At 44.3% G+C, this 571847-nt stretch overlaps 15 protein-coding genes, 1 long non-coding RNA gene, 1 other non-coding gene and 1 pseudogene across 45 annotated transcripts; 9 read left to right on the plus strand and 9 right to left on the minus strand.

The window, feature by feature from the left end:
* Nucleotides 1–344: 344 nt before the first annotated feature.
* SMIM4 (small integral membrane protein 4) lies at nt 345–9554 on the minus strand. 6 transcript variants are annotated; one of them, XM_031957871.1, is made up of 4 exons: nt 9430–9554; nt 6020–6076; nt 4294–4488; nt 345–565 (listed from the first exon to the last, which is right to left on the minus strand). In XM_031957871.1, exons 3-4 carry the CDS (start codon nt 4442–4444, stop codon nt 501–503), a joined length of 216 nt encoding a protein of 71 aa, XP_031813731.1. In that variant the 5' UTR covers nt 4445–4488; nt 6020–6076; nt 9430–9554; the 3' UTR covers nt 345–500. The 6 variants fall into 6 exon arrangements, with proteins under 6 accessions (XP_031813731.1, XP_031813748.1, XP_031813722.1 ...); XM_031957888.1 differs by lacking the exon at nt 9430–9554 and adding an exon at nt 7270–7287; XM_031957862.1 differs by lacking the exon at nt 6020–6076.
* LOC116422218 lies at nt 9255–11313 on the plus strand. Its single transcript, XR_004232781.1, has 2 exons — nt 9255–9324; nt 10043–11313. It is a non-coding gene; the product is annotated as an uncharacterized LOC116422218 (long non-coding RNA).
* A 1127-nt stretch (nt 11314–12440) lies between these two features.
* Nucleotides 12441–38519, plus strand: NT5DC2 (5'-nucleotidase domain containing 2). Its single transcript, XM_031957852.1, is given in 15 exon segments — nt 12441–13172; nt 17559–17743; nt 18082–18156; nt 21197–21252; nt 22099–22192; nt 25441–25569; nt 26054–26114; nt 26585–26687; nt 27322–27423; nt 28433–28514; nt 36402–36488; nt 36729–36869; nt 37233–37297; nt 38034–38053; nt 38056–38519. Coding segments are annotated over 15 exon segments (1884 nt in total). The 5' UTR covers nt 12441–12868; the 3' UTR covers nt 38436–38519.
* Nucleotides 38520–39119: 600 nt separating this feature from the next.
* Nucleotides 39120–92902, minus strand: STAB1 (stabilin 1). Its single transcript, XM_031965781.1, has 69 exons — nt 92689–92902; nt 87362–87495; nt 86855–86970; nt 86428–86513; nt 86201–86270; nt 85645–85740; nt 85197–85316; nt 84328–84518; nt 83930–84069; nt 80226–80353; nt 79893–79975; nt 79008–79151; nt 78214–78363; nt 77784–77846; nt 75966–76079; nt 75586–75639; nt 75075–75155; nt 74334–74492; nt 74147–74209; nt 73504–73599; nt 70446–70532; nt 69858–69969; nt 68235–68421; nt 68059–68152; nt 67759–67917; nt 66972–67070; nt 66035–66133; nt 65798–65845; nt 65432–65562; nt 64894–65005; nt 64512–64589; nt 64271–64372; nt 63407–63514; nt 62896–63030; nt 62481–62609; nt 62254–62310; nt 58476–58559; nt 57852–58047; nt 56937–57032; nt 56760–56805; nt 56582–56643; nt 56252–56377; nt 55924–55997; nt 55595–55669; nt 55211–55330; nt 54713–54760; nt 54147–54224; nt 53814–53960; nt 53238–53378; nt 52927–52986; nt 52163–52339; nt 51895–51981; nt 51166–51312; nt 50138–50203; nt 49842–50007; nt 47412–47561; nt 46767–46871; nt 44280–44387; nt 43856–44049; nt 43347–43491; nt 43095–43257; nt 42566–42792; nt 42378–42487; nt 42139–42258; nt 41822–41968; nt 40519–40626; nt 39853–39993; nt 39551–39664; nt 39120–39389 (listed from the first exon to the last, which is right to left on the minus strand). The coding sequence occupies exons 1-69, from the start codon at nt 92767–92769 to the stop codon at nt 39333–39335; spliced, it is 7791 nt and encodes a 2596-aa protein (XP_031821641.1). The 5' UTR covers nt 92770–92902; the 3' UTR covers nt 39120–39332.
* A 9787-nt stretch (nt 92903–102689) lies between these two features.
* NISCH (nischarin) lies at nt 102690–152725 on the minus strand. 7 transcript variants are annotated; one of them, XM_023498312.2, is made up of 21 exons: nt 152285–152383; nt 146953–147036; nt 146140–146322; nt 133418–133466; nt 129469–129632; nt 128859–128954; nt 127216–127311; nt 125048–125200; nt 123375–123443; nt 122566–122751; nt 122235–122363; nt 120005–120118; nt 119387–119495; nt 115488–115609; nt 114505–114557; nt 112390–113667; nt 108062–108236; nt 107100–107253; nt 106152–106280; nt 105406–105567; nt 102690–104048 (listed from the first exon to the last, which is right to left on the minus strand). In XM_023498312.2, exons 1-21 carry the CDS (start codon nt 152381–152383, stop codon nt 103417–103419), a joined length of 4236 nt encoding a protein of 1411 aa, XP_023354080.1. In that variant the 3' UTR covers nt 102690–103416. The 7 variants fall into 7 exon arrangements, with proteins under 7 accessions (XP_023354080.1, XP_023354082.1, XP_023354081.1 ...); XM_023498314.2 differs by lacking the exons at nt 102690–104048; nt 105406–105567; nt 106152–106280; nt 107100–107253; nt 108062–108236 and having other exon boundaries at nt 113386–113549; nt 113639–113667; nt 152285–152725; XM_023498313.2 differs by lacking the exons at nt 102690–104048; nt 105406–105567; nt 106152–106280; nt 107100–107253; nt 108062–108236 and having other exon boundaries at nt 113386–113605; nt 152285–152725.
* On the plus strand, nt 143665–167249 carry TNNC1 (troponin C1, slow skeletal and cardiac type). 2 transcript variants are annotated; one of them, XM_031957982.1, is made up of 6 exons: nt 143665–143721; nt 164549–164579; nt 165534–165680; nt 166287–166401; nt 166516–166652; nt 166810–167249. In XM_031957982.1, exons 1-6 carry the CDS (start codon nt 143701–143703, stop codon nt 166839–166841), a joined length of 483 nt encoding a protein of 160 aa, XP_031813842.1. In that variant the 5' UTR covers nt 143665–143700; the 3' UTR covers nt 166842–167249. The 2 variants fall into 2 exon arrangements, with proteins under 2 accessions (XP_031813842.1, XP_031813832.1); XM_031957972.1 differs by lacking the exon at nt 143665–143721 and adding an exon at nt 161595–161698.
* Nucleotides 167250–172313: 5064 nt separating this feature from the next.
* Nucleotides 172314–194393, plus strand: SEMA3G (semaphorin 3G). Of its 2 annotated transcripts, none has more exons than XM_031957995.1 (16): nt 172314–173014; nt 178706–178866; nt 179213–179275; nt 180506–180625; nt 181046–181136; nt 181746–181862; nt 182061–182206; nt 182393–182507; nt 182605–182674; nt 182908–183052; nt 183490–183721; nt 184267–184358; nt 187284–187325; nt 188285–188519; nt 188899–189038; nt 190565–194393. In XM_031957995.1, exons 1-16 carry the CDS (start codon nt 172915–172917, stop codon nt 190997–190999), a joined length of 2304 nt encoding a protein of 767 aa, XP_031813855.1. In that variant the 5' UTR covers nt 172314–172914; the 3' UTR covers nt 191000–194393. The 2 variants fall into 2 exon arrangements, with proteins under 2 accessions (XP_031813855.1, XP_031813861.1); XM_031958001.1 differs by having other exon boundaries at nt 172316–173014; nt 188285–188513.
* A 12773-nt stretch (nt 194394–207166) lies between these two features.
* Nucleotides 207167–238271, minus strand: PHF7 (PHD finger protein 7). 6 transcript variants are annotated; one of them, XM_031958053.1, is made up of 13 exons: nt 237693–237771; nt 232020–232229; nt 231550–231602; nt 229890–229927; nt 215947–216038; nt 215404–215529; nt 214970–215094; nt 211439–211598; nt 210684–210790; nt 208980–209096; nt 208358–208470; nt 207829–208110; nt 207167–207309 (listed from the first exon to the last, which is right to left on the minus strand). In XM_031958053.1, exons 5-12 carry the CDS (start codon nt 216028–216030, stop codon nt 207863–207865), a joined length of 1080 nt encoding a protein of 359 aa, XP_031813913.1. In that variant the 5' UTR covers nt 216031–216038; nt 229890–229927; nt 231550–231602; nt 232020–232229; nt 237693–237771; the 3' UTR covers nt 207167–207309; nt 207829–207862. The 6 variants fall into 6 exon arrangements, with proteins under 6 accessions (XP_031813913.1, XP_031813893.1, XP_031813906.1 ...); XM_031958033.1 differs by lacking the exons at nt 229890–229927; nt 237693–237771 and adding an exon at nt 238207–238271; XM_031958046.1 differs by lacking the exon at nt 229890–229927 and having other exon boundaries at nt 215404–215505.
* A 4-nt stretch (nt 238272–238275) lies between these two features.
* On the plus strand, nt 238276–252464 carry BAP1 (BRCA1 associated protein 1). Of its 2 annotated transcripts, none has more exons than XM_031958018.1 (17): nt 238276–238477; nt 239640–239669; nt 240491–240545; nt 241357–241489; nt 241839–241958; nt 242387–242448; nt 242533–242675; nt 243150–243228; nt 243574–243697; nt 244230–244377; nt 247041–247225; nt 247744–247877; nt 248395–248873; nt 248991–249145; nt 249325–249417; nt 249523–249595; nt 250103–252464. In XM_031958018.1, exons 1-17 carry the CDS (start codon nt 238441–238443, stop codon nt 250234–250236), a joined length of 2184 nt encoding a protein of 727 aa, XP_031813878.1. In that variant the 5' UTR covers nt 238276–238440; the 3' UTR covers nt 250237–252464. The 2 variants fall into 2 exon arrangements, with proteins under 2 accessions (XP_031813878.1, XP_031813873.1); XM_031958013.1 differs by having other exon boundaries at nt 238280–238477; nt 248988–249145.
* A 396-nt stretch (nt 252465–252860) lies between these two features.
* Nucleotides 252861–391354, minus strand: DNAH1 (dynein axonemal heavy chain 1). The gene is made up of 78 exons (XM_031958068.1): nt 391121–391354; nt 380684–380874; nt 378957–379029; nt 378049–378223; nt 376366–376522; nt 373850–373982; nt 368944–369105; nt 368076–368328; nt 367418–367575; nt 366624–366835; nt 363948–364246; nt 360255–360405; nt 359281–359474; nt 356371–356596; nt 352707–352826; nt 349211–349293; nt 348791–348932; nt 347792–347947; nt 345382–345580; nt 344911–345164; nt 344284–344496; nt 339615–339779; nt 333494–333615; nt 332894–332999; nt 332160–332339; nt 329577–329717; nt 328647–328810; nt 325528–325641; nt 324068–324256; nt 321395–321500; nt 320712–320825; nt 318735–318884; nt 315885–315971; nt 315540–315726; nt 314972–315063; nt 313778–313932; nt 313352–313529; nt 312309–312503; nt 311648–311767; nt 304438–304596; nt 303702–303809; nt 302167–302307; nt 301887–302047; nt 300378–300535; nt 300072–300245; nt 299515–299553; nt 297649–297827; nt 294392–294622; nt 291867–292063; nt 290607–290742; nt 289865–290073; nt 288018–288189; nt 287197–287388; nt 280077–280187; nt 279809–279994; nt 276866–277057; nt 268513–268680; nt 267959–268150; nt 267097–267228; nt 266232–266357; nt 265872–265991; nt 264611–264760; nt 263937–264097; nt 262743–262968; nt 262455–262650; nt 262039–262190; nt 261413–261609; nt 260997–261141; nt 260052–260210; nt 259823–259954; nt 259549–259719; nt 259071–259250; nt 258462–258638; nt 257335–257505; nt 256624–256754; nt 255513–255864; nt 253894–254128; nt 252861–253195 (listed from the first exon to the last, which is right to left on the minus strand). The coding sequence occupies exons 2-78, from the start codon at nt 380840–380842 to the stop codon at nt 253074–253076; spliced, it is 12624 nt and encodes a 4207-aa protein (XP_031813928.1). The 5' UTR covers nt 380843–380874; nt 391121–391354; the 3' UTR covers nt 252861–253073.
* A 38573-nt stretch (nt 391355–429927) lies between these two features.
* GLYCTK (glycerate kinase) lies at nt 429928–443804 on the minus strand. Of its 10 annotated transcripts, none has more exons than XM_031958111.1 (6): nt 442693–443804; nt 440206–440345; nt 438580–438990; nt 437943–438094; nt 431770–431945; nt 429928–431294 (listed from the first exon to the last, which is right to left on the minus strand). In XM_031958111.1, the coding sequence occupies exons 3-6, from the start codon at nt 438948–438950 to the stop codon at nt 430431–430433; spliced, it is 1563 nt and encodes a 520-aa protein (XP_031813971.1). In that variant the 5' UTR covers nt 438951–438990; nt 440206–440345; nt 442693–443804; the 3' UTR covers nt 429928–430430. The 10 variants fall into 10 exon arrangements, with proteins under 10 accessions (XP_031813971.1, XP_023354552.1, XP_023354556.1 ...); XM_023498784.2 differs by having other exon boundaries at nt 437943–438169; XM_023498788.2 differs by lacking the exon at nt 440206–440345.
* Nucleotides 443805–473587: 29783 nt separating this feature from the next.
* WDR82 (WD repeat domain 82) lies at nt 473588–492642 on the plus strand. Its single transcript, XM_031958177.1, has 9 exons — nt 473588–474165; nt 479706–479803; nt 482973–483039; nt 483941–484040; nt 485867–485983; nt 486501–486656; nt 486972–487041; nt 488712–488854; nt 490498–492642. The coding sequence occupies exons 1-9, from the start codon at nt 474005–474007 to the stop codon at nt 490525–490527; spliced, it is 942 nt and encodes a 313-aa protein (XP_031814037.1). The 5' UTR covers nt 473588–474004; the 3' UTR covers nt 490528–492642.
* MIRLET7G (microRNA let-7g) lies at nt 481033–481182 on the plus strand. Its single transcript, NR_105701.1, has one exon. It is a non-coding gene; the product is annotated as a microRNA let-7g (primary transcript).
* Nucleotides 492643–494341: 1699 nt separating the features above from the next.
* Nucleotides 494342–502842, minus strand: PPM1M (protein phosphatase, Mg2+/Mn2+ dependent 1M). The gene is made up of 10 exons (XM_031958146.1): nt 501947–502842; nt 499204–499327; nt 498818–499072; nt 498496–498608; nt 497481–497565; nt 497222–497340; nt 497056–497119; nt 496604–496711; nt 495648–495796; nt 494342–495157 (listed from the first exon to the last, which is right to left on the minus strand). Exons 1-10 carry the CDS (start codon nt 502234–502236, stop codon nt 495007–495009), a joined length of 1458 nt encoding a protein of 485 aa, XP_031814006.1. The 5' UTR covers nt 502237–502842; the 3' UTR covers nt 494342–495006.
* A 5663-nt stretch (nt 502843–508505) lies between these two features.
* Nucleotides 508506–530049, plus strand: TWF2 (twinfilin actin binding protein 2). The gene is made up of 9 exons (XM_031958162.1): nt 508506–508688; nt 515156–515233; nt 521941–522119; nt 522428–522523; nt 526295–526399; nt 527435–527560; nt 528272–528422; nt 528505–528626; nt 529192–530049. Exons 1-9 carry the CDS (start codon nt 508664–508666, stop codon nt 529357–529359), a joined length of 1050 nt encoding a protein of 349 aa, XP_031814022.1. The 5' UTR covers nt 508506–508663; the 3' UTR covers nt 529360–530049.
* A 536-nt stretch (nt 530050–530585) lies between these two features.
* On the minus strand, nt 530586–534746 carry LOC116422236 (hyaluronidase-2-like). The gene is made up of 4 exons (XM_031958193.1): nt 534108–534746; nt 533542–533692; nt 531730–531819; nt 530586–531209 (listed from the first exon to the last, which is right to left on the minus strand). The coding sequence occupies exons 1-4, from the start codon at nt 534185–534187 to the stop codon at nt 530817–530819; spliced, it is 714 nt and encodes a 237-aa protein (XP_031814053.1). The 5' UTR covers nt 534188–534746; the 3' UTR covers nt 530586–530816.
* LOC116422235 lies at nt 532259–533562 on the minus strand (annotated as a pseudogene).
* A 16491-nt stretch (nt 534747–551237) lies between the features above and the next one.
* Nucleotides 551238–558352, plus strand: TLR9 (toll like receptor 9). The gene is made up of 3 exons (XM_031958203.1): nt 551238–551448; nt 551786–552140; nt 554511–558352. The coding sequence occupies exons 2-3, from the start codon at nt 552054–552056 to the stop codon at nt 557604–557606; spliced, it is 3183 nt and encodes a 1060-aa protein (XP_031814063.1). The 5' UTR covers nt 551238–551448; nt 551786–552053; the 3' UTR covers nt 557607–558352.
* The last annotated feature ends 13495 nt before the right edge of the window (nt 558353–571847 follow it).

The following is a 571847-nucleotide window of genomic DNA, read 5'->3' on the forward strand; positions in this document are numbered from 1 at the left end:
TAAGATAAAGAAAGCCCAAAAGTTTCCGGTAAGATGAAACGTTTAAAGATCAATAGGTAGTAGAATTTTAATATACAATATCTGGCTCAGTTAACCTTGGGACAGTCATGCTTTATTTTTCCTCTTAAAAAAGAATGCTGGTATCACAGTTGTTCATGATTTAATTTATTTAAAATTTCATCACAAAGCAGTACTTTAAAATTATTATTAATGATCTAAAACATATTCATTTAATTCAATCTGCTCTGAAAGCCCTCCTAAAGAAATCATTATACTCCTTTTCAAACATTAAAGTATGAAAATACTGAGACAGAAAACCCTTCTTCACACAGATGTTTTGGACGGGGTGAAGATCCATGATCTGGCCACAAGAGGGCACTAACTAATAGGTTTCTTACATGATAGAGAAACCCAAAGTGAAAACAGTTCACATTCACATTTGACTTAAAAGTTATGGCTACTTATTTTGTTGAAAAGTAAGGCTCCACCATTCATGCTTCTCAAGATTCTTCTTCCAGCCTTCTTTGGTACTGTCTCTCTGATTCTTTTCTTCGATAAACATCATCTAGTAAAAATAAAAACTGATTATTCTTTTGAAAAAAAAATGAAAAGTTAAAATTCTTGAAGCTCACAAGAGCTCAAAATTAATATTTACAGGGCAACTGATTATTTCCAAACTACTAAAGACTGATCTTTATTCTATATAAAAATAAATTTAATTTTAATACGGGTTCTGCATTGTACCTTAAATATTCAAAATGTCAGGGGTGAAAGAAAAAAATAAAATAACTGGGAGAGCGGGGAATAGCAATAATAAATGTGAAAAGAATTTTGAAGCAAGCTTCTCTGATTAAAAAGCCTCATTTCTCAAGTGTAGAGGGAACTGAGTCAAATTTATTAAAAAAAAAAGTCATTCTCTACTTGATAAATGAACAAAAGATATGGACTATAAAATCATGCATATCCTTTGACCTAACAATATCACTACGAGGCAAGAATCCTAAGATATTTTTTAAAAAGAACATATATGTATAAAAACATTTATAGCAGCTCTTTTCCCAGGGCAAAGAATTAGAAATTGAGGGAATACCCATCAATTCCAAAAGGAATAAATTGTAGTATGTGATTATGATGAAATAATATTGTTACATAACAAATAATGAGCAGGATGCTGTCAGAAAAACTTGGAAAGTTTTCTATGAACTCGAGCAAAGTGAAATGTACTATGTAGATAGTAATAGCAATATTGTGGGATGATCAACTGGGAAAGACTTCTCTATGCTCAGCAAGTGTTCTGAAAGAATTTAAGATGAAAAATACTATCCATACCCACAGAAAGAACTGATCGTGTCTAAATACAGATTGAAGCATACTTTTTTTTAAAATTCTTTTTTCTTGAGGATTTTTTTTGGGGGGAAGATCTATGTTTTCTTTCACAACATGACTTTTATAGAAATGTTTTGCATAACTTGACATGTGTCTTCTCAATGAGGGGAGGGATAAGGAAAGGAGAGAATCTGGAACTCAAAGTTTAAAAAAAAATGTAAAAATGCTTTACATAGAATGTGGGAAAATAAAAATATTAAAATAAAGAATGTCATTTAATCAACAAGTACTTGTTGGGTAGCTACTTCTGTGTTATGGGACAGAAAAGTTACAATGACTAATTTTCTAATCTAGCTGAATACATAAGACTAACACAAAATAGAATAATACAACACATAAAGTGCTAAATTATGACACCAAATATAGGTTTCATTATGGTAAAAAGGAAAGAAAAGTGAATGAGGACTAAAGGAATTAGGAATGGGGGACCCTGAAGGATGAACAGGATTTGCACAAGTTTCAAGAAATGAGAGGGATTTTAAGGGAATCAAATAACTTATGCTAGATCACTACCCCTAACTGACGATGTTCCCCAATGAATGTTCTTTTTTCCTTTCTTTCACTCTGAACCCGGCCTCTTGGTGTTCTCAATTCCCATGGGTTCAAATGTTATCTCTAAGCAGATGACTTACAGAGATACAGAGATATAAACATAGTTATAGAGTCCCAGAACTTTAGTCTTAAATCACTACCTGACTTAAAACATCTCCATCTAAAATATACAATAAGCATCTTAAATTCAATGCACGCAAACTGGAACACATTATTCTACCACCTCCAACTCTCAAAAAAAAACCCAAAACTACCCCAGCTCAAAATTTCTGTTTTTGATAAGGACATCCCGGTTCACAACTTCAGAATCATCAATTCTGCCCTTTCTCTCATTTCTACATCTAATCACTTGCTTTTGTTGATTCGACCTCAACAGCATCTCTTGCCTTTGTTTCCTTCTTCATTCACATGGCTATCCCCTAACTCAAGCCTGTCTCCTTTTTGATCTGGACATTGCACTAGTTTTCTAACTACACTCCCAATTTACAGGATCTTCTCTCTCCAATCTATATTTCACATAGCTGCCAAAATAACCTCCTGAATAAGTTATGGCACATAAAAGTAATGGAATATTATTTTTCTATTCAAAAAATGAATAAGCTGATTTTAGAAAGGCCTGGAAAGATTTACACCAACTGACGCTGAGCAAAACAAGCAGAACCATGAATACATTAAACACAGTAAAATTTTTACCTTCTGAATCCAATTCTTCTTGTGAACCGTATGGTTATGCACACATATATTATATCTAGGATATACTATAACATATTTAACATAAGACTGCCATCTAGAGGAGGAGGTGGAGGGAAAAAAAGGAAAAGTCAGAACAGAAGTGAGTGCAAGGGATAATGTTGTAAAAAATTACCCAGGAATATATTCTGTCAACAAAAAGTTATAATAAAAATAAATAAATATCTTTTTTAAAAGATGCAAATGAGGGGGAAAAAAAACACAGTAACAAGAAGATTGTGTGATGATCAAGTATGAAAGACTTGGTTCTTCTCAGCAGTTCAGTGATCTAAGGCAATCCCAATAAACTTTGCATGGAAAACACTATTTGCATCCAGGGAAAGAACTATGGAAAATGTAAATCAACACAAGCTATGTTCACATTTTTTTTTCTTCTCATTGTTTTTCCCTTTTGTTCTGATTTTTTTTCTCCCAACGTAATTCATATTTTTTAAAAAGAATGTATATGTATAACCAGAAAAAAAAAAATTAAAAAAAAAAACTTCTGAAAGCACAAGTGTGAGCAAGTCACTCACGTGATCAAGCTATTATTTCTAGAATAAAAATTTAAGCCAGCCTTTTTTTCTAAGTTTAATAAATATTACTCCTCTTCTTACATTCCAGGCAAACTGGCCTATCTGTGGTTGCCCAAATTTGGCAATCTACTTCCTACCTCCATGGTTTTGCTCTGGTTGTCCCCATTCCTGAGAAGTAATCCCACCTCAACTTCCATCTTTTAGAATCCTCAGCTTCCTCCAAAACACAGCTCCATGCCATCTCTCTTGATTGCCTTGTTATTGAAGACTCCTCCAATTATCATGTATATACATGTTGGTTTACATGTTGTATTCCCCCCAGTGCAATTTAAGTTTCTGAGGGAAAAGTTTGCTTCATTCTTGTCTAGTATTTATAGCACCTGGCATAATATCATAAATCCAAAAGACATTTAATGAATATTGACTGGATTGGTGAGACAGTATACAGCGGGAGCAAAGAGCATGCTTAATAAGTCATGACTTATTAAGTGAGCAGGGAGACACAGACCTGATTAACTGGATCATGTGAACTACACAGTTGAAATGCAAAACTGTAACTACACAACATGGAAGGATGTTAATATTAATCTATTTATAAGGTGGACCATCAGTATGGATATGGACACATATGTCATATACTATTTAAAAATCATTTGTCTAAGCTCATGCAAACACTTCTGTAGCCAAGAAATCAAAAAAATCAGTAGAATAGAAGACAAGTCTGGATTACACAATCCAGGCAAGTTTAAAACCAGCTTTGAGCTGAGACTGAACTTTAGAATGACTAAAATTCTAGAAAATTTCATTTTTAAAACACAATTTTCTCTACCAGAGAACTGCTGCACAGGCCTAGTGCTCTGAATTTTAAAAGGCAGGCCAAGGTTCCACAAGACATCTGTGCTGTCTCAAAGGAACACTTTGTTTCTCTTTGGTCTGACTGACCACCATGCATACAACTAGGTCTGTTATCATGGCCTGTTAAATGACAAATTATGAGCCAAATATAGAAAATACTTCATAAATGCAATGGATCTGAATGGGAATGCTCAAACTCATGTCCCCATCTTTACGCATCTTTATGTCCACTTACAGAAGGTCTCCTGGCCAACTCGGACTTTGATCATAAACCACTCCATTGCTCCTCCCAGAACAAAGAAGAAAGGAAGAAACCTATAGACACCAAAGCGCTGTTTTCCAGGTATCCTCCGCAGAAGTTGCTTCACTTGTTTCCTTGTGAACATCTCCAAGGTGACAGCCAGCAGACTTCATGGGAAATAAACTGAAACTACAGATGGAAAGCAAGATATTGTGCAGCTCCTACAACAACCTCAGTTTCTTTTTTTTTTTTTTTTTTCAGCTTTTAATTTACAAGAAAGCTCACTGATGCTGCCTTATGGCTTTTAAATGGTAACTCCCTAGCGCTCTAGAGCTTTCATGTTTACAAAACACAAGTCCCAGAAGGTTCCCAGGGGTTGCCCGTCTCACAGCTCCTCAATTTCAAAGACAAAGGTCAAAGACAGGCCATTTCTCCTGACTATAAGTCTATCCATCCTATTGCTCTTTCTACACCCAAAAGCCAATCTCTAAAACGAAAAGATCTACTTTGGATTGTTTTTGTTTTTTTTTTTTTTAAATCAGCTACTAAACATATCTATTTTCACTTAAGAAATAGCAGGGTATTATAAAAAAGAGTGTTACTGTTTTCTGAGACACTTCTGTCACATTTGGCATCATATTTTACAAAGGATATAGGATTATATGGAGCCAAAAGACAATACTAAAACTGTAATTAACTTTTCAACTAAGTAACAATATGACCATGGCAAAGTTACAATCTCTTGGGGCTACAAAGTCTCTTCAATTACAATTTGCATTCCATGATTTATAGCAACATATCATTGAAGACAATGGATGTAACAATACTAGAGGTTAAAACAGAAGAAATAAGCAAATTGAAAGCAAAAGCCAATGAATGAAAAATAAAATCAGAAGATTGTTGAGAGAGATGTAAACCCAGAAATGTGGGTAGGCTATTCACATGCAGGAGCAAAGGATAACTAATACTCCAGTGGTGTCCATGAAATGGCAAAAGATTTGAAGGGCAGCTCTCAATATGTTGAGATTTAGGAAAGAATAAGGACAAAGGAAGTCAGAGAATGATGGCAGAGGTTGTGATGTACCCCTTAAAGGGAGAATCCATAATGATGAGATTCCAGGTTGGGAAAAAAAAATCTAAGCATATTAACTATTAATTAACTAACCATTAATAACATGTAAATCAACAATAACCATTGCCTTCTAGGTCACCTATATTGATTATTTTTCAGTTGAACATTCCATGATTTACAGCAACGTTCATTAAAAAAGAGAATGTGTTTTTAAAAAATAGATTTTATTGCAGAAATAACTAAATTGAAAACAAAAACCATGAAATTGAAAAATGAAACTAGTTTTTTTTGAAGAAAAAACACAACAAACTGTTAGCTAATTTGATAGCAGTAAAAAGAGAATTAAATTGCCAAATCAAAAAGGGAAAAGGAAAATGTATGATAAATTAGGAGAAATTATATAAAGCTCAATCATATGGCAGCAAAACTATTAGTTAATAAAATATCTACAAAAATATAAAACATACAGATTAACAAGATACAGAATTGACAGAAACCAAAGCCAAAAAAAGACACTGAACAAGCCATTTAAAAAACAAAAAACTAGAACTAGTTGGATTTACAAGTGAATTATATTAAACATTAAAAGAACAATTATTAATTTGAGTAATAAATTAGCTGTTTTGCAAAATAGAGAAAACATCCTACCATGCTCCTTCTATAAGACAAATATGATCCTGATGCCTAATCAGGGAGAGAGAAAGCCTAGAAAGAAGAATACAGACCAATATCTCTAATGAATAACTACACTAAAATATAGGCAAGAAGTTACAACAGATTAAAAAGATCATACATTATAACTGGAATGGATTCATACTACAAATTCAGGGTTGATGATAAACATAATCAACCATATGAAAAATGGAAAACAGTAAAAATTCCATTTATATTATAAAACATTAAGAAAAGGAATAAATAAATCTCTCCTTAATATGGTAAACTGTATCTGAAACTGAGAACAATAATTATGTATAATGGAGAACCACAAATGGCCTCTCAAATTACAATATCAGTTGCTACCATTATTATTTGATATAGTTCTAAAAATGCTTACTAAAGAAAAAAAATTAAACATGACCAAAACCCCCAAATTATTATTTTTGTAGATACTATGATGGCTTACTCAGGGCACCCAAGAGATTCACCTAAAAAACAACTGAAATAAAAACTTCAGTAAAATGGAAGTTTGCAGAATAAACACATAAATATCAATTTTTTTTGCAGAATAACAAGAAAATCCAACAGGAAGAGATAGAAAAATAAAAATCCATTCTAAATAATGGGAAGGTATAAAATATAAGTCTATCTAGCCAAAAAATATGGTGAACATGTTCTGAACACCTGAACATCTACACATAGATCTACAAAATAGAAATAGAGTTAAATAATGTTGGACTGTGCCAATATAATAAAAATGACAACAGTACCCAAATTCAGTGCCATACCAAATGAATTGTCAAAGAGTTAGTTTGTATAGAGGTACAAAAAAAGAGTAACAAAATTCATCTGGAGGAAGAAGTCTTAGTCAAGGATCTCAAAAGAAAGCACTAAAAAAGAGAAGTGAAAATTAAAATATCTCTGTGGTTCCTTCAAACACATATTAAACACAAACACATATCAAACACAAACATATCATATCAAATACATCAAACAAAAAAGAAAAAATAGCCATTGGAGGACTTTCAGAGGACAGGCTTATTAATGTACTATTAGAGGAACTATAAATTGATTCAACCATTCTGGAAAGCAATTTGGAATTATAGCTCAAAAATCATGATCTTGCATACCCTTTAACCCAAAGATACCACTAATAGATGGGCAGCAAGGTGGCACAGTGGATAGACCATTAGGTCTACAGTGAATGAGAATTGAGTTCAAATCTAGCATCAGATACTTACTATTTATTACTAGATAACAATGTTTGTTCTTCATTTCTTATAAAAATGAACTGAAGAAAAGGGCAAAACACTCCAGTATCTTTGCCAAGAAAAAGGGATCCCATAACTCAACAACTACCTCTGGATATGTACCCTAAAAAGTTCAAAGAAAAAGAAAATAGCATATATATATATATATATATTTGTGGTAAAAGATCATAGAAAATAGTGGGTATACATCAACAGGGCAATGTTATCTGAATGTTAACAGAATATTATTGTGCCATTAGAAAACATGAAAGGGATAGATTGAGACACTCTGGAGATACTTGTATGAATTGATACAAAGTGATCAGAAAAGAAAAACAATTTTGAAAGACTTAAAAATTCTGATCTAATAACCAATCACAACTCTAGAAAACATGTGACAAATGATTCCTATCTCTTAGCAAAGAGACAGTCAATAGGAAAGAATGACATATATTTTCAGACACAACTGATGTGTGAATTTGTTTTGCTTAACTAGTTTGAAATTATGAAGAGTGAGAATTAGAGATAGGGGGGTAATCAGGCAGGAAAGAAATGACAGATTAAAAAAAGAACATCAATGAAATATTTTTAAAATACACATACGAAAACAGAAGTTCGGAAGTGAGCACAGATAAACAGGATAATATAGGTACTACCTTGTTAAATTTCATGTGTGTTTTTTGGAAAGAAAAAATCTACACCTAATATTCAGATTTACATAGTTCTCTTTTTCTACACTTCATATAAAAATGGTTATTTGTATTGATGTTTTTCAAGTTCCATTTTTAAAGAAATTTTTATTTTGGGAAGAAGCTTGGGATTACTGAGAAAGTGTAGTATGCTTTTCCTGCAGCAATCCAAAGACTTTCCCTATTTAGGAAGGCAGCTTGGTATTGAGCTCAGTATCAAGAAGATCCCAGTTTAAATTCTATTTCAAATATATACTGGCTCTTTGACCCTGGACAAATCACTTACTCTCTCAGCTTCAGCTCTCATCTGTAAAAAGGAGCAAACAGCATCTAACTCACAGTTATGTCACTTAACCCCGTTTGCCTTAGTTCATGTGTAAAATGAATTGGAGAATGAAATGGCAAACCACTCCAGAATTATTTGCCAAGAAAACCCAAAATGGGATCATGAAGACTCAGAGGGCATAGGGCTGGATCAAATGAAATAAGCACTTTTCAAACCCTCAGATAAATATTAGTTTAATACTGTATCACTTACTATTGTTCAGCTCAATGTATCCACATATATGTATATATTACTAAACAACATACAATTTGGTTCTGATTATTGGCAATAAATAATTCCTAGGAAGCGCTCTCATTACTCTCATTAGAATTGCATATTTACATTAGACTGGAGCCAATTACTATCTGCCCATTCTAGGGGGATCATCAATCGCCCTAGCACTAGTACCAGGTCCTAAAAAATTACTTTAAAATTTACTAATTTTTTAGTTTAAAAAATTGCTTTTGCTGGAACGTGAATGAGGACGAAAACGGTCTGGCCAAGGTTGAGAGGGAAGGCAGAAGAGAAGAGCTGCACAGGATGGATGGTTATTTCAGTGACCTCACAAATCCACTAGAACACTGAAGGTCCTTTTCAGTTGGGGGCATCCAAGATGGCTTCATGGGGGGGGGACGGGGAGGGAGAGGCGCCGTCTGACCTAGGGCTTGACGTTGGGGAGAGACGGACGGAGCACGCCAGGCAGCGAGGGCACGCACCGGGCGGAAAGGGAACGAACGAGGCCGGGGCCCAGCGGACTAGCGGCTCCCGGGCTGGGCGGACACGGCCGCGCCTGCGAATCCGGACGCCCGACTCTGACGGGGGCGACCTCGTCCAGGACGCCAAGGATCCCGGCACTGGTGCGGGGAGATCAAGGGCCTTCCGGATGAGGGGCCATCGTCTGGCTGTCACTTCCCACCTGAGCGACCCCGAGAGTCCCTGCTGACCTCTCAGCCCGAGTCTTCCCGAAATCTGTGCCATGAGGCCGTTGGGCGCTGCCCCGGCACAGGAAACGGTGCCGGCCGGGCACGAAAGGTAGCACCGAGCCCCGGAAGCGACAGAAGGGCCGGGCTCCGCATTACCGGCCAGCCGGGGGTCGGCGCGCGAATTTAGGGTCGGCCCCCCTCCGCAAGCCCTCACCTGAGCAGGCCGGGCGCACAGTCCGCGGCGGCGGCGGCCCGAGGTCTGCGGGAAAGGTCGAGGCCGCGCGGGGGGTGCCGGGAAACCGGACGGGCCCAGCCCCCCCGAGGATAGAACGGAAGTTGGAGGCGGAGGGGCGGGGATTGGGAGGGCCCGAGTGAGATAGGGGGCGGGGGCGAGGAGAGAGACGGAAAACAACTGAGCAAAAGGGGAGGGACTGAGCTAGCAAAGAGTTGGGGCTGAGTCTGAAGGAAGGAACAGATAGAGCAGAAAGGAGGAGCCAGGGTAGGTGAGGGGCGGGGCTTTGTAAAAATGAAGGCGTGGTTATAGCAGAGGGGGCGGGGTTTGGTTAGGATAGGGGTGGGGCTGAGAAGGGAGAGGAGATAACACTTCCTAGGAGCTGTCCCAGGCACTGTGCTAATTGCTGAGGATCTAGAGAAAGAAAGAGACAGTCCCTGCCCTTAAAAAGCTGCTAGTCTAATGGGAAGGACCACATATAAATATCTATGTACATGCAAGATCTACACAATGTAAATGGAAAGTAGTCTGGAGGCGGAGCTAAAGAAGGGGGTGGGGCTGAGCGGGGGTCTGAGCGGATTCCGTTTTGCTTCAGTTCTGGACAGAGTTTAGGTCCCTTGGGCTTCATAAGGGAAGAAAAAGGAATCGAAGGAATTAGAATAAGCAGTGAGGAAACAAAACTATCACTATTTGCAAATGAAGATGATATAACTTAAAAAACCCTCAAGTATCAACTAAAATATTCCTAGAAATAATTAACTTTAGCAAAGTTGCAGGATGTAATATGAACCCACATAAATCATCGGCGTTCCTTCATACGGTCAACAAAGCTCAGCAAGAAATAAAAAGGATCCTTGGGCTTCATATAGTAAAGAATCATCTATGCACCCATCTTCGGCCAGCAATCAAGTATTTGCTAAATGCCTATTCTACATAGGCTACTACGTAGTAGCTGGAGATACAAAGACTGCCCTCAAGAAGCTTTTACTCTCTTAGGAGAGAGAGAGGTTTTACTTTGGGGTAACCCTGTACAAGGATATACACGGCAAATAAAAGATGGGGAAGCACAAATCGTTGAGAGGGTCAAGAATGTCTTCGTGAAAACATACTATTTTACTTTTTTTTAATTTTTTTTCTTTCTCAAAATTCTTCTTTCACAACATGATTCATGTGGAAATATGTTTAGCATGATTGTAAATGTATCATCTAAATTAGACTTACTGTCGTGGGGAGAAGGGAAGAACAATCTGGAACTCAAAATCTTAAAAAAATGAATGTTGAAAAATATCGTTATATATAATAGGTGGGGGAAACTTCTATTAGATGCAAAAAAAAAAAAAAAAAGTCTTCTTGTAAATAGTATTTGAGCTAAGATTTGAAGGAAATCAGAGATGCTAACCAGCAGAGATAGTGAGAGAATATATTCCAGAATGGAGGTCATCCAGTGTAAAAGTCCAAAGTCAGGAAATGGAGACATGAAGAGTAAGAAAGTCAGTTTGGCAGAGTAAGAAGCAGTGCAAGGTGGTAAAGAGAACCATGTCACAATCAGAAGACTTGGGTTTAGTACCCAGGGTACTACACTTACCTACATGTGTGATTTTTGGCTTAATATCTTGCCACTGCTCCTTTGATTGGAAAATGATGAGTATACCAAATACCTAAAGCGAAGTTTTGCAGGGAAAAACACCTTTGTAAATTTTAAAGCCAAAGGAGAAGTAATCCTGTAGGAATATTGAGGAGGCGACAAATTGTAAGCAGCTTTGGAGTATTGGAAAGAGCAGTAGAACTGCAAATTAGGATATCTAAGTTCTGGTCTCCAATATGTCATTAATTTTCTGAGTCATCTGAGCTTTTCCCTGTCTGGGTCTCAATTTCCCAACCAATTGATTTAATCCCAAAGTGATTAAATCGCCTGAATTGCTGGTGGAGTACAGAAGAAAAGTGAGCCTCAGAGACATTCTTTCTCCAGCTTTTTCTCCCACCCTTTCCCCAAGGTCAGAGATCTATAGAAAGAACATTCTGTGGGTGGCAAACTTCAGAGATGACGTTTGAGAACAAGAAACCAGATGCTAATCCCTGTGTCTTTCAGGGCCTCAAGAACTCCCACAACAAACAATACTCTCACCCTTCACCAAGTAAGCAGCATACTCCTTATTTCTGTGTGTTTGTTTACTTAGTGCTCTCATTCCTCTGCTTGTGTGCCTTTCCCCAGTGCACAGTGTTTGGTGTACACCCAAGGGCACATACTCCCTGCAGCCAGGATTCAGGGATCTAAATCCCATTGTATTGCCAGGCATCCGGTGCAGCATCACAGATGCTTTTTGATGGAAATGTTTTGCATGAAAGGTCCAGCAGAGAGAGCGCAAAATAAAGGCACATCAAAGTGATTTTGAGAATGCTTTAAAAGAACGTAAATAAATGCAGACTAATATAAAAAAATTTGTCTAGCGCCAGTCAGAGGAGTCAATAGGTTCCATGCTAGAAAGGAGATGATTGATGGAGACGGGATTTATCATTACATAGGAAGCCCTATATAAATATTAGAAATCAATACTAACGAACCAAATTCTGGACCTTCTAACAGAGAAATTGTGAAGCAGCAGACCAAAGAAAGCTAGAACCGGCACCTCCTCCAAAAGAGGATAATTCTGAAGTCCCTTCCAGGGGTCCTCAAACTTTTTAAATAGGGGGCCAGTTCACTGTCCCTCAGACTGTTGGAGGGCCGGACTATAGTAAAAACAAAAACTTTGTTTTGTGGGCCTTTAAATAAAGAAACTTCATAGCCCTGGGTGAGGGGGATAAACATCCTCAGCTGCCGCATCTGGCCCACGGGGCCGCAGTTTGAGGACCCCTCTTAGACTGTCATTTGAAGGCCGGGACCGTCAGCATCGTCTGTGTTCTTGGGCACCGAGCCTTACGCATGGGAGGCGCTTCTCGGCTGCTAGCAGCTGGAACAGACCTGAATTGAATTCCGCCCCTCGGAGACTGTGACTTTGTTGTTGTGCAGTCACACTGGTCGCGCTGGGGTCGAAGTGAGCTGTTAGAATCTGCTCACTTCTGTTCAGCAAGTTTCCTGGACACCCATTGTGTCCCACGCCCGGGGGGAGAGCTCTGGGCGGTGCGGGAACCCGCTCCTGATCTGGCTGCCGGTATCCGGTCCTGTGGTCCTTGGGGTCCACTCGCTCTTTCCTGTTTTAAATGGGCGGAGGCCTCGGGAAGAGCAGGAGCGCAGCCCCGCCCAGCACTCCACACCTGGCCAGGGCCCCGGCCATTGGCCGGCTGCGAGGCCGGCACTGCAGCCATTGGCTGGCCGCGCGAAGGAGACACGCGGCCGCTCCGGAGGAGAACACAGCGGGCGCAGCCCGAGCAGAAGCCGGAGCGGACGCTGCCTAGCCTGGAAGCGGGTCACTGGGCAGAGGGAATGGCCGGCGCGGGACTGCGAGCGGCGGCGGGGTGCCGCTGGTTACGGCTCCGGGGAGACGACGTCCCTGGCTGGCAGCGAGCGACTGCCGCCTCCTCCTGCCAGGGCTGCGGTCCCTCGGTCCCCAACCCCACCTGTGCGGGCTCCTCCTGCCCCGGAGCCCACTGTCCCGGCGCCAGCGTCGCCTACTCTTCCCCTGACCCAGCTGCCCAGCAGAGTGCTGCCCCAGGCCCTGCCGCCCAGTCTCCCGAACCCAGCGCCTACCTGTGGTCTAGGTACCGGGAGATGAGGAAGCTGGTTCACGGTAAGAGTAGGGATAGGTAGAGTTCTGGAGGGCAGAGGGACAGATGGTACTGACCGAGAGGCGGGAGACGTGCTGCATTCTCGTCTCGGCGCTGCCAGCATTCGCCGGGCGGTCTTGGGCGAATCTCCTTGTGCCTCAATTTCCTCATCTGCAAAATGAGAGGGTTGGGTTGGTATGGCTTTCACGGGCTTCTTTTAAAGATGACATAGGTCTCACAGCATCCTTAGGGGAAGAAGCTTTGGCAGCTGGCTCTGAGGAAAAGTGCCCCAGGTGCCTTGGAGCACTCCCTGTCTCTAGTAGGATTGGGGGCGATTTAGAGAAGAATGCTTCCCCCAGACTGTGCCCAATATAGTCGGGGTAGGCTTGGTTGGGCACAGGACTTCCAAAATAGCTACTTTCTCCTCCGTGCCCCTCCCAATCTTCAAGTTGTCATAAATCCCTCTATCACCTCTCCGCAGAAAACTTCCTTAGCACAGAGGCACAAGGCCATATAGAGTGGTTTCCTTTCTTTCCCCCCTACTCCCCCCCACTTCACTTACAAGAAGAAAAAAAAGCCTATCCCTGGTTCCATCTGGAGCTCTCTGGTCCCCTGCCTAGGGTCACTGAGGAAACCCTGGACTGCACACAAATGGTCCCTTGTAGATCTTAATGCGATAAACTAAAGCTAGAGGATTAGAGGTGAAAATACTCGGCAGGTAGCACAGTCAGGCTGCTCTTAGAGGCAGATCCAGACGTGGCCTTGATTTTGGTTTAGCTCTTGAATTTTTGCAAGCCTTCTCTTTCTAAACGTCTTTTGTAAGGGGAAAGGGTCATATATTTGTGTACTTAATCTCTTTCTGGAACTTCTTGGACATTTTTAGGTAGAAATAGGGTGATGATGAAGGTCTGATCCAAGATCCTAGAATAAACATAGCCAGATTTCATTTTGTTTGAAGGAAAGAATTGTCTTGTCAACATGAATTTGAAGTTTGCTCCTGATTGTCTGATACTTTGTTTAGCATAATGTCATTCTGAGATTAAGCTGGTGATGAGAATCCTGACTTTAAACATGGTTTGGAATTTTTTTAAATCCAGAATTGTACTCCTAATCTGGAGAATCTCATTTTCAGTCACTCAACTCAAGTCAACCAACTATTCTTCCTCCCAACCTATATTTTCTCACCAAATTATCTAATAGCCATATGGAATATGTCTGAGCATAAAAAGAATTGATAGATCTCTGTAAGACATTTGGGAAAACTGTTGGCAAGCAGAAGACTAGAGGTTGACACTTGCTGCCAGCTAAACATATGGAGAAGCTGCTTCTGGAATCAGAAAGGAAGCTGACCCTAACTATGGACTTGAGATAATTTGATATGATGACCTAGAAGTGAAGCTGAGGCTGATTCAGTGTTATTATTGGTCCAAGGCATTCAGAGATACAAATGTCGCACCTTTCTTATTAATGTCTGATTCTTCCTCGAGTACAACCCTTCTACCATCCCCTTTGGGTTTAAGCAGAATCAGATTCAGAACCAAGTCTGTCTTGGGAAAGACAATTTATGTGACCTTGGACAGTCTCTGGGACAATTTCTTTCTCCCGATCTTGCCTATTTCCTTGTAGGATTCAATTCATCATTTAAGTGCCTATTTTATACAAGAAGTAGCTCTAGGGCTGAGATTACAGACAAGAAACGTGAAACGGTCTGACTTCTACTGGGGATAGTGTATGTATCCAAATAAGCAAGAATAAAAGAGTTTGAGGAAGGAGAATGAGAGAGCTTTAATACCTGGTGGATCAGGAAAGGCTTTGAAGAGGACGTCATTCTTGAACTTCCTTGAAGGAAGATAAGATTCTGAGGAGCAGAGATAGAGATAGAATAGTGACCTTGTTTCCCTCACAGGGGTAAGATTCAACTGATATGTGAAAGTTCTCTGAAAAGTATAGACTCTTACAAATAAGAGAGGATTTCAATTGTTTTAACAGCTAAAGTTTGGAGTTCTGGGGGAAAGGATGACAGTGTTCCCAGGTCAGATGCTAGCATAACACCAACCAAGATTGGCATCCCATGCCTCCATCTTGGACTAATTAAGGCATTTCACACCATACCATATGGGACACAACCAGATAGTTTTTTGTTTGTTTGTTTATAAAGCTTCATGGACCTGTTAGAGGAGCCCAATAAAAGAAATGGACTGGAGAGGGAGATGGTATATGCCTCCCCAAGTTTGTCCCCTTCAATATTGCTTAACATGTGTCCTAATTGAACCTCAAATCCCCAAACTCTGTAACATTGCTTAGGCAACTGCCTATATTAAATGCCTTATAACATTGTTTTGGTGAATATTGTTTTGGAAGACCCAATGCTGATGGGACATGAAATGGAGGGCCTGGTATGCCTGCTCTGAGTTCCTCATCTCCATATTTTCCTATGGTAGGTCAGATGATCTGAAGCTTCCTTGGGCTAGAAAAAGTATTGAAAAGAAAATTAAGGTTTTTCTGAGGAAAGGATGCTACCACCAAGCACAGAGGGACTCAGGAGCAGTCCTATTTCCTCCCTTTTCCTTCTTTCTATAGGGTCTTCCAAAGACATATAAATGTGTTGCAAATGAAATGTGTCTATTTTTGATTGTTTAATTGCAAGATTTGGTGAATTGGGAGGCAAAAAAGACTTAAAAAATCTTCTCCACTTCTTAATGCCCTCAAGTGTATGGTGTTAAATACTGCCAGCCCTTTCTTCTTAGAAGTACAGATATAGTGGAAATGTTTGTGCCCTAAGCCCTAAAAGCCACGATTTGATTTATTGACAATGAAGGGAACAGATACTTCAATTCTGGAATATATGTAGGTGACATAAACTTCTCAACCAGGCTTGGAAAAGACCCCCATCCCAAGTCAAACTTTTGGACTTACACTTAAGCTACTATAGGTCTTATTTAGAACAAGTTTACAAATATAAATATAAATGCTATATAAGATCCACAGCTGGGTTATTTGGGGAATAGAAAAGAATTTTTCTATTCCAAAATTCCCCAAATAGAATAGAAAAGCTATCTACCTTTAGGACTTTACCTTGTTACATTTTAGTGTCTGTCTTACCAAATGAGCCTATAAGCCACAATTTCTGTCTTTTTTCTTCTTCACCTCTTAGGGATGTTTGAATGACAAATGAATGTATGAATTAATGATATTTTAATACTTACTGTGTGCCAGGCACTGTGCTGAGTAAGCACTGGAAATTTGACTTTACAAACAGCTCTGCGACTGGGCACAGACAACAGATAACAAAATACCCAGTGCCCAAGTAGCTTACAAATCGGGCTTTATATAAACCAAACCTTTGGCTATATCCCTGTGTGCTTTTGGACCCTGGGGACATAAACTTCCTATAGTGCCTAACTGGGGACCGGGAAAGGGGCCCGATTGCCATCACTTAGACTCAGGGAGAGATGGGCGGGAGGGTCTGTGTAATAGTCCAGCGAAGCCAGGGATCTCTCACACACGCCCCCACACCTACTGACTTAATTAGCAATGTTCTTGGCCAGGCTAGATACAGGAAAATGTGATCAGCAAGGGGTCTGGCGGGGAGGCTCTTAGAAGAAAATCGAATTAGGGGAGGTGCTCTTGCCAGTCACTCACCTCCATCCATACTCTGGAAGTCCTACCTGTTAAACACCACTTCGGCCTTGTGTCTATTCTCCAGGGAATTAGGGAAGCCAGATGGGAGAGAAATAAGGACACACACACACACAAAAAAAAACAAACTCAAGCTGCAGAGTAATGGCAAATGGTTTCAGCTCTCCACCTGCATTTGTAATGTTTCTTAGACAATTTTAAATCTTGGCTTTTTGGAGGTGGAGGGACGGGATGGAAAGTGGAAGAAAATCTGTGTGGAGCCAGAGCCTGTTCAAATAATGGCAGCAAAGCTAAGCCAAGCTGGGAAAGTGCTTTAGCCAGAAAACTCTAAAGACCTGAGTTTGGTCCCAAATTAGGAGAAAATCAGAACCACCTACTTAATCCTGATTAGGGGAGGGAGAAATCAAATGATGGCAAATATTTGGGAGGATTAGGGAAACCAATGACCCATTAAGTCTGTGGCCACTCAGCATGTTTCTGTATGAATGCCAGAAAACAAGGAAGTCTGACTATCCTTTAAACAGTCTGTTAAACCTCAGCATCCATCCCAGACACAGAAAGAAAACCTATCATGTTCCTTCAGGGTGAGTAGAAGTTGAATACTGAGACAGGATCAAGAAGGAAATGAATAGGTATTGTTGTCAGATTTATAAATACATCTTCCTGGAAGAGACAGGAGAAACTGGGGGATGGAGTGAAGTAGGAATTAAATAGTCCTAAACCCCAGTCTTTTCAAAGGTTCAAACACCCCATCTCCTCGTTTCTTACAGATCTCCTTCCTCCTGAAGTCTGTAATCTCCTTAACCCTGCTGCGATCTATGCCAACAATGAGATCAGCTTAGGGGATGTGGAAGTCTATGGGTTTGACTATGATTATACCTTAGCTCAATATTCTGATTCTTTGCACTCCATGATTTTCAACACAGCCAGAGAGATCCTAATACAGCAATATAAGGTAAAACACAGATTTCTCTCTCCTCTTTTTCTCTCTTGGTCTTTCTTCTGTCTCTCATGCTTGAGTTAGTGCCCAGCTCCATGTTTCCCATCTCCCTAAAGATCCATAGTGTCTCCCTTATGTGCCCAAATATGGTAATCAGTTTTACAAAATAGTACCCGGATTCTGCCTCCCTGCTGGAATGCAGCACCCTTCTTACCCTTTGCTTTTGTCTTCCATCTCTTCCCCTATGGATTCAGTGGAAGGGCACAGAGCTCTATCCCACCAATTTGTATTTAGACTGTTGAAGTTGTTGCCTCAGACTCATGCTGCATCTGCTAACCCCTTTCCTCACACAGTACCCAGGAGAGATCAGAAAATATGATTACATCCCAGATTTTGCCATTCGAGGGCTGCACTACGACGTGCAAAAGGTGAGTAAGAGGCAGTTGTGCCTTTCCTATGAGCTTCTAGAGAACAAAGCTTGCACCCTGGATTCATAAGGTAACTGAGCTCAGATCCCATCTCTGAAACTTGCTAGATATATGACTATGGGGAAAATATTTATGCTCTTTGGGTCTCAGTCTTTTCATCTGTATGCTGAGAATAATATCCATAGTATCTACCTACTAAAGTGGTTCTGTAGATCAAACGAGATAATATATGGAAAGCATTTTGAAAAACTTAAAATTAGATATACAGATATGTGTGTTTCAGGTTATTATTATTATCATTTTTATTATTATCCTCCCTACCCTTATTGATACCTTGCCAATTCAGGAAACTGTCTGATGTGATAAGAGTGGTCTTGTGGTGTTTTTCCTATTGGGAATTTCCCACACTCTCCTGAATGTGTGTGTATGTAATAGGGAGTGTTTTTGGTAAGTGTCTCCATAGCCACTGTTCCGTGGTCAGTGGCAGCTTCCCTAGGGGAGTTGCCCTTGTAACCTGTCCCTTGTTGGGCTAGAATGAGTAAGGATATTTTGGGGTTTGTTTTCAATTACACTTAGAGGTTGAACATCAGCCTCAAGGACTTCTCTGAAAATCAAGCCAAAGAAATGCCAGGATAGCATAGAGTTCAAGCTCCTGTTGTTTCTGCCACAGACCCTCGCTCCCCCAAGACACTAGGAAGAAGTCCTTCTTACTTTCTTAGTGCTACCTTGTGATCCTCCCTTTGAGGACCACAACCTCAGGCTCTTTCTGTGTGTCTGTGGGCATATATTTTTTGGGGGTGGGGGTGTAGGAAACAGGTCCTCAGAGATGTGTCCAATCCATGGATCTTTCCAAAGCTAGACAGAGCAGGAAAGCAATTGGTGATGGGAATGTGTTAATCTCAGGTTTAGCCTGGAGAATAGCAGAAGATAGAAAGAAGTGTGTGAGAAGGTGAGCATATTAGCATTTCAAGTCATTAATCAAATATAGGGAGGTGACTTGGACATTCTGGGGACTGACTTTCATAGGAAAAACACCATCCTCCTTACATGGACATCTAGAGCCTGGATTTTATAGGGATAGACACTCCTATCAATGAAACAAATCACCTCTGTGCTTTCTTTTCCTGAATAATTCTGACTCAGGTTTTTCTATCACTAAGGATGCATCAAATATGCTGGTAGTCTTCTTCTTATTCTCTTGATTTAAAATATAGAGACTCTAATGCACCATGTAGATTTTCTAGTCTTTGTTTGAGAGGTCCACCTCACAGAGCAGTTAAGTGGTTACTCTGTCTGGATAGAAGGAGACCAAGGATCAAGGCACTGGAATATGAAGCTTCAAACCTAGGTACTTCACTTGCTTCTTGCCCCTATAGTTCTTTGTTCAATTGATCAATAAGCATTTATTATATATAATATTTATTTTTTATTTATACATATAATAAATATGTTTATATATTACCACATATTTATATATATGTTACATATATAACATATGTGTTATATATGTAACATATATATGATTATACATATATAAGTACCTACTATATATCAGGCCTTGGGAATAGAAAGACAAAAATTAGAGCATCTCTACCCTCAACAAACTAACATGTACAATTATAAGTATATTTAAATTTTTTCAAAGTAATTTAGAGATGGGAGAAAGGAGTTTTTGGAATCTGAAGAAATTAGGAAAGACTCCATGAAAAAGGTATCACCTGGGGCCAATTTTAAATGCAGTGTACTGGGCCTGGGGAGAAAGTGAGTCCAAAGACATAAAAATAGGAGGAGGAGCCTCATTTGTTTAAAATAGCCAAATGGTCAGTTTGCTCATCCATCTTTGGTGTCTCATCTATGGCTCCAAGAAACTGTAGCGAGGGCAGTGGCTATACTCCAGTAAAAAAAAAATTGGTTTCAGCCAGTGGTTACTGAGGGTTACTAAGAGGTCTCAAGCCCATCAATGAATTAGGGGAACATCAACCCCAAGTGTGTAAAAACCTCCCCCCGCAGAATGGGCAGAGGAGAACAATTTGTTCCCAAGGTCATAGAGGCAACTGAAGTGGGCACTGTGGAGCACTCAGGGTTGGTCAGACATGAAAGAAGGTAAGGTCATTCACTTCATCCCTGACTACAGCCGGCAATCCTGACCGGACTTCAGTGGCTTTGGAAGAGAGGGATTCTGGTAACTTTGTGCAACTCCCCAATCCAGTTCATCACAAATTAAGACATCACCTGTAATGTCATTGGTCTTCAAAAAGCAAAGGACAAACGTGGGAAGAAAAATAATGTAGAATAATGCTAGCGCCAGATAATGCTTTAAATGTCCTTGGTGGACATGGAGGAACAGCCAAGTAGGCTGTAGCAATGTCCTTGGCAGGGTGGCTGGTCTGCCCCGTATCCTCAGTGCTATGACCTCTAGCTCTGTCCCAGCCTTACCAGGATGGCTACTCTGGCCTAAGGGTTCTCTGTTGCTTTATAACCTTCCCCCCACCCTTTTTTTTTTAACTGAGACAATTGAGATTAAATGACTTGCCCAGGATCACACAGCTAGGAAGCGTTAAGTATCTGAGGTCAGATGTGAACTCAGGTCCTCCTGACTTCAGAGCTGGTGCTCTACCCACTGTGTCGCCCAGCTGCCCCTTTACAACCCTTTTTAGCTCCCCTAAGGGATCCTTCTCCAGCTGTTCCACTTGGGCTGTTCTTTGTGGGAATCTGCTTTTCCTGTCTGACTGACTTACACAAGAACACTGACTGACTTTCAAAAGTCAGTCCCAAGAAATGACAGACCTACTGGGGCTTCCCTCTCTGTTCCTCTCCTTTCCCCAGAGAACCATGTCCTTTCTTTTGAGAATCCTCTACCTCCCAGAGTAGGAGAGATTCTTAACAGGGATGTGAATGGGCCTGTGACGATGATGGAAAAGTGAACTGGAAAGGGAATTGTTAGCAATTTTAATGAAGAGCTTGACTTTTAAAAATAAACTCTCCAGTAAAAACTATGATAGATAATTAAAATTTGTGCCTGCTTCTCTTTCTTGGCTAGAGTCTTCTGATGAAGATTGACGCTTTCCATTACGTTCAATTGGGAACAGCCTACAGGTCAGTCTGAAAGGTCTTGTTCTCACGCCTGGGATTTGGATTAGGTTTTACACATTCTCCTTAGGGGTTTATCATGGTTGCTGGAGGAGTGATCTTTCTTGCCTTTGGGGAAATCCTTGGCCAGAAACTGAACAGTCACAGGAATACAGGACTCAGGGTTGGAAGGGACCTTGGAGATCAACTGGTCCTACCCCACAGAGAAGGAAATTCTTCTGGACTTCCTGAAAGCGATTCTCCTAAGTACAGGATAGTAGAACTGGAAATCAAACCTAGCTCTGACTCCAAAGCCAGTGCTATTTTACAACATTTAGATGTCCAATACTCAGTTTTCCTGGCAGTTACACCTGGGCTCAGGGTCTTCTACCATTATAAGACTACTTCTATGTATGGTTAATGTTCTGTCTTCAAGGTATGTGCACACACACACACACACACACACACACGTTTAGCTGGGTTCATTTTTCTATCATAGCCCAGTTTGTGCATGGGTTTACATGCTGACCTCCTCTGCTGGAAGATTTCCTATACAAAGCTTCCTTCTTTTGGCTAAAGAAAGGCCTGAGGAAAGGAAGCTCTGAGCGCTGGGTGGCCTTCCTGTTCAGGAGCCAACCCACCCTTACTCATGTTATCTGAGGTGGGAACAAAACACTTTGTTCCTATCACATATTGTCAGAGTTTCCCCCCCACATATCAATTGATTTTGCTGGGGGGGGGATTTCCTTCATTTTCTTAAAAAAAAGTTCTCTGAGAAGAAGAGAGGGAAGGATACAGGGGGAGATTTCAGCAATATAAAAGCAAAAGATATAATAAAAATTTGTTTTAAAAATAGAAAACTTTTTTCCTCAGGGGTCTCCGGCCTGTTCCTGATGAAGAGGTGATTGATTTGTATGGGGGCACCCAGCACATCCCACTCTACCAGATGAGTGACTTCTATGGCAAGGTACTAGCCTGGAGGGTCCCAGAAATAGAATAACCCACATGACCTAAGATTCAAAATTCCTCAGGCTCAGAAAATTGCTTATGCCTTGTATGTACCCATGTTGGACCAGAAAACTAGCTCTGGGAGTGGAATGATTTTTCTTTCTCATGTGCATGCCTAAAACCATACTGGAAGCTTAAATGTCACTTCCAACTTCCACTCACCCTGAAAAACGGTTCTACTTTGGTTTGGGAGACAGAAAGGCAAACCAGGAGTTACTTATATTTATAATACTAATCTCTAGACCCCTGGGAGGTGTGGGGGGTGGCAAATTACTGCTCCCCAGGCCCTTTGATCCTGCTGGTTTCATGTGAGGGCCAAGTACACTGAAGGAGAACAAAGTCCTTATAGGGCCTGGGGTTGGGGGGGAACCAAACTATGGCTTTTCCCACATCTGAAGAACAGTCCTTACCTTTGACCTTAAGGAGCTAAAGTATTATCATTTCCTCCCAAGAATGTGATTTATATAATACATGGCAGTGGTTCAATCAGATTGGAAAACTTTGAGAATTTGCTCTGACAAATTGCAATGATAGAGTCTCTGGACGCTTATTAGAGGGACCAGGCTCAACTTTTTTTTGCCTTCTGTTGGGGAGCAAGGTGTTATGGGTAAATACCCATATGTGGATGAGGTCAAATACTGTCAGAGGCTTAGCTTTTCCCAAGCTTTTTGAGGAACACACATCCCTAGATTGTTCTGGTGACCTTAACTGGGGAACCAAACTGGAAATCTTGTAAACTGGGATGAACTGCTGTGTTCCAGAGCTGCTCTCAGCCCTTAACCCAAGCAGCCTGGGAAGTCGGTAACGGTTCTATACCCATCCACCTGCCTTCCATCTTGTATCCCTGAAAATCTCTAAGGACTAGAAACAGAAATGTTTCTAATTGTATTATTACCTCTTCATTTCCCCAGTCCAGAGGAAGCCCTGAAAAGTTTCCTGGACTGATATCCCCTGCTCTGTTTCTATAGAAGAAGAAGCTGCTTCCTGCTAAAACTTTAGTCCTTAGTTCTGTACCACCCGTCACCAATGCTAAGCTAATTCAGAATGGAACAAAATGCCAAATAGTTGGCAGCATTAGCCTGCCCTTTTGTTTCATGGCAAATGCCCCCTCCCTTCGCCTTGACCCTGCCCCTGAGTTATTGCCCAAGGCTCCATCTCAGGGCCAGTGTTCCCTCGGCCTGACCTGAAAAATGTCCCTGAAGTCACGGATCCTGGTCTTGTCCTTGAGAGCAGGACCTGGGGCCAATATGATAAGGCTTTCCCAGTTGGCTCAGCCAGTTCTTTATTCGTCATTCTGCCCTATTGGGCAAACCCTGTGTTTGCCCTCTTGAGAATGGATACCACCCGGCTTCTGGGCTCATTGAGAAGTCTCATTCAGTTGTACTGGGAAGAGAAGTGGCGTATGATAAGCAGGGAGGGTGTTCAAGTGCACACACACACACACACACACACACGCACGCACGCACTCCTGGACCGCCTGTTAAAGCATTTCCCAACCTGGTCCCATCCTCTCCTGCTGCCTCTGGAACACAGCAGCTCATCCTAGTTTACAAGATTTGCAGTTTGGTTCCCCAAATGTTCTAAGGTCACCAGAACAATCTGGAGATGCATGTTCCTCAAAAAGCTTAGTCAAGCTTGGGAAAAGCTAACGAAGGGCCACATTTTCTGCTTTGGGTTTCACATTGTACCAGCAGCTAGTAGACTGTGGACACTCTGTTTAAGCCTGATAAGAGTCTGTGAACCTACAATTTTCCTGGGAGTAAGAGAAAGGGGCCATTCCTGCCTTGGGGTCAGCAGAGCTTGTGTTTTGGCCACAAGTGGAGCTCGGAACAATTGTCTCACTTCATTCCCTTCTGACAGAGCTTTCCTTGTCCCTGGGGCTTTTTCCACTGTCTGGCTTCTCCCCAACCCAGTCTTTGTGGGATGGTTCTCTAGATCAAATAGTAAGTCTTTATTGAATACCAGTGACATGCTAGATACTGTGCTGGGAACTGAGCATCCAGGGACAAAGATGGAACCAATTCTACTCCCATGAGCTTACGTTCTAATGGGAGAGATAAGTGCGTTTCTAAGTACAGACAAGATACATATGTAGTCAATAAATATAAATATAAAAAATAAATAAAAATAAATAGGCAATGTCGTTAAATAGAGGTGGTTTGGGAGGGAGGGTCCGGTGGCTGCAGGGATCAGGAAAGTCATCATGCTACATTGTAAAGGAGGAGAAGGACTTTCATGAGACAGAGGTAAGGAAGGTGAGCATGGCAAGTATAGGGGGATGAGCAGAGCAAAAGCACCAGAGATGGGGGACAGGGAATTCTAGATGAGGAACAGGGAGAAGTCTGTTAGGGTTCCAGAGTGCCGGAAGGAGAATGTCCAGTGAGGCAGGAAGGAGAGGATGGGACCGGGCTGGGAAATGCTTTAACAGGAGGTCCAGGATGCATGTGTGTGTGTGTACTTGTACACCCTCCCTGCTTATCATATGCCACTTCTCAGTGAGCCCAGAAGCCATTCTCTTGTCTCAGTTCTCCACCCTGAGGTTTGTCTGGACAACGTCCCTTGAACAACGTGTGTAACACTAGCATAGACCTCCCAGCTGAGCGGCTCCAAACATGCACATGTACACACATACTTTTTTAAGTTTTTATTTTGAAAACATATGCATAGGTAGTTTGCAGCATCCTCCCTTGCGAAACCTTTTGTTCCAATTATTTTTCTTCCTCCTTTCCCCCCATCTCCTCCCCTAGACAGTAATCCAATATATGTTAAAAATGTGTTCCCATACTCTTAGTCCACAGATTTGCAGGAGAGCAGCAGGACAGATGCCCTGAGCTTGGGAGCTGTCCAGGGGCAGGAAGTAACTGGAAATAAGGATGACGGGGTGCTGCAGTGAGGGGTGATGATGTGCTGAGGTGGGGGGACAAGGTGAAGCATTTAATAAATGCTGTTTAGATCTGTGCTTCCCTTCCCATTTGGAGACGGGGCTAGAATTCCATATTGGGATTGGTAAAAGATCAGATGGTTCTCATAAGTGCAGAGGAGCTAGGAGGCTTCCTCTTGTAGATTTGGGAGAAGAGGCAGATGTGGCTGCTGTTGCATCCAGCCAGAACTCTTCATGGAACGCTTCCTTCCTGTAGGTGGATGTTGCTTTCTCTCACCTCCAGGCAAGGTCCTGAGCCCCCCTTTGCCTCTCCTTCCCTTCCTCAGGGCCCCTCTCTCAAGCAGTTCATGGACATCTTCTCGCTTCCTGAAATGGCTCTTCTCTCCTCCGTGGTTGACCACTTCCTTGCCCACAGACTGGAGTTTGACCAGACTCACCTCTACAAGGATGTCTCGGTGAGGAGCAAGTCCTGGATGTGGCCTTGCTGCTGCTCCCTGCCAAAAGCCCTTACATAGCTATTTCTGCAGGGGGTGCTTTAGGCTGGGCCAAGGGCTGGAGACTGGGCCAGGCTGGCTGTCGGAACCCTCTCTGGAAGTAGCAGTCCTGAGAAAGCTGATCCAGGAGCAAGCAGAGCCTACTGTGGCCCCAACCAAAAAGACTGCCCCCATCGCCCCCATTCCTCTTCTTGGCGCTTTTGGGATAAGGAGGATAAAAACTTAGATCCTGCTCTTAGAGAGCTCACAGGCTGCAAAACACCATCAATGGCCCACATTTTTTCCCGTCAAAATCTGGGTCCTTTTATGGTCTGGGCCTAAGGGTCCCAAGAGCCACTTGTAAGGCTAGTTAGTGAGAAAACAGGAGACAATCCTGCCCCTCGGTACAGAGACAGGTAAGTCCCCAAACCCTGGCAGCTTCGAAGCCGATGTTTGTACCCTCTAGGATGCCATCAGAGACGTCCACGTCAAGGGCCTCATGTACCAGTGGATCGAGAAGGACATGGGTAAGCAGACCCTTTAGTGTGGGGGGTCTCCGGGACTCTCCATTAGGTTCCAGGTGTCCTGGGCCCTTCCCTTAGACCCACGGAGGGGACATGATGTCACAGCCAGCTTCTCCTGTGCCAGGTCCCTTTGAGTCTCTTCCAGCTGTGCAGGGCTCTCTTCCCCCGACTGTCCCAGTGCACCAGGAGAGGGAAGTTTCTCTGAGCTCTCTCAGGCCATTCACACGCCTCCCCGAGAAGCCCAAAGGATGCTTTTAGAACCAGCGGGAGCCCTGGAGTCCGACCTGAGAAAGAGGGCCAGTCCAATGCAGCTAACCAAAGAAGCTCACTTAGGTCACGTGTTAGGGAAAGCACGGGCCAGGATCAGGACAAAGAGAAGGCTGCCCCAGTGCAGGAAAGCTGCTTGGACGATTGACATCCATGCAGGGTACAGGGTATCGTCCAGCCCACCCTGGCCCTCCCTTCTCTTCCAGAGAAGTACATCCTCCGAGGAGACGAGACACATGCTGTCCTGACCCGCCTTGTCAACCATGGCAAGAAGCTTTTCCTCATCACCAACAGCCCCTTCAGCTTTGTGTGAGTCTCCTCAGTGTCTGGCTCAAGGGAAGCCTGGTAACTGAATAAAACTTTGTCAAGTGATAAGGACTTGGTTTAAAAAAAAAAAAAGTCCTTCAAATATGAAGGAAGTTGGATTCAGAATCCAGAAACCTGGATTATTTTTCCCTGTCCAAAGAGAATCAATCAGGTCCACTTGGTGACCCCTCCTCTCCCTTAGAACTGGGGAAGCACCGGGCTTTCTGGGCTGCATCTGCTGACCATGGTGAGACAGAGGCCCAGCCTCCCTAGGAGAACCCTCACTCTTCTGCCCCTCACTCCTGAAGTCACACAACTTGACTCCAGTGACCTCTTCTCTGTAGGAGGTCTGTGCTCCAGCTCCCATCCCCCCCCCACCATAGTTGGGGAAGGGGAGGGACCAGCTCTGACATAAGGAGTCAGAAGGCAAGAACAGACTCTCCAGAACATGCCCAAACCCCAGCCTCCCTCAGGGATTCCAGGACCAGGCTGCATTGAGTGCAGCTCAGTGGGATGGGTGGGAGTGCTGGAGGGGAAGGTTGTGTACCCTGAGTCACTAAGTCTTTGTCCCCTGATTTCTCTCCTAAAACACTTTTTTTTTCTTTCCCTTTCCTTCTCTGACAACTGGCATCCTTAGGGACAAGGGGATGAAGCACATGGTTGGCAAGGATTGGCGCGATCTTTTTGATGTCGTCATTGTCCGAGCTGACAAGCCAAACTTTTTCACAGACAGACGCAAGTAAGCTGGGCACTATCGGGGGTCCCCGATCTTTCTCTCCTCCCAATGTCTTCTGCTGGAGAACTGGAGAGTGGGAAGTGGGGGACAGAGAGGAGCGAGCCACAGAATGAGTCCCATGGGGCTGGCCCTGCCATCTTGGGGACTTTGGGTCACTGAACTCTTGGCAGAGGGCTCAGGTCCCAGCTCTGCCCTCTTTCCCTCCCCCTCAGAAAAAGCCCCTTGTCCCCTCCAGGAAGAGCATTCATGAATATTGGTTTATGAACCTAAGTTTCTTATCCAATCTGAGAGCTAAGTGATGGCTCTGACCCTTTTATCCCTAACAATTCTGTGCTTTAAGTTCTACACTCAAAGGGTGGAGATTAGCATGTTGCTCAATCTCCTGGAATAAATAGGAAAGGGCACAAATCCTGCTCCAAGCAACCTAGTCCCCAGAGAGAAACTCGACCCTGCTGGCCCCTGGGAACTGTGCCCATTTCCCTTCATGCACTTTCCATGTGAGCCCCTTTCACCCTATGGGTACAGGCAGATCAGCTCTTCTGGTTCTAACACGAATCCCAAAGAATCTGGGAAATGTGTCTTCCATCCCAGCTTCCCGTCAGCCTCAGCTAGGGCTGCTTTCCTCTTCCCTTTTGGCCCTGGGAGGAAAGAGGAACTGGGGGCTGGGACTCTATGGCACAGCTGGGCAGGGAAGTTTCTGACAGCCCTGCTGTCTGTGGGCTACTTGACCTTTGGCCAGGGCTCAGATGGGCCCATCGGCTTCATCCTGTTTACACTGGGGAGGAAAGGCTTCCCAGGCTCTTGGTGTTTGTCTTTGGGACTGTCTGTCTGTAGGGTCACACAGCCGACCTCTCTGGGCTGCTTTCCCAAGGTAATGGTACCACTGCCATTCTCCTTGCTGAATTTCAGAATTGCTCATTGGGGCTCCATATCTGGTGGGTTCCCTCATCCATCGTGACTGAACCAATTTGTCCTTTTTCTTCTCCCCATCTGCTCCCTTCTTCTCCCCCAGACCTTTTAGGAAACTGGATGAAAGTGGTGTGCTTCAGTGGGACAAAATCAACCACTTGGAAAAGGGAAAGATCTATCGTCAGGTAAGATGGTCTCTAAGGTCAGCAGAGATGAGTAAAGAAGAAGCGTTCTTGTATCCAGAGTGGCAGGTTTGTGAAAGAAAGGATGGAAATCAGGGCCACTGGGGTGGGGAGAAATCTCAATGGGTCCCTTCTTCCTTCCTTTTAGGGAAAAGTCATAAGTATAAGTATAGAAGTACTTCCTGAATCTGGGGACTTTCTGGAAAGGCTGATGGGGACCACTGGGATTGAATCCTTAAGGAACATACCACCAGTCCTGGCTACTCCTTCTCCCTAGAAGACTGGCCAATCAACCAAGCAATAAGCATTTATTAAGCACCTTCTATAGACTATGCACTGTGTTAGGTAATGGGGATATAAGACAAAACTGAAATATTCCTTCTCAAGGAGCTTATGGTCTATTAGGTTAATGACAAACAGCCACAAGTCATCTTAATGGAGAAAGCACCAGCAACTAGTGGAACCAAGAAAGTTCTCTTAGAGAAAATGCCATTTGAGAAGAAGTGACTTCCAGGCATGAGAACCACAAATGCATAGGAGTGTTATATGTTAAGAACAAGAAGGCCAGTCTGACTGAACCCATAGCCATGTTTATTCCCTTAGACAGAGTGAATGACCAGAGACTGACGTCAAGAATACAAAATTGGGGGCAGAGGAGGCAAGAGAGACCAGGAGGTAGCACAGTTAACAAAAGGTTGCCTTCAGGAGGGTGTTGGGGAGGAGGGCTGACTTTCAGTTGTGCTCTGCTAAGGCAGTCTCCAAATAAAATGAGGATGCTGTCCCAGCCTGACCTGCGGATCCCCCCACTCAAAGGATCAGCCTTCTCTCAGTCACACTGACCCAGCCTCTAATCAGCAGAGTCTAGGGCCTGACCTCAGTGTTAATAGGCTGTCTGAAAACAGAACGTGGAAAATAAATAAGAAAGCCAACTCTCCTTCCTTAGGGTCAGGTGGATAGGTTGGGTTGCTCGCTGGGAAGAAAGGACAGTTGGCAAACAGAAGTAGGATTGATGCCCAGAGTGGACTGAGGTTTCATAATGGGTTTAGCTGGACCTGAGTGCCTCTCCACAAAGGGGATTAATGAGGTTAGCCTAGGTCAGGAATTCAGAAATCCCAGCACCCAAGACCAGCTTCCAACAGTCCCAAGGAGCCTCCAGTCTTGGAGAAATCTGAGGAGAAAGGAGGTTGAAAGGAAGGGGTTACTGAATTAGTACATGAGCCTGATGTGACCTCTTGAGACCAGAAACTTATAGCCTTCCTGTCATAGGAAACAGGCACCTGGATCCTCTAGGCTTCCCCTGCCCTGAGGTGAAGGGAGGATATCTGTTACAAAGACCTTTTAATGGCAGGGTGAGAAGGCTTGAGACTGGGCCTTTGGTTCTGTCCCACCCTTAAGTGGATCCCAGGTAGAAATCAGTCCTTGGAAAAGTTGTTGGAAAAGAGAACGGCTCTCTATGGTGTTTGAAGGTTTGTAGTTTACAAAGGTCTTTTCATACAGGGACAGCTCTCAGCAACAGTTCAGCAGGTCCTAGGGAGACATTCCTAGGTTGAGGACAAACCTGTAGTCTGAGTTCCACCTCAATAGCTCTTAAAATCCAACAGAAAATTCATGTCCCATCCCTTTGTAAACTGTAAAAGTCCTTGGTCTTAAATCTTGTCCCTGCTCCAATTCCTTGGACCATTTCCCCCCAAAATTGTATTCCAGAGAATCCTGATCTTTTGGACAATGTGTACTGGAATTCTGTTAGAACACTTCAGTGCTGATAATATTTGTCTTACTATTTTAGCTTAAGTGAGAGGTCTACCAAATGATGTAGTAGGGAGAAGGCTAACCCTTGCCTGTGCTAAGATATGGCCAATGAAAGGAAAGCAGGGTTCAAGTCTTGCCTCTGACACATACTAGTTGTGCAGCCATGGACAAATTTAGTTTCTCGGTGCCTTAGGCTATAAATTACAGACAAGTTGACAGTGTACATCAGTAGAAGAAGAAATTTTCATACCTAGGAATTCCCTATATTAGTTAAAGATTACGTCTATTAAAAATAATAAATTACACAATTATGTGCTTACTATTTACAGCAGCCTTTGCCATGAAAATGTCCTCTAGTGCCTCTAATATCTTCACTATTCCTCCAACTTCCCTTTATCCCAGGAGAGTCTAACTGCATAGAATGCTCCAGATCAACACTTATAGAATCTATCAATATATTTCAGGACCAAAACTGACCCCTCTTCCAAACTTCCCTATTTCCACATGGAGCAAAAATGATCCCAGGGACCCAGTCTCCCAACCTCACTATCGTCCCCATCTCGCTCACACTCGATCTACACATTTAATCTGTTGCCACGTATGTCATTTCGATCTTATCTTCACTCATGCAGCCATCACGCTCATTCAGGCCCCTATCACCTATTGCAATAGCCTCCTGCTTTGGTCTACTTCAAATCTCTTCCCACTGCTCAATAAAGCCATCAGAGGGATTGGAGGGCACTCCCTGCCCCCATATAACAAATTCTAGTGGCTCCCCATGACCACTCAAACTCCTCAGTCTAGCATTTAAAGACCTTCCCATTCAGAGCCCTTCTTACCTTTCCAGTCTTTCCACATTGGTTCTTTTCTCATATTCTAAGACCAAGCCATAGGGACCCATTTGCTGTGTTCTCCTCTACAGTACTGAACCACCCAGCTCCCTGCCTTTCTACTAATTGTTCACAAAGCTTGTAACGATTCCCTCTTCATCTGTACCTCTTGGAAAACCCAATTTTCCTTTACTCAACTCGAGCCACCTTCTGCCTAAAATCTTTCCCAGTTCCCCCAGTGGCTAATGCCCTCCCTCTCCATACTTTCTTACATTCACTTTGTATATATCCTATATATGCCTTTATAATATAATTCTCTCAACTTGTCTTCTTATACTGACTTCATGGATCTCTAGACTCAGGCTTAACCCCAAGTTCTACAAGTTTTCACGTTTCATCAGCTCTTCTCTTAGGATCCCTTTCTCCTCCTCACTTCCTCAGCTCTGACCTCCCACCATCCCATCATCCCTAAGGAACCCCTATTATTCTAAAGCTCCCCTAAAGCTCAATGCCAGGGAGACCAAGGTTCAAGGCCAACTTCTGCTCCATGGTGTCTGGGTGACCCTGGGCTCCCGCTGCCCTAAAAATTTCCCTAAGAACTTAAGTGTACAGAGAAGGTGACAGTCTGCATGGCTGGGGGAAGTTTTTCACGTGGCTGTTCCCTATGTCAGTGAAATCACAAGTCCAGTTCCTCTTCCTAAGCCTATCCCCAACCCTGCTCCCAAGATGCTGAATGTCTCCAGAAAACTTGCAGTTCAATTCAACATTTATTAAATGCCTGCTGTGTGTAAGAAAGACCCCCATCCTGGCTTCAGGAAAAACAGAAACAAAACAATCCTTGCCCTCAAGGAGCTCAGATTGCACTGTGAAAAGGGGAAAGGAACAAGTCCACAAATGAGCAAATACAAGATAATTGGAAGAAGAAGATGGCATTGGTCTCCGCGGGGCCAGGGGAGTGGGCAGGATGACGCCAAGTGGATTTCAGCCTCCACAGTTGGGTGGCAATGCTCCCCATTGCTTTTCTTGGCCATTTCCATTTCCTACCCCACAGCTATCCTGATCCCACACCCACTAGCAGGTGACCCATCACCGAAAAGCCAGGGGTTTTCACAAGAGAGCCCCCTCCATTCTCCATTTTCCCTTCCTCAGCTTTCTTATACCTTCCCTCTTTCCTTATTCTCATCAAAGAGGAATCCCAATTCTTCTCGAAGGAGAATCCTCCCTGTGCTATTGATATCAACTATTCTTTGTTGCTGGGGACAAGAGCTATTGTTTGAGGGAGAAGACAGTTGGGATTAAGTGACTTGTCCAAGATCATGTGGTTAGTTAAGTATCTGTGACTGCATTTGACTGCTCTATCCATGGTGCCACCTAGCTGTCATTTAGCTGCCACTTAGTAATTATTTTTATTATTTCCTCCTGCCTCCTGATAGAACCTTGCTCTAGCAATTAGTCCCTCTCTTGCACTTTTCTTATGTCTCCCTCTGCTATCTCCTTCCTACCTCCCTGTGAACATATTCAAGTCCCTCCAATCCTAAAAAAGTTCTTCTGTGATCCTCCTATCTCTTCTCCTTCATGGCCAAATTTCTGACTATTCATTTTTGTAAGATTTTGAGTTTCAATTTTTTCTCCCTTCTTCTCTTATCTCTCCCCTCTCCAAGACAGCAAGCAATGTGGTATAGGTTAAACATGTATAATCACTTCTAATATATTTCAATAATAGTCATGTTGGAAAAGAAAAATCAGAACAAAAGGGAAAAATAATGAGAAAGAAAAAACAAACAAAAAAAGGTGAAAATAGGATGCTTCGATCCATTTTTAGTCTCCAGTTCTGTCTCTGGATGCAGATAGCATTTTCCATCCAAGTTTATGGAATCTTCTTGGATCACTGTATTGCTGAAAGAGCCAAGTCTATCATAGTTGCTCATTGCACAACCTTGCTGTTACTGTATACAATGTTCTCCTTGTCCTGCTCAGCATAAGTTCATGTAAATCTTTCCAAGTTTTTCTGAAATCTGTCTACTCATCATTTCATATAGAACAATGATATTCCATTACACTTTGTTATTCAATGATCCAAAACTGTTCTGAAAGATTTATGATGAAAAATGCTATTCATACCCAGAGAGAGAACTGATTTTGTCTGAATAAAGCCAATTTCACTTATTTATTTATTTTCTTCCTTGAAGGTTTTTTTTTTGGGGGGGTGGGGGGGCGGACAGGAATCTATGTTTTCTTACACAACATGACTTTTATGGAAATGTTTTGCATAATTTCACATGTGCCTTCTCAATGTAGAGGGGATGGAAAGGAAGGGAAAGCTGCTATAAATATTTTTGTATATTTAGGCCCTTTTCCCTTTTTATGATCTCTTTGAGATACAGAACTAGTAGAGGTATTGCTGGGTCAAAGGATATGTAGTTTTATAATTATTTTAGAGTTATAGTTCCAAATTGCTCTCCAGAAAGGCTGAATCATTTCACAGTTCCACCAACAATGTATCAGTGTCCCCTTCAACAATCATCATTATCTTTTCCTGTCATCTTACCCAATCTGAGAGGTGTAAGGTGATACATCAGAGTTGTCTGAATTTACATTTCCCTAATCAATAGTGATTTAGAGCATTTTTCCATGTGACTATAGATGGCTTTAATTTCTTCATCTGAAAATTGTTCCTATCCTTTGACCATTTATCAATTGGGGAATTTGACTCAGTTCTCTATAAATTTCAGAAATGATTTGCCCAATATTGCTAAGCAACCCAGGGGATAGGGTCCTGGACTGGAAGATCTGAATCTGAATATGAATCTTCACTTACTCTACTTACACTTATTAGCTGTATGACTTAGTTACCTCATAACGCCACTTCTCTCACAAAATTATTGTGAGGATCAAGTGAAATAATATAAAAAGTGCTTTGCAAACCTTAAAGTACTATTTACTAATATTATTTATCATCCATTCTCTCCTTATCTGATCTCTCCCGCTGAAGCTCATTGCAAGACCACCATTGATCTAAAAACTGCCAAATCAAATCACTTTTTTTCCCCCTTTCATCTTTACCTGGCTGCAGCACTTGACAAGGTCTCTTATCTTCTTCCATGAATTCTTTCTTCTCGCTTGTCTTCAGCAAGAACTCTCACCCCCTAAAGCTCTTGTCCTCTAGTTCCCTTCTCTGTCTCTTCCATGGGATTGTCTTCTTTCCAACAGGGATCCTTTAAGGGGCACTAGAGTTCCCTAAATTTCTGTTCTTGGGCCTTCTCTTATTACATTCTCTTCTCATCACCTCGATCCACTCCTGTGTGGCTTCCACTTCCTTTTCTCTGCAGATGCCCCTTGATTTTCTGAGCCCATCTGAGTCCGGCTGGCATTTCTAGCCTCCTTCAGGGTATCTCTACCTCCAAGGACCGGGCTTGGCTTCCCTCCTCATTTCCCTATTTTTGTGGCCGTCATTGCCCATTTACCTAGTAAATTGTCTCTCGGATTGTCCCTGAGATCTCCTTCTCCTCCCCCTCCCCTCTTCATTAGGCCCATTTTGAGTCTATTTCTGAAATACCTAGCACAACCATTTCCGTCCCTTTCACCATTCTCAGACAAGTCCCCATTTCCACCTGCCTTAAATAAAGTCTTAAATAAAGGTCTTACTGCCCCACTGCTACCTGTCCAGACCCGCCTGTCACAATCTATCCCAAACGTCACTGCTAGAATCACTCTCTTATGTCTACACCTGTTCCGAAATCTTCAGCAGCTCCCTATTGTCCACCGAATTCAGTTCAGACCCGCTGGCCAGGCCTTCAAGGCCCTCCCTAGTGTTTCACTGCCAATCTTTCCATTCCCCCCCAATGCCAGGTGTCCCACAAATCCGCACAGATTTCAGCTGTGGAAGTTTAAGATGGCACAAGGACTTTTGGGACAGGAACCTCCTGTGACTCTTTGCCTTACTCCAGTCCCTGGCACACAGCAGACACTTAACACAGGCTTTTCTTACTCTCAGACCAAACTGGACTCCTCTGCTTCAAAGCAGACCCTAGTCCTGCTCTTTATTCCTCGCAGCCTTCCCTCTTCCATGAAGCCCCCCTTACTTTTCCCTGGCCAGTCATGGGCTTCCCTTTCAGCGCTCCCGCTAAATGCTTTCTTTTATGCTTCTCCCGGGGATTCACATCAGCGGGATTATATTTGCCTGGAGTTTGTCCCCCCTTCAAGGGGAAGCTCCCTGAGGGTGAGGAGCGGGACTTCGGGAAGCTCTGTATGTGTCCGGCACCGAGCTGGGCCTTCAGGGATTCAGGAGGTGCCCGAGAGGGTGTGTCTGTGTGATTGCACGTGCCAGGTGCGCACACACACTCACAGGATAAATGGATGGGGCCCGGTTTCTGTCAGGGTGGGAGCTGGCTTTGCCCTGGGGGAAGCTGGGGTGAGAACCTCTGGCCACATTTCTCTGCCGGGAGGAGGCCTTGGCAAGCTGAGGGAGGGGAGCCAGCCCCCGTTTCTACCTGCCGCTGTTCCAGAAGGAGGAGGGAATGGACTGGATGCCCAGAGAGCAGTCAGGGGTCCAGCGGCCCGAAGGGCTGCCCATGGCCGCCGCCGCCCTCCCCCATGTTAGCCCACGCCGGGTGCCGGGCCGGCCGAGCGCTCCCTGAGGCGCCGTGGGAGCGGCCGGGTCACTCACGGCCCCGGTCCTGCCGCTCCCGCCTGACGCTTTGGAATGTAGCATTTGGCCCAGAGGCGGGTCTGTGTGAAGTCGGGGCTCGCCTCGTTCCCACGGGCTTCTTGTAGCTTATTCTGGGACAGAAACTGAGTGTGAGGGGGAGCTTTGTTCTGGCCCGTCAGCCTGCTCCGAGCTCTGTGGGACAGCAGGGAGGTCCTCGGCTCTCAGGAGCACTTCCTCCCCAGGACCACCTTCCCTGGGAGTTACAAGCCGGCTTTCTACCCGCGGACACTTCCTCGCGGCCTCCTGGTGGGGGGCAGTCCCCCGGAGTGCGGGATAGGCTGGGACGGGGGCCTCGCAGCTGCCAGGTTCGGTCCTAGATCAGCCCGAGGTGACCTGCCCCAGGACTGAGGGGGGCTTGGGAAAAATCATTTTGGTTCCCCGGGGTAGCGACCTCAGGGATTGGGAGATATCAGGCTTATTGTGGAGCCTGAGGGACGAGCTCACAGAGGCTGGAACAGCACGTTCTGGGCCCTAAAACTCTCCAGTCCTGAGGGTCACGGCCCGAAACGAGAGAAAATGAGCCCGGGAGGGGCCCGGGGATTGATGAGGGAGGGTCCGAGGGCTGTCCCGCACTGTTAACTCTGCGCTTGCCTTTGCTTCCAGGGAAACCTGTTTGACTTCCTCTACCTGACCGGGTGGCGGGGGTCCCGGGTGCTCTATTTTGGTGACCACCTCTACAGTGACCTTGCAGTGAGTAGACCCTTGGCCCCTCCCCCAAGCTGTCCCTCCAAATGGCCCCTGGGCCAGCGGGCACCACCATTTCAGTAGCTCCTGCCCTGCGGGCAGAGCCGGCGGCAGAAGAGGCGGCTAAGGACCTGTGGGAAAGGGGCGGAAGGGAACAGAGCCCCGGCCTGGCGGCCTCCGGAGCTCCTGGCGTGGCCGCCCCAGCTTTGGCTCTCTCTGCCCCTTCCCTCCGCCGCCACTGCCCAGGACCTCATGCTGCGCCACGGTTGGAGGACGGGAGCCATCATTCCCGAACTGGAGAAGGAGATCAGCATCATCAACACGGAGCAGTACATGCACTCCCTGACCTGGCAGCAGGCCCTGACCGGGCTCCTGGAGAGGATGCAGGTGCGGGTAGGGGCTCGGGCTGGGGGCCCCTCCTCCCCGCGTTCAGCCCGACCCGGGGAGCCTCGTCTTCCCCGAGGGCGGGGCAGACCCCCGGGCGTCCTGGCGGGCCCCAAACCCCCCTGCTCCTGTCTCGCCGAGTGCCTTCGAGCAGGGGATCCTCGCCTTTCCCGTCTCCTCCCAGGGCTTTGCCCTGAGCCCGGCAGGGCTTGGTGATGACCCAAGGCGCCGAGCCCGTTCCCGGAGGGCGCTGGGCCCCACGAGGCTGCGGTCCCGCTCTCCGCGACAGGCCGCCTCAGGCTTTGCCTTAGGGTCTCCAGGGCTGGGCCCTGAGCCGGCACTAACCCCCAGCATCGTTTTTCCCAGACCTACCAAGACGAGGAGTCGAGGCAGGTGCTGGCGGCCTGGATGAGGGAACGGCAGGAGATCAGGTGAGGAGCCCGTGGGCAGTCTGTGGCTCAGCCCCGTCCCATCGTCGGGCAGTGAGGGACCCCCACCCCGTCGTTCACACGGGAGAGCAACATCACGTTAAACTGTTCGGGGGCCGGGAAGAACTCTCAGTGCAAGCTTCGGGCCGAGGGCTGGAGCCGCTAAACCATAGGCTTTATGCAACAGACCCGTTTCACAGGATGCACGGTGCCTGTGGACTCCTCGGAACAACGTAGTTTAAATGCATGAAACATGTAGCATTCTAAAAGAAAATCAACTCTATTAGATTTTAATAGTTAAATTAAAATTTTTTTCTTGGCTGAGGCGATTGGGGTTAAGTGACTTGCCCAGGATCCCGCGGCCAGGACGCGTTAAGCTTCACATTTGAACTGGGGCCTCCTGACCCCTAGCGGCCCCTCAATTTTAAATTTTTTAAATTAAATTTATTAAAAAAATTTTTTTTAAGTTTCAGAACTCCAGGTTAAAAAACCCTGGCGATAAACCAGATTCTTTTATTGTACTGAGGAAACGGAGGCTCAAAGCCCCCCAGTCGGTGGCTGGGCCAGCGGCAGGTCAGGAGTCCTGGGGCGAGTCGGGATTCTTCACCCTGCCGCGGGACGGAGGCCAGGCCAGCTGCCCAGGGCCAGAGGCAGGGCTTGGCGGGGGAGGGGGGCTGGGCCCGGAGGAGGCGGGAGGGGGCGGCCGGTGACCGCCGCTGCCGCCCGGCCCCTCCCGCAGGTCCATCACCAAGAACCTCTTCAACCCCCGGTTCGGAAGCATCTTCCGCACCTTCCACAACCCCACGTACTTCTCGCGGAGGCTCGTGCGCTTCTCGGACCTGTACATGGCCTCCCTGAGCTGCTTGCTCAACTACAGCGTCAACTTCACGTTCTACCCGCGGCGCACGCCCCTGCAGCACGAGGCCCCGCTCTGGATGGACCAGCTGTGCACGGGCTGCATGAAGACGCCCTTCCTGGAGGAGATGGTGCACATCCGCTGAGGGCCCGAGGCCTGGCCTCCGGGCTGCAAGGGCGGCCCACCCATCCCCCGGGACCTTCTCTGTGTTTCCCAGGTGGGCCGCCGCCACAGTCCTGGGAGGGGGAGAGACCCACAGAGAACGACCGCCGGGGGGGTTTCTGAGAGTGACATTCCCCCCCACTCCCCGACTCCCCCCACCCCCCCACCCCGCCCCGTGAAGAACTGGACGGAAACCAGGCTGGACGCAAGAACTTTATTTTTGAGTGAGGGGAGTTTTGGAAGGCCCCACCCCCATCTGAGGTACATCAGCCGCCGAGAGCTGAATCGTGCAATGGGCCCCTCCCCTGTGGGGCAGAGAGACCCAGGAGTGGCCCTGTCTGCCCGGAGGAGGACTGGGGGTGGGGGAGGGGTGTAAGGGCATGGACACTTCCTGCAGGATGGGGCCGGAGGAGGGGGAAGCCGCCGCCAGTCTCTACGGGTCCTGGGGAGGCCGCTGCTTCCCTCCACTACTAGAGGGTCACAGGAGCTGCTCGGGCCTGGGCCTGGGCCCGGGCCTGGGCTGGGGAGGCCGGGCAGTGGGGGACATCGAGGGGAAAGCATCCATATTGTGTAGCCAAGAGTCCTCACAGAAGACAAATAAAACGTCAAATGACTGTTGTACGGGTCGGGAGCTCCAGGGACAGCTGCTTCTGCTTCTCCTGCCTCAGTGCCCCTTATGACCGACCTGGGGCTAGGCCAGGGCTGGGCCCCAGAGGAGTAACCCTTCACTCCCCCCCCCCCCCCATCCAAGGCAATGTCCGGCCAAAAATCCTGAGGAAAGTCTGGGTCAGAGCCGGACCTTACATCCCAGGAGGTGGCGAAGGATGATAGAGGGACGGGGAGTAGGCTGGAGGTGCCTACGTGTCTCCCACAGGCTCATACTGCCCCAGCCCTGCAGGAGGAGGCTGTGCAAATAAGGGTGGGCACCCCCTTCTGGGCTCACTCAGACCCATGTAAACATTTCTGGGGTTGGGGGTGGGGCGGGGCTGGGGGTGGTGAAGAGGCTCCTCCCAGGCCCCCTCAGTCCTCTTCAAGGATTCTGTGGGTGTCGGAGAACTCCTTCTCAAGTAATGAGTCCTAGGAAGGAAATTGGAGCAGCTCAGGTTTTGTCGGGGGCTCCCCTTCTCTCTGGGCTCCAGCCCTGGGCAGAGGCGCAGGGTCTGACTGGGAGGCTACAGGCAGCAGCCACACACATCCCCCATCGCCTGATAAAGGGGCCAGCCACTGTGGCTACTCACGTCAAAGGGCTCGTAGAAGCTGTCACAGCCATCAAAAGTGGGGTTGGGTACAGAGATCAGGGGCGGGCTGGGTCCTTCTTGCCAGGGTGAGAAATCATCTTCATCGTCTTCAGCCTACAAGTACAGGTAGGTGGCAGACCAGAGTGGGATGGGAAGAAGGGATGAGATGAAGGGTGTGGGAACCCCCTTGAGGAAGAGGGTAAGCTAAAAGCAGGACAGGGTGAGGAAGGAGGAGTGAGGAGGCTTGAAGGGGGACCAGGGGTGGGGGCTTTCCTCCCTCAACCCACTCCTTTCCCATATACCTTGAAATAATGGAACTGGAATCCTTGGCCCTTGACTTTGTGGTGGAAATATAGGGCCACCAGTCCCAAAACCAGCCCCGTTCCCAAGGCAGTGGACAAGCCAACTGCTACAGAAGTGGTGCTCCTGGCCATGGGAGCCTCCTGCAAACAGGAGAGCAGCCTGGGTGTGAATACTCAGGGCAGCGCCGCTGTCTGAGCCGCCCCGCCAGCCCAGGGTCCCCCCTGTACCTCCCCCCCAGGCTGCTAGACTCACCCAGAGGAATCCCAGAAGGTTAGACATGGAAGGGACCCCGGCTGACAACTGGTGCAACCAGTGGCCACCTAACATCTCAAAAACCCACTAACTGCTGGGGAATTTCCCCTTAAATTAAGCTTAATTTTTCCTCCAAGCGTTTCTTTTGATTCTTCCATCTGAGATAAATAACACTATGTCTAGTCTCTCCTCCATCTGAAAGCCCTTAAAACGCCCGCCCTCCCCCCAAGTCTTGTCCAGGCTAAGCCAGGTTTCATCAGTCAGTCCCCATGTTATGGACTCAAGGCTCCTTTGCTAGTCTGACTGCTCTTGAGCTCCCTTCCCAGGTTCCTTCCTAAGCACCAGCTGAAACCATTCTCCAGATTGTATAGCAGCCCCATCCCAGACCTCTGCTCTCCCAAAGGAGCACTCACCGGCTCGGGGGGCACGGTGAGAGGGCTCTGGATGGCATGGATGATGCCATTGAAGGCGATGATATCCCACTCCACAATAGCACTGACTCTCACCATATCGAAGCCCCCCTGAATGGGAAAAGGAGAACTTACAGCAAAAGGCCCGGGGTTGTGGCCAGGGATGGCTCTGGACTTGGAGCCACTCCCCTCAGTCACCAGTGAATAGTAAATGAAAATAGCAAAGCCAGTCCCTCGAGGAAAAAGCATTTCCCAAGTGTCCCGGGCCTAAACTGAGTGCCTGAGCCAGCACTTCCATGAGCAGGGGTGAGAGGCTGGCCCACGTCCGCTGTGGATCAGCTGCTGTAAGCCTGCAGGATGGCTTTGTTCTGCCCTGGCCCGGGGACTGCAGCTGGGCAGGGGAGTTTGGGGGAAGGGGGCAGAGCCAAGCAAAGGGTTTGATGCTGCCCAATCTCTGGAAGTGGGTTTTAAAAAAGCTGAATAAATGGGCATGTATGGGAGGTGGGTCGGTGTGCTGCTTCTGGGAAGAAGTTCCTGAAGCAATGTGGGAAGGTCCAGCAGGGAAGCCAGACCAGACGCCAGCAAGGCGGAGAGGACTCATTTATGCCCATTGTGGCCAGCTGACAGACAACTTAGAGTAGGGTGTCTAACTTTTTTTGGTCCCTGTACCTCTTGGCTTTATAGCAAACCTTTCCCCAGCCCCTACTGAAAGGAAATAGATTCTAGAGTATGTATATTGGGTAAATCGTATAAGAAAATAAGCAGATTTATTTCAACAGTTATTTATCATATCTCATCAGCTTCTCTTATCCCCAAGGGGGGTAGTAGTGGTGTACACACCCTAGATCGGGAACCCCAGACTTAAGGATAATCATTTTTTAGGTGAGAATAAAATCTAAAATACAATTTCAGGGGCAGCTTGGCTGCGCAGTGGGTAGACCCCCCAGCTCTGAAGTCAGGAGGACCTGAGTTCAAATCTGGTCTCAGACACTTAACACTTCCTAGCTGTGTGACCCTGGGCAAGTCACTTAACCCCAACTGCCTCAGCAAAATAAATAAAATATAAGGCAGTTTCAGTCTACAAAGGCATTAAGACAGAGGTTCTTAGCCTGAGGCCCACAAGCCCCACTATTCTGGAGGTTCAAGGATGAATTTCAGCTCTGAGGTAAAGGGCTTGGCTGGTCCCTTGGGGCTTCTCGGGGTGCTGCTGCCCTGAGCCTCCTGCAGATCAGTAAGGAAAGGCCGGGGGCTGCGGGGGCGGGTGGGGGAGGGGCCGAGGAGACCCGTGGTTCCCTCGGGCCCTTACCTTGAAGCCGGTCCTGTTGCCAGCAGAGTCGTTGCTGATGAAAAGCTGGTGGCCTGAGTGGGCAGGGAGGACGGCGCTCTGGCTGAGGTTCAGGCTCAGAAAGGTGACGTTGGACGCGTGGAGCTCCAGGTCCTTCCAGCTCAGCGTCTGGGGGGAGAAGCTCATCACCCTTCTCCCGGGGCCTGCTCCAGGGCTGCCTCCCTGGCCCAGTCCGGCCCTCTAGAACCATTGCGCCCGCTTCTGGCTGGGAAATGTCCCGCACCCAGGACGCTGATCCTCCTCCCCGTGCTGGGAGAAGGAAGGCAGCCCCGACTCACCACGTTGTCCCCAAAGCCAGAGTTGAGGGGCACGAAGAGAGTCTTGGAGGTGAGCTCGTCAGAGAGGAAGCCGAGGAACTCCAGGCCCGGCTGCGAGGTGTTGGCGTAATCCAGCAGTAGCTGGGGGAAGGGAGGCGGCTAGGTCAGCGCCCCCCCTCCTCCTGCCGGCCTTGCAGAGGGAGCCCGCCTCCACCCAGAGACCCCCCCCCCCATCCGGCGCGACGGCCTGTCCCACAGACCCCATAGAAGGTGGAGAAGTTGGCGTTGGCGGCCAGCACGTCCAGCAGCTTCCCGTTACAGACCGCGCTCCCGTCCCCCACAAAGCCGGCCCGGCACTGGCACCTCACGTCTGCAGGGGGATGCCAGAGTTAAACCCTGAAAAGGAAAGCCCGCCCCGGCGCTCCGGCCCCCGGCCCGCCGCCCTCACCCTGCACGCGGTAGCAGTAGGCGTCCCAGCGCGCGCCGGGGCTGCTCGGGGCTCCCTGCGAGACGATGCCCACGCGGCTGCTCTCGCAGCCCGCGCCGGGGTACACGCTGGGGTAGGCGGCCGTGCCGTTGGAGAGCCAGCCCGTCAAGCACAGGTGGAAGCCGAGCTGTGAATGTGCGAGGGAGAAAGGAAGGCGAGGCTGTGGGCTAAAAGCGGCCCTCCCCAGCCTTCACACCGCAGCCCCGCCGCCCCCGACCCCGAGATTCCCCGCCGGGCTCCTCGCTCCCCCCGACCCCGAGATTCCCTGCCGGGCTCCTCGCTCCCCCCGACCCCGAGATTCCCTGCCGGGCTCCTCGCTCCCCCCGACCCCGAGATTCCCTGCCGGGCCCTCCCCCCGACCCCGAGACCCTGCCGGCCCCCGCCCCCCGAGATTCCCCGGGCTCCTCGCCCCCGACCCCGAGATTCCCTGCCGGGCTCCTCGCTCCCCCCGACCCCGAGATTCCCTGCCGGGCTCCTCGCTCCCCCCGACCCCGAGATTCCCCCCCGACCCCCCCGCCGCCCCCGCCGGGCTCCTCGACCCCGAGATCTGCCGGGCCGAGACGGCGCCTGCGCCGCGACGCCCTGGCCTCCCCTGAAGCTCAACCTGTACTTGCCCTCCCGGGACTGCAGGTGGAACACCCCGGCCCGCTTCTCTGTGGACGGAAGGCCACGGGTCAGGCCACGGGGACAGGAAGGGGGCTCGAGGAAGAGTGTGGGGAGGGGCAGGAGAGGAGGCTGGGACCTTGGAAGTGCAGGTCGGTGCAGATGGCCTCTGGGTGGCAGGGTCCCGGGCTCTCCAGGCATCGGTCCTCAGGGGGCACAGCCTCTACCAGGCACTGGACTCCACTCCCCACATAGCCAGCTCGGCACTCACAGCGTCGAGTGTTCTGGGGGGCACCAAAGGCCTCAATATCCCATCAGTCCCCAGACCCCCCAAGACCCCTCTTATGGCCCCTCTGCTCCCCAAAGCCCAGAGAGAGCAGCAAAAGGCAGAAGCCTGCGCCAGCTTGGCTAAGGAAGGGAGCGAAACAGGGATGAGAACTTTGTAGGAAGGTGGGGCAGAAGCCACTGATGAGCACTGGAACCCACCAGGTGTTCTCTGCCCTTCCTCTCAACTGCCCATGGGAAAAATGGGCTGGGACAGGAGGCAGGACCCAGGAGCAGGACTACAGGAGGGAGGACTACAGATTAGGGCTGAGGCCCAGGGAGTAGCCAGAGCCAGACCCAGAATCAGAACAGGGAGCCACTCACAGGGCCCGTGCTAATGCATTCAGCATGCTCACTACAGCCTCCGTTCTGGCCATCTGCACAGCGGTCCCGGGCCCGACAGAACACTCCATCCCCTTCATAGTCAGGGTGGCAAGTACAGGTCACAAGGACACCCTGCTGGCTGCAGTTGGCATGCTGGCTGCAGCCGCCATGTCCATTCTGGCAGTGGTCAATCACTGGAAAAGGCAGGGGGACCATCCCCGGGTAAACAAATATGACATCACCCCAACCTTGAGCTCCCCACAGACAGGGCCTCGATTGATCCTGCCTCTGTCTTACCCAAACTGTGAACTCCCTGTGGGAAGGACCAGGGTCTGTTCTTCCTCTGGGCCTCCAGGCTTGGGACCTCCCCATGACAGGGCCCCTCCCCCATCCCTGGACACAAGTGGGGAGGGGTCCCACCTACGTGTGCATTTGTGGCCATCCCCCTCATAATCCAGGTTGCATTCACAGACATTGTCCTCACGGCACACAGCGTGACGATCGCAGGGTGGGGAGCACACAGGCTGCACATCTGCCCCCCCCATTAAAAGTAGCATCAGTGACTTGGGTTCCAGTTTTCCCTCCCTGCTCCCCCCCCCAGACACTTCAGTCACATCCCTGTATCTTCATCATGTCCTCTGCCCCCAAACCCTCCAGATCTGCCCCCTCCTAGAAGGAAGTGTCTAATGCAGAAGCTTTGAGAATAGAATGCTTGCTAGACTGACTCCTCTCTGGGTAGAACCTAGTTCTCACAAGGACAAATCCAGCTCAGTAGCTGTACAACTCTTTTCTTTTGTGAATAAATCACATTTTTTAATAATAAATAAAATAATAAAATAAAACAAGGGCATCTGCAGCATGAAGAAGAGCTAGAAAGGACCGAGGAGATGGAACCTGGAACCAGGACAATCAGGTAAGGTTAACAGTGGCTGATGGAGCTTTAGACCAGAAACCTTGAAGGTCGTTGGGGTGAGAAAAGGCCTCAAAGTCAGGCCAGAGGAGGGTGAAATTCAGCCCCAAGGAAACCAAACTGGACAGACCTTGCCTGGTGCAGTCCCTGGTACTTCTCATTTATCTTCATTCCAGCTAATGCCTGCTCTTGATTTTACATAGATGCCACTTATCATTATTCCTGTGCTTTTAGTGTTTTTAAGTGCAATGAGCACTATATTTTACCAAAAGTGTTTTCTGCATCTATTGAGATAATCATGTGATTTTTGTTGTTAGTGATCTGGTGGTCATGTATGCAATCTTTATGAAATGTTACTGTATTCTCCTTGCTAGTATTTTATTTAAGTTTTTGCATTAATATTGAGAAATTGCTCTAAAATTTTCTCTCTGATTTTGCTCTCCCTGGGTTAGTTATCAACATCCTATTTGTATCCTAGAAAGAATTTAGTAGCAATTCCTTTTTTACATATTTTATTCAAATCATTTATCATTGGAATTAGTTCTTTAAATGTTTGGTAGAATTTTCTTGAAAATTCATCTGGTCTTGAGGATTTTTTTTTTGCATTAATATTAGAAAATTGGTCTAAATTTTTCTTTCTCTGTTTTTGCCCTCCCTGGTTTAGATAACAAAATCCTATCTGTGTCATAGAAAGAATTTAGTAGTGATTCCTTTTTTACCTATCTTATTCAAATCTATATATCATTGGAGTTAGTTCTTTAAATATTTGGTAGAATTTTCTTGAAAATCCATTTGATTTGGGGGATTTTTTTCTTAAGGAGTTCATTTATGGCTTGTTCAATTTCTTTTTCTAAGATAAGGTTAATAAATATTCTATTTCCTCTTTTGTTAATTTAGGTAAGTTATATTTTTGTAAATATTCATCCATTTCATTTAGATTGTCAGTTTCCTTGACACATAATTAGGCAAAATAGCTCTTTAAATTACTTTAATTTCATTTTCATTGGTGGTACATTCACCCTCTGCATTTGTGATTCTGGTAATTTGGTTTTCTTCTAAATCAAATATATCAATAACTTATCTATTTTATTTTCATAAAAACAGTTCCTGTACTAGTTCCATTTTATTGACCCCTATTTAAATTTTCAGGATTTCTATTTGGGTGTTTAATTGGGAACTTCAGATTTGCTTCTGTATGTTTCCCACTCTCCCTTCTGCCACAGCTGCCTATCTGTGTCTATTTCCTTTCCTTATTAAAGTTCACATTCCCTAAGAGAGTATCTATATCCTATTTATCTCTGTAGACCAGGTGCAAAGTCTTATCTGAACTAAGCACTTAATAAAGGCCAGTTGAAAGAATGGATGCAGGGTCTGGGGAATCAGTACCAAGGAACTATGGCCACTGCCGAGGGCAAAGCTAGGACCACAGCTGCAGCCCGAAGGGGCCACTAAGGGCCTGAGCTCTCCTCCTCCTAATGTATTCCTCACTCCCCCCCCCCATTCACCAGGAAGTCTGGGGGGAGGGCATTGAAGAGCACCATGCCATTCCTAAGGGAAGACAGAAAGTAGATTCCCAAGCTTTGGCCAAAATCCCTTATGTGTAAATGTGCTAAGGGTCTGAAAACATGCTCAGGTGTACAATTAAGAACATGTGGGTGTATGTAGGTGTTCTGGGAGACGTGTAAGAATGTGTATCCATGTGCCTGTGAATACCCTAGAAGGGAAGAGGGAGATCAGCATCTGCTAGCCATGTGCCAGGCGCTGGGAGAAGTTACAAGCTCTCGAGCTTCACGACAACCCTGTGGGGTAAGTGCTATTACTATAACTATTTTACAGTGGAAGCAACTGAAGCCAACTGAAGCAAGGGGTCACTCAGCTAGAGTCTGAGGCTGGATTTGGGCTCGGGTCTTCCTGAGTCAAAGCCCAGGACTCGGTCACCGTCCCTCCGTGAGGAACAAAAGCTTGTAAGCACATAAGACACCCATGTGTGGGGATACTCACCCAGCTTTGTCTCACAGTGCTGTCCCGTCCAACCCTCACCGCAGAAACAAAAGCCAGAGCCTGAGATACCATCGTCACATTGGCCATGCTCTGTGCACTGACACGCTGGGGGAACAGAGGGAGAGAGAGTCACAGAAGGGGCTGGACTAAGGAGAGAAGTTGGTGTTCAGGAAACCCATCTGCATACTGTTTAAATCTGGGTAACTAGGGATAATTTGAACACAGAATGTTGCCCTACCTTTGGTAATTTTCAAGGAATGCTGGAGAGGGCCACAAAGAATTTTGGGTTCTCCAACATCCTGGACCTATTCAAAACCTTTATGCTTTGAGTTCTCTCACTTGTTTTGGGTCCCCTTTGTGTTTTGGCTTTGCCCACATTTTAATAAATGTTTATATATACTGATAGCCATCTCAACCTACTTTGCTTTCAAGCAGTTCATGTGGAGGTATCCTTGTCTAAATCCTATATAAGTAAATTTTTGAGGACCCAGAAGGAAATCACACCTTTCCAACTCACTCTTCTTTAGCAAATGACTTGATAAATTTCTTTCTAAAGTTAACTCAGATTTAGGGACTTGTTTTTGCGAACAACAGGTTCTTCAGAGGAACTGAGTGAAAGGAGATATGAACTGGAGAGGGGCTCACCTTGACAGTGAGGGCCAAAAGCCCCTGCAGCACAGAGCTCACAGGCTGTCCCATTGAAACCCGGGTTGCACCTACAGGCCCCAGTCCCTATCAGTCCATCATCGCACACGCCATTGCCATTACATGGGTTTTCTGCCCCCCCTGGGCACACTGCAAACAAAGAGATGTCAGTCCTAGAACTCCCGAGGCCCTGCAATCCCTCCCCCAGGACTGCCCAGGAAGCTGGGGGTCCTGAGTTACCGATAAGGTGGTTGGACTGTGATACAAGGAAAGATGAATTTGAACGAGTTGAAGGTATCGTATATGGTGGAAAGCGGCTTGGATATAGATGCTTTCAGTCTGCCTCTCATTAACTGTTCCAGCCTGAGCCCCTTATTCACCTCCCTGGAGATCCCTGTCTGCCAAGCGGGGGTCCCACTGGTTGTGCTTTCTGCCCCACAGTTCTTGTCACTAAGCCAAGTTCTCCTCGGCTCCAGACTCCTGCCTCCTCCCCCTATACACCCCCAAGCTCAGCTCCCCTCTCTCCTAAAGATGCCACTCTCCTTCCCACACCCTGATCCTAGTCACCCTGACTCCTCCTCCCTCCTTCCTGACCTGTTCGTCAAGGTTGGAGCTTGCCAGCCCAGCCTCTTTCAAAGGACAGACTTGGAGCTGCCTTTTACAGATTAGGAAACTGAGCCACAGAGAGAAATGACTCAGCTGGAACCTGAAATCCAAATCCAGGAAACTTCTCACTAAGCCCAGCTGCCCCCCAATTTCCTTTTGCTCCATTCATACCAACGCCACTCTCCTCAGGGAAACAGGGCATCACTCTCAAGGCTGAATGTCCCCCCCAAAAAAAGGCCAGGAACTGGGGGCAGCTGGGTGGCGCAGTGGCTAGAGCACTGCCCTGAACTCAGGAGGACCCAACTTCAAATATGACTCAGACACAACACTTTCTGGCTGTATGACTCCCGGCAAGTCACTTAACCCCAATTGCCTCAGCAAAAAAAAGAAAAGCAGCAGCTAGGAACTTCATTTCCAGTTTAGAACCAGAAAGTGGAATCAGCCTAGAGGTCATAGGAAAGGGTCCCTGACATTTATTTGCTGTGTGACCTTCACCTGTTTGCCTCAGGTTCCCCATCTGTAAAACAGGTAATAATAGCACTACCTCCCAAAGCTGTGAGAATAAAATGCGATTTGCAAAGCTCCTGATACAGTGGCTAGCATGTAGGAGGTGCTAGCTATGATAAATGATGCACAGATATCAGAATGGAGTTTGGAGAGAGGAACCCTATGTAGCTAGTGAGAACTAGGATTTTAATCTAGATCTCTTAATTGCAAATCTAGGACTCATTTTCACAACTAACTTAGTGGGAACATTATTCTGAAAAATGGAGTGGGACAGAAACTTAGTGGATGTGGGGAGACTCTGGGACCCGTGGGCCACACCCAGAAAGTGGGAGGAAAAAGCCTGATCTGGGCAGGACCCTGGCTTCAACCAGAGTCACCCTAACTTTGAATCATCCAGTCTTTATTCTTGGCTTTGGATAGTGCCAAGGAACCCAGTCTGGAATAAATAGGAACACGGTGGAGAGGCAGAGGCTGCAAGAGGCAGTAGGGCATTCCTTTCTCCCAGACTCTGCTCACTGGGATCTTTATCCAGGAAGCCTCCACTCACCCCTGACCCCCAGTGTTTCCCCTCTCTGAGATGCTTTCTCTTCTCCATATCCAAACGAGTTTCTCATTTCCTGGACATTTAACACATGGAGAGTTCTTCCTCTTCCTCAAACACATACAAACACACACTCACTCTCTATGTGTCTATCTGTCTCTCTCCCTTCCTGCTCTCCCTCCCTTCCTCTCTCTTCTTCTCTCCCTCCCTCTCTCTGTTTCTCTGCATCTCTGTGTGTATATGTCTCTCTCTTATTGTCTTTGCCTCCGTGTCTCTGCCTGTCTTTGTCTCTCTTGTCCCTCTGTCTGTCTTTTTCTGTCTGTCTCTTCATCTATCCTCCCTCTCTCCTCTTTCTTTCTTTCTCCTGTCTTTCTCCCTTCCTACTCCCTCCTTACTTCCCTCCTTCTCTCTCTCTCAGCTCTGTCTCTCACTCTCTCTCCCTTCCTTCTCTCCCTCCCTTCTCTCTTTCTTTCCCTCCCTCTCTCCCCTATCTCTGTCTCTCTGTGTATATCTCCTGATTCTGTCTCTTGTCCCTCTGTCTATCTCTTTCTGTGTCTGTCTCCATCTATCTTCCCTCTCTTCTCTCTCTCTCTCTCTCTCTCTCTTCCTACTCCCTCCTTACTTCCCTCCTTCCCTCTCTCTCTCAGTTCTGTCTCTCTCGACCCTGATTAAGGGTTTGGGAAGGTTGAGGGAGAGCCCAGTGTGGGTCTGAGGCGGAGGAGCTGAAGATTTCGGGGCAGAGGACTCTCATGAAAGGTGTGCTGCAGGTGTCCAACCTTGGCAATCGATGCCATAGTGCCCCCGGCAACAAGCTGGCTTCCAGGTGACTGCAAAGCAACGGCGACGACAGCCGAATTTCGGAGACTTTCGGGAGAATGAGAGCGAGTCGTAGTAGGTGTATCGCAGAAATAAAGGCCTCCTCAAGCAATGCTCGACCTCCCCCTAGAAACGAGCCAGGAGACGGTCACACCAGAGGGGCCGGAGGGGCGGGGCCTGCCCTCGGGATGCCCAGTCCATTCCACACACACTAGACACCGACCGGCCGCTCCCCCCCACGTCCCTTCTTCTTCACCTCATCTTTGTATCCTACGGGACAAAGGGGCAGCACGACACACGAGCCACAGTACTGTCGGAAAGTCTGAAAAAGAGAGATGGACACATCTCAGTGACCCTTTCCTGGCTTCCTGTTTCCCTTCTCCACCCGACATAGCAACCTGCCCCCAACCGCTCAGGTACCCTCATGTATCTGTGGGATTATTATAATTTACAGGGACCTCAGGGATCATCTAGCCCAACTTGCTCAATTAACCAAGAGGGAAAGTCTCTTTCCCTGAGTCTCAGAAATGTTTGGTCATGCAGATAATGAGAAGCAGAATGAGGATCTGGATGCAAGTCTGCAGAATACAAATTCCGGGCTCTTTTCACTACATTCTCCCCTAAGAAGGAAGTTGTGAGGGACATAGCCAAAACCCCCATAACCCAAAGAACACTCAGCTCACTGCCTTATGGGCCCCTTTGGTACCCTTCCCCTTGCTCCCCCCTTCATTCCCTTTTGCTCCTTTTAATCTGCATGACGCAGACCCAGCCTGCCCAGGCCTCCTTCACTGCCCCCCACCTTTCAGGGCTCAGGGGAAAGGGTTTCACAAGAGGCTTTTTACAAGGAAAACAAAATTTACAGCGCACCTACAAGCCCCATAAAGGGCCTGGTCAGAGGTAACTAATTCCACAGCATCCTCCTCCAATCCCCAGCTCTGTCCTCAAGGGCCTGGTCCTCCCTCCCACCCACTTCTGACCCTGAGAGGAGTCTCCTTTGCTGCTTCTCTGATCTCAACGTCTCAGAGAACGCCCCTTCCTGCCACATCCCACCTTACCAGTGTCGCACACACACTTCGGGGGGATCCCAGCCCTCCTGGTTATTACCTGTGTGGCTTTAGGAAAGTCCTTTTGGGGCCACAACTGTAAGCTGACTACAGACCTCAGATAGTTCTAAAGCTGGGGTCCCTCCAGAGGGCCTCTTCCAATCAGCAAAAATAATCCGTCCTTCCCCATCTCCAACTCCCACCCCCACCCCCACCCCCACCAGCTCCCGGCTCTTCTGACCGACAACTGTTCCTTGACATAGTGGTCACAGCGGGAGCCCAGCCCCACTGGCTCCAGGAGCTGGTCGATGCCATAGGCAATGCCCCCCAGGAACTCCATGTGTCGCTGCACGATCCGAGCTTCACCCTCGCCAACCAAGAGGTCACCCTGGAGGGGGAAGGATGGGGAGGAAGTACAGCCACTTTTCCCACCAGGTGCTTCCTGCCCTCCTTATCCTGCCCATGCTTTAAGAACCTGTGTCCACAGCTCCTTAAATGTCCCTGGGAGTTTGAGGGGCCTTTTGAATGATGGCACTGCTTTCATGCTATTCCAAAGACCATTATAAGGAAATTTCATTAGAGAAATCTGCTGCGAGGCGACAGGCTCATTCCACCCCCAGCAGGAAGCGCCTCTGTCCTGCGCCAGCCCTCAGGGACCCTCCCTCCCACATCATCGGCCCCTTCTCCAGGCACAATCCAGCTCGGCTTTCTGCCTCATCCGGTTCTCTCTGATTCCTGGGTGGAAAGCCATCTTCTCCAGGTAGTAAGCTCCCAGAGGACAGGCTTGGTCTTTCCCCAAGGTCTCCTGTCCTCCTCCCTTTTCGATTCTTTTTGTCCTTTTTCCCCTCCTTGCCCCATGGGTGCCCCATGGCTTAGGCAGCCAGGCCTAAGGAACCCTGCTGGAGCCCCGGGCTCTCTGGGGCCTCCTGGCCAGGCTCTGTCCCCCTCCCCCTCTAGCTTCCTGACGTACAGGCAGGGTCTTGCTGCAGGAGAAGGAAATGGGGGAGCCGTGCATCGTTCGGAGCTCGCCCAGGTTGGGTATGTCAGAAGCCAGGGCCTGAGGGAGAAGAGGGAAAAGGCCGCCAGTCACAAGGGATGGGAGGTGGCCCCCTGAGGGCAGTGGCCTGAGGCTTCCTGGCACAGAGGCCCCATTCCAGGACTGGACCCTGGGGGTCTCCAAGAGCAAGGCCTTGCCAGGCTCAAAGAAGAAAGGGGGCATCCAGCCTTCCCTATCTCACCTTGACGTTGCGGATCACATGGCCCTTCAAGATGGCTGCCAACTTATCCCGGTGGTCCTCGTGGAAGAGCCAGGCCTGACGCTCGGGGGGGAGGGCTCTCAAGGCTTCATCCGAGGGCCACAGGACGGTGAAGGGCTGGTGAGCCTTGTCGTGGAACATTGGGAGCAGCCTGGCCGTCTGAAAAAGGCCCCAACTCTGGTCACCACGGCAGGAGAAGGCCCCGGGCCGGACACCCCCTACACCTGCCCAGGACGGACAGGAGGAGGAAGTTCTGGGCAAGGGGGGGTGCCCAAGGAGGCTCAGGGCCTCCCTTCCTCCACAGAGTGGTAGCCGGGGGGGGGGGCTGGGCAAAAGGCGGGCAGCGTGGCATCTCTGGGGCCCAGGGAGGAGAAGCGGCCACTCTCTGGGCTCAGGCGCTGACCCCTCGCCCACCATAAGCCCGCCTGGATCAGACGGCACTCACCTTCACACATACACTCACTCACACACTAACACTCACACACCCACACACACTCACACTCAGACACACTCACAGACACTCACACACCCAGTCTTGCCAGAGCCCGCTCCTCCAGGGCTCGGAACCACCGTGTGCCTCCTACACATCCCAAGCGTCCGGAGAGAGGCTTCATCAGTGCCTGAGTGACTGAGGCGCAGAGGCCTCCCTGTGCCCCCCGGTACCTATGTCCGCCATTCCCAGACATGCAGACTGACGCCCAGGGCCTGGCTCAGACGGACGGACAGACCGACGCCTGTGAGCTCACCGTCAGAAGTTTGCTGAAGATCGTGTAGCCCCAGCTCTGAGCTGCTTCTGTGATATTTTGCTGGAAATGGGGAAGCCCCCAAAGCCGTGAAAAAGAACAAAACAAAGCAAACAGACGTGAACACGAGGGCCCAGCCGCCCCTCCCGCTTGTGCAGACCCCACCAGTTGCAGCGCTTTTCCCAGCCAGACCGGGGGCGGGAGGCAGGAAGCTGTGGGCCGCAACGTTGCCGTGGGAGCTGAAGTCTCGCCACCCGGCTCGGGCTGGCTCCCTGCCCGCCACTGCTGCCGGCCCCTCTGCCCACGCTCTGCACCTTGGGAGGTGGCGAGGAGTCATTGGTCCAGTGCACCAGCTCTGGGGGCAGCAGCAGTTTGTCGATGAAATGGAGGACGCCGTTCACTCCCAGCTGGTCTTCCGTCACCACCTGGGCATACTCATTGATGTAGACGCTTCCCTGGGAGGAATAAGAGCCATGGGCCGGGGGCTCTGGGTGGCCCCCGTCCCTGCCCCAGGGCTGCCCCCAAGAAGGAGGGTGGGGGGGGCTGTAAAAGACGAGAGGGGTCGAAGCTGTGTGAGACCTCCAGCGTCGCTGAGCCGGGAGCGGTGACGCTTTACGGGGCCCCCTTGGCAGCCTGCGGAAGCCCACGGACCCTTCCAGAACCATGCTTTAAGATTACAAAGAAAACCCTATTTTTAAAAACACAGTCCCATGGGCCCCCAGTTAACCCCGGTTCTAGACCAACCCTTCATTGTGCTGATGGGGCCTCCTTCAAGGGAAGGTCACCGAGCCCGTCCCAGAACCCAGTTTCCTTCCGGCCTGGGGCTACGCCACCCCAAAGTCTCCTCCTGCTGACACCCAAGGCCCCCCCCCCCCCCCCCCGGCCCTCACCTCACGCTGGCTGAAGTGGAGCTTGTGGCCAGACAGGGTGGTCACGTAGCCGGCCTCCAGCAGGTCCTGGGCCAGCAGGCGCCTGCAGCCCACCGTGTGGTAGCGGAACAGGAGCTGCCGGTGGTCGCCGAACTTGGAGAGCTCTCTCTGGGGGCGCAGGAAGAAGCTGGCCGCGCTGGCCCGCCGTCCCCTCCCCCCAGACGCTCACTCACCCCCCCACCCCTTCCCCCTCCCCACCCATCAAGGAGAGAGGGAAAGCCGAGGGAGGCCCAAAGCCTCACCCTCCGGGCCCAGCGGGAGGGGCGGGGGGGGGGGGGAAGGAGGGGGAGTTACCCGGCTAAAGTTCCTCATCAGATCTTCTCTAGGGACAAAGACCGTGAAGGGTCCATCTCCCTTCAATTCCTGATATTCCTGTGAGGGAGGACGCAAGGGGCGGGGACGTGAGTTCTAGGACCTCTGTGCCCTGGCCCGGCCCAGGATCCAGAACCCGGAGGGGACATGGAGAGCACGGTCACCCTGGGAACATGCATCTGGGCTCGCTTTAGAGCCAGAGAGGGGAAGGGGACTCAGGGCGGGGAGGAACTAGAAGCCCAAGGCCCTCACTCTCAGCCCCGGGATCTTCTTAAGGGCCAGGAGCTGGTCAACCCCGTGGCCTGAGCTCTGGGGGGGCGGGACCCCTTCCTTGTGAGTCCCTGGGCCAAGGGAGGGTGGGAGGGTGGGCCCTGCCTCAGAAAGCCTCCGGGGGAGAGGGGGTCCCGGGGAGAAGAGAAAAAGCTTTTGCCTTCAAGGGGCGCCAGGCTTGTGGGAAGTCAGGCTGCTAACTGTGGGAAGGACCCCGTACAACAAGAGAGGACCCCTGGAGGCTGCATCACGGAGGGGAAGCTCTACCCCCCACTCACCATGAAGTAGTGGCTGAAGAAGGCGGCGTCCTTGTCCCGGAGCAGCTCCTGGGGAGCGGGGGGCATGTGGGGAGGGCAGCACAGCGACTGGCTCCCTCCCCCCCAGCCCCCCCGGGCGGCCCATACCCACAGCCCTGGTCTGTCCCGAGGCCAGGCTGACAGATCAGAAAGGGGGGCCCAGGAGTGTGGGCGGGGGCAGCGTGGGATCCAAGGCTCAATTTTCACATGAGAAAACTGAGGCCCCAAGAAACGAGGCGACTCTGCCGCTGGTCGGGGGTCGGAGGCAGACCTGAGGCTGAGCCCTCCTGATCCTAAGCCCCATCTCCTCCCTGTCTCCCCAGGATAATGTGAGGGGCGGGGACCAGCAGGGCCGGCCGGGGGCCCTTCGGGAAAGGACAGTGTCCCCAGACTGGACGGGGCACGTGGCCCAAGGCAGGGGGTCCCGAAGCTCAGAGAGGGGCCAGACTCCGGGCCCCTTGAGCCCTTCCAGGGTCTCACCAGGCTTATCCGGGTTCGGCAGGTGAAGCCATCGCCCACGGTTGTGATGCCGCACGTACAGGTCCTCTGCCCGGGCCCTGTGTTGTTACATGAAGCAAAGCGGCTGCAGCCTCCGTTGTCCTGGAGGAGAACAGAGCCCAGCGGCCCGGGAAGGGGCGGGTCAGGTGGACACCTCCAAGGCCACCTTTTCTCTGACCTGGAGCAGCTGGACCCATAGGACTCCCTGAACCCCCTCGGCCCCGAGTCCTGGGAAAGGGGCGCCTCCTCCCCTCCCTCCGAGGGCCTGGGAACCCTTGCTGCAGCGAGGAGCACCTGGCCCCCCGCTACCTGTCAGCCTCCCCTGCTACAGGACGGAAGGCTGTAGGGCTGCAGGACTGGACCCACCTGGGCGCAGGGGTTGTCGGGGTCACAGCTCTGGATTCCATCCCCAGCATAACCAGGTCCGCAGTTACAGGCCACCTGAACCCCATCCCCCCACAGTGTGAGCTGTCGGGGGCTCCCGCTGAGGGAAGCCCCTGACCCCCAGGAAGCCCTACTTTGAGAGGGAAACCCCTCCCCCCTCCCCGAGAGAGTCTGTGGTAAGGAAAGGGGGTCGGGGGCCCCAATCCTACATTCCAGAGGGAAAATGGAGACCGTGGGTGCTTGCGGAGGCAGGACCTGGGTGACTCCCGTTGTCCGCCCTGAGGGTACCCAAGGCCCACCAGGTCACTGACCTGACCATGCCCTGTAGGGGTGCACTCGGCCCTGGCATGGCAACCACCATTCTTGATCAGGCAGCTGTTGACCTCTGAGGAGAGGGAGGCGGAAGGGCAGGGGAGGGGAAGGATCACCAGAAGGCCTCCCTCTCCCACAGGAGCTGTCCAGCCTCCCACAGGCTCCCACGGGCCCTCAGCCTTTGTGTTCCTCCCTTTCTCTCCCTTGTTCTTCCAAGGAGAGGAGACACCCCAGTGCCCTCTCCAGCCTTTCCCCAGGAAGCCGCTTCTCATGCCGAGCCCCGATCCCTCCTGCTTCAGCCCGGCCCCAACTCGCCCGGCAGCTCACCCAGACACAGCTCCCCGTCGCCGGAGTAGCCCTCCTTGCAGGTGCACGTCCTCTGCCCGGGGGCTACCTTGGTGCAGTTCGCATTAAGGGAGCAGCCTCCATGATTCTGGGCACAGGGGTCCACTTCTGTGGGAGGGAGGGAGGGCGGGAGAGGGGCAGGGATAGTGGTCAGGGATGGGGAGAAAAGGGCCACTGGGGCAGGATGGGACTAGGGGCTGGGGCCAGGAGCCGTGGGGCAGCCCGGTGGGGTCTGAGGGAGTGGGGGAGAGGGGCAGCAGGGAAACGTCTCATGGGGCTCGAGGTCCCCTGCTTGGCGGGCATCCTGAGGACCTGAGCAGCTGGTGCCGTTGCCAGTGTATCCAGCAGAACAGACACAGGAGGCGTTGATGCAGCTGGAAGGAGAGAAGCAGGCCTCAGTCAGCCCCGCCCCCAACGCAGGGTGCAGGGGAGCCCTCCAGAGCTGCCCCACCAGCTCTCCCGACACCCCGAAGCCTCAGAGCTCACTCACTTGGCAAAAGGGTCACATCTTTCTGGACACAAGGAATCCTTGTTCTCTGAAGAGAAAGTAGGGCAATGTCAACTGTCAGCTCAGATGGGGGAAGGAACCCAATTGGAGCCAGGGGGCTTCCTCCCCACAGCCCAGTCATCCAGGACCTCTCCCCAAGGCCGTCCCACCATCCCTCACCTTGGTCGCAGCGGGGGCCCTTCCAGCCCACATTGCAGCTACAGCTCCCATCCCCCAGTAGCCCGTCCTGGCACATTCCATGGCCACAGTTACAAACTGGGGGTGGAAGAGAGAGAAGTAATCTGGTGGTCTCCCATGCCCCTACCCAAATGAAGTTCTAGGGATCAGGGCAGCAATCCTCCCCAATCCTCCATTCTTCCCTACCCCTGCCTGGCCTGGCAAGAACTTTCCATCAACTGAGGAGGATCGCACAGTCCTCCCTCACCATTCAAACTCTTTGGGGTAAGACTGTGAGCCCTACAGGCCTGTCCCACCCTCCTGAACAGGTAAGAACACTGAAGGATCTCTCTGTCTGTCTCTGTCTGATTGTCTGCCTCTCTCTCCCTTCCCTGCTTCTTTCCCCCTCCCTCTTCCTTCCTCCTTCCTTCCTCCTCTGTCTTTCTCTTTGACTATCTGTTCCCCCTCTCTCTTCCCCTTCCCTGCTTCTTTCCCCTTCCCTCCCTTCTTCCTTTCCTCTTTGTCTCTCTCTGTCTCTTTCCCTCCCTCCCTTTCCCTTCCCTCTCTTTCTCCCCCACCCTCTTCCCCCTCCTTCTTTTCCTTTGTCTCTGTCTTCTTTCTGTCTGTCTCTCCCTTCCCTCCTTCTCTCCCTCCTTGTCCCTCTACTTTCTCTGTCTCTGTCTCTCTGCCCTCCCCCTCCTTTCCTTTTCTTCTCTCTCCCTCCCTTCCTCCCTTCCTCCTTCCTTTTCTCCCCCTCCCTCCCTCCCTCTTCCTCCCTCCTTCCTTTCCTCTCTGTCTGTCACATACACACCCTCTGGTCATGACATGAGTCTTCTTCCCACAGGACTTAGAGGAGCAAACTGAGCTCAGGAAGGGCCTAGGCTACCCAGCGCGCCCCACCCCCCCCGTGGGCCTTACCTCCAGCACAGTCGGGCCCATAGCGCCCCAGCTCACATCCCTCACAGGCAGTGCCATGGAAGCCTTCGTGGCAGCGACACTCTCCGTTACCCAGAAGGCCATCCTGACACTGCCCATGGCCTGAGCAGTTACCACCTGGACCCCCAGGGCAGGGCTCACAAAGGGTTCCAAAGAAGCCAGGGCAGCAGTCGGGGATCTGGGGGCAAATGTAAGTGATAAGTTATAAGAGGCCTCCTTGGGGTTGGCTCCGTCACTTCATGGAAAGCTGGGGACAGAAGCTCAGAGTGGGAACCAGGACTTGCTCAAAGTTATGTGGGCAGTCAGTTAAAAACAACAAAATACAACGAAGGCTTGTAAGAGAAGCCTCATCTTCTCTCAAATCAGGGCTCATGAGAGGGCTTCCAAGTCCCAGAATAGGGCTGAGTCACCCTGTCTTCAGTCACCCCTTAACTCCTCCAGCAGTGACAAGGTTACCACCTAGAAACAAGACACTAGGAGGGTGAACACACCCGATCTGGAGTCTTCCTGAGGGTCCTTTATGCCTTTTTCCTCTCCCCAAGTCATCCCCAGCCACTACCCTCTCTTGTCCTAGATCACAGCATGGAGGAAGACCTTGGGACAAACCTCTTTTTTCTTAACACACGTATAGTAGCAGCCTATGGTCCGAATTCCATTTGACAAGTAGATACAGCTCTCTCTGGGGCCTTTCTAGAAATACCAAAAGGGGAAGGAAGGGATTTAGTCAAAGGGTGACATGCAGCTCAAATAGAAACTTTTGATATAAACGGAAGGAGGAGAGGACGTATACCAGGCTAAAGAAATCAAGACACTGAGAGACAAGAGACAGACAGTGATAGAAATAGAGATAAACAGAGACAGAGATATACAGATACAAAAAAATAGTAATGATAAATGAAGATAGAGGGAGGAAAAAGTAATAAACCCAGAGAAAGAGATACAGACAGAAATAATGGCAAGATGAACAGAAACAGTAATAAATTAAGACAAATAAACCAAGACAGAAAGACTGGGGGTAAATTGATAGAGAAAGATAAAGGGAGGAGACAGAGACAGAAAGAAAAGTAAATCAGTTTAGAGTTAAAGTGAGACAGAAAGAAACCTTTAAATCAGGTAAACATGAAAGTAACAGAAAATGACAAAAGAGACAGGCGGGTATCAAAGGAAATAGAGTATTGGTCCTTGAGTTAGAAAAATTGGGGGATCAAAAAGCTGTGCTTGCCTGTTGACCGAGCAATAATGGTCCTAGCCTACACTCCCAAAAAAGCAACAAAAAGGATCTGTGTGTACACAAAATATTTAAAGCAGCTTTTTGTGGTTACAAAGACTGGGAAACTGAAGGGCTGTTCACCGGCTGGGAGCGGCCGAGGGCTGTGTTATACGAATGTGGCGGAATGCTGCTGTTCTGTATGAGATGAAGGGGATGCTTTCAGAGGAGCCTGGGAAGACCCGTCCCGACTGAGGCAAAGAGAACCAGAACACTGCAGCAGCCCTGCTGTCAGCAGGATCAATCGCAAGGGTCTACCTGAGCAGGGCCACGGCTCACCCCAGCTCCAAAGGACCCCCGGAGAAACAGGCTGCCCCTCCCCCGGAACTGACGGACTCGGGGTGCAGACGGAGGTGCCAATGTAGACATGCACCCGAATGGCTGCCCGTGGGCACGGTTCTGCGGGTTGCGTTTAGCTTCCCGATTTCTCAGCGAGGCGAGGGAAGGAACAGAATCCGTATAAAAACGGAAGGAAAGGCCGGATGCGCGCCCTGCCTCGGACACTGTGCTGTGTGGCCTGGGCAGCCAGCCCGCCTCGGCTTCCCGCTCCCGCTCCTCACAGGGCTGTTGTAGGGCAGGCGGAGGCCCGCGCTTCCCCGGCCCTGCCCCTTACTCCTGCCCGGGCCCAGCTGAGGCGGGGAGAGCGGGCTGGGCGGCCGCCCTTTAGCGCCACCTAGGGCCAGGAGACGGGGAGCGGCTCGGGAGCTTGAGCCCTCCCGGGAGAGGAGAAACTCCTCCGGGCAGAGCCCGGGAGCTCGGGCTTGGGCGCCGGCCTCGGGCTGCGGTGGCACCGAGAGCGGCCGCGCTGCTGCTTCCGCGGGAGAGAGCGGAAGGGCCCCACCGGGCCGAGGGCGGCCGCGCCGCTCCCTCTCGGGGGGCCTGGCCTGCCGCTCAGAGCGGCGCGGCCGCAAGGAAAGGGGGCTTGCCCCTCCGCCGCCTCCGCCGGTCCCAGACCTGACAGGGGCGGCCCGCCGTGCCTCCGAGCAACACAGCAGCGGGCCGGCTCCTTTTCCTCCTCCCTCCCTTCCCCTACCCATTTTCTCTTCTCTCTCTCCCGCGTCCTTCTTGCCTCTCCTTCCGTCCCCTCCCTTCTTCTTTTTCTTCCTGTTGTTCTTCTTGTTCTCCTCCTCTCTCTGGGTGTCTGTCTCTTTCCCTCTTTTTCTCCCTCCCCCTTCCTCTCTCCCCTCTTTATCCCCCTCTCCCTCCTCCTTTTTCTCTTTCCCTCCTTCCCTCTCTCTCCCCCCTCCTCTATTTGACTCTCCAAACACTAGGAGCTATGGCTGACGACAGGAGAAAGATCAGACTAATGTTCTAAGTAAGGCCCAGACTAAGCTCCTCCACGGTGCCAGTGCCACAGTCACGCACCAAGATGGCAAAGGAGGCGGCATTGCCAGGAACTGTTTTAAATACGGAAATGTATATCTGACTATGTAACAGGCCCGCACGTGTCTTGTCTCTCCCCTCTTCAATCAGTACTTCATAGAGCTTATCTTCCTAGAATACTTTTTTTGGTTTTGTTTTGTTGGGTCATTTCAATTGTGTCCAACTCTTCATGATCCCATTTGTGGTTTTCTTGACAGATGCTGGAATGATTTGCCTTTTCCTCCTCCAGTACATTTTACAGATGAGGAAACTGAGGCAAACAGAGTTAAGTGGCTTGCTCAGGGTCACACAGCTAGGGAGTATCTAAGGCTGAATTTGAACTCAAGCCTTCCTGACTTAAGGCCCATCGCTCTACCCACTGAGTGACATGGCTGCCATACAGATCTGACTTCCTTATTCAAAAATCTTCAGTGATAATTCAAAAAATAAAAGCTGCAAATAATAGAGATTTACATTTTCATGTATCCCCTTTTTTTGTTGTACTTTGCAAATAAAAATGCCCATTTTATTTGGTGTTTGTTAAATGCAGTATAAAAAATTTTAAAAACTTGAGTGGTTCTCTAATGCATACAAAATAAAATGTTTACTTATTAGCAACATTCAAGGCCCTCCATGCATTCACTTCATAAACTACTCTTAACAGCTGTTCCCTTATGTTATCCTTTACTTTTTGTGTCCATGAGACAAAATGCTGTGGTGGACAAGACACAGAAGAGCTGGGTTCCTATCTCAGCAGTGAGATTTCCTAATCACAAAACTTTTATCATTTCTACTGGGGTGGAGGGGGAACACAACACTTGAAACTTCGCTTGATGTTGGGGGGGGGTAAATAAAAAAGATAATGTGTCAAACACTTTGTGAGCCTTAAAAATATGTTATTATAATTATTATTAGTTTCCAGGGCACCAACTGGAGAACAGAATTCTCAAAGACCATCAAGATCAACCCCCACCCCCACCCCTATTGTATAGAGGGGGAAAATAACACCCAGAGAAGGAGGGGGAAACAAGCGCACTTGGGGACTGGTGTTTGGTTCTACAAGGAAGCAGGCTGCCTTATAAAGTAATGAGTTCCCTATCATTCTGAGTGTGCAATCGGAGGCTGGGAGATCTCTTATAAGGAGGTTGCTTGCAGATTGGGGTTGGGAATGGGGGAGACTTCAGTCCAGAAGCCTGCCTTCAGATTTTCTATCCAGCCTTCTCTAACCAATTAGAATGTGCTCTCTCTCTCTGTGTGTGTGTGTGTGTGTGTGTGTGTGTGTGTGTGTGTGTGTGTGTCCTCAGCTTTGTTTAGCACAGAGCCCTGGGCATAAATAAATGTTTTTTGACAGCCTGACTCAGAAGTTACTCATTTATCTAGCATAAGTCTGAACATAGCAAATGTTCATTGGTGGTGAGAGAGGGAGAAAGGGGGAGAGGGAATGAGGAAGGAAAAGGAAGGAGAAAGGGGGAGAGAGGGAAGAGAGGAAGGGAGGGAAGAAGAGAAAGGGGGAGGAGGGAAGGAGAGAGAGGGGAGAGAGGGAAGGAAAGAGAAAAAGAGAGGATGGAAGAAGAGAGGGATGTAAGGGAGAGAGGGAGGAGAGAGAGGAGGAGAGAGAGAGAGAGTGGGGGGGGGTGGAGGGAGAGAAGTGGAAAGGACAGGGAGAAAGGGAGACAGACATACTTTAGAACACGGAATGAAGGAGTAAATGAAATGACAGAGACGTAGACCCCTTCCCACCTCCTCGACAATTACCTGAAACTTATAGCCGGAAGAACAGCGGTATCTCCGCTCACAGCTGCCACATTTCTTCTGCAGGCCCCGGAGGAAGAGGGATACGAGGGTCAGTTGGAGCGGCTGCCCCTGCCTCACAAGGCCAGTCGGAGACAGGATCTTCCGCACCTCCGGCACCACCCTCGCCTCCCAGTATGAGCGGTTACTCCCACCTCCCGGGGTCCGGCCCTCCCCCAACCTCAGTTCACCTTGACCGCCTTCTCAAGCGCGCGAAGACAGATGTTGGTCCTCTCAGCCAGGACCCCGCCCAAGCCGAGCACGACGCCCCCCTGGGGCTTCAGCGTGGGACCCACCACGGGGACCTGGTTCACCAGAGGCTGGGGGAGAGGGGACAAAAGGGAGGGGGTAGGGGCTGCAGCCTGGCATCCCATTCAGCCCTCTCCAGCCCCGTTTCCATTTGGGGGTGACATCTTGTCTGAGTCCAAAAAAAGGGGGAGGGGGTGGAGCTAACGGGAGGGGTCCCACCGCTAAGCGCACTGAGTCTGGGGGTCTCATGAAGGAGATTGGGCTCCCCAGGCCATGCGGAGAAGAGGAAGGGTTGGTGGTCGAGCAGGTGTGGTTCTGCGGGAGGGGGCGGGGCTCTGGGCAGTGGGCTGCACTCACCAGGCCCCCCTTCCCAATGTAGAAGATTAGCTCATAGGAGGAGCCCAGGAGGGAATTTCGGTGCATCCCGGGCCGCAGGGCGTCGGGGGTGAGAGCCTCTCCGAGGAGCACGTGGCGCTTCACTGTTTCCATGTCCTGGAGTGGGAGGAGTGAGAGGGGAGGGAGCTCAGCTGGTGACCCGGAGGGACACAGGGCATCCCACACTGTCCCCCACCCTCAGCTCTCCCGGGTGCCCACGAAGCAGGCCGCTTATTTACATGCGTCCTGCTGCCCCGCGTATTCTGTTCAGATACAAGCAGATAAATCCCAGGGTGACAAGGACAGCTGGAATTTATGTAGCATTTTATAACTCCCGATCCTCACAACAAGCCTGTAGGTATCATTTCCATCCCGTAGAGGAGGAGACTGAGGCGGATAGAGGTCGGGCTGGACAGCTCCCACACTTTGGCCCCGCCACCTGGAGCCTGGATCCGGTCCCTCCACCCCCGCCCGGTCCGTCGGGCTCACTCACCAGGGCACTCAGATTGGCTTTCAGGCAGTACTCCTCCACCGAGCCATTTGTGGGCACAAAGAGGGTGTACTTGGCAGCAGCCTCAATCTGGGACAGCAGCTGGTATCGCTGGGGAGAAGGAGGCAGCAGCAGCTAACCTCAGCGCGACTTGGGGGGGGACCCTCCAAAGACCCCCTGGCCCATGATGGGCTAAGAATTCCAGAGGGACCAGACCTGGAGGAGTCTTAGTGCTTGGTCAGTTTTCCCCCAGAGGAGAAACAATTTGTCTCGGGGCACACCTACAAGTCAGCTACAAAGCTGGGACTGGGATCTAGGCCTTCTGACTCCCTGGTTCGGTGCAGCCCTCGCCATAGCTTTTAACCCTCCTTGCCCTCACACCCACCCAAGTTCCTGGAAATGTCTCTCACTGCATCCCCTAGGACTAGAGAGCAGCACGAGGGCGTTGGGGGGGAGGAGGAAGCCCCTAGAAGTCAGTCTCCTGGGGATTGCTGAGGGTTAAAAGCATCCTAGACGGCATAAACCCAGGATCACAGGCTCAGAGCTGGGACAGACAGAGCCGTCCAGTCCTGACTGAAGCAAGACTCCACTTTTTTGCTTCCTGGACCGGTTTGGCAGCTTAGGGAAGGATGTCTGAATGCATAAGATGCATAGAGTTACAAAGGAAACCAACTACGCCCAAAATAGTTATAAAATCTTGTTTTTAAATTCATCAACCCCAGATTAGAAACTCCTGCTTTGGAGTTAAGCCATGATTCAGCCCCGATCCTGACCTCAGAATGAGGGCTCTTTCCCCTATTCCATGCTCATAGATATCACCTTCAGACCTTCCCTCTGTCCTCCACGCTTACCCCAGGTACAACTCACCAGTAACAACTCCTTAAAGATGCTGAAGGAAGGCACGGCATCCAGCTGCTGTCTCAGACTCAGCCTGGGAGGGGGTACGTCCGCCCGAGGTGGCAGCAGGACCTGGGGACCCAGAGCCTGAGCTAGCCCGGCTGGCTGTGGCCCCACGGGCTTAGGAGTTGCTGCTGGGGGCGGGACAGAACAGCCCTGCAGGGAGGGGCTCACGGGACCTCTCGCAGGGAGTGGGGGGAGAGGAACAGACCTTGCTGAGGATGTGCAGGACCCCATTGGTGGCAAGGATGTCGGCTACCGCCACACTCACATTCTGGATGGTGATCCCCTGAGCAAAGGCATCAGAGAGACTCAGGCACAGGAACAGAGAGGCAGAAACGCACACGGATGCCCACCCCGAGCACCAAGCAGTGCCTGAGCCAGCCCACAGGGGATGGGGCTGTTTCCCTGAGTCCCGGTCTTCCTCTTCCCTTTCTGAGGGCATACCCGACGGCCCTCCCTGTGTGGCCCCCTGTGGGGTGCTGGCCTATTTTAGCCTGTGTTCCAGGCCCACTCTGCCTCCCCACCTCAACATCCTGGTGACCTTGAAGGGGAAAAATGCTACGAATCTGCCAAAACGACCCAAGTCTTACCCCGCTGCTGTTGCTGATCTCCCAGCGGGTGGGTGGGTTCAGGGTGATCACCTCCTGCCCAAAGAGGTCAGACAGCTTCCTAGTGGTCAGAGCATCTGGGAGGAAGTGGGCCCTGGATGGGGGACAAAGGTCAAGAGAGGGAGTATCAAAAGGTTTAAAGGACTTCCTTGAAGACAGAGGGCAATGACAAGAGTGGAAGAAAAACACATCAGAGAGTTTGAGGGGTTCTGGCCGGAGGCAAAGCTCCACAAGGCGGAAGCTGAGTCAGAGATCCCTGGCCTTCCATTTTCAGTGAGGAAAGGAAACCAGGGAAGGGGAAGGGAAGGAAGAGGCTATGGTCAGAACCTGGGTCAGAGGGGGAGATGGTACCTGGGTACCATCCATCCAGGGCTCTAGCCCTGTGACCGCCTCCCTGTCCTGCATTCGGATGACAAGGCTTGGGTTCAAACCACTTGTATGGACTTTGGGAAGGTCCGACTCCCAGTTTATGGGGCTAGGATCTAGGATCCTCTGACAGGTGGGGTAGCCCCCCCCATACCTGAGCAGGTGCAACAATTGTTGTTGCTGCAGCCAAAAGGCCTTGTCTTTGGGGCTCAGGCTCCGGATGGCAGCTTCTGAGGGCACCAAGGCTGTGAAGTTGCCCCTGGCAGGGAGGGCGAAGCCAGCTCTCTAGGGCCAGAGCACACGTGGAAGTCAACAGAGGGCTCAGTGCTCCCTCCGGCTCCCTCCGAGAGCCCCGGCCAAGGCAGACATAGCTATAGGAAATTAGGGGAAGCCCCCAGGGCCTCCCCCTGCGACCCGGGTTCTGGACGAGGGAATATCTAGGCCACAAGTTCCTGGGCCTGGTACAGGAGGTTTCCTGGAGTTCACTAGAGAGTTGGGCACAAGCCTCCCCCCCTCCTACCTTAATCCATTGGTAGAACTCAGCAAAGTGGTCATTCCTCTTCAGCTCCTAGAGAGGGGGCAGGGGCGGTCTGTGGCCAGGTGGGGGTGGGGAGGGAGCCCCCCTCCCTGCACCCAGGCCCACGTGCCCGTGATGGAAGGTCCCTCCCAGGCTCCACGGCCCAGGCCGGGCCGCGGGGCCCACGCATTGTTACCCGCCCTCCCCAGGCCAGGGCCGCGGGGCTCAGGGCCCGCTCACCTCCAGGATGGTCCCGTAGCAGGTGAAGCCATCTCCGCCGTAGCCGTCCGGGCAGGAACAGAGCGGCGCGGCTCCGTCCCCTCGGGGCCGGCACGTGGCCTGGGGCGCAAAGACCCAGCGTGAGGAGAGGCAGAGACGGGGGCAGAGAGCCGCCGGACCCCCCCTCCCCTCCCCTCCGCGAGCGCCGACTCCCCTTTCTGCGCCCCTTCGAGGTTTCTCATGTGACCCCTCCGCTCCCCCGGAGCCTCGCCCTTCCCCTCCCCCAGGGCCTCGCTCCTCCCTCCCTCGGGGCCTTGCCCCGCCCTTCCCCCGGAGCCCCGCCCCATCCCGTCCCCGGAGCCCCGCCCCTCCCGCCCCCGGAGCCCCTCCCCTCCCCCGGAGCCCCTCCCCCAGAACCTCGCTCCTCCCCCCCGGAGCCTCGCTCTTCCCCTCCCCCAGGGCCTCGCTCCTCCCTCCCTCGGGGCCTTGCCCCGCCCTTCCCCCGGAGCCCCGCCCCATCCCGTCCCCGGAGCCCCGCCCCTCCCGCCCCCGGAGCCCCTCCCCTCCCCCGGAGCCCCTCCCCCAGAACCTCGCTCCTCCCTCCCCCGGAGCCTCGCTCTTCCCCTCCCCCAGGGCCTCGCTCCTCCCTCCCTCGGGGCCTTGCCCCGCCCTTCCCCCGGAGCCCCGCCCCATCCCGTCCCCGGAGCCCCGCCCCTCCCGCCCCCGGAGCCCCTCCCCTCCCCCGGAGCCCCTCCCCCAGAACCTCGCTCCTCCCTCCCCCGGAGCCTCGCTCTTCCCCTCCCCCAGGGCCTCGCTCCTCCCTCCCTCGGGGCCTTGCCCCGCCCTTCCCCCGGAGCCCCGCCCCATCCCGTCCCCGGAGCCCCGCCCCTCCCCGCCCCCAGCCCCGCCCCGCCCCGCCCCCGGAGCCGCGGAGGCGGGGTCAGGCCCTCGTGCTCACCAGCGGATGGCACCCGCCGTTGGGGGCCTGCAGACACGGGTTGATGCGGCTGCACTCGTAGCCGTCGCCGGCGAAGCCCGTCTTGCACATACAAGAGCTCTGGAGGGGGGCAGCGCTCGCCAGTCAGGGCGGACCCGCCCCCCAGCCCCCTTGCCCCTCAGGCCCCTCCCCACCGGAGCTTCTTCCTGGGCCTTTCCCAGCTCTCTCAGGCGCCGCCCTGACCCTTTGGCCCAGGTCCCAGCACGGACTTTGCCCTTGGCTGCCCTCGGGCCCTCCCCAGCGGGCTTGGGGAGGCGGCCCCCCGCAGAGCTGCCGTTGGGGGGCGGGGCGGGGGGGGGCAGAAGGCCCCTGCTCGCTCCCGACTAGAGGGAACCTGAGTCCCGGCTCTGGCCCGCTCTGTCTTCTACAGAACGAGAGGGCCGGACCAGCGCTGTCCCAATGCCCTTCTCGGCCCCAGCGCCCTAGGTCCCGTTTTCTGTTTGGGACTTGTTGTTTTCCAGAGCACGTGGGGACGGTTCTCCAGCATTAGCCCTGGCCAAGCCTTGCGCCCCACCCCCCCCCCCAGAAGCGGTCATGGCGGAGATGTGCGCAGTCCCGCGCTCTAAGCGCCCTCCCGCCCGCCGCCGGGCTCCAGGCCCCGCCAGACGCCCCCTTCTGTGCCGGAGGAGCTCCTAGGCCGGCCTCTCTCGCGCTGGCCCGCGCCCTGACTCTGGGGCCCCCGCGTTTTCTGCCGCTGGGACTTCGGGCCCTGGCCCGCGGGGGACTTCCGGGGCGGCCCCGCCCCTACCTGCCCTGGCCCAGTGAAGCTGCAGAGGGCCTCGGCGTGGCAGCCGCCCCGCGTCTCCAGCGCGCACGGGTTGATGGCCGCACAGGACCTGCCGTTCCCCGTCCAGCCCTTGTTGCACACACATGGGTGGGGCGCGGAGGCGTTCCTGACGCACTGGGCCTAGGGGGGAACCACGGGGTCCTCAGGGCGGCCGGGCCTGCCGCAGGTCGGGGAAGCCGGGGTTCTGGGGCCGGCCCTCCCCCCCACTCCCCCAGGCCCGGGCTGCATCCCCCGGGGAAAGGGGGCAGGGGGGCCACTGACGTTCTCGGAGCAGCCGCCTCGGTCGGGGCGGTCGCAGGGGTGCTTGACCTCGCAGGAGAAGCCGTCCCCCTCGAAGCCAGGGGCACAGACGCACCTGGGGGGAGCGAGACAGAGGGGGTCAGAGCCGGGGCGGCCGGGGGGGGGGCCGGGGGGCTCGGGGGCGGGGCTGCACTCACGCGGCGCGGCCCTGGAGGCTGACGCAGCGGGCTTGCGGGTGGCAGTACTGGTCCAGGCCCGCGGGGCCGCAGTCAGCCGAGGACTCGTTGCAGAAGGGGCCGCTGAAGCCCTGGGTGCACGTGTCCCTCTGACACGTCCCCCCGCTGCCGGGCCGGTTGTCACAGATGCCGTGGGCACATCCGCATTCTGCAAGGGAGAGCAGGAGAAAGGGAAGGGGGGCCGGGGCGGGAAGCAGCCCCCGCCTGCTCCCCGGGGGAGGGAGGGATTCAGGGGGAGGGGGTTTAGGGAGCCAGGCCGCAGACGCGGCCCCAGGGACAGCTAGTCCTGAGGCCTTCTCCTCCCTCTTCCCTCTCCAACTCACTCAGTGTGTGTGGAGGTGTTGTGTGCATGTATGGGGTGTCTGAGTCACCCGGACCGCTGATGTCACAGCCTGGAGATTTCAAGTCCCCTTCCATGAAGTCATCTACCCCTTACCCCATGCACTCTCTCTCTCTGTCTCTGTCTCTGTCCCTCTCTGTCTCTCTGTCTCTCTCTCTCTCTCTCTTTTTCTGTCTCTTTCTCTGAGTCTGTCTCTGTTTCTGTCTCTCTCTCTGTCTCTCTCTCTGTCTCTCTCCTCTCTCTTCTCTCTCTCTCTCTCTCTTTCTCTCTCTCTCTCTCTCTCTCTCTCTCTCTCTCTCTCTCTCTCTCTCTCTCTCTCTCTCTCTCTCTCTGTCTCTCTCTCTCTCTGTCTCTTTCTCTGAGTTTGTCTCTGTTTCTGTCTCTGTCTCTCTCTGTCTCTGTCTCTGTCTCTGTCTCTCTCTGGAAGTTAGTGTCTGGCTGAAATCCTCCCTGCTTCAGTTTAGCCAAAGTCATAAGACTCTGAATTGGAAGAGTCCTTAGTTGGCATCTGGGCCAACCTGAAACTGAACAGGAACCCCTCAACAGCAGCCCTGACAATGGCCATCCAGCCAAAAAGAGCTCCAGTGATGGGGATCTCACTACTTTCCAAGACATCTTTGGAAAGTCCTAAGTAGGGGTCAGCTTTTCTTCCTATCTACCTCTGCAACTTCCACCAGTTATTCCTACTTCTTGCCCATTGGTCAAGGCAGAAGCGATCTACTCCCATAACGATCCTTCAAATACTGGAGGACAGCCATCCTGTCTTTGCTAAATCCTCCCTTCTGCAGGCTGGACATCTTTCTCCTTTAGCAGGTGTCTCTGGGACGACAATGCTCATTTCCCACCTGGCTCCTTTCCTGAGCTCCATCATTCTGAAACAGACTCACGCCCCCAGCAGGCTTCCCCCCATCACCCCCATCTTCTTGTTTTCTTTTCTTTGGGGGGAAGGGGTGGGAGGCTGCAGCTGGGAGCTCCCTGACCCTCCACCATTCCCATTTTTGCTTTTCCTTGTAGCTCCAGCTTAATAAAGTTGATTATTGATTAATTGATCTTGTCCTGAGCAGAGTAGCTCTCCCGTGAGAGATGTTGCTTTTCAGTGTCCTTCCTACACTGTGCTGCTTCTAACCCCAGGTCCTTGGCTCTCCCTTTGAGACCCTTGTGGCCACTTTTCCTCTGACTCTGTCAGGGGTCCCTGCTCTTTGGGGGGGGGAAGGGCCCTCAGGCCCCCAGGCAGGGGCTCTGACCTTCCTCACACTGCTCTCCATGCCGGTTGGGATCCGCACAGATGTGGCAGGCGACGCCCTTGTAGGCTTTGAGGCACGTGCAGGCCCCGTTGCCCTGGATACCATCACTGCACTGTGAAGGGAAGAAGGCAGGCTCAGTCTAGGGCTGCCCGAGGGGCCCCCAGCATCTTGGGCTTCTTGCTGGATCCTCTCCCGGACCAACGTCCTCCTCCCCTCCAGTTCAATCCTTGGCCTCCTGTCCTGCTCTCCCTCCCCCCCCCCACCCCACCCCCGTCCCGAGAGGGACCTGTGGGGACAAGTGGTGAGCCGTGTGTGACAGCCTCAGGGCTAAGATCACATCCACATTCTAGGACAGGCAAAGGCGAGACAGTCTCTCAGAGAGCCAGAACAAGGAGACCCAGGAATTCCGATGCCCAAGCTTACACTCAGTAGTCGGGGGCCACAAGACCCCCGCAGAAGGCACCACTTAGCTGTGGGCTGGACAGAGCTCGGTGAGAAGAAGCGCTGCCCCCCAGATGTTGGTACCCTGAGCCAAAGCTACAGGAGCCCCCTCTAGCCACAGTTCCGTGCAAGGGGACGGAAACTCACTTTGCCTTTGCCATAGCAGGGATTAGAGAAGCCTCCGGGACACTGGGAACAGTCGGGGCCAAAGAAGCCTTTACAGCAGCCGAGTTTCTGAAAGAGAAAGATTTCCACTTTTCGGGGCTGGGCAGCAGAAGCAGCGACCAGGACCGGCCAGTCACCCGCTCCTTGGGACTGAGCGTAGGGATCTCTGCTGGCGCACCCCACTTCCAGCTCTGATGTTCACTCGCGGGTGGGCTCGGAAAAAGCCCTTTCCCTTCATGGTGCCGAGCTTCCCTCCCCACAGAGCGAGGGCGGGGGCCAGATGTTCTCCAAGATCAGTCCATTGGCCAGTAAGCTTTCATATTAAATGCCTCTTCCTCCTCGGGGACAAAGAAAGGCAGGACAAGAGACCCCCCATCGCTGTCCCCAGGGCCTGGCACAGAGCAAGCCTGGGGGTCGCACCCCTGGGGGGAGCATGTAGTCTGGAGAAGGGATCGGGCCTGGGAGAGCAGAGGGGCCCCAGCGGTTCCTGCAGTGCTCCTGGTCCACGGCGGCACCTAAGTAGCCGCTGATGAAGGGCCAAGGGGACGCACACAGGAAATATCGCCGAGGGAGAAATGCCAACGTTTGGCAAGGGGCGAGTGGGGGAACGCAAGAGAGGGGTTAGGGATGACTCCAATGTTGTGAGCATGGGGAGCTGCAAGGGTGTGGGAGGGAGAGGGAGAGAAAAGCTGTAGGGAAAGGGGGTTGAGATGCTTGCGGGACAGCACTGGGAGGGGTCCGAAAGACAGATGGATCACAAGACTGAGAGCCGAGCTCTGGAGTCTTCTGTACGGAAATGATCATTGTCCATTCTAATGGACGCGGCACTTCTCAACAATGAGCTATTCAGACCGGTTCCAGTGACCTTGTGAGGAAGAGAGCCACCTGCACCCAGGGAGAGACTGTGGGGACTGAGTGTGGACCACAGCATGGCCTTCTCACTCTTTCTGTTGTTTGCTTGCATTTTACCTTCTTTCTCATGTTTTTCCTTTTTGATTTTATTTTTCTTGTGCAGCATGGTAATTGTATAAATATGTATGCACATGTTGGACTTAACACATATTTTTACCATGTTTAACATAGATTACTTGCTATCTAGGGGAGGGGTGGGGAGAAAGGGGGAAAATTGGAACACAGGGTTTTGCAAAGGTTAATGTTGAAAAATTATCAATGCATCTTTTGAAAATTAAAAAGATTTAATTAATCTTTTTTATTGTTGCTGAGGCAATTGGGATTAAGTGACTTGCCCAGGATCACACAGCTAGGAAGTGTTAAGTGTCTGAGACCAGATTTGAACTCAGGTCCTCCTGACTTCAGGGTTAGGGCTCTATCCACTGTGCCACTGAGCTGCCCCAAAAGACTTTAATTTAAAAAAAAGAAAAAAAAAGAAAAAAGAAATGATCACTGGACCCATGGGAACTAATGAGATCACCAAGAGATTCTGGAGAAGAAGAAATTCTGGAGAGAGAGAGAGAGCCCAGGACAGAGTTTTGGGAACACCTCCGTTAGTGTGCATGGGTGCGGGTGAAGATCCTGCAAAAGGGACTGAGAAGGCCTTGTCATGGAGGAAGAGAACAGGAGACAGAGAACAGCCTGTCCTGAAAACCTGGAGAAGGCCTGTCGAGGGAAGAGTGTGATCCGCCGTTTGGAAGGCTGTAGGGAGGTCGATGAGAACTAAGTAAGGGCCATTAGGTTGTTAGTTTAAAAGAGCGCTGACAAAAGGAGACATCGCAGGTGGGTCCCGAGGAGGAGGTCAGGTTGCAGAAAGTGTAGGAGGGAGCGGTAACAAAGGAAGGAGGGATGCCAGGTGTAGTCGGGGTGATCTGCTGGAGAGGGGGGCATGGGGCGGGCTCTTTGTTGGGGAGGGAGAGGATCCTGTGAGGCAGGAATGAAGGCGGAGCAGGAGGCCGAAGACCGCAGCGGCACAGCAGAGAAGGAGAAAAGAGAGGACTCTGGGTAAGGGACCTCAACTGAGGAGGGAGAGGAAGGCTTTTCTAATAGCATCCTGTGACTCTGAGTTCCTAGCGAGAGGGCTAAATGGTTTGTTACACCACAGCCACTGCTACTGCCCCATCTTTAACCCTCAAGCTAAGGTTAGTGGGCCCTATCCCCAGGCAGCAGCCATAGGACACAGCACGCTCACGAGTTCTAATCTAGCCTCGTGATACTTCCTAACCGTAATCCTGAACTGGTTGCTTAACCCTGTCTGCCTCAGTTCCTCGTCTGTAAAATAAGGTAGGAAAGGAAATGGTAAACCACTCCCACATCTTTGCCAAGAAAAGCCCAGTTTTCCCCCTTTATTTTGGTCTGTTTCTTCTTTTACCACATGACTGATGTGGAAATCTGTTTTACACGACTGACATATATATCAAATTTTTTGCCATAATTTAGAAAGAGGAGAAGGAAAAAAATCGGAATTCAAAATTTTGTAAAAATAAATGTTAGAAATTGTCCTTACATATAATTGGGGGGGGGGGAACTGTTGAAAAAGAAAGAAAAGAAAATCCCAAATGAGGTCATAAAGAGTTGGCCATGACTGAACAGGAGAACCAGGAAAAGCAGCCCAGAGATAAGGCCAGGGAAAGTAGTTTAGGTAGAAGAAACAGAGGGCAGGTGGGCTATAAGATATTTAGCCCCATGTAGCCCCTGTCATACCATCACCCCGGAAACAGTGACCGGCAGACTGTCTAACTATCAGAGAGACAGAGGTGTCTATAAAATTGATTTCTGGACCATCTAAAACTGTTAATGAAATCCCTAGGATTATTTAATCCCCTCCATCCTATGTCTTCCAGTTCAACCTTTCAGTCCTATTCAGGATCCATCTCAAGCTCTCTCATCTGCCTCTTCTCTTCCTGAGCAAGAGAGGAGACCTTGCTCCTGATGGGCTCCCTGGCATCCTTAGTCTTGTAGGGGGCATCCCCACAAAGGGGGACCTTTGGTTCCCTCTGCAACTCCACCCACCCAGCCCCAACTCCCCTTCCCACACCCCTTCCTTTCCCAGACCCCTCCCCTCCCCTATTCCTTGTGATTCACTCACCACCACAGTCTGGTTACAGTATCGAGCACAGCCCTTCTTCATCACATTCAGGCCGTCTGGGTCATGGATGTAAACACACTCCTTGGGGAAAATGTTCTGGGAGAAGGAGGAGGAAATAAGAGGGAGGGGGAGATTCAGGAGGGAAAGCTTTGAATCACTGAGGAACAGACTTCTCCATCCTGATTCCAAACAGCTCCACTTTTCTGGGTTTGCAACTTTATACTTTGTAAATGATAAAGTGCTATGTAAGTTCTCACTATTATCATTAATATTATACAAACCCAAAGTCCCCTATATTGGACTCTGTCCCGATGGGTGTGTAATCAGTGAGAATGGAAGAGCAGAGGGAGGGAAGTTCTTCGATTTTAGTCAACTCTGCCCATGTTCCTCATGGACATGGGCGGGGGGGTCGGTCTCCACTGACCAGAGAAGAGTTCCAGACAGATATTCTTAGGGCATGGGGCTACAATCCTCGTGGCTGTCTGCTAAAGGCATCCGGGCATAGTGGATGGAAAACCGCCTTTGGAGCCCAGATCCCCGGGTGGGGGGATCCCACCTCCAGGTATCACCTTCCCCTAGGTTTCCTCCTCCCCTATGCCGCACTCCCAGAGGAGCCTTTAGGAACCCACAGCACAACACTCACCAGCATTTGGCTGTCGGGGGGACATATGCTGGTATTCTGGGCCTGGCAATCTCCACAGGTACTCTGGGAAGAGAAGAGCTAATTGTCACAGTTCTGCAGGAGCCATTTAGCGGTGGTCCTCCTCCCCGCTGAGCCTATTTTCCTAGGGGTGACTAGTAGCTGTCGGTCCCTTTTGGGAAATACTCACCAGCACAATCTTGTACTGGTTCTCATTGCAACGATGGGGCAGGATGGGCAGGATGGATGGGGGCAGCAAAATTCCATCCAGCAGGTGAATAATCCCGTTGGAAGCCACGATATCCACGGTCTTCAAAGGGATGCCAGGAGAGCCCAAGAGGATGCGGCCCTGGGACAGAAATCCCGCGCCTTTTCCTTCACTATCTTCCCCATACTGACCCCCAAGAGAAATAGTATCCTGAGACCTGTCAGCTCACTTGGGCCCAGTTCCCTTCTCTGTGCCTCATAGTCACCATATATAACATAAAGACTTAGATTACATGGGGCTCCCTCCCTGTACATTCTGTTGGTTATTGTTGAATTGTTGACCTGTAAAGTATAGTAAAAAGAGTACAAATGGAAATTGGAAGGCCTGCGTTCAGATACTGATTCTGTTACCTTGAACAACTGTCGATAGCTCCCCCCTCCCATGGACCTCAGTTTCTTTGAATTTAAAATGGGAAGGTGGGACTTGATTATCTCTAAGGTGCCTTCTAGCTTTACCAACCCAGGAGCCCATAAAACTACCTGTGTGTAACAGGGTGAACCGTCAGCCAACAAGTATCTCCTCTATGTGTGGGAAAAAACACCCCATCCCTCGAGAAGCTCACAGAAATCCCTCATCAAACAGTTTGGTGCTCGCCTTCCTGAAGGAAGGGCTTAGGGGTCCACGGACAATTATAAACAGATACAGTGTCGGCCCCACACTCACCTCATCTGTGATGTTCGTGAGCAGGACCTGGTTGGCCATAGTCTGGATTTGCCTCAAGGTGATCAGCTTGTCCACAGTCAGCTGAGGGATGAGAGGACAGGAGAGGAGGTTGGGTCTCTCAGAGTACTGGCTCACCCTCCTCTGAAGAGGGAGTCCCTCCCCCAGACTTGGACTGGGCTCAACCCTAAGGGAGCACAGAGTCGCAGCTCTCACAGATTCTCCCATCAAAGGATCCCCTGATCTGAAGTGGTGGGACAGAGGACGCCCACCTGAAGACAGCTTGAGATTACTTAGACACTTACAGAGACATAAAAAAGCATAGATGAACAGATCAGAAATTTAGCAATTAGCTGGAGAGACAAAGTAAAAAGCAGAAGTGGGTAGAGTTCATTAGAAAGGCTTCCTGGAGGAGGCAGGCCCTGAAAAAGGTTTTGGACCAAAATCTGGGAGAAACTGTGACTGTGAAGTTGGGGGTGTTGGAGGCTGAAAGCTGAGCCCGGAGGTCTCTTACCCCAGCACTGCTGTAAATGTGATGTTTCACCAATTCCTGAAGTTTGGAGATGCCCTAGGAGATAAAAAGGTGTCGTCAGCGGTTGGGTGTTTTATTTAACATGGCCCTTTGGTTTTAGAGCCAATAGGGAAGAGACCATAGAAACAGGATTTGAGGGATAAGATGGAGCAGTTTGTGGGAGGCTCCAAAACTGCATTGATGGAGAGGGAAGTTTTTGGGATGAAAATAAAACTTCTCCCAGAAAGGTGATTATAAAATCAGTCAGGAAGTGGCAGTCAGGTGGGGAGGATGGAGAAGGAGATGCTTTGGGCAATACTGGGGAAGATTTCATTGACTTTCCACCCAAAGATACCTTCTTTCCTTAGGCCCCACACACTCACCTCCGTGAACAGGTAAATGAGCCTCCCATCTCGCATGCTGTCCACCGCAGTGTTGCTGGGGGCAAATACAGTGAAGGGCCCTGGGCCTTCAAGGATGGAAGGGAGGCCACAGTTCTGGAATTAACAGGTCAGGTATTAAGCACCTGCCACGAATGCCCAAGTCCTGTGCTCCGTGTCAGTGATACAAAGGTATGGTAAGGTTCAGACCCTGCTTTCGTGCATATTACAGTCTTGAGGGCCCAAGGGAAAATCCTGAATTCAAATGAGATTGCCATTTAATAGCTCTGTAAACTTAAGTCAATTCCCAACTCTGGATCCCAGTTCCCTGATCTGTTTTGTTATAGGAAAAATATAAAGGTGGAAGAACCTTAGAAGTGTAAAGTTCAACCCTTTACATCACAGATGAGCAAACTGAGGCTCCAAAAATTTGTCCAGTTTGCTCTGTTAGTACCAGAGACAGAAATTGCAACTCGACTTCTCCTGACTCCAAAGTCCAGTTCTCTCTATCGACTAATTTTTCCCCAGGAGTTTCTTATACTAATAAAATTCCAGATCCATCAACAAAGAAACAAACATTTATTAAGCACCTACTATGTACTGAGCATTGTATTTAGAGCTTTTCTATAAATATAAAACAAAACCAGAACCTTGACAGGTGAAGAAAGCTGTAGGTGACACCCTAACATCCAAGGAAAGTTGCTTTGTTTTTGAGATAGGGGAAATTTAGACATGCTGGTGTTCCATTGGAAACAAGGCCATGGGAGAGATGGGAAAGGAAAAGATCAAGAGCTTATCTCGACGTGTTGAGATCACCGAGGTCTTTGAGAATGGACAACTGCTCCTGTAGAGCACTTGGCCATCACCTTAGTGGAGGGGAGTCGAGAGAGGAAAGGAAGGGATTTATACAGCACTGTATGGAGGGCTTTCCTTATAAACAGTCCTATGGGGTAGGTTGCACAGATGCTCCTTGTTTTACAGATGGAGAAACTAAGGCTCACGAAAGAAGTGTAGAAGCAGTGTGAGGAAAAGAGAGATTGAGACAGAGAGGGATGGGGGGAAGAGAGAGAGACAGAGACAGAGAGACAGAGAGAGACAGAGAGACAGAGAGAGACAGAGACAGAGAGAGAGAGAAAGATAGAGACAGAAAGAGATCATGAATGAAAAAAAAAGTACCTTCCCTCCTTTCCTTGCTGAGGTGAGGGGGGACCAAGAATATGAAATCTTGGGTATACTATGAAATTCAATTGACATGGGTCAGCTTTGGTTGCTTTTTTCTTTCTTGTTACAAGGAATGACTGTGTAGGAGGGAGTAACATGCTCCGAAATGAAGGTGACATATTTACAAAAGATATTACTTATTGAAGAGCTAGCTTTACCAGACTCAGTTTTGCCTGTAACTTGAGTAAATCCCTTCCCCTTTCGGTGTCACAAATGTCCTTGTCTCCAAAACCAAGGGCTGAGCAGCCACAGTGTCAGGGGCCCTTCTCCCCACCCCGACAGGTTATTCAAGGGAGGCTCAGGCAGCCCAGCTTCAGTTACACCTGAGTTAGAGAGCTCGCCCACCCTCCCTCTCTGGGATCCTGGACAAACTGCTCCCATTCTGGGCACCTCTGGTTCCTTCTCTGCATAAAGACCCCTTATCTTGCCTCCGTGCAGGGCTGATAATGAATGAAAAGAGTTCTGACAAACAGGAGCGAAGGAGGCAGGCCGGGCCAAGGAGCCTGCCCCCGAAGCCCTTGGGGGAGCAGGTAGAAGGGGGCCCTCTTGGTCCCAAATCAGACGTCAGGGTCTCTTCTGAGCCTTCTGTCGTCTGCTCACCTCCAGAATGGTTTCAAACCGGCTGAAGACATCCATAGAAGCCAGAATCTTCCCGATGGATTTCTGTGGGGACACATGGAATGGATACGTGGGTTGGGAGGACTTTGGAGTCTGGAGAAAGAAAACCTCCCCTTTTCCTGTTCTCGGCCACTCACAGAGAACCCTCCACCCTGAGGGCCTGGGTCAGCCCTTGCGGGGCTCGGGGCCTGAGAGCTCCTGGCCACAAGGTCTGGTCAACTTTGGAAAGGGCTGCCCGAGCCTCGTCCTGCTGCCCCAGCTCCAGTTTTACTTAAACAGCCCAAACCGTCCTGAGCCCCAGGCTAGAGAAGCATCACCAACCCAATGCACTTAAGCTGGATTAAAGGGGACCCTGGGACTAGATCCTGGGGACTCAGACTCTCCCCCACGAGCAGAGGCGGGCCTGGCTCACCTGCGGATCTCCGGGGATGAAGGACTGAGGGGGCAGCGTGCGGATGTTGCTGATTAAGTGGAAGACGCCGTTGGAGGCGGGCAAGTTGGTCTGCACGATGCTGTAGGTCGAGCCTAGCTGGTCGTTGTACTTCATGGTTTTCCCAGGGCTCTGCGGAAGCTTCAAGCCTCAAACTCCCTTGCCAGGGGGCAGGGCCCTGCCTGCGCTCAGCCCCCAGGGAGAGCCCCCTCCCCAGCCCGACCTGGAAGCCTCCAGGTGCCAGGAGGTAAGTGGGACTCGCTTCCCAGAGTGCCGGGTCCCCGCATCTGCCAGCCTAGCCTCAGAGACCTGGCAAAGTCATTACCAGGGGATTCCGCCCCCAGCCCGCCGCCCTGCTAACGGGCCTGTCCACGCCACCCGCTCTCCAGCACATCCGTGCTCGGCAAGTCCTCTCCGCCCCAATTGGCTGAGCCTCTCCTCCGGGTGAGCGGCCACTTCTGACCCCTCCTGTGGCCAGCGGAGGCCCCAGCAGCTGCCCCCATCTCTGTGCGATCCCCGAAGGACGCGCCCAGGCCGGACATCCCCCAGTCCCCCAACCTCTCCAGAAGGGCCTGCCGTCAAACCCCCCATTTAGTTCCTGGCTTCGGCCGCTCGGGCCGCAGAGCTCCCGGGGCCTGCTTCCCCGGTCCCCCTCACACCATGAGGTTCCCGAGAGCGGACCCAGAGCCATTCTCTGCCCCGCTTCTCCATCCCTCTCGGCCTTAAGCAAAGCGCCCAGCGCCAGAGGCAGCAGTGCGGGCCCGGGGCCTCCTTACTAGGTACTTGCTGCCACTGATGGTCACCGACTCTCCGGCCAGTGTCCACCACGTCCGGGAGTATGTGGGAGCTGTGATGCGCTCCTCCATCAAGTGCTGTCCGGGGATGATGTACAGTTTGCATATCGACTTGGACAGGGATTCCTTCACGGAGGCAAAGGGAGGGTGTTAGGGGGTTCTGGGAAGGAAGACTCGGTGCCCCAGGGAAGGGGTGGAAGATCGGGGTCGGTGGGGTATGCTAGGACCTGGCTTGGAATTCTCCTCTGACACAGACAACAAGTCTCAGTCATCTGTAAGATGAGGAAGACGGACCAGGTGGCTTCCCAGTCTTTTCTGGATCTAGGTTGGTGATCCGTGAAAAGACTGGGGATCAGAGCTCAGTGGGACAGGGAAAGAAAGAGCTTTGCTTCCTGTTCCAATTCTAGGCTTCAGGGGTGTCCTTGCAGCAATTCTTCCTGGCTTCGCCCTCGGGGGCCCCCCAGGAAAGGGGAAAGGAGTTTCTCTGAAGGCATGGGCGCCCTCTGAGGGGAAGGGGATCTCTGAGGGAGAGGCTTGCCCTTTCCAGGAGGGGCTAGGCATTGGACAGAGAGATTTAGGGCAGAATATCACCCCTACCAGCCCCCACGTTTTTCTCTGCAGGGAGAAAGCCGATGAAATCCCAAGAGGGCACCAGTCTGGGCATGTATTTCCCAGGGTTCAGTATTTTTACTCCATGGTGTCAGACACAGGAAGCCCTGGTTCCAGGCTGAGGGGTATAGGGATAAGGTGCTCTGTACTCTGGCCCCCTCTGAGAGGGAAGGGAAGGAGGGAGCAGGTGAAAGAAGGGGCCCAAAGCACTCGAAGCTCAGCAGAGAGCCCTGGGGCCAGGGGGCCAGCGGCACTCACATTCAAGGTCCGAGACACGTACAAGGATGGGACCAGCACTGTGAACGGCCCGGACTTGGATAGGATCTCCCCACAGCCATTCTCTGCCAAAGGGAGAGGATGTCAGAGTTCCCCCAACTTGGGATGGGAGGGAGCAAGCCTCTCTCCTCTTACAAGTGGTCTCCTTAGTATTTATCCCCTGCATATAACAACCCAGCTCTTGCAGTTCCCATGTTCCTCTCCCTAGGGAGCTGCCGGACCTGCTCCCCAGTCTAATGAAGTCAGAATCCTGGGCCCAGGCCCTCTCATCCCCAGGGTGTAAGGGTCCCCAGGTCAGCTCAGGAGGGGCATTACCCAGCATTCTGAGGGCTGTAGATAATTTCCTTTTGAACCGGTGTTGGCTATTGGCTCTCTCCAGCTCCCTGATAAAGTGTCCATAACAGGAACGTCCATCTCCGATTTCTCCTTCTTTGCAGGTACACCTGATGGGGGATGTTAGATCAGCTTTACAAAATCCTCCCCCCCTTCTCCAACAGCAATTTCTAAGCCCACTGACTCCGTCTCTCACTCAGGCTCTGACCCACTTTGTCCCCTGGGTCTCATATTTCTGCCTTCCTTTCTTCCTCCTTCTTCCTACTCACATTCTTCCTCTCAGCCTCCAAGGTCCAGGTCAATTCTCCCCTTCCAGGAAGCTTTCCCCAGCTTAGTCCAGAATGGTCTTCCCCTTTCTGAGTTTCTAGAGTCCCTCACCTTCGCCTTTTTTAACTGTCTAGTATTCAGGTCTTATCTCCCAGGTGAGATTCGGGTCAAGAGACCTTAACTGGGGGTTCCTTTGTGAAGAACCCTGTGCTGAGCTAAAATGAGGAAGAGAAGACCCAGACCCTGCCTTTAGTTCCAAACTTAAACACCCCAAGAGAGTTTTTTCACACACACATTCGGTGTTTCATGTCAATCATTTCTCTGTCAGATGGTCTTGTTTTATTTTTTGTAAATTCTCTCTCTTTCCATACATACATACACACATATACATATATAATGTGTGAACATATATATTATCATATTATACACATGTACATATTGTCTCCCTCAATATAATATTATATATATACATATATATATATATATATAAAAGCTTTATTTTCATCTTCTTTTATTTAGGCACTTACTAAATACTACTTTATTATCAACAATATGGAAGGCACAGTAAGGAAGAGGACCAGGTTTTTCCCTTGGGAAACTCAAAGTCTGCTCAGAACAGGAGACTTTACAAATGCTACTTGGTTCCTAATGCTCCTACAAGGCCATCTAAGAGAGCAGCTGCCCCCCAGCCCAAGTAACCCTCAGTCCATGGCTCAGTTGACCTTGAATGGGCGACATTTCCCCATCCCCATTTCCCGATCTCCTGTCTCCCTCCACAATCCCAGATCTGTAAGGACCTTCAGAGACTATCTAGTCTGACTCACAATAGAGCAAGTTACATCTCTGACAAGGAAGCATCCTAAGTCTCCGTGAAGACCTCCGGCGATGGAGAGCCCCTCTCCCTATTGAGACTCTTCATTTTTTGGATATCTCTAGTTGCTTTTCTTCTATAGTCAAAATCTGCCTTTACAACTTATATCCATTGCCCGTAATTCTGCCTTCTGGGCCCAAACCAAAAAAGTTTAGTCCTTTCGAGTGATGGTCAGTCTACAAGCATTTATTAAGCACTTGCCATGGGCCAGGCACTGCTAAGCACCAAGAAAAGCAAAACAAGAGTTTCTGTCCTAAAGCAGCTCATGATCATTTAATAAAGAAAACAGGCTCAAGCTCTCTGGTTCACCCAAGACGGATCCAGAGCTGATGGGAGGTAATCTCAGAGGGGAAGGCACTAGCAGCAGACCCCCTGAAGAAGGAAGGGTTGGCGCCCAAAACTGAGGCAGCCAGGAGAAGCTTCCTGTGAAGGAGGAAGGAGAACATGGCAAGCATGGGGCACTGCTAGTGTAAAGACTGGGAGATGGGGTATTGGGTTTGAGGAAGGACAATGGGTCTATTTGGCAAAAACACAGGTCTCAGAACTTTTGCTCTTCAATTTCATCTTTCTCTATTCCTCCATGACTTGACTTAGCCAATCCCCTCTCTCACGCATCCCTTTACTAGCCCATTCCTCTCAAACCACAAACATGCTCTGGATCTTTCCCAATCTAAAAAACTTCCTCTTGACCCTGTCAACCACCCCTCTCACATTTCGTCCTCTTTCTCTCTTCCTCTTCTAGGAAAGACCAAACTTCCAGGAAGAGTAGTCTACACTTGACACCTCTGCTTCCTCATTACTCCCTCCCTCACTCCTCAGCTCCTTTCCAATTACTTTTCATTGTGACCATTTTGCTGACATTGGTCTCTCAGAGGTCAAAAGTCTGACTTTCACTGACAACTCTCTTAGGCTTCCTTTTCTTCTCTGCTTCTGCTATCTCCTTCTTCTGAATATTTTCTCTACTCTTTAGACTGCCATAATGGTGGACACCACTGGCTCTCTCCCTATCTGCTGATCCTTCTCAATTTTCTTTCCTGGTTCATCTTACTCCTGCCTTTTAAGAGTCTTGTGTGGGGAGAGGTCCTGCCCCCTAACTCTTCTCTTTGAAGAGTTCTCCATTTATTTTATTGACATTCTCCATCTTACTATCTCATCTATTCCCTTGGTTTGCATTACCACCTCAATGAAGATGGCTCCTAAATCTATCCCTGCCCCAGTCTCTCCTTAGACCTCCTGACCCACATGAACAATGTCTCACCCAGATTTCAAACCCAACATGTTCAAAGCAGAACTCATTGATTTCCCCCTTAACCTGCCTTTTCCTATTGATGATATCATCATCTTCCCAGTCATTCAAGCTCAAAATTCCAAGGTCATCTTTGACTCTTTTCTCTCCTTTCTTCCCACTACCTAATCAGTTGGGAAGTCTTGTAACTCTACAATACCCCTCTCATCCATCCCCTTCTATTCACTAACTCTAGCTCAGATCGTTATCCCCTCTTTCTTGGACTTCCTTGGATCTCTTTTCCAGTCTATATTTTACTCAGTTAATTGTGTAACTCCCTGATAAAAAGTTGAGTGGTTCCCTACTGATACTTGGATAATGCTAGCAATTATAATAATTGCTAGCATTTACATATCTTCCTTACAAAGCTCTTTTCATATATTATCTCATTTACTATTATTATCCCCATCTTACAGAGGAGAATAATGAGGCTGAGAGAGCTTAAGGGATATATAGATCACACAACTAGTGAATAGTTGAGGCATGATTCAAAATCAAATGCTCTGGGGAAGCTAGGTGCCCTGAAGTCAGGAGGATCTGAGTTCAAATCTGGCCTCAGACACTTAACACTTCCTAGCTGGGTGACCCTGGGCAAGTCACTTAAACTCAATTGCTTCAGGGGAAAAAAGAAGGAAAGAAAAGAACAAAATCAAATGTTCTGATTCCAAGTCTGGTACTTTATCTGTCACACCATGCTGCATATTCTAAAACACCAAGTCCTTTGTTCCAGGCCCAGCACTCCATCCACTGTGGTCCCAGCTGCCTTTTATACTTATTTATGATATAATATACTGTGTCCATCCCTCACTGTTCCCTTCCCATTCACCAGTAATTTTTTTTCATTTTTTAATCTCCAAAATCAATAAACATTCAATGAAATGAAATTGATTTAGGCATCTTAGTACATACACACACCCTACCCATAGTCCTTAGAGAGGGAAGGGACCTGAGATTATATATAATCCAACTTTTCCTTCTGCTGCCTCATTTTGCATTAAAGTGAGGTTCCCTGGGTTAAGTGACTTCCACAAGACCACTGGAACCACAGACTCTGGGAAAGGTGGAACTTGAACCAAAGTTCTAAGTCTGATTGGTGTTCCTTCCCCACCCCAGGATGCTTCTCATTTATACTCACACAGAGAATAGGCCATACCTTCAGACTCTGGTCTTTAGAATCCCACCATCGTACCATTAACTAAGACATTACGGCCCACCCCTGGTACGCCCAGTCCCACGTGCTCATTCACACTGTCCTGTGCTCACCTGGGTCTGCCCTGCACATCCAGCTGGCAAGTGGCTGAACTGTCGCAGAAGAAATTACGGCAGGAGGAGATGATGGGTCTGCAACCTTCCGAGATGTTGTGGCTAATACCAGTTAGGCCTGGTTTGCAGGCACAGATGGACTGGGGAGCCAGGGGAGGAGCAGAAACCCTTGCTTAGCCGTGACTTGAAGTGAGGAGAGGGAAGGAGCCGAGGCTCCCTTAGCCCCTTCTTTCGCTCTCCCCACCCTCACCCCAGTCTGGCTCCTATACGATTCTGGAACCTGAGTCCCAGAAAAAGGGGTGTAGGCCATCCTAGAGTCTTCTCAGCAGGGAGAGCAAGGGAGAGTCCCCCCCAACCTTGCCCTCACCCAGTGTCCCTTGCTGGGAGCCCTCAGTCACCTTGCCTGGACCCAGGTATAGGCACCGGGTGGAGTTACTGGGACAGCCACCATAGTTGGAAGTGCAGGGGTCCACGGGCTGGCAGAATTTCCCATCACCGTGGTAACCAGCCTTGCACTGGCATTCAAAGTTTCCATTTTCCAGGGCTGAGCATGTAGCAAAAGGAGAACAGGAAGAACAAGGATCTTGGGCTGAAAGATTTGAGGAAGAAGAGGGGCCATGAAAATCAGGAAGGGACTTTGTGGTTAACCTATCCTATGGAAGGCAGGAGGGTAGGAAGGGGCCAGATGGGATATTAGCAACAAGTCTGTAGGAACTTGGTATCCATTCAGTGCATACATGGCATGGATGAATGAATTAAACAATCAATGAGTCCTTGGTCATCCTGTTGACTGATTAGAACCTTTGGTTGTCCCTATAGAATAAGATATGATGCCAGGGCCTTTCCTTCCCTGACCAGTTGCCCAATTCAAGAATCCCTTTAATGAAGAAAGTGCCTTTCATTTCCCATAAGGAAATCAGGCCAGTGCCTAATTGGAGATGAATTCATACTAAAGTGAATTTATATTAACGTGTACATGACTGAGTAGGGTCCTTTTTTAGTTGAAGAGGGAAACGAAAAGAGAACAGGATAAGAACAGGAGTATGAAAAAGGGAAGGGAGAGTGCCAAAAGGAAAGGCTCAGGGCACTGAAGTCAAATTTCTTCTTTTTCATCATTTGCCTCTGAGCTACTAAATGCACATGGATATTTGTGCAAGAATATCTACATAGGTGAGAGGTAGGTCTGCTTTGGGGTGTAGGGGAGTGGGCAGGGATTACTCTTTTTTTTGAACAGCAAGGGCTTCGCTTGGGTCTTAAGAGGGCTCACCTTGGCATTTGGTGCCCTGGAGCCGGTAGCCCGGGAGACACTTGCAGCTGGGTGCCCCAGTATCTGTGTTCACACACTGTGAGTTCTGTGGGCAGGCCAGGTCCTTGCAGGCCGCCACTTCTGGAAGCAGAGCAGAAAAATAGGGCAGAGAAGTAGAAGGACTCAATCAGGAGTGCCGGGTTCTAGTTCTAGCTGACTCACTCTGTCAACTTAGGCAAAATATACCCTTCCTTTGAACCTCAAGTGCCCTTTCTGTAAATGGGGCAGGGAAGATTGGACTCAGTGATCTCTAAGCTCTCTTTTAGCCCTAAGGTTCTGGTGGATCCTATAAGGCAGGAAAGACTTGACCCACAGTCCCCACTTGCCATGCTGCCCTCCTCCTCCATGCCTGCAGCCACCCTCCAGCCTGGAAATGCCTCCTGAGGCCCTGCTGGCCCAGGACACTCACCCTGGTCACACCGGGGGCCAGTGTAACCAGCAAAGCAGACACAGCTCCCATCACCTTGGGGCCCGTTCTTGCACACACCATGGACACAGGCACACACTGCGAAGAGGAAAAGAACTCCATCCCCAGAGCTCACCCAGTGCCTTGACTGGGCTTAACTCTCTAAAAACAAGACCATGGGACTCCATCCCTACCCTACTTCCATCCAAAATTCATTAGAGCCTGGAGGGGCCGTCTTTTTATATGGATCTCTGCTCCTGTCTCTCTCTTGATGTCTATGACTAGTGGTTTCTCTTGGTCTGTGTATTCTTTCTCTGTCTACCTGTCTTAGTCCCTGTCTGTCTCTCTGTCCTTCTTTTTTCATCTGTCTTCAACTCTATCTCCACATCTCTTTCTGTCTCTTTTCCCTGTGTCTCTGAGTATGTCTCTCTATGTCCAACTTCTCTCTATGACTTTGTGTCTCCCTGTATTTCTGCCCTTCTCCCCAGCCCTCACTCCCCCCAGTCTCTGTCCCTCAATATGTGACCCCTTTTGTTCTCTCTAAGCCCTGCCCCCTTACCTGACTTGCAGTCAGGACCAAATGAGTTCCCATCCTTGCAGTCCTGGCAGGCAAAGCCGCCATATGCTTCCTGGGGAAAGATGCAGCAGTTGTGCTAGTTACAAGGTCCTCCCTCTACTTCCCCAAGGTGCCAATGCTTCCTTCCACTCTTGCTTCACCATGATCCCAATATAGGGGCTGATTGCCACTCCTGACCTCCCTTCAGTACCCATCCCATAGCCTCTCACCTCACACACACAGGTCCCATTCTGACCAATTCCATCCAGGCAGGTACCATGCCCATTACAGGGTTTATTGGGTCCCCCAGGACACTCTGTAAAGAATAAGGCGGGGGATCAGTGAGGCTCAATCTCCTGATCCAGAAAATACCAAGCCCCCAGCTTGAGCCCCCTCATGCTGACAGTGCTGAGCCAGGGAAACAGACACTTTGGGGCTTCAGGATCCAGCCACCCCCTCTCCCTTCGGGGGTGAGGCTGCAGGTACCTCTTACATCTAGGGGAGATCTTCACCCATGAGACCCTGAGTCTGCTGGAAGAGGACCCAATGGTAGGATGACCTTAACCTCGGGCAATCGTGGTCCCTTTCTCATAGGGAAACGGAGCCCGCCCCCATGTTACAAAGTTTGCGATTTTCCCATTCGTCCCTGCCCCATACCATAGCACTCAGAGCCCCAGTACCCAGGACAGCAGGCCTTCTTTTCCACCTCTTTCCAGCAGACCTGGCTGCATCCAGACATCAAGATGGTATTTTCTCCCAGAGTCACAGAATAACTGAGACAAGAAGCAAGTCAGTAATGGAGCTCCTGCCCTAAGGGCTCCTTCCTTGGGGTAGCAAGCAGTGGGAAGTCTCCAGCATTCAGGACTCGTTAGAGAGGGGAAGACTGTCTGAGAATATAAGTCTATCCACTGGAGCTTTTTGATGTCTTCCCCAAACTTATCCTGTTCATCTGAAGCTTTCAGCATCGATTTCCCTCCCATCTTCCTACCTCCAGATAATTGTTCCTTTTTTTCCACCCCACCAGTGTCTTTCTCCAAGTTTTTCCTTGAGATTTTCCCAGCCAGACGCTGCCCCTAGCAATTTCCTCTGTCTGGGGTGGGACTTCCTAACCACAGGGTGTTGAGTATTTGGTGGGAAGTGGGGGTAACTAGGATAAGCCAATACCTGCAGTCTTCAGGTCCTTTCTCCCAATTCTTGGTCCAGCCTACTGGGCAAGCCTGATTCTTAAAAGCCACACAGGAGGTACATGGAGAATTTGTGAGGAACTTTGTTTTCATGTTACAGTATTTGGAATGGATCTATACAGGAGGTAGATAGTGAAGAGTGAGATGGATCTAAAACCTCAAGCCCCCTCATATTCCTACCTAGGAAATATTAGAGCTATTGGGGGCTTCAGATACCATGTACTAAAACAATCACATTTTACTGAGTGGGAACTGGGGTCATAGAATAATGTTAGGGGCAGAGGTGGGATGAGAGTCCAGGTGTTCTGATCCTCAAGTTAGTACTCTTTTCAAGATCATATTATGCTTCCCCCCTATTCCCTGTAAGAAGTTATACATTTATTTCTTTAAATTTTGCTCCAAAAAGGTTTCCTTTTTAGGCTACCTTTTCATTTAATGCTAATGATGACTAAATTTAGAATTTTAAAATAAGCTAGATGTTATTTAATGTTATTCCATGTTACTGCTTTAATATAATCCCTTTTTTGTAAATATATCTGTGATTGAGTGGAGCATCATTGAATTTTTTTTTTCAGTTAGTCACTAACTGAAGTGTGACTGAAACCATAATGTTTAGACCAGATAACCTAACCTAAATACCATTATTCATTTGTGACCTAATTATAAACAAAGACTCCAGGAAGAAGACAAAAGCCTCACAGCGGGGCAAGAGAACTGAGTTTGGAGATAGCAGATCTGAATTTGAATCCTGAATTTGCTACTTGCTGTCTGTGTAACTCTTGAACAATTCACTCAATGTCTCTAAATCTAACTTTTCCTCATTTATATATAGACTGACTGCTTCCTCTAATTCCTCCTCCTGTCTTACATGAGCCCTCATTTTATTGGACTAGATCAGAGGTGTCAAATTCACAATACTGCAGAGTACATCCTGAATTAGATTAAAACATAATTGGAAAATTTTTAACCAAAAAATTAAAATGCAACAGAACATAGATAATGTTAGTGTGTGGTTTTCTAAGTCAACATGCAGCTGGCAGGGATCTTTATGTAGTTTAATGGCTCCAATTCGATTGGAACCTGATATTACTGACCTAAGATGCTCTATGAGGTGTCTAGTTCTAAATCTATGAGCTGTTGAACCTGTGACCTAAAGTGACAATAGGAATAGGAGGGTCCTTGGAAGGCAGACTAAGTGATCCAGTGTGAGTTCAGAGGGGCTTGGTACAAGCTATGACTATGCAGGCATGTGATTCTTGGTTTTTAACTTTGTGGTGACTGATTGAGGAAGCTCCACCCTGGGAAGAGAGCTGAGTCCTCGATTTGGATAGATCTTGTGCTAGGGAAAAGATATCCAGGCCTGTTCCTAGAAGGGATGTGGCAACAGATGTCCTCCCCTTAATACTCCCCCCCCCATAACTATTGTAAAAGAAAGGCCTGTGAGCAAGGGGGTGAGTAAAAGGGATTAAAATGCTTAGGGTCAGAGCTAGTTCCTTTAACTAAAGAGGAATTACTTGGAAGGTTAGAGTGAACATAAAAAAAAAAATCCCCTGGGCCAAGAGCTTAGAGCAAGATGCCTTAAGATCAACTGTTTGGACCCCTTTGTTCCCTAAATCTATGCATTTTGCTTCCTTCAAAATATGGCCAACGATTTCAAACTCAAAAACAAACTGATCCCAGTGCTGGCCTGTTGGTGTAGAAAACCACAAATTAACATTCTCTATATTGCATAGCATCTTTGTTAATTTTGTTAAATATTTCCCAATTTGCATTATAATCTACATCAGTCTACAAGTGAAAGTTTTGGGGCTCCAGGTAGCCCTGCCAGACTGAGAGTTTGACACCTCTGGGACCCATCTCCACCTTTTTCAGGAAGCCTTTCTTTGACTAATTCCATCTGAATCCAGAATCCTAGCCAGAAAACACAGCCCTTGAAGCAAATTCAATTGAGTGGTGGTGCTAAGAGTAGACAAGGATTCTCCTAGCTCATTCTAAGACCAATGGCTATGGTGTTTGTTTGGAGTAAAATCAGTTGAATAGAGGAGGTAAGAAGTTTGTCAGTCCTAGCCATGCACAGTCTCACCAGGAGAGGGATAGCCTATCCCCAAGAGGGTTAGGCCCCAATCCCTGTAACCTACTGATGGCACCTGGCCCTTAATCCTCAACTCCTAGGGGAAAAGGGAGTAGAGGGTGGCAAACTCCAGGAGAAAGGAAAGAAACTTAGGGAGTGGGACCAGAAGATCTTAGGATGGGATTCAGAGAACTGAAGGTCCGTTAAAGGAAGAAAACACTCCCCAAATCTCTGGAACAAAATCCCAGCTGCCCAGCCCTAGTAATGGCATTTCCTAGACCACGCAAATGGTGTTCCTATAAATCTGCCAAAGCCTTCATTGTGCCTAATGATTTCTCCCCAGCCTTGTTTTGATCTCTAACAAAATTCTGTATATTTGCCTTTTCCATTCATTTCCCAAAAGATTCCCACTGCCCTCATCTCTAAGCTATAAGTTCCTTGAGGGCAGGACTTGATTCTGCTCTTCCTGGGATGCAAGAATCTGGAGATTGGGGTGCTAGCCTTGGCTCTCCCAATGACTCTCGCTGACAGCTCTTCCTCATCCCCTCTGGACCCTGGCTTCTCTTGTTAATAATGCCTCTATTACATAGAGAGGAACCCATGTGACTGGTCTGGCTATCTCACAAGGGTACCTAAGGTTTTTAGGATATAATGGATGGGAAAGGACTTTGGAGTGGAAATGCCAAGTTATTATTATTGTCCTTTGCTATTCTCTTAAGGAATCTCAAATTCCACTCCTAATTCAGCTCCACCTGGTGCCAGTTCTCATCCAGAAAGCTTTGCATCAACCCTGTACTGAGCCCAGATGGGGAAATGAGATTTGGACCTTAAATAGAGACAGAGACTCAGACATAAAGGGACAGAGATGTCCCATAGTTCAGAGAGAGAGAGAGAGACATAGAGAGACATAAGAGAGAGACAGAGAGAGAGAGAGAGACAGAGAGACAGAGACAGAGATAGAAAGAGAGACAGAGAGACAGAGAGAGAAAGAGACAGAGAGAGAGACAGAGACAGAAAGAGAGACAGAGACAGAGAGAGAGAGAGACAGAGAAACAGAGAGAGAGACAGAGACAGAGAGACAGAGAGAGAAAGAGACAGAGACAGACAGACAGACAGACAGAGACAGAGACACAGAATCAGGGACAGGGCTCCATGGATTCAGAGGGAAACAGCCACTTGACAAGCCATCCAACAACCTCGTTCACTGCTGCAGCCATTCTTTCTTTCTTTTATTCATTCATTCATTCATTCATATACTCAGCAAATATGTATTCAGCATGTGCAGAACACTGTACAAGGTATTAGTGGAGGCACAACAAGGATATTATTTGACAGGATTCATTGTCCCACATGCTGGGAAAAAAATAAACAAAAAAGATATAACATTCCAGAGTGATGGAGAGATGGAACTCAAAAGTGCCAGAAGTCAGAGGAAGAATGCTGCTGCTGATAGAGGAAGTTACTGAAGTCTTTTTGGAGGAGTTGGGTTTTAAAAGATGGGGAAGACTTCAAAAGGGGAAGAGAAAAGGTATTTCTAGGCACAGAGGAGAGGAGAGGAAAAAAAAAGAGAGGAGAGGAAAGGAGGGAGAGGGAGGGAGGAAGGGAGAGAGAGGAGAGGGAAGGGAGAGAGAGGGGAGGAAAGAGACAGAGACAGAGAAAGAGAGGGAGGAGAAGGAGGAAGAAAAGAGGAGGAAGAGGAGGAAGAGGAGGAGGAGGAGGAGGAGGAGGAGAAGAAGAAGAAGAAGAAGAAGAAGAAGAAGAAGAAGAAGAAGAAGAAGAAGAAATCTACATAGAGAGAAAGGGGAGAAAGAGAAGAAACAGATGTAAATAAAGAAGGGAAAAGAGAAGAGATAAGAGACAGATAGAAAGAGGTGGGGGGGGAGGATGTAGACATTGACACATAAATCCATTAAAGAAATGCTCAGACAAAACTGGCCAATACAAATGTCTTAGTTCAACCCCAAACATCAAACCCTTGATTGTCAGTGAAAAGCATCTTTGGGAATTGGAGGAAGGGGCAAAGGCTAAGCAGGTTCTTAGGGCTATAGAGAAACTAGAAGCTCAGTGACTTTGTATCCCCCAGGGGGGAACAAGCCCACAGTAAATGCTCTATCAATGCTAGGGATTCTAAGGGGACAGGAACAGTGTTTACTCTAGGAATAGGGGATCGTTTTCAGGTCTGGGGGGCTTCAGGAAATCTGTGGCCATACTTCCATTCAGGCTAGGTAGCACTGAGGCAGAGAGGCAAGGAGGCAGATAGGGAGAGAGACACACATACAGAGACCAGCAGAAGATGGTGAGGGAGGCAGAGATACAGCTATAGGCAGAGAAAGGAAAATAGAGTGCAGATAGAAATAGAGAAAGGGAGACAGAGGGTTAAAGACACAGAGATAAAAAGAGATAAGGAAACAGAAAAAATAATCTGTCCATCCTCAAATTTTCCTAAACCATTTTATCTGGCTATCTCCCTTGCCCCGGTTACCACAATTCATTTTAAAACTTGCTTATTTCTGGATCTGATCTCTGCTCTTGACATGTAAGCTTCATAAAGGCAGGGGATCCGTATTTTTTTTTTATCATTGTTATCCCTAATAACAAGCACATAATAAGTGCTTCATATATATTTACTGAATCTAGAGTCACATAGAAAACCGAGGTCTCAGTCATGTATTCACAGAGAGCAGCAACCAGATGAACATAGAGATCTAATCAGCCATCCAGCCAGAGATGCCCCCAAATTTATATATGGAAACAGAAAGGAGGGAGGAGAGAGACAGAGAAAGAGACAGAGACAGAAACAGAGAGAGACAGAAGTGAGACAGAGACAGAGACAGAGGTAGAGACTGAGAGAGAAATACAAAGACAGACATGGAGAGAGAAACAGAGAGAGAGGGAGGGAGGGGAGGAGAGAGAGAAATAAAGGTGGGGAGAGAATGAGAGAGAGAAAAAACAGGAAAGTAACCCAATAGTTTGTTCACAGACACAAAAATGGAGTTGACACAGGTACTGTATCCCAAACACTCCTTGCCCCCCCAATCCATCCAGCCTGTCTCTTTTGGTCTCATCCTAATTCTCCACAGTCCCAGGACAATTCCCAAAGCCTGACATTCTCTCCATTCTCTGTTCCTTTCAGGGGAATTGAATTCAACCCCAAATCCCCGAGACTCTCAATTCTACTCCCCCAGTCCTGGCCCAGCCTTTATCCCAGCCTCAAACCCAAACCGGATCCAACCCACCTTGTCTCCCTTCCCCTGGCCCACACCGGCCAGCCAGAGAGCCAGGAGCCAGAGGAGACGTGGCCTGCCAGGGCCAGACATCGCCAAGCACTGCAGGACTCAGCAGCCTCAGGATGGGGGCAGAGGACTGTGGGCAGAGGGACCTCCGGAGGCTGTCTAGGATGATCCAGAATGGGGCTGGGGGGAAGCTGCTGCCTTCCTTAAAAATCACACACACACACACACACACACACACACACACACACACACACACGCCAGCCAGTTCACCCCAAACAGGAACCCATCAGGATTTCCTCTTACATATCAGCCGCAAACAGGCGGAAGGAAAACCTCGGCCACTGACCACCAGGAACAGACTGCTCAGGCCCTTGGCAGGTCCGGAGGCTGAGCCCGTAGCAGGCAGCCCGGCCCAGCCCCGGTGATGCTGCCAGGGGGCACAGGAAGCCCACTCCCACTTCTCCCCCACCCCTCCAATGGCCACACAGTGAGGGCCTAAAGTGCCATCGTTAGAGTGAGAGTCCAGATTCATCTCCCCCGTTAGGTACAAATGTGTCTGGGAGGGGACACCTTAGAGGTTTTATTGTGCACTCTTTGTGACGCTGTTTGGGGTTTTCTTGGCAAAGACTGGAGGGGTTGGTCTTTCCTTCTCCAGCTCATTTTACAGAGGAGGAAACTGAGGCAGGCAGGGCAAAGGGACTTGTCCAGGGTCACACAGCCAGTATGTGTCCAAGGCCAAGTTTGAACTCAGTTTTTTCTGACTCCAGGCTCAGTGCTCTCCCACTGCATCACCTTATTTTAGAGGGAGGGAGTCATAGGATCTTAGCTTGGTTTTCAATGTTTGTGGCAGCCCTTTTTGTAGTGGTGACGAGCTGGAAACTGAGCGGATGCCCATCAGCTGGAGAATGGTTGGGTAAATTGTGGTATATGAATGTTATGGAATATTATTGTTCTGTAAGAAATGACCAGAAGGATGATTTCAGAAAGGCCTGGAGAGACTTACACGAACTGATGCTGAGAGAAGTGAGAAGAACCAGGAGATCATTATATACTTCAACAACAGTACTATATGATGATCAGTTCTGATGGACGTGACTTTCTTCAGCAATGAGAGGATTCAGGCCTGTTCCAATGGCCTTGTGATAGAGAGAGCCATCTGTATCCAGAGAGACTATAGGGACTGAGTGTGAATCACAGCACAGTATTTTCACCTTTTTTGTTGCTGTTGTTGCTGTTGTTTTGTTTTGTTTGCTTGTATTTTTTTTTCATTTCTTGTGTTTTTTCTCCCTTTTGATCTGATTTTTCTTGCACAGCATGGAAGATATAGAAATATGTTTAGAAGAACTGCACATCTAACCTATATCAGATTGCTTGTTGTCTTGGGAAGGGAGATAAATAGGGAGAAAAATTTGGAACACAAGGTTTTGCAAAGATACATGTTGAAGACTAACTTTGCATGTATTTGGAAAAATAAAATACTATTAAAAATAAAAATAGGTCTTTAATCTATAACTATTGTTTTTATGTCACCTAGATTTCCCAATTTTCCTTCACTTTTCCCCTCTTATGTCAGAAATCCATCCCTCATAAGAAAGACTTTAAAATATTACTATTACTATTACTACTACTACTACTATTACTACTACTGCTGCTGCTGCTGCTACCTAGAATTTATATATTGATTTAAGCCTATAAAATTCTTTACAAATATCTCATTTTATTCTCACAACCTTGAGGAGCAGATGCTATTATTATCCCCATTTTAAACTTGAGGCTAAGGGAGAATAAGTGACCTGCCCAGAAGAAGTCATACAGCTAGGAAATGTCAGATATGAGCACATTATACAGCATAGATTTTCTTTTTCTTTCCCTTTTTTTGGGGGTGGTGGTGGTTTGGAGAGGCAATCAGGGATTAAGTGATATGCTTAAGGTCACGTAGCTAGTGACAAGTGTTTAAGGCTGGATTTGAACTCGGGCCTCCTGACTCCAGGGCTGTTGCTGTATATATTTTGTCATCTACCTGTCCCTTAGCTGCATAGATTTTTGAAAGGACTCCAGAAGGTATTTGGTCCAATACCTTGATTTTATAGATGACAAACCTGAGCTACAGAGAGCATCGGCAACTTGCTCAGGTTTACATGGGATTTGCAGCCAGGACTCCGACTCCCATCTACTTATGGGGGTGGGATGGGTAGGAAGCGGGGGATTTTCCAGGTGTTGCAGCAAGGAAAGGAACAGAGGCTGGAAGTTAAGACCCCTGCGTTCCTTTTCTAGTTCTCTCTGTGAATATGATCAAGCCCCTTCCCCTCCCTATGTCTCAGTTTACAGAGGATTATCTCCCAAGGCTCTTTCTAATCCCAACCTTCGGTGTTAACACAAGATTAACAGAATCAGGATCCAAAACATCAGAGAAGTACCAGACTAAGGGGGAGGGCGAGCACGGGGCAGATATGCGGAAGTATAAGAGGGATAAATTTCTACATTTGGCTTTTTAAAAAATCAAAGATAATTGCAGAAGTATAGAAAGGGAGAAGTCTGGGGGGTTTGGTGGAATGAAATTTTGATATGAGTCAATAGTGTATGAAATCTCTATAATTTCCTCATCTCTCAAAGGAATAAGGGATATCATGGCCCCAGTCCAACTCTGAAGGATGTGATGGTCATCTTTGACTGTGTCAGTGGAGTCCAAGTTCACAGAATGAAGGGGGTGATGATAGTCCTATTTGTACTGGATGGTGTATGTTGGGAAGGTCGCTAGCAAACTGGAGTACTTCCAGAGAAAGGTAAACCGGATGAGAAGATTCAAAGTCCTTCCCTCCAGTGATCCATGGAAGGTACTGGTAGTTATCCAGGAGGAGTGGAAATTCAGAAGGGATTGAGGATTCTAAGGTTGATTTAGCCAATCCTAATTTCTCTGCTGACCTCCCATAACACATCTCTACCCACATATTGTATATCTCAGATTGGATGTCCCATCGAAAGCTTCAACACAACATATCCAAAACTGACGCCATTGTTTTTCTGTCTACTGTCTACACAAGACACCCCATCTCTAGACTCTGAGCATTTTCTTGGGTTGTCCCCCATATCCAGAATGCTCTCCTAATTTCTCTGGCTTCCTTCAAGTCCCAGCAAAAATCCTACTATCCGTGGAAGTCTTTTCAGATCCCTCTTAATTCTAGTGTTTTCCCTCTGTCGATTATTTTCAGTTTACCCTACATATGGCTTATTTGCCAGCTCTTTGCATTTTATGTTCCCATCAGAGCAGGGAATTTGTAAGAGCTGTCACTATCATTTGCCTATTTTTGTGTGTTTATTTCCCCAGCACTTAGCACACTGTCTGGTACACAGGAGACCCTTGACAAAATGCTTATTTCAAATATCTAATGAGATGTCATGGAGGGAGAGGTTGGACTTCTTGTGCGATGAAAGAGATGGCTTTTTGTGAAATTTGGGAGTTGTCTATTGATTATTCTGATTTTTGAAATGAGGGGGTATTATGGTATTTTCCTTACATGACTGGCCCACATTCCCTTCTGGTCCTATGGGACTGATGAAATCTTTCATGCCATTTTTTGTGTAATTTATCATTATAGATATAAGATATATGCATAATATGCACAAAATGCATATTATTTTAACCTTTGGGTCACCCTTGATTGGTCTTCTTATGTGATTTTGGTGTTCAATGTTCAATGATTTTAGACCATGAAGCATCACTGGGAAAATCCTGATGTTAAAAAGTTGGGTTCTTATGTGGGGATCATGGCAAGTACCATAGAATTTCCCAAATGTCATCCACCTTAATCTCCTCTTCCTTTTCCAAGGGTTCTTAACTAGGGATCCACAAACTTAAAATATTTTAATAACTGCATTTTCATAGAATTGCTTTCCTTTGTAATTTTACAACTGATTGTGAATTTTATTTTATATATTTTAAAATATGATTCTGAGAAAAGGTCTATACTGCCTAAGAGGTCCATGTCCCCCCCAAATAGATGAAGAACTGTCCTATTTCATTCTAAGTCCAGCTTCTCACCCAGCTGTAGTGACTATCCAAGATGTAAGTACAGTCTGGCTTATTGGGTGTTGACATCCACCTCTGAGCAATATGTGTTTTTATGTGTTTGATATTTTTCTGTGTAGATTGCAAGGCCATTTTTTTTTCCTTTTGAGCCAATATGAATCTCATTGAGGAGGCCCTGTGGTGCACCGGGATTTGACAATAATGAACTCATCATCCAGTCAGAAATGTCTGGAGAAGCATGATTGTACCATAGATAATGTGCCCAGGGAACACTCAGACAAGGGAGGTGGAGAAGGGACAGAGGTGGGAAGGGTCCAGGTAAAATGGCAGCAGCAGGAGGGATTGAGGACGACAGATCTCTGAGCCTAGAAAAGGAAGGGTCAAGAAGCCCAGGGGGTCTGGAGCCTCATTTCGGGGTTCAGAGGTCGAGTGAGATTGGCAGGACCCAAGACGATGATCTCTGAGAGAAGGTGCTGTCCCAGGAGGTGATGGTTTATAGTGAAGCCCAATGCCCAAGAAGAGATCCTTTACAAGTCAGCCCCACAGGATAGAGGGGCACATTTGAGTTTGATGTAAAGAAAAACCTCCTAACAATTAGAGCTATTCACTGTTGTAAGGACTGCTGTAGGGGATAGTGAGCTTTTCTTGGATGGCTCCTTTTTAAAAATATATAATAATAGCTTTTTATTTTTCAAAGTACATGCAAGTTTTCAACATTCATCTTTGCAAAATCTTGTGTTCCAAATTTTTCTCCCTCCCTCCCTTCTCCTAGACAGCAAGTAATGCAATATAAGTTAAACATGTGGAATTCTTCTAAACATATTATGGATGACTCCTTATTTTGAATAGCTTATGGGATATCAGCCCACCTAGTCAAGGATGGCCTGGGCTAGATAGCCCTTTGGGGTTCCTTCTACCTTTGGGGTCTAGTAAGCCCATGATTCAACTCCTTTCTAGCCAGGGAATACCCACATACACATGTGCACCCACAATATAGCTTCAAACTTTAACATATACTTCAGTACAATTGGTTTTCTTTTTAATCCTATGAATTTTGTCTTATACATTAAAAAATATGATCCTGAGTAGGAGTCCCTGACAGCAATATAAGCTCCGAAGCCCTGATCTAAAGAAATCTGTTTCCTTATCTTTTAAATGGGAGTAATGCTATTGGGCACCTCAGAGTTGGGAGGTTCGTTAGATTTGTTAAATGCCGTGTCAATGTCAGCTCGTTGTTGTTATTACCTTTCAATTTGGGGCAGTTCCATTTTTTTAGGAAATTTTCCCTTGGATTAGGGGATGAGCATTTCCTCACTCTGGACTCTGGCAGGACTGAGGGGAAAATAAGCCTGTTTCGTTCCTCCCTAGGAGCTGCAAAAATAGGCCCCGCCGCCAGTTTCCTCGCCAGAGAGCCCAGCGTGTTTATGGCCGCGGGGATGGGGGCAGAGAGGGTGGGGCGGCCTGTTCTTTCTTTGTCCGGGGTCAATGCCCCCTCAGAAGCATCATCCTCTGAGTCACTCTTAAGGTTCCCGGATCCCAGACCCCATTCCCTCCTCCACTTTCACTGCTCCAAGTCCCCAGAGTCAGGACACTGAGTGGTGAACTTCTCTTTGTCCCACAGGCAAGAGGGAATGGGAGAGGTCCAATCTATTTCTCACCCCGTCCTCCTATTCGCAATCCCCCAACTGGCCGCAGCTTCTGCTGGGCCTTGGGGAAAACTCTTGGTCATCTCCAACCTCCCCAGGCAGGGTCTGGGGTCATTTCCTGCCATTGAAATGGCCTGCTTGTGTGCAGAGGGAGATGAGCTTATCCCCTCCTCTTCCCCAGCAAAAGATGGATTCTGGTCCCCAGCTTAATGGCACAGCTGGGTAATAAAGCCCCGCCGGGGTCACCTCAGCAGCCAGGGTCCTGACCATGCTCTGGGTGGAATGGCTCCAGGGGTAGAATTGGCCCACTGGGCCCAGCCAGGAAGGACAAACAGAACCACAGTCTCAGCAAAGTGAGATCCTGAGTTTGTTCAGATGGTTTGCTAGAATAACTTAGTCAGAGAGCTGGATGGTAAATGTGGGAATGTTTTGAACTGCACGTTTAACCTACATTGGATCATTTGCTGTCTAGAGGGGGGTGGGGCAAAGGGAGGAAGAAAAATTTGGAACACAAGGGTTTGCAAGGGTGAAAGCTGAAAACTATTTTTGCATGAATTTTGAAAACAAAAAGCTATTAAAAAAAGAAAAGGGAAGGAGGGAGGGAGAGAGGAAGGAAGGAAGGAAGGAAGGAAGGAAGGAAGGAAGGAAGGAAGGAAGGAAGGAAGGAAGAAGGGAGGGAGGAAGGAAAGAAAAAAAATTAAGAAAGTCACAGCTGGACAGAATATTGGAGGGTATCTCATCCAACCCTGCCATTTTACAGAGGGAAAGTTGAGGATCTCCAGAAGAGACTTGTTTGAGCTCACACAGGAAGTTAGTGGTGGTACCTGAACTAGAATCCCTACCCCTGTGCTACTTCCACTGCAAAATGCTCTCTCTTGCTTAAAGCATGAGGAGCCCTCTGCTCCAGTAGTTGGTATTATCTCCATTAGTCATTCTTTTTGGGTTAAGGCTGCTATCATGCAAGTGTAGAATCAAGAAAAGTAGAGGAAGGGCTACCCTCTCCTCCCCCAGCCTACACATTATTTCCACATAGTCCCCTATGATTACAAGCCCTCTTTACTGCATCTGAATACACAGTACTGTTTTTGTTACAGGAAATAGACATTTTGTTCATTTTAAAAATAAAGCTCATTCAACAAATATTTATGGTATCTCTCACATTCAGGATCCTATCTGGGAAAAGGAGATGAGTAATGGTATCCTTTGCTCTTGGGACCCTCGGAGGCTAACAGGGAAACTAAGATTTGACCTTAGTCTAGCCTTACCCACATTACAAAGCAAAATGCAGTGAGCCTGTAGGAGAGGCACAAAGTTCTAATTTGGGAGATAGGAATAATTTCCTGCTTAGGAAGTGGGTGGAGGGTCAGGGAAGGTACAACTGAGGTAATATCAGAGTCGTGCTTAAAGAAGGATGCAACTGACCAGTGGGGAATTTTTAAAGATAATGTGCTTAAAAATCACTTTAAAAAAACCCCACCAAAACCCCAAACCTTTTCTTACATTTTTTTTTTTGCCAAATTTTTGTTTGTTGCCTACATTCCTTTTCACCTCACCTCTCAGAACACCCTCTTATTATTTCTTTCTTAAAGGGAAGAAAGAAAAAGCAAAAATAATCATATAAGAAAAGCGGATATATATATAGTGTTCCACACTTACAGTCCTAAATTTCTGCAAAGACTGCAAGGAGGGGCATCTTTCTTTTGGGGCCAAGCTTGGTAGTGACAATTTCACAGCATTTGGCTTTTATGGCTTTGTTGCTATTCTTTCCATTTCTATTGTCATTTTGTGTGTATTTTCTTGATTTTGTTTTCCTTTCATAAAAACCTTTTCATGCATCTTATTTCATTTTTTTCCTGTGGTGGGATAGGAAAGAAACAAGCATTTATGTGTCAAAAACTATTTCAGCTGCAGAAACTGAGGCAGAGGCAAATAACGTGCCAGAGTCACACAGCTAGCAAGTGTCTGGAGCTGGATTTCTAACTCCAGGCCCAGGTTTCCATCCACTGTATCAGCTGTATATTTCTCTACAACCATGTACCCCAATTGGTTTAGCCATTCCCCAAATGATGGGTTTCTACTTTGTTTCCATGTTCTTGCGACCCACAAAAACAGGCTATATTTTGGTACATATTTTTGTCCCTGACCTCAAGGTGTGCCCCCAGTAGAGTCAATGGGTAAAAGTGTATGGATGAAGGTGACTGGGTATTTTAATCATTCTCATTAACCCCAAGACGCTTTCCAGAATGACCTGTGAGTTTTAAGTTCCATCATAATGCATCAACGTGACTCCTTTCCATCTCTGGGATTAAATTACCACCAAAAGCCCAGCACAGATTGAGACAGGATAGAAACAGCCTGACAGGACCATCTTCTGCTCCACCCTTGTATTCTTCTGAGGAACCTGGGAGTTTGAAGGACTTTCTAAGTTCACATAGGCAGTGAGCATCAGCAGCAGAAGTCCAGGACTGGATTAAGTTTCTTCTTGCCCTTTGTATCCCAAAGAGATCATAAAGGAGGGAAAGGGACCCACACGTGCAAAAATGTTTGTATCAGCTCTTTGTGTAGTGGCAAGAGATTGGAAACTGAGGGGATGCCCCTCACTTAGAGAATGGCTGAATGAATCAGTTATAGTATATGAATGTTATGGAATATTATTGTACTACAAAAAATGACCAGTAGGATGATTTCAGAGAGGCCTGGAGAGACTTACATGAACTGATGAACTGATGCTGAGTGAAGTGAGTAGGACCAGGAGATCCTTATACACGGCAACAAGGCTATACTTTGATTAATTCTGATGGACGTGGCTCTCTTCAACATTGAGATGATTCAGATCAGTTCCAATGATCTTCTGATGAAGAGAGTCTTCTACACCCAGAGAGAGGACTGGGTAACTGAATATGGATGATAAATAGCATTTTCATTCTTTTGTTGTTGTTAACTTACATTTTGTTTTCTTAATTTTTTCCTTTTTGATCTGATTTTTCTGGGGCAGCAAGATAATTGTGCAAATATGTATAGAAGAATTGCACATATTCAACATATATTGGATCACTTGCCGACTAGGGGAGGGAATGGAAGGAGGAAGGGAAACATTAGAACACAGGGTTTTGTAGGGGTGAATGTCAAAAATTATCCATGTATATATTTTGAAAAAAAAAAAAGCTTTAATTAAAAAAAAGTTTCTTCTTGCTCAGAAGTGCTTCCAGTTTAGGGGAGCCATTCCTGAATCTTGAAGGAAGGCCCCAGATCAAGCCCAATCAGACTGGGAGATTGGGGGGAAGGGGGGACTCCTGGTTTTATGTCACGATTTGGCTTGTAAACCTACATGAAAGATCACCTTGTAGAGGCCTGGAGGTGACAGCCTGGACCTGCAGAGGCCCCCACAGGCCAGATGAAACAAAGATCCCTTCTAACTCTGAGGTGCTGTGGAAGGTGAGAGCGGTAAACTTGGCTGGAGAGTCCAAGCAACTTATGAAACAATCCCTTAAGGCAGGAGTCTTAACCCTTTTGTGCCATAGACCCCTCCTCCTCAGAATATTTTTCAATGAGTAAGAAGCAGAGGATTGCAAAGAAAATAAACTGTATTGAAATACAAAACCCAAAGTTGAGCCCCTGTGCTAGGGTATAGGGACAGGTAGGTCCGCCCTGATCAAGTCATAAATCCTCCAAGTACTCTTCAGAAGTTAGTTTTCACTTTGCTTTAAATATACTTTACATAATATACATAGTAATATGTATATTATGTACATAATAATGTACATAAAGAATTCTGAAAGAAATCCACATTAAAAAAATCACCATTAACTATCACACCACACTGTGCTCTTTGTGCCTGCCCCTCTCTGCTTGGAGCTCCATGGCCTCCCACTCTCCAAAAAAAAAAACAAGTTTGGAGAGACTGCTACCATTGCTGGAGCCAAGAAAAGATCTTTGTCTGTCCCCAGCCCCGCTGCGTTCCTCCTCCTGCTCTTGCTTCTGTCCTGTGTCCTTGAACTGTGTGCTAGCCCCTCCATGCTGCGCTCCCTCCCTCCCTCCCTCCCTCCTCCCTTCCTTCCTCATATCCATGGGCAAAATTCACTCTATGGCAACAATCACTTTAAGTAGAGGTCTGTGGAAAGGTCCACTTATGTAAAGTAAGAGCAGCTGTTTGGAGAAGGGAGTCTAAGGGGGTCTAATCTTTAGTTTTTGGAATCCATTCTAGCCCTCTTCCTAGACTGCTCTAGGACACGAGTCATTTCAGAGGAGCAGGGGGCTCATTCAGAGCTGCTGTTCTCCCTAATGAGATATGCTGGACTCACCCTAAAGCATAGTGACCCAAGAAAACAAGACAGTGTCAAACTCCACTTTATTGGTACTGTGAAAGGAGGCAATGGGGATTAACACTTGGTGTTTGGAGGGTGGATAGTCCAGTTCTCACCCACAGCCAGTCGTGACCCTTCTTTGTCATCCCTGTTCCCGCTGGGAGAGTGTACTGCCCTTCCACCCAAGTGACATCCCCCACTTGGGGTATCTTCAGGTGAATTTTGTTATGACATTCATGATTAGCAGCAAAATAAGAATCAATTCTGACACTTCATAAAGAGACAAAAGTAAAAGTGCCTATAAATCGTATTAACGTAAATGTTTAGCAGCACACCTAATAAAATACAGCTCACACACACAACACTGTACTTTTGGACAACACAAGCGCTTCTCTCACCATTATTTACAGTGGAATAGTTTGAACTGACTGATATATACAGGAATCTAATGTGGAAATAGAGACAGCCCTAGACAGCACTACATCATAGTGTTTTGACTCCTTTCAATTTATACAGGTTCCCAGGATACAGAGCTTGATAAAATGTTTACATATTCAGCATAAAAATCTCAAACAGGTTAACCAAAAAGAGAGAGAGAGAGAGAGAGAGAGAGAGTGCCAGCCAAGCCCCTCTGAACACCGAGAAGATGCAAATACACAGAGCTCAGTTTTCTAGGAAGGCCAAAGGCTTGACAAGCTGGGCTGGACTGGTTTCTCCCAGGCCTTGTCCTATTTGCTGCCCAATGTCTAGTGGGTTACCCTGTGAGTTCGAGCGGTAGCTCCCGTCCACACAGTGTTTCCCACTGTCTGGCGAGCATTGAAATGAGCTTCTCTCGGCTCTCAGCACTTGGGATGAAGATGTACCACTGCACTTCCCTGCCCCCGTCACGTCCCCTGGGTTTGGGGGCTCCTTGGGCAGTAAGCAAAGTGTCTCCAAAGTGATCCAGGGTCAGGTTCTGCATTAAGTCGTGGTTTTGTACATCATCAAACACGAAGGTGAGGGCCTGAGGATACATCTGATAGCCCATGAGGACTCGGTCCAGGTCCCGGATCCTCCGGCCATCAGCAAACTGGTATTTGTCTTTCTTTGGTGGCTCCTTAGCAAACTCAGGCAGTGGGTAACTGACATAGTCCTCATCAAAAAGAAATAAACCCGAACTGGTCAGAATAAGTGTCTTTGGCTGGAGTGAACTACTGGCTGAGGAAGTGCCTTCTACAGGATTCACTTGGAATGCCAAAACGTAGAGGAGGATATTGAGAGCAGGGCGATCTGCCAAGCCATCCATCTTCTCAGCCACAATGAAAGCCAAGTCTCCAATCTCCTCCTCATTAGGGTAAATAAACTTGACTCTGCTAGAATGGATCAATTCATAGTTGTCCATTTTTCCTGCAAAGACAAATGCAGGTGAATTGTACATTGCAACCCCATGATTCCTGATTGTGGCTTAGTAGAAACAACAGTGAACTTGGGAGTTAGGAGAACTGGGCTCCTGTCCTAGATACCCTACTCTACAGCTATCCTACTCCACTTAGGAGACATTACTAATGTCTGAAGCTTTTGCCATTAATTCAATCAATCTAGAACTCCTATCACATGAGAAATATTGAAGGAGAGCCCATAACTGAACCACTGAAATCTTAAGAATCTAGCAGAAAAACAAACTTGACAACCCTGAAACAGGTTCGTAACAGAAAGCAGGAGCTCAAATACTGCTGGTCAATGCTACTTAAGATTTGAGTTCAACTACTACATAGAATTCCCAGTCCCTCTATTTTTATCCGCCTGCATTTTTTATTTCCTTCACAGGTTAATTGTACATTATTTCAAAGTCCGACTCTTCTTGTGCAGCAAAAGAACTGTATGGACATGTATACATATATTATATTTAACATATATGTTAATATATTTAACATGTGTTGGTCTACCTGCCATCTGGGGGAGGGAGTAAGGGGAAGGAGGGGAAAAATTAGAACAAAAGGTTTTGCAAGGGTCAATGCTGAAAAATTACCCATGTATATATCTTGTAAATAAAAAGCTATTTAAAAAAAAGTTCAAATTCTGCCTCTTATACTTGCTATGTGACCCTGGGTGTGTAGATTTTGGACAGAACATAACTATTTTGTCCTCTCTTTTCCTTCTTCCTTTTTCAGTGATGTCTTTTTAACAGTCTTGTGTATGTGTGTCTATGAATGACAGAGAGACAGAGGCAGTGAGACAGGGAAATATTTCTGGAGCTGTCCATCTCCTACTGATGGTATATGTCCCATGCTTGAGTGGATAAATAACTTGCAGTTTACCTGTTTGTCTGTGCTGGTGTATTTGTGTGATGCCTAACAGGCTCTGAAAATTCTTGCAACCTAAGTTACAGATGGGATACGCTGATGAAATCCACATACTCTTGACACACCAAGATAGTATATGTCAAGGAGACCAAAAGCTAGAGAGAGCTGAAGTGATCAGGGAAAGCTTGTGGCATTTTGGGAATCTAATATCTAGGGGCTGACTGGAAGATTTGCAGAGTGGGAACAAAAGCCCTGGAGATCCTCATTTGGAGATGGGGAAACTGAGACTCATTGATGTGAAATAACTTCCTCCCGATCACAGAGCTTTTCAGTATCAGAGGGAGGACCTAAATCCACATCTTTACTAACTTCATGTCGGTTCTTCTTGTCCGATACATCATGCATTTGCCAAACAGGGAAATGAGGAAGACCAGCCCACAAAGCTAGGAGTTTTTCTTTACCTGTATTTTTGTTTCCAAATTCAGAGTAAAAATCCTTGTCAACTGGTTCTGGGGAAGGCGTGCGAGCCAGCAAGGAGAGGACGGCCATGAGGTGCTGAATGAAGGCGTGAGTAGAGTAGCTGTCTCGAGTCAGGCAAGTGACAATATGATCTGCAGAAGAACCTGAGGAAAAAAGCTTATGGTATGCAACCTGGAAAGGCCACCCCATCCCCTTGCCTAAAAGATCCTGAAGCTCTTCACTGTGCAGCATGATTAGGAGTGAACCTTTGGGGATCAAACAGTAGGATGAGATGTCCTGCAAAGCTCAGATATAAAGTGTTGAGACTGGCAGCAGTTTTGGAGGCAGGAAGGGCTGACACACATTCTTTGGAATGAATTAGGAAGGCCTAGAAAAAAAGCTGAGCTTTCTCTCTTTAAAATATATTTAGGAAGTGTTAGCCAGAAACATCCTGCATGCTACTGAGAGGGAACTCCAAGGTTCAATCAGTCTGTCTGTTTATTATTCTGTTTACTTGGTTCCTTGCTGACAGGTCGCTGGTGAAATTTTTGACTTTTGACTATGGTCAAAAGGGCAGATTCAGCAACCTCTGTTGTTCCAGAAGTTCATGGTCATTTCCTCCTTTCCCAGCTACTTGGCTGAGAGTATCCATATGTGCACAAATAATGCACGTGTAATAATATAAGAAATCAAAATTGAATAAGCCTATTTGTTTGTTAGAAATAAGCAGAGAAGAAATATTACTTACCAGTAACCCGAAAGTACTGATCAAAGAGTCCAACATTAACGGACTGTAGGTCATTGAGCTTTAAAACAAAGCACTGGGACAGATGGAAAGGACTATTATCATAATCAGAATTTCTCTGATTCCAGAAATCTGTGCATAAAAAAGAAAAAAATTTACCAGGATTGGTCATTCTTAGAGGAGTTCCTATTTCTCCATATACAATAATAAAGACTTTTAAAAAACCCACCTCCTTACAAGTCTATCTGCTTTAAATAACAACCCATTTTTCTTTGGGAAAGCTATGTCCAAGAGCAAAGTATGTGATCATTGCCTTACAAACTGTACTGTACAGAAGGAATATAACTCAAGCCCTTGGGAAATGGAATAAAAGAAAGTCTTTTTGCTAAAAGTCAAATGAACTCTTGCTTGATAATGGATGTTGTACCCTGGAAAATCACCCCCAAAGGACAACTAGAGGCAGCAGTCTGACTAGCTTGCCTGTGCTATATATACCATGTGACTGCTTTGCCCAAAGCTACCCTTGAGCTCTGAACTCAGCAGCAAATATGTATGACTTCAGAGGCTTAGAGACCAACTCTAAAAAGCCAGAGGCCCCAAAGATCAATCACCCAGGCAGATTAAAAGCATCAATTGATCTAACCTTTAAAAGGAAAAAAAGTTTTCAAAGTCAGAACGGCTCAATAAATTGGAAGCTGATTGGCGGCTGGAAGTCACCAATCAATCTTAAAACACAATCAACCAAGTAGTGCAATAAGTAAAAAACCTTTAGACTAAATGGTCAAGGTTTTCCAAATAGGCTCAGTTAATGATCATTATATCTGGAGAGCTAGGCTAATTCAGAACTTTTCAGATTAGAGGGTTAGATGAAAGAAAAGAAAAGCACACACTCTGGATTCTCAGTATCTCCCATCTCTGCAGGGGTGACATCCACTCTTCCTCATTCCTTACCTAACAGAGGCTCACAATGATGCCGGATAGAGTCATCTAGCAAGAAATACACTGCTTTGGTTGTTAGTAACACACAGGCAGTGACTTCCACATCAGGGGTTTTGTAGAATAAAACTGATGACCACATGAGGTGTCTTAGCTCTTCATTCTCAACCTGAAAAGAAAAAAGCCTCGTGGATTTGCACTTGCTGCGGGGTACTCCTGACTTGCCACCACTTTTCTGATGGCATTTCAGCACTGCTTCTAACCACCCAGTACCACTGAGAACCATTACCTGAAAAATGAACTAATGGGACACAATTAAGGGAGCTGAGGTTGGTGGTCTTAGTTAAACAGATTAGGTGTCCCAGACATCTTTCATGTGACGGGAAATGATGTCCTAAAATAACTTCCTACTCGCCAGTCCCACTGTCTAAAATTCAATCATTAGAAAATATTTAGGTATTTAAGGGATGGAGATGGGAGTAGGGGGTAAGAATCAGGAGGAAGTAAAGCAGTACTTTAAAAAAAAAAAAAAGCAAACATCTCCAACAGGGGCATATTAAACTATTAACAATCATCAATACCTTGGCAGAAACGAATCAATTTCTTAGATAAAAATGTTAGAAGAATGGGAGCTGGTAAGAGGAGATGGATGTGTATGGGAGTGTGAGAACCAGAGAAAGAATGTCTGGAGAATGGGAGATGTCAGAGAGTGACAGTATTGGGGGGCTTAAAGGGACTCCTGAAAGGGGGGCTGAGAAATTAACTCCACTGGTTCTATTGCAGTCTTGATTTAAAAAATCAGCTTTGATTAAAAAAAAATAAAAAAAAAAAGATAAAGTTCATCTCAGTCTTCACCAGCAACCTCTAAAATTTGATTTAAAAAAATCATTAAAGTCCAGCTTGGCCCTACCCCTTGGAAAACAAGGAAAGATACAAGCAAGATAAAAAGCCAAAGATCAATAATTGGGGCACAATACCTCAGCAACATTGTTGTGGAAAAACTCAATAATGGCACTTCCTCTTAATCCAGCCACATACTGAAGAGATGAGGAAACCGGCAGATAAAAAGGAATTTGGTTGTCTTCTGTCATTTTCTGCATCAGAAATTCACTCGGGTACAGAGAGGAGAGAGTCAAATGAGGCTTGGAAAAGCTACAAAGATTCAAAAAAGGTCTCATTAGGTGAAAGCAAATCCTCAATAATGAAGGCTATTCAAAATTTTTGGTATAAAAACCCTAGTCCAAGCTTTCCAGGGAAACCAAGGTTTAAGGCTAGCAAGAGCAGGGAAGGGCCTGCAAGGATTCTCTTCTCAAGGAAGCAAAGGCCACAACACAACAAAAGGGGATAAAAAGAAGGGAGGGGGGCTTTGGCTTCAGAAAAAAGGTTTCTAACTGGGAACCTTGGAGTTGTACAAGCCGACTTTAACCATGATGGTAAGGTAGGATCGATCTGACCTCTGGAGCACAGCCCAGGAATGGCATGTGAGGGGACCAGAAAGGTGCCTGGTCTGGGTCTCCGCAGCAGGAGCCACAAGGCTGGCTGGGAGGAAGGTCCCCTCCTCTGTCCTCAGCTGGCATCTGTGGATTAACCAGTCTCTGAAGTGCTTATAAGACTTTTCAATCTCACTTGTTGCTCTACTCTTGTTTGTTCCTGCCTGACTCTTCCTAACAATGTTTGGGGTTTTCTTGGCAAAGGCACTTGTGGGGTCGGCCCTTTCCTTCTCCAGCTTATTTTGCAGATAAGGAAACTGAAGCACAGACTGGGTGAAGTGACTCGGCCAGGGTCACCCAGCTGGTGACTGAGGTTTGTAGGTGTGGTCCTGACTTCAGATCTGGCACTTTGCCCACTCTACCACCTACCCCCAAATAAAGCACCTTATTTCACAGCAATTGTTCTCCCATTCTTTCCACTAGCTGGTAGGCAAAAATAGCTTGCAATTAGTAAAAAATAAGCTATAGCACTTATCCGCAGGCAGATGGGTCTCCCAACAAAGCCCTGGGCACTAGGGAGGGAAGAGGAGCGGGTATAAACAGTCCTGTTCTCGGGGGTCTTACAAACTGGCAAAGGAGGTGGGGCTCAGACACTAAAGAGGGAAGTGAAGGGACCAATCGATTACACGGCAAGGTGAGAGGACATAGGGAGTAGGTAGACAAGAAGTCAAAAGATAATTTCTTGGAAAAAGTAGTTCTTTAACTTCTCTGAAAGATAGATAGGATTTTTAAATGGACTTGTAGAATTTTTATGAGGGAGGAGGAGAAAAAACAATTTGAGTGGGAGAATGGGTCAGAAAAAAAGTCTAACACTGGAAATCAGTATTTTAGATAAACAGCCAGCCAGCCACAGGAAGCACAGTAGAAGCTAAGACTGAGAGGTAAGGTACAAGCAGACATTTAAGAGTGGTTTGAATGCCAGACTGAAGAAGTCTATTTATTAAAGGTCACAATCCCTTAGGGTTCCTCGAAAGAGAGGTGTATCCTTCTGGAGGATGGACCAGAAGGGGGAAGGCCAGTAAGGAAGCTGAGGCAAGACTCTAGGCAAGAGGAAAAGAGAGCTTGGACTCTGGTGCTAACAGGGCATGGAAAGAAAGAGGGAAATTCCAAAGACAGCTTTGAGGAGGAATTAAGGTATCTGATAGATAAAGTGACATGGAGGACAACAGCATTGTTGTGTGTTGTTGTGTGATTAGACCACAAAACCAGGAGAAACCGCTGTGATCTAGATTTGTGACTTTGGACAAATCCTTTCTCTACTGCTCTGGGCTGGTTTTTCTGAGAGATGCATCTCAACCTGTGTACCCATTCTCCAAGATGGGCTTTCCACCTGAGGGTTTCTCCTCCCCCCTTCAAATTACTCTAAAAGAGCCTTCTATAAGACCTCTTCCCAACTTTCCCAGAAAGATTTGAGGTTATTTGAGGGAGATTTGAGGTTATTCCATTTCAGCGAAGTACATTCACTTCTAAATTGGCTAAATTCCAATTGGATCAAGACTGGTGGATGCATGGTTCTCTTAGTCAAAGATCACCAGTTCTAAACAGATGCCTGCCTCTAAACAGTTGGCCACAGGAAATGATGCAGTTAGATTGGCCTGGGTAAAAATAAGTTATTCTGCTTCCTACAGGATCTCTGCAGTCCTCAAGTTTCCTCGTCTGTAAAATGAGGGCTGAAATTCCTTTCAGATCTTAATCTGAATCATTCTATATTACAAACTACTGGAGAGAAATTATTGGAATTTTTAGTTCCCTTGTACCCACAACAGTCAACCTAGAGCTTTGTACGGCAGGTACCTGAAAAATGGCTGTTGCTCTAACAAGCACCATCTCTAAATTTAGGTCAAGAAACTCAACCAAAGAGCCAAGCCTCTGACTAAAGAACAATCTTTCTCTCAAAAAGACTTTGCCAACTAGGTTAGGGAAAGCCTTTATTTGAAACAGGCTGGTTGTGCAATCCCACAACTTCTCCGTGCTTTCCATCATCTGACATCTCAGTCATGGATAATTAAAGCTGGAGGAACATTAAGCCCACATTGAGAACAAGTATGGTAACCATGTTTCTCTTTTTCTTTGAGAAATGGTCAATGACCAGCCCTTCACACTAGACAACTTGAAGATCCTCATAGAGGCCCTTGACACTACATACGTGTTTGGTGAGAACAATCAAGATGCTATCTTTGTACAAAGGGATCTTATTTTTCTTCTTTCTTTTTAACACACAGTGCTTTGGGAATCATGTTGGGAGAGAAAAATCAGAACAAAGGAGAAAAACTATGGGATAGGAAAAACAAAGAACAAAAAAGAAGCAAATATAGTATGTGTTGATTTACATTCAATCTCCATAAATCTTTTTCTGGATGTAGGTGGCATTTTCTATCCAAAGTCTATTGGGATTGCCTTGAAACAAAGGGATCTTTTATGTAAGTTCTAAAATAACTTGGGTCTTTCTATCATTAGTGTTATGCTAAGAGAGTTCAGAATAGAAGAAGAAATTAGAGTGAGATAGGAAAAAGAAGAATCAGCACTTTTGGATTATGAGCTCTGTGCATATTTCTGTCAATGAAACTTTCAGGTACTACCTCACATCATTAAATTGGCCAAATCATTAAAAGCAATATAACTCAATGCTATTGGCCTTTGGGAAAAACATATATACTCATTGCTAGCAGAGTTGCAAATTTGTAGTATCTTTTTGGAGTACAATCTGATAGCACCCACATAAGTATAAATTATTTTTAAAAAACCATACTCTCTGACAAAAAAAAAAAATTCCAGACTAGGAATTATATTCTGAGAATTCCATTAAGGGACAAACAAATAAAAAATGAGCTAGTTGTACCAAGATTTTTGCAGCAAGACTATTTTATTTTCACAAATTAATAAAAACAATAACAACCTTGAATCAAACTAATGGAATGAAAAGAGGGCAGTTGCTAAATCAATCATTAGACTCATTTAAAAGAACACACTGTGAGGGAGAATGACAAATTTAAGGAAGAGAGACCTGCAAAACCCACTATCTGTAGAATACTTAGAAACAAGGAATGACAGGAAAGTATAATTGAAACAAAGATGTATATGCTATAAGATTATTCAGAAAATAAGAATGAAGAGGCAAAGAAGCCTAAGGATGACTTAGAGCAGAGGTCCTCAAACTACGGCTTGCGGGCTAGATGCGGCAGCTGAGAATGTTTATCCCCCTCACCCAGGGCTATGAAGTTTCTTTATTTAAAGGCCCACAAAACAAAGTTTTTGTTTTTACTATAGTCCGGCCCTCCAACAGTCTGAGGGACAGTGAACTGGCTCCCTATTTAAAAAGTTTGAGGACTCCTGACTTAGAGAGACAGACTGAAAGAGGGGCATGATGCTTTATGAACTGAAATTAATTAACTGAAAAACGAAGCTACTGAGAAAGTTTTAGTGTTTACATTGATGATTCCTGTTATATTTCTAATAAAACATTTTAAGTAGTGCTAATGATGTTTGTTGAGCCAGAATCCTTTGAATGACTAAAATTCAGACTTGTGAAAATTTAAACACTTCTATGTTCATTTGCTAATGAACAATAATAATAACAGGGCAAGAATTGGTGAATTTTTAAACTATATTCTATTATACACATACTCTGTGACTTAAAATTGGTTTATATACTAGGAAAAAAATTAAGCAATATTAGTAAGGCCATTCTCACAAGTGGAGGGGAATGGGCTATAAAATTATAAAACAACAGAGACAAAGATCAGTAAGCCTACAGTGGGTCAGTAAGATGTAAATATGTAACTATACACCATTTATTGAATTCTGGAAGTCATTACCTTGCTGCCTGCAGATTATTGGAGTCCAAGAGATGGTTTCTTGCCATTTCCAAATTTTTGGAAGCTTTGAAGATAACTATAGTCTTCACATCCTGTAGGAAAGTCCTCAAGAGGTTGTAGATTCTCAAAAAATGGAATTTTTCATGAGGTAGGACAAATACTGCAGTGACAAATCTGTATCCAACCAACAATTCAAGCACATGGCCATCAGAGAAAGAACCTTGAGGCTGAGTGGAATGGCGGGTTGGGTGCAAGAGAACTGAGGCCAGTGGAATCCGGCTCAATTTGAAAATCTGTCTGGTGTCATTGCAGTATTTCCCTTTTTCTAGCAAAGTACTGAAATCTGCCTTTACTATGTTCAAGTGTTGAGGTGTCAGGAAAACCCAGCAGGGATGAACTACAGATTGCCCTGGATTGGATGACTCACAAAATGGAGGCTGCAGGCCTTGTTTGGCCCATTCTGTCTTTCCCTCTGAGGGAGGTTGAACCGAGGTTGGCCAAATGTCACTTTTATCACCATACACGAGATATGCAGGAAAACAACCCTTTATCTCACCATCATCTGAGGAAATGTGGTAAAATCCCATCATCTGGTAAACAAATTCCTGCAGGCTGGCTTTGCCCCCATATAGCACGGAGCCACCTACCACAGGCACATGCTGGGGAGAACAGCAGGTGTGTAAACAGGAGTGGAACTCCTGGAGATGGGAGGCGTCTGCAATGAGACACAAGCAGTGTCCTCCAGGTCTCGCCCTCAGCACTAAGCACACTTCAGGCAGGAGGAAGCCAAACTCCATAAGATCCCCATGCGGAAAGCACAGCACGAGCTTCAGGGCAGAAAGGACGTCCTGACTGCTTCCTCTGGAGGCCTCCCGAGGAATCTCGAACACGGCGACTACACTGTCGGTCAGAACCAAACAGGCCGCAAACTGCCGTGTGCCTTTGTGCAGGAGGATGGAGAAGCTCCAGAGGACGTGGAGGATGTGGGGAGGTTCGGGCGCCGGGTCTCCCTCAGGAGCAGCGCTCCACTCCAGAGCTGGCTCTCCCTTAGGAAGTCCCATTTCAAAATAGCCACCCTCTGTCTCAGTGTCTCTGCAGTCACTCCCAGGGCCCCTTCTGCTGGCTGCTTCAGTCCAGGAGAGCGGCTGTCTCTGCGCTACCTGCCTTAGCACAGCAGAAAGGTGCTGGGTGAAATCCTGGTTGGTGGTTGTGTAGGCTATGCAAGTGAATGGCAAAATGATGAGGTTACCTGGGTGATCATCCTCTGAGTGGCCCAAACTTTAAAAGGAAAAAACTCAGTTAAGCGCAGCATGTTTGAGAATGGAGACCTTCCCGCACAGCTGGGGGGCCCCGTCAAACCCATGATCCCAGTATCTCAGTTTTCCCCAACAGCCCAAACTATCCAACGCGTTTTCTCATGGCAATGAAGGAACCATTCCTCTGAAGAAGCAGTGCTGATAAGTTAAAGGCTGTGGCCTTCAACTAAGTTTGCTACCCCAAAAAGACTCTAACCAATAAAGCTATCATCTTAGCCAGCCCTAGGATGCCTGCCTCCATTCGAGATTTCTTAACATAAGCTTTTAAGAAAATGTATCATAATCTATTAAAATGAACAGTCCAAAGATTGAAAGATAAAGCATTAAAAACTATAAACAAATTAAGCAAGTGGGAACTAGCATTTCGATGACCACTGTTCAAAAGAATGGAGACTTCTAGAAAAAAATGAGCTCATGACAGATTAAAGAACCAACATAAACTCTCCATACATTTGGGATCTACTATGGTTCTAGTCTGGCAAACATCCCACAAAATGTTTTAGAAAATTCATTGTAAGGATCTTTAATCTTTAAATAGCACGGCCATAGAGGGGGCACTGGCTTATGGTTTTCCACACTCTGACATACCACTTTAAGCATTACAAATCAGATTTCAGCTGGCAAACTTCAAAGTCATTTTTAATTGGGCTTATTTAAAGGGAAAATAAAAATTCCCTGGGAAAACTGTCTTTTTTTTTTGTTAAAAAATAAATGCAACTGGTTATTGGTGCTTAAGTACCCAGTGGTACCGAATCAAAGCCACCCAAATCTAAGCCAGAGTTTATTAGCCACCCCTCACCATGTGGGATTGTCAGCCTCAGAGCTTTTCCTTGAGTCCATTATAGAAGCTGCCTGAAAAGAGAAGGAAGGCATGTGTCAACAGCATATGAAAAGCAATCCTTTTTCACTCAATTCTTCCGCCTTGGGGTCCAAGGCTCCAGCATTTCTCAAGATTCTCTCTGAATCAGTTACTCTGACTGCATGCATCCATCTGTCCTTCTCAGTATCCCCATCTTATCTTTCTTTTGTTTGAGACCTTTCAGAAAGTAAGGTCCGGTCTAGAAATTTGGCATAGCTCCAGCCTACAGTGGTCAAAGAAATATCTGGTGACAAGGATGGCACACGTATATCCCATAGGACTGCTTTTGATAAATCTTAAGCAAAGGAAGGATGGATCACAGAGGTAAATGATATGTAAAGAATGTCAAGGACACGGACAGAAAAGGACAGCATTTTGCAACCATCTCTTTTCCTGAACTCAGGAACTCATGTCAGCAGCAAAGTAGTAGAAGTGTAAAGTAACACAATAATTATGCCATGCTACGACTCTGAGACGTGACACAACATTGTCAGAGGTAGAAACACTGCTGTGTGTCCAACTGTAAGCAAAGAGAGATCTTATTTCTGGTCCTGGCTGACTACACTTTGGAAACCTTCCACAAAGGATACTTTGGAGACATTTCCCCATGAAATGATTCCATTAGTGATCATTTCTAAGCTAAGTAAATGGAAGCTTCACCCAATATTAACTCTTAAGGATAGAAGTTAAGAGTAAATTCCTAGTGAGATCCTTATACTAAAACTAAAACACCAACAGTTTCTTAGTGTTTACTTGAAACCCGAATAGGTAAGAATGTCAGCCTCAAATAGACAATGGAAATGCTTAAGAGGTTACTTGGAGATCAGCTGGGAGGTGAGCCAGTTTCTGCTTCCAAAATTATCTCATATTTTCAAAATGAGTTTATTCACACAAATAACAAACATCACAAAAGACACAATTACCTGTTCTTCATGTGTAGACACTGAAGGTTCTGAGTAGCTCTGGGTAAGCAAAAGATCATTAGGAGTCACACTAGCAGGTGGTGAGAAGTTGCTGGCTAGGGCTGCTTTTCTATGTATTATTTCTAAAGTAAACACAAAAGGCGATTAATTATCATTAGAGTAAAATTAAAAACCACTATTCAGTTTTTATCTAGTAATACAGAAGACATAATCCTAACACCAAAGGAAACATCTGGTAGTAACAAGTCATTAAAATCCATTAAAAGAGATTTTGTACCATTAACAGATTTAATTATTTTCATACCTAATCAGCCCTGTCTTCATATTTAAGATGAATTTAATAACATTTTTCAAACAGGATAAATGTTGCCTTTCAAAATAGGTAAGTTAATCAATGATCGATGTATGCTGTTTCATTTTATGGACATCTATTCTAGTTTCAATACTAAGAAGACAATTGTATTGAATTTGTAGTTCACAAATTAGTCAATACAAACAATTCAGTCATCAAAACTTTGGGAACTCAAGCTCCATTGTGTAAATTCCTGGCCCTAGAGTACACTCTCCCCTTCCCCCCCCGCCCTACCCCAACTTTTTTCAGGAAATGCAGAGCAGGGCTCATCGAAAGAAGGAACAAGACTGACTGTCAGAGTCCTAAAAGACTGGGAGAGCTCCAGAGTCTCAAAGGGATCCTGCCACTAGTGGGTCTGCTTTCTTGACAATATTTCATACAAGCCTTTCCAGGAGCTGCAGCAGCAACTTCCTAGTGACATTTACTTTTGATTTATGTATCATGGAAACAGATGTTGTTTTCAAAAACCACAGAGACTCATTTATAAAAGCAGCACAACCGGAAATTTTATTTTATTCCTGGCATTTTCTAGATTGGCTGAGAGTGAAATAAAGATACCTAGCATGCTTCTAAGTATATGTAGCAAGTTATAATAAAGAACTTGACAAAAATGAATGGTCAATTTGAATTACCCCATCACTTAAACACCAGAATGCTTATGTCTTCTTAGAAAGAGCCCCTGGAAAGTAAAAGAACCACCTTTCAGAGTTTTCCCATGAGCCTCCTGGTACTTAATATTTGATCTTCATAGCCACATTACCTATAAAAAATCCTACATTAATCAAGTTACACATTAAGATAAATCACTTGGAATGTGTTATCCCCCTGCTTTGCTATGGTATCAAGGCATATTTTTCTTAACCAAATGAGGTCTGAGCTAGTTGTGAACTTTTTCTTACCTGGTTCCATGTCCTGAAACAAAAGATAATAGAGCAAAAAGAAAAGCCATAAGGTTCCACTTATAGAATGCCCCTATAATACTGCCATTTTAAAAATATTTTTCATTATTTTGATTACTTTGTATAGCCACAGAGCAGGAGAATAGCTTCCCAAGAATGCATGTCAAAAGAACTATACAAATTTTCACTACCTCCATCAATAGGCCTATTCAACAGTTTGCAATATTTTAGAAATAATGGCAGGTCCAAACTCCAAAGCCACTATTATGGCTTATTCAAAATGGACTCATTATTAAGAATTATCAGGAGCATGCACAGAAAGATGTGATTATATATAATACATGCATGAGTGGATTGCAATAAATAATTTTTACAGCTACTGCAGAATGTTGAGATTAAGCATTAGATACCACTAGACTCAAGGGAAAAGTTTGAAAGTAAGTTCTAGCTAGCTCGACTTAAAAAAAAGAAAAATAACCTTTCTGGTGTCAAGTATTTTGCTTATTAGTTTAAATCAGCAACTCATTTTTGTAAAATTCTTGCAACTTGTTGTTTTTAGGTGCTATTAATAAATGAGAAAAAACTGGCTTTTAATGCAGGGTCAGCTAAAAGCAATGATGGGTTGGAACTATGCCCTGAACATACGCAAATTTAGATCCTCATACTTCAGTTAAAAAAAAAAAAAAAGAGGTCAGCATTTTCTTGGGACTGAAGCACAGTTCAAAGATTGGGTAAAGCAGATAAGGATAACTAACTTTTTGTTATTTATATAAATAACATATTGGGAATGACAACTCAAGAAAAAAAACTTCAGCTGGGAAAATCTTGATCTAGATTTTTATGATCTAGAGATCATTAAAAAAAAAAGAATGAGAGACGGTTAAAGCTAACAGTCAACTTTCTCCCAGGGCTGAGAGTGGTCTAGGTCCCAGTTCCAGGGTAGGGAGATGGGGATAAGTATTCCTGACCTCCAAGTCAGCAAGCTGTCAACCATTGACTGAACAAGCTTGGCTATGAGATCATTCTTGTTCAACATCTGGTTCTGTTCCATAACAAGTCAAGTTCTGACCCATCCATAGTGATCAACGATGACATAAGGAGAAATGGATGGCTTTCTTTCCTGTTTATAAGAAAGCTTCTCTCTGGAACTAATTTCCCTCATGGTTTTTTTCCACTGGAATCTTCCCACTGTTGTGTTATTGATGCAGCAAAAATTCTCACATAATCTGCTTAATTTACTCAACTCTAGAATATAATTCAAGTCTGAAGGGATCTACCTAACTGGTCATGATAGGCTGCAGAGAAGGTGCTTATATGTAAAGTTAGGAAAAGTTCATTACTGAAAGCACCCTAAAAAAATAAATCCCCAAGTTCAGTTAAAAGGAAAAAAAAAAACACACACAACTACCACCACTATCTTTTTCATTCACCATCTCAATTCATTCTCAGAAGGTACCAGTCCATAATTTCCATTTTTCTAAGTCTCAAAGAAAGGAAATAATTTGTCCAGGATTATACAGGGAGGTCAGTGTTTTCTCCCCTATACCACACTCTTTTAACCGAACTAAAGGATTATGATGCTAGTTTAAAGTTATTTTTGGCCTTACAAATGCAGAAGTTTAAAACTGGATGTCTGAATGGAGGTAAGCATATATATGGCAAAGGAAAGTTTATCTCTGTCATCCATCACATGGTCAGAATTCTCAACCATATAAACCAAAGAACAAATGGTTAGTGTTCCAGTTGATTCTTAATTATTATTATAGATTAATTTATAGTTCTATAAAGTAGAGGTGTCAAACTCTCAGCTTAAACAAAACTCCTAAATTATATTAAACTAATTTTTATTATTAAAACTATATTAAAATGCAATTGGTGAAATGTTTAACAAAATCAATAAAAATACAACATGCCACAGATGATGTTAATTTATGGTTTTTTAAATCAGTGTGTGGCCACCCGGGATCTGTCTCTGTTTGAATTTGACATTTTCAGTTTTCTAGGTGATGTTTCTCAATGTTTCAGAGAGAGCTGTTGCTAGGTGATCAGAGCTCCTCCACTGAGCAGGTCTCTAGGGTCCCAGATAGATGGGAGAATAGATCTGAGGACATAAAGGCTTTCTATTTTGTCCCGCTGTGCTCATTACCCTCCTGGAAGGGGTTTTGAAATGACTGTGGAATGACAAGTACCAATTAGGACATTTAGTTCACTTAGGCTTTCTTCATCTTACTGGCTCTCATTCACTTCCATTAGACCAGAACTTTCACAGACACTAATACAACAACTTTTGGCCATCTCATGAAGCTTCCTATCCACTAACCCTTATTCCCTGTGCTTATCCCACTCCTTCCAGCAACCTTGGCTCTGGCCCCTGGGTCACCTGGGCAAGTAAATCTCCTCTACCTTACCTTGCAAGAAATCATACCTCCCAGTCACCTCCACATCATGCTCCCATCCTGGTTTTGCCCATTAGAAAGTTAGTTGCAGCGGGTAGAGGCTGCTTTGTGGGCTTCTATTTCTAGCCTCCGGGCTGAGCACAGGGCCTGACCCTACAGCAAGTGCTACACAAATGCTCTATCTCTCCTCTAGCCCAGAGAAGCGGTCCCCAGAAGCCGCCCTGCTCATTAGCACGATACATACATGTTTACCTTGGCTGGGGCCGAGAGGCCGAGGCAGAGAGGGAGAAGAGGGACGAACAGGGAGAGAAGAACAGTTTGGTTTGGAGCTGGCAGCAGTGAGCCGGGAATCCTCACTGATCTAATAAAGAAAGCAGGCGGGGATTAAAGACAAGGAGAAGCCGCCGAGCGCCACCAGGACTGCAAGCACAGCTGGAACCCTCCAACCGAGGGCTCTTATTCACGCTCCTGATTCCCTCGCTCCGCAGGCCAAACAGCCCTTCCAGGTTGGCTGTGCACATCGACCCCAAAGCCTTTTTTCCCACCTGGTAATTTCCAGAGGGAAGGAGGGAAAACAAAGATCGTGAAGGACAGACATAAAATGAGCAAAGGGAATGGGGAGGTAACTGCACAAAACATCAAGCCATCTTCTACTCCTTCCTGAGCAGGTTAAGAGGAATGGGACAGACATGAGCGCTCAGAAACAGTCATTTAATTTTTTACAAAACGAATTTCTTGTCCTCGGCCACATGAGCAGCACTAAGGTAAGACAGCAACCAGACCAGGTCCATGAATACTCTCGGCTCCCCTTCTTGGGCCCATATATCCCCACCCACCCACCCACCAGAATGCCACCAATGTAAAACCCACCTTTTTATCAGAATTATTCAGTTTGTACTTAGCTTCCTTTGCTTTCTGAATTGCTTTCAACACCTCTACAGTATCAAGTTCCTTTTCTGTAGTAATGATATTATCCAAACAAACCTAAACAAAATTCACAGAAAAAAATATTTTTATGAAAATCCTCAAGACTGCTTGGCTCCAAGAAGAATATATACCAAAGAAGGAGACCCTCTCTAACCCTTTAACTACCTAACTATATGGTCACACTTTAAACACAAAAACAAGATAGTACAAAAATATCGTTAACAGATTATAACCCCCCCAAAACTTCAGTGAAATGGTTTTGCTGATCTCATAAGACCAACTATTCCATGTAAACTTGCTTCACCTCAGGTCATGTTTTCTCCACCTGAAAAGGGCCCTGGTCAGCCTCATGATGGCTCCTTTTTTTTTTTTTTTTTTTTTTTTAACTTAATAGTATTTTGTTTTTCCAATCACATGTAAAGATAGTTTTCAACCTTCATTTCTGCAAGATTCTGAATTTTTTTCCTCCCTTCTACTCTTACCTCCCCCCTTCCCTTTTCTTTTCCCTCTCCAAGACAGCAAGAAACCTGCTATATGTTATACATGTACAATTATTTAAAATATATTTCCACATTAGTCATGTTGTGAAAAAAAAAAAATCAGAACAAAAAGAAAAAAACCATGAGAAAGAAAAACGAAAAAGAAAAATGTGAGAACAGTATGCTTCAATCCACATTTAGTATCCATAGTTCCCTTTCTGGATGCGGATGGCTTTTTCCCTCCCAACTCTGTCGGGATTGTCTCGCATCCCTGTATTGCCGAATCACAGGTGACCATCATACAATCTTGCTGTTACTGTATACAGAATGCCATGCAATCCTAATGACCCAAGTAAGCCCCAAAGGATAGGAGAGAAGGCACTATCCTCTGCTTTTTGGCAGATGTTAGAGGTATGGAGGTGTGCGTGGGAAGTCAGATTTTTTTTTTGTATGTTGGCTAGAGTTTGCTGAATTTCATCCCCCCTCCCTTTTTTATCTTTGATATATAAAAGATTACACTCTGGAAGGGATAAAATTGTAGGTGATATAGAAACAAAGGCATTAATACTGATAATTTTTTAAAGGCACAGAGATGGGAAAAAGAAGAGTGAGTGCAGAGAATGGTGAGAACCCTAGTTTGGCTGAGACGCAGAAAACAAAACAAAACAAAAAAAAAAAACAAACCCTAACTCGGCAAACAATAGGTAGAACAGTTTTCTATAACATGACCACACCCATGCAGAAAGACAGGTGCATAAAACATTTAGAAAGAAGAATCAGAAAGGTCTGATGACAGACTAGCTGGGATGTGTCCACAAACTCTCATTCCTAAGAGAATGGGGGTGGCACTGATGACAACAGGGAAAGTTGAAAAGGGATTAGAGTAAAAATAGAAGTTGGGTTTTGGATACATTGAGTTTGAGGTGACAGGATACCCAAATGGAAATGTCTTATAGGTATAAAAATAGAAATACAAACATGTATTTCTAAACTTAAGGACAAAAAATTCATTTGGAATTTTTAAAAAATGGTAAAAAGAGCTCATCAAATTACACTTAATATTTGTCATCACAATTAGCTAGGATTCTTTATCATTATTTTAAGCATTTGTTTTTTTCCAACCCTGTCAATTATAAGTCATTAATCGAAAAGTTAGTCTCAAAATTGTCTGTTTTGATCCTTACCTTAAGGCCTCATATGTGAGCCCAGAGGTCCCTTTCAATTTTAGTATTGCTGGCAAAAAGTAGGCTGAAGAATGCTTCTCAAAGACACATTTCTACTGTTTTCCTGACACAGTTATGAGCGTAGGCAAATAGAAAACATCAGAAAACCTTCCCAAAACCCAATCAGGTACTCTCTTTGAAGTGGGAAAGACCACCCAAAAGTCAAAAAGAATTTTTGGATTTCCCAAATATAGGAACTATGTATTTTTCATTAGCCCTATGCTCTACCCTTATACAATTATATTCTATCTTCCTTATTAGTTGCAAGCTCAGGGAGGGCAGGGTTAACACATTTGAATCCTTATTTTTCCTAGTTCAGAGTATTTGGGGGAGATACTAAAACAGCTATTAAATGAAAACATGAACATGTAACAAAATATGACCCAGCAATTCCTCTGCATCCTAAAAATCCAAGAACTCGTAGCAGCTCATCACTTATATATGATTTGGTGTTTTCCAAGTGTGGCTTACCTCAGAGGCCCTTTCCCCAAACTGAGCTAGTACTTTGGTCCTGTAATCAGGGATGATGCTCAGAGGATTGCTGGATAATACAACTTCTTCTAAGCAAGGGAGGCTTCCTATGTTTTTGATCTCCTCAATCTGAAAGGGGAAAGCAATGTTTTTTAATGCTTTAAAAATCATTTGGTTCCCAAATTTAAAATGGTAAATGCCACTTCAGGAGACTTGAAGACAATTAAATTGTCTTTTCTGAAACAAAAGGAAACCTTTTAAAATTCCCCACCACTACCCACCAATGTAGGTATCACATGAATATAGCAATTCCTTTAAAAGAAGTTATCACCTGTTCAATTTTATTGTTACTGAGATCCAAGTTGACTAGAGAATACAGTTTGTTTAATCCACTCAGACTTTCCAGAAGGTTCCCTGCTAAATTCAGAGTCTTGATGTTTCCTAGTTTGGTATGAACGCCTTCTAACGATGTGAGTTTGTTGTATGATAGATCCAAATGAATGAGATTGTACAGGTGCTACAGGCCATGAGAATAGAACAGAGGAATGAATAAGAGCTACACCAGTTCAACATGAGTGAAAGTTACATTAAAATAAAACAAAATAAACTCATCTTCATAGTTAAAGATATCTATTTTTATTAAAAGCTTGTGATATAGTAATCCTTTTGATTGGTGGGAATTTAAATGAATATTTAAATTAGGCTTTCTCTGTAAAACAGATTCTAGTCTTCTGATGTTTTACATTAATTACAACAGAATTCATGCTATAGAAAATATTTATTCAGAAGTGTATTCTCCTCTCAATTTCTAGAAATAAGTAACTGGCCCAGCCCAGAGGTCTGTGGCTCAGACTAGGAACCACTGCTCCAGACTACCTTGAGTTCCTAGCTAAGAGCTCTGAGCTCTTGCCATGTCAGAGAAAACAATTACTACAAATGTTAGATTATTTTTAATACAGGACTCCCATAAAGCATTTTCATATTCATTATTTCATTTGATCTTAATCCTTGATTCTTACATCCTAGAAGAAAGAAGATTTAAAGAACCATGATAAATCTTAATTATCCTTGAATGCCTTTTTTGAAACATAAATTGAAATGGATCTCCTATAAAAGGAATTATTTCTTCACATAAATTACCTGGAGATTTTCTACTACCATCACTCCATTGTGACTCAGATCTAAGTATTCAATCTTTGGAATAAGTTTCTGAGGAAGAAAAAAAAAAGGTCACTAGTAATAATCTCATGATAATTGCTCATAATTGCATAGTGATTTACAAGTTGTAAAAAGCACTTTCACATAAATTATCTTTTATTGATCTTGATCTTTGAACTGCCTATGATCCTTAGGAATTCTAAAGAAAATAAAGACTTTTGAGAACTTCTGTACACTGTAAGAATTCTTGGGCCTGAGGATTTTGAGAACAAACCCTCTGCTTTTCTTTTGAATTTTGCATGATTGGTACTTCTGCAATAAATAGTATAATACTATTTATAATTGCTTCTTTATCGTTCCAACCTATTATCAGATTGAGCAAGGGGAAGATACAGATGAAGACTAGTCATTTCAAGGCTCCAACAGAATTCCTTAAGGATAAGCATGACAACCAAGTTTCAGATCATGGTTAACATGTCCCCACATGCTATATAGGAAGGGACTTTTATTATAGATACTATAGACTTATCACAGATACTATTAGGTTCTATAGACTTGAGATTTATAATCTATTGAATACCAAATGAACTTCTCTACCCTCAAGGACTTGTCCTTGGAATATTAATATAGAACTTTGCTTTGGGCTACTCTTACAGTGAAAAGTACAGGGCTCTATATAGAGGAACTATTCTACTGATTCTTTCAATGAAAACTGAAACACCTCCTGAGATTTCACCTTACATCATGCAAACTGACATGGGTAACAAAAAATTGGGAAGAGCCATTTTTAGAAGGACTATAGGAAGATGGACAGTGATTCTCTATTGGTAGAAATGCCCCCAAATGTTCTGATTTTCAACTTGTAATCATGTCAAATGATTGAATTGTCCATTTTCTTTGACCTAGTGGACACTGCTACTGGGCAAATACCCAAGAAGGTTCAAGAAAGAAGCAATAGTCCAGTATATACCAAAGAACTCTTTGTTCTTTGCAAAAAAATGTGAAAACAAAGTGAGTACCTATTGACTGAGGATCTGCTGAGGGAAAAAAGCCTCAAAATATGTATATGAATGTAACTGATGATATACAGTAGAAAGTGATAAATAAGGAACTTAAAAGAAAAACTTGTATAAAATGATGCAGAATAAAAAAATTTGAAAACAGAACCAAGTTAACAACATATATGACTATAACAGCAAATGAAAAAATCACTAAAGAGAAATTAAACCATGCATAAATAAAAAGCCAATGAAGGTCCTAGAGAACAGGTAATAGAACATAACTTCCCCTTTATGGCAGAGATATGGGGGCCTACTGAAACTATTATAAACACTGTCACCTATGGTCACTGTCATTGGAAAGGCTCTATCTGAAAGGACATATGTGAAATGACTGAAAAGTAAGGGCAATGGCACAAACATAGTTTTAGACATCAGTTCACTTCATCCTAAAATACATCCTCATTTATACAAACATACATATAGTGTCTCAAGTTCTGGTTAGCCTACATCTTTATAATTTTGGCAAACCAGAGAAATTTCCAAAAACCCAATCTTTTAAAAATTCATCCATTTTCTTAACAAATATTCATTGATTACCTAACTCTGTGCAAGGCCCACTCTAGAGAACTTAAATGGAGATTTCAAAATTCTTACCACAGAATCATCAATTTGTGAAATGCTATTGTGACTCATATCTAGAGTGGTTAATGCTCTCCATGTTGGAATAACTGCAGTTACGGGGCAATCTGGATGTGCACCCTCTGGTTCCCACTCATCAAATTCTGATGCTTCAGGAACAATGATTTCCTGTATAAAAAGTTTAAAATACCTATGAATGTATATTGAATGTTTTTCTTTAAAATTCATCATTTTGACAATCATTTAAAAGTTTTAAAGACTTCTACAAATTTTAACAGACACAGGAGCTCTCATAAAACAAAGCATCACATTATTTGCATTAATGCCATATTGATAAATTGAAAAGTTTTTTTTTTTTTTAAATACCTGTGAAGTTAACAAGTTTGGTATTTTAAAAAACATGACTATTACACTGTCCCATCTTGCTTTATTTTGCATTTTTCCTTCTCTATCTCAAACTTTAAATCACTATCATTAGCCTTACTGCTGTATATCAACAGTTTCCTCTGGCTCAAAGTGACTAAAGTTTACTTAATTTGTGACTGGTGGCATCATGACTCTTCATAGAGTATCATGGACTTTTAGCAACTAAAGAGGACTTCTCTTTTGCAAAAATCCTTTATCACCATTATAGGATAAAAGTTTTTGTTTACATTTCATCAATTCTGTGCCTCGCCCTCCTCCCCTAGGCTTCCCAAATCATACAAATAATAAGAGGACTGATTTTTATTCAGATTCTAAAACCAATGGAACAAAAGAATAAAATCTTTATAATGTACAAAAGCAAGGTTATTAAATTTTTTCAAATGCCTACCAAAAATAAAAAAAAACCCTCAAAAACCCCCAAGATTTCTTTAGTACTCATTTGAGACAGAAAAGGAAAAAAACAACATAAAGCAAGATGGGACAGTCTAATAATTTCCCTAACTTAGACTCAATGCTTTCTAGCTAGAAGGGATCTTTGAAACTTATCCAATCTAAGGATTCTTAACCTGAGATCTCTAACTTTGGTTGTTGGGTTGTTTAATACTTTAGAAACTGTATTTTTTGATCCTACGTGTATACATTTAAAAAACATGATTCTGAGAAAGGGTCTTTAGATTTCACCAGACTGCCATACAGTCCATGACACAAAAGGTTCAGAACCTCTTATCTAGTTTAATGAGGCTTCCCTGAGTCACATAGAACAAGCTTGGTTAGAACCTCAGTCTCCTTACAACATGTAAGGATGAAAGGTTTTTCACACAAGCCCCAAATTTGTACATCAAAGACCCCACTTTTTTTAATACCTAGATAGGGATAATAAGTAAGTTAATAAGCTAATTCAAAGTTTAAAAATATGGAAACCTTTTAAATTCACTTAAAATACCTCTTCTGCTAAGCCATAACAGGGCTCCCTTAATAGCTGACACCCTCTGCATTTTTCTAAAACATGATCCTTTTTCAAAAGTTTCTATATCTATGACCTCATTTATTCCATCTTCAGCCTCCCTTAAAATACACCAAGAATGAGAAACAAACAGTTCAATTTAAGTCAGTATTTAATCTAATGACAACATTCGTAAACCAATTTGTTTAAAGACATATCATTATGTTAGATAATATCCCATGAGTATTTACTTTTAATAATCTGGTTCAAGCTAAAGTTACATGATTACCAAATGCTAACATATATTTTTTACTTTAAAAAGAAAAGCTACCTAAGTTCAATAAGTGCCTTATTAATATCACTCGCTGATTTAAATTAATATCCATGATGAAGTAGTTCTGGGGAGAAATAATTTAAAAGTTGGACTGACCAATATGATCAATTATAACCTAGAACTGGGAGCCAAGGAAGACCTTTAATAATTATCAAGATGAAGCTGGTTGTGATTTGCCTGAAGTTATATTACTAATTATTAGCAGGACTGGACTCTAGGATTCAAGCCTTGAAATTCACATTGTAATGCTCTTTACACTCTATATTAAATGCTCTGACAGAGAATTCACAGATCAGAGACAGGGAAAGGGCACTTATTTCAATCACTAATTTTAAAAAGAGAGAAAGAGAGAGCTGTAAACAACTGTCTAGACCATGACCTGAAACTTTCTCATTGGAGCACAAGCCGAATTTAATTTTGAATAAATAGACCAGAGAATCCTTTGGTGATTTTTCAGGACAGGAAAAGGTATAAACTTACTTTCATTGAGGTTGCTGAGTAACGGACACTCAATGTGGCTAAGGTGTGTTTGGATGAAATCAGCCCTTTGATATGCTTTGCATCACAGTGACTTATCTGTTTAAAAAGACAACATAATTCATAAATTCAATTCCTCTTATAATAAACAGTGCTAGGAATTGGAAAACAGGAAGCCAAATGAAGACCTAAGTCACCCTTGCAGAGACTTAAGAACCAAGTGATTGTTTTCTAAAAACAATGGCGTCCTTCTTATTATCATGTTTAACAGAAAGGTAAGGGCCACCTGTGCCACAGGGGTTAAAGAAGTACCACGAACCATCAGAAACATGACTTGAGTGCAAAAACCCTTTTAATCACATCAATGAATGAAAGAACACTTGCATCATTTAGTAGACCCCTGAGTGATGAGAGAAGAGGGAGAGAACTTTACAGCTTGAGCCACACCTCTGTTCAAACTTGCCTAACACTCATAACAACCTTCATTTTTGCAAACCTTTTTCCACCTAAATATGAGCTCCTGGAAGGGAGCATATGCAGAGCTGGAAGAATTATGTCTCAACAGATAAATCATTCTTATAGGTCTCTGAAACAAACACAATTTTGGGCCCGTGGTTAGTTTGTTATTTCTTTGTAAATATCACTTTCAAAATTTCTAAACATTTTTTTCTCTTTTAATAGTATTTTTTTCAACATTCATTTTTATAAGATTTAGCTTTCTAAACTTTCTCTCTCCCTCCCTTACCACTCCCCTCCCCAAGACAGCAAGCAATCTGATATAAATTATATATGTACAATCATTTTAAATATATTTTTATGTAAATATTTTTAAAAATTAGAATATAAAGGAGCTCAAATACTTATATGGTTTTTACAAAGGATTTTTCTTAGACAAATAAGTATTTAAAACTATGTAATTCAATAGTGACATGATGGGTTTCTATTAAGCGTCACTTCTCAAATCATAAATGTGAACAATTCAAAATGGTAGAGGATCCCAAATCCATTGAAAATTTCACACTAAACAATTAGGATAAGCTGTGAAAACCTTTTTTTCCTCAGTTAACAAGCATTTTCTCTCTTCTACACCACCTAACTGAAGGGGGAGGAAAAACCCAAAAAACAAAACACTTTTAACAAATATGCATAGTTCATCAAAATAAATCCCTACATCGGCTGCATCCTAAAAATGTACTGGTCACTAAGCATTCTGAGTCTATATAAGACTGCTCCAACATCTGTCCTCAGGAATCATAGCTGCTTATCCCTTCAGTTTTTCAATTTTCATGCTCAAGGTATAAGCATATGTATATAAATGACCTCTTAGACAAAGGACCAGCATGAGCTAAGTTTTTGTCTTTTAAACTTGCTGAATTTCAGGTTCACTTATCCTGTGTTAATTAAGGTAAACATTCTATTTTCAAAAACCTCTCTGCTAGGGTAAAGGGAAGAGTAAAAAAGATGCTAAATACCTAACAAAATTTATGTGCCACCTGAAAGGAAAAAATACTTTTTTGTTAAGGCTTTCTACTTGAGGTAAAATACTAGGATGTCTCAAAGACAATCAAAATAAAGATAATTTCTTCATAATCTTAGAACCTTATAAACGATACACTTATAAAGCCTATAAACTACCGAAACCTTACCTCTATCTGATGAAGAGACTTAAATATTGATAAATCAAAAGGCAGGAGATGCTCCTGAATGTTGCTGGTCCCAAAAGGTCCTCCTGTACCAGATACCTTCAAAAAGAGAATTTCATTAGGCATGATCCTTCACGGGATCCCCCACAAATATTCATGTCATTAGTATTTATGTTAGCTGCCAAATAGCACAATGCTGAACCATGCTTTTCCAAACAATGTCAATGTGAGCTTTACATGTGCTCTGCTCTGAGGCATCCATTTTACAAGGAAGAACTTGACAATTTTGTATGTTTAATAAAAGTAAAACAAATCAGCTGAGCTAAGTAAGCTGGAGGTCAATTTTGAGCTTCAGCTGCCACCTGGTGCCAAGCAGTGGCAGTACACAAGCATCTTAGTACATCCTGTTTTTTAAAATCTGATAAGAAGTTTATCAACTTGGACAAAAAGTAAGCAGACATTCAAGGATGCTGCAAAGCTCTTCTTCCACAATCTCCACCCCACCATCAAATAACAACAGTAAATTCTTACCTATTTAAATAGTCAAAGCATTAAGACTTTCTTACAAACAGGCCACAGGGAGATGGGCCATGAGAGGGGCTTAAAGAGGTACCTTCAGGTATCGGAGTCTGCAGGTAAAGTCCAGAATGTGACCCAGGTCGGTCTGGGCATCCCCATTAGCACAGGTGGGCTTCCCTTGCCGAAGCTGCTGAGTGATCGCATATAGCTGCAATGGTCTAATGGCAAAAACTTCTCCAGCCACTAAGAGCTGTTCCCCTGAAAACCAACCACAAGAAGTCAGCTCCTATGAGAAAAAGCCTTTTTACCAGCCTGCAGCACCTAAGTCACCTGGCTGCTCAGTTCCCTTGCAGAGGCTCAATAAGCTGCTGCCAAAAAAATGTCTTCTAAGCAGTTACAACATCCCCCCCCCACCCCCTCCAGCCCCCGACTGAGACCCAGAAGTCCTACAATCCATGGAGGATTCTGCTCTGTTGCTCGTCCCCCAAGAGGAGGCAGGCAGCTAGGTGGTGCAGTGGGTAGAGCTCTGGCCCTTCAGTTGGAAAGATGCGAGTTCTAATCTGCCCCCGGACACTTATCAGCTGGGCGACCCGGTTTGCCTCCAAGCTGGAGAAGGAAACTGCGAACACTCCAGCATCTCCGCCAAGAAACCATCCAAGGGCTCAACTGAAACGACTGCATAGCGCCCCCAGCAGGATACATACTCCAAGAGCCCAAATTGAAGTTGGAAGTGCACATGAGACTCTGGTAAAAGATGCTCAGACAGCAATGGATGCTGGACTTTTGACTTCACTAACAGGGCAATCCCAGGACAAGCAAATTCCCAGGCAAGCCAGCTCTTTCTCTGCCTTCTGCAGTCTTGGACTGCTAATCCCCTTAACCCACAGTCTCAGAGAGCCAACAGCCAGGTTCTGTGTTGGTCAGGATTTGAACTTGGGTCCCTTTGACTCCAAACCCAGCTCTTCATTCACTCTACTAGGTTCTCTCTCAAAGAAGGGGTAATAATAACTCATAAAAGGTAAAAATTCAGGGGCAGCTAGGGGCTGCAGTGGATAGAGCACCAGCCCTGAAGTCAGGAGGACCCGAGTTCAAATCTGGCCTCAGATATGTATCAGTTGTGTGACCCTGAGAAAGTCACTTGACCCCAATTGCTATAATAAAAAAAAAAATCAGAACTTAACAAATAGAAATGAATGATTCGTTGAGACATCAAGAATCAGTCAAGCAAAACCAAAAAAATGAAAAATTAGAAAAAAAATATTTAAGTATCTACTTGGAAAAACAACAGACCTGGAAAATAAATCTAGGAGAGATAATCTGAGGATTATTGGACTTCCTGAAAATTATGATGAAAAAAGAGCCTAGACACTATTTTACAGGAAATCATGAAAGAGAACTACCCAGATGTAATAGAATCAGAAGGTAAAATAGGCATTGAAAGAATTAATCAAACACCTTCTGAAAGAGACCCTAAAATAAAAACCTCAAGGAATATTGTGGCTAAATTTCAGAACTATCAGACTAAGGAAAAAAATTTAAGCAGCCAGAAAAAAACAATTCAAATACTGAGGAGCCACAATAAGGATCACTCAGGATCTAGCTGCTTCCACATAAAAGGCTTGAAGGGCCTGGAATCTGATATTCAGAAAGGCAAAAGAACTTAGATTGCGCCAAGAATAAACTATCCAGCTAAGCCAAGCATTTTCTTCCAGGGAAGAAGATGGACATTCAATGAAACAGGTGAGTTCCATTTATTCCTAATGAAAAAAACAGAACTAAACAAAAAATATGATCCTCCAACTATAGGACTCAAGAGAAGCAGAAAAAGGTAAATAGAACTCTTGAGAACTGTATTTCTGTTATGGGCATACATAAAGAGCACATGTATAATTTTATTATAATATAAAAAAAAAAGGGAAGTAAAAGTAGAAAGGGAATAGCATCAGAAAAAGGGAAAAGGAGAAATAAAAAGAGGGAAATTGCATCCCACGAAGAGGCAAAGAAAACCTATCATATCTGAGGAAATTTAGGGAGGGGGAGGAACATTGTGTGAATCCTACTCTCATCAGATTTGGCTCAAAGAGAAAATAACTGACATATTTGGTTTACAGAGAAATTTCTCTCATCTCATTAAAAAGTAGGAGAGGAAAAGGGAAAAGGAAAAGAGTAATAAGGGAAAGGTATAAGAAAGAGGGAGGGACTCAAAGGGGGTGGAAGGGATTCTAAAGAGGGAGAGCTGTGTGAGGCAAGTGGTGCCCATAAGTTTAATACTGGGGAGGGGAGTTCAGGGGGAAAGAAAAAGAAAAGTATAACCTGAGAATAATAATTTGGCAGGAAATAAAGAATTAGTAGTTTTAACTGTAAATGTGAATGGGATGAACTCTCCCATAAGGTGGAGGCAGATAGCAGACAGATCAAAAGCCAGAATACTACAATATGTTGTTTACAGGAAACACATTTAAAGCAGGGAGATACATACAGAATAAAGGTAAAAGGTTGGAGCAGAACAAAAAAGCAGGGGTAGCCATCCTTATCTCAGACCAAGCAAAAGCAAAAAATTGATCTAATTAAAAGAGATAAGGAAGGAAAGTATATCTTACTAAAGGGTAGCATAGACAATGAAGCAATATCAATACTAAACATATATGACCAAATGGTATAGCATCTAACTTCTAAAGGAGAAGTTAAGAGAGTTGCAAGAAGAAATAAGACAGCAATACTATAATAGTGGGAAATCTCAATCTTGCACTCTCAGAATTAGATGAATCAAACCACAAGACAAATAAGAAAAAAATTAAAGAGATAAATAGAATATTAGAAAAGTTAGGTATGATAGATCTTTGGAGAAAACTGAATGGAGATGGAAAGGAGTACACTTTCTTCTCAGCAGTTCATGGAACCTATACAAAAACTGACCATATATTAGGACATAAAGACCTCAAAACTAAATGCAGAAAGGCAGAAATAGTAAATGCATTCTTTTCAGATCACCATGCAATAAAAACTACATTCAACAAAAAGCTAGGGGTAAATAAACCAAAAAGGAATTGGAAACTACATAATCTCATCCTAACCAATGAATGGGTGAAACAGCAAATCATAGACATAATTAATAATTTCACCCAAGAAAATGACAACAATGAGACAACACACCAAAATTTATGGGATGCAACCAAAGTGGTAATAAGGGGAAATTTTATATCTTTAGAGGCTTACTTGAATAAAATAGAGAAAGAGAAGATCAATAAATTGGGCTTGCAACTTGAAAAGCTAGAAAAAGAGCAAATTAAAAACCCCCAATCAAATACTAAACTTGAAATTCTAAATTTAAAAGGAGAAATTGATAAAATTGAAAGTAAAAAAAACTATTGAATTAATAAGTAAAACTAAGAGTTGGTTTTATGGGAAAAAAACAACAAAACAGATAAACCTTTGATAAATTTGATTAGAAAAAGGAAAGAGGAAAATCAAATTGTTAGTCTTAAAAATGAAAAAGGAGAACTTTCCACCAATGAAGAGGAAATTAGAGCAATAATTAAGAGTTACTTTGCCCAACTTTATGCCAATAAATTTGATAAGTTATCAAGTGAAATGCATGACTACCTTCAAAAATATAGGCTTCCCAGATTGACAAAGGAGGAAGTAAATTGCTTAAATAGTCCCATTTTTAGAAAAATAGAACAAGCTATTAATCAACTCCCTAAGAAAAAATCCCCAGGACCAGATGGATTTACATGTGAATTCTACGAAACATTTAAAGAACAATTAACTCCAATACTATATAAACTATTTGAAAGAATAGGGAATGAAGGACTCCTACCAAATTCCTTAAAAATCCCTTTCAGTTGTCAAATTCTTTACCCAAAACCAAAACAAACCAAAACAAAAAACCCAATAATAATAACAAAGAAAGAAAGAGAAAAAAAAAAGAAAAGAAAAAAGGAAAAGAAACTTGTCTGAGGTAAAAGAAAAAGCAAACCAGAGAAAAGTAACCAATACACTAACTAGGAGTGTCAGTTAAAGTACTCTCAGTTTTCCCTTACCTTTGTGAAAGAGCTCCTCAGCCAGGGCAGCAGTGATGCCATTTATTTCCTGAGGAAAAAAAGGGAGATGGTAAGGAAAGGACCCTATCATATTTAAAACAGATTTAGTTGGGCAGCTAGGTGGCGCAGTGGGTAGAGCACCAGCTCTGAAATCGGGAATACCCGAGTTCAAATCTGGTCTCAGACACTTAGCACTTCCTAGCTATGTGACCCTGGGCAAGTCATTTAACCCCAGATGCCTCAGAAAAAAAATAAAATAAATATGGATAATAAAACAGATTTAGTTAACTTAATATTAACTCAACTTGAGATATTCCCAAATAGGCAGATGAATACTTGCAGATGTCCTATATAGTAGAAATCCTGACACTTTAGAAAATTAAGCAAAATTAAGGCAAAGGTAAATAGTTGCAAATGTTTATGACGGTTAAGACAGACTATGGCATGTAAACCTGCAAAATTTGCTTAAAAGACAAAGGGTGCAAATGAAATCCTCTAATGGCAAAAATTCAGAAACCAAAGCATTCAAAAAACTATAGGGGCTACCTTCCCTCTAAGAAAGCAGGTCTCTGAAGGAAACTGTAACTTGCCATTGAAAAATAATACAATGCTCCTGAGGGTTAGGGGACAGGGCTGAGAAGCAGGGGCTTCCAGAGGGGAGATTTTTAATTCCTTTTGTAAGGAAAAATACATGTTTCTCCAATACTAACAGCATAACACTTTAAAGATTATATATATTCTCATTTAATCCTCCTATAAGGTAACTACAGATGGTATTATCACTGTTTTACAAATGAGGTTCTGAGAAGTCTAACCAACTAGCTCATTGCAATAGTCATTATCAGAACCTTTCCTGCCTTTAATTAAGCCCAGCACTTCCCCATTCTTTTACCCATGCAGCACTAGATTAAGAACCATTGTTCCCCATGCACTTTCTTGAAGTTTCCACCCTGTCAGCATTCCTGATGTTCATTTTCCCCCAATTTGGAAACCATTGTTAGTAATGTTTCTAAAAGAGTAAAAAAAAGCAAAATAAATTTCCTTCTAGAGCTGGGATTTTAGAAATTGTCAAACAACACATCAGGCTTCAGCCTGCCTAAATGTTTCAACTTTAGAATCTCTGGGTTGTCAAGGCTCCCTTAGGGGTCACTAAAGAGAATGTCCAATCGTTCAAAGACATGATTATGAGTCTATTTCCACATATTTCCAAAAACAGAATGGTTACCTATAACTTGTACTTTTTCAATCATTTGCTTTTGTTTGAATATTTTTTGTTGTCTCACAAAAATCACTGCTTTCATTTGATTCATTCCAATTTTCATGAACACTATCTTACATAAGGCTTCCCACTTTCCCATTCTTTCCTCTAGAGGTCTTATTTAACATTACTTTTTGTATCTTCTTTTTCCAAGGTGCTCCTGAATTTTTGTGGCCAAGTCATTCTTCTGAGGCTCTATTTGGATTTCAATTGTGGCCCTGGAGTCAGGAGGACTTGAGTTTAAATCTGGACTTTCCTGCTGAATTTCTCTTGGAATCCTCTCAATTTCTCAATCCACTCTTTCTTCATTATTTCTGGTGCATTCTTTTGTTCCTAGCTTCAGAATCAGCTTCTTGACTAACTCTTTGTTCCCTCTTATTCCTGCAGAAGAGGTGGGCCCTACTTTGTAGGTTCTTCTATGCAGTGGCTAAGACTAGGCCAGACCCTCTGCAGAAATTCCTGGGGTTTGGCTCAATCTCCTGGGGATTCAATTCGGGTTTTGTAGCCTCCATCTTCTCTGCCTTATCTTCCCTCAGAGCCCCTGAAAGTTTCTGGCAGTGTTCTTGTGCAGTCAGGGACTGGATAAGAGCTTATTGCTATTTCTCTCTGTTTTCTTCATCACTGTTACTTCTAGTACATTTTTATAACTTTACTTGGGTGTTGGTAGAGGAATCTACAAATGTCATCTTAGCCAGTAATCTGATTTCTACAACCCATAGATTTTTGTTAAAATCTTCACTATTTGTAAGTTCACCCTAAAGTTTAATGTATTAAAATTTCTTAAAACAACTAATCATTCTTACTTTCCACGGGAAAAGCAGAGTTGCTAGCCATATGACAGGACTTTAGAAGTGAAAGTGTTGAGGTCAGGAACCAAATGTTGAGGTGTAGACCACATGTTGAGGTCTACATTTGGGGTACCTAAATGAAATTAGGGTTTAGTTAAGGTCTAGTGGCAGGTTTGGGGTACAGGGAATCAAACAGAGTCCCCCTGCAACCCCCTTGGATTCGGCGCAAGGATACAGTGGTATATGAGGTCTAGTAGCTGCGCAGAATTCCCAATAAAAGCATTTATTGGCCCACAGAACTAGATTGATAAAAGAGGTTTATTATTGAGTTTAGGAGCAGGAGATAGGTGAAGGTAGAGATAAGGAGGGCACTGGACAGAGGGTCCTCACATGGCGACCATGTTTGGAATCTCTGCAAAGAGGGGTTCCCAGTGTGGCCCTTTTAAGTCGGAGATTTGGGGTGTAGCCCCAAAGTTGGCTCAGATCCGGGTGGGGCTGGGACAGGTCCGGATCTTCTATTGGAATTCAAAGGGACCAGGATTTGTGAGTCAAAGAGTAATTTACATTAGCTAGGAGGGGGTGGGAATCAAAGATTGGAATCTTTCCCGCATCAAAAGGGATCTCAGACATCTTATTATACTGCCTTCATTTCACATGGTCCAGAGAGGCCACTGTAACTTGTCGAAGGCCCCACAAGCAGTTTAGAGAATTACTACATTTAGAGCTTTAAGGGAGGTTGTCTAGTTTTTTACTTCCGTTTACAAATGGGGAAGCTGGGGTTCAACAAGCTGAAGTGAATTGCCTAAAGTCTCACAGGTGGCAGAATGGATTTCAGCACAGGTCCTCTAATTCCAAGATATGTGGCTTTTTCCTGATGACTCAAGTATAACAGAACCATCACTTTCCTTAAAATAATTTTGCATATGAAGAGAAGCAGAAACAGAAAAACTTCCAGTGAGAAGCTGTCAGGACATTTGCTACACTAAAAATTCTTTCCAAGATAGTTATTTCTGAAGAATCTCATGACTAACAAACTGCTGTAGTCCTCAAAAATGCAGGAGTCAAAAGGGAAATGCAAAGGGGAAAAATATAAGCATTCTAATCATACATTGAGAACACTTAAGAAAAAAATTGTAAAGATAAAAGACTATTATGTCTGAACAAAGAATTTTTGCTTCTGATAAGACAAGGTGGATATGAACATCTTTTCACAGAGCTCTCTACAAGGAATAAATAATGAAGTCCTTTTTCCCAGAAAAGCTTGTATGAACCCAAAGATACAATAATATTTTACTTCAAATAACTTGAGTTTTGTGTTTAAACTTAGTAATCATAACGAAGATCATACTGATGAGATATAGAGAGTGGTCTAGATTCCTGGTGGTCTAGAGGTTAGTGACTATGAGAGAGTTATTAAGAATCCCCTTTAAATCGGCCGCAGGTTCTAGGAGTGAAAGAATTCACTCATTCCCGAATATTAGTTGCAAAATGAAAGATTATTGTTAGATAGAAATCAGTTTATCCAGAGACTGACTTCTATTGTGGCAGATCTATGGAAAATGGAGTTTTGCACTGAGAATGCAGTTCTCAATGGATAGAAAGTCCTGGCACTTGAGTGAACCACTGAGGTCCATCTGCAAAAGACCTTAAGTTGATAGAAGCTATTTTATTGAGTGTCTTGGTTGGGGTTGGGAAGCCCAAGCAAATCAGAACCAGTGGGGGCTGAGCAGCCCAAGCAAGTCAGAATGGAGGCTGGGACAAGCCTGGATCTCCTATTGGAATTTAAAAGGATGCTTTTGACCAGTATTTGTAATTGAATCAAAAGGCTCTGGCATCCTGGAAAGACAACTTGTCGGGGGAGGATATGCCTTAGCCAGGAGGGCTTGGGAATATGTAAGAAATCACAGATCAATAGGAAATACATTTTCTTAAAGGGACCCCAACCCACTTCAAGACTTTGGTCCTTCACTACTCCCCTCTCACCTCTTCTCATCAAACTCATATCTGCCGAACAGTTACATTATAGAATAATAACGATGAGAAAGAGGATAAATTTATATTACCCAACTTCAACTGGGCTTTCACTGAAGCAAGAAATCCTAACCCATCTCACTCCCTACAAACTTTTCCAAACCTATTCCCTCAAGCCTCTCACTCCTTCCACCTTTCTTCCCCATTAGCTGAGGGCTTTATGGAGAAAATCAATGCCATTTGACTAAGATTTTCTCTCCTCTGACCTTTCCCCCAGGTCTGACAATCAAATGGACCTCCTTACCAAAGCCAGCTCTGAACCTGTACCCCTGTACCTATACCTCCTGCCTTTTCCAGCAGATGGCAATCTCAAGCACCCCTTTTATATAAGCTTCAATTTCTTCCTAGCTATTGTTTTTTCTATTACCTTCTCCCTTACTCATCTCCACCCAAAACTCTCCCCTCCACCAGACCACTATCCATTCAGGCTGTGTTCTATATTCTGGCTCAACAAAATTTCTAGGAGTCTGTGCTTACTGTCTCCATTTCTTCCAGCTCCTGACTATCACTTGACTCAAACTGCTCTCTCCAGTTACCAATGACCCTTGATGACCAAATATCATTTTTTTCAGTTGTCATTCCTCCTACAGCCTCTCTCTGCTGCAAACTTGCTTTCCTCTCCAAATGTTCATCTCACTACTCCTTTGTAGTTCTTTTTTCATACGTATGACTGCTCCTCCATAACCTCAATTACTGGCTTTTCTTTCCAATTATACTATACAGATGGAACTGGTCCTTTTTTCTCTATATACAACTTCCTCATCAGATTCCACAATTTCCCCCACTAAATCTGAGATTTATTACTTCACTATGATGTATAATTGGCTAAATACATTGAATAAGCTGGATGAGGACATTCCGAATTGTTCCCAGTCTTCTGTCACACAGGTGCATATGGGAGGCTAACAATTAGTGGCTAACAACTATGCAGTTGCAGCCTCATTATAGATCTTATAAAGCTTCCCTTGTTAGGAATGAAATTGTGCTGGATTCCTTTGAACAATGGACAACTGTTTAATGAATATCTCAGAATGAAATCAGCATCAGGAATCAGAAAGACATGAGTTCAAATCTAACTCAGATGCTTACTAGCCATACAAATCTGTGCAAAGGAACTAACTCTAAGCCCCAATTTCCTCATCTATAATATGGTGATCAAAATACTTGTATCTAACTGATAACAGCACTACAAATAATCAAAGAATGACAGAGCTGAGGGAAACCAAGAAGTCATCTGGTTCAAACTGTATTATGTTATTTAATCTATCTGGGCCTGTGTTTACTTTCCTGTAAAATGAGGGGGTTTTCTATATGGTTTCTGAAGTTCTATTTAATGCCAGATCTATGAATGAGAATTCCCTAGATAACATACCTGACAAGTGGCATTCAGAAACAGATTCTCGACACTTCTCAGCATGGGGAAGCATTTCCTTACATCAAACTTTTTTTTCAACTTTCCTCATGGATCAAACAATTCAAATCCTGCCACCCTCATTATGATATCCTATCATTTTTTGTCTTTCTTTGTATCCCAAGCAGTTAGGATATTTGCTCAGGACATAATAGGTGTCTAATAAATGCTAAAGCATTTATTTATCAAAATTATTTATCAATAATATATAACATAACAGAATCTTATTTGCAAGTTAACAGAAACATATGAAAAGGAGCAAATATCATTAGTGTTGTATAATAAGGAAAGAGTGTAATCAGCATTTTTAAGGTTAACCCTTTCAGGGCCAGTAAATCATTTAGCTGCATGACTTTTTAACATCAGGGAACATCAAACTTGCTGGATCAAGTTTTCTCCTTGCAACTATGTAGCTCTATCAACAAGAAGATAATATTCTAATTAATTTCTATGCTGGCACTCATTGGCCAGATTAAAGTAAATTTCTCCAAAGAATTGTCTTAATACAAAATACAGAACAAGTATTTAATAATAAATATTAAAAACAAGGTTGAGGTTCTAATTTTAAAATGTTTATACTCCCAAAGAAATCAAACTAAAGAAAATTATCCATTTTTTTTCTCCCCCAATAAAGAAAGCAGAATAAAATGAAAGGGCAAAGTGGGTTAAAGAAAACTTAAAAAGAAGGTCACTAAGGCATTTTATGAGGTCATTCTATAGCTTGATAGCATAATGGATAGAGTACTCAACTTGGGAGGCCGGAAATCCTGAACTCAGATCTGCCTCAGCCACTTACTTCTCTATGATCTTGGGCAAATCATTTAAAATTTTAAACTCAGTTTCTTCATTTGCAAACTCAGAATAATAGCACCTAAAGTTGTTCTGAAGCTCAAATGAAAGAAAATGTAAAGTGCTTTGAAAACTTTAAAAGCACTATGTAAATGTTCTTTTAAAGAAATAAAATACAAAAGAATAGAAGGAAGGACAGAAAGATGGTTAGTCAAGCAAGATGGTTCTGAAAGCAGCAAGGATGCCTTAGTGTATAACTTTAAAAAAACAAGAAGCCACATAAAGAGATTTCAGTTTCACAATTTTTTTGGTCCTATATTCATACACACACACACACACACACACACACACACACACAGACAGTTATTCAATTTAAAGTTCAGAAGTTTTTAAAAAAACAATTTTTTAAAATGTGTTAGGAATATAGTCAAATCTCTCTTTGAGTCCCATTCCAGTGCCTCACTGTGGCATGGAAGGGAATGTGGACTCTCAAAGGTGGTGTTAGCACAGCATAGTGGAAAAAATCCCCATCAATCTGTGGGAAAGAGACATTTTACAACAATTAGGATTACAAATGATACTTTGGTTTTTTAGGCAGAGCTGCTGTTGAAGGCTTGCCAACATTTTCACCTGTTCCTATCCAATGGAAAACTGATACACCAGTGTGAATAGAACAGTGGTCCTTAGCTAGAGATAAAATTCAGGCCTTATTAGGTATAGTACAGGAGCAACTTGACCAAGGACACTTACAACCTTCTTTAAGTCCCTGGAATTCCCCAGTATTTGTTGTAAGAAAGAAATCTGGAAAATGGAGGATATTGACTGATTTAAGAAAGGTAAATGAACAGATGAAAACTATGGGAACTCTTGAGCCTGAACTTCCATCTCCTACTCAATTGCCTAGAGAATGTCCTCTCTGGGTTATAGATATTAAGGATTGTTTCTATTCTATCCCTCTAGATAAGGAGAATATGAAAAGATTTGCCTTTCCAGTGCCCAGCGTTAACTTAGCTAGGCGTATAAAAGATATGAATGGACAGTTTTGCATAGGGAATGAAAAATAACCCTACTATGTGCCAAATGTATGTTGCTGCTGCTCTTAACTTTAGTAAAAAAAAGCATTTCCAAAACTTATGTTGTTACATTACATGGATGATATATTGGGGTGTGCACCTGAGGAACAAATGTTGAAAAGACCATAGAAACACTAAGGAATTACAAATTGCACATAGCTCCAGAAAAAATTCAAAGACATGCTCCTTTTCAATATTTAGGATATGAAGTATACCCTAAGATGCTTACAATACAAAAACTTTCCTTAAGAACAGAGAAGCTAAACACCTTAGACTTTCAGAAATTGACAGGGGATATCCAATGGATGTGACCAGTGTTAGGCTTGACTACCTATCAATTGCAATCATTATATGACATTTTAAGGAGAGACACTGTTTTAAACTCACCATGTACAAAAGAAGCTCAAGAGGCTTTGAGAGAAGTTGAACTGGTTTTATCCAATGTGTTGAAAGAGTCATTCAGAAACACTTGGAAATATCAGTTTTTGCTATAAAAGAGGCACCCACAGCAGTCCTTCATCAAGGAGACAGTGTGATAGAGTGGGTGAACCTCCCAGCACAACCAGAACAAAGCCTTACTCTTTACTCAGTGCTTGAGTAGCTAGAATTTTATTAAAGGCCATTAAGCGAGCAATACAATTATCTGGGATAAGACCTGACAAGATATATACCTTTAATACTAATGCACAAATTAATGTATGCTGTGAAACCATCCCAGAGTGGCAAATTTTATTGGCTACAGTTCCAAATCTTATATACGGGTCTCCATTAAAGATAACCAGACTATTACATAATTGGTGATGGATTCTTGAAGAAAAGGTTTCTAAAGTTGCTCTTAAAGGACGAACTATCTTTACAGATGCATCTAAACATAATATTTGTGCTGTATACTCTTGTGACTTAACTATAAAGAGAGTAGTCAGAACTCCTTTTCAGTCCACTCAGCAGAATGAATTGTATGCAATCATTCTAGCTCTTACTTATTATCTAGGAGATATAAATATAATATCTGATTCGGCCTATTCAGTAGGTGTGGTACAAAGAACTGCCACAGCCCAAATAAAATTTGTAGCCTCTAATATATATCAGCTCTTTAAGGAACTTCAAGAACAAGTGAGAAAGTATCCAGGTAAGATTTATATCTTGCATGTCCACTCTCATAGTGGGCTTCCAGGTCCTATTTTTGATGGAAATTCAAAGGCAGATAGCCTTCTAACCATGTTGGCCAATTTATTTCAGGAAGTCATTCTAAACATCAGGCTGCTCAAGCTTTACGTTTGCAATTTGGGATAACAAAAGAGGAAGCTAGGAGCATAGTAAAAACCTGTACAGTTTGCCTTCCTTTCCATGCTCCTACATTCCCTCCAGGGAAAAATCCTCGTGGTGTGAGACCCAATGAAATTTGGCAAATGGATAAGAGCCATTATAAATCTTTTGGTCATCTGTCTTTTATCCATGTTGTAGTAGACATCTTTTCAGAATTTACTTTTGCAATATCAGCAGCAAAAGAGACAGCCCAAGTGGTCACTGAATTCCTTATATAAGCTTTTGCAATTATGGATGTGCCACAAGCAATAAAAACAGATAATGAACCTGCATATACTTCTAAACATTTTGCACACAGTATCAGATTTTACATACCACTGGCATACCCTTTAATCCTTAAGGACAGGCAATAGTAGAGAGGAGAAACAGAGACATTAAGACGCTCCTCCAAAAACAAAAGAGAGGGGGAGCCATAGGTAATCCTAGAAAACTTCTAAATCTAGCTCTTTATACAATTAACTTCTTGATTTTTGACAAAGATGCACTGGCTCCAGCAGACAGGTTTTATAACCTACCGGAAGGGCAGTGTCCAGTGTGAGCAGCTCCACTATCTGTAGATAATCTCCAGGTGATGTGGAGAGACCTAGAAAGTGGTGAATTTCGGAAGGGACCAGATAGGTTAACTGCTTGGGAGAGAGGGTTTGCTTGTATCTTCACAGATGGAGAAGGAATCAAATGGGTGCCAATGAGCCGTATTTACCTTGTCCATTTGAGAGAGATGAAGCAGACCCTTGAAACAAAGGAGAAGACCCAAGAAACATTGAGTTGGTTCCATCTCTGAATATATATGCCACTGAAAGAGCATGACTCTAACCCTATGAATATGGCAATTGACTCATGAACATCAAACACTGTTAATGAGATTGATGAAGGACTTCAAAACCTGCAGGAATCATTGGAATCCCTGACATGTGAAGTAATAGACTATTAATAGATTGGTTTTGGATTATCTCTTGGCTAACCTTCTAGGACTCATGGACATGTATAATTCCTCATGTTGATTCATGTTGTTTGTTATATCACTACTAGCCTGTGTTATATTACTATGTACTTGTGTAATATCTCCCATGCTGATGGAGTTATGTATACCTGTTTCAAGTAAAATAAAAGTGAGAGACGTAGAAGGCCGCAGATAGTGGGGAAACTCTGAGTGAAGTATAAGACCCTTCAGCTCAGAGGAAACCTGCTAAAAATATCTGGTTTGACTCCCCATTTTCCCTTTGGAATTTCTCATCTCCTCCCCTGAGAAGTCAGGGAGGGCGTGACCACCTATATTCTACTTGAAGCAAGAATACAGCAGGGTGCTTATAGTTAAGCACTTACTCAGTGTGATAATATTGGTATATTGCTTCTCTAGTTGTCACATACTTAAGAGTGATGTAATGATGTAATCAGACTGAGGTATTTAAGGGCTGAGAGGACTGGAGAGGAGAAGTCAAGATTTCAAACTCTTAGACAAAGAGAGGAGACACTCAGACGCAGAGGAGACATAGAAGTTGGAGACAGAAACAGAGATCCTCCTGATGGCTCTCCAACCTTCATCACTCCTCCACCTAAGACCAAGGCTCACTCAGAGATCCTTCAGAGAGCTAATCCAGAACATTACAATGGATCTTGCAGTGATAAAAGTAAGTGAAGGGGAAATCTCAAGAGATTAAATAGTAGTAGTACTACTACTAAACATGTTATCCAATATTACCAAGTTACAGGCTTTTCTAAGTTTTGTTCCTCAGCTTTGTTCCATCCATTGTTATAATATAGCCTTAAATCAACATTTATTTTATTGCTTACTATGTACTAGGCACATGCTAAGTACCAGAGTTAAAATGAAAAATCAACTAATTTGTGTTTATTTATTATATTGATTTTTAATTATCCTCTCTATAACTTTTAAGTTTGTCCTCTAAAGTATCAGATCAATTTTTATACTGCACTAACCAAAGAATGTCAAGAACTTTAATAAGGGAATTATAATCTTCACCCTCCTTCAAACAAAGAAGAAGTCTGAAAATTTCACAACAGGAAATTAGTTAACCACAAGCTCTGAGTAATAAGAAAGTATGCTGTCCTGGTCCTAAGTTATACATATGTATATTTCAACTGCTGACTGATGCCATCTTTAAAATATGACTAAGTTGAGTTTTGTCAGCAAAAGGATATTAGCAAAGTTCCTTCTGTTTCCAAGTACAATAGTCTTTATTTATAACTGAGGGAGTGTACAGCTAAATTACTTTTAAAATAATTCTTTATTTTAAATCACTATTGATTGAAGAAATACAAATTAAAACAACTCTGAGCTATCACCTCAAATTGGTTAACATTATAGAAAAGGAAAATGACAAATGCTAGAAAGAATGTGGAAAAACTGTGACTAATAATAAACGCTGGTAGAGCTGTGAACTAGTTCACCTGTTCTGGAGAACAATTTGAAACTATATCCAAAGGCTGTCAAATTCTGCACACTTTGTAGCCCAGCAATACCACTATTTGAGTTATATCTCAAAGAGATCAAAGAAAAACAAAAAGGATCTATTTATACAAAAAAAGTTTATAGAATATTTCTGAAGTAGCAAAGAACTGGAAATTAAGGGGATGCCCATCTATTGGGGAATGGTTAAATAAAGTTAAATAACATTTACAATTGTGATGTTATATTCTTGTGCTGTAAGAGATGAGGAGCAGAATAGTTTCAGAAAAACTTGGAAAGACATAAGAAGTGATGCAAAGTCAAGTAAGGAGAGTGAGAACATTGTACATAGTAACAGTATTATTGCAGCAATGATCAACTGTGAATGACTTAGTTATTCTCAGCAATATGATGATTTAAGACAATATTGAAGAACTCATGATGCAAAATATCATCTACCTCCAAAGAAAGAAATAATGGAAGATGAATGCAGATCCAACTTTACTTTTTTATTTTTTAATAATTCTAATTTTTCTCATTTTAATTTTTTTATTTTTAACTCATTTTTTTCTTGGGATTTTTTTGCTCTGAGTTTTCTTTCCCAACAGGAACAATATAGAAATGTTTTACTTGACTGCACATGTATAATATTTATCAACTGCTTACCTTCTCAAGGAAGGGGGAGGGAAGGAAAAGAATTTGAAACTCAGAAAATTTTAAAAATGAATATGAAAAATTACTTTTAACATGTAATTGGAAAATTTTGTTAAAATTTAAAACAAAACAAATCTCATAAGGTTGAAAGGTGTGGAGTAATTGCTTAAGATTCTGAAACACCCGATTCACTGAAATGATAACTGGCTTTTTTTCCCCAAATAGTGAATCAGGAGAGGCAATGGTTATTGTTTCTTAATATAAAGTGTTTGTAACTCTAGAAGACTATAGATTTGTGGAAGTTCTAAGAAAACCACTCCATAAAAATACAGAAAATATTCTTTTCTCATTATTTCTGAATTTCTCACAGTTCTGAGTCTGACAATGATCCCTTAATTTTAAAGCGTAAAGTTAACAACTGAATTATTACATAGCAAGGCCATCTGGGAGCTCTCTGACCTTCAGAGTCTGGCAATAAATGCCACAACAATGAATCATTAATATTTTAAATCAGGCCCATCAGTCTTAAGATCACTAAAATTTTTCAGTTAATAACCAAGGGAGCTATTTAAAAGAAGTTTCAAAAATACCTCTCTGCTCCTTTCAGCAATGCTCTTGGCTTGGATATCTGCATTTATCTTCAATTACACAGAATGCTTTGGGGTGGGGGAAGTCCTAAGGATAGTTTTCATAAATCAGTTTAATTTAAAACAAATATGATAAAACAAACTTCTGCCTTCACTCAAAAATCAGACTTAGCTAATATGACTCAATAACCCTCACCCAGACAGTTTAAGCCAGCATATCTTTCTATGAGATTTGGCAGAAACCTCTTTGCTAATCTGAATAATGCCAAGGTAACTAGATCACAGAACTAAAGAATATAAAAGTTGGAAGAGACCTCAAAGATTACCTAATCCAACCTACAATGTTCACACGTAATGCTTTTCTCCTTCACCCATAAGCCCATAGGAAAGAAACTTACATATAAGTGAAAATGTAAGAAGTGTGACAACACTTTAGGTGCAGCAACAGGGAATTTTGTCAGAAGCGTTTGCAGGTAGACTTCCAAATCTTTTTGTCTTTTTTCCACCAAACTTTTGGAATTTTTTCCAATTATCTTTTTAGGAGGAAGTAGGTTCTTGTCAATCTTCTTTTCAGCAATAAGCTATAAGAAAACACACCCAGATTAACATCAAATCGTTTGAGGTCTCTCAAAAAGAAGGCCAAAAGCATGAACTCCAACAAGACCTTCTTGAACTCAAATTGGTGTTTCTTAAAACATTTAGACAGAAAGTAACCCAGTACTAAGAGACTTCTCTAAAAGAAAACTAGAGCAAAATCCAGTGACTTCTACCATTGGGCTGGGCAAAAACAAATAAAGAGGTATAAAGGATAAAATCTGAGTAGTGAAGATACATAAATCAGGAAAAAAAAGTTCAAATATCCCAAATTATTTCTGTTCAGCCCATTTTACTGACATAGATCAGGTGTGTCAGGTATCTAGGGCAGAAATCAGAGTCAATATACATTCTAGATGGACTACATAAAATTTCAAAGCACTAAAGGATTTTTTAAATTCTGGGATCAACATTCAGGGACCCCTTAACAATAGCTTTTCTTTGTAATATTAACACACATTGCTTTCTTCAGCTAAAAAAAAAAAAAAAGAGATTAAGGAAAAACGACTCTAAACTTTTTAAGACACTTTCTTTTCTCACAAAACAGTACAATGAAAAATTTGCTCAAATACTGTACAATCCAGGAAAACAAAGCCACCACTTTCTAGAAGTGTTACCTTTTCATGTAGATCATGGAAGTCACTGTAACGATGTTTGACTGTCCACTGATGGCTGCCAACAGTAACTTGGATAATATAGACCTAAAAAGGAAATCAATAGCAATATGATGGCGAGATCCCTGTCCAAATCCAAATCAGGTATAACATTTAACAATTCCTCTAAGAGATGACAATTCTACAGAAAAGACATAACTATCAAGACAAAGCCAGGACTAAGTGACTTATGTCCTAGTACATCTACCTAGTCCTCTGGATTGTTATATGGCTTCTGAAAAGTCTACTTTTCTACCTTTTTCCATTACTGAATTTCAAATACACACACACACACACACACACACATATATGTATATACATAAGCACATAAATGCATACATACACACATATATAAAATCATAAAAACACTTATATTTTATTCTATTTTTCTCAAACACTAATAACACTCATGAAAACCAGACCTATGTTATAGGAAAAGAGAGGGAGGTTTAGTCAGGGAAAACTAGAGAGTTGGCTGTCTCTGTAAAGTCAGATTGGGTCTGAGGAAAGCAAGAGTATTCTTCTGGAGTTGAACAATACATCATTCTCCATTGTGAGGAAGCACAGTGGAGATCAACGAAACTATATTCTTCACATTTCATTATGGAGCTCTCGAAGTGACTCTCTCTCCATTCCTTTTCTGCTCCTCGAGGGAAGACTGCTTGTTTTGCTCTAGCTCTTAACAGTGCCTGACATAGTGCTTAATATTTGTTGGCTATTTTCCACACCCTACAACTGAATATGGTACATGTTTGCTGGGCAGTTCTCTAGCCCCTGAAAACAAGTATCAAATCTGATGGCTTTCTTGCCTATTAGACCTCTAAGGAGCCACTCTGCCTCAAACCAATTCACCTAACACACAAGAAGTATAACCTTTCTAAAGCCCAGTTCTGATCATGTCATATCACTATCCCAGCTAGAATACTTTCAATGGTCCTCTTCTATTTGCCCTCTAAAGTCCAGGCTCTGAATCTGGCATTAAAGCCTCCTCCTTCACCTTCTCCATTTAATCTTATCATTTATCTCTTTAAAGAGTACCAATTATGCATTTTAACTTTACACCTATCACTGGCCTTTCATAGAATTTCAAAGTGCAATTCTGATTTCATTATGTTTTTTAAGGCTGTCTCCTTGATGGCACAGTGGACAGAGCACCGACTCTGCAGTCAGAAGGTCCAGAGTCTGACCTCAGCCACTTAACATTTCCTGGTTGTGTGACCCTGGGCAAGTCACTTAACCCCCAATTATCTTGCTCATCTCCTTTCCCCCCCCCCCAAGACTATTTGCTCAGTATCATCTTACACCTAAAACTAGCTAACATGACAAAAAAAAAAAAATGACAAATGTGGAACGGGATGTGGAAAAATTGGACACTAACATGCTGTTGATAAGAGTTGTGATCCAACCATTCTGGAGAATAATTTGAAATTATGCCCAGAAGGGTATCAAACTTTGCCTAACCTTTGACCCATCCATACTACTATTAGGTCTGTATCCAAAGAGAATAAAGAAAAAGGAAAATATCTTATCTGTACAAAAACATAAGTCTTTCTGAGGTGGCAAAGAAGTAGCAGTTCAGGAAATGGCCATCTAATGGGGAATGGCTAAACAAGTTGTGATGTAATATTACTGTGCTATAAGAAATGAGGAGCAGGACAGTTCCAGAAAAATCTGGAAAGATTTATAAGAACTGATATAAAATCAAGTAAGCAGAACGAGAATAATGCACATGGTAACAGCAATACTGCAATAGTGACCAACTGTAAGACTTAGCTATTCTCAGCAATACAATGATCCAAGACAATTTTGAAGGACTAATGATGAAATATGCCATATACCTCCAGAGAAAGAACTGATGAATTCTGAGGGCAAGCTCAAGTTTACTTATTTCCCTCTACTTTCTCTATTTTTCTTGCTTTTATTTTTAAAACATGTTTAATATGGAAATGTTCTACATGATTTCACATGTATAATTGATATCGTATTGCTTGCTTTCTCAAAGGGTAGAGAAAGGTAAAAGAATTCAGAACTCATAACAAAACAAATGCTAAGTATAAATAAATTTTAAAAAATAAACCCTTCTTGTCAAAAGAAAGTAGGCCTTTTCAATATTCTTATCCCAACTATAATTCCTTCATGTTGGCTTTGCTTCTTGAGGTAACTAGGTCTCTTACACAACTTTAAGGCAGGAAAACCGCTTGGCAAAAACACTAGACTCCAAAGTTAGGTGGGATTTAAACTCAGATTCTGTCTCTAACACTATGTGATCATGGCGGGGAAAATCCTTTAAATCTGAGTCCCAGGTTCCTCTCATTTGTGAAAGAAAATCATAATACCTACAGTATTTTTTAAACTATTTTTCAAAGGCCACTGTTGGGCCCCAGTGAGAATTTTGCAAAGTGCTTTGTAAGCCTTAAAGTTCTGTGTAAATATTAGCTATTATGTTGTTAAAGGTCAATGTGGTACAATCTAAGACATCTAATCCAAACCTAGTCTGTAGAAGCAGCCAGTGACACAAGAGATAGAGTAGGATCTGCAGTTGAAAACTGATCTCAAATTCAGTCTCAGATACTGCCTAGTTTAAGTGTGATGCTGAGCAAGTCACTTAAATTCTATTTGCCTCAGCATTCTGTAAAATGGGAGCAACAACAGCATCTACTGCTTGGGATTGTTGGGAAGACCAAATGAGATATCTTCACAGATGTTTAGCACTGTGCCTGGTGCATTTCCTTCCTTCTTGCTATACAGGGTTGGAAGGATCAGGTAAGATAACATAGGCAATGTATTTTAAAATCTGATCCATGAAGAAACTGAAATATAGAAGCAAGTGACACAGCCAGTTTATTTTCGCATCACAGCAAATCTGGAAAAAACAGAATTTTTCCTTTAATGGTGAGACTGGAGTCCAAGATATAATAAAGTCTGCCTTGCTAAGTAGAACTGACAGTGTTATGTTAACTATGATTATCAAACATCAATATTTGTAACTTTTACTGCTATAAGAACATATTAGATAAAATAATATTTAAAGGATCTTCTACAGACAGGATGGAGCTCACTACAAGATTTTGGCAGGTGAAGTACAGTGGCAAAGGCATGCAATTAGTTAATATTTTCTTTCCTGAGAGGACCAAGGTCTAATATTCTGCTTTCAGGAACAACGTAGCAAGCTTAATATGTAAACTCAACTCAAATGCCAACACTCTGGTTTAAGTGTCAGGCCTCTTCAACTGTATTAAGTGAGGCAAAAGCTATTTTATATGGCTCAATCCATACCTACTCTAAGCATCACACTTACCAGTATTTGCACCACATTCTCTGGCACATAGGCAAGAAGCTTGATCTATATTGATGTCTAAGGCCTTTACTATGGAAGTTTAATTGGTGTTGATCAAATAATACTGGATAAAACCAAGACTACTTGGGAAGTTATTCTAAATAAAACTGAGTCATAGACCTTCAAAGTGACTTAGAAAGAGATCTATCAAGCATGAGAAATTATTCTTTAAGTACAACTAGGTCAAATTTCTAGCACTGGCTCTGAAATAAGAAGACTAAGTTCAAATCCTGCTTCCTCAACTGTAAAATGAGTTTGGTTTGGATAGGTCTAGGGTGTTCTGGGGCCCAAACAATGATCCTCAGGAATAGCAAGTTAAACATCTTAAGAGATTACTTTAGAATATGTTCCTTGAGAGAAGAGGCAGTTTTTGCCTTTCTTAGCATTCCTCACCCATTATAGTACAGTAGATAGATGCTTGTTGATTGCTCTTTCATGACTCATCTAAGAGGCCAGTAAAGAAAATGAACATCTCATCCACTGGCTGATTAACTCAAAATCTTTAAGCTCTGATAACACTACAGGCCCTTCCAGACAGTTTCACTAATCAGTTCAGATGAATTAAGTATTCTTGCATCTGTGAAAATGAGCTACTAAGTAAAATGCTATTAATTTTTTTAAACCTAAACCCTAACAAAAAAGAAAAAGAAAAAAAGAAAGAAAATGAGTTGCTACCACAAACAAAAATCACGTTAGAGTCTTCCAGATCTTTTCCTCAATTTATAGGACAGAAAACCAGTTTATAGCAATCTGGGAGGGAGGAGCAGCCAAGAATCACTGTCCCTGCGGGTAAAACGCTGCCAAAAATTTGGAACTGGAAACCAGGAGGAAAAATCTGTTTGTAGCCCAAGTTCCATTTGGAACCAGTGATTTCAAGGATATGGAGGATGCTGGCTCTAAGCGTTTCTATCACAAGGGGTGGCTTGAGGAGGGGACTTCTCAGACCCAGAATTTCCCCTTAAAACCTAAATGCCTTTTCCCAGTTAATGTCTGTCCTTCCTTCTGGAAGAGGACCACGACATCAGGGAGGAGATGCCACGGCATTCGAGTGAATTGGATCCAAGTGAGGGAGGGCTGTGCAAGGTCTCCTGTCTCACTTTTCCCTCCAGTCATCGAGATCCAGTGACCCAATAGAGACCAGGACGACTGGAGATGGCCTAAGGTCTTCAACAGGTCTCGGCCACACAGTGATTAAGGCAGGGGCAGCAATTGAGGAAAAGAATCTCCTCATTTACCTATTCCAGAAAAAGAGAAAAACGTAAATAAATGAATCTGGGGGAAAGGCCTCAAAACGTAAATAAATGAATCTGGGGGAAAAAGGCCTCGAAACGTAAATAAATGAATCTGGGGGGAAAAGGCCTCCAGGTTTCTGGCCACAGCAGAAAAGACTTCTGCCCCCCAAAAGAATTTCCCCTTACACCTAAGTGCCTTCCCTGCGGAGAGATCCCCACCCAGATCCGGCCAGGGCCTACTGGCTCTCGTCAGGTCTCTCCAACTGACAGCGAGCAGCAGGAAAAGAAGCCTCATCTTTGGCTTCACTTGCATCCTGCAGGACTCAGCCTGGTACACAGGAGGCACTTAATAAATGCGTGACAACTCGAGGATTCAGACCATTTCCCAACCTCCTCCCCAGGCCCTCTACCACAGCTTTTGGAGACTCCGCAGGCCTGAGTCTTTCATCAATTTCCCCAGAGCACCAAGGAAATCAACACGCTCACCCCCCTCCCCCAGCCCCCCCAGCCGCGCATGCGCGTCCTAGGGGCGGCTCGCAGATCAACGGCCCACCCGTGGGGTCCTTCAGTGTCCGCCGCCCGCCCCGGCGGCGAAGGCCTTCAGAACGATTGGCTCTTAAGAGGAAGCCCCCGGAGGCTAGGTCCCCGTTTTGCCTTTCCCGACGCCGCCCCTGCTTCTAGCCGATGGGGTGTCCGGCCCTCCGCCCCCTCATCCGCGGGCCCTCACCGTGTAGTTCTCCACCAGCTCGGAGCCCGGGATCCGCGCCTCCTTGGCTGGCTCGGCCTCCTCCTCCTCGGGCACGAAGCCCCTGGCGGCCGCCGCCATGGCCCGCGGAGCCCGCCCGCGAAGGGGTCACTGACGCTGCCCTCTCCCGGCCGGCCTGCCGCAGCCCCCGGTCTGGCCCCCGCCGCAGCTCCGGAGTCTGCGGAGGCCGCCGCCGCCAGCCCGGGCCCACAACCCGGCTCCAGCCGCGGCTTCCGCCGCCATTTTTGTTTGTATCCGGCTCGCGGAGCAGGCCCCGCCCAACTTTCCTGACAGCTACTGGAAGCTTACACGAGGGGGGGCGGGGCCGTGCTGCCGCTCTTCCGCTCCCCCTCCCCCGCATGCGCAGGCTGGCTCTGCCTGTAATTTGAAAGTGCATTGTCCGAAGCTGAAACTGTAGCGAGTTAAAAGGTTTTCAAGTTACCTTCTGAACTGTTTCTTTGTTTCTCCCGCTGCCCACTTATTTATTTCAGGTTTTAATTCATGCTTTGCAAACCAGAGCCGGGCGAGGGACATTTCAGCTCCTTTTACAGTTAGGGAAACTGAGGCATGATGACAGGAAGGGTTTTAGAATCTCAGCAAACCGGGCAGGGGCTGAGAAGCCCGAGGGCCGGGTCTCCCAGAGCACACTGGGGGGAGTTTTTCAGGCGGAATAAAACTGACCCCTAAAAAGCCTTTCTTTAGCACTTTCAGCCTTTAAAGGCTTTTTCACCTTCAACAACCCTGTGAGGGAGACAAGGCAGGTAGATTTGTTTCCAGAGGCAAAGAGAACGTTTGTGACCCGTCTGGCTAACGAATTTGGTGTCAGACTTGGGAACTCTCCCGATTCCCAAGGCTGCCATTATTCCCACTATAAGAGACCGCTGCCTTATTTGCATGTTGTTTTTTTCAGCACCTAGTATCACAGAATCTGGGAGGCAGAAAGGGTCTTTTGGGGCATGTTGTCTCACCCACAACTGTCTCCTCACACAACATCCCTGGACCAGGGACCATCCGGTCTCCACTCATTAGACTGTAAGCTTCTGGAAGGCAGTGGCTGACTTCCACCTCTCTCAGTGTCCTACGGGCCAGGGCCCGGCACATTTTGTTGCTCGGTCATTTTGTTGAGGTGAGAACCTGAGCTTGGAGAAGAGGGAAAAGCAAGAAAGAGTGGAAAGAGTCCAAGTGACAAGAATTCATAAACCCAAGTTATTTGTGGCAAAAGAGTTTATTTCTGAACATCACTAAGAAAGAGACTCTCTTAGTGGACAAAAGCCCCTAGTACAATCAGGAGATCTTGAGTTTTATGGGCAGATCCTAGAGCTTGGGACAATTGAAATTGGGCCTAAATATTCGATTGAATAGAGAATTTTAGAATTGAATGTGTCTGTATCTCTATACAGAACTTAATCAATGGGGGAAGTGCCCATCTCTCAGGATAACAGAATGAAGCTGTTTATCTTGTTTCCCTTGGATGGGCTCCCACAGATGTAGGGTTCAAGGAGAATCTCTCCTTCAAAGAGTTTCAGAGTCCCTTCGTCATTACATCAATTTTCCCATCTGTAAAATGGGCTGGAGAAGGAAAGAGCAAACTACTCCAGTATCCTTGCCAAGAAAACCCTGGATGGGTTCACAAAGAATTGACATAACAGAAAAACATCTGAATTTCTAGTTAGTGATAATATTGTAGAATATTGTGGAAAGAAAAGACACTGAGTCCAAATATTTTTTCTGATGTTTGTGCTTACCTGTATGACCTTGGGTATAATTGCTTTCTAGGTGTCAGTTTGCTCCCCTATAAAATGGGGGAGTTGGACTAGATTAGCCAGCCTGTGAAATCCCTTCCAGTGCTGGGCCTGTGATACTGGGTTCTCTATATGGCCCTTCCTAAAGTGAGTAAGTGGCAGAGGGGAGACGCCTACCTGGGTCTCCTGACTCCAGGAGTCAGGGTGCTCCCCACTCCTCAGATCCTACCACAAATGTTTGCATACTAGGTGTGAGCTCAGACCAGCCATTTAATGTCCCAAAGCTTCAGCTTCCTCCTTTGTAAAGGAGTATGTATATTTATCTAATCTTAAAGCACTATAGAAATGTGAGTTATTGTAACATGTTAATGTTCTACTCTTCAGGCCTTTTAGGGGAAGATTAAGTAGAGGCCCTAGTATTGCCCCTTTGAAATGCAAACCTTTGCAAAGGTGTTTAACTCCACTAAAGACATCCTCTTGCCTGAATTCAGGGTTTGAGGTGGGGGTCTGAACCGCAAACACTGTTTCCTCAGAACTGAGTCAGAATTAACTCGTTGATTCCCTTTGTGATTACCTCCTGTTTACACCACATATATCTTGAATGCCTGCACTGAGGACAGTTAGCATTGATTGGTAACTTTATTATTGTTTTTTTTTTAATGATAATAGCTTTTTATTTTTCAAAATACATGCAAAAATAGTTTTCAACATTCACCTTTGCAAAACCTCAAAATTTTTCTCCCTCCCTCTCCATCTCCCCACTCCTCTAGACAGCAAATAATCCAATATAGATTAATCACGCACAATTCTTCTAAATATATTTCTACATTTACCATTCTGCATAAGAAAAATGAAATCAAAAAGGAAAAGAGAAAGAAAGAAGCAAGCATCAAAAAGAAGGTGAAAATGCTATGTTGTGATCCACATTTAGTCTCTAGTCCTCCCTCTGGATGCAGATGGCTCTCTCCATCACAAGTCTATTGGAATTGCCCAAATCACCTCTCTGTTGAAAAGCGCTACATCCATCAGACAAAATCTTGTTGTTTATGTATGCAATGATCTCCTGGTTCTACTCACCACATCAGTTCAGCATCAGTTCATGTGAGTCTCTTCAGGCCTTTCTGCAATCGTCCTGCTGGTCGTTTCTTATAGAACAGTGATATTCTATGACGTTCATATGATCAGTAACTTTATTGCCAACGTGCGATTCTGGGTCACAGTTCTGGGGTGGAACACTAGTGGTTTTTCATAAGGGAGCCCTGGATCTTAGGTATAGAGGAACACTCGGGCAAGCAGTGAGGGACCTGGTCCCAGTTCCAGGGCCAAGAGGAGCACTTGTGCTTCAGCTGCAGGGGGAGCCCGAGCCCTTCCTGGGCAAAGACCAGGAGAGCAGTGGCCAGACCTTTCCCTGGATCACACTTGGAAGCACTCAGAACTTGCAGAGCCATTGAACCAGCTCTGAGAAGAACACAAAAGAGCCTGTGGCTTGGCGCAGCGCCTCCACACCCCAACAGGAGCAGAATCTGAGTTTAACCAAGTTCTAAGAAATGGGCTGGGAAGATGAGCAAATAACAAAAAACAAGAACTTGATTGTGGTGGCAGACACAAATTCAGAAGGCAAAAACTGTGACGAGGAAGCCTCAGAGAAAAATGCTCATTGCACGCAAGTTCAACAAAAATTCTTGAAAGAATTAAAAATGGAAGAAGAAAAATGGGAAAAGAAATGAGAGCAAAGCAAGAAAATTATAAAAAAAAAAATACAGCTTGATAATAAGCAAAAAAAATGCTGAAGAAAATAACACTTTTAAATATATATATATATATATATATATATATATATATATATAAATTTGTTATATATATATATATATATATATAATTGGCATAATGGTAAAAGAGGCACAAAAATTCATTGAAGAAATGAACTCCTTAAAAAGCAGAATTGTTCAAGTAGAAAAAGGGCTACAAAAAATCACTATTGAAAATGATTCCTTAAAAATTGTAATTGAGCAATTGGAATCTTAACAACTAAGAGACATCAAGAAGCAATAAAGCAAGGTCAAAAGAATGAAAATTATAGAAAATATGAAATATCTCACTAGAAAAACAACCAACCTAGAAAATAGATTGAGGAGAGATTAAGAATTATTGGACAACTAAAAAGCTGTTTTTTTTTTTAAAGAGACTATATTTTTTAAAAATCATAAAAAATGTATAGTTAATATTTCAGTATTGATCCTGCCCTGATAGCTTAAATCCAATGAGTAAAATACAAATGGAAAGAATCCATTGATCACCTTCTGAAAGAAATCCCAAAATGAAAATTCCCAGTAATATAACCAAATTCTAGATCTCCCAAGTGAAGAAGAAAATATTGTAAACAACCATAATTCAAATATCATGAGCCATATTCAGAATCATACAAGATTTAGTAGCTTCCATGTTAATGAAGTGTAGAATTTAGATTATAATATTCTAGAAGGCATAGGAATTAAGATTGTAACTAAGAATAACCTACCCAGCAAAATCTAATTCTTTAGAGGAAGATTGGGTATTTAATGAAACAGAACTTTCAAACATTTTGAATGAAAAGAACAGAGCTGAATAGAAAACTGGACATTCAAACATGAAACTTATGAGAAACAAACATGAAAGAGTATGACAAAGGCAAACTGTTTATATTCTTTTGTGGGAAGATGACATATGTAATTTTTTTATAGTTTTTATTTACAGAACATATGCGTGGGTAATTTTTCAGCATTGACCATTGCTCAATATTGGAAAAATTACCCATGCATATGCTTTGTAAATAAAAAGTTTTTTTTAAAAAAAGAAAAAAAATTGACCCTTGCAAAACCTTCTGTTCCAAATTTTCCTCTCCTTCCCCCCCACCATTTTCCCTAGATGGCAGGTAGTCCAATACATGTTAAATATGTTGAATCCAATATATGTATACATATTTATACAGTTATCTTGCTGCACAAGAAAAATCTGATCTAGAAAGAAAGAAAAGAAAACTGAGAAGGAAAAAAATTCAAGCAAATAATAACAGAAAGAGTGAAAATGCTTATGTTGTGGTCCACACTTATTTCCCATAGTCCTCTCTCTGGGTATAGATGATTCTCTTCATTACTGAACAATTGGAATAGGCCTGAATCATCTCATTGTTGAAGAGAGCCATGTCCATCAGAATTGATCATTATATAGTTGTCATATATAATGATCTCCTGGAATATATATGTAATTTCTAAGAATTTTATCATTATTGGGACATTTAGATGGAGTCTATGAACAGAGGGCATATGTGTCAGTTGATTATATTTGGGCTGATTTCTAAAAAAGGGGGGAGGGAAAGAGTGATGCACTGGGAGTAGGAAGGGAGAAGTGAAATGGGGAAATTTTTTTCACATAAAAAACATTTTCCATTCTCCATTCTGGAGAAAAATATGTAATTATGCCCAAAAAGCTATAAAACTATATACTCTTTGAACCAGAAATATCATTATTAGATCAAAAAAGAAAAGAAAAGAAAAAGTTTATATGTACAAAAATATTTATAGCAGCTCTTTTTGTGGGTACAATTTGAAATTGAGGGAATGCTCATCAGGGAATGACCAAACAAATTGATTGTGATAAAGCACTATTTGCTCTAAGAAATGATGAGTTGGGTGGTTTTAGAAAAACTTAGCAAGACCTATATGCAAACAAAAGTGAAAACAACAAAAAGATAATTGTGCATAGTAACAGCCATGTTGTAATAATAGTCAATTGTGAAAGACCTGGTTGTTCTGATCAATACAGTGATCCAAGAGAATTCCAAAGGAGTCATAATAAGAAAATTCTATCCATCTGTAGAGAACTGATGAATTCTGAATTCAAACTAAAGTAAAATTTCTTCACATTTTTTTGCAATATAGCTAATATGAAAATTGTTTTGCATGATTTCACTTCATATCTTCTAAGTGGGAAAAGGAATATAAGGAAGAGAATTTGGAATTAATTTTTTTGTTTTTGTTGAGGCAATTGGGGTTAAGTGACTTACCCAGGATCACACAGTTTGCAATTTAAAATTTAAAGAAAAATGTTTAAAAATAAATTTTTAAAATTATGTACATTAAATTTAAAAGCGTATCTTGCATATGTCCCATCCTCCCTCTCCATAGTTTTTAAACATTTACCAGCACTCTGTTGTATATATTGAATATCAGTTCTTTTCTATTTTTTTAAATTTCTTTTTTTAATTACAGCTTTTTATTTTCAAAACATATGCATAGATAATATTTCAGCATTGATCCTTGCAAAACTTTGTGTTCCAAATTTTCCTCTCTCTTCCCCCCACCCCCTCTCCTAGATGGCAAGCAATACTATACATGTTAAACATGTTAAAAATAATTAAATCCAATATATGTATACATGTTTATATAATTACCATGCTGCACAAGAAAAATCACATCAAAAAAGGGGAAAAAATGAGAAAGAAAACAAAATGCAAGCAAACAACAAAAAGAGTGAAAATTCCATGTTGTAGTCCACTCAGTTCCCACAGTTCTCTCTCTGGGTGTAGATGGCTCTCTTCATCACAAGATCATTAAAACTGGTCTGAATCATCTCATTGTTGAGAATTACGTCCAGCAGAATTGATCATCATATTGTTTTGTTGTTGGTATGTACAATGATCTTCTGGTTCTGCTGATTTCATTCAGTGGCAGTTCATGTAAGTCTCTCCAGGCCTCTCTGAAATCTTACTGATCATTTTTTACAGAACAATAATATCCCATAACATTCATTTACCAGAACTTATTCAGCCATTCTCCAATTGGGCATCCACTCAGTTTCCAGTTTCTGGCCACTACAAACAGGGCTGCCACAAACATTTGTGCACATGTGGGTCCCTTTCCTTCTTTAGTGTTTCTTTGGGATATAAGCCCAGTAGAAACACTGCTGAATCAAAGGGTATGAACATTTTTAGCCTTTGGGGCACAGTTCCAAATTGCTCTCCAGAATGATTGGATCAGTTCACAACTTCACCAACAATGTATCAGTGCCCCTATCAGTTCTTTTCTTTAACTTCCTTGAAGATAGCCTATCTATATAGCATACAGATGCCTACCAGTGTCTCAAAGATATATATAGTTCAGGTCCTTTTGTTGCAAATAAAAATTAAAATACATTAAAATAAAAATAAAAAAGAATGTCATCACACAACTTTTCCAACAGCGATACTGAGTCTCCCCAATCTTTGTCATATCTGCCAAGTGAAATCTCATGTAAGACCTGAGTCAAAATCAGACCTCAGGCACAGGCTAGTTGTGTGATACTGGGGAAGTCACTTAATCCTGTTTACCTCAGTTTCCCCACCTGTAAATGAGCTACAAAGGGAAATATCAAACTGATATCTCTACCAGGAAAACCTCAAAAAGTCAGACTTGACTTTTTGGAAATGACTAAAGAACAAGTCAAATCTTAGTTACTGACTCGGAATGTATTTTCATATGGTCATTTCCTCCATTCCAAGCACTGTCCTGGATTTGAGTATAAAAAGATAAAAATGAAATAGGAACTTATGTGCTCCCGAAGGGGATGCCCAAATGCATGCCCAAAGGTAGCATAAAATAAGGAGGAACACTATTAAGTTGTGGTGGAGAGGCAGGAGATCTCCGGAGTCATCCTGGAGAGAGTGACGCCCAGCCTTGGAATTTGAGAAGCAGAGACAGGGAGTGCAGAGCCAGAGCTGGTAAGCCCTGAGTCGTTACGTGATTTACCCAAGGAAGTGCATTCCAAGCTGCGAGTGTGACTTGTGGGAATACACAGAGGCAGGTGGGCTGGAGCATTGGATTTCAGGGGGAGTGGGAACCAGATTGAAGATGGTTTTAAATGCCAGGCTAAGGAATTTATACCCTCTAGGCAATCAGGAGTCATCGAAGGTTTTTGTCTAGAGAATAACAACAGATCTGTGCTTTAGGAAAATTATCCTGGCGGCTGTGGAGAGGAAGGGGAGGGTTTGGAAGCAGCAGAGGCGCAGAAGGCTCTGAAGCAGGGCGGTGATTGTGGGAATGGAGAAAGGAAAGCACTTGACAACTGATGGGCAGGGAGAGGGCGAGAAAGGAGTCCTGGGTGATGAGTTTGGACCTTGGCCAGGGTGACTCAGAGGGCTTCAGCAGGACTGCAGCCCCTTTGGAGCCTCCCCTCCCCTCCTCTCCCAGCCCTGGGGGAGCCCTAAGTTTGGCCATGCTGGGGGGGGGCAGGAGGGGGTGGCAGCTGTAGAAATCCCAGCTCCCAGCCCCACCAACTCGGGGAGTCGGGCACCCTTCCTCCAAATACTCTGTTTTTACTTCTCAGGGTGCAGATTGTCTGCCCCCTGGCCCAGTACAGCATGTGCTCCTTGCGGGCAGGGACCCTTGTTTTTGGTTCTGTCCTCATATCTGGTGGTCAGCTTCCCATACTTAATAGATACGTTTCAAATGTATTGATAAGAATTGAAGAAACAGAAGCGTCTTGTGGGAATGAACCCAGGAGGTCTTTTTAAGCATTTATTTAATTTAAGCATTTATTAATTGCCTCCTGAGAGCTTAGCACTGAGCTAAGCTAGGAGCACAAGGAAAGGCAAACAATCCTTGATATCAGAAAACTCACGGTCTAAGTAGGGAAACAACAGGTAAATAATTATAAGATACAGAGATATTAATAATCAAATAAGATATAGAGAGGTTAAAGTGGGGATAACCTCAGATGGGAAAGGGGAAGGAATGAGCATTTTGTAGCGCCTACTATGTTCCAGTCACTGTACTAAGCACTTTAACAAAAGAGGAACTAGGAAAAGCTTTTTGCAGAAAGTGGGATTTTAAGCAGGATGACAAAGCCAGAGAAGCTAAGAGATGATGATAATGGGGAGAGGAGTCCAGGTGCAGGAGACAGCCAGAGAAAATGCTGGGAGTTGGGAGAGGGGGAGCAGCAAGGAGGTGACAGTTATCACAGACACGGGGAGAGATAAGGCTGAAAGGCAGGAAGGAACCAGATTATGAAGGGCTCTAAAATTTTATATTTGATTCTGGAAGTAAGGGAGTTTCTGTATGGGAGGGGAAGGGTCAGACCTATTAACCAAGAATGAGCGTGGCCGGGGTGAGGAGAGGGGAAGGCAACCCTAACGCCTTTGCATCTCGATCCAACAACTAGGAATTGGAGGACGAGGCAGATCTAGAGCTGGACAGGGCCCCAAAGCCAATCTCCAGAGCCCTGGAAGTGGGAGGGGGCTTGGCCAAGTCCCACCAGCCCTAACTAGCCACGGGGAGATGCAAAGCTAGCTCTTTCCATATTTTAGGCCCACCACTCCTCTGCCTTCCCTCTCCCCAGCCTTGCCTTATATCTAGACACAGGATGGCTCTGGGGCAGGGCCCAGATAAACATCCCAGTGACTCATAAGCCCCTAAAGGGACAGAGGGGACAGTCCCATGCACCCCACCCCCAGGGCCAGAAGCATCTCCCCACCCCTTTTCTAACTGGAGAGAGAGGAATGCTGATTGACAGACCGGGTGCTATATAACAAGGCAGGATCCTCAGCCCCAGACCAGTCCCCTGCTGGGTGAGCCGCCCCTGCCCTTCTCCCACCACCGGCCACACTCATCCTCTCACCATGGATGACATCTATAAAGCAGCGGTGAGTGATTGCCAGGCTCTTCAAAGCCCCCTCAGCCCAGCCCAGCCCCAAGGCTGTGCCGATTTAACCCAGAAAGCCACTTGTGCAGGAGTCCCAGACAGGGAGCATCCTCCGTGCTCCTGGACAAGGGGCTCTAGGGCTGATTTTCCCAGAAAAAGGTTCTGCTGCTTGGGGAGACTTTGTGTTTAGTGCCCAGAGGAAGCCCTTCCCCGGGACCACTCCCATAGGTCGGATGGGGGTGGGGGCTTAGTTCTAACATCAGTGTCTAGAAATAAGCAAGCATGAACTTAGGGGTGCCCACCCCCAGGACAATGGGGGCCCAGGTGTCCTGGAGGCCCCCGCAGAACGGGGCTAGAGCCAGAAGTCCTGCGCTTGAATTTGGATTCTGCTACCTCTTAGTTGTATGGCTGGGCAAATCATTTCACTTTTCTGGATCCCTTCAGTTTTCTCTTCTGTACAATGGGGAGAGATGAGTCAGATGGCCTCAAAGGATCCCTTCTGACTCTAGAATTGTGATCCTGCCAGCGTAGCCTTCGGTCGGGAGCTCTCCATAGGAGGCTTTCAGGGCATCCTGTTACCTCTTCCTTCGGCTGGACCGAGCCCTGGCCCCTGTAGCCCAAACTCCTTAGGAACCTCCCTGTATTCTGGAGGGGAACCCACTGATGCCATGGGCTCCTTCCTGTGGTGGGGTAAGATGTCCCCGGCGTTGGTAGGGACTGTGGGCTGAGGAAGAGATGAGAAGGCGGTGGTGGGAAAGTGGGGATGAGGGGACGGGGTGAACGAGACTAAAGAAGGGAGGCAAGAAATCGGGGCAGGGAGAAAAAAGAAGGGGCAGGAAAGATACTTAAAATCCCACATATTCCCTGACTTTGGGCAGGTTTGTCATTTAACTTTCTGAGTTGCAGATTTTTCACCTGAGGGGTGTTAGACTGGATAGCCTGAGGGGTCTCTTCCACTTCTAAATCTTAAGGTCCCAGAAGCATGGAGGTGAAGGGGCTAGAAAGGTGAGGAGGGGACAGGGGGAGAAGGAATCTGGAAGCTGATGAGCAGAGCTTAGAATCTGAGCAGCCACAGTCTGAGGAGGGATAAGTGTATGTGGGGGGAAGGGGGGAACTCCGGGGCAGAAGCAAGGTGTCAAAGGTTCTAAGCAGATGTCGGGTCCTGGTGTCTGTCTGTTTCTCACTTTGTTTCCTATATGTTTTTCCTCTCTAACAGCCTGTTTCTCTCCCTCTTCCTCTCTGTCTGTCTCCATCTCTTTCTCTGACTGTTTCTGTCTTTCTGTCTCTCTCTTTATGCCTCTTTGTCTCTGAGTTTGTCTCTTACCCTCTTTCCCCTCTCATCCCTTTATTTCCCCTTAACTCTATTTACCCCTCAATTTTTCTATCCCTGCCTCTTTCTCTCTTCTCTCTCTTTTTTTTCTCTCTCCTTTCTTTTCCCTTGACTATCTCTTTATTTCTGTTTCTCGGTTTCCTTCTTTGTCTCTTACACATATTCCTTTTCCTTCTCACCCTGGCTGGCTCCCTCCCACATAAACATGAAGAGGAGGATGGTCGAGGGGATGGTAAAAGGGAGACCGGAGACCTATGGGTTGTGCTGCAGAAGGGAGCCTTGAGCTGGTACATAGGGCTTTCCTCTATGGCTCTTTGCTTGTAGGTGAGCAGAAGGAGTGGGAGAGTCTAGTTCCTGAGTTGGTCATTAAGACTGGAGTTCCAGATTCGGGGGAACAGGGGGTACCCCATAAAGATGAGGACTGAGGGCAGCAGGGAAAGAATTAAGAAAACTGGAGTTTCCCTGCCTTGATTAGGATGGCCTGAGGGAGCCAAAGTGTTCTAGATTTAGCAATAGGGAGGGACCAAGGACACAGGAGGTCCTTTAGACCTTAAATGCCATTCCCAGCTCTAGCAATGACTTCCCTGGGCCTGGGGAACCGAACCAGCCTTCTGGCCCTGCTTCCCATTCATCCCTCTCTTGGAGAAGCAGCATCTCCCCCCTAATTGTCTCCCCTAACCGTCTCCCTCCCTCTCCTTTGGGGGTACAATAAGGGCCCCTCACCCATTTACCTGCCCCAGGACAGGCTGCTGCTAGGGTCCCTCCAGCCAGGGTAGGAGATACTCAGAGGGGCTGCAGGAGGGAGGGAAGTGGGGTGGAGAGCTTGCTGCCCAGGCCCTATTAAAGGCCTTCCTGCTGTCCACAGCCACCCTCCCTGCCAAGACACAGCTCTAGAGCAAACTCCTGGGGTCACACCGGGCTGGAGAGAAGGGTCTTTAGGGTTCATGGAAAGGGGGGCCAGGTCCTTCCACCCCATGCCCATAAAAGGCTCCAGGGGCCTCCGAGCTAATTTTGGCTCTGTAGGCGCCACTGGGACAAGTGCACAGATAACAGCCCTCCCTACATGCCAGAGCCCCTCGCTTCAGGAAACAATCGCCAGGTTTAGCTTTGTCCACTGTTAAAAATAGTCTCCCTCACTCTAGGGGAGTCTGGTTTCAGGATGGGGGATGGGGAACGTGGGGGAGGGGAGCCAGAGCCAGTCACCTCCCCCTCTCCGTGGTCCCTGACCAGGCTGGCCGGGGCTTCTGGGGAGGATCTGGTTTTATTGTCCCCACAATGAAAGGTCGGGCAGCTGCCTGGCCGGGTGAGGAGGCAGGTGGGGGTGGGGGTGGGAGGAGTGGGGCTTGGATTTCACCAGGACATGGCCTGGCTGGGAGAGCAGGGGGCCATTGTTGCTCATCCACTGTCTGGGCCCGGCCGGAGGGTGACCTTGGCTGAAGGACCTTCCCTCAACGAGACCCGATGACCCCACGGGTGGGGGTGTAAGGTCTGGGTTCATTCCCTGCTCCCTTCTCTCCCCAGGTGGAGCAACTGACTGAAGAGCAGAAAAATGGTGAGTGGCCCCTTCCCTGCCCCCTGCACCTGCTAGAGTAGTTGGACCCCAGGCCCTACTAAGTGAGAAAATCCAGGAGTGACAAAAGCTCCTGCAGGCCCCAGAACACTTTTAAATGAACTTGAACTTCATTCATCCCAACGGCAAATGGAGACATTTCATAAATAATAACACAGAGACTTGGTAAGAACTTGGGGAGCCTTCATAATAACTCCAAACTGCTCCAATCCATCACCCAATCAGCAGGCACTTACCAGGACCATTTGTTGGGTACCCAGGGGGCACTTAGTATAACAAGCTTAAGGTATTCTCTTGGGGGAGCCCCGGACATTTTGCTGTTGCTCAGTTGTGTCCCGCTCTCTGCGACCCCCTTGGACACTGAGAGATTTGCCATCTCCTTCTCCAGCTCACTCTATAGGTGGGGAGACCGAGGCAGGCAGGGTTCAGTTTTCTGCCCTGGTCACACAGCCGCTAAGTGTCCCAGGCTGGGCCTGCACCCGGCCTTCCTTACCTGCCGTATACATAATAATTATGGGGTGACTGGGGGGCAGGAACAGTGGGCAGGGACCGGGAGCGGCTCCTGGGGAAAGACCTCGGATAGCATCTGAGCTGAGCTTTGAGGTGAGGAGCCTGTGCTACAGCATGGAGATGGAAGAAGGAAGACCACGTGTGAGAAACAGCAAAAAAAGTCAGCTTGAGGGGACCATAGAGGAGTGAAGGGGATCAATAAATGATAAACCCAAAAAGATAGCTTGGGTTCATAGTCCATCCGCCCATGGGGGACCAATGAGCTCTAACGGGTGCTCTAAGTCCCCCCGAGTCGCAGGCTGAATGACCGTAGGCCAGTCCTTCTCTCTCTGGGCTTTGCCCCCTTCTATGTGAGGAGTGAGGGGGGGTCTTTCCCTGAGGGCTCTTCTCTGGGCTGCTCCCCGACCCTGCCATCTCCCCCTGCAGAGTTCAAGGCTGCCTTTGACATCTTCGTTCTGGGCGCTGAGGATGGCTGCATCAGCACCAAGGAGCTGGGCAAGGTGATGCGAATGCTGGGCCAGAACCCCACTCCCGAGGAGCTGCAGGAGATGATCGACGAGGTGGATGAGGATGGTAAGACCCCCCCCTCCCCTTCCCCCAGGGCCTCACTCTGAAGCCAGGGGCTTATCTGAGCCCCCAGCCTTCCCTTGCAGCATGCTCAGCTGGGTGAGGGGGAGGTGGAAGTGTGAGAGCGTCTTCTCCCTCATTCTCCCTTCCCCGTGGGTACCTGGCCCCTTCCCCTCCTGGAACCCTCACCTGAAGCTGCTGGAATATGTGGAGTCAGGGAAGGCAAGACACCCTTGGTGTGAATTAAGCAGTAATCCCAGTAGTCCAAGGGCGGGTCTCTGCCCTGACAGAGTAAGGATGAGCCGTCCCTCATTCTTTGGAGTTACTCTGTAGGAAGAAAGTTATAGCGGACTTGGGTACAAAGCCGGACATTTTCCTTTACGAAGTGATTGTGGGCAATATCATTCCCTTTTCTGGGACTCCGTTTCCCCGCTAAGTGGCCGGAAGGACCTGCCTGGTAGAGCTCTGAGCCCTTGCAGCTGAGGATTCAAGCACTCGGGCCTCTCTTCCCCCCCCCCTCACTAAAAGCCATTTCCGGGGACCCCTCTGGTTCCCATGTCCCCGGGGAGGGAGGCCCTCCCAGGGTGACCGCAGCCTTCCCCCACTCTCCAGGCAGCGGTACAGTGGATTTTGACGAGTTCCTGGTCATGATGGTTCGATGTATGAAGGACGACAGCAAAGGGAAGTCTGAGGAGGAGTTGTCTGACCTCTTCCGAATGTTCGACAAGTGAGTGGCTAGTGCAGCTGGGGCCGGCCGGGGCTCCCGTCTCTGGGGCCAGGTGGGCACTGTGAGGGGGCGGGGAGCACTGGGGGGGGTCCTCACGTCGCCCTTCTGATGCAGGAATGGCGACGGTTACATTGACTTGGAGGAGCTGAAGACGATGCTTCAGGCCACAGGGGAGACCATCACGGAGGATGACATCGAGGAACTCATGAAGGACGGGGACAAGAACAACGATGGCCGGATCGACTATGATGGTGAGCAGGGGCACGCCCAGGCTTCCATCCCACCCACGAGTCCCAGGGCGTTTCCAGACCAGGACTTCCTCCGACCCCAAACTCCCCGTTCCCCAGCCCCCTCCCCACCCCTGACTGGCCCTCTCTAACCCAGTCTCCTTTTTCCTCTCCCTGGCAGAGTTCTTGGAGTTCATGAAGGGCGTGGAATAGACAAGACCCTGCCGAAGCCGTGAACATGCGCCCTTCCCTCGCTTTTCTCCCCTCCCCTTCTGGCCGGGCCCCTGGCACACCTGTGGACACAGTCAGTGGCCGGGCCAGCCAGAGGACTGTGGGATGGTGGGCTCTCCGTGGCGCTGCCCAGAAACAACAGTGTCGGCCACGCCCAGAGCCTCCTCCCCGCGCCTGTGCCCTTTGGGGCCTGCTGCCCGCCCCTCTGAACTCTACAATGGCGGGACCCACTGAGCCACAGGGCACCAAGCTAGTCCTTCGGCTACCCCTGCACCGAGATCGCTTCCTTCCCCTTCCCCATCCCTGCGCTTCGCCTCCCCCAGGCCTGGAGAATGTCGGGCCTTGGATGAGTGAGATCTGGAATAATGCAAATAAAGTGGTTGTGGAGGAGGCCTTGAGGGAGTCTTTGTTGTCAAGAAGACAAAAGATGGAGATGTTGGCCCTAGAAGGGACCCATTCCTGGTGTCCTGGAAAGCCAGGATTTAGCACACCCAAGCCCACGAGTGGGTCCAGCCTCTGCCATTTCTTTCCTCTTTAACCTTGGGCAAATTCAGTGTGATTTCTCCTGGCCTCTACTTCCTTGTCTCCAAAATGAGGGGCCTGGAGGAAATGGTGAGAATCCCCTGACTCTGTGCTTCAGTTATCCGGGGGAAACTTTATTCTCCTCCCTCCCCAGTCCTGGGCTCACTATTTCCATCCCCCTCCAGCATCCAGGAGAGGAGGGATATTTTCCCTCTGGGTTTCCACGGTGGGATCCCTGCCAACCTGCCTGCACTCCTGGGCCATCCTTGGCACTTGGGCACTTGCACATGGGAGGCAGGGGGGCCCTGGTTAGGACCCCAGTTCTGTGACTTCCTACTCATGTGACCTCAAACTCCCTGAGCCCCAGTTATCTCATCTGTGTGTCAGGAGTGGGACTCAATGGCCTCTCAGGTCCCTCCCTGCTCTAAATCTGGGCTTATCTTGCATGTCCAGGTAACTGGTTCAGGAGCAAAATTGGGATGGATTCTGACGGATTTCAGGACATGTTCCCATTTTTGTTGCTGTTATTCATCTGTCCGAGTCATGTCCAACTCTTTTTGACCCCATTGGGGGTTTTCTTGTCAAAGATACTGGAACGGTTTGCATTTCCTTCTCCTGTTCTTCTCACATGCATGTCACGCCATCACCTCCCTGATGTCACGGTCCTTTTGGAGAACAAAGGACAAACAATAATAAGGAAGCTGAGACTCAGTCACACAGCCAGGAAGTGTCAGAGGCTGAATTGGATCTCAAGTCCTCCTGCCTCCAGTCCCTGACTACCATGGCTTTATAGCGACAGATCCCCTACTTCTGACACACCCAGTGACTAGTGCACTGTGAGCATTGGAAACCTTGAAGTGCCCCAAAAATAAGTGCAGTCGTGAGTGGGGGGGAGGTTCAGAAGGGCTCTGAGGTATCAAGAGGCCCCCACAGAAGCCAGAATTGCGCTGATCAGGGAAAGAAGCCGGGAGATTTGGGTCTAGCCCCGACTGGGCCCGTGGCAAATCCTCCTCTTCCCCTTGCCCACTCAGAACAAGGATGCTCGGGCTCCCGTGAGGAGCACTGAGGGGCCCTGGCAGGAGAATCCTCGCTGGACACTGGCGGGGGCCAGGGACCGGGAAGGAGTCTGAGGTTGTTTGAGACACCTGCTCCCCAGCTCCTCCCTAGACCCCCAGCCAGATGCCGTCGCTAAGATTGTTTCCCAAGACCCCAGGAATGCCAGCTGTCGCTGGCCCTCCCCTCCTTGCCCTGTGTCTTCAGTGTTGGCATTCCTGAGCTGGAGGGGGGTGGTGAACGCCAAGGAACTGGAAGACAGCTGGGCCCAAGCATCTTGGGCTGGACGGGGAGGCTTCCCACCCACCCCTCTCATCTCTGAATTCCTCCCCCCAATCTCAGGGCTGAAAATTATCATGGAACCCTTCTTCTAGCCCCTCTCCCTGCTTAAAAGGTGAAGTCCTGCCTGACTATTCCCAGTGATTGAGAGCTTGCTCTCTACCAAGGAAGCCCATTCCATGATTACTAGACAGCTGTGATTCTTGAATTTCTAGGCTCATTCCCTCCCCCCCAATCAGTTCTACTTCATGGTTTATAAGAACTCACAGAAACTTAGAATCCTAAAATCTCAGTGCTGAAGATTATCATGGAACCCTTCTTCTAGCCCAGCTCCCCATTAAAAAGATGAGATCCTTCTGCCTGAATATTCCCAGTGATTGAGAGCTCGCTCTCTACCAAGGAAGTCCATTCCATCATTACTAGACAGCTGTGATACTTAAGAAAGTCTTTAATTATGAACGCCCCATAGTTCCAGCCCCTGGTCCCAGTTCTGGACTCTGGGACAAAACAGCCCCCTCCGATTCGAGTCCTGCGGTGTGTTCTGAGTCCCCCGTGGACCTTGGCTTAGGTTTGCAGATGCTGCCGGAAGGCCCGAGAGGACTGACTCAGGGAAGTGGGCAGGGACTCGGGAAGCCGGCTTTGGGGTGCCCAGGCCCCCAGGTGGGGATTTCTGATGTCCGTCCCAAACTCTGGGCTTAGCGGCCGCCGGCCAGAGCACTCACACACGCAGGGCCCACGCCGCTGGGCGGGAGAGGATCCCTCTGAGCGGAACACAGTGCACTCCGATGGATCCACATGCATCAGCTGCAAACACACCTGCCTGTGCCCCCTGTGTCGTCCGTGTCCCGGCCAGCCAGAGGAAAAACCAGGGGCTGGAGTAAACTCCAGAGTGACCACTTGGTGGAGCCAGAGCCCCGCGCCTACCGCCCACCTCGAGCCCACGGGTCAAGCGTCTGATATGTGGGTTTTTGTGGGGGAGACCGCGTAGGTTTGGGTACCGGAGGTGGGGGAACTAGGTAGTGTTACTAAGATTACGAGACCTCTGGAAGGCAAGGGAGGTTCTAGAGCTAGAATTTTAGAGCGAGGAGGAGCCGTAGAGACCGTCCTCTCATTTTACAGACAGAAAAACTGAGGTCCCCAGATTCAGGACAAGAAATCCAATTTCCTGACTCCCAGGTTTCCCTTCTCAGTACCAACATGAACTGGACCTCTCACTGCCCCAGCCCCTCATTCCTGTTCTGAATACCCCTGACCAGAAGGATAAAAAGCAACTCTACTGTGGAGGAATTGGGGAGTAGAAGGGAAGGGAAATGACAGCTTGGACACTGCCCTGAGCAAAGAGAGCAGTAGATCCTTCCCATTTTCTGGGAAGGGGATGGATTTTTAGAGCTTGAAGGGACCTCAATGAGCCTTTCGTAACTCTTGGGGTTAAAAAAGGATTACTCTGACGAGTGGTCCTACGAGCTTCTGTTCGAAGAACCTGAGGAATAAGAAATCCACTCCCCTTAGAGGAGGTCCCCATTTCACTTTGGGGGAACACGAATGCTGGGAAATTTAGAGCTAGGAAGATTGCAATCTCTCTTTCCTAACATGGGCATTCACAGGAAAGGCTGATCCTACAGGCCAAGGGCTAGAGACACCAAGAAAGAAAGATGGAGATTCATCTTCTAGCTTCTTCTTTCTGAACTCCAGAAGCTACTGAGGGCTGGGGCCCACTACTTTCTGTAGAGACTGGGATGGGGGAGATGGAAATGGGAAGTGGGAGAGTGGAGCGTCAAGACATAGAAGAGAAAGCCCAGAAATCTGGGGCCTGGTTCTGACTCAGTGGTTGGTTTCGGAAACATTTCTTCTCCTTTCTAGGCCTCAGTTTCCCCATTTGTAGAATGACCTCTGTTTCTTCCCTCCCTACCCCTCTCGGATACTCTAGGATTCCAGAACTTGGACCTACTCTGTGTGTGGGAGTGGGTGGAGAAGAACTTCACCAAACTGAGAGACCCATCATTTCCCATCTCCTTGGGCAACCAGGCTGCTAGAAATCCAGGATAGGAGTGGGGGAGAAAATGGGAGGAGAAAATGAAAATCAAGAGTGGAAAGTGTTTGGAAAAGGGAGTGCCATAGATTCTTTTCCAACCTCTACAAAACTCTAGCTTCCAATTTTTCAAAAGTATCCTGAGGGTTGAGGAGGCTGAGAGTTGCTAGTGTGGGAGGTTCAAGTTCTGGAACAGGCTGGCGGCTGGGCTTGGGGGTGGAGGGTGGAGGAGAGGAGCTCGCTTTTTAGGGGAATGGTAAGAAATGATGTTCCTTGGGAGCTGGGACTCTGGGGTAGGCTGAGGGAGACTTGGGGGGTCCTCTCTCTGGTGTGGAAGGTTCTGGGTAGTGGGTCTCTTGGACTGATAATCTCTGCGGGGAGGGTCTCTCAGAATAAGGTAGGGCTGTGTCTCTCTAGCGTCCAGCCTTGTTTTCCCTGTTCTTTGATCAAAGTCAGGACAGACTTTTGTTGGGAGCATGGAGAAGATGCTGCCCCACTTCTTTCCCCCCCTTCTTAGCGATTATTGTTCCAGAGTTCAAAGAGCTTTAGTCATTATTTCCATCCCCTAATTGTCCAGATAGGGAAACTGAGGTCAAGAGGCAGAAAGGGGATTGTTTATGAATCGCATTGCAATGGCCAGGCTGGGTATAGATGAAGTCCAGTGTCCTGATTTCGAAACCCAGGATTCCATGCCCCCTGACATCCTCCTTGTAGTCCTTCTGGACCCCCTCTCATCTTTCTCTACCTTACTGCCTGCCCTTGATTCTTCATCCTTCCTGAAGAAGTAAGATAATGAGCTGTTGGGTTCCCTGAGTGGCTAAGTGGGAACCTGGGATCCTTCTGGGTGCTGGGTTGGGCAATAGGCTCTCAGTCACCTGGCCTGGAGCCTCCGGCTTTGGACCCCTTCTGGGGAATTGTCAGGATAAAGGAGTGCAGGAAAGGTGGGAGTCAGGCCCAGAGGCTCTCTCAGAGTAGCCATGTCCTGGCCTTCCACCTCTCTGGAGTCAGTCTGTCTGCTCCTTTTTATTCCAAGGACAGCCAAGTGACCTGTGCAGGATCCCAGTCTCTCTCACCTCCTCCTCCTTGCTGAAGGAAAGCAGGAAAGAGGCAGGTTCCAGGTCCCATGCCTGAGGAGCTTGGGGGTGGGGAGGGGGTGCAAAGCTCAAAGTATGATTTTCACAAGGAACAACTAGAAAATTCAGGAAAAAAAATAATCTTCTAAATGTGAGAACTGGAAGGAACTTTATTTTTTTAATTAAAAAAAATTTTTTAACACACATTGCTTTATGAATCATGTTGAGAGAGGAAAATCAGAGCAAAAAGGGAAAAACCACGGGAAAGAGTTAAAAAAAGCAGAAAAACAGAAAAATAAGTGAATTCAGCATGCGTTGATTTATGTTCAGTCTCCCTTGTTCTTTTTCTGGATGGCATTTTCTGCCCAAAGCCTCTCGGGATTGCTTTGATCGCTGAACCACTGAGAAGAACCAAACCCTTCATAGCTGATCATCGCACATTCCTGCTGTTATTGTGTGCAGGGTATTCCTGGTTCTGCTTATTGGAAGGGACTTTGGATGTATCTAGTGCAACCCTCTCATTACACAGATGAGAAACTGAGATCCAGCCAGGCAGATGAGGAGACCAAAGGCGCGCAGATTCCACGGCAGAGTCCGGCTTTGAGCTGGGGTCCTCTGCGTCCAAATTCGGCGCTCTTTCTGCTGCCCAATCAAACCCAGCTCGTTTCAGAAGCAGGGAAACTGAGTCGGGCCAGGGGGAAGGGGCTTATTCAAGGCTGCACTTCCAGGGGAGTCAGGACTGGCACCCAGCACTTCTGCCTGCCAGCCACGGCTCTTCCCATTGCGCCGCACTGCCCCGACCCCGCGCGATCTAAAACAATAGTCGGGACTGCTCTGGCTTCCAAGGCGCGCGGGCTGCGGGAGCGGTCAGCGCCAAGCCGGTCTGTGTCCGGGCCCCCTTCCCCGTCCGTCAGTCCCCTCCCCACAGGCTCCTGGAGGAGCTGGGTGGGGCCAAGAGCGCTTTATAAAGGGGCTGCCGGGCCGCCGAAGCAGCTCCTCCCGAGCAGAAGCAGAGCCCGGCTCACGCCGCTGCAGACTCAGCCCGGGGCAAGTTCTGGAGGAGGGCGCGGGCAGCATCCGGACAGCTCCTCGGCGCGCCATGGGCCTCGGCGGGCTGCTGGGCACCCTGCTGGTCACTCTGCTGGGCACCCTGGGAGCTGGCAAGAGCAGCGTGCCCCGCTTACAGCTCTCCTTCAGAGGTAAGCCCCTCACCGGGCCCGGCACTCACCGGGCCCGCCACGCTCCCGGCCCGCCACGCTCCCGCCCGCTTGACCAGCCCCATCCCCGCGGGACTGCGCCCCGCGGCCCCCCGACCCCCAGAAGGCGCCCACATCCCCCACGGCCTCCCGAACGCGCCCCGGCAGGCACCCAAAACCCCTCTGGCCAGCAGAAAAATGCGGAGAGCGCGAACTCAGAGGCCGCCAGTTCTAAACCAGACTGCCGGGTAACTTGTGTGACTTTGGACCGGTCACTTCCCTGGTTCCTCCTCCGCAAAACGAGAGGGCCGACGATTTCTAAAGTCCCTTCTAGCTCGGCTATATTATTCCCTGCCCAGGGATAAGTTGGGGAACTTATCAAAATGCCACTTGGGTTTTTTAAATTGTGAGTCGTTAACAGCAAAGCCTTTTATTTGTGGGTCATTTCAAAAAACTCTCCCACAAAATCACTGGAGTCAATAAGCTGCACCACGGACAACTCAAAGTCCCCAGGAACAGGGCCCTACCATTTCTCCAAACACTGGAAGCTTTACAAAAGTTTCCTGACAACAGGTGGCAGGTTGTCTAGTGATCAGGGTCCCCGTTTTACAGATGAGGGAAATAAGATTCAGTTGGAACTGAAGGTCACACAGAAAGAAGAGATGGAGTTTGAACCCAGGTTATTTGGCAAAAGAAATGGGCTTTCGGGTTTTACCAGCCAGCCAAGTTCTTGGGGACTGTCCCCTGGGACTGCTGCCCTTGCTGACTGCTTATCAGCTTGGGCTGTTCACAAGCCCCAGGAGTTGGGGGGCTGTAGCTCGGGCTTTCAGACATGAGGAGGGAGCAGGAATCCAGCTGTTGCAAAACACAATATTCTGTTCTCGCATCCAATGGTGTCCAGAGGCCATTTGTGCTTGTGGAAGAGGGGAGCCATCTGAAAGGGGCTTTCAGCTGAGGCAGGGATGGGAATTGGGAATTAATTCTGGAGCACACTCTCCCACAGCCCTCTGGAGAGAAAACTAGTGATCCCTTCCTGCCACACCTTCTCCTCCAAACCATATGGAGAGACCCCTCCCCCAGCTGCCATCTGAGCACCCCCTTCCCCCTGCTCCCTCCTAGGCCAGATTCTCTGGGGAGGGGCTCCCCCAACCTCCTTCAGAGCCCCTTCGGCCTAGGATGCTCTGTAATCAAGCCAACCCCAAATCTCTCATGGAGCAGCCAAATGAGATTCTGGATTCTCTTGATGTACAAATAAGGAAATGACTGATTTCCCACAAAAATTTCCTGGAAGGTCTGGATGAAAGTGCCGGTTTCCTAGACTCTTAGCATGTCAGAGAGAAGGGGGAAAATATTCTAAGTTGAATTTCATTTTACAGGAGAAGAAGGCCCTGAGATGGGAGGGGGCTTGCCCACAGAAGCCGGGTCTAAAATTCTGTGCCAGGAAAGCCAGACTTGAAGTCAGAGAACCAGCGGCGAGAGCCAAGAATAACGCCAATCTCTGGCCTCCTTGAGGGCCCAAAGTCCTCGCCACCACTAGCGCCTTATCTGGGGCCCAGGGCCCCTGGAGACTCTGAGATAAGCCCAAACCATATGCTCCTTTCTTCTCCTGAGAGCAGACAGGCTGGCACAGAGCCCAGACCCAGGCAGGGTCCCATGATTTAAGTGTAGTTGACCTTGATAGAGCTTTCTCAGCGTACCACTTGGGGAGCGATGGAGGAACAAGGAAAGGAGATCCAGAGGCTCCTTTGGACTCTATATTGCCTCTAGTAATGTGACCGAGCCCAGAATTTAGGATTAGGGGCTGGGCTTAAATCCTGAATCTGTCACTCAGATTCAGATGTCACTCAAAGCCAATTGTGTGACTTTGGCCAAGTCATGTAGTCAAAAAGCACTTATCAAGCACTTACTGTATACCAAATCCTGGGAATACAAAAAAAAAAAAAAAAAGCAAAACTAAGCTATGTGCAAAGAGCTGTGTTTTTCCAGATGTTCAGAGGGACAAGTTGCTGGATGGAAGGAAAAGAAGTAAAGAACTGAGAAGGGACTCTCTTGCCAAGAGGGCATACAAAGTACATAAGAAAGGCAATCTCTGGATAGATACTAGGAGTAATGGGAAAGGCCTCTTTGAGAAGGAGGTGTTTGAGTTAGTCTTAAAGGAAAACCAAGATGTCATTGCACAGGGGACAGCCAGGGAAAAGTCACACAGGTGGAGGACAGAGCAAAATGGGTGAGAAAGAATTCAAGGAGGGGAATGATAAGGCGGCAGATTGCCAAACAAAGGATGTTATGTTGGAGATAATAGAGAGTTTATTGAAGGGGAAGTGACAGGGTCTGCTTCCTGAGGGCCCATGAAGGGTTCTTCTAAGCTCTATAAAGCACTGAGTACTTGTTCCCTACTCTCAGTGAGGCTGAAGGCAACACTGATGGCAGAAAGATAACAAATAGTCATTTATTGTTTTCCTCAGTGAGGAGGGGAAAGGAGATGTAAGAAGTGTGGATTGTATGAGTTTAGTCAGGGAAAGAAGGGGTTTGACTTGGGGGGAGGCTCTGGGTTGTGCAAGGAGGTCCTAAGTCCCAGCTTCTTCAACTATGGTTTGTGACTTTATATGGTGGCCTCAAAATTATGATTTACTATCAGTAAATGTTTGATTTGTATACCTACTTTATATACCCTTTATAAGCAGGGTCCTGTGAAAATTTCTCAAGCAAAAAAGGGCATGAGCGGAAACGGTTTAAGAAACAGCGGTCTAAATGACCAGGTGTGCTGGGGCCCTGTCTGTGGCTGCAGCTGGCCAGGCCATCGGGGCTCCTTCTGTGACCATGTGCCGTCCAGCTGTTCTCTCCCCTGAACCTTTCATCAGCTGCCAGCCCCCATCCGGACTCCAGCCTTGGCTCAGTCGCTCTGGCCTCCCCCAGGACTCATATTATTGACTCTGACGCTTTCTGGAACTTGGTCCTGGCTTTCTAAGATACTTTCTTTTCTGAGGAGAGACAAAATTTAGGGAAGTGATATAGGGGAGAGGTCAGGAATTTGAGGAGGACTACAGATTGGGATGTGATAGAGCCTAGTATAAACTGCAGAGGAGGCAGGCGGAGTGAGATAGAGAGTGGGATGGACAGAAGGGCAGAATTTGAGGGGGAAACTGGGGTGAGATATGGAGGTGAGGCTGACCTATGACCTGGGGAAGAGGCTGGGGTATTGTATAGGGAGAGGCTGGGTCCCTAATGGGAGGGCTGATGTTTGTGGCTGAGGGATAAGGAAGGGAGGGGAAGTGCCCAGAGGGGATGATATAAGGGTGGGGAGGAAGGGCGAGGGTGGGATTGGGACTTTGGGGAGCTACTCTCTGGAACTGCAGATGATGTGCAAAATTGCTGCTCCCAAGCTAGAGCAGGCAGGGGAGTTTTTCCAGATGTTCAGTGGGACAAGTTGCTGCATGGAAGGTATGGGGGAAATGAAGAATGAAGAGAGCTGGAGTCCCTATTGCCAATGCCTAACCCCAGCCTCTGGAGGAAGATGAAGCCAGAGAGAGGAGCCAAAGGGGGGAGAGGGAGGAGGAGAGGAGGAGGAGGAGGGGAGAAAGGAGGAGGAAGAAGAGGAGGAGAAGGAAGAGGAGGAGGAGGAGGAGGAAGAAGAGGAGGAGGAAGGAAGAGACAGAGAGAGAAAAACAGAGAGGATAAGACAAAGATAGACACACAGAGACAGAAAGAGAGAGACAGAGAGACAGACAGAGAGAGAGACAGACAGACAGAAAAATGGAAAGGACAAGACAAAGACAGAGAAACAGAGACACTCATACGGACACACACACACACACACACACACACACACACACACACAAACAGAAAGAGACAGAGACAGAGTATGGTCAGACATGATCCTGTTGGAGGACCCACACAGTGCAGTCTCCAGGTCCTCTTGACCCATGAGGAACAGGGACTACATCTAACTGAAACGGTTTACCTTCCTCAGCACTTAGCAAGTGCTCTGCATGCAGAGGATATTTAATCAGTGTTTATGGCCTGGATGTACCACGGAGCAGGGTTAGTGAGCAGGTCTGAGCCGAGTCCTGGCTCAGTCCCTAGAGACTGAATTTCTGGGAACACCTAGACAGATCTGAGGACCCTTTGCCTTGTGGGGGAGAAGCACAAGCACCCACAGGCTGCAGCCCTGGACGTTTACCTTCTGACCCGTCCCTGCTCTTTGGGCTCCAGCTCCTCAAGGCCCTGCTGCTCTCCCAGGATGGGGCGCACCTCTCCCCTCCTCTCGCTGCCCCCACCACAACTACCTGGCCTTATTTTTGCCATCCGGCCCCTCTGTCTGTTTGCCCCTCTATCTCCACAGCTGCTGGACCTCACAAAAAGTGGTTTGTTTTTCTTATGGCTCATTCAGTAGGCAAAAGAAATAAATGCAAAGACGTCTCCCTTGGGAAGGAAATTAGATCTCTGGAAAAATAAAGTTACTTAGTACCAGGACAGGGGACAGGGAGTGAGAAAATGGACCCCAGAAAAGGGACTACGGCTTGTCTTTCTTGGCTAATTATAAATCTTCCCTCTCCTCTCAGTCAGAAATGACAAATACTTAACGCATACAATAGTTTTCTCATTGAATAAAAACTGAACATAGAAATGCCCCATCTCTCCAAAGTCACAGGACCAGAGGAACCGCATTGTGCAGAGGGAACAGCACTGGCTCTGGAGTCAGGGGCTTGGATTCAAATTCTGCCTCTGCCATTACCTATAGACCATGGGACCCTCTCCAGACCTCAGTTTCCTCCTCTGTTAAATGGGAGGAAGGGTCTCTGAGACCCAGTCCTGCCCTCTGTACACCCGGACTTGGTGCTCTCTGAAGGCCCTTCCATCATGAGTGTTTTGGGGCAGCGGGGAGAGAAGGCGCCGGACCGGGAGGGACCCAGAGCGGAGTTGACTAAAGGTGGAGAGAGATGCAGCTTGTGTGAATGTGTGTGTGAGAGTGTGAGTGTGACTGTGTGCCCAAATGTGTGAGTGTGAGTGCACAACCAGGAGCGCGGTGACCATTACCAATTCCTCAGTTGCCTCAGGCCCGTCAGGAAACCAGCTCTGGTAGTGAGTGTGTGGGGGGAGCAGATGGGGTGTGAAGGTGTCATGGCCGGGGCCAAACGGCAGGAATTGTGTATTTTTCCATTATTATTTTGCCTGGAGGTGAGCGCTGTGAGTGCAGATCCCTATGCGCTGGCAAGGTCCCCTGCTGTGTTTGGGGGGGACACGTGGTCTTGGGGGCTCACGCCCACACCCACATTCTGCAGAAGCCAGCCTGGAACCGTGGTGGGGGGGGGTCGTCCATCATCTTCCAAATGAGCCTTGTTCCTTTCTCGTTCCCAGGGCAGGGTGGGAGCCAGGGGACAAGGAGGGACAGCCAGCACTTCCCCCCAGGAGGTCGCTGTAGGGAGCCGCTGCTTTACTGGAGCACTCCACCCCGAAGCCCCCCTGGGTGTAGGAAGGGGGGGCCCTAAAGGAGTCCGAGGGGCGGGCCGTGGGCTGGTGGGTGGGGTGGGGGGCTCTGACTGGGCTTGGTGACTCTGGGTGAGAAGGCGCCCTGCTATAGCTCCGTCAGGAGGAGGGGAGGGGGTGAGGACCCAGACAATGATACTGGGGGGCAAAGCTGGGCAGAGGGTTGGGAATTCTGCGTAATGTCCCCTTGCTGGTGTCCATCCCCAGACCTCCTGGCCACAAACCGCTCCACCCTCTTCCTGGGCCCTCGGGGGAGATTGGATCTGAGGGCTCTGTACCTGGATGAATATCGGGATCGGCTGTTTCTGGGCGGCCGGGACACCCTCTACTCCCTGAGACTGGACCATGCAGGGCCTGACCCCAAGGAGGTGAGTCGGAAGGCTCCGGGCTGGGCCCAAAGTGCCTCCTCCCCTGGGACTCGAGAATCCAGAGAATCAGAATATAAGTGTCTGGTACATAATAGGTGTTTAATAAGTGCTCGTTGGTTTATTGAGAAGCACCTTAGGGACGTCTAGTACTGCCCTTTTATTTTACAAATGAGGAAAATGAGGTCCAAAGAGGGGACAGAATATTTTTGAGTTCATATGATGCTTTAGTATGGCCACCCCATCCCCCAAGCAGCTACAAGCTCCCACTATTCCTTTCCCAAACGTGAGAGAGAGTTTCCCCTGGTTCCTCCCTTGCTTCCCACAGCCCCATATTGTGTGTTCACAGATCTTATGGCCTCCCCGACCGGGCCAGAAGGAGGAATGTATCCTGAAGGGCAGAGACCCCCAGGTAAGCGATGGTGAGACATTGTGGGGACCTCTCATGTCAGTTCCCTTCGGGCTTGGGCCCAGCTGGTTCTCAGGTCACTGGGGACTTAATTTCCCTTCCTGAAAGGGGATGCAGGGGAGATTTACATGCCTTGGTGTCCCAGACCTTGGGACAGGGCGGAGGAGACAGCATGCATTAAAAAAAAAAAATTCACCCAAATGAGACGGATTGGCTCTGGGCCAACTCCAGCACAGGTGTGTGTGTGTATGTGTGTGTGTGTGGGGGGGGTCCTCCGGGTCACACTGTCCCTCCCTGGGCAGGCCTCCATGAGGGGTGAGGAAGGACCCAAGCCCCTGTTCCTTTATTTCTTGGCCAATTCAGGAACCAGCAGCTCAGAGCAATAAGAAACCTAATTTCCTTCCTGTCCTGGCAGGGCAGACAATGGGCCAGAGAGGTGGGGAGAGAGCTGTGTAGGAGGGAAGGACAATTGTAAGGGATGGAGCCAGCCCGTCTCAGGCCAGGGAAAGACCACCTGGCAGGGACCACCCTAGGACAGGGGCCGTTTGCAGGGCCCGAGTCCGGCCGGAGCCAGCACACACAGCCATACACCTGCCCCCATTCATAAAGTCCTCTTCGTGGAGCCTGGGCGAGGGCCCGGCTTGAGACAAAAATAAATAAAACCCAATCTTTGTTTTCGTGGAGTTCCCAGTCTGCGGGTGGGGCGGGAGTGCAGCAGACATAAGGCAGGGTGTGATAAGGGCCATGAGGGACAAAGGAGCCTAGAGTTTCAGAGAGAATTCAGCAGGGCCTGGGAGAGTGGGGAAAGGAGGGGAGGCTGAGCTGCAAGGTAGGATGTGCCCACAATGGAAGGAGAGAATTGCAGGCCAAGGGAAAGTGCCAGGAAAGGCACAGGGTCAGTTCTAGATCCGAAAGGGCTCCAGTGCCCCATGGCCCGTATGTAGTAATGGAGGACCTATGCAGGTGGGGGGGAGGATCCAGTTTGGGTGCACGGGAGTTAAGGGATGGAAAAGAAGGCTGGGAAGAGAGAATTGGAGGCCAGACGGAGGGCCGGACTAAAGACTGTGGGAAATGGAGAACCAGAGAAAATCCTTCCATCGGGCCATCCCACAGTGGTGACCGCCGGGGGTGGGGTGGGGTGACTGAGCTGAGTCTGAGCCTTGGGACACTGGGCCCCCTGCTGGGCTGGGGGGGGGCCCTGGGGTCTCATCCTTTCACTGGTCTCCCTTCCAGAGCGAATGCGCTAACTACGTCCGAGTGCTGCACCCCTACAACAGAACCCACCTGCTGGCCTGCGGCACGGGCGCCTTCCAGCCCCTGTGCGCCCTCATCGCCGTGGGCCATCGGGGGGAGGTGAGCGGCCGGCTCCGGCCCGGGGCTGGGACCCCGGGTGACCCTCCCCGGGAACTCTGCCCGACAATGGGCCGGGAAAGGGCAGGGGTGTCGGGGATCCCGGGCCTCAGGGCTTGACCCGCCTTGAAGGCTGCCCATTGAGTGGAAGATGAAGGGGGGCCGCAGCCCGGGGCACGAGGGAGGGCCATGGGGGCCCTGAAGGGAAGGCTTTGTGCTGGGAGAGGGGGTGGTGGGTGAGCGGGAAGAGATCTGAGAGATTCCCCCCCCTCGGCTTCCGCTATCAGCCCGAGCCCCCGGGCCCTTGGCGGATGATGGCAGGGCCGGAGCCGGCTGGAGTCCCGCAAGGCTCTTGTCCCGCGAGGGGGGCGGGAGGGGGCGGCCTGGGGTTCTCCCCGGTAACCCCCTGCTCTGCGCCCCCAGCACGCGTTCTCCCTGGAGCGGGCCAGCGTGGAAGGCGGGCGGGGCCGCTGCCCCCACGAGCCCGACAGCCCCTTCTCCAGCGCCTTTGTGGGTGCGTGACGGCGCCCGGGGAGAGCTGGGCAGGGGCGGGCATCTGGGGGGGGGGGCTGCTGGGAAAGGGCCCCGGGGGGGGGGTCTGCCGGCTCATCTGCCCCCCTCCGTCCCCAGCGCAGAAACGGGGGGCGGGGGGTGGGGCATCTGGGCGGGGGGCGGCTGCTGGGAAAGGGCCCCGGGGGCTCCTGCCTGTTTATCTGGCCTCCGTCCCCAGCGCAGAAACGGGGGGGGGGGGAGGGGCGGGGCAGGTGGGGGAGGGGAGCGCTCAGCGGAGCCAGCCCTGAGGCCCGGGCCCCAGCTCCCCCAGGAGCGGCAGGGGGAGTCACCGGCGGGAGGGGCGCGCCGGCCGGGCCCCAGGAGCTAGATTGGATCTAACAGCACGAATTAGGCTACCGCCATCTGGAGGAGGGGGCGGGAGAAGCGGGGTGGGGGAGGAGCTGGAACACAGGGTTCTTCGAGGGCTGATGGTGCAGAATTTTCTAGGCGCGGGTTTTGAAAGACAGAAAGCTGTAATTAACAAAAAAAGAAGCCGCTGTGGGCTGGGGGGAGGGGCGCACCTGAGAGCCCCTCCCCCCGGGCCCGGGCCTGACGCCCCCTGCCCCCCCAGGCGGAGAGCTGTACACGGGTCTCACCGCCGACTTCCTGGGCCGCGAGGCCGTGCTCTTCCGCAGCGGCGGCGCCCGGCCTGCCCTGCGCTCGGACACGGACCAGAGCCTCCTGCACGGTGCGCCCTGGGGGGGGCGGGGCGGGGAGCCCTGACGGGACGGGCAGCCCTGACGGGACGGGCAGCTCCGGGCCGGCCCGGGGAGGGAGGGAGGGGGAGCAAGGGCCCAGGGGCGCCTCCAGGCCTTGGGCTCCGGCTCCCGCTGACGACGTCAGAGCGAGGCGCTGCTCCCCCACGACGCTGCCCTCTCCCCCGCAGACCCCAGGTTTGTGGGCGCCGCCCTCATCCCCGACAGTGGCGACCGGGACAACGACAAGGTCTACTTCTTCTTCTCGGAGGCGGCCGCCCTTCCCGACGGGGGCTCGGGCCAGGCCGTGGTCAGCCGCGTGGGCCGCGTCTGCGTGGTGAGGGCAGGGCCGGGGGGCGGGGGCGGGGGGCGCAGTCGGGCCTGACCGCCTCCCTCCCCCTCCCTCCCTCTCCCTCCCTCCCTCCCCCCTCCCCCTCCCCCCCCTCGGATCCGGGCGTCAGGGCTGGCACCGGGGGCGGGGTCCCGAGGCCCCCCGCCGGGAGTAACCCGCCTCCCCTTCCAGAACGATGCCGGCGGGCAGAGGGTGCTGGTGAACAAGTGGAGCACCTTTCTGAAGGCCAGGCTGGTCTGCTCCGTGCCCGCCCCCGGGGGCGCCGACACCCACTTTGACCAGCTGGGTAAGCTGGGGGGGGGGGGGCGGGCGGGGGGGGAGGGGCGGCCCGCCCGGAGGGTCCGGAGGCTTGCAGCCCCTTTCCCTCCCTCCCTCCCTCCCAGAGGACGTGTTCCTGCTGCGGACCAAGGACGGCAAGAGCCCCGAGGTGTACGCCCTGTTCAGCGCTGTCAGGTAGGAGGCGGCTCCCCCCCCAGCTCTCAGCGCCACAGCCTTGGTCCCTCCGGGCCCCAGGGAGACCGGGCCCAGCCTTTCCCGGGCCTCCTCTGGCTCCCTCGGGAGCGCCTCCCGCTTGTGACCGGGCTCTCCCTCCTCTGTGAGCCCCAGGGCTTCTCCTGGGGCCTCCCCCAGCTGCCCCCCTTGAGCCTGAGGAAGGACCCCCGCCTGACCGGGCCTTTCTTTGCCAGCGCCGTGTTCCAAGGCTTTGCTGTCTGCGCCTACCGCATGGCCGACATCTGGGAGGTCTTCCACGGGCCCTTTGCGCACAGGGACGGCCCCCGGCATCAGTGGGGTCCCTACGGGGGCAAGGTGCCCTTCCCTCGGCCAGGGGTGGTGAGTCGGGGTCTGCGGACCACCAGGGAGAGGGGGCTGAGAAAGAGACGGAGAGAGAAGGCAGGCCCAGGGGCCACGGCGTCCCGCTCCGACGGTGGCCTCCAGGGGTGGCGGGTTGCCCCTGTGCCAGCAGTGCAGGCTAAGTCCTAGGCTCCTACTTTCTGGCCCTTGCCTTGATCCGCAGCCCTCCCAACGTGGGCCCGAGCCTTACATCCTCGGGAGCAGTCCCAGGCCCCGAACCCTGGGGCCCCACAGCTCCCTCCCCTTGGGGGACATGGGGGAGACTGAAGGAGAAAGCTCTCGCAACGCCCAACTCAAGGAGAGGGAGGGAAAGGTTGGGGGGATGAGCAGGGGAGGGCAGAAGCCCCCTTGGCTTCCTCTCCTGCTCTCTCTGCCCCCCGGCCTCAAGTCCCGTCGCTCCCTCCTCGGCCCCACAGTGTCCCAGCAAGACCACAACTCAGCCTGGCCGGCCCTTCGGCAGCACCAAGGACTACCCGGACGACGTGCTGCAGTTCACCCGGGCCCACCCCCTCATGTTCCACCCGGTGCTGCCCCGGCACGGGCGCCCCCTCCTTGTCAAGACTCACCTGCCCTACCGACTTCTCCAGATTGTGGTGGACCGAGTGGAGGCTGAGGACGGGGCCTACGACGTCATCTTCCTGGGCACAGGTGGGTGGGCTGAGACCCCCACCCCTCGCTCCATGGGCTTTCCCTTTCCCCAGAGCTGGCTGGTCACATCCCGAACATGTCTTATTGCCTACAATCTCCCCATTAGCAAGTGACCCAAGAGTCCCCAGTGACTCGCTATGAATGAATCTGTCAGTCAGTCCTGGAGAGGACTTTATCTGCTAGGGCTCAGAGAGGGAATGAGCCGCACAGAGCAAGTCAGTGATGGAACGGGGACCCCGGGACCCCACACGCTCAGACCCCTTCTTTCCCTCCGAGATGAGCCTGGGAACATCAGCCCCTGTTGGAAGGACGGTCAGAGGGGGCCGAAGGTGAGGGGCAGGGGGACAGACTTTGGGCCAGAGGTCTATCCCTGCACCCCCTCCCCAAAGATTGCTCCAAAGCCCCCCATGTGAGCCCCGCGTTGACCACAGCCTTGCCTGGGTGGTGAGGTCCCAGCTGGGACTCCTAGAAGCTTTGAACCTTTTTCTCTCCTGTCAACTTCCTCATCCAGTTTCTCTTTCCCCCCTCACCCTTGTGCTTCTCAGATGCGGGCTCTGTACTCAAAGTCATAGCTTTCCAGACTGGAAAGTCTGGGGAGCCCGAGGAGGTGATCCTGGAAGAACTGCAGGTGTTTAAGGTGAGCCTTTTGAAATAGGGTGATAACAACAGCTGGTATACATACAGTGCTGAGAGGCTTGCAGAGCGCTTTACACCCATCATCCCAACACCCTGGGAGTGAGGCATGTGTATATATATTTATACAATTATCTTGCTGCACAAGAAAAATCAGAGAAAAAGGCAAAAAATGAGAAAGAAAATAAAATTCAAGCAAACAACAACAAAAAGAATAAAAATGCTATGTTGTGGTGCACACTCGGTTCTCCCAGGCCTCTGTGGGTACAGACGGCACAAAGAGTAGAGTTTGAAGCTAGATTTGAACTCCTGTTCTTGTACACCAGACCGGGAATTCTGTCCACCGTGCCACCCAATGTGTGGCTAGGTGGAGGCTTATCTGGAAAGGTCAGGAGGATTTTAGCGAACTAGGAGCTCCGTGTGAGTCAACAGGATGTGAAAGCAGCCAAGAGAATGAATGTGGTCTTAGGCACGGTGCCCAGGGCTAGGCCCACTGTATCCTTCCCTCCTCAGCCATATCTAGGGCTTTGTCTCTAGCTCCAGGTGGTATGGTCTAGGAAAGATTTTGATAAGCTGCGGGCAGTTAGATGGTGCAGTAGAATCAGGAATACCTGGATTCAAATCTGGCCTCGCACATTTATCAGCTGCAAGACCCTGGGCAAGTCACGTCCCCCATTTGCCTCCATTTCCTCATCTGTCAAATGAGTTGGAGAAAGACATGGCAATTTACTTCAGTAATTCTGTCAAGAAAACCTGAAATTTAAAAAAAAAAAAAATCCAAATAAATAAATAATGAATGAAAACAACCAAACAACAATAAAATGTGAGGAGTTATATTAGACCCTAGGGATTAAAAAAAAGAGGGGCGGGGGAATCTAGCTCTTGCCCTCTCATAGTTTCTACTTTACTGAGGGTTCAACATGTAAATAGACTAAGTAAATAGAAGCTAATTTAAGGTGGGTGAGAGCACTAAGGACGGAGGCAGCCAGGAAAGGTGGGCAGAAGGTAGCATCTGAGCCAAGGATCAGAGAGATGGCCCAAAGGGGACAGCCGAGGGAAGGGAAGAGGGGATATCTAGCTCCAGGCAGGGAAGCAGACCTGCCTCCCTGGAACACGCATGAAAGGATGTGGAATGAAATAAGTTGAGAAAGACAGCGGAAACCAGATTAGGGACAGCTCTAAATGCCAGAGGGTAAATTTGTATTTATCCTAGCAGCACTAGGGAGCATCTAAGGTTTTGGGAAGAGGGGAGTGCTAAGGTCTGGCTTTGTTTTAGGGAGTTTATTTTGGCAGCTGTGTGGAAGGAGACTGAACTGGAAGCAGAAAGACCAATCAGGAGGGTGTTTCAATAGTCCAGGACAAAAGAGATGAGGGTCTGAACTAAGATGGTGGCCTGGGGGGGGTGCCCATGTGTCCCCCACATGCCCACAAGCTCAGAGGGCATGTGTAAGGGATGTTGCAGAGCTAGGATTGGCAACTGATTTGTTTTTAGCAAGTGAGGGAGAGAATTGCATGTGACTCTAACATGTGAGCCCAGATGGCTAGAAGGAGGAGCACTCAGCAAAAACAGGGATTTTCAGGGGCAGCTGGGTGGTGCAGTGGATAGAGCCCCAGCCCTGAAGTCAGGAGGCCCCGAGTACAAATTCAGTCTCGAGACACTTAACACTTTGTAGCTGTGTGACAAGTCACTTAACCCCACTTGTCTCAGCAAAAAAAAAAAAAAAACAAAACCCAGGGATTTTCCAGAGGGACAGATGGGGGAGGAAGGTACTGAGCTCCACTGTGGAAGTATTGAGTTTGTATACTCAAGGGATATCCAGGTAGAGACATCAGGAAAGTCTGGTATGTATGATTAGGGAACATCTTGAAAGAAATGACGACTGCATTCATGGCTGTTAATGAGAGAAAGCAGAGAGAGAAGGGGCCAGGACAAAGCCTAGGGGAACAGTCATAGTTAGGGAGTGGACACAAAGGTAATTCAGGGAAAGAGATGAGCAGCAGAAAGGTATTATACCACCATGATATCCTTGAGCACTCTGTATTGGGAGGGGCTGAATGTGGGCTTATAGGAAGATGGGGTAAACATTCAGGGCAGAGTGGGAGGGTAATTAAGCTATTTAATAAGTTAATTTATTAAATTATTATAATTGTTAATGAGTTAATTAAGAACTGAGGAGTTGGAACTCAAGGAGATGACCAACCTCCAAGTTTTGTAGCTAAATTAGCCTATCCTTGAGCACTCTGTATTGGGAGGGGCTGGATGTGGGCTTATAGGAAGATGGGGTAAACATTCAGGGCAGAGTGGGAGGGTAATTAAGCTATTTAATAAGTTAATTTATTAAATTATTATAATTGTTAATGAGTTAATTAAGAACTGAGGAGTTGGAACTCAAGGAGATGACCAACCTCCAAGTTTTGTAGCTAAATTAGCCTATCCTTGAGCACTCTGTATTGGGAGGGGCTGGATGTGGGCTTATAGGAAGATGGGGTAAACATTCAGGGCAGAGTGGGAGGGTAATTAAGCTATTTAATAAGTTAATTTATTAAATTATTATAATTGTTAATGAGTTAATTAAGAACTGAGGAGTTGGAACTCAAGGAGATGACCAACCTCCAAGTTTTGTAGCTAAATTAGCCTAAGCCTTCAACAGAGTCCAGTAAGGAGGAGGTTGGCTGGCAGTGGAGACTTTTCTCCTAAATACAACAGCTGGAGCAGGCTGCTTGGCCTTCACTTCAAGAGCTTGGCTCTTGGAGGAGGAAGGGTTCTTACAAAAAGCCAGAAGTGCTCATTTGAATCCAGGCAGGGAGCCAGCTTTTGAAGAAGAGCCCTCTGGGATAGCTTGCTCGGTTGGGTTAGGGGCCTAGAGAAATGGAGTAAAGGGGAGGGTGGAGATTCAGTCCCAATGATGAACTCCCATTCTGTCCCTAGGTACCCACGCCCATCATCGAGATGGAGATTTCTGTCAAAAGGGTAAGAGAAAAACACTTTTTCTTCTCTCTCTCTTCATTTCACTTCTCCTTTTTCTCCCTCTTCTTGCTTCCTCCTTTTCCTTCTTTGTGGCTCTTTCCTCTTCTCCCTTGGTTTAGCCTTCCCCCCTTCTCTTGAATTCTTCTATCTTTTCTTTCTTCCTTCCAAATTCTTATCATGTTGAGCTTTTGAGCTGCCCTCTTGGACCCTCATTGGGAAGAAAAGGCTCATACAGGAAACCATCAAAGATCAGAAATATGTGTGTCCAAGTGCTGGGTTGTGTGGTCCAGACCCGTTGGAGTTGGGGGAGTGAGGGTAGAGATCCTTCAGAGTTTTTGAAGGCTTCAGAGAGGAAGCAGGTCCTTAAAATTTACATTTATCAAACCTTATTTTAAGGACATTAGGGGGCCTCACTTACAGAGCCATATCACAAATCACCCTCGTGGGATTTAGGATAAGAAGGAAGCCAAGAAATGCACAGGCCAAATGTTTATATTTATAGATGCAGAAACTGAGGTAAGAACAGGGATCTGAAGAATACAGCCTCGGACTCCCAGTCTGGTGCACCTTCCCTTCCTCAGGGCTGTCTCACATGAAGAATTCCCTTTCTTTCCTCCTTCAGTCTGTAATTTTTGTAAAAGTGGATTTCCCTTTGTCAGGTTGCCTTGGAATGGGCTTGCCTACATGTGTATGGCTTGGTGCATTAGACAAGGGCCTGTGTCTTGAGTTGGGAGAGAGCAGAAGTCAGAAGCCTCAGAGAGGAGATGGGAGAGCCGCTGGTCTCCAGGATGGGAAGAGCTCCCGAGAAGCCCAGACGGCCCCGAGCTCTGCGGCTCCTCCTGCCTCCCTGAACCGATGGCTCTGAGCCTTTCCTAGTTCCCTTTGAGGTCAGGCGCTCTGATAGGAGGCCCTGGCTCAGGGGCCCATCCTGACTCTGCTCCCTTGGTCTGGTCCCCATCTAGCAAACGCTGTACGTGGGCTCCCCGCTGGGTGTGGCCCGGCTCCGGCTGCACCAGTGTGAGACGTACGGCAGCGCCTGCGCCGAGTGCTGCCTGGCCCGGGACCCCTACTGCGCCTGGGACGGCCACACCTGCGCCCACTACCAGCCCAGCTCTGGCAAACGGCGCTTCCGCCGGCAGGACATCCGGCACGGCAACCCGGCGCTGCAGTGCCTGGGCCAGAGCCTCGGCGGTGAGCGTGAGTGGGGGGCCGGTGGGGGGGGGGGCGCGGACAGAATCATTGAGAGGTCCTGTCATGCTCTGGGGCCATGGAGACAAGGCTGAGCTGACCCTGCCCTCGGGGGCGAGCAGATGGAGATTGGGTCCGGGCCCAGCCCTCTGACTCAGCCCAGCCCAGGCCAGAGCCCCTTACCGCTGCACCGGGAGCCAGCGTGCAGAAGGTGCTGCGGGGGCCCAGGAAGAATGAACGGCCGGATCTGGAAAGTAGAATGGCTTCCTAACTTCCAGGCCTATCTCTGGGGAGCGCAGGATGGACATCCTGAGTCAGGTCGTAGGCCGGGGCCAAGGCTTTAGGTTGGGAATCGAGAGGGGGCCGAGCCGAGTCTGCTTCTTTCCAGGGGAGGCCCCGGGGGACGTGAAGGCCACAGTGGTGTACGGCACGGAGCACAACAGCACCTTCCTGGAGTGCCGGCCCAAGTCCCCGCAGGCCGCCGTGCACTGGTTTGTGCAGAGGCCCAAGGACCAGCAGCCCGACCAGGTGAGCCTGGCTCCCCAGCCCCTCCTTTTCTGTCTCTCCTTCGTTGTCTCTGTGTCTCCATCTTGTCTCTCCCCTTTCTTTCCCATTCCCAGTTTTACTTTTCTGATTCAATTTACCATTCAAGGTTTGTTATCCGTCAGCCGGGCAGTGCAGGCCAGCAGCCAGAATAGTTTACTCGGGGTCCCCGTCCTGAACCGCCCTCTCCATGCCCTTGTGCAGGCTGTGCTTCCTGCCTTCCTCCACCCCTTAGAAACCCTGATTACCTTTAAAATTCAGCTTCAGCGCTGTTTTCCACACGAGGCATTTTCTGTGTCTGTCCATCTGTCAAGGGGGAGGAATGGGCCAGCAAGGTCTGTCTTCTGGGGACAAATTTACCCTGATTAAGGAGTTTTTAACCTTTTTTTGAACCACTTTGGCAGTCTGTGAACACCTCAGAATGATGTGTTTAAATGCATACAGTAAGAAACACAGGATTTAGATATAAACTGATTACACTGAAACACAGCTGTTAAATAAAACCAAGCTCCCAGCTGCCCAGGTCAGGAAACCCTTTCCTGGATCCTCAAGCTGGGTACGGGTTCATTATCCTTCGCCACACGGGCAAGTTTCCCTTCTCTCGGTCCCAGGCGTGGAGGACCTCTGAAAGGCTCCGGCTCATCCCTGCCAGGCCCCCTACCCACCAGGTGCCCCCCACACTGGGCTCGGGCCCCTGACTTCCAGGTCCTGGCCTTTTTCCACTGCCTGGTCCTGATGCTTCCTGCCAGGAGCCCAGCTGTCTGCCCTAACCCCCTCTTCCCTCCTTGCAGATCCGGAAGAGCCCGCCGGCTCCTGGGAAGGCTTCAGTCTGGTGCTCCGAGGGGCTGGCGTGGGTGGGACGAAGGAGCAATTCCAGGGCGAGCTAGCCCTGCTCTCACAGGGTCTGGGGGAGGAAGAGGGGAGGAGAGGACAGACTGATCATAGAAAAGGGAACCTCTGGGCTTGGGAACTGGGGGAGGGGTGGTGACAGGCCAGCCAGCAAATGGGGCACTCTGAGGAATTCGTGGGGAGTGGAGATCAGAAAGCTGAGCCTTGGGAAGAGAACGAGAAGTGGAACTGGGGGAGAAAGCTGGGAAGTACCCCATGCCATACGTGTAGATGGGTTTGTCATGGGGAAGCCAAGAGTACGAAAATCTGCAGGGGATTAGCTCTATGCTAGGCCATGAGTTGAAGAACGAAGCCTAAAATATCTACAATAATTTGGAACTTAATATGAATTAACTAAATAGTTAATTTAAATAATAAATAAAAGCTAAAAATTTAAATAATTTAATTTAACTAAATAAATAATTAAAATTTTTTAATAATGAATTAGCTAAATTAATCTATGACTTCAAATGCTATGGGAATTTGGATGAGGAGAAGCAGTAGGTCTGAAGTAGTCGGGGAGGGTTTCCTGGAGTTAGAAGCTGACTTTAGAAGGACACCTGGCAGTGGTTTAGGCAAAAATCATGCTTTTCCACCCTTCTCAGCAATCCCGTTCCCAACAGGTGAAGACAGATGAACGTATCCTACAAACGGAGCACGGGCTGCTCTTCCGGAGGCTCAATCGCCTTGACGTGGGCACCTACTCGTGTAAGACCCTGGAGCACGGGTTTGCCCAGACGGTGGCCAAACTGGCCCTGGAGGTGATCGGGGCTGAGCAGCTGGAGGGCCTGTTTCCCCGGGAGCCGGCAGAGGGGGAGGCCACCCCCAGGAGCGCCCCGACCCGGGCCTGGTACAAAGACATCCTCCAGCTCATCGGCTACGCCAACCTGCCCCGGGTGGAGGAGTACTGCGAGCGCGTGTGGTGCGGTGACCGGTACCGACGCAAGGGCAAGCACAGCAAGGGCAAGAGCTGGCTGGGGACCGAGCTGGGAAAGAAGGCGAAGAGCCGAGCCCAGGGGGAGCGCAATCGGACCCCCCGGGAAGTGGAGGCTACATAGGAGAGGGGCAGGTAGCTGGGACGGGGAGCGCATTGCCCAGCTCTCTCGGAGGAAAGCCTCACTGGCCGCCCCGCTTTCCCCCTTCCCCCACAAGTAGCTGGGGCAGGGGTGTCCGGGGCCCAGACTGACCATCTGGCCTAGCGCCTTCCTTTTGCAGGGAACTAAAATCTCTGCCCCCCAGAACCAACAGGCAGGAACCCCGGGGCTGGAGATTCCCCAAGCATCTGGTGTGGCCTGGGGGGCCCTTTCCCTAAGCCTCTGTGCCACAGCCCGCACCCCTTCCTGCCAGCGTCGCCAGGGACTACCCGAGTCCCAGGAGGCCTGCTCATGTTCCGCTGCCTTTGTTCTCCTTGGGAGGTGGGGTCTGCTTTTGCAAACGCATTTCCAGCTGTGCCCAAAGAGGAGGCAGTTTTATTTTTCTTTCTCAGCCTGTGAAACAATAGCCATTCCCGACAACTTTTAGGGTACCTGGGCCAGAGGGACCAGTCTCACATTGAAGCGGTAGCAGGTGGGACGTGAGATACTTTCCCTCAGGGTCTGGGGGAAGAGCAATGAGGCTCAGAGCCAACTATTTCCCTTCTTGTTCAGGATAGGAAAACTGCCAGCAGAGTTTCTGCTAACTGAACTAAATCTTCCTCAAGGTGGGTGGTGGGAGTGTTTGTAGGGGAAGGAGTAGAGACGAGGAATTTGTTTTGACTCCAGACCAGACATATTGATTTAGAGCCAAAGGACCTCAACGACCACCTCATTCAGTCCCTCATTTTAAGTATGAGGTCCACAGAGATTAAGTGAATTACTCAAAATTATAAAGGTAGGAAGTGACAGGTTTGAACCAAGGCCCTTTGATTCCAGAGCCAGCCATTTTTTTTTCTATTGTGCCACATTGTCCCTGATGTTCTAGCACTGCCTTTTTATCCATCTTTCCCCGTAACTGAGGCCGTAGGACACCTTTCAGTCCTAGCATTCTGTTTTAAAACTGAGAGTCCCGGGACCCATACTGCTCTCCACATCCCCCATCTTTGCCCCTTGCGGAGTCCCATTAGAATGAAGCAACTGGTTTATCTGAGGTCCTATTTCCCTCTGATGATTGGGGAACCATTTGGCTGCCAACAAGAGACAAGTTTTAGGGAGCAGAAGAAAGAACCAGTTCTGTTCTCACAGTTCAATATGAACTTAATATGAATTAACTAAATATTTAATTTCTGAATAATGAATTAACTAAATTAACCTGCAACTTCAAAGGCTATGGAAATTCTGAGGAGGAGCAGCAGCAGGTCAGTATTAAAAAAAAGAGCTAATGCAATATGGGGTTGCGTTAATAGAGTTCTCAAGTGCCTAGAAGAAAGGAAATCAAGGAATATAATAGTCCTGCTGCCCTTTGCCCTGGTTAGTCAGCCTCTGGAATACTGTGTTATATTTTAGAAAAGACATGGACAAGGGGGAGCATGTGCAGAGGAAGAATATTGTTGCACAAAGAATAGTTAAAGGAACTGGAGATGTTTAACCTGGAGACTTGGGGGCAGGGATCTGGGACAAGGAAGAGAAGAAACATGGTCATTGTCTTTAAATATTTGAAGAGCTGTCATATGGAAAAAGAATTAGATCTATTTTGTGCAGCTCCAGAGGATGAAAATAGGATCAATGGGTGGAAGCGCCAGGGAGATGGATTTCAGATTTTTAATTTGATAATAGACTGACCCACAAGAGAGTGGGCTGCCTTTTGAAGTAGCAAGCAGAAGATCGTGTCAAAACTGTTGTCTGCAGGATAGGAACGATGAATTGAAAAATCTCCAAACTGCCCAGAGCTTCCCCCTCCTATTATTGACATTTCCTGGTTTTCTGAAAACAATTTCCTTCTTTCTTCTTCAACTCCACCTCCCATTCCCCCACTTAGAATTTTTCTAGGTCCTGGCATTGTTCTCTGTAATAATGACTGGTGTGAACTCAGAAAATTCAGGTTCTCCATTTCCTACCCCACATGGTCAGAAATTCTTGGAAGATCTGGAGGGTGTGGGGGTAGGGATAGAGTAGAGGGAAGTAGGCCCTGGAATCTAGGGGAAGAGTGGTGGGGGGTGGATAATGATAGAGAATCTCTCTCTGAGTGTCAGAATCCCTTCAGCTAGTCCAGAGTCTCCTCAGGAGCTTTGGGAGAAGCGAGGAAACTATGCTGAGTCTCCCACTTTCTGCTGGGCAGGGTTCCGGAGGGGATTTGGGTGTGAGAACCAGCTTACATAGGGTTTTTTCCAGAAGATGTTAATTTAGAGAAAAAATTAGGAATTCTAAATCTTGGAACAAGATGTCTGTGTCTGGGACAAATGCTACATAGAGTCATCCAGGGAATAATTCAGGGCTAGGATTGGGGAATGGGGGAGGATTAAATTGAAAAGACTTCCTATTCCGAGGATGAACAATTTAAGAGATGCAGGAAAAGGGCAAAATAGGGTGAGGGGAGAGAAGTGCCATGAGTCTGACATTTCCTCCTCTTTGGGGGAAATAACATAGTGGGGTGGAGGGGAGTTTGCTCCTTTCTCTCAAACCCGTGTGTAGACTTCATCCATGTCTTCTGACATAGAATCAATCTGAAAGCATGAGATGAGAGCAGAGTTGATTTTCTCTCCTTCCTGGGACTGTTATGAATGTGGGAGAGAGGGCAAGGAGAAAGAGAAGGGATGAAAGGGGAAAGAAGAAGTCTAAGATAGGAAATGGTGTTATCCCAAGGCCTTCCTTGGGATAATGAGAATGAGAGAGTGGGGCTATAGCAATCAATGAATAATCCAGGTATGAGCAGGGCCCCAGCTTAGCCCCAGTAAGTGTTCATCACATCCGTTAACTGGGTCAAGCCAAGAAGCATTTATTAAGTGTCTGTTCTAATTGGGCAAGAGGATGGTAGACAGGTCTTAGACACTGAACACATTTCTATGTGATAAAATATCAGCCTTTTCTACCAGATCTTGGTTTGGAAGCCTTTACTTTAAATATACCATATTGTTTCACTTGTGAATAAGCCCTGTAAATATACCATATATTTGAATTTTATTTTTCTATGCTAGGTTCGATCTTACATATAGAATATGCTCTTTGCCATTGGAGTGTTTCCTATTTTTTTACGATATAACTGTTATTTAGTTCTCCAGAAGGATGCCTACAGAAAACTGTCATGTTAAACCTCTGGGGATGGGGAGGAGGTTAGTAGTATTTATATTTTTGGTTTTGTGCATTTACTGTTCTACCAGAGCTGACTCTTCCTGCTTCGGTGGCCCATGGATGGAGAGCCGTATTCTCCAGCCTAGGACAGGGGAAGCTAACAAGAATTGGCTCGAAGTTTGCAAGGAGAAAGGAGCCGAGTGCATTGTTTGTGGGAAACTAAGATTGTTTATTAAACTGGGAAAACTCATCGTGTGTGAGACTGATCTTGGAACTTCAGGAAGAAATGCTGGTAGGGGTGGAAGAGCTGGGTTTTGGGTCCTGGGAGCGGAGATCTTTTCACAATAATCGCAGACATCTGCAGTAGCACCGCCTGGCCCAGCTCCCCACTTTTCACCTCAACCAACAAAGCATCTTCCTCCTTGCCAGGGGCACTCACCTGCATCAACAGGGACTGAACAACAGTAACTTCTTGGCTCCTGGAACTCCCACGGAATTACACACATTTCCTACCAAAGTAGGTTAGCTGGTTTGGGGTGAGGAGGGAGGAGATGAAGAATTTCTAGGAACTGAGAGAAACCCCTTACCCACTAATATGGCAAAGCCTGGGACTCTTATCTAAGATGGGGCTCCATCACTGAAGATAGGCGCCTCAGGGCTCATCTCTGTAGAAGAGACTTAGGCAACTCTTCATTCTATTAGCAGGTCAGTTGAATGGCAGGTCAGTTATCCTGATGGGGCCTGGGGTCTTCTCTCTGCTGGAGCCCAAGTAGGATTTATGTCCAAATGGATGATGACTCTGGCTCCCCTGGCACGGCAGGAATAAGCATGGGGCTCCTGATTCAGAGGGGAAGGAGGGTCCAACCATGGCAAGAAAGTGACCTTGGAGGTGACTCAAGGCTTCTACTACTGGTCATTCTTTGTGTCCCTCCAACAGCTGTTTAGTCGGCCAGAGCCAAGGCCTAGGATTCCTGCTCTCCTTTTCTGCTCTCTCTTTTTTCACTCCTTAATTCCAACTTGGTGTCATTTCCCTACCTGGCTGCCCTACATGGGAACTTTCTGACATCTCCATTGACGTGATAGGCAGTGCAGTGTTACTTAAAGAATACTGGATCTGAGCCGCCAGGCGTTGCTCCTGTAGGGACCAGGATAGGACCTGGGCCTGGGGTGGAGCTCAGGGTGAGGAAATTCTCCTTATCCATGCAAAATCGGCCCCTTCTCCGTGGCCTAGGACAAGGGACTCACCCAGGGTCCCACGGCCAGTGTTACCTCTGGCACTAGCTCCTCTCTGGGGCTGGAACGCACCCCAAACCTACAGGCTTCTCTTCCCTGTAGCCCATAAGTTTCTGGGATCAGGGAGTAGAGTTAGAGAAGGAATTCTTCACCTCCTTTGGCTTTTCCCAGATCCCTGTCTCCTCCCTTTCATCATTTTAACCCTGGGGCATATGAGGCAGTTTCCTAAATCGGTCTGAAGTAGCAGCAGGTGGGAAGGATCATTCCAGTGGTTAGAGATTTTTCCGTGGGACTGAGGACTCATCCCACAGAGGCGTTCCTTCTTGGAAACAGAGACAGCTGCACCCATCTGCGCTGCCAGAGGAAGTGCTGAGACTCCCGTCTGACTCAGGCACCCAGTCTTCTCTTGCCTCCTTGGGCCTCTTTTCCTGACCCAATTGCAATACCTAAGACTCCAAGGCTCCTGCAGGAAGCAGATAAAATGTCAATCCATTAAGGGTCCTCAGTCTCCTTCTGGCTCCTATGGCCACAAATTTGGTTTTGAAGTTGCCGGGAGGACTGGGAACAAATGGGGGGGAAATTGTTCTTGAACCTGGCCTAACGGCTCCATCCATTTGCCCTTTTCCAGGCCATATCCCTAACCAGGACACAGTGTAACTGATAAGTGGTACCCTCTTCCCATGTGTCCTGCTTCCCACTGACCAAATTATAATTTATTTTACCTTCTTATTACCTTGGAAGACCCTTAAGGAGTACTATACAATTGAAGTCATTCACTTTTCCTTTTGGACTTTGTTAATGAAGGAAAACCATATGGTTCCTCTGCACAGGTTCATTTATTTATTTATTTATTTTTTATCACATTACTGATTAAAAAATCTCTACTGAGAACAGGAAATGCAACTGTCTCCAGAGGGATATCACACTCATACTGACCTTTTTGACCTCGCACTGGGACCTGTGTTACTTTTCTGCTGTCCTTCAACTCCATTGTACCACCTATGTAGGGAACTCATTTAATCTTGCCTACTTTGTGCACTCGAGATAAATTTTAGGAGTCTGATTCCCTGTGCTGCTCTAATTGTCCATATTTTGGGCTAAAAGAGATGGCTCTATTCTTTATACATTTAATTAAATATTCCAGTACTTAGCGACATTAATATACTCATTTTATAGGGGGATAAACCAGGGAAGGAGGAGGAGTTGCTAAGAAATCACTCTGGGAATCAGTGGGATGGAAGTCTCAAATCCAGATGTGTGACCACACAACTGGATTAATTTTTTTTTCTTTTGGGAGCACATCAGATCTGAGGCACCTTTGCTAGGAGTTTTACTAGGAAGTCCATTCCCTTTGGGGCTAAATGTCTCTGAGCTAACTGGCTAATTGGAGAGAAAAAATTGGAGAATGATAGAGAAATAATTGACATTATGGATGTGATCTCATTTGTTGACTCTAAAGCTCCCTCCCTTGCCGATAAGAATCTGGTTCTGCTTCCTGTAGCCTAGAGGCTCCAGACAATAGTGTGAACTGCAGACTAGGCTGGGAAGGACATTGTTATGGAAAGAAAAAATAACATACAAACACAAAGCCCAGGCAGAACCGGTGGAAGTTATTTACAAACTTTCTGGGTTTTCAGAGAGATCCCTGCCATGGAGGGCAGGGAGAGCACAATGGGGAATTGTTTCCCTGGGTCTGGTATCTCTCCTGTCACCTCCTCTGAGGACAGGAGATGGCTTTGATGGCAGAAGATGTCTCAGACACTGTGCTCCAAGGGATGTTCCCTGTATATCATGGCTCCTTTCCTGTTTATCAAGGATGCTTTCAGGGCGGAGACCAGAAGCCAGTCTGGGCCAGAGACAAGTTGGCAGAGACTACTAAGTCTCATTTTTTCCACCCACACCACACATGCTGTTCTGGGACCCCTGGGCTGAAGGGAATGTCTGTTTTTTATCTTTTTCCCCTTGAAAACTTTACATTCTATAGCTGTGGTTAGAATGAACAGAAAATCTTCCAACTAGAATGTTGCCTCTGGGCAAAATATACTCAACTCTGAGGCGGTTAGAAACAATGAGGGTCTTACCAAGGTCATTAAGGCTGCCAGCATCCCAAATTTGGACCTGAATATCCAAGGGTGCATTTCCATTTCTTCAGAACTTAGTATTCTGCCCTAAATATGGTGGGACTCATCTGGGTACTGTTCCCAGCTCCTAAATTCAGCATAATGCAATGGGAATAATTGATGGAACACTCCTCAAGATCAACAGCAAGAAAATTGTGTCTGTAATGGCAGATGTCCCAGCCGCCTTCCTTAGGTGACATGGAGTGCCCTTGCGATGTTATCCAGGTGACGGTGGGCACCGGGGCAGAGGCTTTAGGAGAAATGTCAGATGTGAAGGACTCACAGTGGCCGTTCTCTTTGGAAATGGCAGATTTATTTAGAACAGGAGGTTACAGACAAAACAAAGGGATATGATAGATACCAGGAACAGTAAATATGAAATAGGAGTTGGTAGAGCATAGCAAGGGGTTTTAATAATGATGGAAATGATTTACCCGGGGAAAGGAAACACCCCATGAGGTTGGGGCACGCCCATAGCTGGCAGGCTAAATCCTGACAGGGACTCTGCACCCCGAAAGAGCCCAGTTGGCTAGAAAGAGGCACCCATGGCATGGGGAAGGACCGCCAGGCAGAGTGCTGTGGCAGAGGAGAGCCCCAAGTATGAGACCAAGTGAATGCAGAGAGGAAACATAACCCCAGGGTGTGACTGGGATTTCTGACAGGCTGTGGCCGTCAGCCTCAGGGGTCCTGGATTTCTGACTGGGTGACCCTCACAGAGCTCTCAGGCAGAGCCTTCTCCCTGCTTGCCAGAGATCAGCGTTATCAGTTTTTTGGTTTCTTTCTGCCAACCACATCCACCGTTCAGGACCTCACCACCCACACAGAGCAGGCTCTTAATAAGTCTCTGTTGACCTGTGAGAGAGAGGGCCTGAGGTAGAATGATAACAGCAAACCCAGCAGAGATGGAGGGGTCCGGGCTCAGCCAATGCCCTCCACAGATCTACCAATAAATAGCTGTGTGTGCGAGACCTCTCAGTGAGATCCTTACCCTTTTTCTAAAACTCTTGCTTCCTCATCCATTAAGCAGTAATAGTTTTCCTGACTCCTTTGGGCTGTTGTGTCCACTGAAATCATGTAGAGCACAGAGCCTTGAAAACGACTAATTGCTGTGTAAATCTGAGGTATGATTGTTCCTGATTTAAGTTGCTATGATTCCGCTGATCTGCCTCCTGAGGACAGATATTTTCCAGGTGACTGACAAGGGGAAGAGGCTGGTCCATGGTGATGAAAGGGGTTTGCATCTTGTGCCGCTCCAATCTGCTCCTCATGTCCCTCTAACCTCTTGCTTTTTAAGACAATAATAGACATGCAATTCTCTCCAATAAATCAAGCAGCAATGAAAACATAACGGTGCCGAGGGGGCATGAACTTTTTCCAAGGCAGGAGATGAACTTTCAGGGATTGTAGCCGATTCGCCCATCCCACAGCACGTACAATTTGTGACCCCTCCGCCTCCTCAGGAGGATTTAAAGGAGAACATGAACCAAAGGTGCATAAAATAAGGAGGGACCAGATTCAGGACAAAATACCTACATCTGTCCAGATCACAGATTCATTGAAGTTTAACAAGGGTGCAACATGACACCGCCCTCTAGTGTCCAGCATCAGAACCCGATGCTGAGTATTTATACCCAGAGTTCTAAGTGCTTCAGAACTTTTTTCAAACAGGCCATGGGATCACCCAATTTCTGCTGAAACACAGCAGCCTATCCTAGCTAATTGTTTAAAAAATTCTTTCTTATACAAAATTAATCCAATTCAGCTGATTAGATATGTATTTATAAGGAAGACTTTCCCATCGGTGACTGTGTGGTACTATATCCATCAGACCACCTTTAGTAGAGTTGTAAAGGCCTTCTGAGGCCAATCTGGTTGGACCCACTTCCTATACTGGCAGAGTATTCCTGAATTTCTAGGAAGCCCTCTCAGTGTTTGAGTTACAAAACTGGGATTAGCCAAAACACAAAAGACAAAGAGTTTCCAAAACTCCCAGCACCTAACCCTAACTTCTATTATTCACCTTCTAAGGTTCACTATCAACATGGAAAATTATGAAAAGTTAAGACAGCTGACAAGGACTCATGTCCTGGAATGGGTCATTTGTGTTGCCTCATGGAAAATACTGCCCCTCATGGAAGATTTTCCATTTTCTTATACTCTTGCAATCATTTAATTAAGGTAAATTTGTTGGACTGGACCTCTGATTTTATTGGGAATCCCCAGGTGAATAAATTCCCTCTACCTAATATAGCTTGACACCTTTTTGGCAATTTTGGTGGCAGAATTTTGTCTAGTGCACTGGGAGTTTGGGGATATTAAGACAGAAAACAAAATTCCTGTCCTGAAGAATCTTATGTTTTAATATGAGAAACAACCTGTACACATATAGAAACTACATACAAAACAGATAAAAGATGATCTCTAATAGAGGAAGGTATTGGCAGCCAGAAGGAACCAAGAGAGGCTTCATGAAGAAGCTGGTACTTGAGCTGAATCTTGAGATAACCAGAGATTTCAGGAGATGGAAGAGAGAAGGGGTGCAGGGGATAACTATTATAAAAGCACAGAACTGAGGGCCGGAGTGGATGTGTATGCTACCATCCCATCTGAATTGTGAGCAGCCCAGAAGCCACAACTACGGAAGGAAGACCAGATAAAACTGTAAACTGTTTCTAAGTCATTGGATGATATATAAATGGAATAGTTATTCTGGCAAATTCTGGCAAGCACCCAAAGGTTGACGGGCCCCCATGAATAGGACCTTTCCATCTTTGCCTGCCTTAGTATTTGTTCTTCCATTCTAGGTAAACAAAATTGGAAACTATGACCTTTTTGAGTTTAAAAGGTCAGAAGAGTGAGCCATCCATGTGGGACTTTAGGAGCCTGGGGGTTTAAGAGTTAAGTCCATGCTGAGTTTTAACATCAGAGTTATAAAGAATGATCTTCAGGACCTAGTCCAGCAGTAGCTGAAGTAAGGATTCATCTGGTAGCAATAGTGAAATTCATTCTTCCTTATACCTTAACATGTCATTTTTTTTTTTTTTGAGTTCTCAGTTTTCTTCCTCCCACCAGTCTATCTCTGACCAGAAGGCAACCAATGTGAAATCAATTATACATATGGAGTCATGTATAACATATTTCCTAAAAAAGCATGAAAATTTAAGTGAAAAAAGCATGCTTCAATCTGCATTCAGAGTTCATCAATTCTTTCTCTGGATATAGACAGTTTTTTTCCCAGCATGGATTCTCTGGAATTGTCTTGGACATTGTATTGACTAGAGTAGCAGAGTCTTTCACAATCCACCATTGTTACAATATTGCTGTTGCTATGTCCAATATTTTCTGCTTCTGCTCAGTTCACTTTGCATCAATTCATATATTCTCATCTTTTTCTGAAACCATCCCCCTCATCATCTCATTGACAATTATATTCCACCACAACTAAAGAAATATAACTTTAGTCATTCCCCAATTGATGAGTATCTCTTCAATTTCTAATTCTTTGCCAACCAACACACATGCATACACACACAATCATAGACAATAAATATTGTACATATGTCTTTTTTCTTTTTGTTTGATCTCTGTGGTGTAGACCTACTAGTGGTATTGCTAGGTATAGCTCTTTTGTTCCAAATTGTTCTCCAGAATGATTGGACCAATTCAAACTCGACAAATAATGCATTATTGTTTCCAGATGAGGTAGTACTTTAGAGTTATTTTAATTTTCCCTTCTCCAATCAATATTGACTTAGAGTATTTTTCAGGTGACTATTGGTAGATTTGATTTCCTTTCCTGAAAATTGCCTGTTCCTATCCTTTAGTAATTTATCAATTCAAGAATAGCATTTTTGTTACAAATTTGGCTCAGTTCCCTATATATCTTAAGAAATGGGGCCTTCCTTAGAAAAAAAATTATGGTAAATCCCTGCTCCCTTTCCTTTTTCCTTCTTTCTAATCATAGTTGCATTGATTTTTTTGAATTTAATTTTTTAATTTAATGAAATCTAAATTATCCATTTTACTTCCCATGACCCCTTCTTTTCCTTCTTTGGTCATAAATTCTTCTTATATCTTTGCATGCTCCCCTAATTTGCTTATATTATCACCCTTTAGGTCTAAACCATATACCCATTTTAGTATATTTTATATATACACTTTCTAGTTCCACAAAGTAATTCTTTTCTGGCATATCACAAAATAAATTAAAAACCTCATCTTTTGGTTTATCAAATACTAGGTTCTTATGGTCATTTATCCCTGTAAATATAAACAATCTATTCCATTCTTCCACTGATCTACCATTCTATTTCTTGCCAGTATCAGACTACTTTGATAATTATCACTTTGTAATATAGTTTGAAATAGGATACTATTAAGCCACCTTTGCTCACTTTTTATTGATTTCCTTGATATTGAACTTTTATTCCTCCAAATGAATTTCATTTTTTTCTAGCTCTATCAAATATTTTTTGGTACTCTGATTGGTATGGCACTGAACTAAAAGTTAGTTAACTTAGGTAGCATTGTCATCTTTTACTAGCTCAGCATTAAATAAATAGGTTAGCTAAGTTGTCATTTTAAAGTTATATAGGCTTTATCTACCCATGAACAATATTAGTTCAATTTAAAAATTTTGAATTACTGGTATAAAAAGTATTTTATGTTTATGTTCATATACATTCCTGTGTGTTTTGGCTGGTAAATGCTCAGATATTTTATGCTCTCTAGGAATTTTAAGTGATCTAAAACAATATTAGATAATATTGCTGATACAATGCAATTTCTGTTCTTTTTGATTAAATTTTAACTTTTAACTCTGTCTGAAGATCATGATGGTAATCCCTTTTTTGCATAATAAATTCTACTCCTGCTCTTTATCTTTGTATCTCTCATTTTTATGTTTCCTGAAAGTACCATATAGTTGAATTCACATTAATCTGCTATCCATGTACATTTTATAGGTAAATTCATCCCATTCACATCCATAAACAATTACTTGTGTATTTTCCTTCTATTTTTCTTCAATATCCTTCTCACCTATTCTATTTCTCTGCTTTAATTCAACCCACTACCTTGCCTTCTTATTCCTTTACCTATCCATCCTACCTTACCCGGTCCCCTCACCCTATCTTCTTGCCCTCTTATTTTTCTCAATTTAAAAGATTTCTATATACCTATCTACTTATCTACCTATCCCATTTGCAATTAAAGTTCTCTATATTCTATGCCCCCTTTCTTCTACTAGCTTCTCCTGTATCAATTTTTCCTTTTATGCATCATTTGTATGAGATACTCTTTTTAATTTTTCCCTCCAGTTGTGTTTACACACAATTGTATATCTAAATGGCTGTGTGTATATTAGAATGATCCTATCATAATCAGTTTAGCCCATGCCTTTCTTTCAAACTACTTAAATATAATGGCAATCATAACAGCATTAATATTTTCAAATAAATGAAATAAACAATCTGACCTTACTGAGTCCCTTATAATTGGTCTTTAATGTTTACCTTATTTCTCCTGAATGTTATATGTTGAATTTCCCTTAAGTTTGGGGGGGGGGGGGGAAGGGAAGGGGAAAGGTGTATGACACAAAAACTTGAAAAGTCTTTCAGCTTGTTAAATGTCCATTTTTTTTCCATTCAGGATTATAATTAACTATGCTGGGTAAGTTACCCTTGGTTGCAACCCCAGTTCTTTTGCCCTTTGGAATATAATATTCTAAGATTTATGGTTCTTCAATGTAGTATCTGCTAGGTCTTTTTATAATCATTGTTTTTTCCTTGTTTCCAGTATTTTCTCCTTAACCTGGGAGTTTTTACATTTGAGTCATGATAGTGAAATTTTTTTTCCTCCTGGGATCTCTTTCAAGGTGATGATTAGTGGATTGTTTTTTCTATTTCTGCTTTACCTTCTTGTTCTAGAACTCCAGGGCAATTTTCCTTGATAATTTCTTGTAATATTGTATCAATATTCCTTAAATCACATTTTTCAGGTAATCTGACTTCTTATATACGATTCCTCTATCTAATCTCTAGACCAATTGTTTTCCTTATGAGTTTTTCATTTTCCATTTTTTTCATTCTTTTGATTTTGTTTTGATTCCTTGGCATCTTAGAATCAGTTTTCCCTTGCCCAGTTCTAATTTTTGAGGAATCATTTTCTTCCTTAAGTTTTTGATTTTATATTTCAAGTTGTTTTACTTTCCAATTTTTATGGTTTTCTAGGATTACTCTTTACTTAATCTCTTATTTGATTTTAAAGTCTTTTTAAAGTTCTTCCAAGAACTCTTATTTTTGTGTGTGCTGAAGAACATTGGACATTTCTGTTACCTTCTTTTGAATATGAACCTAGATCTTTTCTATCCTCAAAGTAAACTATCAATGGTTGGATTCTTCTTTGCTTACTCATTTTTATTTTTTGTTTTGCTTTTAGTAACTATTAGTGTAATCAAGTTGTACTCCCGAAGTGTGAGGAATGATCCCTGAAGTAAGATCTTCTTACTGTTGTTTTCTGAGATCTGTCTCAGAATGCAATCTTAGGCTCATCTCTTCACTTCTAAGTTATAGCCAGAAATTCCACACTACCCCACAAATGATCTTCCCTTGGTGGTACAAACTACAGCTGTCCTCTCTGCACTGGAACTGAAACCAGGGATCTCCTACAAGTGTCTGTGTCAACAGGGTTCCCCATCTGTCGCTCACCCAGGGGTGTGCTAGCCTATTCTCCCCCAAGCCACAGCTTGGGTCGAATCTGGTCAAAACAGCTATGCTTGGTATCCCTTGACAGTGGAAGGTTCTTCTATTCAGCTCAGCTGCCAGACTCTCATAGGATCTGTAAAATGGTTTCTAAGGCTGAGCTACTTCTCAACCCAACTGCTCCCAGGCTTGTTTGTTGATTCTGCAGAGTCAACCTGGAGGTATTTGCTCTTCGCTCAGGCCAAATCTCCCATTGGAGGTTAGGTCTTTCTTGGAGTCTTTTCTCAAATTGTTTTAGGAGGATTTCTCAAATTGTTTTACCCCGAGTTTATTTCGGCTGCTATAAGGTGATGTGGAGGAAATTTGGAGAGCTGAAAGTTTCCTGATGGTGTTCCATCTGGCCCTGGGGATTTTTTTTTTTTTTTAAGAGAAATCATTGCCCTGAAGTCGGGAGGTCCTGAGTTCAAATCTGACCTCAGACACTTAACACTTCCTAGCTGTGTGACCCTGGGCAAATCACTTAACTCCAATTGCCTCAGCCAAAAGAAAGAGAGAGAGAGAGAGAGAGAGAGAGAGAGAGAGAGAGAGAAATTGATGACTAGTCCAATTTCTTTTCCTAAAATGGGGTTATATATGTATTCAATTTTCTCTTCTGTTAATTTGGACAATTTTTATTTTTGTAAATATTCATCCATTTCACTCAAGATAGTCAGTTTTACTGGTATATAATTGGGCAAATTGTTCCTGATAACTTGTTTTGATTTTTATCTTCATCAATGGTGTATTAATAATTTTCATTTTTGATAAGGATCAATCAATGGTTTATCTTTTGTATTTAAAAGAAAACACAACCAGCACAATGATTTTTAACTTTTAATTTTATTAACATCTTTGACTTTCAGGATTTTTATTGTGGTATATAATTGGGGATTCTGAATTTGCTGTTCTTTTGATTTTGTTTTGTTTTTTTTTTGGTTGCATGTACAATTCATTGATCTGGGGTTTTTTTGTTGTTGATGTAAACATTTTCCCTCTTAAGTACTATTTTGGCTGGAACCCCCAAATTTTGGCCATGTGGTCATTGCAATTATCTTTAAATTGTTTACTCTTGAACCCACTCTTATTTAGTTTTCAATTAATTTTTTAGTTTTATTTCTTATTTAGTTTTCAACTGCTTTTAATCTATAGTTCCAAGGTCTTTTATGAAAGTAATTTTTATTACATTATGGCTTGAAAAATATGTATAATATTTTTATCTTTCTGAGTTTGGTTGTGAAGTGTTTATACCCTAACAAATATTCAGTTTTTGAAAAAATGTCTCATACAACTAAGAAAAAGGATCTGGAGTCAGGAAGACCCAAACTCAAGTTCAAATCTGGCCTCAGATATTTGCTAGCTGTATGTGGACAAGTCACTCAACCTTGGTTTGTTTTGGTTTATGGATAATGCTGATTCAACTTAAAAGCATGTCCTGGATTTGAAGAATTGTTTTTTAAAACATTTACCAGCATACCAGCATACCCCTGGTTACATTTATCAATATTTACTGTATTAGAAATGAAAACATCTCAGTATTATGAAAATAGCTTTGACCATGAAGACTTCCTGAAAGGATTCTGGAGACTCTAGGGATCCCTGGACCCCGCTTTGAGAACTGCTGCATTAGGGATATTGAGTAGAGAGGGAGTCAACATGGTCATACCTGTGCTTTGGGAAGATATATCTGGCAGCTTAGTATAGTGGAGAAGAGACACTTGGGACAGGGAGACCCATTAGGCTACTTGCCATAGTGCAGGAGAGAGATGATGAAAGCCCATTTAAGAGTGTTGGCTGAGTGGCGAGAAGCATATATGTATATGGTGGCTATCTGAGTGGAGAGAAGCATACACACACACACACACACACACGAGACATTGTGAAGGCAAAATGACAAGATTTTACAACAATTGGAAAATGAAGTGAAAAGTTGAAAATAACATGATTTCTGATTGGAAAGGGAAAGTATGAGGGGAAAGATAACATGCCAAATCTGAGATGCTTATGGAACATCCAACCTGAGATGTTTAAGATGTAGTCAGTGATATATTGGAGCTCAAGAGTGAGACCATGGATGGGTGTTGGGGGGAGAGACAGACAGGAACAAAGAGAGAGATATAAAGAGAGAGAGAGAGAGAGAGAGAGAGAGAGAGAGAGAGAGAGAGAGAGAATGTGTGTGTACTTTCAGCTGAATGAGGCTGGATTAACCCAGAATCTGGCAGGAAGGAGGGGTTTTTAACCATAGGTGGGTATGTTAGGAGACAGTATGTAAAGAGTCAATAGATGGGGATAGATTAAAGAGAGGGAATGAAGGAAATCTGTGGGAACATACAGGATCATGGATAAATGGAGTGAGGTTTACTTTGGCAAAAAGAAGGGTAATCTCTTTATGTAAGCTTTGAGGTGAAGTAGGAGAGAGTAGGGGGAAGATGTCTGAGCAATAGTATGAAGAAGAAGAGAGAAGAAACTCTTAATGGCCTCAGTTTTGTGCAGTATGAAGATTCTCAGCAGAGAGGCTATGAGAAAGAGTTGCTAGGGTAGATTTGGGGAGGCATGAAAAAAGTTTGGAATTAGCTTCTGTATTGAATGGGAAGGCATGAAAGGATTGTCTTGCTATTTGGGATTATGTAGCATAAATTTGTAATAATTCTCATCAGCATAGTTTTGTGATATTCTCTAGCTCCTTTCAGCAGCACATTAATAGGAATGGACATTAAAGAAAACAGCAATACAATGTTAGGTTTTAGCTACACAATCTGCAATAGGACAAAGGGGCAAGGAATTCAAGTGCAGAGGACAGGGCAGAGTTGAAATGCTTTATCATGAAGTCTAGATGGGGAAAGGAAGAGAGAGTAGTCAGTGCAGAGTGGATGGTCTGAGAAAGAAATGAGGGATGACAGGAGTAGAAGTCACAATAAGGATGAAAAATACAGTTAGGAAATTTCATATTTTAATATTTTGAGCAACATCCCAATTCATTACCTGTATTAATTCTGGATTTGACCAGTGCATGTCAATCCAAGCTACTTAGTGTCACCAGGCAACTGCTTTGTCTGTTTGGTGGTCCAGCAGGAACCTAAGTAGTTGTAGTCCCCAAAAATAAAATAAATTCATTAAATTATAGAGATTAGAAGAGCTAATGTGCTCATACTCTACCTCTAAGGAAGGGGCCCCCAGTCAAATCCCAAAGCAAAGCATATGTAGCTACTCAGTGGTGATTTTAGAAAATCAAGTTTATTTACATATTAACATATGGAATTTAAAGAAAGAAAAGATTGAGGAGAATTAGACGAGATCAGAATGACTCTGGAAAAATCACAGTAGGAGAAGAAGAGAAAGAAATCCCTGAAAGTAAGGGAGAAAAAAATTAGAAGTACTCAGAGGGCCATAACTTCTATAACAAAAATCTATATAAAGTATATAGTTGTTCCCCTTTTTGAACCTAGAATCCTCTCTCCCCTAATTCTTCCCCTTCCCTTAGAATCCAGGGGAACTATTGCCTGGCCAGCTCTATTTAATTTATAGTTTTCCATCCTCTTCCCAGAATCCAGGAATCCTATTTCTCAGCAAATGCTAAGGAAAAAAACAGTTATACCTGGTGGTGCTTGGTATCTTCCCCTGATGAAATGTTATTCTTTTTTTTTGTGGTGTTTGGAGATTTTGAGGCGCTTTGCTCGCCATGTGGATCTTCTCCTTTCCCAACAGGAAGGTTCTGTCTTTTCTGGAGAGGAGAGCTCTGAACTTTCTTGTAAAAAGGAGGGTCCTGGCCTTTCTCTTAGAGAAGGCCCTGGATCTTCTTCCTGGGAACCATTTTGCCCAGTCTCTCTGTAAAAATCCTTTCTGGGACTTAGAGTTTTACTGCAACCAGGGATTTCACCTAAGATTTTAAATATACAGCCTATGTTAAAGAGAGATTGTGTGAAATGAAAACCCAATTTTTGCAGTCTCCAAAATTGGTCAACAAATTCTCAGGTAGCCACTGAGGAGAACTAAAGGATTATGGACCTCAAGTCCCCTGGTCTCATCATCAGTTCTTATTTCCTTTCCAGCACTTCCTAGTTTTTTTGTTCAGACCAAAATTTATTTTACCCTCAGAACAAAAGAATTCTGATGTTCAATCATACCGGTTGATATACACTCTGCACATTCCCACTTCTTAGAGTTGCTTCTAAGAGAGGAACAATTTCTATGGGTTCCTTGGGATCCACAAGTAGTACATAAAATAAGGCTCCACCTCCTAGAAGGAGAACCAAAAAGAGGGTGTTAAGTGGTACCCATTCTTAAGACTGGGTTAGAAAGAAAATCTCACCAATGAACAAAAAATGAAATAGCACAATAAAGTAAAAAGACATATCAAAAGACAGTTAAATGACTGCCAGTGATGAAAGTGGGAATGAAATCTAAGTATCCTGGTTTCTAGTGCAGTGGCTTTACAATAGTTATTCTCAGTATCTTTATACTATTAAATATTATCGAGGATCTGTCCAAAGAATTTTTGTTTATCTGAGTGACATTTACAAGTACTTACTATATTAGAAATAAAAACTAATTTTGAATTTATAGTGTCTCTGAAAGCTTCAGATTCTTTGGATCTTTGGATCACTGCCCTAATGGGCTGTGAACATCCTGGAAGAGGCTGTGAAGCTTGGGGAATGAGTTGAATCTTATGCTTCTGGATACTGAAGATAAATTTCAAAAAATAGTAATATAAGGGCCTTACCAACCATAAAGTAGCTTTCTACCTACCCTTCATTCTCAAAATTGTCTCTGCCATCTTTATAAAGGCAAACTGGAGCATCACAATGTTGATGGCGTTGGTATAATTCTGAGAAAGCTCCTGGCTCAAGTTCCCAAGCAGCATCTCTGCAGAGAGAGAAGAAGTGGTGATCAAGGGACACCTAGTATACAAAGGTTCGGAATCTCTGGCCACTTGGCCAGGAGCCAGGAGCTGAAGTGAGGCAAGGTGCTATACACACAGAAAACAATACAATTTAACAAACATTTATTGAGTGCCTACCATGTATCAGGCACTATGCTAAGCAGGGGAAATACAGAAACAAGAATGTTCATTCATCCTTACCCTCTAGGAGTTTACACTCTATTTGGAAGAAATAACATGTACACAAATATAAAATATATCCAAGATAAATACAAAGTAATTTGGGGTTGAAAAAAGAAAAGGCCTCCTATCAGAAGTAGAATTTTAGCTGAGTTTTACATAGAGCTATACAGTCTAAACAATCAGAAATGAGCAAAGAAATGGGACATTCCAGGTACAAGGAATAGCCAGTACAAAGGTATGGAGGTAAGAGATAGGAAAGGAAGTAGGTTAGGGAACAGTCAATAGGCCAATGTTCAGGAAAAACCCTTGCTTGAGAGTCAATAATGTGACTCGAGAGAGAGAGAGTAGAGCTAAATGGCTTTAAATATAAAGCAGTTTGTATTATAATACAGAGGTAATAAGCAGACACCAAAGCTCTTTGAGGAAGGGAGTGACATGGACAGACCTGTATTTTATAACTATCAATTTGGTAATTGTTTGGATGATGGACTGGAGAGGAGAAACTGGAAGTTCAGCAACCAATCAGAAAGCAATTGCAGGAGTCCAAAGGAGAAATGATGAGGGTCTGAATTAGGATTGTGTGAAATCCAGAGATTTTGTAGAGGAAGATTCAGTAAGTGTAATTGGGTAACTTAGGGATGAAAAATTAAGGACAATTTCTAAGTTGTGAACAAGGATGATTCAAAGAATGATAGTGTTCTGCACAAAAATAGGGAAGGAAGAATGATAGGAAAAAGTGAAAAAGTAATTAATTCTTTTTGTACATGTTGAGTTTGAGAGGCCTACAGGTCATCCACATTGAAATACAGGCTCTTGGTGATATGAGACTAGAGTTGAGGGGAGAAATAAGAAATGGATATGTCAATTTAGAAGTCATCTTCATAGAGATGCTAAGTGAATCCTTAGAAGTTTATGTGATCCAATAAGAGAAACAATGTAAGAAGAGAAGAAGAGAGGAGAGAAAAACCTTGGCATATAGCCACACACAGGGAATGGGACATGGATGATGTTTCATGGATGATCCAGCAAAGGAGACTGAAAAGTAGTAGTCAGACAGATGGGGAAAGAACTGAGAAAGAGGTAAATGCTTGCTGAAAAAAATACTACAATAGTTGGGAGAGAGGCTGGGAGGGCAGAATCTATACCCAAAACCCCATGAGTGGGAATAAAATGGTTTATCCTATTCATCCTGATCAGTATAACCCCAGAATCTAAGAAATCTAATAATTCAAAATCACTGTGCAAATCATTTCAAAATAGTTGTTCCTTCTCTTTAATTACAGCCTTTTTCAATGCAGTACATATGCCTATGCTACCTCCTAATCTCTTATACTGCCCTCTAGATATCTGCTCCTGTACTAGGTTTCTGTCTAAAGAGTTCCTGTTACCTGTCTGGGATATGTATTCCCATTCTTAACATTTCTTTAGGAAATTCCTCTCGATTATTACACTGAGGACATTTGAAGAAATGCTTTGCTGATGAATGGGCATATTTCTGTAAAAGAAACAGGGGTAAAGACTCATGAACACCTTCCATACATATACATACCCTAGAACCACCACCTTAGAACAATAATAGCCTGCTGTAAGATCTAGTTTGGGCACTTGGTGAAGCTGGTCACAAATGGGGAGAATCTTAGCTAAGATCTACCCTTAAGAATTTGGATGGGATGAAGTGCGTATGTTAGAAGCCCAACCGTCTGACCTAGAAACAAGGGTGCTCAAGTAATGCCCTAGCTAATATCAGCTTTCATCCCTAATCCTGGAGGCCTGTGCAGTTATGGTTCTCACTGGAACTAACTACCTGTATGGCTGTAATTCCTGTTCTTTTCATCTTTGGAGCCTGAGCTGGTTCTGGATTACCCTGTGAATCTGTTTGGTTAAGCATCTCCCTTAAACTTTTGGCATGGTCCTGGAAATAGTTTGGCTATGTGTGGGTCTTAGAGACCAAAGTCTGAAGCTCCTAAAACTGTTCCCTGACCCGCCCAGACTCCTATCTACACCGATAGGTCTGGGCCAAAACCACACAGGCCTCCAGAGTTGGGGAGAAGGCTGATGTTTACCTGGGCATTCACTTGGATGCTTTTGCTTCCAGGTCAGACAGTGACCTCAGGGGGAGCCTAAGGCAGGTAAAGCTCCCCACCTGTATACACTTTCGGTGGTATATCATACGACTACAACATGGACTCTGAATGTTATCATTATTCCCTCCAGATAAGCTTTCACAACACAAGATACAGTCCTCTTCTGCCGGTTTCTCTGGTTGAATATCCTGTGTTGGGCGATGTTTTTCACAAAATGATCTGTAACAGAGGAAGAGAGGAATTCTAATAATAGAAGTACAGAACAGGACTATTTCTAGGCCTATTCTATATAAAAATCTTTTAAAAAAATTTTGGTTTTATGTAAAAAACCAATTTTATGTTTGTATTTTTTTAAAAGTAAAATTTGGTAAAATTTTATTTTAAGTTGGGCAAAACTAATTCCTTCATTAGCCATGCATGTCAAACAAACAACTTTCAACCTACAATCTGTGTCCATCTATCTGGAGTCTTAAGTCCTCTGGAATTGTGGTTGGTCATTGTGTTCATCAGAATTCCCAAGTCTTTCAAGGTTGTTTGTCTTTACAATATTGTTATTGTATACGTTCTTTTCTTGGTTTTGTTCATTTCACTCTATTTTTTGAACTGTTTCACATTCATAGATCTGATAGGTTAATTTCTTCCTCCTCTAATTTGTTTATAATGTTAACCTTTAAGACATGTACCCAAACAGAGCTTATTTTGGTATACAATGTGAGAAGTTGGTCCACACCATTTCTAACATTTTTTTCCAATTTTCCAATGGTTTTTGTCAAATACTGAATGTTTGTCCCAATACCTGGAATCTTTGAGATTTATCAAACATTTGGCTACTGTGCTTGTTTGCTTTTATATATTATGTACCTAATCTGTTCCAACGATCAGCTTCTGTATCAAAATATTTTGACAATTATGACTTTGTTAGTACTGCATGAGATGAGATATTGTTAGGTTCCCTTCTTTCCCATTTTATTTCATTAATTCCTTTGAGATTCTTTGCCTTTTTATTTTTCCAGCTAAACTTTGTTATAATTTTTTCTAGCTCTATAAAGTAATCTTTTGGGAGTTTGGTTGATATGGAATTGAATCAAAAATTGCCATTTTTATTCCAGTTACTTGAGCAATGAGTGTTTCTCCAATTATTTAGATCTGTCTTTATTTGCATAACGAATACTTTGTAATTGTGCTCATAGAGTTCCTGTATGTGTCTGGAAAGGTAGATGGAATGAATATTCAAAGCATTTTTTTGGTAGTAGCAAAGAACTGGAAGCAAAGTAGCTTTCCATTGACTAAAGGATGGCTAAATAAAGTGTCATACATAAATATAATAGAATAGCTGCACTGATGGGAAAGGCAAAAATAAAGAATTTCAGAAAAATATGAAAAATCTCATATAGACTTGAGAATGAAGAAGAACCAAAACTATATAGCTGCTGACTATAATAATGTAAAAACTAAGAACAATAAAAAAAATCTTTCTTAAAAGGTTTGATATTTTAGATAAAGGGTATGGAGAGAATATATTCAGAAATGAAGATGACATATAAAACCCGAGTATACCAACAAAAATATCTTTTTTAAATGGTCTTATTGCTTTGCTTCTCACTAGCATTTTATTAATATGCAAAGCCAAACTAGCCAGATCTTCTATTTCCTCATTTCTGAAAGCACCGACTTGGTTTTAAACAGTTGTTAAAGAATGCCAGCTGTTCATAACTCAAGGTGAGGGAATGAAGCAAACATTTAATCCTTGTAAACTTTTTAAGTTACTTAAAACATAATATTCTATACAAGGAATATGTCATTAGGAATATAATTTTCAAAAAACTCAGGGCTAAGCCCCAATTTTTTCAGAGAACTCAGAACACAGTGACATTACTGATCATGTCTAGGTTCTACATATAGTCTAAATAGATATCACTACAAGATAGTCATAATGCATTCTAGCCAAGAAAGGTACTACATTTAAGAGCCCTCATTCTATTTCTGATTAAGACTGAGATTCTGAGAACAAGTTAACTAAGCAGGTATAACTTCTAGTGGTAAACATCATTAAAAGAAGTCTGCAATTGTACTTTACTACCTTTAAAGAGATCTGTTTTAATCATACCTGCTAAACACACTGAGGACCCTGAGGCCTGCATGGAAATCTTGGTGGAATTAGAATGTGGCCTTTCTAATTCATTTATGTAATGCCACCAAGAATGACACCATCTGTGCCTGCTGAAATTTGAGTAATAAACACACTTATTTCTTGATTCATGCTTTGGAATTTCAGAAGATGGAGAAGATGAACAGACTCACAACTAATACAGTTCTTGGCTGGCAGATGAACCTAATAGCAAGTAATGGACTGAGCCTCAAAAGGAGGAAATAATGGTATAACTGTCAAGAACTCCATCGAGGGGAAAAAGGCATGCTATGAGGTCTTGGTACCCAGAGAAAACACAAGGTAGTGAATACCAATGCAGAGCTATCCCACACCAAGTACTCCAGAGCCTAGAAATTTGCTAATCTACAACACAGCCCAAAAGAATGCCTGGGGCCCATCCAAAAGGATATTATTGCCCACAGGAGAATTATTAATTGAACTCCCTGGCAACCAGGAGGACAGAAGAAATGGAGCACCAGTCAAGAAAAGTCCTAGCATGGTGCATCTACCACTTTCAGATGGACAGTTGGAGCCAGAAGGTGGTCCATGGAAAGGTTTGAAATAACAATTTGGATGATGAAGAACCTACCTTCTCATGGGACAGAAAAACATGGGGCCTTCTTACCATCTGTGCCTGTGCTGAGATAAGAAAGAAGGAATGGATTCAGTAGCTGCCCTTTTTCTGCCTAATGCTCCAGTTGTGAAAGCTCCAAGGGAGAGAAGCCACATATAGAGTCTGACTCATTAGGTGCTAGAAATAGCAGCTTGGCTGAAACACAGAGGGTCAGTGGGTCTGAAGATACAAAGGTTGAAGAATGGACAGTGAGTCACCCACCATGGGAGTAGCTGACTTAACTGGTTAGTGATCCAGCTTAACTGGTCAGTGATCCAGCTGATACATGATGTCATGTGGATAAGGAGAAAGATGATTATACATATATACGTGTAGTCAGACAATGTGCATTCCTGGAATGTAGACAGTGTATATTCTGCATGTGACTTTGACATATGATACTGTGTACCACAACAACCTGACGTGTAATGTGGTGGGAGGCGCATTATGTGACTTTGGGGTTTGGCCCACTACATGCAATTTTGCTACATGTTTCTGTATGTGACCTATTTGTCAGGTGTGCTAGATACAACTCCAACATGGGAGGTCATGGCTATTACTGTGACTGCTACATACCAATCAGTGAGTCTATAGTAGAGGGACTGCACAGTTGTTCAGAAGTGTGTCACGCCATTTCCCACAAGGCCTGAAGCCAAGTGAGCACTTCGGAGGTCTGGCTAAGGGTCTGACGTGTGACATCACCAGGGAAGGCCTCACTGGCTGGGAGCGCATTCACCCCAAAACAACAATGCTGAACCAATCCAAGGATGGATTCACACCCACTAGGCCCATTGCAATGGGCAGCTCCAACTCTTCCCAAACACTCACTTGTACTCTCCAAAAAACTGCGAGATGCAGCCTCTCTCCCGGCCACATGGTAAGTGGAAGTTTCTTCGGCACCTTTCCTTCTGACAGAAGATGGCAGCTCCCTTTTTCTTGCACACAAAGCAGGTCTGTAATTGAGACCCCAGACAGTGCTCATAGCCCCAGAAAGAAGAAACCACAGCCCCCCAGAACGTTGAGGAGGAACGGCAGAGAGCCAACAGCCTTCGTCCCCATTGCCTGTTGGGGGAGGGAATGCCTGAGAAAGCTCTAGGGTCTATCTGCACTGAAGGCTGCTCCCTCTCACTCAGGACTTTCAGCCCACCAGAATCTGGAGGAGACAGGAAAGACACCGTGCCCCAAAAGTACCCTGGACCCAGCAAGGGAAGAAGGAAAGGGACAGAGAAGGGGGCAGGGGCCCTTATTTCTGGGTTTCTAGCCTTCCTAGCAGCACGGCTTGTCTCCTTTTTGATGTCCTCAGGTAAGAATCCATGGAAGCCATCACTGGCCCGGCCCCGCTGGGGCAACCCACTGGACAGTATCTGAGGGGCCATAGAACAGATATACTACAATCATCAATGAAAAGCAAGATAGCAGGATGTGGTGATGGGTTTTATTATTATTGTATACAATAATGGATAATAATGTATATGAATATATGTAATAAGATCTTTAAAAGTTTATAAAGCATTATTCTCAAAATAATACCATGAGAGGACAGTACTGACATGGATATTATAATACTCATTTTACAGTTGAGAAACTGAGGCAGTGAGTGGTCAAATCATTTGTTCACATAATTAATAAAATGTTAAAAGGATTTAAACACAAGGCCAGAAGATTTTCTACCACTTCTTAAACTGAGGAAGCAAGGAAAAAGCTAGAGTAATGGGGTCAAGTATATAATGAGGCATGGTAAATAAAGTGAGGAATAATAAACAGAAATCACTGGGAATTTAAAGGAAGGAAGGGAATATACTCACAAGACAGAAATAATGGATACGGAGGTTATCTCTTTGCAGAAATTCCCCCAGCTTTTCAGGATCTCCTGGTTCTTGGAGGCACATTCGGCAAACTAGAAAAGATCAGGCAAGAAGAATTAATGTAGAATATAAAATTGACTCAAGGGAAGAACCATAAATTTTAAGACAAAGTAGGTGAGATTTTGTTCCAAGGCAGGCCATTTGGGGAATGCAAAAGTTAATACATGCATTTTTCCCTGATGGTACAAGTTTTTAATATATTTGTTTTATTTTTTTAATAAAATTTTTTTTCACTGGTACAGTGGATAGAACACCAGCCTTGAAGTCAGGAGGATCTGAGTTTAAATCTGGTCTCAGACACTTAACACTTCCTAGCTGTGTGACCCCTGGGCAAATCACTTAACCCCAATTGCTTCAGGAAAAAAAAATAAAATGAAATGTTTTTATGCATTTTTTTTTTAAAATACAAGGAACCACTTCTCTAAAAACCTCCACAATTTTGGACTTGGAATTTTAATGGTATAGAAGAAAATACTATAACAATGCAGAGCATATTTATATGAATTGAAGATTTATAACACATAGAGCATTGCCTAGGAGAGAGAATTAACTCCCAGAGACATACAGCCAGTATGTATGGAAGGCAAAATATGAACCTGAATCATCCTGACTGGGACATGAGCTCTATCCACTCTTGCATAATGCCCTCTAAATATTTCCCCTTTTAGTCCCAACCTGTGATTTCATTGGCTTATACGGCACTCCAGGTAAAGAACTCTCCCCACCTACGCAGAACAGTCATTCTTGGCCAATTTCTTTTTTCTCCCCAAGCTTTAAAATTCTTTTCTTTTTAATAATAACTTTTTATTTTCCAAATATATACAAAGACAGTTTTCAACATTCACCCTTGCAAAACCTTGTGTTACAATTTTTTTCTCTCCCTTCTCTCTCCTCTCCCCCAGATAGCAAGTAATCCAATATAAACTAAACACGTGCAATTCATCTAAATGCATTTTCCACATTTATTATGCTGCACAAGAAAAATCAGATCAAAAAGAAAAAAAACAAACACCACCACCACCAACAAAGATAAAAATACTATGCTTTGATCCACACTCAATTCCCACCATCTTCTCTCTCTCTAGATGCAGATGGCTCTCTACGTGGCAATTTTATCAGAATTGGCCTGAATCATTTCATGGGGTTGAAAAGAGTCAAGTCTTAGACAATTTCTAACTTAAGATAAATAGTTGTCCATCTTACAACTTTTTAAAGCAGCTAAGCAACACCTCCTACTATCCCAAACATTAGAAGCACTACAACTATTCTCAATAGAAAGGCAATGTAACAATGCACTCTTTTTACACGTAGAAACACCTCAGTTTTGTGCTTAATTAGCAAGAATAATTAAAGTTACCCAATGGCTTGCTGTAGAACATCCACAGTAAGACACTGTTTAGTACAAACTGGGAATTTTCAGTGGGATGGAAATTTCTGTTGTGGAAACTCCCTTCACCAGTGTAGCCTGATATCTCCTCAGTGACTTATAAGAGTCTTCTGAGAGCTTCCTGTTTGTCCAGGGTTAAAGGCAGAGCTTGAATCCAGCCTTCCATCCACTCTACCTCCCTGATTCTCTTGCCCAGCTAGATTTTACTAGTTTTAGAACATAACCTAAGGAATTTTAGAAGCATTGCTCATTTTTCCATGGCTTGTGGGAAAAATGGTTAGCTATTCAACAGAGGAAGTGCTGCCTCTTAATTCTATATAAACTGTATGATCTTTGAAAAATATTAGAAGAGCATGAGAAAAGGCCTAACAAAGGTTATACTGTCAGGAAGACATGTGTGTGATTATATATGAATAAATAAACAAAAAAGCATTTATTAAGTCTATGTGCTACGAATTATGCTAAATTCTAGTCACAAATATGCAAGTAAGATGATTGCTGCCTTCAAGTGGTTTACATTATTTTTTCAAAAATTTTATTCCCAAAAGAACATTTCCACATACACAGAACACAAAAAAATTCTACATGAAACTATGGATCTCCATTTCATGTTGCTTGCTTTTTAAAATAAGTAAACACAAAATTCTACATATTACTGTGATTATGTTCATTGCTCCTTTGTCCATTTCAGATAAGAATGAAGTTTATGTAATATGTATTCCCTCTACTTTTTCCTTCATATTTGTTTTCTTTTCATATACCCCAACTATAAGAAATAAATTTTACTCTCTCTTCCTCCTTTCAACACTACTCAAAATCCTGGAGTAGATATAAGGATGCTGTGTTGCTTGCCTTTCTTCAGGGATCCATATTGGCTATAAATCTATCATATGTTCTAATTGGAGAAGACAATATATATAGTTAGGGCTGGATAGAATTGAATGGGAAAGGATAGGCTGGAGCCACAAGTGGAGATGTCTAGAAAATGTTATGAGACAAATCTAGGGACCATGAGACCTCAGCACAGGTCTAAAGAAGATGACAGTTATCTAGTTGGTCTGAATCTGTCAAAGGACAAGCACTATTCTTCAGTGCCTCTGTCAAGTATTTGGGTAACAAAGTGTCTCAGCAGAGGGTAAGTACAAACCTGAAAAGAAAATAGTTATCAGCTGGCCATTATCTGAAGAACTGAAATTTAAAGAATTATCTAGGAAAAGATGATTATCAAAATTTACAAAGAACCATTTCAAAGCCTTCAAATGATTAACTTATATATGGTTTAAATTGATCAATCAGAATGGCAAAAAAGAGCAATCTGGCTTGAAGGTTTCAGATTGTTGGGATAAGAACTGGAGGAATAATTTGCTTTGAAGAAGTAGAAACCCTGAAAACTAGAATAAAATAAATGGAAATCAGTAACTCCATGAGAAAATAAAATCAAGGAATTAAAAAAGAAGAAAATGTAATATATCTGGTATTAAAAAAAAAAAAAACTTGGAAAACAAGTCAGAGAGATAACAAGAATGATGGGAACTTCTGAAAATCAGAATAAAAAATATAGCCTATAAAACTATATTGTTGGAAAACTCATAAACGAAAATTATACAGTTCTAGTAGAACCAAAGGGCAAAGTACATCACTAATGAAAACTTTAAATCTATTCAAGGCAAAGGGAAAAATCAGATTCTATTGATCATTTCCTGAAAGGGACCCCCAGGAAAGTCATAATAAAAATCCAGTTCCCACAAAAAAAGAAACAAGTTTTTTTTTTTAAATACAGTTATCAGTGTATTATAATCTGTATGTTTGGAATGGAAGGTAGGAATGAGGAAAACTAAGTTATAAGCAGAGAAGGTATCTGTTGGGCCGCAGAAATCCTGCAAACCCAGAATCTGTTCTGACAAAAAGAACTGGATTGTTTGAGTGTAGTGCCATCTAATGGATAAATGATTTAACATTTAACATTTAACATTCCTACTACAGTACCTCAATTACTTGTAAAATCCCCTTTAAAATTAAATTAAAAGACAACCTTTTAATTTTATACAGGCAATCCACATTATAACCACATAGTTTATTAAAATAAAATGAAGTAAAATCACTAAGAAACTGTTAAATTTCCCTCTTGTAAAGTGCTTTACCATGTTTTCCTTCCTTCTTCCCACTGTACATCATGGGAGAGACTTTAGTGTATAAAGGGCTTACTTGAACTTGCATAAACTACCCTAGGTACATGTATGAGGTAGTTAATCAAGTCCTTTAAAAAGTCTATTCATGACCCAGAGATATGAGCATAAAGCTCAAGGGATCAGAATATGATCTCTCTAGTACCTGAATGAAGCATATCTTCTGGGTCTATTTCTTCTAGCTTACAATTTCTCCCTTAGGGTTCCATCATTGATCAATGGATTTCTAGTAGTCAGTCATACACCTGATAATTTGAAGTAAACCTATGTGCTTAGTAAATTCCCTTAGAAAAAGGATATTTATTAATTTACTAAGAACAACTGGTTTAAAATATTTCCCCCAAAAAAATCTATGGCACTCTTTATTACCCCGGAGTTCGGGGGAAAAGAGTTTAAAGTACAATAATATTAAGATACATGTGTCAAGAATGTATGGCTGTATTTCTGATAAAGGTCTCATTTCTAAAACACAGTCATATTTGTAAGAATATAAGTCATTTCCCAATTGATAAAGGTCAAAGGGATATGAGCAAACAATTTTCAGATGAAGAAATTAAAGCCATCTATGAAAACTATTGATTAGAGAAATACAAAGCAATTCTGATACCTCTTACCTATCAAATTGACTAATATGACAGAAAAGAAAAATGATGATGTGGGAAAACTGGAACACTAATACATTGTTGTGGAGTTGTGAACTGATCCAACCATTCTGGAGGGCAATTTGAAACTATGCCTAAACTGTGCAAACCCTTTGATCTAGCAATATTACTACTAGGTCTATATTTCAGAGATCATAAAAAAGGGGAAAGGACATATAAAAATGTTTATAGCAGTTTTCTTTGTGGTGGCAAAGAACTGGAAGTTGAGGGAATATCCATCAATTGAGGAAAGGGTAGACAATTATATGTGAATGTAATAGAATACTATTGTTTTATAAGAAATGATTAGAAAATTGTTGGTGGGTTATGAAATGACCCAACTATTCTAAAGAACAATTTGGAACTATGCCCAAAGAGCTATCTAGCAATGTCACCAGTGGGTGTTTATTCCAAAAGAGATCATAAAAGTGGAAAAAGGACCCATATATACAAAAATGTTTATAGCAATGCTTTTTGTAGTGGACAGAAATTGGACATTGAATGGATGCCCATTAATTGGGGAATGGCTGAATATGAATGTAATGGAATATTATTCTATAAGAAATAATATGCAGAAAATAATATGTAGACTTTCAGAGAAATCTGGAAAAGTTACATGAACTGATGCTGAGTGAAATGAGCAGAATCAGGAGAACACTGTGCACAATAATATCAAGAGTATGTGATAATCTCCAAGATAATCCCCTATATATTTTGGATAAAAAATGACATCTGCATCCAGAAAAAGAACTATGGAGATTGAATATAAATTAACACATGCTATATTCATTTCTTTTATCTGCTTTTTTCTCCCTCCCATGGTTTTTCCCTTTTGTTCTGATTTTTCTCTCCCAACATTTTTCATAAAGAAATGTGTACTAAAAATAAAAAAAAGGAGTATATGATGATCAACTATAATGGACTTGCTTTTCTCAGCAATGTGGTGAGTCAAGACAATTCTAATAGACTAATAATCTCACATCCAGAGAAAGAATTAAGACTGAATGTGGATGGAAGCATAGTATTTTCACCTTTTTATCTGTTTGCTTTTTCTTTCTCATGCTTTCCCCTCTTTGGGTTTAATTTTTTTCTTGTACAATGTAATATGGAAATATGTTTAAAAGAACTGCACATGTTTAATTTATATTGGATTAGTTGGTGTCTGGAGGAGAGGGGTGGGGGAAGGGAGAGAGAAAAATTTGGAACAAAGTCTTATAAGTATGAATGTTAAAAACTATCTCTACATGTTTTTCCCCTTTTGTTCTGATTTTTCTTTCACAATATGACTAACATGATTATACATGTATAACCTATATCAGATTACTATTTTGGGGAGGAAGAAAGGGAAAAATGGAAATTAAAACATAAAAGTTAATAATGAAAACTAATAAAAAGAAAGAAAATAATGTGTGTGGCCAAAGGGTAAATACAATTCCTGGTTATAAAAAGCCCTTGAATTTATAATAAAATTCTTTTTCTGGTTCTAAGGGTTCCATACCTTGAAATTATATTTCCTTTGATATCTTTCTGAATCTAAGTCTTTTTGTTTGATATGCTTCTCTCTGCTATGGATTTGTTTTATACTAGTCCAGTCTATGTCAGTGGGGGAGAGGGAGTATGATACTGCCCACTTCACTCCAACCCTTCAGTATTCTCTGGTAGAGATAAGAAAGTCTGACTTTTCAAGATACTACTGAATCTAGAAGTTATTGAAGCTTTACTGCTTTGATGATGAACTGTGTTCTTCTGAACTTGTTGGCTGCATTATGCATAAGCCCAGAGATGTGTCTGATTTCTGCCACATCACAAACTATTTCCTATATAGTATTATTTCCTTTCATTCAATGACCCAAGTACTTCACTCCTCCCACAATGATTAAACATTTGTTCCACCCAATTTATACCTTTTGACTAAATCAATCAAGAAATCTGGGCAGTCATGACTTACAGTAATTGGGACAGAAACTTCCATTCTTACATTTATGTTACCAAAAATGAATACATAAACTTGACTCTGGTAAGAGTGAGTCATAGTTACCTGTTAATTTTTAAAAAATATTACTTTTATTGACTTTTGTTTTTGCATTATATTTACTTTTGAGTGTAATCCCCTCACTTATTCACTGCCCAGTAAGTTTTCCTCATAACAGAAATTTAATTAAAAAAACAGTTTAGCCAAGGCAACATATCAGTTCCATGTATATAGACCTTAGCACTGAAATGAAGAAATTGTTTTCTTAAATTTTTGAAGAAGTTTTCTTGGCTTCAAGCCTGGCCATTATGATTACAAACTCTTCAGTTCCAGTATGCTTTCCATTTCTGTTGTGGTCACTATGTATGTTGTTTTTCATTTGCTAACTTTGAATTACATCAATTCACAAATCTCTTTTCTGAATTCTTAATATTCATCTCTTCTTAAGAGTCTAATGAAATTCCATTATTTATATTACCATGATTTGTTCTTTTCCAAATACTTATTGCTACCACAAAAAAGTACTATTATGAATATTTTGGTATGTATAGGACTTTATTTTCTTTGACCTCCTTAGGCTACATGTATCCTAGTAGGATCCCAGGTCTAAGGATTTTGGTTTATTTGTTTGTTTTGGCAAAGATATTAAGTGGTTTGCCATTTTCTACTCCATTTCCAGTTCATTTTATAGATGAGGAAACCAAAGCAAGCAGGATTAAGTGACTTGGCCAGTGTCACACAGCTAGTTAAGTGTCTGAGGCTGGATTTGAACTCAGGAAGATGAATCTTTAATGGCCATTTTTTCCTGAGATGAAATAAAGAGGAGAATGAAAGAAGATGTTGAGAAAATCATAAAATACAAAATTAAAGTGCTCTGAGTCTCAATTTTTTTTTCCATGAAGGTCCTCTGCTTGTTTGTATGGAGTAAATAGTAGATTGGGTTTTGGAAAGAGATAAGCAGTGGCAGGACAAATTCAAGGGCAAAAGACAGTGGTAAAGTAGAACTTGCTAACAACAGGGTCAACATTTTAAAAATAAATGAGATGAGGGCAGGTTATATGGATCTGGGAATGAAGAAAAAATTTCCAAATGGATGCTGAGCACAAAAAATACATTTAGCAGGAGATAAAATTTAGCAGGAGTGATACAGGGTGTACAGTCATATAAAGCAGGGTGTTTTTAAATCAAGAAATCTACTGACTAAGTTTCAGAGATTGAATTTACTTCCTAATGACCAGTAAACTGAGGGACAAAGGAAAAGAGTCTTGTCAGAGCAGCAGCTATTCATTCTGTGGTCCAGAAAAATGAGCAATGAGATCAGACATATTCTCTACCTGCCCACTCTATTTTCCTTATATTTTTAGACTAGCATGAAAGTTGAGGAAAGAAGGGTTCTTCCTGCCCGAGAGCAAAAAATGGCAGTTTGTGAGAGAAGCACATGGCAAACTGCACGTTTTTGCCCAGACAGGGGTAGCTAGCTACTCTTGACAAGAACTGATGAACTATAGTTTTAGGGATGTAGTAAGGAGTCAGTAGCAGGGTTTAATCTTAAGATTCTCTTATCAGAATAATCTCTGGCCCTTTGGCAGACTACCCTATCTTAATTGAGCAGATCCCCACTAGAAATAAACAGTATATATATATATATATATATATATCCTTGACCCAGTCTCCACAACCCTTGCCTTATCATCAACAAAAGATAATTAGTTTTAACACTGGAGCTGGCCCTGGAATCATAATAAATTAGCTTTGTCATCAGCCATATAGTTCTGATATTTCTATAGTGACATATTATTCTCCATCCCTGCTGTGGCCTGACCCTATTATCTGTAGTCATGTAAAAGAGAGAAAGAGAACAGTATATATTATGGTAGGAAAATGCCAAACAAAGCAGAGATATCATATGCTGAGCTTGCAAAATGGTGCGTGTGGGTAGCTCTGTTTGTTAGACTGAGGACCTGCCACTCCCATCCTAAGCCTGGCAGCAATTCTGGATAATGAGAGACATATTAGAAACAAGCTAGAGGAGGAATAGTATATAACAAACATGCTGAGCAGGAAACCGATAGGGTTCATAGCAGTGATTCCTGAAATGAGATTATTTTTTACCTTGGAAGTTCTGGTAATCATTGCATTAAAGCTCTAGAAGACTAGTTGGTTGGCTAAGATTATATGGTAGTAAAATTAATCTTGGTTTATTTGGTTTTTTTCCCTTGGAGGCCTTGAAAGTAGGTATGTAAGTATTTCCTTAGTAAAAAAAAACAAAAACATTACAGCATATTTGATATAGGTTCTAAACTCTGGGTAGAGCGAAATGAAGATTTCGCACCATAACAGGATAAGCTAAGTTCATTTGGCTGGGAGTTTTAAAGCTATTTTTAAAAATCATTCAAGAAATGTACCCTAATCTATAATGTGGAAAAGTAATCCTTTGAGGAGGTAATTTATTCATGTTAAGTTGTAAAGAAGGTAAGAAATTAATCTGAGGGCAAAATGAGTCATTTCAATAATTGAGCCAATTTCCACACTTTTTATCCTTGTCAGGTGAGATGGCAGTAAAATGCTGGGAAATCAAGGGATGAGAAAATCAAGTCCCATTTGGGTGATTATGTGCTCTAGTGAGTGAATTGGGGCTGCACAAAGCTCAGCTGCCACCTGGTGGCTTACCCAGGTTTGGCACTTGCAGTCCTGCCTCCTATAAATATTTCTGTTAACCAGTTTCTGTTAACTGGTCCTGTGAAATACAGTGGACCATGGGTTTCACATGCAATGTATACCTCGTTTATAACCATATCTGTGATTGCCATGTTATTAACTCGTGCTATAAGAACTGTGTTTATACATGCTTGTATCATTAACCCTGTCATATAATATCATACTTCAGGACTGCATAGATGTGTGTACTTGCTCTGTGGTAAAATAATGTGGTTGCATGTGCTTTGGATTTATGTGCTAGATATTTTCTTTCCACGTGTATGCATGATTACAGAAGGTAATTCCAATGTGAATTCTATGTGCTAGATACCTACCTGTATGGGTACTGGTATCTGGGATAATTAGCTGTGATTGTTATATATTCATTTATGTATATCACTGCTGTTCTGCTGTGTCCAAATCTTCATGACCCTGTGGACCATAACATGCCAATCTTGTCAATGGGGTTTTCTTGGAAAAGATATGGAATGCTTTGCCTCTTTTTTCTCCAATGGATTAAGGCTAACAGATTAAGTAATTTGCCTAGGATCACAGTGTTACAACTTGGGCTTTCCTAACTTTTGACTAGTGCTCTATCCACTGAGTCCTCCTAGCTTCCTCCATTTCTGTATGGATACACTTAAAATTCATCCTTACAAATGTCCTGTTGTATCCCATATAATTTATATTAAATGCCTATTTTTTTTTTTTTTACTCTTGAAGGATAAGATAAACATTCATAACTTCTGGTTAATAATTGAAAAATCTCCACATCTGAATCTCAGCATCTAATATGCAAATCACAAAAGGAAATTTTAAGGATAATAGATTAGCACAGCAGCAGTTAAATTCTTGTTATCTATATTCTCTTTCATGAGGCAGGTAGGTAGACCTGAGTTCAATCCACCTCACATAGTTATTCAGAATAGCTGTGACCCCAGATTTCTCTAAATGGTGTTTCCCAATGACACAGGAGTAGAATATTTCATTTGTCCCCTCTGACCAAAAGACTTATTTGTGTCTGAGGCAGGGGAACTAAAACTGGATCAGTCAGCTACTTGGAAAAAGGAAAGAAGATGGAACTTAAACAGGATAGGTCATGAGCAAGCAAACTCAGATCCTATCCCTTTTAACCTGGGAGGTTAAAAGTGTGAAAATTGTCTCAATTATTGAAATGATTCATTTTGCCTTCAGGAGTAAGATCATTAATAATCACTCTCCAGTACAATCTGGTGCCTGAGTTGATAGGTAGAACTTTGTTTTTATTCTGCTGAATCAGAGCAATCAGTATGGTGTGCAGCCCAAAGCTGCAGCTCGATCCCCAGACCATTTCAATGAACTACTCTGCTCTTCTCCTGCATAGAGACAGAGACAGACTGACAGAGGGACACAGAGAGAGAAGGGGAGGAGAGGAAGAGTTTATGAGAAACAACAGAATTCCTGGCCTTCTACTCCCATGGTCATGGAAGTGGGGCAGGGAGTAGGAATATATGAAAAACTGGATGGGGGTGGAGAACCTTGACCTCGGAAAGCAATTGCTGCATTTTTCATATTATTTGTTTTGCTTTGTAATCTAATTAAAAGTAATTTTCAGTACCTTAAAGACTTTCAAGTGGATGAAGTTTTCGCCAAAAGAAACAGAAACCACTAAGACATAAGGAGTATGGAAGACAGTGCTGAGGAAACTAAACATGCCCACCTACAACCACCACCATCTGTTAAAATAAACAGTTAATTTTTCATAGACGACCTTGAAAGAAGATTGCTTCTACATTTTTCAATCATAAGATAAACATTCATAACTTCTGGCTTGTTAAAAACTGAAAAATCTCCAAATCTGAATCTCAACATCTAATGTGCAAATCACAAAAGGAAATTTTAAGTTTAAGGATAATAGGTTAGCACAGCAGCAGTTAAATTCTTGTTACCTATATTCTCTTTCATGAGGGAGCTAGGTAAACCTGAGTTCAATTCACCTCACATATTTATTAACTGGATGACTCTAGGCAAGTCATTTAACCTGTCTGACTCAGTTTCCTCAACTGCCTCCCAGAGTTGTGAAGATCAATTAAGAGAATATTATAAAACACTTAGCATAGTGCCTGGCATATAACTGGTCCTTAAATGCTTATTTCCTTCTCTTGCATCAAGTTTTGAAATTATTAAGAATTATGCTGATTATCCATGGACTAGACCACATCAAGGTTTCTGACTTGATGAATTCCACATCCCAAGATATAACCCAAACCAATGGGTACTTATTAAATATTTTCTATGCTAAAGCTACTGTGCTACATGACAATAACACACAAAATGGAAAAAAGTCCTCCCCTTTAAGGAGCTTAAATTCTGTGGGGAGTATACATATGTACACAGTTGTAAGCACATGCTACTTTGAGGGAAATTGAATTAGTACAAATGATTCAGGGGAATTAGGACTTTCCTGAACATACAGTACATAAAATGTGCTTTTAAGTATTTCTATAAGGCAAAAGGAAGAAAGGAATACATTCTAGGGTATGAGAGGACAACCTCCACAAGGACAGGGAGCAGCAAAAAAGATAGTTCTGGGCTAATTCTGGGGAAATAAGTTGGAGTCTATCCTTGAAGAACTTTCAATGCCAAGTTGAGGAATCTGGATTGTTTTTATTTCTTGAGGCCACAGGGAGCCCCTTGGTTTCTTGAGCACGAAAGTGGCACAGTCAGACATACTTTGGGGAGTGTGCAGAAAACCAGATGGAGAGGGGAGAGAAGTCACACCCTTTAGAGGCTACTGAAAGAGTCCAGGTGAGAGGCCATAAGGACCTGCATGATAGCAGTGGCTGTCTGAGTAAATAAAACAAGAGATTCCCAAAGGGAAGTAGAAGCACAAGACTTGAAAACTGAACAAGGGTGAAGCAGGAGTTAAGGATTCTTGAGATTGTGAATACTGATGACTTTCAAAAAGATGTTTGGCAGACTCAAAAAAAAAAAAAAGACATTTGAAGGAGTAGCAGCTTTGAGCAAGAAGACAATTCCATTTTGGACATGCTAAGTTTAAGGAGCTTACAGGGCACCATAGAGATGTCCAACAGGTATTTGGTGAGAGGTTAGGAGACTGAGCTGGATATATACATCTGGGAGATCACCAAAAAAGAGGGTACATCGAGAGAAGAGAAGAGTCAGAGCAGAGCTATCTCCATGTATGGGGGCACATGGATTATTCATGGTTAGGGGTTAGGACACTGAAGATGCATCCAATCAAGGAAACTGAAAAGGTAAATGTATATTTTCTGATTCTTGTTTTTTTTTACTTAACTTCCTAACACTGATAGTATTCGTAAGTAGTAGGTAATCAGAAATCTAGATAAATTTTTTTATTCACTTGCATATCGTTTTCAAAAGATTCTTTTTTATTATGATCAAATATATGCAAAAAAATAAAGAGAGTTCAATGACTAGAAATATATCTGGGCCAAGTGCATGAAAAAGAAAAATGGTAAAGTAATAGATAATGCTTTTGAAAAAGCTTCTCTGTTTGAGAAACAAAAATGGAAACTTATTTTAGAGTTATTTTAAATGTTACTCTTTTGTACAAAATAATCTTCTTCTTAGAGGGACTAAAGAAACAATCAATAGTCCTAAAACTGGAAACTCCTAAATTTGCTTGAATTAACAAGTCACTATGATAGTGCTATAATAAAGAAAAAAGAAAAAAATCACATGCTGGACTATTCAAAAAGAACCATAAAAGTTCTTGTCACCCAAAATACAAATATAAGTAGATTTCACTATTTATCGTGGAAAATTATTTGTGGTAAAAAGAAAACCAGTTTCTCTAACATTTAGTTTAACTGACATTTTACACCACAGATAAATGAGTCATACTATTAGATATATCCATCTTGATGCTGGATGCAGTCTGAAGAAAGTTTTATTGGTTGCACTGAAACGAATCAGAAAAATAGGTACAACCACCAAAATAATGAGTACGCTAATTTCAAAAGTACTCATATAAAAAGAGCTAAAGAACAAGCCTATGACAATGCATTTAAAATATTTTTTGGAATTTAAAATAGTGTTAGGCAGTTATTTTAATTTCATACACATTATTATTCATTGAGTTTCTATAAGTCCAGTAATGATCTCTTTTGATAGACTAGATAAAAAGATCTATATGTTTTTTAAATAGCCCTTTTAGTAAATAGAATATGTTGATTTTAATCTTGAAAATAACCTTGAAAAGACAACTGATAAACGAAAACTGTTGGGAAGTAATATCTTAAGTACTTTGTAAAGACAAACTAAATCCACAGAATTCTGGATTGTGTAAATATCAAATGTTCCACTATCATTGTTGGAAAATCACTGTTACTATGACATATATATATAAATTAAGTATACTTTTTCACATAATTTTCATGGTTGATATTCTTAGCCATATGGATAAAATAGCCAAAGCCTTGCAAAATAAAAATATAACTTGTGTTTCAAGAGAGTAGAATGACACATGGGTCCCCTTCCCCCCCCCCAAAAAAAGAGAGAAAATCCATTAGACTATACTTCAAAACATTTAGATAATGGTTTAAAATATGGATGTCTATTCAGAGTTCTATGTTGTAAACAGAAAGTCTATGAGTCACAGGAAAAAATATATCATCTTTTAGTCCAATAGTTCTATATAAGGCTAAAATTAGTAAGATATATAGGATTCAATTTTGTTTCAATTTGATTAATGGTATAACAAATAAAATGAAATTACCACTAATTGTAAATTTCTTTTGAGAAGCAAATTTTTCTCAATGAATTTAACTGATTTATGAGCCAAGATAATGCAAATGACCAAAAAAAAAAAAAAAAAAAAAAAAGGCAGCTCTTTTATCAGCAAGCTTTAAACATCAGGCACTAGTAATCCTCCAATTCTGAAGTCAGTAACATTAGACCTACTGAAATACATGGATATGAACTCACTGAATCTTATACAAGCCTAGAAACAGCAATGAGGATACTTTTAACCTTACCTGCAACTGTAGCATCATGTGAGATATCTTTCAGTAAACTGAAATTAATAAAAACATACTTAAGATCTTCTCTTGCTCAAGAAAATTAATCTAATATGGCCACACTCAATAAAAAAACAAATTACAAACAAAATCAATTTAAACTAAGTAAGTTTTGCTACAAGTAAAATTTGAAGAGTTAAATTGTGAGAAATGAAACTTTTTTTCCTTTTGTTACTGGAATTTTGTATGTTCTTTGTAATGTGACTTTTTTTTTAACTCAAGAAATAGAAATGATATATAGGAGCCACACTGGTTAAATACAATTCAGAGGTATCGAAATAGGGAAGGAAATTACAGAATCTTCTGTTACTTTTAATACTTTTTCTCTAAAATAATTTGTTAGTTTGTTTAGCAGTTCCAAATTGTAATTTTGACTTGAATCAGTACTAGTGATTTTTTTGTTCTTGTTTAAGTTGACTTTTTGTTGATTGTATGCATTCAATTTAATACTGTCCACATGTAAGCACAAATTAATTATGTAACTGATAATTGTATATTTTATCTTAGTTGCTTTTTGTACAATTTTTACAACACAAATTACAAAGCTGGTTTGAAGACTCTCTTTCGTGTATATTAGTTCCCGGGGGCACTAAAATTCTTCCTAAAGCTCAGGCTATATAAGGAAGAGTGAACCTAATTATCTCACCCCCCAAAACACAAAAGGGATTTCAGGATTTAGAAAAAAGGGCTCCTTTGGTAAAAAGAGTATGAGATGGAGGCTTTACATGAAACTGCTGCTTTTTTATTTTACTCACTGCTAAAACCCTCTTAAATATATTTTTCTTTGTTACTATTGCTTCTTTTAATTTTATCCCTTCTATACAGGATTTGGAATCAAGAGAGTTCTGAGTTCGAATCCCTTTGATATTCATTCTTGTGTGACAATGGGTTTTATGTCTCACTTTCTTCATCAGAAAGTGAAAATAATATTTCTTTTTAACTCTTAGGTTATGGGAGAGCTAATTCATACACAGTGCATTGTAAACCATAAAGTGCTATGTTGTCAGTTATAATTATTAAATTTTTGAACTAAAATTTATTATAGATCCTTAGTTCCTGAGTCTTCCTGAGTCCCTGTCTTTACCCTGGGAAAAAAGTGGGATCTGGTAGGGAGAGCTGGAACAGAATCTGAGATGAATGTATTCAAGTTTGCCCTCTAATACAATTAGAACTTTTTTTTAAACTTGCCTCAGTTTATTTTTTCTGAATGGCAAGATGACAATGTATGAAAAATGCTTTGAGCTCCCCTAAATGATAAGAGCTAATATTTATAAAGTGCTGAAAGGTTGGCAAAGCTCTTAAGGTAAATTATCATAGGCAGTCTTCATAGTAACCCTGTGAGGAAGGTGTTAACTCTATTTTAATGATGAAAATGAAGCTCAGAGAAGTTAAAGTGATTTGCCCACGATTAATCAATAAGTATTTATTCAGTACCTACTATGTGCCAGATCTCATGCTAAGCACTTGCCAGAGGCAGTAGTTGAACCCAGGACTTTCTTGACTCCAAATCCAGCACTCTTCCCAGCTATCATGATGGTTCCAGAATCAATCCTGTAATTACTCTGATTTTTCGGGCAAAGGTAATTTTAAAAAGGACATGTCCCTCTGCCCACCTTACCAGGCCCTGAAGACTGCTGCATCTGTGCTGTCCACCAAGACATAATTGAGTCTCTGTATAAAAAGGAAGAAAAAATACAAAATGACCTTTGAGGTCACCCTTCTCTATTTTTGGTGGCTTTTCCCTCACCATCCCACCATCTCAGAAACAAAACCAGAAATTCCAAAGAATATCATTTCTTTTCATATTTTTAAAAAATGCTAAAATATGCCTACTGCCTATACTATTTAATGCCTCAGTAATCCTCCTAATTTTTCTTTTCTGCCCCATTCCCTCAATTCAGGGTTTGTCAATTTTCAAATAGATTAAATAAATTCCTCTTCTGCTAAGCTGGGGGCAAGAGATTCTTTCTGTTATCTGACTCTTTTATTATCCCTCCCCCAGTTCCACCCATTGAAAAAGTACAAAGAAGGAATAATCCATAGCCCACTCAACAAATAGTCAAATCCTCTGAAGTAGTCCAACTCTACCTCAGTCCTTTAGTCTTCCCCTTTCTGTTCACAATTCTCATTAACCACCGCTTCCCTTTCCAATCTGGAATCTCTCTGTAATTTTAAAAATAGACTCTTCCAGCTACAAATATTAACAAGCTTCAGAGCAATTGTTCTCAGGTCTCATAGGGTCTGGGGAATGAAATCCAGCACCTTCCAACACATATGATCCTATCCTTGTTCATAGCCCTGTAACAATAAAAAATAGCTTATTTTAAATGCTTACAATGACATTTACAAAATGTTACAAGACATTTTACATTCATTATCCCATTTCATTTGCACACCACCACCACCACCACCATGAGATCGAAAATACATTATTTCCATTCCACAAAAAAGGAAAGTTAAGCTAGTGATCTGCCCATGGCCACAGAACTAATCAGTGGCAGAACTCAAGCTTGCTTATTGACCCCAGATTCAATGCTCTTTCTGCTTCACCACATTGCTTCCTTTACAAAGACATAATGATTACTGTACCAATTTCTTTGTGAGAAATGACTGAAATAATCAGATTAATAATAATAACTCTCTCTTAAATTAGTCCTACTTAAAAGTTAATTAAAATTGTCCTCTAATTCTGTCAAGATTCTTTGTCTTATGAGTTAAGTTTAGAAATCCAGTCCTCTTGTCAATCACTGTTTTATTCTTATATCAAGAAAATCTGCTACTCTTGAAGAATATACATGCAAACTAGGGAGTCTGGTCTAAATTTCTTATACTACCAAGCTATTCTCCAAGAATTTCTAGTTTGTTATTTAAGCAAGTCTGGGACACTAACTTGGCAAATAGACTCAAATAATGGATACTGCTTACTCATAGGAGGGAAGGAGACTAGGTTATTCCTAGCCCCTCATTTCTAATTTTTCAACCAATCATATTGTTCCCCCTGCCTCAGTTCTGTAACCAATAATAACCCATCATAGTGCCTTTGCCATCTATGATATTGAGCTCTTTTAACTAATCAGAACTTGATTCCAAAGCCAGAATCAGAATCCTGGCTACAAAGTCCTGGTCTTTGTTCTGGTTTTCCTTAAAAAGGGTAGCTATTCCCTACTTTAGGGTCTTAAGCTTTGCTGAGTAACTTAAGAACCTATTTAGTGGTAAGTTCACATCTTATTAATAAATTGATTATGCTAGGACTTTGTGTCTCAGTTTATCTATTTTGACCTTCACACTAAGGAATAAGGAAAGGGAAGCTCTTAAGATACAATTTTAATGAAGAAAAATAGAATTTATTCTAAGGAGACTGATGTAGATACACAGGGATCTCACCAAACCAACTATACACAGAAGATGGAAGTCCTGGCAACAGGAAGAATATAAGAAAATGACACAGTTACTACTTTGAAAACATAGGCACGATTATTAAAACTCAAAATGTGCTGGAAGCTAAAGACAATAAAAATAATATGGGGAGGGGGTGAATGAGATCAAAGGAGGGAATAGGTGGGATTATGACAATCGAAAAAACAAAGCCTCTTCTGCCCTAAATAATGACCTTTGTGTTGGTAAAGTCATCTACATCACTGAAAATCCCTAGCAAGATGATATCCAAGATAAGACAGTAAAAGATCATCTAGTATGCCCTTTGTGAACTTATTTACATCTGACTCTACAGAATGCAGGGTAAAGAACTGGCAGATGTGATTTGATTCACTATCAATATCTAGATCACAAAAAATAGGAGGAATACTATAAGTCTGGAGAAGAGCAAATTGTCTAGAATGGGAAAAAAAATGTCATTACAAAGAGAAAGCATGGTTTCATCAAGTATATATCATTTCCTTTTTTGGACAGGCTTCCTAAACTGATAGACAAGGAGAATGCTATAGATACCTAGATTTTTTCTTATCTCTTACTGAGATAGATTGTGGAAATAGAGAAGCATAAACTAGTTGATAATACAGTATTGCAATACAGGAGCCACCTGCCAGTGACTGCTGGAGATCTAATTCAGACCTGTAGAATGGATCTCTTCATGGGAGAGGATGTGATGATGATGATGATACAAGGAGATTGAGAGGCAGTTGCTGTTGTCTGACCTCTCTCCTATTACCTCTTAACCTTCAATTTATTTCATTCCCAATCCACAAGGAACATTTGAATCAGTAAAGGCTGCTTTGCAACTCCTTCAAGTGTTATGATCCACAGCTGTGGAGGCTCTAGGAGAATTGACCTGCCGCTTCACTTAGGCATGGTCTTTAACAATACAATTAATTTAGAAAATTGATACAATCAAAGAATAGTTGTAATGGCTTAATGTTAACATGGTAGGATGTTTCCAGTGATTTATACTTGGTCAGCAAAAAAATCTTGTTAAGTTAGAGAAAGCATAATGTAGTAGTATCAGATTAAAATGTAATTGGGAAATGTTTAACAAAAAATGAAAACACAATTTTGTTAACTTGTGATATTCTAAGTAAAAATGTAGCCCGCAGAACATTTCTATTTGGAGAGTCTGACACCATTGGCCTAGAGCACCGAGTTGAATTTAAAAAGATGATATTCAAGTGGGAAAAAATGTGATGATGTCTTATACTTGAGTACAAAAGAGTAATTTTATAAGAACGACATGGGGGTAGGCAGGGTGGAAAACATTTTGAAAAGGATTTGGGGGTTTTAGTGGATTATAGACTAAATTAATTAGTAGTAAATTGCTTCAGACAAAAACGCTAATACTGTTCTGTTGATGTAGTGGTTCTCTGGAGTAGTTAACACACTCTACATAAAATAAGAGATTTACAGCTTCCAAGAATAAGGGAATAGAATACATATTGGAACTATCACTCGCCTCATACTTCATTTGGAATGTTATGATCAGATCTAGAAAGTATAGTCTAGGATGGATTTTAATGAAATAAAATATCCAGATGAAACCAAAATAATGGAAGGCCTTGAGTCTGTTATATGGTGATCAATTAAGGTTTTAGGGATATTTAGCCTGGAGAAGAGAAGACTCACAGACAAGAATTTGAAAATCTGTGATATGGAAATGGATTTAGACTTGATCTCTTTGAATCTAGAAGCCTGAATAATAGATGGAACTTCCTAACAATGAGAGTTGTTCAAGTGGACAAACTGCTTCCCCAGTCACTAAAGATAATCGAGGGATGAATACTGGATTCTCATAATACTAGATGAAAATTTATCAGGTATATTATGCTAAGGATTTCCTTCAGGTATAAATCGGACTGGATGGTTGCTATGATCCCTTCCAACTACAATGCTGTTTCCTACTCCACATAAAAGCTATAAGAACCCAGATGTTGCAATCTGTGTTAAACACTCCAGAGAACCATAACATCATATAACCAGCAAATATTTGTTGAATAGCATACCCAATAAAAGAAATTTATTGACTCAGAATAATTGGCCCCTTAATTCTATCTAGGTAACTCAATTTCAAGTATTACATAATGCATGATGCCTTCCCCACGAGGAAGATAAAAATATAACCCCTTCCTCTGACTAATCATAGTTTTTATATCACGCATAAGCATGAATTATACTGGCTTTTTGTAGTGCAATTGTTTAAATGTCCTATTTTCTATTTGGGACACTAAGTAGAACCCTAACTTACTGAGTTTTGTATCCTCTTAGCATCTAGTAGGTACTGATAAAATGTGCACTGAAAAGGGAGAATTCAAACCCACAACAGAACATAACAGACTAGGCCACTTAGGACAGTTAATTCTCTGTGGTGAGAGATAAGAGCCATTCACTTAGAATTACCAAAAACATTTCCTGGTTTCTTCCTTGCAAGATGGCTCAGCAGAAGCAAAGGTTTAGCATTAATGGCCTTTTTTATTTCATAGGTCACATAGAGACAACCCTTGGAGAAGGGGAGGTAAGACATGGAGTGTTTTCCCTCTATAAGATCTCTATGGGAGAACTGTGAGAGTTTTAGGCTTTTGCCCCACCTTTAGTCTGAGAAACAGAACATTCTGCTTTGACTTAAAACTGAGAAAGAAATCACTTAAGAACAGTGATGCTTAAAAAAAAATGGTATTTGCTAGAAAGGAAATGGGGTCTGGGAAGAATAAGGTTATTTTCTTGAGTATTGAGTGTTAAAACAGTTCAGAAAATCAGCAGTGAGATAAACTATAGAGTCCAGGTTTTTTCTTTTGTCATTACTACTACTGATTTTTCTATCTAGGCTTTTGGGGAAGTAAAACTTACTCTAAAATGACAAAGGTATTTGGGATCTGTCAGTCTTGAGGAGAGAGCATCTATTGAATTTTTGTTTTTATTTTCAAAAAATAAAGTCTCTAAAGTAAAAAGCAACAAAACATCAAACTGGCTCAGGGATTTGGCTAGTAACCAGAGACCAAATCAAGTCCTTGTTCCTATGTAGTGTCCCTACGAGGGCTCCTGAAAGAATTAGTCTAGAATAATGTTTCTCTTGACTACAATCTGGGTGAATATTCTCTTCACTGGGAAAGTTGTGATTGTGTAATTATCAGTATTTCTGTCTAAAATACCATTATCATTGAATCATCTTTGCTCCAATTCACTCATGGTTTTCTTTTCTGGCATGTTTTCATATTGTATCCATGTACACTTGCTTACACAGTATCTCCTCTACCAACTTCTGAAGAGCACTAACTAGTACGATATACAAGTCTGCCATAGACTTTACATTTCTCAATGACAAATTAGAAAATTTCCGAATAGAATAAAGATTCTTATTAGAGCTGGAGGTAATCGGCGAGAGTGCTGACAGACAGAAACTCGTCCAGATAAATTCAAGCCTTCACATGAGGGGCATGCCAATTGCAGGGATGCATCTGTACCAGTAAAAGAACTGAAAACCTTTAGCTTTTCTGCAGCTGGACAAGTTCTTCTGTATTTGGAAGAAACCGCTGTGCACTGGGAGTGTCAGAAGATGACACAAATAGCCAACAGAAATTAAATATGCGCTTTTAAAAGACTTCTTTCAGTTGCTAAAATACCAAACAAATCTCTAAACAAGAATTCTGAGCTGTTGGTTTTTGAAGTGGTCTTACCCAAAAAGTCCTAGGGTGTTGGATTTCGGGTTTTTTTCCCCAATAACAAAAATTTTGAGGGACCAATCCCCGGGCTTTTTTATACAAAAAGGCTTATTTCCAAGGGTTTTGGTATTTTTTAGGTAAATACCTGATTCCCATTTTCACACTAACAGCAAAGAATCCAGAAATGCCCATTTTTCTACCAACCAAACAATTTCAACAGCTGCTCTTCCAGGGCCCGTAACTGTAACAAGGGGGCGGGAGTAGAGAGGAGAACCGCGTCTCGGCCCGTTTTCTCCCTCCCCTCCCCCCCCTTCCCGTCCGAGAAGGCTCGGCTGCCTTTTGGCTATACTTGTACCCCAGCGCCCAGGGCGGTGCCTGACAACCGGGAGGCGCTTAACTAATGCTCGTTTCTCGCCGCCTTCCTACGCAGCCGCCCCCAGGAGGGCAGCAGATGGCGTCCCCGGCCGGCAGGACCTGGGTTCAAGCTCTGCCTCTGACGCTTGGCGCTTGAGGGCGAGGCACTCCCGCCGAGGGGGGGCAGCGGCTCAGCTAAGCCCCGGCGAGCACATAAGGACACTCCCGCACAGCTACTCCCGTGTCTGTGCTCCCCTCCCCCCTCCCCCACCCTCGGTCAGGGGCCCGGCGGGGCCGCTTCTACCTCCGAGGGCCCGGGCGCGGGCTGTTCCAAACCCGGGCCGCGTCTCGCGCCCGCCCGCCAGGGGCCCGGGCCGGACTCCGGCCCGCCGCGCCTCGGCCACGCCCTCCGCGGCGCTCCCGCCAGGCCGCCCGACAGCTGGAGGAAGGGAGGGAGGGAGGGCCGGGAGGGGCCGCTAAGGCGGGCGGCGGGTCAGCCAACGGCCAGTAACCGCCGCGAGCCCGCTCGGCCCCGGCCCCGCCTTCCAGGGGGCGGAGGCTGGGAAGCGGGGCGACTGAAGGCGGGTTCATGAGTTCCCTCAACGGCCAGTAACGGCGGCGAGCCCAGCACGGCGGGCACGCGCGGCGCCCGCGCCCCTCCTCCCCGCCAGCCACAGGAGTAAGGGGGGAGGGGAAGGGCGGGGACAGGGAGGCTCCCCCTCCCCATCCCTCGGGAAAAGCTGGCGTGGGCGGTGGTGGCGGCGGCGCGCACGTCCTGCCGGCGCGACTCCGCGCAATATCCCCGCCCGCCCACTTACCTTGCAGCGTCTTCTTCGAAGAGCCGGATTGGGGGAATTGGAGAGTGCGCGGCGTCGCGCTCGGTGACGTCAGAACCTCCGCGTCGCGTCGCGCCCCGGTGACGCGGCTCTCGGGCCCGTTGTCTGGGCGTCTGAGAGTGGGGGCCCGGTGCCGGCCGGGCTTCCTTGAGTGCGGGGCTCTCAGGGGCGGCGGCGGAGCTTGGACATGGCGCTGAGGGGCCGTTCCAGGGGAAGATGAATAAAGGCTGGTTGGAGCTGGAGAGCGACCCAGGTGAGGGGCGAGAAAGGGGGGGCGGGGCAGGAGGGGGGAGGGGGGAGGAAGGAAAGGTTGGCAGGAGGGCCTGGCGTGGGGGAGGGGGAAGGGGTCTGGGGAAGGGTGTAAATAAAGAAGGAGCGTTCTTGCGTCTTGGGCAGTCCCGAGGGCCGAGAGGAGGGCACGGGGGCTGGAGGGGCGAGGGCCGGCACTCCGGGGAGGTGGAGGGCCGTCTTCCGAATCGCTCAGCCTCCTCTGAAAAGCGAGCGCCTTGCAGCTTTGAGTGGCGTGTGCGGGAAACGCCCGTGCCACCAGCCCCGCAAGCGGCTATCCCACTTGGGAGGCGCTTCCCGGCGTTCTGCTTCTGGATCCCTCCGGAAGTGTTCTGGGCGCGCTCGCCCTGCTGGGGCTCGCGCCGCCCCCCGGGCCCGGCCTCCCCCCGGGCCCGGCCTCCCCCGCCCGCCGGCACTTGTCAGCGTGGGAGCCCGGGCCCCGCCGGGCGGTCCTGCCCCTCCCCTCCGCTGCAGCTGGGAGCCTGCCTTGGGAAGGGAAAGCCGCAGGGCGCCTTGGGCTTGTTGGGGTGCAGGGACGCTCCGGACCTGGTGGCGGGTTCCGGAGAACGGAGGAGCGGGCTCGAGCCCTCGGGCCGGGGGTAAACGGTGATGCTGCGTGCGCCTGCTGCGTGGCAGGCGCGGCCGAGTTAGCCTCCTCGGCTACGGAGGGGTCAGCCCCGCGGGGGAGGTGGCCGGGATGGTTGCCGTTTCTCGAGGGCAGAACGGCCTCGCAGAGCAGAGTTGAACTTCGGAAGCCCTGGGTTTAAGGAAAGGAGTGGTCTTGAGAAGGGGGCCCCGGGGGCAGCCAGGGGGCGCCGTGGATAGAGCGCCAGCCCTGGGGTCAGGAGGACCCGAGTTCAAATATAACACTTCCAAGCTGTGTGACCCTGGCAAGTCACTTAACCCCAATTGCCTCAGCAAAAAAAAAAAGAGAGAGAGAGAGAAGGGGGCCCTACCGCTGCAAGAAGAGTGGGAAACATCCCAGAGACCTGTAGTTTGGAGGGTCGTGATTCCGTCTCCTTTCTCTTAATAAAAGTCACTAGTTTAGTGTGATTTTGATCATGAAATGACGCCTTTTCTTCTCTTTCTCTGCTATCTCCTTCCTTTTCCAATCCTTTCCAACTCAGGCCTTTTTACCCTGTTGGTAGAAGATTTTGGTAAGTATGAAATTTCCACTAAGATTCTCATCTTCTTTGTATGATGTCATCAGACTATGTCAGATTCGCCTTTGCAAAATCTCTTACAACCATCCCCCTTCTCAGTCATATTGTAACTGCTGTAGATGACAAGAATCTTGTTAACTCTCGTATAGATTACAGACTTATAAAGGGTTTTCCTACTTCTTTTCTATCATCTTCCCAGCCTCTTTCTCATATTACTTTAGTAATCTCCCCAATTTTCTGTTCTGACTTTTAGCATTTTTCTATTCCTACCATGTCCTTGGCTCTCCTTTGTCTTACACATTGATTATAAATTCCTTATTCTAGAATTCAAGGCTTATCGCAAATTAGCCCTATGATAGACTTTTCTAGCATTATTGCACATAATCTCTTTTATGTATACTGTTTTTCAACAATATGGACTTAGTGCTTTTCTCTCTTGGTTTGGTTTTGTTTTTGTTTTTGTTTTTTTTGGTGCCTTTGCTTTGCTAACACCCATGCCTGGGAAATAGCTCTCTAAAGTTTTAACTTTTCTCAAGTACCACCTTTTCCTTGAACTTTAGCTTCTCCCTAATTCCCTTCCACATAACTTTAAAAGGATCTTTCCTTGTTCATGTGTCAGCATTCTACTTAGACCTATCCATTTCACCAGTTATTGGTATGTATTTTTCCCCTCTCCATGCTCCTTTCCCCCCTCACTGTCCCCCATTACCATATTAGATTGTAAACTCTAGTAGTGGAATACTTAATGTATCTAGCTTCATACTTCTAGCACTGAACACAAAAGTTGTATGATAAATGTTTATGATATTCTTTAGGTGTTAAAGGTGTACAAGTTGAGGAGATCTATGATCTTCAGAGCAAATGCCAGGGGTAAGTTACTTCTCTATTAAATTCTGTCATTGACCTAAGATAGTTTGAGAAAGTGTCTTAAGAAAGAATCTGATTAGGTCTCATTGATTTTGAAAGCTCTTAGATTACTTGGTAATAAGCTTTGATTTAGAGAACTCAGGAGGGCCCAGTCTTGACTGGCTGGCTGGCTCTTCTCACAGTGCTTAGTATTTTATTGTCTGAGATGCTAAGGCTTTGCTTGGATGCCTATGTAGTAGGAGTTAACTCCTATAAATATCAGAAAATGGGTCATGATAGCAAGCCTAAAAGTTTCTCCTTAGGGGAAAAAAAGGAGCCGGTTTGAGTGTGGACTTGTTTTATTTAATTTGCTCAGGATGTTGTGCTGGAGTCCCTGATAGAAGAGTCACTGGTTGAACTTCTCATTGGAACAGAATTTTTATGTATCTCTGTTTTGCTTTTATCCTGAGGCATCTTCTAAGATGATCCTCTGGGCAGTGAATTACCTTTTTTTTTTTTTTTTTTTTTTTTGGATGGCATGTAATTATGAGATTCTACTTGGGAAAGGGGGTGGGTGCCTTCCCTATGGATTCTAAGGGCAAAGATAGAATAGAGGCTGTGATAGTACATGTACAGAGGAAGTACATATACTTCTGTTTTAAACTGAGTTGGTAGTCTTCACAGTAGGTTAGTACAGAGTAGCAATTTGGTAGTCTCTCCTGTTTGTGTGGTGAAGCAATTTTAAGGGCAAGAAAAAAGAAAGAAAAATAGGAGAAAGAGAAGCCTTGCCTTCCAGCCTGGTCAAACACACTTAATAACTTCTCTTTTCCTCCAGTCCAGTGTATGGCTTCATCTTCCTCTTCAAATGGATCGAAGAACGTCGGTCTCGTCGCAAGGTCTCCACCCTAGTGGACGAGACTTCTGTGATCGATGATGACATAGTGAATAACATGTTCTTCGCCCATCAGGTTATTTCATTCTCTGTGCTCTGAGGGTGGACTTTTTGTGTCCAAGCGCCACAAAATAGCTTAGCATTACTAATATTTCTGCTTTAGGAGAAATTAGACAAAATCTAAGTGGTAGTGTTGGTATGTAAATACTCTGACCAAGAGAATTTCTCTACAATGTCTACATTGAGGCATGGGAGGGGGTGGCTCTTTTGCCTAAGGTTTAAAGAGTTCTGACTAAGTCAGTTGGCCAGACCACACACTGCCTTTTTTTCTGTGTGCCAGATTTATCAATAAGGCTACATTGGTATATGGGAGGTTGGAACAAGATGTATATCATGGATAAAAGTGGCTGTTCTTGGTTCTGCAGCTGATTCCCAACTCCTGTGCCACTCATGCCTTACTGAGTGTCCTTCTGAACTGTAGCAATGTGGACCTGGGCCCAACGCTGAGCCGTATGAAGGATTTCACCACGGGCTTCAGCCCAGAGGTATTTTGAGGCCCCTGCTTGCTTGGCAGAGGTTGCTATGTGTCCATTCTTTGCAAACTAGATTGACATGTATGCAGTGCTTAGCCAGGGGCCACTCTGCTGCTCTCTCAAGAGAATGAAGTTTCCCCCATATCAGGAGTGGATGTGGTGATTTTAATTTTTCACATTATTTGGTCTTGTGGCTTCATTGATTCCCTTATGCAGCCCTGTGACTTGAGTAGAGCATATCATGGCCATGCTTATTTTATAGACAAGAAGTTAAGTAATGATTGACTAAAGCTACATAACAAGTAAGGTGCTTGAGTTGTAGTTGAGGTCATCTGAACCCTCCATTGAGTTTGTCACTTTTCTTTTATCTGTGTTAAATTATCAGTTTCTCTATCTCTTCTTTACATGGAGACTGACATGCAATTATATCTTCTTTCTAGAGCAAGGGATATGCCATTGGGAATGCTCCAGAGTTGGCCAAAGCACATAATAGCCATGCCAGGTATATATAATGGAATAAGAGAGAAAATTATCAGTAAGGGAGGGAGTCTCCATAATCAATTTTCTGAACCCATCTCCTCTGCAGGCCTGAGCCACGACATCTGCCAGAGAAGCAGAATGGGATCAGTGCTGTGCGGACGATGGAAGCATTCCATTTTGTCAGCTATGTCCCCATTAAGGGACGTCTCTTTGAGCTAGATGGGCTGAAAGTGTACCCCATCGATCATGGTAGGGTTCATACTTTGAGTTCCTTGGGACAGGGAGATCTAAATGCTGATATTTCCTACTAGGGTAATGACTTGAGACCCTAAATAACCTGAGTAGTTTTCCTTGATTTTTGACCATAATAGTTTTGTCATCTGACCATAATAATTTTGGTTTGTTTTATTTCTCACTTATTCTGAATTCTACATTTGGTGATATGATTTTTAGATATTTCATAGTAAAATTATTTAGTTGAGCAGCTTGACCACATTGATGTGTGGTCTTTGACAGTAAACTAGTGAAACATATTTATAGAGCTTCTTATCATATATGACAAATTAACTCCTGAGAATGTCTGAATTCTGACTATAGGCATCCTTCATGAGTAGTGCCCAAATACTCCCTCCAGCCCACTTGGCTTCTGTCTTCATCACTTTCCAACTTTTTTTTTTTTTTTTTAATTTGTTTTTTTCTCCTTTCCCTCCTTATTCTTCCTAGGGCCCTGGGGGGAAGATGAAGAGTGGACAGATAAAGCCCGACGAGTCATCATGGAACGGATTGGCCTGGCTACAGCAGGGTAACTGTCCAGACTCGGGGGTGGGCACAGCATTGGGAAGCTTAATGGCAGCTTGACTGTCTTCATTCTTTTTCTTTTCCTTGGATAATTATGGCATTCTAAAGGATGGGGTGAGCTTATTTAAAAAACAAACAAAAAACATTTTGGTGAGAAACTGGCTTCCTTTTTTGCCTCATATCAAGGCATGATATATGTTAATTGTTGGCTCCACCCAGGACACTGAATTTTAAGTTCCTGGTACCAAGTAATTTGCAATGATCATGTGGCTGGGAAAGAAGGGGCACAGAGGGTGGGGTGTGGCTCCAGAAGACCTGAAGCTCAGGTGGCCGGTGGGTGTGACCACAGGGAGCCATATCATGACATCCGATTTAACCTGATGGCGGTAGTGCCCGACCGCAGGATCAAGTACGAATCTAAGCTGCACGTCCTGAAGATGAACCGACAGACGGTGTTGGAAGCCTTGCAGCAGGTAGGGAAGGCCACACTTCAAACTGTTCCTGTGCTGAGAGTAGCCCCTGATGTTTGTCTTGTTTGTGGGTACTTGAAATCCCTCCCTATTAAGAGCGCCACTTACCTTTCTGTTCTTTGTGCTCTTATCGTGACCTCTTGTTCTGCATGTGTTCTTTCTCCTCTGATTTAGCATTCTGGTATCAGTTTTTCTTCAAACAGCTTGATTATTTGGGGGCTCAAGTAATTGGTGGATTTTCCATGTTCTTATCTCTCCTTTCTGTTCTTCCACTTAGCTTTGGATGTTTCCTTATTCCTCTCTAACTCCCTGGAGAGTGGGAAAGATTGAAGTTGGGTTGAGGACTGGCTCCTAAAATGAAGTCATTAGTATTCCCATTTCATGGTGGTGTGATTAGGCAACAGCTGGCTGTGCTGTTCCCTTAGGGCATACTTGGCAGGAACTATGAGAGGGCACAGTCCAGTGAGTCTGTGTCCCTACAAGTATAGAGTTTTGCTAGTTCCACTGCTCAGTGCACTCCTTATTCTGGTTTCAGCTGATCCGAGTGACTCAGCCAGAACTGATTCAAACCCAGAAGTCCCAAGAGTCTCAGCCCCCTGAGGACTCCAAGCCGGCCTCCTGCAAGCCCTCTCTGGTGCTTGAAACAAGCAAGACCCCACTGGCCTCTGAGGGTTCTCAAACAGGTATGAGATGCCTGAATGACAGGACCCCAGGAGGCCTGAACATAGCTTAACTCCTCTTTTGGGAGAGGGTTCAGTTAAATGGGACTTGGCTGCTTCCAAGTTGGTGTAGAATAAAACTTTTTAATCTTTTGGATATTATGGACTTCTCAGGTAGTCTTATGAAGCCTATGGGCCCCTTCTTGAAATGTTTTTAAATGCATAAAATATAATACATAAAATTACAAAGGAAACCATTACATGCCGTTTTTAGAGCATTTAAAAAAAAAAAGTTGATAAGTCCCAGTTGTTAAGGCTTGTAGAGGGACTTAAGTTGTGCTCATTGAAAGGCAACATGGTGGAATGAAAATTTGGAGTCGGGGGACCCGAGCTCAAATCCTCTTTTAGACACTTGGCAGTTGTGTAGCCCTGGGCATTTATATTTCTCTGTGCCTCAGTTTCTTCATCTGTAAAATGAAGGAGTTAGATTCAGTGGCTTTTAAGGTCCTTTCTAAATTTGAGCCAATGACTTCAGAATATATAGCTCACCAAGTGCCAGCTGCAGAGTCTGAGAGAAAAACCCTGCTGGCCTCCTAGGGGTCCCTGCAGACTTTGTTTTTCCCATGGAGAATTGTGGAATTCTAGACATTTGGGAAATACCTGCGTTCTTCAAATGAGTGGTCAAGGTAAAGACTGAGAGGCCTATAATACTCTACTCCCTTTCGTGTCCCTTAAACCACATAGATTATCTCCCTTCTTTTGTTCCTTTACTTTTCACCTTTTTTTCTTTTCTCATTTTTTTTCTTAGTTCCCTTTTTACTCCTGTCTGAGAATTTCTCAGAGTCAGAGAATATTATCCTCTGATTTTGAAGGATGGAAATAGCAGGAGCTGATTTCTTTAGGAAGTGTTAAATGGAAGAAGGTGCAAGTCAAGTACCTGGTCCTGTTTAAAAAAAAAAAAAATTGTTTAGAATTTTTACTTTTAAAAATAGTATTACCCTAGCTTCTCTGTCCCAGAGAACCATCCCATATAATAGGTTAGTATTTAAGACAAAAGAAATTGGAAAAAAATCAGTTGACTGTATATCAAAAAGTCTGAAAATATGTGCACTATAGCAGCCTTCATGAGCCTTCCACCTCTGCAGTGAAAAGGCTAGGAATGTGTGCTCATAGGTATGCTTATTTTTTGTAATTTTGGTTTTTTTGATGGGTGCTGTTTCTTTCCATTTATATTGTTGTAGTCGTCGTGTAGATTGTTTTGTTGTCTCTGCTTACTTTGCTCTGCATCAGCTCTTGTAGTTTTCCTTCTCTTATTCAAAACATTCATCATTTCCTACAGCACAGTAGTGTTCTGTTACATTTATTTACCACACTTTGTTTAGCCATTCCTTAATCATTAGGCATCTACTTTATTTCCAGTTCTTTGTCATTACAAAAAATGCTGCTATAAATATTGTATAGGGAGACTTTCTTTTTATCATCTCTGACACCAAGGGTATGGTATGGATGTTTTAATGATTGAATTTGTATAAATTGAAATTGCTTTCCGAAATGTTCATACTGGTTCATTGTTCTACCAACAATACACTATGGTGCCTATCTTCCCATAACTGCTTCATCATTGACTATCTCCCACTTTTTTGTCATCTTTGACAATGAGCAGGATATGAAGTAAAGTGTTAGGGTTGTTTTGATTTTAAATTTAGAGTCTTCTTTCATGTGGCTGTGAATAGTTTTCATTTCTTTTAAAGATTGTGCATATCTTTGACCACTTATCTATTAGAGAATGGATTTTGGTCATAAATATCTATGAATTGCTCATATATCTTGAATACCAACCCTTGTCAGAGAAATTTGGTACAAACATGTTTTTCCCCCATTTCTTGTCTTATCCTAGGTACATTTTTCTATACTTGTGAGAAGCATTTTTCTATACCTGCTTAAAACTAAGGTCACACACTCTCTTTTTTTCTTTTTTGGGAGGGGGCAGTAACTTTTTGTCCCCCCAAAAAACATGCAAAGATAGTTTTCAGCATTCACCTCTCTGCAAAATCTTGTGTTTCAATTTTTTTTCCCTCCCCATCTCCCCAGACAGCAAGCAGTCCACTATAGGTTAAACATGTGTACTCTTCTAAACATACTTTCATATTTGTCATGCTGCACAAGAAAAATAAGATTAAAAGAGAAGAAAAAAATCGAGAGGGGGAAAAAATCTAAGCCAATACTACCATCACACCCACAAACACAGACTGTAAAAATACTATCCTTTGATCCACATTCAGTTCTCTCTCTGAATGCAGATGGCTCTTTCTATCACAAGTATATTGGAATTGTAAGGTTATGCTCTCTTAAAACTAAGGTCATGTATCCATTTAGAGTGTATTGTGGAATATAGTGTAAAGTGTTTTAAGTCTAATTTTTGACATACTACTTTCTAGTTTTCCAGCAGTTTTTATCCACTAAAGAATGCTTTACTTAGTCTTTTATGATTTCTATTTTATCAAACATTGGATTATTTTTGATTGTCCCCCATTGATCTTTTTCTGCCTGTTTTTTAAGCAAAGGAGTTTTGACTGCTGCTTTATCACATGGTTAGAAGTCTGGAAGTAGTTCCCTCTTTCTTCCTACCAGTACCTCCCATAGCTGATTCTGAAGACATAATTCATATTCTTTTTCCTTCCTTTAAGAGGGAACTGAAGAGGTAGCGGGACCTTGCCAGCCAGCCCCCACACATAGCCCACCCAGCAAACCCAAGCTCATAGTGAAGCCTCCAGTCAACAGTCTCAACGGAGTCCCAGCAAATCCCAGTCCCATTGTTCAGCGGCTCCCAGCTTTCCTGGATAACCATAACTATGCCAAGTCTCCCATGCAAGTACGTGTCTAGAGCTCAACAGGTGCATCTCTAGTCTAACACTTAGTGCCATGGCTGTCCTTGGTACTGAGTGCTTTGAGCGGGTGGTATCTCACTGACCCTGGAATTTGGTAGCTATTTGAGAATATCTTGTATTTCTGGTTTGGGTCATAATATTTTTTTTAGTGTGGTATTGAGTGTTCTGTCATTAAAAAATCTCAGAAATTCAGGAGAATTTCTGGAAATCCAAGTTTTCCCTGATTCCTGATCATTTGCTTGGTTCCAGAATTATGATCTTGTGAACATGGGATATGTTCTTAATCAGGTCTTAATTGCCAATGTAACTAAGGCATAATCTTTGAATATTCTGTTTCCTTAGAAAGGATGTGTGGGACAGATGCCACACCAGAGGAGCATCTGCCTCTGCCATATTCTAGGAGTGAGAAAAAAGCAGCCTATGTAGCCTGTCTTGGAGCCGCCAGGCTTCCCCACTTGGCCTAGCCCGCTCTTTCCACTGATTCTGGGATTGTTTCCTCCAGGAAGAAGAGGACCTGGCAGCAGGTGTGGGCCGCAGCCGGGTCCCAGTTCGTCCACCACAACAGTACTCAGATGATGAGGATGATTATGATGAGGAAGAGGAAGAGGATGTTCGGAACACAAATTCTGCCATCAGGTAGCTGCTTTTGCACCAAGACACAGAATATGGAAAACCTCTGGCCTTTTCTGTCTGTAATTTAAATGTCAGGGAGAGGAAGTGGGGCTGCCAGATATCTCCTGAGAATGGGCATTGGAAGAGAAGCCAGGCCCTCTCAGGTAACCTTGGGTTTCACATTCCTACTTGTGCCAAGGCTGAAGAGAGAAAGATGCCATCTGTTCTTCCTGCCTCGAGTATAGGAAGGACATGAGATTGCAGACCAAACCCGTCGTATGACTTGGGAGAGACATCAGGGAGCTCTCTGAGGCCTTGAGAGGTCACACAGTGTCAGAACTCTGGGGTCAAATTCAGTGCCCTGGTTCCTGTCCTACTTTGTCTTCTTCTTTAAAAGCTTCTTTAGTTCTCGGAATTGGGGGAGAGGCTTTCCAAAGATTGCTGCTCGGCCAGCTGTGGGGCCAGAGGGCTTGGGAAGTGCTTCTGGGAACGGGCCCGTCTTCTCCCCGGGCTCACTTTCTCTCTCTTTGGGCCTGCACAGGTACAAGCGGAAAGGGCAGGTCAAGCAGGAGCCCTTGCCTCCCTCCTCCGATGGGCAGCTCTGTGTCCTGCAGCCCAACACCATCAACGTACTGGCTGAGAAGCTTAAAGAGTCCCAGAAAGACCTCTCAATTCCTCTGTCCATCAAGACTAGTGGGGGGGCCGGGAGCCCAGCGGTAGCCGTGCCCTCTCACTCTCAGCCTTCGCCCACCCCCAGCAACGAGAGCACCGACACAGCATCTGAAATAGGGAGTGCCTTCAACTCCCCACTCCGCTCCCCTATCCGTTCTGCCAACCCCACCCGCCCCTCCAGCCCCGTCACCTCCCACATCTCCAAGGTGCTTTTTGGGGAGGACGATGGGTTGTTGCGAGTGGACTGTATGCGCTACAACCGGGCTGTACGCGACTTGGGGCCCATCATCAGCACAGGCCTTCTGCATCTCTCAGAGGATGGGATGCTGTGTCCTCTCACCATCACAGGTGAGGGAACGAGGGGAGCGGGGGCCTGCTCAGTCAGAAGAGGGTTTGGCAGGACCCTTAGCCCCAGGGAAGTTTGCCCTGCTTCTAGCTCTCTCACGGGTGTGCTCCTCTTAGAAGGTGGGAAAGGCTCCTCGCCGCCTGCCAGACAGAGCCAGACCACCCAGATCGGCGTCGCCCTGGAGGAGAAGGAGATGCCTGAACCGAGTGACAGAGAGAAAGCCGGGCTGAGCCGGCCCCCGGAGCAGATGTGTGGGGAGAAGTATTCCCCCAAAGTGAGTGTCCTTTTCCTGGGGCCAGGGAAAGTTGCCATTTCCCTTTTTTTTCCTGGTCCTGCTGGTGTCACACCTGGCGTGGGTTATGGACAGTGGCTTCAGGAGTCCTGCACCATGCCCTTTTGGGGGTCCCCCTCCTGCCTGGGCAGCCATGTCACCAGAGTTCTTGGTCTTGCCAGGAGCTGCTGGCACTGCTGAAGTGTGTGGAAGCAGAGATTGCAAACTATGAAGCCTGTCTCAAGGAAGAGGTGGAGAAGAGGAAAAAATTTAAGGTGAGCTCCTGGCGCCACACTTGGGGGGGGTGACTTCTGATGCCAAAAGTTTAGCTGCCAATCTTCTTCCTCTTCTTCCTCCTCCTCCTGTATTTTCCTTCCTAGATTGATGACCAGAGAAGAACCCACAACTACGATGAGTTCATCTGCACATTTATTTCCATGCTGGCTCAGGAAGGTGAGGTGGAAATGCTGACCCCTGGCAGAGGGGCCGGGCGGCTTTTAGGGAGGTGCTCCCACTTTTTGGAAGGGAAATGAAGCCTGTTCTCCCAGGCAGACAGACCCATGCCCCTGAAGCGAGGTCTGCACCCTAGCAGAGATGCTAAAGCTTGTGCGGATTGGGGGAAACACAGGCTGTTTTCTGGCCCAGCTTCTTGGGCTTTCCTTCCTGTGTGGCCTTGTAAATCTCCCAGGACAGCTCACATCTTTCGTTGATGCTCTTGTAGACAGATGTTGTCAAATTCAAGGAGAAAGAAGGGCCACTAAACCAGTCATAAGAATCTTTACAGGCACCTATGTTGCATTATTTTTGTTCTATTGTATTCTTATTTTTGTCATATCCTTAGCAGTTACATTTTGCTCTGGTTTGGGCCACACAGAGGAGTGTTGTGGGTCTCAATTTGGCTCCTCGACCAAAAATGACTGGGCGCAGGCTGCCCATTCAGTCTGTTGTGCCCTCTCCTAGGCATGCTGGCCAACCTCGTGGAGCAGAACATCTCCGTGCGGCGACGACAGGGCGTCAGCATTGGCCGGCTCCACAAACAGAGGAAGCCTGACAGACGGAAACGCTCCCGTCCTTACAAAGCCAAGCGGCAGTGAGGGACCTCCCGGCCCAGGGCTGGGCCTTCCATGTGCTCCCCTAATCAGAGGGCGTTTTGAGGGCACGCAGCTGAGAGCGGCCCCCACCTATTCTCCTCCCCTTGGACCCAGTATTACTGTACAGTTTAAAGTGGGAACATCATTCCCAAGTGGACAGGTGAAGGTTCCCGTGTGTTGGTCGAACTACAGACCTCCCACTGATCCTTTAGAAATAAGGGAGACTTCTTGGTCACATGGCTCTCTAAGCCTCTCCCTGTTGACCTGAGGATACTTAAATCAGTACTTAAATTCTCAGCTTTTGGAGGGTTGGAGCTGGGAGTGGGGATTGGGCAGGTCAGCCAGAGATTGTCGAAAAGTCAGTGCAGGGACCCTCAGGAAGCAGCAGCTGAAGTTGGTGTAGTGGGAACTCTTCCTGTGGGAATACCCTCTTTTTCTCCCTATGTCATCTGAGCCTGCCCACAGCTGGCTGTGGATCATCCACCCCAAAGGGTACATGGACCCCATTGACAACCGGGGCCTTGACTCCCTGCCTCAGTGACAGCAGAATATATATTTTATATATGAGAAATGTCTATTTTTTTCTTGGTTCTGACTAATCTTGCCACCATTGTATTGAATACCACTGCCTCCTACACAGCAGCCTTCTGGACATAGCTTGTCCAGATCTGGCTCTCCATCCCTTCCCCTGGCTTTCTTCCTCATCCATTTTCTCTGTGTGTGTGTGTGTGTGTGTGTGTGTGCTCCCCTAAACCCTGTCTGGGGAGCTGGAGGGCAGAGCTGGGACTTCAGGGTCACAACCACTTACCTCCTGGATGTGTGACCAGGGCCAGAGGTGCTTTTGCCCAGGTTCCCCCATTCACCCCCATATGAGCCCAGCCCGGACCACACAAGCACTCCTGGTGAGATCCCCCAACCGTCTCCTGGAGAGGTTGGGCCTGCACTTTTGCACATCTGCTGTTTGTTTGAACTCCAAACTCAGGAATCGAGGCTTGCTCAGGATCAGTATGAGAAGTAGGGCAGGTGGGGAGTGGCAGGATTCTCTGGGTTTTATGGAAATGCATAGCTTTGTTACTGAATTGGTCTGAGCAGCTACTTGGACTGTCAAGTCTTAAGAGTGGAGCTATTTTAAGTTTTTAGGTTCTTTTAATTCCTATAACTTGTTTTTCCTTTCCTGGCTTGGCCCAAAAAGGGAGTATATATGAGGTCAAGGTGTTTGGGTTCTTTGGGCTCAGCTCCTCTGTCCTGTTAAGGCCTGCTGCAGTGGAGTTAGGCGTTGCTCCAGAAACACATGGTGCCAAGGTGTCCCCAAGCCTTTTCTTTGGGGAGAAGGCTGATTTTCAAAGTATTTGCTGGCTTTCCTAGCCTTGAGCTTGCTGTAATGGGACTGTGTGTGCAGGGGCTGTTCAATCTCCAGGGTGGGTGGAGACTTGGACGGGTTTCTGTGGAGGCTCTGAGCATGATGTGCCCATGCCTGCTAGTGTTAGAGAGGTGCCCTCCCTCAGCAAGCCTGCTGGGAGAGCAGAGGTAGCTCTCTGGGGAGCAAGGTGGAGTGACAAGTTATCAGGCTGTTGGTGCTGAGGGAACTTGTGGGGGCTGTTTCTCTTTCCTTCCTGAGCTTAGCACCCCGTATAGGAGCATAAAGTAGGGGAAGACTGGCCACCTGCCTGCTTCCATTTTATGGGCATTTTCCACTTGGGCCTAAGCTACCCTGTGCCGGGCCTAAGCTACCCTGTGCCCTGAGACGACTTAGAGGCAAAGTCCTATTGCCATTTGGGGACCAGTCTCTGCCCTTTCCCACCCTCCAGAGTCTGTTTGCTTCTTTGTGACCATGGTAGCTGTTGCTACCCCAACCCTGTCTCTTCCCACCCCTCCCTTTACCTGTTTCCCCCTCTCTCTAAGGGCCCCTGGGAGAAAGTGAAGGTCCCTTCTTTATATACCACAATTGCCATTTTAAGTTGTGGTAGGGCAGATGAATTTCTTCTCCTTCTGCTTGCACTGAATTTCAGAAGAGACAGGAATCAACTTGAAATAAAATGTAGGTGTCTTGGGGAAGGTTAACTGAAGCTATTGTATATAAGAGACCTGGGCAGGCTGGGGCTTGGGCCACCCCTTGCCTGTTGCCTGTCCATCCTTGTAAATAAATACCAGTCTTGCCTGAATGAATAAAAGTTTTCCTGTAACTTATATGCTCTGTGTTGGCTGAATAAAGAACTGTGTACTGTGCTGTGCAAGCATTTTCTCTGTTCTGGGCACTCTCCATGGCACCAGGACTCGGGCAGTGTATGTGCAGTGGCAGAACCCTGGACGACGAGTTGGGGGACCTGCATTCTCTTATTAGTTCTGCCACTAGTTTGCTGTGTGACTTTGGAGTCCTATCATCTCTGGGCCTCCACTTTACCTGGTAAGATGAGGTCCCTTCCAGTTGTAGCGTTTTAGGATGCAATTTGGAAAAGGTCTCAGCTGATCTCTTGCAGACTATCAAGGCAGAAGACTTCTAACAGTATAACTAGAGGGATGGGAGAGAAGGGGGCTTCCTGCTGAGCCAGCAGGGGTCCAGGCCTGTTGGTAAGAGTTGGCTTCAAAGACTGGCCCCCCCCACTTTTCTGACTGGCAGAGACCCCCAGAGCAAGCTACAGTATAAATAGGTAGACAATATTAAAAAAAAATTTATTCCCTCTGATCATGGGCCACAGGCTCCTTCCTGTCCCGCTCTGTCCCCCCAGGCTGCAGCTCTGAGCTCTCCTAGGGAAGGGGATCCGGCATGGCCAGCTCTAGGAGCATTGTGGCCTTGGCCTGAGCTGAGAGCCAGAGTGGAGGCCTGCTTGACCCCAGGGGGCCTAATAGTCCAGAGCACAAATGAGGGCCACCCCTCGCTTGATCCAGTGTCTCTGATTCTTGTCAGTGGGGATCTCCACGGCTATGACATAGTTGGTAGAATGGCCAGTGGTTGACAGTGTACCTAGAACAAACATCAATAGAAGCAGGCTGTATGAAGGAGGCTCTTGGGGCTCCCCTTGTGCTTGCCGCCTGTTATTCCTCCTCACCCCCGGCTCCCATGAGGGAGGACGTCCAGGGCTATGGTGCTCTAAGGTTTAAGGAATCTCTGCTGAAGGCAACCCTGGAGATGGCTGCTTGCATTCAAGAACTGCCACTTAGGGCAGATGAGCTTCCCTTGGACAATCAGGACTGGACAAGATGACCCCAAGGTGCCCTCTTCAACCATGAAATTCTAGGATCCCTGACACAACAGGTGCCTGGCACTAAGAGTTATTTAGACCTGGAGACAGTTACACCATCTCTCTCAAAAGATAATTGTGTGCAGGCACCATAGCACGGCCATGGGAATGTGACCTAAGAAAGTTCAAGATGAGGGTGGGAGTTTTTTTTAACAGATTTGGGGCTCATGCTGCATTCAGCTTCTGTCCCAATTTCTGCCAAGATCTCTAGGCTTTGGGGTGGTCAGGTCCTGGTCCCGCAAACCAAGGACGTGTTCCTATCACTTGGCACAGGAAAAGTGGCAGGGATGCCTTAGTCCAGCAGCTGGTTTATCGGGAGCCAAAAGAAGCTGCGCCAGGGACTCTGGCCCCTTGTCTCGCCTCCTGTTTCTCCCCCTCTCCCTCAGGTTCTGTGTAGGGGAGTCACGGGACAAGTACATACCAGCTCGAGTCAATGTCTTGTAAATGGGGCAAACATAAAAGCCCCTGAGTGGGATTTTGCGGTTGGGCACAGGAACCAGCCAGATGATGGCCATCTCTGTGTAGAGCTCCTTGGGCCGAGACTCGGCCAGGAAGAATCTGTCAGGGTCCCAGCGTGCCCCCTCCAGGAACAGGCCGTGGATGAAGCAGCCCACTTCTGGTCTTGCAGTCAGCTGATTCAGTGACTGCCTTACTACCTAGAGATTGGGAGAGAGATCAGTGGCTTAAGGTGAGGTGATAGAATGTCCAAACTGTATCCAGAAAGCCCCACAGTAAGCCATCCCTAAGACGAGGAGGTGAGGTTGGCTGCTACGCTGAGAGCTATGTATCTGATATTTGGCAAGTGCCTCTTGCAAGCATCTCATTGCCTCCATTACCTGGACTGGTCATTCCGAGATGGGTCACTGCCTCCCAGGGCTAGCCAGAGTTCTGAGGCTCAGAAAGCAAGCCAGTGGCTCACCTCCCCCTGCCACCTATCCTTTAGCTACCTTTGCTCCACCCTTCAATGCCACCAAGCTCCTGATGCCTGAGCCATGTACCCCTTAATCCTGCTGCTTTTCTTCTGATTTCACCCTTTCAGAAACAGGGTACTGGAGGGGGGAGAGAGCTTTGCAAAATAAATGTTCCTTTGATAAAGCTATCATTTCCTTTCCAAGAAAATGGATTTAAGCTTACACAAATAGGAACTCTTAGTTGTAAAATGGTCAAAGGATATGACCATTTTCAATGGCATTTTGAATTTTATAAAGTAAGAAATACAAGATATCATCAATAGCTATATGAAAAAAAACTTCTAGGTCATCATTAAGTAGAGAAATTAAAAAAAAAAAAAACTGAAGTTAAGGGCAACTAGGTGGTGCAGTGGATAGAGTGGATAGGGCTGTCAGGGACAGCCTTGAAGTCAGGAGGACCTGAATTCAAATATGGTCTCAGACACTTAACACATCCTAGCCATGTGACCCTGGGCAAGTCACTTAATCTCAATTGCCTCAGCCAAAAAAAAAAAAAAACCTCTGAAGTTTCACCTCACATCCAACTGAAAGAGCGCCAATATTAACAAAAAAGGACAATGACAAACGTTAGAGGGGATTTGAAAAAACAGGCACATTTTTAATATACTCTTGACAAAGCCTTTCTGGAAAACAATTTGGTACTATGACCCAACAGTTAGTAAATTGCACATACCCTTTAATTTTATACCACCAAAAAACCTATACTCCAGAGAGACCAAAGAAAGAAGAAAAATATGCAGCTCTTTTTCTGGTAGCAAAAAACGAACCTAAACAGTGGAGACTGCCCATCAATTGGGGACCATCTGAATTAAATGTGGTATGAGAATGTTATTGGAATATTATGACAAAAAGGTACAATTTAAAAGAAACCTGAGGAAAATTGTCATGAACTGATTCAGAGTGAACAGATGAGAACCACCGAACAAGTTATACAATAACAACATTTTGAAAGACAAGAACTGATCATCAAAATCACCAAATGGGAACCCGACTCGGATGAAGGACTTACAGTGCACAGAGACACTTGTTTTTTGGACAGTCAACTGCAGAATTACTTTTGCTCACTGACCTTAAAATCAAAAGAGATGGTGTCGATGGAGATGACGCGCTTTCTAGCATAGTTCTGCAAAGTCCCCGTCAGGAAGGCTTGTGGGAAGAAGAAGCCGCTTATCCAGAAAACGGGTGGAATGCCATTCTGGATCCACTTCTCTATAAAGTCAATCCTCTGCAGCAGGTCCATGACCCAAGAAGACAGAGGCTTGAGAGAAGGGTAGGCTTTGCCCTTCCAGATCTCTGGCACTGCGTTGTTGTACAGACTGGTGGACATGAACTCCAGCTGTGAGGACATCACCACCAGGCCCTTCAGTGCCTTGAGCACATCCTTGAGTGACTGTGAGATCACGAAGAGTAGCTTGTTGTATCTGAGGGGTAGATCACAGGGAAGGGATTCCTAGAGTCTTTGGACCCCAGAAGGGGTTCCCCCCATCTACATATAGCAAGGCCTTGTTTCTCCAGTAGTGGGCCTGGCTCAAGGAGACTTAGAAGACGGATGGGTCATGGGTACAACAGTGTTGTCTGGGCCACACAGAGATGGTTCGCCCCAGCAGGTCCAGAAACGGTCTGAATCTGGCTGGAATTTAGCTTGGTCTCTGATAGCTAAGAGATGTTTTCTCATGGATCTCGGCAGGGGTAGGCTGACTTCAGTGGAAGGAGGTTCTAATATAAAGACTGCTTTATGAAGTAAGTTCAGATAAGGTTAAAGTTTCCTCGAGTTTCTTCCAGTATGCTTAACCATCCAAATCTAATTTTGTTTTTAATTTTTTGGAATTTAGACTGTTAAGGATTTTTTAAAAGATCCAGGAGGAAACTTTTAATCAAGCATAATATTTTCATTTTATAGATGGGGAAACCGAGGCAAGAGACAATCAATCATGCTCAAGCATGTCTGGATGCCAGTCTGGTCTAGACACCCACTCCTACCACAAGCCCTCCCGATTCTCCACTGTGCCCCCTCCCACACTGCTTGCTTCTGATCATGGAGCCAGTTTGGGGAGCAACTGTCTCCCTACAGCATAAAGAAAGCATAGCCCAAGTTTTCAGGTGTGCCTTCCATTCCTCCTCCCCTCCTTCCTTCCTTCCTCCCTCCTTCCCCTCTCAGCCTGGGAAAGCTGGGCAATTACCTAATCACTTCCTGCACCAGGACAGTGTTCATGGATTCTTCGTAGAGCACAGGGTACTTTATCATCACCTGGTGCACGTCAATGGGCTCTGGGATCTTCTTCAGAATGCTTCCAGCAACTTCTTCCACAATCTAGGGGCCCACCCCAGAGGATGAGAGAGGCTGGACCAACAGCAGCCCCAGGCCCACTCTGCCCTTATTTCCACCTACTCCTTTGGGAAGAAAATCTGCCCTGATGGGGAACAGAGGGTGCCAGAACATAGGAGTTGGATGGGGTCCTAGAAACCTTCTGAACCAACTCTTTCATGGTACCCAGAAGGAAACTGAGGTCCAGGAAGAGGAATTTTGTTTGTAAAATATGATATCCAAAGCAGATCACAATAGCCACTCAAATCCTTAGTGATCAAGGCCTCAACTGGGTTACTGGGTGCCAACTGATAGGAGTTTTCTCTCCCAGAAGTTTATTTATGAACAAATAAATTTATGACATCACAGTACAGGTAAATAAAAAGGAGCTCAATGTGTGAAAGTTACCCAGTTCATATTACAAAGGGAATCTCTCAGTGGAACTTTCCCTAATGAATTTAAAGCAGGACTCAATGGAATTTAAAACCCTGGAATATAGCCACTGTCCCTTCTCCGAGGTTGCCTGGACTGGCCGAGTTAGTGTGTGGGTAGGAGCAGCAAGGGGTCTGGAAGGGGAGCCTCTGACCTCTTCTCTGCTCTGGCCACCTGTGGAGGATGACTTGGGCTGCAGCTGAATGATGGCACTGAGGAGGGCAAAGGTCTCATTCTGCGCAAAGGTGATATTGGCGTTGTCGTGCAGACCAAAGATTTCGGGGATGTCATTGAGTGGCAGGCTCTTGATGTACTGCAAGTAACCCTGTGGAAAGGGACTTGCAGTGAGACGTGGGGGAACTCTCTGGGGACTCTGGGGTCAGGCCCGCTGTATCCTGAGCTGAATAAGCCCAGTACTCACCCGGAAGCTCCCCACTGGCTGAAACTGGCTGGAATCTTTTCTCTATTACTCCCAGGGTGCAACAAGTGATTGTGAAATCACGAGGGGAAAGTGGACAATAGCTCGGATCCTGACTTTGGGAACAGTGGGCAGAGTAGGGCTGGGCCAAACTCAAACAGAAGGAAAAGATCTGGGTGGGGATATTCATGGGGAATATCCAGCCTCTGGCTGGCACTGCCCAGCCCTGCCTCCATCAGGCCCTGGTGCCCCATGCCAGGCTCAAGTCTGTTTCACCTCCCAGACCCTAAGCTAGGACATCCTAACAATCCAGGGCTAGAGCTGGGCCTAAAGGGGGAGGCCTTGGTTTGGGACTGGGCCCCGTTAGGAAGTCACAGTCAAATGCAGAAGGAGCTAGGAGAGCCCCCTTTGGGAAGAGGACCCTAAGGGAACCTCTTCTCTGGGGAACCAGAAGGGTCACATTGGGGTCCAAATTGCTGCCCACAGTTGAGGACTGTTAGGGCTGGGATGTGGGACCAGAATCCTCACATTGCCTCTGTCAACTGCTACTGTGACTAGAGGGGAGCCAAGCTTGCTGGTCCCGCATCAAGTGGCAGGCGTGCCGAGCTCTGGCCTTCATCCCACAGGCTCACTCTGCCCTCTGGGCCCTCGAGAAGCTGCTTGGTGTAGGGGGAGGAGCCCTGTGAAGGACTCCAGAGCCCTCGACTTGCCAACTTGCCACAGGACCTGAGGCAGATTTCTCTCCTCCTCTGAGGATCCGTTTCCTCATCTCAAAGGGGGGTCCCTTCAGTGGGAGGAGTCTGATGTCCCACTGCCAAGGGCATCCAAGATGATGCCGTCACATTACACAATGGGGTGATTACATTGATGTCATAGGTGGGGTTGATCTGGTGGTAGATGCCGGACTCGGAGTAAATGTGCTCGGGCTCCAGGACGATGGGGTGGTAGAAGTCTTGCAGGATGTTCATGATGCAGCGACGGTCCCAGTCGTCAGTCACGCGGCCGCCATAGTTGATCTCCCCGGCGGTGTACCTGAGGACCTGTTCTGACCAGCAGGCTCGGGATGAGAACCCTGGGGCAGGCCCTGCCCCCCCCCCACCCTCCCGCCTTGCTGCACCCACCCGGGCTTTGGGGAGGGAGGACATGGCCATGGCGCGGTGTGCCGGGGCACCAGTCACTTCTGGGGAGGTCCCACCTCTCCCACCCCGCTCTCAGCCAGGGCTCGAGGAAGGCGGGAATTGGTGTTCCACTCCATGGCTGAGTGGGCTGGCATGGGGGAGACGAACGCGAGTGACTGTGTCTGCGCCCAGCACTGTACCCAGCAGTTTGCGCCCACGATCGCCTTCAGTCCCTATGACGATGCTGGTGAGAGAGCCGGCGGGAACTGGGGACACTCAGGGCCCTGTGGAGCTGGATCTGGCCTCCCGATTCTGGGCTCAGCTTGGAACACCCTGCACTGGGGGAGGGCGCACCTTGTAGGGGATTTCTTCGTACTCGTCCAGGAACATCTTCAGCTGGCTGATGCAGATGCGCAGGTCTCCGTCCGTGAACTCGTAGGGGATGTTGAAGCCCAGGGGCCCAAACTTCCTCCGCTCCAGCGCATTGCCATGGAACAGGCACAAGGACAGAAGCAGGCACTTGAACTCAGACTGCTGCTTGCCACAAAAGAGGAAGCCAAGGAGGGGACAGAAGGAGGGAGTCAGCTTCCACAAGGGTTTCTGGGAGCCCGGGCGTGGACGCTCACAGAGCCAGAAAGGGCCTTTAGCCATCACTCAGTGTAATCTCCCTTATAGATGGGCAAATGGAGGCCCCGGAAGGAAGGAGGCCTGAAGTTGGGTGTCCGAGGATGACTTCTCCATCCTTACCAAGAAATCACTGGTCCTTGAGCCCCTTGCAGCAGCCCAGGCTGAGGGGACTGTGGGACAGGGGCACGATCGGCTGGGATCTCACCTTATGACAGGAGTTCAAGAAGTCATCGTTGAGACTACTGTATGACTTTAGCAGGTTGGCCTTCACCCCCCGAGGTGGCTCGATGGTCATCTTGGAGCCATTCTGGAGGATGGACACTGGGAACTTGTTACTGGGTAAGCTGGTGAGCCAAAGGCGAAAGTCCCGATGTACCTGCGTCCACACAAGTGAAATGACTGCCAAGAACATGGGACGAGGTTGGGAGTGGCCGCCCGGTCCTCTCCCTCTCTTATCCCGGTGTCCAGAGGGGGCTCACCTTGTCAGGGTTGATGTGCTCAATGAGCCTCTCCAGGGAGGGCATCCAGCTGGGGGCTAGGTGGCAGTTCTGGAAGAACACCCACTTGCCCCTCTCCATGGAGCTCTGCATCATAGCCTCGGCGAGAGGACCCTGGGTGGGGGCAGAGTTGTGCTCAGCAGCCCCCCAAGCTCTCCCGCCCTTCCCCACCTCCTGACCCTGGCACTGACTGTCTGGGCTCGGCAGGTACCTGGCCCTGACCCAGAGAGATGGCTGTGAGCTTCTTGGAGAACTTCATCTCCTCTGCAAACTTGTAGAGATCGGCAGCTGGGTCTGTCCCCGGGGACAGCACAAAGATCAGCGGGGTGGTGGAATTGGAGTCTTTGAACACGGCAAAGAGATTGGCGGTCTGCAAGCCAAGACCCAGGGAGAGGAGAAGCTGGGGGCAGCCCGGGACAGCGGGGCTCAGGCAGGCCCAGGACAGCGGGGTGGTGGCCTGGGACTAACGGGGTTCAGGTGGGCCTGGGACAGTGGGGCTCAGGTGGGCCTGGGATGGTGGCCTGGGACTAACAGGGCTCAGGCGGGCCTAGGACTAACGTGGCTCAGGTAGGCCCAGGACAGCAGGGCTCAGGCGGGCCCGGGACAGCGGGGCTCAGGTGGGCCCAGGACGGTGGCCCGGGACTAACGGGGCTCAGGCGGGCCCAGGACTAACGGGGCTCAGACGGGCCCGGGACAGCAGGGTGGTGGCCTGGGACTAACGGGGCTCAGGTGGGCCCAGGACAGGGGGGCTCAGGTGGGCCCGGGACAGCGGGGCTCAGGTGGGCCCGGGACAGTGGCCCAGGACTAACGGGGCTCAGGTGGGCCCAGGACAGCGGGGCTCATGTGGGCCCAGGACAGCGGGGCTCAGGCGGGCCCGGAACAGCAGGGCAGTGGTCTGGACGCTGCTGGGTTCTCAGGGCTCCCACACTGACTCCAAGGGCCAGCCCAAGCTCCAGCTCTTGGGGATGGGAGGCAGGAGGCGAAGGCTCGGGGCCATGGGAAGGAAGACTGAACTGGGGCCCTCAGATGGGGACCCCTCGCTGAGTCATTCCCCAACTAAGAACGAAGCTTCCTCCGAGGCTCTCAGCCAAGGGTGGGGAAGAGCCTCCTGGGCCAGAAGGGTGTGGGCAGGCAGAGAAGAAGCTGCACTGGGTACCTGAGGCTCAATGAACCGCGGCTCAAGGTTGACGGACACAAAGTCCTGCATGGCGTTAGTGACCTTGTCCCCTCGGAGGCAGCGCAGAACCAGCAGCTTCTGGAACTGGTCTAAATGCTGTTCCCACATGCCTGGCAGGGGCTCCCTGGAAACAAGAATCACCATCCACTGTCTTCATGGAGCATTCCCAAGACCCTCAGTGCCCAGACCCACACGAGCCCTGGGGGAATCAGCCTGGCCAGTGGCCTGCTGGGAAACTGGGACAAGTCGTCCGTCAGAGAGGGGGTAACCTTTGCTTTGCCTCTCAGGTGCACGTGAGGACTGAGAAGGAAGAGGAAAGTCTCCGGGATGGCTTCTGGGTTCCGGCTCCCCACACAGCCTTCCAGGCTCAGGCCAGGCTGTTCGCTGGTGCTCACCGGTGGGGCTCAACGCTGTCAAAGATCCTACGGAAGTCATCCAAGTGAGTAACGAAATCCTTCGCCAAGGAGGAGAAGTGGGGAAGGTTGGTAAGGGCCAGTATGTCCCGCCATGCTCTGTCTGAGAGCCAGTCAATCGCTGGGTTCGCCAGCTCATCCTTGATGGAGCCCCCAGAGAGAAGGTAGCGCCACTCAGCCTGGGGGAGAGAGCAAGGACGCCCCGCTCAGACTTCCCGCAGGCCATCCAGCAGCCCACCCCTCATCCTCGGGAGAGGGTAGCCAATGCAGGCTCTGTCTCCCCCACACTCCCCAAGTCCCCTTTCCCTACAATCCATCTGTGAACTCCCTTTCCTTCAGCGTCTCCCACTGGGCTTTGGGGTTAGAGGAGTTAGAGCTAAGAGGGATCTTGGACTGCAGGCCAGACCCCCATGTCCTCCACTCCTGTCTGCTTCAGTGGCCCACAGGGATGGTCACTGCCCACAAGTGATCCCTAATAACCACTATTAGATCTCTGTGGCCACAGCTGAACTCCAGGCCTTAGCTGACCCAGAAGGCTGGGGTGACAAGTGGAAAGAAGAAAGCAAGGGCAGGGGGCCAGGCTGGCCCCCGATTGGTCCCTTACTCACTAGGTCAATCTTCCCTTCATTCATCATGATCCGTACACACAGGAGAAAGGCGAACATGAGCTTGTGCTTCTCAAAGAGGCTGCGGCAGACATTGCTGTAGAGGCTGAAGGTCAAGTACTTGTTGATGTTTGCAATCCGCTTTTTCAAGGTGTCTGCACAGGACACACCCCAGCAGGGGCAGGTACAAGTGAACTGCAGTTGCCCCAGGCCCTCAGCATCCCCCCTTCCCCACCCCTAGAGGCGGCCTCCCCAGGGTCTGCCAGAGCAGGGAGGGCCTGAGGGAGGGTTCCATCACGGAATGTTCCTGGGTCACCAGAGGCAGGGACAGATTAGGGCGCCCAGGCACCCCTGCCTGACCTCAAGGTCCCTCTCCCGGGGCCCGCAGAGTAGCCGCCGGCTCTGAGGCCCAGAGGTACCTGCCCGCTCCGAGCTGGAGATGCCTGACAGGAAGATGTTGAGGAACCATTCCAGAGAGTACTGGTACATGGGGTCCACATTGGAGAGGTCAGACACACAGAAGAAGAGGATCTGGGTGCGCACAGCTACGGGGGCGTACTCCATGCGGGTCAGGTCGATGTCCTTCTCCGTCTGCTCCGCAATCCTCACCTTGGTCTGACTCAGGCAAAGGAAGGAGGGAGAGCTCAGAGCTGGCTGCCCAGCTCCCAGCTCTGCTGGCCAGGGAGAGGATGGGCACAGACACCAACCTCGATTTCCCCAGCCTTCATTTTGGAGGCTTCCAGAACCTTGATGAGTTCCTCGTCATCCACAGGGTTCCCCTCGGAGGAGCTGAGGCGGAAGAGGATCTGATCCTCAATGTCCTTCAGCTCCTGCCTCATCTTTGCATTGCTGACAATCAGCTGGTTCTTGGCATCCTCCAGATCGGGCCGTTCCTCGGCCACCACCTGGCCCAGAAGCTGATCCTCTAGGCCGCTGTGGGGAAGGGCCAGAGTCACAAGGTGGGCCGCCGAGACTGGGACAGAGGCCCCCCGCCTGACAAATGCGTGCCCAGCCTGACCTGGCCCTGTAACACACAGTTCTTGCCCTTGGGGGGCTGGAGGAAAAAGACCCGCTCACACCAAACAACAATGCAAGCTTGGGCCCGCACCCTAGACCCTCCAGGAAACGCGGGAGGTGAGGGAGGTCTGAGGCGGCCTGCGAAGCCTTCCTGGGGACCTGGCTTTTGGTCTGGGGTTTGGAAAATCAGGGGGTTGGGACTCGTTAGAGGAGGAAAAAGGTGTCACTGGTGAGGGCCACAAAGGTCGGACTAAACACCCAGGAATGATGTTGGCAAGTAGGGAAGAGTCAGGCCCAGGAGAGAGGGGGTCAGTGATGGTTTGCCCTGCAGATAACTGGCAGCAGGGGCTCCACCGGCGGCAGAAAGAGGGGCGGCTCCGGTCCTGGGGATGAGGGCCCAGGGCGAGCGAGCATTTCAGCAGGACTTGATGGGGCACCTCACTGGGCCCAGGCATGCTGAGGTGGACAAACGACTCAGCCAGGCGAAGCGAGGATTCTTGGGGGACAGACACAAGGCAGGGTAGCGCCTCCCACAGTGAAACAAACCCTCCATGGGTACAAGAAGCAGCATTTCCAATCTGACTTTTTATAAATGCAGAAATTGCCGACACCAAAAAAAAAAAGAAGGGGGCTGGATTTCCTGGTAAATCGGGGGAAGCGCAGTGTCTCCCCTTGTGGAGGTGTGATTTCCAAATCTGACCAAAGATACCTGCACATCCTGCCCAGACTCTGCCCGGAGATGCAGGGCCGCCGGGCCCCACGCCTGGATGTCTGACCAAATGCCCAGGATGTGCCCGGGAGAAAAAGGGGAGCCCTTGGGGGGAGACCAGGGAGGGGGTCGGCTCTGCAGAGAGGCTCCCCCCCTACACCCCTCTGCTGCCCACCTGGGTGACAGGGTGAAGTTGATGAGCGTGAGCTTGGTGGAGATCTCAGGGGTGTAGTGGGGATTGGGCAACTTGGTGGTGATGTACATCTTGAAGTCTTCATGGTAAGGGATGACGCTGTCCCCAAGCTTCAGAACAATGTTGCCCTGCTGCTTGTAAGTCTGAGAGAGAGGAGGGGGTGGGAGCCAGAGAGGAGACAATTAGAGCATGGAGAGACGCTCGGCTCAGGGTGAGAATGCAGACTGCCTTATGGATAATACCCCGGCTTAGGGCACTTCATCACAGGGGAGTGCGAGGTCATTACAAGTAGCACTCTCAAACCACCCCCCGCCAAGTTATACCTATTACCACTTAAGTTAAAAGTTATACTACTGTTCATTTCTTAGGGTCTTAAAAGCTTTTTTGTCAAGAGTCTTCTACCCCCAGATAGGATCATACCTGATCCTCTCTTCTGCTCCCCCTTCCCCAGGCCAAAGCTGCCCAGATTTTCTCTGCTGCAGGAGCCTTTTCCTCCCAGATCACCTCTGTGCACGAGGGGATTTACATGTTGTCTCTCCCATTAGAAGAGAAGTTCCTTGTGAGCAGGAACTGTTTTTTGCCTTCTCTTGCACCCCCCATGCTGAGCTTATGAACTAACCAGCCAGCCCGCTGCAGAACAGGCAGCCAACACGTACCTGCTTCAGGAGCACAGGTTCCAGAGCTGGGTCCAGCTCTTCCCCAACATTTTCCAATAGACATGGCTTTCCAAAACGGATGGCATTTTCCAGGCTACGCAGGAAGTCCCGGTCACTCAACTTAAATACATCCAAACCGTTATCCTTCTCCTGAGACACAAGAGGGGAGTTCAAGTCAAAGAACCTGAATCCAGATGATGACATGGTGGGAAAGCACCAGCTTGGGACAAGCAGCCCTCTTCTCCTCTGGCTTTGCCTTTTGCATGGAGGAAAGTTCAATCCAATAAATGTTGTTCCAATTACTATATGAGAGGCACATGTGAGGGCTCTCAGGATCAGCTTAGTCTTCTCTCCTTCTCCCATTCCCATTTGTGCAAGGACAAAGAGAGGGGAGCATAGGGAGGGAAGAAGACTCTTTTCTCCAGAATGCTGAAGTCTACAGAGTTCTGAGGAGAAGGGGAAGAAGGTCCAAGAACCTGAACAGCAGCAGAGAACCGTGTGTAATATGAGTATTATAAACATAAGGAGGAGGACCAGAATGCTAAAACATATAGCAGACTGACCAAAAGGCCAGGAAGTCCTAGATTCAAGTCCTGCCTGGAAGCCCAGGCCAAGTGACTTAATCTCAGGGTTCTGGGCAACTTCCCAAGCCTAAAAAAAGTAGAGAAGGCTGACCTGCAAATTCAAAAGTATTTATAGTAGCTTTTTTCATGGCAAAGAATTAGAAACTAAAGGGATACCTCAAATGGGCAAAGACTGAACTAGTCATAGTATATGAATGTGAGGGAATTGTGCTGTAAGAAATTAAGAGAATGGTTTCAGAGAAACATAGGAAGTCTTACTCATATAAAATACAAACTGAAGTGAGCAGAACCAGGAGAACGATTTATAGAGTAACTTCCATATTGTAATAACAAACAACTGTGAGATTTAGGGACTCGGATCGGCACACTGACCAACTGCAGTTCCAGAGGGCTCATAATGAAACATGCTTCTTCTCCCTCGTCATACAGAGGAGAGGGACTCAAAGGACACACTGACGTGTATTTTTTTTTGGCATTACGTGTTGGTAACATTGCATTTGGTCATTTTAACGGGGGCTTGGGGGAATGGGCAGGAGTTAATGTGAGTTTGAAAATAAAGAGGATGGAATAGTTAAGCTGAGAGAACAGGCTGGGAATAGAAAGGGAGTTTGTGCACAAATACAAGTTCCTGTCCTCCTCTGGCTTGTCTCTAAGTGACCGAACTGGGCCTTACTTACCAGGTTCTTGATCCACTTGTTGGCCTGTCCCTGAGGGTCAATGAAATGGGTCCAACGCTGAGAGTACTGGGTGATGACTCCATTCTCCACAGAAAGGGTGTCATTGGGGAGGCCTGCAATCTAGGAGCAAGAAGACGACATCTGGGACTTTGCTGGGCAATTCCCCTCCTCCCCACCGGACCCTGCAGAAGACCCTTCCCAAAGCGGTCTCCCATATCCCCAGTAGGGTCCCGTTGTGTCTGTGTGCCCATGGGAGCACAGCCACTGCTCTGCCAGCAAAGGTCTTCCTAACTCTGGGCCCGCTCGGCTTGGCCGCACTCCCTGGGCAGCCCTCAGGGTGCAGATCCACTCTGACCACACCTGCCATGACCGGATCTTCACCGGATTCCCCAGTGTCCCAATCAAGGTCGGTTCATCGGTATGGGGGACCTCCGATTTTGAGAGCTGCTGTAACCACATCTCACACAGCGCCGTTCGGTACTGCCCCTGCCGAGAGACAGAGACCTCAGTCCTGGGCCCACACAAAGGACTGGAGCCTGTAGTTCCCAGTGTTCCTCTCAGAACGCTCATGGAACCCTGGCTCAGCAGAGAATTTTACAGGGATAATGATTTAGAGATGCTCCTAATAGCAACCCAGGGAGGCTCCAGCAGCTTTCTCTGGCAGCTAAGAGAGCAGCTCATCCGCGGGAGAGGGTCTGCAAAGGGAGATGTCTGCCTTTGGTTCAAGAGGGGGAGGGGGAGCCAGTGTCCTTGAGAGGCCAGGCCAATATCTGACCCAGACGTAGAGACCAGAGAGCAGGGCATGGTCGATGACCCTGGAGTCACCGAGATTTCCACTCACGGTCCCTCCATACAGGCAGCGAGGCTTGGAGTTGTGGAGAGCTTTGTGACTGGCTGATCCTCCACACTATGGGAGATCAGACACAGGAAGACAGTAATGACCCCAGGCAGCACCGTGCTCATTACCCAGTGATCCAGGAAAGCCTGGAAGCAGAGCAGGCTGGGCAGTGGTTTGGTATCTGGAAAACGACTCATCATGTTGTAGAAGGTGCCTACAGATACATCTGGAAGGATGCTGAAATGTCATCTCTTCCTAGAAAGGCTCAAGGAGGATGTTCTCTCTCTGGGGTTCACCACTGGGGTAGGGGAAGGGTGAGGGAGAGCCAGAGGGGCCAGATGGGACCGGGTGGGGCCAGGAAGGGCCTGTGTGGGTCTGGGCCCTCACCGTGAAGGGCCCAAGGTAGGCCACAAAACCAGCTGCCATCAGGATGTCACCAGAGATATTGTTCATCAGGTAATCTAGGTTTGCAACTGTCTCCTGCCAGCGCACCTTTTCATCGGCCAGTCCATTGATCAGCTGGGGGAAGGAAGCCAGGTAGGTCACAGACAGAAGCATGATGTTATATCCCAGAGTTTGGGGCCCTGCTCCTCATTCTCCAAAGGCTGTCCTGGAGATCCCTACTGGCAAATGCCTCAATACCCCTTCAAACAGCTGACTACTCTCTTACTTTCTCCACCACTACTTCATGGGGGGCCCTGGGAATAAAGGGAGGGCGCGAGACCTTGCCACAGGGACAGACCACAGCTGATGGGGGTACAGGAGGGTACCTGGTTGGGATAAATCTAGCTTGAAGGCAGATTAGAGCTAGGAACTAAATGGTGAGACCAGGTGAATTAGTGGTTGAAACTAAGCTCTGACTTTTCAAGTCAAAAAATGCATCAAATAAAAATACCAAAGAAGCTCTAATTAATAAATACAATGAGGCAAAGAAATTGAGATATCTCCAGGAGAAAACTACACATGGCCTGGAAACACGGTGAGAGGGAGCTAGGACATGGGCCCCCAAAGATCCCAGGTCCATGGCCTCTTCTCCCCAGCAGTGTTTCCAAGTTGGGGTTTTGCCTGTGCACCAATGCTGCGCTCTCCGGACATCCTTTGCAGGGTACAGCCAAATGATCCTCCTCTTGCTGACCTTTGAAAGGTCAGTGCCTTCTGCCCCTGCCCTGAGCCGGCACCGTGCACCAGCCCACCCGATACTTGCCCTTGAGCCACGGGCACTGGGGCTTGGACAGGACACGGCCCTCACCTTGTCGGCCCGGTTCATCCTCTGCTGGCACTGATCACACTTCATCTCAAGCTCTTCCTTCTTGGTGACACAGTCCCGGTACTTGGTCTGGAGAATGAAGATGCCATCCTCCACTTCTCGAAGCTTATTTTTAGCAATATCCAGGATCTTCTGAGTCGCATCTAGGTCTTCCTGGGCTTCACGTAGTGCTTGCTGAGGACAAAATAAGCCTGAGTAAACTTGAGCTCATATTACCTTTGCCAACAGCCAGGAAGAAGCAGTACTGGTCTGGGAATCAGGAAATCTGATGCCAGGGCCTTAGCTGCCTCTGGTTAGCTATGTGACTGCGGGCAAACGTCTGCCCTTTTGGACTTGAGTTTCCCCATTTGTACAAGGAAGGGGTTGGCCGATCAAAAGGACCCTCCTTTCAGCCATGATGTTTTAGGGATTCTCTGAAACAGTCGCAGCCGAGAGAACCCCTTGAGAAGTAGGGCCCGAAGAAGCTGGCCACGTGGCCACTCACAGAGGGCTGCCACCTCCAAATCTGCTCTCCACTTTCCCTTTCCCCTACTCACCCGCTTTGGCTCCACAGCCTTGGCCACAAAGTGGTACTTGTGCATGGCTCGCACCCACTGGCAGATGGACGTGCAGGCCTTGGACACTTTGGCAATGGCTGAGGCCTGAAATTCATCATTGTCGATGTAGGGTTGGATGGATTTAATCACCGCATCACTAATGTTGTCCTGAAATCAGAAACATGAGCAGAAATCAGCAGAGCGAGCCAGAGAGAAGGATCGACCATAGGAGGGCCTGCCTATCTGGGAACTCTCTCTCCTTCTCAGGCTGTGTGTTAGGAGGGAGTTCTGTGTGCATGGTGGGCAGGCGTGGACGCCTGGGATCAAGGACATACCGATGAGGTTGGTATTCACCTTTGGCTTAAAGCCCTGACCTCTCAAATCAGAAGCAGCCTTCTCAGAGATGAGATTCTGAGCTTGTCCCTCTAGGTTCTTTCCCCCCAAATTACTAAAGGCTCCAATTATTTTTCTCTTGCTCTATCATCCCCATTTTTAAAATTTCAAATAAGAATATCTGTTTTTCAAGAAAAAAGAGGAAGTTTACAGAGAGCATATAGTATACAAGGAGAAACAGTATTGAAAAGTTAGTCATTCAGGACTGGCCCTGGGAAGAGGAGAAAGTCCTAGTGAATTCTGTTGACAAGATCAGAAGCCATTGACTGTTAATGTAACATGAACAACCAGAGCTACCTCAAAGTCACATAAGCTGCTTCAAATAGGAGTGAGTTTCCCTTCCCATCATAGAAGTCTTTCAGCAGAGGCAGAAGGATCCTTTGGAGATGTTGTAGAGGGAAAACATTTAGATATTAACTGGACTTGAAGAGCCTGATGACTTCCACTGAGCTTCCCAGGAGTTATGGAGCTTCACCTCATTTTTAGATTTAGTATATCTACAGTACACCTCAATAATAACTATAGTAATTGCTAATATTTATATAGTCTCCCATGTGCCATGCATTTTACGATTATGATCTCTGATCCTCACATGATGACTTTTGTTATTATCCCTATTTTACAGATGAGAAAACTAAAACCAGTGGAAGTTCAATCCCTTGCCCAGGGTCAGACAGCTGTCATCTGTCTGAGGTCAGCCTGATCTCAGGTCCTCCTGAGTCCAGGCTGAGCACCCCATCCACTGGGCCACCTTGAACCTGCAGAGCCTTAGCACAGAGCCCGACACACAGTAGGTCCTTCATAAATGCTGACTAACCATTGGCCAGTTGTTGATGGTCACCATCACTTCACAAATTCTTAACCTCTGAAAAGATGAATGTCCCCCCCATCACCATTTTCACCCTAACCATTGACAAAGATTTTCTCATTCTTCCAAATCTCCCAACAAAAGAGCTGCTTCTGTAGTTCCCTCTTCTTCTACTGTACTGAGAACAATCTGCAGACTACAACTGGGGACTGCTCCACATAGGTATCTCTCACTACACATAACAAACATGTATCTAAGTCATGAATTTTAGTTGAGTCTTATTTTCTCATTCCACAGAAAAGGTTGGAAGGGACCTGAAACTCTGTCATGAGGAACAGTTGAAGAAATTGGAAATGTTTAACATGGAGAAAAGGAGATTAGATCATTGTCTTTCAAAAATGTAAAAGGATGTAGTGTCAGAAGAGAGATTAGATTTATTGTGCTTAGCTCCAGAAAACAGAAGTAGGACCAACAGGCATGGGGCAGGTACACAGCAGATTTCAGCTCCACAGAAGCTTTGTAGCCATCAAAGCCATCAACATTTTAAAAAAAAATGAATGCTTAAAATTTTCCCCAATTGCATTAAGTTTTAACATTCATTTTTAAAAAATGTATGAGTTATGGAGCAGTAATGAACTGAACCAGCTACGCCCAGAGAAAGAACTCTGGGAGATGACTAAAAACCATTACATTGAATTCCCAATCCCTATATCTATGCCCACCTGCATTTTTGATTTCCTTCACAAGCTAATCGTACAATATTTCAGAGTCTGATTCTTTTTGTACAGCAAAATAACGGTTTGGTCATGTATACTTATTGTGGATCTAATTTATATTTTAATATATTTAACATCTACTGGTCATCCTGCCATCTTGGGGGCGGGGGGGCGTGGGGGAAAGAGGGGAAAAATTGGAACAAGAGGTTTGGCAATTGTTAATGCTGTAAAGTTACCCATACATATAACCTGTAAATAAAAGGCTATTAAATAAATAAAAAATAAAAATGTATGAGTTCCAAATTTTCTCCTTCCCTCTACCCCCCCACAATGAGAAGTTAAGAAAGTTGTGTGGTTATATATGCGGAATCATGCAAAATATACTATCATGTTACTCATGTGAAAAAACAAAAACAAAGAAAAATAAAAAAAGTAAAGGAAAAGTATGCTTCAATCTGCATTCAGACTTCATCAGTTCCTTCTATGTAGATAGAATTTTTCATTATTAGTCCTTTGGAATTGTCTTGAATCACTGCATTTCTGAGAATAGCTAAGTCACTCACTCATATAATATTGCTATAATAATATTATAATATTCTTCTGATTCTGTTAATTTCATTTTGTATCAGTTTATCTAAGTCTTTCCAGGTGTTTCTGAGAGTATCCTACTTGTCATTTCTTATAGCACTATAGTATTCTATCACAATTGTATACCACAAAGTGGTCAGCTATTTCCCAGTTGATGGGCATCCCTTTAATTTCCAATTTTTTGCCACCACTAAAATAGCTGTTGTAAATATTTTTGTACCTTTGGTCCTTTTCCTTTTTGTTGTTTTTAATCTCTTTTGAATATAGATGTAGTACTGATATTGCTTGGTTGAAGGGTATGCATAATTGTCTAGCCCTTTGGAGATAATTACAAATTAATCCACACATGGGGTTGAATCTATATACCATTTCACCAAAAGTGCATTAGTGTTTCAATTTTCCCACACTCCCACTAACATTTATCATTTCCCTTTTCTGTTATATTAGTCCATCTAAAAAAGATGTGGAGTGGTAGTCTAGAGTTGTTTTAATTTACATTTCTCTAATCAATAATTTTTTAAAACATGTTTTCATGTGACTAAAGAAAGCTTTGATTATGTAATCTGGAAACTTTGTGTTCATATTCTTTGACCATTTGTCAATTGAGGAATGGGGTCTTATGGCTATAAATTTGACTTAGTTATATATATGAGAACTGAGATCTTTATTAGAGCATCTTATTGGAAAATTTTTTCTTCTCCTAATGCATTCCTATTTTTTTACATTATTATCCCATTACATTTAATTCAGTCTTATGCCCTCTATGTATCTTCTAACTGCTCTAATAACAAAAATTTTAAGAGTTATAAGTATAATTTGCTTATGTAGGAATGTAAACAAATCCTTTATGATTTCTCTAGCCTGTTTACCTTTTTATGCTTGTCTTCAGTCTTGTATTTTTAAGTCAAATTTTCTATTCAGCTCTGATTTTTTCATCAGGAATGCTTGAAAGTCCTCTATTTCATTGAATATCTATTTTTTCTTTTGAAGTAGCATGCTAAGTTTTGTTGAATAAGTGATTCTTAGTTGTAATCCTATCTCTTTTGCCCTCTGAATTATATTCCAAGTCCTCTGATTCTTTAACATAAAAACTGCTAAATCTTATGTTGTCTTAACTGTGACTGTTATGTTTGAATTGTCTCTTTTTGGCTGCTTGCGTTATTTTCTCCTAGACTAAAGAGCTCTGGGATTTGGCTATATAATATTCCTGGGAGTTTTCTTTTTTGGACCTCTTTCAGGAGGTGATGAGTGGATTCTTTCAATTTCTATTTTACCTTCTTGTTTTACAGTATCAGGGAAATTTTCCTTAATTTCTTGAAAAATGATGTCTAGGCTCCTTTTTTTTTGATCATGGTTTCAGGCAGTTTAATAATTTTAAAATTATTTTCCCTGGATCTATTTCCTAAGTTAGTTTTTCCAAGGAGATATATTTCACATTTTCTTCTTTTCATTTTGTTTGATGTCTCAGAGTCATTAGTTTGTACTTAAGGAATTAGTTTGAGTACTTCTTTTCTTCAGTGAATTTTTGTACCTTTTTTTCCCACTTGGCCAATTCTGCTTTTCAAGTCATTCTTTTCATCAGATTTTTGTCCTGTTTGACCATTTGGCCTATTCTGTTTTTTAAAATATTTTCTTCAGTATTTTTTTGTGCTTCCTTTATCAAACTGTCGACTTGTTTTTCATTATTTTCTTGTATTATTCTCATTTCTCCTTCCAATTTTTTCTCTAGATTTTTAAAATCCTTTTTGAGTTCTTCCATGGTTTGAGATCAATTCATATTTTTCTTTGAGGCTTTAGATGTAGCAGTTTTGACTTTGATGATGTCTTCTGAGTTTGTTTTCTCTGTCACCCTTGTAATTTTCTATAGTCATAGTCTTTTTTTTTGCTGTTGCTCATTTCCCCAGTCAATTTCTTAACTTTTAACTCTGTTGGAATCTTTACAAAGTGTTAAGACATTGGAGTTGATAGAGACAATAATTATCTAATTTGGCATGGTTCAATATGATTGATTTGATCTTAGAGATATTTTGGGCCAGAACTTGAAACAAGGTACTAAATACAACTGATGGAAACAATGCTTGGGTTCACACCTTTAGAGAGCTCATAAGTATCTAAGTACTCAATGGAGCTCACACGTTTGGGAGAATTCAGGGTTTAGAAAGAGATATCTGAATTCACACCTCCCTTAGAGCCAGAGAGCATGCTGGGAGATATCCCACAATCCCACTCTCGGAGAAGTAGCATAAATACAGCTCCAGTAAGTGACTTGAGAGAGTTTTCTTGGGAGCACTCTGGGAGGAAGCCCACAAGCCCTATCTTCGAGGCAAGAGAGATTCATTGTATCTTCTACCTTGGTGCTGGCTGGAGTCGAAGGACAAACCTTTGGATTTGGAGACATTCGCGCGGAGCTCTTAGAACCAAGCTGCAAGAGCTCTTGGAACCAAGCAGAGAGATAGGCCTCTGAGCTAACCGGGCTATATTGAAGGACACAATAAAAGATCTGAACCTTTTATCACCTGACTGTGTTTTGGAAAAAGAACACCACATAATTTATGCTAGAGTAGGTCTCTGCTTCTGGAGTGGAAGGGCACTTCCCAAACTTCAGGGTTTTTATGCATCTTTTTCAGAGATAATTCTGGGGATCTGTAAGATTTGTTTTTCTAATGTGTTTACTACTCTCCTGACCTGTACTGTGTTTATGAGCAATGAAACTATGAGTTCCCTCCTCCCCTATGGCCACAAGCTCTGGTGTTGTAGTACTTTTCCTTGCCCTGGGACTATGACTCAGGACTGTGACCCAGATCCAAGTATGGGCAGCACAACAGAATTCTGTCTCCAGTGCACAGTAAAGTGCCAGAGAAGACTTGAAAAATGTTCCTTCTGGCCAACTATCTGACCCCCTTACCATTTGTGGGCTGAGAGGTATGAAAAGCACCATTGCCTTACCACTGAATCAGTCATCCCTAAGACCTATTGCTGATTTTCTGGAGTCCAGTCTGCCCTGGACTGCACTCTACTCTCACCGTAGTGCAACAGACCTTTCTTGCCAACCTTCTAAGCTATCTTGGGCTGGAAAATTATTTTACCCTGTCCTTTGTGAGTTCTGCTGCTCCAGAATTTGTTTTGGGACATTGTCTAAAGTTTTGGGGAGCATTCAGATGAGTCCCTACCTTTTCTCCGCTAAACTGGCTCTCCATCAAAGCTTTACAACCATGAGATGGACTCTGTCCTAAGATGCTTTACACACAGACAGGGAAAACCCTTCATAAGGTCTATCTTCGGTGCAAAATGGCCCATCTACTGTTCCCCAGACTCAGTATTTCCCCTCTCATATCCATGTTTATGTAGAGGCTGTTTCCTTTCCACTCCTGCAATGCTCAATGTTATAAAAATATCCTGGGACCATTCTTGGGAATAGACCTCTATTTTGTTTATATGTTGTAATCCCCAGGAGAATGTAAACTGAAGGGCTTTTAACTATTAATAAAGAATACCTTTTCCAATACACTGTCTTCTCCCTTGACTAACAAGATACTGCTCACTCTTGGATCTTCTAGTTGTCTGGCCATTGCTCTCGGGGTTATTCACTGCTCCTGCTTTAATAGATTAGACCCCTGTTTATTCTAATCAGTATTTATAAGTTTGATTTGATTCCACAGGAAGAGTGATTATAAGTTCTGTATGTTTGCCCTAGAGCTGTGAACTGTAGGTTTTAAGTTCACTCACTTAATCATAGGATTATTTTTTTGCCTTGTTTTTCCTTGTGTAGTGACCAACAGAGCAGAGGTGAGTTCATTCCATGGAAAGTCCCCCAGCTGGTTTTGTTACCCCTCCATCCGCATTATCCCTCTATTGTCCAACATGGGGAAATCTCTATGAGCATTTGGACAGTGAGTGACCTTGGCTGCTGGCCTGTCCATCAGCCCATGTAGATGTATTGAGATATTTATCAGTCCAAGTTATGGGCCTGCTGCTGAAAGGTCAAGATAAGTCTGTCAAGGTCTACACATCAGTCCCTTTGTCAACCAACGAGAGACTATATTTTTAGTTTGCTTCTTTTATGTTGTCTGGGAATCAAACACAAAACTAAGGTGCTGTGAGAAAAGGGGAAGGCATGAGGAAGATCTGAGGTCCACTTCATTAGTGGGGGGGCATGGACCCTTTAATAAGGTGCCAGTGGCTCAGAACTCTGGGACTCCACAGTATCCATTGTATCCACATTAGGAAATCATATTTCTAATTAGATGAAAGCTTAGGAACTTTCTCAAAGTTGAGAGGAGGAGAGCAAACAGTTGTATTTCCCTGAATTCAGAAAAAGTGGTGCCCCATTCACACAAGTGTCTAAATAATTAAAGAGACATGCAAACAGTAATTGATTGATCAATTTGATTTTGAAATACTTATAAAACATCTAAGTAGTGATTTATGCTGAGGGAATATAGGAATAGAATTCAGGGGGAAATTGTGACTAGATATATGCATTTGAGAAATATCTGCAGAGAGTTGATTGAACCCTCATGGAAGCTGGTAGAACCATAAAGGGAAGGTATAGACAAGCAAAAGATGAAAAAGACTGAGGAAAACAAAAGTATGTTACCTAATTCCCACGATTAACCACTTGCTATCCTAATCCTTTTGGATTAGGATATTTTGTATTTTTTTCTTTTAATCAATTGGCTTAATTTCTTTTTAATGCATAAATGTCTATATTCAGACCCCTGTATTCACGGTGTAGCCCTAAGTTGAGGAGGGGGCCTGGTACTGCTTTGTCAGGCAATTGACATGTATTAATTAATATGAAAACAAAAGTTCAATCTTTCACCCATTAATAAGATTGAACCTTTGTTTTCCTCAGTCTTTTTCATCTTTTGCTTGTCTATACCTTCCCTTCATGGTTCTACCAGCTTCCATGAGAGTTCAATCATCTCTCTGCAGATATTTCTCAAAGGCATATATCTAGTCACAGTTCCCCCCTGAATTCTATTCCTATATTCCCTTGGCATAAATCACTACTTAGATGTTTTATAAGTATCTCAAAATCAAATTTAAAAGAAGACTCAGATTTCCTTCCCCAAATTCCCTCCTTCTGTTAAGAGCACTATTATATCTCCAGTCACTCCACCAATCCTTAACTTTTCCTTCTCTCTCAGCACCCAGAGCCCCTCAGTTACCAAAGTCTTGTTGACCCTGCCTCCATCACATCTCTCCTATCTGTTCCCCTCTCTCCATTCATTCAGGCCCAACTGCTAACGACTCTCTGCTGCCATGAAAATAACACACTACAGCGCCTATCTAATTCTTCAATTTTATTTTATGTAGCTCCCCTTCATGCCACCAATTGGGGAATGGCTGAACCATCACAATACTATTGCACTGTGAGAAATGAAGAGGATGGCTTCAGAAAAGCCTGGGAAGATTTGTATGAGCTGATATGAAATAAAATGAATATAAGTAGGAGAACAATTTATATAATAACACAATATTGGACAATGAACTTTGGAAGACTTCTAACATCAACACAGTGACCAGCCACAACTCCAAAGAACTCACAATGAAACTGACAGATGCAGAGTGCAGATTGAAGCATATTTCCTTTTCCTTTTTTTCTTCCTTTCTTCCTTCATTCTTTTTATATTTTATTTTTCTCAGCATTCCCAGTACCCTGTACCTAAAAGGTGCTTAATAAATATTTCTTACATTGGAATGCCTTTCTTTTAAGAGCCAGTTTTCGTAAAGTCAGAGAGAAAGCATGTGGTTGCCCTCTATCACAAGGCAATCACGACTCTAAAGACTCTGTGGAGAGACTTATTTTCTCAATAGCTGCAGGTAGAGTAGAATGTTGGCTGACCTTGTCAAACTTGAAGAGGCCATCGAGGAACTTGCCCGGGTCCTGAAGCAGTCCCTTGCCAGGCTCCCAGTAGTCATCCACCTTTGTGCCTGGCTTTTCCCCAGGTACCTTTTTGGGCTTAATCCCCTTCATGATGCAGACAGCTTCTATGACCAATTTCACACCTGGTGGTGGACGCTGCATTGCACGAACCTGCAATAGGAGGGGAAACAAAGGCAAAAGAGAAAGCAAGTGAAGATAAGACATCCTTATCTTCCTTATTATATTCTAGTAAATTTCATTTTTGTATATTATTAATAGCTTATTTTATCAATATCATATCAATATGTGATGTATATATAATTATTGTATATAACAAAATAATCCTTATTATATCCTTTCTTCCTTATTATATTCCATTAAATGTCATTTTTGTATATTATTAATAAATATTTTATCAATATCATATTAATGTGATATATAATTATTGTATATAACAAAAATATGTAATTAATGTTATTTTATTCCTTGAAATTTTATTTTTTAATTAAGAAGCATTTATTCTCTTTCCCTCCTCCCCCTTTTAAAAGATTTTTGAAATTAAAAAAAGAAAAGAAAACCCAAATCCTTGTAACAAATATGCATATTTGAACAAAACAAATTCCATATTGGCCATGTCCAAAATTTAGCTCATTCTGCATCTCTATCTGTATCACTTCTCTGTCAGAGATGGGTACTGTTCTGTACTCATGAGTCCTCTGATATCAAGGTGGGTAATTTCATTGATCAGTTTTCCTGTTGTCTATTATATTTTTGTTATTGTAGAAATTCTTTTTCTGGTTCTTCTCACTTCACTTTTCTTTATTTCATACAAGTCTTCTCAGCTTTCTCTGAAATCCTCCCTTTTGTCATGTCTTAACAGAACCATAATATTCCATTAAATTCATATAGAACTCGTTATATTCTATCAAGTTCATTAAGTAGTAGTCTTATATCCATTACAGGACAAGGAGTACCCACCTGGCTTCTTAGCAGTACTGCGCTCAGCCCTATGTACAGAACAAGGTCATGATACAAACTGAACCTGAATTTAAGAGAGATTAACAGCTGTCCTACTGAGTGGTTGGAGGAAAGAAAAAAGGATGACTGTCTCAGAGCTGTAGCCTTTCTTGAACTCTTGGGCACTTTTGCCATTTTCCCAAGCATGGAATGAGTGGGCTGTCCCCTGAGCCCACTGCAATACCTGCCAGGTCAAGTCCTCCCTATTGATGATCCATGTCTGAAGGAGGAATCTATTCACAAATGAAGCCTAAAAGAGCACCAAGATGGAGTGAAAAAGAGCCCTGTCCTGGGGAGTAAGAAGCCATGTCTCATTTCTGCAAATGACTTGCTAGGGACTTTCTTCTCTGGGCATTTCTCTATGGGAATAGGAAGGGACTGAATAAGATGGCCACTGGGGTTCACTCCTGTTTTTATCCTTAGCTACACCAAAAAGGCCAGCTCTGGTCACTAGGAGGTCCCTGCAAGCCCATCTATAAGCTGAGCTCTCTCACACCCCCATGACTCTTAAGTGCCAGGCCTTCATCTCTAAAATATAGAGAGAATTGACTCAAATTTATAAGAATATAAGTCATTCTAAAAACCATTACATTGAATTCCCAATCCCTATATTTATGCACACCTGCATTTTTGATTTCCTTCACAAGCTAATTGTACAATATTTCAGAGTCTGATTCTTTTTCTACAGCAAAATAACGTTTTGGTCAGGTATACTTATTGTGTATCTAATTTATATTTTAATATATTTAACATCTACTGGTCATCCTGCCATCTAGGGGAAGGGATGGGGGGGGGGTAAGAGGTGAAAAATTGGAACAATTGTTCCAATTTGTTAATGCTGTAAAGTTACCCATGTATATATCCTGTAAATAAAAGGCTATTAAATTTAAAAAAAAAAAAAAGAATATAAGTCATTCTCCAATTGAAAAAATGGTCAAAGGATATGAACAAATTTTCAGACAAAGAAATTAAAGCTATTTCTAGTCATATGAAAAAATGCTCTAAATCACTATTGATTAAAGAAATGCAAATTAAAACAACTTTGAGATACCACCTCACACCTCTCAGATTGGCTAAGATGAAGGAAAAGATGATTAATGTAGGAAGGGATGTAGGAAAACTGGGACACTGATACACTGTTGGTGCAGTTGTGAACTGATTTAACCATTCTGGAGAACAATTTGGAACTGTGCCCAAAAAGCTATCAAACTGTGCATATCCTTTGACCCAGCAGTGTCTCTACTGGACTTATATCCCAAAGAGATCATAAAGAAGGAAAAGGGACCTGTATGTGCAAAAATGTTTGTAACAATCCTATTAGTAGTGACAAGGAAGTAGGTGCCCATCAGTTGGAGAATGGCTGAATAAATTGTGGTATATGAATATTATGGAATATTATTGTTCTTTAAGAAATGTTCAGCAGGAGCATTTCAGAAACGTCTGGGGAGACTTACATGACCTGATGCTGAGTGAAGCAAGACCAGGAGAACATTGTACAAGGCAACAAGATTATGTTCTGTCCCTCTGTCCTGGGGTCCCCCACCCTCTGCCAGGGTCTTGACCAGAAGCCCACAAGATTGTGGGGAAATGTTGTGGCTCTCCCGAGGCCAGCTTCATTGGACCCTGTGGGGACCCCTAGGCCGGGGCTTTACCTACCACTCAACGAGGCAGCCAGGAGCCCACCGGCAGTTCTCCCACTCCCCCAGGGCCCTGAGGAATGGGTGTCATGCAGGGCAGGGGAAGGAAAGACCTTCTCCCTGAGCTCAGGAGTCTCTCCCATCAAGGAGACCTCTGGAGCTGAGCCCCTTCTTCCCGTCTCATCCCCAAGAACTCCAGCCCTGGCTTTTGTTCCTGGGCCAGCAGCCGCTCCCTCAGCCTCCAAGGGGAAGCCAGTTCTCTTCTCACCTCAGTCACGTCGCTCTTGTTAAGGTTCCTCAGGCTGGCCAGGGCAGCGTCCAGGGCCGGGAGAGCCTCGTCCAGGTCCTTCTGGGCGTCGTCTGCGATGGCCTGCGCCCGCTTGGCCTTCTCATTGGCTTTCGTCTCCTCTTCCTGCACAGAATTCCGGGTCTCCTCGGCCACGGCCGTATCCGCCTGGGGAGCAGAAGGCAGCCCGTCAGGGACCGTGTCAGGGCCCTAGGGATCACCAAACCACGGGAGGGGGTCTGTTCCCTACCTTGATCTGGTCCATAGTGACCATAGTGTCTTTGGCAGCTTCCTCTAGCAACGGGCGCATGATTTCCAGCTCGTCCTGCATCTTGGCCACGTCTTCTGCAGTCCGGAGCAGCTGCTCGAGGAAGGAAACCTCTGAGTTAGACCAAGGGAGCTGTGTGTTCAGGTAGAGATGGAGCAATGGGCCAGGGCTTGGCCCGGCTATCTGGGGTAAAGGAGGGAAAAGCCCTGGGGGCTTGAGGGCCCCCACAGGGTGGCCTGAGGGTGAGCCTGCTTGCTACCGAAGGCTCCCCTAACTGCCTCAAGTCTTGGCTGCTTCTACCACGGACAACCATGCTGAAACTAACATTTCCATCCCAAACTGCTGGCACACTGGGGAATGGTACTCTCAGCTACAGCTTCAGGGCCATATCTGAAGGGTATAATTCCTTCGAGGTCTCTGGAAATTAGGGAAATGAAAGGAAATATAACTTTACCACAAGTATCCGACCAAACTAAAATGTAGAGAGAGGGCTCAGATGTCCCCTAACCTGAGGTGGGTCAGGACTCAGGAAAGTAAGGATACAGGTGGAGGAGGGAGGATGATTAAAAGACCTTAGAACTACTCCTCAGGTCTATGAAAGCTCTCTGCTCATTTTTAGGCATGGATTTTGTTTTTGGTGGGAGGATCTCGGTTCTTCAGACTGGGTCAAGATCATGGAGAAAGGGGCTTAATTATATATAACCAGATAATTACAATATTGCTCCAAATTTTATGACATTTATTTTTATAAAGAATAGTAACTAGAAAGTATTAGCAACCAAAAGAAATGATGAGGGCCTGGAAGACTTGTATGAACTGCTGCAAAGTGAAGTAAGCAGAACCAGAACTTGTACAATTAATAGCAAAATTGTAGTTATGCTCAATTGTGAGAAACAACTTTTCTGATCAATATAACATGGTAAGACATATCCAGAGAACACATGATGAAAACATATCTCCAGAGAAATAACTGAAAAACTAACTGCAACATTATCTTTTTACTTTATTTTTCTTGCCTTTTTTTGCAATATAATATGGAAATATATTTTGCATGATTTCACATATATAATTATATAATGCTTGCCTTCTCAATGGGGGAGGGTCTAAAAGGAAGAAGAGAATTTGGAACTCAATTTTTTTATGCTAAATAATATTTTTTTTAAATTAGGGGGCAGCTAAATGATGCAGTGGATAGACAACTAGTCCAGAAGTCAGGAGGACCTGAATTCAAATCTGGCCTCAGACACTTAACACTTCCTAGGTGTGTGACCTTGGGCAAATCATTTAACCCCAATTGACTAAGCAAAAAAATAAAAAAAATAATGGCAATTAGAAATAATGTAAATTAAAAACAGAAATAACATATACTTTAGGAAACTATTCAGTTTTTATAGGGGGGAATCCTGTAATTGAATAGGCTTCCTTTTTTAAAATTCAATTCAATTTTTTGTTGCAATTTAATAGATTTCCAAGAAAGATTTATTAAAATTTAACTATAATCAAGGTATTTTGTGATTCTGGGGCTTCAAGGACATAGTTGCTTTCTTTGAAGCCCTTATATTCTACTGGGGAATATAATATATCAATTGACAAACATTTATTAAACTGTGCTAAATGCTAGTAAAAAAAGAAAAGGAACAGTCTCAATTCTCAAGGAATTTATATTCTAATGGAAATCTAATATAAACTCAGAATTTAAACTACAAATTTTGCCATCCTACTCATGACTTAGGCAATAGCTGGAGAGCGTCTGTCCACCACCAGTTAGGAGAAGGTGTGGTATGGAGGCACACTGGCCAGAGTCAGGACTGGATTCAAGTCCTCCTGAAATTTTGGCTTCATAATTCTTGGCCAGCTCCTTAACCTGAAAGTGTTCCAGGCAACTTTCTGAAACTAAGAGGCAGAAGAATTTCCGATCTGCCTTGGTGTAGGAGAGACTCCTCTCAATGCAAGCTTGTCCCTTCTCTGAAACTTATAATCTTAGTGAGTGTCCTGGGATCCTGAGAGGTTAAGGAACGAATCCATCATCAGATCACAGCCATGTTTTTCTGGCTCCAAGGAAGATACTTGGAGGCGTTTTCCAAGAATCCGTCTTTGTACCTCTCTTTTCTCTCTACGCTCTCTCCATGGCAATCTCATTCATTCGTATGGCTACAGCTACTAACTCTATGCTGACCAAAGTGCTCCCAAATACAGAGTGCTTTAGGGTTTATGAAATTCTTTCTTCAGAAAACTCTGGGATAGAAAACAGGGAAGGTGGAGCCAGGCGGAGGAGAAGCAAGAACTCCTCTCCACTCTCCCAGTGTTATCCTCCAAACCACTTTAATGCTTCAAGTCCAGTTCCAGAGTAGCAGAGCCAAGAAAAGGTTGGGGTGAGACAATTTCCTGTCCAAGATCACTTAGGAAGTCAGCAGGAGAGATGCTTAAACCAGAGGGTGGCTGGCCTTGGGGGGCACTGCAGCAGCAGCTTTGGAAGCTCTCAGCCCACGGATGGTGATGGGTCAGACAATGACTTAGCTCAGAAGGGACTTGCAGATACTGCTGCCCTGCCCATCCTCAGTTCCAAGGGCACTTGTGACTCCAGATTAACGGAAGACTTGGTCACAGTTCCATGGTGGAGAACAGGACGTGTGCTTACTTACAAGGGAGCAGGGGCTTTGGTCTCAGTTCCAAGTCCAAGAGAAACACTAGTACTTGTGGCTACCAGGGAATAAGGCCCCTTCCTGGGTAAAGAGCAGAGTATATACTAGAAGAGCAGCGACCATATTTCTACTTATATTACACCACTTTGGCAGCACTGAAAACTTACAGACCCCCAGAACTAGCTTAGAAAAGGGCAACAAGAAAAACCTGAACCTTGGGACAGTGCTCCCTCTCCCCCAGGAGCAGAGTCCACTTTAAATATAAAGTTAAAAGTCAAGAAATAGGATAGCAAAAATGAGCAAAAAACAAACAAACAAAAACCTGATCACAAAAATCTATTATGGTGACAGAAAGAGCAAGGTGATAATCCAAAACAGCCACAAGCAAAGATTCCATGAGGGGAAAACGTAAATTTGACACAAGCTCAACAAGAATTCCTGAAAGAGTTCAAAAAGGATTTTAAGAATCAATTAAGTAGAGGAAAAATTGGGATGTGATGATGTGATGCAAGAATATTATGAAAAGAAACAACAGATTGGTTAAAAAAAAAAGAGCCAAAAAATGTTGAAGAAAATAACACCTTTAATGATAAAAGAGGCCCAAAAATCCATTGAAGAACTCCTTAAAAAGCAGAATAGCTCAAATGGAAAAGGAACTAAAAATTCATTGAAGAGATTAATTTCTTAAAAACTGGGCAGGTAGAATGGAAGCTAACAACTCCATGAGACAGTAAGAAATAATAAAATGAAGTGAAAAGAATTGGAAAGCTGAAGAAAATGTAAAATATCACATTAGAAAAACAACTGACCTAAAAAATGCATCCAGGAGAAATAATTTAAGAATTATTAGACTAGGGGCAGCTAGGTGGTGCAGAGGATAGAGCACCAGCCCTGAATTCAGGAGGACCCGAGTTCAAATGTGACCTCAGACACTTAACACTCCCTAGCTGTACTTAACCCCAATTGCCTCAGCAAAACAAAACAAAACATAAAAAAATTATTAGACTACTTGAGCCATGATCAAAAAAGAATCTAAACATCATACTGAAAACTGTCCTGATATCCTAGAATCAGAAGCCCAAATAAAAATTGAAATCATTCACTGATCATCTCCTGAAAGAGATCTCCAAATGAAAACTAGCAGAAATATACCCAAATTCCATATCTCCCAGGTCAAGGAGAAAGTATTGCAAGCAAATTAAGACAACTCTGAGACACCACTACACACCTATCAGATTGGTTAGTATGACAAGGAAAGATAATGCGAAATGTTGGAGGGGATGTGGGAAAACAGGGACACTTAATACATTGTTGGTGGAATTGTGAACACATCCAGCCATTCTGGAGAGCAATTTGGAACCATGCTCAAAAAGTTATCAAACTGTGCATACCCTTTGATCCAGAAGTGCTATTACTGGGCTTATATCCCAAAGAGATCTTAAAGAAGGGAAAGGGACCTGTATGTGCACGAATGTTTGTGGCAGCCCTTTTTGTAGTGGCTAGGAAGTGGAAACTGAGTGGATGCTCATCATTTGGAGAATGGCTGAATAAATTGTGGTATATGAATATTATGGAATATTATTGTTCTGTAAGAAACGACCAGCAGGATGATTTCAAAAAGGCCTGGAGAGACTTAAATGAACTGATGCTGAGTGAAATGAGCAGGACCAGGAGATCATTATACATTTCGACAACAATACTATATGATGATCAATTCTGATGGAAGTAGCCATCCTCAGCAATGAGATCAACCAAATCATTTCCAATGGAGCAGTAATGAACTGAACCAGCTACGCCCAGCGAAAGAATTCTGGGAGATGACTATGAACCACTACATAGAATTACCAATCCCTCTATTTTTGTCCGCCTGCATTTTTGATTTCCTTCACAGGCCAATAGTACACTATTTCAAGTCCGATTCTTTTTGTACAGCAAAATAACTGTTAGGACATGTATACTTATATTGTATTTAATTTATACTTTAACATATTTAACATGTATTGGTCATCCTGCCATCTAGGCGAGGGGTGGGGGGAAGGAGGGGAAAAATCGGAACAAAAGGTTCGGTAATTGTCAATACTGTAAAATTACCCATGCATATAACTTGTAAATAAAAAACTATAATTTAAAAAAAGAAAGAAAATATTGCAAGCAATTAGAAACAATTTAAACATGCAGCTATAGTCAGGATCACACAAAATGTAGCAGCTTCCATGTTAAAGAAGTGGAAGTCTTAGAATGATATTCAAGAAAGCAAAGGAAGTAGAATTGCTACCAAGAATAAGCTAACCAGCAAAACTGAGTATACTCCTCTATGCAGGAGGAGGTAGTGAGGAGAGGGAAGAGAGAAATGGTCATTTAATTAGATTAGAAGCATTCGTGATGAAAAGATCAAAGCTGAATAGAAAATTTGATTTTTTTCTCCTTTTAATATTTTTAGGTTATACATGTACATTCATTTTGTACATATTTTTATATGTCATATTGGGAGAGAATAATCAGAACAAAATGAAAAAACCATGAGAAAGAAAAAACAATTTTAAAAAAGGTGAAAATAATTTTGATCAGCATTCAATCTCCATAGTTTTCTTTCTGGATGTGGATGGTATTTTCCATCCAAAGTTTATTGGAATTGCCTTGAATTGCTGAGAAGAGTTAAGTCTATTATAGTTGATCATCACACAATCAGTAAGATTGTCATGTACGATGTTTTTTCAGTTCTGTTCACTTCACTCAACATCAGTTTTTGTAAGTCTTTCCAGGCTTTTCTGAAATCAACCTATTCATCATTTCATATAGAACAATAATATTCCATTAGTTTCATATACCATAACTGAGTCAGCCATTTCCCAACTGATAGGCATCCACTCATTCTCCAATTCTTTGCCACTACAAAAAGGGCTGCCACATACATTTTTGCACATGTGAGTCCTTTTCCCTCTTTTATGATCTCTTTGGAATACAGACTCAGTAGTGGGTATGGTTTTATAGCCCTTTGGGCATTGTGCCAAATGGCTCTCCAGAATGGTTGGATCAGTTCACAACTCCACCAACAATGTATTAGTGCCCCAGTTTTCCCACATCCCCTCCAACATTTATTATTATCCTTTCCTGTCCTCTTAGTCAATCTGATAGATATGAGGTGCTACCTCAGAGTTGTTTTAATTTGCATTTCTCTAATCAATATTGATTGAAAGCATTTTTTTAATATGACTATAGATGGCTTTAATTTCTTCATCTGAAAATTGTCTATTCTTATTCTCTGGACATTTATCAATTGGGGAATGACTTGTATTCTTATAAATTTAACTCAATTCTCTATATATTTTAGAAATGATGCTTTTATCAGAAACACTGAAGGTAAAGATTGTTTCCCAGCTTTCTGCTTCCCTTCTAATTTTGGTTCCATTGGTTTTGTTTGTGCAAAACCTTTTTAATTTAGTGTAATCAAAATTATCCATTTTGTCTTTCATAATATTCTCCATTTCTTATTTGATTATAAATTATTCCCTTCTCCAAAACTTGATTATTAAGGCAGTTAGAAGAAATATACATAGAGGGCATGGGTGTGAACTGATAATTATAAGATGGTTTAAAAAAAAAACTGAAGAGTGAGTGAGATGTACTGGGAGGAAGGGGAAAGGAGAAGAAGAATGAAGAAAATTATTTTACATAAAAAAACCATGAAAGTAAAGAGGTTTTGCAATAGAGGGGAAAATTGTTGGAGGAAAGATGGCAATGTTTAAACATTATTCTCATCAGAATTAACTCAAAAAAATAAATTTGCATTTCTCTATTAGTGATTTGGAGCATTTTTCACATAGCTTTTGATAGTTTAGAATCCTCTTCTGAAAAATTTCTTTAAATGCATATATCAATTGGGAGAGAGCTATTTTTTTTTATAAATTTAAACCAGTTTTCCATATATCTTAGAAATAACTTTAAATCAGTGAAACTTGCTTCAAAATTTTTTTTGCCAGTTTATTGCTTCTCTTCTAATTTTAGTTTAATTGGCTTTGCTTGGGCACAAACTTTAAAATTTTATATAATTAAAATTGCCCATTTTATTTCCTACAGACTTCTCTATATCTTTCTCTACCCATAGATCTGACAGATAATTTTTTCCATGCTCCTTTAATATATTTATGATATCGTCATTTTGTGTTTGAATCATATATCCATTTGGAGTTTGTCTTGATATATGGTATGAGATGTTGGTATATACCCAGTTTTTGCTAGACTGCTTTCCAGTTTTCCCAGTGGTTTATATATACATATATATATTTTTTAGAATGGGAAGCCAAGCCCAAGTTGGTGACCAGAATTTTAGGCACACTACTCAGAAAACTGCCCATGCTGATACATCCTGCAGTGATGGCCAATGGCCTGTGTGAGGGCTGGCTAATGCTGGGCCTAAGGGCATAAAGGGACCCCCTGAATCTCTTTTCCAAAGGACCCACCTTATCTAAGCCACTCTTCATCCTCTGTTTAGCTGTCTTTAGCTCCTGTTTCTTTTGCCCAATCAGAGTAGAGAAGATGTTCAGCAGCTCCAGGTAGCTCTTGGGAGTGACATAGTTGTGACGGGCCAATTCTGCCAGGTAGTCGATGCACTTCTTGGCCACAGACTGGTGGATGCTGACACACACGCTGATCTACGGGGATCAGAAAAGTCTGCCAGACCATGATGACCCTCCCCAGGAGGTGAGGGGACCAAGAAGCGGTTCCTACAGGTAGAGGGTGAGCTGTGTATACTATAGGGAAGGTGTGGCCCTGATGCTTTCTAGCTGGTGGGCTTATCAAGAAACAGTCCCTGCATATGCACTAGCTCACAGTCCTTTACATCCCCTTACATAGGGTAGGGTAGGATCAGGTCTGTGGAAACAGGGAATATCTGAGCTAGAAGGGACTTTGGTTTTAAAGATAATCTGATCCAAATTCCCCTTCTCCACTACACAGAAGGGAAAGACTTGTCTAAGGTCATAGAACAAGCCAAATATAGGGCACAACTAGAACCCAGGTCTCCTTATTCCCCTGCATTGTTCCGCCTTCGCTTTATAAGAAAGTTGCTTGACCTTAGAAGAAAAAAAAATCTCAATTTTAACAAGATCACTACCTCTTCTTGACACAGTTTCTCTTTCCCAAAGCAAGGACAGCTTGAATCTGGTCAGGAATCCCCCTTGCCGGGGGCTTCTCTGGGTTGACATCAGAGAAGGAAGGACCAGGAAGGACCACCTCCTTGTGTGAATAAAATCCAAGACAGAGACAGGAGAAGGCAACTTACCAGGCCATCCAATGCCTTCTTTGTGGTGTCCAGGTCAGGGATCTCCTTCAGAAATCTGGAAGCCACAGACTCCAGGGCTTCATAAGGCCACTCGTTGAACCAGTCAATGGTGCAGCAGTTGACCAGTGAGGGAAACTGTCTCAGGCGGGCTCGAAAGACCTCTCCAATAGGGCTGGGGAGTAATCAGTGCTTAGAAGTCAGCTTAGAGCTATGGTAACCAACCTAGGCTCAAACCCCTACAAACTATAAACAAAAAATGAAGCCCATAATAAGATAGAATGGGCTCCCAGCATTCCTAGTCCTGAATATTGCAAAAATTGGACTCAGTAAGAATGAAGGAGAGGTGGAATAAGGTTGTGATGAAGTAAAGTTTAATGTGTAAAGTTCCTTCTAATTCCTTCAGAATGTGCTCCATCATTGATTCCCTTCTCCACTGGCTCCTCTCTCTTTCATGTTTATGTTTCTCAGTACTACAAACAAAACAAACACAAAAAAATCCTTCCCTTGGCCCTACCAATGCTTAAGCAATTGTTCTTTTTCCTCTTTTTTGGTCAAGTTTCCCTCCCCCCCCCCAAAAAAAAAAAACAATTAGTTACTGTATCCACAACCTATTCACTTGTTAACTCCCAGACTCCATTCTGTGCCCCCTCTTTTCCTGCCTTCTGAGTGAAACTGCTCTTCCTGGGGTCTCTATAGTCAACTATCACCTCTGTGTAGATGATTTCCAACTAGACCCACTTCTCTCCCAGGCTCCCAACCCATCTCTACCTCTGTCCTAGTGGCTTCTGAGGTCAATCATGTACAAGACTTACTATCTTCCTCACAAAACCAGCTCTGCCTCTCGGCTTTCCTGTTTCTCTTCATGGCATCAGTACATTCAGTCATTCTGACTCGAAACTTTTAAAGTGTCCTGAGTGCTGTTCTTTGATTCTTCCCTTCCTGTCCCCAAGCCCCACCTCTGTCACTTCTAGTTCTCTCAGCTGCACCCCCTTCTTTCCATCCCTTCAGTCTTCTGCAGAGCTCTGACTCTCCCTACTTTGGACCCAGATTACTCTCATAGCCCCTTTAGAAACTAGCTTGATTCCAGTGCCCCAGCCTCCTTCTTCAAATCCATCCTACAGTGGGGTAGGTCACCAAAGGCCCAGCTCAGATAATAAAGCTTACATACATCATCCTCCCTGCTCAAAAACCTTAAATGGCCACTTCTTAGCAAATTAAAACTAAGCTTCGGGGTCTGACATTTGAAATCCTCCAGTCTACCAGAGTTGGTCCTTCTCCAGTTCTGGACACACGCTGTATTTCTGCCCTTCACTATTGCTGCTGACTGGATAATCTGCCACTTCTACCAAGCCACAATATGCCCATGTTTCAATGCTCATTTCAGGTGCCATCTGTTTCATAAAAGTCTTCTCTGATCCAATAGTCAGAAAAGATTTCTTCCTCCTTTGAACTTGATGATTTTGTTCCACTCATGGCTATCACATTCTTCCTTATTTTTTTGTGTGAATAAATACTTGTCTGATCCCCTTAATACAAGACTGGGAGCTCCTTGAAGGGAGGAACCATGGCTTATTGATCTCTGTATCCCCCAAGCCCTGAGCACAAGGCTCTGGCAATGTGTAAGTAAACTTCAGTAAACATGTTTTGTGAGAAATAAGAGGCTACAAACATATTAGAAGCTGTAAAAGTGGCTTTGTGCCCTAACTAAGAGCCCATGTGTCCAGTGTGGAAAAACTCTCCCAGGGATGCAGAAATGGGACAAGGTGGAGCAGAGGGGTCGTCATGGCACTCTCCTGCGATCCTGGGAAATGCAGGGAGGAGGCGAGGGGCAGGAAGACAGGCCCTACCTCATGCACAGCACCATATGAATGTTGCTCCGCACAAAGCCCGTGTAGGCGGCCATCAGGTTGGCTTTGGTGGGCTGCAGCCCCAGCTCCTGAATGAGGGGCCGCATGCTGGTGAGGATCTGGTCCTGCTCATCAGGGGAGTACAGGTTGGGAATGTCCCCAGAGTTCAGGACGTTGTTGATGTCCTCCAAGAAGGATTCGTTTTTAATCTAAGTGGGGGAGAGAAAAAAGTCCAGGTTCTTCGGGCCCAGCCCTCTGGAGAGGATACAGCTGACCAAATCATTCATCTCAGACTATCTGTGTGTTCTGGAGAAGACACAAAGATCTAAGGAAAGGGTGAGCCCCCTTAATGGAGGGAGCAAGCAGGAATCAGATTAGAGCAAACCTTTGACCCTTCTTTCTGGGTCCTATTCATCTTTGAAAAGTTCATTCATCCATGAGGGAGTCTGAAGACTGAATTAAGTCCTAATTCTGCCACTGGTTAATCAGGAGTCTATGGAAAAAGATACTTGACATCTTGACACCTCAGTTTCCATCTCTGAAAAATGGCAGACTCAGAGGATGTCTTCTCATTTCAGTATCCATGTTACCAGAGAAGGGCTGGCCTCTGGGAAGGAGATAGGTGGAATACCCCAAAATCCAGGCTTGGGGCTCGGCCCTCAGTCCCTCTTTCTGGGTTCCACCCTTTCCTATCCTGAGCACTGAGGTCTACTTCTTAACCTGTCCTGTCTTATTATGGCACCTGTGTGTCGGAAAACAAGAAGGTGACAGAGAGCTTATGCAGCCCAGCTTTCAGCAGGATCTTCTTGACATCCTCACGCCACTCAGACATCCCATAGTTCTTGGACAGCTCAATCTGGAAGCATTCGTAGTCAGCCCTGAGAAGAGTGAGCTGGGTGAAACATGAGACTGGCTGGGATTCTCCCCTGGGTTGGGCCCCTGCCAAGGAGCCCAGGGAGTCCCTCTCATCACCCTAGTTTCCACAAATGGTCAGGAAAGATAAAAGAGCTTTAGCAGAGTTATGCATAACTCTGATCATGTCAATTATCCATTCAAAAACTTTCAAGATTCATTTACTATCAAATCATGGATAAAATCCTGTCATATCTCATGTCATGTCTCCTACTATTCTTCTTCATGTCTTCATACTATTCCTGTTCACTCTGTCCCACATACCTGGAATAGGCTCTCCATACCCATTTTTGCCTAACTAATTCTTTCGTTGAAAGAAGGGAGGAACTTCAATAGGAAAAGGTAAGAATACTTAAAGAATTATATGCACTTGTTGAGTTATGGTCATTGATCCTTGACAAATATGGAAAATTGGATAATGGAAAAAAGTTGAATTGCCACAGAAGTTGATAAGAGTTGACATCATAATTTCTAAAATCATACTGTCTGCAAAGCCAGTCAAATTCCTGACAAAATCTAGAATATATTAGTAAAATGATAAATTGCAAATGTCTAGTAAAGCAGCAGTGAGTTCTTGAATTCTACAGTACCCCGAGTTATAGAACTTGAGCTAGAGAGGCAGTCTGGACCTCATCTGGGAGAGCGGCCCTTGCCTGCCTTGTTTCTTTACAGCTGAACAGAACCACTATTATGGCCACCACTGCCTCTGGAAGGAAAGGCCAACCTTTCCTTCCCGTGAGCCAGGGGGTGGTAGTAAGAGCAGGGCTGCTGGAGGCAAGCACTAAGGAGGATCTCCAGCTAGGCTCTCTCCCCCACCCTTTTCTCTTGAGCTGGGAAAGAAGGGAGTAGAGGCTGCAGCTAGAGAGTTAAAGATAATAATAATGATAATAATAGCAACTCAAAGTGACAGAGTGTTTCACAGTTTACAAAGCCTTTTCCTGCTATCATTGCTGGAAAATATTAGCAGAACATCATTTTATCAATCAGGGTAAACTGGGGGAAGAGGCATTCGCCCAAGGCCATCCAACTAGAAAATGGCCCTCTCTGATACCCACAGCTCCTCCCCCGCTCTGCCCAGGTGGTCTCGTACATGTGAGAGGCAAGCCGAGTGAGGGAGTTTCTGCCACTGCCTCCCACCCCCAGGAGAAGTGCGTTCCCCAGCGACTGGCGCAGGATGCGGCTGATGCGGCAGATGTGGCTCATGGCATCCATGAAGAGCACCAGCTTCATCTTGGCCATGTTGATCTGGTTGTATTCCTCCATGTACTCCTCAATCACACGCTGCATCTGGGGCCAAAGTGGGAACGAGAGAGAAGTCACAAATCAGCCTTTTGGAACCTTGAGGGAGGCGGGAGGGGGGTGGGAGTCTCTCGGTCACTCTGCCCAAGCTCACAGGAGCTCCTGACCAACAAGGTCACAATATTGAATTCTGTCAAAATCAGAACTAGAACCTAAGTTTCCTGGGCTACCACTTAGAAAACTCCAAGGTTCAGAGAGACATGGATTCAGGGATTAAAAGTAGGATGAGTGAGAGTATTTTGGACCTTCCAGAGAATAATAATAAATTCAAATGTTTAAATATTTAAAATAATGATAAATTATCATTCTAAGGAAATAGAAAATAATAAATTTGCTTTAATGCCTGAAAGCTATGACCAAAAAACCAATTTGGTACTATAATAAAAAAAATAATTAAATTGCACTGAAGTGTTAGAATGAGAGGGGAAATTATAAATAGAAAAAATCCACCAATCACCAGCTGAAAGAGATAAGGAAAACCTACAGGAACATTACTGCTAAATTTCAAAACCCCCAGATCAAAGAGAAAATTTTACAAATAACATCAACAAAAATAACTCAAATACACTAGAGGCAGAATCTGAATCCTACAAGACCTATTAAAGTGGCTTCAATAAAAGACTGAAGGTCTAGAATATTATATATCAAACATCTAAACAACTAGGATGGCAGTCAAAAATATTATATCTAGCAAAAATAAATATACTACTTTACAAAAAATGGATATTCCAAAAATTTTCAGATATTCAGGATTTTGTGACAAACCTGAACTTAATAGAAAATTTGACTTATAAGAGTCAACATCAAAGACTAATTTCAAGGGAATTAATAAGAACAAAGTTGTTTATGTTTTATACATGGAAATGTAAACCAAGACTATTATTAGTAATTGAGTATTTCAAAAGAAAGATTGGGATAGAGTTGAGTATGATTCTAAAAAGTAAAAGAATCATAAAGGAAAAGGTAAAAACCATAATTAACATTAAACAAATGAGGTGCAATAGCAAGAATTGAAAACATGGAGGAATTGGGGGAGGAGGGCTGGTAGTTTTAAAATCCTACTTACATTGGGAATAGATTAAAGAGGGAACAATATGTATCCAGAAGGATATAAAACCTTTCAAAATCTATAAAGGAGTAAGAGGGGGAGAGAATATGATGAGGCAGAGTGCTGAAGGGATTAATTAATCGAGTGAGATAAGTAGTGTAGAATAATGGGAATACAATAAAGAGGGAGGGAAAGGGTGAGGGATGAGGATAAAAGAGATGCTTGGGGTAGTGGAGGCAGGGGAAGGAAGGGAAAGTTTTAAGTAACAGTAAAGCAAGCTAGGCAGGGTAGAAGTAAAGTAAAAGAATTAGCAGGGATAGGAAATGAAATCTACATAAGTACAGTAACAGTGATTGAGAGGAATTAATTTTTTAAAAAGTAGGGGATAATAATCATTGATCTCAGGCAGAGTCAAAGCCGCAAAAGATTCAATCAAGAGAGAGAAACCATGTTAATACTGTTTTAGATATATATGTATATATATGTGTGTGTGTGTGTGTGTGTATGTATATATAATGTGTATTTTTATAAATGTGTGTATAAACACACTATCTAAATTTATATATATATGGAGACATGAGCCCCTCGAGAGCACAAACACTTGAAAATAAACGGTCTGTGATGAGGGTAAACATATATAATATATATATTATATGCATATATATATATAATATGCATATATGTATAAATATATCTGTACTTAATTTATTCTGCTTTGGGGAATTAGGAGGGGGGAAAGTGGGAAAAAAAGACACTGTGACAGTGACTGTCATCCTAGTAAGGAAGATGGTGATTTTGGCTAGAGATAGGACAGTGTCAGGCCACTGCACTGGCTTTGGCCTTGATAGGAATTCTGGCTCTGCCCTTCACGACTTCTCTGTCCTTTCCTTTTGCCCTTCTCCCTCACCTGCTCTGGATTCTCTTGCTCAGAGGCTCTAGGCGCCTCCCTGCTCCTGGAGGTCTCACCCTGGCTCTCAAAGAGGGCAGGAATACATGGCATTATAAAATTCCACAATCCCTTGCTGGAAGGGGTTTCTGAGGCCATCTAGCTGAATCCCTCCCTGGCCAGGGAGCTCCTCTCTCTCTCTCTGACAAGGGGTTCTATGGCTGACTGTGGGGAGGGAAGGAGAGGAGGGTGGCTTCGTCCTTTCCACACAAATAAAACAGAATTAGGTGGGACGTCCGGTGGACCGGGGAAAGGGAAGGATTGGTCAGACCCGGGAAGGAAAGCCAGACCCAAGTCAGAGCACTCAGGGCCCTCCACTTACCTTCTCCTGGTCGACGATCAGTTCATAAATCCTAGTGTCGGCCCCCGGCAGCATGAAGTCTCCGTACAAGATGGGCTGGTAGGGGCAGACCTCGGAGAAGGAGGTATCCCATTGCAACATCTTGCTTTCCATGAGTTTGTCAAACCAGATCCGATCCTCATCGTTAACCAGACGGTCGCGGAACACCCGGCAGCTCTCATGGTACCACAGCCTCAGCAATTGGACCTTGTTCTGAGGAAGCAAACAGGAGGAAGCTCAATGGGAGGATACTCTCCCCCTCCCCTCGCAACTGGCTGGAGATCATCAGGCAGCTCGTGCTGGGGCCAGACAAAAACCAAAGGCCATAGTAAAGCAAGATGTAATATAATAACATGGGCTCACATTTCTATGACACTCAAAGCATCATTCCCCCATTCCCCCATTGATTCCCCCATGACCCCAAGGAGGAGATAGTAAAAAAAGACATTAGGATCCAAAGGGGATAAAGAGACTCTTCAGGTCACCCAGCCAGTAAGTCAGAAGCTGGGTCTGGAGGGTCCAAGTTGCTCCCTCTCTCCAGTATTCCTGAGGTGCTCTGGTCTGTGGGGTTTGGCCCCCATCTGGCTTCTCTGCCTCCCCTGCCAAGGCTCTAGTGACGGCTCCCCACATCGTCCTCTCCCCCGACCTGCTCCCTGACACTCACCAAGCTCATTCCCCTCTCTGCTTTGTGTGTCTCTCCTTCCCCAGAAAGGCTCCTAACCCATTCTGTGACCCTTGAACTCCTCTCATCTCCTAGAACACAATGCCCAAAACATTCAGCTGCTCCTCATCACAGACCGTCTCTTTTCAAGTGTTTGTGCCTTATTCCTCAATTATACCATCAGCCCCTTGAGAGCACAGGGCATGTCTCCTCCTTGTACTCTATAACCCAGCCTGATACAGGACTCTGCATACAGCAGGTGCTCAACAAATGTTTTTTTGATGGAGGATCTGAATCAGAATTTTCTTATGGATTCAGGGGTAGTCAACGTAGGGCCAAGTGGGTCCAATTCTGTTGGAAATCTTACTCTTGCTTCAGTTCAGCAAAAAATCCAGGAGCCTAACTTTTCCAGGATTTTCTATCAGATGCTCAGGTGGGGCAGATATGTCTAATTCTTGTTCCTGCTCTCCTGGAACCCATAATAGAGAGTGGAAGACCCAGGTCAGATGCCAGGCAGGGGTGACCACTGCCGGAGAAAAGCTGGGACAGTGTCATGGAGCTCCAAGGCAGACAGGTCTCTCAGGTTATTCAAACCTCTGCAGCACGAATCCTGGAGGAAGAGCCCCGATGTGTGGCGAACCAGAGAATCTGAGCAATGTGTGTGACTCAGAGGCTGGAGAAGCGGGGAGCAGCAGAGGGGCAGGAGGCCTCCCTCTTCCATCCTCTCTGAGCACCAGGTAGGATGCCCAAAGAGCACTGGGAGGATGTCCAAGACATTTGGCCTGCCCAGGGAGAGAATTAGGAGACCAGCCAGCCCTCGGCCTCTGGAGAAATGACCATCCTAGCTCTGTGCCTTCTTTGGCCCAATAATTATTTTCTTGCCACAGATCAGTTTCTAAGTCAATCCTGTCTTGGGGGACTGAGAGAAATGATTATTAAATATAACAGATTATTGGGGAGATCTCGGGTTTTCCCCTTGGCATCTCCTCATTCTCTATTGAATCAAAGCCAGCATTTAAAGAACATTGCTAATAATGAGATTGGAAGATAATGAGATTGGATTAACTTTCTCCTCAGTCATTCACATCCCCACCCAAGTGGGATAGATACTTTGTCTAGATTGTCAGAGGCTGGGGATGGTCTGGAAGTGAGAGTCAGGGTCCCCAGCTCGGGGTTTGACTGGATCCATCTCTCATCACAATATTCATTCTTATTCATTGTTAACCAGTCAGAGTTGATTGTCATGCTCAGGAACGCCCACCCTTTCAAGAGCATATAAGCACTGAGCTGGTTCCATGAGGGATCTTTGGCATTCAAGAATGCCACTGACCCTTTTTATTAATTATCCAACAGCAAAATTTTTAAAAATGATTAATTACCCAGAAATGGTATCTCTCAGACTTTTGATGTGTCACAGAATGAAATGGACTAAGCCGGGAGGGCTGTCCCTGGTGGCCACTGTTTCCTACCAAGTAAACCCCTAAAGCTGAAGAGCAGCTACAGAGACATTGTATCTTTTGACCTTGAAGCTAAAATTCAGCATAAGGAAAAATGCATATGTCAACAAATTCAAACATCAACTCCTTCTTTAACTTTGTCACGAATTATCTTTTCTGTCATCTCCAGTGTCTCATTGCAAATCAGCCATCAGTGGGAATGACAACATAAGGGTGACATGTTGTGAGTTGTGTTGTTTTATCCACTATTACAGTTACCTGTTGTCTCCTTAGCCAGGTGCCACAGAGCTAAATAAATACTCATGGATTAAACAGTTTCAATATTTCAAAAGATTCAGGATTTTGCCCATGCGGTTATTCTCCCCACCAATACAGATTACAACTCTCTACAGAGGTCTTCACTTTTTGAGCAGTCTGGTGAAACATATGGACCCCTACTCAGATCATGTTTTTAGAGATATAAAATAAAATACAAAGGATTAGAAAGGAAATCAATTCGACAGAAATAAGTTATCAACTTTAAACACCAAGTCACAGATGCCACACCCCCATGGAAGCCTGCATCCTGGCTGCTGTGGCCCACATCCACCCTTGTAGTGATGTCCTTCTGCACTTAGCTATGCTTGTTCCTTCTTGAGTGGGTACTGAGTCCACTGCTGGAGCTGAATCTGACCTTCCAAGGTTTATGATCTACTTGCTAAGAGAGGCTTTGAAAACTCAGGGTCATCTCCACCTGGACAGACTTCTGGGGAGGAAGAACCCAGCATGACTGAGAAAAGACCTTTTTTTTCCATCATCTTCCTAGAGTGTCAGTTGACAATGAGAAAATAGCATAACCTCCTGACTTTATAAAGAAATTGGGACACAAATACCACAAGATACTTACTCATGGTTATAGCAAATCAGTGGCAGAGTTGAGACTCAAACCCAAGCCTACCAAGCTCCCCACTATGCTACACTACATGGTCCCTAAAGTGACCTTATTTAAATTTTTACTTCAAAGATTAACTGTCTTCTAATTCTTTTCCATCTTTTTTTTTCTTCTAGAATTCCTGCCAGCATGGTTCTGGGGGAATTAAAACTATGGGGTCACTCTGATGCTTCAGCACAGGAGTGCTCACCTGAATTTTGGCAGGCTCAGCCATAAGCATGCCCTGGAAGACTTTGGAGAGGTCCCTCAGGTTAAAAGTGTAGTGGCTCTTGGCTGGAGTGGGCAGGAGCTGAGAGGTGATAGTGGCGTACACCTGGATGGTGGCTAACACAAGGGGCTCATTGAAGTCCATCACTGCAGGGGCTCCCGCTACAGGGAGAGAGAACGCAAGACAGTCAGGGTGGACCGGGACCAAAAGACTGGCAAAGACCTTCTCACTGTCTGAACAGAGGCAGCCCTAGCCATTTTTCACTATAAAGACTAAAATCTCATGCTCTCTCATTTTTCCAGTCCCGTCTTTCCATCATTTACTCTCTCCACAAAACAGACAAAACACTTAAAAATACGCTTTACTTTCATGTTTTGGTATCTACCTGCAGAATTCCCTACGCCCAGAACATCTGACTGTCCCTTCCTCTTGAAACTTCCTTGGGACCCGGCCTGATCCTCGTTTTCTTTGTCCCATTCGACTATCTTTCAATGGTCCAAGTTCTGTCCTGCACCTTCTCTTCGCCTCCTACTATCTTTCTCTGATCTCATCAACTACATGAGTCCATGATCCTCACATAGATGACTTCCAAGAGCTAACGTCTAGCCCTTCTCCCTCTCCAGAACTCCATACTGCCCATTGCCTACTGCGTCCGTGCCCAGATGTCCCACAGGCACCTCAAGATTAACATGCCCAAAATGGAACTCGTCATCTTCTCTACCTCCCCAACCTAGCCTGCTCTCAAGTGCCCTTTCTTTTTCTTTCTTTTTTTTTTTTTTGCTGAGGCAATTGGGGTTAAGTGACTTGCCCAGGGTCACACAGCTAGGCAATATTAAGTGTCTGAGGCCAGATTTGAAGTCAGGTCTTCCTGACTTCAGGGCTGCTGCTCTATCCACTGCGCCACTGAGCTGCCGCTCAAGTGCCCTTCCTACTGAGCCCCCTTTGGAGCCAACCTTCCTTCCTCTCACGCTGACCTCAGTACAAAAGGCTCAATAGATTCTGACTAAACCTCCCACATTAGAGTGCTGGGGGCACCCTAAGCTCCTCTCTCTCACAAGCCTTATTGCTGGCTCATGCATCCCTGACTGAGCAGAGCCCAGAGGAGCAGAGGATAAATCTTGGGGCCCAATCCTGCAGCTAAAGAGCTATGTCAGGTACCCAGGTCTGAGCCCTACCAAGGTTCTTTGACCTTCCACAGTTAGGACGGGAAAACCAGGATTCCTCTAGCTTGTGACCATCTCTCTCTCCACCAGACTCGAGAGAACATACCTCCCCATCTGCCCATTTAACCCACTGGCATTGAGAAATCTGCCCTGGGACTGAGACGGCCTGAGACGACCTAACACAACCAGGCAACCCCAGATCAACTGTCACCCCATCTACCGCGACATCCTGCCATCTAACCTGGCACCCCCCCCCCCCCCCCCCCCCCCCCCCCCCCCCCCCCCCCCCCCCCCCCCCCCCCCCCCCCCCCCTCCCCCCGCCCCCCCCCCCCCCCCCCCCCCAGAGCACAACATCGGTCCCCTCCCCCTTATAGCTCTTGCTTTAGGAACAATGATCAAGACTACATTGCTTCTGAACAAAGTAATGACCGACCATGGCCACTCACCATCCTTTCTCACTAAACTCCTTTCCCTGGAGCCTACCCCACATGTATTCTCTTCATCTATTAGGATGAAGCTCTTTGAGGAGCTCTATATAGCCTTTATGTGCCCTCCTAGAGGGCAAGGGTGACTTTTGGGTTTGTCTCCACAGTGGCCAGCACAGAGCCTGGCATACAGAAGGTGCTTAATCAATGTTTGTTTTTTCATTCACTCAAAGAGTCTTGTTATTCAGTGCTTTACTTACGTACAGGATCTCTGTAACTCTTTTCTCCAAGGAGTCCAGCTATAAAACAAAGTGAAGAAGCTTTTCAATCCTGTTTCATCCAGCCACTGGCCATTTCAGCTAGTATAGAGAGAAATAAGCCTAAAGAAGTGCACATTTCCTGTACCAGAAGTCACTGCCCTTCTCAGACCTCAGGAATTGAATTGGGAGTGAATACTGGGTCTTCAAGACCTGTCACATCTTTTGACTGTTTGATCATGAAATGTTACAAGGTGGACAGGAGGAGGGAAGCCTTCACTGGCCATTTCCTAAAGCTCACTTAAAAGGCTGGGGCCACTATTAGTAAAGCTATTCTAAGAAGACATCTGTTAATCAACATCTTTATTTCTTTTAGGTTTATTTTGTTCTGGAACCTGCTTCTCATTTTTACCTCCAAGTACTCAACCTCTCTCACTGGTGAATGCCCACTGGAGGGTGCAGGAAGCTAGATTCCCACATTCTGTCTCAGCTGACCATCCACTAGAACAGGTGTGGAAAGGGCAACCTTGATCTTGGAAGCCTCTGTCCCAGATACTCACCCATCCAGCTTCCTAGAATGTTAGAGAAGATGCGTTTCTTGCTCATGTCATCCATCTCAATGAATGAGAGATAATTGAAATGGTGGGTAAAGCGGGGAGTGATGGCATTCCGGCCCCCACCAGGAGGTCCCATGGCACAGACAAAGTTAATGTCCACCAGGTTCTTGAACATACCTACAGAATATCACCAGGGGTCAGAGGACAAAGAAAAAGTCATTGTGGGATTCCTTAAGAACTCGGTCTCCGGATTTAAACCCTGGGTCTTCCAAACAACCCCTTATAACTAAGAAAAGGGTGACCACATACCAATTATCTTCCTGTCATACCAGCCCCCATGGTCCATCCACTGACGCAGGAGTTCAATGGGAGGCTGGGCTCCATAGGTCTCCAGAGCAGGCATATTCAGGTCATCAATGAAAAATATGAAGTATCGGCCCAAGGGAGGACCAAACACCCCCTTTCGTCTGCAGAGAGGAAAGGCTTCTATGAGCAAGCACAGAGTCACAAGAGGTTCCATCTGGGACCAATTCAACAAGCATCCAGCTAGTCTTTATTCTATACCCAGGAGGGTTAGAAAAGGGTTCTTAGCTACTCACAAGAGAGCTTCTATTCAGTTAAAATCTTTCATTTCTTTTTATTTTGCCTTTTTAGTCCAGACCTGGCATTTGATCAGTGCGGAGAACTGCCACTAAGGAAGCTTCCCTTGACAAAGATCAGCAAAAAGCTCCATGTCTGTCTCAGAAAGTTGCTTTGGGGCACTGACGGGCAGAGCCATTCATCCAACGCCACCTGGCCAGTCTGGATCAGAGGCAGAGGCCAGCTCCCCATCCCCTGGGCCACACTGCTTCTCACTCTTGGGCCTTCCTTGGCCAGCTCCCCCCACTCTGCCCAATCACAGCACAGATTCTGTCTCTGGAACTGCCTGTCTGGGATTTTACCATGCTGAGCCTTGCTACATGAGATGGAGTACAACTCCTCACGCTGTAAATAAACACATCGAGAGTGTCTAGCACTCATTAAGAATGCTAGAATCCCTCAATGTCATAGGAAGGCAATGGCAAAGCAGGGGCTGGCACCTTGCCCCCTGAACAGCAATTCTCATCTCCATTCTCCACTACTAGAGAGATCCATTCTCCAATCCATTTGCCTTGTGCCTTCTACCCTCAACTCTGCTCTACTCTTCTGAAGGCAGGGACTGGGTCTTATGCTGAATGAAACAGTGTGGTCCAGGAGAAAGAGTGCTTGATCTGCCATCAGCAGATCCGAGTGCCTGGCCGGCTTCTGCCAAATTCATGGCCAAGCTAGCTTGACTGTTTGGGCTTCAGTTTCCTTGCTTTGATATAAAATGCTTGTATTAATTACCAGACAGGGGAACTGAACTGGGAGAGGAATTAGTTTATATATAAAAGTACTTTTCCAAAAGCATCCATTAAGAGCTAGAGCCCTTAACATTGAGCCTGGCATACAACATGTGCTCCATAAATACCTGTTGAATAAATGCATATGTGAATGAACATTATGACTAGCAAAAATCTAAACAGTAGCCAAGAGATGTCTCCCAAGAGACCCAACTCTTGCCCCCACAGAGGATTCCTGAACAACTTTGAGATCTCCCTTCCTCCCATTATCCCAAGGCTTGAGGCTCTGAGTGTAAAAAGAGTGAACTTGAGCAACTTCCCATCATTTTATAGGAGTGTTTCTGTGTACCCCAGCAGCAGATATAGTAGCAACTAGATTTTTAAAAAAGCTGTGTGTAATAAAATATTAAGGGTTATAGGAAGAACAAAAAGGTCAGAGCAAAAAAAGCAATCTTGCCTTTTATCCAGCTTGCTGTCAATGAGGTCCTGGGTCTGATTGGCTGAGGTTCGGGCTGAAAATGTCATGAAGTGAGTGATGTACTCCAAAGGCAAGTTCTTGAGGAGCTTGTCAAAAATGGTGATGGTCTTTCCTGTGCCCGTGGGCCCAATGCACAGGACCTAGGAGGAGAGGAGTAAAGATATTAGGCAGTTCTGGTCCTCCAAAGCTGGCCCTTGAAGCTGGGAAATGATGGCTCTTACTCCTACCTCTGTAGGAAAAGAGCAGTTTGGAGACTTACAGGTTTCTTATTGGTGAGGAGCATCCCGAGGAGGAAAGACATCTGGACAGTGTCCATTGTGGGCACAATGATGTTGGAATAGCTGGTATCAGGAACCATGGTAAATGGTGCTGATATATCCATCCACTTCACCCAGCTCACCTAGAAGACACAGGTTACCTCAGACACTAGACCTGACCAGCCAGATCTCCTCTGTAGCAGAGCAGCATCAACCAGGATCCTGGATATCTGAACTTGGAATGATGCTATCTCCCCTACTGAGGGTCAAACTTGGATATTTCCTAAGCTCTGGACTCCTAAGTAGTAAGAAGGGAAGCTGACCCATCAGATGACGGATCCAGGATGAAATAAGGGCTTTTTGGAGCTATAGGGCAGGAACATGAAACAATCCTCACAGCTTTTAGAAGGCAGCTCACTGAGTTGGAACAGAGTAGCAGGGGGACAAAGACTTGGCAAAGCCACAGCTGAATGGCTGTGAACCTAGCAAGGACTGACAAGGTACCAAAGATCTGATTTTAGATTCTCCTGCAACATAATTGGTCTGTGGGTCTTTATCTGCAGAAGGGGCCTCTGGATCTAAGGGCAAATCACTTCCCAGTGTTTTCCTCAGGGAATAGCACACATTATAGCCTTTCAACTAGGAATGCTTATGAGGTAATTCCCAACAGTAGATAATCCAAGGTCTTTGCCATTTCATTTTGGACTATATTCTGATTTTTCAGCATCTTCTCTGTAATGTGGATAAGAATTTTATAAGATGGGGACAAAACACTAGAATATGATCTGTATCTAATACTTATAATCAGGAGATACCTGAACCACTGACAAAATCCCAGAATCTTAGCATTCAAAAAGACTATTACCCAGGTTGGCACATTCTAGGACATTCTCAACTAAGGCCATCCAACTTTGGTCTGAACATCTCCAGTGGCAAAGAGCCCACTCTTTGAAATAGCCTATTTTACTGTTGTATATGCTATTTTTTCCTAATTTTGAGCTGAAATTTGCCTCTGTAATATTTTTATCTATCTTATTATGTTAATATTAGTTATCCTTTTAACTAATTCACTAATTAATATTATCTTAATATTTTCTCTTCCCTCTGAAGTTTAGTAGAACATACTAATCAGCTTCCTCATTATGCTCTTTCAGAAACCTAAAAGCAGTAATCATATCCCACCAGTCTTCTCTTTTTGTGGCTCAGCCCCCCCCCCTTCCCCCAGGGGACTGCCTTGTTGGTAACATTGGGCTTGGTTTGCTAGTTAATTTAGTGGGTGAACCTTAGGGACATCTGCAGTATCTAGAAGTGCTGAGTGATAGTGAAAACCAGACCTAAGGATTCACACAACAGAAAAAGGTCTGCCAGTCACCCCAACTCCCGAGCCTTTGACAAGGAGCATCCGAGGAGAAGCTGAGGAGCATGGATGTTAATTGCAAGGGGGAGCCCACTGCCCTTGATGCCTCCCTCACTTCCACAAACTGAGGTTTTGCCCCTGATTTAGCCTCTCAGTCGGAGAAGGAGAAAAAGTCTTCACCTGTTTGTTTTCCTCTTCCTCTTCCTCAAAATCCTCCAAGCTACTGATGCCACAATCATCTAAGCGGTAGTCAAACACCAAGCCATCTTCCGGAAAGAGCAAGCCTACCTAGGGAGAGAAACACAGACTTTGACCCTCGGTCTCCCTCCAGACCAGCTGCCCCTGAGGGGCAGGTCGACTCAGAGCTCTGGGAATAGCCATGTCCTCTGGAGACCTGGCACTGAACTCAGGCCCTCGTCCATGGTCCTGCCTCAGGTCTACTCCCTGCAGTCATCCGGGTGAAGATGCACAGCACTCTCCCCATACCTGAAACGGTCATAGTGGGCCCAGCATCCTCCCACCTCACCCCTAGACCTTACAGACACAGGCATTGGCCCAGGCTGCAGTCCCTACCTCCTCAGCAGCCACTGAAGCAACTACTAGAGACCCCAAAAGAAAGTTCTCATCACCCAAGCCTTTGCCTGTCATGTGGCTCAATGTCCAACACAGTTATAGTCTCAGAAAAGCTGTACCGTTATTTGTTCTACCGCCGCTTCCTGAGTGACCTACACCTGGAACCTGCTTTGTAGCTTATCCCTCTAATAAAACACGAGTTCTAAGAAAGCAGGGATTTTTTTTTCATTTTTTTCTGTCCCCAGCATTTAACAAAATGTTTGGCACAAAGCAAATGCTTGGTGAATGCTTTTTCATTCACCCATTCTCTGCCCATGTCATGTGTGTGCATCTCACTGCTCACCTCCTGTAACTTCATCTTTTCCCTGAGCCACGTACTGAAGGCCTTCCGGCTGTTGGCATCTCCTGTGGCTCCCACACTCCATATCAAGGAAAAAATAAACCAAGGCTCCACAAGCTCCGGGATTCGAACCAGTTTCTCATGAGGGAATTTCTTGACACCCTGAGGAGAGAGAAAATTAAAGATGCTTAGTTTGTGAGATGTGCAGCTCAGGATGAGGCCCACACAGAGATCAGCATACAATGCATATATAACTCCACAGGGTTACACACACCTAACTCATATTGTGGCACAATCTATGCAGATAAAATAAGGTAAAGTCCTGGTCCTCAGTTCAACTCCAATATTCCGTTTATTTATTGATTTTATAGATTTATTCTGCCACTCACTCACAGTATAACCTGAAGGCACTCACTTTATTTTCTGCAAAATGATTCTATTATTTCCAAGGTTCCTTCTTCCTCTGACACTTTAGGTCCAAATTTCAAGCTTGTATGTTCTACAAGGCATGGGTATGAAATAACCATTTCCTAACCACAGCCAAGGCCGATGCGGAATGAAAAGAAATCGTTAAAATGTGTGTATCTAAAAAAAAAATGTGTATATCTAAGTATATCCCTCTATCCTGGGGCAGGAACAATAAGAATGTAATTTTATGATGGTTCTAATAAGTAAAAATTAAATGACATGCTGGCTAAGGAATGGCATACCAAAGGAGGCATAAATATTTGAACTCAATTGATGGAAGGTTAAAAGGCAGAACCTGGAAAACTGAAAACCTGGGGATCAGAAAACAGTTTGATTAGATCCTGGATTCAAGGAGACAGGGAACTTTAAGGCAAGGATTGAGAGCAAGGAAGCAGTCATTAAGGGACCCTGAATAACAACTATTAGCTCTGGAAAGGTAAAGTCTCAGAGTTATTCTATGAGTGGGGGCCCTTAGAATTCTATGGGATAGTAGGATGAAAGCCCCTCAGCAACCTCACTTGGTCTTCAAGCTCAAAGACCCATAGACACCAAATGGAAAGAGCTGAACTTTGGTAATCTGCAGAAAGCTCAAGAAACCTCAAGCTGAGGATAGAAATATGGAGAAATTTACAGATAAAACTGAAGGTGACTACTCTACTTTGTCAAGCCAATCTGGATCATATTTGAAGATGCCTGCACCTGAGAGTGTTTTAAGTGTTCCTCTTAAGACTTTTCAAGGAAGTAAGACAATTCCTGCCCCTTCACTGATTGAGTATGGAATGTTTGAATGAAATTTTTGATTAGGAATATTAAAGGAGAGAAAAGAAAGGGAAAGAGTGTGGCTCCATTCTCAATTTTTTTATCCTGAACTTAACATTTTAAAAAAGGATTATTTTCATGCACATAACACACACAAAACAAATTCTACATGAAATGGTAAATCTCTGTTAAATGCTGCTTGGTTTTTTAATGTATATATAATGAATTATCCACACTCCTTTCAAAACTTTTCTTTTTGGTCTAGCTCAGTGAATTTTTTAAAAATGTTAAAATAACTGAGGGAAAGAGGGAAAAAAGAACAAATTTGTGATGTATAAGCACAGTTGGGCAAAATGAATCCACACAGCAGCCATCTCCACCCATACATCTTTGCTCCTTTCATCCCTCCCTTCTCTGTCAGAAAGTGGGTAACAGGCTTCATTACTAGCTCTCTGGAAACATGACCGGTCACTGCATTGATCAAAAGTCTTAAGTCATCCAAAGCTGTTTTTCCTCGTAATATTGCTGTCTGAGTACAAATTGTTCTCCTAGTTCTGCTTTCTTCATGCTACCCAAGATTTTTTTGCAATCATCTTTCTTCATTTCTCATGGCGCAATAATATTTTATTACTTTCTTATGCTACAATTTGTTCAGCCATTCCCCAAATGTACAAAAGGCAATCTAAGATATCCCCTTAAGTTTTGATGCTTTTCTCTCTTCACCCCCTATACCTTTAATCATATCTTTGGGATAATATAAGTTTGTTCTGCTTTTGACCATTCCCTCCCAGCTGTTATCCTAAACCCTGCTCCCTTCCCCATTTGTTTCATTATGAAATTTGATGTAATTCTATTCCAAACTGTTTTTGTGCATATTCAATCTTCCTTTGCCAATTTCAGATTTGACTTGATGCCCATTCTACTCACCCCTGCCACTTTATTTGTATATTTATTTTATGAACCCCATTTACAAGAAATAGCATGATCCCCCACTTCCTTCTCTATTCTACACTAATAAATTCCTCCTTTTACCCATCCTTTTCTTTCTTAAGATGCTCAGAACAAAAACTAATCTATTCTGTTTTCCTCTGTTTTCCACTCTCAATACCCTTTGAAGATATTGAGACTCCAAAGAAGCACTTGTTTCTTCTCCCCCTAATAGAATGTTAGCACTGTGTCATCATATAGCTCAATTAAAATTGCTTGAATAAATTTATCTTTCTAGCCTTATGTTTGTTATTTCAGTTCCTACCCAGGTCTTTTTATCAGAAATCTTTAAAAATCCACCATTCCATTATGGATCTATTTTCCCACCTGTAGGATTGGATCATGCTCAGCTTGGCTTAGTTGTAAGCATTTATCTTTTGCTTCTTGAAATACTATACATGATTTCCTCTCATTTAATGCATGATCCTGAGTGTGGTCTTTGGCACTTGCACTCTAGATTTTTACAGTATTTTTTCTCTGATGTGAGAGTCCTGGACTTTAATCATAACATTCCTTGGATTTTGCCTTTGGGGATTGCTTTCAGGAGATTATTACATTCTTAAATTCATTTATTTATTTATTATCTTTATTATTAGTTACTAAACAACACATAAGGAAGATTTCAACTACAAGAAAGATGGCAAAGTCCTGGGGTCCTTAGGGTATAGTGGCAAAGCTGACAGTAATAACTTTTCTTTCATCATGTCATTTCTACTATTAAAACAGTATCAGTTTCTGATGTTGAACTATCTGAAAGTACTAAGGACATTTTCTTTCAATTTTTACTTTTGCCCTAAGAGGCAAAGTTTATTTATTATTTCTGGAAATACAGTGTGCAGGTTTCTTTTTATTCATAGCTACTCTGATGATTCTTAAATTATCCCTCCTTGATTTATTTTCCAAGCCAATTGGGTTTTATATCAATATTTTCTTCCATTTTTTCAGTCTTTAGATTTTGTTCTCAGCTTCCTCTGACTCAAGCAGTCATTAATTTCTGTTTGGTCTATTCAGGTTATCAAGGATTCCATTTCTTGAGTAAGGTTTACCACTTTCTAATATAAGCTACCTATTCTTCTAATTATTTTTGAGAGCTTTTATTTATTTTGTTATCTCTTGAGTCATTTCTTTTAAGGTATTGGCAAAAATCGTTGTTTCCTTTTTGTCTCTGTGGTTGTCATAGTTAGATTTGCACATTTTTTTTTTGAGGCAGGTTGATATTTTGATATATTTCTCTTTGTAGCTTTATTCCTGAATTGGACCTTTGTTTCAGGGCTATACTTCATCCCTTGCTCCTATCCATTCTGAGTAGGATGGTCAACCCTGATTGGTCTCACCTGAGTCCCCTGAGTTCATGTGCTAACCTCTATTTCACTGAATTCTACTTCTTCCGAATCTTGTAGGTTCCAATCACAGCCTCTTCAGGGGTCTGTCTGGCAAATGGAAACTAATGACTCTATGAGACATCAAGAATCAGTCAAAATAAATCAAAAGAATGAAAAAATAGAAGAAATTATAAAATACCGCTTTAGAAAAACAATTCACCTGGAAAATAGATTCAAGGGAGATAATTTAAGAATTATTGGACTACCTGAAAACCATGATCAAAAAAAAAGAGCTTGGATAGTATCTTTTAAGAAATTATCAATGAAAACTGTCTTGATATCGTAGAACCAGAAGGTAAAATAGTCACTGAAAGAATCTACTGATCACCTACTGAATGAGACCCCAAAATGAAAATTCCAAGGAATATTATAGCCAAATTGCAAAATTATCACATCAAGGAGAAAACACAACATCAGAGTCACAGTCAGAATTACACAAGACTTAGAAACTTCTATATTACAACCAAGAGTCAACTACCCAGCAAAACTGAGCACAATCTTTCAGGGAAAAAGATAGATATTCAATGAAATAGGAGATGTTTAAACTTTCCTGATGAAGAGACCAAAGCTGAACAGAAAACTGTATCTTCAAAAACAATATTCAAGCATAAAAAGGTAAACTGGAAAGAAAAAAAATTATGTTCTTCAACTGTTTACATCCTTATACAGGAAAATGATACTTGTAACTCTTGAGAGCTTTATGAGGGCAGTTATATGGAGTATAAACACACAGAGGGTGTGGGTATCAGTTGATTTTGATGTGATGATATAAAAAAATTGGAGGGTAGAAAAAAAAGAATTGTACTGGGAGAAGAGGAAAGGGAAAGCAGAAAAGAGTAAATTACATCACATCAAGAGGTGCAAAAGACCTATTATAGTAAAGGGAAAGGAGGGATTGAGAGAGGGAGCATTGTTTGAATGTTACTCTTCTTGGATTTGACTCAAAGAGGGAATAATATATACATTCACTTGAATATAGGAACTTATCTTACTCTATAAGAAAGTAGCAGGTGAAAGGAAAAAGAAAAGGGGAGAGGGGACTGACTGAAGGAGGCAGAAGCAAAACACTGATGAAGAGGAACAAGGTAAAAGGAGACAGAAAAGTATAAACAAAGGGAAAAATAGGATGGAGGGAAATACAGTAATCATAGCTGTGAATGGTGAATGGAATAAACTCTCACATAAAATTGTAGTTGATAGCAGAGTGAATTAAAAACCAGAATTCTACAATATGTTGTTTACAAGAAACACATTTGAATCAGAAAGATAAATACAAGATAAAGGTAAAAGACTGGAGCAGAATATATTACTTCAGATGAAGTAAAAAAAAAAAAAAAAAAAACAAAAAAACCAGGGGTAGTAATCCTAATCTCAATGCAAAAGCAAAAGCAAAAATAGACTCTAATTTAAAAAGACAAGAAACTACCTCTTTCTAAAAAATACCATAGACTATGAAGTGATATCAAAACTAAACATATATACATCAAACGATAAAGCATCCAAATTCTTAGAGAGGTTAAATCAGTTATAGGAAGAAATAGAAAAACTATACTAGTGGCAGACTTCAACCTCCCCCTCTCAGAACTAGATAAATCTAGTTTATTTTGAAATAAACAAAAAAAAAACTTAACAAGGCGACTAGAATTTTATAAAAGTTAAGATGGACCTCTGGGGAAAATTGAATGGGGAAAGAGAGAAATATGCCTTTTTCTCAGCAGTACATGGCACTTACACAAAAATTGTATCAAGGCCTCCTCACAATCAAATGCAGAAAGGCAGAAATATTAAATGCATCCTTTTCAGATCATAATGCAATAAAAATTACGTGTAATAAAAAAGAATAACATGCTCAGCCTGTCATCCAACATAGAAAAAACCTTTTCCTACATAACTGGGCTTTCATTCATGTTTGGGACATAATGCATTCATGCATGTATTTGGGAGAGAGAGAAAGACTTCAGAAACTGCACTCATGTTGGAGAAGACTTCAATGTATCTATGATTTCCAGCTTGCCTCCCTAGAAACTTTGGAGACTTTCCCCCTTTGGTGAGGTCAGAGGCTAGTCTCTTTTAATTTGAATTGAGATCTCATCCAATTCCCAGGGAAAAGCTTATCCATTATTGTTTATTTTCTGATGTATTCCAATCTGTATGACTTCTTTGATTAATGCCTTGTAGTAGAAAGAACTCTGGATGAGCTATAAGACCCTTCAGCCCAGAAGGAACCTGCTGACAATGTCTGGTTCGGCTCCTTATCTCCCCTAAGGGCTCTCGGCCTTCCAGAGAAGTCGGGGGGCAGTGACAACCTGTGTGGAGATTGAGGCATAGTGATACCTGGTGGCAAACTACATACAACAGCAAGTTGTTTATGTGGTCCCAGGTGCACAGTATATTCTGGGCAAATGCCCAGTGTTGTTTTGGTTACATGAATGTATTAAGATATAAAAGGGGAAAGTCCTTGAAATAAACAGATTCTATTTTCCCACCATCCTCGGGAGTCCGGTCTCATCACTTCTCCATTCAGCTGGTGTGTTTTAGTCACCGCGGCCTGGGGGCTCTAGAAAGCAGGACACAACAATGCCTGAAGCATAATAAGTACTATATAAGTGTTAGTTGTTACTTCTGTTTGCTGGGATAAATAGGTTCATTATTTGCTATTTGTGATGTAACCAGCATTTGAGGAATACACTTTGGGCTACCCTGCCCTCTTAAGGAAGTACCTTTTGAGTTGAACTCCCTCAAATAATCACAGCCCACAGACCAACAATATGTGTAGTAGGAGAGGGGGACAATTCTACTCTAGTACCCTTCTTGGAGGCTAGAGGAGAAAGCACTTATTCAAGGTCCTTCTCCTGATTCCTGAAAAGGTGGACAAAAATCTCAGATATAATTATTCTTGCCCCCAGGAGTCCCATTCTGAACAACCCACAAAAACATACCTATCTTACACCATCAAGTGCAGAGCTTGGGGTACAGCCAATCTAGAACAGGACTGAACAGCATAATTACAGGATATCTAACCTGATCTAGAGGGGAGAACTCTTGCTTGAGAATTCCAACAGTCAGTATATTACAGTCCCTGGCTCTTGAGTCATGGGCCCTGAGTTCAAATTCTGTTGCTGATGCTTGAGCTTAGTCAGCTTGCTGACCCTCTTCAGACCACCATTTTATCACCTGTAAAATGACGGCCTGCAAGGTCCCTTCCTGCACCAAATCCATGCTTTGATGGCCTGTGGTTTCCTTATAGCTTATCCTTTGGCAGCCCAGATCTTTGTCTAGCTGGCTCTCTTTCAAGCTTGGATAATCTCCCCAATTTCACCCTACTTCTACACTCTGGACAATGAAATGTTTTTCTCTCTCTTCCTGAAGGCCTTCATCCACTGCTAACCCAAGTTCCAGTCTGAATGGCACCTATGAGCCTGGGTCTCTAGGGTAGAAGGTAACTGCAACATTAAGACAAAAGGCATTAGGGAAACTTGTTTTAAGAATAAAAACTAGAACTTCTCCACGATGCCACAGTCTCATAACCTACACCAGCCGGCTGGCTCCTCACTCTCCTTCTTCTTGGCCTAGGAGAGCTAATTTGCGGGGTGCGAGCCACGGAATCACACTCCTACCTCTTTGGGCAGAAACGGCTTGAAGAAGCAGTCCATGATCTTGAGGAGGCTCATGGTCAGGTTGCTGTTTGTGGAGCCAATCACTTCCTTCACTGAATCTCGGACAAACTCAATAGAGTCCTGGAAAAGACCAAGTTGAGAAGCCAGACAAAAGTCTTGTATGGAAATGGTCACCTTTGGAATTTCCAGTTTTGTTTCCTGAGCTGCAGTCTACCCTCTCCCTTGTATATAAAATGGCAATTTTTTATAGAATGGGTTTTTCCCATGCTCAACAGATGTCAATCGCATCAGTCAGTCAACAAGCATTTATTATGTCAAGACCGGTAAGTGCTAAAATACAAAGGAAGACAAAAACATGACTCCTGGTGTCAAAAAGTTTCCTCTCTAAGGGGAGTCAGCAAACCAGAAATGGTATATGCAAGATAAAAGCAGTATAAACAGTGAGTGATCTCAGAGGGAAGAAGCCCCTGTTTTGGGGAGTCTAGGGAGGCTGAGAAAGGACTCTCAAAGACAGTGTGACAGAAAGAGTCCAGGGAAGGTGAAAGGTGGAGGTGAGGAGGGAAGTCATTGCAGGCCAAGAGACAGGAGCAGGAGTGACAAGGCCAGTGGGAGGGAGGGCTTTCTAGGAGGCCTGGATTTTGCCTGGGGAGCCCTCACTTACCTCCAGAAACCTCGAGAAGAGGCTCTCATACTTCTCCTTGAAAGGCATCATCAAGCTAGGGATCTTCCTCAGCCAGCATTCTGTGAAGGGCATGATTCCGAGGATGCTGGGCTCCAAGTAAACCATGCCGCAGCGGGACACAGTGGCAGGAGAGGCAACCGCCAGGTCCTGGACTTCAAACATCATTGTCATCGACTGTACGCCACAAATGCAAAAGAAGCTGTGTCACAAGGGGGTTCCCCGAGAAAGCTTAGACAGAAAAGGGAAGGGGAGCAGCAAGGAGGGCCAGGCCCCTGTCGTGCTGCAAAGGGCACAGCAGTTACCCTGGATCGGAGTTGGAGAAGGGCCGTGGGGCAAAGGCAGGGCTGCTCTGCACAGGGCAGGAGAAAGTCTAGTCAAATCCAGCTTTCCCTCAGCTTATAGAAATGGAAGCCAGAAACAAGTGAATTATCCTAGAAGCAGAACGGGGCTTCAAACTGAGATATTCTAACTCCAAATTTAGTGATCCTTTCACTTGGTAATCTCCCAATTGGGAGACTCAGAATTTACTCAAATTTCATTTTTTACCATTTGTTCCTCAGCTTCCTCATCTAGGGCTCTTTAAAAGGGCAGCTGAGCTCTTGCTGGGATTTGTGTTCTTCAGTAAGCCAGAGCCCACTCGCAGGTACCTACTCACTATGCCCCAGCTCGTACGGTACTTGAAGTCTCAAGGGTTAAAGCCTGAAGACTGCTGTGAGGTGCCCAGCAACTGAACAGAGAATACTCTTCTCCCAGTGGATCCTCATGGCCCACACTGGGTTTGGGGCTGACCCCAGGAGACTCTCTAGTCCTACTGCACTGCTCCAGGGGTCTATGGCAAGCCAGAAGGGGAATAGAAAAAGAGGGAAGGACAAAAGGAAAATGCCCAAGAGAAACCAGTGTCCCTGGGGACCAGCGCCAGCCCTGTGGGGACAAGCCCAAAGATGGGTGGCTCTCTGTAAGCATCAGAACCTGGGCACAGGGGGCAGACTTGGTCAGGGTGGGCAACTCCTCCAAGATGTCACCTCTGTGAGCTTGATGATCTCCCCAGAGCTGAGGCACAGCTTCTTATTGTCGTCCAGCACAGTGTTCATGTTCTCGATCCAAACTGCATCCACTGGGCCATCAAACATGTACCACTTCTTGTCCGTGTCAGAGGAGATGGCCCCTCCCCGGATGAGGGAGGCAAAAATCCCATCAGTCCTGGGAAAGTGAGGAGAATGTCAGCAAAGACAGGGCTAGGAAACCCTCGATGTCCCGCGGCGGAGCACGGCCACCAGGGTAAAGAGCAGAGGAGCAGGGGGAACTAAGAAACCTGGACCTGGGGTCAGCTTCTCAGTGCTGCTGGGAGGGGGCTCGGGCTTGCTGGGAAGCACGAAGCCCAGCGAGAGCCCAGCTGCCCTTTTAAAGGGTCACAAACTCCAAGGAGGATTGAAGGGCCAGAGCTTTACCATTCATGTGTCAGCAAGTCGAACTCCCCATACAGCTGACCCATGGTGATGGACTTGGGGTTGAGGATATAGTAGTTGACCGCTTCATACACACCACCGCTGATGGAAGGCTTGCCTTTCAGGGCTGTCATTGCAGCTGCCAAGACCTTGTAACACTGGGGAGACAGAGGCAGCAGAAAGTCTGACCACTGCCAGACAGAAGGGGAATCCCTGTCTCAGGAGGCCTCAGGTTCCCCGTCAGGAGGGGAAGAGTGGGCCCACAGGCGCTCTAAGGGCCCACCATGCGCCAGGAAAAGGAGCTGGGCCGGCTTCTGGGCCTGGGAGCTGGGCTGGGGATGCACCTCCCTCCCTCCCAAACCTCCTCCTCTCCTTCATCTGGGGCTGCCAGGCTCCCCAGAGCCATCTCTGGTTTCCTGAGCCGCTACTGCAGAACTCACTGGCCCTCTCTGGCCCTTCACCAGGTCTATGTCTTTGCAAACTACTCTCAGGGGTCTATTCACTGGGTAAGCCCAGCTCGGCAGGGAGCTGACAATCTACCAGGCTCTTTCTCTCTTGGTTTTTAGCTCCGGGGGCAGCTGGGGGTGCAGCAGGTAGAACACCGGCTCTGACAGAGCCAGGAGGAACCGAGTTCAAATCCAGCCTCAGACACTTCACACTAACTGCCCAAGTCACAACCCTGATTGCCTCACAAAAAAATAAAGTAAGGTTTTTGGGAGTTGTCCCTCCATTGACCTTGGAGGAGCTATCTGCAAGAAGGAACCAAGTACCCAGAACAACTACAATGGCTCCTTCAACTTCCCATCCCTTATAAGCTCATGGATGTATGTTTAGAAGAATTGTACATGTTCAATCTGTATCAAAATGCTTGATGTCTTAGGGAGGGAGGAGGAAAAAGAAAAATTTGGAACAGAAGATTTTGCCATATATTTGGAAAACTAAAATACTCCTAAAAACACACGTATAACCATACTTCTCGCCCTTCCTCCTTCTCACTTGCCAGCCAAAGCACTCAAATAATGTGAGGCTGCTAGAGTTTCTGAGCCTGGTCTCTGGCTCCCTGCTAAAAACACAGGACAACCACTCTCTCGGGCCAGAGCTGCCATCCATGGTCAGTGGAGGAGACCAGGCGGGTAATGAGATGTATCTCTGGTCCTGCTCCCCTGGCTCCCATCCTTAGTCAGGGGCCATCCTCACCTTGGTCTTCCCAGAGCCCGCAGGCCCCACAAGCATGAGGCCGTGGCGCACCACTGTGGTCTCATACAGTTGGATACACTTGGTCAGAAAGCCTGGAGGAAGGAAGACAAGGATCACTGCCCTTGGAAACAAAGGATCTGGCCTGGACTCATCTCTTGGGTGACTCTGGGCAAATCCCTTCCCACCTCATTTCCTATGGGATTGGACGAGATAGAATCTAAGGTCTCCTACAGCAGTGAGTCTCGGATCTTACAATGTCCATCTGCCAGTCACTCTTGCACTGATAGACTGGGTGCTGTCCTGCAAAGGGGAAGCTGCTCTAGAATACAGGCAGGATGATTTGTCAGTGTGAAGAACTGGGGATAGCTTCAGCTAATCGCAGTGAGCAAAGCTCTCTCCTGGGTCTCCTTCTCCTGTCTCCCCACACCCATTGGGGACCTCCCCAGCTCCCATGGGCTCCTCCCTCCCTCCCAGACCTCCTCCTCTCTCTCCTGAGCCATGGTCCTGAGTCATAGTCTAACCACCTTTCCGGCGGGATCCGGCCCTCCTCCAGGGCCGGCTTACTCACCGTCCACGTCTTTTAGATTGTCCTGCAGGCAGGCATAGCGGATGGCCTCATCCAGGATACCGTAGTCCACCCTCTCCTCCTTGATGTTGGGGAACAAGTCAGAGACAATGCCCGAAAAAAGCTTGAGGTCGTCCTGCAGAAACTTGGGCACGTTCACATCCCGAATGGCCTGCAGACAGATCAGCTCCTACAAAAGAGCCACATCAGGTTCCCTTGGGGGCTCCCTTCCCTCCTGACCCTCTCCCACCAGCCCCAGACCCCAAAGCCCGCATCACCCTATTCTTTGGCTCCCTCTTGGGGCATCCCTCCAGAGCCCACAGCCCACCCTGCGTCACTGACACTTACTTCATTCATGGTCGGGTTCTCCCGCTTCAGGTTTCCAGCTGCCGAGATAACAGTCTTCACAGCTCTCATCCCAAAGTCATAATGATCCTATTACCATGAGAAGAAAGGTGTTGAATCTCGAGGATCTCTTATGATCATAGAAGCAGCAGCACTAACTTGCCTATTTTACATATGAGGGAATGGGCATGTTACCAACAAAATCCACCAGCAAAAGATAGACCAAAAAAATCACTTAAAATAACTGTAAACAATACAAACTGTATCAGAATTCACCTGCCAAAGCAAACAGGCACCATATGAACACAATTACAAGAAACTCTTCACACAAATAACATCATATATAAACAATTGGAAAAATATCAATTGTTTATGGGTAGACTAAGTTAATATGATAAAAATGACAATTCTACCTAAAGTCATCTACTTTTTCAGTGTCACATCAATCAACTACCAAAAATTATTTTATAGAATTAGAAAATATAATAACAAAATTCATCTGGAAGATCAAGATGGGTCCATAATTTAGACATAAAGGATGATACCATAAGCAAAGCAGAAGAGCAAGGAATCAATTATCTGTGAGATCTATGGAGAAGAGAAGAAATAGAGAACATTATGAAAAATAAAATGTATGATTTTCATTACATTAAATTTTAAAAGGTTTTGAATAAAAAAACAAATGCAACCAAGATTAGAATGAAAGCAGAAAACTGGGAGACAATATTTAAAGCCAATGTTTCTGCTAAAGGCCTTATTTCTCAAATATTTGGAGAACAGAATCAAATTTTTAAAAATACAAGTTATTCCCTTATTAACAAATGGTCAAAGGATATGAACAAGCAGTTTCTAGATAAAAAAAAAATTAAAGCTATCCATAATCATATGAAAAAATGCTCTAAATCACTATTGATTAGAGAAATGCAAATTAAAAAAATCTCTGAGATACCACCCACCATAGGGGTGAAGCTATCAAATTGGCTAATATGATAAGGAAAATGAAAAATGTTGGAGAAGATGTGGGAAAATTAAGACATTACTGCATTGCATTCTGGAGAGTAATTTGGAACTATGCCCAAAGGGTTATAAAACTGTGCATATCCTTTGATCCAGGAATATTACTACTAAGTCTGTAACCAAAAAAAGATCATAAAAGGGCAAAGGACCCATATTTACAAATATATTTATAGCAGCAATTTTTGTGGTGGCAAAGAATTGGAAAATGAATAGATGCCCATTAATTAGGGAATGAACAAGTTGTAGCATATGAATGTAATGAAATACTATTGTTGTGCAAGAAATGATGAGCAAGCAGATTTCAGAAAAATCTGGAAAAACTTAGATGATCTATTGCTAATTGAAGTGAGAAGAACCGGGAAAACACTTTACACAATAAAAGCAATATTTTGTAATAATCAAATATGAAAGACTTTGGTCCTCTCAGCAATGCAATGATCTAAGACAATTCCAAGGAACTCGTGAAGGAAAATGCTGTCCACATCTAGAGAAATAATTATGAAGTCTGAAGGCAGATCAAAGCATACTATTTTCACTTTTTTTGGTTTTTGGTTTTTGGTGTTTTTTTTTTCCTTTCTCGTGATTTTCCCCTTTTGTTCTGAGTATGCTTTCACAACACAATTAATATGAAAAGATGTTTAATATGATTGTACATATAACATATCAAACTGCTTCCTATCTTGGGTAAGGAAGAGAGAAGGGACAGGAGAAAATATTGGAGTTCAAAATTTTATGAAAATGAATGTTGAAAACTATCTTTACATGTTATTGGAAAAATAAAATACTATTAAGTAAAAAAAAATGAGAACAATCAACATTGCAGGGCTATAGGGAGACAGGCACAGGAGAAAATTTGGTGGAGCCATTTCTTAAAACAATTTGGAATTATTAAATTAAGTCATTTCACTCTTTATACCCTTTGACCCAGCAATCTCACTTCTGAGAATATGATCCAAAGAAATTTAAGACTGAAATAAAAATCTGATATAAAACAAATATTCTTAGCAACACTTTGTAGTGGGAAAGAAAAAAAAACTAGAAGCAAAGTATAGAAGTGTCCATTGATTACAGAAGCACTGAACAATTTTTGATTTATAAATATGACAGAATGTTGCTGCATTGTAAGAAAGGACAAATATAAAAGAATTGAGAGAAAAATGGGATGACTTGAATTAAATGATGCAAAATGAAAAAAAGAGAGCCAAGAAAACCATATACCCCGTGACTAAAATGATATAAATGAAGACAAAATTAAAAGGAGTTAGACTCAGAGTAAGTACAATAAATAATCTTGGCTACAGGAAGAAGAGGAAACATGTATCTTTTCTCTCAGTAGTCAGTCTTGGTTGATTTTTCAGATCTGTTAAATTGTTTTGTTTGTTTTTTCCTTATAAGGGTGGCTGATATCAGGAAATACTGTGATTTTTTTTAAGTTCTGTCTTTTAAAAATGGAAAAAAGAAACAGGTAGAGACACATCAGCTGGGAATTCAAACACAGTCTGATCGCTGAGTTAAATGAAATCAGATTTACTATAGAACTGAGAAGCTAGACCATGTACATAGCTATAATCATCTGCCTGTGTTACCTTTAGCTCAGCTTTATTTTGGGAAGTTTCCCTTTAGAACAGTCTCAGGCTTTCTCTTTGGAAGCCATCATTCCCCTCCTAACCTACCTGTTGGGAGCCTTATGCCCTGGCCCATGGGAGCTCTGGTGGGGGCACCCCCCTTGCTCCCCACCCTCTGGGAAGAGCTGGGTGGGACAGCCGGAGGAGTGAGACCAAGCCCAGCCAGGCCCTGGGCCTGGCTCCCTTCACCACTCTGGGGCATCGGGCTCACCTGGGAGCTGAGCTGCTCCGAAGACAGCTTGAATGTTGTGGTGATCTTCTTGGCCAGGACCTTGGCATCGCTGAACCCAAAAGAGTAGAGGGAGATCTCGGCAATCATGGTGTAGTCTGGGACCATCATAGCCACGGGGCGGAAGAGGGCCTAAGGGAGCACAGAGAGCAGGGCCAGGTCCTCAGGCCCATCCAGCAGGGCCCAGACCACCAGCATGGGGTAGGGGTGGGGAAAAGAGGCTTATTCTATACCTGGGCCTGCAGTGTGACTCTCCTCAAGGCCCATTCTGCCCTTCAGAAGGTGTGCCCTTCAAGGAAGCTTAAGGTTACCCATCCTGTGCCACAAAACCCCCCAATCAACAAGCATGGGCCTGGCACCAAAGGAAGCAGCCCCCAGGCTCAAAAAGGTACCATTCTGATGGAGGGAGAAAAGGTGGCGTTGGACAGCAGGCGTGTCAGAGGCCAGAGGCCTGGAGATTACTCATGATGGAGTGTCATCTGCAAGGCTGAGCTGCAGCCCAGCCTGTGGGGAAGGGAGCAAGGTGAGGGAAGCCTGCAAAGGTAGGAAGCAGCCAGGATGCTGCTGGTCCTGGAACCCGAGTGGACCCGCTGGCAGTTACTGAGGAGCAGCTAGAGCGGTCAGAAGAACACAGGTCTACACACGGCCTGTGCCATGGAAGGGCAGGTCTGCCCCCAGTGAAAATGCCTCCAATCCCCATTTATCCAACTCCAATGCATCCTTAACATCTATTAAGAATCTTCTGTGTTCCAGGCACTGTGCTTGGCATGAGAAGTTAAAAAAAAAGGGAAAAGACAGTCCATGACCTTTAGGAGCTCCAAGTCTCATCGTGGGTCCCCCTTACCTCCTCCCCATCCCTCTGTTAGCTGACAAGAAGCCTCCCTGAGCTTCCCTCTTAATCTCTCTTCCATCTGCCCCATTCTCTCTACACAGACAGTTCTTCCTCAGCTCAGGTTCCCATTCACCTCCACTAGTAGAACAGCTTCCTAATTTCACTCTTTCACAATCTATCTTTCACCCTGTTGCTAAATTAATATTCCTGCTCAAAAACTATTTTCATGGCTGTTCAGTCACTTCAGTCACAACTGACATTTTGACCCCATTTGGGGTTTTCTCAGCAAAGATACTGGAGTGGCTGGCAATTTCCTTCTCTGACTCATTTTATAGATGAGGAAACTGAGGCACACAGGGTGAAGCAACTTGTCACGCAGCAAAAATCTTTTCTAGCTTCCTAATTGCCTCCAGAGTAAGGTACAAATCATCAGCCTGATGTACTGAGAGTTCCTCCCGTCTGGATCCTACTTCTCTTCCCAGTGTTACTTCATGTTCATCTCCTCCATAAAACTTCTGTTCTAACCCAAATACAGCTGTTCCGTACAAGACATTGCATCTCTCCTCTTATGTCCCTAGCTTCCTTCAACACTTAGCCAGCACACACCGCAGGATTGCCGACTCAAGACCTTTCTTGATTTCCCCGAGTTACTAGCACTCTGACCTACTAGTATTAGTTCTGTATATACTTTGTATTTGTTTACTTAAATCCACCCTGTATCCCCACACGTGGAATATAACAAACTCTTTGATGGAAAAAGTTTCATTTTTGTCTCTGTGCCCAGCACAGATCCTTAATAAATAAATATCTGTAGAAGGGAATTGTGTTGAATTTTAATCCATAAATACCAACAGGGAAAGCCCATCAGGAAGAGATATGAGCAGGAAGGCTAACCGAGTGAGTCATAACATACTTTTTGAATTACCCTCAAATCCATTCTCTTGTGCCCATGAGATCACCCAGGACACTATTGTTATCAACATGGTCCCCCACTAAATAAATGGGGAACCGATCCAGAGAAGAGGTGCCTTCTCCCGGCCCACAGAGCCTGCCGGGTACAGCATGGAGGAGAAGCCCGATCAACCAGTGCCTGCTGCCTCCGGGGCTCCAGCACTCATGGGACTCACCTTCAAGTTGTCCGGTAACTCAGTACGCCCAGCGTAGCCTGGATTCATAGTGATGAACACAGCGCACGAGGGGACGAGAGGGATTTCAACTCCCTCAAACATGAAGCGATCTACCTACAAAGAGAGCACACTCAGCCTTCCTGGGGAAGGCCCTTAGAAAGGCTTCCGAGAAGCCCGCTTGTCTCCCAGGGACCAAAGTTGCTCCCCGTGGCCCGACACGTGACCCGACACCCGCCATCCTCCCACTTTTCTGTGTGATGGCTTCTTCCCAAGCCTCTTCCCACAGAGACCCTCGGAGGGTAATTCCGAGATACTCAGATTCACTGAACAATTTAAACACTTCTGTGCTGATACAGACGCTCCAAATCCACCGGCAGCAAAATGCAGGAGCCCTTTGGGCAGGCTCTCTGCCTGAGAATCGGGCCCTGCTCCTGCTCCCACAACTCCTCGGGCTGCCCCCCACGGCACGGGACATACGGGGGTGCCCGACAACGTCTGCAGGATGGGCAGGTGAGCCAATAAACCCAATTCCCTTTTTAAGACAATTTCACTGAGAACTGAGGGAGTGCAGGGGGAGAAGAGAGCTGGGGTGTCTGTAAATAAAGAGGTTCCAGTAACTCCCAAAGACAAGAGGCTGTGAGATGCAGTGAGGCGGGGTCTTCTCCAAGGGCTCCCCTACTCACTCTCTGCTGCTGAGCCTTCTGAATGGTAGTGATCTGCTGAGCCACCACAGACAGCACTTCCACATCGATGCGGTTAAACTCATCAAAGCAGGCCCACGCCCCGGAGCTAAGTGCAGAGTGAGCCTGGTCAGGGGCAGTGTCCGGGCCCTGAGCCCAGCGTCCGTCTTCCCCCCCCCCCCCCCCCCCCCCCCCCCCCCCCCCGTGCCCCCTGGCTCAGCTCGGGCAGACAGGACGGCCCCGACCGGGCCCCTCTCTCGGCCAGAGGGCTCTGCTGCAGTTCTGTGCCCCAGGACAGAGGCCTGGCCACAGGGATGCGCCCTCGCTCCCCGGGCGGCTCCTAGCCCAGCTCTGTATCTCCTGCCCTCCCCATGTCCACCCAGCAGTACAGACTGAACAGGGATTCACTCTATAGTTACTGAGTTCTGTGGCCTGGGGCACCAAACTCCCTCCAGCCCGGGCAGGAAGCCATGGAGCCGGATGCTGAGTCTTTGAGTACAAAGGGAAACCCAGCAAGCCTCTGAAACCCTCTCCTGAACCAGTCTCCAGTGCAGAGCCCTCAGCTCCCCTGGTGGGACCGCGCCGCCACCCCTCCACCACCCGGCCTGGGACCTCGTTCCCCGTGCCCTCCTGGGCCACAGTTACAGACCGGCTCTTGCCAGCTTTCCTCCAGCCCAGTCTGTCTCTCTCCGCACCCTGCCAGCATCCGAACTCAGGTCCTCGCCAGCTCTCTCTGACCAGAGCTCTGAGGAGAAATGCTCACAACTGGGTGCAAGAGACAACGGAGAGGAGTGGGGAAGACAGAGAGCCTGGGAGGAAGGTGCAGGCTGGGGAGGAGGGCGCAGGCCGGGGAGGAGGGTGCAGGCCGGGGAGGAGGGCCCAGGCCTGGGAGGAGGGCCCAGGCCGGGGAGGAGGGCCCTGGCCGGGGAGGCGGGCACAGGCCAGGGAGGAGGGTGCAGACCCGGGAGGAGGGTGCAGACCCGAGAGGAGGGCGCACCCCCAAAGACCGGCCCCACGCTTCCATTGTGACAGACTCTTCTTGCCCACTAGGGGGTGCCACGCCGTTTGATGCTGGCCAGGGCCCCAGGAGGGAAAGCAGACACTGAGAAAGCTGTCCTCCCTTTGGCCGCCCCTCTCTGCTCTCTACCCCCACAGCCTGGCCCCAGGCGCACCTTTCTCCCCTTCTCCCCAGGGACAGGAGGGACAGGAGCCAGAACCTCGGCTGGGTCCGGGAGCTTCCCTGGGGGCTCGCCCGGGACAGCCATGTGTCCCTCAGGGAGGGCCAGGAGTCTGGGCTCCCCACGGCCGGGCCCAGAACCAGTCCCTCCTGTATGGGTGACGGCGCCCCAGTCTGGTGCTCCCTCCAGTCAGGGGGAGGCAGGGCCATGGTTCCACTTGCTCTGCAGGGCTGGAGTTCTGGCCCTGACCACCAAGTGACCTCTGGCTCTCTTGTCCAGTTCTTCCCTCCTCAGTCGTTTTGGTCCTGCCTGACCCTTCGGGACCCCCTTTGAGGGCATCTTGGCTGAGATCCTGGAGGAATGTGCCATGTGCGTCTCCAGCTCATTTTACAGAGGAGGATACTCTGGCAAGCAGAACCAGGTGACTTGCCTAGGGTCGCCCAGCCAGGGTGGGACCGAGGTCTCCTCAACTCTGATCCTGACCGCTATCCAGGGCACCTGGCTGCCCCTCACCCAACTACCAACTAAGAAAGCCGAGGCCAGCTGGCGGGCACACAACAGGGGTCACTCGGCTATAGGAAGAGGTGAGTTCAGAGCTGCCCCTCAGCCTCTCTCAGCCTCAGCTTCCTCATCTGTAAAATGGGAATAACAAAAGCGTCCACCACAGAAGTTGTTGTAGGGATCAAATGAGACAGCAGATGGGAAGCACTTTGCAAACCATAAGAAGGTTGCATGAAAAATACATGTAGCCTTTTCTCATGGTTCCTATTTACCTATAACCGAGCTAGTGGCAGGGGCTGGCCCCCACCTGGCCCTCACTTCCGTCCACACAGCCTGTACTCCAACAGTTCTAGACAACTATCTGAGACTAGATCTGTCTTCCTCTACTTCCTCCTCCTCACTGGAGGAGTTTCTTTTCCATCTTTGTATTCCCGGAGCCTGGGAATTACAAGCCACAATACAAGAGCCAGCGATCTAGGACAATGGCACATCCCAGTTGGGGTTCCACACTCTCTCATGTGCTGGGCTGGGAAGCAGGACAAGGGGTCAGCCCTTCCTCATCCTTCAGCCGTGGCAACAGCCCTGGGACCGATAATGCCGTTTTTTATACACACATCATGGGCATCGATCCAAAGGAAAGAGTCCCAGAATCTCAGAGTTGGAAAAATCCAGAGGAACATCGAGCCCTCTGTGGCCTCTGTGGCCTCGACAGACAAGCAGGCAGTAGACAGCACTGAGCTCCCACCCATCAGTCCACCAGGAAATGTCTCATCTCTCTTCTGGGGGACAGCTCCTCGAGTGAAGGAAGGTGCCTGAAAGGTCCTTCAGAAGTCTTCTCCCTACTGCCCTCTCCCCCTTCCTCTCCTGCAATGTCTCCTTCTCTGGCTACTGCTTCTGCGTCATTGGGACAAAACTCCTCAGTCTCCTCAGTCAAAGCTCCAAGGGGCACACCTCCCGAGGGGCTTCTCCCCCCACTCTTCTGAAATGGGACTCTCACCTAGCGAGACCTTTGAAGAACTTGCCCATGGCCATGAAGTCAAGCTGGTCGGAGCAGTTGAACACCACTGTCTGGATGGCCAAGGCTTTCCCCAGGTCCTTGGTTGTTTCTGTCTTCCCAGTCCCTGCAGGGCCAGCAGGAGCGCCCCCAAATTTGAGGTGCAAGGCCCCAGTAAGAGTCAGATAACACCTACAGGAAGGAAAGAGCAAAGAATAATCAGGTAATGTGGGGGGAAAACATCCAGGTTTGCAGGATATGCTGCCCACCTTTCCCATCTGTTCCTCACAACTGCTCTCAGAAGTAAAAGGTAGGTCTCAGAGAGCTTTGTCAATTTGCCTCTGACCACACTCAGTGGAAATGCAGTACACATAAAGCAAGGCTCCAAGCCGCCATTCCTGCTCCTCGAGGCCTAAACATGGGCTTAGGCCCCCAAAGCCCTCTGTCCTGGCTCATTCCTGGCTATTCATGGCTAGGCCAATCAGAAGGCCCACACTGACCCACACTCAGAGACCACCTGACCCAACTCCATCACTAGACTGAAGAAAGACAAGACCCACAAGAGCTTGGAATCAGCATGAAAGTGGTGATGGCGGGGAGGCTCTTGTGCTAAATGGGAGTCCCTTAAGGACAAGGTCCAGTCTGGCATCCTAGAATACATTCCCCAAGATCACTCTCTCTCTACTTTGGATCCTTGCATCTGACACCAGACCCCTGGAAGCCGACACATTCCACCCACTGTAAAGTGCAGGCTAGCCTGGAGGGCCTCAGGGTCAGCCAGAGTCAGGAGTCCTTGGTCTTTAAGGAAAGAAGTGAAGGAGACAAGCAAGCAAAATCCTGGATTCTGGAGTCCAGTCACCAACTTCTCTCCTCTTCATCCTTCTGCCAAGTGCCTCTGCCCTTTGTCCCTCCACCCTCCAATCCTTGCCCCTCATTATCTTAACATCAAACATTCAGCAAGCCCCAAAGGTGAGGAGAACCATTTATCCAAACATATGCTAATAGAGTCATTGTCTCACAAGAATAGGTAATTAGCCCTAAGCCCTCATTGTCTGATTCAAGCACACCTTTTTGGAGTTTCAGCCCACTACAACCCACCAGACCTCGGGAACACTGCTGTGGATTTCTGGCGATGATTCCTGTCTCCTGCCCACTGAGCAGTCTGCCTGGTTTCTGGTTTGTCTCAGGACATCAAGTTCCTGACCTCAACTGAGCTGGAACCTTTCTTCTTTTGGCTTTTTCCTGTTCTCCAAGCTAAAAATCATTCAATCCGCACCCCAGCTCCTATTAGCCACGGGCTTCACTAGATCCAGCTGACACTAACATCCCCTATAAGCCAGGTTTCTAGGAACCAAGGTGTTATAGAAAGTGAGGTGAAACCTCTAAGATAGAGAGAAAGCCAGCAAAAATGTAGCCGGGTGGTTACTGCTCAAGACAGTGGGCCCAATAGAGGCCTCCTTTACCTGTCTGTCAGGGGGGTAATCACCAGGCGCCCACTATTGCCCAGGTACTCGTAGCCATAGATGAATTCAGCATTGACTGCACGGATGAATAAGTCATTCTTGGTCCAGTAGTACCTAGAGATTTAGAAGACTGAGTTCAGATTCTGGGGCAGAAAATGGTCATCTTGGGGGAAGGAGAAGAAGGAGCATCAGAAAATGATCTGACTTTTTGGGGTGCACAGTCAGGTTGAAGAGGGGACCCCGAAACTCTAAAAATCCTTGAAGGAGAAAAATCTCCTTCAACTCTGCCTCAGTGAGGGACCCTGCCGAGGGACAAACAGTTCCATTCTGTTATTTAGAAAGAAACTCATTGAGCTGAGCCAACTTGGGCTATCTCAACCTCAACCAAGACACTCAATATAATAGATTCCATCAACTAAAGTCCTTTGCAGATGGACCTTGATAGCTCCCTTTGCTGCCAGGACTTTCTGTCCACTGAGAACTGCATTCTCAGTGCAAAACTCCATTTTCCATAGATCTGCCCACTGGAATAATATTCTTTTCCAGTGCCACCCTTTCTTTATCCTCACCTATTTCCCTAACCAGACTTTATGCCTCTCTATCAGGATTTCTAACCTTACTTCCCAATCCCTGTAATAAACCTCTTTTATCAAGCTAGGTTTTTGGGTCTGTAAATTCTGAGTCCACAAAACTCCCTATCCTTGCGCCAAATCCCAAGTGGGTGCAGGGGAGCCAAACCTCTCCATTTGGTTCCCTGAACTCCAAACCTGCCACTAGACTTTATCATTTAACTCCCTGACCACCAGAAACCCTAATCTCATTTTGGTTCCCTAAATCTAGACCTTTTCAAGGTGCTATACTTTAGCAGCCAGATGATATGTTCTACAAGGTAAATTTCCTCAATTTTTATGCAAGCCAGTGGTGCTAAATTATTTTTGTGGGCTGGATACATCACTGCATTTGTCCAAAATTGGCAGAATTCCAGAAGAGTACAGAGCCTGGTCCTATTCTCTCTGAGAGTTTTTAATCATTCTCCATTTCTCACATGTCAAGATTCTCCTGGTAGTGAGCAGGCTATTGCAGAAATCCTCATCTGGGTCAGGATCTGTGGGATGGAACTCCTGCCCCTTCACTCCTTCTCCTATTCTTATGCTATCACTTTAGTCCACTCAGGCCACCCTGAGCATTCTTGGGTTACCCTATGGAGGGTCCTGGGGGGCTCCAAATGGCACCAAGAATATATCAGTCATCACTGATGACTGCCAACCACTGAATAGCTGTGTCGGGAATGGCACTGAAAGATAACTAAGAAGGCCAGAACCCATCTGTGTCTGCAGCAGGGTCTGCTGGATGTGGGTAACAGCTACATTGCAGGTTATGTCCAAAACTGGCTTCTGCCCCGTATAAAGCATGGAAGAAGCCTCAACCAGGGGATGTCCAAACACATTTTGATGTATCCACAGAATGAAAAACTGCTTGTCCTTGCAAAATAACAAATGGAAGGGAAACAAAGAAGTATGGCAAGATTTTGATGAATTATCAAGGCACAGAAAGCAGATTATGAAAACCTATACATTGTAACTAAATAAAAAGTCAAACAAATTTTTAGATCTAAAAGGAAAAAAGGTGAGGATAAAGAAGAAAAGCCACTGTTTTGTATAAAAATATCATTATTGGAAATGGTTTAAATTGTGTGCCTAAATTGGGACTTTGGGGATTTTGTTGGTTTCAGAATTGGGGGGGTTGAGATTTTTTAATTAAAAAAGAGAAGCATCATAGTCTAATAGATAGAGAGCAAACCTCAGAGGCAGGAGAACCTAAATTCTGACTGTGTGACTCTGAAAACCTCTCAGCATATTGGGCATCGTAGAGAAAGTGCCAATCGATGTAGGAGCGCAAGTCTCCTTACACCAGTCAAACAACAGTGCAGTCCCTATCCTGTCTGCTCCACTTCCCTGGTTTCTTGGCATCTGCCTCCCGGCTTTGACCACTGTCTTGTTCTGACTGATGACATCTGGATCACCAGCCCCCCTCTTCTGCCTGGCCCAGCCCCTCACCTCATCCCCCCACCCCCAGCCCCGGTCATACCTTGGCTCCTCTGACCCAACCTTCCCCTTGCATCCACTTTATTTGCTGGTTTGCTACCAGCTCTATCTGTCTGTTCAGTTCACCACAGCAACAGAGAGGAGTTGGTCCAGCTGAGAAAGGTAGTCATTTATAATACTGATGTACCACTACACACATCTCAGATTGGCTAAGATGACAGGGAAAGATAAAGATAAATATTGAAGGGGATGTGGGGAAACTGGGACCCTGATGCATTGTTGGTGAAGTTGTGAATGGATCCAATCAGTCTGGAGAGTAGTTTGGAACTATGCTCAAAAAGTTATCAAACTGTGCATACCCTTTGACCCAGCAGTGTTACTATTAGGCTTATATTTCAAAGAAATCTTAAAGGAGGGAAAGGGACCCACATGTGCAAAAATGTTTGTGGCAGTCCTTTTTGTAGTGGCCAGAAACTGGAAACTAAGTGGATGCCCATCAATTGGAGAATGGTTGGGTAGTATATGAATGTTATGGAATATTATTGTTCTGTAAGAAATGACCAGCAGGATGAATACAGAGAGGCTTGGAGAGATTTACAGGAACTGATGCTGAGTGAAATGAGCAGGACCAAAAGAACACTGTACACAGCAACAAGATTATACCTTGATCAACTCTGATAGCCAACTTTCTTTTCAACAATAAGGTGATACAATTCCAATAGACTTGTGATAAGAGAGACAGTCATCTGCACCCAGAGAGAGGACTGTGGGGACTGAATGTGGACCACAATGTAGTATTTTCACCTTTTTTGTTTTTTCCTTGCTTTTTTTTTTCTTCCTCACTTTTTTTCCTTTTTTGATCTGATTTTTTTGTGTAGCATGATAAATATGAAAATATGTTTAGAAAATTGTACTTATTTAATATATATTGGATTACTTGCTGTTTGAGGAGAGGGAAAGGGAGGGAAAAAATTTGGAACACAAGGTTTTGCAGGGAAAGAATGTTGAAAGCTATTTTTGCATGTATTTTGAAATTAAAAAGCTATTATAAAAAAAAGAAAGGTGGTTATTTACCTCAGCTGGGAGATCCACTCAAAGTCATTCACACTGACCACCTTCTCATCTATCAGTTTGGCAGCCACATCCTTAGCATGAACCTCAATGACAATTAGCGCAGACAACACAGCTCTCTGCATTCTAGACAGCTTCCCTCGGACGAGAGCCACCAGATCCTGCAGCTGAAGGATTAGAGGGAAAGAGAGGGTCACTCAGCCTCTTTCCTGATGCCAGTCAAGGGAATATCAGCTCCATCCACTCGTCCCATCTCTATTTCTGGAGCATCCAAGCTGATAGGGCTTGGAAGCACAAAAAGACAGAAAATGGGAGTCAACAGACATTCAATTGAATGGGCGGGAGGCATTCAGGGAACCAGGTCCACTGGTTTGTATTTGTGACAATGGACAGCTGAAGAAGAGAGATGGGAAGGGAATGCTGCATTTTCCTACGTGGGAGAGATGATGTTAATTATATGGTTTGGGGCTAGGAGAAAAAGGCCTTCGAGGAGCTAGCTTCCTTTCCCCTGATATTTTCACTATTCAGAACCATGAGTGATTGTCCTTTTCTTTACTTTTAAGTGTTCCCAAGGTTCAGACCACAACTGGAAAGATCTGCAAGCATCATTTCCTATACCAGTATATGGCAACAAGCTTTTATCAAGCACTAGGTCCAGGCCAGACACTGGTCTCTCTGAACAGGTCTGTCTACCATCTTCCTCTTGGTTACCCACAGTCCAAGACAAGGTCTTGTACACAGTAGCAGCTCAGTGAATGGGGGCTGACTTAGATTGGAATAGACAGAATGGCTTCTCTCATTTGCTTTTTGAGAGGGCTGGCGGTGTGAGTGTCATTACAGAGAAGGCAGTTTATTTCCAGGATAATGACAGCCAGTGGAGAACAGGGTCCTTCCCAAGAGTGTGAGATTAAGGGAGGGCTGCCGCTCTCCTACCTGAGCTGAGAGCTGGGGGAAGAGTCGGCTCTCTAAGTCCCCGGCCTCCAGGGCCTCTGACACCTCCTTTGTCCAAAAAGTCTGACAGCCAGCAATGGTCACCTGACCCGGCCAATTTAAGACCCAGTCAGTCCTCAGGGTCTGAAAAAAAAAGCATGTTTTGTCTGGTCTAGCATGGATGGGCTTCAATTGATAAACAGTCAAAGGGTATGAACAGACAATTTTCAGATGAAGTAATTAAAGCTATCTATAGTCATATGAAATAATTCTCTAAATCACTATTGATTAGGGAAATACAAATTAAAACAACTTTGAGGTACCACCTCACACTTATCAGATTGGCTAAGATGACAGGAAAAGATAATGATAAATGTTGGAGGGATTATGGGAAAAGTGGAACACCAATATATTGTTGGTGGAATTGTGAACAGACCCAACCATTCTGGAGAACAATTTGGAACTATGCCCAAAGAGCTATAAAACTGCCTTTGATAAAAATTGCCTTTGATCCGGCAAGAAAAGGACCCCCATGTGCAATAATGTTTGTAGCAGTACTCTTTGTAGTGGCAAGAAACTAGAAACTAAGTGGATACTCATATCCAACTGATGGCATATGATTGTTATGGAATATAATTGTTCTATAAAAAATGATCAACAGGATGATTTCAGAGAGGACTAGAGAGACTGACATGAATTGATGCTAAATGAAATGAGCATAATCAGAAAATCATTATACACAGCAACAGCAGGATTATATGATGACAAATTGTGAAGGACTTGGCTCTTTTCAACAGTGAGATGATTCAAGCCAGTTCCAATGGTCTTGTGATGAGTCATCTGTATCCAGAGAGTGAGCTGTGGAGACTGATGTGGATCGCAACATAGCATTGTCACCCTTTTTGTTGTTTGCTTGCTTTGATTCTTATTTTTTTCCCTTTTGAAATGATTTTTCTTGTGCATCATGATAAATGTGGAAATATGTCTAGAAGAATTGCATGTGTTCAACCTATATTGGATTACTTGCTGTCTGGGAGGAGAGGAAGTGGAGAGGAAGGCAGAAAATTTTGGAACACAAGGTTTTACAAAGATGAATGTTGAATACTAACTTTGCATGTATTTTGAAAAGTAAAAAGCTATTATTATTTTTAAAAAGAACATGCAAATGTACATTTTGCCATTAAGTTCAAAATAAAAATAAAGAAATTTTTAAAAACTACTCAAATCCTTTGACCCAGCAGTGCCATTACTGGGCTTGTATCCCAAAAAAATCATAAAAGAGGAAAAAGGGCCTACATGTGCAAAAATGTTTGTAGCAGCTCTTTTTGTGGTGGCAAAGAACTGGAAAATGAGTATATGCCCATCAATTAGGGAATGGCTGAACAAGTTATGGTATATGAAAGTAATGGAATATTATTATATTAACAATGGCAAACAGGCTAAGAAAGGCTTGAAAAGATTTACATGAACTGATGCTAAGCAAAACAAACAAAACCAGAAAAACACTGTACACAGCAATAGCTATGTATACTATGATGTACTTGGTTCTTCTCAAGCAGTTCAGTGATCCAAGGCAATTCTAATAAACTTTCTAAGGAAAACATCATCCAGAAACAGCAGAGAGAGAGAACTATGGAGACAATGTAAATCAGCATATGCTTTGTTCAATTTTTTTTCTTCTGTTATTTTTTTTCTCTCATGGTTTTTCCCTTTTCTCTCCTAACATGGTTTTTAAGAAAAAAATTTTTTAAACGAAAAAGAATATTGCAATGTTAACTGTTTTACATGTAACTGGGGAAAATAAAATTTTGTTAAAAATAGAAACACACACACGCACGCACAAACAAAGGATTGATGAGCTTTGTTTGCACTAACTCTCCTCCCCATAAGACCTCTTCCTTTCAAGTTGCTGTGTGATTGACCTCTTCACTCTTATGCCACCAAGTCTTCATGAAAAATAGGCTCATGTTAAGACTCTTAGGAGCTTCCAGAAATTCTTAGAAAGCCAATAAGTTTTTGATTTAGGGCTGGAAAGGTTTGTCTCTTCCCCTCATTCTACAGATGCAGAAGCTGAAGGAAGGAGACCCAAGTGTCTTGTCCATAAGCCCATAAGCAACAAATAAGTGGCAAAGCCAGATTTTATTCCAGGTCTTCTGACTCCAGATACCTTGTACCTTGACATCTCTCCCCAAATTTGGAAACTTTCTAGAATTTCCTTTTAAAAAAACATTCCAGATTCCCAAGGGAGATGTTCAAGAAACCTCTAAAATGGAGCACTGGTCAAGCCAGGGTCATGGAGCTGAAGACCTGGGTTGAGTCCAGTTCTGACACATATTAAGTTTTTTGGTTGTAGTTTTCTCAATCATAAAATCAAATGAAAAAATATTCATCCTCCCTGCCTTATGAATTCATGGGGAGAAAAGAGCATGGCAAAGTGCCATAGAATGAGGAGTCCTCCTCCTCCTCATAATTACTATTACTGTCACTTCCTCCATCGGTGAGAACTCCAAGGACAAAGTGGTCAGGGTGGCCTAGGCAGAGAAGGATAGGAGGGCCTTCCCATTGGTGGGGGGGATGGGGGCTCACCTGGGGGTAGGCCTGGATCGCCCGCTCGATGAAGTCGTGCACACTGGCCTTCATGCTCTGCTCCACCTCCAGCAGCCAGTCTTCCACATTTCCCGTAGGGTAAATGAAAAAGGAGAGCCTGACCTCCTCACCCTCCCCGGAGTACATGTGGGTGATCTGCAAGTCCTCCTGGAAAAGCAGCTGGGGGAGTGGGAGAAGGAAGGGGAACAGAGATGCTGCTTTCTGCCATGCCTAGGCCAGGGGACCCCTGCCTACAGGCCCACATCCACTCCTCCCTCAGTGAAGGCTTCTGGCTCCACATGGGCCTGCCAAGCCTCTGGAGCTTGGAGTGTTTCTGGCCGCTCTCACTCAGGAATCAGAAAGGAAACAGAACCCAGGCCTTCATAGTCCCAAAGGCAGAATCGGAAATCACAGGGTCCATTGGAATGCTAGAGCTCAGAGGGTCCTCCGGGCCCATTTCATCCCATTTTACAGAGTGAGTCTGGCTGCACTAGAGTACAGCCTAGCAGGGATGGCCCATGGTTCTCTTTTCACATAGAAGCAGAGAAAGAAGGGGGGTTGTGCTTCCACAAGTGCCCCCAAAGCCAAGTACCTCAGTCCCATGTCCAAAGAGGGGGCGGGGTTCCTTCCTGTCTTGGGAGGGGGGAATCTGTTGTCTTTTGTATTCAACGGACACACCCCTATTCCCAGGCTCTCTCTCCCATCCTTCATAGGACGCCCCCAGCCCCAATTACCCGAGCAATGTTCTCGAAGCACTTCCGGAGGTGGGGCTGCACAGCAGTTGGGTCTTTCGTCTGGGACAGGATCTCCAGCAGTTCATCGTCAGACAAGAAGTAGAATCTGCAGAAGAGGCAGAGGCAGAGGGGTGAAGTCCCAGAGGTCTGCATGGTAGATGTTTTGGGGTCAACAGTCAGTAATTCACATCCTAAGGTCATCTACTAGACCCCAGACCCCAGTGAGGAGCCCGGGGTGGGGGGGTTAGCCTCAGGGATGGCTCAGGGAAGCAAGGGATGAATGCAGAAAAACTTCAACATTCTAACTCCCTGTTAAGGGGTTTGTCTTGGTGTGTTTGACCCCAAACCTCAAGTCAAAGATGTCCCGAGGATTTCTTTTCATTTGCCCAAAGATCAGTCACCTCGGGGGACTGGCCCCCTCTTGGAGAAGATTCCTTCCATTTTCCTAGGCCTAGAACAGCCACACAACCAGCCCAGGAGCCTTCTCTAGGTCATTCCAGCCTCAAGCAGTGGGTTTTCCCAGCCCTGAGCATCCACAGTGCTTGTTTCAAACCTGCTCTCTCCTAACAAGGAGGCCAGGAGAAAAGGAACCAGACCCACCTGGGGAAAGCAGCTCTCTTGGTCTCCAGGTACTCGCTTAGGCCTTTCTGAACCAGGTCCAGTAGTTTATTGCAGTCTCGGAGAATGTCCAGTAGCCTTTGATCGGCACATACGTTAATCACCTAGAGGTCACAGGAAAAGCAGAAAGATGGAGGATTAGCATCTTTAGCAAGAGGTTGCCCCAGTCTCAAGGGTCCAGGTAGAAAATAAGAGGCCATAGCTGTACCAGATCTAAAATTATAATATAAAGCAGCGGTTACCAAAACCATTTGATATTGGCTAAGAAATAGACTAGTTGATCAGTGGAATAGGTTAGGTTCAAAGGACAAAACAGTCAATAACTTTAATAATCTAGTCTTTGACAAACCCAAAGACCCCAGCTTTTGGGATAAGAACTCACTGCTTGACAAAAATTGCTGGGAAAATTGGAAACTAGTATGGCAGAAAATAGGCATTGACCCACACTTAACACCGTACATCAAGATAAGGTCAAAATGGGTTCATGACCTAGGCATAAAGAATGAGATTATTAATAAATTAGAGGAACATAGGATAGTTTACCTCTCAGACCTGTGGAAGAGGAAAGAATTTATGACCAAAGAAGAACTAGAGATCATTACTGATCACAAAATAGAAAATTTCGACTATACCAAACTGAAAAGTTTTGTACAAACAAAACTAATGCAGACAAGATTAGAAGGAAGCAATAAACTGGGAAAATATTTTACAGTCAAAGGTTCTGATAAAGGCCTCATTTCCAAAATATATAGAGAATTAACTCTAATTTATAAAAAATCAAGCCATTCTCCAATTGAAAATGGTCAAAGGATATGAACAGACAATTCTCAGATGAAGAAATTGAAACTATTTCTAGTCATATGAAAAGATGCTCCAAGTCATTATTAATCAGAGAAATGCAAATTAAGACAACTCTAAGATACCACTACACACCTGTCAGATTGGCTAAGATGACAGGAAAAATAATGATGATTGTTGAGGGGATGCGGAAAACTGGGACATTGATGCATTGTTGGTGGAGTTGTGAACAATCCAACCATTTTGGAGAGTAGTTTGAACTATGCTAAAAAGTTATCAAACTGTGCATACCCTTTGATCCAGCAGTGTTACTACTGGGATTATATCCCAAGAGATTATAAAGAAGGAAAGGGACCTGTATGTGCACGAATGTTTGGGCAGCCCTTTTGTAGTGGCTAAAAACTGAAACTGAATGGATGTCCATCAGTTGGAGAATGGTTGAATAAATTGTGGTATATGAAAATTATGGAATATTACTGTTCTGTAAGAAATGACCAACAGGATAATTTCAGAAAGGCCTGGAGAGACTTACATGAACTGATGCTGAATGAAATGAGCAGGACCAGGAGATCATTATATACTTCAACAACAATATTATATGATGACCAGTTCTGATGGATCAGCCATCCTCAGCAACGAGATCAACCAAATCATTTCTAATGGAGCAGTAATGAACTGAACTAGCTATGCCCAGAAAAAAGAACTCTGGGAGATGACTAAAACCATTACATTGAATTCAATCCCTATATTTATGCACACCTGCATTTTTGATTTCCTTCACAAGCTAATTGTATAATATTTCAGAGTCTGATTCTTTTCACAGCAAAATAACGTTTTGGTCAGGTATACTTATTGTATCTAATTATATTTTAATATATTTAACATCTACTGGTCATCCTGCCATCTAGGGAGGGGTGGGGGGTAAGAAGTGAAAAATTGGAACAAGAGGTTTGGCAATTGTTAATGCTGTAAAGTTACCCATGTATATATCCTGTAAATAAAAGGCTATTAAATAAAAAAAAAAGAGATTATAAACAAATTAGAGGAACACAGGATAGTTTACCTCTCAGACCTGTGGAAGAGGAAAGAATTTATGACTAAAGAAGAACTAGAGATCATTATTGATGACAAAACAGAAAATTTTGATTATACCAAACTGAAAAGTTTTTGTACAAACAAAACTAATGCAGACAATATTAGAAGGGAAGCAATAAACTGGGAAAACATTTTTACAGTCAAAGGTTCTGATAAAGGCCTCATTTCCAAAATATATAGAGAACTGACTCTAATTTATAAGAAATCAAGCCATTCTCCAATTGATAAATGGTCAAAGGATATGAACAGATAATATTCAAATGAAGAAGTTTAAAATATTTCTAGCCATATGAAAAGATGCTCCAAGTCATTATTAATCAGAGAAATGCAAATTAAGACAACTCTGAGATACCTCTACACACCTGTCAGATTGGCTGGAATGACAGGGAAAGATAATAATGCGGAATGTTGGAGGGGATGCAGGAAAACTGGGACACTGATGCATTGTTGATGGAGTTGTGAATACATCCAACAATTCTGGAGAGCAATTTGGAACTATGCTCAAAAAGTTATCAAACTGTGCATACCCTTTGATCCAGCAGTGTTACTACTGGGCTTATGTCCCAAGGAGATACTAAAGAAGGGAAAGGGACCTGTATGTGCACGAATGTTTGTGGCAATCCTCTTTGTAGCGGCTAGAAACTGGAAACTGAGTGGATGCCCATCAGTTGAAGAATGGCTGAATAAACTGTGGTATATGAATATTATGGAATATTACTGTTCGGTAAGAAATGACCAACAGGATGATTTCAGAAAGGCCTGAAGAGACTTACACGAACTGATGTTGAGTGAAACGAGCAGGACCAGGAGATCATTATATACTTCAACAACAATACTATATGATGACCAGTTCTGATGGACCTGGCCATCCTCAGCAATGAGATCAACCACATCATCTCCAATGGGGCAGTAATGAACTGAACCAGCTACGCCCAGAGAAAGAACTCTGGGAGATGACTAAAATCCATTACATTGAATTCCCAATCCCTATATTTTTGCCCACCTGCATTTTTGATTTCCTTCACAAGCTAATTGTACAATATTTCAGAGTCCTATTCTTTTTGTACAGTAAAATAACGGTTTGGTCATGTATACTTATTGCGTATCTAATTTATATTTTAATATATTTAACATCTGGTCATCCTGCCATCTGGGGAAGGGGGTGGGGGAAAGGAGGGGAAAAATTGGAATAAGAGGTTTGGCAATGTCAATGCTGTAAAGTTACCCATACATATAACCTGTAAATAAAAGGCTATTAAAATTTTTTAAATAAATAAACAAATTAGAAGAACATAGGATAGTTTACCTCTCAGATTTGTGGAGGAGGAAGGAATTTATGACCAAAGAATACCTAGAGATCTTTATTGATCACAAAATAGAAAATTTTGATTATATCAAATTGAAAAGTTTTGGTACAAACAAAACAAATGCAGACAAAATTAGAAGGGAAGCAATAAACTGGGAAAACATTTTTACAATCAAAGGTTCTGATAAAGGCCTCATTTCCAAAATATATGGAGAATTGACTCTAATTTATAAGAAATCAAGTCATTCTCCAATTGATAAATGGCCAAAGGACATGAACAGACGATTCTCAAACAAACTGAAACTATTTCTAGCCATATGAAAAGATACTCCAAGTCATTATTAATCAGAGAAATGCAAATTAAGACAACTCTGAGACACCACTACACACCTGTCAGATTGGCTAGAATAACAGGGAAAGATAATGTGGAATGCTGGAGGAGATGTGCGAAAACTGGGACACTGATGCATTGTTGGTGGAATTGTGAATACATCCAGCCATTCTGGAGAATGATTTGGAACTATGCTCAAAAAGTTATTATTTTTTTAATTGTAACTTTTTATTGACAGAACATATGCCTGGGTAATTTTTTTTTACAACATTATCCCTTGCACTCACTTTTGTTCCAACTTTTCCCTTCCCTCCCTCCACCCCTTCCCCTAGAAGGCAAACAGTCTTATACATGTTAAATATGTTATAGTATATCCTAGATACAATATATGCGTGCAGAACCAAACAGTTCTCTTGTTGCACAGGAAGAATTGGATTCAGAAAGTAAAGATAACCAGGGAAGAAAAATAAAAATGCAAGCAGTTTACACTCTTTTCCCAGTGTTCTTTCTTTGGGTGTAGCTGCTTCTGTCCATCATTGATCAACTGGAACCGAATTAGATCTTCTCTTTGTCAAAGAAATCTACTTCCATCAGAATCCATCCTCATACAGTATTGTTGTTGAAGTGTATAATGATCTTCTGGTTCTGCTCATTTCACTCAGCATCAGGTCATGTAAGTCTCTCCAAGCCTCTCTGTATTCATCCTGCTGGTCATTTCTTACAGAACAATAATATTCCATAACAGTCATATACCACAATTTACCCAACCATTCTCCTCCAATTGATGGGCATCCATTCATTTTCCAGCTTCTAGCCATTACAAACAGGGCTGCCACAAACATTTTAGCACATACAGTTCCCTTTCCCTTCTTTAGTATCTCTTTGGGGTATAAGTCCAGTAATAGCCCTGCTGGGTCAAAGGGTATGCACGCACAGTTTCATAACTTTTTGGGCATAATTCCAGATTGCTTTCCAGAATGGTTGTATTGGTTCACAACTCCACCAACAATGCATCAGTGTCCCAGTTTTCCCACATCCCCTCCAACATTCATCATTATTTTTTCCTCTCATCTTAGCCAATCTGACAGGTGTGTAGTGGTATCTCAGAGTTGTCTTAATTTGCATTTCTCTGATCAATAGTGACTGGGAACACTCTTTCATATGAGTGGAAATAGTTTCAATTTCATCATCTGAAAATTGTCTGTTCATATCCTTTGACCATTTATCAATTGGAGAATGGCTTGATTTCTTATAAATTAGAGTCAATTCTCTATATATTTTGGAAATGAGGCCTTTATCAGAACCTTTAACTGTAAAAATGTTTTCCCAGTTTGTTGCATTAGTTTGCTTGTACAAAGGCTTTTTAATTTGATGTAATCAAAATTTTTTATTTTGTGATCAATGATGATCTCTAGTTCTTCTTTGGTCACAAATTCCTTCTTCCTCTACAAATCTGAGAGGTAAACTATCCTATGTTCCTCTAATTTATTTATGATCTCGTTCTTTATGCCTAAATCATGGACCTATTTTGATCTTATCTTGGTTTATGGTGTTAAGTGTGGGTCCATGCTCAAAAAGTTATGAAACTGTGCATACCCTTTGATCCAGCAGTGTTACCACTGGGCTTATGTCCCAAAGAGATTTTAAAGAAGGGAAAGGGACCTGTATGTGCATGAATGTTTGTGGCAGCCCTCTTTGTAGTGGCCAGAAACTGGAAGCTGAGTGGATGCCCAACAATTGGAGAATGGCTGAATAAATTGTGATATATGAATATTATGGAATATTACTGTTCTGTAAGAAATGACCAACAGGATGATTTCAGAAAGGCCTGAAGAGACTTACATGAACTGATGCTGAGTGAAATGAGCAGCACCAGGAGATCATTATATACTTCAACAACAATACTATATGATGATCGATTCTAATGGACCTGACCATCCTCAGCAATGAAATGAACCAAATCAGTTCCAATAGAGCAGTAATAAATTGAACCAGCTATACCCAGTGAAAGAACTCTGGGAGATGAATATGAACCACTACATAGAATTCCCAATCCCTCTATTTTTGTCCGCCTGCATTTTTGATTTCCTTCACAGGCTAATTGTACAATATTTCAAAGTTCAATTCTTTTTGTACAGCAAATAACTATATGGACATGTATACATATATTGTATTTAACTTATATTTTAACATATTTAACAACATAATTGGTCAACCTGCCATCTGGGGGAGGGGGAGGGGGGAAGGAGGGGAAAAACTGGAACAAAAGGTTTTGCAAGGGTCAGTGCTGAAAAATTACCCATGCATATATCTTGTAAATAAAAAGCTATAATAAAAAAAATAAACTTAAAAAAAAGTAAGAGGCCAGTATGGGGCCCAAAGAAAAGTGAGATGGCTCCCACCCAGGAGTGGTTCTGCCCTCCCAAGGCTCCCAAGAGCCCCTGGCACACACAGCCCAGGCAGTTGGAGGCCCATACTCAGTAGAGCTGTTGCCGATGTCTTCCCAGCTGCAACCCCAGTTGTGGGGCTCTACCTCTCCCCTAGCCCAGCTGGTCCCTGCCAGCCAAGCCCACCTCTCTGTTCTCATTGGCGTTCTTCATTATTTTCCTCCAGAGCCTCTCCATGGTCTGATAGCGCTTACTCTCCACAGGTAGCTGTCTGGTGATGTCCTCTGAGCTGAAGATGGGCTCCAGGTACAACCACGCACGCTGGCAGTTGAGCCACTCCTCAAGAACTTCCTGCAGAAGGGGGATAATCATGAACATCCAAGCAGGAGAAACTTCAACTCACACTGAGCACCACTGGGTATTTACAAATCCTCCCCAAAATACTGAATGGAAAACTTTATGTGTTATGATACTCAGAATTTCATCAAAATGATATGTGTTAGTTCCAGCTCCAGTAATTCCCAAGTTTCTTTGGACAAGCTTCCTGCCTTTCCTGACTCTCAGCTTTCTCAACTTTAAAAATGGGCATAATAATTTAAAAATGATATTAGTTTTGTTCAGTCACTTTTCAGTCCTATTTGACTCTTGGTGAACCCATTTGGGGTTTTCTTGCCAGAGATACTGGAAGGGTTTGTCATTTCCTTCTCCACTTCATTTTATAGTTGGGGAAACTGAGGCAAATGGAGTAAAGTGGCTTGCCCGGGGTCATACAGCTAATAAGTGTCTGGGGTCAGATTTAAAATCAGGATGATGAGTCTTCCCGATTTCAGGCCCAGTGCAATCTCATTGTCCTTTTAAAATAATAGGTATATTGTTTTCAGAAATGGAAGAAATCTGAAAAAAAAAAAATCCCCTTTTAGGATTGTTTGTAAGGAGACAATGAAATGATGCCTGTAAATCATCACCATTAAATGGAGATTTCTAAGATGATGAAGAAGTGAAGAATCTTAAGAGAGCCCATTGTTTCAATGGTTCCATAAAAAGTATTAAAAAAAAAAAAACAAAAAGAAGTAAAACTACCAAAATCTCTTGAAATGAAATTGTTCATGAGAGAGAAAAATACTCATAGAAATAAACAAATAAAAGTTCTGATACTCTGATAATATAGAATCAAAGCCAAAACACCAGAGAAAATGTATTGAAAAAAACCCAAACTAGACTTTTCTACAAACAAAACAAATAATTAGCATGTTGAAGAAATTAAAGTGGAAATGAAATCAGCATCACAAAGTGAATTTTAAAAAAGGAATTTACTAAAAAATTTCAAAACAAGACAATGTTGAAGAAATCTGGCAGTTAAGAAATACCTGTGGAGGTATAAATAAAAAAAAAATACGTTTAATGAAAAGCAGAATTATTCTAAAAGGGAACACAACAGAAAAAAATGAATACAAACATTATATAGTAGTCAACAAATTTTTAAAGTATATAGAAAAAAGTGATCGATCTGGAGTACAATTCAAGGAGAAAAATACAATAATTATGACATTTTTTTTAAAACTATGAAGTCTAAAATAATCTTGCCACTTACCATTTTTGTTTTTCAGCATTTCTAGTAAATTTCCTTATTTATTAGAAATATTAAAAAACAAAAATTATATACCAAATCAATAGAATCCACAGGATATCAATAAGATAGAATCCCTAATTTAATTCCCTCAGATTCATCATTGGCAAGCTTTAAAAGTGTAATAGGAAGCTGATGATTTTATAAGTAGTCAAGAAGAAATACAATGTATACAAAAATAGCAAGATTGTATGATGATCAATTACAGACTTGGTACTTCTCAGCAATGTAGTGATCCAAGACAATTGCAACAGATTTGGGATGGAAAATGTCATTCTCATCCAGAGGGAAGACTATGGTATGGAAACTGGATGCAGATCAAAGCATAGTATTTTCACCTCTTTTTTATTTGCTATTTCTTTTTCGTGTGTTGTTCTGATTTTTCTTTCACAACATGACAAATATGGAAATATGTTTAAAATGATTTCACATATATAACCTATATCAGATTGCCTGCTGTCTTGGGAAGGGAAAAAGTTAAGAGGAGGAGGGAGGAAAAAATTAGAACTGAAAATCTTACAAAAATAAATGTTGAAAATTATCTTTAGATGTAATTGGAAAAATAAAATATCTTGAGGGAAAAAATCCCAAATAGTATTTAATTAAATTTTTTAAATTATAGAATTAGAAAATCAATCAGTGAGACTTTATCACCAATCCCAAAAGAATACAATAAATTAGCCTCAGAGGCACATTTATATCCTCAAACAATGTTAACATTTCTGAATGAATACTAACAAGAGAAAAAAAGGAAAATTATTAAGTGTAATTCACAATTAAGGAAATTAGAAAATAATTTTAAAAAATATATCTCATTTGACCTGGATGCTTCCAGTATGGTGGATGGGGGAGAAGGAAGCTGAAGTTTTAGCTGCGAACATCTATGCTGCTCTGGATCTTTACTGTACTTTGTTAAGTGAGATTCTACGTTAGTAAAGCACACAGTAATCTATATGAGACACTATAGACACTATCACTTAAATGTGAGTGAGTAATCTTCTGGAGTTGCATTAAACTGAGAAAAAAGATGAAAATTTCATGGGGATGGGGGCCAAGTCATGAGAGATTTCTGAATTTTTATTAATATATCTAGACAGAACCCTAAACTGAAGCACAAGAAGGAAAAGTTGAGCACTATCGGTCTGAAGCATGCACCTGCATAGGTACAAAAGCATTTTAGCATTGAGCAGCTAGTTCCTACTAATGAAGTGAAATTAAGATGAGAGTTAGTGCCCTCTAGTGGATTACCCAGGTGTGGCTACTCAAGTAGTTACTGGAGAAAACTTCTTAGTGCCAATAAAAAAAAATCAAGAACTTTTGTAGCTATAAGCATACCCCCACAGGAGTGTGTATGTATGGATATGTGTGTATGTGCGTGTTTATATTATATGTACATATAATGTACATTATACATATAAACACAAACACATATCTATTGATCAATCCTACTTGATTGTTCATTTTGATTTGCTACTATGTTCTATTTTCCAGAATTTTATTTAATACTTTTGCATCATTATTAATGATGTTGACCTATAGTTATAGTTCTTTTTTGACTTATCCTTGGTATATTTGAATTCAGAATATATGTCAGACTCAAAATGAACAAAACTCAGAAAAAAGAATTAAAATAGGCCATTAAAAAACTTTCACATAAAAAGGCACCAGGACCAGATGAATTCACAAGTAAAGGTTATTAAGCATTAAAAGAACAAGTAATCCCTAAATTATTGAAACTATTTTTTTTTCTTAAAACAAGCTCCTGATTTTATTTATTATTTCAGTGGGTTTTTTCTTTCCTTTCCTTTTTTATTGAATACAAATTAAGAAAAAACAATAGAAAAGAAAGACAGAAAAGGAAAACAAAATAAAACAAAAACATTGTCATGTGCCCAGCTGAACATCAGGGAGAATTAAAAATATATAACAATATGTAGAAATTATTTTCAAAGACAGATAGTGTGCTTTCTAATTCATTTAATGAGGCAAATATGGTTCTGATTCAATATCATTAATAATGATACAGAAATATTAAATAAAATGCTGAGAAAGAGAATATAACAGTAAATCAAAATTATTTATCAAGTTTAATTTAAACCAAAAATGCAAGAAAGATTTAACATTATGAACATAGCAAAATAATTCACATCAATAAAAACAATTAAGTAATGTTATTTTGTCATATCAATAAATATAAAAAGGCCTTTATAGTACATATCACTCATTATATTAAACATTTTTTAATGGAATAGAAGGATTTTTATTAACATGATAGTAAGTATTCATTTGAGACTAAGAGTTAGAATTATATAATAGAGAAACATTAGAGGTTTTTCTACTAAGAACAGAGGTAAAGGCAAGATTTCTAAATTCACTATTACACAGTAAATTGTATATTTCCAAATGGTTAAACATATTTTTTAATGTTTCATAAAAATAAGGGGAAAAGTCACAATTGTGAAGAGGGAGAAATTATTAGCTATTCAAAAAACAGAAGCTAAAAGAAAATAGGAGAATTTGACAGTGGAAAGAATGGGTTCAAGCCCCATCTCTGATGCTTACTGTTTATGACTTTGAGCAAATCCCTATTTTCATTTGTAAGATTATAGTCTTTAAGTCTATAATCCTAGTATCCTATGCTACAAAATAAAGAATTCATTCCTGTCGGAGACTGTCCATCAGAGGTGGAACCTGGATGGTTCCAAAGTCTTCCTGCCTTTGAGACTGGCTCTTTAGCAATTGGGCAACATCACCTTCACATGCTAATGATTGCTAATAGTAAAATTTGAAGTGCTATTATTATTACCTGGGATTGAAAACTACTCTAATTGAAGTCCACTGAAGAAAAAAGGAAGGAAGGAAGGAAGGAAGGAAGGTAAGAAGGAAGGAAGGTAGGGAGGAAAGAAGGAAGGAAGGGAGGGAGGGAAAGAAGAAGCTAGAGGGAAGAGAACAATTCTTTATACAGCACCTATTGTTTGCCAAGCACTTTATAAATATTATCTCCTTCAAATGCTATTATTATCCTCATTTTACAATAAAGAAAATGAAAGCTGACAGCTATCTAGTTATTACCTCACACGACTATTTACGAGCCTGAGGATGAATTTGGACTCGGGTCCATGGTGGCTAAAGGCCTCCTCTCTATGTACTCTACACCTAGATGATAAAAAGAGAAGGAGGTGGGAGGAGGGGGTTTCCACTGGAAGAAGAGATGGGGGTCGACATTACCTGGGTTAGTCTCAGCTTGGTTTCCCAGGTGTTGATTCTTTGCTCAAATGGTTTCTTGTAGGGTGAGAAAGACATGCTCTGGGTCATGACTATGTGGTCATCAAGGAGCTGAGAAGCCTCGTCTGGGCTCTTCAGGATAAATGTCTCAGTCTCTTTGTAGGGCAGCACGTTAAACAGAACAGATACCCATTCCTTCTCCATCTTATCCAGTGCCTGCAAGTGGAAAGGCATTAGCTGAGTGAGAGCTATTAGGAGGAGGACGCGGACCTCAGGCATGTGGAGTCCCTCCACCCACCCACAAGCTCCTCTGCAGGTGCCTTTGGGCAAAGCTGCCCGGCTTCTAGGCAAGGGTCCCCCGCTCAAGGAAAGAGCCCTGCCAGAGGCTGAACTGTCTCCTCTGAGCCATGGCCTTCCCAGAGGATCCCCCCACTTCTGAAACTTCTCCCAGCCCCTCAGCTACAAAAGTCAGGGTCCCAGCTGGCAGGGACCCTCCCAGGTGAACTCATCTAAAGCGCTCCCCAGGACCGGGCTCCCCTGCCCACTGTTTGAGTGCTCCGGGGATTGGGAGGATCAGGCCTCCCACACACAGCCTGGTCACACCGGCTGGCTCACAGCCACGCTCCACACCTGCTCAATGGCGTACTCCTTGCCGGCCACCTCAGCGACTTTGCCAATGGCCTCAATGTGATCTTGTAGATTCATTTCCAGACATCGAGCGAAGGTGAGGTTGGCCTTGGGTTTGATGTTCATGTTGATATCCTCTGATAGCATCTCCCAGTGCCGGTTCCGCATGCCAGGGTTCCGTAGGCCCTGGATCAGCGGGATGTAGGGCTTGAAATCCTCGATTCGGCCCCGGATGTCTACAGCTACTTCCTGGCAGGCTGAAGAAAGAAATGAGACCAGGGGAGGCTGGGAGGAAGGGCTAGGCTCCGGGGTGATCGTCCCACTCCCTACACTGCTGCCCACTGGGAGACTTGCCCACTCCCACACCTACACCACACGGGCCACCTTTGGCCCCTCTCCCCCACTGCCCTCCTTTGGTATCTAAAGCCTGCACTGAGTCCCCCCGTCTCTCCCCAAGGCTGACCGGTGCCTTACCTGGGACATCTCTGAACTGCTTCACGCACTTGTGCATGGTCTTGAAGGCCTCGATCACATTCTTCTCCAGCTGCTCAGCATCAATGGATGACAGAGGGTCATTCATCCAGCTTTCTGAAGAACGTAACCAGTCAGAAGCCGTGGTCCACAGGTCATAGTAAGGCTGGAAATCCTTGATCATCTTGTAAAGTTTTTCATACTGTGCAGGAGAGACAACAATGCCCTCTCAGGGCCCATCCTCACCTTGACCACCGCCGGGGGCCCTTCTGTTGAGAAGGCCCGGACAGGGCTCCGCGAGCTCCCACTGCTTTCGGCCAGGGACCACCGTCACTTTCCCTCACTGTTTCCACCCCTCGGCCGTAAGGTGCACAGACTGCCCCACTCAACCATCCCTCATTGTCAGCAGCCCACCACAGGAAGCCCTGGGACCACATGACCTGTGTGGGGGACGGGAGCGTCTGTCATTCTTATGTAGGCCAGAGCCTCCCAAAGCCTCCTGCTGTAGCCACATCACCCTTTCCCAATTCTAACCCTTTTTTCTTTCTCTGCAGCCTGAGACACTGATCACTCTCATCTCTCAGATATGGACCCTGCTCTGCCCTGGTTCTCCTCCCTGCTGGGTGGCTTGGTTCCCCCATGCTATGTCTGCTCACCACAAGTGACTCCTAAGGCTCTATTCTGGGCCTTTTTCTCTTCCCCTTCTATACTATTTGGGGGGTCATCTCATCAGTGCCCAAGGATGCATCTCTACTTGCAGATAATTCTGAGACCAATTTGTCCTGTCCCAGCTTCTCTCCTGATCTCCCTTCTTGCATCTCCAAGGATCTATAAGACATCTTGACTTAAGCTCAACAAGTCCAAAACCGACTCCTTCATTCTTCCACCTTACAGTCAAGGGCCCCACCACCCTCCCGGGAGGCTCTCAGGCCCCACACCTGGACCACTCTCGATCATCTCCTTACTCTCTCCCATATCCAATACTCGCCAGAGCCCCAGGATTCTGCTTCTCTCTCCCTGCCTCCTTCAATCCTCTGGCACTGTTAAAACTCTGGTATGGCTACTCGTTCGGTCACAACTCAACTATGGCAATGGCACACAGGCTCACCTCCTGAAGTCTCTCCCCACTCTGGTTCATTCTTTGCTCAGCTACCAAACTGATCTAAACTGATCCAAAGTACAGTTCTGACCCTTTTCAACAAATGGTTCTCTATCATCTAAGTTCCAGCCTCTACAAGAAGCCTTTCCTAATCCTCCTTCATATTCATGCTTTCTTTTTGACACTCTCCCATTTGATCCTATCTCCATCTTGTTCGTGTACAGTGGACTGTGCACTCCGTGAAAGCAGGATCTGTTTTTCCCCCTTCCTCTGTATCCACAGTACCTGGCACATAGTAGGTGCTTCATAAACATTTGTTGACTTGACTGGTTGTTTCTCCCACCTCACAGTGTCTCCCACTTCTGTGTCTTTATTTTAGCTGTCTCCCATTCCTGAAATGTAACTCTGCTTCTTAGATCCCTACTTCTCTTCAAAACTCTACTCAGCCAACTCCTTCTATATGAAATCTTTTCTCATTCCCCTATTAACTTGTACTCATTTTGTATATACTTAATTATGTACCTATTGTCCATCCCATAGGATGAAAGTTTCTTGAGGAACGATCTCACCTTTGTCTTTGAATTTCTAGCACAGCACATACCATAGAGCCTGTTGTCAATAGCAATTTAATACCTGTTTAATGCTGATTAACTGATTGTTTCACTCCCATAGTTCCCCACATTTACAAATAACAAAGGAAGTTATATTCTCATACCTCTTCTTTGTGGTCAAACTCAGTCATTTTAACTATAAAAGCATTATTTCAATTTTTTAATTTTTTTAACATTTTATACTGTATAACATTAAATCTACAAATCAGGTAGTATTTTAATTTTTGATATATTGGCATATCTAATCTTAAAACACAAACTATCCCACTAATGAAATCATTCTGCATTCCATTAAAGAGTATTTGTGATTTTATCTATATGCTCTTGATGGTGCCTTAGCAAATGGGGTCCTAGATATACACACCCCAAGGAATTCAAAAATAGATTTCATATAAACTGATACAAAATGAAACAAGCAGAACCAGAAAAAGAATATATACAAAAACTATGACAACATAAATGGAAAGAAAAAAAGAAAAAAAATGAAACTCTCCATTAATTGATAAGCCATTTCTATGGCAAAAATATAGCACAGAAGAGAGTTCAGGATGTCACATAAAGCACAGTCAGGAGAAAATATTATCTTGAACCCATCCCTCCAACCTTAATCGAAGAGAATGTACATTCACTAAAGCGCATCTTGCAGGAAGAAGGGGAGAAAGAAATAAGCAGCAGGAAGGAAAGGCTTAGTTGTGTCACCTACATTTGTGATGGGCATCCCAAAAATCCGCTCTCGATTATTATAGAGCATGGCCATCTGCTGGCATTCCTTCAGCTGCTTCTTGACCCTCCTTACTTCATTGGCTATCTCATGGGCACGTGCAATTTCCGTGTAAATGGAAAATCCAGCTACCACCAACTAAGGGGAGGAAGGACACCAATGATAAGTAGAGTTTACTGGGCCACAGAAAGTCACAGAATTTCAAAGTCGCAACGGCCCATCTAGTCCAATCCACACCCAAAAAGGAATTCTCACTACAATATACCCAACAAATGGACATACTGCCTTTGTCTAAGGACTCGCTGCTTTCAGGGCAGCTCATTCCATTTTGGGAAAATTCTGTCGGAAAGTTTTTCCTTGAATCTATTCTAGAATCTGATTCTCTTCAACTTCCCCCCATTTCTCCTAATTCTACTTCTGAACAAGTCAATCCCTTTTCCACATGAAAATCTTTAAAGTACTTGAAGCCACCTCTCATGTTGGTCTAAAGCTTGTCTTCTCCAAGCTAAATACTGTGAGTTCTTTCAAGTGAGCCAGACTCAGCTTTTTGGTAACCCTCCTTGGGTTGATAAAATCTTTTCCCAAATCTCAGCTCTTCAAGCAGGGACATTAACTTTCTGTCTGTGTGCATGTCCCAGCAGTGGGAGTGATCCATAGGCTGGTGAGCCTGAGGGTCTGTTAGTACGCCATTCCCAGAAACTGAAGCCCCCCCCCCCCCCCCGCCAGTTTGCTGGGAGAACAGGTGGCCAATGTCCTCATGCTTTGATGGAAGAAGTGGTTATTTCTCTGTGTGACAGTATGTACTCAAGGTGTATGGATAACCCATCCCCAATTATAAGGAACCTCTTCTCTACTCCAAAGTATTCTGAACACACTGGTGCTACTTGGATGGAGCCAGCCACTGCCACTGGGTGGCTGCAGGAATGTCAGGGTCAGAGAGGGGGCCTGGGGCACAGGATGTCTGCAGTCCCAGAGGAGCACCTGAAGACCATCCAGCTTCTCCCAAAAGTTGTTCTGATCCATAAGCTGAATCTTGTGGAACTTCTCTTCTTCCTCCATGTGCATTTCCCTAATTGTCTCAATTTGCCCAAGGATCTTGTGGGGCCAGCCACTTGCTGCCCATCTGAAAGCAAGGAAAAGGGAAATTCATCCTTCAGGGAACCTAAAGGAAAAGGCAATGGAGGCAGGGGGAAAAGCCCTGCATTTGGAGCCAAAAGTGGATCTCGGTTGACATCGCAGCTTTGCTGCTACTGAGCAGTGGGACCTTGGTCAAAATCATTATTTAATGTCTTTGGGACTCTGGAGCAGGAGGAAGAGAGGGGCCTAAAGAATGCAAGGTGGCTTCCATCACTAAAAACTAAGAACCTACACTAAGGGGAAAGGCTCTAAGCTCTCACTTACTTGTCATTGAAATCATCTGTAGGAAGATTGTAAAGGAAGTCGTCCATGACCTGGTAATCATCCATGACTTTCACTATCCTTTCCTGCAAAGACAGAGAACATGACTCCATCAGCTTAAGCCATTCTTAAAACCAAAATCATCCAGATTTAAGACATGGCTGGGGACGGCAGTTCCCCAGAAAAGGTTCTGCCCTGTCCACAGCCTGGATAACCTCATCCAGAGTCAGAAATGTAGAAGGCTTGTCTCAAGGGCAGGAAGGAGGGGATCATGTTTGCAGAGGGTGGCCAGAAGAACCTATTGGTTTAACAGACTAAGTTGGCAGGATGGTCAGTGTTTCCAAGAACAAATGAATAAGTCTAATGCCCTGAAGTAAATCTTGGGGAAGAATGCAATTGTGGGGATGACATCAGGAATACAGATTATACGAGGTTTATTCTTCTTATTCTATAGGAATGGAAACGGGGCTGCTAAGATAGCAAGTGAGTGTCAGACTCAGCACTTTAGCCCAAGCCTCCCAATTATTGGTCTTAGTAGAGACACAACTGTGTCACTAATGCAGTGCTATGAGTGATGTTCAGACAATGAGGTAAGGCAGAAAGAACCCTACATCTGGGAGGACGGAGACTTTTCATGAAAACTCAGGGCCATTTTTAACAGGTCCCTGTCCTTCTGGGGAAACATGTTTTAAATATCTTTTTTAATTTCTCTAGAATATGAAGAAATAACACTTTTCTCCAAAGCACTTTCCAGATAAATGAAGAAAACCTTTTAAAAAGGTGGATGGGGAAGGTCAGGACAAAAGGAAAAAAAGGGAATCTCATTAAATGAATTTATTGGAGTGAAAACTAAGGAATTAAAACTGTTGTTTGTCTTTCTTCTTCTAAGAGAACCATGGTATCAGGGAGATAATGCCAGGACATACAAGTGAATGGGTCGAAGTGAGGTGGGGCTGGGCAAGGTCACCTGCCTCACTTTCTCCTCCAGAACCATCTGGGTCCTGTGGTCAGATATAGATCAAGACGACTAGAGACAGCCCTAGCTGTAAGGTAAGGGGTGTTGACATAGCAAAACATTCCATCTTCCATCTCTGTCATTATTAAGAAATATCTTTCATTTCTCCATCCCCTGTCTTCAAGGGACCTGTATTGTTTATGGGCACTAAAATTCAAAATGTCTTTGAGGAAAAGGAAATCGACATTTATAAAATACTTACTATATAGTAGGCACTAGTACTAAATGCTTTACAATATTATTTCCTCATAACTCTATTAATCATACATCCTAGCCACTATAATGTCCATATTGTTTATAATATCCATTCCTGCAAGAAACTTAACAAAGAATACCTCTGATCTAGATAGGAATATTGTTTTTTCCCACCTGTAAATTGACCCATATGACTTATCTTAGTGACAATTCTCTTTAGGGACTGGTCTGGGATCCACCCTATGAGAATTAACTTCTTTCATTCAAAGAGGCACCCAAACTACCTACCATTCAATTTGGATTCTCTAAACAAATCTGCGGAAGGACTCTCATTGATTCTTCCTGAAGAGAAGAATGGTCCAGGAAGAAAGAGATAGAGATATGATCGCTCAGTTTGGGAGGGTTAACACAGGCTGTATTTTAAGATATCTTTCTTTCACTTATTCAAGATTCCTATCAATATTACCTAAATTGCCTCGGATCAAAGAGTCATGTTAGAAGGCAGGGACATTTGCCACGTTGGATAGCTTTCTCAAGCTCTAATTTTAAATTAAATGAGATTGTTTCCAGCAGACTGATGCCAAAATGCAAAGTGCATAATTAGAATTTTTCTTTGACACTTCTCTGAGCCTCAGTTTACAAGTCCCTTCCCTTCTCTGAGGATATATAAACTATATATAAACTATATATATATATATATATGTGTGTGTGTGTGTGTGTGTACATATATATGTAAAATTATATATTTAGATCCATAGGTTCTATGAATTTAAAATTCTGTATTCTACTATTCAAAAACTATAACATTCTGTGATGCTATAGCAGTAGTCACTGATATCCTAAAAAGCAAGGAATGGGGTAACAGGCCGAAGCCAAATCTTCCCATGTAATCAAGAGCTAGCTCACAAGAGGGTGCTTTGAGCAAAAGGATGACCCTTCAGGCAGTAGGTCCAGCAGCAGCTGGGCCAAATAGGAGGGAGGATTCACCTACTATTTCTCAGCACACAATGGTATGCGACATGGGAGGTCCCACAAGAAGAAGTGCAGGGTCCAGAGAAGAGAGCCTTGGGTTCAGGCCCCAGCTATGGGACCTTGATTGCTCTTCACTCGTGAAACCTGGACAGTCTTCCATGCCGGGAAACTGTATGCTTCCATCTGAATTGTCTCAGGAAGATTCTGAGGTCACTTGGCAGGAGAAGTTCTCTGTGGAGCTCAACTGCAGAGAGCGCTGCCCCATCGAGCTGGCCACGCTGTTTGATGCCAATGTACACTGCCAAAAAGTGTTCTCCACTGTGGAGAACTCCCACAGGGTGAATGCTCACACCGTGGTCAGAGAGCCTTGTACATGCTCTTAAGGTCTCTCAAACTTTAGAACTGACCCTCTGACACAGGAATCACTGATCCAGGTCCGCCCAGCATGGCATGCCCTCGGCAGAGAAGGTGCCCTCATTCAGAACCGAATCAGCCCAGAACCCAAGCAAGATGGACAGAGTCAGAGAGTCCAGCCCGGAGTTTCTGGGGGCTACTGGCTCTGGCCTGTGGCAGAGCACTCCAAGCTCACGTTGGTCTGATCAGCCCCAGTGGGACATGCTGACTCAACTCTGACCAAGTCGTGTCATTTGAGCATCTCTGAGAATAAAGGACAATGTGACCTTAGACAAATTATTGTTTGAGATGATTTTTCCTCACATCTAAAATGGAGAATAAAGACACATGCATCATCCACTCTACTGAAGTCTAGGAGGAAAGCACTCTGTGTAAAACCCAACAGAAATGGGGGGAGCACTTAAATTACAATGAAAACACACATTCTCCCAACTAGGGTCAGAGGCGGCTCTGACTGGCCCACCCCTGAATCTCCTGCGTGAAGACTGCTCCCTGAAGACCCATAGTCAGCATAAGGAGGATGGACTTGGGGGTGGGAAGGGAAGACACTACAACTTGTCTTTAGTCCCCTTCCTGCTCCAGGGATGCATCTCTGGGAGCCTTAGGACACTCAGTTTCCTAAAAGTTTCCATTTTCTTTTTTCTTTTCTTTCTTTCTTTTTTTTTTATTTGCTAGGCAATTGGGTCAAGTGACTTGCCCAGGGTCACACAACTAGTAAGTGTCTGAGGCTGGATTTGAACTCGGGTCCTTCTGACTTGAGGGTCAGCACTCTATCTACTGCACCATTTAGCTGCCCCTTAAGTTTCCATTTTCAAAGATGCATCCATAACTGTGTCCATTCCCATGCGCACGCAGCCCTTCTGATATCCCAGTATACTGCTGACTCAGGGATTGGGTCAGTACCTCCAGTCCCACCAGCATTTCAGGGATGCCCTTCATCCATTCTCGGAGCTCTGCCAACTCTTCAATGCTGTTAGGCTTCTCATAAATCTTCCGGCTAATGAACCGGAACTCTTCACAAATCTGCAGGAGGAAAAAGCCAAGTCAGATCTCAGTCTTATTGCTGCTATTTTATACAGATGCCAATCCCCAGTCAGAGAACTATCCTTCCCTCCTCCATACTTTTTTCCAGGGGACTTCTTCCCAGCTTCTGGGTCATAATACTTCCCTTCTTCCTTTATGAGCAAAATAAGTAAATTATTTTAATTCTTTCAAAGCCTCTGGGCTTTGAAATTGTCCATTCTACTCTATGATCACGGCCTTTGACCACTACACTTCCTTTTATGCTCCCTGAACAATTTAACTACATCTCTGGGAATTGATGCAAAGTAATAAGGGATCTGTGAATTCCCATAAATAATCCATTAGGAAAGTATGAAGGATTAGATCATCAAGATGCAAGGGAAGGATGTGATCTTTCCTTTCTGGGGGCTTTAAACAGTCTTCAGTAGATTCTGCCTAGTCCTACGACTCAGTATTACTGGATACTATGTAGTAGATGAAAATTTGTTTTTAGGAGAATGAATGAATGCCCATTGGTCTATATCATTTCAAGTAGAGACCTTGCTGTGGTCGGGAATCCTAACTCTGGTTCAGCCATTACCTTGCTAGGTGAAACTGAGTAAGTAAGCTCCTTTTCTATTTGAGCCTGTTTTTCATTTGTAAAATGGGAGATGTGTTGGGGAAACAGCAGTTGAATAAGTTGGTTCCAAAATCCTCCCCAGATTTGAAATACAATGTTCTGTGCTCTACAGGTCCTTTCAATTCTGACATTTTAGGATTCTATAATTCTATTAAGTTTCCCTGCAACCTCAGGAAAATATGAGGGAAGAACATATTAGGGGGATCTCCTGTCCAAGTTTATTGAATAACATGGATTAGGGTACAAATACCATACCACAGATATGAATAAGTTACAATCTACATCAATCAGAGAGCTTCTGATTCATCAGTGGAATGAATATTAACGAAAGTGGACAGGTTTCAGGTTCTTATGCCCAAACCTGCCCAGACACTTTTGAAGAATATATTCTGGAATATTTCCAGTGGCACAGGGGCTGCCATCTCTGTTCTGTGTTACTCCAGAAACAATTCTTCGAGATAAAGAATACTAAGGACAATATAAATTTGGAAAACAAGAGAGATGCCACAAGACTAGAAAGGGACAAGCATTCTTAAAAAAAAAAATTTAAATAAAGTAAGTGGACTCTATAATCCATTACAGGGATAGACAGTGAACAGCTAGAAAAAATGTTCTGAGAAATGACATTTAGCTGGAGCTCCCTCTTTTCCCTGATCTATGTCACAACCCCTAAAATATCCCCCATTCTCCTTCCTCAACTCTAATCTCTGATGAAGAAATGGCCCTTCTTTCCAGGGCCAACTCTTCTCCATGCATCCCTTATCCCACTCCTTCTTTTCCTCCCATCTCCAATAGACTGCCCCATAGTCACATCCCTACATCATCATCATCATCTGTTTATTTACATAGCACTTTGAGGTCTTTAAAACACTACCTTACAAAGTAGGTACTATTATGATCCTCATTTTTTTCCGATCATTTTTCCAAATACATGTAAAGATGTTTTTCAACATTTATTTTTGTTAAGACTTTGTGTTCTAGATTTTTTTTCCTTTCTTCCCTTACCTTCCCCCTTCCAAAGATAGAAATCTAATATAGGTTAAATGTGTGCAATTTGCCTAAACACATCTCCCTATTTGTCATGTTGTGCAAGAAAAATCAAACCAAAAGGGAAAAAAAAACATAAGAAGGAAAACAAATGACAACAAGGTGAAAATACTGTAATGCTTTGATCCACATTCAGTCTCTGGATGCATATGGCATTTTCCATCCCATGTCTATTGGAATTGCTTTGAATCACTGCATTGTTGAGAAGAGCCAAGTCCATCAGTTATGATCCTCATGTTAAAGATGAGCAAACTAAGACAGAGTTTGCATGAGGTTCCCAAAGTCCCACAGCACCTAAGTGTCTGAGGCTGGATTTGAACGCACTTCTTCCTATCTGAATGAATAGTTGCTCCATGGTAACCCCAAGAAGAAGGGAGGAGGGCCTCCAAAACATGGATCAGGCCCCCTGTGGCAAACTGGGCTCTAGGTAATCAAAGAAGGTTCTGACACTACGTGTCCTGGCTGCCATTCTATCTTTCTCATTTCTCCTATTTCTCTCCATCTACTGGTTCCTTCATTGCTACCTTCAAACACCCTGATCTCTCCTATCTTTAAAAATCCTGGATATCTCACTCTATCCTTCAAGCTGTTCTCTGATCTCTCCTCTAGGAGCAGCTATCCATACTCACCATCTGCACATTCTTTCCTTTCTCAGTTCTCTGCCGTCCGACTTCTGACTCCATCACTCAAACAGAATTGACTAAAACAGACTAAAAGCCCTTTGGTCTTTGTATTCTTTACATCCTAGTCTAGAAAATATTTATTGACTGGTTGATGTGGGGACTGCAGTCAAGATAAGGCGAGGGTAGGATGGGACAGTCAGCAGTGCTCACGCTCCCCCAAGCTGCATTCCAGAGGCCCCACATCCCGGAGAAGGAGGCCACCAGCCACCCTCTCTCCTAGTCAGAACCCACTTGGAGAACAGCCTTCAGTTGGAGGGAAGGCACCTAACAAAAGGCATGTGAGCTAAAGGGCACACAGAACAAAGCTCCAGGACCGGGACAACTCCAGGCATTCCTGACCCATCAGCAAACACATGAATTGGCTATTTGCTGCTGCGCAGTTTTACCAGATATTGGGAATACAAACAGGAGGGAAAAGAACCCATCCCTAAGGAAGCTTATAATCTGATGGAGGACACCCACAGAGCAGACAGAACACACACCAAACAGAGACAAGGAGCTTGGGACAAGGGGGACGCTGCATTGAGGGCTTGGAGGAGATCAGGGCATCTGGCAGGAGCAATGGAAGAAGGAGCACAAGAGGGACAGCAGATGGGGACTGTCCAGAGGGAGGACCAGGGAGAGGGCCGGCTGGGATGGAAGGTGAAACAAGGGGGGCGGAGATCCATCACAGGCCTGGGAAGCAGCCTAGGACCAAGGTGTGAATCTCAGTGCCCAACAACAGAGTCACTATTTGACCCTAGAGCCAACGGGAAGCCCCTGGAGGAAGTTCCCTGAACAGAGGAATAACAGGGTTGGGGGAGCAAACTGCAGATGCTGAGCCTGAAGATGAGGAGACGCAAGGCCCGGGAGAGTTATCTGCAAGGATGCAAGCTCAGAATTCGGCTCGGGCTGCTTGGGGCCCAGTGAGCAAAATGAGATCCACCCCAAAGTGAAACTGGCTTCCAGGGAGGTAGGAATTCCCCCTCATTACAGGCTGTCGGCTAACACTGGGGAGGGAGCAGGAGGGATGCCTTTGCTCAGGCCTGGGGGAGCTAAGAGACCCAAAGTCAGAAGACAGCGGATCACATTCTAGAGCTGTCCCTTCCACATCAAAGACGCCATGTTCCTACGACTCTCTGTCTTAACAAGCAATGGACCAAAAACCCCTAATATAAAGAAAAGATGAGAAAGAGGGAACTCGTTTTAAACTCACACTATCCACTTCTTGGTGCAGGTTCTTTGCCAGGATGTCCAACATGGAGGTGGCCAGGGATTTGCGTTTCTTGGAGAGGCTCTGCTTTGTATTTTCCACATTGACAAAAAAGGGGCCGATGATGATGTTACTGGGCAAAGAGCTATCCAGGATATCCTTTTCCTGAAGGTGGTTCATCACCACTTCCCTCACTTCAGCAGCTGAAGGACACACTTTTTCATATTCCCTGGACACATGGAACATCAGAGTCATTCATTTACTCATTCTATAAATGCTCAGTAAACACCTACTCTATTCAGAGCACAGCGCTGGGCAAATTTAGCCATGACACTAACTCTGAAATTGTTGAGACCGAGTTGGAGGCAGCAGGGTCAAAATGTTAACACATAATTATAATAGACAATATTACAGGAGAAGTGTATTAAACAAATGAAAAAACCAAGTGCTACTAAAATGAATGAAACAAATTTAGAACTAGAAGGGATACCCAGAGATCATTTCTTGAAGTGACTGACAGAGTTTAAAAGTATTAGGAAACAGCAAAGTTATCTGAGGCTTTGGATATGACAGACATTTGAGAAATGTTTGTTGTATACACGTTAGATGATCCAAGGTCCTGTAACTCCAAACCCAATTTTCTTTCCCCTACACCACGTCACCTCCATGTCCAAGATGGAGTCTTTGATCTGGGACATAGGGCTTCTTATAGATTTCTGGGTGAAGGTCTAAATTAGAAGGAAAGACAGAGCATACCCCACTGCTAGAGGCTGGGCAGGAGTCATTGGGAAGGGGAATTGAAGCTGGAGAGGGAACTTTGTTTCCCAGGGGTCCCAGGACAACCCTACTGACATCAAATCAAAAAACCTGTTTCCTATTCCCTGTTCTACCTGCACCAGCTTTCATCCAATATGCTCAAAAGGTATCACAGCTTCCCAGTGGATCCGAGAAGAGCAGAGCTTCCTTGACCCTTTCTAGAGTGTGCTGGAAAGCCCTGTGGCTGCCTTTCCGATCCCCACGCCCATTTTGCACACACTCCCTCCCCTTTCTCCTTAGCCCCCTTTCTAGGACAGAGATCTGTACATGATACACCTAAGAAACCTAAGAGGTTTCTGCCCCGTCCCTATCACTGTCAAGTTCTGGTGTCAAGGGAACAAGGACTAGCTCCTCACACTCTTCTATAAGTTGGGTAAGGGTGACAAGTTCATCCCTTAAGCTGGTCTTTGATCACTGTCATGCAAAGGGAGTGCTAGGGCCTGGCCACGTGTCCCAGCTCGGCCACTTACTGCCTCAGCGAGTGGGCAAATCACCTCCTCTAAGTTTCCTGTCCGAAGGGCAACCAAACTGTGACACTTTTGCTCCAGCAATACCACTGCTGTATCCCAAAGAGATCACAAGGAAGGGGAAAGGATCCCCATGTACAAACATGTTTATGGCAGCTCTTTTTGTGCTGGCAAAGAACTGGACGTAGAGGAGATGTGCATCAATTGGGGAATGGATGAACAAGTTGGGGTCCATATTGTGATGGAGTTCTATGCGCTATAAGAAATGATGTGCAGGGGGAATTTCAGAAAAACCTGGAAAATACAAACTGAAGCTGAGTGAAGTGAGCAGAACCAGGAGAGCACGGCACACAGTAATAGCAATATTGTATGATTCTCAACTATGACTGACTTAGCTCTTCTCAGCAATGCATTGATCCAAGACAATTCCAAAAGACTCATGATGGAAAATGCTATTCATATCCAGAGAAAGAACTACGGAATCTGAATGCAAATCAAAGCATACTATTTTCACTTTTATTGGGGGAAAGAGAGGTTGCACCTTTTCTCTTTTTGTCTGTTTCTTCTTTTACAATGTGACTAATATGCAAGTATGTTTACATGATTACACATACATAACTTATATCAGATTGCTTGCCATCTTGGGAAGGAGGAAGAGGAGGAAGGGAGGGAGAAAAAGTTTAGAACTCAACATTCCATAAAAAAAAAAGAATGTTGAAAACTATCTTTACATATAATTGGAAAAAATACAAAACTATTTTTTAAAAATTCAAGGACTTGAACTCTAGGTATGTTTTTAGCCCTAAATTCTATTATTTTGTGGGTGCCTACATAACTAGAGGAAGATTTCTAGGGTGCTAAATAAATCTTTTGTTGAGGACTTGAAGAAAAACATGGACAGGAGTTATCTGGGATGGAGCTGCTTGTTTTCCCTGGCTTCCTTCAAGTCCCAGCTAAAAGTTCATCCACTTCAGGAAGCCTTTCTTGACCCTTAATTCTAGTACCTTCCCTCTGTTAATTAGTTCTATGTATCCTATGCAGAGTTTGCACATATTTGTTTGCTAATCCTTTCCCCCATTAAATTATAAACTCCTTAAGAGCAGGGACTATTTTGGGCTTATTTTTGTATCCCCAGTGCTTAGCACAGCACCTGACCCATACTTAATGTTTATTGACTGAGTGGCTGGTGAGAATGCTCAAGGAAGGCTCAGTTCTACAAAAGAACAGGCGGGGCAGGCACTGCATGCCAGAAGCGAATCTTAAATGGAAGCAGAGGAAGCTCCCAAGACCTGGAAGGAATTTTCATCTCCACAAGCGCTACTCTATAAAACGTCATAGGCCATGGAAAAGGGGTTAGTCCCACCCACCTGGGAAGCAATGGTGGCAGGAGCCCCGCGCCAAACAAACATCAGCACCGGGGCAACCCCTGCTGCTTATCATCAGCGCCATGAACCTCAGATAACATGAGGAGGGGCCCATTCAAATCTAGCAGCCCTTCATGGCAGGCACAGAGCAAGCCCTGTGGCGATTTGGAGGCCCTAGCTTCCAGACCGTTCCATAGCAGGCCCACTGCTGCAAAGACCCCTGGGACCAGACGCCCCGCATCCTCAGGCACTAAACTGCTACCTACTTGAGGAAGGTAGGGATGTCTTTGTTGTTCAGATCCAAATGCCTATTGAACTCTTTGGAGTAGGCGGACAGGGGTATCATGGCCTTCTCTATGGCGGTGGAGAGAGACTTGCGCAGGTCCTCCACCAGCGGCTCATGCAGCCCCACCGATTCCAGTAAAGGGATGCCGCTGACAAAAATATCTTCCATCACAAACTGGGAGAGCGATAGACAGAGAGAGGCAGTGAGAGAAGGGGAAGGGGAGGACATTCCTGCAAAGGGGGGAGGACAAGCCCCAGCCCCCAAACAACAGTCACCCGGCCTCAGAAGCATGTAGTCCCTCCCTCCCCTGGACCACCCCAGGCTTGGTCTGCCCTTGCAGGTCATCCCGGGGCTGAAACCGCCAGGGATGGAGAAATAGGAACCTGGAAGAGCTTCACAACCGGTACTCCCTCCAACACACGTCCTCATTCAGGGCCGTGAACACAGAGAGAAAGAAAAGCCATTGGGGCACTGACCCCCAGATGACAGCGTCCAACGATGAGTGGCTAGAGGAGCCCCTAATGGACACTCGGTCACCGCCCCTCGGCCTCCTTCCAAATTCTCTGAAGCTCCCATGGTCAGTCCCCGTTGTCTCAGCAGAGGGCCTCAGCTCTGACTCCCTCACCTGCCATGCTCCATCCACACGTAGCCCAGAACACCACATCTTCATCCATCCTCTCCCCTCGTCTTTTCTCCTTGCCAGGGAGACCTGCTCCATGTGTGATCTCTACCCTAACTCCTCTGCCATCATACTCACTCTAACCTTTAATCCTTCCCACAAACTGGCTTCTTCCCCACCATCTTTAGCTCATCTTGGGGCTTAATGAGAAGTTAACAGGGCCATTCTCTGTCACCTTCAGAGTTCACAACTGAACCCTGGAACACAGACATATGTCAACACACACATGCAAACTGCATTTCCTCTGGCCACATGCCAGCTACTGACAACTGTACCTTCTCTAGCTGAGGTACAGAGTGGGTTGCCAGAATGCCCTTGTCAAACAGAGTCATCAAAGATGCCATAAAATTCTCTAAAGGGGTGCTGTAGTGTGACCCACTGTTGTCCAGAACCAAGTCCATTATGAAAAGGGGATTCTTTCGGGGCCTAGAAAGAAAATAATAAAAACAACAGAAATAAATATTAAATATATGTATATAAATATATAATAAATATATGCATAAGTATATTAATAAAAACAACAGAAAGCCATAGTAAAATATGAAAGCAGGTATAAAAATAAATATATGCATAAATATATTTATGGATATTATAAATTATATTTATATTTATTTATATTATATATTTATATTTATATAATATATATTTATTTATATATTTATATTTATATTATATTTATCATTCTTTATATATTTATATTTTCATTCTTTAAATGGCAAAATATACATATATATGTATGTAAATATAAAATACAAATGTACTTAAATTATATATAGGTATGATGGCACATATATATGTTTTTGTTATATATTATATAAGTTATTATTTGAAATTAAAATATTGTTACTATAGAATGTTATATAAAATATGTGTAATGTATTTAATCTCATTTGATCCTTATATTATGATCATAATTTTATAGAAGAGGAAACTGAGGCAAACAGAGATGAAGTGACCTGCGCAGGGTCATATAGCTTAGTATCTGAGACAGATTTGAATTCCTGAATCCAGGTCCAATGCGCTCTCCATCCTACCACCTATTTATGCCTATAATAAAGGTGTTTGGGGAAAAGAAAGATAAATTCAAAGAAAAAGACAGGGGCCCTATTTATCATCCCAGGTCTGAACCAATCTGTACCAGATGATGATTTTGAGTAACTGCCCCAAAATTTCCCAGGGATATGGAAGAATTATGGGCTCTACAGCAAGTTCTGAAGATTGTCAAGATGGAGAAAGAATCCCTTTCCTTAAAATTCTGTTCTCTCACTTATATGAACTGATGCTGAGTGAAAGGAGCAGGACCAGAAGATTATTATATACTTCAACAACAAGACTATATGATAATCAATTCTGATGGACATGGTCATCTTCAACAATGAGATGAACCAAATCAGTTTCAACAGAGCAGTAGTGAGTTGAACCAGCTACACCCAGGGAAAGAACTCTGGGAGATGACTATGAACCATTACATAGAATTCCCAGTCCCTCTATTTTTGCCCACCTGCATTTTTTTTTCCTTCATAGGTTAATTGTACACTATTTGAAAGTCTGACTCTTTTTGTACAGCAAAATAACCGTTTGGACTTGTATACTTATATTGTATTTAACTTATACTCTAGCATATTTAACATGTATTGGTCAACCTGCCATTGCGGGGAGGGAATGGGGGGAAGGAGGGGAAAAATTGGAACAAAAGGTTTGGTAATTGTCAATGCTGAAAAATTACCCATGCATATATCTTGTAAATAAAAAGCTATAATAATAATAAAATATATATATTAAAATTTTTTAAAAATTCTTTTCTCTCTTAACCAGTCTATTTTCAACTATCAACTGAACATTTAGAACCAAATGTTTCATAATCATCTCACACTCAACATGTGTAAAACTAAACCTCCTAAAGGGCCTCTCTCTTATTCCTTACCCATGACACTCCAGCTGCTGATCCTGGGCATTTTCACTGGCCATCCCCCATGACTGGAGTGTTCTTTCTAGGTATTGATATTTACCTCCCAGCTTCCTTCAAGTTCCAGGGAAAACCCCACCTTCAGCAAGAAGTCTTTGCTAGTCCTCCTTAATCTCAGTGTCCTTCCCTCTGAGACTCCCCCAATGGATTCCATGTGTCTCTAGTTTGTAGTTGTAAGTTAGTTTTCATTGGATTGTGAACTCCTGTTTGTTGCCTTTTCTTGTGAGCTTCCCAGCGCTCACCAAATCTAGCATCTAGGAGGCTTTTAATAAACGGAGCTGACCTGGCTTGGGCACAGAAAACGTCAGTGGGTCCTGCCAGCTCTGCCAAGTCACCATCCATGGGGGCCTATAAAGTGCGTGTATTTCAAGTGTCATGGGTTTGTGTGGCAATGACCTTGGTCTTCCAGAATGGTTGTTGATGCTTGGTTCCCCCTTTTCTAGAAGCATGAGTCCTCTCCCGTGATTCAGACACTAAGCATAATCCTGCTCTCAGAGCCTGCATCTCTCATGGGCAAGTTAATGCCAGCTTTATTTCTCTGCTCCAAGCCACTGAAAGTTAGCTGATTACAGATCTCTGAGCTGCAGAAGATGGCCTGTGGGCCTGTGCCCATCACCCTACACCCAGGATCACCAAATGGCTAGACAGCCTCCTGGGAAGTGGCAACACAGTTCCGTGAATAGATTGTTGAGCCTGGAAGCAGGGGGACCTCAGACACTTACTAGCTGTATGATCCTGGGCAAGTCACTTAACCTGTTTGCCTTAATCCCCAGAGAAGGAAATGCTATTCCAGCAATAATGGAACCTCCAACTTTCCCTCCACAGTCCTGGACTTGTTCTTCAGCTTTATGGAATCATAAGAGAATATTTCATCACCCACTAACCTAGTAAGTTATAGGACAATTTGGAGTTAGATGGCTGCAGAGGCACCAATAAAACAAGAGCAGATTCCCTCCAAGAGTCTTTTGACAAGATATAAACCCCCTAAAGGTTATGCATGGAAAAGAAGTTTCCAGGGAGGCCACAGCAGAATGAGGTCCCCGGGATTATTTTCTGAGATTATCACACTGAATTATACACACCAAGAGGAAAGCACTTTAGAAAATTATATAGTCTGACCACCTCATTTTACAGATGAGCAAAATGAGAACTAGAAGAGCAAAGTACAAAATCTCATACTGATTAACCAACAACAATTTAAGCGTAGTTCCTCAAATCCTGCATTGTTAGACCACTTGTGCTCATGGGTTCCCCCCAATGTGCATTCACTATCATTATACCTTTACCCGATCTTGCATGCACACACACACACACACACACGGGGGAGAGGAGAGTCTGAGAACAAGATGCTGCTCCCAGCTCTCTGCTTAGGATATCTGCTGGTAACTCTCCAGAAGCAGAGGAGAGGGTGGATGCTAGTCCTCCTTTGTGTGGCATTCATAGCTCTTGGGGTCTAGGTTCCCTACCCAAGCTTCTCTCCGCCTTTCTTCCTTTATGAGCAAATAATAAGCACCTCCAAAGTACCGGAAATGCCCTGCGCTAAGGCTCCAGCAAGCCCAAAGTGCCCCCAAAGGCCTACCAGAAGCAAGGTCTCTAAAGATGAGAGCAATGGCTCAAGCAGCAGAGTGTTCAAATTCTAGTAACCTGGTGTTTAAGATCATAAGCTACTTGACGAAGGACTTCCTGTTTGGCAAAATCCAAGAGTAGACTATCATTTGACATCAGACATTAGAGAAAGCTCCGGTGGAGAGGTCCCATCAGGGTTCCACAGTCCCCCTTCCCAACTCTGACAGTCCCTTGGGAGCCTTAGGTGCTGCTGCTTTCTCAGGCCGTCCAAACCTGACTGGCTCTGGACCACAGCTGTCTCTATCTTCCCACATCAGGCCCTGCCTCTGGACGCCAGGGCTAAGGTGCTGTCCAGCAGCACCTGTGTGGGACGCTCCATCTCTGCTAGCCCTGCCGAAGGCAGGCAGACACAATGAGCCACTCTCCCTCTTCTCACTTGTATGGACTGTTGATGAGATCAGGACCCCAGACCATGTCCTCAGGACACTGCAGGACACTGCAGCAGGCGTCCAGGATGAACTGGGTAAAGTTGACCAGAGAGTCCTGGACAAGGAATCGGATCGTGTCTTGCAGAGTATACTTGATCAGTTCCATCAGTTTGTGAAGTTTGGACATCTGGTACACTTCCCAGTTGGTCTCATAGAGATTATACCAGCCTTTGCTCATGTCCCTCAAGCTACTCCTGATGGCAACTTTTAGAGTGCTGACCCAGCTGTCCTTTAGGAACATCTGGACCTGGAGGAAAGAGGCAGAGAAAACAAGATGTAATGAAAGCAACACTAATACAAAATAAAACCATAAAAGTCATCAGTATTTCTATGTGAAAATAACAAAATAACAGAAATAACAAAAACCAAAAGAAAATGATGGTGGCAGGGGGGCGGGGGGAATCCTATTTAAAATAACTACAAAATTAATATCTGGGAACCAATCCTACCAACACATACTTAAAACCCATAGAAATACAATTACAAAACACTCCTTGCAGAAATAGAAATATTCATTGGTTATGATTGTGTTTATATGTGTGTGTATATATATACATAATGTAATATATATCATATATATCACATACATATAATGATGAAAATGCTGCTGGATTACCCTTTGATCCAGCAGTGTTACTACTGGGATTATATCCCAAAGAGATTATAAAGAAGGGAAAGGGACCTGTATGTGCACGAATGTTTGTGGCAGCCCTTTTTGTAGTGGCTAAAAACTGGAAACTGAATGGATGTCCATCAGTTGGAGAATGGCTGAATAAATTGTGGTATATGAAAATTATGGAATATTACTGTTCTGTAAGAAATGACCAACAGGATGATTTCAGAAAGGCCTGGAGAGACTTACACGAACTGATGCTGAGTGAAATGAGCAGGACCAGGAGATCATTATATACTTCAACAACAATACTAGATGATGACCAGTTCTGATGGATCAGGCCATCCTCAGCAACGAGATCAACCAAATCATTTCTAATGGAGCAGTAATGAACTGAACTAGCTATGCCCAGAAAAAGAACTCTGGGAGATTGACTAAAAACCATTACATTGAATTCCCAATCCCTATATTTATGCCCACCTGCATTTTTGATTTCCTTCACAAGCTAATTGTACAATATTTAAGAGTCTGATTCTTTTTGTACAGCAAAATAACGTTTTGGTCATGTATACTTATTGTGTATCTAATTTATATTTTAATATATTTCATATCTACTGATCATCCTGCCATCTAGGGGAGGGGGTGGGTGGGTAAGAGGTAAAAAATTGGAACAAGAGGTTTGGCAATTGTTAATGCTGTAAAGTTACCCATGCATATATCCTGTAAATAAAAGGCTATTAAATAAAAAAAAAAAGAAAGAAAATGCTGCTGGATGCTTACTGACTGATTATAGTATTGGTGGTTTCTATGCTTATATCTTTGAATTATGTCTATATTACTGCTGCCTCATTTAAGATCATGATTACTTCCTTTGATTTTTAAAAATTTTATCTGAAGCATAATAAATTCTACTTTGGCTCCTCAATTTAATCCTGTAGGTTTTTATGTTTATATTGTCAAATATATTATTTTTTTCCAAGTATAAAAACATTTTTTAACATTTGTTCTCTTTAAAAAAATTTTTTGAGTTCCATATTCTATCCCTCCTGGTCCCCTCCCTGACATGTAAAGCAATATCACATAGGTTACACATGTTCAATCATGTAAAATATGAAATATATTTCTTATAAACATTGCTGAATTCTGCTTTCTAATTTGTTCTGATTCCTTCCTCTGCTTTATGGGTGAGTTCATCCCATTCACATTTACTGTTAGGATTGTTAACTATATGTAGTTCTCTCCATCATGGTCTCTTTTACTATTTCTTCTTTTCCTTCCATAAGAGGTATCTCTTTACTAATTATGGAATGGAGAAAAAGAAGAACCTGATCAGCCCTAGTAATACTCAGTTGAAAAGGTCAATTTGTACTCCTCTATACCACCTCTTTTCACCAAGCCCATAGCCCCAGTTCTGTTTCTTAAACTTTATTTTTTATCCCCCTGAATCACAGAGTATATGGGAGGCTCAAAATATAAGATTAGAAAAGTAAGAGAGGGCCAAGTTATGAAGGGTTTTGAATGTCAAACAGAGAATTTTATATTTGATCCTGAAAGAGGTGAAAGGAAGGCACTAGAGGTTTATTGAGTGGAGGATGAGAAAAGGGTTGGCAAAGTCAGGCACATACTTTAGGTGATTAATTTTATTTTCTTAAAGTTTTATTTTATCCCATTTATATATATTTTGTTTGTTTGTTTGTTTTGAGGATGATTAATTTTATTGCTGAGTAAAAAATGGTTTGGAATTGAGAGGGACTTGATGTAGAGACCAAAAAGCTATTGCAATAGTTCAAGTATATGGTGATGTGGATCTACATGAGATTATGCAGTGTCAGAGGAGAGAAGGGGACATATACAAGAGATATCACAAAGACAAAATAAATTGAATTCAGCAACCAATTAAATGAGTAGTTTTCAAGGATGACATGCAAACTGGGAGACACAAGTGCTTCACAGAGGTGAAGAATGAATTGCCAACAATCCTCATTCACCTTCCTTAGATCTCCTGGCTCACCTGGGAAAACATCTGGGACTGAATCTGTTCAAATTCCTCCAGACGCCCGAACTTGGACAGGGTGTAGTGGAACAGGGTCATAGCAGTCACCTTGTTACACTCAGCCCGTACTTTGCCAAGGGCCATGATGACCTCTGTCCGGGTGAGCAGGGACACAAAAGTGAAGGCCTCCTTCTGTTCCAAGAAGGGATACTTAGGCATAGGAATGAGCCCTGGGGAGAAGAGAAAGGGAGAGGTGCTTAGGGAAGTAGCCTGGGGAGGAGCTTTGGCATACCTGCCAGAAGTGGCCTTTGGGACCAGAGAAGCATACATTTTTCAGCTATCCAAGAATGAGAGGTCAAAGACAGTGAGGGAAAAAATAATCTTCCCTGAAATGAAGAAGAAGTAGAACTGAGAATGGCATCAGGCAAACAGCACTCTCAAAAGACTATTAAACATAGTCCCAGAGTTCAATTCAATTCAATAAACATTTATTTAGCACGAATGTGCAAGGCCTTAAAGTTCTCTGCCACCTGAAGGAGTGAGCCTCCAGGTCCAAGACCGGAGTAAGGGCATAGGGATGCTCAAAGCCTTGCTCAATCCAGCTGCAGGGAGGGCCTGTAGAGCAGTTTTTGACACCAGAAGAGGCTGAGGGAAGGCTTTGCACCCCTAGATGTGGGCATAAACAGGTTTTTCTACCCTTTGGCTACATCAGATCCCATAAATTTCTTCTGCCTCCTTCCCATCCATATGTTTTCTTGACTGCTGGCTTTTCAGAACTGACCCCCTTAATGAGAAGAGGGGCAGCCTCATACCTTTTTCAGGCACTTTCTCCTCCACTTTATCTGGTAAAGTTACATAGGCAAACGTTTCTGGTTTGGAGGCCACAATCTGATCAAAATTGATCTTATTCATGGTCCGTTCATAGTCCAAGTTTACCTCCTTGGCCAAGGTGTTCACTTGTTCCATAACTCTGTGACACAAGAGAAAAGTTGGTGAGGGGAGGAAGGAGCTCTGCCCCCTGGCCCGGCCTGCCCTGAAACTGTCTCGGGAGCTCTCTGAGGGGCAGCAGTAAGGGCCACTGGACAAGAAGCGAGCTCGCTGTCTCAATGCCAGGCTGGGGCACAGCCAGGTAATGCCCGTGTCTTCCCCAGGAAAGCCAAGGCTGGGAGCCTCCGGCCTCAGCGCCTCTCACAGAATGTACACTCAGTGGCTTTGGTAGAACCTTCCCTTCTAGGGGGCTCCGTTCTGTTACAGCCTGCCCCATCTTTAGGAGTCTGGGCTGCTAAATCCGTTACTTTAGGCTGAAACCTGTTGGAGGAGGATCTGACAGCCCGGAGGAAGGGCCAGCTGCCTCAGGATGCTCAGGGAACACCCTCCACCTGGGCCGGCCACCTCAGATACTTCTAGAACCCCCCCCCCCGGGCCATCCCGTCCCACCCCTGCAGAGGGCAGAGAGAAGCCGGTATTTACGAGGGCCCTTTGCGTATCCTGGGGGTACTCATGGTCCGTTGTTTGATCATGTTGAGGCTCTCCTCGCTGAGCACCCTCAGCCCCTCAGTGGGCATGCAGTCCACATACAGGTTGTACAGCAGGAGGGACTCGGTTTTCTTGCGGAGGGAGTTGGCCGAAACCACACGCTTTGTAAACACGTAGGGGTTCTCGGCACAAAAGAGCAGCTGGATCCGGGGCACCCAGTACTGGCAAGGGAGGAGGAGGGGTCTACCTGTGGGAAGACGTACACCAGGAGGGACAGGTGAGCAGAGCCGGGACCTCGGAGAATTCCAGAAGGGAAACTGAGGCCAGCAGGGGCGATTCTCGGGAGCAGGCACTGTGGCACCTCAGACCAACGCCATGGAGCGAGGCTCCGGGCCTCTGGCCCCCGTTGGGAGACCAGGGCTCCACCTTCGACAGCTGTGGGACTAAGCCCCTCCTTTCCCATCTCTTGGGCTCCCTCTCATCTTCGGTAACATGGGCACTGCCCCTGACTCCCTCCCGGGGCTGTTTTGAGAACCACAAATTCCTATATGCAGAAATGGTTTGAAAACTCTTAAATCTCATACAGGGGCTTTCAAGGTACAAAGTCTGAGGGTAAGGGCAGAAGGAAGGAGCAAAGGGAGCCTGCAAGGGGAGGGAGGACCCAAGACTTTCCTATTCCCAACGGCCAGAATTCAGACACTGCCTTCCACCTATGGCCATGGGCCTGGTACCCCAGAAATTCTTTGCTCAAAATCTGGAAGAACAGGAGGATGTCCTAAGAAAAGTCATCTCCTTCCTGGGCCCAGGAAAAGAGGGATTGCTGCCTAAAAGATCGGCCCTATAAGAAGTCCCAGATACACACCTTCTGGAGTCATGCCTCCATTCAGGATGGGGTTCCCCATGTCGTCCCGAATCAGGCCCTTCTTGTCCGTCTTATGCACCAGATAGAATTTCTTGTCGGGGTCGTAGTCCAGAACCCCAACAAGATTCCATTTATATACCAACTGGCGGTTCTTGGGATCCGCTAGAAAGAGAGAGCCCCACCCCCAAGATCAGGCCCACGGCAGAGAAGTCTCTGCTCCCAGGTGCCATCCTCTCTGAGAGGAAGCCTTTGAGGTGCCAGGGGACAAGGGGACAGGGCCTTCCGTTCCACATCCTCAGGAAGGGCAGGAGCATCGCCACTGGTGGGACAACTCTAGAGGTTGCAACAAGACATAGGAAGCTCTAGATTCCTCTGTACCTTCTAGTATGTGCTCTGAGAAGGGGAAGGAAGCACATGTTAACTCATCTGGAGTAAGTAAATGGAAACAGCCCCATTTGGATCTCGGAGAAATCCTAATTACAGAGAAACACATAACTCTTCTTATTATAGATTCCGACATCGGAAAGGGACCGCAACAATCTCTACAGAATAGAGTGTAAGCCTCTTGAGGGCAGGGATGACATTATTTTTGTCTCTGTGTCCCTAAGCCCTAGTCAGATGTTTCATGCATAATAGGCACTAAATTTTTTTTGAATCAGTGAGTGTTCAGGTGAAGGACAAATCATCTAAGAGAGAAGGCCATGCGCTCTTTTTGAGCATAAATACCTGAACTTGAGGCTGTTTCCAAGTCACTTAAGCCTTATTCTTCTGATCTGTTTGTCCTTGTGTGCACTGTGCATGGGAAGGCATTTTCCTACTGATCACTGCAGGCCAACCAGAGACTGAGCTAACACTTCTGTCACTTGATCAGGAGACACAGCATTTTCATTTAGCAGGTACCATAAGAAAAAGGAGCTTGGTCAGGGATGAGGTTTACAGGCAGATTTGCTGCTGCATCAACTTGGATGATATTTCCGCAGAAGACAGTACACACTATTCTCTAGAGTATAAGATGGCTAGTTAGTCTCGTCTCTGCTCTGGTCATTGAAAGAACTGTGAGATGAGCCTTGTTACTCTCTGGCTTCCCACACGTGGCCGGCTCCTTGAGGACGACCATGGTGGGACTCAGATCCCTGAGTTCAGGCCCTCTTAGTTTCTCAGTCCCTTTGGCCAGGCTAGCCTGTCTCCTTGGAATCAGCTTCCTGTTCTTCCTGGAAAGCTGGAGAACACTCATCCACCAACTTTTCCAGAAAGAGCTCACCACTGCCCTCTGCCTACTGCTGACTCGCCGGCTCGGGGAGGCTCCCCACTCCTTAGCATCAGCCTCAGCTGAAACCCGAGTCCTGGCCCATCACAGCATCTGTCTCTGCCAGATGTCAGACACCTTGTTCAGTTTGAATGTTTCTGGGTGATAAGCTTGCTTTAACGCACTGAGTAATGATTAGAGTTTGAGATTTCAAGAAGAAAGAGAAGATAGTCTAATGAAAATAAGTCCTACGTTCAAGTCTCAACTCTTGCTGATAATTTACTGTGTGGACGTGGTGAGTCCCCTTCTGAGAAGTCTAATCCTTAGAAATTCATTAGGACTTACCCTATGAAGAGAAGCATGGGTGTTTTTTTCCTTTTATTTATTTTATCTATTTCTTGCCATTGTTAACTGCTATTTTTTCCGCTTTTCTAATTATTTTGAATTGAAGCAAGCCCTTACAAGCACCTAGGCAGGTCATCACCAGAAAATGATCAGAGGAAAACAAACAGGTGGTGAAGAGCCTTGAGTCTGTGTCTTTTGAGGACAGATTGAAGAAAATTGGCATTTTTAGCCTGGAGGAGAGATGATTCAGGAGGAACAAGACAGTTGCCTTAAAAGTATTGAAAGGGCTATCATGTGAAGGGGATTCTTCAGCTGTCTTTTGACTTTCTTTGTATCCCCAAAGCATGGCACAATGCCTGCCAGGTAGTAGGCATTTAACAAATAGAGAATGACTGACTGACGAGACTTGTTCCCTTTGGCCCTAGAGAGGAGAACAAGAAGCTATGGGTAAAAGTAGCAGAGAAGCTGGTTTAGACTGAAAAAGCTTCCTAAGAAACAGAGCTGTCCAAAAATATACAGGTTCTCTTAAAAGTGGTTAGGTTTCCCCGACCCTTTCTCTGGCAGGCTCTGCAGGCTTCCAAGAAGAGGCCAGATGATAATTTGTCAGCTATGTCATAGTGGGAATTCCTTTTGTTCAGATTGGAATGGATGGTCCATGGGGTCCCTTCCAACTTTCAGATTCTATAATTTTTTAAAGGTTCCTTTGTTCAAATTTCATGATCATATATTTGGAGCTAAATGTAATTTCTAATGGAAGGTCTGTACCCACACAAAGGACTGCTAATCTGGGGAGTGTCTGGGAATAGTACTTAAACTTCTTCTTTGTGTTATAATTCCCTTTGGCTGTCTGGGGAAGGCCATGGATGTTGCTAGAATAATGGTTTCTAAAAAATCATAGTTGAAGGAAATGCTAAACTTCAATGAGAAATTAGTGAAAATGAAAATCTAACTCTTTCTCATCCAAATTCACAAACCTTCTGAGATTTCTCCATGAAGCCTTAAGGAGTCTATGGATCCCGACTAAAAACCCTAACTCTGGACACATCAAAAGAACATTCCTGTGGAATGTACACTGCACTCAGGAAAAGGATACATAAAACCCCACTGATTGGTTCCACTGACTGAGGCTGCTTCCAAGATAAATGAGAATTATGGGAGACAAACTCTTACAGAAAGTAACATCATTGCCCTCTGGTCTATAAAAGCAATTTGGGAAAGAGTTCTTCTCTCCTTGGCTAAAACACTTGCTTTCCAGAACCTTTTCTGGTTCACCAGATGGTTGACCAGCTCAGCAACCCAAATGTGGAAGTATGGCAATTGTGAGAATTGAGGGAATCATACTGCTCTATCTTGTGTCTCAATTCTGAATCTAGCCCTTTCTAGCCAATTACAGATGTGGTCCCATTTCTGTCTTGTGAGAAACTTTTATTCAATTGTGGGAATTGTGAGAAAACTATTGCATTGTTTGAAGTCAGCCCTATGTGACTGAGAATCTGGGCCACCTTTACTTGTTGCTTAGAGACAATTTCTGCTGATCCAAAACCCAGTCAGACCAGAAGATTGATAGTTTTCTGACAATTATACATCTCAAGCATCCAATACCTTATCTGAAAATTGGCCCCATACTGGTCAATCAGCTATTGTTTCCTTGTTCCTTTGATTGGGGGAGGAGAAGGAGGGGGGAGGAGGGACGTGTGAGGAGGGGGTAGAAGGAGGAACTCTGTCTTATTTCAGGGAATTGCACCTGTTTACTCTTCCCTTCCCAACTTGCAAAATCTCTAATCTTTTCTGCTATTAGAAATCAGATTATCCAATCTTGTATCTTGGTTAATATACTGTTAATTGTTTTCTTTTAATCCATAAAAATCTGTCTTCCCCCTGTATTTGGGATCCAGCGTCTAGCACAGAGGGACTGGTCCTGATTTGCTGTGCCATCGCATACCCTAGCAATAAATACCTACAAATAAATACCTTAGTCATTTCAATTAATCCACGCACCACAGAAGGACCCATTGCTAATGATCAAGGATGGCTCAAAGTTAGTCCAAAGAACATCTGCGAGCCCGAGTTCTTTGAAAGGAAGTTGGTCTAAAAACACTGTGTACAAGAAGAACCAAATCTTTCAGATTTAACAAACAGGATCAGAGAACAAACAGGGAACAATTAAGTTAAATCATTGGAGTAATTATGTTAAAAATTTAAGATACACAATCTGGGGGGGAGGGATATTTCTACCTAGTTTCAACAACTTGATACTAGTATTAAATTTAAAGAGGATATGGGGGAAAAAAATCTCAGCCTAAGCCACACCCTGTCTAAATGCAACTGATGCGACCATTTCTTCACTATCTTATTAATGCACTTATTCCTCTGCCAGCAGATAAGGAGTGTGACTTAGCCTTCCACTTAGCTCACTTGGAAGTGTTGTGTTGGGTCCACTCGTCCTATGGTCTGTGCAAATGTTGCTGGTCTTCCACTAGAAGATCTTGATGGGAAGATATGGTTTTCCTTCCTTCCCTCCAGAGAGTCCTGGACCTCAGACTAGGGCATGTGAAGTGAGGCATCTGAGCAAGTCCTCAGGTCCAGTCACTGTCCAGCACAGAAGCCTTTTCTTCCACAACTTCAACAGGAAACTGTGGTCTCAGGTTGAACAAAATGCACTAAACCTGGAGGCAGCCCTGGGCACTGCTGGGCAGCTCTCATTGTTTGACCAAAATCTCTCTCTCACACAAAGAGACTGTTCCTTCTTCTGCCTTCTGAGACCAAGAACAGGTCAGTTTCTCTCCTCCTCCTTCTCTTCTTTCCCAGGTTAGACATTTGTTGTTTGCACAACAGCCGCTCGTGTGGCGTGTTCCAGCGTGTCCCTTTTCCTATGTACTAATCTGGTTCTGATCTGAATTGTAGTTACTTTACGGACATGTCTTTTTTCCTTACTAGCCAGTAAGGATGGGGCAAGGCAGGGATGGGCTCTTGTGGGCCTGTTCCTCCTCCCTAGAACCAGCACAGGCTCCTGCACTGAGGTAGGAAAGGTTGAGTTTAGAGCAGAACTCTAGAAGCCTGAGGGTCTACTACCCTGTGGAAACTCAGGCAATCACAGCCTCCTTCTTCCCTCCATGGCCCGACCTGTAAAATGAGAGCTTGGACTGACCCAGCAGCCTATGACCCTACATCATCCAGCCCAAAGCCCGGGGGTAACAACAATAGCTGACCTTAAACTTAAAATATACAAACTCCTTCAGAGCCATTATTTTAGTTGAACCTCCTATCAAAGCTGTGAATAAGGGCTGGTAAGGCAACTTTGTTGTGGTCACTTACCATGACCCAGGAAATCATCTGTAGGTAAAAGGGCTTTTCCAGGAACTGGTTTTCTGTCTTCAGATTCTGGCTCCAGACCCATTGCTATCCACTCTTCAGGGGTTCGGCAGTCAAACTCCTCATCGTCAAATATCTAGGGGAAAAACCAAGACTCAGTGGTGAGGACGAGGAATCTCCCCTGCCTTCACAGCCACCAAACAAATGAGAACGGGGGAGAAAGTGACCTGGAAACTAAAATGTATGATCAGGTTTTCTTGGTCACACAACAGGATTTAACCCGAGAGAAATCTGAGGGGCAGAATGTTTATGGTAGGCTGCCCCATGTGCCATGGACAACTGGACACTTCTTTTGCAAACTTCCAGTGTGTATCTAAAACAGGACAAATTCATAGAGCTAGCAGAATTCTAGACCTAATAGGCAGGCTCACACTCCTCAGAAAAAGTTCAAAGAACTACCAAGCTATTTCTAGGAGAAGAATTCTTAACTAAACAAGAGCTAGGGGTGATCAAAAAGATAAAATGAACAATTGTAATAACAAAATTGAAACACTCCTGCACAAGCAAAATCAATGCAGATAGGATTAGGGGAGAAACAGTTAAATGGGAAAATTTTTCCAATAAATCTCTCTTACAAGGAATTTACAACTGAGACATGTAAAGAATTGATACAAATATATAAGAATAATAGGAGTGGTCAAAGGTTATTAGCAAGTAGTTTTTCAAAGATAAAATATAGCTGTCAATAACCATATTAAAAAAACCCTCCAAATTACTAATAACATTTACTAAAATAAAACTCCAAAATAGTACTACTAATAAAATGCTAATACTATCAAATACAATTAATACTAAAAATACTGCTACTAATAATAAATACAAATTAAAGCAACTCTTGATATTTTACCTCTCACACACCAGATTGGCCAAAATGGCAAAATCTTAAAATGGTGTTGTGTAATATTCTTCTCTAAAATATAATATTCTCTGGGAGCAGGTTTCTTGGGGGGCTTCTGGAAGCAGCCTTTATTTCAGTTCAATAATCACAAGTGCAGCCAGGGATTAAAGTCCTAATTCTTTATTGTCTCCTTCAAAATCTTAACTCCTTCACTTGGGGCTCAGCCAGTTTTCTGGAGGTCTTCCGGATCTTGATTTCAGTGTTCTCCACAGGACAGTCTGCCATCACTTCTCTGTCTTCCTTAGTTCTGCCCGACTGCCTTCCCTGGCTTCTGAATCTCCTCAACTTCCAAAGGTTTGTGCTTCAGCCTCCAGCCACAACAAAGGTGGATGATGGAATGAATCTATCTCAGCCTCCGAGAGCTTCTAGAGTGCTTGTCCTTTTGGCCCTGAGAGGTTCTCCTTATATGCTCCACACTAAGTACACACCAATCATTATATCACTAGGAAACCATTATTTGTTGTAGGTTTAAAGCAATGCTAAACTAGATTTAACCACTGTCTCCTCAGTTCCACTTAGTAGCTTGTTTCATGTTCTGGCCCATAACAGTGTTGGGAGGGCTGATAGTAGGATGACAGATAATGGGAAATAATAAGAGATTTTCAAGAGAGAAACAAGAATATTAATAAAACATTAAAAATACACATTAGAAAACAAAAATAAATTCAGAAGAGGAAAGTTTTAATACTACCTTGTTAAATTCAATGTATACTTTAAAAAATCAAGCAGTATAGCATATATTTTGCTATTGACTATCAGATGAATCCATAGCAGCCACTAGGCTCTGCAAGCTCCCTGAATCTCTAGGGATTAACTTGAGGGCTGGCCATTACTTACCCGATCCAAAGTGAGTTTTAGTATAAATGAGCCAGCCCTGCACTCCATCTGTGCTTTATTTCCCCTTCTAGACTAAACATCATTAAAATAGGGACTTTCTCTGCTTAGTGCCACCACAGACACTGTACCTAATGAGTGTCTGGTATGCTTTGTTGAATAAATACATGAATGGATGAATGAATGATCAAGAGATGGCAAAAAGTCTCTTGAAAGCCTGATGCTAAAACTGTGCTGCAAGAAGCAGAGGTGAAGATGGCAGGCAATTGATGATGTGAGGATAAGGAGAGAGGAGAGCTGGGTGCATAGAATCATCTTCATAGATTCTCACCAGGAATATAGGAAGGGCAGAGAAGAACTTGGGGTTCGTGTAACCTCTTGGATTCCCAATTTCCTCATTTGCATATAACTCTTTCTGTTGCTTATGAAACTCCAATTAGTGTTAGGGAGAGTTCTGAGAGCAGATCACACAGCCATGTTTCTGTTTTAGGGTCTTTGATCTCATGAGATTCAGGGGCTAGAAAGCTTGTGAACTATAAGCTCCAACTGTCATGAACTCTTGCTGATTTTTAACTGGCCCTATTCCTTTTTGAAGGGGACTAAAGGCCCTAGTTTCTAGCCATCCGAGCCATCTTATCGTCATCATCATCTCAGAACGGCTTCCTACCCCAGCAGCTAAATTCTTCTCCGAGCCAACCCTTCTCAGCCACTGGAATGGCTTTCTCACCTGCAATGGAAGATAACTGGGGAAGAGAGGGTCATTCTTCTGCTCAATGGTCTGCGTGTTCTTGGGATCAGGGTGTCTGGGCATTAGCATATTTGAGTCTATGCCTTCTGCAGCGAGGAGCTTGTGGATGTCCAGCTGTAGATACTCCCGCTTCCTCCTAGAAGGGAGAGAGAGGAAGGGACGGCCCTGCTGACCGCATTAGTCCCTCATGCGACTGCCTTCTGGGGCCCTCAGAGAGAGACCAGCGAGGGTTCTGGCTGACAAAGTAACAGGCCTTGAGAGGCAGAAGTGCCCAGGAATAGATGGGCAAGTCCCTGGGATGTCCCCGGAGTACTCACTCATCCCACTGGGTCTCTCATCTAAATTCAGTTGTACTCCCTAAAGTACTGCGAGGGCTTTATGAAGCCAAGGGCTGATGGGTCTGGCTTTCTAAAACAAAAACCACGTGCACACATTTGGTGCTTGGCGATCCACACTACGACCTTCAGGCGAGGGGACTTTGCTCAGCTGAAGCATGCCCTTCCGGAAGGCCTCTGGCTCCCCTTGCCTTGACAGCCTGCCCAGGGCCTTCTCAGGATCAGTGGATATTGTGGGAGAGTCAGCTGCTAACTTCCCAAGCAGGGCCAGAGGGCTGCTGGCCCCACCTGTGGATCCCTTGCTCTCTAACAGCAGCCACAGGGAACATCCCTGTAGAGTGTTCTCATCACGGCTGCCTTCTGCCAGCCTACTCCAAGCCAAAGGCATGACCCAGCCCGACTGGGAGGGGAGCAGGGTGACCCTGAGTCTCCCTGCTGTGCTCTGACCCCTGGCCAGTTCCCCAAAACTTTCCTTCCATACCCTTGCTGACTCTTCTAGAGAACGGTTCTGGCTTGGGTTAAAAGGCAGGGTGGCAGGCTGGAGAAGAGACCAAGGAGCCCTCCAGAAGGATCTCCATTGCCTCCAAGCTTCCTACTGCTGCTCACTTCTGACAGCACCATGCCCTGGACACCCTACTTCTTGCCCTAATCCCCCCCAGTTCTCTGTTACCAGGTCTTTCCCAGAAATAATGTAGGAACGTGGATATATATGCTAGAGGGCACACAGAGGACTTTTTCTTTAAGAAAAATGTGTGACTCTTTCCAACATTGAGATGACTAAGGCCAGTTCCAATGATCTCATGATGAAGAGAGCCATTCACACCCAGAGAGAGAACTATGGGAACTGAAGGTGGAACACAACACAGCATTCTCACTCTTTTTGTTGTTGTTCGCTTGCATCTTATTTTCCTTCATTTTTTCCCCTTTTTGATCTGATTTTTCTTGTGCAGCAAGATAACTGTATAAATATGTATACATATATTGGATTTAACATATATTTTAACATGTTTAATATATTGGATTATTTGCCACCTAGAGAAAGGGCAGAAAATTTGGAACACAAGGTGCTGCAAGGGTCAATGTTGAAAAATTATCCATGCATATGTTTTGAAAATAAAAAGCTTAAAAAAAATAAAAGAAAGGAAATGAGTGTATATAGGTTTCCCTCTCCCCTTTTCCTTCAGGCTATCTGAAAAACTAGTCAGAACAGATTTTGAAGTAATATTTGTGGGTCAAAGAAGTGTTTTTCCAATCCCTGCACTCTCTTTCTCTTCCTCACTCCTTACCCCAATCCCCATAGCAATTTGTGCCTGGCCCCAGGAGTTACCTCTCTATCTCAATCTTCCTTGGACATTGGCCAGGAGGGGTCTGGAAGGGCACCTGAACTTTGGGTTCAAAAGACTTGAGAGGGAAATCTGACTTCACCAAGATTTCAGTGGTAGCTCCAATCATTTCCTCAGTTAAGTACTCTTCAAAATTTTCAGGAATCTGGAAGGTCAAAACTGGGGGAAACAAAATCATGAGTTAAACATGAAGACTGAGTTTTGTGGCTAGGAAAGAGAGTGTCAATAAACCATACAGGGCAGGCCTTAGACTCCACACAGGAGGCCTGAGATTCCCAGGTTTTTCCTTGTTACTGCAAAACTTGTTTCTTACATCTGCTTAAGAGATAAATTAAATTCCTCAGAGGAGCTTTAACAACTTTTAAAAGCTTAGATTCTAGTTAAAAGATAAAACTTCCTCTCCCTCAAGTCACTAGATTATAAGATCATAGATTTAGAAACTAGAAATGTCTTTAAAAGGTCATCTGTTTCAACCTCCCTCTTTTTTTATATTAAGGTCATGAGTGGTAGAAACAATCTCTGCTAAGATCCCTGCCACACGGACTACATTAGTTTTTCTCTTAAAGGCAATAACACATTTCTCCAGACTTAATTGATTGAACAGACCAAGAGCTGCTCCCATGACAGAGACCACACTGACTGGTTCCATACCCAGATATAGGGATTATTGCCTCCTTTTCCAGAGGCAGGAACTGAAGCCCGGTTAATAGCCCTGGATTCTTCAAAGTTACTCAGCACCAAGAGGTACCTCAGGGCACTCAGACAGCACACGGGTCAATTCCAACATGGCCTCAGCCTTGAACAAACTGAGGGCAAGGTAGGCGGGAAGAGCTCCCCTGTGCAGCCCCTGCCCCAGCCCAATACACCACCAAGTTCCCAGAACAAGGCTTACCATCTGGGGTGAACTCATCCAGGTCTGCTTGTCGGAGGAGGTCCTTGTGTACAATGGCACCGCCGCTGACATTCTGAAATCAGAAACACTGAGCATCATCTGAGGAATGGGGGGAGCTCCCTGGGACCTCACTGGGGGGCAGAATGAACTCCCTCTAGGGCAGACCCAAGAGCAGGAGAATGAGCAGCAGGTCACTGCTTGAATGCATTCCCCTTCCACCAAAGTCCTGGGCCTCCAGGACCACAAATACTTCTCCTTCAAGGATGACTAAGTCTATCCTATCTGTTATTTCATCATTATTTATTCATGAATAGTCAGTTCTCAAGGGAAGAAATTATCTAAAGCACCTATATGTATAATAATATGAAGGGTATTTATAGCCAGATTAAAGAAATGCTCCAAATCACTAATACCTACAGAAGTACAAATTAAGGCAGCTTGGAGGTTCTACCTCATGTCTGCAGATTGTCAAAGTTGACAAAAAGGGAAAATGACAAATGTTGTAGGAGCTGTGGGAAAAACAGGCTCATAAAGGAAAAGGCCGATAAAGCTGTGAATTAGTACGGCCATTCTAGAAAGCAACTTGGACCGATAAAAATTATTAAACTGGGCATATCCTTTGACTGAGCGATTCTGCCATGAATACTACATCCCAAAGAGATTTCTTTAAAAAGAAGAACTGGACCTATATGCACAAAAATATTTATATCAGCTCTTTCTGTAGTAGAAAAGAAATGGAAATAAGGCCCAGCAACTGGGGAGTAGATAAACAAGTATGGCATAGGAATGCAATAAAAACTGAAAGCTGGAAGAAGTCAAACGAGGTAAATCAGAACACATTATAGAACATCAATACTGTAATAAATGGACAATTCTGAAAGGCTTAAGAAATCTGAATTACAATGATCAACCACAAGTCTAAAGAGCCAATAATGAAGAATACTGCCCATCTTATAAGAGAGGCAATGGACTAATATGAAGGATGAATGTTGGCCAATACAGGGATTTGTTTTGCCTGACTGTGCTTATACATTGCAAGGGGTTTGTATTTATTTTTTCCTGGGGTAGGAGGGAATTGGGGAGAAAGGTAGGAAAGAGGGCAAAAAATTTGCGATAAGTAAAAAAAAATACATAATTGCTTAAAAAATTGAAAAAGAATAAAAAGTGGAAACTATGATTTTTCAGACCACTCCCTTGGTCTTATTGGTTGTTTTGATCCCTTAAGTTTACCCAAAAGGTCCTATGCTGATCCTTCCTCTTGGTACCTCCAGGAAATCATCAAGACCCCATTTTCACATGGGGCTGTGACATACTTGGAGTCAGAGGCCCAAGCTTCAAGCCCCAGCTCCACCACTTACAAGCCGGGAAACCTTAGGTTGCATTGCTTCCTTTATAGGGATAAGGGAAAGATTAAGAGAATGGATACAAATCAAGTGGTTTGTTTTTGTTTTTTCATTTTAAAATGCTCTACAAAGGCAGGTTGCTAACAATTAGAAGACTAACTTCCATGACTGAATTGATCTAATATCAAGTGTGAAAAGCAAGCCTAAATTCCAATGTCCCTCCTCTGCAAGGCAGTGGAAATGATGTACATTGCAAAGCAATATGGGCAATTACCAAACTCACTTGAGAACTCCACTTGTAATCGATAGAGAGAAACTCATTGATGGGATTTTTAAAGGTTCACCATACTTACAATAGCCAGGAAAAAGACTGGAAATACTTACCCCTAAAATATTTAAAGTCCCAGGAGTAAGAACTTCAGAATAAAACCCACGGGATTTAATCATTGGATACATCTTGGACCTGTCAGATTGAGAATTAGCGTCCTCATCAGCATCTGGGGTCCTGGAAGTTCCCGGTCTTTCCTTTTTGTTCTTGTCCATTTTGCTCTCTCATATAAAGGAGGCCAAACGTCCTGTAAGAAAATTCACAAGGTGATTGATCTCTAGTGAAAGATCTTCAGTCATCCTTCTATTCTTAGCATTACAGACCCCTCTGAGAGTTTCCTCTTCATAAATTCAATCAATCAGTATTATTAAGCACCTATTATGTGCTAGGCACTGCACTCCATCACCATGCCTGTATTTCCTAAGTTGTGCTATTATTATTATCATCATTATTGGGGTAGCTTCCATCCCTAATCCTCCTCATCAGCTCCAGCTTCCTTCTCAGGTTGTGGCTGGCCCACAGGCCCCACCTCCCCTTATTTTCTAAGTCACCTGCTCTCTAACCTCTCTAAACCAGCGGGGTCACTGGTCTACAGTGGGTTCCACCACGTGGATCTTTCCAAACTGAGCCAGGTTTTTGCCTCTGAACTAGAGTTTTCAGCATTGCTCTGGCAAAAACATTAATGACTCCCCGAGAACAAGCCTCCCGTGGCCTTATTTTCAGCTCTGGGAAGTCTCCTTTTGCACGGAAAGCAGCTCGATGGTCTGGGTGCAGCAGCAGGACATTAGCCACGGCCAATCCCCTCCTCCCCACAACTAAGTGGCGGTACAGGGGATAGACTCTGGGCAGGAAAGGAGGTGACAGGAAGGTGCTCCTGCTGAGAAGGAGAAAGCACAGGGAGACCAAGACAGGTGACCAGGCTTCTGCCCAGCTTGCTGGGGACTGCCAGACTCTAGACACAGTCATTGAGCTATTAGGGAGTGCCAGGTAATGGATAAGTGATCTGAAGAGCCTCTCCTTAATGGGCAGTGTGTTTGCGTGTGCTGTATTTAACTGCTGGCTATCTACTTTTTGCCTTCTAAGTGTTCAATCCTTTCCTATGTAAAGTGTTTGCCTAAATCAGGAAAATCAGTGGAAATGAGGTCTCATAAACTAACACCATAGGCCAACAAGCTGCCAAAAGGAGGCAAAGATCTGGCTCATTCAGGATAATTTTTAATTTTTTTTTTAGCTGTTTTTAAAAGGCAGCTTTTAAAAGTGCAGTTGATATGCACACCCTTTGATCCAGCAGTGTTACTACTGGGCTTATATCCCAAAGAGATTTTAAAGAAGGAAAAGGGACTTGTATATGTTAGAATGTTTGTAGCAGGTCTCTTTGTAGTGGCCAGAAACTCAAAATTGAGTGGATACCCATCAATTGGAGAATGGCTGAATAAATTGTGGTATATGAATATTATGGAATATTATTGTTCTGTAAGAAATGACCAGCAGGATGAATACAGAGAAGCTTGGAGAGAATTACATGAACTGATGCTGAGTGAAATGAGCAGGGCCAGGAGATCATTATATACTTCAACAACAAGACTATATGATGATCAATTCTGATGGACCAGGCCATCCTCAGCAATGAGATGAACCAAATCAGTTCCAATGGAGCAGTAATGAACTGAACCAGCTACACCCAGAGAAAGAACTCTGGGAGATGACTATGAACCATAACATAGAATTCTCAGTCCCTCTATTGTCCACCTGCATTTTTGATTTCCTTCACAGGATAATTGTATGCTATTTCAAAGTCTGACTCTTTTTGTACAGCAAAACAACTGTTTGGACATGTATACATATATTGTATTTAACTTATACTTTAACATATTTAACACCTATTGGTCAACCTGCCATCTGGGGAAAGGGGTGGGGGGAAGGAGGGGAAAAGTTGGAACAAAAGGTTTTGCAACTGTCAATGCTGAACAATTACCCATGCATATATCTTGTAAATAAAAGCTACAATAAAAAAAATAAAAGTGCAGTTGAAAGAAGATTGGGACAAGAATTAGGACTCAAATCTGGCCTCTTATCAAGTCATTTAATCTCAGCCTCAGTTTCCCCAACTGTAAACTATTATTTTAATAATAATAGTACCAACCTCATTGAGTTGGTAAAGATCAAATGAGATAATATTTAGAAAAGACTTAGCACAGTGAACAACATGGAGCTGATGCTTGGTAAATGCTTATTTCCCCTTCCTCTAAAGTATCAGATCAAGCTAAAATGTAATGACTAGGAAACTGACTTTGAAGCATAAAGACCTGGGTTCCAATGCCCATCTTGGACTCCTCTTGGCCACGAGAGCTTTGGGCCAGCCCACTCTATCGCTCACTACTCTAGGAAATCTTCTCAGACTAACTGCAGAGAAAATTGTGCATTAAAGGAAGGAAGTCTCTCTCCCTATCTGTAAAATCATGGGTCCAATCACTAGCCATGATTGGAAGAATTCAATAGATATATTTTTCCTTTTATATATTTCTATATTACAGCCTTCCTAAACTGTAATTTGACAGAAAAAGGTTTTCCACTGAAACAGATTAGACCAGTTGTGTTACTACATACATTAGCATGATATGTCAAATATAAAAAAAAAAACAAAACTGTTATATATTCTCTTTGGTTTGGGTTTTAGTTTATTTTTAGGTGATCAGGGTTGCCTTGCCCAGGGTTACACAGACTAAGTGTCTCCGACTGGATTTGAACTCAGGTCCTCCTGACTCCAGAGCCAGTGTTCTTTCTACTGTACCTCCTAACTGCCCCCCAACTGTTAAATATTCTTTTTTTTTAATTAAAACTTTTTATTTACAAAGCATACGCATGGATAATTTTTCAACATTGACCCTTGCAAGGCCTTCTGGTTCCAAATTATCCCCGCTTTCCCCCATCCTCTGCCCTAGATGGCAAGTAGTCTAATACATGTTAAATATGTTAAAGTATATGTTAAATCCAATATATGTATATATATTTATACAGTTATCTTGCTGCACAAGAAAAATCAGATCAAGAAGGGAAAAAAAAACTGAGAAAGAAAACAAAATGCAAACAAACAACAACAAAGAATGCTATGTTGTAGTCCACACTCAGTTCCCACGGTCCTCTCTCTGGGTATTCTTGAAGTATGATTGTGAAACTGTTCTTAGACATTAATAGTGTCCAACTGTATACCAGTGAAGCTTTATGGATTAACGCTCTCCCTTTTAAAAAATTCAAGTTCCCTCCATATGCTTTTTCATAAAGCAATATGCACAAGTCATTTTCTTAGATCAACAGGAAAATCCAATAGTGGTAAGCAGACCGCTCCCCCCAGTGCTGGTTTTTATTCTTCCACTGGAAAAGGGTCTCTATAAATGCCCACCCAGCATTTTCCTCCAGCTCCAGCAGAGGGTCCCAGCTCTTTCTACCTTAGGCTATGGCGTCCACTGAGAGAGACTCACTCACTGACCTATCCAGAGGCTCACAAAGGAAGAGTCAGGCAACAGGTGGGCCTATCCCCACCTCCAGCACCCAGGTCTACCATGCAGCTGAAGGGCTGTGACTTCCTGCCACCCCCCTCCCAAGCTGGACAAAATCTGCTCTTAGTGCTGCTTTTGTTCACTTTGGTTCCAACTGTGTGTTCACTGGGGAAAAAAATGGAAGCACAATAAATACAGAGAGACACAGAAAGATCTGAACCAAAGGTAGGGGAAGGTAAACTGAGGCAGGAAAGCCGGTGGCTAACAGGAGGGAGAAGCACAACCAGCAGAGAGATGCTCAAGCCCCTGGCATTAGAGACCCTCCCACCCTCAAAGGGAAGGCGTTCTGAAGGCCCAGGTCCAGATCCACAACTGAAGCCAATCCAAGAGGCTGCTGCTCTTGCCCATATGGGGGGACTTTGAAACCTGGACCCCCAGACAATCTGCGCCTCCTGTGGGGGGGACCTCTGAGAAAATGGAAGCCAGTGGTGTCATTATGAGAAAGGCCATGAACCACTTCAAGAGTTATTTCAGATAAGCTCAACTTCAACCACTCTCCAGGGCCGTGGAAGGGAAGGGTTCTTTACACAAGCTGGCAAGTTCTCACAATATGAGTGGGATGAGCTTGAGGAACAGCAGCAATTCACATCAATAACTATCAGGCTTTCCTGGTTTTTAATGTAATAGTATTTTTTTTCAATTATATGCAAAGTTAGTTTTTAACATTCATCTTTGTAAAATTTTGAGTTCCAAGTTTTTCTCTCTTCCTCCAATAAGCAATCAGATATAAGTTAACTACCGAGCTTTTCAAAAGTAAACTGCCCCCAAATAGATCACCTTGGGAAGTACCTGAACGTTAATGACAGACATCATCTCAATCATATGACTCAGGTCAGTCACCCCTACTGGAGAGTTAGAGGGAAAGACAGGGACCCTCTGGAGGTCCCCAGCCTATTCCCAGGAGAAAACTAAGGTGGAGCAGGAGACCAAATGCATCCTGTCCTGTGCTTCCTAAGAGGCAGCCAGGGGTTTTCACCTTGATCATGCGGTGGACACTACCAGATCCCCCTTGACAAAGATTTTTTAAAGCACTCTTCACCTGTCCAGAATAATTCATAATTTATAATCAAACAAGAGAAAGAGAATGCTACAATATGTAAAATGGATAATTTTATTATATTAAATTTCAAAGGTTTTGCACAAACAAAACCAATGCAGCCAAGATTAGAAGGAAAGCAGAATTCTGGGAAACAAGTGTCTCTGATGAAGTCCTCATTCCTCAAATATGTAGAGAACTGAGTCAAATTTATAAAAATATAAGTCATTCCTCAATCAATCATTGATCAAAGGATATAAACAGGCAGTTTTCAAATGAAGAAATTAGAGCTTTATAGTCATATTTAAAATGCTCAAAATTATTATTGAAGAGAAATGCAAATTAAAACAACTCTGAGATACCACCTCATACCCATGAGTTTGGCTAATATAACAGAAAAGAAAAATGATACATGTTGCGAAAATTGGGACACTAATGAATTGTTGATAGAGTTATGAACTGTTCCAACCATTCAGGAAAGCAAAATTTTTATGCCCAAAAGGCAGTAATTGTACATATCTTTAATCTAGCACTATCACTAGTGGATCTATATCGCAAAGAGATTTTTAGGTCTATATCCCAAAGAGATTTTTATTTCAAAAGGTGGGAGGATAAAAACTTATTTGTAAAAAAATATTTCTGGTAGCTCCTTCTGTGGTGGCAAGAAATTGGAAATTGGAAGTATGCCCTTCAATTGAGGAATGGTATATGATAGTAATGGAATACTGATGTGCTATAAAAAATGACAAGCAGAATGCTTTCAGAAAAACCTGGAAAAACTCATGGGAACTGATGCAAAGTGAAGTGAGCAGAACCAGAACTGTATATAGTAACAACACTGGTGCACAATGATTGACGTAGTTATTTTTCAGCAATACAATAAAGGACTCTTGATGAAAAAATACTGTCCACCTCCAAAGAAAGAATTGATGGTCTGAATACAGATTGAAGTATAACATTTTTCTTTCTCTTTTTATTTTTGCATGGTTTTTTATTTTGTTTTGTTTTGGAGTTTTTTGGTCTGTTTTCTTTTACAACATGACTGTTGTGCTTCATTGCACTAGTATAACCTATATCAAATTGTTTACCATCTCAAGAAGGGGGAAGGAAGAAGAGAGAAAGTCAAAAAAAATTTAAATGGGTATTAAAAACTGTTTTTACATACAATTGGGAAAGAATAAAATATCACTAAGAGAAAAAATACATAGTACAATCTCCTCAAAAAAACTAGCTTATCAACAAACTGGGAAAACATCTTCACAGTTAAAGGTTCTGATAAAGGCCTCATTTCCAAAATATATAGAGAACCGACTCTAATTTATAAGAAACCAAGCCATTCTCCAATAGACAAATGGTCAAAAGATATGAACAGACAATTTTCAGATGATGAAATTGAAACTATTACCACTCATATGAAAGTGTTCCAAATTATTATTAATCAGAGAAATGCAAATTAAGACAATTCTGAGATACCACTACACACCTGTCAGATTGGCTAAGATGACAGGAAAAAATAATGATGATTGTTGGAGGGGATGCGAGAAAACTGGGACACTGATACATTGTTGGTGGAATTGTGAACACATCCAGCCATTCTGGAGAGCAATCTGGAATTATGCCCAAAAAGTTATCAAACTGTGCATACCCTTTGACCCAGCAGTGTTTCTACTGGGCTTATACCCCAAGGAGATACTAAAGAAGGGAAAGGGACCTGTATGTGCCAAAATGTTTGTGGCAGCCCTGTTTGTAGTGGCCAGAAGCTGGAAAATGAATGGATGCTCATCAATTGGAGAATGGTTGGGTAAATTGTGGTATATGAATGTTATGGAATATTATTGTTCTGTAAGAAACGACCAGCAGGATGAAGGGGCTTGGAGAGACTTACATGAACTGATGCTGAGTGAAATGAGCAGAACCAGGAGATCATTATATACTGTAACAACGATACTGTATGAGGATGTATTCTGATGGAAGTGGATTTCTTTGACAAAGAGAAGATCTAACTCAGTTTCAATTGATCAGTGATGGACAGAAGCAGCTACACCCAAAGAAAAAACACTGGGAAATGAATGTAAACTGTTTGCATTTTTGTTCTTCTTCCCGGGTTATTTCTACCTTCTGAATCCAATTCTCCCTGAGCAACAAGAGAACTGTTTGGTTCTGCACACATATATTGTATCTAGGATATACTACAACATATTCAACATGTATAGGACTGCTTGACATCTAGGGGAGGGGGTAGGGGAAGGGAAGGGGGAAATCGGAACAGAAGTGAGTGCAAGGGATAATGTTGTAAAAAATTACCTTGGCATGGGTTCTGTCAATAAAAAGTTATTATAATAAATAAAAAATAAAAAATGTCATTAGCAAAAAAAAAAAAACTAGCTTATGTAAAACCTGAGCACAGTCTCTAATTGATATATTTTTGTTTCCTTTCAAAAATAACTCATTTTTGTGAAGTGATTCAACCATTCTAGAGAGAGATGGTAGGCTGACTGATTTAAGAAAAGCTAGAAAGATTTCCATGAACTGATGCTGAGTGAAGTGCACAGAATCCAGAGAACATTGTACACACAACAAGATCATGTGATGATCAACTGTGATGGATTTGACTCTTTTCAACAATGAGGTGACTCAACTGTGCATACCCTTTGATCCAGCAGTGTTACTACTGGGATTATATCCCAAAGAGATTATAAAGAAGGGAAAGGGACCTGTATGTGCACGAATGTTTGTGGCAGCCCTTTTCGTAGTGGCTAGAAACTGGAAACTGAATGGATGTCCATCAGTTGGAGAATGGCTGAATAAATTGTGGTATATGAAAATTATGGAATATTACTGTTCTGTAAGAAATGACCAACAGGATGATTTCAGAAAGGCCTGGAGAGACTTACACGAACTGATGCTGAGTGAAATGAGCAGGACCAGGAGATCATTATATACTTCAACAACAATACTAGATGATGACCAGTTCTGATGGATCAGGCCATCCTCAGCAACGAGATCAACCAAATCATTTCTAATGGAGCAGTAATGAACTGAACTAGCTATGCCCAGAAAAAGAACTCTGGGAGATGACTAAAAACCATTACATTGAATTCCCAATCCCTATATTTATGCACACCTGCATTTTGGATTTCCTTCACAAGCTAATTGTACAATATTTCAGAGTCTGATTCTTTTTCTACAGCAAAATAACGTTTTGGTCATGTATACTTATTGTGTATCTAATTTATATTTTAATGTATTTAACATCTACTGGTCGTCCTGTCATCTGGGGGAGGGGGTGGGGGGGTAAGAGGGGAAAAATTGGAACAAGAGGTTTGGCAATTGTTAATGCTGTAAAGTTACCCATGCATATATCCTGTAAATAAAAGGCTATTAAATTTAAAAAAAAAAACAAAAAACCAATGAGGTGATTCAAGGCAATTCCAATAGACCTGTGATGGAGAGAGTCATCTGTATCCAGAGAAAGAATTATAGAGTCTGGATGTGGATCAAAGCATAGTATTTTCACCTTTGTTGTTGTTTGTTTGTTTTCCCTTGGGGTTTTTCCCCCCTTATGGTCTGATTTTTCTTGTACAGCATGACGAATATGGAAATATGTTTAGAAGAACTGCAATGTTTAACCTACATCAGATTGCTTGCTGTCTTGGGGAGGAGGAAAGGGGTCCAGAGGGGGGGAAATTTTGGAACACAAAGTCTTGCAAAGTTTGTTGAAAACTATCTTTACATGTATTTGGAAAAATAAAATGCTATTTAAAAATAAAGATAATTCATTTAGGTGTATGGACTATATTCAGAACAATATGTTAATCCAATCTCCAGATTTCAGGCAAAATGACACTTTTTCTCCAAGGTCAAATGTTTATCTCTAGTTATAAAAACAACTGGTTTTACATGATTACCAACTCAAGTCTTACAGGACTAGCTGCACAACTCTCTGACTGGGACACTCCATCTGAATGTACCAAAGTCTAGAGCTCATATAGAAATCAGGAGGCTTAGGTCCTGGCTCCAATACTTAACTGCCTTCATGATAATGGGCAAATCGTTTTGTTCCTCTAATCCTCAGTTTCTATAAAATGAAGATAATACTACCTAACATGGCTATTGTGAGTAAAGTTTTGTAAATCTTAAAAGTTGCTGTGTTAAGATGAAGTACTTAATTATTTTCTCCCTCATCATCAAATTTTTTTAGTACAAAATTTGTATCTCTTCTCTGTACTTACCATGTATCCTATTTATACAAGTACATGCCATGTCCTCATCCCATTAACTATGATCTCCCTGAAGACAGGAATTTTGTTTTTCATCTGTATTACCTTTCTCCCAGCACAAATTTTTTTGCTAACCTTATTTTCCTTAGGCTTATGGTTCAAGTCAAAGTACATTATTCGTTAAGTTGGACTGAACTCAATCTGCTACTCCCCAGAAAAACAATCATATTTGGATTCATTTGATGGGTAATAGTGATCCCATTCCGTAGAAAAAGGTTTGCAAAACTTGACTAAAAAAGTTTTAGCCAATTTTGGTTTAAAGTTTTTTTTTTTTTTTTAAAGTCAAAGAATAATAACAGCAGTTCATAGTGCTGTGCATCCTATAAAATCTATGAAGCAGGGAGGCAGGAATTATCACCACTGAAGTCTCAAATGATGAAGCGATTTGCCCACTGCACAGAATCAATGGTCAGATTATCGCTTCCTTCTCTCTTTTCCCCTTCACTCTCTCTTTCCTTTTTCTCCCTCTCTCTCCTTTCTGTTCCCTACTTTTCATTCTTTTTCCTCAGGTCTTCTGACTCCAGGTCCGTGGTTCCTTCTAGGACATTAGAGTCTTTCCTCAAATAAATCATTCTACCTTGTTTTCCATGTAGGTTATATAACATGAATAAAGAAATTTTTTTTTTTCTGATTGAAAAAGGGACACAAAAAGCAAACCCCACAATTTTGATAACTGAAAATTGCCAATTGTTTTGCAGCACTTTATTATATTCAGAATGTTAGTTTTCAGTTAGCTACTGCATGAATACATAAGACGCGCTGGGTTTTAGTTCGCATTTTACATAGCCTGCATTTTAATCCTTTGTTTTTTTGGCTGTTTCTATTAACCTACAGCATTATTTTAATAAATGTCACCACACTAAACTAAAATAAACAAACAAACAAATAAATAAATAATGAATAAATGAATGAATGGATAAATAAATAAATAAATGATGAATAAATGAATGAATGAATAAATAAATAAATGAATGAATAAATAAATAAATAAATAATGAATAAATGAATAAATAAATGAATGCATAAATAAATAAATAAATTCATTACACTGCCCCAAATCACACAACTGGAGCACCCAAGAATGACTACCATGGCACCAAAGGGAAAAATTAGAAATGAAGGCAAGGGAGACGAAGTGAAGCGAGTTAACTTAAGCCGAAGAGCTCAAAGAATCGAGATTTAAAGCTAAGAGAGGTCCTTCATTTTACTAATTCAGCCCCCTCAATTTACATACAAGGAAACTGACGCCCCCAGAGGTTAAGCGTTTAAATGTTTGGGCCGGAAGTGACAGTGTGCGTCTGGCATACAGAAGGCGCTTAATACATGTTTACTGAATCAATCCGGACCACTTCGCGTGGAACTGAAGAGCGGGAGTTGAAGTCACTGATCACTGAGTTGAGGGGCGCTTCGGAAGCTCGGCCAAGGCGAACAGGGGAATTAGCTGGGGCTGCCCCGCCGCCCTCCCGGCCCGGCGGGGACCGGGGACACCCCGGACACCCGCACAAGACTCCCCCCCAGTCCTCTCCTGCTTCCGTCCCTCCGCTGCCTAAGATTGGGGGGGGGGAGGGGAAGAAGCGGCCCGGGACTCCCCGACCCATCCCCCGGCTCGCCCCCGCCTACCCGCTCGGCCAAAGCTTCGCTCCGGGGGGCAGCCGAGGCGAGCAACCGCAACCGAAGGAAGGAGGAGCTGCAGCTCGGCTCTCCCTGTCTCTAAGGGAGGACGCGGCGGCCGGTTGCTAAGGAGAGGATCCATTAGAGTCCGGAAAAGGGGGGACTCTTCCCAAACACACCCCAAACCCTGTCAGTCCCGACCGAGAGAGTCACACATAATACTCCTAAATACCCTTTCTGCTCGTTATCTTTGTCAGAGAGTAACTAAAAGGAGCGGTCTAGATAAAAGAGGTCACTCTCTCCCCCATCCTTCTTATTTGGTTTCTCCCACAACGGGAAGAGTCCCATCTCCCTTGGTTACTGCGCCTGCCCGGACACGGCGCTCAGGTGCGGGAGGTGCTGAAGGATGGGGCGCTCTCCTCCACCCTCCTACAGCGCCCCCTGCTGGCTAACTGAGGCCCGGGAGGAGATTTGCCGGATCGCTCGGTCCTCGTCCCTTTTTTTTCCTCTGCCCCAGAGAGTGAGGGGCCAGAGCTGGGTGTCCCAACCCTTTGCACGTAGTAAAGACTGAACATGGCTTTTTCCTCTAGCGTTCGCTCCATTCACTTTTTATTTATTTTTCACCCGTGGTGTTTGAGACATTCTTCTCGGAAATGAGCCCGTTTTTGATCACTGGGGCTACAGACGCTGAGCTTTATCTCGCCCCTGGCGCGGCGGGGGATGCTGCGGGCGAGCCCCTCCCCCGTTCTCCCGGAAGCAGCGACGCCGCTCTCGCCCCTTTGTGGCCCGGATGTGGGGGCTCTGTCACGGTCGCCCGTGGCTGAGCGCCGCTGGGTCTGGGCGCGTGAGGGGTGCGCGCTCTGTTTCTGACTTGATCTCCATTCTATTTTAAGAAAGCTATTCAATTTCACCCTCATCACGTGATACCGTGAAATTAATACCGAAACGGTTGGGTCTTTAGAGCAAGAAATTCAGAGGGACGGGGACTGGGGTATTAGCCTGAAGAGATTAAACACAAATCTAAAACCGTGGAAGCCGCTAGAGGGCGCCGTAGAGGTTTGCCCGCGTGGGAAAGGGCACGTGCCTGGAGACTGGGGGAGAGGAGGGCTTTGGGAAGCGCCGACTACATTCACCCCCTGCGGCTGCTTAAAATAATAAAAGCTCTTCAGAGCTGCTCATTCACGTTAGAAACCGCATTCGTTTGTTCTTCCTGAGTCGTCTTCCTCCTCAGCCACAGACGTTCCTCGGCTGCAGGGACTATTTGCTTGTAGTTTGATGCTCTGGAAATCTGGGACAGCGCAGAGTTCCTAGTAGCTGCTTAATGAAGGCTGCCTGGCGGGAGTTACATGTAACTGATGCTGAGCGAAATGAACAGAACCAGGAGATCATTATATACCGCAACAACGATACTGTATGAGGATGTATTCTGAGGGAAATAGATTTCTTCCCACAAAGAGAAGATCTAGCTCAGTTTCAATTGATCAATGAGAGACAGAAGCAGCTACACCCAAAGAAAGAACACTAGGAAACTGATGTAAACTGCTTGCATTTTTGTTATTCTTCCCGGGTTATTTTTTACCTTCTGAATCCAATTCTCCCTGAGCCACAAGAGAACTGTTTGGTTCTGTACACACACATTGTATCTAAGATATACTGTGACCTCTTTAATATGTATAGGACTGCTTGTCATCTGGGGGAGAGGGTGGAGGGAGGGAGGGAAAAATCGGAACAGAAGTGAGTGCAAGGGATAATGGTGTAAAAAATTACCCAGGCATGGGTTCTGTCAATAAAAAGTTACTATGATAAAAAAAAAAGTGCTACTGTAAAAAAAATAAAAAATAAAATAATAGATGCTGCCTGAGTTGGCTAACGGCTTGGCTGCAGCCTCCGCGTTGTTGCCCTCACTAAGAAGCTAACAGGGATGGGGGACTGGAGAGCCCTTGCAGTGGGTCTGTGGGTGCCGGGGGAGCTGCTAGGACGCTAGCCCCCATCCCGAGCGCTGTTTTCAGACCCACCTCCTTACTCGGGCCGAGGCACTGTGTCCCTCCCATAAGCCCACCCCCGCCCGTGCTAGGGGAGCTGAGTCAGGAAGCTCTGAGTACAAATGCTTCCCAAGAGTCAGAGACACACACACAAACGAGAAAAGAGGAGAGAAAAAGAAGGAAAAAACAGGTTTTCGAAGCTCCTTAAAATCGTATCCTACATTGTAGAAAAAATGAAAAGGATCATCAGCTCGTAGGATTTAGCCTGGAAAGGACCTTAGAAATGATCTAATCCCCGATTCTCCAGAGGAAGAAACTGCCAGTCCGAGAAATGAAGGGCTCTGCCTGAGGAGGTTCTGAGGAGCCCAGCGCCCTGACTCAAACCCTAGTCTTGTTCTTTATGCCACGCGGCCTCAGAAGGATCAGCTCTCAGGGCGGGGACCCCGTGCCTGAGCATCCCCTCAGCAAAACCCCCAAGCTGCGGCCCCCCCTCTACTGGAAGGATTCCAGCCCCAGGGCACTTACAAGGCCGCCTGTTCTGTTTTTGATCATTTCTGTCTGGGAACTTTTATTTCAAACCTTTCTATGTCTTTGACCAATTGCTCCTAATACTAATAAGGGTTTGAGATCGAGGGTCTAGCTTTCTGTATAACACTGGGTCTTATGCATTGGGTCCTTTCTCTTCATCCAGACTAAATCCTACCTTAAATTCACTATGCTCCTTCCAGGTTCCAGGTCTCTGGCATAAGCTTGGAACGCATTCTATCCTCTGCTCCCACTTAGAATCTATAGCTTCCTGCAAAGATCAGCCCTCAAGGACCTGCTCCCCTGCAAAGTTCTTTTTTTCAGTCTTCCAGTTATCTGAACTCTCTCCCTCCTGAATTTATTTGCATTTCTTTTTTATTTTTTGTATGCGGACCATACTCCTCCACTCCCTCCCCTTCCACCCCAGTAGTTAAGGTAGTATGGAAAGTAGCTAGAAGGTAGAACTATGGCTTAATTGCTTAATGATGAAATTAAATATTTTAAATTTTATTTAAGTTTTAAAAACAAAGAATGGGACAAAAGGTGAGATCATATTTGTAAAACACTCAGCTCAGAGTCTGGCATGGAATAGGCAAATAATTGTTCCTTTCTCTTTCCCGGTGCAGATCTTTTAATAGGAGGGATTTTGAAGTTCCTGGATCTTGATCTCTCAAAGCTAGGTATGGCCCTTGATACAAGCCCTCCAAAGCAGAGAGAGAAGGGGCTAGGAAAAAGGAATAAGCTTATATAGATTTACTATGTGCAAGAAATGGTGGTCAAGGGCTTTTATGAATATTTGATCCTCACAACAATCCCTGACGGTAGGCTTTATTATTTTCTGCATTTTACAGTTAAGGAAACTGAGGTAACTAGAGCTTGAAATGCTTGCCCAGGATACACAGCCAGTATTTTAACTTAGTTAAAGTTCCTGATTCCAAACCCAGAATTCTTTCTCCTGTGCCATCAGCCGTCTCTGGGAAAGGGGACACTGTGCAATAGGGACCTTGGATAGGAGGACCTAGGACAGATGGAAAGGCTGGCAAGCAGCTGCCAGACAGACCTGAGGCTAATGGGGCAGCAGGCGAAGTGTTGGGAGGCAAGACAGGTAAAAGGGCTGGAGGTATGGGGGGTCCTAGATCTCCTCTCCTGGGCTCTCAAGGGCTAACTCATTCTGTTCCTTCTAGCCCCAACAGCTCTGAACTAGGACTTGGACCCCAAGAATCTGTCCCTAGTGTTTTGGGGCCCCACGGTGCAAACACAAAAGCCCCCAAATTCTTGGCAGCAGAGTACAAAGCTGAGTCCCTTGTAAGCCCACCAGTAACTGGACTATGTTGCCAAGGCAACTGGGACTTTCATTTCCCCATCCCTTTGTCTTCTCACAATCCAGTCTTTTGTGACTGGTCATAATGACATGAAAGACAGGAGGGGAGGGTTTTTTGAGCCTTTCAAGTTCCAATGCATGAGAGCCACCGACTTAGTGGGTGAATGTTTGGGGTGGGGAGGCAGACCTACTCATTCTAATTGGGGGGGCAGGGAAAGGGTCAAGTTCAGAGCCTCAGTTTGAAGCTAGAGGCCAAGTGAGATAGCGGGTTAAAATACATCCAGAAAGAGCCCAGTCTTCCTTGCTCTGACCAGGTCCAGCTCTCAGGCTCAAGCCCAACCCTCACCCACTCAGTGCTCTGGCCCCCAAAGTTGTCAGATCTGTGGCTCCCGTGAAAAGAGAAGGGGAAGAAAAATCATGATATCATTAGTCCTTTTAAAAAACAAGCCTAGCTGTCTTTAAATTCACATCCACAACCACCTTTGAGACAACCTTGTTAGAACGGAGCTTTCCCAGAATATCTTATTACATAAATTAAGACAGTTATAAACTCTATTAACCATGATTGCATACAAAAAGGAAGTTAGATTCCCAGACTATCTTGATGGGTGGATCTTTAGCAGGTTGGGGAGCTGACCTGCCAGGTGGATTCCCACCTTTGCACCTGAAAAACCCCCAAGACTACATTTCCCCTCTTTGGTTATGAGGAAGGTCTTTGCTAAATCCCTTTCAGAACCAAGCCCACTGTGAGGTACCCTCTTTCTCCCTCGTAGTGCCTTCCTTTCAGTGGTACCTTTCTTCTTACTCTAACTTTGGTTAGTCTGCTAAACTCTTCCGGGCATCTAACCTGCCAGACAATGGCTTTCTTCCACCTCATGGAGTACTTCCCTTCTCCTGGTTAACTGTTAGTTCCCCAGGGGAACTTGTCTTTTTCCTAACTATAAACTATAATTCTAATTATACGCTGTAACTGTTTCATATTTGCCATTCCTGGTGCCTATTTTGTCTCCTGTTTTTGTCTGTAAACTCTTTTCCTGAATAAATCTTCCTTTTGGCAAAGAGAATGGCCAATGTGAATTTGTCACATGTTTATTTCAAATTAGGTATTGCTACCTCAACCTCATCATATAAGCTGGGACTGCATACAGAATAGGATACCTAGAAACCACAGAACATGAGAATTCATCAAAAACATCAATCGAAGGAATCAGGAATTAAAAAAAAAAAAACACATTAAGATGATTGGTTGATACCCCTTTTATCCCCTTCATATCTATGATCCTCTTATAACAAAGGGGAAAAAAATAAAGATATTAGCCATACTGGAGAATTTGTTATCTATCTCTTAACCTTTAATCTATCACTTCTCTACTAAGAGGTACAAGATATCATCGGTATCTTTTGAATTTACAATTGGTAACCACTTTAAAGTTCTGAAGTCTTTTCCCATTATCATTATGATCATCATGTAAATTGATCTTGTTCTCCTCATTTCACTCTGAATCAATTTACACAAAATTCCACTGTAATAATATAGCACAATTTGTTCAGCCCTCTTTGATTTATTGGGAGCTATTTTGTTTCCAGTTCTTTACAACAACTAGGAAGAATAGAAGACTTAAAATGTTTTCAAGTATTTGAAGGGATTCCTTGTGAGAGATTAAATTAGATCTGACTAGAAACAGTTGGCAAAAATTATAGAGATAAAACTTTCTAACATTGAGATATATCCCCAAAGTAGAATGATCTGCTTCTACTCAATTAGTCAAATAACATTTATTAAGCACGTGCACAAACAAGATATAAATGGGATGAATTGTTAGGTTGAGTTCCCTCTCCCTGGAAGTCTTTATATAAATTAAATAACTTTGTCAAGTACTCCCTGTAAAGGAGATTCCTGATCAGGAAGAAGCTGGACTAGAATTGATAAGAGTCTCTGAGATCCTTGTCAGCTCTGACACACATAAGATTATCAATACTTCTTTTTTTTTCCTTTAGTGAAAGAGCAAGCCAGAAGGGGATTTCTCTTATGATTGGAGGATGTTTATCAGGGATCCTAGAGAGAATTCTCTGTCCCTGGACTTTTGTCCAAGGGAACTGGAAGACTGGGAAATCAAATTCAACTAAGTCTTTTGGATTGGGAAAGGGCTGGAAGTGAAGAGTATTCTTCCCCAAAGGGAGAGGGCCAGGAATGAAGGTGGGCCAGGTAACCATCAGGCTAAAGTGAAAGGTGTGTGAAAGAGGGCATATAAAGGTCTCTGCAAATCCTGAAGATATATGTTATATATTTATAACAAAAATTTTTTGATATTCTGATAAAACATTATAGAAATGTTAGCAATGATTACATCATCACCATAATGATAATGGGAGAATGGACCAAATACCCTGAAAGCCAGGCTGAACCCTGTGGAAGTCCTATTTTCTCTGGATTTCAGTTTCCTCTGGATTTCAGATGATGGAGTAATCATCTTTACATTATCTACTTCTCAAGGAAGATGTGAAAATCAAATAGGAAAACGTAACAGCAGTATAATATTGGGGAAAAGAACAATGGAATTCGAATCAGAAGAGCTAGACCAAGTCCTTGTTCTAACACTTATTAACTTTGAGCAAATAACTACCTCAGTTTCTTTATCTGCAAAATAATGTTGAAAGTAAAACTCTTCATTTGGACTTTCACCCTGATTAATGGAGCAAAATTCAAGACGAAGAGAATTAAAAGGATTTTATCATAAGTCAAGGTAGCAATACATTGATGGGCTAATCATTGATAATCAGCAATGACTCCAAGATGGGGATAGCTTTTACAGATAACTTTAAGACAATTCAAATAGATCCACCTTAGCAAAAAAAAAAAAAAAAGTTGAGCCCTTGTATTTCAGTTCCTCTCCAAGATAACAAGAACTTGACAATTTGCAGGTAGGAGTAGATAACAAAAAAGCAGGTGATAGAAAAACCTGCAGATTTGATGTTTCTTTCCCCATTAGACCCTCCTGAATACTAGCAGGTTAGCAAGCCTGGGAATATTGAGTAACTTAATCAACAAAACTTTCATTAATTGGGATAATACCATATTACTTGCCTTGCAGAAATTTGAAGAAAGGGTCCCTTTTTTCTTTTAAATAGCATTTTATTTTTTCCAATTACATGTAAAGACAATTTTTAACATTCACTTTTCTCTCTCCCTCCCTTTATTACCTCTTTCCTAAGATGCTAAGCTATTTGGTATAGATTATATATGTTCAATTGATGAGGTCTTCAATATTGAGTATGGTCAGCAGAGTGTTGGGGTTCCAAGGAGACCCCGAAAAGGTTGGGTTTCCAGACTGATATTCTAAAATAATTTGCAGGCTCCAAATCAAGGAGCATAGTTTATTATAATTGTAATGTCAATTAAAGGATCTGAAGAATGGTCTGGTATGCAATTCATTATCTTCTCAGAAACTTTATTATCACTAACCAACAGAATGTTATCTGACTGCCAGAATTGTGGAACTACAGAATTCCCAAAGCCAAGGGACCTTAAGGTTATTGATCAGCAGATTGTTATCTAATAGCCAGCAATGTTTGTAGAACTATAACACTCCCAAGAGGATCTTAGGGTTATTGTCACATCTCCCCCAGAGGCGACACCCCATCAAGAAGAAGTGATAAAAATGAATCCCCAAGGCAAGCAGAGAGAAGACGCTGAGGGAAATCAGGGTAGCTCCATGGTCCCACCGTCTGGGGATACCCGCCTTCTCTAGGGGTCTGGGATACTCATGATGTGGTGCAGCTTCTAGGGGAGATGTGACAGTAATTCTAAGGCCCCTGGCCTTGGGAATGCTGCAGTTCCACAAACAGAGCTGGCTGCCCAATAATAATCTGTTGGTCAGCAATAACAAAGTTTCTGAAACAATAATGAGGTGCATACCAGACTAACCCATAAAATTCAATAATGAGGTGCATAGCAGACAACTCCTCAGCTCTACCTCTAAGCCATAAAATTAGCATATCAGTGACATGAAGCACCCATCTCTATTTTTTACCTATAAATTTATTTTCTTGTTCCTGGTTCTTTGCTAAATTCTTTTGGAACTTACCCCACTTCAATTGGCATTACAATTACAATAAACTTTGCCGCTTGACTTGGAGATGGGTCCAGGTCTGAAAATTATTTGGAGAGACCTTGAAAGACCAGTCTGCAACCCCAACCTTTTGGGGTCTTCTTTGAGCTTTAACAGTCTCCCCTTGCCATGCCCTGTCAGAAATCCCAGTCATGTCCCTGCAGTTAAATTTTCCTTATAAAATCAACTTATGGCCCACAGCTTTGCTGCTGCCGTCCTTTGGATCAGTCTGCCACAGCACTCTAACTCATGGTGTCTTTCCCTCAAACCTTCTCCGCTGCCACGTGGAATGTCTCCTAAGCCCACCATGACTTGTAGCATCTCCTCTAATCCTACTATGTTTCCCAACTCTATTTCTCTTCCTTATAGCTAACTGTGTGGGCCATAAAGCCCCTTGCCAATAATTCCAGAGCCTCAGGGTAAGTGTAGTAAAAAGGAAAGTTTATTAACTTTCTTGGGAAAGGATACTCTTTGAACACCAAAAGTAGTATTAAGAGAGAAGTGCTTGAGCATGTTCAGAAAAGGAAATTATATAGACCCTAACCACAAATCTCCCCTCCCCATTCCCCCATCTGTTGGGTCTCAGGAGGTAGAATCTATTCTAGAACAGAACATTTTCTCATTGAGGTAGAAATCTACCACAGGACAAAAGCAAAGAAATCAATGTATGTTTTCCATAAAATATCTCACCAGATGATGAGGTGATGACCACTTCCCTTTTAGTCTGGAGATCTCGATAACTTTTTAATTTCTACTAGGGGAAGTATGGTGTTATGATCATGATGTACTCTAGTTATCAAAAATAGTTTGATTTATTAGGCAGGATGCAGGATATTCTGAGAGCCCTTCAGAATTAGAGATACTTTCCCGGCATAAACATTTCTGTAATACTGAGAAAATTTCATCCATTATCCCACTTGTTGAGAATGTTAAAACACACTCTAGACACTGAAAATCAGATATCAAGAAAATTTTATTAAAGAAGCATCTTAAGGAATCGTTTTTAACATTTCTGGCCAGAAGTGGGCTCTGTTCTTCTTCAGAAGAGGGAGCCCTGAGCACAGAAGCAGGAGAAGTTTTATACTTGTTAGTTTGGCACAGTCCCTCCCTTCAGAGACTAGGTTGATCCCTGTCATGGGGTGCTCCCTTACTATTGGGTAATTATAAGTTCCACTGGGGAACTTGTCTTTCATAGGCTCTCCCACTCTTTTACATTTACCATTCCTGGCGTCTTCTGTATCCCCTCATTTTTCTGTAAGCTCATCCCTCATTAAATCTACCTTTTACCAAAGAGAATGGCTCTTGTGAATTCTTTGCATGACCAACCCCAATTTTTGGTACCTACCATAACCTGGTGTCTCCATCACCCACATCACAATCCTGTAAAACGTTTTCATGTTGTATAAGAATAAGTGGGATGCAGAGGACATGAGATTTTATCAAAAAACTGACTCCTGCCATAGTTTGGGGCTTACAGTTCCAGGAAAACTCCCCTCACTTATACCTTTGCTTAATCTTGCACAAACCACTTTATGATCTACAGCCCCTCCCATTCTTGGAGTACAGATTGTGAACTTTGATACTAAGTCAGAGACAGCTGGGGGCCCAAGATGTGACAAAGTTGTTTTGGAGTATTAAAAAACCTGCTCTGTTGCCTGCCCTTTGTCTTATTTTACTAGATCTTGGTGAAGGCCATGTCCCTTGTCCTGCAGAAATTGAATAAACTGCTTTCTGTTCTGGCTCTGAAAAACTTCTGAATTATTTTGGGTCAATGGTTGCTGTAACATATTTTCTGGGGGCTTGTCCGGGATCTGTGCTATCTCACTGGCGACTCTCATTACTCCCAAAGGCAGGTGCCTGTCAGGGGAGCAGTCCCAGTAGTCTTTGGACTTGATGGGGGGGATCCCGCTGTGGGGAAGTAGGAGCCTGAAGAGACAGCCTTGCCAAAGCAGAAATCAAAAGAAGCTCTGATAAAGAGAAAGCCCAATGGGCTGGTGAGAGGAACTGTCATGCAAGATTTACATGAATACCTGCAGGAAAAGCTGAAAGGAATCCCTGAGAGGAACAGCATCTAGTAAGGTGAGCTGGACAGGGACTCTGGGCTCATCAAAAAGAGTGATCCAGTGAAAGGGCCCAGTAAGCCCCTTTGTGTGCCTCAGGGAAGGGGCAACCCCTCTGTAATTGGCCCGTATCAAATTTAGTACTGAAGTGTGAAAGTCATTTAAAAAATAAGAAGTAAATGATAAAATATTGTTGCTCCATATGGGGAAAACATGATCTAAGAGGAGACACTATTGGGCTCAAGTTTTGGGTAATTCATATTAAATGCTAAGGAATCTTTCAGAAGAAAGCTCCTGTACAACACTTTAGGAATTCAAAAAGCCGTTTGTGTTTGTGTGTGAATGTGAGTCTGTGTTTTGTTTTCCATGTTTTTCTCAGTTAACTGAACTACAAAGTAAAAGAAATGGCCATTTTAGGATTTAAAAGAACTTGTTTTGTGCATTTTGATGCAAAGTAACCTGAATTTTTCTTAAGCTTTTAGTTTTTTTTTCCCCTAGAAGGAACTGGGAATGACCAGAGCTGCTACATGTGGACTTATGTCCAGTCCAGCCTCTCCAAAGAAAAGTAGACTCCCCCAAAATCCCATGTTCTGGAGTCAGCCTCCATTTCTCTCTAGATGGATCTCTATGTTCTGAATCCCTAAAATTCCAACTTCTTAGGGGACTCTGGATTCTGTAAAAGGGTGTAGTCTATCACCCCATGGCTTGAGGACAGCAGTTCATAGGAAAGAATACAAAATTTAGGAAGAGAGAAGTCACTGGCATTTTGCTCCCAGAGGCCTGTTTTTCCATCTCAGGTCTCATAGTTTATTTCGAAGATTTAGGCAGGTCTAGGAGAATGAGTTTTTGAGAGGGAAGAGGGGTTTTCTCCCAAAAATATGGCCTAAATTACTGTGTGTTTAAATTTAAACGGTATCTGATAGAATTACTTACAATTGATGCATTTAGGAATAAGATATTAAAAATATGTGAGCACTAATATTCTAATATTGCTACTAGAAGTTTAAATTTGCATTTGATTTGATTTTAAGTTTAAAAATGGTTATATAATTATTAAAACAAAGTTCTCTGGTAACTTACCTAAAGAGGTCACATGTTTGTATTTCCTAATTAGATGAAATATGTTACTTTCTAAATTGTATATTGGGTAATTTGTAAAAATTATGATCTATGCTTTAAAATTTAGTCATATTCTGGACATATGTATAAGTATCATGAAATTTGGTCCAAAATTATTTAGATATTACCTATATTGTACATCTTAAAGTTAAAAAAAAACAAAACAAGGGACAAGAAAGACTGATTTGCAAAAACAATTGATAAGATTAAAAAGGCAATAAGAAGCTTGTATTGGTATCAATAAAAGTCAGGTTTGTGGTACAATGAGATAATTCAAACCAGTTCTACTTGTGCAGTGATGAAGAGAGCCATTTACACCCAGAAAGAGAACCATGGGAACAGAGTGTGGAACACAACATAGCATTCTCCCTCCCTGTTGTTATTTGTTTGCACTTTATTTTCTTTCTCAGTTTTTCTTTTTCTTCCTTCTTGATCTGATTTTTCTTGTGCAACAAGATAATTGTATAAATATGTATACATATATTGGATCTAACATGTATTTCAACATATTTAACATGTATTGGACTAACTGCCATCTAGGGGAGGGGGTGGGGGTAAGAAAGGGAAATTTTGGAACAAAAGGTTGTGCAAGGGTCAATGTTGGAAAAATTGCCCATGTATATGGTTTGTGAATAAAAACTTTAATTTAAAAAAAAGTCAGGTTTGTGGGATGGTGACAACCTCATGGTGAAAAGGCCTGTATCCTTGAAGTGGAAACAATCTTTTCCTGAATTAGGAAACAACTAAGAGGTAATTGAGTTTGAATGGAACATCCAGTTTGAATCTCACAAGGTAAAATATTGATTTTTTTTAATATATTTTTTTCAATTGGTGTGTATGTTAAAGTTGGAAACTTGACTGTAAATTACATGAGATTCCTATCCGTTTTTATAATAGGCCATGTTATGTCTATTTGGCTATCACTTAGGAAGCTTATGAAATTGCTAATTAAGTTGTTTGGGGTTATTGTTGTAATATTGAAACCTAATATCGTTAATGATTATTGATGTGATAGGTTGTTGGAGAGAGAAAGATGTGGAAAGACACAGAGGATGTTTTGGCTGGCAGATCCCAAAAATGGAGGGATAGAATAGGTACCAGGAATGGTAAATATGAAATAGAGTGGGAGAGCATAGGAAAGGGGGTTCAATAATTAGTGATGGAAAGAACAAGTTCCTTGCTATTTGCCAGGAGAAAGGAAACAGCCCATGAGGTTGGTACATGCCCTTAGCTGGCAGGCCAAATCCGGAAAGGGACTTAGGGACTTAGCACTCCAAGAGTTAGCCAAACCTAGAAGTAGGGTCAGAAAGCCTAGTGGAGTTAGGGATGTGGGGGAAGAGGAAGGGAAAGATCTGTTGCTTCGGGAAGATGAAGGCTTAGTCCACTCTTTCTCCACTGGATCTGGCTGCTGCTTAGAAATGAGAGAACAAACGCACTCACTACTGGAGCTCACCCTCCCCTCAACTTCTTCTGCCCCACTTGCTGGTTAAATGAAATTACTTTAACATTAATTGCTTCTATTGTTTGAAGGAATAGTTACTGGATGTTTTTTTATTTTTCATGTCTGTGGCTTTTTTTATTAAAGCTTTTTATTTTCAAAACATATGCATGGATAATTTTTCAACATTGACCTTGAAAAACCTTGTACTCCAAAAATTTTTCCCCTCTTTCCCCCACCCCCTTCCCTAGATGACAAATAAGTATGTTCAATTCTATTCGGTAATTGTTTTAAGGCAAAGTCATTAGTGATGCTATATCAAAGGTTCTACCGCTTAGCAATGCAAGGAACTTCTAAAAGAAGTTTGTTAGATTTCTGATTAACTGCAAATTCTCTGAAAATGATTGTTCAGCAAAGACCCATTCAGCAAAATTATCTACTATTTATTAAGTGCATCATGTTCTCATTGTTTAATGAATAAAATCTGTAGCTTTCTTGCTCTACAGGCACATGGGATAGTTTAGGATTTAAAACCTGATTAGTGAAACTTGCTATTGAGATGAAATCTTGGGATTATAACTTATTGTTTTGAGTTTTGAATTTGGGAATGATTACCTGATGAATTATTAAGTTAGTAACACACCACTTGAGAATTGTATTATGGGATTGTTATTACATGATTGGTTGTCAATTGTGCCCTCAGATTGAGGCCCTTCAATTGGAAGGATAGGATTGATCCTATCATAATTAGGCCCCTGCTTTTTCCTCTTACAGAAAATGTCTATGATCAGAGTAAGTGGTCAATAAAAGTCATAAACACAGATCAAGTATGTAATATTTTGCTATTTTCAATATGAATATATGTAGTCATTATATTTTGTAATTAGGCAAATGAATATTTGGCTGGTCATCTATCTGTTGCTAGATGTGTCTGTATAAAATAAGGTCATTTAAGGACCTTATGTAAATGTAAAAACAATTGACACAATAGCCTGTGGGACCTGTTATTTTATTGATTTTTGGTTTGGGGAAGAGGATTTTAGTGTATTCAAGTTTTCTTAGAGGGAAATAACTTATGAAATGTTTTGTTACATCAATGAGAACATTTATAGAAATCTGAGTGGTTTTTAAACACCTTCAGGCCAGTTTCTAATCCCTGAGCCAAGTCAATGGAACTTCTTAAATCTAAGACAGACTACAAAAGGTCCTGTGAAATCCATTTTCACTGGTCTCGGGCTAGGAGCCCATTTGACTCCTGAAAGTGACATTGAACCACCTTCTCCTGAAACCAGTTCAGTTATAGGGATACTTATCCTTAAAAAATACATAGGGGCAGCTAGGTGGTGCAGTGGGTAGAGCATCAGCCCTGAAGTCAGGAGGACCTGAGTTCAAATCTGACTTCAGACACTTAACTGGCTGTGTGACCCTGGGCAAGTCACTTAACCCTAATTGCTTCAGCAAAAAAAAGTTAAATAAAAATTTTTAAAAAGATTAATATTACTGGGAAAGGGTATAGCATAAACAATTCAGTTTGATGCTTGTCAAATTATAAAATTGTAGAGGCTTGATTAGCCTTGAAAAGTAGGTACAATTGTGTCCCAATAGAGTAATAGGTTTTATGGAACTACCTGTCCAATTTGGAATAGTATCTGATTTGCCACAAGGGCTAGGACATTTAGAAAATGCAGATCAAAAAGTTGGTTATACATGTAATAAGTATAGATCTCTTAGGAAGATTTGGCAAAGTACTCTGTAAAAGAGTCTGAGCGATAAGCAATTTCTCTATTTGTGCTACAGTAGGTTGTCCCATGTCCAGAAAGTACCATCTCCCTTGGGTATAGAAAAACAAGAAAGTGAATTCCTTCTATTCCCAAAATAACATTTCCAGGGAGCATTGCATTGCTTTATACTAGTCCCTTATACCTGGAAATCAATCAGCTTGCCTTTCATAGCAGGCTGAAAGATTCCAAAATCTAGGGATTCTTGTGTCAGGTATCTGAGTCTGGCAAATTCTCATGGATGAACATACCCTAAGCAAACCTTAGGAGGTATTGGAGTTGCCTGGCAACTGAGTGGGCATCTGTGCATCAAACAAATTGGTTATTCCTTTTATCTTGGCACTCGATGGAGTAAGAAAGACTGAATCAGGAAGAATTAAGTCAAGCAAAGTAACTGAAGAATTCACAGCTATAAATCTAGTCCTAGATATGGGTCATTCCTCCTCTGGTGGGCAAATATTGTTGGATATTTACTCACCAATTACACAGAGGAGCAGTGAAGGGAATAACAGGATAGTAAGATGCCGCTGGCAGAATGGCATGGGAAAACAGAATGACTCTGGAAAGGTTATTGGCAGGAAGAAGAGGAACATGTGTTACAACTGGAAATGCTTTTGATAGGGTGCAGTTTCTAGAGGAAATATAGCAATAATTTTAAGATCCCCTGACCTAAGCCTGCTTTTGTTCTAAATCTGTCAATGATTCTAAAGTCTGCTGGCGTTAGCATTCAGGGATCCTGAGGTTCCCCAACAGAGTGCTATTGTCCTAATAATATGTCAATGTTTGTAAAGGTCTTCTGGCCTTGGAATATAATAACATTTTTTCCCTTAGATTTTAGAGAAGATATATTAGTGATCCTGAGATCCCTGACCTTAAAGTGCTATTGTTCTAAATCTGTCTGTCAGTGATTCTAAAGTCTTAGAATAGTCCTACAAACATTGCTGACTGTCAGACAGAGAATCTGTTGGTCAGTGATGAGTGAAATGGGAAATTGAGGACTTCTCAGAATAGTCACTTGATAATTCCAGATTTAGCACTAACAGTCTGTTAATCATTAGCTCTGGGAAGAAGAGCAAAAGACTTACTTTTCTAGCAGAAACATCTGAGATAACTTCCTGGAGCTTTATGTAACTACTCAGAGAAGAATATGATTAACTATTTAATGTCCTGGAGTCTACAAAGTGGCTGATTGAGAAAAACCTGATGTAAAACCAAGTTTCCTTATACCATTTTAAGTGATTATTAACCTTAGAAGCAGAACAAACTCTTTCTTTTTTTGGAATAAGTCTTGCATAACCAAAACCCTAGTGTCACAAAAAGCCCATCTATATTCCAGAGACAAATAAAGGAATAAAAGTCGAGTTTGTCAATGATTTTAGGGGGATTAATAGGAGTGGATGGGTAATTTTTTTTCCTCTCACTGACCATTTAAATTATCTCATAAACTTTGTGAAAGCGACCCTCCTCCCTCTGAGACTTCAGTGAGAGGACTATCCGTTTCTTGCAAGATCCTAATAAAACTGTTCTTCACTTTGAGATATCTCTGAGTATTTTTTTTTAAATTGGGGTTTTCCATCCCACACAGTGATAACCAAGTTCCTCAGACAATAGTGAATAGACTACCCCTCAAATCTACCTGTAAGCCATAAAATTAGCAAAAAAGTGACATGAAGAATTGCATAAATTTGTCTTCTTGCTCAATTCTTTTGGATCTTAGCCCACTTTAATTAGCATTACAATTATAATAAATTTTGCCCCTTGATTTAGAGATGGGTTCAAGAGACAATTCTTTTGAAGACACCTTGGGATACTGGTCTATGACCCCCAACCTTTTGGAGTCTCCTTTTGAACCTCAACAGTTTCACTCTTAGTACAATCCTATCAGAATAATTAGCAGAAAATTTGGGGATTAATTATCCATGCTGTGTAAGGAGATCTGTGCAGGGGTTAACAAACTTTTGTGAAGGGGGATCTAAAAAATTTTCACCAAAAAGTGAGGGGTTAGAAAAGGATGGGGAAACCAATTATTAAAAAGAAAAAAAAAGTAAAATTGTGAAAAATGGATGGGCATTTGATTTTCACAGTTATGAAAATCAAGTTGGAAAAATGAAACTTAAATTAGAAAACTGAAACTCCCAAGGACATCAAGGAATAAACGATGGCAAAGTTTATTTTCTCTCCAAATAATGTAAATTCCTTGGAAGCAGGGAATGGCTGTGCAACAAGAGGTGGAGATTCATATCCTGTAACTTTTGTAACATCCAATTAATAGGGAATCAGAGATGGGAGCCCATAAGTCAAGAAAATAGGGGAAGTCCTGAAGCTGAGAAAGATATAGAAGTTGAAAAATTGTATCAGGTTTGGTATGAGAAGTCCTCAAATGGACACAAGAAGAGGAGGGATTAAGTGGGATGCAGAGGACATGAGATTTTCTCAGAAAACTGACCCCTGCCATAGTTTGGGCCTACAGTTCCAAGAAACCTCCCCCTTGCTTGTACCCTTGCTTAATCTCATACAAACTACTTTGTAATCAATCTACAATCCCCCTGTTCTTGTACCCTGAGGGTGGAGTACAGATTGTGAGCCTTGTGTACTAAATCAGGGACAGCTGGAGGCCCAAGATGTGATAAAGTTGTTTTAGGGTATAAAAAAGCCTACTCTGTTGCTATCCTTTGTCCTTCACTAGATCTTGGCGAAGGCACTGTCCCTTTCCTGCAGGAACTGAATAAACTGCTTTCTGCTCTGACTCTGACAATCGTCTATTTGAATTATTTTGGGTTAATGGTTACTGTCTCACACAAGAAGAAATAGAACAAAAGGGAAAAAACATGAAAAAAAAATAAAGTGAAAAACAGTATGCTTAAATCTGCATTTAGACTCCATCAGTAATTTCCCTGGATGTGGATAGCATTTTCCATCATAAATGAACATGTCTTAAGAACATTCTTAAAATGAGAGTTAAGAGCTGGGTCATTTCTTCTCCCTGGGATTCGGTTTCTTCAATTATGAAATAAGGGGGTCAGGCCAATACTAACCAGGTCCGAGTCCTATGATCCTTAGAAAACCCTTCTTGCCCTTAGTTTTTGGCATCATTAAGCCCCAAAGAAGTACCAGAGATGAAGCTGACTTGCAGGTAATTGAGTGGCTCATCAGGTTCAATCAAGAATTCCAAGGGGACAAATTAATTAAATAAGGACATCCCTTAAGCCCGGATGAGCATCCTCGTTACCTAGGTTCTCCCTAAGAGGGAGAGAAGTCATGTTTTTAGAAACCTGTCTCCTCTAGGGACTGACTTGATTGCAAACGACAGGAAGAGAAAGTTGTCCTCTAGATTAGCTATTGTAAAATTGAAAATTGATTTTAATTCAATTTTTAAGGCTTAATTGAACTTTCATGAATTAAATTAGCTTTGGAATTCCACCCTTCACCTACAACCCCAGAGAAACTTGCCTAAAGGTCAAACTTTTGTCTCGTAATTATCTCCACTCAAGATTCAGTTCTGTTATTGAGTCTCCACCTTTGTATTATTTATCTTTATAACCAACTTCACTTCTCACTTAACTTCCCTCACTCCATCTCCTCATTAAAATGTCTACCTATCAAAATGGTTTGGTCTGAGGAAATGCAAATGATGTACTGACAGACCCCTTGGAAGGAAATTTAAAAGCTCTTATTGAGTTCCCTGGCTTACGTGAGATTTCCAATATGACCTATTTTCTTTAAGTTTTACCTGTCATCTGAGGCTCCTAGAAACTGTAGAGTGCACAGTGGCTGCCTGGGGTAAAACCACCTTGCAGATGAGTTTAGCTGGATAACCAAAACCCGCTGGTGAGTTAGGGAGATGTCTACAAAAATCATGTGAAGCCTTCTGCCAAAAAATGGGCGGTGAAAACAATTTGTTCCAATAGCCCACCATGAAGGGTGCCGAACGAGACCCTGAGGAGTACTCATAGCTTGGTCAGACATCAGAGACGCCGAGGTATTCCAGTGCATCCTGGACCACGAGCCATTATTTTAACTTTTGTTTTAACAATAGGCCTTGATGACTCTGGAAGAGAGAATGACAGCTTTGTACAGTTCTGCCTCACTTGCATCCAATTCTTTCTTTTTTTCCTAGCAAATTTATTTATTTTTAATACATTGCTTTGTGAATCATGTTGGGAGAGAAAAATCAAAGCAAAAGGGAAAAACCATGGGAGAGATTTAAAAAAAAAAAAAAAAAAAAAAAGAGGTGAACAGAGAATGTGCTGATTTATAGTCAGTCTCTTTAGTTCTTTTTCTGGATGCAGACGGCATTTTCTGTCCAAAGACTATTGGGATTGCTTTGGATCACTGAACCACTGAGAAGAACCAAGCATTCAACCAAGATTTCATAGCTGATCATCCCACATTCTTGCTGTTATTGTGTACAGTATTCCTGGTTCTGCTTGCTTTGCTCAGCATCCATTTGTGTAAATCTTTCCAGTCCTTTATACAATCAGCTTGTTCATCAGTTTTTATAGATATAAATATAAATATAGGTATTCCATTACCTTCATGTACCACAACTTTTTCAGCCATTCCCCAATTGATGGGCATCTACTCATTTTCCAATTCTTTTCTACCATTAAAAGAGCTGCCACAAACATTTTTGCACATGTGGGTCCTTTATGATTTCCTTGGGACACAGGCCCTACTAGGGGAGACAGCAGGAGAGGTGCCCCTGACCTTAGAGTGCTTCTATTCTAACCATCTGTCAATGATTCTAAAGTTTTCTGGCTTTGGAATCAGTGATCCCAGGTCCCCTCCCTCCCCCAGACCTTAGCATCTATTGTTCTAATAATTTCTCTGTCAATGATTGTAAAACTCTTCTGGCCCAGGAATATAATATTTCTTCCCTTAGACTCTAGGGAAGAGATATTAGGGATCCTGAGACTCTCTGACCTCAGAGTGCTGTTATTCTGACAATCTGTCTGTCAGTGATTCTAAGTCTTCTGGCCTTAGGACAGTCCTGGATCTGCTGGTGCTCTCCTCAGCTCCATCTCTGGGCCATAAAACAGCCTATCAGTGACATGAAGAACTGGATAAATGTATCTCCTTTCTCTTGGTCCTTTGCTAAATTCTTTAGGAACTTGACCTGCTTCCATTGGCGTTACAATTACAACAAATTTTGCCCCTTGACTTGGATTCAAGCCTGCAAATTCTTTTAAGACACTTCATGACACGGGTCTGTGACCCCATTCTGAACCTTAACACTGGCACCACAAACAAGAAATATTTCTTGATCCCCAGATATTAGTGATCACTCCCTCTTGAAATTACTCTGTATGTACATACTACATTATGCCCATAGTAGAATAAAAGCTCACTGAAGGCAAGGACTGGTTCATTTTTGTAGCTCCATCACCAATTTGAATTTAATTTTCTTCATGTGTGTCTTTCTTTTCCTCAGTCTTTAATCAGCTCTTTTTTTTCCCCTCTCTCCCTCTCTCAGATCTCTGAACCTCATTGTCTCTGTTAGCAGGAAGAGAGCTGTTCTCTTGGGCTCCTTTATTCAATCTTCATCAGCCCCAGATAGGAGGCCCTGAAGTCATCTTCTCAGGCTTCTCCAGATTCTGCCTCTTCTGCTTTTCTTTTCCCCCTTCTCTCTGTTTCTGGGTGCTGAGTCCCAGCATCCATGCCCCCAAATACTGACGATCACCCAAGTGTGAGAGAAAGATGACCCCATTTTGAACAATGCCAAAGGAGTTTGCATTTTATCCCTAGAGAAAGTGACATTTTGCAGCTGTGTGGAGAATGGACAAAGAATGGGTGTGGGGAACCTAGAGAAGCGGCTTTAACCCAGAATGCTTGTGGGGTGAATTTGAAAGGGAGCAGGATCTTCAATGGATCAGACAGGACCTCAGAATCATCTGAAAGATGACTTAACATCAAAATCCTAGCCAAAAAAAAAAAAAAGAAAGAAAGAATCTTCTAATAAATACAGACTTCTCTTCCCCAAGAGATGGTCTAGAAACAGCAATGTATGTTCAAACAGAAAAAGAGAGAAGGTCAGAGGTAGAAGAGACTCTACAAAGATTACTGAATCAGACTCACCCAGATTCTGTATGAGTTTCCTCATTTTACAGAAGGAAATGGAGACCCAGAAATGAGGCAGGGATTTCCAAGGTCACTCACCCAGCAAATTTCTGGCAGAGAAACATTAGAACCCTAGCATCCTGATGACCCAGAGCCCTTTCTGCCATTTCCTCCCCAAGATGAACATAGTACTACTTTTCTCCTCGTGGTCCCTTCCACTAATAGAAACCCAAGGGCAGCTGAGCAAAGTCTCTGTATTTCATCCTTCTTAAACCCCCCTGGACTGTTTACTGGACCCAGGACAACTTCCCTTGAGGCCGCTGGTTATCCTGGTCCCACTTCATCCCACCTGCAGCCTTGGCCTTTACATCCTACGTGCCTGGGACCCTGGAAGTGGGCCCTGGACCCGAGTCAGTCTCAGAAGCTTCTGGCCCTAAAGCAATATAATCCATAGGCAGCTGGGTCCCGAGCACCCAGGATTCTGGGAGCATCTTGCCAACTTCCCTTCAGCCTGATTTGTCTGCTCCCCCTGCCCAGAGACTCTGTCACATCTCCCTCCAACCCCAAACACTTCAGCCTGGAAAGCTGGAACTCTGGGAGGGAGCCCTGGCTGGAAAATGCAATTATAGCACACAACAGCCAAGGCCTGGGGAGTATGAAATCTGCACCTGGAACTAATTAACTTAATTAGCCCTTAATGAGTTACACTGGTCTGGAAGGCCTATTTTTACTTAATTAACTCCTACTGTTCTTGGCAGAGAATGGGGGAAGGGGGATTCTAATAGAGGGATAGAGAGGCGAAAGGTGCTACCTGGGTGGGCATCCCAAGCCAGACTTTCTCAGGGCTGCTGAGCTGCAGTCCCCTAGTAGGGGTGGGGGAAAAGGCTATTGTAGGACACATAACTCCCTTGGGGGAAGAAAGGTGCCATCCCCACTCTTGGATAGAGTCTTGCCGTAGACTAGTTTCAAGGGCAGCAGGTATTATCCCAGCCATACACTCAAAGCAGGAGGGAGCTGAAGGCTTTTAGATGGGGATGAGGTGGATAGATTTGCTAGACAGTGGTCAGCATATATTCAGAAATGAGTGTGATTGTGATATTAAAAGACATCAATAAAAATAATCTATATTTTATCATATAAAATAAAAAATGATTCAAATGAAAAGATTTTAATGCTTAAAAAACTCATACATCAAAAAAAGAAATATCAGACACAATAGATAATTTAATCAATAAATGTTATAATAGTGAGATTCATATAAAAATTTTTTTGGAAATAGACATGGTCTTTAAGATTTATTTTTTCTTTCTCAATACTTTAAACGATAAAACAAAGAACAGGTCAATATGTTCTGCAATAGTTTCAATTGATTAATAAAGATATCTTTATATAATTATTTTTATTATTAATAAATCGTTACATCATTATATTATAAATTTAAAATTAATAATAATATTATTCTCTTTATAATATTAATATATTGGCCCTTTAAAAAGACATCAATATAATTTTTTTTAATTTAAAGTGAGTATTTGTTCTGGAGACCCATTTTAAATTAACAAAGTCAAAGGCTAATGGTTTTAAAAAGCGCCTGGTAGGTCATGGAGTTGAATACCTTCATCTGACATTTGCCTCTCTCCTAAGAGTTGATAGATATGTCCTGTTTCTGCCAGTCCCACTGTGTGACATTTTGGCAAGTCTTTACCCCTTGCCTTCCCTGTCTTTAAAATGCCTTTCTCCCAAGGGGTTTGTGTAAATCAAATGTGAAACTGGAAAGAAAAAAACCTTTGGAAAATGGTCAGCTTTGAGAAATTGTTCTTTAAGCTGTGAAGCTGAATCAAAAGCAACTTAGGAGACCCTCCTTCTCCCCCAACCACTGCATGTTAGATAGAGGGCCAGGCTAGAATCAGGGAGATCTGAATTCAGATCCAGCCTCAGACTCTAGCTGTATCACTTGGACAAATCGCTTAATCCCCATTTGCTTCAGTTCCTCATCTGAAAAATGAACTAGAGAAGAAAATGGCAAAACTGGAGAAGGGAAATGGAAAAGCCCATTGACAAAAGTCCATAGGGATCACTCAGCAACCACATGTGACAGGTGTTGTGCTAGCTAGGTATTGAAAATACAAATCAGAAGTCAAATAATCCCTGCCCTCCGGAAACTGATATTCTACGAAAGGGATAAAATTTGGCTCAAAAACAATTGAATACAAAATGTTTTGTTGTTGGTCGATCCAGTCCAGCTTTCTGTGACCCAATTGGGATTTTCTTGGCAAAACCCCTTGAAGGTTTGCCATTTCCTTCTCCAGTTCATTTTACAGATGAGGAAATTGAGGCAAATGAGGTTAAGTGACTTGCCAGGGCCACACAGCTAGTAAGTGTCTAAGGCCAGATTCGAACTGATGAAGTTGATTCTAGGCTCATTGAGCTATCTATACTGCCAAACACAAGATATATACAAAATAAATGGTATTTGGAGTTCATCGGAGGGAGAAGTTCTAAAATGTGAGAAGCTCCTTAAAAGAGGCAGCTTTCCAGCTGAGCCCTGAGGAAACCTAGGAGTTCCAAGGGGCAATGGAAGGGCAGATACTATGGGGTTGAGAACATTACATGGGAGAGTCAGGCTGGACCTGAGAGCATTTAATTAATCTCTTTAATTAATCTGGCTAAGTCAGAGAGGATTGAAGGCCAGAGGAGTTTGCATTTTATCCCTAGAGAAAGTGACATTTTGCAGCTGTGTGGAGAATGGATAAAGAATGGGTGTGGGGAGCCTAGAGAAGCGGCTTTAACCCAGAATGCTTGTGGGGTGAATTTGAAAGGGAGCAGGATCTTCAATGGATCAGACAGGACCTCAGAATCATCTGAAAGATGACTTAACAAGTTCCACATGCCTCAGTTTCCTCATCTGTAAAGCGAGAAGGTTGGATTCGCATGGCCTCTAAAGACCCTTCCGTTCAATGGCCCCCCCCCCCTCCTGAACCACAAATGACAAACTAAATTCTAAGGAAAGGAGGCTTAAGCCCAAGGTCCTAAGTCCTAAGAATCAGGGCCATCATTTGAACCTAGTGCACCTTCCATTCCCTGAAGATGCCTGGGAGGAGCTTCGGAGAAGGAGCTCTCATTCCTTTCTCTTCAGATTATTAGTTCTTTATTTATCCCCATTCCCGGGTCTTGCCCTCCTGTCCTCTCCGAGGCAGGGAGGGGCTACAGCTTCCTCAGCCCCCTGTGCAAGCCAGACTGAGCCAAAAAAAACTGGACAGGGTCTCAAGACACTGGTACAGCCTTCTCCCGTTTCCATGGCAACACTTTCCTTCATTTTGGCTTAGATGCTGGGAGGACCGTGTCTCTAAAGAGAAGCTACTATATCAAATCAAGCTGCTTTCACCCCCTGGGATGATAGGCGGTGATAGGGGAGAGGGAGGCAGACCCTGAACCTGGGGGAAGATGAGCTGGGGCAGAGGAAGCTGAAATAGGTAGGAACAAGGACTCCCCTCACTCCCCTGGGCCACATAGGAGGTGTGAGATCCATTTTACAAAAGGGGAAACTGAGACTACAAAAGGGAAGGCTGCAGGGTAAGTTAATGACAACTTTCCATTATACTGTACTGCTTCCCTCTCCCCATTCCTAAACCACTTTGGGGCTGGATAGGAAGCTACCACCAGGCTGGAGGGAAGGTATTGCTCCTAGAGGTCCTGAGAAACTCAAGCTTCTGGCCTGGCTTTCTGTGGGACAGCATCCCCACACCTGGAGGCTCTTGACCAGGCTGCAGGTCATGCTTGCCACCTGCCACAGACGTGAGTTTTGTGTTCTGGGTCTCTTCAGACCATGGCACTCCCATCCCAAGTCTCAGGTGTGATATTTCTGGTTTCCTTCCAGAACTAAGGTCTCCCTTCTAACCCCGCTTCTTGCTGCCATCCTGTGTTCTCAATTCCTTTCCGCACCTAAAGAAACCCACCTGTCGCTGCCCAGGAGGAAGGATGACGTTCCTTTGCCCTTGTCCTATGGATTTGTGACCCTGGGGGTCAGCCGGAGCTCCTCAGAAAAATAAATCCTTGCCCCTGCTCCTGGGTCATGCACCGAATAAAGAAGAGACGCCATGAGCCCCTCTTGGTTCCTTTTTTTTTTTTTTTTTTTTAATTTAATAGCCTTTTATTTACAGGATATATACATGGGTAACTTTACAGCATTAACAATTGCCTAACCTCTTGTTCCAATTTTTCACCTCTTACTCCCCCACTCCCTCCCCTATATGACAGGATGACCAGTAGATGTTAAATATATTAAAATATAAATTAGATACACAATAAGTATATATGACCAAAACGTTATTTTGTTGTACAAAAAGAATCAGACTCTGAAATATTGTACAATTAGCTTGTGAAGGAAATCAAGAATGCAGGTGTGCATAAATATAGGGATTGGGAATTCAATGTAATGGTTTTTAGTCATCACCCAGAGTTCTTTCTCTGGGTGTAGCTGGTTCAGTTCATTACTGCTCCATTGGAAATGATTTGGTTGATCTCGTTGCTGAGGATGGCCAGGTCCATCAGAACTGGTCATCATATAGTATTGTTGTTGAAGTATATAATGATCTCCTGGTCCTGCTCATTTCACTCAGCATCAGTTCGTGTAAGTCTCTCCAGGCCTTTCTGAAATCATCCTGTTGGTCATTTCTTACAGAACAGTAATATTCCATAATATTCATATACCACAATTTGTTCAGCCATTCTCCAACTGATTGGTTCCTTTTTTTGGCTTTTGTTTTTGATGCTCTGGGACAGCTCGAGCTAGCATCAACAGGGAAATAATGCATCAGCCGCATCTACTCTGGCCTGGGAAAGTGTTGGAAGAGTTCTACAAGTTAGCCCTCAGTTCTAGGATTTCCTTAATCTTCAGACATCTATGCAGCCCTTGGCCTTAGTCTGGGATTGTAGACCTACTGGTTAAACCAGCTATTTATACTGGTAAATGTTTAACAACTAGATTCCCTAGCGGGGAAAATTAATGCATGATTTACTTGGAAATCTAACCTGCATTTTATCTATCACTTTCTTTTTTGTTGTTCTGTTTCAGTTGCATCCAATTCTTTGTAACTTCATTTGGGGTTTTCCTGGTAAAGATATTGGAATGATTTTCATTTTCTTCTCCAGCTTATTTGACAGAGAAGGAAACTGAGGCAAACAGAGTTAAGTGATTTCTCTATCTGCAACCCATAATCTCTACAGCATCACCTCCCTGATATCAGAGTCCTCTTCAAGAATAAAGGACAAATGACATCAGAGTGATAGAGAAATGGGACTTTACAGATTGCAATCTTGTGCATTTTTCTGTTCGGTCATAAAAATTAAAGAAAAGATAAAGCCAACAATCCCATACTTTCTTCATTGTCACAAAAGTTGAATAAATTTAGGTAAACAATCAAAATCTCATGCATCTCCTAAGGAAGCAAACTTCATCAAAGTCTATAGGTAAACTAAGTCAGATTACAGATTAAACTACATTTAGAGGGGGCACAAATAGGCAAATTGAGGAGAGGGATTATATGTTATTGAGAAGCCAAGGAGAGTTGAGATTTTTTCTCTGACTTCTTATCTAAGGAATGTTTAAGGCTCTAAATAAATTTTCATATCCCATGGGACAGGTTTTGATATGAAGTTAGACCTTTAATTCACCAAAATTTGCAGATGGAATGGCCCCAGTGACCAAATAATAAAAGGAAGTTAAACATTCCTGTAAGGCACGCCACTTAAAGTCTCTAAAAATAAATTGTAGAGAGAGTTTGCTGATACCAAAGTTGCTCACACCAGAAGTTCTGTGCTGGTTCCCTCTTCAAGCTCCACCCTACCATTATGTCTCATTACATATTCATGAGTATTATTTTATTTCCTTCCTCTCCACACCCCCAATTTATTGAAGAGATTTAGGGTTTTTATTTTTGTAATCCCAGTCTTTAATCCCAGTGCCTAGACCACAGTAGATTTTTAATAAATATTATTTGAATTGAATGGAATTGAATTAATGGAGAGGAAGGATTTGGGGGAGGGTAGAGTCTGGTCAACTAAACCCCTGAAGGGTTAGGAGAATTGGACAGAAACCTAGGGGAATGTATTCTGAGCAGAGGAGACTGAACCAAAGCACAGAAAGGGAAATTGATAATTGAGAAGAAGCAAAAGTGATGTTTCCTCAGTGCCTGGGATGACCAGGGATAAGCTATAGGGAGCACCAACCAGGTCTAAAGAACAGAGAAAGACTTCCTGAGTAGTACTTTTGAGATGAAAAGGCAAGATTTTGTCATTTTTCTGACCCATTTTAGTTTATGGCATGAGCTTCTCCTTTTGCAGTTAGGTCCTTCAAACACTTATTCACACCACCATGGACAATGTCTGCCGTAGTTCTCAATCAGGCTGAGGCAGCTTTTGGGTGCCTCCCCCACACTCCTACCAGGCTGTCCTAGGATGCAGCAAACACTAAGCTCCATTTTATCCTTCGACCTTCCTGGGCATCTCAGAGGCACAGACGGGCTCAGACAGCTGTCGACAGCTGTTGCCCACAGCTCCAGTCTCTCGGTGCCTTCGTCCTCCGCTTAGCCAATCTGATTTCTGAAGGCAGTGGGAGCCAAGCAAACCCTCCCCATGAAACTGCAAAATTTCTGACTGGAAATGATTTCAGAAATCCCCATCACGGTTACTCTGTTCTTTACCTATTCCCAATGTGCCTTACTGAGCTACAGAGCACCAGAACTGGATCGATTGAGGCAGAATAAACAGAACCATCATCGCTGTTCTGTCTCTCAAGGCTTTACTGTCTCGTCATGTGGCTGAGCTAGATTAACTTAACTGTTGTTCAGTTACATTTACCCTATCGTCTCCTTGGGAAGTTGATTAAAAACAACAATCCAGGAATGGGATTTGAAATTTATCCCTATCGAATTTAATCTTCTTAGTTTAGTTCTGTTGGTCTAACCCAATGGTTCTCAAAGTGCACTCCAGAGAATCCTGGGTGTCCCTGAAACCGTTTCAGAAAGTATATGAATTCAAAATTAATTTTTTTATTTCTAATATGGTAAATATCTATAAATATAACCCACATAAGCAAAAACTCTTTGGACAGCTCTTCAATATTTTTTAATAGTATAAAGATACTATGGACAAAAGTTTGAGAACCCCTGGAACCTGTTAAGATCTTTTTCAAAACTGAATCTATCATCCAATATATCCATTGTCCTTTCCAGTTTTTAATCTATCACCTGCAAACTTTGTGTATGTGTAAATATGCAGAGTTTCAAACTGGTTTGATTAATTCAATAAGAATAGGAGAATACAGGGAGAAGGTCTTCCCCCATGAACCCTATACACCGCGCAATCTTGGTCCCACTCCTGTGGCTCTATCTAGGAATTCCCAGGAGCACATTGCTGACCTCTTTACCCTTCTCCAGCTGTTTCCCAAGGATGCTGAACAGGTTTCCAAAGCCTAGGACCTAGGGCAACTCCAGCAAAAGTTTTCCTCAGTTATCTTAGCTACAAATCGCCTTTCTTCTCTCACTCCCTATTATCTGAATGTCACCCTCAGAGATAGGCAGGAGGGTACAGACTTTCAATGCAAACACGCAGCTATCCCTAGAGAGGAAAGTATGAACTAATGCTCTCTCTAGAATAGGGATACATGGAGAGAGACTGACATGAACTGATGATGCTGATGAAATGAGCAGAACCAGGAGATCACTGTACATGTTAATAAAAAGATTATATAATCAATTCTGGTGGACAGGACTCTTCAACAATGAGATGATTCACATCAATTGTTTGGTGAAGAAGAGAGTCATCTACACCCAGAGGACTGTGGGAACTGAGTGTGGACCACAACATAGCATTTTTACTCTTTTTGTTGTTTGTTTGAATTTTATTTTCTTTCTCATTTATTTTTCCTTTTTGATCTTATTTTTCTTGTGCAACAAGATAATTGTATATATTGGATTTAACATATATTTCTACCATGTTTAACATATATTGGACTACTTGCCATCTAGGGGAGGGGGTGGAGGGAAAGGGAGGAAATTGGAACACAAGGTTTTGCAAGGGTTAGTGTTGAAAAATTATCCATGCAAACTGAATGGATGTCCATCAGTTGGAGAATGGCTGAATAAATTGTGGTATATGAATATTATGGAATATTACTGTTCTGTAAGAAATGACCAACAGGATGATTTCAGAAAGGCCTGGAGAGACTTACACGAATTGATGCTGAGTGAAATGAGCAGGACCAGGAGATCATTATATACTTCAACAACAATACTATATGATGACCAGTTCTGATGAACCAGGCCATCCTCAGCAACGAGATCAACCAAATCATTTCTAATGGAGCAGTAATGAACTGAACCAGCTATGCCCAGAAAAAGAACTCTGGGAGATGACTAAAAACCATTACATTGAATTCCCAATCCCTATATTTATGCACACCTGCATTTTTGATTTCCTTCACAAGCTAATTGTACAATATTTCAGAGTCTGATTCTTTTTGTACAGCAAAATAACGTTTTGGTCATGTATACTTATTGTGTATCTAATTTATATTTTTATATATTTAACATCTACTGGTCATCCTGCCATCTGGGGGAGGGGGTGGGGGGAAGGAGGGGAAAAATTGGAACAAGAGGTTTGGCAATTGTTAATGCTGTAAAGTTACCCATGCATATATCCTGTAAATAAAAGGCTATTAAATTTAAAAAAAAAAAGAAAAATTATCCATGCATATGTTTTGAAAATAAAAAGCTTTAATATTAAAAAAAAAAGAAAAAGAAAAAAAAGAAATGGGGTTACAAGCCCAGGGCTATCCCTAGAGATGGAAGAATGAGTTCAAGACCATTGGAAGGATTAGATAAATTCAGTTTAAAAAGTCAAGAAGTGTTTGTTAAACACTCACTAAGGAATACTGTGTCAAGTACTGGAGACAGGTATGGAGCTATCTTTGAAGTACCCTATACCCTCTTTGCTTAGGTGTTTCAGGGACATGAAGTTCAGAGATTTTAAGCACTTCCATCTCTACCTACCTGCCTTGCTTGCACAGTACCCAAATTATGCAGCCCAAGGGCCCAGAAATCCAAAATAATCTGAACAATCCATCCACTTCATACTAGTTTGATCTTGGCCCCTCTCTGGAATACCCATCTCTCCCTCCTGTCCCTGGCCAAAAAGCTTGCTGAGATCCCCACGGCAAAAGCGGGTGCTCCGAAATCACCACCACTTTCCACTGACTTTTTCTCCACACAAAGATCTCTCCATAGCAACAAAATACATTGGCCATATCTGAAAAGATGGGGCTTATCTTACACCGACAGTTGTTCTGACCAGAAACTAGGGAAAGCAAGCTTGGCCCAGGTCTCAGAAGTGGTGGTCACCCAACACTAGGCAAAATAGCAAAGGATGAATTGGGGTCCTAGCACTCCCCAAGTCTCTGCAGCCCGGACTCTTTAGTTTGGACCCTCTGCAACCTTTGATCTTCAGTATCCACCCTCTACAACAAGACAAGTGGGACCAAATGGCCTCTGAGCTTTCTTCCATCTTGGAAGCCATGCTGCTCATCCTTCAGATGTCTTCCCCAGGGACCCAGCATTTTCTGATCTGATTTGATAAGGGACAGAGGGCATGGAGAGTAACAGTGCACATTTCAATCTCAATGAGATGCATCATGTTGTGCTAGGGAAACCCAGGCTTAAATCCTGTCCAGAATCACACTCTCTAGGTTCAGAGGTATCTGGCTCCAGACCAGAAGGGTCAAAGGCATAAGTCCTCTCCAACACTCCCCGATATGTAAATAGGGAAAACTTAAAGTCAATAAAAAGACAGTAAAATATAAATAACATCACCTTTTAAAACAAAATGTGCAGCCTATTAGGATCCTTTATGTATGGATTTGTTTTTGTTCAGTCATTTCAAGTTGTGTCTGATGTACTGTGACCCCATTTGGGATTTTCTTGGCAAAGATACTTTGCTATGTTCTTTGCCAGTTCATTTTATGGATAAGGAAATGAAGCAGAGTTTGTGTCTCACAGAAAAGACATCACACAACTAATATCAGAGGCCAGATTTGAACTCAGATTTTCCTGACTTTATACTCTATCCACTGCACCATCTACCTGCCAGATGCATTTAAGGGCCTCTATTTTTTTCTGTTCTTTTTTTAATAATACTTTTTATTTCCAAAATAAATGCAGATATTCACTCTTTCAAAACCATATGTTCCAAATTTTTCTCCCTCCTTTCCCTCCATCCCCTCCCCTAGATAGCAGGTAATACAATATAGGTTAAACATATGTAATTCTTCTGTACATATTTCCACATTTATCATGCTGCACAAGAAAAATCAGATCAAATTCTGATAGATGTGGCTCTGTTCAACAATGAGATGATACAGACCAGTTCCAATGGTCTTGTGTGGAAGAGAGCCATATGCACCCAGAGAGAGAACTGTGGATCACAACATAGTATTTTCATTTTGTTGTTGTTGTTTGCTTGCATTTTGTTTTCTTTCTCACTTTTCCCCCTTTTGATCTGATTTTTCTTGTGCAACATGATAATTGTGGAAATATGTATAGAAGAATTGCACATTTAACATATTAGATGCTTGATGTCTAGGGGAGAAGGGGGAAGAGAGGAAGAAAAATTTGGAATACAAGGTTTTGCAAGGATGAATGTTGAAAACTGTCTATGCATGTGTTTTGGAAATAAAAAGCTTTATTTTAAAAAAAGATAAAATCCCTCATTGGCCATGCTCCTAAATACATTTCTCATTCTGTGTTTTACTTTCATCACCACTGGAAGTATATAAATGGCAAGCTTGATCTTTGGTCCTCCAGTGTCAAGGATGAATGTTGAAAATTATGCATATTTTTGAAAATAAAAAAAGCTTTAAAAAAAAAAAAGAAAAATCAGATCAAAAAAGGAAAAAATGAGAAAGAAAGCAAAAAGCAAGTAAACAACAACAAAAAAAAGTGAAAATACTATGTTGTAGTCCATTTCAGTCCCCATAGTTCTCTTTCTGGATGCAAGATGGCTTTCTCTATCACAAATCTATTGAAATTGGCTTGAATCACCTCATTGTTGAAAAGAGTAGCCTCTATTCTATTTGAGTTTGATACTACAACTCTAGAATATTCTACAAAAAAGGCAAATTATAGAGAAGGTGACAATTTCTCTTGCTAGAGGGAATTTCCTATATTAAGGAACTCACAGATCCAAGCCCTAATCTAGATTTCAATAGCAATCGAAGGTTTTCTGAGCATGTGATTCACATAAGCTCTGAGATGGCTAGCACAAGTGTCATTCTCCGCATGTGGAGAAATGAAGGCACAAAAGGATTTGCTTATCTTCCCCCAGCTATGGTGACACTATTTTTTATTCTCCACCTTTAATCCAGTTAGATCCTCAGGTGACTATAAGGCAGCTAGTGCCTATTACACAGGAGATACACATTCTTAAACATGACTAATGTGGAAATTTGTTTTGCTTGATTAAGTATATTCATTATAAGAGTCTTCTTTTTCAGATTAAAGGAATAAGAATAGGCAATGAGGAAACCAAATTATCACTCTTTGCCGATGACATGATGGTATACTTAGAGAACCCCAGAGATTCTGCCAAAAAGTTATTAGAAATAATCCACAACTTTAGCAAAGTTGCTGGTTATAAAATAAACCCACATAAGTCATCAGCATTCTTATATATCACTAACAAAATCCAACAGTCAGAGTTACAAAGAGAAATTCCATTTAAAGTAACTACTGATATTATAAAATATTTAGGAATCTATCTGCCAAGGGAAAATCAGAAACTTTATGAGCAAAATTACAGACCACTTTTCACACAAATTAAGTCTGATCTAACCAGTTGGAAAAATATTAAATGCTCTTGGATAGGGCGAGCAAATATAATAAAGATGACAATATTACCTAAACTAATCTATTTATTTAGCGCTATACCAATCAGAGTCCCAAAAAACTATTTTAATGACCTAGAAAAATAAAACAAAGTTCATATGGAAAACAAAAGGTCAAGAATTTCAAGGGAATTAATGAAAAAAATCAAATGAAGGTGGCTTAGCTGTACCAGATCTAAAATTATATTATAGAGCAGCAGTTACCAAAACTATTTGGTATTGGCTAAGGAATAGATTAGTTGATCAGTGGAATAGATTAGGTTCAAGGGATAAAACAGTCAACAAATATATGCAACCTAGTCTTTGATCAAACCCAAAGATCCCAGCTTTTGGGATAAGAACTTACTGTTTGATAAAAATTGCTGGGAAAATTGGAAACTAATATGGCAGAAACTAGGCATTGATCCATACTTAACGCCATACACCAAGATAAGGTCAAAATGGGTTCATGACCTAGGCATAAAGAATGAAATTATTAATAAATTAGAGGAACACAGGATAGTTTACCTCTCAGACCTGTGGAAGGGGAAGGTCTTTATGACCAAAGCAGAACTAGAGATCATTACTGATCACAAAATAGAAAATTTCGATTATACCAAACTGAAAAGTTTTTTGTACAAACAAAACTAATGCAGACAAGATTAGAAGGGAAGCAATAAATTGGGAAAATATTTTACAGTCAAAGGTTCTGATAAAGGCCTCATTTCCAAAATATATAGAGAATTAACTCTAATTTATAAAAAATCAAGCCATTCTCCAATTGAAAAATGGTCAAAGGATATGAACAGACAATTCTCAGATGAAGAAATTGAAACTATTTCTAGTCATATGAAAATATGCTCCAAGTCATTATTAATCAGAGAAATGCAAATTAAGACAACTCTAAGATACCATCTACACACCTGTCAGATTGGCTAAGATGACAGGAAAAATAATGATGATTGTTGGAGGGGATGCGGGAGAACTGGGACATTGATGCATTGTTGGTGGAGTTGTGAACGAATCCAACCATTCTGGAGAGTAGTTTGGAACTATGCTCAAAAAGTTATCAAACTGTGCATACCCTTTGATCCAGCAGTGTTACTACTGGGCTTATATCCCAAAGAGATACTAAAGAAGGGAAAGGGACCTGTATGTGCACGAATGTTTGTGGCAGCCCTTTTCGTAGTGGCTAAAAACTGGAAACTGAATGGATGTCCATCAGTTGGAGAATGGCTGAATAAATTGTGGTATATGAATATTATGGAATATTACTGTTCTGTAAGAAATGACCAACAGGATAATTTCAGAAAGGCCTGGAGAGACTTACACGAACTGATGCTGAGTGAAATGAGCAGGACCAACAATACTATATGATGACCAGTTCTGATGGACCAGGCCATCCTCAGCAACGAGATCAACCAAATCATTTCTAATGGAGCAGTAATGAACTGAACTAGCTATGCCCAGAGAAAGAACTCTGGGAGATGACTAAAAACCATTACATTGAATTCCCAATCCCTATATTTATGCACACCTGCATTTTTGATTTCCTTTACAAGCTAATTGTACAATATTTCAGAGTCTGATTCTTTTTGTACAGCAAAATAACGTTTTGGTCATGTATACTTATTGTGTATCTAATTTATATTTTTATATATTTAACATCTACTGGTCATCCTGCCATCTGGGGGGGGGGGGGGTAAGAAGTGAAAAATTGGAACAAGAGGTTTGGCAATTGTTAATGCTGTAAAGTTACCCGTGTATATATCCTGTAAATAAAAGGCTATTAAATTTAAAAAAAAAAAAAAAAAAAAAGAGTCTTCTTTTTCTTTTCCTACCAGGAGGAGGTGGAAAGAAGAAAAAAATTGATAATTGTATGTGAAGAGCCGTCATAGGGTAGAAGTATTTAGATTTGTTCTGCTTAATAACAGAGGCATAAAGAGCAATGGATGGAATTTATAGTGGCAATTTTAGGCTCAAAATAAGGAAAAAATGTCTAGCAACAAGAACAGATCAACAATAGAAGACACGGGTGAGGGGAGTGAAGGATTGTTCTTGGAAACCTGGAAAATGGGTCTCCCATCCCTGGAGATCTTCAAGCAGATCCTGGATGACCATTGTCAGGGATGCTGTAATGTGGACATTTTTCAGGCCCAAGTTCTTCCAGCTTGATCTGACCTTCATCCCAGCTCACACACATCACTTGGGACCCAATTCTCCTCGTCTTTAGTTCATGGCTGAGCTAACTTCCTGCGGCATTCTTTCCCCCAACGCTCTGTCTCAGTCTTGGAAGAGAGATCTTACTAGTTTTACTTGAATTCCAGGTTTCCTTAGCACCTTTAAGCCAGGGCACCACTTTTAATCTTTCGAGCCCCACCAGTCCTTGGAGTGTGAGCCCCATATTCCTTCTATGGGATAGTTGGACAGATGCCTCCACTGCCTTTCATGCAATGGTTCTGCTCTGTTTCTTGGGCTCAGGAAATACTATTCTTTATAAACTTTGACTCAGGGTCAAAAGACAAGGATTCAAGTCCTGGCCCTGACTGTCCCTTCACTCCTCCTGGCCTCCATTTCTTTACCTGTTAATTGGAAATGACAAGACTTGGAATTCCTAGCTTGGGGGGGACTTGTCAGGAAACTGTGTAGTGAACCATCACAGTACAGGAGAGCGTCCTGCTGTTAACCTGTGAACTGCTGCCTGTCTACCACTGTCCCTAGAGGGTGTCCCTCAGGTTCTGCTGGGAGGCCTAAAATGCCTAGTGGACAGACTGTTAGTCTTGTAGTTAGGAAGATCTGAGCTGGAATTCTGCTTCATCACACATTTAAATAAACTTAAGTAGACTTAATTAGGCCAGATTTCCTCAAGGAGATGAGTTTTAAGTAAAGTTTTAAAAGAGGGAAAGCACTTGAATTGGCTGGGAAAAAGTGGGGAAAACTCCCCAACTTGTTCCTTCATACCTGAATCTATGTCTTACTTCAGATCCTCAAGGCAAGGCTCTGTTTCTTGTTCCTCTTCCCCCCTCTGAATACAGAGTAGCTATCTCCCTACACACACACACCTTCCTGTCTTTCCCTCGGAGCCTGAGAATTCCTTATATATATATACTGCATATAGGAGTCTCTGGCTCCTTGAGGGCAAGCCCCACAGTCTCCCTCAGAGGGCTAGTCTTCTGCACATAGCAAGTGCCTAATTTGGACTGTCAACCAACCCATCCCAAAATACTAAGTGAATAAGGGATCAGAGACAAAACAAAGGACAGATCCCCTGACTGCCCAGCTTCTTAATCTAGGGTTCATGGCCCCTTATGGAATCTCATAATTAAATGTGAGGGTCACAGAATTATTAGTAAATGTTTGATTTTCTTACCTATTTTATAAACCTACAGGCCTGGAGTCACGTAAAAATTTTTTGGACAAAAAGGGGTCATGAATGGAAAAAGTTTAAGAAGCCCTGCTCTAACGGGACAATCTGGGGAAGGGGGTACTGAAGGTTCGGTGTTGGGCCCGGGTCACTGCCTGGTGTGCCTTTCAATTAGTCAGATGATTATATAGTTAATCTATCAGTCACTTGAGCAATATGCTATTCACTTAGTGACTGCCCAGGCAGTCATTCAGTCTACCAGGCAAGCACTTCTAAAGAGTTCCGCCCTGCACACTGTGGAGAAACAAAGGGAAGAGCATCTAAGGGTCCACCTGGCAGGGAAATAGGGCAGCACCAGTTCCAGCCCGGCTGTGTGGCTTTGCTGGCCCGAGGCTCTATAAGCCCGAGCTGCTTCAGCCACAAGGGCCAAGAATCTCACTCTCTCCTCTTGACCCACCTTTGATCTCAACAAATGAAGACTTTGTTGTCTTCTGGGTGTCTCTGGGGAATAAGGGTGGGAAGAGAAATGGGGTTTTCATTGACAACTCTTGGTATAAACTACTCAGTAGAGGGGATAAGAGGGGGCAGCCCTTGGGGGACAGCACTGAGCCAGGACCAGAGCTAGTGAGATGGAAGCATGAAATATGGTGACAGCTACACATGCCTCAAAGTGCCCCCATACAAACCCATGCTGACTACACACTATGGGAACAGCAAGTACTGGAGAGGTCCGCAAAAGGAGAGATCAGTATGTCTCAGAGGGATCTAGGGAGGCTTCCTGGAGTAGGCGGCCTTGAGCTGAATGCTGGCAGAGCAAGGAAGATGCTCTTCCCCTGAGAATAATGGTGTGAGCTAAACCATGGCAACAGAACCGAGCCCTGGGGGGACTGGCTTACCTATTCAGCCCAGATCTTAATTACTGGGCAATGGAACATTTGGACATTCTAACTAGACTGTTCTTTTCCTGTTCCAAACCCTATGAATCTTTGCCATCTGCGAGGCGACCAAGACCCTTGTGCTCATCCTCCCACCCACCCACCTTCCCTCACTCGCTCAGGGCAATAAAAAAAAAAATCATAGCTTCCTTTAGTCAGGACTGATGCTGGAGCTAAGGAGATGAGAATCAGGGCAGAAGAAGTGATTAGTGACAGAGAATTAGGAGAGAAAGAGCATGGAAGGGACAGAAAGGAAGACCCCTAGGTAAGATATTTAAATGACTTGTAATTGGTATTTATAGAATGAATGAGTCCTCCTGAATGCTCACCCAGCAATATTTATCTAATTTTATCAGTCTGGATTAAAGCTTCTTAAACTGTGGATCGTAACCCACATAGGATCTCATAGCTGAATTGGGGATTGTGAAATTATGATTTATGAGTAAATGTTTGATTTGTATATCTATTTTATATACCTATCTGCCTGGAGTTGCACCAAAATTTCTCCAGTGAAAAGGGATCACAAGTGGAAAAAGGTTTTCTAGCCTACACAGCAGCACAATCCATTTAATTCTTCTTTTCCAAGGTGGTACACAGGTAAGATGTTGTAAATAACTCAGGCTGGTGGAATCTGAGCACAGCTTACCTTCTGCCATGGAGAAGTGGGGTGGAGGGTGGAGGGAAAAAGGGACTCCTGACTAAGGATGCTCAGCCTCCAAGAACTTGGGGATGACTCTAAAGCTGGGTCCACAGACAAAGTGAGTTAAAAAATATGCTTACGGATAAGTATGCACATGCATGCAAATCGCATGTGTGGGATACGTACACACTCACACATACATGCCCCTGTACTTAAGAATGAATACATTTGGGTTCTACCTATGTGTGTATTAAGCACACATACATGTGCTTAAATGCTCACATATACACCTGGACCAGTTTGTGCCATGGAGGATCAACTGGAGCCTACTCTTAGGATCCCCCAGTTTCCCTGTTGCCCCATGTGTGAGCGTGTGTGCTGAAGTCAGGGCAGAATGAGCCAGGAAGCATACGAGATCTGTGTTAGAGGCCTAGGTCTACAAGAGTCTTTAAGGTTATCCTGTATTTCCTGGCACCGAAGGGGAGAGGGGAGGGATGGTAAAGTGACCCCCTCATCAACTTTCCTGTTTCCTGAGATCCCAGACTTGCCCCCCCCCAGCTCTCCAGTCCCAGCTTTACTTAAAGCTGAGTTCTATCTCAACTCTGCCCCCACTTCACTTCATGTCCTGCTGACAATAAGCTCCTTCAGTCCCTAAATTCCCATCCACTTAAGCTTCCTTTAGTTCTCCAGTCTACTGGACACAGAAAATGAAACCTCAGATACCTGACTTATTGGTCTGAGAGCTCTCCAAACCTAAAAAGCAGGGTTTTCCTGGTCCCCCAAGACTGGGGGGACTGCATTTAGTGAGGCTGTCATGAGGAGGGCAGGGAGTAACCCCAATAGCAAAGGCCCAGGAGCCTCACCTAGATTAAAACTAAAGCTCAGGGCTAGCCTTCTCCAGTTCCACCCCTTCAGACAGTAAGTCTATCCACTGCATCCCTAACTGCCCCTTGAATCTGGCCCATGAATTAGAGCCCCAAATGAGGGAGGGAAGGACGCAGGGATGGTGGCTTGCCCAGGGTCGGGGCCTGGCTGGGCCACACAGTTCCTGAGCTTAAAAAAAAAAAAAAAAAAGACTTTATTCCCAGATGATTCTGCTGCTCATTCTTATAGGGACTAAAACCATGTACCACACTGGGAACCACAGTGCAGGGGTAGCTCAGGTAGCACCCGGGTGGACTGGGAAATGGGGACCCTCTCCAGGAGCCAGCATATATATATACAGCAATTAACTGATCTTTTCTTTTTATCCTCATCCACTTATGAGGATCACTGAGCTGAGAAAGAACTGTGGTCCCTCAGCAGGAATAAGAGAAAGGAACGGGGACTCAGTGCATTTCATGGAGAATGCTTTGTGCCAAGCCAGGGGTGATTCCCTGCTATTCTCCTGGAGCCTGGCCGAGTCTTTTACTAATAGTCCTAACCAAGAAGTCCACATTGGATCTCCAGAAAGCCCTGGCCTTGTTCGGACGGTAGAGGAAGGTTGGGCCCCATAGGTTAGGGCTGCCCAAGAGGGCAGTTCTAAGCCCTTCTCATAAGTGGAACTAAGGGAGAAAAAAAAAAAAAAACCTCAATTAGCCAATGAATGAAGCCTTTTTATTTTCACACTCTTTCCTAAACACTCAGTCACATTTTTTTCATCACCAACCCCAGGGGTGGGCTAGGGGGAAGGCCAGCCTAAGGTGACAAGGTTAAAGGAAGAAAACTTAGCTAGTGATGGGTTGGAAGGTCCTCCTGCCACAATGGTTACCTCTCCCCCAAGGGAGCCAAGGGTTGTGCCTGAGGAATGTGGGGTGGGTAGTGCCTTGAGAAAGAGGGGTGACCACAAGGGAAGCAGACTGCAATAAAGACCTGACAAGTCAGAAACGGATTTCTGAGTACTGCTTATTCCTAGTGTGCTTCTAGGGGCACCACTGCTTCAAAGCCTGGCGTGGCCCAGGGAATTCCACAGAAGGAGCGAAGGGCCTGGGGCAGACTCCCCTGGCCCTGCCCCGCCTTCCAGTCCTAGTTAGAAGGGCATTTCCCAATATCTTATAGGCCCTGAGGAAATGGTGAGACCTGTGCTGGCCCTGTCCCGTCAGCAGGGCCGCAGAAGCATCAGGTGGACATCCATGACATTGGTGCCAGTCAGCCCCGTGTTCAGGAGGTGGATGCCACCCTGCAGGCGCTGGAAGAAGGTATTTGAGTCGCTGTTGGCCAGGAAAGTCGCTACATCCAGCCCCTCGGACTCAGCCTCGGTGGACAGCCCGGGGGTGACCCAGGCCCCCGCGGCCTCGGTGGGACCGTCCTGCCCATCAGTCCCACCACTCAGAAAGAGTGCCTCCCAGTTGCTCCCTATGCACCCGCTCATCTCTACACCCACCCGGAGCGCCAGCTCTTGGTTTCTGCCACCCTTGCCTAAGCCCTGGACCTTCACTACAGGCTCCCCTCCAGCCAGAAGGCAGACGGGGCCCTTGGCCTCCTCCAGAGTCTTCAGAACATCCCCCAGCTTCAGGTCAGTGAGTTGCAGCTCTTCAGCAAGCTTCTGAAGCTCCTCTTCCTCCTTCTTGGTCGTCCCCACTCGCGAGGAGAGGTGGAGAATGGCTACCTGAGCCAGCAGCCCGTAGAAGCGGGCCAGGCAGCCCACCTCACCTTGCACGACCGTGCTCAGAATCAGAGCCTGGTAGCCCAGGGCCTCAGCGCGGCGCTGGGCCTCGGCCAGAGCAACAGAATTGGAGCCGATAATTGTATTGAGGACGTGGCCACAGCAAGGAGGGCCTCGGGGATCGGAGTCGGCCCTAGACAGCACTGTCTTGACGGAGCGGGGCAAAGTTCCGCGGAGGTCATACCGGGTGAGGATGTGCAGACAATCCTGAACATTGTGGTCACTTGCTACCGTGGGACCACTAGCAATCACATCTAGAGGGTCCCCCACCACGTCCGACAAGATCAGGCTCACCACCTGGGAGAAGGGGACGAGAGCAAAGCTGAGAGGGACACAGACCAGCATGGGGAGCACCTGCGGAAGTTTCCGCTCCGGGCCCATTAGAATAAATCTAAACTTCTTTGGGAAAAATGTCTCAGACCATACCAGGCTCACCCCTCCCTTTGCCAGCATGGACTCAATTCTTGCTCTCAGCAGGTCAAGGAGCGTCGCCTACTTTCCCTTCTTCTTCCCTCCAATAAGCCTCCCATGATTAATTCAGTCTCTCTTTTACTCTGCATTCTCCTGCACACAGCTTTACAGCGTGCCATAATTTAGCAATATGTTTTATGGATCAATCTGTAAATAATATGTTTGTGTCCTATCCCCCCTATCTGGCTGCAAGGTCCCAGAGAAAAGAAACAATGGTTACCCTGTATGTCCCTAGCCCCATCTCTGGTCCCAGATGTCACACCCAGGAGGCCCTCCCAGACCTTCTGAGCAGCTCACTCACCTGGGCAGGGTAAGCAGCCCTGGCCAGGCCCCCGCCCTTGAGATGGGACAAGGCCTTACGGATGGTATTTAGTTCCTGAATTGTGGCACCGCGAACGGCCAGCATCTTGGTGAGCAAATGTTTCTCTTCCAGAGTAACGGGGGGGATCGGAGCAGGAAGCAGGGCTGAGCCTCCCCCTGCAATGAGATTGTCAGGTCAGGGTTAGATGGGGAGAACAGAGAAGGCTGGGAGCAGAGGAGGGAATTTGGAGAAGGGAGTCCTTTTACAATTCATAAATCCACCTGCATATATCACTATTTACTCATGATGCAGTTACTTGACTGTTGGGAGAAGATGTCCCAGCAGTGTTTAAGTCTGGAGATCTCCCTCCACTATGGAAAGCTATCACCCTAGAAATTCGCCAAGAATTTTCAGAAATACATTTGGTACTGGCCCAATTGCTTTCTTCCTTCTGTTGTTTCATCAAACCACAAAAACGTACCAACTCAACCCTCCATAACTGTTAAGGATTCAGAAAGCATATACCTCTCAAGGCCAGAAAAAGACCTCAGATATCAGACCCATCCAAGAGCAATGCACATGCTCCTAAGCAACATGTCTTCTGACCACCTCATCCATTGATATCTTGGATAAAGCAAAGGAGTCAGCTTTGATTTTGAATTCAATCAAGCCCCTGGGTACCCAGTCATCAGGTTTTTAGAGACAAATACCCAACTTGAACTCACTTTTTTTCCCTGGTGCATGAAAGAACATGTTAACACCAGACTGTTATCACAGGACTCTTAAAAATGAGATTTTCTTTTAAATGGTATTTTGCATCCCTCCCTTTAATTTCTTTTTGGGAGCTTTATTTTTCTAAACTGAGGATTTCATAAGGCTAGTCAAGAAAATGCCAACTGTTTTACTTTTAGCAGAAAGGAGAAAAGGAGAGGCGGGGGGAGAGATAGAGAGAGAGAGAGAAGAGAGAGAGAAAGGATGAGAGAGAGAATAAAGGAAGGAGAAAAATTTCAGCAAATATCCCAATAACTGAACTCAAGAATGATTTCATGTCTTTGTACTAGGCTGTCAGTCACTTAACCTTTGAATCTTTCAGTTTCCTCATTTGTAAGATGAGGAGGTGTGACTTGGTGGCTTCTAAGGTTCTTTCTAGCTGGTTTCACATTGTTTCCTGAACTCATCTGTTTTCTTCCTGTCCAGTAGTTCCGTAATACAAAATGATAACACTGATTCTTTTTCTCCCACCATTGATTTTTGTCCAAATACTTTCTACCAGGCCCCTTTGGTTCTGGGTACATAATGTCTGAGTCTCCAAAGCAATCCTGCTCTGCATGCCCTGCCTTCCCTTTTGCCCCAGATTATCTTCTCCCTTCCCCCTCCTCTATCATGAGTCTCACCATACCAAGTCTTAGAGATTGATGATCAGGAATTGAATCTGCCTCCTTACATTGGTGTTCTTGTTCATCTTACTTGTTACCTTCATGCTATGCATTTGTATAAAGACATTTGAGGGTGTAGATTTATTCCTGGCTCCTTTCTTGGACATATTTTCAAATCCTTTGTGGAAAATATTTCTATAAAGGCTGATACCCAATATATACAGGGAATGGATACAAATATATAAAAATAAAGTCATTCAACAATAGATAAGCAAGGAAAACAAATAGGCAAATTAAAAGTAGAAATGTAAGTCATCAGCAGCCACATGAAAGAATACTACAAATTACTAGTAACAAGAGAAATGCTAATGTATGATAGATGAATCTACAAATTAATCCAACTTCTAGAAAACAACTTGTATTTATACACAAAAAAATGCATATACCTTTACACATCAATACCACAATGAAACATATACTTCAAAGATAGCCATAGATACAAAAATATTTACTGCTACACTTTTTATAGTAGGAACTGACTGGAGAACAATTGTACAAATTGTGATATAGGAATATACAATATTGTCCTAAGAAATGAAAACTACAAAGAATACAGAGAAACCTGGAAAAACTTATATGGATTGACACAGATGGAGTTAAGCAGAACCAGAAGAATAATTTACACAATGACAACAATATTATAAAGGAAAACAACAGTAAAAAATTAAAGAACTTTGGTAAGCTCAATCATCAGTAATTAATTATAAGACTAATTGATAGAGAATGCCTCTCACTTTGCATAGGCAGGATGGAGTAGAGATGTGAAATGAGGTATATATTTTCAGACAAGGCGATATGTTGATTTTTCTTAACTACATTTATTTCAAGGGAGACTTAATAGAGGATGAAGAATCAATTACAAGAGAAAAGTACTTTGGTTTTGCTTTTTTAAAGAAAAGCTCAATAAAACACTTTTAAAAGAAATACTATTTCCTGACTTTCTCAAGAAGTTTAGTACTTGCTGCCAGCCTTCTACCATGCCAAGCTTCCTCTCTCTTTTCCTCCCAGTATTCCTATTCGTGAGCTTTGTTATACAACCTGATGTGCCTTAAAACACTTCTGATCTCCTAGGTCATTAATTTCAATTCTCATGAACTGTACAGCACATCTCTTTAACCACACAGGGATGATCATACACTTTACACATTCAACAATGATTTATTAAGCTCCTATTATGACAATTCCAGATTCTATGGTCACAAAGGAAATGGTCCTTATCCTCAAGCGGCTTATTGTCTACTGTGAGAAAATAGCATGCACACAGATAAATGAATGAAAATACAGACAAAAGAAATACACAGTAATTGGTGGGGGAAGAGTTAGATGAAGCCACTGCCAGTAACTTCTACTTTTGTAGAAGCACAGTCAGCACTCTTGCAATTCATTCTTCTCTGATCACCATCTCCTACCCTTTCATTTCCTCTTCTACATAACTTCTAAAAAACCTAGTTTGCATCCCTAGCAATTGCATTTCTTCTCCTTGAAATCTTCACCCTATAACACACATCCTCTTCCTTTACTCCCCTTGTCATCTCACCATTAAGATGCTCTAGACATTCATCTAAGAGTAGGAAGGTTACAACAATTTTTATTTAAGATGCCTTATTCAAGATCTCAAGTTAAGGGCAAAGCTAGAATTAAAATCTAGTTTTTCTTGCTCCCAGTCCAAGTTCTAGGATTTTAATAATTGTCCAAATGAGCTCCATGTGTCAGAAATGGAAGTTTCCAGGGATAGAAAAACTTGACTTATGAAAATGGAAAAACATTTCTAGGTTCAGGAAGAAAAGAAGACACAATAAAACAAAGTAGCTACTGCAAAATATGAAAATTACTGCACTATCATGATCAACTATAATTGACTTAACTCTTCATAGCAATACCATAATCCAAGACAATTCCAAAGGATTCGTGATAAAAAACTTTATCCACATCTAAAGAAAACTGATGGAGTCCAAATGCAGATTGAAACATGCAATTTTCACTTTTCTACACTCAGCTACTTCCCTGAGGCAACAGGCATAATAGAATAAGAAGTGAGTTTGCTATCTTGAGAGCTTTAGATTTGACTCTTGTCTATGAGTGATCTCATAGATCACTCTCAGCTTAGTGATCCCAGAAAGTCATTTTTTCAACTTCCACTTAACTCATCATAAACTGGAAATACTATCATTGTACCTATCACATTAGAGTTATCTGGAAGATTAAATAACAGATTATAGATGTAAAGCATTTGGAAAATCTTAAAACTCACAAACATATCAACTCTCACTGTGTGTGAATGTATGTGTATGTATATATATGTGCACATATCCCCTCCACACACACAGAGACAGACCATTCTTTGGCCCATTTTTTCTTTAACCCAGACTTATTACTGAATGGGTGTTGCCTCAGTCAAACTAAGACCTGTTAAAAGACCTTAGCTTAAAAAAGACCGAGGTCTCCCACTGCATCTTCAGCCTTCTCCTCTCTTACAGGGACTGGACCCAGATGGCTCTGGAGGGGAAAGTGAGGCAGGGAACTTTGCACATTTGTATGTCATGGCATCCTGTCCCTGATGTACTGGTCCTCTTGGAGAACAATGAACAAAGAACAGCTTTTCGCCATTATCATCAGGCCAATCTCAAGGCACAGACCATCCCAACCTGAGACTTTCTTCCCTCCCACTCGTACTTTTGGGTCCCTGCTGAAGGAAACGATGTAACTCTTCTGTAAGAGGACTCTGTACATCTTTATTACCTCATGGTCTCAGGCCTATATGGCAATCTTTTTACTGTTCCCCAAATTCTGTCTCTAGGACACCTTACTACAACTGTTCCAAGATTTTCCTTCTCTCCGTATTCTACCATGAAAATAGACACAACCTGTTACAGGCTCTCTCTTTTCCTCTAATTCACAGCTGGAACTCCTCACCAGCTTCTATTCTCTCCTGAATTCTTCTAGTCTAATGAATCAGCCCTTCTTCTTGCCCAAACTAACCTCTCTAACTTGGGTCCTTGACCTAGCTCTCCCCAGCAGCAGAGCTGCTCCTTTTCTCCCTCATCTTCTCTTTCCTGGTTTCTCCTCTGCATTCTCACACATCCTTAAAAACCTTCCCTTCTCCCTGTTGGCCTCTCCCATTTCTCCCCACCCTTTCAGAGCCAAAGTGCCAGAAAAAGCCAACTCTACTCAATGCCTCTGCTTTCTCCCATCACTTCCCAGCTCCTTGCTGCTGACCAACCCCTCCTCTGGGACATTCATGTCTTCCTTGGCTTTAATTTTTTTTTCCATCACCTATTTTTCTCAATACATCTCTCCCTTTGTCTTAGATAGGGAATCATACATTATAACAAGGAATAAAAACAGAGAAAACTGTTTAGCAAAATGAGTCAAGTCCTACATGATAATCTGTCCCCTGCCTCTGCAAAGAATGGGGTTGCTCTTGACTCAGATGATGCTGCCCCTTCTTGGCTCTCCTATAAAATACTAACAAAATACTATCCCTAAAACACAAGCAAGGCTATTTTTGCTCAAGATTCTTGAGGCCTCTGGAAAATACCATAAACTCATTAGTCACCTTTCAAAGCCCCACACTATCTGGTTCCCAGCTCTCTTTCTAAGAGTGCTTCACACTACTTCCTATTCTACGAACTCAACATTCCTGTGGGAGTGACCATTAATTGTTCTGGCTCTCAGGTATCAGCATGCCATCTGCCTCCTCCATATCAGCATTGGAGGCGGCCTGGATTGGGCTCCATCCTCAGCTGCCTACAGATGGGAAGCCTTTCCCTCTCACCTAGTGCTTTACAGTCGTCTCCCTCTTCCAATTATGTTAGTCAGCACTATGTAAGCCCCTTGAGGGTAGAACCCAGTTGATTACTGGTGTCTCCTAGCACAATGCCTTGCATTTGTTTGGTCCAGACTTGTGATCTCACTGACATGGGGAACTCCAGGAGCCTACCAAAGCAGAGAAAGAGCAGTTCTGTTCTTCCCAGTCTTATCAGAGAGCTGCCTGGGATACTCAGAGGTGGCTCCAAGGTGATCCAAGGTTATTATAGTCACCTCCTTACTTTAAATCCTAGGCTCACAGCCACTTTAACTTAGCCAGGGAGTGGGAATTTGGAAGCAGCCTGAGATCGTGCACCAGGGATAGAGGTAGAATGGCTGGGCTGCCTTGGCCTCTAGAAAGCAGGAGTCAACAACTCTTTAAGACTAGAGAGTTCCCATTTCAGGGCCCTTTCGAGCTGAATTTTGTTGGCTAGATCTAGAGCAGAATGGTAACGAAATGAGATGCTCCTGGGGTTATCAAAGGAAGCTGGGCCCCTACTCCTGGGCCTAAAAGCAGGGCACAATTGGGTAACGGAAGCCCAGTCAGGACAGGGCACTGAATCCAGACTGGGGGTGCCCTCAGAGGGAGATGCTGGGAAGGCTAGACACTGTCTTATCAGGGAGGATCAAACTGCTCAGTCTGGGTTCCTAATAAGGTCCTCTGCTCCATCTCTCTAGAAAAAATAGCCACTCCCATGTCTCAAAAGTAGATTTCTCCTGTTTTTCAAGATCTAAAGAAGAAAGGGTAGAAGAGAGGTGAGGAAAGGAGCCGTGGAATAGAAAAGTCAATTCACAGTATAAAAAAGGGGCTCATAAAGGAAACGAGAAGTCCTATGGGAGGAATGGAGGCGGTGGAAAAGGGAGGCAAAGGGAATCATTCCCGATCCCACCTCCACCTCCTCTCCCCATCTCGAGAGGAAGAGATCTCACCTGAGATAAGGACCAGCAGCAGGTCATCAGCCGACAGCCCCTCTGCCATGTCCTGGATGGCCACTGCAGCCTGCAGGGAGTCCCTGTCAGGCAGGTTGTTCTTGGCTCCCTCAAACACTTGGATGTGGCTGTGTGGCATCAGCAGCATCTCCCTGAAAAGGGGGACCATGGGGTCCCAAACAGGGGGGACCTTACGTTCCTGACATCTTCCTACTCTCATTTCCAGGCTACAGGGAAGATAGGGAATGGGGAAAGAGGGGATGATTCCTCTTGCTAAATCCTGAACCTCCCAAGCTGCCTGCCAAACTGCCGGATCCCCTTCCTGATCATAGGGATAGTCTTTCTCAAACAGGACTGAACAAAGCAAGCTCAGATGATGGAAGAAAGGGAATAAAATTAAACCAAGCCCCAAGGATTCTATTCCTCTTACATAGCTTACTATGTCAGGATCTGAGGATGCCTGTGAGATGGAAGATGGGGAAAGGACCCCAATTTGTAGCACCCAGCTCTGAAGCACTTGTTCTCTCTCTCTCTCTCTCTCTTTCCCTCAGCCCCCTCTCATTTCCTCCTCCTCTGTCTCTGTCTTCCCTCCCCCCTTTTCCCCTTCCCACCCCCATTTTGCCCCCCAAGGTCTTACTTCAAGCCAGCACTTTCCATAGCTGCTTGGATGCCCTTGGGCACACTGATCACACCCTGAACCAGGTGATCGCTCAGTAGCTCCTCCGCCACTGCCGCCATGCCCAGCACAGCTTTGCCAAAGCCTGCCAGGTAAACATTGTGATGGAGCTGGAAGTTCCTGTCCCGAACCTTCATCTGTCCAGTCTCTGTGTCTACTGTCAGGACCCGGCGGATCATGGGGCCTGGCATCACTGCACCCACTGCACACTCAAAAAGTTGCCAGGCCTGCTCTGCCAGCGTCATGCTGCTGGAAGACCAGGAAGCTGGGCTCCCCCAAAGTACTGGGCGAGTGCGTGCAAAGCCAGGGAGGACTCGAAGTGTGGAAGCCATGTCTAGTCCACTCTTAGCAGTGCCTGGTATTCATGATCACCTGTAGGAAAAAATGTCAGGGACAAATGAATTGTGTATGTGTTTTTTGGGGGAACTGAGCTCCATCTAACCTCCAGAAACCAGGAAAGGCAACATAATATATGAAAATAACGTGAGATTTAGAACTCCAAAAACCTAGATTTGAATCTGGATTCTATCACTTACTATATGTAGGATATTAGATAAGTTAAAATTTTCTTGGTTTCCATTTCCTTCTCTGCCACTTGAGGAACCAGATGGTCTCCAAGGTCCCTCCCTAACAGCTCTAAAACCCTATGATTCTATTATCTCAAGAGCTCTAGTTTCATAGGGGTTGCTATAGTAATGGACAATTTACAAAGCTCTGAAGAGTGTTCCTTAGTTCTATTAACTGCTGGCTCTCATTCCTAACCTCTGATCAAAACCCTTCCTACTCCCACCGGCTGTTCCATCATCCTCTGTATCCCACAATTTCAGGCTGCTTCCCAACCTCTTGTTCCCCTTACCAAAGCCTCGCCCCCGCAGGGCCCACCTCACCACAGAAGCCCCCACCACCCTTGGTATAGCAGTCACAGCTCTGGCCCATTTTCTTACTCCCTCTGTTCTTCTGGATTCCCAAGTGGTTCTCTCCCAGAGTCCAGAGGTCCTGTTACTCAAATTCTCCAGCAAGGTCATCCTCAGTGAAAGTTAATCATTCACTGAGGGAACACCGCCTCATTGACACCCCCTGACCTTAGTGCCACATCCCCAAATATCTACATCCTTCTCCCAGTGCCAACCATACCTCCTCATAAGCATTTAGTTCTGTCTGTCCAACACTCTGTTCTGCCAAGAAACTCTATTAGCTGTCAGACCCTCCCTCCCCCCCCACCCCCTGCAAACACCTTCCAAGTTTCACTCTGCTGTAAATCATTGTTGAGTCTGGGCAAAAGACAAAGCCTGAACTGCTTTGGAAAACCCTGGCAGGAAAACCCACAACCATGCCCATTCTGATATATTTAAGAACCACAATTCACTGGGCTTAAGGGATAAAGGGAAAAATTTTTATTTTGGGCAGGTAGAGAACTTTGACTTAAGGTCAATCCTTAAGTATTTCAACATGTACTGAAATCTGAGGTAGTCTCCAAGGTCCAGATCCACAGGGACAGAAGGACCTTCTCTATCCCCCCACTTTTACCGAGTGCCTAGAATTAACTGCATGAACTGGGGGGGAAAGTAATATACAACATCCACTCACTTCCAAGTGTGGTTCAAAGGAAAGATCCTTGGTCTGACCATCAAAAAGCCTAGGTCCAGCAGGATGATTTCAGAAAGGCCTGGAGAGACTGACATGAACTGATGCCGAGTGAAATGAGCAGGACCAGGAGATCATTATATCTGTCAACAACGATACTATATGATGATCAGTTCTGATGGACGTGGCTCTCTTCAACAATGAGATGAACCAAATCAGTTCCATTTGTTCAATAATGAATAGAACCAGCTACACTCAGCGAAAGAACTTTGGGAAATGAGTGTGAACCACTACATAGAATTTCCAATCCCTCTATTTTTGTCCGCCTGCATTTTTGATTTCTTTCACAGGTTAAGTATACAATATTTCAAAATGCGATTCTTCTTGTGGAGCAATATAACTGTATGGATATGTATACATATATTGTATTTAACATATACTTTAACATATTTAATATGTATTGGTCTATCTGCCATCTGGGAGAGGAGATGGGGGAAGGAGGAGAAAAATTGGAACAAAAGGTTTCGCAACTATTCTTACAATTGCAATTGTGTCAATGCTGGAAAATTACCCATGCATATATATCTTGTAAATAAATAAATATTTAAAAAAAAAAAAAAAAAAAAAAAAGAAGGCCTAGGTCCTACAGTGGTCGACGTGGAATCAGAAAGGCATGATTTCAAATTCTGATTCAAACAGTCAGGATGAAAGCATTATAGGCCCTACAGGTTTATAGATTTAGAGCTGGAAGAGATTTAAGGGTGATCTAGTCTAGCCCCTTTCACTTTAATAAAAAATACACAACTTATAAATTAGCGATATTCTGAAATGGAAAAGCATCCCTCATGAGGTAATGTGCTAATGATGACATCTATGGATCAAGTTTTATTTTCAAAGAAATCATGTAATTTAAAACATCTCTTACTTTGAAATCTAAGAACACAACCACAATTCTAGTTTCTCAAAACACTAAGTTTTTGTTGTGTTTCTCCAGCAATATCATAGAATGGGGAAGCAACCTGGATCCCCAGTTACTAGACTTGATTATTTGGGCCTGTGTGTATGAGCTTTTTTCTTTGTCCTGTTTTTTGCTTGGTGGTTTTAAAAGGAAAGCTCTGTCCTCTCATATGCTACTTGTTAGCTAATCAGGGTTAGCTAATCAGACAGAATAAATTCATGTCTCCCAATCCAAATCCAATCTTTTCACCTCACTATGTGCTGCTTTTAAATCAGGGCTTCTTAACCTAAACTCCATGAATTTAAAAAAAAAAAAAAACTTGTTAACTATTGTCAATGCAACTACCTTCCTTTGTATTCCTGCACATTATATTTTATGCATTTAAAAAGACTGAGAAACAGCCATGGATTTTGTCAGACTGCCCAACAGGTCCGTGATCAAAAATAAAGCACACAAAAAAACAAACCACCCCCAAACCAACTCATTTATGATGCCTGCTCTGAGCTTTCCTTGGGCATTCGCTATGCCTGCTGGGCTTAATAAATGATTAATGAATAATCACCCTGTCGCTTGGATCTGAAATCTCATCCACATGATTTTTCAATCCCAACTCACCAGAGGAACAGTCTACACCTGCCTAGACCCCTTCCGTTTTACCAAGCGCTTCCCACCCATTCAGCCTGTAATGCTTATCATAATCTTTACAAATAAGGAAACTGAGGCACGAGGGAAGAGTGACTGGTCCCGGGGACAAAGCCCTGGTTTCAGGGCCACTTTTCAGGAAACCTCTTTATAATTTACTCGGTGAGAACTGAGCTGGGGAGCTTTTGGGGAGCGCGCTCAGAGCCAGAGGAGCCTCGAGGGTCTAGCCCTATTCCCGCCTTTGACAGGAGGAAAGGGAGGCCGAATAAAATAAACAGCTGTCCTCAGGTAGTTACGCTCACGTAGGCCATAGGACGAGGAGCTGAGAGGCGGCGGGGAGGACATCTAGTCCTGCTCCGTTTGACAGATTGGGAAATTAAGGCCGCGGAAGGGGAGGGGGGAAGGGAGAGAAGGCGAAAGCGAACGGGGGAGGGGGGAAGGGAGAGAAGGCGAAAGCGAATGGGGGAGGGGGGAAGGGAGAGAAGGCGAAAGCGAACGGGGGAGGGGGGAAGGGAGAGAAGGCGAAAGCGAACGGGGGGGGGGGAAGGGAGAGAAGGCGAAAGCGAATGGGGGAGGGGGGAAGGGAGAGAAGGCGAAAGCGAATGGGGGAGGGGAGGACTTCCCCTAGGCTGCTAAGAAGGGTCTGCACTGGAGCGGTAGAATCTACAAGCCCAGGGCTCTTTTCAAGGACAGGGGAGAGCCGGAAAACAAAGGCCTTCTCTCCTCCTCCACTTTTCTGCCTTTCCTTCCCCAACGAAGGAGCCCAGACCCATATTTGCAGGCCCCGGGCCACAACTGGGACTCGGGGCCTTCAAGTGGAAACGCTGAAGCCACTTCCGGCCCCCCTCAACTTGGATCCGGAAGTGATCCCACTCCCTCTAGTCACTTACTCCGGAGATGACGTTTAACGGGCTCGGCACTCTGATTGGGCAGTTTCCGTCTTCCTCTTTCCGTAAACAAGGTAATTCAGCTCTAGGCCCGGAAGTGAGGAAGAAGTGAGAAGTGTAGGAAAGCGCAGGGGCCCCAGGCCCAGTCTCCCTTCCGAGCAGGATGCGCGCCGTCCGACTCTTTCCCTGACTGACTTTTCGCTTCCAGGATTGCCGGTCCCGGGCGGAATTGGGAGCGCTCGGACGAGCGCAAGGCCAGAGCCGGAAGAAGAGAAAGCGTCTGACGGAAGCGGGGCTCGAGGGAGGAGCAGGCGGGGCAGGAGGCGGAGAGTGTTGGAGGAAGCCCAAGTGTCCGGCCCGGGCGTCACGGGCCCCCTCGGCAGCGGGGCAACGTGTCCTCCATCTCGCCCCTGTATCCAGGCCCTGTCCCCTCCTCCTTGGAGCCCCTCATCGGCCCGGGGCCTCGTCCCCTCCCCCAGCCCTTGCCCGCGCGCCTCCTCGCTCATTGTTCGGTCACCCGAGACCCCGTCAGTGGCCGAAACGGGGCTTATGTCGGCGACTTCCACGACACCTTCTCAAGTTGTTTTTTCCTGGGTCGCCCATCGTATCCGCCCCACGTTGCCGAGGGCTCTTGTTTCTCTCTGTTCTCCATAACTTGGGCGCTTTCATCGTTTTCTAGGTGGACTTGGAAGCCCACGGATCCCTATCTAAGCTTGGACATTCCTCCCCGGCTACCTCCTCCGCGCCCTAGCATCTCGGCCTCCTCCCTTTATTTTCTGTAACCCGGGGCACGGGAGAAACTCCGCTAGGCTCTAGTTTAAGCTTGGGGGCGTGCTGCTAAGTTACTAGTACAGCCCCGGGATGAGCATAGGCGCGCCCATTTAGGAAGTTACTCTCTTTGGCATCCCCTGTATCACGGCTCTCCCTGTCTCTCCAGATGTCAATCAAATGTCCCAGAAGGTTGGTTGGTTGGTTGCTGGCCTGCCTTCTTTAAGAGGACCAAAATGACATCATAAGTTAAGAGTCCAGTTGCAGCTGCGGCTGATCAGACCAAAGGAGACCTTGCCCAGCCTCCCCCGCACTTCCTTTGCTTGCGTGTCATGGCATCACCTCCTTGATGTTGTGGTCCTCTTCCTGAATGAAGGACAGACGACAATCACAGGTGGTTAGGAATCAGGAACTGAGGCAGGTCCTCGCCCTAATCCTCTAGTAGAGTGAATATGGAGAAGTCATTTAATTTCTTAAGCATCAGCCTTACCTCTAAAATAAGGATAGTAAAACTACCTTAGAGACAGATGAGAGATCGCATGTAGAAGGGATAGAATAATAACAATATAGGTATAAAGCATCCTACGTTACAGGATTATTGTAAGGAATGTTGTTGCAAATAATTTAAGTGCCACGAAAATAGACTTATTTTGACGAATTTAAATCCATCTGTTTCCCTAAAACTATTCATCATTGCAGCCAAAGGGGCCATTTTGAGTCCTCTCATTTTCACCCTCTCCTCTCTAATCAACCCTCATGTTCACAATGTAATCTCCTTAGAGTCCTATCTGTCAAGGTTCTGATGAAGTCCTGGATATTTTGATAGAGAAAGCTTGAAACACTGATAGGATTATAATTCTCCCAGAGGTAAGCTAGAAAGAGCACATCTCAACCTTAAGTGGACCATTTGTTCTTTTTTTTTTTAAATTTAATAGCCTTTTATTTACAGGTTATATATATGGGTAACTTTACAGCATTAGCAATGCTTAAACCTCTTGTTCAATTTTCACCTCTTAGCCCCCAGCACCTCTAAATGGCAGGATGACCAGTAGATGTTAAATATATTAAAATCTAAATTAGATACACGTAATAAGTACTTATGACACAAAACATTATTTTTGCTGTATCAAAAGAATCAGACTACTGAATTATTGATACAATTAGTTTGAAGGAATAAAATGATTCAAAATATAATGACATAGGTTATTTTCTGTAAGCATAACATAGAATAGGGATCTAGATTTGTGAGATAGCCTGTCATATGTCAATTGCTAAAACATTGAATTCTTAATTAATGATTTCATCTCATCATATTCAGGTTGAGTATTTAATATATATCTCTATATTTGAGGTATAGCTAGATTCAGTTCATGTACTGCTCCATTAGAAATGATATTGGTTGATCTGTTGCTGAGGATGGCCTGATCCATCAGAACTGGTCATCATCTAGTATTGTTGTTGAAGTATATAATGATCTCCTGGTCCTGCTCATTTCACTCAGCATCAGTTCGTGTAAGTCTCTCCAGGCCTTTCTGAAATCATCCTGTTGGTCATTTCTTACAGAACAGTAATATTCCATAATTTTCATATACCACAATTTATTCAGCCATTCTCCAACTGATGGACATCCATTCAGTTTCCAGTTTCTAGCCACTACAAAAAGGGCTGCCACAAACATTCGTGCACATACAGGTCCCTTTCCCTTCTTTATAATCTCTTTAGGATATAATCCCAGTAGTAACACTGCTGGATCAAAGGGTATGCACAGTTTGATGGACCATTTGTTCTGGTGGACTTTTGATTATAGCCCTACCTTTGGTGGAAGTCTCTAGTAATTCTATATTTAGAGTATCAGAAAGCCAAGTTATGATGTCAACCCCTCCCTCCCAGGTTATATTTCTCCCATAAAAGATCTCAAACTATATTTTTGATAATTCCTTTTTAGGGCTAGCCCAACTAATCTCACCTCATGGCATCTTTCTCCTTGTTATAGCTAACTTTTTAGAGTGCCAAATCCCTTTTAGGGTTAGCCTGATCATGCTGTAATCCCCTTCCCATATTTACCCTTTTTTTGGGTTAATCTGCTAAACTTCTCTATGAATTTAGCCCATTAGTCAATGGCACACTCCCATTTCATGGTATCTTTCCTTTAATGGCATCTTTCTTCTGGTTAATAGTGAATTCCACTAGGGAAATTATCTAATTTCCCCCTAGTTAATCACTAAAACCCCCTTTTCTTGTTAAAGATTGTTTTGGATTTAACCTGCTCTTAGAAGTCCAATAAAATCTTTGCCCCTTGATTAAAAGGTTTATGCCTACAAATCTTTGGGGGTCCCATTATGCTTTTGGGTATCACTACATATCCATAATTTCGGTGGTAAACATTATTTTGGTGGTATGGCCTGGGAAGAGTCTGACCGTACCACATAATTTCCCTATGTGGGTTTAGTCCCTGAACTTCAACAATTCTATTCTTAAATACCCCACAAGTGCTTTTTCTTCCATGATGATTTCTCTGACCATTCTTCCTAGAACTTTGCCTAGACTTCACATTTTTACTTAATTTATTCTGCTTAGTAGCTTAATTTTTTGCATATTTGTCTTTACCTCCTTTAAATGGCAAATTTCTTGGCATCAGGGCCTGGATCATAGCAGGGTACAGAAGATAATGGCTTAGACACCAACAATTTTTTTTAATGTTTCCTCTTTCATTTTTCAAATGGAAAAAAAAAAGTTTTGAACATGCTTAAAGGCAAAAAATGTTTTACATGACTTTTTTGCATATTTATAATGGGTTTTGTTTTTCTTGCCTTCCTGAAAGAGGTGGAGAGAGAATTCAGAACTAACACTTTCATTTTTCTTCTTAAAAACCAAATAAAATGGATATTTGCATATACAGAGTAGAACAGAAGATTGTACAAGAAACTACAGATCTCTATTATGTATAGGTTATTTTTCTTGTTAAATATATAATAAAATCAACATGCAGGTTTCACAGTTTTCCTGCTTATCTGACTTTCTGGCCTTCTTGCAGTCCTTTTTTCTCTTAAAAAAAAAAAAAAAGATGCCTCAATAAACTTTTTGTTTCTATTCTATCTCTTCTCTTGCCCTCTCCTTACTCCCACTGGGGAAAAAAACAAAGATAATAAAACGTAGTTCTTGTAACAAATGTACTTGGTTAAGAAAAATTAATTCCCACACTGGCAACACCAAAAATATTTCATTCTTCATCCTAATTCCATCACGTCTTTGTCAAGAGATGGATAGCAAGCTTTATTGTTATTCCTCTGGAATCACAATCACTGCATCAATCAGAGTTCTTAATTCTTTCACAGTTGTTTTTCATTATAATATTGTTATATACATTGCTTTCCTGCTTTTATTCACGTCTCTCTGCATCAGTTTCCTAGATTTCTTTGAAACTATCCTTTTTAGCATATCTTGTGATGAAATTTTGTTTTATTCATACAGCACAACTTGATTAGCCATTCCCCAAGCGAATAGTTTCTATGTCTTTTTTCCTATAGAAAGAGTTCCTATATTATGATCACAGCCCTTTACATCATTCTTTGAATTCTTTGGTGTATAAGCCTAATAGTTGGGAATACACTGTTTATGACTTTGGGAGTTCCAAAATGCTTTCCAGAATGGCTAGAGCAATTTACAGCTCTTCCAACAATGCATTACTATTTCCTTTCCCCCTATTGTTTTTTGTTTTGTTTTGTTTTTGTCATCTTTGTCAATTTTCCAACATTTATTTTCCCAAAGGGGCCAACTCATCTTGTGAAGGCAAAAGCTGAGAGAATCTTGAGTAAAAGGTAGTAGTAAAGAGGGATTCACACTATATGTTTATTGAACTGTCTCTTCTTTTTAGCCAACTTTTTTAGCTTATCTCTCACTTCTCCCTTTTAGATACTTTCCACAGCACACAAACTGGGCTGACCTAGAACTGTTCCTGGAACAAAATGTGAAGCTGCCTCCCCACACCACTTTGCTCATGCAGTTCTTTCCATGTGGATTTCACTGTGCTGTTTCCTTATCCCTAACAGTCTTAGATTATCAAATTGTCCTTCAAATTTGTCCTCGAACGGCCCCTCTTCTCACCCATCTTTGCTAAAAAAAGAACTATCTCTGAACTTCTGTAGCATTTTGTATTATTTGATGTGAATATTTGTGTATATAACTTGGGATTCCTTCAAAATTGTGTCCAATCAGATTAGTAAGGCATATGAAGACAAAAATTATCTTACAAAACATTGTGTTACAAGCTAATTGTACAATATTTCAGAGTCTGATTCTTTTTGTACAGCAAAATAACGTTTTGGTCATGTATACTTATTGTGTATCTAATTTATATTTTAATATATTTAACATCTACTGGTCATCCTGCCATCTAGGGGAGGGGGGGGGGGTAAGAGGTGAAAAATTGGAACAAGAGGTTTGGCAATTGTTAATGCTGTAAAGTTACCCATGCATATATCCTGTAAATAAAAGGCTATTAAATTAAAAAAAAAAAATTGTGTTATAAGAGTTTTTCCTCAATAGGTAAATGGTCAAAAGAAATGAACTATCAGTTTTCAAAGGAAGAAATCAAGCCATTAACAATCTTATTTTCAAAATGCTGTAAATCACTAATAGAGAAATACGAATTAAAACAACTTGAAGTTCTACCTCACACCTATTACCTAAAAAAGATGACATAAAAGAAAATGGTAAATGTTGGAGGGACTAAAGGAAAACAAGTATACAAGTGAGTACACTGCTGAAGTTGTGAATGGATCCAGACATTCTGAAAAGCAGGTTGTAGTTATACCCGGAAAGTTACCAAACTGTACATATACTATGACCCACTTATACCACTATAAGACCTCATAAAGCCATGAAAAATCAAAGAAAAAGTAATTTTTCTTTACCAAATATTTATAGAAGCTCTTTTCATAGTAGAAAAGAAAAACTGGAAACAAAGAAACAAATTGTGGTATATAAATGGAATAGAAAATTATTGTTATAAGAATGGATGAAATGGGGAATACCTTTGAATTTATACCAAGTAAAGCAGATTTTTTTTAAAAAATCACATTGATAACATAAAATAACTTTGAATAGCTTTAAAATTTGAAATGTATAACATATATTGGATTGCTTGCCATCTAAAGGAAGAAGTAGAGGGAAGGAGGGGAAAATTTAAAATACAAGGCTATACAAGGATCAATGTTGAAAAATTATCTGTGCATATGTTTTGAAAATAAAAAAACTAATTAAAAATGAAAAAACCCTAATATATCTTCCCTAAAGTCTAAGGGAAGAAATATTATTATATTCCTAGACTAAAGGACTTTAAAATCATTGACCGATAACATCCTAAGATCAGAGGGTCTCAGGATCAGATTTCAAAGCCAGAAGATTTAGAATCATTGACAGGTTGTTAGAACAGAAGCCCCTTAAAGTCAGGGGATCTTAAAATTATTGCTGTCTCCCCTAGAAGTTATATTACATCAAGATGGTCATTGACTATGACAATTTACTTCTTATAAAGTAGGTGTTTAAGAAAAGTGTGTAATTGAAATTAGGAAACAACAGATCTCAAGGGTCCCTCAGAGAGACAAGATCTTTACTTCAGTACATTTCCTGCAGCTCAAAAGAGTCTTGTCCCTCTGTAGAAGGATTAGCATACACAAGGAACCATCTTATTAAGATAGTTTATAAACCTTTGGAGGAAGGCCACCCCATCTCCAAATGGTATGTGGTCTAGCTTAGATGAGAGGGCACCCTCAAATCTCTCAAGCTAATAGTAAAGACTTAACTAAGTTTGAACCAGTGATGAACTGTTGTTCTTATGGCCTGAGGACTAAATCAGTTAAGTTCAGAGAAGTTCATCCACATGAAGGGAGACAGCTTCAAGGGGATATGTGGCAGTGGCTCTGACGCCAGTGGGCCTTGGCAAGGGTGCAGTTCCCCAGATAATATTGGCTGCAGATTATGATTTGTTGGTCAGTGATAAAAGGGTTTCTGAGACAAATGGTGAGGTACATGCCAGACTACTTTTCAGTTCTACCTCTGGGCCATAAAATTAGCATATCAGTGACATGAAGAACCAGATCTTTCTTTCCGATATATTTATCTTTTTGCTCCTCTTGGAACTTAGCCTGCTCCAGTTGGCATTACAATTACAATAAACTTTGCCCCTTGACTTGGAATTTGTCCTGAAAATTCTTTTGAGACACTTATCATCATCATCATCACTGCTCTGGGACCCCAACCTCTTGGGGATCTCCTTTTGAACCTCAACAAACAACCTCAGTTGGTCAAAAGGTGCTGATTTTGAGAACCACAGACATTTTTTTGACATCTTTTTTTTTTTTTATTAATATAGCTTTTTATTTACAAGATATATGCATGGGTAATTTTTCAGCATTGACAATTGCCAAACCTTTTGTTCCAATTTTTCCCCTCCTTCCTCCTTCCCCCTCCCCCAGATAGCAGGTTGACCAATACACATTAAATATGTTAAAGTATAAGTTAAATACAACATATGTATACATGTCCATAGTTATTTTGATGTAAAAAAAGAATCGGACTTTGAAATAGTGTACAATTAACCTTTGAAAGAAATAAAAAATGCAGGTGGACAAAAATGGAGGAATTGAGAATTCTATGTAGTGGTTCATAGTCATCTCCCAGAGTTCTTTCACTGGGTATAACTGGTTCAGTTCATTACTGCTCCATTGGAACTGATTTGGTTCATCTCATTGTTGAAGAGGGCCACATCCATCAGAATTGATCATCATATAGTATTGTTGTTGAAGTATATAATGATCTCCTGGTCCTTCTCATTTCACTCAGCATCAGTTCATGTAAGTCTCTCCAAACCTCTCTGTATTCATCCTGCTGGTCATTTCTTACAGAACAATAATATTCCATAACATTCATATACCACAATTTATTCAGCCATTCTTCAATTGATGGGCATCCCTTCAGTTTCCAGTTTTTGGCCACTATAAAGAGACCTGCCACAAACATTTGTGCACATACAGGTCCCTTTCCCTTCTTTATGATCTCTTTGGGATATAAGCCCAGTAGAAACACTGCTGGACCAAAGGGTATGCAGAGTTTGATAACTTTTTGAGCATACTTCCAAACTACTCTCCAAAATGGTTGGATGTATTCATAGTTCCACCAACAATGTATCAGTGCCACAGATATTCTTAAAGGCTATTTAAATGCCATAACTTAGCTGTGGCCATTGTGTGTGTGACTGTGACTTATCTCTTTCTGGTCAGGGAGAAGCTGTTATCAGATAATTCCCAGACTATCTAGGAATCCCCATTGTCCATTCTTCAATCTCTGAGTATCTTCAAATAACCTTTTGAAATATTGATTAGCATATCTTTAGCTAGGTACTTCCACTTGTCATCCTGAATCCTCCAAGTTTATGCCTTTATTTCTCTGGGTAAATTTGCCCTATAAAAGATCTGCTTATGATGAATATCTTTGCTAAATTCTCTTGAGGTCTAAGCCCACTCTGAGGAACTCTCTTTCCCTCCCTCATCAGGCTTTCCTTCTAATGGGGCCATTCTCCTTACTCTAGCTAACTATGGTCAGTCTGACCTACCAGATAATGGCTCTCTCCCACTTCATGGAGAGTTTCCTTTCTCCCAGTTGATTGTGGGTTCCCCTGTGGAACTTGTCTTTTCCTTCCTTAAGCTAACTATATGCTCTCCCAACTGTATTTCACTCAGTGTGGAATTAACTGAGTGAAGACACTCTCTTGGGAATATGGCCTTAGCCTGTACTTTAATTGTGATTTCAGACTTTATAATAACAAATAGAGATAGAGCTTAAAAGTTGCAGGTGAGTGTCCACATATTTCCCACCACCGCTTAATTAGCATTTAATTACTTTTCTTAAAGGTGATGATGGCTTTGAATTTTCTTATCTGAGGATATCTGCTTATATAGCATTCCTTTAGGGAAATTTAAATTAAGACTTGTATTCTTTTGTTTCTGAATTAGATTGTGATTAAATTTAAGCCCTTACTCACCCAAACCATAGGAGAAAAGGCCACTGGAAGTAAGGGCTTTGGTTCAGTATTTAATCTTGTGTTTTGCAGTTTATGCTTTGTGCTTCTTTATTGACAAACACCTTGTCAGATGGTAGATGTCCTTTCCTGGGAGATCATAATAAGCCTCTTTTTGCTTTTTCTTACTCTGAAAGTCTGTTTTTGTGGACCTGACCCACCCAACTCTCACCATTCCTGGTATCTATTTCATCTTCTCATTTTGTCCATAACTCCTTCCCCTAAATATATCTGCCTTTTGTCAGAGAAATGGCCATTGTGAATTTGTCACAAGTTTATTTTGAACCAGGTGTTGGTATCCCAAGCCACATCATGTGGATGGGAACCCAACATGGACAAAATCATAAATCCCTGTTATGTTGATATAAATGAGGTGATGTGAAGTAAAGAAAACAGATTTATGAAAATGGAATCTATATGGATTATTTATCTTTCTCTGTGTTCTAAAGACAACTCAGGTATATAGCAAACACTTCATAAGTATTTTCTGACTTCTTCATGTGTGGGACAGTAATAACCACTAAAATAGAGACTTGAGGTAAGAAAAAGGGAAAAAAGGATTTATTATAATCTGTGAGAAAGGGCAACTCCTAACAGACAAGGTGTCAGTAAAGGAATGCAAAGCACAAACTACAAAACACAAATTAAATAGACTCTGAATACAGAACCCCACTTCCCCAACCCTTCCTCTTTTCTCCCATTGTGAAATAAAAGAATATTCCTAAATAACAAACTCTTCATTTAAATATCCCTTGAGAACTGCTATAAAAGTAGATATTCTTAGATGAGAGAATTCTGTTATTTGAATTCCCAAAGCTATTATTGCTTTTAAAAGAAGTACTTAAATGCTAATTAAAATATGAAGGGAAATATTCATTCAAGACAACACCTGCAGATTTCTAGCTATAGTTCAACTTGTAATTGTACAGTTTCAAGTTACAATTAGGGCATAGTTCAAAGTCATTCCCATGAGAAGTCTTCACTCAGTTTATCGAATGCATTCATATTTATCTCTGTGTTTTTTGAAATGCAGAGAAGCAGGCCAGAATAGTGGATAAAGGATTGGCCTTGTGTAAAGAAGAGTTGTGTTCAAGATCTGTATTTCTCTTCTATGTTTTCTGTGTGTTATTTTCCCCTCTGTTACATGTAAAAACAAATTTTTTACATTTGTTTTTAAAACTGTGAGTTCCTGATTCTCTCCCTTCCTCCCTTTCTCCCCCATTGAGAAGGCCCATGTAAAGTTATGTAAAACATTTCCATAAAAGTCATGTTGTGAAAGAAAACATAGATTTCCCCTATCTCCCAAAAAAGTACCTTCAAGAAAAATAAAATAAAAAATAGTATGCTTCAATTTATATTAGACACTGATGTGTTGTACCTTCTAGAGAAGTTGTAGCAATAACCCTAAGGCCACCAGGTCTTGGAAGTGCTATAGTTCCACAAACATTGCTGACTGTCAAATAACAATTTGTTGGTTAGTAATAAAGTTTCTGAGACAAAAATGAGATGTATACCAGACCACTTCTCAACTCCATATCTAAGACCACCCCTCAATTCTATCTCTAAGCCATAAAATTGGCATATCAGTAACATGAAGCATGTGATCTCTTTTTCCTTTATAAATCTATTTTCTTGATTTTGGTTCTTTGTTAAATTCTTTTGGAACTTAACCCACTTTAATTAGTGTTACAATCATAATAATCTTTGCCCTCAACTTGGAAATAAATCTGAATCTGCAAATTTTGTTGAGACATCTTGCAACATTGGTATGGAACCCCAATCTTTTGGGGTCTCCTTTGAACCCCAATAACAAAATCAGCTCTTTTTCTGGGTATAGATAGTATCTTTCATCATAAGTCATTCCAAAGTTTTGAATCATTGTATTACTGAGAATAATAAAGTCATTCACAGGTAATCATCCACAACATTGCTTTTACTTTGTACACAAAACATTTAACTTTGCATGAACTCATGGAAGATCAAGTCCTGTATTTGGCATATATAAATTGTCTGATGTGAATAAATTTTTTTACATCATAGGATCCCAGACAACTCTTTAGCACTATATGTTGCAGCTAAGTCCTATCCCATTTCTTATCAAAAGAATATGACATTGTAGCTGAATAAACTATAGTATAGTCATACAACAGAATTATAATACCATTAAAATTATTTTTAAAAAGAGAGACCCCATAATTTAATGTAGTTCAAAAGTGAATTATGCATTGTTCACAGCAACAAGAAGATTTTATAATGATCAAATGTGGTAGACATGGCTCTTTCCAATAATGAAGTGACTCAGGCCAATTCCAATGATTTTATGATGAAGAGAGCCATATGCCCCCAGAGAGAGGACTGTGTGGACTAAGTGTGGGTCACAAATAGTATTTTTACCCTTTTTGTTGTTGTTTGCTTGCATTTTATTTTCTCATTTTTTTTCCTTTTTGATTTGATTTTTCTTGTGCAGCAAGATAATTATATAAATATGTGTGCATATATTGGATTTAACATATATATTTTACCATGTATAACATCTATTGGATTACTTGCCATATAGGGGAGGAGGTGGGGAGGAAAGGGGGAAAAATTGGAACACAATGTTTTGCAAGGGTTAATGTTGAAAAATTATCCATGCATGTTTTGAAAATAAAAATCCTTAATAAATTTTTTTAAAAAGTGAATTAGCTTTTTTGGCTGTCACCTTCTACTGCTAACTCATATTGAGATTTTTTTTTTGTCTATTAAAACCTGATCTTGTTCAGACCAACTACATTCTAACTATACCTCCCCCATCTTGCACTTGTAAAGTGGTATTTTGTATTTAGGCATAATTTACTCCTATTGAATTTCATCTAATTAATTTTAACCCCCTGTTCTAACTTGTCAAGATATTTTTGAATCCTGATTCTACAATTAATGTGTTAGTTCTCCCTCCTACCTTTGTGTTCTCTGCAAATTTGATAAGCATGCCATCCATGGCTTTACCCAAGTCATTAATAAAAATGTTAAATAGCCTAGGATCAAGTTGAAAATTCTGCCATGTTGACAATGAACCATTAACAATTACTGCTTTGAGTTTAGCCTCCAACCAAATCTGAATCTCTATTTCTCCATCTTTTCCACAAGAATGGTATAAGAGAGGGGAAGCCAAATTCCTTTAAGTAATGACTAAACCCATTTTAAAGCATCAGAACACAGAAGATGGAGTGCAACAGTTTTCCAGTAGAAGAAAATTTGGAAGATTAGCAAGGAAGATCTGGCCCCAGGGTGAGAGTCCAGCCAGCCCAGCCAGCCCCAGCCCCAGTATTGACTGCAGCAAAGCAAGACTGGGTTTTGGACCTCTGAATCAGCAGCACTGGTGCCAGTTTCCAGACCTCTCAGCCCAGAAACACCAGAGACGGCTTGGAAGGTCTGTGCCTGGGGTGGGAGGGCCTTGGGAAGCCAGCAGACCAGGATGGTGGCCCCCTCTGGAGGCCTCAGCTCCCAAGAAGTCTCTTTAGCAGCACAAGGAAGGAGTCTGTTATTTAAGCACACTAGAAGTTTCTCTGAAAACAGCTTGGGACAGGGGACCCTCCACTCTAGGGACAGGGCCCTACTTTAACAAAGAGTTAAAAGCAGAGGAATAGGTTGGGAAGATTAGTAGACAACAGAAAAAGATTGTGACCATAGAAAGGTACTATGGTGACAAGGAAGATCAAAACACAAGCTCAGAAGAAGATCGCAAAGTCAAAGCTCTTATAGCCAAAGCCTCCAAGAAAAAAGAATTGGTGTCAAGTCATAGAAGAGCCCAAAAGGGATTTCAAAAGTAAAAGAGATAGAGGAAAAATTGGGAAGAAAATTCAAAATGGTGCAAAGGAAATACAAAAAGCTAATGAGAAGAATGCCTTAAAAGGCAAAATTGGCCAAATAACAAAGGAAGTACAAAATCTCACTGAGGAAAATACTATCTTAAAATTGAGAACGGAGTAAATGGAAGCTAATGACTTTATAAGGAATCAAGAAACAATCAAATAAAACCAAAAGAAAGAAAAAATAGAAAACAATGTGAAATATTTCATTGGAAAAAAACTGATCTGGAAAATAGATCCAGGAGAAATATTTTTTTTCCAATTGTTTTTCAGTCATTTCTAACTCTTTATGATTCCTTTTGGGGTTTTCTTTTTCTTTTCTTTTCTTTTTTTTTTTATTATTACATTTTTATTTTTCCAAATATATGCAAAGATAGTTTTCAACATTCACCTTTAAAAACTTTGTGTTCCAAATTTTTCTCCCTCCCTCTCCCTTCCTTCCCTAGACAGCAAGCAATTCAATATATGCTAAACATATGCAATTCTTCCAAACATATTTCCATATTGGTCATGCTGAGCATGAAAAAAGAGAATGTGGATCAAAAGGGAAACAAACCACAAGAAAGAAAAAAGAAACAAACAATAACAAAAAAGTGAAAATACTATGCTTTGATCCACATACAATTTCCATAGTTCTCTCTGGGCGCCGAGGCTCTTTCCATCCCAAGTCTATTGGAATTGCCTTAAATCACCTCATTGTTATGAAGAGCCAAGTTCATCACTGTTGATCATCACATAATCTTCTTGTTACTATGTACATTCTCTTTGTTCTACTTAAAACACTTCACTCAGTTATCAGTTCATGTAAATTTTTCCAGTCTTTTCTGAAATCAGCCTGCTCATCATTTGTTGTAAAACAATAATATTCCATTATATTTATACACTATAACTTATTCAGCCATTCCCCAACTGATGGACATCTCATTTTCCAATTCTTTGCCAATCAATAGTGATTTAGAGCCTTTTTTCAGATGACTATAGCTTTAATTTCTTCATATGAAAATTTATCAAATAGTGAGTTCTTAGCTCAGAAGTTGGAGTTTTTGAGTTTATCAAACAGTAGATTACTAATGTCTGATGTACCTAACCTATTCTACTGATCCACCACTCTGCTCATATACTCCAAAGATCTCATAAAAAAGGGGAAAGGACCCACATATAATAAAATGTTTATAGCAACTCTTTGTCATGGCAAAGAATTGCAAATCAGGAATGGATAAACAAATTGTGCTACGGTATATGAATATAATGGAATACCACTGTTCTATATAAAATGACGAACAGGAGATTTCAGAAAAACCTGCAAAGACTTATATGAACTGATGCTGAGTGAAATGAGTAAAATGAGATCACCGTACCCAGTAACCAACATTGTGTGACCATAAACTGATGACTTTGCTTTTCCCAGCAATACAATAGTCTAAGACAAATCTAAAAGACTCATGATAGAAAATAGTATTCACTTTAAACAGAGCAGGAGGGAACAGGCTGAAGAGTAGCCATGTAACTAGTTTTAAAGATCTCAGAAGGCAATCACAGGAGGCTACACCCACTCATGAACATGGTAAGGCATGCAGGGAATATTAAGCAAACCAGGCATGCCAGAGAAAGAACTGCAGAATATGAATGCAGATTGAAAGCATACTATTTTCACCTTTTTCTTGTTTTTTTTTTTTTTTTTTTAGTTTGTGTGGCTTTTCCCTTTTGTTCTGATTCTTCTTTTACAACATGACTAATGGGGAAATATGTTTAATATGATTGTACATATATATCTCTATATCAGGTTGCTTGCTGCCTTGGGGACTGGGGGGAGGAAGGAATAAAAAAATGGAAATCAAAATTTTATAAAAAAGTAAATGTTGAAAACACATATTACAATGAATATGACAGCTCTTTCCATTTTAATAAGTAGAAGGGTATCTGCTTATATAATTCTATTTATGTCCTATATAAAATGTTTCTTTTTGCCAACCCCCCTCCCAAAGTAAATGTTGAAAACTAGCTTTACAAGTAATTAGAAAAAATAAAATACTATTAAGGGAATAAAATTTTTGCTAAAATCTAGATGAATCAGATTTGCAACATTCCCTTCATCTTTTCAATAAGTAGAATTGTCAAGGATATTAGATTAATATAGGGTAATCTGCTCTTCAAGAGGGTTTTTTTTTTTTTACAAACATACTTTCCCTTTGTAGAAATTCTCAACGATCATCTCTGTGATCCATTCTATACTATTCCCAGGAATTGAAGTTAAGTTCCCTTTAGAATGTCTTTTTTGAAAAGTGAGACATTTTCTTCTCCAATCTTATTGTGCCTTTCCCATTTTCCATGATCTTTGTAGTATGGATAGTGAATTTTCAATCCAGTTCACTTGGGCCAAATAATTTAAATTCATCAGGGTTAAATAGGTCCTCTTATTTATCTTGGACATTAATCCCTATTAGTTATTTTTGTTTTGTCATTTCCAAGAGGAAACAGAAGCAAAATAATAAATAAACAAATAGATCTTTTCCTCAATTTATTCAAATTAAGATTTGCTTTGCATTTTAGAAGCCAGGTCAAAAATTAGGTATGAGATACTTATTTCAATATATCAATGATTCATTCAGTTCCATTTCAATTTCTCAGGCATTTATTAAGCACCTACTATATGTAAGGAACTGTGCTGGAGGAATATACAAATTAAACATCACCTGCATGTATATATGTAAAAGTAGCACAATATAAGTTTATAGGTATGAAACACTAATCACTGATAGGATCAGGAAAAAGGAGGTAGCAGAAGAGCTGAACCTAGGAGAGAGCTAAGGATTCCAAGAAGTAGAGTTCAGGAGAGCCTGCTTCCCCAGTGTAATCAAAATGCCTTAAGAAAATTTTGGAGCATACACAGAAATTCCGAAATTGATTACTGTCTGCTTACCATTTCAGGATAAAGTCAGAGTAGGTATGTGATTTAGATAGAAAGGATAGTAACACAAGCAAATTAGGAGAACAAGGAATAAATCGTTTGTCAGATCCTGTTGTTCTTGTCTCTGAAAAGTCCATCAGTCTTCGATCAACATTACACTAATAAAGTCTCCCTGATCCTTGCTGGATTAGTCCTCAGGTAACAGATGGGCAGCTGGTCCTTGAACCTGTTGGGGTGTGGGGTTGAACCCCTAAATATATTGGGGTTTCAAGCTGGTGTTCCAAAGTGCCTCAGAATTTGTAGGCTTAGACAATTTCCAAATCAAATATTTAAAGTGATGTTTTTTATAATAGCAAAGAATTAGAAATGGTGTAGATGCTAATGTAGATGCCCATTGATTGGGGAATGTCTAAGCAAATTGTGACATAATAGAGTATTCCTGTGTTGTAAGAATTACAAATATGATAGATACAGAAAAGCATGGAAAGATTTGCATGAATTGATACACAGTGTAATAAGTGAAGCCCAGAAAACAATATGTACACTGATTAAGTCAATATAAACAGAAAAACTAAAAATGAGATTGGGAATTCTTAGTCTGCTTGACATGGAGTAAATATTTTGAAGTAAATATTTCCGTATAAAAGCAATTTTGCTAGTGGATAAATGGAACTGAAGTGAAGGAAACCAACCCATACAATTGAGGAGGCAATATTCTTTGGGGGCTGCAATAATTTGGAGAAGCACATGATACATGCCCCAAACCCATACCCAAACTTAAGGGATCTAGAGAATGCTGCAGGAAGAGTGAAATGTAACCTACCTGGTCTTCTGGCAATAGGAATCAGCTGTTTGTATTACAAACTAAATAAATAAATAAATAAATACTACAAAATTTAAAGAATAACTATGAGTTTAAAAAAAGATATAAAAAGACATTCTCACTTGAGAAAGGGAAGAATCATTTTTTTTTTAAATTAAAGCTTTTTATTTTCAAAATATATGTGTAATTTTCAGCATTTACTTTTGTATCTGCCATCTGGGGGAAGGGGTGGGGGGAAGGAGGGGAAAAGTTGGAACAAAAGGTTTTGCAACTGTCAATGCTGAAAAATTACCCATGCATATATCTTGTAAATAAAAAGCTATAATAAAAAAAAATAATGATTTCATTTCTCAAAAAAAAACCCAAAACATTTACTCTTGTAAAACCTTGTTCCAAACTTTTTCCCTCCCTTGCCTTACTCCCTCCCTTAGATGGCAAGTAATCCAAAAATATATTAACCATGTACAATTCTATAGATATTTTCACAATTATCATGCTGCACAAGAAAAATCAGATCAAAAAGAAAAAAAAGAAGACAACAAAATGCAAGCAAACAACAACAAAAAAGTGAAAATGCTGTGTTATGATTCACATTCAGTCTCCACAGTTCTCTCTCTGGATGTAGATGGCTCTCTTCATCATAAACAAGACCACTGGAACTGGTCTGAATCATCTTGTTATTGAAAAGAATCATGTTCATCAGAATTGATCATCATATAATATTGATGTTGCTTTGTATAATGATCTTCTGGTTCTTCTCATTTCACTCAGCATTAGTTCACATAAGTCTCTCCAGGTCTTTCTGAAATCCTCCTGCTGATGGTTTCTTGGTTTCTTTTTTAAATTTAATAGCCTTTTATTTACAGGTTATATGCATGGGTAACTTTGGTTTCTTGGTTTCTTTCTTTCTTGGTTTCTTGGTTTCTTTCTTTCTTTCTTTCTTTCTTTCTTTTTTAAATTTAATAGCCTTTTATTTACAGGTTATATGCATGGGTAACTTTACAGCATTAACAATTGCCAAACCTCTTGTTCCAATTTTTCACCTCTTACCCCCCCACCCCCTCCCCTAGATGGCAGGATGACCAGTAGATGTTAAATATATTAAAATATAAATTAGATACACAATAAGTATACATGACCAAAACGTTATTTTGCTGTACAAAAAGAATCAGACTCTGAAATATTGTACAATTAGCTTGTGAAGGAAATCAAAAATGCAGGTGTGCATAAATATAGGGATTGGGAATTCAATGTAATGGTTTTTAGTCATCTCCCAGAGTTCTTTTTCTGGGCATAGCTAGTTCAGTTCATTACTGCTCCATTAGAAATGATTTGGTTGATCTCGTTGCTGAGGATGGCCTGGTCCATCAGAACTGGTCATCATATAGTATTTGTTGTTGAAGTATATAATGATCTCCTGGTCCTGCTCATTTCACTCAGCATCAGTTCGTGTAAGTCTCTCCAGGCCTTTCTGAAATCATCCTGCTGGTCATTTCTTACAGAACAATAATATTCCATAATATTCATATACCACAATTTATTCAGCCATTCTCCAACTGATGGGCATCCACTCAGTTTCCAGTTTCTAGCCACTACAAAAAGGGCTGCCACAAACATTCGTGCACATACAGGTCCCTTTCCCTTCTTTATAATCTCTTTGGGATATAATCCCAGTAGTAACACTGCTGGATCAAAGGGTATGCACAGTTTGATAACTTTTTGAGCATAGTTCCAAACTACTCTCCAGAATGGTTGGATTCGTTCACAACTCCACCAACAATGCATCAATGTTCCCTGCTGATGGTTTCTTACAGAACAATAATATTCCATAACATTCATATACCACAATTTATTCAGCCATTCTCCAATTGTTGAGCATCCACTCAGTTAGTTACTACAAAGACAGCTGCCACAAACATTTTTGCACATGTGGGTCCCTTTCCCTCTTTTAATATCTCTTTGGGATACAGGCCCAGTAGAAACGCTGCTGGATCAGAGGTAAGCAGTTTTGTAGCAACTTTAGGCATGGTTTCAAATAGCTCTCCAGAATGGTTGGCTCAGTTTACAACTCCACCAACAATATATTATACACTTATATATCCCTATAAACCACAAAAACAAATGATAACATATTTTTGTGCATTATTTACTTATTTTCCCAATGTTTACTTATACTCATAGACTAAGTACCCAGAGAAACCTGCAACTTCCGAGTCCTAGGGTACCCTGGGATCATACATCTAAAACTATTGTGAACTTTCCCTTAACATTCTCCTAGGAGATAGGGTTTGCTTAAAGCACAGCATTTATTAAGGGAGTATAATAACCGTAGCTGCAAAACGTTTCTGCCATAAGGCTGCAACCTCTCTTTTCTGCAAATACACACAGGGTTCATCCCTAGGAAGAGAAGGCAGAAGCCAAAAGTATAACATCAGTGGGTCAGATGCGTAGGGAACCTGCGTGGCCAAGGCCAAAAAGCCTCTGGGCCTCGATGTCCCTTCTCTCCTCCCCAGTCCGAGTCCTGCCCCTCCTGAGCCCAGAGCCTCGGGTGGGATTTCTCAACAAGGCGCTCCCCCCACTCCGAGGCCTTGTTCTCTCCGGATGCATATTTAGCTCTCTTCCTTGCTGTCAGAGGCTGCAGAGTTTAACGAGCTAGCTTTTAAAGATGACCCTGGATGATCAGTGTTTTGTCAAATGAGCTGTCCTTTTAATTCTATCAGGGAAGAGTCACATATTTCAGAGTGGAGCTGTAGGTGTTTAGAAAAAAATTACTTGTTAGTATAGGTAATCTTCCTTTTGCCTCTTTTGACTGCAATCTTCTTTATATTTCAATACCTCCAGATTTGGCTGATTTAGCTCAAGACAAGACCTCCCCTCTCCCCATATTAAAATATCTACATAAACGCAAAGTAACAGTTAGAAACTAATAATCTAACTAAATTACATGTGACAATGAGCCTGTTTGTATATAAAACACTAAGAGACGGTGTAGTATATTGGAAAGAACACTAAATTATGTAGCCAAAAGATCCACATTCAATTCCTGACTACCTGTGTGAACCTGAGTAAATAAGAGATCTTGGACACCAAGTCCAGACATTTCAGTTTGTAAATGAAAAAATTAAGGCCCAGAGAATAGAAATTACTTGTCCAAGATTACACACTAGATACCACAACTTCACTTTTATGAGCCTTAGTTTCCTCATCTGTAAAATGTGGATATATATATATATATATATATATATATATATATATATATATATAATTTACACTATCTGCCTCCTGGAATTGTTGCAAGAAAAAGGTCTTTTTAAAAACTTAAAATACTAAGGAAAAATGAGAACTATTATTGATAATAAATGGAAAAATGTGATTCATTATCTAGCTGATGAGCTTTTAGATGCAGCATCAAGGCTTTATATTTACTAACTAGAAATAACAAAAAGCGTTGTGAGATGAACATAAGATAAAATTCAACACACTTATAGGATTTTTTCAATGCAGTCACTGATAAACGAGTCATTAATTAAGAAATGAATACACTCATCAGCTCTGTGCCCATCAATCTTAGTGACCTAGAGGACTGGGAAGGAAGATGTTGGGCTGAGGCTGGCCCCCCTGCCAAGCTGGCACTGGTGGAAGGAGGAGCCTGAGCCAACAAGTCTGAATCCCGCCCTCTCGATTTTGCCTCTCGCTAACATTACCATTCTCTGAGCCTGGCATCCTTCCTTTTTGTAAGCACGTGCAGCATATTACATTGGGTTGTACAAGCTCAAGGAACTTTCTTAATTTTTTTAAAAAGCGACCATTCATTGAGTCGTTAATCATAAAGAACATTATTTTTATTCATTAAACTGAAGGAATTAAAATTTCAGACACTTTTTAAAAAAATCTACAACTAAACTTTGTTTCAGAATTATAAACTTTGCAGGAGCAGTGGATAGATTACCAGCCCTGAAGTCAGGAGGACTCAAGTTCAAATGTGACCTCAATCACTTAACACTTCCTTGCTGTGTGACCCTGGGCAGTCACTTAACTCCAACTGCCTTAGGGGGGGAAAGAGAATTACAAACTTGGCAAAGGGTTCCTTTTAATTAAATCATTCCTGGGCCCCTAAAATAGAGAACAAGCTTTTCAGCCTTCTACCTTCTTGACTAAAAAATTACGTTCTGCTCTACCCTGCTCCCCTAGTCCTGCCATTTGTCCTGAAAAGCTAATGGTAGAATTTAAAGACTGATAACCAGAAGGGCATCTTTTTTTAATGCTAATTTTTTTGTTTTCTTGCCACTCTAACCAGACCTCCAGGGCCACATTCCTGCAGGCCAAGTCTCGGAAAACAGAGGCCAGAGGAGACTAAGGACACATAAAAGGTTGTTTTTCCTTGCCCGTTGCCAGCTGGCAATCCTGTGCAGGAGCACGGGGGGCGTGAAGAGATGAAGGGGTGAGGGGTGGCTGTGCTTCCTGCATCTAGAAGGCTGACCTCCCAGGAAAAGAGATTTACTGAGCAGAAATACCGCTGAAGCAGGGAGGGAACACAGCTGGAGGGAGCACAGGCAGACCTCGGAGAAGGAGGGTCTCTAACTGTAAGGTAACTAAATATGCACTCCCACTGCAGAGCAGGGCAAGAGAGGGAAATGGAAACATGGAGTGGTAGCAATGGTTGTAGGAAACGGAAGACCCAGAGACTGGGAAAGCAGCTTTGGGAAGCTGCAAACTCCAGCATGGGGGGTGGCTGGTGGGGAGGGAAAGACGGACAGGAGAGGAGAGGAGAGGAGAAGAGAGGAGAGGAGAAGAGAGGAGAAGAGAGAGAGAGAGAGAGAGAGAAAGAGAGAGAGAGAGAGAGAGAGAGAGAGAGAGAGAGAAGAGAAGAGAAGAAGAAGAAGAAGAAGAAGAGAAGAAGAGAGAGAGAAGAAGAGAAGAGAAGAGAAAGAGACTGAGAGAGACAGAGAAGATACAGAGAAGATAGAGAGACGAAGAGAGAGACAGAGACAGAGACATAGAGATACAGAGAGAGACTGAGACAGAGAGACAGAGAGAAAGAGACAGAGACAGAGAGAGACATGGAGCATTCATCGAAGTCTTGCTAAGGAGATTAGTAAGAGACAGTAGATCAGAGAAAGAGACTTAAATAAGAGAGTATGTACATTTTGTCTGCCACATGTTTTTTTTTTCTTTTCTCCAAAGGAAGTTCTAGGTAGTATATAAATGTCTGAATGTATTTGACAGAATTTTAATATATAAGGGTATTTACATTTTTAATCAATGCAATTGATTTTTTATTTTTTTTAATGCCATATTTATGAGCCTTTCTAGGTTTCTAGTAAAATACAATATAGCTGGAATATTGTTGAAGTCTTTTCTTACCAGCACTAAGTACTATTAAATTAATTTCATTATTAATCAATAATTAGATGATGTTATTAAGTGCCAATTTGAGTCAGGCCCTATAGGTTGTAATGTATAAATACTAAAGTATAGTCATGAAACAAGTCCTTCTGAAATGCTTTCTGTAAGAGGCCACAGCATTGCTAAAATCTCATGATACAGACATAAAATAAATGAAAAGATCGGTTGAATACTAAGATAGCCATAGTGAGTGCGAGAGCACCCCAAGTGGAGGACCTCAGGGAAAGATTACTAAAGTTTGTTCCAGCCTTTACAATGAGAGGTCATATTGCTTTGAAATTTATGCTGATATTTACTGTCAGTCCATAGAAGCCTTATTTACAAGCATACTCTGCCTAATAGAAAAAAGATACTCAGTGGTCAGACTCACTAAGAATAAATGCAAAAACATTACCACTTGACATCCTACAGCATCATATGTGTGAGTTGTCCATCAACACACATCCCCATGTGTGGGACCCTCATGCATGATCCCTATGTTTGCTTATTCAGTCTCTTTAATGTGAGAAGGTATATTTGCCCTTTGTTTGGGGGGAAATTTTTTATTGCATATATTTTTACTGTCATTCCATCAAAGCCTTGATTTGATCTAATTATATCCTCTGGCTGAATAGAGAAAAAATAGATACTTGGGTAGGCGACTGTGAACTTTGTTTTGCATGGATTTGTACCCACAGAGACACATGAACCTGAGGTTCTAGGGAGTACCACAGGTTCTATATTATTATTAAAGTATATCTCTAATCTCATATTAGCACCAGAGGCACCTGATAGAGTATTTTTTGTACTTGTTCCAGCAAACTTTTGTGCTGTAGTTATTAAATTACTGATTCCGATTTGGAATGGCAAGTGAGGGCCTCTGAAGCATTGCCTCTGTGGCTAGGAAGTTCTGGGGACGACAACAGGACAGGAGGGAGTGGGTGTGAGGACTCCAGAACAGGGGGTGACTCAGGCAGCTCCAAGCTAGAGCTTTCTTCCTAGAGGGCTGTGCTTGATGAAACACCATTCTAAATATACTACATTGTTAGACCAAGGCAGAGCGCAGCCTTGCCAACGAAATCTTTCAGTTGACAAAATACATCTTCATTAAAGTTGTCTCTGCATTTACCTCTGTTGATACACACAAAAGCATTGTACCCACTCTCAAAAAGAGACGAAGGCAAATCTCATTCAAGGCTTCTTCACTGTGTACACCGACTCGACATCAGGATTCTGGGAACAAATTTGTCTCTTTTAATCAGCCTTCCCACCATGCAGAAAGGGACTGAGAAGCCACATTCTTGTTGATAACTCAATATCGGGACATGGAATAACAATAATAGCTAACTTGTAAAGCATTTATTATGATCTGAGGACCACACTAAGCACTTTACAATTATTATCTCACTTGTCCCTCACCACAACCCTGTGAGGTAGGTACTATTAATCACTTTATAATTATTATCTCACTTGTCCCTCACCACAACCCTGTGAGGTAGGTACTATTAATCACTTTATAATTATTATCTCACTTGTCCCTCACCACAACCCTGTGAGGTAGGTACTATTAATCACTTTATAATTATTATCTCACTTGTCCCTCACCACAACCCTGTGAGGTAGGTACTATTAATCACTTTATAATTATGATGTCATTTGTCCCTCACCACAAACCTGTGAGGTAGGTAGTATTAATCACCTTATAATTATGATGTCATTTGCCCTTCACCACAACCCTGTGAGGGAGGTAGTTTTAAGCACTTTGTAATTATGTCATTTGACCCTCACAACAACCCTGTGAGGGAGGTAATATTATTATCCCCATTTTACAGATGAAGAAACCAGAGTGAACAGTGGTTATATGACTTGCTCAAGTTTCTAAGTCTGAATTTGAACTCAGGTCTTTCTTGATGCTGAGCCCAAAGCATTACCCACTAGCTGTGCTTGGAATGAACGTTTTCCCTTGCCAGCTTTTCTATTTTCCTGTACTCCCCTGCTTCTGAAGGATGACACCGGATCAAGTGTCACTCAAACAGGATTCCTCCAAGCCCCTGGGCAGAAGACACCCAAAAGTTGTGTTGGAGTTTCAGTCCAATTCAACCGATTTATTAAGAGCCTACTCTGTGTACACAGGCGCAAACAGTCCCTGCCCAACATGCAGAGAGATTATGTTAATGCAAACTGTATGTCAAAGCATGCAAGTGAAGGGATCAGCAAAGGTGGAGCCTGAAGGGAGAGCTCAGAGGGGCAGGGGGAGCTGCCAGGAGCCTTGCTGGACTAAGGCACCTAGAGGGGAGGGGAGGAAGAGATGGTGAGGATTGGGTGCCAGGGGCTTTAGGAGCTTTTGGGGACACTCCTCTGGCAAGAGGGAGTGGGTTCTCTGTGGATTCTTGATTTCTGGGCTCAGGGTGCCATGTTCCTTGGCTACTAACAGGCTGTCTGTCCCAGGCTGAATAGTGAGCAGGTTTCTATTGAAAGGAAGGCTCTGGTTCAACAAGAGACTGAATGAGTTAGAATGCAGAGAATAATGGGTAAAACAACAGGATTTGGTTCAATGCAAGATTTTATTGGCAAGCAATAGGGAAGAGGAAAGGGAAAGGGAGGAGAGTCTACTCAGTGATGGGAAGCACAATGACATAGGTCAATTCTGCAGAAAATTCTGCAAGTGTCCTTCAGAAAGTGAGGTATCTATATCCTCATTTTGGTGGCCCCGGGAGCTGGATGCTTTCCATGTCAGAGTTTGGGGTTCAGAGAGGATTGATTCTTGGGGGACACAAATACAGGGAAAAGAGCAAGGTATTTGTAGATACACAAGTGCACAAATCTTTTAAAAAATTTTTTTATTAAAACTTTTTATTTACAAAGCATATGCATGGATAATTTTTCCAACATTGACCCTTGCATAATCTTTTGTTTCAAATTTTCCCCTCCTTCTCCCCATCCCCTCCCCCAACTGGCAGATAGTCCAAAACATGTTAAATACATGTTAGATCCAATATATGTGTACGTATTTATACAGTTATCTTGTTGCACAAGAAAAATCAGATCAAGAAGGAAGGAAAAGAAAAACTGAGAACACAAAATGCAAGCAAATAACAACAGAGTGAGAATGCTATATTGTGTTCCACACTCTGTTCCCATGGTTCTCTTTCTGATGCACAAATCTTAAAAAAATATTGCCAGCATTTTTTTTTTTTTTTTACTCATGTTATGCCACAGTTCTCTTTTATTGTCCTGATTCAGTTTCCCTAATTATCCTGACTCAGTCCGGCCTGGGTTTCCTTGCTTCTCAATTCTGCAAAACTTCCCCTCCCTCTTTATCAGAATACTTGATAGAACATCAGAATGCCTCTCCCCATCCCAAGCGATTTAAATATCAGATACTGTCTTAACAAGATGCCTCTCCCCATTTCTGGGGTGCCTCCCCCTGATTATGTCATCCCCTCTTCAGAGGCTCACTCCATCCTGTCAGAATCCCGTTCCAGATCTCAGTACCCTGACTCCACCCCTTCCTCAGTCTACCCTTTACGTCTGAGCCAGGTATATATATGTCATTGAAAACTGTTTGCTGGATTCTTGGAGACGATAAGTCTCATTCAGTCCTGGGACCAAACATGGATCCATTGGTCCCAGTAAATCTCTCCATTTAATAAATTATTAAATATTCTAATCTCTATCTTGCTCAGTTTTCTGGCATTACACTCATCGATTCTATAAACCATACTCTCCTTTGAGCAGAAACTGTCATGGTGATCTCAAGACCATCAGGCCTAATCTTATAAAGATGCCAGGCAGGATATATATATATATATATAATTTTATTTTATCCTAGGTTGCTAATAATAACAATAATCAGGAACCACTGAAGATTTTTTTTAAACAGGAAAATATCGCTTTGTTTTAGGAATATCAATCTGGCAATAATATAGAAGATGGATGGTGAGAGGAGGAGAGGAAATGGAAGCAGGGAGATGAATAATTAGGGTTTTAAAGCAGTTGCTTTTCAGGTCATCTGGGTCCCCTTGTGATGAGAACACTTTATCTTTAAAGAAAAGAATTGTTTTTTAAAGGTCTCTCTCCAGAATAAAATCATATACTTTTCTTCAGTGTGGGTGAGAAGCCATATGATGTCATCTGTTTCTTCTAGGAAGATCCCAACCCATCCTACTACTTTTTTGTGGGGTCCACAGATAAACCATCCTGCTATCTTATTTCTGTAACTGAAATGATTCACCATCATCCCACATCTTTTTTCTTTTAGTTCAAACACTTTAGCTTTGCAAAAATGAAATAAATGATTCATTTCCATTGTTTGTAGCTTCAAGCAATTATGAGTTTCTTGGTTTCCCTAATGTATTTTTAGCAGCTAAAGGTAAAATTATGAGAATTTTTTTAAGTGGAAAGCATATTCAACAAACATTTATTTGTTGTATCCAATAGATATAAGGCATTATGTATTGTTCCACATTTTACCTTTCAATAATTTCCAAAACAGGAACTTCAATTATTTCTCTCTCATCATTTTTTAACATTCTTAATGCTCTACTTCCCCTCCATTGAAACAGATCTTTAAAATATATGCTTTATACTATAGTCAACAAAAGGGAAGGGTAGTAGAATTATTATGAATCCCTCCTGGATCTTTCCTCTTTGGCTATTCTATTTCCTTCATTGGTTTCTTGTTCTCCTCCAATCTACTAAATGTGTGTTTTCATCAAGACTTCAACTGAAGCACTCTTTTCCTATTTTATACACTCTCACAAAGAGTTCATTTACTTCCAAGGGTTCAATTACTACTTTTATGCAGATGACTCCTAAATATACATTTCTAGCCATAAGCTCTCACAGGTATATCTAATTTCCCAAAGGGCATTTCCACCTGGAAATTATGTCTACACCTTAAATTCAACAAGTGCCAAATTGAAATCAACTTTCCTGCCTAAAACTATCCATCTTCCAAACTTTCCAATTTCTCTTAATGGCACCACTATCTGCCTATTCACCTTGACTTAAAACACTGAATCAGTCATCAACTCTTTCTTCTCCTTTGGCTTCCACATCCAATCTCTGCAGTGTTTCTCCTATCCACATGTTTTATTTCCATTGCCACTTAGGTTGATAATCTTGGAGCCATCCATCTATACTCTCAGATCTCATCTCCAATCAATTCCCAAATCTCATTCTGCCTTCTACAGCCATTCTTCCCTGTCCACTCACATGAACAGCGCCCTAATTCAGGTCCTCATCACCTCTCATTCAGATTTTGCCATTGCTTCAGAAATGATTTTTCTGTCTTTAATCCCTCCCCTCTCCAATCTGTCCACCACATAGGAGAATACTGCCAAATTGTCATTCATAAAGTACAGGTCTTGGACCACAATATTCCCTTACTCAGAAATCTTTTAGTGGCTCTCTAGTGCTTCTAGGATACACTCCTATTTCTGGCATTTAAAATCTTTTAAAGACATATCAAGAGGCTGAACCCAAAGGATAGTCATTAGTCATTTGGTGGCAATGTGGAAGGAATTTTCTCATAGAGTAGTCCAGAGGTTGTATTTGACTCAAGGTAATTTAACATTAGAGCATAATTTGAATTAAGGCATAAATGGCAAACTTATCAAAGTTGCAGATAGACACAATTGGCCAAACAGAAAAAGTCTAATCCTTTATTTATATTAAAGTGCTTAAGATACTTGAATCCTCTCTTCTCCAGGTTAAACAATCTCTTCACCAAACTTTATATGGCCCAGTCTCCTGTTCCTTCATGATCTTGATTATTTATCTCTGAAAGAGTTTCAGCTTGTCTATGTTTTTCCTAAAATATTGTGCCCATAACTGAATACTGTGATCCAACAGTTTAGGTTTGATTAGATAAGAAATAAGTGGGACCATTATCTCCTTCATCCTGAAAGCTCTACCTCTCTTAATGCAGTTTAAGAGAGCATTACATAATATTTAACATCTACTGGTCATCCTGCCATCTAGGGGAGGGGGTGGGGGGTAAGAGGTGAAAAATTGGAACAAGAGGTTTGGCAATTGTTAATGCTGTAAAGTTATCCATGCATATAACCTGTAAATAAAAGGCTATTAAATTAAAAAAAAAAAAAAAGAAGGAACCAAATTGATTTAGTATCTAGGCAACAGGAATTACAGACTTGATTGTACTTTGAAATAAGTTCAAATAAAAATAGGTCTCTCATGTCATAAAAAAAAAAGAGAGAGCATTACGTATTAGATATAGAATTGAGATTCAATTCCAGTTCTGCCAGGTACTATATGGGTGCTCTTGGGCAGATCCCTATGCCTCAGTTTCCTCATCTGTAAAATAGGGAATTGGGTTATATTATTTCTAAGGTACCTTCCTGATTTAAACTGTAATTCTATTTGTCCTGGTTAAATTCAATTTTTATTTGCTCAGTCCATTGATGTAAACTGTTGAGATCACTTTGGATACTTAAGTCATTTAATGACAGGTTTGTATCATCTTGTACTAAGCAAATTTTATATTCAAATTGATAAAAATGTTAAACAGGGTAGGGCTAAGAACAGATCTCTATTGTCACACTATCATAAATTTTTCTCCAGGATGGCCCTGACTCACTAATGACTCCGTGTGGGAATCCTTGTTAAATGCTTTATTGACGTTTTGGTCATGTATACTTATTGTGTATCTGATTTATATTTTAATATATTTAACATCTACTGGTCATCCTGCCATCTAGGGGAGGGGGTGGGGGGTAAGAGGTGAAAAATTGGAACAAGAGGTTTGGCAATTGTTAATGCTGTAAAGTTACCCAATAAAAATAAATGCTTTATTGAAATTAAAGTACCCTTTGAGAAGCAATACAGTGTTAAGTACAGGAATTCTATAGGTAAGAGATGTATTCTTAACCAACAAGAGAAAGAGGAAATTACAAAAGATAAAACAGGTAACTTTGATTTACTTGAAATTGAAAAGCTTCAGAAAAAAAAAACAACGCATTAATGCATCTAGGATAAGAAGGAAAATGGTCCAATGGGAAAAAATTTTTTGTATTAAAATTTTTCTTTCTTTTTTTTTTTTTAATTTATTTAACAGCCTTTTATTTACAGGATATATGCATGGGTAACTTTACAGCATTAACAATTGCCAAACCTCTTGTTCCAATTTTTCACCTCTTACCCCCCACCCCCTCCCCCAGATGGCAGGATGACCAGTAGATGTTAAATATATTAAAATATAAATTAGTGTATCAAAAATTCTAATAAGAGTTTGGCATCCAAGATATCCAAACCAATAATAAATACACATGGCTAAATATAATAAATATACAGTAACTAAAACATCATGCCCTTTGAACTGGAAATGACATTACCAAGATTATATACCTCAAGGAAACCATCAATAAGAAAAAAGCCCCCACATACTCGAAAATATTTATAACACCACTTTTTGTGATAGCTAAGAATTGGAAATAAAGTGGAAGATCATAAATTGGAGTATGGCTGAAATCAATTGTGGTACATGAATTGCAGCATGAATGCAATACAATATGATTGTGTTGTAAGAAATTACATCTGCAATCAACACCGAGAAACATGCAACAATCTATATCAACTGACGCAGAATGAAGAGTAGCCACTAACTGCAATGTTAAAGAATAAAATGATACGTTAAAATTTCTTTTAATTTACAAATTTATAAAGATCAAGTGGGACCTAAAAAGACACCTCCAACCTACCCTTTGATGGAGTTGGGAGGTCGAGTTGTTACACACTGCACCTAATTTTTTAGATCTTTTCAATGTATCGGTCAATCATGTTGACTTTTCCCGACCAAACTCTAAAAAGACTATTTGTCCTACGGCGTGCCTCTTTGGGAAGGTACTACGGCGATAGAGAAACGGGACCTATCAATAAAAAACTTAAAAACAGACAAAGCCAAAAAACAAAACAAAACAAAAAACCAGACAAAGCCTGTTCTGCATGTGTTGCAATGAATGAGTCGGAGGTCCTGGATTCGGATTTGATTTCTGCTCGCTGAGCTGAAATCCCCCTCGTGTAAGCAGCTTTCCCTGAGCTCCCTTAAGTGTGGCGCCTTCCCTCTGGGACGGTTCGCGCTGTACCCTGCCTTTTGTGGGTCGTTTCCACTCCGGAGATGCCCGAGGGCACGACTTCGGGCTGTGCGCCTCAGCCCTTGCCCGGCACACACTTGGTCCTCAGTAAATCCTCTCCGCCGACTGAGCGTGGGCAAGGGATGTCGCCGTTCACACCTCGCTTCCCTTTCTCTGAGACGAGTGGACGGAGCTTAGCGTGCGGAAGGACTACCCGCACCCGTGTCTCCTTGCTTAATTAAGGCGTTCTTCACTCTTACAACTGCCGAGGATCTGCCTACAGAGACACCGAGAGGCGGCCAGCCCCGCGAACTAAGTCTGCGCTAAGCACTAAGCGGCCCCGGGTGGGGGAACAACAGAACAATTAAGGGAGCGCGAAGTTAGATGCACAAGGAGCCAGATTGGGCTCAGGTGGTGGGGAAAGAAGGAAGGCGGAAAGTGGCCCTTTAACAGGTTAATTGGTCCGGGGCAGGTGCTTTTTTCATTGTTCCGCTTAGAGAAGGCGATTTCCCACAGTTCTCCGGGGCGGCTAAATAACCTTCCCAGAGCCCCTTGCAGGAACAGCCAGCTTCAGAGCTGGAAGCAAACGGAGGAAATCCTAGAAAACAGATTTCGCATATGTCCGAGAGCCTTTGAGAAAGTGGGGGGAGGGCGCTGTAACTTGGCTCCAGGGTTTCCCGGGGGAGGTTTGAGCCACCTGGCGAAGCTAGCTCCCTGGAAAGTTCAGCCCCAAACCGCCAAGGTTCCTTCCTCTCAGGCCTCTCAACTCCCAAGAGGTGGGGAGAGAGGAGTCCCAGTAAAAGCATCCCATCCTCTCCCCTCTTCTCTCCTCCCCTCCCCCGCGGCGCTAGGGGGCAGGCCTACCGGAGACTGAGGCCCCACGGAAGTCTGCTCCCGGGATGGTGACGTCACCACCCGCCCCCGCCTTTCGACGATCCCAGAAGGCGCTGCGGCGCATCGGTTCCCACCTTTTCCCACCGCCGTCCCCCCCCCCCGTACCCCCTCCCCCAGCCCGCGCTAGCCCCCCCTTCCTGATTCCTTTCCCACAGTGCACTACGCTGGCGGCGGTGGTTCCGCGCCCCCGCGCCCCCTGCTTCTGCCTCTCGCCCCAAAATGGCGGACACAATGAGCCGGAGCCGCGCCGGCTTGTCCTGAGGAGCCCGTGAGAAGACGCCTCGCGGCCCAGGCCGAGGGACGACGACGACGCCGCCGAGGAAGGAGACGAGGAGGACAGCGAGCCGGCCGTCCCGACTCTCCTCCGACCTCGCCTCTCCTCCCCCCCCCGGGGCCCCGCCCCGGCCTCCCCCGGCCCTCGCGGCCACCCTCCCTCCTTCCCTCCTTCCCGCCGCCACTGTCGCTCTCCGCCCCCGACCCCGCCGCGGCCTCCTCCTCGCCCGGCTCGTCTCCGGCGCCATGAAGCTGACGGACATCGTGCTGCGGAGCTTCCGCGTGGCCAAGGTGTTCCGGGAGAACTCGGACAAGATCAACTGCTTCGATTTCAGCCCCAATGGCGAGACGGTCATCTCGAGCAGCGACGACGACTCCATCGTCCTGTACGACTGTCAGGAGGGCAAGTGAGTGAGCCGCCCCGGGCCCCGGGCCCCGGGCCCCGGCCCCGCCGCCGCCGCGTGGCAGCGCTCGTGGGCCCCCCGGGACGCCGCCGGTGGCGGGCTCGGGCAGGGGGAGGGAGCCGGTGCCCGTGTTGTGTAATGCTGGGCCCTTCCCCCCGGCCGCGGCGAACCCCCTCCCACGGTGGCCGCTTTAAGCGCGTAAGATAAAACGCCGAGGGTTGCCAAAGGAAGCAGCTAAAGGAAACCTAGAGCGCGTATTAGATAGATGGGTGCAGAAGTCTCGCTCGGGAGAAGTGACTGGTGCAAGGTCACACGGGAGCCCGCCGGCGCGGAGCGAGATTGCTTTCTGCCCTGACACGGATCTGCTCCTATTGACCACATCTTCGACTTGCATTCGGAGCCTTTCCCCTCTGCCCCTTTAAGTAGTTGCACATTCGTGATACTTGCCAACTGTTTTCTTTTGCGTGCTTTTTTTGCACAAACTTCACTTGCATAATCTAAACGTTCTGGTCACTTTTTCAGTCTTTTAGCATTTTGCTCACTGTTTAAAAAAAAAAAAAAAAGACTTAGCAAGCTGTTGCAGGAAGATTGCAAAAACATGTTGATTTTCTTTAAACAATGCGGCTTTTGGTCGCATCCCGGTGACCTCAGTTAAACTTTTGGCTGTGTTTTATAACCCCTGCCCACTCAACTTCCTCACGTAGTTCTTACCGAATCAGCACATTCTTGATAATTCCAGTATATAATGGTAGTATTTTTCCGACTCTTTTGTGAAGTACAACAGTGTCTTTTATGGAGAGCTCTTCACAGTACTTTAAAGCCTGTGCTTTGAATGTTTGGTGTCTTGTTTTCTGCGTGAGTTGATACAAGTGGTAGTTGGGTTTTGTTTTTTTCTTTTTTGGCCGCTTACTCTAGGGATCTTGGCTGGTCCGTCTTAATTTTAAGTGCTTCATTTCTCATACTTAATGTTCCTACGGCTCCATCACCTATTCTGCCAAATACTGTGATAATGAACTTCATTGCTTTCTACCTAGACAACTCTAAAGAGATGCATTCATCTCCTGCGTCTAATGATAGTCAGCTTTTTGATTCAGGGTCCACACTTTGCCGCGTTTAATTTTAGACCTTTAAATTTTTTTCTCTATATTCCTCCTAGACTTTTTTTTTTTTTTATCTTAGTTCAGTTTCTCTTGTCTCACACTTAGGTTTTTAGGAGCGATGTCTTTTTGTGATTTTTGTAGCCTAAGACATCTTAGTGTTTGCTTTACAATGTAATTGAGTTTGGGTTGTCTGGTGCGTTTTTACTTTATGTGAAGGTTGTTTATTTTTATTTCCACTACTCCAGATTTCAGTTTTTACCATTTTTATGTTACAGCTCTTTAAAAAAAAAAAAAAGGTTTTGTCAGTTTTTTTGTTGAAGAGCCTGCTAATGGGTTAGTACTTTAAATGATGTGGAGAGACATTAAATTTACTCTGTAGAATAGTCTTTTTAGAGGGAATAGATGGTCTATATTCTCAATAACTGATCACAAGCTAGTTGAGGGACTTGTCTGTATCCTTGAATGAACTTTAAGTCAGTTAAGTTGCTTGAGATATGCAGACAAGTTTGAATGAAGAGATTTGATAGTTTTTCTCTGCTTGAATTCTCTTTCACTGTTGGAAGCTGAAAAAAAAGTCACCTTTTGGAAGAAATCAAATAGTCTATTGAATGCTTGTTATTGAGTGGCTTGTCAGCTGATTTTCAGTGTATAGCATGAATTTCTTCACCCTTTATTCTTTCCTTTTTTTCTCCTTGATCATTTATGTCTACTCAGTGTGTGAGCTTATGCACTTAAACTTTCTGGGCCTCAAATTTCTCATATAAAATTAGGAGACTGGAATAGACTATCTTTAAAAGTTCTCTTTTAAATCTGAGAATGAATCCAAATTGCTAAAGCTTGGGAAAGATTTCTTTTCCAATGTATTTCTGGAGTATAAAAAGTTTTCTGAACATCTGCATACTGCACCTTTCTTCCAAGCTGTTGACTTATATTAGGAATAGAAAAAATTATTAAAACACAAGTATCAATTGCTAAGCATTTTCCTATTTATCATGAATTTAAATTTTCCTCATGTACTTTCCAGCCTTTCACTTTCACAGTTATTTTATTAGGGTGTTTATTTTGTGTAAAGCAGGGGTTTTGATTATGTTAGGACATTTTGATAGTGTCTAGTGGAGCTTGTGTTTTTGAATGCATAAAGTAAAACACCAAAAATTATAAAGGATATAGTTGTATTGAAATATAGTCATCAAGATATATATATATATATTTTAAGTCACAGAATCTAGATGAAGAAGGTTTAGTGTAGAGCACTGTGCTCTCCTGTGGTAACTTAAAATTTAGATAAGAGGCAATCTCTGCTCTCTTCAAGTTTTGCCTAATGAGGAAACAAGATCTGCAGAAGATAATGTTAAAATTCATTCAAGGTTCTTTAGAGAGATTTAAAAATAGTATCTAATTGTTGAATGATTTCACCTTCAAAGAACTTTTTGTTCATATGGATAATGCTCATTGTTGATGCAGAAACACGTTAGAATAGAGGAAACCTATTTTCTTGGAGCTCTTACGGCTCCATGTTCATCTTTTAACACATCCCTCAAATTTCTTTCCTTTCCCTTTCCACCTTAATTCTTTTTAACATATTCTACCAAGAAGATATAATTATATGTGCATACCTAATCTTTTCTTCTCCAAACCTTATCACTATAATTTTTTTTAAAACCCATAATCTGGAAATGTTATTAAGTCTGCATAGTGGCTTTTCAAAGTGACTACCATCATTTGTAAAGACTACCTATATGTGATCAGAAATTAATCTTGTGGGGCTACACACAGCACTACAGTGTTGAGACAGTTGCTTGCAGTTATTAGTTATAAGGGAAGGTAGATTGAAGTGTGTGTGTGTGTGTGTGTAGAAAAATGACTGATGTGTAAAAAATAAAAAATCAAAACCTTTAAAGACAAGAAACTAATCTTTCCTTCAGACTAGATATAGTATATCAAATATGAAAATAAAGCCCCTGTCATCTCTGCCATCCAACCCCAACAAGGACAGGAATGTAAAATGTGTATTAAAATGCATTTTTATATAAATATCATCAGCTGCTTCATTTCTTCAGTATCTTTATTGGTAAACATGAGAGTCTACCATGTTTGAGTGTGGAAACTGAAAGTTTCAGTCACATAATTCACTTTCACATAGATGTATATTCTCTTTACTGTATATAGACAAAATAAAGATAAAATTGCCTGTTTTACTCAAGTCATAACTAAGTTTGCCTGTTAGCTCCTAAGATTAATTTTTTGTCCATCCTCCCCCCCCCCCCCCCCCCCCCCAATGCTTTGTTGTTGTTGGGCCATATTAGTCTTTGTGACCCCATTTGGGGTTTTCTTAGTAAAGATAGTGGGAGGGTTTGCCATTTTCTCCTTCAGCTCATTTTACAAATGGGGGTCGAAGCAAGCAGGGTGAAATGACTTGCCCGGGGTCACACAGCTAGGGAAGTGTTTAGAGCTACATTTGAACTCGGTTCTTGACTCCAGGATTGGTGCTCTGTCTATTGTGCCAGCTAGTTGCTTGTTTCCCAAATAAGGGCTAACTTAATCAGATTGATAAGTAGTTAACAACTCATTCATATTTTATGTGGTTTGGATTATATTTTGAGTACTCAGTGATTATCAGAAGTCATGTCGTTCAACATGTTCTTGTTTTACAGATGAGCAAACAGACTCAGACTTTGCCTAATATCAAATAGTGACCATAGCCAAGATTTGAACCTAATTCAGTATTCTCAATTTAGCTAAAGGACTCATCTGCAGACTGAAGCTAAAATATTTCCATTCGTTTAACTTTTTTAAAAAAGTTTTTTCTTTCTGTTTTTATAATAGCTTTTTATTTTCAAAATACATGCAAAGATAATTTTCAACATTCACTCTTGCAAAACTTTATGTTCCAAATTTTTCTCCCTCTCCCCCTCCCCAGACAGCAAGTAAGTCAATATATGTTAAACTTATACAATTCTTCTTTGCACATTTCTACAGACTTTTAAAAATTAAACTATTTTTATGTGTAAGATAGGAGGTTATATAGGTCCAGTTTCAGAGAATTTACAATTTTCTAGGGGAGGCTAGATGGAGAAAAATGATTAATGCAAGTTCAGAAGAAGTGATCCAACTCTTTCAATTATTGGAGAGAGGTGAAGGCAAAAAGGAAAGGGAATGGGGAAAATATAATGTAGGTACAGTTTTATATGGGGTGAGTTAGTGGGGTCTGTGTGTAGGAGATTGTGGTAAAACAGTTAATTTATCTATGGAGTCCATGGGAAGGATAGTGCAAAATTTCTTGTCTCATTGAAACTTGAGTAACAAAATCTCTTTATGGCAGGCTGGACTATGACATTACATTCTTTATTCTTTAGACTCCCATGCGCAAAAGTGAAAAAAAAAAAAAAAGGTTCATTTAAACAAGATTTTCTTTTATATTGTACAGATTAGTAAACATAGTTTCATAAGTATTTTGTATAGCTCTTGGATCTGTCATCATAGACAGATGTGCACGCTTATCTGTTAGGTCATCTGTGGTGAAAGGGAAAAGAATTGACCAAAAGTAATAAATACTTACCTTTGCTAACTTTAGAAGTGTTTTTCAGTGAAATGAGGTTGTTACCAAGCTTGCTCTGCAGAAACTTTAGTACTTCCTGCTGTGTTAAAGGGCCATGATTCTTACATTGTGTGTAGTTGGAAAATTCAAGTAAAAAGTCACTATTTAAACTGCTATAGTTCTTGGGTTTGGCAAGTCCAGCAAAGTGGCTGATTTTTTAAAAACTGTATTTTAATTGTAATTATAGGATAGTTTTATAGTTCACTGTTAAAGGCAGATTCCATCAGGAAATGTAAACATTCTGTTTACAAAGCCCTGTTTCTAGTTTCGGTTTTTATATATCAGTGCCTTCCACTTGACAAGAAAGTGCTTCTTTCTTCCTGTGTGTATGAACCCCAGGGCATTGTTTTTAAATCTTTTTTTTTTCCTCTAAAAGAAGTTAGTTTTAGGAAATACCTGGAAATCTTTCTGTTTACTTCTATATTTAGATAAATTCTTTTTATTTGATTGGGTTTCTCCCCCTCCCCCCCCCCCAGACAGTTCAAATACTTAAAAAAAAAAAATCATTTATTAAACTTAAAACAATTTTTTTTTACATCTCTCCCTTATTGCCAGCCCCCATTAAGAAACCACATGGGAAGTTATGCAAAACATCAAACTGGTCAAATTCTTAGAAACTTAGATCTTTTTTTTTCTTTCCAGGAATTAAAAATAGAAGCTATCAAACCCAATTTAGTGTATATTTCCCTTTTCTCCCCGACTTAAAAGTTGCAGCTGTTTTCTGTTTCAAATAGGATCACCAGATAAACTCAGGTTTATCTGCATTAATGGTTCTGCTCTAAAATGTTGTAAATTGGTTTGTTTGGTGATATTCCCTTTGTGAGATTTCTTTATTATTTCCTCAGACCAAAGAGAACATTGTACAGTAAGAAGTATGGAGTAGACCTAATCAGATACACACATGCAGCAAACACTGTAGTGTACAGCTCTAACAAAATAGATGGTAAGTAAGCTTTCCTTTTTTTTTTTTTTTTTAAGACATGTTTAAGATCTCTGTCTACTTTTCTACTCTACTGCCTGCCTTGTAAAACATTGCCTAGATTTTACATTTTAATAAGAATATTTTGAAAACTTGGCTTGTATCAAAGTCTTTTGGAGTAAATATTCGGATAGAATGTGTTACTTCAGCCATATAAACTGAAAAGAAATTAGAAATTGGTGACAGCTTTTACTTCAGAAGTTTCTTGAAGGTTGGTGTATATGTCTTAACTTGAGATGGGGATGAGTTAGAGAAACAAGGAGAAAACTGTAGCCTCAAGAGAGAAAAGTTATTTTAAATGGTAGGATTAGCACACCATTAAGGAACTGCTTTATACACAAAGTGTAATGTACAGAAAAGAAATGGTTTGAGGATTTCATTGATTCACAGATGATAATGGCATTTCAATATGTTTACAGCTATATTCTTAACATTTTGAAATTGCTGTCATAGAGTGCTTCTCCTTTCTTGACATTGTTTTATTCTTAGATGAAATTAAATTTTTCCTGAATTTAATTCCGTTTAATATTGGTTGAAGCTAAAGGCTACTGTCTTCTAGAATTGGATATTTTGTCTTAACTGATGACCAAACTTCTGATATTTTTTTATAATAGGCAGGCTGGATATCAGTTAAATTTTCTCACTTAGTGTAGGTTTTCCCCAGTAGAAGAGTAGTTGCTTAGAACAGCTATTTCTACTTTATTAGCTAATCTACTTGATAGCATAGGGTATGTTCTCCAGTGTATCACTGAAGAATTGATAAGGTTGCTTTCTTACTTATATCTGCAATTCTGCTTTGTGTTAGTGGTAGGTAAGTGGGAGTGTCATTTTTAGGAAACTTTCTTGTCTATAAATTGATTTCTTGAATACCTTTATTTCTAAACTTGCTGACTTTTGAACATAGGTAATTTTCTAAGTAAATAGGGTAGCCAGTGCAGTTGAGCTAAGAAGGAATAATTAGGATTCACATCACAGGGAATATGTTTAATTGCAAACTTAAAGTAGAGAGTTTTTCCTCTTGGGCTTTTCTCTCCTTATTTGAAAATCCTGATACGCAGTGGGGAGACATGTATACAAAATTTCTCATCCAGGCTCCAAGTAAAAGAAGATACCTTGCTGGTTTTGTATTTTAAAGATGCTGCTTTTCTTGTAACTCTCATTCCCCCCTGTTCTTCATGAAGAGCTCCGGCCTCCACCCTGTTTCCTTCTGCCTGATTCCAGGCTGAGGTAGTAGTTTGTACAGTTTGAGGGTCTATGATACCACCCGGTACAGGAGATAACTGTACAGGCCACTGCCTTGCCAGGGACAGAGCGCTGCCACCAACAATGGTTTGTAGCAGAGCATGGGGACGGTCTTCCTCTGGGAAACCAGGTAACTCTAACAGAAAAGGGGTCTAATGGTTCTTTGTGGGTAGGTAAAAGTACTGAAAATATTACTGGTCCTTAAATTCATTCCACTTAACCGAGATTACAACATACGTCCTAGGCCTCACTCTTTGTCACCGAAGTAACAAGTAAATAGTATTATTAAGCAATTGTTCAAATATTTAGAAACATGAGGACATTATAGTGAAAAGAAAATTATTTGAAGATATCACTTCTCCCTTATAGTTGGTCATGGGATAGCTCATTAAAAAAATGACCTTATATTCCATTCTGCTGGGTATCTTTTGTTTGTGAGTATCTTTTCCAGACTCATTTCCTAGAGTCTCTTTGACCAGTGGCTCCTCAGTACTACTCTTTACCTAAAGGACTCTTAAGACTCTTCAGTCTTCTTTACAGCATTTCACATATCCCCTTTTCCCTTTCCCACCTCTCCAAATGAAGGGGACTTATTATCAAAGGAAATATTTATTTTCCCACAAATATTTCTATGAGTAATTAATTCTTTGGTCTTTGTCAAAGCCTGATAATTGCTTAAATTACTAATATTAAGTTCTCTTAGAGAAAATAAGAACAGGCTGGAATTGATCCAACAGATATCCAAGTTCTTTTTGTATCGAGAAGCTTTAAAGAAGCTTTACAGTTTTAAATCCCCTGGGATGAAAATTTGTGCTTTATTGGATTTACTTTTGACATTTAATGAAGCATAGTTTGATTTATGTATTTTAAAAAAGACTGTTCATGTGAGCTTAACTTTTAACAGCCTGTTTGGGAATAAAGTAAGAATGAACTACCAATCTACTTGTTAGATGGTATTGGGGAAAAAATACTGACAGTCTGAAAACCATAGTTCTAATTTGTATTCTGCCACATAGTTGGCGAAGTGATTTTGAGTCTTCTTCTATTCCCCTCTCTAAATGGAAGAGTTTGGACCAGTCATTCTCTACAGTCTTTTTCACTTTTGATATTCTATTCTTTTTCTTTGGTTTAAAAAAAAAGTCATGCTAGAATTATGCATAGTAACTAATGTTTGGATGAATCTTTTTTATTGTAGAAAGATGCAACTTATTTTCTAGAAGCAAAGATGGGGAAATAATTTTTTTAAAAAATTCTGTGCCAAGTGCTATCAGCAGTTTTATTTGCCAAGAATTTTTATTAATGAGAAATTATGTCAAGCTGCTTTTTCTTGCCTTGCCCACTATTACCTAGCATGTCAGAAGTGTTTTTTCCCCCTGAGGCAATTGGGCTTAAGTGATTTACCCAGGTTCACACTGCCAGGAAGTGTTAAGTGTCTGAGGTCAGATTTGAACTCAGCTCCTCCTGATTTCAGGGCTGGTGTTCTATCCACTGAATCACCTAGCTGCCCCCCATTTTAGAAGTTTTACTTGATATTTTTATGTTCTTAAGAATCTTCTGATCAAGACGGACAAATGTTCCTCCCTCACTTTTTGGGCCTTCAGGTGCAGACCTTGCATTTGTGGTTAATCTGAGTGAATATTTTGGGTAGTTTGGCTTACCCTGCCTTCCTTTCCTTCTTTACTAAAGTTTTTTATTGTTCTTTACTTGGGGGAGGTGAAGTCTATGGATGAAGACATGTGGAAACAAGATAATCAGTATTTTAAGAGAACTTAGATCTTCTGACCCTAAATTAATTTAGCAATTTTTTTTTTTTAATGAAGTTTGCAAAGAAAGGGCCCAATAACTTCTCAGCTGATTAAGAATATTGCTTTGGTACTTTGTGTGATTTCAGATACAATCCGCTACCTGTCCTTGCATGATAATAAATACATCCGGTACTTTCCTGGACACAACAAGAGGTAAGACCCAAAAGGAGTGGATAGGAGACTTAACAGAGCTCTTAAGCTAGTGAAGCAGTTAGGGAAAGAGTTATTCCTTTAGTTTTTTTTTTTTTTTTTTAAATTTATTCCTTGTGAGTGCTTTCAGTCTGTTCACTGGTCTTCTTCTGCATTTGGCAGTTTTCTGGAGCACTGAGGGTACATTATATATATATATATATATATATATATATATATATATATATATATCCAATGTCTGATAAGGCTTATTTTTATATTATTATTATAAAAGCTTTTTATTAGTGAGGTTTTCTTTTCTTGTTTTTGTCTTGCTTTTTTTTAAATCTATGTATACGCTTTTTCAATATCTAAAAGCTGGTCAAACTTTCTCTGGTTGGCAGAACTTATATATTTCTCTGTATCACTAATAAATAATAAAAGCTAGCATTTTTTAGTGCTTTAAGTTTTGCATAGCACTGTATAACTTTTTGCTCTCTCATTTGAACCTCACAACACCTTTGTGAGGTAGGTGGCATTGTAACTTCCCTTTTACAGATTGAAAATATTAAATGACTAGCTCAGGGTCACACATTTAGGTGTTTGTAAACATGTATATTCCTAATTTACATGGCATTGCCTTTAAAAGTTAATATCTCATGTTTTTTTCTCTGCCCAGAGTACATGTGAAAAGAGTTCCTGATAATGCTAATAGAGTTAACATTTATATAATACTTCATGGTTTTCACAAAATTCGATGTAGATACTAGCTATTGTTGTTTATCACAATCCTTTGCTATATTTATATTAGGTTTATAAGGTCTTGTGGAAGAATGGTAGATCTATTGACAGTGATAATGGAACTGTATACATTCACTTCTCCCTTTTTTTTCCCTGAATTGCATTTGTCTTGGACATCTTTCAGGGTGGTAGCCTTGTCCATGTCACCAATAGATGACACTTTTATCTCTGGGTCTCTGGATAAAACCATCCGACTCTGGGACCTTCGGTCTCCTAATTGCCAGGTAAGTAATAAGAATTGATAGGTCCCAGGAGTCTAGTTGTTAATCAGAACTTTGAAATTATAGGTTTTATTTAATACATCACTTGGTGTATTTGGAACTTGACATTGAGTTAGAAAACTTTACAGTATTATTTCTCTTTAAGTTTCAGACTTTTTCTAAATCTTAAACAAAATTTATATTTCCTGGTATATTGGTTGATGGAAGAAATATCTTTTCTGTGTTCATGTGGTGTGGTAAAATACATACATATATATTTGCCACAGTGTAGAAATGACACAGGTTACTAATCTAAACTAGGCTTTATTATTATACTCAAGTAAAAGTTTGGGTTCCAAAGAAAATCTGAACAATCTTTAGAATTCTAACCAACCTTCTTATAGGCAAAATTATATCAGAGGAATTGAGAAGTACTTTTACATGCTGCAATCTTGTTCATTGATCTTAGATCATAGAAATTAAAGAAGAATTGGAGCCACAATCCCATACTTCCTTTATTGTCATAAAAATTGAGCAAACTTAAGCAGAGACGTGATCTCATATATCCTCTAAAAAACAGCTTTATTAGACAGTCTTTAGAAAAACTTAAGTTACAATTAAACTATATGTAGAAGGTTAAAGCTGATTAAGGGAGGGCAATTTATGGGTTGCCAAGGAGTTAGACATTCTTCCTCTGACTTCTTATCTAAGGAATGTTTAAAACTAGTAAATTTTCACATCCTATGAGATAGATTTCTGTCAGTGAAGTTAATGTAAAGACAGCCTTTTGGTTCATTAATATTTGCAGGAGGATTGACCCTAAATCCTAACAAAATCAAATTGATTCTGATTGCATTTTGTAATTGATTCTAACGTGTCATCTCCAGTATTTTGTAAACTCTCTTGAGCCATTGTCTAAGTCTCTGAGTTAATAAGTTCAAAAGTTCGGTTTTCCTCTCTGAACTAAATTGTCCTTTAAATCACCTTAATTCAAAGAAAGAGATTGTCTCTACATATCTTGCTGACCTTGTAGAATTAAGGGAGATCTCACAAGATGCAGGTGGGCGCCAGGAAGTCTGCAAAGCTGGCTGTTCAACAAAGTTTGGCTTATTAGCCATGTAGGTGGACGCTCGCTACCAATGAGTTTTCCATAGCAACAAAATGGCAAATAAAGCTATTGCTAGACCTGAAGTTCCTCATGTGCTATTTTCCATCATTGTCAGATTTCAAACTTTATAACCAATCATGTTGTTTTATGTTTTTAATCTTTGTTCTCTTGGACTTTGCACAATTTATATGAAGGCTAGTAAGTCTTGTGGTCTTTTGTCTGATTGAGAAGTTCGGAGACTTCTTTTATTGTTAATTGCTAGCCTTACCAATGAATTTAATGTAGCTCGAAATACTTCAATTTCAATTGTAGTGGTCCTGAATGGTAAAAGAAAAGGAAAAAAAATTCCCATAACAATAGTAACCTCATTTTGAAGTTCCTAAATGATGATTATGGCTACAACTGGCAACAAGGAATAGAATTCTGAATCCATCATTAGCTCTGGGCTTTGTTGGTTGTGTTTAATTCTAGCTGAATTTGATAGCCCCCCTAAAAACTGAGTTGTTACTTGTGTATTTCCTTCTATAAAAGAAAATCTAATCTATCTCAAATCTTGATGGTGACTCCTCTTAACATCCCTCCACCAAATCTCAAGTTCTCATTAGGTAAATGTTATCCAGGATGACTATTGTATGCCCCAAGGGTTTGTGATCTTCATTAATTCCCCCCCCCCCCCCCCAAAGACAACAACAATAACAAAAAACTTTTGTTGATTCTTAAGGTATTTGTTTTTTTCTCCTAGGGCCTAATGCATCTCCAAGGAAAACCTGTTTGTTCTTTTGACCCAGAAGGGTTAATTTTTGCTGCTGGCGTCAATTCTGAAATGGTTAAACTTTATGATCTTCGCTCCTTTGATAAGGTAATATGTTGATAGTTTTTCATTTATCCAGACGTATCCTATGTTCAGAGTTGAGTTTGCAGGTAGTAGAAAAGAATAGCAGAATTTAGTTGTGAAAGAATGATATTTTAAAGCTGTGGATGCTAATTCATTTTTAATATATGCATGTTCCTTTTCAACTATGAGTCATTTTCTTTTGTTTTGCCATCAGGTAGCTGCTATCTAAAATTCATGTAACTTTCCAAAATTTGGATTTTAACTCTCGTCTAGGTTACCTTGTGCATGTTAGACAAGAAGAAATATAATACTCGTTCTTTTGACCATTAAGAGACATTTTGGTCCAATAAAAAGACCAGTATGCTTTTCACACAAACCTAAGTTTTCTGTATCCATTTCTGCCCTCCAACAATTGACTGATCTCATAAACATTTAAGATAGGGTTTATGTCACAGAGATAAGTAATAAGGGTTCATTATCAAAAGTAATTTTGATGTTCTAATAATATCTTATGAATCTACCTTTCTTTTTATATTTGAAGGGGCCATTTGCTACCTTCAAAATGCAGTATGATAGGAACTGTGAGTGGACAGGCTTAAAGTTCAGCAATGATGGCAAACTCATCCTTATATCTACCAATGGCAGTTTCATCCGTCTGATCGATGCATTTAAGGGAGCAGTGATGCATACATTTGGGGTAAGTGAAATTGCAAACTGTTTTCTCTCCAGGCTATATTCTCATTGAACTGTCTACAGGCTGCCTTTTGTTAGTTAGATTGTGGGGAATATGGCTGAGGGAAAAATGCTATTTGTATGTGAAATTAAGTGTATGCCTAAGGGCTGTGGTATATGTTGTTACAAGACTGGGAAGAGGTGGGAGATGGGGATTGAAGTCAAGAGAAAAAAGTTGCTCAGCCTTTCTGGGTGACAGTGAATATAGTAAAGAGTGGCAAATGGTAGTGGGTTTTGTTTGTTTAACAAGAAAAACAATTGTTTTGTCCTTATATTTTAGGGATATAACAACAGCAAGGCTGTCACATTGGAAGCCTCTTTCACTCCAGATTCTCAATTTATTATGATTGGTAAGATATTTCCCTGTCCTTTCTTTGGCTTTTGTAACTTTGACTTAGAAATCTTCGGCATTTAGTAATCTGGCATTAAATATTAAAATGATATTAATAATCCCTTATCAAAATGTTTTATTATTACTGATTTAGACCATAATATCTAAGGTGATTAGACCTGGGCACAGAATTTTAGCAAGGCCAATGATATGATTTCAGCTCTTTAGCCTAGAAAAGACTTGTGTGGGTGGGAGAACATCATAATTGCCTCCAGATCTCTTTAAGTATTATATTGTAGATGGGGATTGTATTTATTCTGTATCAGAGGACAAAATGAAGATGGGTTGAACCTGCAAAGAGGTAAACTTAAACTTATTCGAAGGAAGAATGTCTTAACAGAGTTGACCAGAAGCGAATGAACTATTCTAGGGATAGTCCTTAACAGAGATCTTGGAGCAAAATCTGTATGGTTGCTTTTCAGATAGGTGTGTTTTAGAGAGGATTTTTGTTTAGGTATGTGGATTGAAGTAAAGCAAGGGATTCTTATATGTCATCTGTGAACTTGTTTTTAATACTTATGCTAACTATATTTCACAATAATTGGTTTCCCTTGTAATTTGACATGTTTTAGTTTGTGTATTTAAAAACATTATTTGAAGGATTACGGAAACTTCACCAGGCTGCTGAAAGAATATATAGCATAAAAATGGTTTAGAACCTCTGGTTTATAGAAACTTTTATAGTTATAAATCTATATGACAGAATAGATCGTGTCTCCCCCCCCCCCCCAAAAAAAAAAAAAATAGAGAGGTTTAGGAGAGTTGATTTGTGGAGTAATAGTAAAGGAAATCATAACTTTCTTGGAAATATTTCCAACACTTAGGGGATATCCAGGTGGAGATGACTATTATGTGCTTGACATTATAGATCTAGAATCCTGAAGAAAAGTAAGCTTGTGCGTGCGCGCATGCTCTCTCTCTCTCTTTCTCTCTCTCTCTCTCTCTCTCAAAACTCACATTTGGAATGCTAGTCTTGTTCCCTGGATAGAAGTTTGTTTGTTTGTTTTTAAATAAAAACTTGTTCTTTATCAAAATTGGTGTTTATAAGCACTGACTTTCTGAAAAAGTGCCACTAATAATGTAATATTACATGGTCTCAACCATTTGCCTGTCATTAATGAGAATTCACTTGGGTGTTTTATAGAATATTGAATCTGTGAGCCAAAATACAGTATGTCCCTAAAGTCTCAGTGCCATTTTAAGCTATTAACTATGCTAAAACTTTGGAAACACCCTTCAGGATTATGCTCTTCTTTCATTTTGCTACAGCTACATAGAGATAAATTAGTTATGGATTTTTTTTAGTGCATCTTAGTCTTTTAAGTCTTAATTTTCTAGCTAGGTTGGGTATGATAATAACAGATCTTAGGGATAGTACTGGATTGTAAATTATAGTATCATACAAGGTAAACTAAGTATTCAGCAAAAAACGGGGGGGGGGGGGCAGGTCATTCTAGTAGGTGAAATGGGTAAGAAAGGTAATGGATATTATACTCCTTTTTTAATAGTTTCTAGCGAGACACTCTTGCGTAATAATTGCCTTTTCTGCATTTCTACCAGAGAATTGCTGTGTTTTTTCCATGCTATGTAACTTGAATTTAATGCAGTTGTTTTATTTCTCATCTCTAGGCTCTGATGATGGTAAGATTCATGTCTGGAATGGAGAAAGTGGCATAAAGGTGGCTGTTTTGGATGGAAAACATACTGGTCCCATAACCTGTTTGCAATTCAACCCCAAGTTCATGACCTTTGCCAGTGCGTGTTCTAACATGGTGAGTATAGCAAAATGCATAGCCTCAGGTAAACATGAATTTTGTTGAGTCCCAAGAGTAAGTCTCCCACAAAGACACTGGTTCTAGGATTGGGATTTATTGATTTACTTTCTTTTACTTCCTATGTGCCTTCTCCCCTAGTATCCCCTGTTTGACAGGTTACATGACCAAACATTTAACACATGTTAAATATTCCATGTGTGTAACATAAAGTTTCATGAGCAAAATTCTTCCTGGCTTCCTTGTTTTACCTATCCAAAAGTAGAAAGGATCCTGGAACCTTATCCTTTTGAGTCATTCTACTTTTTTGTTTAATTCATCTATATATCTCCAGTCCAAGATTTAAGTTCTGCTGTTCTGAACTCTTGAAGCCTTCGATTGCCTTTAATAATAGACTTTATGGAAAATCCTTCTTTTCCCAAATGACACCTGTCTAGTTCAATTTTTCTAACTCCACACAGCACTTATTCCTATATCTGCCTATAAACGGAATTGGGGAGAAAGAAGACCGAGATATGAATTTTTACCACAGAATTTACCCTGTTATATATTGTCCCTCTTTCCTTGCCAAAAATTCCTAGCATATCAATACTATTGGGTCCTCCTCTAGTCCAACCCTTGGAAGCAGAGGAAATTCAGAGTAATAGAGGGAGAGTTAGAATCCTGATCTTCTGACTTCCAGCTCAGTAATTTCTACTATGCCACAGTCCCAAGTTTTTGTAACCTTATTATTAAGCATCTCAGTTTTCCTCACCTTACAGCTCAGTCAGGTACTGGCAAATCCTGACATTTCCACCCATCACAGCTTCTCCTAGTACATCACTCCATCTTAGTTCAGGCTTTTATTATCTCTTACCTAGCTTACTGAAACAGTCCCCTGCTTTTTCTCTCCTTGCCTCAAGTTATAAGTGCAACCTCTATATTGCTGCCCAAAGTGCTTTTTCTTACATGTAGATGGACCGTTATTTACTCCGCTACTTAACTCTAATGACTTCCTATTGCTTTGAGGATCAAATATGAACTCCTCTATTTAGTTTTTAAGCTTTCCCCTTTCTAAGGCTCATATCTGAAAGGCACTTGTGGGTCTGCCTTGGAGTCTCTAGTGCTTGTAAGATATGGGGTAAGCAGTGTCCTTGAGGTGAAACCTTTCCCTTTCCCTCCAGTGCTCTGTCTGCAGTCTACCTTGGGTCCCCTACTTTGTCTCTAAGGATGTATCCTTGAGTGAGCTCCTTGGGGGAGGGGGGAGGGGGGAGGGTGCCTAGTGCTTGGCGAGGCTGAGGAATCCACCTCTTCCTCTGCCTGACCTGAGGTGAATGCAGTGCTTTTCACTTTTTATCTGTATGACTTTACCTAAGAATCTTTCCCTCTTTGGGCCTAGCTTCCTTAAATATAAAATTAAATTGGATTAGAGGTTCCCTACAGAGGTTCCTGGAAGTTGTCCTACATTTATAATCGTCTTTTCCTTACCAGAAAGATCCTTGAGATCAGTACTGTTAGGGAACTCATTTTATAAAAAAATTAAGTTGCTCAAGATTCCTGTGAGTCTATTTCCCTTGTACTTTGGAGGTGTCCTGAAGCCTTTGGTCCTAATGCAGACCGTTTGTACTGTTCTTCCTGCTTTGAAGTCATTCTTTTCCTTGCAGGCATTCTGGCTTCCCACCATCGATGACTGATCCCCCATGAGCAGCGTCTGCACCTTGAAGGGCAGCCAGCACGAGGAGGAAAGAGGCTGGGTACTGGGACTGTGTTGTTCTCCCAACCCGAAGCTTCCTTCTCTCCAGCCCTTCTCATGGACATCGCTCCCCATCCTTTTGAAAACAAACCCCACCAACACTCCTTGGCTGCATTCCTTCTGAAGGACTCTCGGTGCTGCAGACCTGACTTGGATCCAGCATTTCCCGCAGCCTGTGACAAGCTCCTCCTGAAGGATGAGCTGTGTCAGGCTCACGGGCAGCAGTGCGGACCCTTGGCATAGCCTCCTCTTCTGAATGTATAGGGAGCCCATAAAATCTTGACTCCACATATCTTCTTTCCTGCACCCTGTCCCCATAAATGCATGGAAATTAGTTCTGGTTTTGAGATACTAGTGCAGTTTCCCCTTTTCCCTCTGCATGTGTCATGATTGAATTTTCCCAGTATTGTTGTGGCTTTATTCCATAGCCATGGGTTTTCTTCTGTGCCAAAAGTTTAAGAATAATCAGTTCAGATGTGGTAGGTACAGAGGGAAGGACAGAGCTATGTAAGGTCTTGGTTTGCAAGGAACTCTGCAGACTGTTAGGGTGAGGGTGCCAGGTATAGGCTTAGTTGTGTGGTTGACTCAGTCTGTTCCTTACTGACGTGGGGAGCAGAGAGAGATCAAGGGGATGTGAAGTGGTAACGGGTCAAGTGCCTCCAGCAGTCAAGGAGGCATACCTCCTTCACAGACAGGGGGCCAGCCCTGTGTAAGTAAATGGCAGCTGAGCTGGGCTACAGCCAGGTTGTCTCTGTCCAATGATCTTTTGTGTGTACATATTTATGAGGGGGTGGGAGTGGGAGCCTATTTTTTTACTTTAGAAATCAATAACTATTTCATGTGGGCCAGTATTGTGGAATGAGTCCAAATTGTTTACACTGCTTTCTTTCCTCTGCCTTCCTTTCTCCCATCCCAAAAAAAGAAATCCTGTAAATAACTTGCAGATAGTCCTACCCCTATCTCCAGCCACCCAAACCCACAAAGCTGATTCTCGGCTTGTATTTTTGTTAGTGTCTAGCCTTTTTATATGACTTTTTCTTATTTTACATTTCAGCTCTGTGTGTGCACCTTCGTTTTAAAAACAAAACTTACACGTTGTAACATCAGGCTTTAGTACACAATAGTTTTATGATCTCTTGTTCTCACCTGAATCTTGGTGTTGTTGATTTTTTAGCTGGGCCTGGGCCACAGGAGAAAAGCTCTCACCTTTGAGATGAAAGGCAGCCTGTTTTTCTACCTGAGAGTGTTGCCACAAGTATTAGAAAGTTTTCCCTCTTTTCCTTTTACATTTTTTGGAAAACGAGCACGATTGCTGCCTAACTTGGAGACCATTGATTGGCTCCCTCAGATGATCACTGGCAAGCTCACGAGAGCCACTACTCTGTATTTTCCCAGCCTTTATAGTGGAAACCTCTCCAGTATTAGTCCCTGTTGTACTCTAGCCCAGTCTGTCTTTGCGCATGTGGTGTGAACAAAAGTCACTCTGCATGATAATGTCTCAGAAATTGTGATTCCCAAACCAGTGGTTTCAGTTTGTAAATAGCCTCTGTGCTAATTATATTGTGCACACTTATTGCTTGTATCTGTGTTCTTTGCATTCCTTCAGGGGTAAATAAGAAGAGAAAGTTGTGTTTCTCCTGTGTGGAAAGGAGTTTTTATTTTTTTTTAAGGGTAGAAGTCAGTATGTGGTGGGAAGGCAGCAATTACTTTTTTAGAGCTAGGTAGAAGGGACATTTCAAGTAGGGGACGTAAATAAGGCCATGTATGTACACTACATCAGACAGTGCAGGTTGGCTTTTTTTAAAAACACATTAGATTCTTACTATCTTTAAGCCACCAGGTTGGAGTAGGAGATCAAGGGGTAAGGTTAACAGTTCTGGAGTAATAATTTATTTACTTTTGTTTATTAACAAGGGAGGGGTCCCTCCATATCCATTGCTCAATGTACGTTCAACAAAAGATGTGGTTTTCCCTTGCTTTAGAGGGTTAGATGAAAAGTACAGTGTAGAGAGAACTACTTAGGTCTTAGAGGTGGTATCTATTTGCTTTGGGGATGGAGAGGACCACAGTTGTTCATGCCATAGGTGTTTGGGAGAGTCTAAACAGTAGATGACTTAGAGTTTTAGGGAAAATCACTTGCCTAGGGGAAGGAGGTGTATAGGCTAGGCAAAGCAGAGTTCTGTGTCTGTTGTTTCCAAAAGAGGTTGGGATGGGCATAGGAGGTGGAGGTAAAAGGATTCTCACCAGTTGTTTTTGTAAAGAATTAAGTCTTATCAATTTTATTATTTTATTTATTTATATATATTTTTAGTAAAGGTTATCTCTTCCCACTGAAAGTATTAATAATACTATTGGGAATATATTTTTATGGTTACTATGTAAGGCCAATCAGCACATCCATAAGTTGCACAAAGCACTCACTCCATCCTTCAATTTTTCTCATGTTCAAAGCCCTTATGAGCCTAAAAATCCTTTTTCATGACTTCTAGTCCATCCTTAATCAGTACTGGTGACCACCTACATCTACTCTCTCCTGTGTAGCTGATAGATAAGCCTTTAATAACTCAATTTGGGGGTATTTGGGACACAGTTGGGAGGAAGTGTCTTCTAATAATTTGCATTTCCCTAGTATTTTGATCTTTGACACTTTTTGTGATGCTGAGAAGGGTAGGAGGCCAAAGCTGAACAAGGGAACAGGATAGGCCAAGGCAGACTATTTTGGACTATAGGTGGCTAGGAATGTGAATGGTCTCCAGGAGAGTGACTACAGTGATAATTGATTGGAACTTAACTATTGTCTACTACCTGGCACCCAGAATGCACTGATGGAGAATGTGTCATGAGAGTTTAGCACAGATAAGAATGCAAGAATTTTCCTTTTGTTGAGTTAAACATCTCAATTTTTACCTTCTCTAAAAAGTTTTTAAAATTACATTAAAAGAAAAATTTTAGCAAAACTAGTTAACATTTCATCTGACAGAATGTGCAATACTCTGTACCTGTAAGCCTTTTGTGATGGAAGTGTTATTTATTTTTTTTTTTTCCTGTTTTTCACTGAAGTCTAGCTTTTCCATCTAATGGAAACATTTTAAAATTATGACATTTCTTCTCTTCTCTCCCCCCACCCCCTTTTCAAAAGGATGATGACAAGTTTTCCTTAATTAGCACATTCTCAGCAGCAAATATGTTATACTATGGGGAACTGCTATTCTACAAATGTTTACGTCTGCTTCACTTATAGCCTCTTCTCCAGCTTTCGCTTCAAAGGTTCCCTGTAGTACCCCAGATCTCTAATGGCCAGGTAGACAAAATACTTAGCCTGTTAGAATTATTTATAAATTTTTACAATAGGGCTTTCATCTATAAGTAAAATTAATCCCTTTTTTTGTTCATAGAATTTGGGATATCTCAGAAGTCTGTTTCCTGCCAATCTGGCTCAAGCTGTGGCGGGAAGACACTGGATTGGGATGGGTGGAGGGGTGGATAAGTGAATGAGTCTCCTTCTGTAAAATGGAATTAAAAAGCTTATCAGGAAGAAATCTTTTATTTCCAACATTTTATAATAAGTGAGATTTCTAGATAAGCATTTTGGTGCTTATTATAAGGTAAGAAAGCATGGGTCAAACATATACTTCCATCTCTATAGCAACTGCTTCTGTATAAAGCTAGAAGACCTTACAAAGACAAAAAACAAATTGGCTTTGCTAGTTAATAAGTTTGCATTTTCAGCCCTGGCTGAATAATTTAAGTAAGCATAGAGAAAACCATTCTGGAGCTTTATTCATGTATAAAATATTTTGAATCAGAGGTCCAGGGGAATAGATCCTGGAGGCATAAAGAAACTTCTTGACCAGTATCATGGAGTTTTGTATAATACTTTTTCTGTACAGAAGCATGATATTTTCTTAAGGAAAAGGTAACTCTCCATCCTCTCCCCAAGTACGGTTGAACAAATGAAAGAAGAAACTTTCAGGAGACAAAGAATGGGAAGTGAACCATCCTTCAAAAGTCAAAGGTCCTTGGTATTTCAGCCCTCCTCTGTAACCCTTAAGTAGGGGTTTTGATTGGCAGGAATCCTTCTCCAGAGTAAACTGTCTCTTAAAAGTCTCTTGAACTTGCTTCATGGAATAAATTGTCAACAGATGTCCCCGGGTCCTTGGGAAAGCTTGTGCAAGAACAAGAGCCAAAATATATCATTGTGGTTCATAATGCATTTAGTTCTGAGCCTGCTGTAACAAAATGAGGCATAGATTTGTGCTGGACTTAAGACTAATCGTTCTCATCAACTCTTGAGGCAGCCCACTCTTTTTGAATTTTTCCTTAGGTTGACCCTTTGTCCTAGGTTTCAAGAAGAGGTGAGGTCCTCATTTCGCTTGTCCCCTAGAGGGGTTTAGCCAGTAGTAGAAGGCGTCAGGAATCCCTACTTTTTTGTTTTTTTGTGGTACAAAGGAATCACAAACACAGAGACATCATCATAGGACACTAGCACATCCCCAGCTGAGCTCTGTTGCCAGGTGCCCTCCTCTCTGCCCTGTGTCGTGTGGATCAGCAATTTGGCCAGCTCTGAGAACCTGAGGAAGGGAGAACACCAGTGATTCTGTCTCCTTGAATACTCTGAGGGGACTGGGGATGAGCCGCTACCCTTTATCCTAAGGGACTAACTGATTTCTGTAGTACTTTTCCCAAGACAATCCAGATGGGGAAAGGAGGCTTAGTCAAGATTGACCTACATATTGTCCCATAGTTGTGTTGAAGCTGAGATCTGACTATATCTGCTGTTTTTGTTCATCCTCTTTATTTCCTATTTGCTACTTCTGCCCCAATTCTTCACTCTGAAGCCTTGAATTGGTGGAGATAATGTTAAAAAGTTAGAATTGTCACACATGCTTTAAAGCTTATGAAATACTGCTAATGGCTGTGAGGTAAACAGTATGCAGTTCACACAATTAGTGTTTGAACTCCAGATATCCAGATTTCAAATGACCCTTTTGAGGTTTAGAGGTCAAGGCTGAACAGCCCGATTTCATGGCCCCTGACACCCCCATGTTTTCTCTAGGTTACCTGTTAGGGTCATGTCTGTTGTTCTGGAGGAAGGTATGTGTTAGCTGGGCTACTTGTTCGTTAGCCAGGACGTCCCAGAGGCCATCAGTGGCCATGATGATCACATCTTCCTCCTCGGGCTTCTGCTGTTCTAGATCTATTACAGTGACCTGTGGTCAGAGCCAAGAGAGCTTCAGTGTCACCTTCCCAATCACCCAAGCCACCCACAGCTACCTGGTTCTCTAGCATAGGAGGTTTGCTCAGAATCAGCTTCAGAATGGCAAGGGACCAATAAACCAAGGAACCCAACAGTGTGCCTTTAAAGAGCAAGAAATGAATTGCTTGAGAGTGGGGAGAGGGGAAAATGTCCAAGGTCATCTAAGGAGTCAGGTTGTCTCCTCTGCAGTGCTCCTTTACCTAGGAAGGTGACATGATAGAATGGAAACTACTTGCTCTAAAATCAGAGATTCAAAGCTTGTCTCTACGTATTAGATGTGGGAACATGGGCAAGCTGAACTGTGGCTCGGTTTCAACTATAAAATGCAGGGAGTCAGATTGTGAATAAATGGCCTCTGAATCAATCGCCTGAAATTCTGAGTCTAAGAAGATTGATGAACCTATGGTACCCTGAGTCCCTAGGAAAGGAAGAAGGGGTTAGAAGACAGAGTGAGTGGATAATGAATGGCCAGTGACACTAATCAGTTTTTCACTACTTTAGTGATCTGTAACTTACTGTGGAGTGTTCTCTCTGAACTTGTGCCACCAACCATGTGATAAGCCCCTCTCAAATTCAGATGGGCCTTGGATGCTCAAACATCTGAAGCTTGGGCTCCGTAGACATGGCCATGGGAACTCAAAGTTAACCTCCCATATTAAGATCAGGGAGGCCTTTAATTGAGGTATGCAGTTTCAAGTTTCCAATCCACAGTTGGCACCCACCTTGGGCTGGGCCTGAGCTTCAGGCCCTGATCCCTCACCTCGGGAATGGAGAGAAGAAAGGGTTTGATGTGGATATCTGAGTCCAGGACCTTCAGGTGATGGTCTCCCAGTCCTCGAGACACAGCCAGAGTACCCAGCAAACGAGCCTGGTGGGGGACGTGGGGACATGATCAGATGGTCAGTGACCATCAGGTATCTAGGTCGGTGGCAATCCTCCTCCCTCAGGGAAACTAGGCAGCAGACAACTGGGAAGCACCAAACTTGTCCTGTAAGATTGCTGAGCAGTGCCCTGTATTTGGTTCCCTTGGGAGTGAGGGGGAAGCTGGCCCTAGTGAGGGAGATGGGGTCCCTGCCCTTGGCCAGTCCCCATTCTGAGAGAGGATACCCAAATAAGGCCATAAGTGCCTGTTAGACATTGAATAATGGCATCAAACGCTGGTGGGATTAACTGGAGAAAACCAGGGCAGGAGAGGACGTGACAATCACTGACCTGCTTGCCCTGTCCATGAACCAGTGGGTATTTGAGGTCTGATTTCTCCACTTGTTTGTAGCCCCTGAGAAAAAGACAGGGTCAAAGAACTTCCACTTGGAGAGAGGGCCGTGGGCAGCTCCTTGATTGGAGTGACAGCAGGAAGAAACAATATCCTAACACTCACCAGCCATTCATATTATAGTCTCGAAAGAGAACCTTCTGTCCCAAGTCTTCACTTCTCAGGCGCCGGGGAAACTCTAGCCTCGTAAACTCATTAGCCAAAAGTCTGGGATGAGTGAAGGCCTGAAGGGCAAGAACAAGCTCGAGGTGTGGGCCCTTGGCCCTCTTGGTGACATACCCCCAGCCTTTTGCCTGCTAGGCTCGGGAGTTCTAGTCATCCTGGCTTCAGAGAGCTGCCTGACAACCCATCATGGAGTGCTTACCAAGTGCTGAATTCGCTGTCTCTCTGTCTCGGGGGTAAATTCAGAGCTCAGAGCTCTCAGGCCTTTTCTCTGCACAAGTATGGCCCTGGGAAAGAAATTTAGAGGGTGTCAGTAAATGTCTAAAGCTCAGTTCTGCCCACATAGACTAGTCAATGTAGATAAGACTCGGGCACAGCCCTCCCACAAGAGGGAACATGGTAAGTGTTATCAAGGTCCAAAGTGTGAGTTCAACAGAAACCGGAAATCCCCACTTCATTTTACAGGTGGGAAAACTTCTGTATTAGAACTCAAATCTCCTGAATTAAAGAGTCCTTGGCTATACCGTGTTATTAACAATAATTTATAAATATCTTACATTCATTAATAACATAATTATTATTTTCTAATTGTGTAAAATAGTATTATTGTTGAACATTATATATTAAATTATTGTTAATAACTCTTTGATGTACTACTGGCAATTTTACAAAGAAAACTCTTTGCTCACACAATGCTGTCTATTAGGGAGTTACAAGAATTATCAATCATTGAGACTTAAAAGACATTGTCACCTGGCCAGGTGACACACGATTACTGACATACAAGTCAGTAATTGTTAGAACCAGGAGTTGAGCCTCTTTGGGAACCCAGGATTCTTTACTACTATTCTGCTGCTTCTCAAAGCCCAGCTTAAAAGCTCCCTGGCCACTGTGCTCCCCCATCCCCATCTTTTTTTTTTTTTAATTCACTATTTGTACACATCTTTTTCACATACTTACCAGATTCTCTTTTGAACTACAGCTGTTTATCTGTGACTTATTTACCCGGACAAGATCGGGAGTTCATGAAGGAAATGATGTGGATGCTGTCTCCCTGATTAGGGAAATTCTCAAGGTCATTTAGCTTAACCCCCTAGTTTTATAAGGAAGGAAACTGACCCTCAGAAAAGGAAGGGATTTAGAAGCCCACCCTCCCCTCCTCAAGGCTCTTCTCCAAGGCCCCCCCAACTGAGGCCCCGAGAGTTCCTGGCCTTCACCTGCTATCCCCAGCATTGGCAACATAGAGCTTCCCCTCCAGGTAGAGGACGGCCAGAGCTGTGCAGCCCCCAGCCTGGCCAGTGGCTGTCATCTTCTGCCCAATCACTGCATCCTGTTGGCATAAACCCAATCCCCACCCATAGATACCCTCAGGCAACTGCCCCAGAAGAGACCCAGAAGCCACTGGGAGACCTCGAGCAGATAGCCCCTTCCTCCTCCTCCTCCCCCAGCCCTCCTCCTTCCCCAATCACCTAAGGAGGAGCCCATCCCGGCTCCTGGATGCCCCACCCCAAGCTTCCTCCCATTCGGGGCCAGACTCACACACTCCTGGAAAGCCTTCTCTATGGCTCCAATCACCAGATCTTGCGCCTGGATCCCTTTCTCCTCCACAAAGAGGGGGTCGCTGGGGCAGATGCGGCAGCCACTGAGGTGCATAGGAGGCTGGGGGGCCAGGATGCCCTCCACTATGTCCTCCAGCTTTGCCCGCAAGCAGCTGTGCAAGACGTTGGAGGCCATGACTGCCGCGGTGGGGCCCCCATGACCATCAAACAGCGCCCAGTAGCAGCCGGTGATGTACTGCACCAGGAAAGCAGATGTGAAGTTAGGGCAGTCATTTCCCCGCCAGCATAGGTCCTTCCCCAGCCCCATTCATCGGGGCCTTCCAGGAATGGGCCTGCGCAGTCCCAGAGCCCAGCCTGGCCCCTCACCTCCTCCTGGCACAGGATCATCCACTCCTGGTCTTCATTGTCCCCTAATTCCCTGTGCTTGATGGAGAGATGACCGCATGCTGCCTGGTCTTCATTGAACTCTGACTTCTCTGCATTAATAACCCTGCAGTCACAGAATTGAGGTTCAGGCTCCACTCCAAGTAATGTCCCACAGGGAGGTTGCAGGCTCAGAAAGGGGCGGCGTAGCCAGAGTTAGGGTCCCCCTCCCCACTCTGAGTCAGAAGGCTCTTCTCTGGACAGAGGGCTCTGGCAACTGGGACAACCTGTGCATTCTCTTCTCACCAACCAAAGGAGAGAAAATCAGGTCTCCAGAGATATCATGGCAGCATGACTGGGTCATTATTAATCACAGTTGAGACAGCATTTTAAGGTTTGCAAAAGCCCTTCCCAATACAGTAGGGAATGGCAGACTCATTTGTGTCCCTTTTACAGATGAAGTGAATCCCCATGTGACTCCCATGGTGTCTAGGTGGATGCTTCCCTCTCCCTCACATGTTGCATGGATGCTACAAGACTCAAGTTACCAGGTCAATTGAAGTTCATCTCAGTATCTCTCCCATCATCCCTTCTCCTCATGAGTTTTACTACCTACTGCCCTTGCACAGGCCCTCATTACCTTCTCTTAAGACTTCCCAGTGCACTCCAACTCATCCTGCCTTCCCAAAGCTAGAAACTCTCTCCCCTCCCCATAGACCTGGTTATAATTAATCCTCTGCCTCAGAATCTCTAGGGCTTTAGCCCACCACTTCCTTTCCTGGGCACACACTCCAAGGAGGTCCAAATCAGAGACAAAGGCCTAACATGTTCGAATTTTTAAAGGGACATTCTTGGTGTAAAAAACCCCCAAAAATCTAGAAACAAAAAAAAAAAAAAAGAAAAAAAAAGGAGGCTGAAAATGGCATGTGAATGTTAATATTCAATGGTATCTGATTCTTCTTGACCCCATTTGGGGTTTTCTTAGCAAAGACATTGAAGTGGTTTGACATTTCCTTCTCCAGCTCATTTTACATATGAGGAAACTGAGGAAAACTGAATTAAGGGTCACAGCTAATAAGCGAGTTTAGATTTGAAAGTCTTCCTGACTCCAAACTCAGGCTCTAACCACTGTGCCATTTAGCTGGGTGATAAAGAAAAAAGAATGACAAATAAAAGGATTTTAAAAGAAATTTGGGAAGATCTAGAAGTGATAAAAATGAAATCAGTAGAATCCAGAGAATGATACACAGAATGACTATCAAAAAAAAAAAAAAAAAAATCACAAAAAATGGCTAAGTTCTGAGGATCTGAAGGTCCCGGACGCCAGATAATAAAACATTCCATAACCTTAATCATAGCAGTGAGGCAAATGCTTCCTAGGGCACAACTTACATGCAGCTCAAGTTCCCCAGATGGTTTTCACTTAAACGTCTTTCTTAGTCACTAGGGAGGTTCAATGTGAAAAGGTGGAGGATGGGGGTGGGGATGGTAAATGGTTGTGAATTAAAGACAAAAAGTATAAATAAAATATATTTTTAAAAATGTTTCAATGGCTCTGACCTCTACCATCTGACATTCTTGGTCTCCATGCAAAACGGCCTCCTCTACTTAATTTAGACTCTCACCAAATTAGGAAAATCTTTTTTCCAAATATGCCCACAGCTTTTCTGCTTCTTGCCTTAGTGGCTCGGGCAGTCTGGGAGATGCCCCCTCTCGCAACCTTTACATTTCTACACATTCTTTAACATCCAACTCAAAGGTCACCCCTTCCAAGATGCTCCTTTCTAGAAAAGAAAGATCTTCTTCCTTTTTGTTTGTAATTCTCTGATCTGATGTTACAATTACAACTGTTGACATCATGGCCAGCTTCTAAACAATAAAGTTTATTTTATTGTTTTTTAAAATGTATCTATTTATCCTGGAAATTTGCTTTATTTCTTTATCCTCCAAGCAGAGGACCAGATTTTAATCTAAGTTGTGTAGAGGTCTTCCATCAATGTTTGTTGATTGTTTTTTGCTTACTAGCTGTGTGATTTCCAGCAAATTACCTACCCCCTCCCCAGTGTCGTCTCTGTGGATTCAATTGTCCCCGAGATCCCTTCAAATCAAAACCCTGTCGCCCTATCAGAGGACTTGCTGAAGCCCCCTCCGCCCTCCGACTCCAGGAGGCTTCTGGACACCTGGCAGAGACAGCCACGGCCGCCATCCCCGACCTTGCGGCCCCGCTCCCTTGCAAGTTCACGGAAAGAGGAACTGCTCCGCGCTTGAGCGCTCACTTACACCCACACCTCCCCCAGAAAAACACCTGAGCTCCAGCTGAGCCCCTTCCCCTTCCTCCCGCGGGGAGCACTGCTTCCTCTCGGGCAGGGCCTTTTCCTCTTTCTCCGGTGCCCTTTCGGACCCCGGGCAGAGCCCGCGCCCAGGACCCCCAGCTGGCAAAGCGGGTAAGTGCGATAAGTAGGTGGTCCCACAGGTAGGCTCTCCGCGGGTTCCTGACCGAGAGCGGCGCTCTCCCCGCGCGGGGGTCCGACACCTTGCTCGCTAGGAGCACGACGCGCGCGCCCGTGCCCAGGGGCAGCCCCTGCCCCGCCTCCGGCCTCATCCTTCGGGCCGAGGGGCGCGGGGGGGGGGGGGGGGGGGGGGGGGGGGGGGAGTTCCAGAAGAGCAGGAAAAGAGGAGAAAGGGGAGGGAAGGGCTCGGAGGTGGGGAGAAGAGGCCGGCGCGGAGGGCACTGCCGCCAACTCACTCAGCGTAGCCCGCGTTCCAGGGCAGGGGCCGGTCCGGGGCCGGAGAGTACACCGGCCGGGGCCGGCTCTGGGGGTCTGGGTACGGGTGGGGCCGGGGGGCCGGCGCCACCACGCGCAGGAACTTGGGCCGCCGGTAGGGGAGCGGGCTGGCCGGGGGCTCCGGGCTCCCGACGGCGTCCTCGAGGCCGGCTCTCCATCCCGCGGCCCCGGAGGGCGCCCGGTGCAGGAAGCGGCGCCGGAACCATTCCGTGGACATGGGCGCGGGGGCGGGGGGCGGCGGGGCCCTCATCCACGGCCTCGCCGGAGTGCTGACACACGGCGTCCTCCTGCCCGGCCGCGGCCCGCCGGGACCTCGGAACCCGCCCGCGGCGCGCAGCTCCCTCCCCGCCACGGGCCCGTAGCCCCGAGTCCCGAGTGCGGGGCGCCGAAAAGGGCGGGGCGAGGCCGGGAGGAGGGACCAGAGGGGGCTGGCCGGCGGGGGCGGAGAAACGCGGAGCGGGGCGCGTTCTCCTTCCTGTAGGGCGGCTCTGTCCGGGCGACCCCCGACGCCGGCAGAGCCCGGGCCCGGCCGGGCCGCTTAACCGCTATATGCTCCCCAGCGGAGATCGGCCGCCCTCCGTCGGGTAGAGCACGTCTGCGCCGCCCGAAGGGGAGCCTTCGGCACCGTGCCGGGACGCCTTCTTTCCTGAGAGTTTGCGGGCGTCCCGGCCGACTCCCGGAGCCTGAAGCTCGCCGGCCTGGAAAGGGTGTCAGATCTGTGACCCCTAGCGCTTGTCGGAGGGCTCCCGCTCTCTCTGAAACCTTATTCTTCAGGAAAAGAGGGCGCAGCCCCGCAAGTGGAGTGAGGGGGACTCTGAGTTCAGATCCCGCCCAGCCACTAAGGGCCCTGGGACCTTTATAATACGGAGACGAATAATACAAACATTTGCCTGCCCAGAGCTTTGGGGGAGGAGCTAAGCGTCATCATCATGGAAAGCCCTTGCCAGTCTTAAACGTTGTTCATCTTCGTCAGCAGCAGCAGCATGTGCGCTATATTGCAAAGGTTGTCTTGTGGTCTTGTGGGGAAAAACTGTGCTCGTTTCCCGCTCCTTCCGGACTTGGCTTCTTCACTGTGCCCTGACTTGGGCCGCTTCTCTTCCCTTCTCCCTTTTCAGCTTTCTTGGTGCGTTGTTCCCCCCCTTAGATAGTAAGCTTCTTGAGAGGAAGAACCGTTTTTCCTTTCAGTTCTATCTCTCCAGCTCTTAGCACAGAGCCTGGCACATAGTCAGTTCTTAATGTGTACTGATTGTTGACTGTGGACTCCAGAAAACAGAACAGGGCTTTCTGAAAGTTATGATAAGGAGATTTGAGGCTTCATAGGAGAAAAAAATTGTGACCCTTAGAGTAATTAGGCAAAAAGATTGCCTTTGCAGGGGTGCTCAAACTGCGGCCTAAGGCCAGTTATCCCCCTCTCCCAGGGCTATGAAGTTTCTTTATTTAAAGGCCCACAAAAAAAAGCTTTTGTTTTTACTGTAGTCCGGCCCTCCAACAGTCTGAGGGGCAGTGAACTGGCCCCTATTTAAAAAGTCTGAGCAATCTACAAATGAACAGGATGTTCAGGAAGATTGTGGTTTTCCTTTTCTGAGTTTGACTAATAATAGTCAATAGACATTTATTAACCACCTTCCTATGGACAAGAAAGTAGTGCCAGTGGATATGACACTGGGCTTGGGATCAGGAAGACCTGAGGTCACTTATTAACTGTCATATGACGCCGGGCAAAATGAACTGGAGAAGAGAATGCTAACCTACTGCGACTGTCTTTGCCCAGACTTTGCCATGGACTTTTATCCATGGAGTCAAATAGAGTGATGCTACTGAGCAACAATTTCCCAGTAAGTGCCAGGTACTGCGCTAAGGTTTGAGATAACATCTAATGAGTAAGATGGCACACAAAGAAAAGCTGAAGGTGGAAGGGGAGTGAAAGGAGTAGGGGGAACGGTGGGGGAAATCAAAGACTGACATGAGTACAGCAGGGTGGGAAATGAGGCAATTTCTGTCCCATGTCCCCTCCTCAGATGGAGGTTAAGGAATTCATGACCTAGAAAGGACACTGATGACACGTTGGTATTAGGGCTGATTCAAGATTTTGCAAGATCTTGCAGGATGACAGGATTTCCCAATGAAAAAATTTGTCAGAGGTGGAGGTAAGAGGAAGGGAAGAAGGCATAGCATGGTGAAGACATCAAAAAGAAGTCTAAAATGAGTGTGTTGAGCTGGGAAATGAGGAAACTTCAACTAAACAAGATCTTCAATTAAAGCTCATACATATAATTTAAGGGGAGATCTCTGTACAGTTGAGTTGGACTAGTTCAGCGGCCTCCTGAACCTGAAATTCTGGGATTCTGGGAAGGTCTGGCTCCAAGTTCTATGATCTTTGCATATATATGTTTCTTTCTTTCGGGTCCCCGAGTTTGTGTGCCCCATGCCATTCACTTAGCAAATAGCAGACGTTAACATGTGCACAGCATACGGAGCCACTGGGGAAGACACAAAACTGCCCAAATGTACATGAAGTCTGCAGTGCTCCAGAGGGATGTGAAACTATACAAATCCTAAAGAAGGCATTCAGGGAGCCTCTCTGGAGGAGCTGGCATTTGAGATGGAGCTGGAAAGGAATAGGCTGGAATTCAATGGATAGAAACTGGGAAAGGGGGAATCCCAGCACAGGAAACAATGAGCCAAGGCGGAGTTGATGAGTACCTGCGTTGTGACACAATAATTAAACACTTTTCAGTTTATAGTCTCAAAATACCTCTTGTGGGAAGGGTTCTTTGGCCCTAAGGGGAAATAAATCCTGGAGATGCCAAAGATTGAATGGGTGGAGAGTGGGGAGTGGCTGGTTCTTTCACCTGTTTGGGTATTTATTTCTTTGCAGCCAAGAAGTCCTTCCTGTTGTCTCAGCCAAGCCCTCCACCTATTTCCTTTCATTTGGCCTTAGTAGAGACCTAATTGCTCTCCTTCATAGGGGTAGCTTTTTTTGAGTATCTTCTGCATCCTAGGGTGGAGGAGTCAGTGGTAAATCTGCAGTGGGCCTAAAACAATTTAGGGGAATTAAGAGCTAGTCTAGTATTGGGTTTCATTCTCTGTACATCAGAATACAACAGAACTCACAGTAGAGAGTCCAAAGTTATGTGATTTTTAAAAAGGGGAAGATATAGGGGAAATCTTTGGAAAGGGTATCCTCCTTGACGTTCTTAACGATTGTGTAAGAGCCTCACGGAACAGAGAGTTCTCTGAGATCACCTCCTCTGCCTGCCTACCTTTTAATGCCCTGTTTGTTTCTTAAACTGTGGTTTGTAACCCCATATGGAGTTTTGTAACTGAATGTGGGGGTTGCAAAATTAGGATTTATTATCAGCAAATCTTTGATTTGCATATCTATTTTATATATCTATATATACACGGTCATATAAAAATTTCTTGGCTGAAAAAGAGTTGTAAGGTTGAAAAGTTTAAGAAGCCTTGTAAATCTAACCAATGGCAACTAAGTACAACTTGTCTATAACATAACTGTTTTGCTTCCGTTCTGCTTCTCCCAGTAAAATATAAGCTCCTTGGCAGGGGTCCTCAAACTTTTTAAACAGGGGGCCAGTTCACTGTCTCTCAGACTGTTGGAGGGCCAGACTATAGTAAAAACAAAAACATTGTTTTGTGGGCCTTTAAATAAAGAAACTTCATAGCCCTGGGTGTGGGGGATAAACGTCCTCAGCTGCTGCATCTGGTCTGCAGGCCTTAGTTTGAGGACCCCTGTTAGGAACTGAAGTTTTGTTTGGTATTTGTGTTCAGTCTGTGAAAAGAAGGAGGAAAGGTGAGAGAAATGCCACAGATGATCTGCTAGAGAGACATGGCAGGCCCAGTGTTCTACCCATGGAGCCATTTAGCTGCCTAGTATGTTTGTGTGTGGGTGTCTGCATATAGTACATACAAATATATACTCTGATGGAGAATTCCTTCTTGAAAAGAAAAGAGAGATGACTAGATCAAGCATAGACTAAGTTGCTTCTAGGCACATGCCTGTTGATAAATCACCAGTACAACCATCTCCCAGTGATGACAAAGCTACTTCCTCTTCTTGGTTCCTTTTAGAAGAGGAAATTATATGAACGTATATACCTATGTTGGATTTAACATATATTTTCAAACATATTTAAAATGTATTTGATTACTTGCCATCTAGGAAAGGGGGTGGAGGAAAGAGAGGAAAATTTGGAGCACAGGGTTTTGCAAGGGTCAGTGTTGAAAAATTATCCATGCATATGTTTTAAAAATCAAAAGAAGACTGCTCAAAGGGCTCTAGAGCCCCCAGTTGACTTCTTCCTGGTTTTTCTGTTTTAGCATCTGCCAGCTACCCACTAGAAGGAAGGAGGAAGGGAGATGGGGAGGCTGACTATACCTCCTAGGAGTGGAGCAAGAGAAGAAGAAAACTAGGAGCATTAATGAGACAGTGAAAAAGAGCCCTGGTGTTGCAGCTGTGTGACCTTGAGAAAAGTCTCTTTACCTCGATAAGGCGAAAAAGAAGTTTATGGACAAGATGACCCCTAGGTCTAAATCAGCCCTGAGTTTATGATCTCTCCCCGTCAGAGTACCTTCTATAATACTTTGTATAATATGTGTATATGGACGGAAAGGTTGCTAGGTGGCGCAGTGGAGAATATGCTGGGACTGGAGTGAGGAAGACTCATCTTACTGAAACCAAATCGGACTTCTGACACTAGCTGTGTATCTTTGGGCATTTAACCTTGTTTGCCTCAGTTTCCTTATCTGTAAAATGGGCTGGAAAGGAAATGGCAAACCCCTCCAGTATCTTTATCAAGAAAATTCTAAACGGTGTCACAAAGACTTGAACATGATTAAAAAGAACTGAATAACCACAACAGAAGATATATATATGTGTGTGTGTTTACACACATATACACAAACATGTCTATATACTTATTAACTTTACACAAAAATGTAAATGTAAGTTCCCTTTGAGTGGGGATTGTTTCATTTCTTCATCCTTGTAGCCCAAGCACTTAATACCCTACCCAGCATATATTAGGAACTTAATAGATACATGTTGAATGATTCCTTTAACCTAAATTTGACTAAGAAGGGAAGAGAAAATATCATATCGAAAGAGGAAGGACATAGTAGAATGAGAAAAAGACATAGATCCAGACTGAGCAATATGTTGAAGGGCTTACACTGCGTCCTGCTCAGACCCCGTCAGAAATGCATCCACTTCTCTGCACATTTTTAAAACTTTGATGAGCTGGAGAGTGTCCAAAGAAGGCTAAGAAGGTTAGTAAAAAGACCTCGATCAACATTTTCTACTTCCCTTTTTCATCTCTCAATATACTTGATCTCTTGGAATCTTTCTTCTTAATACCTTTCCCCCTCCTCTCTCTCCCCCTACACACAATACATCTGCCCCTTCTAAAAACACCAGCGATGGTCTACTCATCAAATCCAGGGGGCTTTTCTCAGCTTGGCAGCTTTTGATAAGTATAAATATCCTCCCCAGCATGGGCTTCAGAGATCCCATTCTGCTCCCAACTCTTAGGAACGTGAGTTTTCCTCAAGGCCTTGTTCCAAGGGCTGTTACACTATCCGTCTGACCCGGGAGAGGCCCTTCTCTCCGTCTTTGTCTCTCTATTTCATATCTTAATAATCTTATTTCGGGGAGACTATTTCCGATCTAGGGCTGTAGTCAGTGTGCGTGTGAGGTGGAGATGAGGAGAGAGGGGAGATCTGCTGATTGGGAGTCAGGAGCCTGGGATTTCCGGCCAAAACACTGCGCCCATCAATACCCTGCACTGATACTCGTCTCACCCTATCTAGCCAGGCCCACAGGAGACCAAATTCCACATCTCATTCAAGCGGCCTACCGAGGCCATCCGGCTTTGCCTCTGGCCGCATGCGTCCCTGCTTTGGGCACAGTAGTCCAATCGGCGCTGGCATTGCTCCTGGGAAGGGGGAAGGCCAGGGAAAGGCCGCCGGTCAGTTTGGCACCCCGGGACTCTCCAGAGCAAAGCTGGCCGACCCCCTAGCCACCGACTCCCCTCTATGCCCTCGTGCCCTGTTGGAAAGCAAGCTCCTCGAGGGCAGAGGCTGACTTGCGGGCACAAAGCGCTTCATGAGTGCCCTTTTCATTCCTTCATCCCTCCCTCCGGCTGCAGATTCGTTCATCAGGACCCTGGGGAGGAAGGGGCTTGGGGGGCGCAGTGCCGCGACAGGGTCACAAGCCCGAGCTCTGCCCACGTTCTGAGAAATCTCAGAGCTCCTAGCGGGGTGAGGTGGGAGCTCTGGTTTCCGCTCTCTGCCAGCTACGGGGCTCCCGGCGTCCTCCTCCGCCCGGGGACTCCCTGCCCTTTCAGGGGGAGGGGAGAGTAAAGACAAGCCCGGGAGCTGCCCTCCTCCGCCCCCGCAGCCTGCTCCCCGAGCCCGCCCGCCCCGCGGGGAAGGGCCTCGGGGGCGGGGCCTGCGGGGCTCCACCCCCGGCCGGCCCCCCGAGGGGAGGAGGGGCGGGGCCTCGCGGGGCGGGGGCGGGAGTTACTGCGGCACCGCCCGGGAAGCTTCGAGTGCCACATCCTCTCGCCGCCGCTGGTCCTGCCGCCGCCGCCGCTGGTCCTGCTTCTGCGCCCGCCGCCGCCGCTGCCGAGGAGCTCGGCGGCGCTGGGCCGCCCGCGGCCATGGCCCATCAGACCGGCATTCACGGTGAGCGAGAGCCCTGGGGCCCGGCGGGGACGGCCCGGAGGGGACGGCCCGGAGGGTGCCCCCCCCGCCCCTGCTTCCCCCGCGGGAGCCGGGGCCGCTTGCCCGCAGCCCTGGGCCCGCGCCCCGGAAGCCGCGCGGCCCGGCCGCGCTGGGGCTCTGTGCACATGCCTCTGTTTACCCGTATGTGCTCGCCCCCGCACATGTGTGCGCGCCCCGCGCCGCCCCCGCCCGGTGTCCGCTCCGGCGCCCGCCTCCGTGGGGGTGCCCCAGGGCTCACAAAGGGCTCCCCCCGGACCGCGCGGCTCGGGCCCATGCGGGAGGATGCTCCCTGCGTCACGGGGCGTCCGCACCTGTCTGTCCGCGGCTGGGGGGGGGGGGGCAGCGGGGCGGCGATCCGCGGAGCCTGCGCTGCTGTCATTTGTGCACGTGGGTGTAGCCGGGGCTGCTGGCGGCCTTCGGTGAGCCCCTCCCCCGATCCTCCCCCTCCCCAGCCTCTCCCGAGACTGTGGCCCCTGCATTCTAGAAACCGACCTGACCTTGGGGGGGGGGGGGGGTGTTACCCAAGCCGGGCCTCTCCCCGAGGGCGGAAGGAGGAAGAGAGGAGGCCCTGGGAGCTTCCTCTAAAGTGGCCGCGGCTGGGGCGGGGAGGGGCGCCTGGGCCCCATTGTGCGGCCCGGAGCCGTCGGGGAGCCCGCAGCCGTCGGGCAGCCCCGGTGGTGGGAGGGCTGAGGGAGCCGTCGGGGATCCCCGGTGGTGGGAGGGCTGAGGGAGCCGTCGGGGAGCCCCGGCGGTGGGAGGGCTGAGGGAGCCGTCTGGGAGCTCGGAGCCGTCGGGCAGCCCCGGCGGTGGGAGGGCTGAGGGAGCCGTCGGGGAGCGCGCAGCCGTCGGGGGGCCCGGAGCTGTCTGGGAGCCCGCAGCGGTGGGAGGGCTGAGGGAGCCGTCGGGGAGCCCCGGCGGTGGGAGGGCTGAGGGAGCCCGGCGCCAGCGGAACCCCTCCTCCAACCCCGCCTTTTACAAGGGGGCCACTCGGGCAGTGAAGGACAGGCCAGGGGTCCCACTCCCCTTCCGGCCCACCTCTGAGGGGTGCACCATGAGGGGTCTCCCTGCTTTGCCGTGACTTTTTTCTTTTTCCTTGCTGAGGCAGTCGGGGTTAAGTGACTTGCTCAGGGTCTCACAGCCAGGCAGTCCTGAGGCTGGATTTTGAGTTCAGTTCCACCATCTGTAAGGCGAGGGGGTTAAGATAGATTAGGGTTTCTTAATTTAGGGGTCTATGATTTCCCTAGGGCCATTAACTTGGATTGGAGAAAAATAGATCTTTATTGCAATGTCTTTGGGTTACAGTAAGAACATATATTTTATGCATTTAAGAGCATTACTTTGAGAAGGGGTCTGTAGGCTTTACTAGACTGCCAAAGGCATCCCAACACAAGGAAAGCCTCTCTAGAGGAGATAAAACTCCTCAGTGTAGTTTAATGGAAAGACCCTTTTACTTTTGGGTTTTTAGGCCTTGATTTTAAACCCCCGTTCTGCGTCTGGGTGTCTCTGTGACCCAGGTGTTAAGACACTTTATTTCTCTGGGTCTGCTTCTTCATCTGTAAAATGAGAGGATGGGGGTTCCTGCCAGCTCTTAATCTAGGAGTCTGCGACAGTCGTGGGGCCTCAGCTTCCTTTCCTGTCAGGTGAAGGAGCTGGACCAGATGGTCTCTAAGGTCCCGTCCAGCTCTGCTCTTGCAACTTTTCCTCCTGGCAAACCTTTGGCAACCTCTGGATTGAGATCCTGTTCCTTGCTGAGCTCAGGGAGGGCACGGGAGGGAGGCTTTAGTTCAAAGGCAAGTTAAGTTGAGGGATGACCTGGTCAGTGGAGGCTTCTTAGGTTTCTGCCGCTTCTGCCATCCTACTAGTTGCTTGGGATCTTTAGGAATTGTAAAGAGGGTCCTGTGGTGGGAGTCTCTGGGGGATGGAGGCTAGGGGCCCAGAGAGTGTTTATAACAATACCTCTGATTTCAAAATCTAGGTCAGATCACTCTTGCCTGACTGGGCTTCCCATGGGGGTTCCTGCTATTGACCCCTGGGCTAGGCTGTCAGACTGCATTAGTTTCATGGTAAGGTTATCTGTCACTTGGGTCCAAATTCACCGACTCCTGTGGGCAGCATGCCCAGGGTCACTGGGAGGGAGAGTGGGGCTGGCCCAAGCTCATCTGGAAGGGGTGGCCATCTTCATACTTTCCTACAAGTAGGGGACCTTCCCCCCTCTCTGGCTGTCTCCTTGGAAGCCCCATGATCAGAGAGGGCAACCGGCTTCCCTGCTAAGCCTAAGTCTCCTAAACCCAGCTGTGTCCACCTGAGATGCCTCAGACCCCTCTCCCTGGGTCCCCCCACATCCCCTCCTGCAGCCCTGCTGGCTGAGGCTTGACGGGTGGGGCTGGAACTTGGTGGTGGATATCCCTGAGCTCCCAAGCCCTCCCTCTGTCCTGAGGGAGGTGGGCGCAGCTTTGCAGTCTGTTCTCCTAGAGCTCCAAGCTGGGGAAAATGGGTGGGCGATGCAGGCTTTGGAGCTGCCGTCCCCTCCACCCAGGACCAGGGAGGTAGAGCTGTGGAAAAGTCCCCATATCCCAGCAGCCTCAGGGGCATCCCCTCCTCCGCCCGCTCTCCCCATTTCTCCTTTCTTCAGAAACACGGCTTTCATGGTGTTGTATACTCGGCTCTTGCTCCCATTGGCTCCTGACTCAAATCTCGGATCTTCCTTTTTCTCTCCCTTCTTTCCCCATCCTTGTCCTCACCTATCCATTCCTGAGCTAGATGGAGCTCTCTGAGGGATGGACAGACTCGGGTCTTAGCTCCCCAAAGACCCTCATCAAGGTGAATAGTCATAGATGGCGCAGAATATCAAAGCTTGGAAAGTAACTTTAGAGACAATCCAGCCCAACTCCCCCCGCCACCGTCTTGTATATCAGGACACTGAAGTCTAGGGAGGGGAAGGTGCCCAGTGATGTGGGGACAGGACCTACGCCTCCTCCTCTGGGGACTTCGGAGAGAGGAAGTAACCTGGCTTGTGGGAGTGAAGGAAGCAGTTACCTTGCCGTGGTAACCTTCCCTTCCCTCCCTCCCCCATCTCATTCCCAATTCTAGCCTTCTCTCCCTCCCAGCTCTTTGCTCGACCCCCAGTTACTTTTGAATATTTCTGTCCCTTCCCCTGCCCCAGCCCCTTCCTCCATCATTCTCCCCATCGGGCCCGCCAGGCTTCAGGATGATCCTTTGTGGGTCCAGCTCCCAGTGCCGGGAGCTGAGCCTGTAACCCAAGCAAGCTGTGCTGGGGCCTGGGGAGGGGCCCCATGAAACATTGATGAGGAAGGCTCAGCTCCGGTGTCCTAGGCTGGACCTGGATTATTGATGGAGACTGACTGACCTGTGGGACAGGCCAGTGGGGGGAAGGGAGCAAGATCAGGAGGTTAGGAGTGAAGTAGAGTTGGGGAAGGAGGGGGAAAGGAGCGGCTGAAAAGGCAGTGGGTGGGGAATCCATCAGTAAATCTATTGACAAGCACTGTGTTCTAGGCACTGAGCCAGGGTCCACTGGAATAGGACTTAGGGATTCATAGGGACAGTGGAGGAAAGGATTGGGGAAGCATCGCATTAAGGATGGAGTAAGTTTTGGAGAAGTGGGGAAACCAGCAGAAGGGGGAGCTTGTGGAGATAGAGATGGAGAGTCTGTGAGACTGAGGCAAGGTAGGATATGGGAAGCTAGCAGGCCAGGAAATTGGGGGTCGGGATAGAAGGTTCTGTAAATTTGGGTTGGAGCTAGGAGAGGAGGAGGAGCTGTGGACCAGGAGTGGGACAGAACCAGGAAGACCTGGGGAATTGGCCCTGAGCTAATGGGCAAGAAGGGCTTCCTCAGGCTGAGCATCAGGGAGATTAATGGAATAAGGAATGGAAGTCTGGAAGGGAAATTGGCAGGATATCGGTTCTTCTGAGTGACAGGAACTATTCCCAACTCTTATGGCATAGAGCCAAGACTGCTTTCTCCTCCCTGAGGAAGAGGAGGGTATCTTTTCTCCCCTCAGCCTCTTACTAGTCTTTCTTCTCCTAAAACTTTCAGCCCTGTTGATGAGGATGACAGTGAATGGCCTTTCCTATGGGGTTATCTCATCCAACCCACTCATTTTTACAGATGAGGGAACTGAGACCCAGAGAGGGGAAGTGAGTGGGGATTTGAATCCAGGTCTCCTGACTACATAAGACTGGTGGCAACAATCCACTTCCCGGCAAGGACCAGCCAGGGCAATAATGAGATTGTGCTGGACTGATGGCTGGAGTCCCAGGAATATGAAAAACAAGATCCTTTTCCAAACTAAATTGAGAGTCCTCCAAAAAAGTCAGAAGTATGAGAACTGGGTCTGGGTGGTCTTAGAGAATAAGGTACCTGTGATCCCAAAGCAGCAGCTTCCCGTCGCTCTAAGAGACCAGGAGGAGTCCCCAGCTTTCTTCTCTAGCACCAGAGAAGCTCCGGACAGAGCCTGGAGGACGGGGCTCCCTTTCCATGGGAGTTATCAACAAACCAGCCTGGAGGCGCCCATGCCCTGCTCCCTCTGCCCCCTTACTTTGGAATGGGATTGGGGGGAGGGACCTGGGGGTGTGACCCTGCTTGTTTATACCCCATAGGGCTGGCTGCTTGCCTAAGTATAAAAATACTCATTGATCTCAGCCCAAAAATGTGTGTACAGAATCACACCGTCTTTGACGTTCCCACTTCATGCCAAGGACCCAAGGGTAAGAGGTCTCAGCTCCAGACTCGGGGAAGCACAGACCACTCTTTAGGAGGTCATTTGGGTCATCTCATCTATCCCCCTGCCTTCAGGAAGTACAGAAGTACAGCCCTTTCCTTCATCCCTCCACCTCTTTCCCCCTTCATGCCCCACTCACCATTTTTCCAGGATGAGAGAAGTGCTTGCTCAGTTCTGACTCTGACTCCCCACTGCTCCTTCTCTGTTGAGAGCTGGGCATTAGCCAGCTGCGGTGGCACGTGGCCCAGGAAGCCCGTGGCAGGAAGGCCTCCCCAGGTCCTGCTCTCAGCTCCCCGCATGGCCTGCCTTTGCACTGCTTCTGAAGGGCTCCCCTCTTCCAGGTAGCCGGCCCTGACTACCCGGAGGGAGGAAGCAGCTCTCTCTCCCCCCGTCGACCTCAAGGTCCCACTGACACTGGAGCTCCTTTGGGCCTGGGCCATTTCTCTGAGCCTCTGGCTTGGTGTGGGGAGCGTTCGACATCCTGGCAGGGCCCAGAGGGCAGCATCTTGGCCAGCAGGCCAGTGTCCTGCCAGCTTCATAGATGTGGTCTGTTGGGCTCAAAGGGCTGAGAACCAGCAACTGCGTGGCGTTAGGGTGTTCTTCCATGCACGCCGTTACAGTGGGGGCTGGGCACAGAGGTAGCTGCGGGCCGTGTCTTTTGCTTGTCTTTTCTCACTACAGCTCCATGCCCAGTGCATGCCAGGTGCACCTGCCTAAGGGCGTGCTTGTACATATATACACACACATGCGTCGCATTTGTGTCCATGCATGTGAATATACATACACACGTGTGCTGCATTTGTGTCCATGCACCCGTTTGCAAGTCATTTATGTAACCGTGTGTCTGTGCATGTGAATATACACACACATGTGCTCTGTATTTGTGTCCATGAACCTATTTGCAAGAGTCATTTATGTAACTGTGTGTCCGTGTGTGTGAATGAGTATGTTCTTGGCCTTAGAGTATGTTTCTTGGTTAGGATGACTAACCTGTTTTTCCCCTTCCAAGAAGTGTTTATTAGGAGAGGGGACAACAGAGATAAAGAGATGGGGGCCGTGGGTAGAATTAGTCTAAGGTCAGCACCTGACAGCTCACGTTCTGCTGTTCAGGGGACCAGGGCATCATATGTCAACCATATAGTTTCTGGGGTTTTTGTTTACATCTGGGGAATGAGAGTAAAAATGTGGTTATGTGTAAGCAGGGGCTCCCAGATTCTCAAGGGCGTGATTGAGACCACAAGCCACTTCTTTAAGAGAGTTGGAGAAATTGTAGTAGTGACCATTTGGTAAACAAAAGAGCCAAGGCAGCAGGACTGGAGGCAACTAGCTTCAGATGCAGTGGAGCTCTTGAATCTTGTTATTGTTGTTGTGGATAGAGGGGATCCAAGTGGAGGGGGGAGGGAAAGCCATCCCCTCCCCCCACGGACTCCTTGTCACCCGAGCTGGCCCCCAGCCGTGCCGGCGACACCATCAGCTAAATTTGGGAGATTATGTTCAACTGGCCCCAGGATCAGGTTGCCTGAGTCACATGGTGGGGCTCTATTTAACTCGAGGCCTCCGGGGCTCCCCCCCAACTCTGTTATGCCCTGCTCCAGCGGACTTTTCTCCAGGACTTGAGCCTGAGGATACGTGTCCCTTACCCCTGGTCCTTGCCCGTGCCTCTGACCATCATGTTTTTGGTCCTTGTAGCCACTCCTGAGTTGAAGGACTTCTTTGCTAAGGCTCGAAATGGATCTGTTAGGCTGATCAAAGTCGTCATCGAGGATGGTGAGTATCTCCATGGGGGGCCCGGTCATAGGGAGTTGGAGGGAAGCTGGGAGAGCGCCCAGCTCTCCCCTCCCTGCCTGCTAATTTTAAAGATGAGGGAACTGAAGTACAGATTGGAAGGTCCTGGCCTAGAATTCCACAGCTGGTCAATGGAAGAGCAAGATTCAGATCCAAGCCCCCTTGAGGACAAAGCTAGACTCTTTCCTCTATAACTTTTTGTAAGTTTGATGGTTATGGAATAAAGGGGATGTGGAGTTCTCTTCCTGGCCATTTTGTTTACATTTGGGAGGGTTAGAGTAAAAATGTGGGTGTTTCAGGGTTAGAAGGAGGTTTTTGTTTTGTTTTGTTTTGTTTTTGAGGAGTTTTAAGAGTAGGGGTGAAATCAGAAAATTTGGTAGAATTTTAGATTCAAGGCCAGGGTTAAGGTTGTTGATGGGAGAAAAGGAAAAAGGAGGTTCTCATTTCCCAATCCCTGGTGTGTGTGTCTTGAGAGCCTGGGGGAGAAGGGGCTGCTGGGACCTGAAGGAAGTCCCATATATCTTCAATTTACTCCTAATCTGGTGAATTTGGATTCCATTGTGGCTATAGAAGGGTGCAGTCCTAGCTTGGGCATAGAAGCACGGGATATTCAGTGGGTTTGAACTTTCAAGCCAGATCTGGCTCCTGCCCTGAGGGACTTAACCATCTGGGAGAAAACAGAGGACCATTAGAGGGGAAATACAAAAGGGCAGAAAGATTGGAGAATCATCCCACTATGTTTATGAATCTAGAGATTAAGCTAAAGAGGAAGGGGATTTACATAAAGATGCTTCTTAAATGTCAGGCTGAGGGTTGGGACTTAATCTGGTGGAGAATAGGGAGTCATTGAAGGTTCTCCAGTAGGGGAGTAACTGGATTAAAACTGGATTTTGGGAAAGTTCATATTTGTGCCCAAGGTCCTTAGGTTCTGGTGGGACCCCTCCGCTCCCCTTCCTAGCCTGGTGTTGGGCCAGAGATGCAGGCGTCAAAGGAGGGGATATTTAGGTAATCCTCACTTTGCACAATGACCCCTGTTTTTGGATGGTCTTGTGTGATTATAGAATCCATTGAACCTTCTTTTTTACCCTTGGGCTAAGATAGTTCTGTCTGTCTAGACCTTCCTTTTTGTCGTATAGACTAGACCCCTACAGCCCTCACCCTTCATTTATGTTTGTTCTAAATGGTGACCAAGTACCTAGATTTGCTTATATCATTGAGTTAAATAAGGAGGGACCTTCTCAGGCCCTAGAGAATACTTTAGCTGGAATGAGTTCCAAATTTGGTCCAGAAAACTGGCTGAGCCTCTTCTGTAGGTCCCACCTACCTTCTTTGGGGAGCAGGACTTCTAGGATGAAGAGGGTCAACCCTGGAGGACTGTGGAATGGTCTCTAACCACAGGGCATCTCCAAAACGGTCAGTTCCTTTGGCCATGTCTAACTGCTGCCTGCCTATTAGCTGTTTAGGGACCCCACTGGGCTGGGCCTCAGGCCTAGTAGGTCATTGGCGTTGGTCCTGAGGATGTTGGTGAGGATGCTTGGCCAGCGGAGTTCTCAGATCTCAGTTGGCCCCTATTGTGGGGGAGGGGGCAGGTTCCCTCTGGCTACTCTGCATCTGATTTCAGCCCTACTTCCCCTCAGACGCCTAGTGGAGCTCATCTAGGCATTGTGGAGGGCAGGGGGTGAGAGGGGTGCTAGGGAGCACCCGGGCATCTCAGGGGGCTTGTTACAAAAAGGAATATATCAGATCAATCCAAGGACGAGCTTGCTGACATCCAGAGCTGTCTGACAGACGGTGAAATTAGCCATGTAAATATGAGTTACAATGACTACTACTGGGTTTCTCATCCCCGGAGGCATCTGAGCAGATGCCTCTGAAGGCCCTCTGATTCCTTGGTTCTTTGATTCCCCATCAAATCCATCCTTCATCGGATGCCAAGGGGATTTTTCTAAAGTGCAGTAGATCTGACTTTGTCACCCTGCTCCCTCTTACTCTTCAGACCAAATGTTAAGTCCTTCTGTTGTCATTTAAAAGTCCTTCCTAACATGGCCACTTCCCACCTTTTCAGTTTTTTCCCTCCCACAAATGCTACAATTCAGCCATAGGGGCCCAGTTGCCATTCCATGACCTCGGCCCTCTCTCTGCATGAGCTGCCACCCCCCCCCCCCCCCCCCCCCCCCCCCCCCCCCCCCCCCCCCCCCCCCCCCCCCGGCCTGCCCTCCACTTCTTGATTTCTCTGGATTCCTTCAAAGTTCAGCCTAACTCTCCTGCTTTTCCTTCCCTCCCAGTTACTCATGTGTCTGGAATATTATGTTCCATGTTCTCTGTATTTATCTTGACCATACCTAGTTATTTACACGTTGTCACTCCCTTTAAATTTCATGCTCCTAAGGCGTGTTTTTTCTTTCTTTATATCTCTGGGGTTTAGTACATAGTAGGCACTTAAAAATATTTTGAATTGAATTGAATCTAATTTCGATGTAACCAGTCAATAACTAGATTGCAATCTGGTTTTCCCTGGGTTGAGTGTGAATCCCCCCTGTTCAGGGACAAGCTGTCCTGGATGTTCCTATCATTTTCTTTTCATATCTGGTATTCTGTCAGCTTGTTTCATTTCATCTCCTCTGAAGGCTCATTCCCTCCCCTCCCCCCGAATTTTCTCTTCCTACCCCTCAACACTCAGCCCTCACTCCGCAGTATCTCTGTGTCGACTGAGAATAAGGCCGTCTGTTTCCTGTGTCTGGCTCAATGGGTGTTTAGATCCGGGGACTTGGGAGTCAGAAGACCTGCATTGGGATCTTGTGTCAAGGTCACTTAACTTACAAGCTCTGATGAATAAATTACTCAACTTTTTGGGCCTCCTGTCTCTAAAATGGACATCATAATATGCATAATGTTGTGAAGCTTTTATGAGCTAATGTATGTAAAACCCTTGGCAGACCTTAAATTGCTATAGAAATGTCAGTTATTATTATTGTAATTACATGACAGTTCTTCCTCAATTAATCTACTTATTCAGTACCATACCAATCAAACTGACAAAAAATTATTTTATAGAGTTAGAAAAAAATAATAAAATTCACCTGGTAGAAAAGGTCTAGAATATTAAGGGATTACAATACCTCTAATGCCAAAAGAAACTGAGCAAGACAGAGATTAGAGACCAATTCAATAGTTTATTAAATGGAGAGAAATACTGGGACCACTGGATCCCAGGGCTAGACTATCATCTCAAAGAGTCTAGCCCAGAGTATCGGGACAGCAAGCCTTTTATGGAATAATAATAACAATGACATAATGCAGAGACCTAGGTGGGGATAGCCTCATAGATGGAGTTTACTGATATTCTAATGACAATAAGGAATGTCTATAACACCTTTATCTCAACCATTAAGAGGGGACGGTCATAATCTTAAGGCAGAATATGAAATAGGACAAATGGAGGAACTGGTCACCCCATTAAAAGTGACCTTTGGCATTATATACCCACTTTTCTTCTCCCAAATGAATGTTCCAGAGGAAGGTAGAAATGAGTGTAGCCCTTTCAAAGTCAAAGTTGTTGGGGACAGGGTGGGCTTGGCAGGAAGGAAATCAGAAAGCCTGAGATCTTTTTTTTTCCATTCAATTCAGCAAGTACTAATTAAGTGCCTACTGTGTTTAATGTGATCAAAATTCTTCATTTTGCATTTAATAATGTGTTCTAACTCCTGTTTGGTCATAAATTTCTTCCTTCCTCCTTAGATCCGAAAGGTAAACTCTTCTCTTGCTTTCCTAATTTCCTAGTTCCCAATTCCTAATTCCTAATTTGTTTATGGTGTCAACCTTTATGTCTAAATCACAAACCCATTTTGACTATTAGTATGTGGTGTGAGATGTTGGTCTATGGCCTACTTTCTACCATATTATTTTCCAATTATCCCAGGAATTTTTGTTAAATAGGGCATTTTTATCCCAGGAGCTGGAGTCTATGGGTTTGTCCAGTAGTGAATTACTAGAGTCATTTATCATTCTATCTTGTGCACCTAAACTCTTCCACTGATTCATCACTCTTTTCTTAGCCAGTACCAAATGATTTTGATGATTGCTATTTTAGATTATAGTTTAAGTCTGGTATAGCTAGGCCACCTTTCTGTACATCTATTTTTCATTAATTCCCTTGATATTCTTGACCTTTTCTACCATGTAATTTTTGTTACTTTTTTTTTCTAACTCTATAAAATAATTTTTGTCAGTTTGATTAGTATGGTCCTAAATAAGTAGATTAATTTGGGTAGAATTGTCCTTTTTAATATATTAGCTCAGCCTGGGTATGAGCAATTAATATTTTTTCAGTTGCTTAGATCTGACTGTGTGAAAAAGTGTCTTGTAACAATGTCCATAGAGTTCGTGGGTTTTTCTTGGCAAATGTTTCATATTGTCTATGATTTTATTTTAAATAGAATTTCTCTTTCTATCTTCCTCCTGGGCCTTGTTAAGTATGGAGATGCCCTCTTCTTGGGTTCTGGAAAGGTGCAAAGACAAACTTGCTATATTCTCTGCTCTAACTGCTTTTGTTCCACTGTAGGGGAATGGAAATATGATATTCACATTTATATCGTTATGTGCTAGATATTCTACTTCACAAATTTTATCTCATTTCATCCTTATAACAATCTGGGAAGACAAATATTATTGTTATCCCCTTTTACAGTTAAGGAAACTGAGGCAAACTAGTAAAGTGACTTATCTGAATCACACAGCTAGTAAATGTCTGAGGTTGGATTTGAACTTTCCCGACTCCAGGTCTAGCTGCCTCTGCATTAGATAACTCTAACACACGGTAGAAAGTGATGGAATATTTTGAGAATATTTGAGAAGGGCGAGGTCACTTTCAGCTGGGGTTGGCTCGGGGATGACAGAATGAAGGACCATTGGAGGCAGTGGTCAGCGGGAGTGTGTCCCAGGTGTGGGAGACAGCTGGCTGGACCGGCAGGTTGGGAAACAACTGCTTTCCCAACTTGGGTGGAGCCTGAGGGACACCAGGTGAAATAAGACTAGAAAGGAGCTCACTAGTTGGTGTGGATGGCCTTTGATGTCAGACTTTGTTTCTTGGCACTAAAGAGCCTCAGAAACCGAGGAATGCCATGGTTATTCCCAAAAATCAGGTTTTAGCGAGATTATTTTGGCAGCAGTATGAGGTAGAAAGAGAGATAGAGGATGGAACATTTATTAAGTACTTACTGTATATTGGGTACTGTGCTGGGATGCAGTGAAAAAGCCAGAGACACAGTTTTTGTTTTTACATTCTAATTAGAGAAAGTAGTATATACAGGGCTACCGAGAAGGGTTTGAGATAGATATAGAGCATTTATTAAGTATTTACTATATATCGGTGCTGTGCCGGGATGCAGTGAAAAAACCGGAGACACAGTCTTTATTTTTACATTCTAATTATAGAAGTGATACATAAAGGACTACTGAGATAAAGGATAGAGCATTTATTGATCTTTTTTCTTTTCTGAATGGTATTTTATTTTTCCAATTACATGTAAAGATAATTTTCAACATTCATTTTCTTAAGATTTTTTTTCTCCCTCCCTCCCTTACCTCCCCATGACCAGAAGCAATCTGATATAGGCTAGACACATACAATTATTTTAAACATATTTCAGTATTAGTCATTCTGTGAAAGAAAAATAAGAACAAAAGGGAGAAATCACAAGAAGGAAAAAGCAAATAACAAAATGGGGAAAATAGTATCCTTTGATCTGCATTCAGTCTTCATTGTTCTCTCTTTGGGTGTGGATGGCTTCTTCTAGAGGATAGAGCATTTATTAAACACTTACTGGGTGCCTTGCTGTGGAATACAAAGAACAAGCCAACAAAACAGTCCAGGTCTTCACATTCTAATGGGGGAAGGTGTACATTGAGAGCTACTGAGAGGGGTTTGAGGTAGAGAATGGAGCATTTATTAAGCAATTGCTGTGTATTGGGCATCTTGCTGGGGAATACAAAGAAAAAACCAGCACTACAGTCCAGGTCTTCACATTCTAGTGGAGGAAGATAGAACGTAAAGGTCTACTGAGAGGGCTTTGTGATAGAGAGTAAAATATTTATTAATCATTTACTATGTACTGGGGGCCTTGCTGGGGAATTTAAAGAAAAACCCAGCACCATAGTCCAGTTCTTCACATTTTGATCAGGGAAGATGGTACATAAAGGGCTCCTGAGGTTTCTGGGGAAATGAAAGCCTTGATCCAGACAACATAGGTAAGGCATATGCTTGCCTATTAGAGCCAGAGTCCAGGTTTCTGCCAGAGCAGCAGAGAAAGAGCCAGTTGTGAACCTAGTAACATTTGAATTTTGAGTCCCATCCGGACACGTGCTGGCTGGGAAGCCTGGCTGGCCCTTTCCAAGGCTGGGAAAGCGCTGACCTTTACGTGGACAGTTTTCTCACTATCCCAGAGAGATCCTAGATCTAGTCCCCGTGTCCTTGAAGGACAAATGGCCAAAGGGTGACTCAGGAAGGGGTACCAGGTGGGGGGCTGTAAGCACTGACACTATATGGTGGAATCTAGCTTGGGTCCAGCCTGATACTTTGGGGAGGAGAGTAGGAGATCCAGCTTCTCCCTTGTCTGAGCTCCGAGGTAAGGTCTGGGGAGGGGGAGTCGCTGCCGGCCTGCTCCAGGGGCTGACCCCACCTGCGCCCCCAGAACAGCTCGTGCTGGGTGCCTTCAGGGAGCCAGCCCAGGGATGGGAACAGGACTACGATGCTGCCGTCTTGCCTCTGCTGGATGAGGGCCAGCCCTGCTATATCCTGTACCGACTAGACTCCCACAATGCTCAGGGCTTCCAGTGGATCTTCCTCGCCTGGTCCCCCGACAGCTCTCCGGTGAGCCCCCCTTCCTGACCTGTTGATAGAACACATGAGACTTCCCCGGGGGGGGTGCTGGGAGCCGGGCAGAGCATTTCTTGGACTAGAGCCCTGATTGGGAACCTAAGGGAGAAGATTGGATCCTGCCTTCAGAGAGTTTAGGTCTCAAGTGGGGAGGAATCTGTTCTGCCCCCAGGGAGTGCTCTTGTCTGAGAACAAGAGATAGATAGTCCAGTCCTTAGATCTGAGGAGGCTGAGACAGGTTGGAGGGAGGAGACGTGGCCACCTCCTTGGGCATCAGCTGAGACAGACCCTCCCTCTCCCAGGTTCGACTGAAGATGCTTTATGCAGCTACGAGAGCAACGGTGAAGAAGGAGTTTGGTGGGGGCCACATCAAGGATGAACTCTTCGGGACTGTGAAGGTATGGCCAGTCTTTCCCCTTCCCCTCCCCTCAGAGCATCCTATAGTATTGGGTCAGTGGCTATCAGCAGATAGAAGGTGGGGGTCCGGAGCTGACCGCTGTCCTGATCCCTGACTTTACACAAGTATTTAGTACTTAAATACTGGAGCAAGCCCCTGTGGCCCCAGCTTTTGTCTCAGTTCCTAGCCTTCACCTCTCTGGTTTCTCCTTCTGTAACATCTATGGGTTTTTACTAGATGACCCTAAAAATCCTTTTAGGTTCTGATATCCCTTCGATGTGTGGCCTAGTGGAAGGAAGTCTGGACTTAGCACTCAGGAGAGCTGACTTCAGATCTTGACACGTAGCACTATGTTCTCACTTAGTGTCTAGACACCTCTGCTTTTTCATCTGTAAAATGGGGATAATTATACTTGTGCTGTTCACCCCACAGGGGAATTGTGAGTAAAGTACTTGTAGAAATATGCCTGGAACAAAGTAAGCTCTTGATAAATGCTTTATCTCTCTATCTCCCAGTTATCCCTATCTGATATTCACCATTCAATAAGCATTTCTTGAGCTTCTGCTGTCTAGTTGTTTAGAGTACAAGTAAAAAGTAAGACAACTTCTTTCAGGGAGCTTACATTCTCTTGGGAAAATGGCAGGTTGTGGTTCCTGTCTCATTTGACAGAGAAGGAAGTTGAAACCCAGAAAGGGAAAGAGACCCAGAATCTCAGGGTTAGAAGGGGTCTCAGTGGTCTTCTGGTTCAATCCTTATTTCTGCATCATATACCTCACAAACCTTTGGGGAGGAGAGTAGGAGATCCAGGATAACAAACAGTCATCCAGCCTTTGCTTGAGGATCTCCAGTGAAGGGGAAGTCCCTATGTTCTCATAATACTTACAGATAGATCTCATAGTTAGGAAGTTTTTCTTTATGGGAAATTTAAATTTGCCTCTCTGCAATTTCCAATTTCAATTTAATTTAATTAAACATTTATTAAGTACCTGTTATGTGTCAGGCCTTGTGTTAAGTGCTGGGGATACAAACAAGAGAAAGATAAACCTTGTCCTCAGGGAGCTTGCAATTGTATACAACACCTAAAAGGAGACTGGGAAGCTAGAAAGTGGAACCATGAGAAGGGGCACCCAGTGTGATGGGTAATTAATCATTTTATTAATCATGCTAGCAGATAAGTAATAAAGGGCTCAGTGGCTTTCTTGAATGTTAAAGGCCCTTCATGGAACTCACACAGCACTTACATGACCTTGGAAGAGTGGGTGTTCCCTGAGAGTGGCAATTGACTGAGAGGTGGACCTATTCTAATGGGATCCTCCTTGGGGTGGGTAAGGGGATACAAAACTGATTATGTTACTCATGGACAGAGACTATCTCAAGCCAGACTCTCTCCCCTCACTCCCATCCTCCAGCCTTGGGCTGTCTAGCCTGTCAGAGTAAAACACAAAAGGGTCAGAGTTTACCTTAGAGTAAATTCTTTGTAGAGTTCTCTAATTGGGTGGAGAAGATTTCATCTCTTCATTGGCCCTGCCCTTCAAAGAAATCTCCCAGGGAAAAAATCCTGAATCTCCCCAATATTTGGCTATTTAATAATCATTTCTCTCACCGACAGTTGCTTCTAGTCTTATCTTCCAGGGCCAAGCAGAGCAGAGTGAATTCCTCTTTCCCATAACAGCTCTCTAGATGTAGTCATTCTATCCCCCCCTCTCCACTGAAAGTCTTTTGATCAGGAAACATCCCCGGATCCTTCAGCTAAACCATCTTTTTTTTTTTTTTTTTTTTTTTTTTAATTTAATAGCCTTTTATTTACAGGTTATATGCATGGGTAACTTTACAGCATTAACAATTGCCAAACCTCTTGTTCCAATTTTTCCCCTCTTTCCCCCACCCCCTCCCCCAGATAGCAGGATGACCAGTAGATGTTAAATATATTAAAATATAAATTTGATACACAATAAGTATACATGACCAAAACATTATTTTGCTGTACAAAAAGAATCAGACTCTGAAGTATTGTACAATTAGCCTGTGAAGGAAATCCAAAATGCAGGTGGGCATAAATATAGGGATTGGGAATTCAATGTAATGGTTTTTAGTCATCTCCCAGAGTTCTTTCTCTGGGCGTAGCTGGTTCAGTTCATTACTGCTCCATTGGAAATGATTTGGTTGATCTCCTTGCTGAGGATGGCCAGGTCCATCAGAACTGGTCATCATATAGTATTGTTGTTGAAGTATATAACAGCTAAACCTTCAAGGGCCTTCACCATCCTGGTTACCTTTTGGTAAACACTGTATGTATGACCCCAGATTGAACCTGGTTCTCTGGTATGATGTGACCAGAGCTGCGGCCGGGGCGGTGATCTCGGACACCGTCTGCCTCTCTTGGAGCAGCCTAGAACCCTTCTTGTGGTTGGACAGAGAAAGGCGCTGGCAGGTCCTGGAGCTTCCAGGCTCCCAAACCTGGGTCTGGCCCATGGGCGACTGTGGCCCGGCCTTGGCTGGTGCCCAAGGGCAACATTTTTTTCTCTAATAAAATTCATCTGCCCAAGTTCAATTCGACTTGTAGGACTTTGGAGCTCTTCTGGATGATCCATTATAGATAATAAATGCTTGTGGTTCCATTGGTCACACAGAAAGTTCTTGGCAGTCAGATGAGGACCTGCAGCTCCCGGCTTCTCCCCAGGCCTTTTTCCATCTTGTAGGACCAAGGGAAAGCCGGAGAGCAGGGCTGGGTGGGCTGGGGGGGAAATGCACAGGAAAGCAGAGTTAGGTTTGTTCCAAAAGGAAGAATCCCTCAGAATCAGAGCTGGGAGGGATGCTTTGGAAGATAAGGAGTTGTTTGTCCTCAGAGGCTGGATGATGAGTAGTGAGGGCAGAGCAGCGGGGGCGAGGGGAGAAGCTGTATGTGTCGTGTCTCTTCCCCAGGGGTTCTGCAGTCGAATGAGCTCCCTTCTAATCCCATGCATGGAGTCGTTCTGGGTGGGGCGCAGTGTGGGCCACCAGGGGGCAGCACAAGCCCATGGACGGCTCTCAGTGTCCAGCTTCCCTCTGCAAGCCCGGCCCTCCTGGGTAGGGGCTGCGGCCACTGGGCTTTCCTGCTTCCTTCTTCATTGCCCCGGCCCCTGACTGGGGCTTTCAGACATAACATTACAAGTTCAGAGACCCTCTCCCTGGAGAGTGGAGAAACTGAGGCACAGTGAGAGGAGTACTGCCAACTGTAGTGTGATACAGTGGATTGGAGCTGAGAAAACCTGGGTTCAGATCCTGGTTTTGTCACATATTAGTTGTGACTGTCAGTCAGTAAGCATTTATTAAGCACCTACTGTGTGCTAAGCACTGGAGATACAAAGAAAAGCACAGAAGAAACTGCCCCTGTTCTCAAGCTGGCGTTTATGTAGATTTTTACAACAGCTCATTTTATTCTCCCAGTGACCCTGGGAGAGAGTACTGTCATTATCCCCATTTTTAACAGACTGGGGTGCAGAGAGATTAAGAGGTTTGCTTGGAGTCCTATATAGCTGGTGTCTACAACTAGATCTGAACTCATTTCTTGTGCCGCGGAGGTTTGCCTTTCCTGGGTGCTTTTAAGGTCCACAAAGCATGGCTCCCATGGCATTCCTGTAGGGTGTAGCACAAGGAGCACTTACTGTTCCCATTCCAAAGATGTGGAAACTGAGGGAGAGAGGAGGGGTCCTGCTGGCCCTGACTCCCCCTGGGGGCAGCCAGCACTCAGCCCACCTACCCTTTCCTGCTCATGATGCTATCTTCTCCCCAGGACGACCTCTCCTTCAGTGGCTACCAGAAGCACGTTTCATCCTGCGCTGCCCCAGCCCCGCTGACCATGGCAGAGAGGGAGCTCCAGCAGATTCGGATCAACGAGGTGGGCCTCTGATGGGGGCAGAGAAGGAGCTCAAGGGCGGACATGGCCCTGAATCCCCCCCTGCCAAGTCCCAGAGCTTTAGGGGCAGACACGGGCCCAAATCCCCCCGCCGAGCCCCAGAGCTCCCACTGAGACCCTCACTGGCCCTCTGTGGCCTTTCTGTGGGTTCCCATTGAGGAACAGTGACACACCCTGGCTTCTGAGGGGGCTGGTGCTCTCCATCTGTCTCATGGCCCCAAGATCCGTCTGCAGTCAGTCATCCCAGAGCTCCCCCCTAGAGAAGCTGGGTTTCTGGGTGTTACTGACATCTCTGCAGGGATTCAGAAAAGGGTCTGAGGAGGCCCCCTTGGCTCTGAACTTGGAACCCAGGGTCCCAGCTCCCATCCCGGCCCCCTGGGTCTGCAGTCATAGGGTGGATGGAGAGGGTTTCAGGTACAACCACAGACCCCCTTCTAGGAGGGTGTGAATTCTTGGGGGGAGGGAGGGGCGCTTGTTCTAGAGTTCCAAGCTTCTCCTGGGACAGGCAGAGCGATGCACAGTTGTGTGTGTGTGTGTGTGTGTGTGTGTGTGTGTGTGTGTGTGTGAGCTTCCAGGGCCTTCTCCCTGAAGTTTGCAGGGTACCAGGGGGTGGGTCTGATGACTCTTCTTGGGGGCTTCCTGCTCTGGCCCAGGTCAGAGATGCCTTCTCAGAGCTCCCCTTAGCTGGGAGGTTGCAATGCTTCCAGCTCCATCAGCTCTTGCTTCCCCTGGGATGTGGAGGACATTGGGGTCCCAAGCCCCCAAGCGGCCCTGGCTTCTCCCATTTCTCTCCCTCCACCTGTCTCTCCCTGACTGGCTCGGCCCAGGCAGGAGGCTGCTCACGCTTGCTTTGGAGTGTTCTGCGAGCCCTTCCCAGTGAGCTGGTGCTGGGAAGGGAGCGCCCCCCCCCCCCCCCAGGGACTTGGCCAGTCGGGGGTCGGCCGGAATTCCTTGGCTGGTGGGGGGCGGGGTTCCAGGGGGCTCTGGGCTCACCCTTCCCTCCTGACTCTGGCCTAGGTGAAGACAGAGATCAGTGTGGAGAGCAAGCACCAGACCCTGCAAGGTCTCGCCTTCCCGCTGCAGCCGGAGGCCCAACAAGCCATTCTGCTGCTAAAACAGAAGAAAATCAACTACATCCAGCTGGTGAGGCTCCTTGGCCCCTCATTCCTTCAGGCTGCTGGGAGGCCCCCTCCCCCCACCTCAGAGCCGCTGGCTGGGTTCCCTCCTCCCCGTCAAGGCTGGTTCTGTCAGACGTTTCCCCAGGAAAGCTCTTTCCTTTTGGAGAATTTCTGACCTCAGGGACGGGTCTCCTGTAACGGGGTCGCCCTCGCAGCGTAATTTCTCAGATCAAAGAGCTTCCCTTGGAAGGGCAGTTCCCTCAGCGAGGGGGCAGGAGCGGGTCCCTGGAAAGGGAACGGCCCGACTGCCCCATCTACGCCCCCTTAGGCTGGAGCTTTGGCTGCCGCTCTCCCTGGTGCTCTCTGGTTAGAAAGCGGTCCTTTGGGGAGGTCACTTCTCTTTTTCCCCTGAGGCAGTGGGGTGAAGTGACTTGCCCAGGGTCACCCAGCCGGGAAGCGGTCCGTGTCTGGGGGCAGATTAGAACCCAGGACCTCCTGGCTTCGGGGCCCCCGGGATCTCTGCGGTGGAGGGGCAGCCTTGGTGGATTCCTCCCCCGCGGTTAGGCCTTGCTCTCGGTGCTTCGATGGGGGACCCCCGATGTCCCTTGGGCAGGAGCCGCCCCCGTAGCCGGGTTCCCCGCGGCACGTTTTCCCCCACAAAAGCCTGGGGAGGCGGGGCTGGCCGGGACCCGGGGCCCCGGGGCCCAGCCCGCCTCACAGGAGCTGCCGCCCCCAGAAACTGGACCTGGAACGAGAAACCATCGAGCTGGTGCACACGAACCCCACGGAGGTGGCGGACCTGCCCAAGAGAGTGCCCCAAGACTCCGCCCGCTACCACTTCTTCCTCTACAAGCACTCCCACGAGGGCGACTACCTGGAATCTGTGGGTGAGCGGGGGCGGGTTCTAGGCTGGGGGAGGGGTGGGGGCGGGGCCGCCCTCTGACCCCGCGTCTCCCGCCCCCGCTGCAGTGTTCATCTACTCCATGCCCGGCTACAAGTGTAGTATCAAGGAGCGGATGCTCTACTCCAGCTGCAAGAGCCGCCTGCTGGACTCGGTGGAGCAGGACTTCCAGCTGGAGATCACTAAGAAGGTGAGCGTGGGCGGGGCCCCGGGGCCGCCTTCCCTGCCCCCCATCCCCCACCGGGAGGCCCGCCCGAGCCTGCCCCTCCGCCCTGGGCCTCCGGCTGCCGCTCGGTACTGTGGGAGAGGGGCGCTAGCCGCTTCCGCTAGGAGGGCTAGCCCTGGAGTCAGGACCCGAGTGGGCTCGGACGCTTACGCCTCCTAGCGGCGACTCGGGCAGCGCCAGCCCCCACGAACACTCCCAGAGGTTCTGTGAGGAAGGGAGGCGGCCCCGCTTTATAAGTCCCGGTGAGGCCGCGGGACCTCCCGGAGTTAGGCAGGATTAGAACTCAGACCTCTGGGTCCCCCACCCGGCGTCCCCCGTGAAGGAGCAGGGCAAGATTCTCCCCCATGGGGTAGAAGGGGACCCGGCTGGGGCCCAGATCGCCCCCTCCCCCTCCGCGGCTCCCGGGGCTATTGCTGGGTGCGGGGGATCGGGCCTGGGTCCCACGGGGTCCGAGGGCCGGCGCTCCGGCTCAGGGGTGCGGGGGCCGCGGGGGGCGGTCCGGCTGAAGCTCCGCGCCCCCTCTCCCCAGATGGAGATCGACGACGGGGCGGAGCTGACGGCCGAGTTCCTCTACGACGAAGTCCACCCCAAACAGCACGCCTTCAAGCAGGCCTTTGCCAAGCCCAAGGGCCCGCTGGGCAAGAGGGGCCAGAAGCGGCTCATCCGGGGGCCCGGAGAGAACGGGGATGAGAGCTAGGCGGGGTCGGGCCGTCCCTGACCTCTGCCGCAGACCGAGCCCCGGGGGACCCCGCGCCAGCCCTGGACCGCCGGGCCCGGCCTCCGCCCCTGCCCTTCCCCCAGGAGTTACGTGTGCTTCTCTCTCCTTTCCTCCCTTCCCCTTTTCTCTGGCTCCTCCCGGGCAGCCCTGAGGGAGGCGAGCGAACCCGGCGGTCTCCCCTCACCCCCTGCCTGCCCGCATTTCCCTCCTTGCCGCCCGGCTCTGCGTGCTCGGGCCCTCCCTCCGCCCCGGTTGCTCCGCCCGCTGCGTTGGGCCGAACACCCGCTGTGGGGCCGCTGCGGCTCCATGCCTTACTCCGCACTCCGGCCGGCCCGGCCTCTGTGTGCTGTTTCTGAGGCGGGGGCCACACAGCCGGAGGCCCCCCAGGGGTTAGGGAGGAGCCGGGGGGAGGGACGGCTCTGAGGGGGGAGGGGGCGGAGCCGCAGCAGCAGCAGAGGACTCCAGCTGGGCCCTGAGCCCCTCTGCCTTCCGAGGACCGCCCCCGCCCCCACCCGGATGGCAAGTGAGCGCCGGGTGCGAGAGTGGACGTCAACCCCTGGAGGTTCGGGGCTCACCTGGGCCGGGGGACGGGCTGGGGGACTGGGGGAGTGCAGGACTTACTGGACTGAATGCTGTATTTTCTAAGGAATTAAAGTATTTTTAAATCAATACCTGGGTTGGTTCTCTGAGGGCAACTTTCCCCCGTGATGGGCTTGTGTATGTCTCATGCAAATGTGGGTCTGCAGAGAGTAAGGAGGGACCTGGGAGACCTCCTGTCTGATGTGCTGGAAAAGAGACATCCGAGGGGAACAAGCGCTTGCCCCCGTCACTCAGCCCGCCTTCCCCAGCTCCAGACCGGCCAGGGCAGCTTTCTCATCTGAAAACACTTTATTGGAGGCTTCTGAGAGGACTCCCTGTGGGGGCGGGGATGGCTGGGCCTGAGGCCCTCCCCGCACCCCAGGGCCCACTAGCACCATTGGTCCTGGAGACAGGGAGCTGGACCCGGCACACAGGTCACAGAAACATCAGCCTGGCCACGGCCCGCTCCCGAGGGGTTTCACCAGGGGAGGGCCCCCGGACGAGTGGAAGGTGGGGGGTAGTGGGGGGGTCTGGCCTGGGCTCGTAGGACCCGGATTCCAGTGTGAATGGACCTTGGTGATAACGTCATGTGTTACAGCATCGAGCTACGGGGTCTCTAGGGGAGCTTTGAGGCCCAAGGTCAAGATCTTCTCTAATAGTAAAAGGCAGAGGGAAGCGAGGGCCCCAAGGCGTCCCAGATGGAGGCTGCTGGGCCCAAGACCCTCAGGGAGCCAAGTGCCCAGCCCGCAGTCACTCATGCAGAATGTAAGCCAGAGGGAGCTTGGGCGTCCTCTCGGGTCCTGCTTCCTCCTGATGGCAGCGACCGTTCTTCAGTGGGGGGGAATTCTGGCCAGGGGTCACGGAGTCCAGGCCCATAGCCCCCCAAGGCTGGCAGCCAGAAGCAGCAGGGAGAGGGACGGGGCCTCCCCGGCCTGGCTCCTTTCCTGACAGCCGTCCCCCCGCCAGCCCTGGTAGCAGTGACAGATGAAGTCCCTGCTCAGGGCCTCCCGCTGCCGGGGCCCCAGGTGGCCTTGGATGGAGGCCCGCGTGCGGTTGGCCGCCGTGGCCACGCGGATCTGGAAGGTGCCGGGCTCCAGGTGCAGGTAGCTGGGCGAGTCGGGGGCCCGGCGGCGGCAGCGTCCGTGGCCGCCGCACTGGGCCCGGCTGCAGAGCGTGGCCGCCGTGGTCACGTTCAGCACATACGGGCCCAGCCGGCTCAGCAGGTACCGGCGCATCTTCAGGCAGGTGCTCTGGGGGAGGGGAAGCGGCCAGAAGGGTGAGACGCTCGGCTGGTTTTAGGGACACAAGGCCCAGAGCGGCTAAAAAATACTTAACCAGGATCCTGGAGCCATTAGAGGCAAAGGCAGGAACTCTGAGGTCGGGCTCGCCCACTACACCCACATGTTCCTGGGTCTGAGACCACCAGGTGAAGGAGCCTCTCAGTCTGAGGGGCATGCTACGTCTAACCTCCGGGTCCTCCTGTGAGGAGCACCGAGGGTCCCTGTCCCCAGGGCAGGAGCTCTGCCCTCCAGCACCTTCCCCCTGCCCCCCCATAGGCGAGCTGTTCCAAGGGGAGGGTCCCCGCCTGTGAGACGGCCCCAGCTCCTGCTGCTCCGGATGCTCAGCTCCTGCTGCTCCCAGCCCCTGGTGGCCGGCTGCCCTCCAGCCCCTGCCAGCCGGAGCTGGGCTGCTACCTGGGAGCAGGCCCTGGAGAGGCAGCCGTCCCGCCTGCCCCCACCACCGGCGCTGAGCCCCTAGCCCTCGGCTTACCTGGTTCCTGGCATAGTCGGCCTCCCCCCAGAGCACCACACCCTGGGCTCCCATGGCAGCTGCTTGACCGATGGTGTGCTCCAGGTCCACCTGGGAGTGGGGGAAGAAGGGAGAACATGCTACTCGTTTCTCAGCCCCAGCCCAGCCTCCCCTGTCCCCATTTCAGCCCTGATGCGTTCCTTATCTCTGGGGCAGCTCCAGCCTTTGGCCCAGGCCCAACTCCTGCTGTTTGGGGGCCTGAGGAGGGCCGGAAGCTGGCCAGGTGCGGCTGCAATGGCTGGGAGAGCCTTTTGGTGTCTCTTCCCTTTGGAGGATGGGCTTGGGGAGTTTATAACGGGAATTCATAGACATTAGAGCCAGAGGGATGTGAAAGAACATTTGAGAAAGGGAGGAAAGAAGAAAGGAAGAAAGTGAGGAAAGAAGCAAGGAAGAAATGAAAGGAAGGAAGGAGAAAGAAGGGGAGAGGGAAAAGGAGGGAAAAAGGAAGAAGAGGAGAGGGAAGGAGGAGGGAGGGGGCAAGGAAAAAAAAAGGAAAAAAGGAAGGAAACAAGCATTTACTAGACACCTACAACGTGTCAGGTATAAGTGCTTTACAAATATCTCATCCCATCCTTACAAACCCCTGGGAGGTAGGGGCTATTTTAGCCCACTGGGGGTTATCTCCCCATTTTAGCTGAGAAAATTGAATCAGACAGAAGGCTGAGACTTGCCCCGTGTCACACAGCTATAAATGTCTGAGGTCACATTGGAACCTGGATCTTCAGGGCTCCCTCACGCTCACTGGCTGCCCGAGGGGAGCGATAGGCCCAAATTCCCACAGCTAGTAACAGCAGAGGGGACTCTGAACCCGGCCCCTCTGCCTCCGAGGCCAAGGTTGCTGCCCCGGACCCCGCGGCTCCCACTTGCCCCGTGCCCTGGATGGGCAGTTACAGCTGCAGCCGCCTGGGTCCTGCTGCCCTACACTCCGACGGGCTCTGGTCCGGCCCCCACCTGCGCCAGCTCCTTCAGGGTGTAGGAGTAGAAGGGCCGGGCGTAGACAAAGACGGGCAGGGAGTAGCTGGCAGAGGGGGGCAGCTCGGCCACCCGCAGGGCCTCCCATACTTTGGCCCTCACAAAGCGCTCGCCCTGGGCCGAGCCCCGCAGCACCTCCTCCAGGTAGATGGAGGGGTACAGGGCCCGGCTTTGCTCCCACAGCCAGAGCAGCGCGTCGTTGCGCTGCCGCTCGATGCCCGGGCAGTGCCCCGTGAAGTTCTCGAAGTCCTCCCAGTAGTGGTAGTTGTAGCAATCGGGAAAGAGGTAGTAGCCCCACCAGCCCCCAGGCCTGCGGGCCCTCGCCAGCCTCAGGGTCTCCGACATGAAGCGGGCAGCCGCCGTCTCAAACTCCCACTGGGCCTGGAGCTCCACGCGGCCCGGGGGCCACGAGGGGTACCGCTGGCGCACCAGGCGGGCGGACATGGCGCGGTAGACGCCCTTCTTGTCCCAGTTGCGGACCCAGAGCGGCCGCCAGGTCTCCCAGTCAATGACAGAAAGGCCCGAGAAGGCGCGGGAGGGGATGGCGGCCTCCAGGTCCCGCTCCATGGCCTCGAGGTGGGCCCGGAGGCTGGCGTTCTGTGGGCAGCCGCCGTGTACCGGCAGGGGCACCGGATCCGGGGCCGCCTGGTAGTGTGGGTACAGGCCCAGCTGATGCTGGTAGAAGATGGTGATGTTGCCCCCAGCAAAGACCTCCTGGTCATTGGCCACCACTCCAAAAGGCTCAAGGGGCAGCGGCAGGCTGAAGGCTGTGCGGCAGCGGGAGGTGGGGGCGTTCCAGACCACCAGGAAGGGCTGGTTCTGAAGCACCGGCGACAAGGAGGGCTTCAGGGCATGGGGGTCCGTGGGGCCGGCTGAAAGCAGCAGCAGCAGCAGCAGCGGGAGGCAGAGGCCCAGGGGCCTGGGCTGGCCTTGGGAGCCAAGTGCTGGGGACCTGCAAGGGAGAGAGACACGGAAGTGAGACGGGAGCCCCGCTGGGGTTGGGGGCAGGGGACACTGGGGGGCTCTGGCAGAGGATGGAAACCGGGATCCAAACGCTGATCCAGACCCAGCCAGCCTCTCTTCCCCGGCTGCTCGGGGCAGCCAAGAGGGCCGTGGCTCCAGAACGGGTCTGCTGCTCAGGGCTCTGGGCTGGGAGAAGGGGGGGGGTCCTTCTTTCAGGGGAAAAGAGGCAGCAGTGGGGACCCCAACCCTTCCTCCTCAGCCCAGCTCCCCGGCTGGGAGTACATTGTGCCGGGCCCTCCCCATACATCCCTCGCCTGGGCCCCAGGGCAGCTGGTCCCCTTACACCAATTAGCAGTCCCTTCTGCATCCACCTTTCCTCTCCCTTCTCTTCTCTCCCCCATCACCTCATTTTCCAGGAAAACACCACCAGCCCCCTCTGATCCTGGACCTCCGAGGTGGGCACCAGTTGGAGAAGGGTAACCATGGCAACCACTGTCTTCCCAAAGCCCCTAACACCCCACACCCCTCCCACCCCCGCAACCTGTGTAGGAATGTAGGTCAGGCTGAGAGCGGAAGGGGGCGGGCGCCTGTGCCTCTGATAGGGTCATCCCTGTGTGTACCCCGGAGTTCTGTGCTCCCTGCTCCAGGCCGTGGGGTGGCCGTCCTCTGTGCCCCTTCCTTGCGGGCCTGAGAGTCTGGGGGAGTCAAAGACAGCCCCCTCACAAGGGAACTAACGGGAGCCTAAACTGCTCCAAGGCACAAGCTGGGCCAGTGTCCCCTCAAGGTCTCCCAGGCCTTCCTTTCCCCAGGAAGCGCTTTTCCTTTCTACCCCAGGGATAACCCACAGCTCAGCCCTTCTCTGCCTTGTTTCCGCCCTAGGAGTCTTGAGTAGGGAAGGGAATGAGAGGGGACAAGGGAGAGGAGATAGTTTCTTCAATCAGCTAACAAGCACTTATTAAACTCCACTGCATGCTGTGGGCTGGTCTCTGGGGTACAAAGACAATGAAATGGTCCTGGACTTCAGGGAGCTTTTAGGAAGAGAGTGCAGGTCGGGAAGACCCAAATAAAACCCAGCTGTAGACACTAATTAGCTGTGTGACTTTGGGCAAAATGGGGATAATAAAAGCAACTCTAGCCTCGTCCCTGTGGGGATCCAATACTATTTGTAGAAACGTTCAGCAGGGGCTGGCACACAGTAGGCACTATATAAATATTAGACTATCTGAGATTATCATACCCTCTATTTGGGGGAGAATATCAGACATCTACAAAACAAATGCAAAATAAATACAGACTAATGTGTGGGGGAGGACACCAGTACCTGGGGGTGGGAAGCAGACCAAGAAAAGTGGAATTTGGAAGAAAATTAAGAATTCTACGAACCAGAGGTTCTGACAGAAGTGAGGAAGTTCCTCATGAGCCCCGTTCTGGGCCCATTGAGAGGCTTTTGGGACATTGGTTTGAAACGTCCAGTCGGTAGCTGGGGAGCAAGAATGAGCCTGGGGCTGCTTGTATCTGGGAGTCATCGACAGAGAGAAGATAATAAATCTCATGGCACAGAAAGAAAATGATGGGCTCTCTAAGTACAGAGGAAAGCCTAGAGGAGAGCATGGGAGTACATCCCTAAGTAGAAGTCATGATATGGATGATAAACCAGCAAAGGAAGCTGAGGACAGACAGATGTCTGTGGGGATGGCCATTTCAGGCTCTTCATGACCCCATGTGGGATTTTCACGGTGAAGGTTTGCCATTTCCTCATTTTATAGGGGAGAAAATTGATGCAAATGGAGGAGTTAAAGCAACATACCCAGCTAGTGTCTGAAGCTGGATTTGAACATGAGTCTTCCTGACTCCAGGCCGGCACTCTATCCACTGTGACACTCAGGTGTCCCATCACATAGATGGATTAAGAGAGAGTAGTGCCGTAAAAATCCAGAGAGGAGAGAATATCCAGAAGAAAGGGTATAAGAAAGAGTATCCAAAAGAATAATTTTTTCTAGGTAATTTAATTCTATTAATAAAGTCAGCATATTATTAATAAAAGGATGGTCATTGGCCGTCTCTCTTAGACTAAAGGCCCTTCATGGCAGTGGGGTCACAGCTTCATGACCTCAAAGAGGAGGTGTTCCTGAGGGGTAACACTCAACTTGGACTGGTTAACACAGACACAGACGTGGGCTATAGTAAAATGAAGGTCTTGGGTACTTAAGTCCCTCAGATGTTTATCAGAGACATCTATTTCCATATCACTTGTCTTGATAACAGGGAAAACCTTTCTTCAGGCCTATCTGAGCAAACACAAGGAGCAGGAACATACCCATTAGCTTATACTTAGAATTTCTTGGACTGTCTGAGTAAATTTCTAAGAGAAATTTCCCATTCTGATTGGTTTCTGGATGAGAAAATAGAAAAGGGCAAAAACCTTGCTTCTAATACAATAATAGCTTATCAAATATGAGAGAGAAATATTTATTTCACATATTCCCCCATTTGATTCTAATTGAGTGACGAGGTCTCCTCAATGAATTACTGATATATTATTCACTTCATGAAAGGTTCTTAACTATGAGGCTTATGATGGATGGGTAACAATGTGAAAGGGGAAAGGGGAGAAATTGATTGACTTATTGGCAAAACCAAATGGGGCACTGGCTTGTAGTCCCTAAACCTTATAGATCAAAAGATGCAAAGGGAAAAGGTGAACTGTCAAAAAATGTGCATTTGAAGCTCAGAAGTTTCACCTCATACTTGATACACCATCTGATGCAGCTCTCTGGTCTGAATATCAAAAGAATAAATATTGAGATAAGGCTAAGAGGGTCAGCAGAAAGGTTGAGGAGAACGAGGACTAAGTTAGGCAAACCTGGCAAGCAAGAGATTCCTGTAATTTTGGAGAGGACAGTTTCAGTTGAATGGTGAGATTGGAAGCTAAATTGCAAAGGGGTGAGGAATGGCTGAGAGAGGTGGAGCAATGACTAGAGACACATTTTTCTGCCATTTTGTCTGTGAAAAAGGTAGGCAGGTGGATGATGGTTTGAGAGGATAGGAACATCTAGTGAAGGGCGGTTTTTGGGTGTTGTTCTTTAGGATGAAGAAGATGTGAATATTTTGTAGACAGGAAGGAAGAAACAATAGATAAGAGAGACTGAAGTTATAAGGCGGATGTGTGGGGGGGTGCTAATTAGATGAAGAAGATGGAATCAAGGGTACATGTGGAAGGGTTGCCCTTGATGAGAAGAAGGGTAACCTCTTCATCAGAGAATGGAGGGGTGATGGGGTTGGGGCTGAGATATAGACAAGGTAATGAAGCCAGTGACCTCTATTTTCTCAATAAAGTAAGTGAGGGAACTGGATGACATGGGAGGTTTGAGGAGAATATGGTTTTGAACTCTCTTTGGGCAATAGGATAGAAAATCTATTAGAGAAGAGCAAAAGAATTGCCTTGTCCTGGTGAAGATGCAGTGGAGATCAGGTAACAACTTTTGGGGCACAGTGTCATGATTTTTAGCTTTGTTCAGCAGCACACAGTAAGTAGGAACACAGAGGAAGTGATGGTGGGAGTGATCCAAGGTTAAGGATCATATGTGATCCTTGACAGGAAAGGGGAGCATGGGATTGGAGACTCTAGGACCATGGCAGGATGAGCTGGCTAGTTAACTATATAGTTGGGATTAGGAAGGATGGATATGAAGTTAGAGCAGGGATGCTAGCCTGGGAGAGTTGGGGGTGGGTAAATGATTGGAGGGGTTGGAAGTTCTGGTAAGGAGGAGAAACTAGAGGCACAGGATAATAGAGGAAGGAGTCTAGAGATGTGAGGAGGAAGAAAAGGCTGAGATATGGAAGGAGCAAGGGTGGGATCTTCCTCACCCAAAAGATGTGGATCCCTCGTGCTTTCTCTAGGGGAGGGACCTCAGGCAAAGACTCACTTTCCCAAAGATTCCATGAACCTCAGGCAACGTCCAGTTTTCTGGCTCTGACTCTGTACTTAGATCCTGAAACTTCCCCCAGGACAAAGAGGGAACACACACACACACACACACACGATGCTTAGCATTTAAGGTAGGTTATAGGCCACTAGACCCCCAATTGGAAAAGCTCTCCTCTTTTATAGATGAAGGAAGAAATGGAGGCTCAGGAAGATTGTGACTTGCCCAACCAAGATCATGGAGGTAAAATGAAAGATAAGATTTGAATCAAATTCCCCTGAATCCAGAACCTCCCCCTTCTTTCCAATGTACAACAATGCTTACTATCCGTATTTCTTGAATTGTTGAATTTGTTGAACTGAATACAATTGGGATAACAGACACAATCACAGATACTTACAACCCAGAGATCCACACCCACTCACAGAATCCCAAACCTTCTCCGGCTCTTGTCCCCTCCCTATACCTTTCTCCTTACGCATCCTTCTACGGCACTGGCTGACTTGGCTCCTCAGTGCTGGCTCCTTTATCTTAGCCAAGGTTCAAGCTATTTAATGAGCCAACTCTCCTCTCCCTCCCACTTCCCATCCCCATTCACCACTGCTGATTTCACCCCCTCCCTCCCCCTCTCCGCATGATCCCTTCGGTTCCATCCCTTGCCATTAGGAAGCCCAACCTGTTGCCCAGAACTTCCCCTCCTCCACCCCTTCCCCGCCCCTCCCCTGCCAATTCTGGGTTCCACGGCTGGTGACCATTCATAAGCTTCTCTTCAAAACCTTCTTCCAGGAGCTCAGAGCTGCTCCCCTTGTCCCACAGGTTCCCATCCCCACACGCGTCTCCGACCCCGCAGGGGAACATGTTCCCACCCTGGCAGGGACCCCCATTCCTACAGCCATTCCCCCTCTTCAGAGCTGCCCCCCACCCCAGAGTTGTCCCCAGTCCCTGAAGGTGGCCTCCGCCCCCCGCTATCCCCATGCTCCCCGTTCCCACAGGTAATCCCCACCCGCAGGTAGCCCTTATCCCCGCCAGCACGCCTTACGCCCACAGGTGTGTGTCCCATTCATCCCCGCAGGTGTTTGCCTGTCCGGAGGGAGCCTTTATCTCCACAGGTAGCCCCGATTCTGAGCTGCTGGCGGGGATAAGGATACCTGCCGGGCTCCCTAATCCCCATATGTGTGCATCACACCCGGAGGTCTCCCCGCCCGCTTCTGGCCGGGTCCCCGTCTCAGTCGGTGTCCGCGCATCCCCGCGAGGGCGAGCGGCGGGGCAAGGAAGGCGGGATGCACCTACCGGAGCTGTCCCGAGGCCATGGTCCCGCCGCCACCTGCTGCCTCCGCTGCTCTCCGGCCGTCTCGCCCGAGCCAGCGCCGGCTCGGAATCTCCTGCCCTGCTTCTCCCCCGCCGGCGCGCCCCCTCCCCACCTTGCTGAGCCCCGCTCCGCCCCCGCTCCTCCGTCCCCAGCCGGTGGTTGGATGGAGCCGCTGGGGTCCCGGGGGTCTCTCTGGAGCCGCCCCCGTCTTTCGCTGTATCTGGCTCAGTCCTATGGCGGGGTCCGGGCTTCCTCGGCTCTGGCAGAGCGCTCCGCCCTCCCCCAGGCCCCCTCCACCCCCGACCCTCGCCCGGGTCCCAACCCCAGCGCCCCCCGGGTTAGCTGAATGGCTGGCCGCGCCGGAGGAGGCTGAGCGGCCGGCTTCGCGCGCGGACGTGGGCTGTCACTGAAGGGACCTCAGAGACCCTTCCTCCATCCCCTCGCTTTACAGATGAGGAAACTGAGGCTTATAGTTCCAAAGGAATGGCTGGGGACCGCAGGGCTCCTGCCACCGAACCCAGCTCTCCGAGGGGCGGCTTTAGACTCGGAGGCGGAATTTCGCCTCCACTTTTTCCTGCCCGAGGATGGAGGGGTCCCTGGGAAGCTGTGCTGGGTGTCACGCGTTCGCATCTCTGTCTAGCCGCAGAGCTCCCTTTCTTCCCCCCCCCCATCTCCCTCCACGCTCCCCAACTTTGCTCAGCTTTCCCTCTCCCCAGAGACTGTCAGTCATTCCCCTCTGCTTACCCCGCCCCCTCTCAGAACCCCATGTTTTCACTCTAGCTCTGGTGTCATTGAGGGTCCACCTTGGAGGAGAAGGAAGATCAGAGAGAGGGAGAACTAGACCATTGAACCTGGAGTCAGGAAGCCCTGCATTCAAATCAGTTCTCACGTATTAATTCACCGTGTCAACGTGGGCAAGTCATTTAATCTCTGTGCCTCAGTTTCCTTATCTGTAAAATGGGGGAAATAATAGCCCCTACCTCCCAGAAGTGTTTGGAGGACAAAGTGAGATATCTATAAAGCACTTTGCAAATCTTAAAGCACCTTTTGAATTTTAACTATTATTATTGTGTATGTATGTATATATGTATATGTAAATGGGTTCACCTATATAATCCTTCCCAGGAAATTTCATGTTTCCTTTAACTACAGGTAACTTGGAGGTACAGAAGTGATAGAAAAACTGAACTCAAAAAGGGAAGCTCAGAACTCTTCCTCTAGGACGTTTTCCCTTTCTTCCATGACCAGTGCCTGTGAGTCCTGCCTCCTTCCCAAGGGAGATCTATCTGATTATCTTTTTTCCTCCTCAAGTCTGAGCTGATGAACAAACAGGTCACAGTCTCCTATCCCCCATATTCCACTGCTCCTCTGCCTCCCCTCCTTGTTAATGCCAAAATGAGAGCTGGTATAGAAAGAGACACATTTCCCAGTTCCTACCCGCCAATCCCCTGCTCTCCTGATGGGAGAAAGCAGACGCAGCCATCACCCCCTGCTGCCACTAGCAGAGCCTCTGTCTGGGTTGGGGTAGGAGGGAGGGGGCAGCTGGGGGCACTGGGGAATCTGGCGTGAGTGAGATGAGCAACTTAGGGGTTCTTAACTTTTTTGTGCTGGCAGTCTGGGAAAGCCTGTGGACCTCTTCTCAGAATAATGCTTTGAAATAAAATATTTCAGATTACAAAAGAAAACTATTCCATTGAAATAGTTATTAACATAAAAAAGATAATGAACCCCAGGTGAAGACCACTTTTCTTAAAATCATTTGGTTTTTAAAACTTTAGGATGATAGAATCTTAGAATCCTAGAGTGACAGGTAATGACAGACTGGCTCAGGGGATCTGGATCTCATACTGAGGGCTCCCATCCCTGAGCTCACATGGATCAGGTTCAGTGACAGGGCAACCTGATCTCTAAAGAGAGAGGTCATACTCTCTCATTATCCTTGGCTGTAACCCAGAGAAAATCACTTAAAGCTTAAGTGTGACTCATGTCCCCAAAAGGGACTCAATATATAATGCAGGTCAGGACCCCAGAGCAGCTTTTTATTCTACACAAATGCAACATTTAAAATATAAAAGAAGAATGAGCATGGACTGCTTTAAATCAACAACCAGTAACCTATAATTCAGGCATTCACCAGGAGAGCTCCCTCTCCTCTTTCCCTCAACACTCCTTAATATCATTCCTCACTTTCTCCTCCCTTCACCCAGTTTCTAATAATGAGGCTGTTGTTTAGTTGTTTCAGTCATGTCCCCCTCTTCATGACCTCATCTGGGATTTTCCTGGCAAAGATACTGGAGTGATTTGCTGTTTCCTTTTCCAACTTGTTTTACAGATGAGGAAACTGAGGCAAACAGGGCTAATGGATTCTCTCAGGGTCACACAGCTAGTAAATGTCTGCAGCCACATTTGAACTGAGGAAAATGCATCTTCCTGACTCCAGGGTCAGTACTCTCTGCACTATGGAGTACCATAGTTGCCCTCTGATAATGAGGGAGTCAAGACCAACCCTTCATATATGCCCATGATCCCAGCCCTTTCTCTCTTCTCCAGCAGATTACTGCTTCAATCTTTGCCCTCCTCTCTAACCTTCCCCTTTTCCCTATCTACTAATTCCTTCCACACTGCCTTAAAATATACTCAATTCTCTCCCTGTAATTTTTTTTATGATACCAGCCCCTCAAACTATCATCCTATAAATCTCCTCTCTTTCTTTAGCCCAAACCCCAGAAAAAGTCTATACCCACTGACTTCCCTTTCTCTCCATCATTCCCTCACTCCTCAGTCTTCTGTCATCTGGCCTCTAACTCATCATCCAACTGAAAAAGCCCCTCCAAAGTCAGTCCTAAACTTTTCTTTGCCAAATTGGACCAGTCTTGAACCTTAACAGAACTCATGTCCGGACCCCTCCCTGTCTGAATATTCCTCAGTCTCCTTGGCTGGATCAGCATCCACCTCACAAGTCCCTAACAGTGGGTCTTGTTCTGGAATCTTTCTCTTGTTGATTTGATTCGCTCCCATAGGTTTTAATAACCATCTCCCTGGTGATGACTATCAGAACTAGACCGCACTGGACTTTTCTTGTCCCTTAAAACATCTTGAACCCTCCAAGTCAAATGCAGAACTTATCATTTTCCCCACCAGACTCTCCCCTCTCCCAAATTTTCCCATTTTGGGTTTACAATACTGTCCTTCCTTTATCGTTCATCCCTCACTTGCCCTCACCCCATACATCTAATCAATTGTCACATCTTGCCAGTTGTCCCTTCACTCTATTTTCTGGAGCTAAGCCCTTTTCTCTGCTCACACAGCTACTACCTTTTAACACATTACTCTTCTCCACACATTCTCTGGACCAGCCATAATGACATACTTGTTATTCCCAACACATGATTCCATCTCCTGTCAAAAGCACAAGAACTGTCCTCGCTCTCCCCCTTGCCTGAAATATTCTCCCACCTCCCCCTAGTGCCCCTGGATTTCTTTAAGTCCTAATAAAGGACCACTTCCTCCAGGCTGCCTTTCCCTCAAAGTCTATCTTCTACTGTGAGGGAGGAGGCAGAATCACTTTGTTCTAATTATGCCATTTCTAGGGTGGCACATATTCCAAGAGAATACTGAGATACTAAAGAAAGAGGGGCTCTTACTGCTTGGTTATTAATGGGTTTTATTAGGGTTGATTAGATTAATAGGCCAGTCATCCTGGGTGGCAGGAGGATGGAATGGCAGATCCCCACACCAACCCAGGATAGAAACAGAACAAGATGCTAAAAACGGCCCAGGGTCAACGTGCAAGTTTTTCCATGGGATAGTTGGAGCTTCTTTTGCTGTTTACATTTACTCAAAGTAGCTTGTATTCTGATGGATCTCAAGGTCACATGCTAGGCTCTGGCTACTTGTGACCTCCTCTTATGGTCTTTCCAATAATATCTCCAAAGTTTCCTAAGTGCATGAATAGTTTCAATAACATGGAGGAAGCAGAGGGACCTATTGATGAGTTCTGGAGGCACAATCCACAATAGCAATGCAAACGATACAAGTAGGATAACACACAACCAATAAGAAAAGGATCACAACTGTTATAAGCTTCTTCCATCCCATCCCTAGGGAGGCAAAGAAGATTGATTCATTGGCACTTGGTGATTAGGGGGAGAATTAGATTTCTAAATTTAACTTATTATAAGCTAACTGAATTTTTCAACTAAGTTCAGAAACAAAGAAACATGCTTTGGGCAATTTTATAATATATTAGGTATGATAAAAAAAAGGTTTCAATTACAAAAATGGGGTCAGAGTGATTTAATTTTCTTAATTTCTCCTGTTTCTTTTTTATCAATGGGAAACTTGTCACAATTTTCCCATATAAGTTAATGTAAGGGATAACAAGATTGAGCAATCACAGTACAAGCCATATTAAGAATGTCTAAGACCCACGGACTAATTTTACATGAGAACAAGATAAATGAGAGAACTCAGTTTACAGATACAGGGAAACAAAAAGCCAAAGTAACATAATAATGACCTCAACATCAGCTAACATCAAGTCTTTTTGTCTATTAATAACCCACTCCCAATGTCCATTTAATCAACACATTTCATCTAGCACCTCAGATGTCCCTTGTAACTGATCTCTGGAAACATCTTTTCTTGGACATCCTGGGATAGGTCTCCTCTTTAGTAGATTTTCTTCTTTGGTTCTAAGTTTCTTAAATGTTCCTGTTGAAATCTTTTACAAAACAGAGCTCAATACAAATTGGTACAGCCTCTCAAATTTTACTTCTGCAAGAACTAGTTCATGTGGTGAAACCCAGCTGGAATGTTATAGTTCTGATCTTATCAACAATAGAAACCCTAAGGGGAACATCAAATTAGGAACCTGTAGTTCACTTGAAACTTCAGAGAATGTAGATGTTTGCACGCACCATTAGAATCGTTTATATTTGACTTACAGAAATGTCTAATCTTGTTTTCTCTAAATTTTTCCATTCCAATTAATTCCAATTCCTTTAGGAGGAACAGATGCTATTAAACATCTGATCCAATACATAAAATATAGGTAGCAACACTCTTTTCAGGGAGATGCTTTCCACCCCTAGGTTCAATGGTTACACAAATGGATTTACTTACAAAGGGTTAACTTTGCTATGATTATAACAAAAGATTTCGGATGTGATGTGTAGATACACTTATATAATTAATTCCCAATTGTATAAAGATTACCATGTATCAAATGGGTTGCCTGTAGTAAAACATGTTCAATTGTTAACTATTTTCAAATAGAACAGCTCTGACACAAAGATTACTCTTCACTAAGATGACTGATTGCAATGAAATTCTATTCCTTAAAATAAAACAGAAAAGGTTTCTGACTTTGATCTCAAAAATTCATAGATTTTTATTTTTGTTTCACAAGATTTTTTTTTTATCTTTGCCCAATTATCACCCTCGCATTTTTTTTTTCACCTAGCATTTTGAAAGAAGGAGCAATTTCAGGAACTTAATCTTGCATACTAATATAAGTATTAGTAGGCAGAGGGTAAACCCAAATACTAGCTCACTTAGTTGTTTGGGAGATGGAATGAATACACACGTATTGTAAGGATAAAGCATCCTTAGTCCTGACTTCAGGTCAGAGTCCTAGTGTACCACCAGCAATGCAGTAACAATTCCACCTCACAGTCAGTCTCAGGAATAATCAGATGGGAAACATTCCTGTTAGAAAAGAAGAAATACAGTGTAGAAACTGAGCCAAAAGGATTCCACCTTTGGCTTTGCTTTTTCCTCTTAATTTTTTCTCAAATATGGACCTTCAACTGTAACAGTTCACAATCACTTTCCCTCTCAGTAACTTGTGGCATATCTCTCAAATGGTGGACTATTGACTTAATGATTCATCAGATAACAATACTCGGATTCAAATTTAGAACAGCATCATTAATAATCCCAAGAGCTTTTACCTTAAATGACTAGTATCACTAATTACAGTTTAGGACTGGATACAATTATTTTTACACTCATGGAGTTGTAATAAGCAATAAAAGTTTACCAGGACTCAAAAAAGAGATTTCACTTAACATCCTTCACTTGATTTCTTCTTCTTTTTTTCTAGTTCAAACTCACCCTAGTAGAAGGATCACTTCTATATTATAAACAAATATATCAATACTCAATAACCCAATTTCATTGTTTAGGAATTCCATAACCCATAACAAACACCAAGAGTGATAAGATATATAACCTTGCCCAAATGGTTTCTAGAAACTTACCAACTTTACAATTTAGGGGAATCCACAAGATCTTTTCTCATATCTTTTCCCACACAGTAATTGCCAATTTCCCCCAATTTTCCATAATCTTTTTAGTTCTTATCAAGTCTCATCACTCAGTAATGGATGTAAATGGCAAGATTTTGCCCAAGCTATTGCAGCTTATCTATCTGAGAATTCTCAGGAGGGGTTGAAACTTGTCCTTCCTGTTCACTTAAACAAATTTCTATTTTTGTAGGGAGGAAGCAAAATATTTCTTAAAATTCAGACTGAAAGTAATCTATTACCAAAATGGGTAGAAGCCTCAAATAATTTGTATTTTCCAATTTCAAATTTTATGACATCAATTTAAAAAGTTATTTTTAAATTGATTAGTACTTTAGTTTGTAAGAGTCGATAAATATGCAACTAAATGTTCCAATCAAATTTGATTATTTTTGGCTGTTTCCTAGTTTACAAACCTTTTCTCTTCTCAAGGGCAGGAATGAGTTAAATATAGGCTGTTAGTTTCTAAGTGTCAAATCTAATTCTTTTTCTCTGAAACCTTACAGGCATTGCCCCCAAACCCATCTCTCTAAAATAATTTTCTTCTTTAGCTATGAAACAATAAAGCTGTCATTCTAGGGATGGAGGCTGGGAAATGTTCTTAATTCCCTTAAAACAAATTCTAAAGAATATCAATTTTAATTACTGGCTAGCATTTATTTCAAAATTTATTAAGGAAAAAACATCCAAACCACAATTTAGGTCTGAGGAGAAAAGATTTCCTCTCCTTTTAAAATTTTTTTCCTCATCCATCCTTCTACTCCAGAACCTGGCCTACTTCGGGAAAATAGAGATTAAAAAATCTTTCTGAAAACTTGAAGAGATACATATTAGTTAACAAGACACAGAAAAGTAGATTTACCAGCAAAGTTTTCTTTTTTAATTCCAGGATTAAAACTTGATTATGATAATAAGCTGCTAAAAATAAAATAAAATAACATGAAAATAAAAATTAATAAGCAAAAAACCTGGCTATAAATAGATAACTGGTGAAAAAGATCTAGCTTCACAGAGGAAGATAGTGAGATTACAAAAACCAAAAGCATAACACTTAAAGCAATTCAGCTTCAATTTGATTCAACTCAGTTCAAACTAATAAATATTTATAAAGCTGCTTTACTATTACAACTCTGCTAAGTTGTGAGAATGAAGAGATAAAAACCCAAGCAGTCTCCCCTCAATGGCCTTACATTCTATAGAAGGGGATGTGATGTGAATATAAACATAGGAATCTGTCAGAGAATTCCCCTCTTCACTCTTAAATGTTTAGACCTTCTGAGAGACTGAGCTTTGAAAAGGCAAGTCACAGTTCTTCGAGATTGAACACAACTCTTAATTTCCTTCCTCCATATCTTTATTTACATTATTTATTAAGCTTAGAAAAACCTCTCTTCCTCTAGAATTTCTGCCCAGCCTTTAAAATGTAGTTTAAATCTCAACTTCAGGAAGACTTTCCTGGTTCTTCCAGCTAAAAAAGATTTTTTCAGACATAAATAGTTAAATACTAGTATATTTATATATTACATATAGTACAGTTAATTATAGTTAGCTAGTTATAGTTATAGTTATCATTAGTTACTAGTATAGTTATTTGTCCTTGGACCTTAAAGGCAACTATGGATAGAGAGCTGGATCTGGAATTATGAAGTTGTGGGCTCAAATTTGCCTTCAAGCATTCCCTCCCTATATATGTAACAGTGAGCCAGTCACAACCTATTTTTGCCTTTATTTCTTCATTTATAAAGTGGGAATAATAAAAGTGTTTACTTTCCAGGGCTGCTGTGAGACTAAACAAGATAATATTTATAAGGTGCTTTGCAAAATTTAAGGTGCTATATAAATGCCATATATTAGCTATTATTATAATATTCTCTCTACTATGGGTGTCATTAAGCTGGGGTAGAAAGCATTTATATAAGCTTTTTTGCTTCCTCAAACACAAAGATGTTTCTTTGCTTGAATAATTTGAAAAAGGGTGCAGGGAATTGAATGTTTGTCTTCTACAGCCTTCTTCTCTAACCTCAGCCTCTATCTACCTTCCTGCTTTGTAACTTATCTGTATGTTTCTTTTTTCTTTAAAAATAAGTTTATATTGATGTTTTGTTTTGTTTTGTAATATCATCTTAGTTTCCCACTCCCAGTAAATTATCCCACATAACAAAGAACATGTTTTAAAAGATCAATAATAAAGAGGAAAAAAGATCAGCATGGCTAATCGATAAATTGAAAAAGTGTAAAAGTATGTACAAAATGCAGTATTTGTGAACCTTAAATCTCTGCAAAGGGGTGGGCTACGACTATTTTCTCATATCTCCTTTTCTTTTGGAAAATAATTCCAATTTGTTGAGAATCCACCAGTTCTATTGTATCTCTTCTTTTGAGCCATGTTTGTTCTTTATAATTTTGCAACCTCCATTTTATTTGTTTGTATATGGTTCCCATCAGTAGATGTTGAAAGTAACCCACCCAGTCTGCTAGAGGGCTGAAATTTGCTTCCAAGAAAGAGGTCCTTCCCTCTTTGCTCTTTGGTGGCCATTAATTCCAGGAGTTTTCAGATTAGAGATTTATTTCCTCAAAGATGCACAGTGTTTTGGGGAATTCTGCAGGCTTGCACAGTCCTGTGGACATTTCAGACTAGGCCCTCAGGAAGGCAGGTAACTCCTTGCAGGGAAGACATCCAGTTCAACAAATATCTACCTGCATACTCTGTGCAAGGCACTCTGAGGGGCCCCATGAATAAAAGCATGAAATAGTTCTGCTCCCAAAAGGGTTTATGTTCTGCTGGAGGAAATGACATCTCCACACAAGTAAGGAGATTTGAGGAAAGAGGGGCCCAACCGCTGGAGGAAATCAGAGAAGGCTTCCTGCAGGAGGTGATGTCTGAGCTGAAATTTAAAGGAAGCTAGGGACTCTAAGAATTACAGATCTGAGAAGAATGAATTTCAGGCATGGTTCTGCCCATGGAAGTTGATGGGAAGTATAGCTAGGCCCTGAAGGTATGCTAAGGGCATATTTGTGTGGGTCTCTGCAGGATCAGGGCAGCATCTTCTCAAATGTCCCCTCCCCTCAACTAGATGCTTCCCAATTTTCCTCCAGGGATTTCTCTGGATGTGCTCAAACCAACCGTCCCCTGAGTAGGGGCCAGATCATCCCTGGTGAACCAGGTAGCTCCCCCAGCCTTCCTGAGCAGTCTACTAGAACTGGAGGGATTGGAAGGGGTTGTGGTTCCTGAAAGGATGGGACAAAGGTAGCTTTTTTTAATGGTATTTCCCCCCAATTATATGTAAAGAAATTTTTTTTAGCATTCCTTTTTAAAAATTTATTTATTTGTTTATCTATTCATTCATTCATTTTTAAATTTTTTTTTTTTTATTTTTTTGCTGAGGCAATTGGGATTAAGTGATTTGCCTAGGGTCACACAGGAAAGTAAATAAGTGTCTGAGACCATAGCATTCCTTTTTATAAGATTTTGAGTTTCAACTTTTTCTCCCTCCCTCCCCTCCTGTCTTCCTAAAATGGTAGCTAGTTTAATATAGGCTGTATATATGTACATATATGTGTGTGTGTGTGTGTGTGTATATATATATACACACACACACACACATATATATATATATGCAGTCATGCAAAATATATCTATATTAGTCACCACTGTGAAACAAGAAATAGGCCAAAAGAGGAAAACCCCCCACAAAAAAAGCAAAGTAAGTGAAAACAGTAGGTTTCGTTCTGCATTTAGAGTCCTCATTAGCATGTGGATGGTATTTCCCATCATTTAAGTCCTTTGTGACTGTCTTAGATCATTGTGTAGTTGAGAAGAACAGTTATTCATAGTTGATCATTACAACGCGGCTGCTACTGTGTACAGTTTTCCTGGTCCTGCTCACTTCGTTTTGTATTAGTGAGTGTAAGTCTTTCCAGGTTTTTCTGAAATCTCCCTTCTCATCGTTTCCTATAGCACAATAGTGTGCCCCGACATTCCCCCTTGTCCAGCTGTTCCCCCAATTAATGTAGCAGCATCCGGTCTGGGACTCAGTGGGGGTGGGGGACACCTTTTCCTCCCACCTCAGATTCCTAAACTAATGTGAATAACACACGAGGGCAGCAATTACACCTTATTTAATTTCTGTGTGTGTGTCTCAGAACTTAGTACAGTGAGTACTCTGCATACAGAAGGCACTTAATAAATGTTTATTGAATTTGAATCTGTAACATGAAGACACCGGACTAGAAAAATCTCCAGCTTTACAGAACACACTCTGACATCCTAATTCTAACAGTCTGTTCTAGACTCCTTTGTTCAAAGTTCTAAATCTCTCTGAATTCTGACATTTTATATTCTATGGCCAAATGCCCGTCACAGCTCTGATTTCTCTCGGTTTTGTGTTCTACAGGCCTCTGACATTTACGTTCTTTGACATTCCGTGTTCCCAGAGTTTTTCCAACTCCAAAGACTAAGTAGTCCACATTCTGGGCTAACTCTAGGGGGCAGAGAATGCATAGCATGAAGAAAGATTTGAGTTCAAATATAACTTGAGACACTTATTTAACTGCATGACCCTGGACAAATCACTTAATTTCTCTCTGCCTCAGTTTTCTCATCTGTAAAATGGGAATCATAATAATATTTAGCCCCCAATATTGTTCTGCAAGTCAAATGAATTAATAATTGTAAAATTATTAAATAATAAAGCACCCAGCAAGTCCCTGGAACATAGTAAGCACGACATAAATATTAGCTATTACTAATATTATTACTTTCCCACCCCAGAACTCAAAGATAAGTTGAGTCTTCAAAACAAGGCTTGCTACATTTTCTGTTAGAGTTTTAGGGAGTAGCCCTGAAGGTAGGAGCTTGTTTTATTAATGCTATAAGCACACCCACTGGTGTGTTTCTGCCCCCCCCCCCATTATTATCTATTTTCAATTAGTCTTCTGTATTTAATTAGCACTTAGAACCAAGGTGTTTACTACAGTAATATAGTTGGTACAAAATAACCCGGCCTTCCCAAATTTTCACTTTCTTCAACAAGTATATATGGAGTTAAGGGGAAGTCAGATTTAAGTTTAGGCAAAGGGGATCACTTCTAGCCCCTGGAAGTCCTTTTTCTAGAGTCATCGAGAGCCCATGTTTAGACAGGCAAAGCATTTCTTCTGGGTTCCTGATAGAGCACCCCATCACCTTTCTTCACTGTGTCCTTGCCTGCTGATGTGGACTCGCGGAGATGGAAGAGAATAATCATTTGTACAGTGCCCACCCTGTGCCATGCACTGTGCTAAGCACTTTTTACAAATATCTCCTTTGATCCTTTGTTGTGAGGATCGCTATCATTATTCTCATTTACAGATGAGGAAACTGAGGCAAATGGAAGTTGAGGGACCTAGGATCACGCAGCTAGTAAATGTTTATGGTCAAATTTGAACTCAGATTTTCTTGACTGCAGGACCAAGACTCTATCCATTATGCTACTTAGGTGCCATTCTGGGGATGCTTCTAGGAAAATAACAGGAATTCCCAAATCTTTAGAATCCCTAAAAATTAAGAATTCACAAGTTCCTTTAAAGTGGAGGCCTGAAGCTGAGACTGACACTCTTCTCTACCACTACTCTAGGGAAAGACTTCCACTTGAAATCTTGATTTCTGAAGCAGTCTGCTATTTTTGATGATCCATGCATGGGACAGTGACCAAGTTTCTTCATTCTGAATACACTCCCTATGCAATTTCATTCCATCCAACCAAAAACTGTCAAAAACATCCCAACTGAGGAAATGCTTTTTGCCAGACTTACTCTCAAACTTATGATTCCATAAAGAATTGTTTTACCTGGTTAAGATATTAAGGGATGGAGTAATGGACTGATTGATTCAATCTACTCCTACCCTTATCAGGGCCTCCAGAGGCTGATGATGTTCTATGTCTAAGGACCTCCCAGTCTGACATTTGGTGTTCTGTGGTTTAGGATCCTTTTCATTTCTCTGAGGCTCTCTGCTTTTCCTTCCTCAAATTTTCTTAGTCCTCTTCATGTGGGTCTCTCTTGTATGTCTTTTACATTATACCTACCTACTTCTTCCCAGAACATGAGATAGGCGATGTCTGTCTTGCCTTTTTAAGTTTGGAGGGTGCTTGATTTCTAGATTGACTGTGTGGGGAAAGAGGATCCCCTCTTCTCAGTGGGGATCAGTGTTGCTTGAGCTCCCAAGGTGAGTCTGGGAGAGGGAAAGAGGGGAAGGGATTATATAGTACTCAGTATGTGAAAGGGACTATGCTAAATAACTTTATAAATGTCTCATTTTGAGTCTCATGACAACTCTAGGAGATAGTAGCTATTATCTTTATTATTATAATACCCATTTTACAGATGAGAAAACCAAGGAAAACAAGTGACTTGCCAAGGACACCTAGCTAGATTTGAACTCAGATTTTCCTAAGTCTCTAAGCCACTGAATTACCAGCTGAGAAAGGAAGTAGAGAGGGAATATTTTAGGCAACTGCTATTATAAAATGCATGCAAATTTACCCTGTTTTTCATTGTCACAGAGGTTCACATCCTGGGAACCAGATGAGCTTCCCCAACAGAAGATCCAGACTGGATGAGAAAGTTCTGAGATCCCAACGAGGGTCAGATCCTGAGATTAGAATAAGAGAGAGCTCCCTGGATCACCTCAGGTGCTGGTTTAGGGTGAAAGGGGTCTTGAGGTGCAGACACTGGTAGAGCTTCTAAGGCCTGATTCAATTTTTTCACTTCCTCTTGCCTTTGAGTAAGCCAGACACACAAGGCTCTCAGAAACTCAGAACACGCCATTTTATGCTGTTGGTTACTAGCTTTGCTTCTTGGATCAGATATTCTGTGGTGACCAGATCAAATCTTCTTCCTTCACTCCAAAGAGCCATGGTAAGAGTTCAGATCTTGGCCGCCAGATTCATGGTGTCAAAGACTTTTGGTTTTTGGGATACGGGGAAAAGGTTTGGGACACACAAAGGAGCTGGTTTGGGGGTTGAAGGGGGAAAGAGAAATTGGGTAGGGTAGCTGATGGATGTTCCAGAGGAATCTAGATGTTTCTACATTTGCTCTATTCTTGTTACTTGAACCCTTTGACTCAAATCTAGTTTTCTTTTTACTGCATCAAGGTGGTCCCAAGTGGCTCAGAGTGGAAGGATTGTGTGTGTGTGTGTGTGTGTGTGAGAGAGAGAGACTGTGAACCAGGGACAGTTTTGTGTGTGTGTGTGTGTGTGTGTGAGACTGTGAACCAGGGACAGTTTTGTGTGTGTGTGAGACTGTGAACCAGGGACAGTTTTTTGCCTCATGCAGTAGCTTTAGTGCAGGGCTCCCTGAGGCTAAAGGTATTAGAAAGCTGCCTGGGACCCTGACTATGAGATGGGAGTAGTAACTCCATAGGCAAGCATCTCATAGGCAGGATAGCTCTTCCCAGAGAGAACTGGGTCCACTATGAGTGTCCTCAGTTTCTCCTCTCCTCTTGGAGGTTGAGTAAAAGGACAGGGATGGGAGCCTAAGGAAGAGATAAATCAATCCTTCTTGACCACAGGGAAACAGAAAACATCAGACTTAGGATGGAAAAGAGAAGTGAGGGACAAGAAGCGACCTTTTGTCCACCTTAATCCCATATGTAATAAAAATGGGAAGGAGAGAGTTCTCATCCTGAGCACCTCAGCAACTAAAACTCTGATGTCAGAAGTTCAGTGTGGTTCTTTTTTGAGGCCTTTCCACATAGTTAAGGCTGCTGCTGCTTCTTCTCCCTGGCTTTGAGAGGGTCCAATGGGCAGCAACCTTCAGACCCAGCCTTGTGCCCTTCAGGGAGGTTTCTCTGGCTAAGCAGGACAGCCTCCTAATCTGAGGGGTCAAAACCAAACGGAATCACATACTGGAAGAAAGTCAAAGCCTCAGAGATGATGGCTCCTGGCAGCTGTTTTGTTTTTCCTAAACCAGTCTGGTCAGCCAGGAATCATTTCCTGCTTTCTATTAAGACTGTGGGTAAAAATACTCTTTGTGGTTGTTCAGTCACACCCAATTCTTTGTGACCCCGTGGACCATAGCAGACCAATATTATCCATGGGATTTCCTTGCCAAAGATACTAGTGTGGTTTGCCATTTCCTTCTCCAGGGGATTAAGGCAAACAGGTTAAGTGACTTGTACAGAGGCATAGAGCTAATAAATGTCTAAGGCTGTATTTGAAATCAGGTTTTCCTGATTCCAGGCCCAGCACTCTATCCCCTGGGCCATCTTCCCACCTTTCAAGTCCCAGGTCTACTGCCTTCTAGCTCTAAGAGTTAGGGCTTCATTTCTATTCACTTCAACATTTAATGATTATCTCCTGTGGATAAGGCTCAGAAAAATTAACAACAACAACAATAATAAAAGCTCTCATATAGTACTTTATATATGTTGTTTTCTTGAACACGGCTGCTTTTATTAGCCCTATTTTACTGATGCAGGAAATGAGACAGAGGGAGTGAGGGTCACACAGCTAATAAATGTCTGGAATAGGATTTTATCTCAGCTCTTCTTGACTGCCAGCGGCTCTATTCATTGTGCCACTTGTTGTCTAACTCTTTCCTCTTGAGTTCTTTATTTACCAGTTGTGGCTCAGGGGCCACAGAAGGAAGCAGTTAGTTATGATCTCCAGTATAGTAAACCTTGGCAAACAAGGCAAGATGGCCCTGGAACTGGAACTCAGGACCTCGGGGTCCTAGGCTGGGTGCTACCAATGAGCAGCTAAATGTTCCTGAACAAGTCACTCCATTTGTCTTGGTCTCAAGTTCCTTCAACATAAAATGATGATGCTGGATTAGACATTTCTATAAGGTGGAAAATTTTGTGGGGAGGGGGCCGAGTTCTGGGGGAGCTTGAAGGAAAGGAGTGGGGGCTAAGGGCCTTTCAGAAAGAAGGTACCTTTTAAGGAGCCCGAGGAAGGGGGCCAGGGGGCTGGCTGGAGCCCGAGGAAGTGGGCCAGGGGGCTGGCTGGAGCTATTTGGTAACTTCTCCCTTCTCTCCTCCCTGCCTCGGCTCCTACGCAGGCTCTGGAAGTGGTTTCTTAGTTCCTCCAATACAAAATGATGGTGCTGGATGAGATATTTCTGTAGGGTGGGAAATTTTGCGGGGAGAGGGCGGAGAGCCGGGGTAGCCTGAGGGAGAGGACCGCGGGCTATGGGCCTTTGGGAAAGAAGGAGGGGAGGAGGAGCAGGGCATCGCTGGAGCCGTTTGGTAACCTCTCCCCTCTCTTTCCCGCCTGGGCTCCTCCGCAGGGCTCTGGAAGTGGCTGCTTAGGCTTGCGTTTTTTCCTGCTCCCCCTGGCACTGGCTCTGGCTGCCACCAACTTCCCGCAGTTTCTGCCTTGCGAGCTTCAGCCTTTTGGAGTGGTGGACTGCGACCGGAGGAGCCTGGGCACCGTGCCCTCCTTCTCCGGGGCCACCCCGGCGGCCTTGGGCAACGTGAGCGCGCTGCTGCTCCGACACAACCACATCAGCCGCCTTCGCCCGGCGCATTTCGCCCACCTGGGTAGCCTGCGGCAGCTCTCGCTGCGATGGAACTGTGCGCCCACCAACCTCACGGCCCTGCGCCTGCCCTGCCGCATGGTCATCGAGCCGGGCACTTTCCTGGGCTTAGCCAATCTGAAGCTCCTCGACCTGTCGGGGAACAGCATCACCTCGGTCCCCGAGCTGCCCCCGTCGCTGACCAGCCTGGTCATCAGCTACACCATGATCCTCGCGCTGGACTCGGCCATCTTCTTGGGCCTCGGCGGCCTGCGCTCCCTCTACATGGACGGCAACTGCTATTACAAGAACCCCTGCGGGCGGGAGGTGGACGTGCCCCCGGGGGCGCTGGCCGGCCTGCGGCATCTCACCAAGCTGTCGCTCAAGTACGACAACCTGACGTCGGTGCCGCGGGGGCTGCCCGCCAGCCTGCGGATGCTGCTGATCTCCTCCAACCGCATCGTCAGCTTGTCCCTCCGAGACTTTGCCGGGTTCCCGGGCCTTCGCGTGCTGGACGTCAGCAGGAACTGTCGGCGCTGCGACCACGCTTACAACCCGTGCGTGGAGTGCCCCGCGGGCTACCCCAAGGTGGACCCGGACACTTTTAGTCACCTGGGAGCACTGGAGGGCTTGGTCCTGAGGGACAACTCCTTGAGTCAGCTCGACCCCCGCTGGTTCCAGAACCTGGGCCACCTCACCGTGTTGGACCTCAGCGAGAACTTTCTCTCCGAGGATATCACCAACACCACGGCCTTTCAAAGCCTGCCCAAGCTGAAAAAGCTGAACCTGTCCTTCAACTACCACAAGAAGGTGTCCTACGCCCGGCTCCGCTTGGCGCCCTCCTTCCAGAATCTGACGGCCCTGGAGATGCTGGATATGACCGGTATCTTTTTCCGATCCCTCACATGGGCCACCCTCCAGCCCTTGCTGGGACTCCCCTCCTTCCAGAAGCTGCTCCTGCCCATGAACTTCATCAGCAAGGCTGAACTGTCTATCTTCGGTCACTTCCGCTCTCTGAGATACGTGGACTTGTCGGAAAACAAGGTGCTGGGTGTAAGCCCGGCGACCAGTGGGAACCGAGCACCGGTAGCCAGCTCCGAGCCTCTCCTAAGGCTGAAGACGGCCTCCCAAGACAAGCCCCTTTCTGAAGGCTTTATGCCCCGCTGTAACTCATCTAATTTCATCCTAGACCTCTCCCGGAACAACCTGGTGACCATCCAGCCAGAGATGTTCCATCAGCTGTCTGCTGTTGAATGCCTGAGGCTGTCTAGCAACAGCATCGCCCAGGCCTTCAACGGCTCCCAGTTCAGCCCCCTGACCAGCTTGTGGCTGCTGGACTTGTCTCACAACAAGCTGGATTTGTATTACGGCAAGGCGTTCACTGAACTGCCTGGGCTCAAGGCTCTGGACCTCAGCTACAACAGCCAGTCCTTCCGGGCCCAAGGCATCGGCCACAACCTGAGCTTTATAGGCAACCTCCCGAGCCTGCGCTATCTCAGCTTGGCGCACAACGAGATCTACATGAGGGTCTCCCAGAAGCTCTTCAGCACCTCCTTAGTGGCCCTGGACTTTAGCGGCAACCTGCTGAGCCGCATGTGGAGCGAGGGGGACCTCTACCTTCACTTCTTTCAGGGTCTCAGAAAGCTGTCTTCGCTGGACCTGTCCCAGAACAAACTCCGCACTCTGCCAGACCAGGCTTTGGACTGCCTCCCCAAGAGCCTCCGCCTGCTCTGGGCCAAGAACAACCACATCACTTTCTTCAACTGGAGCAGCTTGCACCTGCTGCCTTCCCTGGAGGTGCTTGACCTGTCTGGGAACCTGCTGGGCCGCCTGGCCACCGGTCACATCCCCAGCAGCACCCGGCTCCACACCCTGAACCTCAGCCACAACGGCATTGACTTTATCGCCCAGGGCTTCTTTGCCCCGGCCACCAAGCTGCGGGCCCTCAACCTGTACGGCAACTCTCTGAAGACCTTGGACCGAGGCTGGTTTGGGGGCTTGGCCCCCGCCCTGCAGGAGCTGGACATCAGGGCCAACCCGCTGCACTGCGAGTGCGACGCCACCTTCCTGGACTTCCTGCTGGAGATCCGGGCGGCCGTGCCCGGCCTCACCAACCAGGTGGTGTGCGGGAGCCCCTTCCCGCTCAACGGGAAGAGCGTCTTCGCGCAGGACCTGCGCCTGTGCCTGGACGTGAGGCTGGCCTGCGGCTGCTTCGCCCTCTCGCTGGCGGGCACGCTGCTGACCCTGGCCGCGCCCACCCTCCAGCGGCTGTTCGGCTGGGACCTCTGGTACATCTTCCACCTGGGCCTGGCCTGGCAGGTGTGGAAGAAGGGCAAGGCCGCGGCTCAGGCCTACGACTACGACGCCTTCGTGGTGTTTGACAAGGCCCAGGAGGCCGTGGCTGACTGGGTTTACAACGAGCTGAGGGTGCGCCTGGAAGAGGGCCGGGGCCGGGGGAAGGCGCGCCTCCGGTTCCGGCTGTGCCTGGAAGACCGGGACTGGCTGCCCGGGAAGAGCCTCATCGAGAACCTCTGGGACTCGGTGTACCACAGCCGCAAGACCCTGTTCGTGCTGTCGGCCCGGGGCCCGGCGGCCCCCCCGCGCGTCAGCGGGCTGCTCCGGGCCACCTTCCACCTGGCGCAGCAGCGGCTGCTGGAGGACAAGCAGGACGTGGTGGTGCTGGTCATCCTCAACCGCGTGGTGCGCAAGTCCCGCTACGTGCGGCTCCGCCAGCGCCTCTGCCGCAAGACGGTCCTGTTCTGGCCCCGGCAGCCCAGCGGCCAGGACGCTTTCTGGGCGCAGCTCCGCAACACCCTGGCCACCGACAACCGGAGCTTCTACAACCGAAACTTCTGCCGCGGACCCTGAGAGCTCCCGGGGAGGGCCCCGGCCGCAGGCCCCACAAGCCCGGGCGCAGGACCAGTCCGCGCCTCGCACTCTGTCAGCGCTTGTGGATGGGCCGCCCCCTGGATAAACGCAAGGCGGGTCCCGGGAGGGGAAGGCGCCGCAGCCGGGAAAGCAGGGAAGCGGCAGCGACAGCTGGGCGCTGCCGAGGATGGAGCCCCAGCCCTGGAGTCAGGAGGACGCGAGTGCAAGTCCCAGCCGTGGCCCTGGGCAAGTCATCAACCCCACCTGCCCCGGCCAAAAAGGAACACAGTGGCGGGCCACGAATGAGATCTACTGCGGGACAGTCAGCAAGCAGGGCCCGTGGTTCCGGCTGGGGGTCCTAAAGAAAGCTATTTCGTGAGGCGTCAGGGAGCAAAATAAAAATTACATTTTTAAAATTAAAGCGTTTTATTTCTCAAAACATATGTATGGATAATTCTACACTGATAATATAAGAGGATGATTAAAGGGAATCAAGGAGGAGGAGGAGGGAACAAAGGGAAGGGACCCGACTTGAGGATCACTCCTGGAGAAGCAGGGAATTGGGGGTAGTTTGGGATAGAATTTCTGGAAAGAGCCAGGAAAAGGAGATGCTTTAGCGTTAATTGAAGGGAAAGGGAAAAAGAAAGTTCATTGTTCTTAATTCAGTGTTTTGTATTTGTGGGGGTGCATGTGAACTTGAATGGAGAAAAAATTACATCTTTGTTTTTCATTAGCCTCTAATTAAAATTTAGCCCTGCCTTCAATTATTTAAGGACCTTATTCTGAGAAGGGGCTCATAAGCACCAATAGGGGCCCCTACCAAAAGGGCCCATGACCCCAAAAAAGATCAAAAATTTCTGACTAAGGGATAATTTCCAGTTGAGAAATAGGGAATGAGAGGATGTGTAGGGATAAATAGTTATTTGTCTTTCATTCTTGAGGAGGACTGAGGGCAAGTAGCTGAAGTGAAGCTCTCTCATAACCATGGACTAAATAAAGTAGATCAAGCCTACAGACTTAAGTTTTGGTTTCTTAAAAATCATGTGGTGCGGAGGGGGGGAAGAAAGATTTATAACTGTCAACATTCCAGTTCCTAATCAGGGAGCACAACCTACATAGTCAATCAGAATGTATATGAGGGGTACTGGGGGTGAGTCTGGGGTTTTTCTTGGGGTTTTCTGTATAAAAATTGCAAGTGGGCACTGGGGGACGGCTCTTTCCTGGCTCCGAACACATCCCTTTTGCTCAGAGGTTGGATGACTGCCCAGCTCTCAAGAGGTCCTAATAAAGCTCCTGTTCTATACCTTGAGACACCCCTGAGACTTTAATTTTGAATAAAATTGTCCCACACAGGACCATGACATCAGGAAGGTGATGCTATAACATGCAAGTGAGTTAAATAAGTGAGGGAGGGCTGTGCAAAGTCACCAGCTTCACTTCCTCCTCCAGAGGCATCTGGGTGCAGTGGCCATATATAGATCAGGACAATTGGAGATAGCTTCAAATGCAGTGGGAAATCTTGGCCTTTTAAAATTAAATCTTTAGAGGTCTCAGTTAGACTAAGGCAAAACTCATGTAGTGATTAAAGTTAGGTAAGAATTGATTCAAAAAAGGTCTCTTTTACTTAGTATAAAAAAAAAAAAAATCCAATCTGGAATGGGAGATTCTTCTGGCCAAAACAACAATTGCTATTTACACTCATTTTGGGCCAATCAAGGCCCAAACAATTATCAATTGGGGCTTGGCTCGAGAACTATTTTTGGACAATCAACAAGAACAGCCAGAGTGATTTGGGTTGAAAGCATGGTCCTAAAGACAGAAATCTACCAGGTAAATCCCTGTATCTTGGGAGGTTTTAGAGATCAAAAAAAATTTTTTTACATTTCTTTTTTTTATTAAAGTTTTTTATTTTTCAAAATATATGCATGGAAAAAAAAAAGGAAATAAGAAAGGGGCAGCTAAGTGGTGCAGTGGATAAAGTACCAGCCCTGAATTCAGTAGGACTTGAGTTCAAATGTGATCTCAGATATTTAACTCTTCCTGGCTGTGTGATCCTGGCCAAGTCACTTAACCTCAATTGCCTCAGGAAACCCCCCCCCAAAAAAAAAAAACCAAACCCAAACCAAAAACAAAAACAAAAACCCATATACATGGATAAATTTTCAACATTACCTCTTGCAAAACCCATTTTTCCCCCCTCCTCTCATCCCCTCCCCTAGATGGCAAGTAGTTCAATATATATTAAACATGATAGAAATATATGTAAAATCCAATATATGCCTACATATTTGTACAATTATCTTGCTGCACAAAAAAATCAAATCAAAAAGGGAAAAAATGAGAAAGAAGATAAAATGCAAGCAAACAACAAAGAGTGAAAATACTATGTTGTGATCCACACTCAGTTCCCACAATCCTCTTGATGGGGGTGAACCTTGAAACTGTCCTCCTTGACCTTTGGGGTGAGCCCAGAAACTCTCCTGACAGGGACTCACCCTTCAGGGTTGTTAAGGGGTTTCATTAAGATTGGCCCAGGACCACTCCCTACTTAGCTGGAACTTGTGGTCCCATTTATCTGGAGATCTAGATTTGATATTTCTATGGACCTCTATTGAGCTGAAAATTGGCTCAGGACCATTCCCAGTAAGTGGTCTCATCTAGGCCTGGGGACAATGACAATATTGAAGGAATCTCATTCAATTGAAATTTCAGTCTCAGATTTCCTATTTAAAGGGCAATTTGGGGGCTCATTTCTTTGCAGAGGCCCGAAGCAGGACCATCTCTTGTCAAGGAACCCCTCTCTCTCCTTGGCATAGCTGCCTGCCAGGACCCTGCCCGCTGAAAAAAAGACCCTCCTCTTCTAAGTGTTAACACACCCCTGTTTATCTCTCTGACAGGACTTTGTCACTTGGAAGTCAGCCTCCTAGCAAAAGCTGACTTCTCAGTGCCAATAAACTTCTTTTTGCCAGTCTAACTTTTGGTGTTGGTGAATTCTTTCACGTTGGACCTGCACCAACCAGAAGGAGTTCCCACAACTCTCTGCCCTGCATCAAACCTCATCACTCTCTCCGGATGTACATGACTCTCTTCATCACAAGACCATTGGAACTGGTCTGACTCATCCTACTGTTGAAAAGAGCCATGTCCATCAGAATTGATCATCATATAATCTTGCTGTTGCTGTGTATGATGATCTCCTGGTCCTGCTTGTTTCACTCAGCATCCGTTCATGTAAGTCTCTCCAGGCCTTTCTGAAATCAACCTGCTGGTCATTTCTTACAGAACAATAATATTCCATAACATTCATATACCACAATTTATTTAGCCATTCTCCAATTGATGGGCATCCACTCAGTTCCCAGTTTCTGGCCTACAAAAAGGACTGCCACAAACAAAAAAATTACATTTCTTTGGGCAAAGTACCTGCAGGTAACGGTATGATGAAGGAAGGAAGGAAGGAAGGAAGGAAGGAAGGAAGGAAGGAAGGAAGGAAGGAAGGAAGGAAAGAAGCAAGGAAGAAAAGAAGGAAGGAAGAAAGGAAGGAAGGAGCTGTGTTGCTCAGCTAACCTGTAAAATTGAGTTCCCAGTGACGCAGCTCTATTCACAGAGGTTGTAGTTTGTTCTTCATTCTTCTAGAGGACCATGACATCAGGGAAGTGAAGCCATGACATTGAAGTCATTAGCAGTGGGGATAAATTACTTTACTTACTTAGATCACTTTCTTTTTAGAGAAAGAGAAAAGTGGAATAGTTTGTGGATAGTTACTTTCTCTTATAGAAGGGAACTCATCTCTATCAACAAACAGAAGGAAGTTGGCTTATGGATTATTTCATTTGGAGAATTGAGACAATTATGGATTTACTCACAGGACAGTCTCTTGGGACAAGTGCACTTATATAAGCAGTAGGATGGCTTGGGGATATCCTGTAATGGATAGCAAAATGACACCTACTAAGTGCTGACTGTGTGTCCATCACTGTGTTCTTCTTCCTTTACGGAGCTCTGAGATGTTTAAAAATGAAAGGGGTGTGTGTGTGTGTGTGTGTGTGTGTGTGTGTGTGTGTGTGTGTGTATGTTTTGGGAAAGGGAGGGTCAATCCCTATCCCCATAGCCTGAGTAAATGGGTCTTGCTTGGGGCTAGAGACAGAGGACAACAGGAGGGCTTCAACTGGTTGTCTGGAAAAGGAGAGAAGAAAGAGTCAGAAACAGAGCTTTAAATACAATCTTCTGGTGTCATAGTTTCACTGGTAAGGGGCCCTGGGTGAAAATTAGATCCAGATCTAGGGAGGTATTAAGTCACCTCTGGCAGCAGGTGAGGTGAAACAAATCCTGATTATTGGAGCATAGGGTTTAGAGCTAGCAAAGCCCCCAGAACACAGTCTTCTCATTTTACAGAAAAGGAAACTAAGGTCCCAATAAAAGAAAGTTGCCCACAGGTACCAAGTATCAGAAAGAAGTCTGGGAATCTGGCTCCAAATCCCAGCTCTAACTTTGGCCCTAAGGGACTTTGTCGGACAGAATCACCCTGTGTTAACGTTGGGAAAGGGGGTACTCCAAAAGTTTCCCAGACTGGTGTCATGAAGTGTCTCAAAAGAATTTGCAGGCTTGAACACATCTCCTAGTCAAGAGGCAAAGTTTATTGAAAGTAATGGTATGCCATTACAAAGCAGACTGAATTCTAAGGGGATCCAGTAAAGAGACAGAAGCAAGGAGAGACATTTTATCCAGCTTCTACCATAGATATGCTAATTCTAGGACTCAAGGATAGGGCTAGGGAGTCTATCATTGTCATTAATTCTATGGCCCAAGGGTAGGGCTAGGGACTAGTCTCCAGACTGAGGAGTAGTCTCTGACATTTGATTATCACTGACTAGATCATCAGTCAGCTATGAACTGAGAAATAGTCTATTCAGAATCAGACAGGGCATGGAAGTTTTCTGAGGCAGACTCCAGGATTTCCTGGCTCTCTGCCAGAACAGAAGCCCCCCAAAATCAGGGGCCCACAAAATCATATTATATCACCTTCACTCCCACCCCATACAGACCCCTCAGTTTCACCAGCAGATAAGTCACTTTTGCCCAAGCTATTGTGAAGCTCCATGAGGAGAGTGGAAAGAAAAGGCTGATGGTAGCCTAGGAGCGGGTTCTGATCCTGTTCCTTGGTGACCTGCCCTGGCTGTGCTCCCAGGACATATGGGGATGGAAGGGAGAGGACAAGGGACTCTGCTTTAGAGTATGTGGCTGAAACTGGAGGAACCCAGTCGTGGCAGTAATTAAAATACTGGCAAGGTCTGGATCTGTGGTTGGGAGGGCTCGGTTTGGATCTCAGCTTTGAGTTTGGGATTTATTTCCATATCTGAAAAATGAGGTCTCTTCTAGCTCTGGAGAGGATGATCCAATTAGATGTCACTCTGATTTATAAAACACTTCCCCTTGGGGGTCTGAGCTGATTGAGTCTCCCAGAGAAGAGCCACAGTACAAGTTGGTAACTGAGGAAGTTAGGACCGGGATCCTCCGAGTCCAGAGCTTAACTTAAACTTCCTTTTGAGGCCATTCCTCCCCAGCCCAGTCTCTGGGGAGGCCAGGAATCCAGCAGGAGGAAGGGAGGCCTTTCCAGAATCTCTGTCATGCTTGGCTGGCTTCCTGGGAGGGCCCCATCAGCAGGCTCCAGGCCTTTGGCCCGCTCGCTTTCCTTTCCTTTTAGACATTTGTCCGGAGAGTCCCATACAGGCAGCCCCAGACCGGTTCCAAGCTCCCGGGCACAGGAAGGACAGCACCGAGCCTTGGGACATGTTCTCATCACAATCCCTTCGAGGATCAGTGGCCCAGTCTTTAGGGTGTCGCTTTCTGTCACCATCCCTCAGTGACAAGCCTTGGCCAGGCTCAGGGAGCCGGGCTCTGAGGTCAGCAGCTTCCTGGGGAATAAGGGGGCAGCAAAAGGGGGGCCCAGAGCTGGGCCACCCGGACAGCATAGAACTGAGAACTAGAGTGCTTTGGGAACCTCCTGGCAGGGTTCGAGCTATGTGCCCATTGCCACCGCTGCCCTTGGCTTTCATGTGTCTTTCTCTTTTCCACAATTTCCCCAGTGGCAGAGATGAGCTCCCCCCTCTCTGGTTACCTCAGGAGGCCCTTTACCCACTGGGGCTGCTAATGAAGTTCTTCCTAATCCTAGAGGAGGGCTGGGTAATGAGTTATATAACCTACCACCATTGCCAACAGGGGAGCTCATTCCCCAGCTCCGATTTCAGGGACATGATCCTGCCTGGTCTCCAAGGCCATTTCTGAGCGTCCCCTCCCCTCCTTCCTCCTAATGGACCACTCCTGTCTCTGGCCAGTGGATCTTTCATCCCCTTTCTCCTGAAGAAATAATGGGTGAGCCCCTAGGTAGCTCTGAAACAGGTTCCCTTTCTCCTGACCTTAGAATGGAAAGAGATGAACAGCTTCCACGTGTGTCTGCCATAGGACATCAGAGCTGGGAGGAACTGGAAGCAAAGAAGAACAATCTGTTCATTTTCTAGATGAAGTCACCGAGACAAAGGAGGGAGTTAGAGGTAGAGCAGGGAACTTCCTCACAGCTGCACTTAAGTGTCCTGGAAAGTGTCCCACAGGCCGAAAAACCAAAGGTTGCATCTGTCCCTTTGCAGGAAGAAGCCCCAGGAGGCAAGGGGAGCCAAGTTCCTGGTCAGGGGTGAATGCTACTAAAAATAAGCCTCAGGTCTGCTCATCGACTTTCTTGGCTACAGGGTGGTGGTGGTGGAGGGACCTTCTCAAGCTAGAGCTTTCCTTTCCTTGGGGTTGGGAGAAATGACCCACCAGGCACTCTTCCAATGGGGTCTCCTGGGGGTGGACAGAAGAGAAGAGGAAAGGAAAGGGGAGACAATTCTTGGGGACGTTCACAGGTTTTTGTATTCTACAATCTCAGGCAGGAAGTTAGAAAAAACAGGCAGTATCTGCATCAAGTTTGCATAAAGGGGGCATTTAGGTGGTGCAGGGGAGAGAGCCCCAACTCTGAAGTCAGGAGGACCTGAGTTCAAACCTGGTCTCAGTCACTTAACACTCCTGGCTGTGTGACCCTCTAATTCAGACCTTTCATTTTTACAAGTGAAGAAATTGAAGAGATAGTAAGTAATGCTATCCAATATCCCCTCATAGTACAAAAGCTGGGATTTAAACTCAGATCCTCTGATTCTGTATTTAGCTGCTCTTTTATATACATACACATACATATATATATATATATATATATATATATATATATATATATATGAAACAGGAAAGGAATTAAACCTGAGATATCTATCTATCTATCTATCTATCTATCTATCTATCTATATTTCAGGTCTCCGGTTTAATTCCTTTCCTGTTTCTTTTCTTTTCTTTTCTTTTTTTTTGGCTGAGGCAATTGGGATTAAGTGACTTGCCGGGTCACACAACTAGGAGTGTTAAATATCTGAGGCCAGATTTGACCTCAGGTCCTCCTGACTTCAGGGCTGGGGCTCTATCCACTGTACCACCGAGCTGCCCCCTCCAGAAACAGTTTTGACATTTAAAAGGGGACAAATGTTGAAGAGATTGTAGAAAAACAAGCACACCAATGAACTGTGGATGGAGCCAATACGGAAAGCAATAAAGAACTATGATAAAGAAATAAAAGTCACTAAATTGGCCATATGCTTTGATCTAGCCATGACTTTACTAGGCCTAAACCTCAAAAAGTCCAAAGGAAATGGACCTAGGACCTATTTTTAGAACATTTATAGCAGTTCTTGTTGTAATAGCACCGATCTAGAAACTAAGGGAAATTCTCACTGGGAATGGCTAAATAAATTATGGTATTTATGAACGCAATGGAATATTCAATTGCCCCATAAGGAAATGATGAATTTTAAACAAACCTGGGAAGGTTCCTGTGAACTTATGGAGAGTGGAAAGAACTGACCTGGAAAATAATTTATACAATGACAACAATATTATGAAAGAAAAGAACATGAGAGTCTTTAGAATTCTGATCAAGGCAATGCTATAGCATGACACTGGAGGACCAAAGATAAAGCTTAACATTTATATCTTTCCAGTAGTGATGAAAGTAAAACACAGAATGAGAAATACACTTAAGGGCATGGCCAATGAGGGATTTAATCTTTTTTTTTTTTTTAAATAAAGCTTTTTATTTTCAAAACACATACATAGACAGTTTTCAACATTCACAATTGTAAAACCTTGTGTTCCAAAAATTTTTTCTCCCTCCCTTCCCCCTCCAACCCTCCCCTAGATGGCAAGTAATCCAATATATGTTAAACATATAAAATCCTTCTATATACATCTTCACAATTATCATACTACACAAGAAAAATCAGAACAAAAAGGGAAAAAATGAGAAAGAAAACAAAATGAAGCAAACAACAATAACAAAAAAGTGAAAATACTAAGTGATCCACACTCCCTCTCTCTGGGTGCAACTGACTCTCTCCATCACAAGATCATTGGAACTGGCCTGAATCACCTCGCTATTGAAAAGAGCCATGTCCATCAGAATTGATCATTGTATAATCTTGTTGTTGTGTAGAATATTCTCCTGGTTCTACTCACATCACTTAGCACGAGTTCATGTACATTTCTTCAGGCCTTTCTGAAATCATCCTGCTGATCATTTCTTATAGAACAATAATATTCCCTAATGTTCATATACCATAACTTACTCAGCCATTCTCCAATTGATGGGCATCCATTCAGTTTCCAGTTCCTTTCTACCACAAAAAAGGTAGCTACACATATTTTTGTCCATGTGGATCTTTTTGAGGGGTTTTATCTTTCTGATTGTGTATATTTCTTATGAGGATTATATTTTATTTTAATTGTTCAATTGGGGGAAGGGAATGTGGGAATAACAAATAATAAACACAAAATAAATAACGACACAAATGAATAATTAAATGAATGAGTAGCTAAATAAATAAAATTTAAAATTACTCAAACATTTATTAAGTGTCTACTATATATCAGACATTGTGCTAATACAAAAAGAGGCAAAAGACAGTGTCAGTCCTTCAAGGAGCTTTCAATTTAATGGGGGAAACAACATACGAACAAACAGATATAACGTAAGCTATATATAGGATAAATAGGAAATAAGTAATAAAGGGAAGACATTGGAATTAAGAGAGGTTGGAAAACGTTTCCTAAAAAAAGATGAGATTTTAGTTGAGACTTAAGGGGGCTGGAGAAGTCATTAGGTGAAGTTTAAGAGGGAAATTATTTCTGGCATGAAGAACAGCCAGACAAGGTGTCCAGAATTGAGAAATGGAAGGTCTTGTTCCTGGAGCTTCCAGGAGGATGGAAGAGTTTGTTGGGGAGTAAGGTGTGAGACTAGAAAGGTAAGAGGAGGCTAAGTTAGGAAACACTTTGAATGCCAAAGAAAGAGATTTGTATCTGACCTTAGAGGCAATAGGGAATCTCTGGTATTTATTGACTAGGGGATTGTATTTTAGGAAAATCACTTTGGTGGCTGGATGGAGAATGGGCTAGCGTAGGGAGACCCATCATCAGCTATCACAACCGCCCAGAAGTGAGGTGATGAAGTACTAGAGTGGTAATAGTGTCAGAGGAGAGAAGGGGACATAGATACAGGAGATGTGGTGAAAGTTAAATCTGTAGGTCCTGTCAACAGTTTGGACATGAGGAGTGTGAAGAATCGAGAATGGCTTCTAGTCTGAGGGACCGGGAGGATGCTGTTACCCTCTACAGATTTAGAGAAGGAAAGAGAAAGGGAAGGTTTAGGGAGAAAGTTATGTATGAGTTCTGAAAGAACTCTACTGGACATCCAATTCAAGCTGCCTGAAAAGCAGATTAGAGGTCAGCAGAGAGGTTAAAGATTACAATTTGGAAGTCACCAGACTCAGACTCAGTTGATTCAGGCTACACCTAATTCCACCTCCTAAGACTTTCTGTGACCTTAGGCAAGTCATTTATCATTGTTGTTCAGTGCTTTTAATCACTCTTTGTGATTTAATTTGGGATTTTGTTGGCTAAGACACATATTATGCTTGTCTAATGCTCAGTTTTCTCTTCTATGAAATGGGAGGTTTGGTCTCTAAATGCTCGTGTAACCATAATATTCATTCTGTGACTCTACCTATGGAAGAAGAAACACACAGGACTTCTCATCTTCTTTGATCTATTATTGATTTTTTAAAAAATTATTTTTATTGATGCTTTTTGGTTTTTATTTCCCCATCATAATCATTTCCAGATAGAGTCTTCCTTCCCTCATTCTTAGTCATCAAGCCTCTCTGTTTCACAAAGATTAAAAATGAAAAAAAAAAAAAAACCCAAAACAATTATCAAAAACCAACTGACATTACCTGCATCTGACAGTAGAGGCAACACTTCCAGCCCATAGCCTCTTTGTTTTGCATTGAAAAGACATTTTCCCTGCTCTTCTCTAGCGTCAAGCTGTGTCATTAAAATTACACCACATTTTCTTTTGTCTGCATGTTCTTTCCGGGGCATTGGCGTAAATCATTGGTAAGTTGTTTCCCAGGTTCCACTTCACTCTGTATTTGTTCTTTCTTGGAGGAAAATGGGATTATTTCTCCACATTCATATGCTGTTATTTCTTTTAATGTTGCTAAGCCATTTTTCATTTTGTGACCCCATTTGGGATGTTTTTCGCAAAGACACAGAAGTTTTTTGCCATTTCCTTCTCAGGTTCATTTTACAGATGAAGACACTGAGGCAAATAGAATTAAGTGACTTGCTCAGGGCCACTTTCCACTGTGTCACCTAACTGTTCCATCATTTGTTTAGCCATCCTTCATTTGCTCAGCAGCAATGTCTGTGTCTGGTTCTTCATCACAAAAAATACTGCCATGCATATTTCGGTCTGTGTGGTAACTTCTTTTTTCTCTGATTTCACTGGATTAGATGCCAAAGGGAAAATACATTTTAATCACACTTTTTAAAATCCAGACTGCTTTCCAAAGTTGGTTGGATGAGTTTACAGCTCCACCAAGAGGGTATGGGTAAAGATGTCTTGTCTCCAATATTGACTCTTTCTGTCTTTTACAAAACCCTTTTGGCCAGTTCACTAAGTGAGAGGCAAAACTTCAGTTGTTTTGATTTTTCATTTCTCTAATTAGTAGTTTTAAGCAGTCTTCATTTGTCTGACAATTGTTTGCAATCCTTTTGAGAATTGTTTGTTCATCTATTTGGCTACTTAGCTATTGGACAGTCTCTCTTGCATTTAATTTCTGTGACCCAGCTTTTATTATGTCCTGAAGATCCAAAAGATCATAGGATTTAGAGTTAGAAGTGACCTTAGAGACCATGTGGTCCAATTCTTCCATTTTACAAATGAAGAAATTGAGGGCAAGAGGGGAATTCAGTAACTTAGCCAAAGTAAGAAACCTCGTAAGTAGTAGAGCCATTTTTCTGATTCTTAATTCAGTGCTCTTTCCACTAGACTATAGTTTGATAAAAGAGAAGAGATATGAATAATAGAAAATATTCCTTTATTTACCATGTAGGATACCAGGTCTAGAGTCAGGAAGACTTGAATTTAACTTATTATTTCATTATCTTCTGTTCTAACTCCTTCAATGCAGCTTTTTTCTGATCATTATCAGAACCAGGTATTTATGGCTTCCATTCCTACGGGTTACTTGGCCACTTCTTTGCAATTGCCTTGTTATCAACCTTATTGGTTCTGCCTTATGTTCCCAACTAAATGTAAGCTTGGGCAGACAATGGGCAGAGAGGAGGGAAGGATTGGATTTTATCTTTTTCTACCATAGCTGATCTTAAACCCCTGTCTATGGAATTGCAGATGGTCCTGGATACATGTGGAATGGGGATCTGCCCTTTCTGGAAAAGGAAGCCTTTGGAAATGATATGTTCTCTCCCAAAATCCTTCCTGGATTTGAATCTCAGTTTCTTCCTGCTCAGAGCCTGTAGGACTCAGTAGATGTGAGTTTAGCATTCTCTAAGGAGTAATTCTTCTTCGTGGAGGGAAAATAACCACTGGCTGTAATTCAATTCTATTTTCAGTCTGTTACGCACATACCCAGAGGAACAAGGAATGGTTCTTTGCTCATAAACACAAATGAATGTAAAACGTGGTGCAGGAGAGTAAGAATATAGGCTAAGTTTTTCCTACAACTTATCCTTTTGCCCCAGGGATCTATTAAATGATCCAAGTCCTCAGCTATTCTTGGAAAATTCCCACTATCTGTCAATTTTTAAAAATAGTTTTGCTTGTTAAAGTTAGGATTCTCATTTTTATGTAAATAAGATACTATTTTTTTTTTCTTTTTCTGGAAGATAATCCTGGGCCACACTCTTCCTTAAAATACATAGCATAATGTAGCACAAGGAGTACTGGACTGGAAATTAAGAGACCTGGCTTAGTCTACCTTGTGACTAATTACACTATCAATTTATGCTGCCTGATTTCACTGTTGGATGCCGGTCCTTTAACTTTTCCCGGATAAACTCCCTGCTGCACTTCCTATAGCACATTGCAAACTCTTCTCTTCTCAAGCCATCGACACTCTTCCCCTTCCTTTCCCTCTCAGCATAATTATGCTGTAGCAAGAAATTGAGGTCATCTGTCACAAGCTCTTTCTCCTCAGTTCTGTACTTAAAATATCCTTAACATCCTTCCTGCTGTCTCCTTCTTGGCTTCAAGTCTCTGAGGAATGGGTGTCCTTCCATCTTGCCAAGATCCATCCTTCTCTTTGTACTCCTAGATCTAAGGTTAATCCATCTTTCCTGTGTCCTTTGGGAACTTTCCTCAATGATCATCCCTTTTCCTTTTTAATAGTCACTCTTTATTAACTAGTTTCCTTTTTTGTTTTTCTGAAGCAATTGGGTTAAAGTGGCTTGCCCAAGGTCACATAGTATCTGAGGTCAAATTTGAATTTAGGTCCTCCTGATTTCAGGGCTGGTGCTCTATCCACTGCGCCACCTAGCTGCCCCCAACTTTCTTGCGAGTTAAAAACATTCTCAGATCTCCCCCATTAAAAAAAAAAAGATGAGGTTTCAAGGAACAAAAATGTATTTTCTTTTTCTTCCAAATCCTCATTTCTATTAGAAAGAACCACCTCTATGCTGGTACAACTATATATAGTCAGGCAAAACCAATTCCCCCCTTGCCAAGTCCAAATATATCTTAATTTGTACCATGAATCCATCTCTTTTCTGTCACAAGGTGGATAGCATGCATGTTTCATCATATATCCTATGGAATTATGGCTGTCAACGCATTTATCAGCGCTCTTTCAAAATTATTTGTCTATACAATATTGTTATTGTACATTTCTGTTCACTTTGCATACAAGTTTTCCCAGGTTTCTCTAAAACTATCCCTCGTCATCATTTCTTGTCACACAATAATTTTCTATTAATATATCAAATAATATTCATTAATGTAATTTGTTCAGTTATTTCCCAAAAGGGAATGTTTTTAGTTCTTTCCTCTATTCTTAACAAAAAGCTTTCACTTGAGTTTGCCATCTCCTATAATCTGTCTCTTTCACAAAATATTTTATCTCCTTTCATCTCCCTCTTCCCTTCTTATTCCCTTGAAATCTGTCTTTCACCCTTTATTTGACTGAGACTGCTTTTCCTAACTGCTAAATACAGTGACCATTTCTCAATGGCTTTTGACACTGTCAACTATTCCTTTTTCCTGATATTCTCTACTCCCTAGATTTTCTTGACCCTGTTTTTTCCTGGTTCTTTCTTCAGGTCTTTGCTTCTCAGTCTCCTGGGCCAGATCTTAATTGTCCTATTTCCAATGTGTGGCAATACTGTCTTCCTGACTCCAGGACTGAACTTTATTTCCATATCATCATTTGTTTGTTGGTTACCTCCATCCCACTTAACCTGTCCTAAAGAGAACTCATCTTTTCCTCTAAACATCCTCCTCTAACTTCTGGTTCCTCACAAGGGAACCATCATATTATCTGTCACCCACAGTGCCAACCTTGCAATCATCCTTTGTTCCTTCTCCTTTACCCCTGTCTCTAATCAGATTCTACCTTCTTCCCACTCACAGCCACCACCCTTGTTCGGGCCCACTTTCCCTCACCTAGAGGATTTCAACAGCCTCTTCATTGACTTTCCTGCTTCCTGATTTCTCTTAATCATCCAACAATCCTTAGACTGAGCAGACTTTCCCAGTGCTGAGAAAGCTCCAAAGGCTCCATATTGTTTCTGGAACAAAACAAACTGTATTTGGTA

Source organism: Sarcophilus harrisii, chromosome 1 (assembly GCF_902635505.1).
Source record: "Sarcophilus harrisii chromosome 1, mSarHar1.11, whole genome shotgun sequence".
Classification (NCBI taxonomy): domain Eukaryota; kingdom Metazoa; phylum Chordata; class Mammalia; order Dasyuromorphia; family Dasyuridae; genus Sarcophilus; species Sarcophilus harrisii.

Excerpts from the sequence above, each read along its gene's own strand:
- SMIM4 (XM_031957862.1), bottom strand. The coding sequence starts at position 4,444 with ATGTTCACAAGGAAACAAGTGAAGCAACTTCTGCGGAGGATACCTGGA. Across the intron at positions 566-4,293 it reads AGTTGGCCAGGAGACCTTCT|ATGATGTTTATCGAAGAAAA; the intron begins GTAAGTGGACAT and ends TATTTTTACTAG.
- STAB1 (XM_031965781.1), bottom strand. The coding sequence starts at position 92,769 with ATGTCTGGCCCTGGCAGGCCACGTCTCCTCTGGCTCCTGGCTCTCTGG. Across the intron at positions 74,210-74,333 it reads ACCAGTACAAGATTGTGCTG|AGTACCTGTGGAGATTGCCA; the intron begins GTGAGTATTTCC and ends TTCTCTTCCCAG. Across the intron at positions 62,311-62,480 it reads CGCTTGAGAAGGCGGTCAAG|AAGAAATGTGGCAGCTGTGA; the intron begins GTGAACTGAGGT and ends CGGGGCCTGCAG.
- NISCH (XM_023498312.2), bottom strand. The coding sequence starts at position 152,383 with ATGGCGGCGGCCGCCAGGGGCTTCGTGCCCGAGGAGGAGGAGGCCGAG. Across the intron at positions 146,323-146,952 it reads TCCATGATCTACATGAAAAG|CTTATTGCTGAAAAGAAGAT; the intron begins GTAACACTTCTA and ends GTTTTCTTATAG. Across the intron at positions 133,467-146,139 it reads TCTTACATTTTCACTTATAT|GAAATAAATGGCATCACTGC; the intron begins GTAAGTTTCTTT and ends TTTTTTCCTCAG.
- TNNC1 (XM_031957972.1), top strand. The coding sequence starts at position 161,675 with ATGGATGACATCTATAAAGCAGCG. Across the intron at positions 165,681-166,286 it reads CGACGAGGTGGATGAGGATG|GCAGCGGTACAGTGGATTTT; the intron begins GTAAGACCCCCC and ends CCCACTCTCCAG. Across the intron at positions 166,402-166,515 it reads CTCTTCCGAATGTTCGACAA|GAATGGCGACGGTTACATTG; the intron begins GTGAGTGGCTAG and ends CTTCTGATGCAG.
- SEMA3G (XM_031957995.1), top strand. The coding sequence starts at position 172,915 with ATGGGCCTCGGCGGGCTGCTGGGCACCCTGCTGGTCACTCTGCTGGGC. Across the intron at positions 173,015-178,705 it reads CTTACAGCTCTCCTTCAGAG|ACCTCCTGGCCACAAACCGC; the intron begins GTAAGCCCCTCA and ends GTCCATCCCCAG. Across the intron at positions 189,039-190,564 it reads AGGACCAGCAGCCCGACCAG|GTGAAGACAGATGAACGTAT; the intron begins GTGAGCCTGGCT and ends CGTTCCCAACAG.
- PHF7 (XM_031958033.1), bottom strand. The coding sequence starts at position 232,060 with ATGAGAATTGTGAACAGAAAGGGGAAGACTAAAGGACTGAG. Across the intron at positions 231,603-232,019 it reads GGGAAGACTAAAGGACTGAG|AGACTCAATTATGTCTTGGT; the intron begins GTAGAGTTGGAC and ends CTTTTTATACAG. Across the intron at positions 215,095-215,403 it reads CAAGCCGTGCTGCTAGGAAG|ACCTGCTTTGTGTGCAAGAA; the intron begins GCTAGAAACCCA and ends TCTCAATTACAG.
- BAP1 (XM_031958013.1), top strand. The coding sequence starts at position 238,441 with ATGAATAAAGGCTGGTTGGAGCTGGAGAGCGACCCAG. Across the intron at positions 241,490-241,838 it reads ACATGTTCTTCGCCCATCAG|CTGATTCCCAACTCCTGTGC; the intron begins GTTATTTCATTC and ends TTGGTTCTGCAG. Across the intron at positions 248,874-248,987 it reads GTGTCCTCTCACCATCACAG|AAGGTGGGAAAGGCTCCTCG; the intron begins GTGAGGGAACGA and ends TGCTCCTCTTAG.
- DNAH1 (XM_031958068.1), bottom strand. The coding sequence starts at position 380,842 with ATGGACAAGAACAAAAAGGAAAGACCGGGAACTTCCAGGACCCCAGAT. Across the intron at positions 373,983-376,365 it reads CCAGTTATCTTCCATTGCAG|ATATTTGACGATGAGGAGTT; the intron begins GTGAGAAAGCCA and ends TTTTTCCCCTAG. Across the intron at positions 266,358-267,096 it reads CCTACCTTGGGCCCTTCACG|GGGCAGTACCGAACGGCGCT; the intron begins GTGAGGGCCCAG and ends GTCTCTCGGCAG.
- GLYCTK (XM_023498785.2), bottom strand. The coding sequence starts at position 438,950 with ATGGCTTCCACACTTCGAGTCCTCCCTGGCTTTGCACGCACTCGCCCA. Across the intron at positions 438,170-438,579 it reads ATGGAAAGTGCTGGCTTGAA|CCTGGAAATGAGAGTAGGAA; the intron begins GTAAGACCTTGG and ends TCTTCCCTGTAG. Across the intron at positions 431,295-431,769 it reads GGGCTGCTTACCCTGCCCAG|GTGGTGAGCCTGATCTTGTC; the intron begins GTGAGTGAGCTG and ends CCCTTCTCCCAG.
- WDR82 (XM_031958177.1), top strand. The coding sequence starts at position 474,005 with ATGAAGCTGACGGACATCGTGCTGCGGAGCTTCCGCGTGGCCAAGGTG. Across the intron at positions 484,041-485,866 it reads TTCGGTCTCCTAATTGCCAG|GGCCTAATGCATCTCCAAGG; the intron begins GTAAGTAATAAG and ends TTTTTCTCCTAG. Across the intron at positions 485,984-486,500 it reads ATCTTCGCTCCTTTGATAAG|GGGCCATTTGCTACCTTCAA; the intron begins GTAATATGTTGA and ends TTATATTTGAAG.
- PPM1M (XM_031958146.1), bottom strand. The coding sequence starts at position 502,236 with ATGAGGGCCCCGCCGCCCCCCGCCCCCGCGCCCATGTCCACGGAATGG. Across the intron at positions 498,609-498,817 it reads AGAAGGCTTTCCAGGAGTGT|GATGCAGTGATTGGGCAGAA; the intron begins GTGAGTCTGGCC and ends TTATGCCAACAG. Across the intron at positions 495,797-496,603 it reads TTCTTCTCTCCATTCCCGAG|GTCACTGTAATAGATCTAGA; the intron begins GTGAGGGATCAG and ends CTCTGACCACAG.
- TWF2 (XM_031958162.1), top strand. The coding sequence starts at position 508,664 with ATGGCCCATCAGACCGGCATTCACG. Across the intron at positions 515,234-521,940 it reads CAAAGTCGTCATCGAGGATG|AACAGCTCGTGCTGGGTGCC; the intron begins GTGAGTATCTCC and ends CTGCGCCCCCAG. Across the intron at positions 527,561-528,271 it reads AAATCAACTACATCCAGCTG|AAACTGGACCTGGAACGAGA; the intron begins GTGAGGCTCCTT and ends TGCCGCCCCCAG.
- LOC116422236 (XM_031958193.1), bottom strand. The coding sequence starts at position 534,187 with ATGGTTACCCTTCTCCAACTGGTGCCCACCTCGGAGGTCCAGGATCAG. Across the intron at positions 531,820-533,541 it reads AGAACCAGCCCTTCCTGGTG|GTGGACCTGGAGCACACCAT; the intron begins GTCTGGAACGCC and ends CCCCACTCCCAG. Across the intron at positions 531,210-531,729 it reads CCGACTATGCCAGGAACCAG|AGCACCTGCCTGAAGATGCG; the intron begins GTAAGCCGAGGG and ends CCCCTCCCCCAG.
- TLR9 (XM_031958203.1), top strand. The coding sequence starts at position 552,054 with ATGCTGTTGGTTACTAGCTTTGCTTCTTGGATCAGATATTCTGTGGTG. Across the intron at positions 552,141-554,510 it reads CTTCACTCCAAAGAGCCATG|GGCTCTGGAAGTGGCTGCTT; the intron begins GTAAGAGTTCAG and ends GCTCCTCCGCAG.